The sequence below is a fragment of the Pleurodeles waltl genome, chromosome 10 (genome assembly GCF_031143425.1).
Source record: "Pleurodeles waltl isolate 20211129_DDA chromosome 10, aPleWal1.hap1.20221129, whole genome shotgun sequence".
NCBI classification, from domain to species: domain Eukaryota; kingdom Metazoa; phylum Chordata; class Amphibia; order Caudata; family Salamandridae; genus Pleurodeles; species Pleurodeles waltl.
Genome location: NC_090449.1, coordinates 813,485,190 through 814,061,905, shown reverse-complemented (window position 1 = coordinate 814,061,905; position 576,716 = coordinate 813,485,190). Strand labels below are relative to the sequence as shown.

The 576,716-nt window shown below is 45.5% G+C and overlaps 1 protein-coding gene across 1 annotated transcript; it reads left to right on the top strand.

Moving 5' to 3' along the window:
• The first annotated feature begins 96,461 nt into the window (after positions 1–96,461).
• Positions 96,462–565,824, top strand: LOC138262456 (transmembrane channel-like protein 2). Its single transcript, XM_069212350.1, has 22 exons — positions 96,462–96,466; positions 96,813–96,968; positions 105,256–105,346; positions 164,303–164,384; positions 170,023–170,129; positions 205,766–205,864; positions 209,978–210,120; positions 228,746–228,893; positions 237,031–237,219; positions 314,058–314,237; positions 362,260–362,409; positions 406,148–406,276; positions 421,304–421,371; positions 435,544–435,783; positions 438,415–438,540; positions 461,215–461,293; positions 497,243–497,366; positions 498,448–499,149; positions 527,446–527,649; positions 563,083–564,083; positions 565,145–565,281; positions 565,797–565,824. The coding sequence occupies exons 1-22, from the start codon at positions 96,462–96,464 to the stop codon at positions 565,822–565,824; spliced, it is 4,188 nt and encodes a 1,395-aa protein (XP_069068451.1).
• The last annotated feature ends 10,892 nt before the right edge of the window (positions 565,825–576,716 follow it).

Below are 576,716 nucleotides of genomic sequence, written 5' to 3'. Positions count from 1 at the left end.
AACCACTCATCTCTCAGCACTCAACGAAGAACTAGGACGCCATGGAGCCCGAGTTACAGGTCCTGCCCATGATTGTCTACCTCCTCATACACGAGGACTATCAAAGGCAGCACGCATCATGCTCACAGTGTACTCACCTGTTTGTCTCGAGTACCGTAGTGTAATGTGTACTGGGGTAGGACCTCATCCACCAGTTTCTCCAACTCCTCCGCAGTGAAGGCAGGGGCCCTTTCCCCAGACACATAAGCCATTGTCGCTTCCAGACACAGGTCATAGCAGCACGTGCAGTATAGGTCCTCTCCTGTTGAAGGTCAGGTAGCAAGTGAGTGAACAGATAGAAAATGGCAGTCCCATCCGCGGTGGTGCGTACCATCACCGCCGGCGTACATCGCCATTGGATCCTGGAACCCATAAGGCCCAATGATATCCAATGCGATGTTGCTCTGCGGTCATCGACTGCTTACCGCGATAGCTCACAACGCCAGCGCAATTACCTCATTTCCACTTGTCCCTCCTCACAGGTCAGGCAGCCGCCATTTCATGGGGTCAAAGGGCATGGCACCTAACTGCGTCACAGTAGACATTGGCACATCAATTGACTCTCGAGTTCACATACTGTTTCTGTAAAGTAAATAAATCAACATTAGTGCAATAAATGTGGGAATGTGACCCTCTGCTCACCGTTCTCTTCCATAGGCTTCAACCGCTGAGGCAGAATATGAGATGGCAGCATCCTCCAGTGTACAGACCCCTGGTGGACCTTGCGACTATGGAGGACAGACACATTATCATTACCTACAGACTTGATCGTGCCACAATCCAAGAACTGTGTGCCCAATTGGAGCCAGACCTGATGTCAGCTATCTGCCAGCCCACAGGAATCCCCACTCTAGTGCAGGTCCTGTCAGTGCTCCACTTCCTGGCAAGTGGTTCCTTCCAAACAACAGTGGCCATGGCATCAGGGATGTTTCAGCCAATGTTCTCTAACGTGTTGACCAGACTGTTGTCTGCCCTGCTGAAACACATGCACAGCTACATCGTGTTCCCCCAGGTGGAGGATTTGGCCACAGTGAAGGCTGGCTTTTATGCCCTGGGACATATACTCAACATCATTGGTGCCATTGATGGTAGACATGTGGCATTTGTCCCCCCTGGAGAAATGAACAGGTTTACAGGAATAGAAAAAGCTATCACTCGATGAATGTGCAGATGGTGTGTTTCACAGACCAGTACATCTCCCATGTGAATGCCAAATATCCTGGCTCTGTGCATGACACCTTTATCTTAAGGAATAGCAGCATCCCATATGTGATGGGCCAACTCCAGAGGCAGCGGGTGTGGCTAATAGGTGAAGCAAAGGTCCCTACCCAGTATATGTTGGTTTCTGGGTATGGGGTTGTCCTTAAGGGTTAGTGTATGTCTAACAGTTGTCCCTCGATATTTGCAGGTGACTCTGGTTACCCCAACCTCTCATGGCTACTGACCCCACTGAGGAATGCCAGGACAAGGGCAGAGGAACATTACAATGAGGCACATGGGCGTACAAGGAGGATCATTGAAAGGACCTTTGGCCTCCTGAAGGCCAGGTTCCGGTGCCTCCATCTGGCAGGTTGATCCCTGTACTACTCACCCAAGAAGGGGTGCCAGATCATCGTTGCATGTTGCATGTTGCACAACCTGGCCTTGAAACGCCAGGTGCCTTTTCTGCAGGAGGATGTGCCTGGAGATGGTCTTGTGGCAGTGATGGAGCCTGTGGACAGTGAGGAAGAGGAGGCAGAGGAAGAAGATGTGGACAACAGAACAAATATAATACAGCAGTACTTCCAGTGACACACAGGTAAGACACTGAAACTCCACTTTACATTTCAGTTTTCTGTTGGACATTGTACAAGGCAGCCTCTTTCCCTATGTCTATAGCCACTGACTGTTCCCTTTGGAATCTCTATTTTCAGATCTCTGTGCCCCAATCTGGCTCCTGCTATGTGTACTGCTGCCCACCAAAGGTCATCCTAAAGTATATTTCACTGTACATTTGAGTTGCAATGCTTTGATAATGTTGTACAAATACATTTGTGAATCATTTGACAGACTCCAGATTGGTATTTGTTCCAAGGGTGTTTATTTAGGTGCTCTTAAGTAGAGGGGGATGTGCGATGGTTGGGGTGATGGTGGAGGAAAGTCCAGGGTAGTGTGCAGTCTCTTGGTATCACAGGTGCATTGTCCAATGGGGCATAGGAAGGGGAGTAATGGCAGTTCAAGGTGGACTGGGTGACAGAGTGGGACAGAAGGGTGACAATCAGGAGAGTCTTATTTCCTGGCGGGGGTCTTGGCACTGTTCTCTGGCATCTGCCTGGATCGCAGGGACCGTTTGCAGGGTGGTTCTCCTTCTGCAGGGGGTGGGGTGCTGGAGGCCAGTTGTTCCAGTGGCAGGGCCTCCTGTCCACTAGCGCCAGCGGATGTGGAAGGCTGTTCCTCGGTTTGGCTAGTGTCAGGGGCCTGTTGTTGTACCACTGCCTCCCTCATGGTCTTGCCCATGTCAGCCAGCACCCTGCAATGGTGACCAGGATGGTGCATATTTTTCTTAGGTCCTCCCTGATCCCCAGGTACTGTCCCTCCTGCAGCCACTGGGTCTCCTGCAATTTGGCCAGTATCTGGCCCATGGTCTCCTGGGAATGGTGGTATGCTCCCAGGATGTTGGAGAGTGCCTCATGGAGAGTCAGTTCCCTGGGCCTGTCCTCGCCCTGTCGCACAGTAGTCCTCCCATTTTCCCTGTTGTCCTGTGCCTCTGTCCCCTGAGCCGTGTGCCCACTGCCACTGACCCCAGGTCCCTGATTGTCTTGGGTTTGTGGGGTTGCCCGGGGTCCCTGTAGTGGTGGACACACTGCTGATTGACATGTCTTGGGGACAGTGGCATGGGCCCGCTGGGTGGGTGCTGTGCTGGTGTTTCCTGAGGGGGGAGGCTCTGTGGTGGGTTGGGAAGGTGGCAGGAGAACCGACTGTCCAGAGGTTCCGGATGGGCCAAGTTGGTCATCCTGATCCAGGCGTGCAGAGCTGCTGTCGTCACTGTGGGCCTCTTCAGGTGGGGGACTGGATGTGGCTCCCACCTCCCCTCCTCTTCAGTGACGTGGAGTGTGGGTCCTATGGGAATGCATTGTTAAGTTGTGCCATCTTGTGCATGGGTGTGTTTCCCAGGATGATTGTGATTTCCCTGTCAGCTTGGCCTTGTGTGAGTGGTGATTTTGTGGGCTGGGTGAGTCTCTCTACTGGGCATGCTGTGGTGATGGGTGTCCATGCAGGTCGTGATGGGTGTCCATGCATTATTGTTGCATGCAGGGCTTGGTATTGGGATGGGTGGGTTATGTTAGTGGGGTATATGTGAGGTGGTGGAGTGATGGGGGTGAGGGTAGGGGTATGAGTTTGTGATGGCATGCAGGTAGGGTGGGGGGGGATAAAGTAGTTAAGATTTGACTTACCAGAATCCAGTCCTCCTGCTGCTCCTGTGAGGCCCTCAGGATGCATGATCACCAAGTCCTCTGTACTGCTACCTGGTGTCTTGCTGCCACGCTACGCACCTTCCCCCGTAGGTCGTTCCACCTCTTCCTGATGTCATCCCTGGTTCTTGGGTGCTGTCCCACGGTGTTGACCCTGTCCACAATTCTCCACCATAGCTCCATCTTCCTTGCAATGGACGTCTGCTGCACCTGTGATCCGAATAGCTGTGGCTCTACCCGGACGATTTCCTCCACCATGACCCTTAGCTCTCCTCAGAAAACCTGGGGTACCTTTGGGTTGCCATAGAAGTGGTTCGAGTGATATGTGTGAGGATGTGTGGGGTGATGTGTGGGGTGATGTATTGGGGTGTATGCTGTGATGTGTGTGAATGGTGTATGGGTGATGGTGTTCTGTGGCTCTGATTGAGTGGGTGCTCCTGGCTTGTCTCTCTCTGCCTATCTATTTTTTCGCTGTAAGGGGTTGTGGGTAATGTGGGTGCGTGTTTTATAGTGGTGTGAGTGTGGTGTGTGTATGTGTGTCAGGTGTGTGAAGTTTGAATTATCCAATGTGGTGTAGTTTTGTACATGTGTGTGTGTGTGTATTTTGAGCGCTACTGTGTGTACCGCCAAGGGTTTACTGCGGTTGAAAGACCGTAGCGGTGATTCGTGGGCCGTGATACTGTGGGCGTAACAGTGTGGGTTTTGCTATCACCAGTTTATCACTGACCTTTGGTGTGGCGGACTTGTGTGGGTGTCTGTATAGTGGTGGAATTCTCAGTGTGGGTCATAATACCCATGGCGGAATACCGCTGCGGGCACGGTATGTTGGCGGCTGTCAGCACGGCGGTAGGTGGCATTTACCACTACGGTTGCAATGAGGGCCATAGTGTAGTTGGCATGCTTAAATTTTACTCCAAGCTTCCTTTAATACATTATGATTAACACCTTCAGCATACCCAAATTTCAGTTAGTTTTGCAGTTAAAGACAGAAAATTAGACTGCAGTCAAAGGTTGGAAATCTTCTGGCACATGACGTTTGTTTTTCAAGGAAATTAGTATACTTATTGTTCCAGGGTGCCTAAAAGTTGCCGACATACACGGTATATTTTACTCCGATGAAATACCAAAGAAGCATGCTGTGTGTCACTGTTTCAGACAAGGGATATCGCACTTCCTTTCTTCTCATAAGAAGCCCGTTAACATTTCATATTGGGTAATTCGCACTCTCACATGTTGCATCAGTCATTTACCTATGTATTATGGTACATGCAGTTTTTTTTACTCGCACTGGAGTTATTTTTCAGCCAAATACTGCCTATGTCATTTCTGGTTCATTGCTTTTGCACTTCTTCGGAAATTAATATTGGTTACATTCAGGGAAGTTAATATGATGTTTTAATGTTACTGTCCTCTAGACACTGAACTGCCCTCCAGACGGGCCAATGTAAAGAACCCACCAGCATACACAACCCTTCTTCCGGGGTCTTAAAGAGATCCCAGCAGAATGCACTAATCCCCGGCCTGCAATCTCCCCCAGTTGCCACTTGGACAGAGAAGAAGCAAGCACTGCTCTCTACTATCAGTGCTCACTCCTTCCCCTTTTGAGCATGTAAACTGCTGTCTCCTACACTTATACCTTAGGTGTCCCCACCGGAAGCAGAATAACATGCCGTTTATTACAAGCAAGATGGGGCTGGCTTGGCTGTGGACTTTGAGAGTAGCCTCAGTCATACCCTAAAGGGATGACCGAGATCTCTGTTTCCTACCTCTGTAGTCAATGTAAACAGGGATTTTGAGGGGTGAAAGTGGTATCTGCTTTCCCCTATTTCATCTAAACTATCATAGCCTTGCTACAGTGCATTTGCACCTTGATCTTTATTTAGGAGGATCTGTTGGTTTTCGACAACAGTACTTTCTTATTTATGAGACATTGGTTCCTGCCACTCCCTCTCGACAGAATGACCTTTACTTGCACTATGCCAACAAGACATTCACTTACACAAATAAGCTGATGCTTTTAGCATTCCCTGCGCAGCGCCCTTGCTCGTTTTCTTCCTCTGATCCATAATGGGATTCATGCTTTGAGCTGTCGTTCTGGGAGATGTATTAGCTGTGCTGCTAGTACATTACGCTTTCCAGAAAAACGACCCAACCTTCTGATATTACCATTTCTCCTGGCAGAAGAACAGGGTGGTGATGAAAACTGCAAAGCTGATAGCAGCAACTCCCTGTCAAGAAGCTTGTAGGATGTCCTGGATAGGTGGGGTTTGGCTCACAAGAGCTATCTTTGTTTCTTCACATAATATTGTGCAAGCCATTGAATAGCCAGTGGGCAGATACTGAGAAGTGCCAGTTAGAGGTGGAGGGGTGACATATGTCACTGAGTATGCGGCTGCTGTGTTCTAGTCCTTTCATTCTGCTTTTCAAACATTTGCAAAGGAAATAGTATTTGAGAAAAAAAGGAAAGGAAGGAGCGTGATGGACTAGCACTCCTTTTAAATCTATGACAGGAGTATGATGGTCCCCACTCTGGACTTGTATTCCTGGAATCTTGTGGACTGTGTCTTCAGACCTAGTGGCACTAGCTCACTGACTCCGTACTGGGACCAGTAGAGGGTGGACTTATTGGGGACCATAAAGGAAAGGGGTCCTCAAAGAATTCTCTACAGTTTCTGTTGATAGGTGCCCAGGAGTGGGCACCACAAGCTCCTGCTTGTCACACTGACATTCTGCAAGTGGCTGAAGCCCTGGATGCTTTCGGGGTAATGGTAGAAAGTGGTCTGTCATGCGGATCGTGGGGTATCATTGCTGCCGCAGGTCAGGAGACACCCAGACCGGACAGAAAGGCAGTTCTAGACTCCTAGCGCCTGATACTACCAAAGAAGAGAGATCAACAGTATCTAGTCCAGATATAGGTCAAAGGAATCGTCAACATAAAATTTAATTGTCCAGATGCTCCAGAGGGTCGCTGCTTTGTCACCCCGCCCCTCAAAATAAATGTGCCCTGTTGGTCAAGATTAATACTTTATTGTCTTTCGACAGGTGGTTGCTATATTCACAGTCCAGTGAACTCACTGACACCACCAATTAGCTACACAAAGATATATAAGCATTCTCTTTTGCATCATACATTGTCCTTGGACTTAACACAGTCACATACTGATGGATTATCATTCAGATTTTATGTATCATACCAATTTCCTATCTATTGGAAGTATTTCAGTTTTGAGGGCATTATCAGCACATATATTCCAATATCTTTTACTAATACTGCTCTTTTGTTTTCACTTTTTTTCGAGCACACACTATGAGCTGGCCAGGCGCGCCCCATCATTTAGGGAGGAGGGGCCACGCCCCCCACCTTTTGCCCCTCATGAAGAGTGTTTGTCAGGCTGAACAAAGGTCAGCCTGACAGACACTCTTCATTTTCAGCTCAGACAGCCAGGAGGGAGACATGCACGATTTGCGCAGACTCCTGACTGCCTGAGCTGAACTTTGCTGGGATGAGTAAGTCACAGCTCCTATGGGTGTGACCTCCTCGGCTCAGCAAAGTTGCCTCGAGGCCCTCCCCTGGGTGAAGATGAAATTGTCACCCATTGACATTCGCCCTGGGCGCTTCAGGTTTAAGCTCTGAAGCGTCTAGAGCGAGTGTCAATCAGTGACACTTCGTCACAGAGTGGGGTGGGGTCAACAGTCTCACTAACCTCATCCCACTCTGTGACGAGGCTGGGACTGCTGCCTTCCCTCATTGCCCTATATTTGAACAACTCAGTGACTATCGTCTAGCGACATACTCACGTGATACGCGGAATGCTCGCCAGTACCAGTAAAGGATGCAAAGTAACAATGAAACATCATCACGCTCATCGCGTCTGAAGCGTGATGATGTTTCAATGCAACTTTGCACCTTTTACAGGAACTGACGAGTATTCAAAATTGCCGAGAGCGCTCCCCTTTCTAAACATGCAGGGGCGACTGGAAGAATCTTTTAGGTACGTTATCGGACCTTGACTCGATAAAGTAAATGGGGAACGGAGCTACATTTTAACAGCGTTGTGGGAGGCATAAGCGCTACATGGAGGAGTACTTACCCTCTCTGATATGCTTATCATGAAAATATTTAATTGACTTTTTCACTCATGTAGTGTCTCAACACAGTTGGTACACCCTCGCTCTCTAGGTGCTGAATTGAACTTCCCTAGGATTCGGGGAAATTTCACTTCTAAGGAACATAATACTTATTGTCTACCAATCATGTGTTTCTGCCTTACTATTTTATGTCTGTGTTGTGTGTCACTTTATCAGCACATCTCGAGTTTTTATATTTGTTGTGGCACACTGGTTTTGCTTCACTAAAGTGTGTTCACTGGCATGATGTGCACATCTCTAAAAACAAGACTAATGCTTTTATTGTCCATCATAATGTCCTATCCTGCAATACAGGAAATTCTACTAGGCACCTGAATAAATGAGAATATTTATGTGTGCATGAATGTGTGCGTTTTCGTTTGTGATCACAAATGGTGAATCACAGCTGGAGTCTGATTGAGAGCATAGAGATCTTTTGCATCCTGATGAAGGCCAACTAATATCACCAATCAGCTCCTAGTATCACCTATGTACAACAAAGTACCTTTTGCTTTTAATCTTACCAGAGTAACCCCTGAATAAAATACCTCGTAGTTATACTCTAGGCAATTTTATCCACTTCACTTGGGGCCAGATGTAGCAAACTTAAAAATTGCGACTCGCATTTTGCGAGTTCGTGCGACTCGCAAAATGCGACTCGCAAAACGAGATGCAGGCAAAACAACAGTGCCGAAATTGCGACTCGCACCCGGACTCGCAACGCAGTGTGCGAGTCCGCCGATTGCGAGGTCGCTTTTTGCGACTGTGCAAAAAACGAACTCGCAATTAGCGAGTGCTAGTCGCAAATTGCGATTAGCTTGTTAATTGATTACAGGTGCTGCAGAACACTCCAGAAACCACTCCAGAACACTCTGGAAACACTTCCTGGCACATGATGATGACATCACAGCCAGGAAGTTTACTAATACACCTGGAGGAGGGAGGACCACACCCTTTTATAACTGCTGAACTGCACACAGGAGAAACAGCAGCTGCCATGGAAGGAACTCCAAGGAAGAGAAAGCTGAAGTTCTCTGAGAGGGAGCTAGAGGTGCTGACAGACGAATGCTGTCAGCACTATGACGATTTGTTTGGGAAATCAGCCCTAAATGTGCCTGAAGCCACCAAGAAACAGCTGTGGCAGGACATCCAGGACAAAATTAATTCCCTGGGGGTGAGCCACAGGAGCATTGATGACATCAAAAAAAGGTGGGATGACCTCCGCTCCCGGACCAAGGAGAGGGTGGCAGAAAGGCTCCGGGAGATGAGAGGCACAGGAGGGGGACCATCGTCTGTGCCACCACCCACACCCCTGGAAGAAAGGGTGGAGGAAACCCTGGAGCAGGAGGCAGTCTCTGGATTTGGGGACCTGGACACCTCACAGCCCAGCACATCAACGGGTGAGTACCATGTGACATGCCTGTACCCCTATCAATGCCATACCCCCACCCACCATGTACACAGGGGCATGCTCAACCAAGATAGCTCCATTTCAGGGTAGCAAACGCCAGAATGATGCATTATGGGAAATGTAGTCAAGTAGGCAGTTCATAGTCAAATGTTTATTAGGAAGTGTGCAACAGATAGTAGACACTGACAGTCTGTTCCCCATGTCCCACAGGTCTCCAACAAGACACCACCACTACTCCAATCAGCCAGCCCCATGAGGACACCTCAGGACCCGCCAGCACTCCCACCTGCACGGCCAACAGCATCCTTGCAGTATCCACACCTGCTGCAACTGTATCCCAAGAGGCTGCGCCAGCAACAGGCAGGAGTGAGACAGTGGAACTCACAGGGCAGCCACCGCTGCGCAGGCGACATAGGTCCAGGACATCAGGGCTGCAGTCCGGCCAACAACCTCCCAGCACCAGTGAGTCACAGCTGCTGCATGGTCAGCGCCTACAAAATAGAATTTTAGGGAGGATTAGTGGTGTGCTGCACCGCTTCGTGCGCAATAACCAGGCCAGCATGCAGCAACTGATCTCCAGGATGGACATGATATGCACAAACACTGGGGACCTTGCCCTCGCCATGAGGGAAATGGCGGGAGGACTACTGGCCCAGGCCGAGGGTGGGCGGCGCAGTGACCGTCAGCTCCTGCACAGACTAGACAGGATGGCCACATCCATCGGCAGGCTCGCCATGAACACCACAGGCCTGTCGAGGAGGACAGTTGGGCTGCAGGTGGAAATGGGCCATTTCGCTGGGGATGTGGCTAGGGGCCTGGGACGTCTCACCCACATCATTGACTTGATGGAGGCACGGCATCTGTCTAGGGGCACAGGGGAAACACCCCAGGACAGTGAGGAGGGCTCGACAGTGAGCAGTGTCTCTGCCACTGACAGTAGGGTACCCAGGAGTACCAGGCAGAGCACAGCAGAAGCACCAGGGACCAGCCAGGCTGGCAGGAGGGGCAGAAGGTCATAGACATTACCCTGGTCCTGTAGAAGTGGCACATGACGTCAATGTGCTACATGCCTGGTTTGCATTTTCATGCCCATGGACATTCATTACTTGTATATAGTTCAATTTCTGCACTAATAAAATAGTTATTTTTGTTCCACTTAACGAATGGTGTTTTTGGTCAATAGGTGAGTATGGTTGGAGTTGACACGTACCTTCCAAAGTATTGGTTTGCGATGTGTTCCCGTCTCAGTCTGCCTTGATTAGCTTTACTCCGATCCCCATGATGGCGATGTGGTTGTTCTTGCTCTTCATCATCAGGATCTGGGTCTGCTGGGGTGAGAGGTAGCCCACGTCGGGTGGCTATGTTGTGGAGGATGGCGCATGCGACCACAATTATGAATGCTGTAATGGGGGTATACTGGAGGGCACCTCCACTGCAGTGGAGGCATCTGAATCTTGCTTTCAGGAGTCCGAAGGTGCGCTCTATCATGTTCCTGGTCCTCTTATGTGCATTGTTGTATCGCCTCTCACATTCATTGCTGGGTGTTAAAAACTGAGTCAGAATCCATGGCCTTAGGGCATATGCACTGTCACCTGTTGGGCACAAAATGTACACTGTTAGGAAGTCCTGATTGTTGTGCACAGTGACCTGTGTGTATGTCTGCAAGGTGTATGTAGCTCTACCTAGAAGGTATCCGTCTCCAAATTCCCCACGTTCCAGGTGTTGATGTATCCCACTATGCCTAAAAATGTATGAGTCATGGGTATTGCCTGGAAACTTAGCTACAATGTCAGTGATGACATAATGGGCGTCACAAACTACCTGAATATTCAGTGAGTGGGTACACTTTCTGTTGCGGAAAATATGTTCCAGGTTTCCAGGGGGGCATATTTGAATGTGTGTCCCATCTACACATCCTATGACATGGGGAAAGTTGGCAATGCGGTAAAAGTCCAGCTTGGTGCTGTTAATTTCTGCCTCATTCCTTGGTAGGTATGTGAAGTGAGACATGTGTGTGACTAAGGCATCTAGGAAGGCCCTGAGGAACCTTGACACTGCACTTTGGGATACCCCACCTGCCACAGCAATGACCCCCTGATAGCTCCCTGAGGCCAAGAGGTGCAGTGAGCATAGCACTTGCACGTGCGTAGGGATGGCGCAGCCACGCAGAGTCTGGTGTTCTAGCTGTGGTTTCAGTAAATCAATTAATTCTAGTATGGCTGCGCTGCTAAGGCGGTATTTATCGTATATCTCCTCCTCAGTTTGCTGGAAAAGAGTCTGCCTTGTTCTATATATCTTCTCCTGTCTGTGGCCCCTCCTCCTCCTCTGCTGTGCGGCGTGGACTCTCCTCCTCACTGCTATCAGGTATATCTCCGCCATCTTGAGTAACCCAGATGCTTTCTGGGTCTCCTTTTATGCTTTGGTTATGGTTACCACCTGCTCTGAGTTAGTGGTAAATGGGACATGCAAACTGGGCTTTTTGCGACAAGTCGCAATTTGCGAGTTGCAATTGCATAAGCTTTGCGACTCGCAAATTGCGACTTGCTATTTGCGGGTCGCAAAATGGGGTCGCAACTGTTGCGACTCGCAAACAGCTCCCATCGCTTTTTGCAAGTCGGAAATTGGGTTTTTGAATCCCATTTCCGATTTTGCATTGTCGCAAATAGAGAATCGGCCCATTTGCGACTCGCAATTATTTGCTACATGTGGCCCTTGATCCCTAGCAATATCAAGAGCTCCCTCAAGCTAGTTGAGCCAACGTAGAAGTAACATAATTCTCATCAGGGACTCGATGAAGCATACCTTGAAAAAAACTGCAGGTAAGCTTCACTATAAGTAACCTAAAGAGTTTTATTTTGGAGGGTATCGGTCCTACATAGGGCCAGTGTCCCCCGTCCCTTCAAAAATTAGAGCACTTTATCTTTTTGACTTGAATTACCGAGAAGATTGGCCAAGGTGACTGGAGCGTATCATCACAGACACAGTGGAAAAGCCCATTAGATTTGACTTAATGAGGCCGAAGGTATCTCTGGGAGTGTTGTCCAGTTGATAGTGGAGGGAACGTTTTCTGTGCGACTGTGGTGAGGCCCCCAGGCCTGTGCCACGGCCCCCATGAGGAGATTCACAGGAAAAGAATAGCATTACCATCACCATCCAGTCTCCTGCACAGCAGGTGGAAGGCTGGAGGGCTAGCAGAAACTCAGGAGGTGACTGCTAATATGCCTGGCATCCACTGACAGTGTCAGGCAGGTCTGAAAAACTGGCAGAAATTGGGCAGCTTGGACAGGCACCAAGAGGTCCAAGCATTCTCCGACCAGGTGCCCCAAGCCGTTGCTGGGTTACGTTGTAAGGCACTGTGGGTGCATCAGTGGGTGCATCAATAATCAAATAGATGTAAAATGGAAATATTAGGAAGCCCACGCTGCCCACTTAGAAAGGGATCACGTTACATCAAAACAAAGGTGGACCCCATAGAGAATGGAGCCTCATACAAACATTTGCATATTTTGTACTATGGTGCTCTTGCAGGACAAAGGTGCAGAAAAAAAGAGATGCGTTGTGTTTGCGAGCTGCCAGGAGCACCGGTCGGCATCCACAAGTCCCCTACCTGCATAATTAAAACAACACCCCGAGTCTCCTAGGAGGCACCCACTTACAGTGTCAGGTCTGAAAAGCTATCAGAGGCCGAGATTATGCAGCTTCGGTGGTAACCGAGAGGTCCAGGCATTCTCCGACTAGGGTTCACAAAGGGAGCAGGGTCACATTGTTGTATTATCAGAGGCACAGTGGGTGCATCAATAATCAATTAAAAGTAAAAAAGATTTTGGGGGAAACCAGTGCTGCCCACTTAAAACGGATCACGTCGCATCAAAACGAGGATGCACCTCATACAGGATTGGAGACTACTGCACATATTTGCACATTTTTACTGCGGGGCAAAGGTGCAGAAAAAGAGATCTGTTGTTTTTGGGAGACTGTCAGGAGCACTGGTAGGCCCCTACAAGTCCCCTAACTCCAGGGAGAAAACAATCTAAATCTCCCTGGGGGGAAGAATTAGTGACCCCAGGAGTAGTTGGGATATTCCTAAATGTATTTCTGGGGTTCATTTTCTGTGTTTCTGAGAGAGTTGGGCCTTTTTTGTCTGTGTCCTGAATGGCTGTTTGGTAATCTGTGTAAAATAAGAAACACTCATTAACAGTAATTTTTTGTTTTTGTTTGCTGTAATGTTCATTTTGTGAAAACTGTAATGCTGTGTTCTTCTTTTCAATGAAGGACGAAGATCATAACTTTTAAAGTGAAGCTAAAATGCTTACGACATTACACTGAAATATTAATTGACATTAAAACACCCATTTGTATTGCTGTTGAAGCTGTGTCAAAGCCATACGTCTGAAGTAAGAAATGACAAATAGTGTTTATGCTTAGGAAAACCAAATGCTGTTGTTTTTTATTATGACATGTACTAACAAGACTTGTATGCCTCATTTGATCACCATGAACACATGGACACGGTCATTAGGTCTGACTTTCCGTAACTGTAAAATTCTGTAAAAGAGCCTAAAGGCCTGTAAACATACAATTGTGGCTTTAGGGATTAGGGTCTACTGGCGCACAAACTGTTGAAGGTGTTTGAAAACCATGGGGTATAGCCTAAATTTAGGAGACCCATTAACTACTGTTACCTTGTTTTAGAATTCACCCACTGTTAGACTTTTCATCCTTGGCATAGTCTCCCTTAACTTTTTGCCTCTGTTCTCCAGGTTGTTGAAGTGTGCTGGACTCAGATTTTGCTATTTTAGTTACTCTGGGCACTTTACAACTGCTAACCAGTGCTGAAGTGAAAGTGCCCCTTTACAAAATGTGTATGTAATTGGTTTATCCATGATTGGCATATTTGATTTACTAGTAAGTCCCTAGTAAGGTGCACTAGAGGTGCCGGGCCTGTAAATCAAAGGCTACTAGTGGGCCTGCAGCACTGGTTGTGCCACCCACATTAGTAGCTCTGTAATCATGACTCAGACCTGCCATTGCAGTGTCTGTGTGTGCAGTTTTAACTGTAAATTCAACTTGGCAAGTGTACCTTGTTGCCAGGCCTAAACCTTCCCTTTCCTTACATGTCAGGCACCCCTAAGGTAGGCCCTAGGTAGCCCTAAGGGCAGGGTGCAGTGTATTATTAAGGTAGGACATATAGGGGGCTATTACAACTTTGGAGGAGGTGTTAATCCGTCCCAAAAGTGACAGTAAAGTGACGGATATACCACCAGCCGTATTACGAGTTCCATAGGATATAATGGACTCCTAATACGGCTGGTGGTATATCTGTCACTTTACAGTCACTTTTGGGACGGATTAACACCTCCTCCAAAGTTGTAATAACCCCCATAGTACTGTGTTTTATATGTCCTGACAGTTAAATATTGCTAAATTCATTTTTCACTGTTGCAAGGCCTGTCCCTCTCATAGGTTAACATGGGGGCTACCTTTAAATATGATTAAAGCGTAGATTCCCTTTGGGATCGGATGGACATATGGAGTTTGGGGCAGCTGAGCTCACAATTTAAAAATACATCTTTTAGTAAAGTTGGATTTAAGATTGTGGGGGTCATTCTGACCCCGGCCGGCGTCGGAAGCCGCCGGCCTGGCTGGGACCGCCAGAATACCGCTGCGCGGTCAAAAGACCGCCGTGGGTATTCTGGGTTTCCCGCTGGGCTGGCGGGCGACCGCCAGAAGGCCGCCCGCCAGCCCAGCGGGAAACACCCTTCCATGAGGATGCCGGCTCCGAATGGAGCCGGCAGAGTGGAAGGGGTGCGACGGGTGCAGTTGCACCCGTCGCGATTTTCAGTGTCTGCATGGCAGACACTGAAAATCTTGGTGGGGCCCTGTTACGGGGGCCCCTGCAGTGCCCAGGGGCCACACGACACCCCATACCGCCATCCTGTGCCTGGCGGCCAAAACCGCCAGGAACAGGATGGCGGTATGGGGGTCGGAATCCCCATGGCGGCGCAGCAAGCTGCGCCGCCATGGAGGATTCCCCAGGGCAGCGGAAAACCGGCGGTACACCGCCGGTTTTCCGTTTCTGACCGCGGCTGTACCGCCGCAGTCAGAATGCCCAAGGGAGCACCGCCAGCCTGTTGGCGGTGCTCCCGCGGTCGTTGGCCCTGGCGGATTTTACCGCCAGGGTCAGAATGACCCCCTGTGTGTTTGAAAATGCCACTTTTAGAAAGTGAGCATTTTCTTGCTTATACCATTTCTGTGACTCTGCCTGTTTGGGGATTCCCTGTCTGGGTCAGTTTGACAGTTGGGCTGTCGCATCTAGACAGTGACACAAAGGGAGCTGGGGTGTAGTATGCATTTCCTGGTGAGCCATCTGTGCTAGGAGGGAGGGGAGGAGCGGACACTCACACTTGAAAGGGCTGTGCCTGCCCTCACACAATGCAGTCTCCTACCCTCTGGTGAGTGTCTGGGGCCTTGCCTGGGCAAGGCAGGATTTCACATTCAAAAGAGACTTTACTTTGAAGTAGGCCTACTTCAAAGGAGAAATTGGGTATAAGAAGGGCACCCAACACCACAGACTTTAGATCACTTCTGGACATCAAGAGGAACCTCTGCCTGGAGAAGTGCTGAAGAGCTGAGAAAGAAGAGCTGCCCTGCTTGTGACTGTGCTTCGTGGAGCTATCCTGCAGTTGCTGTTTCTGCCAGAGTAAGATGGCAAAGACTGGACTTTGTGTGCCTTCCATCTTGAGAAGAAATCTCCAAGGGCTTGATTTAGAGCTTGCCTCCTGTTGTTTGAAGACTCAGGGACAGTAAAGGCTTCTCCCTTACCAGCACCTAGACTCTCTGCTGAGACTCCTGCCCTGACAAGTGGTGCCCTATCCAGTCCCTGGGCCCTTGAAAGGAAAAGCTGGTGAAAATCCAAGGAAATAAACTTTGGACCACTCCAGACAGACGCCGCTGCTGAATATGGTGACGCCGCATGAAACCAACTCTGTGATCTTCGCTGGAACGCGACGACCTTTGCAGGCCCGACACCGCAGCAATCCCCCCGAAGTCCGCTACTCTGTGGAAGTCGCCGCACCACATCGTGACCGACGTCGCTTGAAGTGCGTGGATTCAACGTTTCGCACAGATGCCGCAATCCCTGATTTCGCACATCGGCTTGTTTTCATTCTTCACCAAGGTACTGTACCTGGGGGTCTGCGTGACTCCGTGGCCGGCGCGGCTGGTGACGGATTGTTGGGAACGACTCCGTCACGACGTGGTGTTAATACCTCATCGAAGCATTTTGTGTTTCTAAGCGCTATTTTTGAATTTAATCTTTAAAAATTCATAACTTGACTTGTGTATTGTGGATTGTTGTCGTTTTGGTCTTGTTTTGTTTAGATAAATATTTCCTATTTATCTAAACCTGTGTTGTGTCATTTTGTAGTGTTTTCATTAAGTTAGTGTGTGTGTTAGTACAAATACTTTACACCTAGCACTCTGAAGTTAAGCCTACTGCTCTGCCAAGCTACCAAGGGAGTAAGCAGGGGTTAGCTGAGGGTGATTCTCTTTTACCCTGACTAGAGTGAGGTTCCCTGCTTGAACAGGGGGTAACCTGACTGTCAACCAAAGACCCCATTTCTAACACCCACCACTATTTTCAAGGGCTCTTAAGAGGGGTTCTAAATGTTTTGCTACTACTAATTATGTAAATATTTGTATTTTTTGTGTAGTATTTACTTGTGTGCGTAACAAAAATAAATTCCTTTTTGAACAAAAAATCACTGACTCGACAATGATTTATTGAGTGTTATTTATTACACTGCTGAGTTCTGAGGTTTTAGCCCACAGCAGCTCTCTAGGTCATTTTTGGAATACTCTGACTCACTACCACGAGAGCTATGTGCTACAAGAGGTATTTGATCCTCAGTTTGAGAGTCTACACTAGGGGACCTCAGGATGGCAGATTGTTTATGATTCAAGTTGATGTTTTTACGGCCCCATTACTTCTGACTGGCCTGATTCCCCTGTATTTCTCACAAAACCCTTTCCTGAAACCCACATTCTAGAGAGTGGATGATCAAACATATTACATGTCTATGTAGTTAGCTTCATATTGTGGGTGAATTTGACCATATTGATTTAAACAATAGCAAATTGGCTTACTCTCTTGTTCAGCTTGTACAATAGAAAGTTTACTTTGCCTGATCGTTGCTTCTATTATTATGCATAAGATTTCATTTTTTAGCTTTACTTATTTGAAATGGGAACATTGTATAATTGCATTGATTTCTATCTTTGCTCATTTTCAAATCTTGGTTTATTTCACTATTTTCTCCTATGTTTGCATTTTTTTGTTGTTTTACAGTGTAAACACGTGACATATTTGGCTTACTGGGTAAATCAATGGTCAAAACAGAGCTGCGACTTAGCAGTAGAGGACTAACACTGCTCCCATTGTACATCAACTATGAATACATAAGTTGAACAGTTAGAAGAAAATTGTAACCCAATAATAAATCCCTTTCTCTTGAAGAATACAGACCTGACGGATTTGCGTCGTTTTTTTTACGGAAATCTGGCGCACACTTAACTCCATATTTATATTTTGATGCTAGACCCATCTAGCGTCAAAATATTGGAGTTAACGTAATTTTTTGCCTGCGGAAAACTACCTTGCGTCAATGAGATGTAAGGTAGGCATTCTCTGGAAAAAAATGACTTTAAGGCCCTTGCACCTTATTTATCCTCCCATGCAAAAATCATGCACAGGAGAAGGGCCTTAAATAATGGTGCTAAGCCTGCTTAGCGGTATTATTTAACGCCTGGGTATGGGCAGACGTTATGGTACCTGGGGGCCATTTTCCATGATCAGAGACCATGGAAACAGCCCACAGGTGCCCTTCCCTGCACCCAGGGACACCCCCCACTCTGCCTGGAGGACACCTAAGTATGGGGGGACCCATCCCAGGCAAGTCCAGGTAAGTTTTTTTATTTTATTTCAGAAGTTCCATAGAGAGGCCTAACATGGCCCCCCCTACATGGCACTGTGCCCAATGACGACGCCCAGGGGACATAAGTCCCCTGGACATGGCCATTGGGCAGGGGGGGCATGACTCCTGTCTTTACTAAGACAGGAGTCATGTCCATGGAGGTTGTGTGTCAAAAATATGACACTAGTCAGGTTAGAGTAATTTTTTTTATTCTAACCTGACTAGCGCCATTCTTTCCTGCACAACCTCCAGTTTGCCCTACGCCTTCCCTATCCGGTTAGCATCATTTATTTTGACACTAACCGGGCCTTAGCGCCAGCTTGTGCCATTCCTTAAATGAGGCGCCTGGCTGGCGTTCTGGAATGGCACTAACTCAGGTTTGTATCAAAAAGTATAAATCTGGGCCTTACTTTCCCCAGTCCAGTGTGAAAGTGGTGTTTTGTTTATATCAGAGCGAGGTGTATTGGGTGGGTGGTGTTTAAATCCAGTGGCGTTTGCCGGTTACCAGATATGGTTAAATATGGAAAATTAAAATATATATGTCATTACTTTTAAAGCAAGCCTTCAATCTGAATTTGTAAATATCCTTTCACCTGCTTCGATCTGAATCAACTCAACGTTTTCTATATTTAGTAACAATTAATTACCAGCAATGTTTGTTTTCTAAGTTCAGGTGTTCCCTATCAAAATACTTACTAGATACTATATGAGAGTAATTCCTTATCTTGGAGACAGAAAATACATTTTAGCAATTTTTTTTTTTAGCTCTGACGCCTTTGGCTACAAAATAGTGCCACAGTTCATCATGTTGCACATCGTAAGCTTTAAACAAAGCATGGTGAGGCAACCTCATCAAACAAGAGGATGGGGAAGATGGGCTGCGAAGGGGATGACTATGACTCTGTATAATGATGATTACTAAGGGGAAAAACAATACTCTTGATTCATCCTACTTTTCACAATCCTTTCTCTAGGCCAGTGGTCTTCAAACTTTTTTATGCCACGCCCCCCCCCAAGTGGGGGGAGTAGGGGAATCATTGGGCTCCCCCCTCCAAATTTTTCACAATTATTGGCATTTCTTAAATATGTCTGGGCTTATTTAAACATTGCAGTTAAGTTCTGTTATCTTTTTAAAAACGCAATTAAATGCATGTTAGAGAAACATACTGTTCTGCTCCTCAGTCAGGTTTTACTAACATGTAAAGGTATCCACAGAGTGATTATTTGAATCGGGGTTTGAAGAGTATTTGGAGCCCCTTCCCTTCTGACACATACTGCCTGCTAGAATATAAATGTATACTTGTAAATAATGGCCCATTACAAAGAGCTTTACTGCTGTTCATTTGTTCCCCAATTAAAATAAAGCCCTGTTATCAGCATAATGCTTCTTTTGGCAAGAGCTTGGCAGCCCCCTTGGCATTACTAGAGGCTCATATGGGGGCCCGCCCCCTAGTTTGAAGACCCTTGCTGTAGGCGAATTTACCAAGCATCACTGGCCACGGCCATGCCTCCAATAAAGATAACAATGAACCACCTGTTGAGGTCAAGGTGGGAATGTGTGTATACTAGATATTACATACTATTCTGAGATGCATGGTCACAATGTGTGATAAGAACAACCATCTTATAATGGTGGCACCTACAAAACCTCTGATGTCTAGGGTCTTGGAAAGGTTTTTGGTCACTAGCAGGTCATTGATTGAAGCCTACTAGTTCTGTAGAGCAAATGCTAACCAACTTGAGACCAACATTTTCTCACCACAGAGCCATTCCCTATGTCAGTGTGTTAATAAATCTGGATGCCGCTTTCCCTATGGTGACCATAAAAAAACAGATGAGAACAGCTCACTGCTAGGATCTATGAGGCTTATCACTGAAAAGCAGAGATTCAGCAAGCCATAGATGGAACTTGGTTTGTGACCGAAGAGTATAGTAACATTTCTTTGCTAGCTGACCCAGATAAACCCATGCAGGGTGGCAATTGAAATGACTACTCCAGCGTCCTAGCATTAAGAATATAAAGGCTTTTTAACAAACAAACATCAGATGAATATACAGGCATTCAACTTCTGAATCTCCTGATTCAAAAAAAGATTCCTTGTCCATTAGGGACATTCATCTTTTCCACCTGGAACACCATTGCAGGGCATGGTGGTTCTGGGCAGGAAAAGAATGAATGGCCCCTACACATGGGGATAAAACTCACTGCGCATTAGGGTCATGAACATTTTTGCATATTAACAAAAACTTCCCACTTTGGAGGAAGATTGCGCTACAGTTTTGATGGAAATGCTCCTGCCGTCCAGGAGGAAATACTTTCACCAAAACCCTCCCTTCGCACTGGAATGTATATATATTGTGGGCATTCTTATGCTTGTGAATAGAGGTGAAGTCATTTGCCACACCAGAGGACTCCTAGCAATACTTTAAATGATCCTTTATATATCCAATATCTGAATGTAAAGAATTCTCAGAAAAATGAGCCTCACATGATTCACATTCTTCTCTCTTTAATAATATTATTTTTGTTTAAGTTTTAAGTAGAAATAGTGCCAATTGCACCAAGCACTTAATGGAAGTCACTGGTCAAAGTAGTACGAGACTTAGGTGCAATTTGAGGCTGACCAGGATGGTGCTCAGGTAGGATACATCACCCAAGTTTGTTATGTTCAAAGATTCTGACTTAGGGCCAGATGTATAAGGCTTTTCCCGATGTAACAATCCCAATTTTGCGATTCAGTAGTCTATTTACCGAATCGCAAAAAGGGGTCGCCAACCATAATTAGGAAGAGCCGTTCCAAGGGCGTCCCTTCCTAATTGTGAGTCGCAGTTGTATGTATGATTGTTTTACAACAGTAAAGGCAATCACAACACCATCGCAGTTAACACCAATTTGAAATTGGTGTAAACCAATTCACAAATGGGAATGTGTTCCTAAGGGACCCCTTTCCGTTTGTGAATGGAAGTGAAAATATTTTTTCAGAGCAGGTAGTGGTCCCACGGACTACTGCCTACTCTGAAAAAATGAAAAGAAAACTTTTAATTTTTTTGTTTGAAATGCATTCCATTTTCCTTTAAGGAAATGGCATTCATTAAAAAAAAAAAAAAAACTGCTTTATTTAAATAGCAGTCAAAGGCATGGAAGTCTGCTATCCCCAGCAGGCCACCATCCCTGTGAGTGCGGCTATTCCCAATGGGGTCGCAAATTGCGACCTACCTCATGAATATTGATGAGTTAGGTCATTTGCAACCCCATTGGGAATCACAAACAATGTTCTTAACACTGTTGTACATTTTGTTTTGCGATATGCAATTTATGAGTCGCAAAACAAAAGATCATACATCTGGCCCATAGTCCTTTATGTTGTAAAACACCACATATGTGCATCTCTAAATCCCTGCAGGAGGCCCTTAGAGACGTACAGGCTGTCAGCCAGAGGCCAACAGAAGGATGTAGTCCAGATCCAGTTGTCTTTGGTCAATGGGGAATTCCTTGAAAAGTCCTCTTGTGGCTCATTGGTTTCCTGTAGTTTGACTAAGAGGTCAACCTTATGACCCTTGAAGTCCATCCACTTCTTTCTCCTGGGTACAAAAGGGAGCAGGTCAATTCCTTCAGAGCTCATCTCATGTTACAGATAGCAGGTCCCTGAAGTGTTCTGAAGTGGGTACTGGGTGATGCCACACTTATGCCTGGCACTATTTAGTGGGTAAGAATGATACCTGGGCATGCTTAACCAATGGAGCAAAGGTTCCAGAGGCCAACCCTACCTACTTTTGGCATTTTTCAAGATGACAACATTGTTCAACCTGACTAAATGTGGCTCTGATGAATGTGTGGATGCATGCTTGGGGAGTGTACTATGGTTACCCTAGTTTCCACCCATATCTTACACTAAACTCCAGTTTGAGACAGCCACTGTACTAGCAATAAACAAAGACAGAAGTGTAGTAGAACAAAAGCAGAGTCCTTAAGCAACTAGAGAGTGGATGCACAAGAACTGTCTTGGCACCCTGTTCTCTCCCCTTTCAAGTGTGTCTCAAGTATTAGGTGTGTACTCAGCAGACCTATCACAAAGGATGTGACAATCAAGCAGAATTTGACACTGTAGTGTGAAAAATGATGCCCAAAGTCTCCATCCTTCATATTCTCAGGAGTTATCTCTGCCCTTTCATGTCATCCATCTGTTTGTTCCTAGGAGGCATTTCACTCCTATTCATACATATTCAAGGCTAACTACTGGTGAGGAGCAGCTGAGGAAACAATTCAAATTAGCTTCCCTGAAATTCTGTCAGGGAAATTGTAATTTTCTATACATTGCTTTTTCATAATATTTATTCAAATCTGACTATGCCATTGAATTGGAGTTTAAATAACTGTTGTTTAATTATTTTTCTAATTGTTATTATAAATTTTTCTAGCTACTCCAATTCCTGAAGTACAGTATCAATATTTGAATCTGTGTTCTGATTTTCTACATAGCACAGATAGGCCTGTCACAGTGAACATTTCTACATGTTCTACTTTTAAAAAACTTGCATCCTGTCTTGTGGACTACATGACCCACATAGGGGGTGACTAATTAATATTTAAAGGGAGGTTCTGTCTTGTCAAAATGTTTTATTTTGACAGTCCAAATTGCAGTTTTTACATGGTTAAAGTCAAGCTACAATGGTAGGCCTGAAGCCATGTTTGCACTGCCATTGCAGTGAGTAGCACAGTAGGTGTTGCAGTCCACTTGTGGCATTTAACTTCTAGGCCCCGGGCACACTTTATACAATGTACTACTGACTTATAGACAAGTTAATTATGCTAGTTAGAACTATACCAATTCAACCATGTAAGAAATGGGGAACACAGACACTTTATTTCTGGTTAGCAGGGGTAACATGCACAAATATAGGGTCCAGCAAAAGGTAAACAATCAGGGGCGACTACCATGAAAATGGGGATTTCCTTCACCGAGTATAGTCATCTAACAACAGACCTCTCAATAAGAACCTAACTTGGAGCTGTTTCACAAGTCACTAATTCAAGTAAAATTTTTGGAATTCTGCCAAGTGATTTTTATTAAACCCCTGAAAAACAAAACATGGAACTAAATGCAAACGTCCAGAAGAATGTACTATTTTAAATACATCATTACTGACTGCAGATACATATATTATTATTATCCTGCTCTTTGACTACTCTTAATTTTGTGTTATTGTTTTTTTAAAATAAGATTTATTTCAATTTTCTATGGTCGACCCTCTCTAAAAATGAGCTCTTCAACAAAAAATCAGGTGCCCATGCATGGGCCCTAATGTGTGCACCAAGTCGCATTTTTTCAACTGAAATCCTTTAGTTGGCAGACTTGAGTATAACTGGAAACTTAAGCAATGGAACTGCACTACGAATCTTATATGATTAGAACTATAGTACAGTCATTATACTCACCCTAACTGAATGGCATGCAGTCTATTGACCCAGTAATGTTTTAAGGCAGAATCTGGGCTATCAGGGTGAAGCCTTGTAGCCAGCAGGTTGTATACGGACCTTAACCACAGAAACTTTAACTTAATGAGATAATTAGCTGCCTGTACAAGCAGGGTCATTTGGCACTATTAATGGACAGATATTCACACTTCTGACATAGCTGAGCCACTGACAAAGATATGAGGTGTATCTTTTATATTTTTCGGTATAGTGTTCCAAGGCCATGGCCATCATTGTAGAATACTGTACAGATCAAGGAAGTACCAATGCAACAGGAAGTACATTTGGCTAGGCACAACTACAGGATTTGGGAAAGCTGAACTGACAATATATGCATATGCAACAGATAGGAAGCATATTGTTTAGATGACCTAAACCCCATTGCATGGGAAGTGCACCGTTGAGTGTTAAGTAAAAAGCAGAGGGCGAAGGAAAACAAGAAGAAAGTGAAGGAGAGAACGTGAAAAGAGATAGAACTGAAAGAAGAAGAATTAAGTGCAGGAATGAAAAACGAAAAAGAGAAGACTGAAAGAAACCAATCATGGTACGTAAAGAAGTTCTGTAATCTAGTTTAAGAGATGGAGGAGATCAACATTTATTTGCTCAAAAATGCGAGACTGGGCAGAACGAGTAAGCTGATTCTGAATTTCACTGTCAAATAGAGCGTCTGGTACTGCCTTTGCTAACATGACCATTTCGGGCACTCAAAAGCTGACTTGTATACTGAAATAGCTATGGTATCAACCATCTATTATTTTGTATTATTAATACTGTAAATGTAAATACAGAAAGAAAACAAGGAGAACATTGGTTTAACCCCTTGGCTGCCAGGCCTTTTCCCCCTCAGGTACCAGGCCTGTTTTTTTAGCTATTTTGGGCAGTTCATGCTTAGGCCCTCATAACGTTTTGTCCACATAAGCTACCCATGCCAAATTTGTGTCCTTTTTTTATCAACATCCTCAGGATTCTAGAGGTACCCATAGTTTGGAGGAGACCAAGAAATTTGCCTAAATACAGCAAAAATGTAGTTTATAAAAAAACAAATAGTAAAAATGTGCTGCAGAAGGCTTGTGTTTTTTCCCCCTGAATATGGCATCAACAAAGGGTTTGCAGTGCTAAAATCACCATCTTCCCAGTTTTTAGGAAAAGGCAGATTTAAATCAGAAAACCACATTCTTCAACACCATTTTGGCATTTTACTAGGACATACCCCATTTTTACTATTTTTTCTGCTTTTAGCCTCCTTCCAGTTAGTGACAGAAATTAAATGGGTATTAAACCAATGCTGGATCCCAGACAGCTAAACATTCCTGAAAAGTACACAATATTCTGAATACAGCAAGGGGTCATTTGTTTAGATCATACAAGGTTTTCCTACAGAATATTACAGCTGAAATAAAAAATATTGAAATTGAGGTGAAAATAATCAGCCATTTTTCTCCATGTTTTACTCTGTAACTTTTTCCTGCCATGGCAAATTTTTAAAAGCAACATACCCTACATCTGCTGGACTCCTCTGGTTGTGGGGATGTATAGAGCTTGTAGGTTAATCAAGAACGCTAGGTACCCAGAGCCAATAAAGGAGCTGCACCTTGCAATGGGTTTTCATTGTATACAGGTATACAGCAAATCATTTGGTGAAATATAAAGAGTGAAAAACAGGTATCAAGGAAACCTTTGTATTTCCAAAATGGGCATAAGATAAGGTGATGAGAAACAGTGGTTATTTGCACATCTCTGAATTCATGGGTCCGCATACTAGCATGTGAATTACAGGGAATTTCTCAAATAGTTATGTTTTTTACACAGTGTCTTACATATGGAAGAAAAAATGTAGAGAAAGACAAGGAGCAATAACACTCGTTCTTCTATTCTGTGTTCCCCCCATTTAAAAATGGTACCTCACTGTCATGGGTAGGCTTAATGCCTGTGTCAGGAAATGCAACGTGGAGACATCACATTTTTACATTGAAATCTGACGTGTTTTTTGGAATGTACCTAGCTATGGATTTTGGCCTTTAGCTCAGCCGGCACCTAGGGAAACCTAGCAAACGTATAGATTTTTGAAAACTAGACACCTAGAGAAATTCAGAATGGGGTGACTTGTGGGGCTCTCAATAGGTTCTGTTACCCAGAATCCTTTGCAAACCTCAAAATTTGGCAAAAAACACTTTTTCCTCACATTTTGTTATTTGAAAGTTCTGGAATTTGAGAGGAGCCACAAATTTCCTTCCACCCAGCATTTCTCCAAGTCTCCCAATAATAATGGTACCACACTTGTGTGGTTAGGCCTAGTGACCGTGACAGGAAACACCCCAAAACACAACGTGGGCACATCACATTTCCCACAGAAAACTGACCTGTGTTTTGCAAAGTGCCTAGCTGTGGATTTTGGCCTCTAGCTCATCCGACACCTAGGGAAACCTACCAAACCTGTGCATTTTTGAAAACTAGACACCTAGAGAAATCTAATATGGGGTGACTTGAAGGGCTCTCACCAGGTTCTGTTACCCAGAATCCTTTGCAAACCTCAACATTTTGCAAAAAAAACACTTTTTCCTCACATTTCGGTGATAGAAAGTTCTGGAATCTGAGAGGAGCCACAAATTTCATTCCAACCAGTATTCCCCCAAGTGTTCTGATAAAAATGATACCTCACTTGTGTGGGTAGGCCTAGTGCCCACAACATGAAATGCCCCAAAACACTACGTGGACACATCAAAATCATCAAATACAAAACTACCTGTTTTTGCAGGGGGGCACCTGCATTTTTGGTACTGGTTCAGCAGCCATCTAGGGAAACCTACCAAACCCAGACATTTCTGAAACCTACACACGTAGGGGAGTCTAGGGAGGTGTGACTTGTGACAGTGTTTTCTTACCAAGAATCCCCAGCAAACCTCAAATTTAGCTAAAAAATCGAATTTTTCCCACATTTCTGTGTGGTATAACTGCACCGGCACAAATCTTCCCCCCACCCAACACTCCCCTCAGTCTCCTGATAGGAATTATACCTCACATGTGTAGGTGGGCCAAGTGCCTGTGACAGGAAAGTGCCAAAAACAGGTCGAAAATGAAGGGGAACCAAAGCGGGTCCAAAGGGCAATTTGGAAAAAAATGTTTTTAGGCTGACAAGTGGGGCAGAACTTTTATCGGCATAGATGTGACAATGCTGGGTGGTAGTAACTTTGTGGATTCCACAGATTCCAGAAGGTTCCATAACAAAAATGTGGGAAAAATGTGTGATTTCAAGCAAAGTTGGAGGTTTGCAGGGTATTGTGGGTAAGAAAATGGTGTGGGGTGCATGTAAAGCATACCACCCTGGATTCACCCAGATGTTTAGTTTTCCGATGTGTCTAAGTCTCATAGATTTTTCTACATGGCAGCGTCTCAAAGTCCAAAAAGTGCAGCCCTCACCATTCCAAGTAGGACAATTTTGAGAGATTGACATGCTCTTGTGGCCCAAATGTAAAACCAAAACCCCAAATAATCAAATGTCCACTTGCTTGCCGTGGGATGTCTGTGGTGGGAGAGCTGAAAGACTGTTACCCCCTTCAGTTGGGATGCCCATACAGGTTGGTAGCCATCACCCATGTTTTTTAATTCCCTGGCATCTAGTACGCTTTCTGCCCCCCGGGGAATGGATTGGGGTTAATTGCCCCATGTGTCTACTGGTGGGCAGGACAACTTTGTCCCCATTTATTTGGGGTTGAGGTATGACCCTCTTTTAAAAAATAATTCCTCCCTGATCTCTGGTGGGCTTTCTAGGCCTTTGGGGGCAGATGGGCCTTACAAAAATAGGATGATCTGCCCCCAAAGGGGGCAGAAATGGCCTAAAATAAATTCCCTCCCCCCAGCCCTTGCCTAATAGGTCGCTCGCCATGAGTGAAATTGCTGCAAAAAAAAATCCCTGGTGTCTAGTAGTTTCTGTCCCCCCTGCCACACCACCCACCCTTTGGGGGCTGATTGGCCTAAGAAAAATAGGCTGCTCTGTCCCAAAGGGGGGCAGAAATGGCCTAATATAAAATTGCCCCCCAGGGGTGCGACTCTTGCCTATGCGGTTCCTCCCCATCTGTAAAAAAATAAAAAAGAATACCTGGTGCCTGGTGGTTAATTAATATAGACCTATCTGCCCCCGGGGACAGAAAAGGCCTAATAAACAAATTGCTCCCTGGGGAGCGACCCTTGCCTTAGGGTTCGCTCCCCTTATCATTAGAAACAAAAGTTAAAAACAATCCCTGGTGTCTAGTGGCTTCTGCCCCCTTCCCCCCCCCAGGACAGATTGGCTCCCCATCTGTAAAAAAAAAAAAAAGAATACCTGGTGCCTGGTGGTTAATTAATATAGACCAATCTGCCCACAGGGGGGGGCAGAAAAGGCTTAATAATAAAATTGCCCCCTAGGGAGCAACCCTTACCTAAGGAGTCACTCCCCTTTTAAACATAATTACAAAAAAAAACTGATGTCTAATGGCGTCTGCCCGCCCTGGGGCAGGTTGGCCTAATTAATATAGGCCGATCTGCCCCTGGGGGGACAGAAATGGCCTTAGATAAAATGACCCCCCTTGGGCAGCGAACTTTGCCAAAGGGGTTGTTCCCCTCATGGCAATTTAAAAAAACAGCCCTGGTGTTAAGTGGCATTCCTGCAGCACGATCGCTGTGCGACCATGCTGCAGGAATGCTCAGAGAGACATGAAAAGGAAAGGAAAAGCCTTTCCTTTCCTTTTCATGCCTCCCTGACCTCCCCTGCCCCCGTACCAGGGAGAAACTAATTTGTTTGTCCTCGGATGGGAGGCAACCTCTGATGAGGTCAGATCGGGTGCTGATGTCATCAGATGTCACTGGGGGTTTCAGGGATGAAAGGGGACGCGATTCCCCTTCCATCCCTGCCCTGGGGAGAAGGAGGAGGCCCTCGAGGGGAGCTCTAGTGCTTCCCTCATTGGCCGGTCCTGGGACGTAATGATTATGTCTGTGCCATCTCAGTGCCGCGCCACCAGATGTAACTATTACATCCTTGCCGACCAAGTGGTTAATGCTGAGTGCAAAAAGAAGAAATATTGATTCAAAAAGTCCAGATATACCACGTGACTCCGGTAACATTTACCAGTGAATTTTTATTTTTTCAAAAATCAGATACATCTAGCAGGACTGGCAGCGGGTAAGACTCTCCAGTAACTGACCGCACATTCAAACCATTTCTTTCCCCACATTCCATGCCCTTTGTTGTCCATCACTCAGCAGCAACATTCTGCAGTCAGGACCCAACACATCACTTTCCCTGCAAACACCAAAAAATATATACATTATCTAGCATGAATGAACCAAGTAAAGAAATACACCACAGCCACCCTGACAAAATAACGATTTTAAAATAGAATGCCAATAATTTTGAGATTCCAGATAACCCTTAATTCTGACAGGTGGTCTTCTCTCCTCTGAAGAGCTTAGAGACCCAGACCTAACAGGCACAGTTGATGACTCACCCTCTTTCTGAACAGGGCTTTCCAGGGAACCCTCCTTTATTTTTTGCATAAGTTTCTTTGCGTTTCACCATTTTCCATCATTAAGCATGACCACTCGATCCTTGATGCACACAATTTGCTTTGAGTTGGAAAACTTGGAATGGCCTTTGGATAATATGCAGGGAAGTTTAGCCATGAGCCAGTCTCCCACGTAAAAAGCAACCTGGAGTCTTCCTTTATCCATTTCAGTACTCACAAACTTCTTCTGAGCTTTCTTGCACATTTCTCTTGAGACACTTACATTTCACACATCCAAGGCCTAACCAACTTGGTGGCTGCCAAACAACCCTTCAGTAATGCAAACGCAGACACATTTGTAGTGGCATTGGGTGTAGTGAGATTATCCCACATCAAGTCTCTGAGCTAATTTTTGCAATCCAACCCGTTAGCTACTGACAGCTCAATGTTATCCTTTATAACCCTGTTATATTGCTCCACCATCCCATTTCCTCTGTGATGCTACAAGGATTTTGTCACATGTTTAATTCCCTAATGAGACAAAAACTTCTGAAATTGTTTAGATACAAACTGTATTCCATTGACTGTAACCACCTTAACAGGGGAACCTCTGCACAAAAATAGGGATTGCAAAAATTCAACCACCTTCTCTGTGTTAGCTGATCTAACAAATTCCACCTTAGGCACCTGTGTGCATAATCCGCCAACACCAACTCATACCTACTCCACTCGTCCAACACATGCATCATCCAAATAATATCAAAACCCAGTTTATGCCAGGGTTCCTCTGTAACAGGTATGGCATTAGCTGGACTTGGCAAAGTGACCTGAGATTTGTCGCTTACTGCACACGCACACAGTCTCTGACAAAATGCTTCAATCTTTCACCCCAGGCCACCATAATTTGTCTCTAATACATCCCATGCGCCCTTCATGTGCCAGAGCCAACATTTTACTCTGCAGGATATAGGGAACAACCAGCAAACCTGTTATTCTTTAAATACCATCCCTCACACTCAATTCTGAAAACATATGCTTGAACACAGACACAGACTCACTCACTCCTTCATCAACCCAATCTTTGCTCAGATGACTTGCAATTTCTTGCAACACTTAATCTCCTCTGATGGGTGCCTCTTGTTCCTCCTCTGATATGCACATACACTCAGAGTCCAAGAGTGAGTCAACAATGTGAAAATCATCATCAACATCCTTCACCTCTTCTTTGTCCTTGAGGGGCAACCTGGACAGACAATCTGCAAAAACATTATTCACACCTAGTATGTATTCTAAGTGGAACCGAAATATTTGCAGCCTATAATGCCATTTCGCAATACAGGGTGTAGGCTTGCTGTTAACAAACAGCTTATGATCCATTTAGGCTTTAAACTCTGTTGTCCACAGGTACTTTCTAAAGTGGTCCACACCCCACCAAGAAGCAAATGTCTCACGTTCTACAACCAAGTAGGTAGACCCAGCACCCCAGAGGACACTTGAAGCAAATGTTATCACCTTTTCTTTGTCTTCCGTTACCCTCAACAATATGGCCCATGCTGACTTGCATTCATAACCACTACAGACTGATCATGCATGTCAAACATTTTATGGGGAATGGCATTGACCAACTCTTGTTTGGAGCCAAATTTCAAGCTAAATTCTTCTCTCCATGGAAAGTTTCAATTTTCTTCATGAGTGATCTCATTAGAAGTGTTTTCTAATTTAGGAATGAAATATGCATAGAATTCCAGCACTGCAAAGAATGAACACAGCTGATCTTTCTTCTCCAGTATCAGAAATTCCTTGATTGCCTTAACAAGATTTTCTTTCAATCAATCAATCAGTTTTGTAAAGCGCTGCTACTCACCTGTGAGGGTCTCAAGGCGCTGGGGGGGGGGAGGGAGAGAAGGGCCTCATCTGAAGACCCACGTTTTGAGGTTCTTCCTGAAGATGGTGAGTGAAGGGCTTTGTCTGAGGTGCAGGGGGAGGTTGTTCCATCTCTTTGCTGTGATGTAGGTGAAGGATTTTCCTCCGGCAGTGGTTTTGTGGATGCAAGGGATGGTGGCCAGGGCCATCTCGGTGGAGCGGAGGGATCTGGCAGGTGTGTGGAAGGAGACGCAGTGGTTTAGGTAGTCTGGGCCTTTGTTGTGTATGGCCTTGTAAATGTGGGTGAGTAGCTTGAAGGTGATTAGTTTCTCGTCCGCGAGCCAGTGGAGGGTCTCAGGTGTTGGAAGATGTGTTTTCGGCGAGGGAGGTCCAGGATGAGTCTGGCGGCGGCCTACTTGATGAGTTGTAGTTTTTGATGTTTCTAGTCGAGGTGCTGGCATAGAGAGCTTTGCCGTAGTTGAGCTTGCTTGTGACTAAGGCATGGTTGACTGCCCTGCAACAGTCTGCTGGATCCATCCGAAGATCTTCCGAAGTTTGAGGAGTGTGTGCCAGCAGGAGGAGGTGACTGAGTTTACCTGGTGGGCCATAGCTAGAGAGGAGCCGAGGATGATGCCTAGGTTGTGGGCATGGTCAGTTGGTGCAGGGGGACCACTGAGGGATGTGGGCCACCAGGAGCCGTCCCAAACTGAGGTGGCATTTCCGAAGATGATGAGCTCAGTCTTGTCGGAGTTGAGCTTGAGGCAGGGCTTTTTCTCATCCAGGTGGCAATGGCTTCCATTCCTGAATGGAAGTTCCTTTTGGCCGTGTCTGGGTCTTTGGTGAGGGAAATTATGACTTGTGTGTCATCGGTACGATGTTCATACCGTGGCTTCTGACGATGGCTGCGAGAGGGGACATGTATATATTGAAAAGTGTGGGACTCAGTGAGGATCCTTGGGGGACTCCGCAGTTGATTCCTGTGGGTCTGTATGTGTAGGGCGGGAGTCTGACCCTCTGCGTCCTCCTGGAGAGGAATGAGTGGATTCATTCCAGGGCACTTCTGCAGATTCCTGGGCCATGGAGTCTGATGTGTAGAATGCTGTGGGAGACCGTGTCGAAGGCTGCTGAGAGGTCGAGGAGTATGAGCGCTGTGGTGTGGCTGTGGTCTAGGAATAATCAGATGTCATTGGTGGCTGCCAGGAGGGCTGTCTCCATGCTGTGGTTGCTGCAGAAGCTGGACTGGGAGCTGTCCAGGGAGGAGTTGGCCTCAATGAGATTCCACTCCCTGGGCCAACACCTTATAACTTAAACAATCCGCTGATTTCTCTGCAAACCTACATTTACATGCCTTCAAGGTGACCCCTCTCTCCTTCAAAATAGTCAAAACTACTGCCAAGGTCTGGACATGGAACTCCATAGCTCTCCCAAACATCAAAATATCATCCTGGAAACACTTTACATTGGGAATACCCTTGAACTTTGCCTCCACCACTCTCTGAAAAACAAATGAAATCAACGCTAAACAAATAGACATCCTTTTGAACATGTACGCTCACATGTTGGTAACAAATCATGTGCAATGGCGACTTTCCCTATGTAAAGTGATTTGGTGGTACACCAAAGACATATCTAAATTTGTGAAAAGATGAGCGCCCTTCAAGGAACTCTGTAGTATTGGGCAGGGGATGTCTGTCTACCCAGATTCTCTCATTCAAGTCCCTCAGCTCTATACACATTTTCAAAAATGTTCTCACTAAATACCTCAGGAAAAGTCACTTCCCACACTCCCTTTTCAGACATGCACACGCTCTTTAACATAACTTGTTCAGGGGTGCTTGCATCCAAAAATTATGCCTCAATGTCTTTGTTCTAGCCACCTCAGCTGACAAGAACCATCATGGCTACATAAATAATGGCAGGTGTGTTGTTTCCTTTGAAACTTAGAATGTCATTGAATTCTCCCAAAGCGTCTACTGGTTTACCCCCGTAAGCAAGTGGTCTCACATGAGATTGCCTCAAAGTGACATTCTAACATTTCTACCACTCTTCCAGTCAAATGAGAGTGAAACATGAATCAGAATCATCCATCATTGAAAAGGGAACTTTTTAAATTTTTAATATGACAACATGACTTTTTGATGGTGCCCATATGTGCTTTCAAAACTCCATCAACACTTATACTTTCTTCATTCACGCACTCCCCCAAATCGTCATCACTACATTACCCTCATCAGAATACGACTCCCCCCCTCAACAGTAAAAATCTTCTTTGACTGGGTTCTGGTACTGGGTGCCTTGGATTTACAAACTGTACCAAAATTCCCCCTTCTCCATTGTCAACTTTTCCACAGTTAACAACTTCTCCTGAATTTTCCTACAACTAGTTTTTTCTACAATTTGATCCCTTATCATTTCATCCTCAAATGTCTTGTAATCACATGTTACAGCTAACAACCTCACATCACTTACAAAACTCTCTAGCATTTCACTGGGTAACTGCTTTCACATGTAAAACTTATGCCCTCTCCATTATAATGTTCGTTTTTTTAAAATCACGTTTGTCATTTTAACGACAGAGGCATATTCATCCACAGCAGCGCCATCACCCATCATAGTTGCAACTGGTAAATGTTTTAATACTTTCTTCCCTTCCATACCCAAAGAATGACATAATAAAGCAAGTTTTGTGTGGAAACAGCACCTTCACTATCCTCTAGGTACATTTCAAATTGTTCCCAAGTTCCCATTCTAGCAGAGAATTACCAGGTGTCAGCAAAAAAGAAGAGAGACGAGTTACTCTTGCATTTTGTTTAACAATCCTAGTGATCCAAATAGTAGAATGCAGACTGGCTCAACCCATACGTACAACTTACAGTAATGGCAGATATGCAAATCAACACAATGGCAAGGTTCACAATTCCTTTTGGAAGGAACTGAGCTGAACTGTATCATACTCACAGGAGTCTGGAACCTTTCCTTTGGATATCACTCACAGAAATCCCAAGGTATGTGAATCACAGTCATAGTAATGTTCACAAATTCTGATACAATATATTAAACAATTGTACCTTACTTTTAGGTGTGCGCATCACTGTGGTGATCAGATGTGTCACATCATGAGTTTGCTGAACACCTAACTCATCATAAGTTACTTGCTCCCATGGGAGTAAAGGGCTACAAAAGAGTATTGACAAATGGCCTGCCTAGGCTTTCCAGCTTCACAAAGTAGGGTGCCAGCAAATCAACATGTCTTGACACCAGACACTGGATCTGGTATCAAAATGCCAATGGCACTACAATGTGACATGACATGGGTAGCTCCGTCCAATTACTCCCGATTCCTAACCAAAATTGGCATACCAATGCCCACCCCACAAATGTGCCCAAATAATAATTGCGCTTCCAGCGTGCACTGCGACGCCTGACAGTGGTGCCAGTTCTGAAATGGCACTGACAATCAACATCAACATCCAATTCAAGATAGTGCTCCAAGCAATGAGACTGCAGCCCTCGATAAGGCTGGTCACCTACTGATGTCACCGCTCTGGCCAGCAATGAGTTGACTCAGCAACACCCAAATCGGCAAGATATAGGAGCCCACCAGGGTCACAGTATCTTTCCTAGATCCCAGGCCTTCAAATCTTCCCTCACTTGCTGCAAGGCAGGATACCACTGCCAACCTTCCAGTGCCCACCTGCCCTGCCAGCACACTCGAAGTCGAAAAGCCACATTGGGCATGTAGACTAGGTTGTGGCTACTGAAATGTCTGCTATACCACACGACTCTGGTAACTTTTACCAGATAATTTTTATTTCTTCAAATATGAGGTACAACAGGCAGGATTGGCAATGAGTAAGTCTCTCCATTAACTGACGGCACAGTCAATTAATTCCTTTCTCCACATTCTATGCCTATTATTGTCCAGCCCTCTGCAGCAAAATTCTGCAGTCGGGGCCCAACAGATTCTCAAAATCCTTCTGAGCTTTGATAAAACACTTGGATTATCCCAAAAGAAAGTTAGCAGTGTCTTAAAGTAGGAAAGCATTTAAAATGTGTAGTTGAACAGAAGGTCATGAAGACCTGAAGTGAGCTGTCTGAAATGATAAAAAGTAAGATCTGTCCAAAATTGTGGTCTCTGTTTAGGTCTGAAATAGTATTGTTCTGAAACATGTTTGCAATGTAAACAGTGAAGTGTGGTGCAAAAATGTAAAGTGTTTGTATGGCTCCAAAGACATCCATGTTAGGAATTATGTCATATGCCCGAGAAGAGGAAAAAGGATTGGTCTAATACCTCTTGCTAGACGTATCAGCCTTAAGGTGGTCTTCTTTTTGTCTTCCTCTGCCATTTTTTGATGATCTTGTTTTTCTTGGTCTAATGATTCTGTGCACTTTATCACTGCTAATCAGTGCTACATTTGTTGTGCTCTTGCCTCTAAACATGGTAAACGTGGCTTGTACCCAATTTGCACATTTAATTTACTAGCAAGCCCACAGTCAAGGTGTTATACATGTAAAAAGGGCCTGTACATTAAATGCCACTAGTGGGTCTTCAGCACATATTGTGCCACCCACTTAAGTAGCTCTTTAAACATGTCTCAGGTCTGCTATTGCAGCCTGTGTGTGCAGTTTTATAATGCCATTTTGACCTGGCCAAATAAACATTTTGCCTGACCCAAACCTTTCTTGTTAATAGCTATGCCTCACCTAGGATAGGCCCTACACAGCTCTGAGGGCAGGGTGCGGTGTATTTAAATTGTTGTACAAGTACTTTTAAGTTTTACATTATCTGGTAGTGAAAAACTCATAAATTCATTTTTACAGCTACAATGCCTACCTCTCCGATAGTATAACACTATTTTGATTGCATTTATTACATGACAACTTTCAATTGTGAGTAGGTACCAATGAGAGCATCCACTTTTATCCAAAAATGTGCAGTGATTAATGAAAAGTGAATACATAGTGTTAGTGAATAAGTACCAAAATCGGCGCATGTGAAACACAACAGAAAAAGTAAAATGAGAAGCAACTTGCATGTAGGCAAATTTCGTATGTTCAGGATACATGGAATTGACAATGTTATAACATATTGAAATTATCAAGTATGACAGAAAGCCTTGATTTTTTCTGCTCAGTGGACAAGGTAATGTCAAGGTAATGGCATTGACGTTGCTGGGTTCACCCACCCTGTAAAAGTTAAATAAAAAGTTTTATTGCGGTTTTGTTGACTAATGCACCACCTTTGGCAAATTTGACTGGCCATCACTATGGACTAAGGTAATAAATATAAGCATTGCTCCTAAATTGTTCAATTTAATACGAGTTCTGCACTACGAGAAGTAGGTCAAGATCAAGTGTAACAACAAGGGCTCATCAGCATTGAACATTTGTATACTAAAAAAGCAATCCCTGCAAATTAGAAATCCTCAATGCCTTCAGTGTTCAATAGCCACATGAAAAAAGGCCCAAAGTCAAGCTAAACAAGACTATGGGCCCTATTATGAGTTTGGCCGACAGAAAACTCTATTCACCAAACTCCCAACAGTGTGGCCACGCCTACGTGGCAACCTTCCCACCGGAGCAATTATGGATTTTGTGCTTGGTTGGAGGGCGGAAACCTAAGTTTCAGCCCACTGGCCTAGCGGGAAACAGGCTACAGCATTGTCTCCAGCTCGTAACGTTAGGCAGACAGTGAACATTGCGATGGTGCTGGCCAGGGGACCCCTGCACTGCTCATGCCAAGTGCCTGGGCAGTACAGGGGCCCCGCTGTGGCCCCCTGCACATGTTCTCTGCCATCCTTTCCATGGCAGTGCTACCACCATGAAACTGCTGGTGGAGAACAAGGTCATAATCCCCAGGGCAGCGCTGCTTGCCTCCACCACCACCAGACTACCGGGATCCAAGATCCGCATTGGCAGCAGTCCAGACCCCCATTATTAGTGTGGCAGTCTACAGACCACCCCAATCATAATAAGGCCCTATATGTGTAGACTGGATGGGGGATTAGAAAGTATAAACACATTTTGAATCTATTTCTGCAAGAAGTATAACAACATAAGTAGTCATGAATTCTTTTCAGAGGACACTCCTTGTGCATTGTTTTTTCATCTATTGTTTTACAATCTCTGCCAGTACATATTCTATCCCCCACACTGGATCAATAATTATAAATGCCTATGAATGTAGATTGTAATGTAATTGTCTGTATAAGTATCACCCAAATAAATACAAAAAAATAAACAGTCTTAAGGGATACCTACTTGTGCCTATTTATATGTAGGAGACATACCACTGCAACTTAATACAACTAATCCTGCCCCCAACTGCCACCAAATTAAAAGGGATGCCACAAATGTGACAGAACCACAATTTTACGATCCCATTAGATTGTAACACAGTGGACAGGATAGCCCTCATGTTTGTGAGTATTCCATCCGCCAAGATCTAACTCAGGCATTTGGTCTCAGTGTATGATCTGATAGATAAGTAATCAGTGGCTCCTGGAGACCTATAAAGTTTAGTGCGGGCACTAGTAGAATATAACACTGTAAACAATAGCATCCTTGATGTGGTTTCCACCTAACCTTTTTTCTTCAGACCTCCTGTTTTTGCTGGCCTTAGGACTCTGCACACTTTACCACTGCTAACCAGTGCTAAAGTGATTGTGCTCTCTCTTCAAAACATGTTATGTAGCCTTATCACCAATTGGCATAATTCATTTAAATATACGTCCCTAGTAAAGTGGCACTACCTGTGCCCAGGGCCTGTAAATAAAATGCTACTTGTGGGCTGGCAGCAATGACTGTGCCACCCACTTAAGTAGCACTTTAAAAATGCCTCAGGCCTGCGATTGCAGCCTGTGTGTGTGCAGTTGTTAACTGCCACTTTGACCTGGCTAAGTGAATCTATTGCCAGGCCTGAACCTTCCTTTTCATTGCATATAAGTCACTCCTTAGGTAGGCCCTGGGCAGTCTAGAAGGTGCACTGTATTTAAAAAGTAGGACATGTAGTGTTAGGTTTGACATGTCCTGGTACTGAAAAACTCTTAAGTTTGTTTTTCATTACTGAAAGGCCTAATTTCTACTATAGGACAACATTGGAGTTACCTTATTACATTTTAAGTGTAAGTTTCAAATGGGAACAGCACCTTTTTTTATGTTTGGTGTCTCTGGAGTTGTAATGAAAACTCCTAACTTATGGTGAACTCAGATTTTAAATCACAATTTTGAAAATTCCACCTTTTAGAAAGTTGGCTCAGCCATATGGTGCCTGCAGCCTGTTTCTGGGCCACAGGACTGTGCGTGGTTGACAACCGGGCTTTGTGTATTCGTCCTAGATAACCACACAGAATGGATAGCTTCGGTATGACTGGACGGACCATCACTGGCAGGATGGGGGGTGGAGCTGAGCCCAGCCCCACTCACACTGGAATAGGCTGCATCCTATCTTCACATAAAGGACTGCATACCCCTTGTAGTTAGTCTGGAGCCAGGGCCGGACAGGTAGTGTGCCTGTGCACTCCAAAAGCATGACTCTACAACGTTCTTCCCAGTTCAAAGGCACAAATAAGGATACACACAGGACCTCAGACACCAGCTCTTCAGTACACTTCTGAACCTGTGAATACTCTGCCAGGAAGAAGTACTGCTGTGCTCCTGAAAGGAATGCCACCCTGCTGAACAGCTGCTCTGAAGGAACTGCAGCACTGCTGTGCAGATCTGCTGCCCGCTGCCCTCTTGCCTTGGTGAAAAGAGAACCAGACCTGCAACTTCAGCCTGAAACTCAGGACACCAGAGTGGCTCCAAGAGCTAGTCTGCTGGCATCCTGATCTGAGTTTCAGGGACATAACGGGCTTCCCAAATCCTGCACCATCCCCTGGACCCAACTGAAGTGAGTTACTGACTCCAAGTGTTATCCCTCAGATCCTGCACCCTTGCTGTAGCTCTGGGAGCTAGCTTTATTCAAGCTTTTAGGCTTTTTGTAACAGCAAACAGGCCAGATTGTACCAAGATCGCTCTGCTTATACCATGATTCAACGCAAAGCTCCGACAGCCACTCATTCACACTACATCATCGACTGCTAGCAAGGGACCACTAACGTGAAGCTCCATCAATACCCGCTAGATACCTGGCCTACTATTTGCACTATGTCGGCAGCCTCATGCGAAGCTCACCAATGGGACTCTTGTGACGGATTAGAGAAGGTACACCTCAGCAGGCCTAACCTGGTGACTTTGTCTGACCTATACTCCATCCCGGTCAGCCTGAAAGTGTGACGTTGACCCAGTCCAGCATGACCAAATATATCTGGTTGGCGCTATGTGCTTTTTGGCACTATTTTCTCTAAAACCTTTAAAAATTAATAACTCCAGACCTACTGATTGGATTGTTTGTCATGTTGGTCTTGTTTTATTTATTACATAGGACTCTATTTGTCTAACTTGGTATGGGATCTTTTTTTGTGAGCATTTTACCACTGTACTACTATTTAAAGTGTTGTACAAATACTTTACACATTGCCTCTAAGCTAAGTCTCTGTGTTCTGTGTCAAGCTACCAGAGGGTTGAGAACAAGCTAATTTAGGGTTGACTTGTGCCTCACCCTGCCAAGGATTGTGGTTGCTGCTTGATCTGGGCCCAGACCACAGTCAACCAACAACCCAGTTTCTCATACAAGGTGAAAATGAAGTACCTCCAAACAAAAATTATGACTTTTGGGAGCACAAAATACTCCTGCTAAATTGAAGTATACATGTACAGGTTTCAACATCCAAAACATAGGCAAGATGCTCAACTGTTTTTCAAATTGGAAACAAGATATAGAAGATATACCTAAAAGAACTGAGGGTGCTGGAGTTTGAATATTAGACTTTTACTCCGTTGGACACAGATATTTACAGGGGGATACATGCAGGCCCGTCTTGAAAGATTTTGAGGCCTGAATACTACCCATGCTGCTGTATTGTGCCTGTTTTCAAACACAACCTTGCTTTGGAATAAGGCAATCTTGAGTATAATATGCTGCAAATTTACCAGAAATAAATAAGGGAAACTAAGATACCAATATTGTATTAAATTGTTGCTTCACAAAAGATAAGAGATTCCTCGAGAAACTTAAAATAGGGTGTACCAGAAGCCAACAGTGGGCCATCAAGTACATTTTAGATGGGAATATAAGAAAATCCATTTTAAATAACTTGATATTTTAGGAATTGCTGGTTACTCTGAAAGATATGAGATTCTCAAAAATATTGTCTGCTTGTGTGGTTTAGACTCTAAGGGCCAGATTTACAAGGCCCTTACACCCCTTAGCACCACATTTGCAGAAACATTTGTGATGCAAATGTGATGTTATTGGGCCACCACCATAGCACCATATTTACAAGGTGGCACAAAGTAGGTTTACCCCACCTTGTTAACCTTTTGTGCCACATCATGCATAATATATGCATGATGTATACATAGGGGGCATTCCCTCGTTGGAGGGTCACTAGAAATAGCGAATGGAATCTACAAGATTCCATTGGGCCATTTCTAGAGCCATTTTTAATGCCTGCTTAAAGCAGTCGTGAGAATGAGGCTCCCATTGATTTAAATGGGCCTCAACACTATAATGGATTAGCGTCATTTTTTTACGCTAATCCAATATATCATTACAATAACGTCAACAAAAATGCCGCTATTGCCCCTAACATGTGCCATGGTGCACCGTATTGTAAATACCGCGCTACCATGGTGGCGTCAAGGGACTCAAGGGGGCCGCAAGATAAGTGGCTCATCACTGGTGATGACCCACTTTCTTGTAAATATGGCCCTAAAACCTCACTATATCTTGATACTTTATGACCAAAGTCACAGTACTTGTGGATCCTGTGGTAAAATTAGAGAACAAGCTTTTACATGTAGATGAGTGTGAGACACCAGAAGATTGTATGATAGTCACAAAAGGTGTGCTGAATCATATAGATGATAAAAAACAATCAAATTCAAAGACTTTGCCAAGCCAATGTATTTATATTTTCCAAATGTTCAATAGAATGTTTTTTTACTTTTGATTTTGATCCATGCTGCATGCTACTTTTGTCTAAGCTAAATCTGCAAATAAATGTTTTGCTCTAGTGTGGCTCACAAGCCCAGGCCGTTTGCAAGGCTAGTAGACAAATAATGAAATACAACAAAAGTAACCTTAGGCCCTCATTACGACCCTGGTGGTTGGTGATAAAGTAGCGGTAATACTGCCAACAGGCCGGTGGTAACTACCACCAAATTATGCCCATGGAGGAAAGATCTCCGATAGACAGCCAATGTACCACACCGACACCAGGGCAGAAACAACAGCCAGGCGGAAGTCAATGTTCTGCCCACCATATTAAGACCCTGGAAACCGCCACTTTTTCCGGGTCGGTACATCGACATCAAAAGCCTGGCAGAAACTGAGGTCAGAAGGGAAAGGACTCACCATTGGAGACACAGGGAAGAACCACGCTGCCATGGAACCTGAACTGCATGTCTTCCCCATGATATTCTACGTTCTGCTCCACCACAAACACCAACACCGGCGAAGACGACGACGGTGAGTACAGCTGCCTAGCACACAAGGGAGGGGGGAAGGAAAACGAGAGTGACATACACATGCACAACACACACCCCACACACACACACTATACACAAAACCAGCTGCATTACAAAAATAATTTTACCCCGTAACTCGGCTGAATAATGCAAGGAAAAAACTATTTCGCAAAAGTGAATGTAATGAGATCAACAAGGATGAAAAATAAGTTAGGCAAGATAATAGATATATACATATGTACAGAAAAAGGGACACAGCCCAGTCCACAATTTGCATAGGCCACATGGCCACAGGCCAAAGTCCAAGGCCACACGTCACCTGCTTCAACATGGAGAGAACACTGCAGGGGCATCAGTTGGTAAAGAGGCAGGCACCTCAGGGGGACCGGGGGCACCTCAGCCGGGAGATGTAACAAGACCCCTGGTTCTGGAAGGGGCAACCTGCCCTGTGCTTGACCCTGGGGAGTGATAGGCTACAATCTCTCAGGTGGGTGTCATACCTGCTGGTTCTGGAGGGGGAGACCTGCCCTGTGCTTGATCCTGGGGAGTGCAAGGCCACAGTCTCCCAGGTGGGTGTCATACCCACTGGTTCTGGAGGGGGCAACATGCCCTGTGCTTGGTCCTGGGGAGTGCAAGGCCACAGTCTCTCGGTGGGTGTCTTGCCCACTGGTTCTGGAGGGGGCAGGCCGCACAGCAGCCCATGGAGGCAGGATTACAAACCGTTCACCAGCGGTGATGGCTGCACAGTGGTGGTGCTGCTGGTGGGGGGAGGCTCCTTCCCATTTGCTGCAACCTCAGACGGCTGCACAGTGGTGGTGCTGTTGGTGGGGGAAGGCTCCTGCCCATCCCCTGCAATCTCAGACGGCAGACCAGTGGTGTTGCTGCTGGTGGGGGGAGGATCTGCCCATCCCCTGCAACCTTGGACAGCTGCACAGCGGTGGTGCTGCTGGTGGGGGGGGAGGCTCCTGCCCATCCCCTACAACCTCGGATGGATGTACAACCATGGATGGTGGTGAGGGCTCCGTAACTGTTCCTGGCCCATGCCTTTGGTCTTCCTGTTGGGGCAGGCTCCTTTCCATTCTTGCCTGCTGGGGCAGGCTCCTTGGTCTTCCTGCCTGCTGGGCAGGCTCCTTTCCCTTCTTGCCTACTGGGGCAGGCTTCTTGGTCTTCCTGTCTGATCAGGCAGGCTCCTTTCCCTTTAGGCTTGATGGTGCAGGCCCCTTCCCATTCAGGACATGTGGCATGGATCCCTTTCCACCACGAGAGGGTGTGGTGACGACTGGGCCTGTGGACTGTGTAGATGAGGTGCTTGGCTGGGTTCTTTCTACCCTGGCCATACGTTCAGGACGAGAGGGAGGTTTAGGGGGGAGGTCAATGGTGGATAGGAACAGTTCTTTAGGGACATAGGGATGGGAAGAGGGAGAAGGAATGGGAGTGCAGGATGAGGGAGTGGTTGTTGGAGGTGTCTGTCTGCTGCTTTTGGGTGCAGGTGCATGGGCTGTATGCTGTTGTGAGGTGGATGGCTGTTGGTTGTCTGAGTGCTTGCATTTGTGTATTTTAGGAGGGGGGACAGACACAGTGGGAAAGGATACTGGGGATATATGCATGGCTGTTGTGGAGGTGTCTGCCAGTGAGGTGTGTGTTTTGCTTGGTATGGTGATATTGGTAGTGGATGATGATGTAGTGCATGCAGGTGTGAGTGTGGATGGAACTGGGTGGGAGGTGGAGGAGGGGGAGACAGTGGAAATAGAGGATGTTGTTGGGTCTGCAACTGGATGATTTTTGTGTAAGTGCCTGTTGGATGAAGTGTGGTGCTTGTGTTTGCCTGTGACACTCTTAGGTGTTGTCGTGTGTGCATGCTCGTCTGTATGTGAGCTTGGGATGGGTTGGGGTTGAGGGGAATTGGACTGGGCAGTGGAAGTTGGAGGGAGGCCAGAGCCTGAATCGATCTCTGTTGGGCCGCCAATCTGGTGTGAATGCCCTCCAGGAATGCATTAGATTGTTGCATCGGGGCTGCCAGCCCCGAGATGGCATTCACAATGGTTGACTGCCCTACAAAGATGGATCTCAGGAGGTCAATAGCCTCCTCACTCAGGGCAGCAGGGCTCACTGGGGCAGGGCCTGAGGTGCCTGGGGCAAAGAAGATGCCCACCATCCTGGGTGAGCGGGCACAGGCACGGGCAACTCGATTAGGGGCTGCTGGGCGGGCAGGGCTGGTACGGGGTAGCAGCTGTACCTGTAGCTGGGGTGGTCACAGAAGTGTCCGCCACCATCAGGAGGAAGAGGTATCTGTGTCAGAACTGTCCCCTCCAGGCTCTGCCGTGGTGCTCCCCTCGCCTTCCATCCCACTGGTCCCCTCGGCATCAGTGGACTCTGCCTCCTGGGTCCTGTGGCATGCAGCTTCCTCTGTCGCTGGTGCCTCTGCTCCTCCGCCAGATGATGCTAATGCACATAAGGAGGATGACAAAATAAAAATGGGGGGAAAGAGACAAAGGGTACATATGGTCAATAGCTGCACCAACACCACCATTGGCGTACACAGCACCCTCACACACAGGGAACAGCCCTACACAATATGCTTGCACTACCAGAGAAATAGTTAGCGGCCAAGGCATGGGAAGGGGCACACACCGCCAAATGCAGCACACCTGGAACCCACGCAGCCCTGACCAGTAGTGGATGCCTACGAGCTAGGTTGCAAGATTTTCCCTTCTGAACCCCAGTCACCAGGGAACCTACACTGCAATGTCAGGCCTGGCCTAGGGGCACACACTAACACACATACCCCACCCAGATACCACCCTACCATGCGTAAGTTGTAATGATGGGCACTGTACTCACCCCCTGTGGCTGCTGTGCTGCCCTCAAGTGCCCATCCAGCTCAGGATAGGCCACCGCCAGTATGCGGGGCATCAGGGGGGTCAGGGTTTGACCGGCACCTCTTCCTCATTGGGAGGCCATCCCCAGCTGGGCCTCTGCCGTCTTCCGTGCCCAGCGTCTCAGGCCCTCCCACCGTTTCCGACAGTGGGCGCTCCGCCTGCCATAGACACCCAGGGTCCGCACCTCCTTGGCGATGGCACACCATATACCCTTCTTTTGATGGGCGCTGACCTGCATAGGCATAGACACAGGAAAATAGATTTAAACAAACAGTTCTGCCTGTTAAACATATGGCCCACCATCACCGTTTCCATCACCATTTCCATACACATGGCCCAGCAAACAACCTGTACACCGCCCAGAGGACATCCACCCACCCCCCTTACATGAGGCCTTCACACACACAACTCCATGCATTCAGGCCACATGCATCGTTCCCACAGTGTACTCACCTGTTGGTCTGGAGACCCATACAGCAGTCAGTACTGGGGTAGGACCCCATCCACCAGTCTCTCCAACTCCTCCAAAGTGAAGGCTGGGGCCCTTTCCCCAGTCACACAGGCCATGGTAGGTTCCAGACACTGGTCACAGCAGCACATGCAGTGTAGATCCTCTCCTTTGGAAGGTCACGTAGCAAGTGAGGAATCAGTTAGAAAATGGTGGTCTCGTCCGCGGCGGTGCATACCGTCACTGCCGACGTTGATCACCATTGACCACTGTACCCCATAATGCCCAATTATAACCAATCAGAGTTGCACGGCGGTTCCTGAGCGCCTCCTGCAACGGCGCACAACGTCTGCACAGGACAGGCGGATGCCATTTCGGGGGGGCAGGCTGAGGAATAATGCTGCATCACAGGAGATATTAGGACATACTGGACAAATTACAATGACCCATTACAAGTTTACAGGATGCAACGTTCTGTTGTAGCTCCATTGTTCAGTTTGTGACCAGCTCCTCTCTCTTGTGTCCCTTTGATTGCTACCGCTGTGGATGAATAGGAGATGGAGACATACCCCTGTGCACAGACCTCTGATAGACTTGGCAACACTGGAGGACAGGCACGTTATCCTCACCAATAGACTGGACAGGGCCACAATCACAGAGCTATATGCCCAATTGGAGCTGGACCTGATATCTGCTATCCGCCACCCCACTTGGATCCCCCCTCTTGTGCAAGTGCTATTTATACTCCATTTCCTGGCAAATGGTTCTTTCCAAGTGACAGTGGGCTTGGCAGCAGGAATGTCACTGCCAATGTTCTCAATAGTGCTGACAAGAGTGTTGTCTGCCCTGATTAAACACTTGTGCAGCTACATTGTTTTCCCCCAGGTTGATTTGGCCACAGTGAAGGCCGAGTTCTATGCAATGGGATATATCCCCAACATAATTGGGGCAATTGATGGAACTCATATTGCATTTGTCCCTCCGGCCAGAATGAACAGGTTCTCAGGAATCAGAAGAGATTCCATTCTATGAATATACAGATGGTGTGCCTTGCGGACCAGTACATCCAAGTCAATGCTAAGTATCCTAGGTCAGTGCATGATGCCTTTGTCCTGAGCAATAGCAGCATCCCAAATGTGATGGGCCAACTACAGAGACACAGGGTGTGGCTAGTAGGTGAGCCCTGGTTCCCACCCAGTATATGTTGGTGTATGGGTATGGTGTGGGCCATATGGGATAGTATGTGGCTAAATGTTGTCCTTCAATATTTCAGGTGACTCTGGTTACCCCAACCTATCATGGCTGCTGACCCCTGTGAGGAATGCAAGGACAAGGGCAGAAGAATGTTATAATGAGGCACATGGGAGAATCAGAAGGATAATTGAAAGGACCTTTGGCCTCCTGAAGGCTAGGTTCTGATGCCTCCATCTAATAGGTGGATCCCAGTGCTCCTCACCAAAGAAGGTCTGCCAGATAGTGGTGGCATGCTGCATGTTGCATAACTGGTTCTCAGACGCCGTGTCCCATTCCTGCAGGAGGAGGAGGCTGGAGATGCCCGTGTGTTAGCAGTGGACCCTATGGACAGTGAGGATGAGGAGGCAGAGGATGAGGATGAGGACAACAGAACATCTGTGATCAGACAATACTTCCAATGGCACACAGGTAGGACAGTGTTACTTTACATTTCAATGACATTTGCTTGAATGTGTGTGGCAATGGTATGCTGATGTTTCCCGCTTCCATGCCCACTTACTGTTCCCTCTGGCAATTCATTTTGCAGATGTTGGTGACCTCACATATACTCCTGGTGTGATCACTGCAGCCAGCTACAGGTCAATAATCTATGCTCATTTTCTGTACAGTTGATTGACATACTCCAAACTTCTTTTTTTCAAAGGGTGTTTATTGAAGTGCTAAAATATTGAGGGGCAAGTTCAATGGGATGAGGTGATGATGGAGGAAAGTCCAGGGTATTGTTCCAGTCTGGTTGTAGCACAGGTTCATTGCCCAAGGGGACATAGGAAGGAGAACAATGGCAGTTCAATGTGGACATGATGACAGGGTGGGACACAAGGAAGACAATCAGGAGAGTCTAATTTCTCGTGTCTTGGCAAGTGTCTCTGGCTTCTGTCTGGATCGCAGGGAACGTGTGCGTGTTGGTTCTCCTTCTGCAGGGGGAGGGGTGCTTGTGGTCTGTGAGTCCTGTGGCAGGGCCTCCTGGCCACTAGCGGCAGTGGAAGTGGAAGGCTGTTCAGATGTCTGGCTAGTGGCAGGGGCCCACTGGTGTGAGATTGCCTCCCTCAAAATAACGGCCATGTCTGCCAGCACCCGTGCTATGGAGATCAGGGTGTTGTTGAAGGCCTGCAAGTCCTCCCTGCTCCCCTGGTACTGTCCCTCCTGCAGCCGCCTGTTCTCCTGAACAATGTCCAGGGTCTCGCCCACTGTGTCCTGGGAATGCTGATAGGCTCCCAGGATCTCTGCAAGTGCTTTGTGGAGAGTCGGTTCCCTGGGCCTGTCCTCCATCTGGCGCACAGCACTCCTCCCAGTTTCCCTGTTGGCCTGTGCCTCTGTCCCCTGAACCGTGTGCCCACTGCCACAGACCCCAGGTCCCTGATTGTCTTGGGTATGAGGTGTGGCCTGGGGTCCCTTTGGAGGTGGACACACTGCTGATTGACCTGTCCTGGGGACAGAGATGTGGGTACTCTGGGTGGGTGCTGTGGTGGTATTTCCTGATGGGAGAGGCTCTGTGGTGGTGTGTGATTGGGCCTGGGTAACCAGCTGTTCAGAGGTCCCTGATGGGCCAGGCAGGTCATCCAGATCCTGAAGACCAGAGTTGCTGTAATCACTGTGGGCCTCTTCAGTTGGGGCACAGGATATTACTGGCACCTCTTCTCCGCTGACATTGGCTGGGGTACCTGTGTGGATGTAAATGATCTGTTATGGTTTCTGTGTCTGACATATTGTGCATCCGTGGCTTGTCCTCTTTGGTTGGATATGCCCTGGCAGCTTTCACTTGTGTACGTTGGTGTGTGGTGAAATAGTTAGTTCTCTATAGTGTGCATGCTTTAGTGATGCCTGCCCATGCAGGGCTGTGAATGATGTCCATGCATTGGTAGAGCATGCAGGGCTTGTCACTGGGATAAGTGAGATGTGATGGTGGGATGTGTGGGATGGAGTGGAGTGATGGGAGTGAGGGTGTGGGTATGTGATGGCATGCAGGTAGGGGGTAGTAGTAGTAGAGAGTTGACTTACCAGAGTCCAGTCCTCCTCCTACTCCAGCCAGGCCCTCAGGATGCAGGATTGCCAAGACTTGTTCCTCCCATGCTGTTAGTTGTGGGGAAGGAGGTGGGGGTCCATCGCCAGTCCTCTGTACAGCGAGCTGGTGTCTTGCTGCAATGCAACTTACCTTCCCCGTAGATCATTCCACCTCTTCCTGATGTCATCCCTAGTTCTTGGGTGCTGTCCCACACCATTGACTCTGTCCACGATTCTCCGTCATAGCTCCATCTTCCTAGCTATCTATATCTGCTGCACCTGTGCTCCAAATAACAGTGGCTCTACACTGATCATTTCCTCCACCATGACCCTTAGCTCCTCCTCTATGAAACAGGGCTGTCTTTATGGTGCCAAGGGTGTTGTGTGAGGTGTGTTGGTGAGGGTGTGTTGGGTAATGTGTTGGGGTGTGTGATGTGGGGTGCATGAGTGGTGTATAGGTGTGAATGGTGTGTGGCTCTAGTTGTCTCTGGTCTTGGTGTCTCTCCTCTGGCAATGGTTTGAAATGGTAAAGGGTTGTGGGTAATGTGGGTGGGTGTTTTATAGTGGTGTGGGTGTGTGGGTGTGGTGTCAGGTGTGTGTTATTTAAATTGTCCAAAGTAGTGTTGTTTTGTATGTGGGTGTCCATTGTACGCACACCGTGGTGTACCAGCAATGGTTTACAGCAGTTGAATGTCCACTGTGGTGATTCGTGGGTCATAATGTGATGGTCGTTGTTCTGTTGGGGTAACGGTGCGGGTTTTGATACCGCCACTTTATCACTGACCTTTGGTCTGGCGGATTTGTGTGTGTGGCTTAATTCTGTCAGAATGGTGTATGTGTGTCATAATATGGTGAATGGATATCTGCTGCTGCGGCGGTAAGTTAGCATCCGTCAGCGTGGCAGTAAGCAGGATTTACCTCCAATGTCATAATGAGGGCCTTAGTACCTATAAGCTATGTTATATTGTGTGATTGCACACTAGTGAAACACAGTAGGCATGAGGCTCTTGAGGCCAATGATTGTGCAAGTGATGTCACACATGTCTAATTATGAATGGAAAATATTTTGTTCAAAAATCTTTTTACTCATTAATTATTAGTAAGTACACTAGTTCAAACTTAAATGATAGATTACGTATATTTACAGTTTATTATATGGGACCAAGGTGGCAGTAGGGTAGAAGGGAGAGACTAAAACCATATCATACTGTATGTTTTGCATTGTACATTTATTGGGTCATTATACAGTAATAAAGGCAATCATGTGTAAGGATGATTTCAGGTCTATGATGAAAGTATGGGTTATGAGTTATGGGTATGCACATAATAACATGGTCACTTGAGAGGCAATGTGAGGAGAGAAGATGTGAACATACCAATAGGAAGAAGAAATCTTCTGCAGGTGGGGCTGGCATAGGAGCACTACGGTCATCACAAGCAGATACATCTCTGCAATTATAGGTCAGAAAATGTATAAGAAAACATTAGACAAAGTAGATTTCTTGATGTGTGAAAGGTAGGGGGATTTACAGTGGGATGAGTGCCAGGGCTCACCTTCAGCTGAACATTAGGATCTGTAGTCTGGAATTTTCTCTTTTTACTTTCAGTCTGTTACCAGGGACTCTGAACTGGGTGTTTACAGTGCAGTGTCTATTGTGGCAGCGAGTAGGACCCGGCTTCCTGACATATTACACAATGCAGAAGTGTGATTGCCATGTAGGAAGTGTAGGATCAAAATCATAGCGCCTTAAAGCCAGAATTGGGGTATTTGGAAGTTTGGTCTAGACAGTTTGTAAATGTTTTGATGATGTGTCATAGAAGTCCTACCCCAGTGTCCAAAGAAGAAGTAAGCTGTCTTGGAGTGAGATTGGATCCAATAATCAATGTAAACAAAAGTGTAGAGAGACCAGTCCAAATACATTCATGAGGGCTACTATTGAAAGTTGTTAAATCCGGAGTGGTTTTTTTTTTATACACTGGTGGAGATAATCAAATATCACAAATTGAAATGGTCAATAAAGAAGATTGGGGTTAAAGTGATAAGAACATGCTGTTAGATGTAAATGAGCCCACAGAAATGTAAATGTTTGTCTGTCTTGATCAATATGGAGACATCTTTGGAAGGGTTGACTTTGTTCCTGCATCAGTGATGTGAAAAAACAGGTCTTCTACAATCTGGCAAGGACGGCTTTTCCATAGAGTAGCACTGGTTTACACTATTACCTTTATTAAGTGCTAATGTAAGTTTGACAATAGCTAGAAAATGGTTCAAGGACTCATTTTAATAGTAATTGAAAATCCAACTTTATTATTAAGTCAGATTTTATATTACTATTTTGAAAATTGCACTTTTAGAAATTTGTAATTTTCCTGCCTAGAACCAAAAATGCTTTCCTGACAGTGTCATCAAACCCTTCATGTTTCCCTAGTGGTAAGATGCGTACTACTCCCAGAGGGTGGGCAAAGGACCCTGGCTCATGGGATGGAGGACTCCTCCTTAACAGGAGGGCCTGTGGACTGCGTTCAACCCTTTCCTGAGCTTCAATGGATGCCTATCTTGTCAATGGCAGATGAAGCCCACACCTAGGCCTCTCTTCCCTTTGAATCTCTAGTCAAGCTGGCACTAACTCCAGTGGGGGTAGAGGAACTGACCAGAAATGGCTCAGGAGTGGACAGGTAGTGAAAGGCTTCACTCATCCCACTGGCTGGCACTGGGTATAAAGGTGGACCCCACAGTGCTCTCCACAGAACACTCCTTGACTTGTGAGGAATCAGAAGAAGGACTGCTGTATTGTCTAATGAACTGGAACTAAGATTGACCTGCTTGCCATGAACCAAGGACAACAAAAGTGATTCCAAGGATTCCGGGTGCCTGACATCCATTTTGTGCTGCAGGGACACAACAAACTTCTAGGAGTCTCTCTCCTTGCAACTGGCCAGCTGAGAAGTTCCAACTGGACCTGCCATTGACCCTGCTGCTAGCCTCTGCTGAGTGAATCCTAGACGTTAGACGGTGCCCCAGTATACCCCTGGGTAGTGTAGTATACTCCCCTTGTCTCCCAAAGTGCAAGAAGTGAGACATAGATACTTTTCCTCTACTGAACTGAAGGGGACCAGGATCATCATTGAAGCTGCAGCTGTCAACATCAAATTGCCTGTTGGCCTTAACTTGCTGATTTTCCCTACTGAAGGTGGTCTGTCTTCAAGAAAAGTTGCTAAGTCCAAACATAGTGGACTTCACAGAGACTAATGGCAAGACCCCACTCTTCAACAACTTATTATTGTCGAGCCCCTCTTCAGAGCCAGTTTGCAGCTTACGCCACCTCAGAGTTTTCCCCATGAAAGCTTTAGTGCCTGACATTTTTCAACAGGTCAAACCTAGGCCCTGTTAGAGGTGGGAGTAATTTGCGTAATTTGTAAGTAGCATAATTATATCAAATTACAGCAAGATTACATGGAATCAGGTGTGGAGTATACCCATTATTTGGTGCTATTTTCTTAACCCAAAATGCGTCCTCATGTCAACATGCACTGGAGGGTGTATTTTGTGAAAGAAAATAGCGCTAAGTGCAACAGAGTATAAACAGTAGCAGCAGCCACTTGCGCGCAATAAATTTATTGTTTCTGTTCACCTGTGGAGGATATTTGTGCCAGATTACTCATAATTATGTGAAAAGTCATAATCACGTAATTGTCTGTAATTTAATGTAAAAAGAGTAACACAACATTACTCTGATTACTCTGGCCTAATAAAACATTCACCCAGGCCTAATCCCTGTATGTGATCCATGGTCCATTGCTGTTGGCCATAATGTTTGGCTTTGACAAGGTCTAGCATGACAAGATAACCGCAGTTGGCACTGTGTGCTTTTTGACACAGTTTTTAATTTAAACTAATTTACTAAAATATGTCACTTCTCCTGTTCTACCTATTGCATTTTTACTGTTTTGGTGTCATTTTATGTATTACAATATCCCCTATTTTCTAAATTGGTTTGGGTTTTTTCTGTGTTGTGTTTTAACTTTATTATTGTTTGAGTGATGGATAGATACTTTAAACATTGTCTCTAAGTTACGCCTGACTCCTTTGTGCAACGCTACCAAAGGGTTAAGCACAAGTTTATTTAGTGATTGTAGTGGTTCATCCTGGCAAAGTTTGAGATTATTCTTTGAGGTGGGTTCCCCCTCTTCAAACTAAACTCCAGTTTCTTACATAACCCGAAGTAGCATCCTTGTTATGTACAAAACAGAAGCACTTGCTACATTCCACCTTGAACATGGTGCAATACTGAAATACTATTATTCAAACAATTTGTGTAACTACCATCTCATGTCCACTGATGGTAATTCTGTACAATTCATATTTCTTCTGAGGCATACATGTTTATGGTTGTAGAAAAATATTCGGATGGACTGGAAGCAGTACTAGAAGAGCTTTATGAAGTATGGATTCTCCTATTCATAAACCCATGTGGTATGCATAAATTATACACTGGGCATGACAGAAAGGGGTCAGAGTAGATGTAACTAGAAGGCTAACTGTTACAGAAAGTCTATTGACAGCACAAAGCTCATGAAAGTGTTATCTAATTTATATAGACTTCTGGATAGCTGAAATGTGTCCCCCAAACTCACCTAAATGTCTTCCTGAGAGACAGAACAGGTCATAGAAATTTCAAAAAATTCCTGCTCAGACATCTGGTCTAGGGCTGTCATTTTGTTGACTTGCTCTCAGTAGAAAAAATATATCAATTATCAAGAAAATAAGTAGAAGTTCATGAGATGGTACCTATCTCGAGTAACATCTGCATACAATGTTTCTGGAGGGCAGCTGGTGGGGCTGTGGTGGAAGAGCCACTATGGCAAACCTAAGTGGTCTTACAGCATCATACAAAGTTCTTGCAAGGTGCTATTGTCCCAGATCAGAACCGTAATAGCAAATGGCTTGCTCATTCCCTTCATGTTATTGTTACTTCACACTGAAAATTAATTAGCTCATCACCTTACCATCTTGAAGTGTAGATTTTTCATTCACAGCATTTCAAACTCCCTCACTTTTATGTGATGATCTATGTTGTGGGCAATTAATACTAAGAAAAAAACTGATTTGTACTTTCCAAGACAAAGGGCCTCATTGTGAGGTTGGCAGGCCGACGGCCAGCCCACCAGTCCTGTGGAGAGGAGCCTGCAATGGAGCAGGCTGTCTACCCCTGGCCCTATTACAAGGTTTCCACTGGGCTGACTGTCGGAAACCTAAAGAATTGGAGGTTTCCGCTGGTCAGCCCAGTGGAAAGCACGCAGTGGCATTGGCCCCTGCTCCTCAGGGAGCAGAGTCCAATGCCGTCACATAGGGAGTGCTCTAAGCACCGCGGAATGCACACTGTCTGCTGTGGCAGACAGTGTGCATTCAGAGGGTGCTGGGCAGGGGGGGCCCTGGACTTCCCATGCCATGGGCAGAACAGAGGCCCTGTGTGGCCCCCAGTACTGGCTTTCTGCCAGCCTTTACATGGTGAAGTCCCCACCATGAAAAGGCTGGTGGGAAGAGGACTCATGATCAGCACGGTGGCACTGAACTCAGCGCTGCCATGGCTGACCATGACTGTGGCTGCTGCCATCCTGTGAAGAACCATGTTGCTGGTGAAGGTAGCAGTCTCCTGGTGGTCTGACTGCTAGGGTTGTAATTTGGCAGTTGGACCACCAGGATGGCGACGGTCGGACCGCCACCGCAATTCTGGCAGTCTTCAGTCAGCCCTACTTGTAATGAGTCCCAAAGTAAGCAAATTTGAAAACATATTGACACTATTTCAAGCATACGTGAATAATGCAGGCAGACGTCAAAGTGGCCCAGGCTGCAAGTCAGTGATTCTGAACTCGTCAGGTATATGCCAGCTCAGTCCTCTATGAAGCTCATCTTCCACAGAAGACTGATTGTTGCTGAAGTCAAACTGGGGTAAATGTTCTTTGTATCTTTACCCAATGAGTCTGTGGAAATTATTATCTTTCAATTATACCTTTGTGTTGAGTCTTGTAAATTTCACATGATGAAGTGTAATATTGGAAGTTTGTATCATGCATAAAATGTCCCAAAGGGCATCAATAGAAATGGAACCAATCTGGTTACTCTTATAATACTGCAAAGCCAAGTATTGGATAGATAACAGAATTGTAACAAAAGAAATTAAGAAAGAAGAGATATGGGCAAAAACAATCCAGAAACAGATGTATTCAATTGTTTTTATATGCAATTAGGAGTAGCATCAAGCATGGATTCAAAAAGTGCTCAATGTGCAAGTGAACACGGTGCTAGTGTAAATCAAGTGAATGGTGCAAAGTAAAACACGTAAAAACTAAATAATGGAAGAAAGAAACAGCGAATCAAATATTGTGCATAGATGTAAATAAAGTCCAAAGTTTCAGTAACATACCATTGCACAATAAATATCATTTTTTAGCCTGTTAAGTGTTGACAGTGTTTATACCTTCCACAAATTAACAAGTCATCTTCAGGGCAAAAGGAGTCAAAACAATATGATTGCTGCCTATAGGGTACAAAATAGAAAACATTGGTCAAAAGGTAAAAAGGATTAGAGAAAACAACTTTTTAATACATTTGAGCTACCTCATAGAAGTCCATTAGCGGCCCGTAGGGCATGGTGAATATATTTTAAAAGTAGGGTATGTGTTTTTAGGTTTTAAACGTCTTGGTAGTGAATAACTCCTACATTCTTTTTCACTACCATAAGGCCTTCCTCCCATATAGTATAACATTGGGTTATCATATTACATTTAATAGATGTTTTCTTTTGATTGGAAACAGGTAAAATGTCCTGTTTGGACTCAAATGAATTGTAATTTAAAATCCCCTTTGATGGTAAAGTCAGATTTTAGATTACAATTTGAAAATGCTTCTTTTAGAAATTTGGTATTTTCCTGCCCTAAACTTTTCAAAGCCTTCTAGTAGTTTGCAGCTGCCTAGGCCTGTGAATTGATGCCTCATCAGGAATGTGTTTTAGGCCCTGACAGTGAACAATAGGACCTGTCTTTAGCTAGGAGAGGGCTATCCTCCCAGCATAGGAGGGACGGAGATGTTTCCTGCACATTTACATTTCATAGGAGCTGCCTCAGAACAAAAAATAACTTGACATCAGGCTTTTGTAACCCCAGATGTGTTGGGACCTGAGCAGGGAGTAAGTAAATATCAGAACCGTCTGTGGGGGAAAACTCCAAAAGTTTCTTCCACCTTAAAGATAGCATCAGGTGTAGTTTCTATAAGATAGACCATGATCCTAGAGGAAATTTAAATATGCCAATCAGGGATTAGCCAATTTCTACATGTTTAGGAGTCAGAGTACATACACTCTACTGCAGTGTCTATAAAACAACAATAATATTCAGCAAAAATGTATGCCGACCGCATGAAAAGGGGCATTTACTCACATAAGGAGATATGTGTTTCTGTGTCTGTAAATACCTTCAGCCATTTGTAAGTAAAATTTGTGGTCTGAATTACTTGTCTTATAACAAATTTAACAGGTGTGTCATAATAAACACACTAAAATATTGGCCCTTCATTCTAAGCAACAATCAAACGCTTCCACTCTACTGTCAATACCTTTGTACCATATTGCGACTCAAGGAAAACAGTATTTAGACAAAATATCAATTTAAAAATATTGGGAGACAGAAATATTGGAAATTATTATATCCTGACACACAAATATCATGATACACAAATATTGTTGACAATATAATTGAGGTAAGTAACATCGTTGTAAATATTATTGATGTGTTTAGTATCATTTTCACTAATATAGTGGTTGAAAATATCATTTTTTAATTATTTTAATGTGTTTTAGTTGATATATTAATTTTATGTGTTACCGTTTTTATATAAATTGTATTAATTGTTTTTAAAATATAGGTTTTCAATTTAAGTGATTTTGAATGTTGCATTAAGTTTTAGTGGCGATCTATAGTGTTGAAGCAGGTTGTTGAGTTTGTAGTGGGATGGGGTAGGAAGTCAATTATTTCTTAAGAATTATTTAATACATTTTATTTAATTATATGATTGATATTTAATATGTAATTTATGTAATACTGATTGATTTATTTTTGTTATATGGTATTTGCAGGCTTAGGTTTGTAAAGATGTAAAGTGGGAAGATAATTAAACAATAATAGCTAACAATTAACTTAATAGTTAATTAAATATTTAATTAATTTTTACTTATGTTATTTCTGGAAAAAATATTTATTTTACTTATACTTTAGTTGCAGGCTGCTTGGTATTTTGGGGTATAGGGTTGGAAGTTAAATAACAATTAATTACCTATTCATTCTTATTTGTGAATTAATTATTTATATTAATTTTAAATATGTAAGTTTTGGAATACCTATTTAATTTAATTGTATCATAGTTGCAGGATGCTAGGTTTGTAGGGGTTTTTGGGTAGGATATTTTAAATATGTAAATTACAGAATAGTTATTGTTTTAGTTCCCCAGACATCTCGAAGCGGACCCACATCACCGCCCACCTCAGAAATGTCCACTGCCTCCCCATCCAGAAGAGATGCCAGTTCAGATCCTCATGCATGCCTACAAAGCTCTACAAAATGAAGGACCATTCCATATCAGCTGTCGAGTGAACTTCCATCTACCCTCAAGACACCTGCACTCCTCATCGCGCACACCCCCTGCATTCATCACAGTCGCAGCGGCAGCCGCTCCTTCTCCTACATTGCTGCCAAGACCTAGAATAACCTACCCCCCACCACATCTGAACAGCACCCTCCATGACAGACTTCAGAAAGAAATTCAAAACCTGGCTGTTTAATGGAGACTTGGCACCCACAGTGCCCAGATACTTCTAGGTGTGACAGTGCTGCACTTTACAAATGTTGATTGATTGATTGGTTATATTTTAGGAGTGAGCTGCTACGTTCCTATGGGAAGTTAATTAATTAATAATTGAATAGCAATTATTTATTATTAGATTTTTTCATTTAACTAATTATGAAGATTGATTGTTTTTAGCTTTTAATACATATATATTTATTTGTTTATATTTTTATGGTTTTATTTTATATGTATGTTTCATATATATATATATATATATATGCATATATCTATATATGTGTATATATATGTATATAATATATATGTGTGTGTCTGTATATATATATATATATATATATATATATATATATATATATATGGAGAGAGAGAGAGAGAGTGACTTAATTAATAATCATAATTATTTTACATTATATTCATTTTATGAATATTTTAAATCTATTACTTCAAATATATATATTTTCCTAATTAAATGTTTTTGAATTAATATAATGTAAAACAGTGGTTCCCAACCTTTTGACTTCTGTGGACCCCCACTTTATCATTACTGGAGCCCAGGAACACCCAATGAATCCTTATTGGAATCCTAGGACCCCCCCACTGAGTCATAACTGAAAGCTGGGATCCAATTTGTTCCTAATATTTAATTTTCTAAGCAGTTGCAGACCCTTGAGGAGGCTTTGGAGACCCCAAAGGGACCCCGGACCACAGGTTGGGAACCACTGATGTAAAATAAATATTTTAATTAATTAGATATATTTTTTCATAGTGATAAATTTAAAATATAAAAAAAGATAACATAATGTAAAATAAATGTTTTCATTAATTATCTTACACTAGCTATAATATATATTTTATATAAATACACACACATATATGTCAGTCATATATATCAGTATAAATGTATGTTTAGTATTACATATTAGTGGAATATATTTAATTTACATTGTACTAAGGCTATATATTATAATATTTTGCATTTACCACTTTAATAACTATTTACATTTAAAAAGATCAATGTTTTTGTCTATTTTTGGACAATATTAGTGTCAACAATATTTTTTTCAATATATTTGTACTTTCATAATAAATATTAGGAGCAAGATACTGTGGTAATTGATATTTTTGACACCATATTTTTGTCAATGATACTTTTCACCACAATATGTTGTCAGTGATCCAAGGAAAATATAAACAAAGTTGGTGTAAGTGAGCACACTTTTTGTTGCTCTTGTTTAATAGATATTGAAAATAAGTGTTCAAAATCCTTTCAAGAAATCCCGCTGTAAAACAGCTGAAAATATTAAAATCTAAATCCTTGACCACAAATGTTATCCCAGAATACTATTTTGAAAATAGGAAAGTCTTTCGTATCTCTGGCAAAACAGTTGCCGTCACCTCCGGCAACAGAAATCTAGCTGCACCAAAAACGGGCTTGATTATGATATTAGCGGTCGGACCGCCAGACTGCCATATTGGCAATCCTAAAAAGACTGCTACACCGGCAGTCCCTATCTCGCTGTATTACGATATAAACAGGCAGAAACTACACCCGCCAAACAAAAAGCAGGCAGCCAGTGGTGCAGTGATATGCTGCCTAGGTGGTTCCGACCTCCAGTATTGTCAGCGCCGCGGCCAAACACTGAGCCTTTGACAAACATGCAGTCATTGTGGTGGTCTCCTTGCAATGGTTAGCCACTGGCGGTTGACCACCACAGTCTGCATTCATCAAAGTAACAGAATTTGCATATTGGATGAATTCAAAAACACCACAGCTGACAATTATGGACCCAATAGGTACAACTGCAAATCACACAGAAAAACACATCCCTTCACAGACAATGATCAGTTTGCCTCTCCACTGCAAGAAAAAGACCAAAGCCCACATCATTAATAGATAAGGCACCCCTTCTTCACCATTCCTTTCATGCACTTTTTACCACTTACTTCCTACATTATTCTTTTTTTGTAAAGTAAGTCCTTGTCACCCACTTTAATTTTCCACCATGTCAGGTCAAAAAACTCCCTGTTTCTCAGAGGATGAGTTGAGAGTCATGGTGGATGAAATCATTAGAGTAGAGCCACAATTGTTTGGAGCCCAAGTTCAGCACACTCCTCTCAGGAGAAAAATTATAATGTGGCAAAAGATTGCCGACAGAGGAAATGCTGTAGGCACCACCCTGCGCACAAAGAAGGACATTAGAAAGAGATGGAATGACCTGAGGCTCAAGGTGCATTCCCTGACCTCCAGGCAACACATGGAGGCCAACAAGACTGGCGGTGACCCTCCCAGTGCCCTATTACAACTCTTTCCCTAGGGGGAGAAGGTTTTGGCCATCCTGCATCCTGAGGGCTTGAAAGGAATACCTGGGGGCGGCGAGTCTGGTAAGTCACAACACAGAAACTGTTGCTAAACTGTAATATTATGCATGCTCACAGCTCAGCTTTTTCCACCCACTGTGTTGTTCATTGACTCCAACATGATTCAATATCCAGAGTATCTGAGATGTAAGCCTGTCAATGTGTATTGCTGGACCTAACATCATAGTTATCGAGACCCATCACATGCCCTGGAATGGTATCTGTAAGTGTCTCAATAACAAAAATTCATACCAGAGCTCATGGAATGTTTCAACATGTAAATGTATGCTTCAACCAAAATGCAGTCTGTCAACAAATTTGTAATAGCCAACATTTGTCAAGTGGTGGAAAGTAGAGGGAGTGACCTGACTACAAAGCCCAGTATGCCCTGTTACTCTTATCCAACTACCAGCCCAGTGTACGCTTTCCCAAATACACCTGTGTGTGTACCCTTAATGTTTACTCACCTGGTAATATGCCATTTGTCAAGTGTTATGAAGTAGAGAAATTGGCCTGACTCAAAAGCCCAGTAGGGCCTGTTACTCTAACTCCAACCAGCAGCCCAGTGATCACGTGCCCAAATACATCTGCTAGTGAACATTCCAAATGAAGTTTACTCGCCTGGGAGTGAACAATATACAGATCATGTTCAACTTGTGTGTCTATCTAGCTTCACTCTGGCCTGGCATCCCAAAGTGAAACTAGTGAAGACAGGAATGGCACCTTGCCAAGTGAGTACACCAAGTATTCCTAAGGCCTTAAGCTGCATCAGCTGATTGCTAGCAGCAGCAAACACATTGATACAGAGACATATACAACAAAGTTGTATGTTTGCCTGCATCACACTCAACTAGGCCTCCAAATGGTTAAATGCACAAGTTGCCTCTCCAGTGTGTTTGCTTCACTGTTGGTAAGATGTAATTTTCATTCCCTCATCCACACTGCAAATGATCAGGGCATCTACTAAGCTGCTTCAGTTAAATACTCCAGGCAAGCTTCACCCATGTCATGTCAAGCTCTTCAATACCATGGTAACATGACACAGTGGGCTACCCTACAACTTAACAATGTCCAATGTCTCCACTTACTGTGACACAAAACCTTTTGCGGTAGATGTCGCACTCTCTTACCCAACAGGTCAAGTTGGCACAGCCCCTGGGCAGACCTCTTCCCCCGACCAGACTACTACTCCACACCTGGATGAAGCCCTCAGTGATGACAATACTCCTGGACTTGTGGATATGGAGGATGGTCCTGGCACATCTGGGCAGCCTGGTCAGACGGCAACAGTGAGTCTCACTGTGCCCACAAATACACCTTCCAGCCCTGCTGCATCAACATCACAGGCAACAACGCGCCCCCCAAGCTGTGTACATAGTACAGTTTCCAACATCTTGTGCCCGAGTCCTGGATCCTGAGGTCCAAAACAATAATCCTGACACTGAGGTTCCAGGACCCTGTTGGAGAGGTGACCCAGTGCCAAGGGCACAGGTTTGTGGGGGTAGGGTCCATGGGAGGGATGCTGTGGGCCAGCAGAGTGAGGCCACTGACGGCACTCATGACAAGGATACCATCAGCCAAGTATTGGGGGTCTATCAGGAGTCCAAAAGTGTGATTGGCCAAGTATTGACTAAACTCTGGAAAATGGAGCAGCCGCAGATGGACATACATAGGGACATGTGTGAACACATGGAGACCCACAATTCAAACACGTCCTTACTAACAGGGATGTTGAGGGGCCTTGAGACCCTCATGGGTGAGTACCGTGCTTTACAAAAACTGATTGATTGATTGATTGAGGGGTATTCATACAACCCTGAAAAGGGCTTTTGCAACCCAATCTTCCACTTCCTTTGGGTCAACAACATGAGGCTCATGTACATCGGTGCCAGCCACAGAAAGGGAGGCCCTGCCAGAGGCACAACCACCCACGGACACCCCTGCCTCTGTAGCAGCTGAGCACCCCCTCACAAGCGGGGACACCCATGCTAGACTCCAGGAGGTGTGGATGGCAAGACACCCACCACTGCCAGCAATAAACCTCTTCCTTAATGTCCCCCTATATGTGTCACGCATACACTCTGTGGACTGATCCTGAACCACATTCTAGTTCCAATGGGAGGAATACTATGGACTTTGAACTTCCAATGGTGGGGCATCTACTCCATTGATTTCATTCACCATGACTTACCCCTTCACTTTACATTTTTACACAAATATTTTTGTATTTAGTAGCATTGCAATAAATTCACCTGTCACAAATGTGTCTGCTGTCTTAAATTTCACATTTAGCCATGTAGATATGTCAGACCATGTGAACAATACAATGATGACCCACGGTACTTGTGCAAGCAGGGATATGTTGTATGTACACAGTGTCCAGTTCACGATTACAACTATTCTACACAAACACATACATTCAAAAGTTTGGCAAAGAAGTGTTATTACATTGTTCAGTGCATAGGCTGTCAATATGTCTGAAAAGTAGCAAATCCTACATGATTGAATTATACTTGGTAAATGATAAAATTAACACGTTCAGACCTCCAGACGAAGGAAGTAAGGGATTTGTCAGACATTGCCCTGTAGAATAGGCAAACATTAAAGTGTATGATGTCATCAGCTGGAGCCAGATCGCCTACCACAGAAAAGTAATCCAACATCATATAATGCAAGACACAGACAAATGGCAGTACAACAGTTTCTGATCTCAGGGTCATCACAATCCAGTGCTTCTGTATCTGGTGGTATGACACAAACCCATTTCAGTGATGTGCCACACGTAATTTGTCCTACAATGATGAAACACATCAACAGCTACATACACTTCATACAAAAAGAGGGTTTCGCGAATGTCTAGGGAAACTAACTTAAATTTGGCCTCGCACTCCATTTTTTCTGACCACATGATGACAACCATGCATCAGGGCCACCACATGACAAGGAACAAGTCCAATGGCATCTTCTGAACTTTTATCCTATCTCTGTGTAAGTTATCTTGGCAAAAGTCTTCTACACCCAAAGTCTGTGACCTACATTCCCAGAAACAATCCATGTACACTTCATATGTCCGAACCACATCACATACCTACCAATGTCACAACTCTAAAATTCCCAAATGAAGCTGTCATGGTGAAGGTACCTGAACAAAGAACAAAACACGGAGTATAGCTATGAAACCATACATGTGACATGTCACATAGCAAGCATCTAGAGAACAAAGTACATTACAATAAATTCCCCATAAACAAAACAACATCATCAAGATGTAGATGTGTCAAAAGCTACCTCATCAAACACCCTTTGGCTGATTTTGCGTGAACATCAGCTCCCTAACTATTTGCAAGTATTACTTCCACACATTTTCACAACTAGAGTTGATTGTACAGTCAAAGTCATGTCATCACATGACATACTCACACTCATGGGATCTTGTTGCAAGTCAGCTCCTTCCTCTTCTCCACTATCATCTTCATTTGGCATTTCAGGATTCTTACACAATGGCACTGCAGGCACCTTCTCCTCTGGGATAAAAGGGATATTTTTCTGCAGGGTGATGTTATGGAGCATGCAGCATGCCACAGTGATCTGACAAACGTTCCTGGGTGAGTAGTGGAGGGTTCTACCAGTCCTGTCCAGGCAGCGAAATCTGGCCTTCAGGAGCCCAAAAGACTAATCCAATGCCAGCCATGTTCTTCCACAGGCCTCACTTGAAGCTGACTTCCCCTAGTGTAGTTGGATTCCTCGGCAGCATCAATAACCAAGGACGGTTTGGATATGCTGAGTCTCCTGTTTAGGAATGAGACACAAGTGCAACAACGAGCCACTCACTTCAGGATTGGAACACCTGTCATTGCACATTCAAATTCAGGACCGATGTGATTTACAAACCAACCAGGCCCTTTGTTGCAGCTGTGACATCAGCTGGGGTATGGTGCTATACTACATTACAAAGGAATCAAGGGCTGAACCTGGGAACCGGGCACAGATGTTTGAGTGGTAGAGATCTGACAAGCAGGCAACTTGCACATTGATGGAATAGAAGTGTTGCTTGTTGTGACAGACTTGTTAAGTTGCCTGCAGTGGCACCAAGGCAACATTTGTGCCATCACTGGATCCCACCACATGTGGTAGGTGAGCAAAACCATGAAAGCCAGCCTTCACATTGGCTAAATCCTCACATCTGGGAAACCTGAAATAGCTGTAAATGTGTTTCATCACTGCTGATAGCACATCTCTTAACACAAGACTGGATATAAGTTGGGACATTCCACCAGATATGGCCACTGTATATTGGAGAGACCCTGTGGCCAGGAAGTGTAATACTGCCATGAGCTAAACAATGGGTTGTATGCATGTTGGTTTAGTGTCTTCAGGCATCAGATCTGGCTCCAACTAATGGCATATGTCCACAGTTGTTTGCCTAGTCAGATAGTACTGTCTTATGATGTGACGTTCCTCCATTGTTTGAAGGTCTGGAATGGATGGCAGACTGGGGGTTGTCGCCTCCTTCCTCCTACAGGGTACCTATTTGTGAAAATACATCAGTTGGAGTATTAGACTGTGAATCCACACCAACATACATGGTGTATAGCACCAAAATCATGTGACAAAGCATTTCTAACTGGAAACACATTACACCCAGTACACATCACACCTGTCAACACACATCACCCTGCCAGCCACGCAAGAAACCTCGGCTTCATCCTGGACTCCGCCCTCACCATGTCCAAACAGGTCAGCGCCGTCTCCTCCTCCTGTTTCAACACCCTTCGAATGCTCCGCAGAATCTTCAAGTGGATTCCAACAGAAACCAGAAAGACGGTGACCCAGGCCCTCGTCAGCAGCAGACTTGACTACGGCAACGCACTCTACACAGGCATCCCAACCAAAGACATCAAATGACTCCAACGCATCCAAAATGTCTCCGCCCGACTGATCCTCGACATACCCCGCCGAAATCACATCTCCCCTCACCTAAAGGAACTCCACTGGCTCCCGGTAGACAAGAGGATCACCTTTAAACTCCTGACCCACGCTCACAAGGCACTTCACAACACCGGACCCTCCTACCTCAACACCAGACTGAACTTCTACACTCCAACACGTCAACTCCGATCCGCCAACCTCGCCCTCTCCATCGTACCCCGAATCCAGCGCAAGACATCCGGCGTCAGATCCTTCTCCTTCCTCGCCGCCAAGACCTGGAACTCTCTCCCCACATCTCTTCGCCAGACCCAGGACCTCCTCGCATTCAGAAGGCTCCTCAAGACCTGGCTCTTCGACCGCTAAATCAGCAGCGCTCCCCCCCCCTCTCAGCGCCTCGAAACCCTGACGGGTACATAACGCGCTTTATAAATACTATGATTGATTGATTGATTGATTGATCAACTACACAAGGGTCAAATGTGACCCCCATGGTTGTCAACAAGTGTGTCCAAAACACAAAGTTGGGAAATACCCAACTATTTGCTCCTCAAACGCCCCTTGAAGTTTAACAGTCTGTTCCAACCATCAAAAATACCATCAGCGGCAGTAGACAGTGCACCGCCGTAATATGCCATCTGTGCCTAGCAACACACTTCACTGGTGATTGAGTAGTCTACCTACACAACAAGGCTGCTTTAGAATGTTTGTGATAATTTGACACATTTATTAATGTTGTGATGCATTTATCAGGGTCCAAAATGGTATTTCCAACCGGCAAAATGGCAGATGCCTGGCCTACTTCACTGGACATTAGGAATTGCTCATGCCCTCTGGGCATGAGCAATTCCTAATGTTGACCACGGGTGGGCGGTTCCATCCATGGCAGACACAGTGGTAGGTTAATGTTGTTGCATGTGATGGTCAGGACCAATGGCTGTGGCCGTCAGCAGTGATGACTGCATACGTGGTGTACACGTATGTCGCTGTTTGCAAATTTACTCACTTGACTCTTGACACTGCTGCCCTCAATACCTCCACCACTTCAGCTGCTGTGTGCCTCTGGGAGCAATAATGCCAGGCCTAACAAGTGAAAGGGCCCCTGTCTGCATGATCTGTGTATGTATACTGTTTGAGTCATTTTAGGCTCTTGCTAGCAATGTGTATAGGGCCACAGAGCACTCAGTCCACATCTGGCCTTGGCAAACTGATGTATGAAAACCATAAAAAAAACACTGTGTCCTTCAGAGTACCACCGAAGCTGAAACCCACATACATGATGGGCACATGATGTAGTGTCATGCATGGAAGTGATGAAAATGTGAGTGTCATTGAGGTTCTTTATGCTCAGCCTGCAGAGACCAGGGCCTGTCATATGCATTTCCCAGTATGGGACATAGGCCAGGCTGAGGTAGAGTTACTGTGGCTATGCTACTGTGCACCAGGCCCACTCACTGTAGATCTGCAGATTCTGGCATGTGGTCAAAATGAGTCTCCAGTGCAATACTGCCTTAAGGCCTTTGTCCAATGAATACATTAGGAATGGGTCCTGAGGTAACTTCATGACCTAGTACATTTGTGCATTTTGCCTCATTGTTAGCATTGACTTATGACAGGTTCCTTAGGCCCACAGCTCTGTTGTCACCTTTACATAAGTTATATTTGCTCATTATAGGCATATTGCACAAGCGCCAAACCAACAGTGCAGATAGTTGGTGGATTCCGGGTAGGGCATGACACGTGACTCATTAGCTTGGTTACATGCAACCAATCAGACCAAACATACCTTAGTATGTTGGATGCCATCTCTGTAGGATTGCCAAATATGGTAAAAAGTGTGTTCTGTGCTACAAGTACAAACCACACAAACCCACCCTGAAGTGGTATGAGTTCAAAAGGGGTAGGCCACATGTCCACACATGCACATGGAAGAGACTTTCCGTGCCACCCATGGCAGCCCTTTAATTGTCACTTAAGTGTTAGGGTGAAGTCTGTACTATGGTAGTTGCCTGGATGGACTGTATGCACTGAGTCAGTGTAGCTGGATGTACATGGGTCTGTCCAGTCTGGCCCAAGGAGTTTACCCTTCAGGAGGCCACAATGGTGTGTTGTGTTTGATTGTGGCTCATATCACAGTACATGTTGTTTGAGCCTTGGCTAACTGATATCAGTAGGCTTGCTTTGTCAGTGTAGGCCATGAGCAGTGTAGTTGCTTAGTCTGCATATGACTCCAAAAGTGTATAGCCATGTCCTTGTACTTATCAGTATGTGTGCTTTACACTTGTGATGTGTTTACAGTTACAACATGTTTATACCTGGCATTTTTGAAATATGGGTGCATAACCATTTGGCCAAAAAAATGGATTTGTAACCTTTTGATTTGTCTTTTGCATCCATACAGGTCACCGCTCATCAGAAGAAAGGGATTTAGAGAGATATCACCCAGAAGGTGCTGACCCTGAGGGTACATGGCCAGTGGAACGCCCCATGTCAGAAGAGGTGGGAGATGCTGAGCCCGGAAGATCACAGCAGTCCAGTTGGGGCTCTCCTCCTAACATGGACAGGGTACATGCCGTAGCCTGACCCCTCTAATGGCCCGCATTCTGGCAGTGGCTTGATGGGCATTTGAGGGGAGCACAGCAGCAACAAGGGTGTGAGTCCTGTGCATATTCCTGCCTAACACATTGCCAAATTGATGTGTTTGAGTCTGCCGTCACCTTCTGAAGATTGTAGATGGGCCAAGTGTGACAGATAAGATGAGTGATTGTTTGTGTAGGTATGGTAGTCAGTGCATGATGATGTGCCTTGGCTATTGGCTCACTGACCTAAGACACAACAGAGTACAGTTCACAGATAATTAACTCTCCATGGCCAAAATATGACTGAGTACAGTGATCAATCAGGTCATGTATTTGTTTTTGTGGGAGTCATTGTGCACGATAGTCCAATTGTCTTCAGTGTGTCAGCCCAAACAACATGGAGTAATAGATCATTGTACTCATCCATATGTCTGCTCAAGTAATCCATTGGCATCTGTCCCCACTGGCCACTTGTCTTCACTGTCTGATGAGTGCTGGTGCCTCACTACTGTCTGTCATGTGAAGGTTGCCATCATACACATGAGAGGCATACATTTCCCTTTGGTAGCAGTCCAAAATCAATACTTTCCCTTGATAAGTAGTGATTGTCCAGTGACATGATTTTGGTGGCATCACTGTTGCCATCACTCCTTGTGCCTACATGTTAGCATGTATACCTTTCACTTTTGCCATATCATTTGCACTGCTGTTTCATGCGTGGTTGACCTGTCTTCATGGAAGAAGCCTGCATCCCTCATATATGTGTCCATGCCAACATGTATTTTGAATTGGTCTTGTGATGGGGCTTCAGTTCATGTGGCACCACAGACAGGAGTATGGCACTATTGATTGGTGGCTCACAAATACCCTCATCCATCATTACATGTAATTTGGCATGTGCAACTGCAGTAGCAATGAAGGATATGACAGGTAGCACTACAGTGTTTACCCACACTTTGTATTTCCATGCCATTGATGCAGAATCATTTTGCAAAGTGCTTAGCACATGTTAAATGTTGAAGGTTCATTACCTAAGTGTTGACATGCATCAGGGAGTGACTTGCAGTAATGTGGGAATTATGTAGTTGTGTACAGCCACTCATCCAAGGGAATGTATGTTTGTATGACAAAAAGAGGCAGTGATATGCCTTCCCATTGAGCAACATGTTAAGGGCCTTCTAAAGGGACTTGAGAATGCCTGGGCCTCTACAACATTCAAAGGACTATTGGCTTCTAATGATGCAATCAGAGTATAGTATTGTCAGGAGTACCAATCAAGACAGGTGATTTCCCTGGAGCTAGCAGATTCATTGGGGTATGGAATTTCTTGACAAATCTCCCTAACATTTTGCCCAATTTGTCTCCGGTGTACATTTCTGTGCAAGATGTGTTATCCATCTGAGCAACATTAGTACAACCTCTGTGGGCCCATTTAGCCAATATACATATATTGAAGTGATCATTGCTGAGTTTTTTCAGTGCGACATGGTTGTTTCCATGTCACCTTCTTCTGCCTACTGAACTTCTTTCAGCAATGTGGCTGGATTATTTGGCCATCATTTCATCATGATGTGGTATTGGGTGTATGAAGATTAGCTGTATGCACGACCTTGTGTGGCATCGGTGGCACTGAACCTGGCATTGCCCTACTATTGTATGACAACAGGGAACATAGGAATGATACATGAGGCAAGCCACTGTAGGTGATAAGGTCTCCTACTTGTTCAGTGGGTACTGTGATTGTACAACTTCACCTATGCAATTGGAGTTGTCTGTGATTCTGAATTTCATGTGGGCAACTGTTGGCAGTTCATGTAGCATGCATGAACATGGTGTTGCAAATGTTGGAGCCACTTTGCTGGAGCTTGTGGCTGGGGGTTACTGTACGTCATGATAATGTTTGTTAATCACAGCTGTTATTCACATTTGATCAGGAACATGTAATGATCCTATTTGTCTTTGTCATTTCAGCACCCTCCCTGTTGCTCGCCATCCAGTTAGCCATGCCCCCTCACCCAAGAGGGTAGGAGTCTCCTTCACCACAAGCACCTCACCCCTGCCCCCGTTACACCTGAGTGAGGAGCATCTCTCTGGGTCAGACTGCCATTCTGAATGCCATTCAGGTGCAGGGCAGCCAGATCCAGCAGATTGTTGTGTACCTGGAAGGCTTTCATAGTGCCATGTCTGGCCTACAGAGATCTTATAAGGCTTTAGCCTCCTTACTGATGGCAGCCATCGACTGCCCACAATCTTCCCCCACCACCTATCTCTTCCCCATCCAATTTCTCTATTCCCCTACCTGTCCAAAGCACACAGACACATCTGCACGCATCCGCCTCAACCCACAGAAGTAGCACACATAATCACAAGCACCACAAGACATGCAGGCATGCAAGCACTCAACAGTCACTCACACACACCACAACAAACATAATTCCCACAGACAGCACCACCACCCCACCAACCCACACACCACAACCGCCATACCCACAGATATCACCCCAATACCCACTGACACATCCACTACACCATCATACCCATAGGCACCACCTCAACACCCATAGATGCCCACACACCACAGACACCATAGCCTCAGACACCACACCAACACACACAGACACAGTCACCACTCACACCATACCCCCAAAAGCCACCCAACACCCAGAGACACAGCCACCACATCAGCCATACCTCCAGACACCACCACAACACTCACAAACACAGCCACCACATCTACCATACCCCCAGACACCACCCCAATTCCCACAAAGACCCTACTCCCACATTACCCAGCACCTCCACCTCATAGACCCCCAAGAAACACAAATGCCCACACTCACACATGCATCAGACACCACCCAAGCAGGGCATTCCTCAAACATGCACACACCAGCAGCATCCACACCCACAATCAAGACAAGCACTCCCTCAACCTCCCAGCCCCTAACCCATTCTGCAGACCCGTTCACGTTGAGATTACCCTTACCCCTGTGATCCCCACCCCTTCCCAAAACCAAAATAACACCACACACCTCCCCAACCCACACCTTCCACACCCAACTCCTCCTATGTCACACCTGCCCCATGCAAGCAGTCATAACCATCCCAACCCAAAGAAGAATGCTACCCCTCCAAAGAAGACCACCCCCCTAAGAAGTCCACCCATCCAAGGGTGTAGATTACCCCTTCCAAACCCAAACCCACCCAATATCAAATCTGACCCTAAGAATGATCCCTGCATGCCCTCTTGATGCACCTTGCTGTGGAGGTTCCCTGGCAGTGATCAGAGTCAAGCTGGTGAACAATACTGTGTGTGGACTTTGCTTTGGACTTGCTAATGCCCTTTGATCATCATTGTTTTTCTTATAATAAACCTAAGGTGCTGTTTTTTGGGTACACATTTGTCCTGCTATTACGTTCCTACCTTTTTATTGTTACTGGGTAATTTGTGTTGTTTGCCTACAGTTGTGTGTGTTTCACCCTTATCCATTTGCTGTGCTTGGCAAGATCTGACTTTGTGCCAGTGCTGGTGTCACCCAGGACAAGGGTAGATGTTCACTGTATGGATATATGGGTAATCTAATTGGGGTGTCCTTGCATTGTGTTTTGTTTGATATGGTAAGTATTTCATCTTCGCTTGGCCAATGTCAACATATATTGTGTTACATTTGTCCCCTTGAGGTCAATAGGACATTTGTCACATGTATGCAAGTAACAGTTTTGTTTGTCCACTCATGAGTCATTCATTGAGAACGATTCTGTCCCAGGACACAAAAGAAGTGTACTTTGTCCATATGGCGTAACCGACATGCCAGCTAAATTGCGGCGCATTGATCGGTTGTTGTATTTCAGAACATGGGATGGTATTTGTTCTTACCGTCAGTTACTTCAATGGCAGCGTGGAATTTGTGCTCCATCTATGAGCAGCGTCAGGATGTATGTGATCAGCTCCATGGCAGCACACGCTGCCTACAGGTGAGTTTTTGCCTTTTATGCTGCTATTTCCACTAGCTGGGATCTGGTGGTCGGACCACCACTGTCACATTGATGGAAGGCAACATCATAATCTGTTCGGTGATAACACAGGCTCCAATGGCCTAATTGGCCTATCTAACCACCGTGAAGGTCTGCGCTGCCTGGCAGTACTGACGGAACCACAGTGGTCTTTTGTCTATGGAACCGCATACATCATAAAACGGTGGTCTGACCGCCAAACTGATGGTGGTTGGACCGCCGCTGCCACCATGGCTGTCCACGGACTGCCAAACTCATAATCAGACCCTTAGTATCTTAATAGCCTATCAAAGAATGCTTTGAAGCACAAGGAGGCTTGACTCGCCAAATCCAAGATGTACACCACCAGTGCAAGTCTTGTGAAATTGCCTTGGCCTCCTGGAACTTAGAGTCTGTATTGAAAACCTTGTTTTTCAAGTAGAGTTTTGACCATAGAAGTCACACACAAGTGGCTCCCACACACTGCACTCACTCACTGACCTCTTCAAAAAACACCTCTCCTGCATCCACCGATGAGTGAGGTCTGCGGTTCATGGTACATGCAGACTTTATTATCTCATCCTTCATTGCTGATCAGAAGTGAATAGTTGTACTTTCATTTTGGCCTACATACTATGGTTCACTCAGGGATGTTCAAAACAGTGAACCAACTGCATCTTTCTCTGTATTGTCCATTAAAAAGACTTAGGGCCTTATTATGGGTTTGGTGGTCCAAGGACCACCAAAACCATGGTGGTGGTGGGACTGCCACATGCCAGGCAGTCCCTACTGCCATATTACAACCCTTGTGGCCCGACTGCCGCCACCACCACCACCAAGATCATAGATCCCGACGGATAGGCAACAGTCTAAGTTGTGCTCAGCCACAGTGGTGCTTAAAGTAGCACCCCTGTGCTGATCATGACTTCACTTTCTGCCAGTCTTTCCATGGCAGGATTCCTGCCATGGAAAGGCTGGCAGAAAGCCAGTGCTGGGGGCACAGGGGGCCATTGGAAGTGCAAGGGCCCCCTGCCTAACACCCTGGGAATGCACACTGTCTGCTACAGCAAACAGTGTGTATTCCAATGGTGCTGGGGGCACCCTCTGTGCGACGGCATTTGCCTTGGTTCCGTGAGGAGCCGAGGCCAATGCCACTGCATGGTTTTCACTGGACTGACTGGCAAAAACCTCCGTTTTCTGAGCTTCCCACCAGTCAGCCCAGTGGAAACTTTGTAATGGGGCTGGGATGAGCCTGCCAGCCTCGCTATGGTTTCCTCACCACTGGTCTGGTGGTCAAGTTTTCAAGACCCCTAGACTCATATAAGGCCCTTACTTTTTAATAGGACAGTGGATTGAGTCTCTGAGTCCTAAAATGGCTGCCACCACACCTTTGTTGGTGTGGTGGCAGCCAATCAGATCTCATCTAGAGATCTGTCAGCTCTGCGGATCCTCCGCAGGGCAAAATATCTATACTTTGTAAACCTTAATTTCTCTGAAACTACTCGAAGGAATTAGACCAAACCACAAAAAGCACACCCCCTGGACTAACATGTTGCTTTCTGCTAAATTTGGTTAAAGCCATTTAGGTTGTAGGTGTGTCTAACGTCCCACCTTCCCCCACGACGTGGCCAAATAGAAAAAAAACTTTACCCTTTTCTCCTGTGTTCTCCCCTCTCCCATCAATTGTGCCTCCTCATTGCAGTCAAAAGAGTGAAAGGACCAGCACACTTTGTGTCATCTCAAAACAATAGAATACAGTAGCGATACAAGGATATAAGTACTGCGATGTGTGAGGACAATCAGAGTGATGAAGATTATTAGCAAGTAATTGACACATTACCTCTTCAATTCTACCTCATCCCAGTACTTGAGTATAAGACAATGGAAGAAATTACAGCCTGATGTCAAACAACGAGGCAAAATAATCCAGAGTATTACAATGCATCTTTTTAATATGTGATTTAGCATTGCAAAAAAGGCTCATTTCTAAAAGCAGCTTTAAGAACTTCCAATCCGAAGTCCAATGATTTCTGATCCATGAATTCCTTATGAAGAATTGAGGCACTTGAGGCTAATGATCAACCTGAACTCCCCTGATGTTTTGAGCACCAGCAATACTGGGGAGTACATTCAATGTCCTGGCTTCTTCAGTGGAATGGGGCTATAGCCCTCTTCTGAACTACGTTCAAAATTCCTTGTTATAGCCTGATGTCAGGCTGTATCACTAGGCCAGGCTGTAGGAACTGTTCCAAAATCTGGTGGAATCTCGATGAAGTCCAACCAAGATTCTTAATGAATAGCATCCGACATGGAGTGTCTGTGTTAGAATTTGCCCAGATGTGATGGAAGAGAGAAAGCCATCACCCACTGCAATCACAGGAAGGGTGGTGGCATAGCCAAGCCCGATGCTTGGATTTAGCAAAGGGGATAATGGATCATTGTCTCCCCTTGAGAAGGAAAAGAAGATGACTAGCACTTCCCTTGCCCAGCTGTTGTGAGAAGCCATTTGGAGAAGTACCTGCAGGAAGGACAATTGAACTGCCTCATTGATTTAGACTATGGCATCAAAGACAGTGTGTGCTTCAGGGTTTGAAGGCTCATTGCAGAAGTTCCTCCACAAGACTCCCAAAGAGGTGGACCCCATCTGCCTTCCAATCTTGCAGATGAATATGTTGGTGAGCAATACCATTAACCATGGTGGTAAAGACATATGCTTTCAGTATGTCACAAGTAACATAAGGTAAACATTTAACTTGGTGCTTGATGCCTGCTAGGCAGACAGAACAGTCTTCAGCTATCTGACTAAGAAGAGCAACTATTTGACAATCTCTATGTAAGGACAGTGCATATTAGAAAACATAGATAAGAGCACTAGTATTAAGATTCAAACCAGAGTAACTTTCTGCCACGAACACCTCATTGTTTGCAACAGAGGAATGCTCAGCATGGTTAGTCAATGTTGAATCCTGTTTGAATGCAGCCAGAAGGTATAATGCACCCTTAGGCAGAGGACACATTCTTGACAAAATTCTGTGCAAATATGCCTTTTCTGCTTTTTTTGACTCTTTTCTGTGAGAACGAAACAGAAAGTGTGTTGGTTCATCCTCTTAAATTCAGGTCGTGAGAGGGATCTGATGGTGTGGGACATGGCAAAAAGGGGGAGGTTGACTTTTTGTTTGGTTATGTTGTACCTGAGGGAGGTGGGGTCGCCTTTTTGTAAGGACTGGTGAAAGGCAGGATTGAGGAGGTATTGTATATTATAAAACAATCTACTTAGCAGCATAAGAATGCCTTGTTCCCTACATTATCATCTGTAATGTCATGGGTTAACAAATCAAGTCCTACATAAGTAGTGATGCAATACCTAGCCTGCATGGCTGCCCACAAATTAAACCATGCTGTCATTGATGTATGTCTTAGGATCCCAGTGGGTAGTTACCACGCTAACTGCAAAGCTTTTGTTTGGATTAAAAAGTTTCTCAAAAGGATAAGTGACCCTGAATATGATGAGAGCATCGGCAATTTCATACCTTAAGTGCAGAGTAGAACATTACTTTAATGGCTCATTAATAGCCTGTTTACTGCCAAGAAAGCAAACGCTTGTTTAATCAGAATTCCTGCTGCATCAATGAAGTCAAGTGAGTTCATATCACAGGAACAGACGATAAAAAAATTAAGGAAACTTAACTTTCCACTTGTAGAACATGTTTCAGGCAACTTAACTTCTCACTGTTTTCAGAGAGAGACAGCAACATGAATTTTGGACCTCAGTGTTGCAAATGATGAGCGCATTAGTTTGACAGAATCGCAAAGCCTTTGCATCCTTTCAAAACATGTGTCGATCTGAATAGGGGGATGTATATTTCTGGGTGAACGCAGTTATACATTAGTTTACATTCTAGAAATATTAACAGAAGGCAATTATACTATTTAATTAATGAAATGCATGCAGTCTCAGCTGTAAAACCTATTCTATGAAAATAAATAGTATAATTTGAGTATAATAAGGATCACGAAGCTGTTAATCCAAACTTTGTTCAAATTTGCTTGTGGAAGAGGTTCAGCACAAAATAAAAAGTTTTGTGAGCAATATTTTTCGAAAAAATATTTTTCAAGATAAAAGTGGGTATTATGATGTTTTTATCTCCCACAAATGTATTTTCTCTTCGTCCCACAACTTTCTTATTATTTAAAAAATGTGCAACATTTATCCAATTTCACCTTTAGACACCATTAAGTCTTATGTATAGGGTGGGGGTGTGTGACTGGTGCAAGTATGACCACAAGGTGGAGATCCCTGCCCCATGTCCACTCAAGCAGTGATGTAACAAAGGACCCCGAGGCCCCTGCTTTTCAAGGGGGTGGCGGCGAGCTCCAGGGGGGCCCCTCAGCACAGCACTTGGCCTGCGTCAGTCCAGAGGAGGGGCTCCTCCATTTTCTTTGAAACAGGGCCCTCTCCAATTTTGTTGCACCACTGCACTCAATCCTTTATTAATGGGTCCCCAGAGATGATTTTGGATTCCAGGCAACTCGTTCGGTGCACTTCAGCCCCACCTAGGGGTGCTGACAGTGAGCGTTGGCTTGTGTGGCCCATCCAGAGATGAGCAGCAGGGGACCTGGCTCCTTGTGGCCCGGCAGCTGCTATGCAGCGGCTGTTAGGGAGCTTGGGGGCTCACCTGTGCTTTTACCACTGTGTCTGTGTGGCAGCCACCCATTATTGTATCTGGCTGGTGGACAAAACAGAGCTAAATGTGATCTAATGGAGGACTAGGTTTCAGAGCTTTGCTCTTGCATGACTCGGGTGTGCCCCATTGAAGCGAAGGAGAACTCATCATAAATTGCGTAAAATGTCAGGTTAGGCCTCTAAATGAGAGTGCATTCAGCAGGGAAATAATGGCTCTGTGACATATTTGCTGGTATTTTGAATAACTACTGTTGATATGACCCTTCGCGGAAACTGATGGAACTCCTCCACAGATAAATGGTTCTTTATAATCTACAGGCTCCTCTGGGATTACTGCCACCACCACTGATTCCTTGACTTGACACATGCATTTTGCCTCCTCAAGTGTCTTATTTGCATACTGTCTATATTAGTTGTTGGGAGGTGAGCTCTGTGGCTAATCTTCTTGGTGCTTAGGCTGATGCTAAACCGGCCAAATTGTCTTTTGACAGCAAGAGGATCCTCTGGTCCAGACAGGAAGAAACCTTGATGCATACTCCCCAACGTTTACCTCCCCAGAATGTGATAACAGAAGGCGAACTGCAGCCCCTTATGCTGAAATGAATGGCATATTAGTCACTATAGACAGCAAGAATAACACCCTCACCCTCTGAAAGGACCATTTGAAGGAAAAAATCGACAAGCAAACTACAAGACTCAACATGACAGAGCGCAGGGTGTCTCACTTGAAGGATGGAGGTACTATTCAGGACCAAAACCTTGCACACCAAGAGAGGAAGATTGAGATGATTATGGTGAAAACTGAATATTTACAAGTCTACTCTAGGCGAACATATGCATTTCGCGAGTCTATGGCACTTATCAAACTCCAGGTCTATATTGAGATGTGTGAGACACTGCTAAAAGGTCTCTTTGCAGATAGGCTTTTCCTGACTTTTTTCTGATCCAGAGGACCATAGCATTCTGTGCACCAGCTGCCACCCAGGGCAAATCCCTGACCTCTCATAGTGTGTCTTTTAAACTACAGAGGTAGAGATACTATTCAGCAATGTTGATGGAACTCTGCACCAAACTGTGAAGAGCACTGTCAGGCACCACTTTGACTGTGGTTCCTCTCAATGCTTTAGCGGGCATTTCAAAATAGGTGTTTCTGTCAGGGTGATAGAGTAATTTACTCTGTCACTCTGGTGAAGAAAAGAGCCACCTATAGGTCCTTAGTCATTTTGCAGGATTCATTGCCGTTACTGCCAGGTTTCACGTCGTGGTGATAGGCAGTTAAAACTGACCATGTGTTTTCCCACCATTGGCCTTTACTCCACTGAACCGTTGGAGGTGTAAAATATAATTAAGGATAGTACTTGTGCAAATCTCTTTGTTTTATAGAGCAACAAAATATATAATTTGCTTGTCTACTCAAATAATGCTACAAATACATCTCATCCAAAAAGTCTAAGCCCGTATTTCAACTAACCAGCAATGTAAATTTACATTGGTTTCATGGAAAATGCATACCTTTTTTGGTATGATAATGTGTTCTTTTTGTATTCAAGTTACCCTAAGTTACCCAGGTTAGTGCCCTAAAGTAACTATAGGTCACACCTTCACCTTGCACAGTTTCCTCATTAATAATTTTACAGGAAATGTTGCAGTGATAATTTTAATGATACCATGGAAGATGTTATGACTGATATAATATATAGGGTAATTAGCCGTGCATGGGAAAGGCATGAGTTATAGTTACCTTAGGTCACTGCTGAATACCTGTGGTTTTGTACATTTAAAATGTGACCATAATGTCCCTGCAACCTTTGTTTTTTTTAAGTGAATTTCTACTGTATGTTTTTTTTTATTCCATCCCTAACTATAATGTCTCTGTAAACTTTTGTTTCTTACAGTGAATTTCTATTTTTTTTTAACATTAAGTGATTTTAATTACTTTACGTTAATCCAACCACCACTGTGCACTACCTGTGCCCAGGCCCTGCAGCCAACCCCGTTAGAACTATAACCACCCAACCCTGTTGCATGCACAGCCTTCGGACATGCACAGCGAGGATTGTCCATAGGGGCAGATCTGCGGCATGGCCCTTTGGCCTACCCCATGTAACCACCCAAACCTGTGCCACATACAGCCTTCAGCTGTGTGCTATGGGGGTTGTCTGCAGGGTCTGATAGCCTATCCCCAATAACCATCTAACCCCATGTCCCTCATGAAGTGCTTCTTTGTTTGGTGGAGATGTGATTATATTCCTGTGCATCAAGAACACGTCTCCAAAATTGACTGAAAATGCGCTCAGGGTCCCTTGTGTGAGGTGGCCATCATCCTGTAAAATTGGCATGCCACTCATATATATAGGGTGGGGCCAAAAGGGCAAGGCTTCTATGCAATTTCACATACTTGTAGTTTTAAAAAGAAAGAACACGATCTCTTGCCTCAGCACCACATGACAAGAAAAAACACACTCATCACAGTCACTACATTAGATAGTGCGCTCACAAAAGTAAGGATGCAAAAACCTCCATCAAGGATTGCAGATAAGTTTTCAAGATGAAAATGCAGAGGAAAAAAACTTCCTTTGCCTTGACCATGCACAAGAAATTAAGATGATTTATACTTTACAGAAGAGGAGCACCTGCTTTGTTTATATCTGCATGTGCTTCCTGTTGAGGTTTGATTTCTGAGAAATGAGTATCATGCCAGAATGATACTTATCCAAGAAGAGGCCACCGATTTGTGCAGAATATCTACCCTACTGGAGTACTTTCTACTGGCTAATAGTATATGTATAGTGCACCTCCTACACTACATCTGCAGTAGGGATGCAGAGGTAATGTTTCCAGTGAACTTGTGTGTCTGTAACTTTGACAAGCAAAAGTAAACAGTTATTTTAGAGAGATGACACTTTGGGAGATAGCAGGAGCCAGCCCTGGGGATAGTGGTCCCTGGGGCCATAAATAGCTCGAGGAGGGTGGCTGCGCGGTACCCTCCCTTCTTTAGCATGGGCCAGGCTGGGGAAAGGTGGTGGTGTCAGTGTCTAAAAATGGCCCAGAGGGGGGCCTCATGGCCCACTGCACTGTTTTAAAGTTAGTAATTGGCACCAGCGAGGTGGTGTTTCTAAGGGTTGGGGTCCCCTTTTCATTCTTTTTTTCCCTGGGAGGTGGTGATCCGGGGACTTCTGAACGGCCTAGGGGGGTCTCAGCAGCCCCCCTCCTTACTTTGAAAAGGCCCCATGAAGATGGGGGTTCTTGGGGCATGTGTGGGATCTGAGAGGCCCCCCCCCCTATATTTTATTTCACTGTATCCTCAAAGAGATGGTGGTCCTTTGGGCTTAACAAAGCCCATTGAGGAGGGCTTGTGCACCCCCTCCTTTTATTTTTGCATTTGGCATGCCCGTAGGACCTGGCCCACTCAGGCACTAAATGAAGAACAAGTGCAGGAATCTGAACATGTTTTAAAAAAATGTTTTTAGCAAAATTCACAGATCCACCAATGATATTGCAGCAAATTAAAACAAATATGGATTATTTGCCCTGGCAGAGTGCTAGAGGGATCCCAGCACCAAGCCTAGGTGGTTAGGGTAATCCTACCCGTCCCATTTTTCTTTTTTTTCCATTATGTTTTAGGACTTGGCTAAAGCTGAGTCCCAAAATGGCTGCTAACTCTTCCTGGTTGAAGTGTTGGCAGCCAATCAGATATGAGCACAGGGACTGTTGAGCCACAGAAAATCTGCATCCCTATATATCTATAATTCTTTTCATATAATATCTTTAAAACTACTGAACGGATTAACACCAAATCACAACAAGCATTTACAATACAATGGGTCTCACATTTGCTCAAGTTCGAGCTATTAGCATTTTAAATTCCTAACCGGACTTTTCTTGCCACATAAACGTGAACAGAAAGGGAATTTCACCCTTTGGGCCAAGGGCACTGTTTGCATGTTAACAGAATGAAAAGTCATGCAAGCATTTTGCCACACATTTCAAAAAAGCTCTAATGAAGTTAGAAGAGCAGCCTGAGAAGATTTATGACCCCAATGAAGGAGATAAGCACTGCCCTGTGTGCAGCGTTATGAGTGCTGGTAGCGAGGGTCCCTGGGAGAGAAACTCTCTGCGATGTGATGCGAGGGCACATGGTGTTTGTTTAGTAAAATAAGCTTAGTTTAGCAGCCGGGTAAAGGAGGACAGCTTTGGAATAAAGCCAAAACAATTGTCTACCACATGGGAGGAGGTGGGAGGCACGGAATGCTGCAATAAAACGCAGGCACCTACCAGCCTAAAATAAGCACAGTGAAAGGGGACCACCAAAGAAATGTCAAAAAATAGTCTGTCACAGGAACAGATAAAGAAACCAAGTGAAACAATACAGTAGTTGGTCACTGCTCTGAAACAGAAAAAAGGGGAAGAAAAAGGCAGAACTGACCACTAATGAGCAAGAATTTTTTGAAGGACACTGCAACCAACAAATGAAATCACTTTAACCCACAGTGTATTTATACTTAAGTATACACCAGGTCAAATGCTTATGCTCGACCTAAAAAGCACACTTCCCAGACCAAGAGCTAGCTTTCTGCTAAATTTAGTGTAATTGTGTCTAGCACTTAGGGCTGTAGTTGTGTTCAAAATCCCTTTGGAAAAATGCATTGGGAAAACAAATTTTGAGATCCCCCTTTTTCTCTGGCCCCACTTGAAAGATCACCACGAAACTTTCAAAACAGCAGCTAAACAGTTTTTTATTTTGTGAATAACTTTGGCATCATTTGGCAAATCTTCATGAAAGTTTCAAAACTAATAAGACAGTTAGTCCAACAGTTGTGTTGAAATGTTTGGGGTGATTCATAAAGTGGAGAGGCCAAGAAAAATTGGAGGTCCCAAAAAAGCTTTTTTTCCATTCAGTATCTATGGGGATTTTAAATTCTTTAGACACAGCTACGGCCCGAACTCTCTCCCCAGAAAAATCACTTCATTCTCCAAATAATGTCTAAAATAATTCCTATGAAAACTAGTCCAACAAAATCTGAAATCCTGGTCTCTTCCCAATTCCTACCCTCACCGCCCATAGTCAAAGTCCCTTCCATCAAAAGAAAAAATAAAAAGAGCTAGAAAAGGGCATTCTCAATGAGGGTCAGGACCTCCTCCTGGTTTTTCTCCATGTAAGCCATCTGACATCTCAACTGTGACAGCTGATGGTGGATTCTGAACTGAAATTGGCAGTCTGAGTGGGAGGGGACAGCAATGGTTGGTGTACGGGTGACTGGCAGCTGCTGGCAGCATGGGCGATGTAGTTGCCAGGAGGTTGGAGGTGCTGGCAGCTGGGTGGAGACACTGGGGGACCACGACAGCATCAGGTGCCTCAACCGCCTTCTCCTCCAGAACTAACAGCCATTGGAACTCAACCAGGATAGCCTCCAACCTCTGCTGCCACAGCCGGGCTGCAATCTTCTATAGTATAGATGGTGGGCCCACAGAATTAGCTGTATTAAGAAAGAACAAATAAAGAAAAAGACAAATTGTAAACATTGCTCTGTGCAAACTCTTGTTTAAAATAATATAAGGGCATAGCCACAGTAGCATTACTGGTCCCCTAGGGCCATTGGAATGTGATGTGATTACGAGTCACAGGGCCATTTTTTTACCCACACATGCCTCACAGAAACCACTGACTGGCTAAAAGGAATTAAGGCAAAAAAACAGCACAACAGATTCAAAATCTTATTTTTTTCTTTTAAAGGATTTCCTGGAAATCAGACACTTTGTGTGGAAAAAGAAAAATAACTTTTCTCTCATTTCCTCTCATTAATGAGTAAGGCATTATTCACTATGGAGTACAAGTATTTTTGCTGTGCTACTTTAATGGAGGCATGCTAGCTAGCACGTTAGCACTTTGCTACTTTCTGCAATCTGCAGCTGGAGCAGCTGTAATGGACAATTGTCTTACTTTAATTTCAATGGCCCTGCTGTTATCCAAATGCCTTTTAATTCTACCCTGATTCCAAAGAGGTAGATGACTAATAATGATACTATGTCACATACATCACTTAGAAAATGTGGATATCCTGTCTGCCATAAGTTGACAGTGGGCAAAATGATGCACTGCAGTACAGGGGAAGGAATGGGATATGTGGTTTGTATTTGGCATGGTTGTCACAGTGTATCCCATCCACAAAACTCAGAAATAGGCACTTAGAGCCACATGTACAAATTTATTTTGGTAACTTGTACTGAATCACAATTTGGGTTTTGCGATTCTGCATTAGGAAGGGGTGTGTTCAGGGCAGCCCTTCCTAATACTGAGCCTGAATGATATGTATGTTTGTTTTTCAACCGTGAATGTGGTTGCAAATCAATCGCAATTAACACCAATTTCAAATTGGTGTTAACCTGTTTGCAAATGGGAAGGGTTCCCAAAAGGACCCCTTCCCCTTTGTGAATGGAAGCGCAAATATTTTTTCAAAGCAGCTAGTGGTCCCACGGACCACTGGCTGCACTGAAAAATGAAAACAAACTTTTTTTTTAAATGCATCCCGTTCTCCTTTAAGGAAAAAAGCTGATTTTTTTTTTAAAAACTGCTTTTTTTAAAAGCAGTCACAGACATGGTAGTCTGCTGTCCCCAGCAGGCCACCATCCCTGTGAGTGCAGCCATTTCCAATGGGGTCACAAATTGCGACTTACCTCATGAATATTGATAAGGTAGGTCATTTGTGATCCCATTGGGAATCACAAACAGTGCATTTAACACTGTTGTACATTTTGTTTTGTGACTCGCAGTTTGCGATTCCTAAACTGATCGCAAATTGCGAGTGGCAAAACAAAAGGTCATACATCTGACCCTTAGTTCAACTCTCCTCCCTGGCCTCTCCCTGCACCTCAAATTATTTCCAACAAATACATGCGCTTGGTAGTAAGGAAAGGGAACTTAACTTACTCTATTGCTGGGTAAGGTAGACAGATTAGGCTGGGTAGGAAGAGGTTTTGCGATAGAATAGGGGGGTGTCACTGATCATCATGTGCCTAAGCTTTGCTTAGTTAGTCATTGTAGTTGACAAATGTTGAAAAGGAAGAATTTGAACAGGCATAAATTAATTGTATAAGCCATGAAATATATGAATCACTTGGCCAGAAAAATGTGGCACATACCAAAAATTGATTTTTCCCCTTTTTGGTACACTGGGACAGAACTGAGAAACGAATAAAGGAATGAGGTACTAGGAGGTGACTGAATGTGCACTGGGAGGGAAGGAAAACACTCAACTTATTTTCAGTTTGCAAATTTCAATGCATTGAAAACTTTGTAAATGCTGCATAAACTGAAGCAGATATATATTGCACAGCCACATTGAAGTGTCAAATTGAAGTATGCTACAGTTGTGTAATAGGTGGTGAAATGCCACGGGCAGGAAGATGATGAATGATGACGGGTGGGATCAATCAATCAATCACATTTCTTAAGCACGCTACTCACCCAGTAGGGTCTCAAGGTGCTGTGGGTGGGAGGGTGTTACTGCTTGAAGCGCCAAGTTTTGAGGCGCTTTCTGAAAGTTAGGAGGTCTTGGGTCTTGCATAGGTTGGTGGGGAGGGAGTTCCAGGTTTTGGTGGCGAGGTGCGAGAAGGATCTGCCACCGGAGGTGGTGCGTTAGATGCAGGGAACTGTTGCGAGGGCGAGGTCGGCGGAGCGAAGCTGGCGGGTTGGGATGTGGAAATTGATTTGTTCGTTGAGGTAGGCCAGTCCGGTGTCGTGGAGGGCTTTGCGCGTGTGGATTAGGATTTTGAAGATGATCCTTTTGTTGATGGGCAGCCAGTGTAGGGATCTGAGGTGGGCGGAGATGTGCTTGTGGCGAGGGAGGCTGAGGATGAGACGTGCGGTGGCCTTCTGGATGCGCTGGAGTTTTCTCTGAAGCTTGGCTGTGGTCCCTCCGTAGAGGGCGTTGCCGTAGTCCAGTCTGCTGCTGATGAGGGCTTGGGTGACCGTTCTTCTGGCTTCTATTGGAATCCATTTGAAGGTCTTGCGTAGCATGCAGAGGGTGTTGAAGCATGAGGATGATATGACGTTGATTTGCTGAGTCATGGAGAGAGACGAGTCAAGTATGATGCCGAGATTGAGTGCATGGGTGGTGGGTGTCGGGGTGGTCCTAGGGTTGCAGGCCACCAAGAGTTGTTGCATGCTGTCTTGTTGGGTCCGAAGATGACGATCTAGTTTTTTCCTGAGTTCAATTTGAGGTGGCTTGCTGTCATCCAGCTACCGATGGTGAGGAGTCCAGCGTGTAGGTTGCTCTTTGCGGTAGATGGGTTTCTCGTGAGGGAGAGGATGAGTTGAGTGTCGTCGGCGTATGAAATGATGTTGAGGCCATGGGGGCGGATGATGCTGGCGAGCGGAGCCATGTAGATATTGAAGAGGGTGGGGTTGAGTTATGATCCTTGGGGGATCCTGCAAATGGTCTTGGTGGCTTTGGACCGGAATGGGGGGAAGGCGAACTCTTTGGGTTCTTTCGGAAAGGAAGGAGGTGAGCCAGTCCAGGGCTTTGTGGCGAATTCCGGAGTCAAAAAGGCGTGTACGAAGGGTTTGGTGGCATACAATGTTGAATGCTGCGGAGAGGTCTAGAAGGATGAGGGCGACGGTTTCAACCTTGTCCAGTCTGGTCCTGATGTCGTCTGTGCAGGCGATGAGGGTGGTCTCGGTGCTGTGGTTTTTGAGGAATCCAGACTGGGAGACGTTGAGTATGTTGTTGTCCTCCAGGAAGCGGGACAGTTGTTTGTTTACTATCTTCTCTATGACCTTCGCAGGGAAGGGGAGTAGAGAGATCGGTCGGTAGTTTGTGAGGTCTTCGGGGTCTGCTTTGTTTTTTTTAGCAGGGCGTTGACTTTGGCGTGTTTCCAAATATCTGGGACGGTTGCGGTCTCGAAGGAACTGTTGATGACGGCCCGGAGCTGGGGAGCGATTATTTGGCTACCCTTGTTGAAGACGTGGTGGGGGAAGGGGTCTGTTGGGGAGCCTGAGTGGACAGAGCTCATGGTTTAAGCCCTCTTCTTGCCCAAGGGTGCTGATGTAAGAAATAAAGAAGATTTTAAAAAACAGATTCGTGATACAGTTAATCTGCTAAAAAGTATTTTGACAGGCAAATGCAGTAACATTGTACTTTTTTAAAACAGATCACCTATAGTGTTAGAATCAAGCTGACATTATTCCTAATTCCTAAAACCTGAGCCCTATTCCAATTTTCCTAAACTGCAGCTAAAACTACTAATGCATTGCAACAAATGATCTTTGCTTCTCTTCTCATTCTGAACCCCCTTTGATGGCCCAACTCAGTCTCCCTTTTTTCAATGTGTAGATGAATGCTACACATCACTGGTAAATTGCCTGGGACTGTATGAGCTGCATGAAAAAAAAAGTACAGAGAATACTAACTTACTGATAATACTACTACCATTATCTTAATGACAGGACAGAGGAGTCTGCGTGGCTTCTTAAACAATTGCCCTAGTGAGAGCAGAGGAGTACCTTTAAGTAGCACCAACTGCCTGGCTATCTCAAACTGTATCACATAAGATTCATGAAATATAATTAATCTACTGAAGAGTGTGGGCTACATGCTATTTGAAAAAAATAATATTAGCATTATAGAGCACAGCAAATAATAATTACTCACTGAGCCCCATAACCTCACCACCTAGCAGGTCGGGAGGTCCTGCTCCCTGTTGAGGAAATCGGCCCAACAGTGTGTCAACTGCTGTTGGGTGTGCTGGACCCACTCCCAGGCCTGTCACCTGCTGCCAGCATAGAGGAAAGGTAGCGATGCATGTAAAAAACAAGTGCGGCCACCTCCACCTCTGAAAATGTGGTGCATGCTGCACCCCTTGGCAGCACAGGTGACTGCAATGGAGTAAGGCTAGCAGCCACACTGGGGCTGCCACTTCCCATCTTGCCCTGCTCTGCCATGGCACTAAGTGGAGTAAAAAATGAGGAAATAGGAAAAGGAAGAAATTAATAGAAGAAGAAAGGAAGAACTAAGGCGGGAAAGGGAAAACCACAAAAGTACAATAAAAATCACAGAAAAATAAAAAAGGCAAATACATAAACTACATAAACACAAAGACGCACACTTAAAGGTATATGAGGGGTGGATAAGTTGGATACGGGGAGAACTAGAAAGATTTTGATTGGATACAGAAGGGTCCAGCACCCTGCACAGACAGAACACAGGAGAGCAGGTAAAAGTGGCTGCACCCATGCGGACCACATGATGTTGTTCCCATTGATTTGTCAGTGTGAAAGCACATATCACCCTGCTTACCTGTAAAAAAAGCAGCATGTATAGGCAGGCAGGCATGCACTTCCATCCACTTGTAGAGTTTTGCTTAATCGCGCAGAGTTTTTTCGCACTCTGCGGAATTCTGCAGAGCGAAACTCCTTTGGTTTTTCAGTGAATTTTTAAGTTATTTTAAAAAAATCAAAAACAGATATTTTTATTAAACTTAACTATAAAGTTACTTTGACCTTTGTGTTTTTTAAGTGAATTTCTGTTTTTTTAATTACAATATTTATGTATGTCTTTGTATGGTAATTTGATTTTGTAATATATGAAGTAGTTAGATATTATTTTGTAAAAAGAAAAGTTATTTATTGTAACAGGGTATGGTTTATACTATGCAAAATGTTAGTAAAATATATGTGAGTATTCAAAAGATAAATGTTCAATATTTCAGAAGTAAGTCGTATTTGCCCATACTTGTAATTCTCATATGGATACATGGTATCAGCAATATATTTTTGAGGTGCCATTTCTTGCACAAGAGCCTCTAACCTGTTAGCTAAAATAGGGTCTTTTCAGAGCTACCCTCTGGTTTTATCATATATATTGTTTTGTACTGTTTCCCTTTTTTGTTCTTAAAATCACTTGTGAGACTCCTGTGAGATCCAGAGAACCCCACCATAATTGCCAGCTCTCGCGACCCTGTCATGAGAGTTCTCAGCTGCTTGCGAGAGCCAAGGAGGCAATCTCTCAAGTTCAGTTCTAGGGTGCAGTGTTTCCTAGTTTTCTCTCACAATCCTCTTGTGAGATCATATTTTTTATAATGGAATTTGCATTGACACTGAAGATGTTCTGATGTAGTATGTAAAATGTGTACCCACCAGAATGCTAACAGTGTGATTAGTTTAATGAAATGCAATCCAATATATAACTGTGGGGAAAAATAAATCACTTAGATTTATGAAAAAACACTACGTGGTTTAAGTGTATGAGACCAACATTTGTACATAGCACACACTGATACTCATTTTTTTGTTTTAAGACCTATTATTAATGTTAGAAAAAGTTCAATCGTTATGTAGTTTTATCCTTGGAAGGCCACATAACGGGAATGAACATACACTTTTATGTTATTTGGCCTTTTTAAATTTACATACATCATGGTAAATATTGTTTGCTCTAGAACTTTGGTTGTAGAAATATAGGATAGGAATTTGAAAGTTTCCAGGGTAACCTGTGCTTTACTGTAAGAGAAGCATCATCACATTCAGTCTGGCCAGATTAATTTTTAAGGTGGATGTAGAGACCAAAGTTGAATGAGTGTCCATGATGGAAATCAATAGCCACAGTAATGTATGTTTTCCTATAGATTGATATTTGATCAGCATTAGATTTGGTGATATCAGTATTGATTTTGCTACCATCTACTTTGTATCTTTGTAGCATGAGAATGAGATATTTTGAACTGTGTCTTACAGCCAATGTATACAAGAGCTCGGATGTGCAGTCTGGACAGGAGTTGTTCTGTACAGCTTTCACAAATAGGTTATCAATTGGCACTGACTTGCAATCAGATACTGTAAGGAACACAAATCACTCATAATCTATGTCTGTTCTGTCTGAGTAAATATGCCCTTCCTGTTGTGGAAAGTACAATTGATGGGAATTCTATCTGCTCAATTAAGGCTGATTGTCACACTTCACTCATCTACATGGTAGAAAGTTTTATTAGGAGAAACTAAAGGTCATTCCACTCCCATTACTAAACAAGATGGTTTGTAAAAGGGTTATCTTTTGGCTCCAGTTTTGTTCTCACTGTATTTTGTCGATTTACAACAACATTTTATGAACATAAAACATTTATACCAAAAATCAGTTTAAAACCAGTGCATATTTTGGTATGTACAGATAATGTAGTGTTACATGGTTTAATCTCAAAAGGCCTACAGAACAATTTGACAGAATGACTGAATTAAATAATTTTTCTGAAAAACATTTCTTAAATATGAATATCTCCAAGCTACGAAATGTAGTATTTATTAAGATTTTAGTATTTACTGGAAATATGGGGCTATCATCTTCCTGGTACTTGAGGAAAAATAGAGGTAGTGAAAAGCTATAGCAATCTAGGTAGGACATTAACTAGTCAATTAAGTAATTATGAACTCTTCTCCAATATAGAGTGAAAAGCTCTAGCTCATGAGGGATTTTATAGATCCATGGGAAAAATACATTTTAACAATCTCTTAGATGTGTATAAGATAAAAACCCTCCAAATAGCTCCTTATAATTTTAAATGCAGTATTGAGCATTTGAAAACATGGTCCCGTGCCATTAAAGACTGATTGTGACAGTTAATATTCATCTGAGCATAAACATGATGTAGAATATTGTAGAAAGCTATAGTTATAAACAAATAAGTATGTTTATTAGCAGAGAACAGGATTTTTACTATGCAACCAGTTACACTCTGGAATGAAACAACTTTTTCCTAGTGATTGCTGTGGTCCCTAGGGAATTGTTTAAACTAGTTTGGGTTTCTTCTTAGAATAGTCTGACAGTTACAAGTAGGTTGATCGTAATTGAAGAACATATAACATGTCAGCCTAGACATGATTCTTGTGTCCTTTTTAAGGCCTAGTAATAGATAGCCTTAGCTATCTCGGGGACATTATAGCCTCAGAGCCTTCAAAAAGTATAATAAGAAGAAGTATCAAGAAAATGTTAACTGTGGTCCCTTAGCTTGTGTTTGAAATGATCATCTTTTGTGTGGCATTCCGCCAGGTGTAGCTTGAACTGTTTTGGTTGGCTTTAAGACCCTTGTAGTAACCATTGGTGAAGTGCTTTGCTCGCCCTTAAATTGCACTAAATTTGGCATTCATCTAATTGGCGCATTTAAATTTACTTATAAGTCACCAGTATGTGGTGCTACATCTGCTTAGGGCATGTACATTAAATGCTGCAGCACTCATTGTGCCACACAATACAGTAGCAATGTAAAGGATGGCTCTGCAGCCTGGCTGTGCAGAGTTTAAACTGACAATTAGGTCTGTCAAAATCACCCTTTTGATAGGACTAAACTCTCCTTTTAAACATTTTGAAGTCACCCTTAAGGTGGGCATTAATGCCTAAGAAGGCAGGGTGCATGGCATTTAACAGCAGGGCATGTAAGAATTAAAGTTACGCAGGTCTTAATTGCAAACAGGCCTTGTGAAAAAACAAGGCTGATTGCAGAGGCCCCCTGACTTTTTGCCCCCATTTGTTACTTTTTTGCGGGTGCTTTTCAGACTTTGGTGGTGCCCTTGGTACTGCTAACCAGTCCGAAGGCCTGTGCTCTGTGTAAAATCAGTATGCAAATTAGGCTAATTATAATTGGCTATGTCAACCCACCTATAAGTCCCTATATATGGAGGGGCATGTAGGTTTAGGGACCCCAGCATAGGTTGTGCACCCATGGGTGCACTGCTGAGGTGCCCAGTGTTATTTTAAAGGCAGGCCTGCCTTGCTGGCTGCTTTTAAATTAAAGTTACATGCAAATTCTACTTTGGAATTAAAAGTAGTTCCAAAGATTACACTACCGTATTATTACATATAAGTCACCCCTAAGGTGTGACCTATGTGCCCCTAGGGCTGGGTACCATGTAACTATAAGCAGGGAGCATATAAAAATAGTTTTATAAGCCCTGATGAGGTAAAACTGCCAAATTTGTTTTCCCTCATTGTAGTGAATGGCCTCCATAGGTTAAAATGGGGAGACTTTATTTTAATTTATAAAGTTGTTATAATAACTCCCACAACTTACAATTGTTGGATTTAATATAACTTGTTCAGGTAAAGAGTTTTAAACTTTACCTAAAAAGTTGCCAACTTCAGCCCTGTAATGCTTTGCTCTTATTGGCCAGACCTGGGCAGCCTGGCCAGGCTGCCTTGATGAGGTGTGAAGTAGCCTGGGCTGAACACAAAGAGAAGTTCCCTGGGGGAGAAGAACTTCCCTCAGCAGATAGAAAGGCAGGAAGGGGAGAGGGCTGCCAAACTGGTTATCAAAGGCAAGGAAGGAGATTTGGAGCACACCAGCACCTCCCTCACATCCTGCAAACCCAGACAATTAGGTGGCCCCCTGATTAGATTAGAAGAGGGCAGGGGAAGGGTGTATTTAAATTTTTTAGCCACACCAGTGGGTGGGCTCAGCCAGATGTAACCACCAAAAAGCACTTTCATCCATGATGGATTTTTGAGGAATGTTGCTCCCTGGGATTGATTTTTGCCAGGAAGTGGTACCCCCTGTTTTTCACCCGGAAGCAAGGATAAAACTGGCAGACTGCACCCACACCTCACATCCCTACAAGATTCCAACAAGGAAGAACTACAAGAGAAGAAGGACTGCCCTGCTGGAACTCTGACCTGCACCTGGACACTGCACTATGGAGGACTGCACCAGCTGCACACTTGGGCTCCTCCACAAGAAGGACTTTGCCTGGCTTCAACTGTTCAAGGAGGGACTCCCTATTTGTCACAGGTGAAAAATTGCTAACCAGAGTCCCCTGCACCAACTCCTAAAGAAACTGATCAGCTGACCACTGTCCAGTGGTCAATTTGGAGTGCGTGCCAGGTGCATTCGGGAGTTGCAGTTCGCACCCTCATGGAGCATCTCAGAGCTTCGGGAACCTTTGTGTGAGCTGTGGATCTCAAAAGAACCTTAAAAGAACGTGTGGTAGAAGATCAGAAGTTTGGAGAAGTTTTGAGAATTTTTTGAAAAAAGCTCCATAAAGGGACTGACACACTGTGGCAACTCTAGGCAGCTTGCCTCAACCGCAACTCTGCCTGATTTGCAGGTTCATACCGGTGAAGAAAATCTTCAAAAAAGTGATTAAGTCCGAACGTAGAAAATTAACCGGGACCTTCCAGGCAGTGTATCCGAAGAGGGCTCCAAGGACGTTGGATCAAGATTCAGGTTTGCCCCAGTCGAAGGATTTTCATCTCGAAAATCTCCACTAAGGGCTCCCGTGACACATATCAGTGGAACAGTTCCAGGAGGTTAGATTGGATTGGCGACTCGTTCCGCTGAAGAAAACCTTCAAGAAAACAACTAAGCCCGAAGGTAAACTATTGACCGAGGCCTCCGCGAGCTGTAGCTGAGCAGGGCTCCATCGCAGTTGGCCTCAAACTTTAACTTGGGCCACGGTCGAGGTGAGCCAGATGACCAGATTGGCGCTATTCATTTCTAAGCGCTCAAAAGCATTAATTCTTTAAAAATTCATATCTCTGGTTCCCTTTATCCAATTGTATTCTTTTTTGTGTAATTTTAAAGCAAAAAAATATTTCCTATTTTTATAAATTTGTTTTGGATTTTTAAACCTTTTCCTGTGTTTAATTTAATTACTGTTTTTTGATATTTGAATGATTCATGCTTCATCTCCTAAGCCTTGTCACTCGTTGACAAGCTACCAAGACTGACAGACTTAGGGTGGCCACCCTAACTTTTTGCCTGCCTCCCTCCACTTTTTGGACACTGTTTTTGCTGGTTTTTAGACTCTGAGCACTTTACCACTGCTAACCAGTGCTTATGTGCATATGCTCTCTCCCTTTAAACATGGTAACATTGGATCATACCCAATTGGACTATTTAATTCACTTATTAGTCCCTAGTTGAGTGCACTATATGTGGCGAGGGCCTGTAGGTTAAAAGCTACTAGTGGGCCTGCAGCACTGATTGTGCCACCCACTTAAGTAGCCCCTTAACCTTGTCGCTGGCCTGCCATTGCAAGGCCTATGTGTCCGGTTTCACTGCCAATTCGACTTGGCATTTAAAGGTACTTGCCAAGCCTAAAACTCCCCTTTTTCTACATATAAGACACCCCTAAGGTATGCCCTAGGTAACCCATAGGGCAGGGTGTTGTGTAGGCAAAAGGCAGGACATGTACCTATGTAGTGTACATGTCCTGGTAGTGTAAAACTCCTACATTCGTTTTTACATTGCTGTGAGACCTGCTCCCTTCATAGGCTAACATTGGGGCTGCCCTCATACATTGTTTGAGTGGTAGCTGCTGATCTGAAAGGAGTAGGAAGGTCATATTTAGTATGGCCAGAATGGTGACATAAAATCCTGCTGACTGGTGAAGTTGGATTTAATATTACTATTTTAGAAATGCCACTTTTAGAAAGTGAGCATTTCTCTGCATTTAAATCTTTCTGTACCTTACAATCCACGTCTGGCTGGGTTTAGTTGACAGCTCCTTGTGCATTCACTCAGACACACCCCAAACACAGGATGCTCAGCCTCACTTGCATACAACTGCATTTTTAATGGGTCTTCCTGGGCTGGGAGGGTGGAGGGCCTGCTCTCACACAAAGGACTGCCACCCCCTCTACTGGGACCCTGGCAGACAGGATTGAACTGAAAGAGGACCTGGTGCACTCAGCCAGAACCTGCATCCTGCCAAGAAGAACTGCCTGGCTCCCCAAAGGACTCTCCTGACTGCTTTCTGTGAAGGACTGCTGCCTTGCTGCTCTCTGACTGTGGTGAAGAAGTGCTCTCCAAGTGCTTGGGTAGAGCTTGCCTCCTGTTCCCTGAGGTCTCAGAACCAAAAAGACTTCACTCTTGCAACTAGACTCCTTGTGCGGCAAAAATTTGACACATAGCTTGCTAAAACTGACATACAGCCTGCCCTGCAGTGAGAAATTCACTGCACGCTGAACCGGAAAGACGCAGCGCAACTTCGCGTTGCGACCAGAACTCCGACGCACGTCCCACTGGATCGACATACAGCCAACCTGGGACGACGCAGGACGACTTCCAGAGGGGAAATCGACGCAGCGTCTGCCCTGCGGAAGAAACAAATTCCACGCAACACCCACCGGATTGACGCAGCGCTTGAGACTTCGCTCCCCAAACCCAGGATTCCACGCACAGACTCTGGGGCGTCTGAAAACGCTCCAAACCGAAGAGGATCCATGACCGAGTGCCGGAAATTGATGCACAGCCATCCCTGCGTGGAAACTAAATGACGCATCGCTGTGTGCGGCCCGAGAAATCGATGCACACCTCTTTGTTTCCACTCTTCTCCTCCTCTGTGGCCCTTTGCGGAGATTTTTCAAGCGAACTAGGTACTTTGTGCTTGAAAAAGACTTTGTTTGCTTTAAAAAGACTTAAGACAATGTATATCACTTTTCAGTGCATCTTTGATTGTTTTGACCTGCAAATATCCAGATGAATATTATATATTTTTCTAAACACTGTGTGGTGTATTTTTGTGGTGCTATATTGTGTTATTGTATAATTTATTGCACAAATACTTTACACATTGCCTTCTAAGTTGAGCCTGACTGCTCAGTGCCAAGCTACCAGAGGGAGGGCACAGGATAATTTGGATTGTGTGTGACTTACCCTGACTAGAGTGATGGTCCTTGCTTGGACAGGGGGTAACCTAACTGGCATCCAAAGACCCCATTTCTAACACAAGGGGTGAGCTAGGTTTAATTTATTGAGACCTTACTGGACCTAAGTGGAGGTTAGTGGTCTGTTGCTAAGTGTAGGTACTTACCTGCCCTTACCAATAGCCCATTTTGCAATAGGCCTCAAAAGCCTTTTTCACTGTGGCAAAGTTAGATGTGTCTCAGGAAAGCTTTAGATTACATTATACCACCTTATACTGATAAAGCCATCAAAAATATAATTCAAAAGTGTGTTTGAATTGGTTTTCAAAGTTTAATTTAATGGTAAGATTACATTTTAGATATGTTGAATAATATAGTTTTAGAAATGTTACCTCTCCCTGCCCAAACGTTTAGATGAATCTCTGCCAGTAATCAACTGTTACATGACTGCTAATGGCTCCCCTGTGGTGAGATGTAGATTGCTCTCAGACAGAGGACAAAGGGCTTTGGTATGGGGAAAGGTTGGTCTTCTTTTGACAGAATGGCCTGGGGAGTGTGCCCAAATACTAGTCACACTTCCAAGAGTCCTACTCTTTCACAAGCAGACGAATCTGACACCAGCCCTGTCCCCTTCTTTTGTCCCTATAGTCAGCTTGGCTCCACGTCCAATGGGAGGGACAGCTACCCCAGAACTGGATTGGAGTGACCACAAGGGAGGTTTTGCTTATTATAATAGCATATCTCTAGGTGTGCCCAGAGAGGTCTGATTAAGGGATGAAAGGTCCTGCCATCTTGAATTTAGGTAGAGGGAGGTACTGTGGGATAGTAGTAAAACACACAGGAAGTGTTGTAAAAGTAGGAAGGATCAAATCTGAGAACTCTTTCGACATTGACTATTGCATGGACAGTGGTTGCCTCCCCACACAGGCTGACACTGGGCATAAATGTGGCATCCCCAGTACCATCCCCAGAACACTCCTGTACCTGAGAAGAATCAGAAAAAGGTCGGTCCTGCTGTCTAATGAACCTGAAGGAAGACTGGACCTGCTTACCTTGAACCCAGAATCCCAGAAATGACTCCAAGGATTAGTTGGCTGACCTCCTTTTTGATCATTAGTGATACAGCAAGCTTCCTGATGCATTTTCCAGCTGACCAGTCCCTACTGGACCTGACCTGGGCCCCTCTGATGGCCTCTGTGTGAATGAGTCCTGACCCCATGTACTGTCCCCAAGTTTCTGGACTCTTGGCTTTGCTTAGAGTGTAGCCCTCCTGCTTAATTAATAGGTTCACTGGACTCAATGCCAACAACCTTTGTAGGCAGCGTGACCACGTTTAACACGGAGAAGCACCCAATCTACAGTCTCCTCAGACTTGATGCTGAGCAACACCTGAACGTCAGCCTCACCAGACTCGATGCTGAGTAGCATCCAAGCAATGCAGACAACTTTCTTCAACGGCTTAACTGGCCCAATACTGATCAGCGTCTGATCAGATCAAAGACCTTATTTAGGGTCTCACTGTGGTCAAAGAGCCCTTCCTTGGATCCAGTCAGCTGCCTAGACCAGTGAAGACTTTCTACCTACATGAAAGATTCTAAGTGAGAAAAAATCTTTGTGACCGGGATGAACGTGGCCCGTGTGTCTGACTCACACTTTGTTGCTGTTGACCTTAAATCTTAACCAGTTACCACTGGTGGTGCTTAGTGCTTTGTTGTGCTATATATAAGACAAACTTGAACAGTTCATAACTCTAGGCCTATTAATTGGATTTTTGTAGTTTTGGTGTCATTTTATGTATTCAAATATTCTCTATTTATCTAAATTGGTTTGGGATTTTTCTTGAGTGGTGTTTTCACTTTATTGCTGTTTGGGTACTGCATAAATACTTTATATATTATGTGCACGTTAGCCTGGCTGCTCTGTGACATAGCTACCAGGGTGTTGATCATAGGATTTTTTAGTGACTTTTGTGACTCACCTTGAGAAGATTTATGAGTATTATCTGAGTTGGTTCTCAAAACCTTCAACTAAAGCTCCAATTTCTTGCAGCTTTCATGTGTTTTTCATGCGTTGCCATCGCTTAGATGAACAGTGCCTTAAGCCAATGGCATTTCGAGGATGGTTATTAGTTCCATTATTGTTCATTTGTAGCGCCAATTAGGTGTTGCTGATAGGACATGAAATACTCACTGTATTAAACACCAGATGCACCCATCAGTGTGATTGTGTTTTGCTCTTTGAACATTTCTTTATGACATGACAACATTTTATTGCTAATTCATCGCTTTTATTATTGAAGGAGACAGGAAGTCAAAATACACAGTGCTAGTCAATAATAGATATTGCCCGGACATTTGCTTTGCTTTGTAGCAAAGATGTTGTTGGATGTATAGCTTTTATTATATTCACAATGTTAAAATGTGCTCAGACATAAGCTTCCTAAAAAAGCAACAAAAATTTTGACCTTTTGTCGAATGTCTCCACTATGTAAAATGTTGCTGTGCATGACTTTTAAGTACATCACTTACAACACAAAATGCATCTGTTGGGGCAACTTCGACCATCTACCACTAAACACTTCCACAAACAAAAAGCCAGTCCTATTGATTTGCCAGTGCTTGTTTTGACTTGCCATAGTCTGCAAAATATTGTATTATACTCTTTCTTCTGGTTACCTTTCATTATTCGAATAAGCTGGCACAATAAATATTTCTGAATGTAATGGACACATTGGGCTTCATTACGACCCTGGGGGTCTAATGACCATCAGGCTCGCTTTTGCGGTGGTTTGGAGCACCATATTATGACCGCTGTGGTAGCGCTGTGGTCGGACCGCCAGCACTGCCAGATTACAACTTCACATTGGTCTGGCTACGCTGGCAGCCCTAATCCGCCAGGGCAACGTTGCCCTTGGGATTACTACCCCCTTCTCCATCAGCGGTTCCATGGCAGTAGCACCGCCATGAAAAGGCTGGCAGAGGCAGGGTGCAGGGGGCACTAGGGAGGGCCCCTGCACTGCCCATGCATTTGGCATGGGCAGTGCAGGTGCTCCCCTGGCCAGCGCTGTCGCAATGTTGACAGTGAACTTTGCGATGGGTGCTGGTGCACCCTACGCACTACAGCATTGCTGCCTGCTCTAATACCCAGTGGGAAACTTGTAATGGCCCTGGCGGGGAGGCTGCCATACTGGCGGCAACCTACCCATCGGGACTTCGGCAGATGGGCTTGAAGGCCATAGTGTGATATAACCAAATATTTTCATCAAAAGACACAATCAAGGTGGCCTTTACAATCCTTATTTCTACTTTCAATAGGCAGTCATAGTCAAATTGGCTTATATTTTAACCTAATAACCAGCCATATGTTGTGTCCAATTAAGAAAAACAGAAAAAAACACTGGTTCCCTATTTCATCATGTAGACCATGCATTCTGAATTCTGATATTAAATCGCAATTAAATTGCCAATGATGTAAAAGCATTGAAAATTGAACAAGAAAATGAGAAAGAGACTAAATGTAATTAAAAGTACACATGAAACTGGATAGTTAGGAAAGAGCCGCTGGTGACTTAATCTTCTCCTAGACAATGAGAAACATTAATTTAACTTCCCAAAAAAATATTTTTCCATTATTTCACTTGAGTAAACAGATACGGAAATTAGCAGCCACATTTAATGCGCTCACTGTTGAAACAGATTACTATCAGGAGCTTTATTTTATTGTATTATATTTCAGTTCATTTAAGTTTTGTTTCTGAACGAGTTCCTTGCACATTCATTTGTTCTAATTCGTGCATTGTTGTCCTATTTCCAAAAGCCCCACAGAGTCTGATGCGGGATCTGAAGAGGATGAGATTTCCATGACTGAGGAGGAAATGGAAAAACTGAAGGAACATGTGGAAGAAAAGAAGAAACTAATAGCGACCATAAGGAACAAACCTTGGCGTATGAAGAAGAAGCTGTCACTCTTACGGTAACCTGATGCAATGATTCCGCCACTACAGTGCAAAGCCCACAGCCCCATTACTAATTAATCCAGAGTATTTCATACTTAGTCCCTCCATTTCTAGAATACGTTCCCCCCCTTATTGTGCTTGTATTTCCACTTGATTGAGTTTCTTGGACACCAGCCGAGACAATCTTGAATTAGCGTCTCGGTTCTCTGCAAGAAGGTAACACCATCTGATGGTTGTCTAGAAATGGAGAGCAAAGCTGCAGCGGACACAAGTAAACTGATACCGCACACTTCACCCATGCTTCTCTTTTTAATTAAATACAGTTATCAAGATATCAGAAGAAAGGACAAGAAGGACTCCCTAAACACACATCAATTAATAAATACTGCATTGGTAAAAAAAAAACGTAAACATCCTGGTGCACTAAGAATTACTAGAATGCCACAGTCAAGGTTGTTAACAATTTGAAGGGAAAACGTATGCAATCCACCAAATGTTTGCAACATCTGTACATAACTGCCTTTCTGAAGCATAGTTGTAATGTACTCATTGACTTGTATTTAAAAAAAATACATCACTGCTCTACTTTTTCACAATTTAGGTTTTAGTTAAGAATTCCTGCTGTTAGAGCCAGCAGAGCATTGTCAGCGTCACAGACTTAGGCCCTCATTACTTGCCAGACAGTCTTAAGACTGCCGGACTTGCGGTGGCAGTCAGACCGCCTCACTCATGGTAGTCCGACACCACCAGCTTGCCACCAGTCAACAGCCTGGCAGTCTCGGAGGTTGTAATCCATCCTGGGGATTACGACTCCCCAATCTGCCTACCTTTTCATGGCGGTTGGACCACCATAGAAAGGCTAGCAGAATGGGGACATTGGGGGCCCCCATGGACAGCCCATAACGCTTTCCACTGCCAGCAATACAGGCAGTGGAAAGCGAGTCAGGTGCTACCACACCTGCTGCACTGCCACATTGCCACCGGCTCGATTATGACCCGGCCTCAGTGTTAAGGACCTGTTTTCTGCCGGCCCAGCGGGAAACTTGTAATAGGGCCGGTGGTGTTCTGGCCGCACTGGCGGTCTGAGTTTGGCATGTGGCCTCTGCCGCCTGCCAAACTCGTAATGAGGGCCTAAGTCCCTATTACAAGTTTAGGTGTTCACTTTGATCTTTGTGCAAATAGGATTTTACACAGATATCGGAATACTGTATTGTGTGGCAGTTATCGCAACGTGCAGTTTTCCCTGACAGATTTTGCAAGGAAATTTCTGACAATATTCATAACAGAAATATTCATGGTACATTTTGATGTGATAAGTAATAACTGCACAATATGCCTCATTTCGTGGTCAGGGACACAGAGTAGGTGGTATTTATGTGCACGGTAAATATGTCTAGCCTGGTGTGTTGGTATTTGCTTTATTAAATAAATTCCCCACCTTGTTCTGCCTCGAAATGAGTCCTTTAATGATTGAGACATTCACCTTTAGTAAGAAAAGATGCAGTTGGAAAAAATAAACTTTGAAAGTTGAAATTTGCCAATTACCATAATTTACAGTAGTCAAGATATGGCTGGAAATTTGAAGTAGTGAATTTTGAGGATATGAGCATTGTGGTACAAAAATATTGTGGATAAAATATTGAACAACAAAATATCAAAAGATAACGGAATATAGAGGAAGTATAGTTCTACTATGCTCAACTCCACATCCATGTACCTAGAAGATATATATACCAAGACTAGAGAGGACCTTTCGATCTGACAATTCCAATATCATTGTAAATATCTCTAAAGTACAGCTCACCTCTAATCAGGAGCGAATTCTAAATTTAGGATTAAGTTTTTGTCCTGATAATCATTGGGATTATGTTGACACCAGAATAGAATTGTATAAATATACACGTAAGTTGCGGCTGTTGAAATATTTTTCCAAGACAACACAGGCCACTACATCTTGTTCCAACATTAATGTAGACACTTTATCTGGTTTTCATGTCAATGAAGCGCCTGATTTAGTAGAAATTGGCAGGTTGGGTTGTTTGGATGATGTTAGCAATGATATAGGTGAAGAGAATAACACTTTGACTGATATGGGATTTGTTACTAATAAGACCGTTGCCAGTAGGCTTAAGCCCTCCAGCAGATTTAATCCCCAATTACCGACTGGTAATATGATTGATTTGTTCTATGAATTGGTAGTTGATGACGTTGATCGGTTTCGGAATGATTGGAAAAGGGTTAAAATGAAAAAAGCCCAAAGAGTGAATTTCTCAGCCTCAGATTGGAAAGATCTAAATGAGCTTAAATCCAATAACACAATTATCATCAAACCCTCCGATAAAGGAGGGAATATTGTTATTATGGATATTAATAGCTATATGAAGGAATCTAATCATCAACTTTCCAATAAACAACATTATCAAAAACTAACTACTAATCCCACTAATGAATATCAAACCATCTACTGGGAGATGCTTGATAGCTGGCACACTAAAGGGCTAATTGACCAAAATGAATATCTTTATCTCAAAGTTTTGTTTCCTAGAATCCCTTGTATTTACTTTCTACCAAAGATTCATAAAAATACAAAACATCCTCCTGGTCGACCTATAGTGAGTATGAACTCATCCCTATTAGAAAATACCTCCCGTTTCTTGGACCTTTTCTTATGTCCTTTTGTCACCGAATTGCCGTCTTATCTTCGAGACACCAATGACTTTCTTGCTAAGATTCACAATGTTCCATGGCAACCCAACTATCTATTGGTAACCATGGATGTGACTGCATTATACACTTCCATCAAGCATGAATTTGGCATTCAAGCATGTTGTCACTTCTTGGGCACTCGTAAAATTGAATTTCTTCAACATACTAACATGCTAATTAGCATGTTAAGATTTTGCCTCACCCACAACGCCTTTCTATTTGACAATCAACATTGCTTGCAGAAACAAGGGACTGCAATGGGAGCTTCATTTGCTCCCACGTACGCCAACCTTTACATGGGCTGGTGGGAAAAGGAGATAGCTTGGTCTGACTCTAATGGTAAATACATGGAACAAGTGATACTATGGGTCAGATATATTGATGATCTCTTTCTTATCTGGGATGGTGACGAGATTTCTCTCAAACAATATGTTGATATCTTGAACAACAATGAGCTGAACATTCACTTAGACTTGAAATATAGTGCACAAACTATAGAATTTCTTGATGTCCAGATCTCTATTGAAAAAGATGTCTTACAGACAACCATTTTTCGTAAACCAACAGCCTGTAATTCAATCTTGCATGGCAATAGTGGTCATCCAAAAGCTTTGAAATGGAGTATTCCATATAGTCAATTTTTACGGGCTCGTAGAATCTGTTCTAATGATGATTGCTTCAAGACTGAAATCATGACGATGACACAGAGATTTTTAGAGAGAGGATATCCTTTGAAGATCCTTAAAGATGCACACTTGAGGGTCTTGAATATGTCTCGAGAAAAATTGCTTTTCAAGCCTGATAATATTCATAATCAAGATCACAATAAGGTATCATCACCTAGACTGTTCTTAGAGTTTAATTCTCAACATTCGCATTTAAATAATATCATACAGAAAAATTGGCATGTTTTGAGACATGATTCTGCCATCAAGGACAGTATAGGTCCACATCCATGTATCACATATCGCAAAACTCAATCTTTGGGTAACCATCTTACCAGAAGCCTATTTCAGAGTCCCAAAACTAATATGTCATGGTTGGCTAAAAAAAAAAAAAAGCTTGTGCTTTTGGAAATGTGGACATTGTAAATCATGTTTGTATGCACAGAATACTCAGACATACACCACGTTCGAAGGAAAAATTTGTGACATAACTGAACGTAACACATGCGAAACTGAATACGTTGTATATGTCATTGAATGTGGGTGTCGCAAAAAATATGTGGGCAGTACCATTCATAAACTGAAAGTCAGGTTCCTGCAACATCTCAGAGCCATTAAGAATCATGATCCATCTTATCCTTTAGCTAAACACTTTTGGGATGTACATGAAGGTAACTGTAGTTCCCTAGCATTTTATGGTGTTAAAACCATTGCGGCCCATCCCCGAGGAGGCAATAGAATTGCACATTTGAGACAAATGGAGTCCAAAACTATTTTACTTTTAGGTACAGAACACCCTTGGGGTCACAACTTGGACGCAGAGCTTCATGTACATCTGTAAGTTTTTAGATTTTCCCATACAGAGATATACACATTTTTTTACATTTTCTCACACATAGATTTTGTCCAATAGAAAACATGAAATGAAATTGATGACTTTTTTAGAATATTGTGTTTTGTTAGGATCCTTACTGATTGATTCTATCATTATTGTTATTATTATTATTATTAGCATGTTGCCGGATTGAAACTTAGTGTATTTTGGTAATAATTTTTTATTAATAATTTATTCACTTTTAGGGTGTTATACTCATCTATTTTATTCCTATGCTGTTGCATAGGTCCTTGGGGAGGATAGCGGCGCACATATACATTCTCCTGTTGCTGAATTTGTGGGGTTTATTTACAATTTCCTAATCGATAACAATTTGACCTATGATATGGATCTATTAATTAATCTCTTCAGATTCCTTTTAGAATATATTAATTTATAGGACTATGACTAATTTAATGAATTATGATGATGAATATCCATTTATTTATTTATTCCACGTTGAAATCGCTTTTACCTGTATTTTATTTTGTATTTTCAGAATTGACTGAATTTACTCTATTTATTTGTCATCATTTGTCATCTATTTATAGCCTGTATATGAAGTGGATGTATTGCAATCAATTGGCAGTACATATATTTATATATTTATATATTTATATTATTAATTAATTACATTTATATATCAGGCTTTTAAAATTAAAACTAAAATCAAAATCAAAATTAAAATTATTAGGTATAAGTGGGCAATATGTGGACATCAAGAGTAAAAGGAAAAAGGAAAAATGAAAATTGAGAAAGAGAGGAAAAAAATAGCATACATGGGATTTGTTTTGTATTCAAGAATTGTAGACTGTGATTACAATTAATTAATTTTTTAGTGTTCACAGGTGACCAGACTATATTTGTGATAATGTATTATAATATGAGAGAAATATATAATGTCACATTTTTAGTTCATAGTTTATTTCAAAACATGCACAGGATTAGGAGTTTCTCATTTTTAAGTTAAAATTGTGACGTTATAAAATGGCCGCTCCATTTGCACTTCTCTTGAGCTATGCAATGAACATCAAAGAAGGACTATATGGTTTAAATAGTTGAGTGTAAAATGTCTGCCAATGTCCTGTTGAAGGCTTCGGCCGAAACGCGTAGACATTTGGTTGGGACAGCGTGTGTGTCTTTTGAATGGTGGGCACATTGTCAATCTTTTTTTTTTGTGCTTTTTGTACTAACTTTTGCTGGTGTGATTTACCTGCAATCTAATCTTTTTTCAATAAATAGCAGCCGATGAATTTATCGAGAATAAGTGTTTTTTTGAGTATTTTACCACCTGGTATTGAATGATGTGCAGCCCTTGGTGTGCGATTTAAATACACAATTTTTCTGGATATATATATATATATATATATACACATATATATATATATGCATATATATATATGTTATATATATATATATATATATATATATATATATGTATATATACACACATATATATATGTGCATATGTGTGTGTGTATATATATATATATATATATATATATATATAAATAAAAAAAATTGTTTACTTAACATACCAAATGAAATGGGGGCGTTAGAAAAATGTAAAACCATAGAAATGCATGTGTTATAGTTATAGTTATTTCAAGTAACTAGAACTCATGCCTTATGGTAACTATAATTCGTGCCCCCGCCATGCACAGTTTTTTCTCCAAAACTTTTACTGCAAATATTACATTGATGTTATATATGATGTAATCAAAGATACCATGAGTGCTGTAATATGTTTGGTAATTTGTAGTGCATGGTGAGGGCGCAATTTACAGGTACTCATTATTCTTATACCATGATATTCCATCTTCAAAATTCAGGTGGCACACTGTCTGGAGAATCTATGTGGGCTAGGATTTGGGTTGTAATCTCCTAATTTGAGGCAAGGCAAATTTATGGATAAAGAAAAGGTTACAGCGAGGTTGAGTATGGAAAGAAAAGCAGCATTGACATCTTTTTGTTGAATCTTTTATTAGGTGCCCAAGGGCCAAGTCGTAATTATATGTTTACAGTTGAAAATAGATTAGTGCATATTTGCTTGGGCCCTAAATGTTTTCATACTAAATGGAAAATAGTCTGTCAACAATTTCAAACTGAAAACCTCCTACTGGATGGTTGGAATTACAGGTGACTCAAACTAAACATTACATGAAAGTGATCTACAGTACACTCTTAAGACATCTGAATGTAAAAAGCGATGAACTCTTTTTTTGCTTTATTTTAACTATACTGGTTCAGAAATAAGTATTTGGAGCTGTGTTGTAATGACAGAAATGTAGAGTGATCTAATTACTGTACATTTTTTAATTACCCAGAATTTTCAAATTCTTAGTAATAATAGACCCAATTATGAAATGTTTGTGACAGGTTCCCCACACCAAAATGCTGGTTCCAAAATGGATAGTGACAAACATTGTACACCTTGTTGTAAACACAATACCAATTAATATGCTTAATAGTTCACACAGTAACCTTAAACCCGGCAAAAATATGGTTTGGTAACCTTATGATAGCATCTGCATGGTACAAAAGGATGTTTTGGAATGCTAACTGATCCTAAAAGAATGGAAAGGATTGCTTGATGCCTATCCTCATGTGTTACAAGGAATAAAGCATCTTCCAAGATAAGTGAACATAGTTTGCAAATTACCTCGGAGCTCTGTGACTATAGAAGGGAACTCGGCATTCACCATCGTTCCTCTTCGTGTTCACATTATGCCACAGCAATTTGCAATATTGTTAAGGCATACAGTAGAGGGTATTCCATCCTCTAGATAGCAATATAAGTACATACATTTTAGCAATACTAATGAAACCATTCAGTAATTGAGATATATATTATATAGGTCAGGTTGTAGAACTGAAAAGTAGTCTTACCTTTGTATATAAGAAAACAAACTTTACTTTCAAACACTGCTATTTAAAACACATTCTGAAATATGTACGTTTACTTTAGCAATGTGAGTGGCCATTTTCCTCTTCTCTGATCTAGTGTGCCTCATTGTGCATCATGGTCTTTGAGGTAAAGATAAGTTGTCTTCATTTCTTCCTTTATATTTTCTAATCATTCACAGAACAGATTGTGCCTCTTTCACAGAAAGTGTGTGCAGATCTTCATGTTTTCAGATTCTCGTTAGTGCAGATTGCCACATTTTTTGGAATTTACAAACTTCTTAAGGCTGACCTGAATACCTGCCACTGCCAGAGGTTTCCACGCATAGCACAAAGAAATTTTAGTGACTTCACATTTGCCCACATGCTGAAGCATGTCCACATTTGTTATTCCATGAAGTGTACAATTGTGCCTGGGGAATACTTCCCTAAGTGTGAAAATATATTTTCTCCTTATTTAGTTCTTCATGGTGAAAATATTTTGACCTTTGTAGAAAGCTCTACCCATGGATACCGCCATTTTTTGTGATATTCCCTTAACATTTCCCTTCTTGATTATATGTTTACACCTGTCCTTGACAAGGGTACATCTTCAACCTTTTCAAGGGTAGGAATGGTTTGGAGCTAAGTTTGTGAATACTCTGAAAATCTTTTCTCCCCTTGCAAACTCCACTACTGAGAGTAGATTTACTCACATGAAAATTATTGTCTGGTTAGTCCTTTTATAAGTGTAAGACCAGATTTTCTAAATTGAAGAAGTGGTTGTACACATGAATAAAGCTGTGTTTACTGATAAGTTAAACACACACTGATTGGCTTTGTTATCTCCAGCATAGTTTGCCATAGTAACTGATTTGAATATTGGAGGAGAGAAACTGATTACTTCTTGAAATTCCACATAGATCATCCTATCCTCCTCCATACCCGTTAGTCGATATACAAATCTTCAGATTTCCCTCAGAGGGTGGTGGTACATCACCTTTAGCGGACGCACATTAAAAATGCTAAATTTCTCATGTCAGTATGTGCTCATACATCCATGAGAATCTGTCCAATTAATGAAATGCTGTCAAGCACATATCAACCACCGTCAGTATATTTTACATTTATATTCAATGCGTTTTTGTTAAATTGAACTTTTATTCCCCTTTCTAGGGATTCACAAGCTTTCGTTGAAAAATTTGAAGGAGCCCTTGGCAAGGGAAAAGGCAAGAAATTCTATGCTTACAAAGTGATGATGATGAAGGTATGTATTTGAAAAGCAAAAATCTGAGAGCCAATTCGCAGCGTGAACAGGTCATGAGAAATTTGTATTCTGACTGTTAGTTGAATCCAACTCATACCCAAGCTTTTTGATATTGATTCTAAAATGAGCAAGTAACACATGTTGTCGGCAAGACAAACACAGCTTTTTACTGTTGAGGCGGAGGGAATAGCTGTCTCCATACATATAAACAGCTGGTCTCAATTTGCTGCTTCACACGCAGCCACTTATATAGCAACATGAACAATGCTTATTACAAAAGGTAAAAAAAAGAATAAGTTGCTTAGCAGTTAAATGTTCATCACAAAACATCACATCATCGGTGTCCCCAAACATTTAACCTATTTCTTACACATTCTTCATTGCAGTTCTAACAATGCTTCACAAACTAACCATTCACTACACTTGAATGCATGTGTATTTCCATATGTGTTTTACCACTCTGCTCTCAAGTATTCTTAGAAGATTCTGTGTTCCCTTGCCTAATTCAGTCTCCTGCTCCCAGTCTTCAATCATGTTTTTAATGCACTGGGACAACAGAATACATGCCTGTGTGCTAAAACCATATTTCCTTCAAGCTTACAAGCACAGGTTTTCCTTTAACTGAGACCTTGCTAGTCATGCATTCTATTTTCAAGTGAACTCTTAACCTCTCTGGCATCAGCACAGATTTTAGGCCTACACTGCTCTTAGACCACAGATGATTTTAATGAATTTTCTACCAATGTCTGATGTGGCATAATTTCTTCACATTCTATTTTCTCTCCAACGTTCCCCCTTCCAGTTGATATTTCAACTACTGGGCCTAAACCTTGGTCTGCACTTGGTACTAGGTGATATATATTGCTCTGAGTATCTACTACTTGTGTTGTTGTCCTAACTGGAAACATTCCTCCTGCTTTTGTACTAATCCTTCTACAACATGCTAAAGTAATTGAATACCAAAACATATCAATAAGAGGGCTACAAGAGCTGGCAACCAGGCCCCCAGTAGTCCAGACATCCAGGATGATGGCAAAGTAAAACACCCACTAAGCCAATTATGTGGGGTAAGTCCTTCACCTACCATTTGCTTCTGTAGATTATGCAAAGTTTGTATGGTTTCTAGCAAAGTTCCCTTGTCTGCATCATTTCCTGGGACATAAGTACAACAAGCAGTCCCAATCTTTGCACATACACTTCCTTTCATGGCCGTCATAATGTCAAGTACATAACTATGCTGCATTACCATTATTCTCTCAGCACACAGCTCTTCCTTTATGGCATTAAATCGTTCTTTCGGAGTATTTGTAGACTTCATGATTTCCAATCCAGTTATCTGTGGCAATCAAGCAGTTGCCTTTGCCTGAACAAATGGCAGAATACTTCCAAATAACAACTGTGCATCATTATACAACTGGTACTCTTAGGGATCATCATTCCAAGTGGTAGTGCTATTATACTCTGCAGTTCTTCTCCTCCGGTGATGTTTGATGTAACAAAGTCAATCAAAAGATCAAGGGGTGTTCATGAAGCTTTAATAAATTAACTCCAGGGATTACCAAAACAGGTGCATGCAAAGTGACCATTGTACATAAGCCATTCAAGCTCAGTGATAGCTGTGTGTAAGTAGTTCTCCACACTGCCAATAATATCCCATGAGGCTGCAAGTGCCCCCCTGCATTTCAGCATTATCTATTATGGCACTGCAATTGATATTCGAACCTACATTAATGGTGCATTTTCCTCTGAAACATAAAGAAACTGACGTTAATCACATGACTGTCTGAGGACTTACTGTATTATCTATCCAAGTGTAACGCTACAATGCTGCCCCAACTACTTTAACACATTCTTACTGCATCATAACTAGTATCACTTCCATTCCATAAAAACATGACCATACATGAAAATTCAATATCAGGATGCCATTGATCATGGCTATAAATTGATGCAGTTACTTTAAATCCTGTCCTACGAACACATGATGGAGTAAAGGATTTACTAAATAACCACTACACTCAGTGGACGGCATTTTACTCCTAAAAACCTTAAACCTAAGACCAATTTTATCCATCCTACAGTGTTAGGACAACCTGTTTTGTTCATCCGTGCTATTTCATCCTTAATGTCCTGTCTATCTGTAAGGATGTATAAAACGCCTGCTGAAGAGTCATATTTTGTGTCATTAATTAGAAACTATACTACCCTGAAACATGTTGCCTGCATTCAGGCATTAATCCTCCACAGGTAGAGATGCAAAAGACTTAGAGCTGTTCTTGGGGTACTTCCTCAGTTGAATGTAGCCTGTCTGATCCTGTGGAATGAGTAATCAAACAGCAAATGAAACATGTTTCATTAGTACTTTCTGTACCTATATCTGACATGTGCTGATACCACATCTTATCTAATAATCTAGTATGAATACTATGGGAAGCATTATCATACGTAGAACAATCTCTTTGCCAATGTAGGAGGTAACTAGTAGAGCTAGAATATACATTACTATAAAAAGCAATAGTAGTGATGGTTATAAGAGAAAAAAAAGGAAAAAGACAAAAAACAAAAATATATAACTTATGTTTCACTGGTTCAAAAGATTGTCCAAAAGCTGAAAAATTCTCCAGAGGCAGAGGTGGAGGGGGTATTTTTATGATCACAATCTGCTTCCCACTTCTTGTTTCATTTGTATCACTGGTGGTTTTTGGCATGATGCCTAGTTCAATCGAGTGTCGGATATATGAATCTTAGGGTTCTGGCCAGCTACCTTGAGGGCATTGGGAGTAGTCATCCTCACGGTGAAAGGTCCATCAAACCTTGGCTCTCTCCATTTCTGGACAAAAGTTATGGAAAAGACTGGATGTGCACTGGGAGGTCAACTTAGCTGTGGTTCGCTTCTCTTTTGCATTGGTAACCTGTTTAGAAATTAACTTTGCGACTTTGGTTAGTTCAGGAAATTAAACATGCATGCCATCATTCAAGATGTTAGCTGTACTTTCTCACTGTACCTTACTTCTGGTGCCAGATATTTTCATATTCATAGGTCTCCCTGTTACTATCTAACGTGGTGTCAGGTGATGATCAGAACTAGGTATGTTCCTAAGGAAGAAGAGTGCCAGTGGTAAGCAATACAACCACTTCTTATGCAACATGGTACATAGCTTGCTGATTTTACTCTTTAGCAGGCAATTAAGGCACTCAATGGTGTCATTGCTCTGGGGATGATAAGTAGAAGACAGTTTATGTTTTATCCCTAGCCTTGTTGTGAGATGTATGAAGATTGAATTAACAAAGTGTGTGCCGTTGTCAGATCTTATCCCTTCTGAAGTTCCTTAGAGGGGAATCAACTCACAAATCATAAAAGTTTCAGCTGACTTAGCATCACAATGGACGCACGGTCTGGCTTCAATCCATCAAGAAAAAGGACAAACAACAACTACGGGATACCGATAGTTGTTGCACCTTTCTAACATGTTCACAAAGTCAAGATGGGGGACTTTAAAAGGACCATGTGGTTCTGGAATGGAATGGTAAAATGTATCACCTTCAATGTGGGATTTGGAGAGAATTGTTGACAAATAGTACAATTATGAAAGTACGTGGTAAGCATATCATGTAAGTTGGGAATGAGCCAATTTTGTTGTATTTACAGAGACAATCGACCCCTTGAGCTGTGAACTAGTAAATGCAATTGGTCAAGAGCTACCAAAAATAAAGTCTGAGGCATCACTGTTTTACCTGTAGATTTTTTCCTATAAACTAAGTCCTCGCATAACAGGGAGCATCCTTTATTCTCCCATAAGTGTTTCTCAAGTGGTGGAGCAGCTTCCTGCAACTCTCGAAGATGTAACTTCATTGTTTCAGCATAATGAGGCTTGACATTATCAGTTGTACCAACGACCAACACCCCAACCCACAACACCATACACACAAATACATGCAGCAACAGTACACATACACCCCCCTCACCCCCTGGAAGAACGCAAGGACAAATGGAATTGATTTGAATGAATGTAATCATGTGAAATCTCATTATCAAAGTTCAAAATCCAGTACACGCAATTATGTACACAAACTATACAAGTCTGGGTAGTGCACCAATCATTGTCCGTGGACCACTGGGCCCAAAATGCATGGGCCAAGCCCACATATGACACCTGACTGTGAACGGAGAGAACACTGCAGGGGCATCAGATCGAAATGAAACAGGCACCTCAGAGGGAAGGGGAGGGGGCACCTCAGCCAGATGAACGCACGACACCACAGCTGCACGAGGGGGCTCCATGCCCACTGCTTTATCCTAGGGAGTGCAAAGCCACAGTCTCTCAAGTATCTCAAGTGGGTGGTTTGCCCACTGCTTTATCCTGGGGAGTGCAAAGCCACAGTCTCTCAAGACTCTCCAGTGGATGGTTTGCCAACTACTTAATCCTGGGGAGTGCAAAGCCACAGTCTCTCAAGTCTCTCAAGTGGGTGGTTTGCCCACTGCTTTATCCTGGGGAGTGCAAAGCCACAGTCTCTCAAGTTGATAGCAGTCTCCACTGGTTCTGGAGGGGGCCTTGTGCCCAGAGTGCTTCATCCTGCCAAGGACTGAGGTAGTGGATATGATACTCCACTGGTTCTGGAGGGGGCTTTGTGCCCAGAGTGCTTCATCCTGCCAAGGACTGAGGTAGTGGATGTGATACTCCACTGGTTCTGGAGGGGGCTTGGTGCCCAGAGTGCGTCATCCTGCCAAGGACTGAGGTAGTGGATGTGATACTCAACTTAGTTTTGGAGGTGGCTTGGTGCCCAGAGTGCTCCACATGCAGTGTGGCCAGTACAATTCCCTCACCTGGGTGTGTGTGCCACGAGATTGCTGAGGTACAGGTAGCATGATACGCCATGGAGGCTGCAACATACCCCACACTTCTGCGGCTTCACATTCCACCTGCAGGTGACAACTGTGATGTCTGTAATGCTTCATGGGAGCTGCCCAGGGTCCAGGAAACTCACCACCAGCCTCGGACCACTGACCACTGGGAATGGTAGGCATGTCTGCGGTGGTGCCATTGTCTGAGGATGTCGCGGGGCCGCTGGCGGTGCTTTCAGCGGTGTCAGTCCTGGCAGTGCTTTTGGCGGTGTCAGTCGTGGTGGTGCTGGCTGCGGAGTCTGTGGCAGTAGTGCTGGCTGTGGGGGCGGTGCTGGCTGCAGGGTCTGTGGCTGCGGTGCTGGCGGTGCTGGCGGTGCTGGCGGCGGGGTCTGTGGCAGCGGTGCTTGCGGTGGGGTCCGTGGCGGCGGGGCATGTGTCAGCACCTGCTGAGGGAGAAAGCTGGATGTCTCCTGCAGCCTTGGACGGCTGCCCACCGGAGAAGAGGCTGGGGACTGTCACAGCATCTGTAGACATGCCGGAGGCAGTGCAGGTGGCGGTACAGGTGGCGGTGCAGCTGCCGGTGCAGGTGGCAGTGTTCGCCGCCGTACAGGTTGGCATGGACATGGACAGAAGGTGTGACACTGGTCCCTTAGTCTGTGCCACCATGCCCTCTTCTGGCCTGACCTTCAGTTTTTGTCCCTTCCCCACCTTTGATGGTGGCGTAGTTGTCTTGCCACTATCCCCTTTCGTTTCTGCTGACCCCTTGGTGGCAGATGTTTTCGGCTTCTCCCTCCGGGATCTGGGCAACTTTTAACCTTGGCAGGTGGCGGAATGTCCTTGCCCTCGCTCTGTGGCACACTGGCAGCCCTGATGGTTGGCGCAATCCATGACCCCGCAGTTGCTGGCACCACTGTGCCTGGGGATGTGGTGGCTGAGGTGCTGGGTTGGGACCTGGAAAGCCTGGCCCTAGGGGAAGGACGGGGGGAGGTGTAGGGAAGAGGTCAATGTTAGCCAGGAAAAGTTTTATAGACACACTGGGACGGGTAGATGGAAGGGGTTTGGGAGTGGAGGAAGAGGTAGTGGTTGTAGGAGGTGTATGTCTGCTGAATTTGGGTGAAGGTGCATGGGCTCGAGGCTGTTGTGAGGTGGATGGCTGTTGGGTGGGTGTGTGCCTGCGTTTGTGTACTTTGGGAGGAGGGCTCACAGACACACTGGGTGAGGACACAGTGGATGTGTGAATGGTAGTGGGGGGTGGTGAGTGCATGTGAGCGGTGTGTGGTGATGGGCGTGCTGGTGATGGAGCTAGTGGCTGTGGATGTAGTGCATGCAGGTGTGAGTGGGAGGGAGGAGGGAGACGTGGAGGAGGGGACACAGTGGAGGAAGTGGATGTTGGTATGTGTGCATGGGTATGATGCTTGTGTGAGTGCTTGTGGGTTGTGTGGTGCTTATGTTTGCCTGAGCCACTCTTGTGTGTTGATGTGTTTGCATGCTGGTCTGATGGTGTGCTTGGGATAGGCTGAGGTACAGGGGATTAGGTCTGGGTGGAGGAGGTTGGAGGGGGGAGGCTGGACACAGGGACAATGGCTGCCATTAGTGCTGAGGCAAGAGCCTGAAATGCTCTCTGTTGGGCTGCCTGGCCAGAATGAATGCCCTCCAGGTATGCATTTGTTTGTTGCAAATGCCTCTCAAAACCCTGGATGGCATTCAGAATGGTAGACTGCCCAACAGTGAGGGATCTCAGGAGGTCAATAGCCTCCTCACTGAGGGCAGCAGGGCTGACTGGGGCAGGGCCTGAGGTGAAGGAGATGCCCACCCTCCTAGGTGAGCGGGCACGGGACACACACTGAGGGGCTGCTGGGAGGGCGGTGCTGGTAGGGGTGGTGGCAGCTGTACCTGTTGATGCGGTAGGCACAGAGGGGCCTGCCACCGCAAGGGAGCTGCCATCAGAGGAGGAGTCGCTGTCGCTGGTCTCTGCTCCTGTCCCCGCTGTGGAGCTCCACCGCCCTCCGTCCCACTGGTGGCTTCAGACTCCGTTGCTTCACCCTCCAGGGCCAAGTGGGATGCAGCTCCCTCCTGCTCCGGTGCCAATGCTCCTCCGCCTGATGATGCTATTGCACACAAGAACAGAGAGACCACAAAAAGGGGGGAGAGACAGAAGAAAGACATGTTCAGTGCATGCAACACCACTACCGTTGGCGGACACAACACACAGGAAGCAGCCCTCTGCACTACGCTATGCACTAACAGTTCCTAGAAATCTCAGCTGACCATGGGGTACGAGGCCTAAGCCCAATTGCTGCACACTTGGAAGTCACAGGAGCCTGACTAGGTGTAGAGTGCTATAACCACTAGTGGGGTTGGGGTGCCACATAGCCTGCCTCACAAGGGACCTTGCCTACCAAGATCGCCCTGGCCTAGGGAAACCCACTGCCCACCTCCCCCGCCCAGACACATGGTAATGCACGCAAAGTCAGCTGAATGAGAGTGTACTCACCTCCTTGTGGCTGCTGAGATGCCCTCAAGCGCCCATCCAACTCCGGATACACCACCGCCAGGATCCGGAACACCACGGGGGTCTTGGTGCGACGGGCACCTCTCCCACGATGGGAGGCCATCCCCAGCTGGGCCTCTGCCATCTTCTTGCTCCAGCGGCGCAGGTCCTCCCATCTTTTCCGGCAGTGGGTGCTCCGTCTGTGGTGGACCCCCAGGGTCCAGATGTCCCTGGCGATCGCACGCCAAATACCCTTCTTCTGGTGGGCGCTGACCTGGAGGTATGGTACAGGGGGAAAGGACATTACTTACCAGTCCGGACCGTCATACTCATTGCCCCCAGTTCCCACCCTTGCCCTGGCGCACATACACTCCCTATCCACACATGCAGGCCTCAGGTCCCCCCCATGTATCTTCCATCCACACCACTCACAACAGGCATTGCCCATACAGCATGCTCACAGTGTACTCACTTGTTTGTCTGGAGGACCGTACAGTTGCGTGTACTGGGGGAGGACCCCATCCACTAGTCTCTCCAACTCCTCCGAAGTGAAGGCATGGGCCCTTTCCCCAGACACATGAGCCATTGTCGCTTCCAGACACAGGTCACAGCAGCACTTGCAGTGTAGTTCCTCTCCTGTTGAAGGTCAGGTATCAAGTGAATGAACAGACAGAAAATGTTGGTCTCGTTTGCGGCGGTGCATACCGTCACCGCCGGCGTACATCATCATTGGCTCCTGGGATTCATAGGGCCCAATGTTAACCAATGCAGAATAGCGCTGCGGTCTTCGACCACCCACTGCGACGGTGTAGAACGCCAGCACAGTTACCTCATATCCCCTTGTCCCACCTTACAGGTCAGGCAGCCGCCATTTCAGGGGGCCACATGGCATTAATAATAACTGCGTCACACCTATGTACACCTGGAATACTCACAGTTACAGGCACATTGCGTATTAATACATTTGTGCAAATGACATTTTGGGATACCTTAGTGTTGGCTGACTCTCTGCTCGCTGTTCTCCACCAGAGGGCACGTCTGCTGGGACAGGTGATGAGGCACAGTTACAGGCAGCATCCTCCGGTGTACAGACCCCTGGTGGACCTGTCCACAATGGAAGAGAGACACATAATTATCACATACAGACTTGATGGTGCAACAATCCAGGAACTGTGTGCCCAGTTGGAGCCAGACCTGATGTCAGCTATCCGCCATCCCACAGGGATACCCTCTCTAGTGCAGGTCCTGTCAGTACTCCATTTCCTGGCAAGTGGTTCATTTCAAACAACAGTGGCCATTGCATCAGGGATGTCCCAGCCAATGTTCTCTAACGTGTTGTCCAGAGTGTTGTCTGCCCTGCTGAAACACATGCACAGCTACATCGTGTTCCCTCAGGTGGAGGATTTGCAAACAGTGAAAGGTGAATTCTATGCCCTGGGACATATCCCCAACATCATTGGTTTCATTGATAGGACACATGTGGCATTGGTACCCCCCTGCAGGAGTGAACAGGTGTACAGAAACCGGAAGAGCTACCATTCTATGAATGTGCAAATGGTGTGTTTGGAAGACCGGTACATCTCCCATGTGAATGCCAAGTTTCCTGGCTCAGTGCATGACACCTACATTTTTAGGAATAGCAGCATCCCTTATGTGATGGGGCAACTCCAGAGGCACCGGGTGTGGCTAATAGGTGAGGCCAAGGACCCAATACAGTGTGAATAGGTGTCTGGGTATGGGGTTGTCCCTAAGGGTTAGTGTGTGTCTAACAGTTGTCCCTCAATATTTGCAGGTGACTCTGGTTACCCCAACCTGTCATGGCTACTGACCCCAGTGAGGAATCCCAGGACAAGGGCAGAGGAATGCTACAATGAGGCGCATGGGCGAACTAGGAGGGTGATCGAACAAACCTTCGGCCTCCTGAAGGCCAGATTCCGGTGCCTCCATATGACAGGTGGTTCGCTCTACTACTCACCGAAGAAGGTGTGCCAGATAATCGTGGCCTGCTGTATGCTGCATAACCTGGCTTTGCGACGGCAGGCACCTTTTCTGCAGGAGGATGGTCGAGCTGGTGGTCTAGTGGCAGCGGTGAGCCTGTGGACAGTGCAGAAGAGGAGGCAGAAGAAGAGGATATAGACAACCGAAAAAACATAATCATGCAATACTTCCAGTGAGACACAGGTAAGAACATGTCACTGCTTCCCACATCTCATACAATTTCTGGAGCTAGCATAAGTCTGTCATTTTCACTCAGTGTATGGACCCTGACTTGTCATTTTGCCTTTCCATTTCACAGATGTGGGTCCCACTTTGTGCCCTCTGCTATATTTCCTCCAGGCCTACAGCTGTGTTACATCGGTATGTGCAAAAGTAAATTGACATTGCTATATTCCATGGTTATTGCAATTACAAGTTTGTGAAAGCACAGACTGACTCCAGATTGTTTTGTGATTGAAGTGTGTTTTTTTTCTGTGCAAATAAGTGGAGGGGGTTGTAAAATGGGCTGGGGGGATGGTGGAGGAATGTCCATGGCAGAGTCCAGTCTATTTGTTTCACAGATACATTGTCCAAAGGGGCATAGGAAGTGGAGCAATGGTAGTTGAAGGATGGGCAGGGTGACATAGTGGGACAGAAGGGTGACATGCAGGGGGGTCTTATTTCCTGGCGGGGGTCTTGGCATTGTTCTCTGTCTTGTTCCTGGATCTCAGGGACCGTTTGCGGGGTGGTCCTCCATCTGCAGGGGGTGGGGTGCTGGTGTCGAGTTCCTGTGGTGGTGCCTCCTGTCCACTAGCGCTGTCGGAGGTGGAGGGCTGTTCATCGTCCAGGCTAGTGTCAGGGGCCCCTTGTTGTGCCACTGTGTCTCTCCTGGTGTTGCCAAGGTCTTGCAGCACCCCTGCAATGGTGACCAGGGTGTTGTTAATGGACTTCAAGTCCTCCCTGATCCAAAGGTAGTGTTCCTCCTGCAGCTGCTGGGTCTCCTGAAACTTGGCCAGTACCGTTGCCATCGTCTCCTGGGAATGATGGTAAGCTCCCATGATGTTGGAGAGTGCCTCGTGGAGAGTGGGTTCCCTGGGCCTGTCCTCCCCCTGTCGCACAGCAGTCCTCCCAGCTTCCCTGTTTTCCTGTGCCTCTGTCCCCTGAACCGTGTGCCCACTGCCACTGCCCCCAGGTCCCTGATTTTCTTGGGTTTGTGGGGTTTCCTGGGTTCCCTGTAGTGGTGGACACACTGCTGATTGACGTGTCCTGGGGACAGAGGGATGGGTCCGCTGGGTGGGTTCTGTGCTGGGTTTACCTGCGGGGGAGGTTCAGTGGTGGTTTGGGACTGTGTCAGGGGAACCGACTGTCCCTAGGTCCCTGATGGGCCGGGTTGGTCATCTTGATCCAGTTGTGCAGAGCTACTGTCATCACTGTGGGTCTCTTCTGTGGGGGGATTGGCTATGTCTGGCACCTCCTGTCTTGTAATGTTGGGTAAGGGTCCTGTAGGGGTGTAAAGGCATGATTATTGCATCTGTGTGTGCCATTGTGTGCAATGGGTGAGTGACCTTGTACTCCAGTGCTTACCTTCTTAGCTTGGTCCTTGTGTGATAGTTGGTTTGGGGTCTGTGTGGGTATCTGTAGTGGATGCTTTGGTAATAGGTGTCCATGCTTTGGTGTTGCTTGCAGAGCTTGGTATTGGGATGGCTGGGTTGTGATCGTGGGGCATATTTGAGGTGTTAGAGTGATGGGGGTGAGGGCGAGGGTCGGGTATGTGATGGCATGCAGGTGGGGTGGGGGGGATAAAGTAGTAAAGATTTGCCTTACCAGAGTCCAGTCCTCCTGCTACTCCTGCGAGGCCCTCAGGATGAAGTATTGCCAAGACTTGCTCCTCCCATGTTGTTAGTTGTGGGGGAGGAGGTGGGGGTCCACCTCCAGTCTTCTGTACAGCAATCTGGTGTATGGAGACCACGGAACGCACCTTCCCCCGTAGGTCGTTCCACCTCTTCCTGATGTCATCCCGTGTTCTTGGATGCTGTCCCACTGCGTTGACCCTGTCGACAATTCTGCGCCAAAGCTCCATCTTCCTTGCAATGGAGGTGTGCTGCACCTGTGATCCGAATAGCTGTGGCTTTACCCGGATGATTTCCTCCATCATGACCCTGAGCTCCTCCTCAGAGAACCTGGGGTGTCATTGAGGTGCCATGATGTGGTGTGGGTGATGTGTGAGGGGATGTGTTGGTGTGTGTTGTTTGAGGTGCGTGGATGTTGTGTAAGTGATGGTGTTGTGCGTCTGTGGATGCTGGTATTGTTTTAGGCAGTGTATCTCTCTGGCCTGCTTTCAAATTTCTGGTATTAAGGGTTTGTGGGTAATGTGGGTGGGTGTTTTATAGTGTTGTGAGTGTGTGGGAGTGGTGTGTGTATGTGTATCAGGTGTGTGTATATTTCGAATTGTCCAATGTGGTTGTGTTTTGTAAGTTTGTGTGTATTTTGAGCGCGGCGGTGTGTACCACCAATGGATTACCGCGGTTGAAAGACCACCGCGTTGATTTGTGGGTCGTGATAGTGTGGGCATATTCCTGTTGACGTGTCGGTGGAGGTTTTGTTATCGCCAGTTTATCACTGACCTTTGTTGTGGCGGACTTGTGTGGGTGTCAGTATTATGGCGGATTCCGAGCTGTGGGTCGTAATAGCTGTAGCGGAATTCCGCGGACGCAGCAGTATGTTGGCGGTCTTCTGCACGGCGGTAAGCAGCATTTACTGCCAGGGTTGTAATGAGGGCCATAGTGTGCACAGAGTACAGAGGTTCCCTAGAGGCTTAACAGAGGCTAAAATAGATAATACTAATGCTCTCTTTTGTGGTAGTGTGGTCAAGCAGTTAAGCTTATCAGAGGGTAGTGCAAAACATTTGTTGTACACACACAAGCAATAGAAGAAGCACACACTCAATGACAACTCAAGACCAATGGTTTTTATATAGCAAAAATATATTTTCTTAGTTTATTTCTAGAACCACAAGATTCAAGTTGCAGGTAAGTACTTCAATAGATTCGTATTTCACACATATATCAATAGTACTTTGCTTGAAATCGATAAGTTAAACAGTTTTTGAAATATTGGCAATTATCTGTTTTAAAAGTTGACTGCAATTTTCAGAAACAGTTCCTGGGGGGAAGAAAAGTTAGTATGATTTACAGGTAAGGACTTGACTTACAGTTCCAGTCTCCGTGGGTTAGGAAGTCCATAGGTCTGGGTTCAAGTTAACCTCAAACACCCTCCTCCAGCAACACAGAGCTGGGTGCAGAGGTCAAAGTTGAGTCAAACTGAACATGGGCTCCTATGGGGAATGAGGTCACTAAGAATCAGGCCTGCCCGCAGGTATGTACCTATGGCTTCGGAGGGCAGACATAGGGGGTTTTGAGGAGCACTGGGGGTCGACAAGTAGGCACCAAACACACACCCTCAGCAGCACTGGAGTGGCCAGGTCAAGGGTGTAAACATGGCGTCGGGTTTCCAATGCTGGTCTATGAGGGGATCCCGGGGGTCACTCAGATGCTGCAGGCGAGGTCCAGAGGGTCAACTGGGGCAAAACACAGACTGGACAGGGAGGAGGGTCACCTCCTGAACGTAGCTGCACCATAGGTCGGGTTCTCCAAGGCCTGGGGCTGCGGGTGCAGTGGTCTTTTAGGCTTCAGATATCTTTGTCCAGAGCTTTCAGGGTCAGGGGGGTCCTCGGGATTCCCTCTGCAGGCGTCATCATGGAGTGGTGGAGAGGCCAACCCAGGGTGGGCACTGGCTCACAATTGCCTGGGGACTCTCTCTAGCTGGTTAGGCCACCTGGTCATCAGCCAACGGTGTCAGGTGCAGGGTGGTTAGGACTCACAGATTCGGGGAGGCTCTGGAATCCCTTGGTTGTAGTTTCTTCTTGGACAGGGCCGCTGCCCACAGGAGTTCTTGGCCCTTTGGGGTACAGGGCAGTCCTCTGGAGCTTGGCAGAGGTTGTTGGTCTGCAGGATGCGTCACTTCCTTGTTGCCAAGTCAGTTTGCATCTTCCTTCTTCTCTGCTGGAGGTTCAGCTTAGCAGTCCTTTTTCTTTCTTGTCAGGTTTCAAGGAGTCTGCGGAGCTGGGTTCAGGGAGGCCCTCATGGCCTTGATTTAGGGGTGTTTTGGGGGGTCAGAGGGCAGTAGCCAATGGCTACTGTCCCTGAGGGTAGCTACACCCTTCTTATGTCTACTCCCTTTGGGGGATTCTGCAGGGAAGGATATTCCTCAGCTCTGGACTCCTGAGGGGTGGTCCTAGTTGGTGTGGTCACTCCTCCCTGTTTCCCCTAATTTTCCCATCAGACTTGCCACCAAAAGTGGGGCTTTGTCCGAGGGGCAGGCAACTTTATTAGCTGGGGTGCTCTGAGGCACTGTAACAAGAGGCTTGAACCTTTGAGGCTCACCACCAGGCATTACAGTTCGTGCAGGGGGGAGATGTGAAGCACCTCCACCCACAACAGGCTTTGTTTCTGGCCACAGAAAGCACAAAGGCTCTCACCCCATGTGGTCAGAAACTTGTCTCAAAGTGGCAGGCTGACACAGACCAGTCAGTCCTGCACTTGCAGTTTGGCTAACATTATTGAGAAATGCAGTCTGGGTGCCAGTATGGGTTTATTGTGCTGAGACGTTTGATACCAGTATTCAGCTAAGCCATTATGGAGCTGTGGAGATTGTAATGACAAACTTCCAGACCATATACTCCAAATGGCTACACCACACTTACAATGTCTAAGAATGGACTTAGATACTGTAAAGGCAAATTGCTAATGCAGTTATGCCCTCACCTGTGGTATAGTGCACCCTGCCTTAGGGCATTAAGGCCTGCTAGGGGGGTGACTTCCCCATGCCACCAGCAGTGGGTTTTGGGCATGGCACCATGAGAGGGGTACCATGTCGACTTTGCCTTTTTTTCTCTCCACCAGCACACACAAGCTGCAAAGGCAGTATGCATGTGCTTGGTGAGGGGTCCGCCATAGTTGTGCATATTACATGCTGCAGCCCTTGGTGACCTTCCCTGGTCACAGGGCCTTTAGTACTATTGGTACCTTTTACAAGGGACTTAACTGTGTGCCATGGGTGTGCCAATTGTGGAAACAAAAGTACAGATTTTGGGAAAGAACATTGGAGCTTTGGCCTGGTTAGCAGGATCCCAGCACACTTCCAATCAAAGCTGGCGTCAATATCAGGCAAAAAAGTGCGGGGGGTAACCATGCCAACAGTGGCACTTTCCTACAATCCCAAACTGCTGTCTGAACTAATTTGAATTTGGGACCATCATACCTACTCTCAGTGAGGGTAACATTTCTCACTCTAGGATTCTGAAAAACAGTATCTGTCTCATCTCCTATAACAAGGGCTCATAAAACATATTTTATAAGGTCCCTGCTCATAGTTACTCTGCACACAACCCTGGGGGCACCTAGGACACACCTTAGGAGTGAAGAATATGTAAAAATATGTCACCTACTGCCAAGGTGATACCTGTAGTTTGCTTTTCAAACAACCTAATCCCTTTGTAAGGGACGGTAACAACTTTATTTGTGTCCATTTATGATTAAGGAACATAATGAGGTGGCTCAGGTCCCTTACATATCAGGGACAACTGATATATGGGAGTGACAGGTTATTGGGGAGTTGTGCTGCCTGGCATATTTTTGCCACACGAGCAATCATTTCTGCATTTAGAAATAATCCCAGTGTAGATCTCCCTCACCATAAAGAATACAACTCTCAGCATTTGCCATGTCAATGGATCAAAGGACCCTTCTTGTAGCCATGTACACATCTTTGGAGATAAACCTTCAGTCCATCCTGCTAAATTATCCACATAAGGTACAATACTGTACCAACAAATAGTTGGTAAACTCTCCTTGAGCAACTATCTCACTAGGGATGAGATCAATGCTGTGCAAATCTGATTGAAAATGCATCTGCTGCATTGGTTTATCATGTAGTGTCAATCCCCCCATAGCTTCAGAAGATCACATCCTGGGATCTAGCTAGCCACTCGTCCCCTGAAAATGCTCAAGTTCAGTCACTCAGGGTTTCCTAGATTCAGAGAACCTGTCCTGCTCACTTTCTCTAGTGTTAGTGTGAATAGTCAATCCCATTGCTTCCTTTTTTTATGATCATGATCAATAAGGAGCCTTTCTTGAGAACTAATATCATAAGTAGAGCATCAAGCCTCCGGAAATCTAAGTATTTCACCCATGTTATCCACACACCTATGTATTGACACTACTGTATTTGCCCTTCTCCTAAAATTTCCCTGAATCTGATCTGAAAGATTATCATAATATCCTTTTCTTCTTGTTTCTCTTGCATCCCTTCTGTCATCACTTCATGATAACCATGTTTAAGACTTTCTGTTGAAACTTTTACATTCCTCTTCTCCTTTTGCCAGGGTGGTAAATTATCTTCAGTCTTCCTAAAATTCTCATCTCCTTCTTGGGATACTGGCCACCACCTTATACTAGCCGCCCTGTCTACATAGTCATCCCATCTAGCAACATCTGCATAGCTTCATTATGGGGTACACATTTGTTCCCTAACTACATTTCCTGCTACATCCCTTTTCTGTAATAAGTAAGATCTTGCTGATGAAACATGCACCTGATTGTCACTGTCTCCAGGACCCTGCTTTTCACCTTGTAGGAGGCTGGCCTGGTTTGTAGTGGGTACCTAAGGTACTTACACCTTATACCAGGTCCAGTTATCCCTTATTAGTGAAATGTAGTCAGTGTCTAGAATCCAGGATCTCTAGATGTAGTGTGGATGAGCATCCAAGGCCTAACTAGGAGACATGCAAAGCTCAGGCAATACCACTGTAGTCACACAGTACTCACAAAAATAGGAGTCCCTGAACCTGTGTAGACTGGATTATGCAAGGAGGGCTCCATCCGTCCTCTACAAAGCATTTCCGGAGGCTCTGGGAGGCTATCCCACCATGCCTGTAACACCTATTTCCAAAGGGAGAGGGTGTAACACCCCTCTCCCAAAGAAAATGCATTGTTCTGCCTTCCTGGGCCAAGCTGCTTGAGCAACAGGAGGGCAGAAACCTGTCTGTGAGGTGGCAGCAGCTGGGGCTGCCTGGAAAACCTCAGAAGGCTGGTATGGCAGTGCTGGGGTGCACTGTGGAGCCCCCAGAGTGCATGGAATTTTACAATCAAAGCTAGAATCAGCATTAGAGTATAATTCCAAGATGTTAGACACCTTACATGGCCATATTCTGAGTTACAATTGTGAAGCTGGACATATGTATTGACCTATGTCCAGTGCACGCGTATAAAGACGTCCCCGCACTCACGAAGTCTGGGAAAATGGTCCTGGATGACGTGGGGGCACCTCTGCTAGTGCAGGTGTGCCCTCAAACACAGGTACTCTGCACCCAGCCTTCAGGGTTGGAAGGCCTGGTATATGGGTGACTTATAAGTGACCTTGTGCAGTGAACATGACTGTGAAATGGTGCATGCACCCATTCATACACGCTGTAATGGCAGTCCTGTAGAAGCTTTTGCATGGGATCCATCTGGGTGGCAAAAGTAATGCTGCAGCCCATAAGGATCCCCTGGAACCCCAATGCCCTGGGTACCTAGGTACCAAATACTAGGGACTTATAAGGGGGCACCAGTAGGCCAATTAAGAGTGGAATACTGTGTTAACAGTATCTAACAAACAAATTTAAAGGGGCGAGAACATAAGCACTAGGGTCCTGGTTAGCAGGATCCCAGTGACACAGTCAAACACACTGACAAACAGGCAAAAAATAGGAGTAACCATGCTGAAAAGAGGCTACTTTCTCACACACCTCTACCCTACCGAGGAGAAGCTGGATCTGATTAAAGTGTAAACTGCACTTCTTATTTTCCTAAAGACTGAGAGTCAGGTTAGTTTGTGGATATGAGTGGACAAAACATTTATGTGGTTTGGGAACACCAGAACTACAATTAACCTTCAATGAATTATCAATATAAACATATAGGATTGTGATTAATTCATTTCATTTTCTTTTACATAATTACCTGAAATTATATCAAAATTGTGTGAAATTATACACAATTACATGAAATGCAAGTTTGTCATTTTGCTGTATATTTTATTGCAAAATACATCCTGGCATCAATGTTTGTTGGAACGTTGCATGTAAATAAGAGGTCCGCAAACAACAGCTTCTCACGATCTGTTTTTCAGGTGCATTTGCAGCAAATTTATACTAGGAGTTACAGCAAATTGTGAAAGTTGAGGTAATGTTTTACCCCTAATGGGCATAATTATGTGAAGTGGCCTTATGACTTGATAGCGTAATGTATAGAATTTTGTGTAACACAAAATTACGTGAATTACTCCGCCATAATTTTTATTTTGCACAAGTCCAATATACTCTTAAGAGTCCAGAATCAATATATCAGATAGAGCAACACTTTCTGAGCATTCATAAATATCAGCTAAATTAACATTTATAATTTAGTTAAAATATATTGTTGTACTAACATGCTCTCATTTTAATCTGAGCCCACCATCTTTTAAAGCTAGGTTCAGGCGTGTCATAAAAGTGGATTTACAAAATAAGCAATGGAGAGACAAAGTAACTACCAGAGGGTTATGGTTGCTCTAGCCCATGAATGCACGAGAAAGTATAAGATCTGACTAGTTACATTGTTAAATATAAAAATGTAATCAATAATATTAGGACAACATCTGCCTAGAAAGGTAGGTAGCAACAATAACCCAAATCATATACCCTTTGAACATTGGTCAGATGGCTTACAGAGTGCACGTTGAGTAACTAAAGTCCTTGCTAATGCCACAAAAAACTGCAACTTCCATGTCATCTGCCGACCCCATTTGTTTTTGCACAAACTAGAAATATTTAACATTAAGGGGTACTTTAATGCTTGACAGATCAAAGAAATAGACTCCCCAATCTGTAGACCTTTGTGCTTCCCACTAGGGGAAGGAATAGCTGGAACAACAAATGAGGCAAATCAATACAGGTCAGGAGTCTTCATCAGGTAGCTCATCAGTGTCCAGGACATAGCTCCCTAAAGTGCAGCCCAGGGTGGTATTTCAGTGAGGGGGCTTTCTCTGGCCATATTACACGGGGTCTATTTGCAAGAAAAAGACAAAACTTTCTTTAAGTCTGTCAACCCAGAGTGGGAAGTGCTAATTTGCTAGAAAACATGTTGAAACTGATATTCTGAGGTTTGTAAGCAAAATAGATTGAAAATACAAAACATATTTGAACTTCTCTGTAAATGATAGTTCATACTGATCTATGGAGATTTATATCTTTTTTATGTCCTTTGTGCCAGTAGGCACTTACTGCTGTGACCATTATGTCTTTGCCATGTGCCGGTGTTTTGTATGATAAAACTTTTCCTAAAATTACTCATACTAACCCTGTTTTATGCATGGTTTTAGGGTTTGTGCCTAATTACAATATTTAATTCTAAATATCATATAGCCGAATTATTATATGCAGCACATAGCTTACTGCAATATCATGAAGGTAAGTATGAGAAGGTAATTATAGTTTGATTTACGTTCTTAACTCCACATCAATTTTTCTTGAAGATTGATATTTTCAATGTACGTTGATGTGGAGTTTAGAGTTGGAAATCTATACTGCGGGTCCAGTCAGATTTGTTTAAAAAACCTTAGCTCAAACAAAACTCCATAAAATTCCATTACCAATTTATAACAATAAGGTGTTTTCATATCTTAATTAGACACCTTGGGGGTTTAGGGATACCCGAGCCCTTATGGTGGAAGAAAATCGTTTCTGTAGAAGGCTTCTGGGTGTTGGTCAAAATATTCCTGGATTTTGCCTCCACCAGGAACTGGACCTTGAGTATGTACAGGACACTACCCAGCTGGCTCCCCTTTTGTTATGGATTTCAGTTTGGAGTAATGAACATGCCTCTCTTAATAGGGATATCCTAAGGGATTGTTTGGCCTGCGACAATGTAAAACATATTCCCTGGCTGTCGCACATAAGGAAGATGGCATATGACCTGGGGCGGCCTGAATTGTTTGATTATCCCGAGGACCTGACTAGCTATGATAAGAAATTGGTTAAGGATAACTTTCAGAGAATTCAGGAGACCAAGAGGGAGGGGGAGGCTCTAAGGAAAGAATCGATCAGGGAATTTACTATGCTAAAGATGTGGGTGGGTCCTTAGCGATATCTTTTAGAAATCAAGGATGTGAGGGAAAGATCTCTCATAACTCGATTTTGCTTGTGGATCATTAGAAGTAATTTGTGCTTCCCCCTAGGTCAGTATGGGGAGAAATGTATTAGACCCTGCCCCTGTGATGGGGTGTCCCATCAGACTTTGATCCATTTTACACTGTTCTGTGTCTTTTATGCACCATTTAGATCCCGATTCCTACTACCGCTCCTTAGGCCCAAGGGTTTTGTGCCACACCGTCCTGCTTTCATGTGGCTGCAAACGGCCTCAGATGTACTGGTATGGAAGGGCCTGGGATCATTTCTGAAGGGAGCTACTACTTGGCGCAAAAAGGTAGAATGTTTAGAATGATCTCATTTATTTTTCTTCAGTTTTTATGAATGAGGTTTTTATCTTCTTCTGTTTTTTACTTTTTTATATATATATATATATTAATATGTACATATTTTTATGACGGGTGCTTTTTATATATGGTTTTTATTGGTATTCTTAGAATGTTTTGTTGATTATGTGTTGTAATGGATGAATTTTTTTATACCGAATAAAGCTTCTTCTTCTTCTTCTTCTAGACACCTTGACAATAAAAATCAACCAAAGGGTTCCAGGGATATTAATTTTCAAAGGGACAATAAATCACTGCTTTTTCATAGTAAAATGAATTGTTGTAATGGACCATGATAGCAGTAAGCTTTTAAAACTTTTAAAAAGTTGTAAACAACGACTTTGGCACTTTTGGCGTGACCAACTCCACCAGGGATCTAGTCACAGGGACCAGTAAGATCCAGTTGAACAGTTACCTTGCAACCAAAGCAGTCTCCAGTTCCAGCTTCAATGGGTGAACTACCTTCACCAGCCCATGCCTCTGTCTACAAACACAGGGGGCAACTTTGGCCACAGGGGGTCGATGTCCCTCAAAGTCCAGGTGAAGTCTAGCTAAAAAACGTTTGCCACTGGGCTACTGGTCTCCAATTATAGCAAAATCAGGGGTTGCCTTTAACAGGCAATAACTTCCTTGCAGGGTGACCAAGCTGCACTCGAATGAGTGTTTCGGGTCCAGCAGACTCGGTCTCCTATGCTGCACTTCGGTGGTCAGCGGCAGTCAGGAGTTTTTAACTATTAACTCACCAAGGCAGGCCTCTTTTGCTTTTGCGGCCCAGAAATAGGAAGTCAGCCAACTGACTTTTGGAGTCACTTGTTCTGTCTAAGACTAGGGGTGCCTGTTACTCTAGCGGGCACCAAGGATACAGGTCTCTCTTTGCTAGCCCAAGGAGCAACAAGTGCAGTCCGGTTTTGCAACAGTCTCTCTTTGCTGGGTCCAAGAAACAGCAGGACACTCCTTCTCTTGTCCTCTCTCCAGTACAGAATGATTTGAGGTCTGGTTACCAGTGGGTGCCACTTGTATGCCCAGGTTGCTCCCTTGGGAATGTAGCAACTGCAAGCCAGTGGGCTACCTGGTCCCCTCTCACCTAGTGAGGACTTCATGTAAAGTGTGGCATCTAGCTCACCCAGAATGCATCACTCCCAGTGTGGAAGAATCCTTCTCTTTGCATGGGTGCTCCCTAGCACATCCCAGAGGATTGGCTACCTGGGGCCTACACGCCCACACAAAAAACAGTTTGGGAGCGGTTTCCCCCTCTCTGTCCCTGATGCTAACCTGTCTGCAAGAACAAAAGAGCAGTCCTTCCCCTGTATGTCTACCATTTGCTCTTCAAAGGAAGCTTGCCGTTTGAAGCTCGCCTTTTAGACTCACACCCTGTTTGTCTTTCCTGCCAGGGAGAGAACACACCTCTTTCAATGGCAAGCCCTTTGTATTCCTTCCTGAGAGGTGTTCAGCACTCTCCCCCCTCCCCCCCAGCCATCAACTGTAAAAAGTTACTGGAAAACTTTGTGCAATAAAGTGGCAACTTTCTACAGCTGCTGTTTGTGCAAAAGTACCATATGTAGGAGTCCATTCAGAAAGTAGCACTAATGATTTTTCAGTGTGTAACCCAGTACTCGCTAACAAGGCTATTAGCCTTTCTATAGCAAAAATAACAATGTGGGAGTTTTTCTGTAAGAACATATAAATACATATGCCTTCTATTAAATAAACAGCACCTTGTCTTAAGGCTTGTTACGCCTACCTTAATGGTGACTTGCAAACTTTAAAATGGAAGGTTGGGCGTTGGTATTACTTTACATGGCAAAGATGAATTAGCAGTCGAAAAACTGCTCTACCAGCAAGCCGTGGCAGACTGGGAGTCATACTTTGCTTTGTCACACTCGTGATGACACAATAAGTGCTGCAGTCCACAAGAGACACTTTAACTTACAGGCCCTAGGTTCCCCTGGTGACATATACTAGGGACCAATAAGTAAGTTAAGGTATGCCAATTATGGGTGCACCAACTAGACATATACCTTCTAAGGGATAGAGTAGTTGCACTCAGGCCTGTTTGGCAGGGCACAGTGCACTTTCTAAGTTGACAAAACAGCAGCACAAATCCCAAAATATTGGGGGTGTTCATGCAAAAGAGACTTTCCCTCACAGACATACTTGTACATTCTTGATATCGAATTAGCCAATATTCTGGATATGATATTTGGCATCACTTAATTATGTGACATACATCTGGTTGGTCACTACTAGTAATTCTGCAAGGTGTGGTCACTGTTGTGATTGCCTCTGATGTAATTATCATGATAAAAATTGCCAGAGCCATTAGTAACTTGGGACTATTTTCATCAATCAGAAGTAGCTGTCAGTATAGAGCAGGTTAGGGACCCTGAGCTAGGTGGTGAGCTTCTATAAACCAAGACATCTGTAGTAAGATGACTTCAATAAGTCTAATAAACTCCAGTGAGGAATCATTGTCTCTTTTTGAAGAAATGCTAGCAATGCCCTGGAAGGAATTTTTGTAATCCCCATTGGAGGATGATATTAAGACTTTATTCAGTTGTATAGAGTGACACATGCATGAGGGAGAAGAGCATGTATGAAAAAAAGATGCTGAAACAGGATCATTCAATGCACTTGTTGACGGAGTCAATAAAGTCATTCAGTGATTCCATAGGTGTACAACAATTGTGAGTAGGGATTTGTGGATAGCTAAGAGTATTAATTGTAGCTGATTTGGATAACAATTCATGGGTGTGAGAAATTGGGGAGGCAATGTGTAAAGTATTATGCAACACATAAATATAGTGAAAACACGGACAAGAAAAGTCCCACAACAATATAGAAAAATTTAGTGAACTTTAATAAATTATTCGACACAAAAACTACACAAATTTCAATCAGTAGATTCAGACCTAAGAATTTTTGAGGTTTAAAGTGAAGAATACAGCCCTTTAGATTAAAGCGCTTATTGTGCACATCTAGTGGTGAGAGAACAGGGCAAAGGTGAAATTTAGGGCTAACTTCAATGGAACACAGTTCGGATACATTAATTGGATTGCGCTCGGTTTCTGCTTACCTTTGGACTTAGAGGAATCTTTTAGGAAAACTGCCAGCGAAGATAAAGTTCAAGGGGTAAAGTAGGTGACAGTGTTCAAGGAGGCGGCATCGTCATTGGGGAGTAGCTGGATGAAATCGCGGTGAGGATTTCTAGGTTTCTTTAATGGAACTCAAAAATCTCCAGTGAGGCGATGCTGCAGGCAGTAGCTGACAAGGATTCCATGAGGCCAGATACCCCTTCTGTGAGGAGCCGTTGAACATGATTTTCTGCTGTGGAAAAGAACATAGTGGGATAGGCCGTGAAGTCAGTCTGGCAGGCGATACATCTTGGGCTATCTAGTCAGGGCTCATTCAGGCTGGGTCCAGGTGTGGGTTTAAGATGGTTGGAGAATTTTCTGTACCTCAGGCTCTGATCAGGCCAGTCAACTAGCCTGGAAGTCACTCTGGAAGTACTGGGTTCAAGTAGAAAAGCAGGTATGTGAGAAAAGGCCTCTTTTGTCATGGTTCGCCACTCTCTTTCATAAAACTGTTGTGATTCATTGGCACAATTGGCAACACCTTTACCTGCCACTAGAAGTCCCAAGTAAATGGTACTTAGGTACCCAGGGCATGGGGTACTAAGGGTATGCCCCTAAGGGCAGCAGCACACATTGTGCCACCCTAATGGGCCATGCATCCAGATTCACCCAGCACTGCCATTGCAGGCTGTCATGGTGCAATCCTAAAATGCAAACTCAACATGACACACAGCCTGGGTGCCTTGTCCTCTACGCACTACATGCAATATAAGTAAGTCACCCTGGTTGGGCGTGGCTACGTCGGTGACCAACATGGCAGCGTGGCATTAGAGCTCTGATGGATCGGACCCCACAAACTACAGAGTCGGAGAGTTCCAGGTGCTGTATGCCAGCAGTGAGACTGGTGTGGTGGCGGGGGAGTTTGAAGGGGGCGGCGGCACCACTGGAGCGGACGCTGTGGCCTGTGCCGTTTCGGGCCCATGGTGCCCTGCATACCTTCCTTTTGCCCCGGAGGCCCCACAGTGACAGGGGCTATGGGCGTGCCTGAGGCAAAGGTCAGCTAAGCCACGCAATTCTTCAGCGGCGCTGACCTATAGGGGCTGACCGGGCAGATGACGTTGAGGTCATCGCGGGGGCCTGCACTGGTTCAGGACCTGTGATGCCCTGTACACCAGCCTCATGCTCCTGAGACCTTGCAACGGCAAGGGCTGTAGATGGGCCTGGGGGACTGGGCGGTCGGGTCGCGTGGTGTGGCCCAATACCTGCTGCTGGCTGCCCCCCTGCTGCCCTTTGATACTGGACGGGCCCAGTGCTGGAGTGTTGGCTGGTGCCCCTCCACTCCCCCAGCCCCCTTGCACCCTATATAGACAATGGGCAAAGGAGATCCCAAGAAGAAACAGACACCCCAACTTACCGTGCCCACGATGTCTGAGATTTGGGACTGTGTGGACGGGGAATCTGAGGCACCTCCTGGCACTAGTGCATTCTGATGGAGCTGTGCACCGGCTTCAGGGCCATCGACGCTAGGTTTGACACCATAGCTAGCCGCTTGGATCGGATGGGGAGCATCTTGACCGACACAACGCACAAATGGTGCAGTTGGAGGACCGAATCTCCAAGACAGAGGACACCACCGCCAAAATGGCCAAGAGGTTGGAAGTACTGGAGACCTATCTACACTCTGTTGCCATTAAAAGTGAGGATTTGGAGGCGTGGGGCAGACGCAATAATCTCCGCATCCTGGGGGTGGCTGAAACGACCAATACAGGGTGCATGGACCTCTGTGTCGAATGTCTGCTTGCAGAACTGTTCGATTGTGCTAGTTTCATACCCACTTTAATGGTAAAACAGGCCCACAGGTCCCTCATGGCGAGACTTGTGCCGGGAGCCCCCCCTACGCGTCTGATTGTGGCACACCTTCTAAACTACAAAGATCGTGACACAGCACTCTGCTTAGCTCATGAGAAGTGTCCCCTGCAATATCAAGGAGCCACAATCTCTATCTATCTATACAGTGGTGGTACAGGAGGACAGATGAAAGTTTCAACATGCTAAGACAGTTCTTCGTGGCAAGGGTCTCCGATACGGGATGCTATACCCCAGCAGACACCATGTCGATGTCCAGGGCAAGATGTTTTTGTTTGATAAGCCAGTAGAGTTACTTGAATTCTGTAAAACATACTCCAAGAAGAGCCCAATCTCACCGAAAAGTACCACGGGGTGTCCAGTTAGGATCTGTTCTTGGAGACATGAATGCTGTCTGCTCTTTGGGGGGGCTCTGCTGCTTGGATGGTAATGGGGCCCGCTGGTACAACGTGTGTTATGACTCTGCGCTTGCCGGCACATCTCTCGCATCCTTCCCCCCTCTTTGGGGTCACTAGGAAGACCAGACGGAACCTTGGACTCCTTAATAATGCTTGCAGTGTTTAACATACCTTTGTGATAGGGGGTCCACCCTCTGAAGCATTGTCACCCCTTCCATGGTTGATACCACATTGTTTATTGTAGTGTTTTTTTTGTTTAAGTTTCACTAAGGGGGTCGCTTGGCAACTTCTGCCAGGTGTGGGTCGGGGGTCGAGGGTCAGTTGGGATATAGGTAATATTGCTACCTTAAGGCCACTGTTAGTTTGTTTTACTGTGCACCCACCTCAAATTAATGGCTGCCACATAGCCTATAGGCGGACCGATCCTAACTATCCCATTTCTGTCTTGGAATATTAGAGGTTTAAATAATCCACAAGTCCTACAATACTTGACCAACCATGGCGCACAGATGGTCTTTCTGCAAGAAACTAATCTAGCACTCACTTCCAGCACTACATTTGCTAAATAATGGGGCCCTCACAGATTTTACTCTAAATACAGTTCCTACTCCAGAGGGGTCTGCATATTGATCCATAAAACTTTACCATTCCATGACCCACATACTACTACTGACCCGCAGGGTAGATTCATTTTGGTGAGTGGCGTGATGACCGTTCGCAGGATCGCCCTACTTAATATATATGCTCCCAACGTAGACAACCCAGAGTTTTTCTCCACACTCTGGATGCACATGGATAGGGAGACTGTGGACCACCCGATACTTGGAGGCAACTTTAATTTGCTCCAGGCTACAGGTCTGGACACTACCTCCTTACATCCAGCGAATAAATCCCAATCTTTGAAAGTGCTACTCGATATATGCCATACACATTCCTTGCAGGACCTTGGTGGATATTGCCCACTGCCACATTAGCCTATACATTCTGTTCTGCCCCTTTTGACACCTGGTCCTGCATAGATTTCTGGCTTCTGTCACCACAGACCATGTCCTGGCTTCATTCTGTTTCCCATCTCCCTCTGACTTTTTCCGGCCACTCCCCCATTTGACTCGATCTATGCATTCCTTGTCCAGACTATTTTTAGCACCCAGGGCCATTCCCCGCGTTGACCCTACTGGAAGTGGTGTTCCATTCGGATCTCTGCACCATTGTTGTAGACTATTTTACCATAAATGAGGCCTCTGTCAGATCTAAAGCTACGCTGCGGGAGGCATTCAAGGCCTACATAAGAGGGATCATCACAGCTAAGCACTCAGGCATTTTGAGAACTATCCACTGGGGATATTAGCCGTACTGATGCTGCACTGGTGGAGGCAGACAGCAGGGTAGCCTCGTGCGGCAGCGGGGTGAATCTGTTTGCCCGAGCTAAATTGCTGGACACATTTCAGGAGTTGGCGGAATGCAATAGCAACTTCTTGGGTGAATATGGTAGGGTGCATCAATACGGCGAGGGCGAGAGGCCTGGCCGCACACTGACATACCTCTTGCGCTCCCCTACACCACCCTCTTGTATCCCTGAGTGGCAGGGGCCATGTGGCACGAAGACCTCCGTGCCCTTTGAAGTACAGGCACTGCTATTTGATTAGTATAAGCAACTTTACACCATTAGCACACAGAAACACTCCTCTGGGATGCAGCGGTATGTGGAGGAGGTGGCCATGGTGTGGCTGAGCTCGCCACAACAGCAGTTTCTAAGCGAGCCTTAGATACTGCTCACTTCCAAGGAGATTGTGCTGGCAATTGACTCACTGAATGGCTCTAAGGTACCAGGCACAGACGGATTTACAGGTATCGTTTATGAAGCCTACAAGCACATCCTGGCCCCCCCATCTTCTGGACATGTACCAGGAGGCCATGGAGGCGGGAGTACTCCTGCCTATGCTGCGGGTCATGTTGCTGTTAAAAGCGGACAAGGACCCCACCCTCTGTGGTTCAAACTGCCCGTTGTCACTCCTGAATTTTGACAATAAAAGTCTGGCAAAGATGGTAGCTAATCGATTGAGCTAAATCGGGATTTGTGCCCCATAGGACCACGTCACAGAACTTGTGTACAGTGTTCATGTCCCTTCATAAAATCTCCCCAAAGATAGCGGCTGCGGTTGCCTTATTGGACATGGAGAAGGCTTTTGATTCTTTAGAGTGGCCTGTTCTAGGGGCCACTCTCTGAAAGATCGGTTTGCCCCCGGGTTTTGTCTCATGGATAATGCTGCTGTATTCCACTCCTACTGGCAAGATCTGGGTATACGGGACAATGTCACCGGCATTTCCTATCACCATGGAAACTCGGCAGGAGCACCTCTCTTCCCCCTCCTTTTCATACTTGCAATGGACCCTTTGGTACGTCACCTCCAGGAAAAACACCTACTCAGAGGATTGCAATTCAAGACTGGACCCTTGTTAGTCTCCTTATATGCAGATGATATCTTCTTATTTCTACGTCACACCGTCACCACTTTGAGCCCGGTGATAGAGGAGATAGCTCAATTTGGTTATTTCTCTGGCTTACGGATCACTTGGCATCAATCCCAGCTGTTTCCCCTAACGGAGGTGACTACCCCAGTGCACTGCGAGTTTCCTCTCTATGGCATGAGGACCAGGTTAAGTATCTGGGTATCCATGTACATCGGGAGAAGTAGCATATACTTAGATTAAATTATGGACCAGCAGTGGAAAGACTAAACATGCAGATAGACCGTTGCCTCCCCTTGTCAATGGCCGGCTGCATTGCATAAATTAAAATGGTGGTACTCCCGCAGTGTTTATATCGCTTTATTAACATACGAATCCCCCTCACCAACACATTCTTTACTACACTACAGACCTCATTGACATGATTGATCTGGGAAGTCCCCCCATGTGCGTTGGGAGGTACTAACACTTCCGTATGAGCGGGGGGTTTTATGGTCCCCCATTTTCAATTATACTATCTAGCCGCCCATTGCCACTACGTGTACTATTGGTACCACCCAGAAGCCCGGCTACCATATATAATGCAAGAGCGGGACTCCGTGTTCCCAATTCGACCACATTCGCTATTACAGCTTGCCCATACATTAAACCCCATGGATGTCCAGTCGCTGGCCACGACGTGCTGGGCCTAACATCGACCCGCTCACCTTCTGTCCTGTAACTTGCTATATCCAGTGGCGCTCCCACTAGGTGACAATCCTTGGCTACCCCTTACAACAGAGAAGCTGGTGCAGCAAACGCTTTGCTCTCTCCAGCTTACTACTATGGGTGACACCTTCCTGCAAGATCATATATTCTCACGCATGGAGGATACTCGTTTTGAATCTGCCACATACATGGATCCTTTTGTCCTCCGACATTTGCAGAGAACACTGCGAGCGCTTTTACCTACTTACCCAGTTGCAACCCCGGATTACTCACCTCTCACATTAATCATTACAGCAAACTCTAGCGCTGGCTTGGTTTCCAGACTATTGTGCATCCTTAGAGCTTCCCCCCATTCAGGGTAGGAGGGTGAGGGAGGCCTGGGAGGCGGACCTTGGGCGTCAGCTATCAATAAGATATGGTATGATTGTTGCTCTCAGACATGCATGGTGTCTTTAAATCATAGGCATCAACTGGTACATTATACATTTCTTTGTAGAATCTATGTGACCCCCTAGTGCCTTGGCAAAACTAGACCCCTCACGATCCTCAGCATGCCTGATGTGCAAAACAGAAAAAGCAGACTTTGCTCATCTAACATGGACATGTGCTGGGTGGCGGAATATTAGAGAAAGGTCTTTTCTATTCTGTCATCTATGGTGGGTACCATTGTTGCCCCGGATCCCCTGATGGCATTGATTGGATTTGTCGAGAACATTGCTAAACCACTCCGATGCTTCACAGCCATAGCTCTTCTCCTGGCAAGGCGGGAGATAGTTATACACAGTGCAGTCTTATATACTGTGACACAACTAGTGAGGTATATGCCTCTTTACAACCCCGACTTCACACCCAAAGGACATTTGGCAGCCTTTAAGGGACTATTTGTTAACCCTGGATGACTCCGGGATGCTGGGCGACCCTGCCCATGAGCACACTGCAACCTGTGGTGTGCGGATGTCTGGAACAGACACATCACCAATGATTGACTCTTTGACCTCTCAGTGAAAATAGTGCATAATATATGTTATCCTCTTATAACCTGTATGCTACTACCCTTTACTTGATACAGTTCTTCTAGTATGAGCTCTATATGTGTATATGTCCCAAACTATAATTGTGGAACACAACGGAAGGCACATGTGTTTGACCCTGCTGGGTGCACAGACCCTTATTTTTATACTTTTACTTTTTTTTTTTTTTGGTTTGAAATTTAATAAAAATAAAATTTAAAAAATAACCAAGTCACCTCTCTGGCAGGCCTTCCAGTCCTAAGGCAGTGTGCACTATAATGTATGTGTGGGCATAGGTGCATGAGCGATATGCCCCTACTGTGTCCTTGCCAAACCTGGGACATAGTAAGTGATCAGAGCAGCCATTTTAAATGCATGTGCTGGACACTGGCCAGTAAGAGTGTCACAGCTACATGGTGGCTACTCTGAACCCTGGGTTGTTTTGTATCAAACAACTCAGAATGATAAATCCAATCTGGTACCAGTATTGGATTTGTTGCAAAATGTACACAGGGGCCACCTTAGAGGTCGCCCCTTGCACAGCTAACTAACACTGGCATGGTTGCTAGCTGGTCACCACCAGACTGCCACCACCAGACAAGATCCTGGAACCCTGAGATGAGAGCTCCTGCTCTCTGGGCCCCAGAACAAAGCCCTTCCTGGGTAGAGGGGTCACACCCCACTCCTCAAAATGTGCACTGCCCTGCCCTGCTAGTGAGCTTCAAAGGGCTAACCACTTTTGAAACTCGACCCCCAAGCCTGCTGATAGCATCAGATGGCCACCCCCTTGCAAGCCCCAGCTTTTACCACCCCTAAGTTGTTGCATTTGAGGTCACTCCTCCATTTAATTTTCCTCCATCTTGCATGGAAGAAAAGTAGCCAGTCAGGTGTAAGGAAGTGACCTCTGCCCACAGGAAGTGGTCACTTAGTGGGTGTAGCCACCGTAAGGTAGATGACCCGTTGTCCACCACTAGATACTCCCCTAAATGCCCACTTAATTCAATAGTTAGTGAGAACTCCTAGACCAGAGATTCAGATTCCAAGGACAAAAGAAGACCAGCAACGAAGAAGACCCAAGGCTCATGAAAAGAAGGCCTGCTACATCAGGAAGAAGGTGCTAAACCCTGCCTGTTGCACCCAGGACGCAACAATCGCAGCTGATTTGTGCTCGGATATCAGATGGTCTCTCAAAACCCCAGAGGACCTCCATTCTTCTAAACTTAGCTGAAGAGCTCCCTTCCGAGTGAAGGCATCACTCTCCTGCAACAAAGACCAAGAGACCAGTGAAGTAGACTTCACTGACCGGCTGCTGACCAAGGAACTGGATGCCTCAGCCTGAATTTCTCCCAATGGATCGCAAGGAAAAACTTACCAGTTTGCCAAGTTTATTGGCACTGCATCCTCCATTGGCTGAACCGTGCAATAGCCGTAGGTACTGGTCACTCCACGCTGGACACCCTGATTGAAAATCCACTGCAGACTAAAAAAGGGCCAGGATTCATTCTGCACCTGGCCGCCCTGTGCCCTGCACTGAAGATCAGCTGTGTTCTAAGCGTCTCCCACCCCTTGTGACCTCAACACTCCAAGGGGACCCACTGGACTCACCTGGAAGTCCACCTGTGCAGAGCTTTTTCTGGTTGACCTCCACAGTAGCCTTGCACCAGCCCCAAAGTCTTTTCTGCAGCTTCCCCCTTCCAAAACGTGAACTCCCAGAACTTCTCCAGCTGGTCCACAGGACCCACCGACGACCTCGACCTACAACTGAGAGGAGACATTGGTAAACACATTGCCTGGTTTTATATGCATTTTAAAAAATATTTCTTCATTGAGTCCTATGGTGCGTAATTACGCACAGAACTGAGACATTTTCTAAACTTTGAAAATTCTTAACTTAAAAAGTACTTGTCTGATTTTGAAGATCTTGATCTTAAAAGTTTTATAAAGCTTTTTGTAAATTGGTCTCAAGTTATTCTTTTGAGTGTGTGGTCTCATTTATTGATACTGTATGTACAACAAATGCTTTGCACTTCTCCAAGATTAGCCTAACTGCTCGACCAAGCTACCATAAAAATTTGAGCATTAGGTGGTCTAGTTCTATGGCTGTAAACCAACCTGTGGTTGCCCAGACTTTCTGCACAGTGTGCAATGTTTTGCACACTACATAGAGGGCCATCCTCCTACAAAGTCTCAAGCATCAGAGGAGGCCTCTCAGGGTATAAGGCATGCTTCAGGTAGCAGGACAGTTCTCTTGGTGAAAGAGGGCAGTCCACTGAAGTGCACAGCAGGCCTCAAGAAGCAGAGTAGTCCTCTGAGGTTACTCTGTAGGTCCAGAAGCACTGATGATTTGGTCTGAGGATCCTAATTATACACATGGAGCCAGCTTCAAAGTGGAAGATACGTTTGGAGTTTTCCCCCCACAGCAGTGTCTAGAATAACCTGCCTCCCCACCCTGGTCCCAGTTTATCTGTGTCACAAAAGGCTAGTGGGAATTTCCTTGTGTGAGGGTTGATGCAGCTGCTTTAAAGTGCAAGTGGGACTTCGCACAGCTTCATCTTCCCATCCTGCTATGATGGCCCATACTGCCAACATCCAGCACCCCTGGTGTGTGTCTGTCTTGGAGGAATACACAAAGGTCAACTTTCAACAACATCTAGCCATGTGACCCAGGAAACAGGTTGCCGGCACCAAATGGATAAGACAAGAAAATGCCAACTTTCTAAAAGTGGCATTTTCAGAATTATCACCTAAAATCTGATTTGACCACTAAAGAGAGTTCATATTACAATTCTTTAGACACCAAACATGAAGTTTCAATCTGCTCCCAAGCAAATGTTATCAATTATTCTATTTAATAATGTAACCCAAGTTCTCCTATAGAAGAGGTAGGCCTTAGAGTAGTGTAAAAAATAATTATTGCAGATATTGAAGGAAGGAAATTATCTACCACTCGAACATTAAAAGTTAAGATGTGCTTCTTTTAGAAGTCAGACTGGAGGGCATATTCCTACTATATAAAATGGACAAAACCCTTAGTAATTGTTATTAGGAAAGTGTTGTCAGGATTAAATTTGCTGCAATATGTAATGTGTTTTGAAGTATTCAGTGACAATGCCAGCTTTGTATTATGTTGATAGGGCCTGGAGGTCAGTGGAACTATGCATGTACTGTAAGAGTTTGTGCTTGACCAAGTAATCACAGTGTTAAATTCTGATGAGTCCACTTCAATCATAGATAAAATGAGTATCATTGAGCTGGGTAACAATAGGCATCTTCTGCTCAGCGCCAAGGTGACTCAAGGGCTGAATTTTGGTGGCAAGGAAAGACTCATTAATGTGGGAAAAATCCACTCTGTTAGGTCAAAACAAACTTTGGAGGGAATCAAAGATCAGTTCCTCATGATGCTGGCACAAGCAACAACGATCCCCACAGATGTTTTAAGTTCAAGCAGTACCAATAATTTCAAAGGAAAGAGCATAACTCGATAATACACCCAAGGCAACTCAGAAAGGCAGGGAAACATTAAGGCCCTAATTACAACCCTGGCAGTTGGTGATAAAGCGGCGGTAATACCGCCAACAGGCCGGGGGTAAAGAAATTGGAATCTTGACCACGGCAGAAACCACCAACACATACAGCCACTTTAACACTCCGACTACCACGGCGTTAGCAACAAACACCGCAGCGGTAACCACCAACAGCCAGGCGGAAGACAATGTACCGCCCACTGCATTACAACACGCCCATCCGCAAGCTTTTCTGGGGCGGTACCAACACCATCAAAAGCACAGTGGAAACAGAACACAGAAGGGAAACGACTCACCTCTCAACACTCAAGGAAGAACCAGGACGCCATGGAGCCCGAACTGCAGGTGTTCCCCATGCTGATGTATCTTCTCATACACCAGGAGCATGAACGCCGGCGAAGACGACCACGGTGCGTACTGCACCTACCACACAGAGGAGGGGGTGGAAGAGAGTGACACACACACACAACATGCAATACTCCCACCCCCACCCTCACCCCAACACCATACACACAAACACATGCAACAACATTACATATACACCCCGTAACTCTCAGGAATAATGCAAGGACAAAAGGAATGGAGTGAAATGAGTGTAATATTAGAAATTTTGAGAAATACGTTCATAAAGGAATAAACAGTATGTACAATATATACAATATATATAAAAGGAGGGACAATGCCCACTCCAAAATGTCTGTGGCCCACTGGCCCAAAACACATAGGCCAAGGCCACACTTGACTCCTGCTTCAATACGGAGAGAGCACTGCAGGGGCATCAGGTTGAAAACACACAGACACCTCAGGGGGGTGGGGAATGGGGGGGCACCTCAGATGGAAGATGGTATAGCCCCACTGTCCTGGAGGGGGCTCCATTCCCACTGCTTGGTCCTGGGGAGCGCAAGGCCACAGTCTCTCAAGTGAGTAGTTTGCCCACTGCTTGGTCCTGGGGAGTGCAAAGCCACAGTCTCTCAAGTGGGTGGTTTGCCCACTGCTTGCTCCTGGGGAGCGCAAAGCCACAGTCTCTCAAGTGGGTGGTTTGCCAACTGCTTGCTCCTGGAGACTGCAAGGCCACAGTCTCTCAAGTGGGTGCCAGTTTTGCATTGTTTCTGAGGGGGCCTTGTGCCCAGTGTGCTTTATCCTGGCAAGGAGGGGCTGAGTGGATGGCTTCTTCCACTGGTTCTGGAGGGGTGTTTGTGCCCAGTGTGCTTTATCCTGGCAAGGAGGTGCTGAGTGGATGGCTTCTTCCACTGGTTCTGGAGGGGACATTGTGCCCATTGTGCTTCATCCTGGCAAGGAGGGGATGAGTGGATGGCTTCTTCCACTGGTTCTGGAGGGGGCCTTGTGCCCAGTATGCTTCATCCTGGCAAGGAGAAGGCTTTGTGGATGGCTTCTTTCACTGGTTCTGGAGGGGGCTTTGTGCCCAATGTGCTTCATCCTGGCAAGGTCGGGCTGAGTGGATGTCTTCTTCCACTGGTTCTGGTGGGGGCATGGTGCCCAGTGTGCTTCATCCTGGCAAGGAGGGCCTTAGTGGATGACTTCTTCCACTGGTTCTGGAGGGGGCATGGTGCCCAGTGTGCTTCATCCTGGCAAGGAGGGGCTGAGTGGGTGGCTTCTTCCACTGGTTCTGGAGGGGGCATGGTGCCCAGTGTGCTTCATCCTGGCAAGGAGGGGCTGAGTGGATGGCTTCTTCCACTGGTTCTGGAGGGGGCCTGGTGCCCATTGTGCTTCATCCTGGATAGTTCAAGGTCACAGTCTCTCACCTGTGTCTCACACCAACAGGTGTTGCGGGGTCTAGGATACACTGCAGCCCATGTAGTCATCACTACACACTGCTCTCCAGTGGTGACAGCTGCTCAGTGGATGCCAGTTGCGCTGCAGCAGGTGGCTGTGCAGGCAGTGGTGGTAGCCTCCAGGTCATCACCTGCAGCCTCGGACGGCTGCCCACTGGGGCTGCTGCTGCTGGCAGTGGTGGTGCTGGCGGCGGGGCAGGTGGCGATGCTGCCCGCAGTGCAGGTGGCGGTGCTGGCCGCGGTGCAGGTGGCGGTGCAGGCAGTGGTGGTGGTAGCCTCCAGGCCTTCACCTGCAGCCTCAGACGGTTGCCCACTGGGGCTGCTGCTACTGGCAGTGGTGCTGCTTGCGGCGGGGCAGGTGGCCTTGCTGGCCCCAGTGCAGGTGGCGGTGCTGGCCATGGTGCAGTGGCGGTGCTGGCTGCGGTGGTGGTAGCCTCCAGGCCTTTACCTGCAGCTGAAGTGCCATGGCTGGTGTTCTATGCCCCTTCCTTCCCTTGGCAGATGGTGGTGCCTCCTTGCTTCTGCCAGCTGAAGTCTTTGTCTTGCCCTTGCTGGCTAGTTGTGCCTCCTTCCCCTTGCTGGCTGGTGTCCCCTACTTGCCCTTGCCACATGGCGGGCCCTTCTTGGCCTTGGCAGGTGGTGCTGGCACACTGGCTGGGCTGACAGGTGCCTCCTTGGAGCCTCTCAAAGCTGCAGAAAACACAGAGGCCATGGACTGGGTGGCAGAGATGCTGGCCTGCATTCTGGCCACCCTGGCCCGAGGTGAGGGGGAGGGGTAGGGAAGAGGTCAATGTTAGCGAGGAAATGTTTCTTAGGGACACTGGGGCAGGAAGTGGGTAAAAGTTTGGGAGTGGAGGAAGAGGGAGTGGTTATAGGAGGTGTCAGTCTGCTGTGTTTGGGTGTAGGTGCATGGGCAGGATGCTGTTGCGAGGTTGATGGCTGTTGGGTGTGTGTGTGCTTGCGCTTGTGTACTTTGGGAGGAAGGGTTACAGACACAGTGGGAGAGGACATAAGGAACATGTGCATGGATGTGGGGTTGGTGACTGCCAGTGAGGGGCGTGTAGTGATAGGCGTGCTGGTGATGGAAAAAGTGGATGAGAATGTAGTGCATGTAGGTGTGAGTGGAGATGCTACTAGGAGGGAGGTGGACGATGACGAGGAGGGGGACACAGTGAAGGCAGAGGATGTTTGTGTGTCTGCATGGGGATGGTGCTTGTGTGAGTGCCTGTGAGATGAAGTGTGGTGCTTGTGTTTGCCTGAGCCACTTCTGTGTGTTGATTTGGGTGACTGCTGGTCTGAAGGTGTGCTTGGGATAGTCTGGGATTGAGGGTATTGGGACTGGGTAGAGGAAGTTAGAGGGGGAGGCTGGAGACAGGGACAATGCCTGCCATCAGTGCGGAGGCCAGAGCCTGGAATGCTCTCTGTTGGGCCGCCACGCCTGAGTGAATGCCCTCCAGGTATGCATTTCTTTGTTGCAAATGCCCTGCTACACCCTGGATGGCATTCAGTATGGTTGACTGCCCAACAGAGAGGCATCTCAGGAGGTCAATAGCCTCTTCACTGAGGGCAGCAGGCCTGACTGGGGCAGAGCCTGAGGTGCCTTGGGCAAAGGAGATGCCCACCCTCCTGGGTGAGCGGGCAGGGGAAACACGCTGAGGGGCTGCTGGAAGGACGGTGCTGGTACGGGGTGGCGGCTGTACCAGTTGTTGGGGTGGGCACAGAGGTGTCCGCCACCGCCAGCTTGCTTCCATTGGAGGAGCAGTCGCTGTCAGTAGTGTCCCCTCCTGTCTCCGTCATGGTGCTCCCTTTGCCCTCCTTCCCACTGGTGCCCTCACTGTGGGTGGATTCGGCCTCAAGGCCCATGTGGGATGCAGCTCCCTCCGTCACCAGTGCCTCTGCTCCTCCGCCAGATGATGCTAATGCACACAAGGACAGGGTGACAAAACAAAAAGGGGGGAGAGACAGAGGATACACTTGGTCAATGCTAGTAACAACACTACTGTTGGCGTACACAACACAAAGGGAACAGCCCTATGCACTAGGCCATGCGCTACCAGTTACAATGCTAGTCACCAGACCATAAGGTACAATGCCTAACGCCATTAGCTGCACATCTGAAACCCACAGGACCCTGCCCAGTAGTAGATGCCCACTAACACTATAGGGGTTGGAGTACATCTGACCTTGCCCATCATTCAACCTACCCTGCCATGTTCGCCCTAGCCTAGGGGCACCCACAGCCCACATCCCCTAACCTGGTAAAACCTTAACACGTGCAAAGTCATGATTCTGAATCTGTACTCACCCCCTTGTGGCTGATGTGATGGCTTCCAGCACCCATCCATCTCCGGATAGGCCACCGCCAGGATGAGGAACATCAGGGGGGTCAGGGTACGACGGGCACTCCTTCCTCATTGGGAGGCCAGCCCAAGGTGGGCCTCCGCCGTCTTCCTTGCCCAGCGGCACAGGCCCTCCCACTGTTTGCGGCAGTGGGTGCTCCTCCTGTCAAAGAACCCAGGTTCCGCACCTCCTTGGCGATGGCATGCCAAATACCCTTTTTCTGATGGGCGCTGACCTGCAGAAAAAATAAAGCAGAATAGGGATTAGTCATAGCGTCCGGACTGTCATACTCATGGCCCACCATATCCCTTTACGCACCCCTTACACACATACATTGACCACCATACATGCAGCACTCTACCCAGGACCCCTCAGACGCCACCCTACATGGGGCTTACACACAGAGCACTCCATACATTCATGACCCACACATCATGCACACAGTGTACTCACCTGTTTGTCTGGAGGACCATAGAGTAAAGTGTACTGGGGTAGGACCCCATCCACCAGTCTCTCCAACTCCCCGGAAATGAAGGCAGGGGGCCTTTTCCCAGACACTCGAGCCATTGTTGCTTCCAGACACAGATCACAGCAGCACTTGCAGTGCAGGTCCTCTCATGTTGAAGGTCAGGTAGCAAGTGAGTGGACAGATAGAAAATGGTGGTAACGTCCACGGCGGTGCGTAACGTCACCGCCGGCGTACATCACCATTGGCTCCTGGAACTCATAGGGCCCAATGATAACCAATGCGATCTTGCGCGACGGTCGTTGACCGCCGACTGCAATGGCACACAACACCAGCGGAATTACCTCATTTCCACTTGTCTCTCCTCACAGGTCAGGCAGCTGCCATTTCAGGGGGTCACAGGCCATGGCACCTAACTGCGTCACATCAGACATTGGCACATCAACTGAGTCACGAGTTCACATACTGTTTCTGTAATGGAAGAAATGCATATTAATATTGACGTATGTGTGAATATGACCTTCTGCTCATCGTTTTTCACCCTAGAGTTCAACTGCTGAGGATGAATAGGAGATGGAGACATCCCCCTGTGTACAGACCCCTGGTGGACCTGGCGACAATGGAGGACAGGCAAATTATCCTGACCTACGGACTTGATAGGGCCACAATCCAAGAACTGTGTGCACAATTGTAGCCAGTCCTGATTTCAGCTATCCGCCACCCCACAGGTATCCCCCCTCTAGTGCAGGTCCTGTCAGTGCTCCATTTCCTGGCAAGTGGTTCCTTCCAAGCGACAGTGGCCATGGCATCATGGATGTCTCAGCCAATGTTCTAAAACATGCTGACCAGAGTGTTGTCTGCCCTGCTGAAACACATGCGCAGCTACATCGTATTCCCCCAGGTGGGGGATTTGGCCACAGTGAAGGCTGACTTCTATGCACTGGGACATATCCCCAACATCATTGGTGCTATTGATGGTACACATATTGCCTTTGTCCTCCCCCCCGGAGAAATTAACAAGTGTTCCGAAATAGGAAAAGCTTACACTCTCTGAATGTGCAGATGGTGTGTTTAGCAGACCAGTACATCTCCCATGTGAATGCCAAGTATCCTGGCTCTGTGCATGATGCCTTTATCTTGAGGAATAGCAGCATTCCATGTGTGATGTCTCAACTCCAGAGGAACAGGGTGTGGCTAGTAGGTGAGCCCATGGTCCCCACCCAGTTGATGTTGGTATATGGATGTGGGTTTGGCCCTAAGGGTGAGTATGTGGCTAATAGGTATCCCTCGAATATTTGCAGGTGACTCTGGATACCCCAACCTCTCATGGCTACTGACCCCAGTGAGGAATGCCAGGACAAGGGCAGAGGAACGTTACAATGAGGCAAATGGGTGAACAAGGAGGATCATTGAGAGAACCTTTGGTCTCCTGAAGGCCATATTCCGGTGCCTCCATCTGCAGGTGGATCCCTGTACTCATCCAAGAAGGTGTGCCAGATCTTCGTTGATTGTTGCACAACCTGGCCTTGAGATTCCAGGTGCCTTTTCTGCAGGAGGATCAGCCTGGGGATGGTCATGTGGCAGCAATGTAGCCTGTGGACAGTGATGAAGAGGAGGCAGAGGACGAAGATGTGGACAACAGAAGTACACTAATTCAACAGTTCCTCCAGTGACACACAGGTAAGACACTGTAACTTCACCTTCCATTGCAGTTTTGTGTTTGACATTCAACATGGCAGCCTGATTTCCCTATTTCTATGGGCACTTGCTGTACCCTTTGGCATCTCTATTTTCAGGTCTCTGTGCCCCACTCTGGCTCCTGGTGTGTTTACTGCTGCCCACTGCAGGTCATACCTATGTAAATATTACAGTACATTTGAATTTCAATGTTTACAGTTTGTGAAACTAATACTTTTGTCATAGAATTCACAGACTCCATACTTGACTTTGTTCCAATGGTGTTTATTTATGTGCTGATTAGTGTAGGGGGTATTGCAATGAGCTGGGTTGCTGATGGAGGACAGTCCAGGGTAGAGTCCAGTATATTTGTATCACAGGTGCATTGTCCAAGGGGGCAGAGGAAGTGGAGCAATGGCAGTTCAACTTGGACGGGGTGACAGAGTAGGACAATGAGGAGAGTCTTATTTCCTGGCGGGGGTCTTGGCAATGTTCTCTGTCTTCTGCCTGGATTGCAGGGACCGTTTGCTGGGTGGTTCTCCTTCTGCAGGGGGTGGGGTGCTGGTGGCCTGTTGGTCCTGTGGCGGGGCCTCCTGTCCACTAGCGCCAGCGGAGGTGGAGGGCTGTTCTTCGGTTTGGCTAGTGTCAGGGGCCTGTTGGTGTGCCACTGCCTCCCTCAAGGTGTTGGCCATGTCTGCCAGCACCCCTGCAATGGTGACCAGGGTGGTGTGGATGTCTCTCAGGTCCTCCCTGACCCCCAGGTACTGTCCCTCCTGCAGCCGAGGGGTCTCCTGCAGCTTGGCCAGTATCTGGACATGGTCTCCTGGGAATGGTGGTATGCTCCCAGGATGTTGGGAGTGCCTTGTGGAGAGTCAGGTTCCCTGGGCCTGTCCTCCCCCTGTCGCACAGCAGTTCTCCCAGCTTCCCTGTTGTCCTATGCCTCTGTCCACTGAACAGTGTACCCACTGCCACTGACCCCAGGTCCCTGATCGTCCGGTGTTTGTGGGATTGCCTGGGGTCCCTGTAAAGGTGGACACACTGCTGATTGACATGTCCTAGGGACAGAGGTATGGTCCCGTTGGGTGGGTGCTGTGGTGGTGTTTCCTGGGGGGGGGGGCTCTGTGGTGGGTTGGGACTGTGGCTGGGTCACCGACTGTCCAGAGGTCCCTGATGGGCCAGGTTGGTCATCGTGATCCAGGTGTGAAGAGCTGCTGTCATCACTGTGGGCCTCTTCTGGGGGACTGGATGTGGCTTCAAAATTTGTCTGGGACACTTCTGAAGGGCAATAGTGGGTGGATGCACATGGCGTAGTACAGCACTTGGCTTTTTTGAGCTAATACTTTAGCTGAAGTCCACGTCCAGCCATAGAATAATATCATAGTCTGAAGAATTAAAATAGCAGTTTGTGTATATGGTGATGTCTGGTCGAATTCATCCTACCAGCTTAATTCACTAAGGAACATTTACATATCTTCTTCTTGTTCCTTGATACTGGGCTTGAATCTTCTACTGACAATGGTGCCAGTTCAGAAGTCATTGAGTGCTGATTATGAGTAATGTGTTCCTTCAACTGAAGGGTGAAACCCTGAAACTGGTCGCAGAATACTTGTTTCCGGTCCAGGGAGGACCTGGCCTGGCAGCTCAGGCTGTACTGTTCCCATGAGGAACAGGGTCAAGACTGATTTGCATATGGTTGGGTCCAAACTGGGGTGGCATGGTGAGCAGATGAACGATCTATTAAACCCAGATCTGTGACTGGGAGTGAGTGGTTGCATTGTTCAGCACTCTGTCCATCATCCTTTTGTGTTACTAAAGTTGCTCTAAGTGGGAAGGGTATGCCCAGACGTGGGTCCCGTGCTCACTGTGCCACTGGATTCAAGCTAGCCTGGCTGATGAAGGGTGATACCCTGAAACTGGTCCCAGGATGCTTATTTCCGGTCCAGAGGGGACCTGGCTGGCACTATGTCCATCATCCTTTTGTGTCCTTCAACTGCACATTCATTGTTTCTATCACAGTAGAATTATTGTTGTTCTAAATTTTATTTTTAGACACAAGCAGCTTGTGCTGAACACTTTTGTTGTAGAGTGTATTTTGATTACCCCAATAGGCCTAAATAACTGAAAGTCAGATTTATTAAGGCTTGCACCAACTCTAGTGTAAAGCAAAGAGCCACATGATTTTTCTATCTAATATATAAAAGGTGTTTTGCATTGAAGAGGAGCACTTTCCATGGTCCAAAAAGTAGTTAGTGCTGTTTTGCATCATGGGTATTTTACTGTGGTAGATCACAACAAATACCCTTATGTTGAGGACTTTATGTAAAATCCTAGACCTGTTTGCCAAGCAATCCAGGAGAATAGTGGTTCAGAAGCTTATACTTTCATGTCTGAACTATGGGAACACCCTAAAAATTGGCTCACCTAAAGCTATCACCAAGAGACTTCAAGTAGTCCAAAATGCAGCTTCTAGAACCATTTTCAAAATATCCAAATTTGCAAAGGTCAAAAATGCCATGAAAACCTTGCACTGGCTTCCCTTGGTGGGAAGAATAACATTTAAGGTATTGCATGTTGCACACAAGGGAATCAACCAGAAGGGATCCATCTTGATCAGGGCCCTTTTGTCCCCGTACCACCCTATGAGGACTTTACGGTCTAAAAATGCCAAATTGTGGAGGTTCCTCAGAATCCAAAGGACCAGATTAAGGGGGATGGGGGTTTGGGGGGGTTAAGATAATGTTTTATCTGACCCCCAAACTTTGGCATTAAATGCCAGCTCAGTTAAGTAATGAACATAATGTAACCAGTGTCAGGAAATTATTAAAAACCAATACAAGCTGGCATTGTAAACCCCACAAATCTCTGGTCCTTGGATGCAGGCCAAGTCTCACCCAGCGTTGGGAAGCATTCAGGTATCCATGCGTTCTATAAAGAAATATGCATGTATACATACACGTTTTGATGTAAGGCCCAATCTCCAAAGGTGGCCAGCCCAGCCTTTGCATTAGAAACTAATACTTGAAGTGTGTACAAACAAGTAAAAATGTGTTTATTTCTCCAAAAAAGATACATTGCACATATGCAGCAGGGCACATCACATATCCAATGATTGAGAATCTTCTGAGTTGATCTACACTATGCATAGGAATTTGTACTAAAAGGCTACGCAATCCAGTATACATTCTATGCTAGACAGCACACACTCACCTCTGCCGCATGGTATGAGGCTGTGTGATATTAAAAGCAGCCTGATTTAAGCGCGAGCACATGGATGAGATCAGCAGCAGGCAATCTTTGTAGATATTGTGCTGTGCTGTGCTGTGTTTTCCTCCTCGTGTAATGCAGTGCTGCAAAATGTAAATCCGTGGCTTGAAATATTTTAAAATCGAGGTCCGAATTTAATATAACAGGAGTTGATCATGTTATCCTAACTCAAAGTTACATACCTCTCTGTTTTGAAGTGCGCACCGTCAGTGCTAGCAGTCAGTCAACCATCTGCTCAATCACTGTAATGCTGTGAATCATCCGGCAGTTCATAGAAAGAAATGTTACTTGTATAGTGTCTATTGACATTTGTAGCGGGTTTAGGGGGATTTCTTGACGTCTTTTGGGAGAATAACAGACTTTAGTAGTAATTACTGAGTTCTTCTGGACAATTTATTAGCTAATTTGAAAGAATTACTATTCGTAATATGGGCACATTAAGAGCTCATTTAAGTTGGAAGCTAGTAAAATAGCTCTAGGCAGTTAATAGATTTGTTTAAGTGAATTATTTCATTTTTAGATCGCATCAGTGAGTTCACCTGTTTCAGGTCCTGAGCTCGCCCCCCACGACTGCAGCACCAACCTGCTGCCTCCTGCCTCTGTCCCCCGACCACACTGCTGTTTGCGTGTTCGAGGCCCTCCTCCACCCGCAGGCATCCTCCTGCGCCTCATCCCTGGTGTCTAGTGGGCTCTGACAAGCTTCACTTGACCCGTGTGCCGCTTTCCGCTGTCGTGTAAGTTGTTTTCTCATTTTTCTGCTCCTTGCCTCCTTGCGCTTCTGCCCCCGCCGTGCCCCTTCTGATTGTGCCACTTTTTTGCCGCCCTATAGTGCGTGTTAGTGTTTTCAAGCGCCTCGCCTCTGGCGCTTCTGCCCCAGTTGTGCCCCTCTGATTGCTGTTTCCCCGATTGTTTACTGTGCCATTAGTGTATTTCATATTGTGTGTTTTTCATATTGTGACTGCCTTTAATTTTGCTCGATTTTTTGTGCCTTTGTGTTTTTCGCCCCTTGTGCGCTCCCCCTTGCTCTCCGCTCCCTGCCGCTGCCTCCCTGCGGCCCGCCCCCCTCGCGCCCCCATTCGCCGCTCCCTCCCGCCTCCCGCCTCCCGCCTCCCGCCTCCCAGCTGCTCCTCCCTCCCCCCTCCCTTCTTAATGGCTGGCGCTGCGCGTCGCGAGTGAGCGACCTCTGACCTGTTTCAGGTCCTGAGCTCGCCCCCCACGACCGCAGCACCAACCTGCTGCCTCCTGCCTCTGTCCCCCGACCACACTGCTGTTTGCGTGTTCGAGGCCCTCCTCCACCCGCAGGCATCCTCCTGCGCCTCATCCCTGGTGTCTAGTGGGCTCTGACAAGCTTCACTTGACCCGTGTGCCGCTTTCCGCTGTCGTGTAAGTTGTTTTCTCATTTTTCTGCGCCTTGCCTCCTTGCGCTTCTGCCCCCGCCGGGCCCCTTCTGATTGTGCCACTTTTTCGCCGCCCTATAGTGCGTGTTACTGTTTTCAAGCGCCTCGCCTCCGGCGCTTCTGCCCCCGTTGTGCCCCTCTGATTGCTGTTTCCCCGATTGTTTACTGTGCCATTAGTGTATTTCATATTGTGTGTTTTCCATATTGTGACTGCCTTTAATTTTGCTGGATTTTTTGTGCCTTCATGTTTTTCGCCCCTTGTGCGCTCCCCCTTGCTCTCCGCTCCCTGCCGCTGCCTCCCTGCGGCCCGGCCCCCTCGCGCCCCCATTCGCCGCTCCCTCCCGCCTCCCACCTCCCAGCTGCTCCTCCCTCCCCCCTCCCTTCTTAATGGCTGGCGCTGCGCGTCGCGAGTGAGCGACCTCTGACCTGTTTCAGGTCCTGAGCTCGCCCCCCACGACCGCAGCACCAACCTGCTGCCTCCTGCCTCTGTCCCCCGACCACACTGCTGTTTGCGTGTTCGAGGCCCTCCTCCACCCGCAGGCATCCTCCTGCGCCTCATCCCTGGTGTCTAGTGGGCTCTGACAAGCTTCACTTGACCCGTGTGCCGCTTTCCGCCGTCGTGTAAGTTGTTTTCTCATTTTTCTGCGCCTTGCCTCCTTGCGCTTCTGCCCCCGCCGTGCCCCTTCTGATTGTGCCACTTTTTCGCCGCCCTATAGTGCGTGTTACTGTTTTCAAGCGCCTCGCCTCCGGCGCTTCTGCCCCCGTTGTGCCCCTCTGATTGCTGTTTCCCCGATTGTTTACTGTGCCATTAGTGTATTTCATATTGTGTGTTTTTCATATTGTGACTGCCTTTAATTTTGCTGGATTTTTTGTGCCTTCGTGTTTTTCGCCCCTTGTGCGCTCCCCCTTGCTCTCTGCTCCCTGCCGCTGCCTCCCTGCGGCCCCGCCCCCCTCACACCCCCATTCGCCGCTCCCTCCCGCCTCCCGCCTCCCAGCTGCTCCTCCCTCCCCCCTCCCTTCTTAATGGCTGGCGCTGCGCGTCGCAAGTGAGCGACCTCTGACCTGTTTCAGGTCCTGAGCTCGCTCCCCACGACCACAGCACCAACCTGCTGCCTCCTGCCTCTGTCCCCCGACCACACTGCTGTTTGCATGTTCGAGGCCCTCCTCCACCCGCAGGCATCCTCCTGCGCCTCATCCCTGGTGTCTAGTGGGCTCTGACAAGCTTCACTTGACCCGTGTGCCGCTTTCCGCCGTTGTGTAAGTTGTTTTCTCATTTTTCTGCACCTTGCCTCCTTGCGCTTCTGCCCCCGCCGTGCCCCTTCTGATTGTGCCACTTTTTCGCCGCCCTATAGTGCGTGTTACTGTTTTCAAGTGCCTCGCCTCCGGCGCTTCTGCCCCCGTTGTGCCCCTCTGATTGCTGTTTCCCCGATTGTTTACTGTGCCATTAGTGTATTTCATATTGTGTGTTTTTCATATTGTGACTGCCTTTAATTTTGCTCGATTTTTTGTGCCTTCGTGTTTTTCGCCCCTTGTGCGCTCCCCCTTGCTCTCCGCTCCCTGCCGCTGCCTCCCTGCGGCCCCGCCCCCCTCGCGCCCCCATTCGCCGCTCCCTCCCGCCTCCCGCCTCCCAGCTGCTCCTCCCTCCCCCCTCCCTTCTTAATGGCTGGTGCTGCGCGTCGCGAGTGAGCGACCTCTGACCTGTTTCACGTCCTGAGCTCGCCCCCCACGACCGCAGCACCAACCTGCTGCCTCCTGCCTCTGTCCCCCGACCACACTGCTCTTTGCGTGTTCGAGGCCCTTCTCCACCCGCAGGTATCCTCCTGCGCCTCATCCCTAGTGTCTAGTGGGCTCTGACAAGCTTCACTTGACCCGTTTGCCGCTTTCCGCCGTCGTGTAAGTTGTTTTCTCATTTTTCTGCGCCTTGCCTCCTTGCGCTTCTGCCCCCGCCGTGCCCCTTCTGATTGTGCCACTTTTTCGCCGCCCTATAGTGCGTGTTACTGTTTTCAAGCGCCTCGCCTCCGGCGCTTCTGCCCCCGTTGTGCCCCTCTGATTGCTGTTTCCCCGATTGTTTACTGTGCCATTAGTGTATTTCATATTGTGTGTTTTTCATATTGTGACTGCCTTTAATTTTGCTCGATTTTTTGTGCCTTCGTGTTTTTCGCCCCTTGTACGCTCCCCCTTGCTCTCCGCTCCCTGCCGCTGCCTCCCTGCGGCCCCGCCCCCCTCGCGCCCCCATTCGCCGCTCCCTCCCACCTCCCGCCTCCCAGCTGCTCCTCCCTCCCCCCTCCCTTCTTAATGGCTGGCGCTGCGCGTCGCAAGTGAGCGACCTCTGACCTGTTTCAGGTCCTGAGCTCGCCCCCCACGACCGCAGCACCAACCTGCTGCCTCCTGCCTCTGTCCCCCGACCACACTGCTGTTTGCGTGTTCGAGGCCCTCCTCCACCCGCAGGCATCCTCCTGCGCCTCATCCCTGGTGTCTAGTGGGCTCTGACAAGCTTCACTTGACCCGTGTGCCGCTTTCCGCCGTCGTGTAAGTTGTTTTCTCATTTTTCTGCGCCTTGCCTCCTTGCGCTTCTGCCCCCGCCGTGCCCCTTCTGATTGTGCCACTTTTTCGCCGCCCTATAGTGCGTGTTACTGTTTTCAAGCGCCTCGCCTCCGGCGCTTCTGCCCCCGTTGTGCCCCTCTGATTGCTGTTTCCCCGATTGTTTACTGTGCCATTAGTGTATTTCATATTGTGTGTTTTTCATATTGTGACTGCCTTTAATTTTGCTCGATTTTTTGTGCATTCGTGTTTTTCGCCCCTTGTGCGCTCCCCCTTGCTCTCCGCTCCCTGCCGCTGCCTCCCTGCGGCCCCGCCCCCCTCGTGCCCCCATTCGCCTCACCCTCCCGCCTCCCGCCTCCCAGCTGCTCCTCCCTCCCCCCTTCATTCTTAATGGCTGGCGCTGCGCGTCCGCGCCGCTGGCGCGCCAGAGGCGCGCCAGAGGCAAGCCCGTCTGTGCCCGTCCGCGCCTGGACCGCGCCCAGCGCCACCCCCCCTGGTCCTCGCGCCCCCGCATCCCCTGCGTCCCTTACTCAACCAACGAACTCCGATGACTCAACCCTGGCCCCTCCGCAGAGTGCTTCCTTGCAACCCCGAAGCACACAAAAGGACCTTTCTCCTGCCGCACCTGCAACTTCTCCTGCGACAGAACGGCGAAGCCAACAACATGAACTTCCAACACCAACCACCTGAACTGCATCCTCATCAACACACGCTCCGCACGAAAACACGCCATCGAACTCTGGGACTTACTCGACACCACCGCCCCTGACGTGGCCTTCCTGACCGAAACCTGGTGGAACGACTCCTCGGCCCCGGACATCGCAATCGCCATACCGGACGGATACAAAATCACCAGAAGAGATCGAACCAACGGAATCAGCGGCAGAATAGCCATCGCCCACAAATCTACCCTCAAAATCCACACCCACACGGACGACACCCTCAAGACAGCCGAACACCTCCACTTCCAGATTCACACGGACCCCAACACGACCCTCAGAGGAACCCTCATATACCGCCCTCCAGGACCAAGAGCCCCCTTCAGCGACACCGTCGCCGACCTCGCGAGAACCCACGCCCTCGCTTCCCCAGACTACATCCTCCTGGGATATCTAAACTACCATCTGGAAAATAACAACGACGTCAACACCGCATCACTGACCTCCAACCTCCTCAACCTCGGACTCCGTCAACTGGTCAACACTCCCACCCACATCGCCGGACACACTCTTGACCCCCTCTTCACCTCAAGCAACCACATCTCTTTCAGCCACACCTCCGAACTCCACTGGACCGACCATCACTGCGTCCACTTTTCCTATAAGAAAATCACCGAACACCACGGCATCCCTCTACCTCCTCACCGCCGCTGGGGAAAAATCACCCAAGACCAACTAACCAGCACCCTCGTCAAAAACCCACCACCCGACTCAACCGACCCGAGCGCTGCCGCCATCAACCTCCATCAATGGATCCTCGACTGCGCCAACACCTTAGCCCCACTCAAGAAACCCACCGCCAACCAAGGAAAGAAAAAACCAGCCTGGTTCACAGACGAACTGACCGCCTCCAAAAGCCTCTGCCAGAAGCTCAAGAAGAAATGGATCTTAGAGCGCACACCCGACAACCTCGCCTCCCTCAAAGACGCCAAACGTGAACACCACCAACGGATCCGAGTCGCCAAGCGCGCCCACTTCACTGAACGCATCAACAACAACGCCCACGACTGCAAAGAACTCTTCGGAATCGTGAAGGAACTCTCAAACCCCAACGCCAACTCCAACGACATCCCGCCCTCCCAGAAACTCTGCGACGATCTCTCCACCTTCTTCCACCAGAAAATCACAACCATCCACGACAGCTTCAACGCCACTCCGCCGCCAGACCCCACCCCTGACGTCTCCGCAGACGCCTGCCGCCTCACCGCCTGGACCCACGTGGACGACACCGAAACAATAACAACCATGAACACCATCCACTCAGGCTCCCCCACGGACCCATGCCCACATCACGTGTACAACAAAGCCAACGCCACCATCGCCCCCAAACTCCGCAAGATCATCAACCTCTCCTTCAACTCCACCACCTTCCGGACAGCTGGAAACACGCAGAAATCCAACCCCTCCTCAAGAAACCCAAGGCTGACCCCAACGATCTCAAAAACTTCCGACCGATCTCTCTCCTCCCTTTTCCAGCAAGAGTCATCGAGAAGATCGTCAACACACAGCTCGCCCACTTCCTCGAAGACAACTCCATCCTAGACCCCTCTCAATCCGGATTCAGATGAAACCACAGCACCAAGACTGCACTCCTCGCCGCCACAGATGACATCAGAACTCAAATGGACAACGGCGAAACCTCGCCCCTCATCCTCCTCGACCTATCAGCCGCTTTTGACACAGTCTGCCACCGCACCCTACTGACCCGCCTCCATGAAGCCGGCATCCAAGATAAAGCCCTCAACTGGATCTCATCCTTCCTCTCCGACAGAACCCAGAGAGTCCGACTCTCCCCTTTCCGCTCCAAAGCCACCAACCTCATCTGCGGCGTCCCCCAAGGCTCCTCCCTCAGCCCTACGTTGTTCAACGTCTACATGGCCCTCCTCACCAAACTGGCCCGCCAACATCACCTCAGCATCATCTCCTACGCCGACGACACCCAGCTCGTCCTCTCCCTGACCAAAGACCCACTCACCGCCAAAACCAACCTCCACGAGGGACTAAAAGCCATCGCCGAGTGGATGAACGACAGCCGCCTGAAGCTCAACTCCGACAAGACAGAAGTCCTCATCCTCGGGCGCACCCCTTCGGCCTGGAACGACTCCTGGTGGCCCACTGACTTCGGACCCCCACCCACCCCAGCCATCCACGCAAGAAACCTCGGCTTCATCCTGGACTCCGCCCTCACCATGCCCAAACAGGTCAGCGCCGTCTCCTCTTCCTGCTTCAACACCCTTCGAATGCTCCGCAGAATTTTCAAGTGGATCCCAACAGGAACCAGAAAGACGGTGACCCAAGCCCTCGTCAGTAGCAGACTTGACTACGGCAACGCACTCTACACAGGCATCCCAACAAAAGACATCAAACGACTACTGCGTATTCAAAATGCATCCGCACGCCTGATCCTCGACATACCCCGCCGATGTCACATCTCCCCGTGGACAAGAGGATCACCTTTAAACTCCTCACCCACGCTCACAAGGCTCTACACAACACCGGACCTACCTACCTCAACTCCAGACTCAACTTTTACGCCCCCACTCATCAACTCCGCTCTGCCAATCTCGCCCTCGCCATCGTCCCCAGGATCCAGCGCAAGACCTCCGGCGGCAGATCCTTCTTCTTCCTCGCCGCCAAAACCTGGAACTCTCTCCCCACCTCACTACGCCAGACCCAGGACCTCCTCACCTTCAGGAGACTCCTCAAGACCTGGCTTTTCGACCGCTAACAGCCCACCCCCACCCCTCCCCAGCGCCTCGAAACCCTGACGGGTACATAGTGCGCTATATAAATGAAATGATTGATTGATTGATTGATACATCAATCAACTGAAAAATGAATAATATAATGCAATGTTATTATGGCTTTGATTTGTAACTATTCGATGCTGATGTATTATACTGCTGCAAGGTAGATGTTTGCTGACCTAAAATCGTTGTTTTGAGAATGGTACTCATAAACCAACTCCAATGATGTTAATGAAAGGGAGGTTTTGCAAGATTAATAAGTTAAGGAGAAACAAGAGGATGTTTCTTGATCTTAAATTCAATGTTTTTTGGCCAAAAAACGTTTTAAACAAATAAATCTTTCTGCACATCCAGAAAGCAAATTTTACACCCTGTGTCCACACATTTGTTTCTTCCCAGTTGTTATGAAAAATATCTTTTATTGATGTTTGTTAGACTTTTCATCCTTGGCATGGTCTCCCTTAACTTTTTGCCTCTGTTTCCCAGGTTGTTGATGTGTGCTGTTTTTGTTACTCTGGGCACTTTACCACTGCTAACCAGTGCTAAAGTGCAAGTGCTCCTTAACAAAATGTGTATGTAATTGGTTTATCCATAATTGGCATATTTGATTCACTAGTAAGTCCCTAGTAAGGTGCACTAGAGGTGGCCAGGCCCTATAAATCAAATGTTCCTAGTGGGCCTGCAGCACTGGTTGTGCCACCCACTTAAGTAGCTCTGTAATCATGTCTCAAACCTCCACTGCAGTGTCTGTGCGTGCAGTTTTAACTGTAAATTTGACTTGGCAAGTGTACCCACTTGCCAGGCCTAAACCTTTCCATTTCTTACATGTAAGGCACCCCTCAGGTAGGCCCTAGGTAGCCCCAAAGGCAGGGTGCAGTGTATGGTTAAGATAGGACATATAGTAATGTGTTTTATATGTCCTGACAGTGAAATATTTCTAAATTCGTTTTTCACTGTTGCAAGGCCTGTCCCTCTCGTAGCTTAACATGGGGGCTACCTTTAAATATGATAAAAGTGTAGATTCTCTTTGGGAGCGGATAGACATGTGGAGTTTGGGGTCTCTGAGCTCACAATTTAAAAATACATATTTTAGTAAAGTTGGTTTTAAGATTGGTTGTCTGAAAATGCCACCTTTAGAAAGTGAGCATTTTCTTGCTTAAACCATTTCTGTGACTCTGCCTGTTTGTGGATTCACTGTCTGGGACAGTTTGACAGTTGGGCTGGTTGCACCTCTCACTAGACAGTGACATAAAGGGAGCTGGGGTGTAGTCTGCATTTCCTGATGAACCATCTGTGCTAGGCGGGAGGGGAGGAGTGGTCACTCACACCTGAAAGGGCTGTGCCTGCCCTCACACAATGTCTGGGGCTTGGCCTGGGCAAAGCAGGATTTCACAATCAAGAGAGACTTTGCTTTAAAGTAGGCCTGCTTCAAAGGGCAAAATGGGTATAAGAATGGAACCCATAACCCCAGACTTTAGAACACTTCTGGAAACCAAGAGGAACCTCTACCTGGAGAAGAGCTGAAGAGCTAAGGAAGAGGAGCTGCCCTGCCTGTGACTGTACTTTGTGGAGCTATCCTGCAGTTGCTGCTTCTGCCTGTGCTAGAGGACAAAGACTGGACTTTTTGTTGCCTTCCTTCTTGTGAAGATCTCCAAGGGCTTGATTTATAACTTGCCTCCTCTTGTTTGAAGTCTCAGGGACAGCAAATACTTCTCTCTGCCAACACCTGGAGTCTCTGGAGAGACTCCTACTCTGCCAAGTGGTGCCCACCCAGTTCCTGGGACCCTGAAAGGAGAAGCTGGCAGCCCAAGAGTGAGAAATCCACGCACAGAGCGCTGTGCGGGGAAAAGTTCGACACGACTCCATTCTGCGGCTGAAAAATCAACGCGCTGCTGGATTCACAGCTGAAAATCTACGCTCGCCTGCAATGTGACCCGAAGATCGACACCTAACGCTGGAGAAACGACTCACAGCATTGCTAACAGAGGCTGGTGAGATCGCAACCCGCGCTGCGTGGTTTTTGGATTATTGTGCGGCTGGATTTCTGACGCAAAAAACGCTGGACATGTAAAAACAATGCAAGACGTGCCCTGACCTAGTGTGCGGACCAAATCGATGCATCGCTCTCTGGCGGAGGGAAGTAATGCTGCACGCACACTCGACTGAAAGAGAAACGATGCAAGGTCTCACTTGTGAGTGAAGTCGACGCATCGCAAGCCCTTTTTGATGCACACTCTCTCATGTGGGTTTTTTTGAAGCACCCAAGGTACATTTTTACGCTAACAGCATTAGCGGTGTGTTTAAAATTACATGAAGACTTTTTTTGCCTTTTTAGTGATAACTTGACTTGTGTATTGTAGATTTTTGTCGTTTTGGTCTTGTTTTGTTTAGATAAATATTTTCTATTTTTCTAAACCTGTGTTGTGTCATTTTGTAGTGTTTTCATTAAGTTACTGTGTGTGTTGGTACAAATACTTTACACCTAGCACTCTGAAGTTAAGCCTACTGCTCGTGCCAAGCTACCAAGAGGGTGAGCAGGGGTTAGCTGAGGGTGATTCTCTTTTACCCTGACTAGAGTGAGGATTCTTGCTTGGACAGGGGGTAACCTGGCTGCCAACCAAAGACCCCATTTCGAACACTGTTGATATAGTGTTGAGCAGTGTTTTGGTTGGGGTGGAAAATGTAGGACAGGATCTCTGAAGGGTGCTCACCTTATACCTATAACTAAGTAATAGACCCTGTCCTTATGGAAAAAAATAACAGCAATTAGCAGGCAAAACACATTTATTTTTCTGACTTCATACCATCAGTCTTCAACTTTCATAAATTGTGGTCTCACACTAACCATCCAGCAAAATTTTAAGGGCCTAATTACGACCTTGGTGGAGGGAATTACTCCATCACAAACGTGATGGATATCCGATCCACCGTATTGCAAGTTCCATACGATCTACTGGCACTTGTAATATGGCGAGCGGGATATCCGTCACATTTGTGTCGTAATCAGGCCCTAAATCTGGAAAAGTGTGAATATTTTGGATGGCAAATCAGACAATTTCAACCTTCTCTTACAAAGCACTCACATGGAGTTTTAGAAGAGTAGATCACTATTTGAAGAAAAAGAAATATGAAGAATGACCAGCTGAGCAAGAAAGCGGCGGACTTGACAGATCCACTAAAAGAGGAGTTCTTGGGAGGTATCTAATTAGGCCTAGCTTGAAGTATTGACTTTCATTTTACTAAAGGTGTAGGTATAATCTATTTACTTATTTGGGCTTTCAGCAAGCCCTCTTCATCCATTGGTCTTTTGTTGTGTCATCCACATTTTTTTTCCAGCCACTACAGCATACAGCATAGGGAAGTGGAGCAGTCCACTTTAGGCAATGGCTAACTTCACTGTGAGTAATAGTACTTTGCCCATTCGCAAGGGCATTTCCAAACACAATGTAGCTCCCTCAGGTGCCAAGATATTTCTAAGGCAATGTGTGCTTTTTGGAGGCCAAAATATTTTTGCTTTTGTATTTTTTTATGATTAAAGATGGCCCAACAGTTTCTCCAAAAGTACAGTTTTGCAAAATCCATGAAAAAACAGAACTAGTGCTGTGAAAGCTAAAAAGCTAGCAGCTAACACCAGACCTATTGGCTTTGTCAATGCTTGTTTTTTTCTTCTTTGTGTTTGCTCCTTTGTTTTGTTCCTTTTGTGTCTTTAGATATGAAAATACTCTTGATTTGAAAATAATTTGTGGATCATGATTATTGATCATTGAGACAAATGGCATTTAAGAGAGCAACTACATAATGTGTCTAAAAATTTTCTTTTACGTGCAGACTGGTAACAGACGCACCTCTCAGTAAAGTTATGAATACTAGGACAGATGCATCCAAAAGAAGAAAAAATATTTCGATGTGCTTTTTTTGTTCATTACATACAGGGGAAAGTTTCTAGCTTGATAACCTTATAACACTGTATTTCAGTTTTTAACAGAAAGCAGACATAGAAACACATAGCAACTCAAAACAATATCTACTGCAAAATATCTACTGAACATAAATATCCTTCTAGAAAAAATAAATATGCACCACAACCCACAATCAAACAACTGAGACCAAATATACTAGGACTGGAGTTAGATTAATACATTAAACCATTCCTGAAATAGTGGCTAAGGAAAGGATTTTTGTCAAACCGTACTCTTTTAAAACAGGGCAACTTTTTTATGTACAGTATATAGAACAAGAGGTTTTTTTCGCTGTATGTCATTTTGAGTCATCCTGAAAAAATGTACTGGTAATACCGCACTAAGGAATACCATTACTGGGTCGTTTTACCACCCTATTGTTGGACTAATTACATATTTGGGCCTTCAATGGGAAATAACATGCTACACCTGGAATTACCCGCCCTTTTTCTTTCAGATATTGCATTTACCTGTTGGCACTCAGGCAAACACATACACCCTATACAAGCACACATATAAACCCCCTCACACTCACACTGGTCAGATTAAGACCTGCCTGCCTTCCCTAAAGCAAGTGGCCTTGGTTTTGGAACTCTCAAAAGGTCGCCAAGGTTGTTTTTGGGTCTCATATATAGACAGTCTTAGCTACCAGTTGGCCACAGACTTATAGTATCCAGTATACCAACTTGCTAATGAATCAATGACTCTTTTCTATTTCACGTCCTTGACCTTGCTTTAATGGCTTTTCATTTTAGTTGTGTGTTTGTCCCACACAGGGGAGCATGTCTCCCTTAACATGTTTTGATTGGATTATGTATATTCTTCCATTGCTGATGTTAGGTACTTGCTTTGCAGTACATGAGGGTCTCTTGTCTCACTTTCCAGCTTTATTCTCTCCTTACTACCTCCTTTTTGTTCCCAATACTCTGTTTATTTAACATTCAGCTCTCCCCGTCTTTGTGTTAAACTCTCAGCTCCCCTCCTGCCACTAATGCAGCAGCAGGTTGTTTTGGGGCGTTATAAAATGGTCGTTCATGGATGCAGACCGATCGTGGTTCATCTTAAAAAGCTTTTTTTATGCCTCACAAAAAATCATTGCAAGATTCCAGTCTGCCCATGTTCATGTGTGCATGTGAGCACTGAAAACACCATTTTAGTGTGCTTTTAGTTATGCTTTATGAAGTACCATTTCAAGATGGCCATCGTGCATTGTTTTTTTACAAAAATGATGGCAAAGCAAAACAAGCATTCTCAAACCCAATAAGTCTGCTCGCTAGTGTCACAGGGGATTTCTATTGGTGTTGCCAATGCATGTTTTAATTGAGAACAATATAACAGTGATTTTAAAATTATTCTGCACCCTGGGTATCCTGCAGCAGGAACGTCATCTATAAAGTATTCTGTCTGAATTGATACTGGTTGTTGGATCTAGATCAGTGGTTCCCAAACCTTTTAAGAACCACTGTCTACATTTTAGAACAACAAACTTCTGCGACCCACCTAACTTTCATGGACATGTAGAAGGGCGATTTTTTAATGTAACTAAAGCATTATATCTGAGCATACTGTCATTCACAGACAGCTTGTGCAATCTCTTGTAAATAAAACAAAAATATTAAAAGGGGCGTGCAGCTCTAAAGGCTTGCCATTTGTTGGCCTACTTGTCACTCTCATTTACTTGTTATGCAGTGGTTATTGTGTGGGACTTCCTGTAGGTTTCCTGTCTCCCTTCATCTTCAGTTGTGTATTTGTGTACAGTTTGGAGCATGAACCAGATACCTCTTTCTTTTGGAGTCTTTATCCGCCGCTTTTGTTTGTGGAACTATTTTGTTCTTTCTAAACAGGCACGTTTTGTTACTGCATGTTTTTATGTAGCTGTGCTTTTTCGCATCATCGTTTTTTCCTTATGAGGACCTTTGTTGGGAAGCTATGGTATAGTGGTTTCTACTTTGAAAGTGGGAAAGCATGTTCAAGTTACAGGGTCCATTTAAGAATTTGTGATTGTTTGCAAACTGCTTCAGGTCTGTTTACTTCAAATGCAGCTTGTGCCACTGCCTTTGTGCGCGTGCTTATTTTGCAATTAACAGTTTCTTATTTTATGGAGTTTGTTAATGTTACCAGTCCGTTTTTTCATTTTTTAAATGCAGTGCGTGTGACTTCATTGTTCGTTTCAATCAATACGAAAGTCCAACGAATCAATAACTGTCTTATTATTGTACATTTTACTTTGATTCTTACAATGTATTTCTTCAAATTCGAGTTTTATTTCTTTGCATGTTAATTTATATTCAGCTGTTGCGTTTATTTGTCCCACCACAACCTCCCGGAGTGCCACAGATAATCTATTATTCTTGCTCTAATACTCATCTGAATTTGGCACTATATAGGATTAACTATCAACACTGGAGCACTGACGGTCTAAATTCCCACACTAGCGCTTTGAAGCACGGGTTGTATTTCCGAGGTTCTATAATACAACAAGAAGCTTCTTTCTGTCTACAAACGCACTTCTCTGTTAGCTGTGCTTTTTTGCACTTCTTATGCTCTTTGTCTTTGGAGACTTACATTGCGAGCATATGACATTACGGGTAGAAATCACGACCTTGGAAATGAGGAACCATGTTGGAGACTTCGAGTCGCTTTTTCATTCTGTGATTGTGTACGCACTTTACTACCAGTCCTGTTCCGATTTCAAATGCACTTTGTGCTAGTGCCTCCTTGCATGTTTTCATTTAGTTATTAACTGTGTCTTGTCCACGGAGTTCTTTAATTTGACTAGCATTCATTCTTAAAATGCAGAGCATGTGAATGCAATGGGGGGTACAGTTCCAATTCAATGGATACTGAACTTCGATTCAGCTAACAAATAAATAATTTATTTCATTTTTGGGTGAGTCGTGCAATGGTCACATTCAGTTATCACTTTTATTGATTAAAGTGATCACTTACATTCAGTAGTTGCATTTCATTACAGCACCTCAACTTCCAGGAGTGCTGCAAAAAATCTATTTTCTCTACTACTTTGCATATTTTTTAGCATAAAGTGGGATACGTTTGCATTCTCTTTCCCACTGCAACAAAAGCGCTTTGAAGCGCACTCTGTATTAAATTGCTGCTATTTGTCATAGTAAATGAACATTTCCTGTGGAAGAGCTTTATTGTGAATTCTTGCCACATCGAATACTCCTGCAATGCACTTTATTTAAAAACCGTGACCTTAATAACCGCCATTACAGTACTGAGAACATCTCTTCACACTAAAGAACCAGCCATCCTTTAACGCAATTTTAAGAAGGGACAGTGCTTGCTTTTCCGCATTTGGCCTTTGATGTGCAAACAATATGATCAAGCTTAAACACTAAGTGCTAACTACCATCCTCGGTCCAGCTGTTTTAATAGGTTGCTGGGAGTCACTCGGTCTGAAGCTTGCCTATAAGGTGATTTTAAAATGTAACATATTCAATTGACACTTTTCTTTTTGAAGGTGAGCATTTTCCTATCAGGTGCATATTGCAATCCCTTAAAAAGCAAGATTTACCCTAAATCATAGCAGTATTTTTCTTTCCTTTATTGTACATTATCCTATGCCTCGGATGATCTGGAGAACGTTGATTTTGATGCATTTTGTGCCACTGTCTTTGTACACGTGTTTATTCTCTTATTAACTGTCCGTCATCTCAACGAGTTTATTTTGCTCCTGCATGTTTTAACATTCTTCATGTGCACCGCATGCCAGTGCATCGTGGGGCCCTGTGTTGATTTTATGGATACAAGAATAAACCAATAATGGCCGTAACAAAATAAACATTTAACATTTTAGGGTGATTCTTAAAAGGGATCTATTCAGTTGTGAGTTTCATTTGTCTGCGTGCTAATTTATATTTAGCTGTTGCATTTATTTATTCTACTGCAACCTTTTGGAGTGCCGCAAAAATCTATTTTTCATACTACTTAGGAACGATTAGGTATCTCCACAAAACAATATGTACATCATACTATTCTATATGGTACAAAAGAGGGTAATTGAGTCTGGAGTTCATTACCTGTCAGCAACAAAATTTATTATATACATCATGTATTTATTTCTAAATTAATAATTAATATTTAATAGTGTTTTGTAATAAATATACTGTTTAAAAAAAAAACACAAACTGGACAATAATTTATTGAGTCTTATTATTTCATTCCCACAATTATTAATTACTGGACAACAGCACCTCCTCTGAGTACACCTGACAATGCTCTTCTTCACTGCCATTAAAAAGTTAACTCCACAAAGGGGTTCTTCTTTCTCAGCAACGAAAAATTGTGGACCTATTACATTTATTACAAAAAATACTATTGGCTTTGTCAATATTAGTAGAACATTTTGCACTGCAGCACAGGCTGTGGTGCAACATGGCTAATAATCTTTTAGGAAGCCAATTGATGTCACATAGAGGCTTTTCCTATGCTTGTCTATTGAAGTGGCCATTAAGTTTGCACAGACATACTGTCTAATTGATAAACCTATATAGCACACAAATGATAAATTCTGTAAAACGTGTTTCTGTGAATATTTACCATACCGTACCATATTTAGAATTCGTGCATCACCAAGTAAAGTGTCTTGATTTGTTTTGCTCCAATTAAAATCACTGTTTCCAGCTCACTTCAGAATCACAAAAATGTGCTTCATTTTCGCTTTTCCAAACTGCTGAATGAATACAGTTGTTACAGGCACCATCTACATGTTGTTGTATGTGCAAAAAACGACTTCTTACTTTGTTTTACTCCAGCAAGATGGTCACACAAATCACTTAAAAACTCTGTTCACTTTGCAATTGGAGAAAGAAAAGTAAACACAAATCCCATAAGAAACAATTTGTCAGAAGACATATAGCTTGTCATTTGACCTCTGTCTTTGAAACACCAAATGTAAACGATAAACACAGAATTCAGAACCCACTAAAGCTCGCTGTTGGCTCACAGTTTAAGAAACACTGATCTAGATCGTTTCTTTATAGATGCCTGTACTCCTAGAAATGTGTCCAATGATTCAAACCCATTTTTCACAGCCACTGATCTATTTTCATTTCTTTACAGAAATGGATCAAATTCAAAAGAGACTTTGACAATTTTAGAACTGCCTGTATACCTTGGGAAATGAAAATAAAGGAAGTTGAAAGTAAGTCCTATTTGACCTACTGTACATTATACTTACGTATTTTCAGAGCTTAGCTTGCAATATAATATGTTTTGTTTGTTACACTGCATTTAAACATCAATTTGCACATGCACATCCTAAATAGGTTTTGGTTATATAACATCTACGTTTTTTCAAGCATTGCTTATTAAATCTTATTTAATCAAATGCATTGTAAATATGTATGGCTTTGTGCAAAATTAATTATAAAGCAATGGGTTGCTGTACAATAGAGGATGATGCAAAATGAGGGAACTTAAGACTTGCATGTAAATTAGAGGGTTCTTATCATTAGGATTCTATTGTGGTAAGCACTGAAAAGAGGTAGCTTTTCCATAAGGTTACTTAAAGTGGATAGGCATTTTATTATTATTATTATTAGTAGTAGTAGTAGTAGTAGTATTATTATTAGTATTATTATTATTATTATTATTATTATTAGTATTATTATTATTAATAATAATAATAATACTAATACTAATAATAATAGTAGTAGTAATAATAAATCAATGTATAGAGCACGTGGTTACTCAAACAGAGTGTCCCAGCTCTAATAGCCAACACAGAAGAATACACGTCACCCAGGGCCAGAGACAAAGACATTACAACTGGTTAAAAAACGTGTCTTGAGTTTTTTCTGAAAGACTGTTTCAAAGGTTTACAACTATAGATCTAAAGGCATAGTGTTCCAAAGCGTGGAGAAATTGAAGCTAAAGGAGCAACCCCCCATGCATACTCCAGAAAATCTGGGAATTACAACACAAGATGCATTGGAGGATCTCAGGTCTCTGTACAGGATATATCTTTTTGCCAATTTGTGAAGATATGGGGGACCTTTCTGATTCAAGATTCTGTGATAAAAACACAGAGCCTTAAACCTTGAAAGGTATTCTCTTAATAATAGGGAGCCAATGTAACTTATTCAGAGCAGACCCCGTGGTAGCCTGCCTCGGGATATTAAGCAGCAGATAAGCTGCCACATTTTGCACTCGGTGAAGACTGGACAGACGACCTTGTGCACTTACAAGGTACAAAACGTTATAATAAGCTAGCCTTGACATTACTAAGGCTTTAATTACAGACTTCCTTAACTCCAGCGAGGAACTCCAAAGAATTTGCTTAAAGTTTTAAGCATATGAAAGCATTTTCCTGCCAAACAGGAAATCTGGGTTTCAAAAGACAGCTTGGCGACGAACCAGACACTAAGATTCACTTTCTCCTGTGGTACTGGTTCAGGCCCTAGAAGCTCCGGCAACCAAGCAGAAGACAAGATTGAAGGCTGCTTCCCAACGAGCAGGACCTAGGTTTAGTTTGAGGCAGCTTTTGGACATCCAATCTGCACAGTGAGACAGACAGGATTTAAAACAATTGCCAGAAGTTCCTCCATCCTATGACAGAGTGATAACAAGCTGTGTGTCATCAGCATAAGAAACAATATTAAATCCATGGAGCTCAATGACATCAGCAAGGGGATTCAGATAAAGGTTAAACAAATTAGGGCTCAAAGCTGAGCCTTATGACACCCCCTGCTGCAATGACACAGTCTCAGAGTAAAATGGTTGGTAGACTACCTGGAACGTACGAATGTGCCGGAAGGAGGCTAGCCACCAAAGGGACAGCTCCTCCACACCGTCTTCTCACAACGGTTCCAGTAGTGTATTCTGGGAGACAGTGTCAAAATGTGCTCTTAAGTCTAACATGACCAAAGCTCATTTTCTGGTTTAAATTATTTGTACCATCTATCATGATGTTATTGCAATCGAAACAAAATTGCTGGTACGTGTATAAGTTTATTTTCTGCCCTTTATTTAACTAGTTGTCAATTAGGTCTTGACTTCATTTTTGCAAACTGTGGCTGCTGACTTCATAATGATAATCTTGTATTTATATTTCTCACTTGACTCCGCACACATTTATTTCTGAAATGGAAGAGTAAAGGTGTTTATTAATTCTTTGTTGGTATTGGTTCCAGGTCCTTGGCACATAGCAACAGAAGGCCTGACTGCTAATAGTTGCATTCTTGACTTTATTTGCTTTTAAGCCTAGCAACGTCCTGAGAGCATGTGATGTGCCTACTACCACAGATCATAATCTTGACTGCTTGGTAAGGCAGTGTGTAAGAGGTAACAGCCTTGAATATCACATAGCAGATCATGAAGGTAATTACAGCTTGCAAGGGAAAGGTATGGTGCCAGGTCATCGGGGAAGAAATGGCCTCAGACAAAAATATCTTGTTCTTAATGATGTTTTCATGATTATCACCTCATTGGAGTTACTATTGGAAACTCTACACTCAATGACACATTTATTTTGAAATACTGCTAGGGACACAATATTTATGCTAGGCAATATTTTTCAATCCTATTTTAACACACCACTCAGGGGAAGCTAATGCAGATCCTGATGTATAGTGGTGATTCGGTTTTACTTTCTAAATCCTTTGGTCATTCTTGTATTCTTGCTGGTGCATGCATAATACTCTTCTGTGATGTGAGGTGGCTGTATATGATGCCTGAGAGCCCCCTCCAAGTGTAACAGGACCAGGGCCTAGATGGAATTTCAGACAGTATGCTTTGACTTTGCAAACAAGTGAGAGCTGATGCCAGAGTGAAGTGTACCTTTAAGCAGAAGCTAGGTTAATGAGGCACTCAAGGGTGTTGGTGCTGTTAGTGAGTTGGGTGTGAATCAATAAAGGTTCACTGCAATAAGCTGTTCTTGTACTTAAATTGTTGTCATTGGTGATCAAGTTGAACTCTGTGTTTAGGAAACTATCTTTAAGAAGGATTTGCACGTCCACACTTGGGTAACTTATGCGTCCTGCATATGTTTCCCATACATTTGTGGGCACATTATCATTAGGTAATCTGCATGATAGCAGTGCCCAATCTGGGGAGGGAACAGAATTGTTCATCATTAGTAGATGAGGCAAATAGTCCCTAGGGATAAAGTTCAAAACAGCATTTCAAAAATATAGTCAATATATAAGAATGGAAAACTGACTCAAAAACGGAGTTCAAGAACAGTAATTTAGGCAAAACCATGACGGTTTATTAAAATATCAAAATGCAATAGAGAACACCAAAATAAGAGTCACTTAGTTCAATAAATAAATCATGAGCCATAGAAATGATTTGCCATGAAGGCATTTATCCATTTATGTAGGTGCAGCAATGAACAGACAGAAATAAACTAAGTCCAGTGTGTGAAGGAAAGCAACAAATAATCAGGCAGCATCCCTAGTAGATCAAAAGAGTTCTCTGGCAAACCCCTAAAATTGAGGGTCTTTTATAGTGAGTATCACCATAGAAAACAATAAAAAGTTCAATGTCAGGATCAGATGAACAAATGTATAATTCTGGATACGAATGACAATTCAGCATTATTGAATCTCCATTTAAGTATTATCCCCTTATATGAACATTTTAAAATCTTTTCTGTCCCCATGTCACGGGAGACGTCATAAAAATGTGTTATAATAAACAATGGAAAGACTCGTAACAGGCAAAAGGAGTAACACATGGATTCCTCCAGAGCTTTTTGAGAAACACATATTACTACAAAACAAATGGAGTACATTTTGCTGCGTGCTGGGTCAAGTGAGAAATATAAACACAAGATCAACATTATGAAGTCAGGAGCCATGGTCTGCCTAAATGAAGTCGAGACCTATTTGAGGCCTAGTTGAGTAAAGGGCAGAAAACAAACCAATACACACCTCAATGCAATACGATCATGCTAAAGTGTACAAATAAGTTAAACCAGAAAATATCTTCCATACATTCTATTAGAAAGTGTGGAAGGAATTCTACTTTTGAGAAAACAACTGCACTACTACGCTCAGTACTTGATGTTAAACAAGCCCCACATGAGGAAACAATGATCTTCAACTCTAGAACGCTTGTTGAAATATCTCCTATTAACTCCATACAACTGAAATTCCCCACAAGAAATAAAAAAATCTTAATTTGCTTCAATACATAAGCCATCCTCAGTGTTTCAAAAAAGTTTTATAACATCAAAGTCCCCATCAACAATATGTTTATCTTATTTCTGGATGTATGTCAATACAATGCGTGCCTCACTCAGCCTTTACCACACAGATGCCTTTTACCACACATGGTAGGCATTACAAGATAAGTAAAAGCCATATACATATGGCTTTTACTTATCTTGTAATGTCTACCATATATATATATATATATATATATATATATATATATACATATATATATATATATATATATATATATATAAAAAGTGGGAGAAAATTTAAAAAGAATACAAATATATATATATACTGTATTTGTATTCTTTTTCTGGGGAAACACCCTAAACTCCCCTTTTTAAATATTCTCCTACCCACTTTTTACCTCTAAACCTTTACCTCTAACCCGTTACCTCTAAACCCTGAAAATATCCTTACCAACCGTAAACCCTAAATTACCCCAACACCCTTTACCACTACCCACCACTAAATGGTAAATTTGCCCTTACCATGCTTTAGCACTTACCCCATAACCCTAAAATTACTCTTACCACTCCAAAACCTTAAAATTACCTTTGCCACTCTTTACCACTACCTATCCGCTATCCCCAAACCCTAAATTTACTTTTACCAGTCCATACTACTACCCATCCCTAAAATTACCCTTACCCCACCATAATCCTAAAATTACCTTTGCCACCCTCTACCACTACCCACCTCATAACCATAAAAATGCATTCACCATCACTTAACCCTAAAATTATCTTTACCACCCTTTAACACTATCAAACTCAACCCCTACAATTACTCTTCCACACCTTTACGACTTCTAATCCATAAACCCCAAAATGACACAATACATTGCCACTACTCCCTAAAAATACTCTACCCACCCATAAACCCTAAAATAACCCTTGCCACCTCCTACCACCACTTACCCACTAATCCTACACTTACCTTTATGTATAAATAAATATACATACATTTACAATACTTAAAATGCCTTGTTAAAGTGACAGCCAGTCTAAATTGGGCAGATGGTCAGATGGCCAGGCTGTCAGAGGAAGGTTTATGACAAATCTGATGGTGGAAATTGGGCAGTCTTCCTGACTCAAAATATAGTAGGTCGATAAAAGTTTGGCAGACAGGGTACTCCTTTGCCATTGAAACGGAGTATCCTGTCTGTAAAACTCCAAATTGGGCCTTCATGCAGTATTTTGTGCTATTCTGCAGATCATATTTATGGAAAGTGAAGACAGACTGGAGAAAATCCAAACATGGTAACCAAACATATACATAGTTGTAACTGACACTATCAAGTAAGTACTTCAGAAGATACTGGTGGATTGGGAACATCATTCAAACTGGCATTTTGCAGAAGGGGTGCTAAACACTTGAAGCATCTTCCCAGCAGATGTGGGGCAGGTATAAGTAATACACAGATTTAAAATATCGTGAGTGAGAGATTGGAAAATGATACATTGCGAACCTCAAATGAAGACCAGTTAGAATGAGGTGAGTAAATAGTGCAAACAGCACAAAGATATGTAGTGAATCAGTGAGTAACCGAATACCAATTGTTCTCGAAGTCTGGCAAAAATATGGACTGATATTCTTGTTGCTGTTTTCTTTAAGGTCACTTTGGTTCATCTGTAGCCTCGTATTTCATATTTCTCAGATGGATGTATGGCGTGAACCTGGTTCTGTTTGGTCTAATATTTGGGCTGGTCGTAATCCCTGAGGTAAGATATTCAAGAAGTAGTTCAGATGTTTTCTCTGGTGGTACCTGCAGAGAACAGTACTGTTAGATGTGGCATCCTTGGCATGGTTTACCCTGTCTTTTTTGCCTCTGCTTCCTGTATTTTTTATTGTGTGCTGGATTTCGGTTTTGCTGATTTTGGCACTCTGGGCACTTTACCACTGCTACTAGTTGGTCTGCAGCACTAATTGTGCCACCCTCATGAGTGGCCCTGTAAACCTGTGTCAAGCTTGTTACTGCAGTGTCGTCGTGCCAAATTTTGCTCTGCAATTTGTCCAGGCAAATATACCCACTTGCCGTACCCAAACCTTCCCCTTTGACTACATATCAGTCACCCCTTAGGTAGGCCCTAGGAAACCCCCTGGGCAGGGTGCATGGTATTTAAAAGGTAGGGCATGTACGGGTGCTTTACATGTTCTGATAGTGAAATACTGCCAAATTCGGATTCAATATTGCAAGGCCTATCTCTCCCATAGGTTAACATGGGGGTTGCCTTTAAATATCTTTTAAGTGCAGTTTCGCATTGGGAGCAGAGGAAGATTTGGAGTTTGGGGTCGCTGAACTCACAATTTAAAAAATACCTCTTTTGATAAAGTTGTTTTTTAGATTGTCGGTTTGAAAATGCCACTTTTAGAAAGTTGGCATTTTCTTGCTTAACCATTTTGTGCCTCCGTGGGCTGATGAATTCACACCAGGGTCAGACTGTCAGTTGGGATGTTTGTGAATTCATTCTAGATAGTAAAAAAAAGGGAGCGGAGGCATGTCCTGCATATCCTGATAGGTCTTCCTGGGCTAGAGTGGAGGGAGGAGCTGACACTTGCACTTGATTAGGGCTGTGCCTGTCCTTACCCAAGATAGTCTCCAACCCCCTGGAGTGCATCTGGGGCCAGGAAAGGGGAGAGGCAGGGTCTTGTGCAGTACAAAGACTTTTCTTTGAAGTTTGCCTACCTCAAAGATAGAAATTAGTATAGGTATTGGAATGCTGACCCCACAATTTTAAAACACTACTAGATCGAGAGGAACATCTGCCAAGGTAAAGAGGTGAAGAGCTGTGAGGAGGAGTACTGCCTCTTTGGTGTTCCTGCTTTGCTGGTTTGGCCTGCCGTTGCTGCTTTGGAAAGGACAAAGACTGGACTTTGCTATGCATCCTGCTTGTGAAGTTTCTCTAAGGGCTTGGACTGAGCTTGTCTCCTGCTAATAAGTCTCAGGGACAGCGAAGACTTCATCTACGAGCCTCTGGGTTCACATGCTGAGGACCCTGACTCACCAGGTGATGTCCAGTCCAGTTACTGGGACCACCGGAGTGAAAGCTGGCCTACCAACAAGAAGAACCAGGCAAATCGGCTCGGACGACTCCAGAACCGGCACGCTGCCTGACTCTGCCTGCATCAAAGCTGTGGTACCCGCTGGAGTGTGATGAACGCAACTGACCATGCAGTCCTGATGCCGCTGCAGCACCTCTGAAGTCCTGTGACATTGTGAGTCCCAAGTGCTGTGTCACAGATGTCTGTGACACCCGACTCTGCTGTGGCATCTGTGACACCATGGATTGACCGTGACCCAAAAGGTCACCCCATCGTGTCTTGACCCACCGGATTCATCGCCCCCCATCAGATCGTAAGGAACCGACGTCTCGCCACCAACAGCACATCACCTCCCCTGCAACCATAAGAAACTGACGCCTCACCTTCCCTGCCTCATGAGGAACCAATGCCTCACCTCCCAGGTAGCAGTTAGGAACTGACGCCACACAGGCTCCAGTGACGCCTCACCTCCTCAACTCCGTACAACATTTTTTTCCCCATTGTTTTCAAAGGTACTGTACCTGGGGGTCCGTGAGACTCCGTGACTGGTGCCACACCCCCTAGCGTAGCATCAGAATGTTGGGAACAACTCCATCAACGACATTGTGATAGCTCCAGTTGGGGCTATTGTGTTTCTAAGTGCTATATTGGGATTTTTAGGGGGTCATTACAACATTGGTGGTAAAAGCCGCTTACCGGCGTGCGGAAGACTGCCAACACACCGCCGTGGAATTCCGCCACGGTCATAATGACCCAAAGGCCGGAATCCGCCAAAAGTTAGACACCCACACAAGTCCGCCACACCAAAGGTCAGTGATAAACTGGCGATAACAAAACCGACACCATCACGCCAACAGGAATACGCCCACACTATCACGACCCACAAATCCACGCAGCGGTCTTTCAAAGGCGGTATTCCATTGGCGGTACACACCGCCGCGCTCAAAATACACACACATTTACAAAACACTACCACATTGGACAATTCGAAATACACACACCTGATACACATACACACACCACTCCCACACACTCAATACAATATAAAACACCCACCCACATCACCCACAAACCCCTAAGAAAAAAATTGTGAAAGAAGGCCAGAGAGAGACACCACCATCAACAACACTAGCATCCACAGGCACTCAACATTATCACTCACATAACATCCATGCACCTCACACAACCCACCTCGAAATATCACCTCACACATCACAACACACACCACCCCACACATCACCCACACCACCCCATGGCCCCGCAAAGACACCCCAGGTTCTCTGAGGAGGAGCTCAGGGTCATGGTGGAGGAAATCATCTGGGTAGAGCCACAGCTATTCAGATCACAGTGCAAGCACACCTCCATAGCTAGGAAGATGGAGCTACGGTGAAGAATCGTAGACAGGATCAACGAAGTGGGACAGCACCCAAGAACACAGGATGACATCAGAAAGAGGTGGAACGACCTATACTGCATCCTGAGGGCCTCGCAGGAGTAGCTGGAGGAATGGACTCTGGTAAGTCAAATCTTAACTATTACATCCCCCACCCTACCTGCGTGCTATCACATACCCCCACCCTCGCCCTCACCCCATCACTCCAACTCCTCACATATGTCCCAATATCACAAACCACACATCCACAGAAGAGGCCCACAGTGATGACAGCAGCTCTGTCCAACTGGATCTAGATGACCAGCACAGCCCATCTGGGACCTCGGGACAGTCGGTTCCCCTCACACTGGCATAGGCCACAACAGAACTTCCTCCCTCTGGAAACACCAGCACAGCACCCACCCAGCGGGCCCATACCTCTGTCCCCAGGACACGTCAAGCAGCAGTGTGTCCACCACTACAGGGAACCCAGGCTAACCCACCACCCCAACAACAACAGGGACCTGGGGGCAGTGGCAATGGGCACAAGGTTCAGGGGACAGAGACACAGGAACACAGGGGAACTGGGAGGGCCGCTGTGCGACAGGGGGAGGACAGGCCCAGGGAACCCACTCTCCACGAGGCCCTCTCCAACATCAAGGGAGCCTACCACCATTCCCAGGAGACAATGGCAACAGTGCTGGACAAGTTTCAGGAGACCCAGCGGCTGCAGGAGGAACAGTATTTGGGCTTCAGGGAGGAACAAAAATCCATCAATTCCACCCTGGGCACCATTGTAGGGGTGCTGAAAGAACTTGTCAACACCAGGAGGGACACTGTGGCACAACAAGGGGCCCCTGACACTAGCCTGGACGATGAACTGCTAACCACCCCTGCCGGCGCTAGTGGACAGGAGGCACCGCCACAGGACCACCACACCAGCACCCCACCCCCTGCAGATGGAGAGCCACCCCGCAAGCGGTCCCTGAGATCCAGGACAAAGACAGAGAACAATGCCAAGACCCCGCCAAGAAATTAGACCACCCTGATTGTCATCCTTTTGTCCCACCTTGTCACCCTGTCCAGCCTTAAACTGCCCCAGCTCCACTTCCTATGCCCCTTTGGACAATGCACCTGTGAGACTAATAGACTGGACTCTGCCATGGACATTCCTCCACCATCACCCCTCACCATTTTACAACCCCCTCCAATATTGAGCGCTGAAATAAACACCCTTAAAGCACAAAACAATCAGGAGTCTGTCTGTGATTTCGAAATAGTATATTAGCAATTACAGTGGCTAAATGCACTTTCAAATGTAATGTCAGCATACCTATGTCACACACCTCAAGTCCATGAGGAAACAAAGCAAATGTCACACCGTGGGACCCAGATCTGTGAAATCGTAAGGGAAAGTGACAACTCAGTGACCATACACTGGGTGAACATGACAGACAGTAGAGAGGTAGTAGATTTAAATTAGATGTAGCAGGCAGTGTTGTCTTCTTACCTGTGTCTCACTGGAAGTATTGCAGGATCACCGTGTTCCTGTTGTTGATGTCCTCTTCTTCTGCTTCCTCTTCTTCACTGTCTACAGGTTCCACAGCTGCCACAACACCTCCATCTGGACCATCCTCCTGCAGAAAAGGCACCTGTTGTCGCAAAGCCAAGTTATGAAGCATACAGCAGGCCACGATGATCTGGCATACCTTCTTTGGTGAGTAGAATAGGGAACCACCAGTCATATGCAGGCACCGGAACCTGGCCTTCAGGAGGCCGAAGGTCCGCTCTATAATCCTCCTAGTTCTCCCATGGGCCTCATTGTAGCGTTCCTCTGCCCTTGTCCTGGGATTCCTCTCTGGGGTCAGTAGCCATGACAGGTTGGGGTAACCAGAGTCACCTGCAAATGGCTAGGGACAACTGTTAGACACACACTAACTCATAGGGACATCCACAGACCCAGACAACTATTCCTACTGTATTGGGTCCATGTGCTCACCTAATAGCCACACCCGGTGCCTCTGGAGTTACCCCATCACATAAGGGATGCTGGTATTCCACAGGATGTAAGCGTCATGCACTGAGCCAGGGAATTTGCCAATTAACATGGGAGATGTGCTGGTCTGCCAAACATACCATCTGTACATTCATCGAATGGTAACTCTTCCGGTTTCTGTACACCTGTTCACTACTGCGGAGGGTACCAAGGCCACATGTGTCCCATCAATTGCACCTATGATGTTGGGGATATGTCCAAGGGCATAGAAATCACCTTTCACTGTAGGCAAATCCTCCACCTGAGGGAAAACGATGTAGCTCCACATATGTTTCAGCAGGGCAGACAACACTCTGGACAACACGTTGGAAAACGTAGGCTTGGACATCCCTGATGCAATGGCCACTGTAGTTTGAAAAGACCCACTTGCTAGGAAATGGAGTACCGACAGCACCTGCACTTGAGGGGGGATTCCTGTGGGATGGCGGATAGCTGACATCAGGTCTGGCTCCAATTGGGCACACAGTTCTGGGATTGTGGCACGATCAAGCCTGTAGGTGATGATCACATGTCGCTCCTCCATAGATGACAGGTCCACCAGCGGTCTGTACCCCGGAGGATGCCGCCATGTCCTCACATGCCCCAGCGGACGGTGCCTATGGAGGAGAACATCGAGCAGAGAGTCAACCAACTCTGAGGTACATAAACACAGCATACTCAGAAAATATTAACAATTCGACATTTGCCTGTATGAGTGTTTAGGCAAGGCCTAGGTATGTGTGGTGCAGTCAAAAATAACGCCATGTGGGCCCATGAAATGGCAGCTGCCTGACCTGTAAGGTGGGACAATGGGATATGAGGTAACTGCCCTGGCGTTGTACACCATCACGGTAGGCGGTCGAAGACCGCAGCACAATTTTGCATTGGTTAACATTGGACCCTATGGGTCCCAGGAGCCAATGATGATGTACGCCGGAGGTGACGGTACGCACCGCCGCAGACGTGACCCCCATTTTCTATCTGTTCAATCACTCGATACCTGATCTTCAACAGGAGAGGACCTACACTGCAAGTGCTGCTGTGACCTCAGTCTGGAAGAGACAATGGCTTGTGTGTCTGGGGAAAGGGCACCTGCCTTCAGCACGGAGGAGTTGGAGAAACTCGTGGATGGGACCTCCCCCAGTACATGCTACTCTACGGTCCTGCAGACAAGCAGGTAAGTACACTGTGAGTAGGCTGTATGGGCAATGCCTGTGTGGAGTGGGGTGGATGAAAGATGGGGGGGTGAGAATGATGCGTGCATGAAACAACGGTGAGTGCATGTGCGTCATGGCAAGGTTAGGGATGCGGGCCAATGACTGTGACAGTGCAGTTGGTAATTACTTCTCTTTTTCCCCTGTACAATTCCTGTAGGTCAGCGCCCACCAGAACAAGGACATTTGGCGTGCCATCGCCAAGGAAGTCCGGACCCTGGGGGTCTAACACAGACGGAGCACCCACTGCCAGAAAAGATTGGAGGACATTCGCCGCTGGAGCAAGAAGACGGTGGAGGCCCAGCTGGGGATGGCCTCCCAACGTGGGAGGGGTGCCCGTCACACCATGACCCCCCTGATGTTCAGGATCCTGGCATTGGCGTACCCCGAGCTGGATGGGCGCTTGAGGGCATCACAGCAGCAACAAGGGGGTGAGTACAATCTCATTCTGCTGATTCAGCGCGCATTGGAGGTGTCTGGGTGGGGAGGTGGGCTGTGGGTTCCCCTAGGCCAGGGTGAGTTTAGTAGTTAAGGTCCCTTCTTCAGGCAGGCCCTGTGGCATCCCAACCCACCTGTGTACAGTGCCAACTACATCTAGTCAGGCTCCTGTGACATCCATGTGTGCAGAGATCGGCCATAGCCTTGTAAGCCATGCACCAGGGATTGAATAGTGCACTCCAAGTGCGCGGCGTAGTGCAGGGGGCCTCTGTGTCTGTCGTGTCCGCCAACGGTAGCGGTATTGCATGCACTCAACATGTCTTTCTTCTGTCTTCCCCACCCCTTTTTATGGTCTCCCTGTTCTTGTGTGCATTAGCATCATCAGGCGGAGGAGCAGTGGCACCGGAGCAGGAGGGAGCTGCATCCCACATGGCCCCGGAGGGCGACACTACGGAGTCTGATGTCACCAGTGGGAAGGAGGGCGAGGGGAGCTCCACGGCAGGGACAGGAGCTGACACCAGCGATACAGACTCCTCCTCTGATGGGAGCTCCCTTGCGGTGGCGGCCCTATCTGTGCCCTGCATCTACAGGTACAGCCGCCACCCCTCCTACCAGCACCACCCTCCCAGCAGCCCCTCAGCGTTTGCCCTGCCGCCAGCAGCACCGCAGGCCAGTGAGCGCCAATGATTCCCACGCTACTGAGGCCACCACGGGCAGGATGAAGCACTATGGGCACCAAGCCACCTCAAGAACCAGTGGAGATTCTCATCCACTACCTCAGTCCTTGGCAGGATGAAGCACTCTGGGCACCAAGCCCCCTCCAGAACCAGTGGAGATTCACATCCACTACCTCTGTCCTTGGCAGGATGCAGCACTCTGGGCACCAAGCCCCCTCCAGAACCTGTGGAGATTCACATCCACTACCTCTGTCCTTGGCAGAATGAAGCACTCTGGGCACCAAGCCCCCTCTAGAACCAGTGGAGAAAGGCATCCACTTGAGAGACTGTGGCTTTGCACTCCCCAGGATTGGACAGTGGGGAAACCACTCACTGTAGAGACTTGAGAGACTGTGGCTTTGCACTCCCCAGGATTGAACAGTGGGCAAACCACCCACTGGAGAGACTTGAGAGACTGTGGCTTTGCACTCCCCAGGATTGAACAGTGGGCAAACTACCGACTGTAGAGACTTGAGAGACTGTGGCTTTGCACTCCCAAGGATACATCAATGGGCATGGAGCTCCCTCGTGGATCTGGCATCGTGCAGTCAACTGGCTGAGGTGCCCCCCGTTCCCTTCCCCCTGAGGTGCCTGTTTTATTTCTATCTGATGCCCCTGCAGTGTTCTCTCCGTCTTGTTCAGGTATTGAGTGTGGGCCTGGCCCATGCCTTTTGGGCCAAGTGATCCACGGACTGTGATGGTGGAATCCCTTGGACTTGTGCTCTTGGTGTATATAATTGTATATAGTATCAATGTATATATTTGTAAATATTTTTGATTTATGTAATTGAATATATAACAATTATTCGACTAATTTCTTTTTGTACTTGCATTCTTCCAGGGGGGGTTGGGGAGTGTAACTGTAATGTATCAACATGTATTAGTGTGTGTTGTAGTGGGTGAGGGTGGGGGTGTTGCATGTTGCGTGTGTGCGTCACTGTTTTTTCCCTCCCCCCTCCCCTGTGTCGTAGGTGCAGTACTCACCGTGGTCTTCACCGCCGGCGTTCGTGCTCCTGGTAGAGGAGCAGGAAGAGAATGGCAGGTAGAATTTGGAGTTCCGGCTCCATGGCGTCCTGGTTCCTCGTGGGGTGTGTAGAGGTGAGCGTTTTCCCTTCGAAGTCCTGTTTCCGACGTGTTTTTGTTCGCGGTGAATCCGCCCCGGAAAAGGTGGCGGATTGGTGGGTTGTAATAGTGTGGGCGGTACATTGTCCTCCGCCTGTCTGTTGGCGGTTACCGCTGCGGTGTTTGTTTGTACCGCCTTTGCGGTCGGAGTGTTGAAGTGGCTGTCTATGTTGGTGGTTTCCGCCACAGTCGTGATTCCATTTTTTTTACCGCCGGCCTGTTGGCGGTTTTACCGCCACTTTAACACCGACTGCCAGGGTTGTAATGACCACCTTAGTCCTTAATTTTTTTTATCTTTGCTTGTGTGTGCGTATATTTGTTACTTTTGTCTTGTTTTACTCAGATAAATATTGGCTACTTTTCTAAACTGAAGTGGAGTGTTTTTGTAGTGTTTTCACTGTGTTACTGTGTGTGTGAATAAATACTTAACACATGGGCTCTGAGATAAGCCTGACTGCTTGTGCCAAGCTACCAAGGGGGTGAGCAGGGGTTATCTGATCTGTGTATCTCAGTTACCCTGGCCAGAGTGAGGGTCCCTACTTGGACAGGGTGTAAACTGACTGCCAACTAGAGAACCCATTTCTAACATTGGTGGCTGAAAGTGAGACGAACTACCCAACATCATGGGAGTTCTCATCACTAAGGAGGAAGAATCTGGAAAGACCATCAGCATTGACATGTTCTGTACCAGTGATGTGTTCCATCATAATGTCCATTCCCTGTAGGGAGACTGACCACCTCAACAGCTTTGGGTTCTCACCCCTCATCTGCATTAACCATCCGAGGGGCCTGCGGTCAGTCTGAACCCAGAAGTGAGTCCCAAACAAGTAGGGTCTTAGCGTTCAGTGTCCAGACCACAGCAAAAGCTTCTCTCTCAATTGTTCTCCACTTCTGTTGCCTGGGGAGTAACCTCCTACTATTGAAGGCTACAGGCTGGTCTAGGCCCTCTTTGTTTAGTTGTGCTAGAACTCCCCCCACACTATGCCCTGAAGCGTCAGTCTGCACAACAAGGTTCTTGTAAAAGTCGGGTACCTTCAGTATGGATGATGTGCACATGGCTGCCTTCAGGTCATCAAAAGTGGTCTGAGAAGCCTCAGTCCAGATCACTATCTTGTGCTGCTTCCTGGAAGTCAACTTTGTCAAGAAGACAATAATGGTGCCATACCCTTGACAAATCTTCTGTAGTAACTGGTGAGACCTAAGAAGGCTCTCACCTCTGTCTGGGTCTTGGCAGGTTTCCAAGCCACAATGGCATCAATTTTGGGTTGTAGGGCGGAGGCACCTGGCCACTTCCCAGGTAAACCACAGATCCCTGCCCTACTCAGCACTTTCTGGCCTTAATAGTAAAGCCTGCCTTCTGCAGGACCTTCAACACTTCACAGAGGTGATGCAGGTGATCCTCCAAGCTAGAGATGAGCACTGCAATGTCATCCGGGTATGCAGTGCTGAAATCCTCTAACCCAGCCAATACCTGGTTGACCAACCACTGAAAAGTGACAGGGGCATTCTTCAACCCAAAGGGCATGACCTGAAAGGAGCAGTGCCCCTCTGGTGTTAATAATGCTGACTTCTCTTTGGCCTCATCGGTCAAGGCAATCTGTCAGTATCGGGACGTTAAGTCAAACGTGCTGAGGAACTTGGAAGCTCCTAGCTGATCTATGAGCTCATCAGCTCTGGGGATGGGGTGTGCATCAATCTTAGTGATGACGTTGAGTATATGGTGGTCGCCGCAGAACCTAAGTTCAGGAGTGGTACCTCGGACAGCAGGCATAAGGACTAAGACCACTGGTTTGGCCCAAGGACTGCTGGAGAACTCTATCACCGCTAATGCCAGTATCTTGGAAACCTCATCCTTTATGCTGGCTCCACCCTTGTCAGTCACCCTGTCAATCTTATGTTTCACAGGTGGACTGTCCGCAGTGTCCACATCATGGGTACACAAATGAGTGACCCATGGGGTCAAGGAAAACAGAGAGGTAAACTGTCCAAGTAACCCGCAACCGGCTCGCTGCTGCTCAAGGGTCAGTGTTGAGGAGAGGTTCACACACTCCACAGACTCATATTTTTCTTGGGCAGGCAGGAGATCAGGAAAAGATTCACTCTTTTCCTTCATCCCATCATCTGTTGCCAAGAACATAGTCAGTTCAGACCTCTCAAAATGTGGTTTGAGGTGGTTCACATATGGGACCCTCAAAGAGTTCCTGGGAGTCAGTAAGAACACCAGATGGGTGACATAACGTTTGTGCTCCACCATCTCAAAAGGCCCAGTCCACTTGTCCTGGAGAGCATGAGGCTCCACTGCGGTCACAACCCACACTTTTTGGTCAGGCTGAAACTCAAACAGAGAGGTATTTTGGTCATACCTTTGTTTCATGTCCTCCTGGCTAGCTTCTAGGTTCTCCTGAGTGAGTTTCCTGAAGCGTGCAGTCAGGTTTCGAAAGGCCAGCACTTATCTAAAAAAGTCCTGGGTGGGGGGGCTACGGGGAGCTCTCTCCCAGCCCTCTTTCACCAGACTCAGAGGTCCTCTCACAGGGTACCCATACAGCAGCTCAAAGGGGTTAAAACCAAGTCCCTTCTGTGGTACCTCCCTGTATGCAAAGTGAAGGCATGGCAAGAGGACGTCCCACATATGCCTCATGGGTTCTGACAGACCCATAATCATGGCTTTCAGGGTGTGGCTGAACCTTTCAACCAACCCATTTCCATAGGGGTGGTTATCAGTGGTGAGCCTCTGGGTTACCCCATACTCCTTCCATAGAGACTGCAAATAGGTAGATATGAAGTGAGTACCCCAGTCAGATACCACCTCCTTGGGGAACCTCATGTGGGTGAAAATACCATTCAATGCCCAGCCCAACACGGGGGTTGTCACTGACCTCAGAGGGATGGCCTTTGGGTAACGGGTGGAATGATGCACTCTGACCAGGATAAACATGTTGCCCATGCCTCTCTTGGGGTCCAGAGGCACTACAATGTTGATTCCCACCCACTCAAAAGGGGTGTTCCCAAGAGGGAATGATTGGAGAGGAGTCTTGCATCTCCGACTACTCTTGCCACTTGCCTGGCAAGTCTGGCAAGACCTACAGTATGCATCAGAGTGGCTGAGCACTGGGGGCCAGTAAAATTGGGTGACAATCCTCTCAAAAGTTTGTCCTACCTGAAATGTCCTGCCAAAGGCACATAATGAGCTAGACCCAGCAGGAAGGTCCTAGAGTGCTCGGGTACCACCAGCAGCTGTGGTGCCCCAGGCTCAGCAGCCTTGGGCTCACTATACAGTAGGCCATCTTCCCAATAAATCCAGTGTGATCCAGACTCTTTGCCAGCTCCCTGGTCTATAGCTTGCCGCTGCAGACCCTCAAGTGAAGGGCATGTCTTCTGCACCTCACAGAACTCCTCCCAGGTGGGAACCCCTTCCTGCTGCCAATAAGGTCAGCTCAGGAATAACCCCCTGTTGGGCCACTTGTTCCCCTGTAGGTTCCTGGGCAATGATACAAATTGTTAATAGCTCCAACTGGGGCTATATGGACATTGTTGACGGAGTTGTTTCCAACAGTCTGATGCCTCACCTTCTCGACTCCATGCAGCGTCTTTGTATAATTTTTTTCAAAGGCACTGTACCTGGAAACCTGTGTGACTCCGTGACAGGTGCCACACTACCTAACGAGTGGCATGAGACTGTTAGGAATTACTCTGTCAGTGACGTCCAATTAGCCCCAGTTGGAGCTAATATGTTTCTAAGCGCTTTATTGGGATTTAGGCCCTCATTACAACCCTGTCTGTAAATGCTGCCGACCGCCGAGCTGACGGCTGCCAAAATACTGTGACCGCAGCGGTATACTGTTACGGGTATTATTACCCACATAGATACATCCGCCACTATACAGACACACACAGAAGTCCGCCAGCCCAAAGGTCAGTGATAAACTGGCAGTACCAAAACCCACACCGTTACGCCAACAGAGATACGCCCACATCATCAGGACCCACAAATCACCAAGGCGGTCTTTCAACCGCGGTAAACCATTGGGGGTACACACCGCCGTGATCAAAATACACACACACTAACAAAAGTACACCACATTGGACAATTCAAACTACACACACCTGACACACAAACACGCACCACACCCACACACCCAATCCAATATAAAACACACACCCACTATACCCAAAATCCCTTACAACAAAACCAAATATTGCCAACTGAGAGAGCGACAAGCCAGGAGCACCCACTCAATCTGAGCCACAAAACACCATCACCCATACACCATCCACGCACCTCACAGCACACACCCCAACACATCACCCCACACACCCTCACACATACCACTCACACTACACCCATGGCACCACAAAGACACCCCAGGTTTTCAGAGGATGAACTAAGAGCCATGGTGGAGGAAATCATCCGGATAGAGCCACAGCGATTCAGATCACAGGTGCAGCAGACGTACATTGCAAGGAAGATGGAGCTATGGCGGAGAGTCTTGGACAGGGTCAATGCTGTGGGACAGCACCCAAGAACAAGGGATGACATCAGGAAGAGGTGGAACGACCTACAGGGAAGGTGGGTTCCGTGGTTACAAGACACCAGGTAGCCGTACAGAGAACTGGCGGTGGACCTCCACCTCCTCCCCCACATCTAACAACATGGGAGGAGCAAGTCTTGGCGATCATACATCCTGAGGTCCTCGCAGGAGTATCAGGAGGATTGGACTCTGGTAAGTCAAATATTTACTACTATATCACCCACCCTTAGCCAACCATCACTTAGCCAACCGAATCACAACTCACACAAGCCAAAGCTGCCTTGCTAAGAACAAACATAGAGGGAAACATACCCATGCACAAGATGGCACATGCAGATACAATAACACTGCATTTCATCCCCACAGGACCCCCACTTAACGTCACCGGAGAGGAGGTGCCACCAACATCCAGCCCCCCACAGAAGAGGCCCACAGTGATGCCAGCAGCTCTGCACGCCTGGATCACGATGACCAACCTGGCCCATGAGGAACCTCCGGACAGTCGGTTACCCTGCCACAGTCCCAACCCTCCACAGAGCCTCCACCCTCAGGAAACACCACCACAGCACCCACCCAGCAGGCCCATCCCTCTGTCCCCAGGACACGTCAATCAGCAGTGTGTCCACCACTACAGGGACCCCAGGCAACCCCACAAACCCAAGACAATCAGAGTGCTGCGGTCAGTGGAAGTGGGCACACGGTTCAGGGGACAGAGGCACCAGGACAACAGAGAAGCTGGGAGGACTGCTGTGCGACAGGGGGAGGACAGGCCCAGGGAACCCACTCTCCACAGGGCACTTGCAGGGATCCTGGGAGCATACCACCATTCCCAGGAGACCATGGGCCAGATAATGTACAAGTTGCTGGAGACCCAGTGGATGCAGGAGGGACAGTACCTGGGGATCAGGGAGGACCTGAAACACATCCACACCACCCTGGTCACCATTGCAGGGGTGCTGGCAGACATGGCCAATACCATGAGGGAGGCTATGGCACACCAACGGGCCCCTGACACTAGCCAAACTGAAGAACATCCCTCCACCTCCGCTGGCGTTAGCGGACAGGAGGCCCCGCCACAGGAGCAACAGGCCACCAGCAACCCACCCCCTGCAGATGGAGAACCACCACGCAAAGGGTCCCTGCGATCCAGGCAGAAGCCATAGAACATTGCGAAGACCCCCGCCATGAAATAAGACTCTCCTGATTGTCACCCTTCTTTCCCACTCTGTTACCCTGTCCACCTTGAACTGCTATTGCTCCCCTTCCTATGCCCCATTGGACAATGCACCTGTGATACCAATAGACTGGACTCTACCCTTGACTTTGCTCCATCATCAACTTAGCCCATTGCAATACCCGCTGCACTTATTAGCACATAAATAAACACCCTTGGAACAAATACAAGTATGGAGTCTGTCAATTGATTCAAATATGTATGAGTTTAACAAGCTGTAAACATTGCAATTCAACCGTACAGTCATGTGTACATAGGTATGACCTGTAGTGGGCAGCAGTAAACACAACAGGAGCCAGAGTGGGGCACAGAGATCTGAAAATAGAGATGCCAAAGGGTACAGTAAGTGGCCATAGAATATGGAAAATCCAGCTGCCATGCACAATGTCCAACACAAAACTGCAATGGAAAGTGAAGTTACAGTGTCTTACTTGTGTGTCACTGGAAGTACTGTTGAATGAGTAAACTTCCGTTGTCCACATCTTCTTCCTCTGCCTCCTCTTCCTCACTGTCCACAGGCTCTACAGCTGCCACAAGACCTCCCCCAGGCTCATCTTCCTGCAGAAAAGGCACCTGGTGTCTCAAGGGCAGGTTGTGCAACATGAAACATGCAACGATGATTTGACACACCTTCTTGGGTGAGTAGTACAGGGATCCACCTGTCAGATGGAGACACCGGAACCTGGCCTTCAGGAGGCCAAAGGTTCTTTCAATTATCCTCCTTGGTCGCCCATGTGCCTCATTGTAACGTTCCTCTGCCCTTGTCCTGGGATTCCTCACTGGGGTCAGTAGCCATGAGAGGTTGGGGTAACCAGAGTCACCTGCAAATATTCAAGGGATACCTGTTAGACAGACAGTCACACTTAGGGACAGCCCCACACCCATATACCTACATCAACTGGGTGGGGACCATGGGCTCGCTTATTAGCCACACCCTGTGCCTCTGGAGTTGAGACATCACATATGGAATGCTGCTATTCCTCAAGATAAAGGTATCATGCACAGAGCCAGGATATTTTGCATTGACATGAGAGATGTACTGGGCCGCCAAACACACCATCTGCACATTCAGAGAGTGAAAGCTCTTTCGATTTCTGAACACCTGTTTATTTCTCCGTGGTGGGACAAAGGCAATGTGTGTACCATCAATGGCACCAATGATGTTGGGGATATGTCCCAGGGCATAGACGTCAGCTTTCACTGTGGCCAAATCCTCCACCTGGGGGAATACGACGTAGCTGCGCATGTGTTTCAGCAGGGCAGACAACACTCTGGTCAACACATTTGAGAACATAGGCTGTGACATGCCTGATGCCATGGCCACTGTCACTTGGAAGGAACCAATTGCCAGGAAATGGAGCACTGGCAGGACCCCTTCAAGTGGGGGGATACCTGTGGGCTGGCGGATAACTGAAATCAGGTGTGGCTCCAATAGGGCACACAGTTCTTGGATTGTGGCCCTATCAAGTCTATAGGTCAGGATAATGTGTCTGTCCTCCATTGTCACCAGGTCCACCAGGGGTCTGTACACGGGGGATGTCTCCATCTCATATTCATCCTCAGCTGTTGAAGTCTAGGGAGAAAAACTGTGAGCAAAGGGTCATATTCACACATATGTTGAAATAATGATGTATTTCTTCCTTTCCAGAAACATTATGTGAATTTGAGAGTCAGTTGATGTGCCAATGTCTGCTGTGATGCAATTAGGGGCCATGGCCTGTGCCCCCCTGAAATGGCGACTGCCTGACCTCTGAGGAGAGACAAGTGGAAATGAGGTAATTCCGCTGACGTTGTGTGCCGTAGTAGTCAGCGGTCGACGACTGCCGCGCAACTTTGCATTGGTTAACATTAGGCCCTATGGGTTCCAGGAGCCAATGGCGATGTATGCCGGCGGTGACGGTACGCACCGCCGCGGACGTGACCGCCATTTTCTATCTGTTTACTCACTTGCTACCTGACTTTCAACAGGAGAGGACCTACACTGCAAGTGCTGCTGTGACCTATGTTTGGAAGCGACAATGGCTCAAGTGTCTGGGGAAAGGGATCCTGCCTCCACTTCGGAGGAGTTGGAGAGACTGGTGGATGGGGTCCTACCCCAGTGCACTTTACTCTACGGTCCTCCAGACAAACGGGTAAGTACACTGTGAGCATGATGCGTGAGCCATGAAGGTATGGAATGCTGTGTGTGTAAGCCTCATGGAGAGGGGGGCTGAGGGGTCCTGGTCAGAGTGCTGCATGTATGGTGGTCAATGTATGTGCGTAAGGGGATGGCAGGGATATGGTGGGTCATGAGAATGACAGTCCGGACGGTATGACTAATTCCTTTTCTTCTGTATTTTTCCTGCAGGTCAGCGCCCATCAGAAAAAGGGTATTTGGCGTGCCATCGCCAAAGAGGTGCGGACCCTGGGGTTCTTTGACAGGCGGAGCACCCACTTCCGCAAACAGTGGGAGGACCTGCGCCACTGAGCAACGAAGATGGCGGAGGCCCAGCTGGGGCTGGCCTCCCAACGAGGAAGGTGTACCCGTCATACCTTGACCCCCCTGATGTTCCGCATCCTGGCAGTGGCCTATCCGGAGTTGGATGGGCGCTTGAAGGCATCACAGCAGCCACAAGGGGGTGGGTACAGATACTGAATCATGACTTTGCACGCTATAGGGTTTTACCTGGGTGGGGGATGTGGGCTGTGGGTGCCCCTAGGCCAGGGCGAACATGGCAGGGTAGGTCCCTTGTTGGGCAGGCTCTAAAGCACTCCAACCCCAACAGTGTTAGTGGCCATTTACTGCTGGGCAGGGTCCTGTTGGTTTCAGGTGTGCAGCTGATGGCGTTATGCTATGTACCCCATGGGCTGGTGACTAGCTTTGTAACTGATAGTGCATGGCCTAGTGCATAGGGCTGCTCCCTGTGTGTTGTGTACGCCAACGGTAGTGTTGTTGCTGGCATTGACCAAGTGTATCCTCTGTCCGTCCCTTCTTGTTTTGTTACCCTGTCCTTGTGTGCATTAGCATCATCTGGCGGAGGAGCAGAGGCCCCGGCGACGGAGGGAGCTGCATCCCACGTGGGCTTGGAGGCCGAATCCACCGACGGTGAGGGCACCAGTGGGAAGGAGGGCAAGGGGAGCACCACGACGGAGACAGGAGGGGACACTACAGACAGCGACTCCTCCTCCGATGGAAGCTCCCTGGCGGTGGCAGACACCTCTGTATTCACCTCAACAACAGGTACAGCCGCCACCCCTGTACCAGCACCGCCCTCCCAGCAGCCCCTCAGCGTGTTTCCCGTGCCCGTTCACCCAGGAGGGTGGGCATCTTCTTCACCCCAGGCACCTCAGGCCCTGCCCAGTCAGCCCTGCTGCCCTCAGTGAGGAGGCTATGGACCTCGTAAGATCCCTCACTGTTGGGCAGTCCACCATACTGAATGCCATCCAGGTTGTTGAAAGGCATTTGCAACAAAAAAATGCACACCTCGAGGGCATTAACGCTGGCGTGGCGGCCCAACAGAGAGCATTTCAGGCTCTCGCCTCTGCACTGATGGCAGCCATTGCCCCTGTCTCCAGCCTCCCCCCTTCAACTTCCTTTACCCAGTCCCAATCCCCTCAACCCCAGCCTATCCCAAGCACACCTTCAGACCAGCATTCACCCAAATCAACACCCAGAAGTGGCTCAGGCAAACACAAGCACCACACTTCATCTCACAGGCACTCACACAAGCACCATCCCCATTCAGACACACCAACATCCACTGCCTCCACTGTGTCCCCCTCCTCCTCGTCCACCCCCTCCCAGTAGCGTCTCCACTCACACCTGCTTGCACTACATCCTCATCCACTACCTCCATCACCAGCACGCCTATCACCACACCCCCCTTACTGGCAGTCACCCCCCCCACATCCATGCACATGTCCCCTGTGTCCTCTCCCACTGTGTCTGTGACCCCTCCTCCCAAAGTACACAAACACAAACACACACCCACCAAACAGCCATCCACCTCACAACAGCATCCAGCTCATGCACATGCACCCAAACACAGCAGACTGACACCTCCTACAACCACTCCCTCTTCCTCCACTCCCAAACCTTCACCCTCTTCCCACCCCAATGTCCCTAAGAAGCTTTTACTAGCCAACATTGACCTCTTCCCTACTCCCCCCCATCCTTCACTTCGGGCTAGGGTGGCCAGAACCCAGCCCAGCACCTTAGCCACCAAGCCCACGTCCGCTGTGGTTTTTGCAGCAGTCAGAGGCTCTAAGGGGGCACCCGTCAGCCCAGCCAGTGTGCCACCAACACCTGCCAAGGCGAAGAAGGTTCTGCCACCTGGCAAGGGCCAGAAGGGGACAGCATCCAGCAAGGAAAAGGAGCCACAACCACCCAGCAAGGCCACTTCAAAGACTCCAGCTGGCAGACCCAAGGAGGCACCACAATCTGGCAAGGGCAGGAAGGGGCACAGAACACCAGCCAGGGCACTTCAGCCGACCGAGTCTGCAGGTGAACGCCTGGTGGCTACCAGCACCACTGACAGCACCAGCACCTGCACCGCAGCCAGCATCACCACCTGCACCGCCGCAAGCACCACCACCTGCACCGCCGCAAGTAGCACCACGGCCGGCAGCAGCCCCAGTGGGCAGCCGTCTGAGGCTACAGGGGAAGGGCTGGAGCCTGCCCACATCACTGGCAGCACCCCCACCAGCAGAGGCACTACCACCACTGTGCAGCTGTAGCCGCCGGCGGATGGATGTAGTCCTGCCTCCATGGAGTGTCATGCATCCTGCCCACTGCAAATCCTGTGGGTCTGACACCCAGGTGAGGGACTGTGACCTGGCACTCCCCAAGTGCTGCATCACTGGGCACACAGCCCCCTCCAGAACCAGTGGAAGAAGGCATCCACTCACCCTATCCTTGGCAGGATGAAGCTCACTGGACACAAAGCCCCCTCCAGAACCATTGGAAGAAGGCATCCACTCACCCTATCCTTGGCAGGATGAAGCACACTGGGCACAAAACCCCCTCCAGAACCAGTGGTAGAAGGCATCCACTCACCCTATCCACTCACCCCCTCCAGAACCAGTGGAAGAAGGCATCCACTCACCCTATCTTTGGCAGAATGAAGCACACTAGGCACAAATCCCCCCTCCAGAACCAGTGGAAGAAGGTATCCACTCACCCTATCCTTGGCAAGATGAAGCACACTGGGCACAAAGCCCACTCCAGAACCGGTGAAAGAAGGCATCCACTCACCCTATCCTTGTCAAGATGAAGCACACTGGGCGCAATGCCCCCTCCAGAACTAGTGGAGAAGCCATCCACTTGAGAGACTGTGGCTTTGCACTCCCCAGGAGCAAGCAGTGGGCAAAGCACCCACTAAAGAGACTGTGGCTTTGCACTCCCCAGGACCAAGCAGTGGGCAAACCACCTACATGAGAGACTGTGGCTTTGCACTCCCTAAGACCAAGCAGTGGGCAAACCACCCACTTGAGAGACTGTGGCCTTGCACTCCCCAGGACCAAGCAGTGGGCATGGAGACCCTTTCAGGAGCAGTGGCATAGTATCATCTTCCAGCTGAGGTGCCCACCCCTTCCACGTCCCCCTAAGGTGTTTTCAACCTGATGCTCCTGCAGTGTTCTCCCCATGGTGAGACAGGAGTTAAGTGTGAGCTTGGCCTACGTGTTATGGCCCAGTGGGCCACAGACTATTTTAGTGTGGACATTGTCCCTCATTTTGTTTATATTGTATATATTGTATATACTGTTTATTTATTTATGAACGTATTGCTAAAAATGTCTAATATTACACTCATTTGAATCCATTCCTTTTGTCCTTGCGTTATTCCTGAGGGTTACGGGGTGTATATGTAATGTTGTTGCATGTGTTTGTGTGTATGGTGTTGGGGGTGAGGGTGAGGGTGGGGGAGGGGGGTGTGGCGTGTGTTTGTCACTCTCTTTTTCTTCCTTCCCTCCCTTGTGTGCTAGGTGCAGTACTCACTGTGGTTGGCGTCGCCGGCGTTGGTGCTCCTGGTAAATGAGCAGATACACCACCATGGGGAAGACCTACAGCTCGGGCTCTATGGTGCCATGGTTCTTCCTTGAGGGTCGAGAGGTGAGTGGTTTCCCTTTAATGTACTGTTTCCGCAGTGCTTTTGATGGTTTTGGTACCGCCCCAGAAAAGCTGGAGGATGGGTGGGTTGTAATGGAGTGGGCGGTACATTGTCCTCCGCCTGGCTGTTGGCGGTTACCGCCGTGGTGTTTGTTGCTACCGCCGTGGCGGTCAGAGTGTTAAAGTGGCTGTATGTGTTTGCGGTTTCCGCAGTGATCATGATTCCATTTTTTTTTCCTGCCGGTCTGTTGGAGGTGTTACCGCCGCTTTAACACTGACCGCCAGAGTTGTAATGAGGGCCTGAATCTTTTAAAATGTCCATCTTTGCTTGTGTATGTTGTAACTTTGTTGTTTGGGTCTTGTTTTATTCAGATAAACATTTGGTGTTTTTCTAAACAGGTGTGAATTACTTTTGTGGTGTTTTCACTGTTTTGCTGTGTGTGTGTGTGTGTGTACAAATACTTTACACATTGCCTCTGAAATAAGCCTGACTGCTTCTACCAAGCTCCCAAAGGGGTGAGCAGGGGTTATCTTAGGTGTGTGACTCCCTTAACCTGACTAGACTGAGTGTTCCTACTTGGACAGGGTGCAAACCACTCCCAACTAGAGACCTAATTTATAACAAGTACATTTTGTTTACAGCATCTAAGTGTTTTAACTGCAGCTCAAAAGGCCTGCAAATACAAACAAGCAGCAGTGAAAATAAAATCAACACAAGAATGGACTACATTGTCAAGGCATTTCCAGACACTTTATGTGCATATTTATAGGATTACTAAATTTTCTCCCTAGTGTTAGTGGAAAGTCTTCAAAGTCCCATAGGAAAGAAGGAAGGAAGGACAGATGGATGGATGGATGGCTGGACGAATAGAAGGATGGATGATTGAGTATGTACTTATCCATCCACTCACTCACCCTTTCACCCATATATGCACTCATACATCAACTCATTCACTCAAATTTTCAGCCATCCCTATTCTTTCTACCACCCAGGTATGCTTCTGTGGTACTGCTTTGCACCGGTCTTGGCTGCCCCTCAGGAGCTGAGTAAATGTACAGAACAAAATATAGACATTGGCAGTCCATTTATTTGCTTTGTTTGTGAAGGTTTCTTCAAAGGTTTGCTTCAGGGATTGTGGAGTAGGCAGCAGTGGTATCATTTGTCAAGGCAATAAGGGTCATTGTGGAATTGGTGGCATTTGGTTTGCACCCTGAATAACAAATCCAGAATACTAAGCCAATCCAAATTCAAATGTCAAAAGGTAAGCATACATTTTCTAAACCTAACTCCACATATGTACCTTGGTGATTTATGCATCTTCAAGGCAGGTAGATGTTGAGTAAATGTGGAGTTAGGAATAGTAAATCAATACCTCCTTATATGCGGTTACTTTTCAAAATTTTGTCCCTCAATATTCTGTTCTTTATTTTCTTTTACTTTAATATTCTTTTGCTTGATTGTTAATAGTACAAGATGGCATTCAAATTCTTTAACTAGAAAAGACATGGTCAGTACCATATCCTGAGCCATAGCCATTTAATTTTAATAAAACAGCGGGGAAGATACAACTGTTTAAAGTTTTAGTGCACCAGCTGCCATGAATTGCCCTGACAATGCAGAGTACAGTGACATATTAGGTGATAGCTGTAATTTGTTTGTAAGACTGAAGTATATCAATAAAAAGAAAACTGATGGAAACAATAAGTATTTTAGAATAAAGTACATGGGGTGATGGTAAGAAACCATAGTATGTATCTGGCAAACTACAACATTGTACTGTAATGGTTGTAGTTTGAAATATTTTGAATTTGTTTGGTGTGTGCATCCCAAACTGTCAATACATTCATTTATAACAGAGAATGTGTAACTTCAAATTAAAGAATGCAATATGCTGTTGATTCCTGAGTCAGTACTTACTGAGAATGCCACACATGACATAGGGTGGCCTGCAGCTATGTTCCTCCGATTGTTATCACAAATTTGACAAAAGTAGCTTGGGCCGCGTCAGGAGCTCCTGGCATGCTCTGCGGCTAACGCCGAGGCATTGTAGGCATTGGGGAGAGCAATGTGGCATCAGAGGGCATGAAATGGGAGCCACACAGCTGACTGGATTTTAAAACAAGTGGTTCCATGCCGGGAGACAGGCGAAAATCCCAGCTGGAAAGTGAAGGTGAAGGTGTTGATAAATCACCACCTAAAGGAGCCCGTGAGCCCTCTTCCTCCCCCCTCAGAATCGGAACCTGTTCTCGGCTTGGAGACATGGTTGGAAGGCCAGGAAACACAGCACGAACACTGACAGTGGAGCGGGCAGCAGTGAGTGAAGAAAGGGAGGAATAAAAAGGGGCTGTGCCACAACAGTGCAGCAGAGGAGGATGAGTCATGGTGAGAAAGCACACAAATTGACTCCCCCCCAGAGAGATTGGCCCTAGGCCGTCTCTCAGGGTCAGCACCAGCTTGGCGCTAATGAAGCGGCCCACATAGGCGTGGGTGCAGTTTGTGGCATCTAAGCTGGTGCGGATAAGTTATAGGGGGTGGGCTCTGTCATATTTTGAGGAGAACAATATCCAACATAATAAAAAGGATTGCTCGTGAATTCCAGCCTAAGGCACGCCCAACTGGTAAAAATATGAAAATGTAACGAAATTCGAAGACCAAGCTCCCCTCTTCATTCGATAAAACCTCCAGCCCAGGCTTAACCTTCTCAGTACTGCAACCCCCTTCTCAAACACCACTCTCCTCCTTCACTTCTCAAACTACCCCTAAAGAAAAAAGCGTGATTATGGAATCTGAGTGCAATGAACCCGTAATTGGTAGCCAGACAGGGGGACCTTGCAAAACTCCAGTGATAACCAGAGCCTACCACAAGATCTGTGTCTTCCCGAGCAGACAAAGCAAGATCAGGCTAGCACCCAACAAAATAGGAATGGACAGCTTTAGACGTATCCACTATTTACCTTGACTGGATCCAAAGAGTACAAGGAACCACCTAAACTAGCACCTTCAGTGGAGCACCTAACAGAGGGGGGACAGGCCGGACGTAACTCATTACCTATTCTGCAGTCTCCATCTCCCTATAATTTATTGAATGCTCAGCGACGCTCAGACCCTTATGTATCTGCTGAGTCAATAGACTATTCACCTACTTCAGACTCAATTCAAATGGCAGCCACAACTGGACACCAGGTGGTAGGTAAAACAACTGAAAATACGGGCTCTTTGGCCTGTTCAGGTCCTGGGCATTCCAGGCTGGCTTTCCACTACCAGACAGGAGGTGAACAAGTGGGAGAAGGCTATTAAGCTACTGAGTGTCTGCTTCTTCAAATCCTTTGTGAACATAAGGCTGTCAAACTGTCACCGGAAGAGGCAAATCGAAAGACGGAAGCCCAGCTCAGCCTCGTAAACAACAACATGCAGCAATTGAGTACTTATGTTAAGGAAGTCGAACAACGGGTATCAGACTTAGAAGATGGTGGATCGCCCATGGAAGCATCAATTGCCAGATACCAAGGTGAATTGGCTGATTTGCAGATCCAAGTCGAAGATGCTGAGAACCGCTCCCCTCGCTCCAACCTAAGATCCGAAGGGATACCAGAAGGGAGAGAGAATGGTCAGTAAGTCATTAAATTAATCTCTGATGTGACAAAACAGTATGTTTTAACGGAGCCAGCCAATAGTAAGACGGATCTTACCATTACACATGCCCATCGAGTTTCAGCAGTCCAGTCCTCCAGTGCAAAATATCCACAGATGATAGTGGTCAACTTTGGAGCCTATCACATTAAATAAAGAATCCTTTCACTGGCTATTAAAGCAAGGGCCTTTGCAATTCCTGGAAATTACTCATTCAAAATCTTCTCTGACATGTCCGCACTTGCAGCACCCAGGCACTGGGAGTTTAAAGAGCTGATTCCAGTTTTCCAGAAAATGGGGGCACAAGCCGGCCTGGTCCAGCAATCAAACCTAAAGGTTTTATGTAAAGGATGGGCTAATATAACCCATACGATCGAGGCAGCAAAAGCTCTTCTGAATTCTATTTGGAGTGAGAATGAGGAGGAGTTGCAAAAACATTGCATTGGGGATTAAGTGTACAAGTTAGTTGCTATTTTCTGTGTCGAATGTAGCTGCAAGGTAGCGGTTGGTGGGTTTGGGGGGGCTAGATGGAAAATGATCTTGGGGTGACATTAATGGAATATTTCCTACGCTCTGTGGCTCTGGAATTATAAATTATAATGTATTGAAGAAGGTAATCCAGCCAAAAAATGTTTAAAGTCTGCTAGCGTCTGAAATGGGAAAGACTATGGCCCTCATTCTGACCCTGGCAGTGTCTCACCGCCAGGGCAGAGGGCAGAGGAAGCACCGCCAACAGGCTGGCAGTGCTTCCGGGGCATTCTGACCGCGGCGGTAAAGCCGCGGTCAGAAAAGGGGAACCGGCGGTTTCCCGCCGGTTTTCCCCTGCCCCAGGGAATCCTCCATGGCGGTGCCATGGGGATTCCGACCCCCTTCCCGCCAGCCTGGTTCTGGCGGTTTTTACCGCCAGAACCAGGCTGGTGGGAACGGGTGTCATGGGGCCCCTGGGGGCCCCTGCAGTGCCCATGCCACCAGCATGGGCACTGCAGGGGCCCCCTAACAGGGCCCCAACAAGATTTTCAGTGTCTGCATAGCAGACACTGAAAATCGCGATGGGTGCAACTGCACCCGCCGCACCCCAGCAAATCCGCCGGCTCCATTCGAAGCCGGCTTCATCTTTGCTGGGGCTTTCCCGCTGGGCCGGCAGGCGATCTTTAGTAGATCGCCCGCCGGCCCAGCGGGAAAGTCAAAATGCTCCCCGCGGTCATTCGACTGCGGGGCGGTGTTTGGGCGGTTTCCGCCTGGCGGGCGGTGCCCGCCGCCCGCGGGGGTCAGAATGACCCCCTATGATCCCTCCTGGATGTTTTGCCATCAACGGTGCTATGTCAAGGCACCACAGTAGGGGTAATGGGATGGGGCAGTGTAACAGGCTAGTAGAAGAAAGGCAGGATCACAGGGTGGGATCACGAGAGGGGAGTGCTCTGACAGTCCCTAGTTCAATCAATCAATCAAAAAATGTATAAAGCGCGATACTCACCCGTGAGGGTCTCAAGGCGCGGGGGCTGCCGTTTTACTGTTCAAAGACCCATGTCTTGAGGAGCTTTCAGAAAGACATGAGGTCCTTGGTCTTGCGGAGGTCGGTGGGGAAGGAGTTCCAGGTTTTGGGTGCGAGGTAGGTGAAGGATCTGCCTCCTGATGTGGTGCGTTGGATGCGAGGAACTGTGGCGAGGTCGGCGGAGCGGAGGTGGCAGGTGGGAATGTGGAAGTTCACTCTTTCGTTGAGGTAGGCTGGTCCAGTGTTGTGGAGGGAGTTGTGTGCGTGGATGAGGACTTTGGGAGGGTCTTGAGGCCAGATCACTCAGGGAGGGAGTGGGGGATGGGGGTGGGGCCAGGGTTTGAGTGGGGGGCTGCACATGGAGGGGATTAAAAGGTTGAGAACATTCTGCTTTTTTCACAAAGTAGCAGGAACTAGGTCTGGCTGGATAAAGGCCATTGTCAAGCTAACTAAAATATATGGTGAACCTTAGGATTATTTCCTGCAATGCAAATGGAATATGAAATAGGCAGAAGTACAGGACAATGTTTAAGTGGCTGATATCATTCAATCCGAAGTCATTTTTTTTCAAGAAATCCATCTAAAAAGTAATAACACCAAAGTATATATCCCAAAACAGTACTCAGTAGTTCTATTTGCTTCTACTGGGCTGGCAGTAAGAGGGGTGGCAATATAATTGAGTAGTACAGTTAATTGGATTATAAAAGAGGTTATTAGAGACTCCAAAGTGAGATGGCTCTGGCTAAAGGTCATACTGTCAGGAATTCAAATTAATCTTGTCAATTACTATGGGCCACTCACAGATGAAGGAGAGCCACTAGTACAACTTTATAATGTAGCAATGAGTGCCATATGCCCCTTTATTATTGGAGGGGATTTTAGCTATCTTCAAGATATTATACTAGATACCTCTAATTGGGAGAAGAGACAACTAAAACCCCAAACTAAAAGAATTTTGAACACAACAAATTTGACAAAAATAGTTGATCATTTTTAGATTGTAATTTGTGTAAAATGGCCTATTTCATGTAATAATTCACTTTTACATATGTCGTGGAGTCACATGAAAACAATAATTGTTCACACTGGTGAAAAATGTATTATGGTAAATATTGGCAAATTTGAATATCTGCATATCTTATACATCATAAAGACTTTGGGATTCTGTGTAATATACATCACTCCACAATGCCTACAGCATACAGCTGTCAATGTTCCTTTGTTAAGAGTATTTCCACCTGATTGTTGTAGTGTAACAGCCAACATCCCTGAACATCCTGGGACTTGTATTTTTACTAGATTGTTCCCAATATAAGTAAAGATCTACAAGTAAGAGAGTGCTCAGTGCTGCAAGCTAAGATAACGTGGGTGACTGAATGTTGCTGTCTGACCCTGGCTCTGTGTTAACAGTTACTACAATATAACTAGCTTGTTCTCCATGAAACTGTCTGGAAGAAGCCTATATCATGCAACAGTTAGGTTTCACAGGCTAGCAGGCATTTAGATTTACCCATGAATCCCTTTGATGTAAAAAAGATATTCAGAGATGACAGAAGGTCCGGCTTATGATGTATCCTTTCAGTCACAGTTATATTTAGTCATTCTGTGAGTCGTCATACACTTGGTAACTTTTTTAAAGGAACAAATCCGACCTATAAGCATTTTTGTTGGCTTGTCAACATAACCAGCTCAGTCCTGCTATATGGAGCATACACTTTCCCAAAAACTGCAATACAAACAGTGCAAAACAAGCATTCTTGTAAATGGAAGCACACATCTGCCAAATCAAATGTTGTAACTGAGTATATCAACATGTGGACAGAGCCAACGCCCCTTTCACAATAGTTCTTCAGAAAGCTCTTTTTCTGTCCATCATGACGCTAAACATCTGCACTGCCAAGCCAGGCCCAAAAAGTTAATGGAGTATTTAATACTAGATATGTACATATACACTTTGAGAATATATGTTAAGCAGTGGCTCAAATAATGTAAGATTTTGGAGAAGCATTAATTTTTCTTTGGCTGATTGCTTGATTGTATGATAAAGTATATGGCCAGAGTTACAGAATCGATCTTTGAAGAAACTGCTTCTCTTTCTCTGTCCATGCAATCCAGCAGCTGGGGTCAGCTTCATGGCAAACGTAGTAAATGGTTGCAGGGTACAAAAGGCTGTCAGACTCTTTGGGTATGAGTCTGGGTTTGGCAAATGGATTTTAGGTCAACATGTAACAAATATTCTATTAATAGTATTACAAGTGCCATAGCATAGCTTGTAATATGATAAATGGAACAACTGCCATGTTTGTGATGGAGTATGCCATCTGTCAAACTTTAATTCAGACCCTTTGCCAGTAATCACCCCAACTCATAGGGAGATCTCCACATTGTTGCTAATGGCCCTGTGTGGACTCAGACCCTGCTCACTCTGCGGTAACATGGGTTCAGCTAGGAAAAGAGCTACAGTGGTGACATGAGAGAATAAACAGTCTCAGAATAATGCTGAAAGAATTGTAATGTGCTTATTTAGCCTTCAGCAGAACAGTCAGTGATGATGTGCATCAGGCTCAGTAGATTAACCACTTCTACCCTGCCATTGTTTCATGCTTGAGTCTGGCAGCTCAGATGAGTCCTTATGGACTACAATGCCTGTCAGCTCTTTCTCAGAACCTAAGGCTGGGCTATCCACGAGCTCCTTTAAAGAACAGCTCAGCACCTATTTGGGCCAGTTCAGGTCTTCACTCCTAGAAGGCAAGGTTTGCAATTATATGAGCCTTGATAAATCCACCAGATTGCAATATAAAATCAGTTAACATTAGAACTGACTAACAATATGGTGTTTATTGCCTACATCGGTCAGGGTGGCATGTCTGATGTATGGGTGAGATGTCCTAAATCATCATGCAGTCACAAATCCTGTAATTCACAAAAGTATAGTGCTTGTGACTGCAACATTGTTTTTATATATTCAACAAACCCATTTTGTGATTTGGTAAAGGCTTAGTGAAGAAAAAATGTAATTACAAATGGATACTGAAATGGATACTGAATCAAAATTTGGAAGGGGTGTGTTTAGGGTGTCCCTTCCAAATTGCAATTCAATATCAGATGTATGAATAGTTAGCAACTGCAATTCTAGTTGCAAACCATTGAAAAATTACCAGACCTCAAAGGAGGTGGTAACTCATTCCCAAAAAAGAATGGATACACTTGGGATGCCTTTCACTTTGTGAATGTTAAAATAGGTTTGTTGGGGAATGGGCAGTGATTAAGGGGTCCACTGCCAACTCCCGACAAGCTTTATTAAAAAAGTAAAGTTTTATTTCTAAATGCATCCCTATTTCCTTTAAGGAAAAGTGGCTGCATTTAAAAAAAATACTTTATTTAAAGATGACCACAGAAATGGTGGTCTGCTGACCCTTAGCAGACCACCATCACTGCAATGGTATCCAATTGAAGAGAGCTGCAATTTGCAATCACTTCATTGAGGGTCAGATGTGTGACACGATTTTGCAGTCACAAACTTCGAAAATCACCTTTTGCCACCACAAAAAGACCTTGTTGGATGTACTATCCCTATTTTACAAGTCTGTATCCTGTTACCGACTCGCAGACTAGTGACTGAGACTCGCAATTAGGAAGGGGTGCTCCGAGGGCGTTCCTTCCTATTTGCGACTCGCAGGTCCATGTATGATTGTTTTGTTACCATGAATTCGGTAACAAAACAATCAAAGTTACCACCATTTTCAAATTGGTGGTAACCTATTTGCAAACTGGAAAGGGGGTGAGTAGTAGAGTTTTATGTGTGACAGGAGGTCTTTACAAAAGCAAAAACATACTATCTGGTAAATACGGTGTGAATGTTGTCAGCTAATATTGCGTGCATGTGGCAATTTAGAGGTTGGTGCTTTGTTAATGGTTTACTGTGTTCTTTTACCGGATTAATGTGGGGTGTAAGCAGGGTATTAAGAAAAGTGTACTATGATTTTTTGTTCAATATTATATGGTTTTGTGGATGGTGGGGAGTAAACCTGGGTGAAATTTTACTTGCGCAAGAGAATTTCATGTGATTCCACGATTTTGCAATGTGGGCAACTCCTAACATTTCTTAAAATTTCCCATTGTGAAATTTTTACATTTTTTTGTATGCAGGAAGTTTGTTTACATAGAAAAGTCATCTGAGCTAACTAGTCTGCTGCTGTATCTTTCAGACTTTTTTTGTGAAATGCTCACTTGTGTGAAGAAAGCCACACCAGATATCGATAAACAATATTCTGCTCTACAAACGTAATTGTACTTAATTTTGTGAAGTTTTCATTGAATTTTGCGAAATTTCATGAAAGAAATATGTATTTTCTATGGAGCCCTAGTGTATTCTATGAAATCTAATTGACCACTCTGTCATCGCTGTCACCCTGCTCAGCGTACTATCAAGAAACCTAGGTCAACACATAAGAGAAGACCAAACCTTCAGAACCTACAAAGACGTCTTCAAAGACAACTTAATGCTGAAACTTGTCTTTCAATCCTTCAGTTCCACATCCAATGCCAACACCCTTCTAAAGAACTTTAACAACATTTTGGAAAAATGTGTGAACTTCCATACCTCAATCACAACACTCAAGTACAAGCCAAAGCCTTCAGCACACTGGTATTCTAAAAATCTTTCTGACAACAGAAGATCTATTCAGCAACAGAAACGGAAATGGATGAAAAACAGAACTCCTAAGGACCTCTTGATACTGAGGTTGTCCATGCAGCATGCAGACAGCTCATCGACCAAAACAAACTACTTCATCATCTCCATCAATAGAGCCACCAACAGAAACCAAACACTGTTTGAGACAGTCAAGCACCACATCATCCCCCACCAGAGCCACCTTTCCTGTGCAATGCCATCAACATCTTAATTAGTGTAGAAATACAGAAGGTCCAACAGCCCATCAATGATACCAAACCTGCTTCACATCTTCTTGTAGAGTCCCACTAAGGCCAGCCTACAAAGTCCTATCTCTCAGATCTGGCTGACATACTCAAATGACTCAAATCCATTTTTCTTCATCAAAGTTCTCTCTGGGGATGTTCTTTTGCCCCTTACCGTTGTCAGTGCCTACCTCATTCAAGGCATCTTTCAAGAATCTTTTAAAACTGGCCTGATCCTCTCACTCCCAAAGGAACCTGCACTAGACCTGATGATCTTGCCAACTACTGTCCCATCTCTCACCTACCATTCATTAGCAAGATCCTTAAAACATTTCTAAGATCAATTTAATGCTAACCTTTTCCTGCACGACTACAAGTCTGACTTCAGATCCCACTGCAGCATGGAGACTGCTACATTACACATCATAGACGATGCCCTTTTGGCCACAGATGAATAAGGCCTGTACCTCCTGGTATTGCTAGACCTCTAAGCTTCCTTGAACACAGTCGACCATCCCATCCTCAAACATACCTTTGCATCAGGAATGAGCTTCACCAGCAGTGTTCTTCACTGGTTCTCCTCTTATACTTCTAACCAATGTGAGCTCATTCATATGGGCACCTGCAGATCACAAAATATCCTTTTCACATGTGGGATCTTCCAGGGTTCCATGCTGTTTCCGGTCATCTTCAACCTTTACATGAGGCAGTTGTACTCATAAATAACAGAATCAACTCACAGAACAGAGTATGGTGATTCACAAATATGCTAATGATACACAATGCTGTTTGAAAGCCCTCTCTGTCTTCTCTGCTTCAGAATTCCAGTGGCTCAAAAAATGCTGGCTTATCATCCACATCTGGAAGTCCAGTGCATACCTGAAGCTCAGTACAACCAAGACAGAATTCATATTGTTGCCAAGATTAACAAACATGATACAGTACAAACATGTCTCAATGACATGAACCTCAAAGGATTCATTAAAATTAAATGCAAAATTATTCAGGTTCATCCTGGACACAAACCTCTCCCTCATGGAACACATTACCAAAATACACAAAGACTGCCTTGTGCCAGCTCTCCCTTCTAAAGAAAGTCAAACCATTACTTCTAGAAAGCAACTTCAGAGCTGCGTTCAAGCACTTGTACTTTTGCATCTACATGGTGATATTGCCCTACTCTATGGCTTTCCAGACTCCATACTGGAGCATCCTACATGCTGCAGCATGACTCATTCAAGGTCTGAAGAAATAGGATGACATCACACCACAGACACTCTGATGAGTCTTTATTGACTCCCCTTGCCAGCCTGCACCATCTTCAAAACTAACTGTATTATTTACAAAGCCATCCAGACCAGCTTCCACTTATCTTGTATGCAAGCTCACTATTGCTAGTGGTTCTCGGCCCACTCACAGCCAGGACACCATCAGACTGCAGACTAAGAAATATAAACAAATAAATCAAGACAAAAGGTCTTTTCCATCTATGCACCCAGGATCTAGAACAACATCTCAGTGTCATTCAGTACCACCCCAACACTGGGCCAATTTAGGACAAATTTGAAGATTCACCTTCTTGAAGAACACTACATCACAATCTATTAACCGTTAAAAACTTAGATTCCTCTCCTATTTCTTGACAACTTTAAGCTTGCCTTTGACCATGTAGAGTGCTGTGCTACTTTTGGTTAAATTTGCACTGTAGAAATAGCATATACATACATGCAGGTGGATGTTGTGTATTATTGTGTATTAATAATGATTTTGTGCGCATGACAATAGCCACATATATATAGTATCTGCCCTGTGCTGGAAGCAAGTGCAGAATTATTTATAATGTGCTCTATTGTATGCTTTGTGTATTAGTGCAGAATACATGGCTGGAACATGAATTAAGAAATGTGAAATTCCAAATGTTCATAACCTAGTACCTCCATGTACCTGCATCATCATATCCCAATAAATGTCAACTCTTCCACCCTAGTGCCCTTTGTTTACAACAGGTCATGTCTCCCACACCACATGCCCAAATGTGTTTTAGATATTCTCAAGCTTTGTTCCAGCCCTTTGCAAACCTGAACAAGGTCAGAGCATTAATCAAGAGTAGTTTTAAATACATTAACAAGAAAGAAACAGCACACCCCATTATTGTGGTGTAGGGGAAGTGTTTTTTCTCCCCCACATAGAAAATAAATAAAAAATATGTCATTGGACAAAGTCCCCATACACCAGAACCTATATTGTGGGTAACAATACCAATGCAAAGGCACATCCAGAAAATCTTTCCTGAGCTACACTTGTAAAGCATAGCTTCTAAGGTGTAGCCTCGAAATATTTTGTGAATACTACACGTTCATATATCTGCAACCATGCAAAATAGTGAACCTGCAAGTGCAGATTTATCACTTCCATGGTGAATCAGTACTAATAAGTCACATTTCTAGTGTTTTATTGACAATTTAGATATTTTACTACAACCCTATAAAACACGACAAAAAATAATTTCGATGGACACCATGTGGGTGAAATTAAGTATCCAGTCAACCTTCAAGAAAATATAAATCTCATACACCCTAGTAACAAAATACAACACAAACATAAGGCCATTACAATGAGTACAATTTAAGATATAGCATTTAAAAATATCTTTCTGTTCCATAAAAATCAAATGAGTTTAACCCCTTCGCTGCCAGACCTTTTCCCCCTCAGGTGTAGAGCCTTTTTTTGGCAATTTGGGGCTGTTTGTGCTTAGGCCCTCGTAACTTTTTGTCCACATAAGCTACCCACACCAAATTTGTGTCCTTTTTTCCCAAGATCCTAGAGATTCTAGAGATACCCAGACTTTGTGGGTTCCCCTGAAGGAGACCAAGAAATTAGGCAAAATAGAGCAATTTCTTTTTTTAAATGGGACAAAAGGGCGGCAGAAGAAGGATTGTGTTTTTTTCCCTGAAAACGGCATCAGCAAAGGGTTTGCAGTGCTAAAATCACCAGCTTCCCAGCTTTCAGGAACAAGCAAAATTGAATCAGAAAACCCAATTTTTTTACACAATTTTGGCATTTTACTGGGACATACCCCATTTTTCTTTGTGCTTTCACCCTCCTTTCAGTTAGTGACGGAAATAAGTGTGAAACCAATGCTGGATCCCAGTGAGCTAAACATTTCTGAAAAGTAGACAACATTCTGAATTTAGCAAGGGGTAATTTGTGTGGATCCTACAAGGTTTTCCTACAGAAAATAACAGCTGAAATAAATAATATTGAAACTGAGGTGAAAAAAACAACCATTTTTCTCAACGTTTTACTCTGTAACTTTATCAAAGTCTAAACTACTCGTTTTTGCAGGGGGGACCTGCGTTTTTGGTCCTGGGCTAGTCAGCCATATAAGGAAACCTACCAACTTAGACACCCGAGGGAATCCAGGGAGGTGTGACTTGCGTGGATCCCCCAATGTTCTCTTATCCAGAATTCTCAGCAAACCTCAAATTTAGCTAAAAAAATCACATTTTCCCTCCATTTCTGAGTGGGATCACCGCACCAGGACACATTTCCTACCACCCAACGTTCCCCTCAGTCTCCCAGTAAAAATTATACCTCACTTGTGTAGGTGGGCCAAGTGCCTGTGACAGGGAATAGCCAAAAACATGTTAAAATTGAGGGGGAACCAAAGCGGGTCCAAAAGGGTAGTTTGAAAAAAAATATTTTTAGGCTGACAAGTGGGGCAGAATTTTTATCAGTATAGATGAGACAGTGCTCGGTGGTAGGAATTTTAGGGATTCCTGCAAATTCTGGAAGGTTCCATCACAAAAATGTGTGATTTCCAGCAAAGTTGGAGGTTTGCAGGGCATTGTGGGTACGAAAATGGTGCGGGATGCATGTGAAGCACACCACCCTGGATTCACCCAGATGTTTAGTTTTCAGATGTGTCTATGTCTTGTGGATTTTTCTACATGGCAGTGTCTCAAATTCCAAAAAGTGCAGCCCTCAACATTCCAAGTGGGACGATTTTGAGAGTTAGTCAAGCTCTCATGGCCCAAATGTAAAACCGAAAACCAAAATATTCAAATGTCCTCATGCTTGCCATGGGATCTGATGTTTTAGTGTGCGACGGGAGAGCTGAAAGACTGTTATCCCTTTCAGTTGGGGTGGGGGCATAACCATGCCTATACTGGTTGGTAGCCAACACAACACAAGTTTTTGTTTTTTTTAATTCCCTGGCATCTAGTTGACTTTCTGCCTCCCCCGGTGTGGATCGGGGGTAATTGGCCACAACTTTGGCCCCATTTATTTGAGGTGGGGGTATGGCCATACCCCACCCTCTTATTTTGAAAAAAATATCTTTCCTGGTCTCTGGTGGGCTGGCCTTCCAAAAATAGGCTGATCTGCTCCCAAGGGGGGCAGATATGGCCAACAGTAATGTGCCCCCATGGGGAGCGACCCTTGCCCAAGGGGCTGCCCCCCTAAACAAAACACACACATACACACATACCAATCCCTGGTGCCTAAGTGGTTTCTGCCCCCCGGGGGCAGATTGGCCTAATAGAAATAGGCCGATCTGTCCCCAAGGGGGGCAGAAATGGCCTAAAAACAATTTGCCCCTCCCCCCGGGAGTGACCCTTGCCTAATGGGTCGCTCCCCCTTATAAATGTAAATAAATAAATAAAATCTCTAGTGTCTAGTGGCTTTTGGCCCCCCTGGGGGCACATCGACCTAATTAATATAGGCCAATTTGCCCCCAGGGGGGCAGAAAAGGCCTAGTAAATAAATTGCCTCCCGGGGAGCGACTCTTGCCTAAGAGATCGCTCCCCTTATCAATATAAATAGAAAAAAACCAGCCCTGGTGCCTAATGGCTTCTTCCCCCCCCGGGCCGATCGGCATAATTAATATAATTAATATAGGCCGATCTGCCCACGGGGGCAGAAAAGGCCTTATAAGAAAATTGCCCCCCCGGGGAGTGACCCTTGCCTAAGGGGTAGCTCCCCTTATCAATATAAATAAAATAAAAAATTCCTTGTGTCTAGTGGCTTCTGCCCCCCAGGGGCGGATCGGCCTAATTAATATAATCAGAAACAAATCAGTTTCTCCTCGGGTCTTCCAGCGCGACAGGAGTTTACCGCTGATGAGGCCAGCGCGCGTTGGCACACTGACGTCATCAGACATCACTGGGGGTGGGTTGTAAGGGGAAGCAAATCCCCTTCCAGCCCTGCCCTTGGGGGGTGGGAGGAGGCCCTCGGGGGAGCACCAGCGCTTCCCCAGAGGGCCTATACCAGGACGTAATGGTTAAGTCCGTCGCGCCTCAGTGCTGCGTCACTGGACGTAACCATTACGTCCATGGCGGGGAAGGGGTTAAAGAGTAAAGTGGAATTTTTTTTCCACAAATATTTTCTGTTTTCCATTTCACGTTTTATTCTGAAGTCAATTGTTTTTTCAAGAAGCATTATTATACGAAAACAGTCTGTAGCATACAGTAAAAACAAGAATTGTTTTTACTACTTTAACCTTCTTTTAACCTTTGTCAACCAGATCTTGATGGGAATGCCATATGGAAGTATGCCTCGGAAGACTGTACCAAGAAGTGAAGAAAAAACTGCCATGGATTTTTCAGTATTGTGGGATTTTGAGGTATGCTTTATAGTATTATGTTTATTATCCAACAAAATAGAAGTAGTTTGCAAGGGCTCGATTGTGTCATGATGCACCTCCCTGCTCTCAACATTAGTAATAATTAGCTTATTATACTCCGCCTATCCGTTTTAAGAAAAGCATTTATGCAAATCCAGGATTCAAGGGGTTAAGGTTGTGCAAAAACACATTCAAAAGACGCCATAACTATTAAGAGTTGTTTCCTGAGTAAAATAATTGTTATTTGAAATCTGTGAGGCTGTAAATGGTGTTTTTATGCCAGTTTATTTTGACTGTATTGATAAACTTGTATTTTCTATTTACACTGCTGTAATACTTTCTGAATGCTTGTTTAATAGTACAGAAGCTCTAAAAAAGTATTATTGGCCCATGTTTGTTCCCACTGCCATCATATATATATATCTATATATACATACCTGTGTGTGTGTATTATATATCTATATTCCTATCAATAGATAGATAGATCGATAGATAGATAGATAGATAGATAGATAGATAGATAGATAGATAGATAGATAGATAGATAGATAGATAGATAGATAGATCTCACAGTGGCAGCATCACTGTGTAGTCATAGTTAGGTCAAGGTTTCCATGGAAGAGCATATTTTGCTTCTATGATAACTTTAACACTGTTTGATGAATCTGCACAAAACGTTCCTAAAAACATTCATCCAATTTAGAAACTTTTGCAACCATGGGGCAAGATAAAGGCACAATTTCCCATGTTACTTCCCACAGGAAATGTTGCACTCTGGTGCAGAAAATATGACTGAACCAAATAATTACACCAAATTTGGCAAGAAGTGAGAACATTATTCAGAAATGTGCTTTTTGTAATTTAGTTTAAATTTGTTCACTAGCTTTGGAGAAATCAGCATTTAAAAAGGGGTGAGGGTTTGAAGTGTGGGGGTTAGCCCTCAGAAAAAGGCATATGTGATTGGTTGGTCTTGCGAGAGGCCAATCTGGTTGGCCAAGGGAGTTTTTTCTCCCATCAGACCTTTCAGTACTACAGTATCAGTGCTGGTACCACAATACCAAATTATCTGATTAGCTGGCCACAACACTTTTGAAAGAAAATATTGTGGCCAACTTTTAAGCGCTCAGTCTGAGTTCTAAAAAAAATGAAAAGCCACATCAAGGGGCAGGATAGACACATATAAGCAGGTCCCAAACAGAAACTTATTTTGTTTGATTGAAAAAAAAATGTTTGGGATCGCTGGTACTGCAGTGCCAGCACCCAGTACCATGGCACCAAGAACAGCATCCTCTTTGGTATTGTGGTATCAAAAATAATAAATAAATAAAATGACAGCGATCTGGTCATAGACTAGACTATATGGGTATCCACCAATGTGGAAGCTGTAAGCCATGCACAATGAGTATAGGGCACTTGTGGTGGGTTGGGTGCCAAAGGCTGTGCACAGTAGGGTTTGCCCACCCCACCGTGGAGTGGGCATGGAGTACAATGATGTCATTGGAGATGTCATCATTGATGTCATCAATGGTGTCATTTAAAATGCCATGAGTGATGTATTATGTGAGGCCCTAAGAAGTGCATGAAAGAGGCACAAGCTATAGTTAAATCACTAAACTATAACTCACTGACTAGTGTCAGGGCTGTTTAGTTTTTTAAAGGTTAGTTCTTATCTCACGCCCCACCATGCACAGTGTTGTCAACAATTATGTCATTTCAGATGTTGCAGTCATGTTATCAATGATGTCACAGAACATGTCATGAGTGATGTTATATGTGAGGTCATAAGTTGTGTATGGTGAAAGTGAAAATTATAGTTACTCCAGGGCATGAGTTATATTTATTTGAGATAACTATAACTGGTGAATTTCAGAGGATTTGTTATGTAAAATGGTATGTTTCACTGACATTTTCACTTAACTATAATGTCCGTTTACCCTTTCTTTTTTTCAGTGAATTTCTAAGAGTTTTTAATGCAAAAAATATATATTGCCATACCTAACGATAGATTCAATTTAACCTTTGATTTTTTTAAGTGAATTTCTATTTTTTTAACGTAAAGTAAGATGCCCGTCGTTGTGCGTGGCATGGGGCTGGGCACAAGGCTGGCCTGCAGCAAGGCTCTGTATTTGCAAAATCATGCTCCAAAATGCACTACTGGCTACATACCGCACCCTTACCACTCTCCTGCTGAACCTGTATAACTTACTTGCTAACTTGTTCTTTGTGTGACACTTGGATTTTTCATAATCCCTTTGGTGATGCAACACTGATGCCAACACCCACACCCCAAAAGTTGTTCCTGCACCACTGGAAGACAATCCATGAGAATGTTACCCTCAGACTGAAAACTTTCAGAGTATTAGAAGGTTTTCCTTGAAGGAGCTGGGACTGAAAGTGAAAAGGACCCAAGGACTAGTGCAAAATGCAACCCCACTAAGTGACGTTCCATTCTTCTCCCTCAAGTCGATAAAACTCTTTTGACCAGAAGGTAGGAAGAATATCTTGTTAAAGATTCCCCAAACTGCAATCTCGCAAGGCACTTCTTGTGTAGTGGAAATCAGGTGGTTGCTGGGACTTACATATCTTGGCAGTAGTTATTTTTTTCAAAAACCTCAGGAGAAGTGAGATTATTAGTGTAAGAAAAGTTAATTATTTCATTCAGACCTTGCCATTAGGCAGAGTATTACAATATTAGCTTTGATGGATAAACCCCTGGTACCACGAAGATTCATGCAGGATAACTGGAAGCTAAAGAGGGAACCTAGGGCCAGATGTAGCAAAGGTTTTTACCCATTCTATGTCTATGGGAAAAAGTGTTTGTACATATGGCCCATAGTCACTAGCCTTGAAGTGGGTTACCTTCATAGGTTCCAGATGTAACAGAAAGAGGCAGAGCAGCTTCTGTCATCCAGTAGTGGCTTAACAAGAATATCTTTTGTATTGATTCAAAAGAAGCGAATTACAACATGTTTCTTAAGTTGAAAAAAAGACATAGCACCACTAAATTCCTTCAGCAGCTGCTTGTTAGTGGATATGCAGAAACATAGATTACTATTGTCACCTCATAAAGATGTACTTGTCTGAAACAAATTGAGAGCAGAATACTTCAGGAGGACTTCAGTGCAGACTACCAGTAGCTAATGCTATTAAATGCAAAACACAAGAATTTCCTTTTAACGAAAAAAAAAATATATATATGGATATGTTCAGATTTTAGTGATGCCTAGAGCAATCACTGATGAAGGCAAGCTAGCACAGATCAGGTAAACAAAGAGACATACACCCAATTGCGTCAACTATTATTGTTAGACCTGGCCCTCTCTGCAGGGTGTACCCCCAAACGTTTTGCCTTTTTTCCTCCACTTTTTGCTGAATTAGTTTTTTGTTGGACTTTGGACTCTGTGCACTTTACAACTGCTAACCAGTACTAAAGTGCTTTTACATTACCAAGAACAAAATGTTATCAGGAAAAACTTTCACTGATCTGATTAAAAGGCAGTCACTGGGGCTGAGCAATACTTAAATTACACTTGGGAAATTTGCAAAACATCATACATTTTGCCAGGTTAGCATTGCAGTAGAAATGCAAAATTCAAAACGCAAAACATTGTAAAGCCAAGTGCAACGTTACTTTCATCAGCGTCGTATTATATATTGAACTGAGCATTGATATGGCTATCAAACTCCTTAAAATCTGCTTTCAATATTTTCAAGTCTTTTTGAATTTACATACAAATTATCACAAGCATGGCATTGGTGTGCACACCAGACATTTGCAATTAGTGGTACAGTTTCTGTTTGCATGCATCAATAATTTCAGAAACAGCTAGATCGTTAGTGGGACTGATCAATTTAAAATATATTTCCGTGTGAAATTCCAAACGAGATTTAATATTAATTTACTTTGTTAAATCACTGTATGCTGCTAAAAGCTGTTCCGAATATAATATACTTGTTTATTATTCGTTTTATCTTCCCTATTCTGGTCGATTACGCACTGATCTTTAAACGTGAGCATTAAGCACAGTACTAAGCCAGGGCTGAATTTAATAACAATTGAATGATTGATAAACACTACAATGTTTGAAAACATATCTTTTCTTAACATTGCAGGGCTATGCTAAATATTCAGCTCTATTTTATGGCTATTACAACAACCAACGCATGATTGGCTGGTTACAGTACAGACTTCCTTTATCATATTTCTTGGTCGGAGTTAGCGTCTTCGGGTACAGCCTGATGGTGGTTATAAGAACGTAAGTATTTAGGCATTCAACAGTTTTTGTAATGAAATGCTTTCACTCAAATCTTTTCTCTACAGAGGGTCTCATCACGGGATCCTCTCCCCACATCTCCATTTTTAACTACGCCCCCCCCACCCCCCCACCAACGAGGTTACGAATAGAAGTGGTATCAGTAATGGGTAGGAATGTTGAATTAATGGGGATCGCACGGGAATCCCTGGGGTTCTCTTGAAAAATGAAAAAATGACAAGGAATTGGTAATTCCAGTCCATGCAAGCCTGATAATTTCTCATTAACGCTTGTGTCATGTCAGCTATAGTCTTCTAGGAATTGTGATCAGTGATCCGTGATGGTAGATACATTAGTGATCTACAGTTGGTGATGTGTGGTGAGCTGCTTTCTCTGTACTGCATGCCCTTTACTTTATTATATCCCTTAGTCTTAATCGAAGAAGCTCGGCCATTTTGCGCTGAAGTGCATGCCTTTCACTAATGAAATCAAGCGAATTTTAAAAGGCAAGCCCAAAAACCAACCAATCAGATCGACATGACATGGGCAATGTTACAAGCCAACAGAGATATTACACCAGGGACAGATCGCTTTGCGTGCTCGACCCTAAAAAGAACACAGGATGCCATTTTAGTAGCACGTTCATTGGAGCATGTGGGGTCTAATTACCACATTTGTTTGTACACGTACGTTCTCCTTAAGTCCACAAAAACAGTTTGTGAGTGTAAATTCAGGCTTGTAAATTTTTTTATTTGCAATGTGCAATACACCCACTTGCATGATTGCTTATATTCACAAACATCATTCCCACCCCACAAATGCATGCAACTCTACTCTTGTCAGAGAAACCATCTAGTGTATTGTTAAGAAATGTGTGGGTAATTTTCATGGTGAGTAAGTGAATTGATATCCTCCGGTTCAATATGTCTTAAAAAGCCCTATTTCAAGTGAAGATTCAACATCTGATTTTCTTCAATTTGCTCAACAAAGGTTCTGGGCCGCATCCCTTTTAAACTCAGTCAAAGAAATTGTGTTTCCCCTGTGGTATTTTGTGATACTTTCATGGATGCAATTTTAGAAAAGACATATTACATGAATATGTTAACAACTAGTATTTTTCTTGAGAGGTCTTTGTCCCAAACTTTGCAACACACCAAGGGCCTTATTATGATTTTGACGAACAGAAAAGCCCGTCCTCCGAAATCATAATGGGTAGGTTGCTGCCATTGTAGGTTGCAGGCCCATTACGAGTTTACAGCTGGGTCAGAGGGTGGAAACCTCACTTTCCGCCCACTGGCACAGCGGCAAACAGCCTACAGCATTGTGTCTGGCTCGTAATAGAGCCAGCAGCAATGCTGTAGTGTGCCGGGTGCACCAGCACCTTCGCAATGTTCACTGTCTGCAAAGCATTACAATGGTGCTGGGGGGACTCCCTGCACCCATTCTCTGCCAGCCTTTCCATGGAGGTGAAACCGCCATGAAATCGCTGGCAGAGAACTAAGTCGTAATCCTTGCAGTGCTGCCCGGGCGGATTAGGACCGCCACGACAGCCAGACCACCGGGATGACTAATCCTGGTGGTGCTGGTAGTCCGACCACGGCACAACCACTGCGGTCATGATGTGGCATTCAGACCCTTGCGAGTCTGGCGGTCAAAAGATTGCCAGATTCATAATGAGGCCCCAAGAGTCAGTTTCTGTCTAGGATCCCTGCAGGCATTACAATCAAGATTAATATCAGTCACCTCGCACCGGAAATCAGAATCTGCCACTAAAATACAAAGTACCAACTAAGAGTTGTCCTAAAGCCAAAACTAATTTACACAAGTGGAGCCCCTTGTAGAAACCTGCCCAGCACTTAGAGGTTGTGGAATCAGGGCTTTCATGATAATTGGCTTAATGCCTCTATGTATGGAGAGCAGGAAAAGCACAAAAGAGGTCAGAACCGGGGACAGGAGGTGGTATTCCAGAGCATTTTGTGAAATTATTAAATATAATGTGTTAGTAAAGCACTATAGCTTGTCATGGTAGACTGAAAAAATACTCCAAACTCCAATCACTAGCCTAAAGTCTAAAATTCTCCCATGTATTTTAGAAAGTGGTTATTGACACACAACAGAAAATATAACTTTTGAATGATACATGGCTCTTTCGGCATCAAGATTTGGAGCAGTGTCCTCAATGGTAACAAACTGCTTTTTCAAACTATTCAATCTCTTTTCCCTCATGAGCATCTATCGACAAGACTGGAATCTGCCACAGTAACAACACGGCCTACAAAATCAAATACTGACCCTTTCTCTCCCTCCAGCTGTTAAAGTGCCTCTCATCTCTCTTCCAACTTTAAAGCACTCAAAATTGTGGTCTTCCGCTGTCTCACCTGTTATTTTAACTCCTGAAACCAACAACCTACAATTTAGATGGTCCAGTTACCTCTACTGAAAGCTCTGTCAGAGAGGTGTCCAATTTCATGACCACTTCCATAGCAATCATCTGTCTTCTACCCTTATTCCATCTGGACCTCTGCATTAGCCTATAATATGATCGCCCATCCTCCATAATGACAGTTTCTCCTACCTCCCTATTTATCATGGCAACATTTGTCAACTCATTTTGTTTTGCTCCCTCAAATCGCTCCTTCTCATTCTCCTGGTGCTCTTCCCTCTCATTTCTAATGCCCTCCAGCTCAGTCCTCAATTACATGAGTGATATTTTCAATATCATGTCCCTTGGTGACATTATCTTCCACTTCAACTTCTTTTGTCACCTCTTTGCTGATTAAACACCTTTCCTTCCAGTCTCAGACTGCCTCAAGCTATCCTATGTTAAAAGGCACACTACTTCATGCATACATGACTGTCAAAAAGCATGTTACCATTCCCCCTGCTACTCTGACTTCTCCTATCTCCTATCCCCTTTCCCTTGACATACAATTTAATTCAATTCAACTGCAAAAAGAGGCAGATATTTTTTGATCACATCTTTTGTCACTACTTCCAGTTTCAAACAACGGAAGATCTTGAGCTTTCTTTCTGACCAAGCATCATGCATTCTATTAAAGTTTATATCCTTTATACTGTTTTCCCCACAAACACCATGTAGCAAATTAAAGTTCAGATGCTTTACGTTATTAGCCACCAAACATGGATAACACTCCCAACAATATATTAAATTGAATCCTCCATTCATTTGTGTGCATTATTGAGGCCCATCTACTTCGTCTTGAGAGCCCAAATGGCTAATCATCCCAGCGATAGCTCCAACCACTGCCCGGACTCTGACCTCAAACCTCAGTAAATTGTATATTAGATTTTGTATATCATACATATAACATTACATAGTAATATTACATAGCATGTACCAACATTGCAGAGTACTAGTTCTCACCAATCATATTCACCAGCTCTTTATGTTACTGCTTTGCTGTTAAAGTTCTGGCTCACCAGATTATTTTGTACATTAATTCTGGTTCAAGCAGCATTTATAAATACATATAAATACAAAACTTCAATCTTGCATCACCAAGGCACTGCAAAGAAGTAGGCACTATTCCCATGGCGAATGATGCCAGAGTTTAGCGAATGATGATTACGTGTGACTTGTGATGTATCAATGTAATTAAATATTATTTGATCCATTTTCTTTTGCCCACTGATGTTCAGTCTGCCCATATTGATGGGTGTTAGCAGAATATACTTTTAATGGTTCCCATTCTTCTGGTCAAGTGTGATTCATTTTGAGAAGAGTGAATTCTCTGGAGCCGCTGCTCTCCTCATTCCAAGTGGTAAACTCAGCATGGCAGGTGCTAATAGTTATGATGTGCATGGTGTGCATTGCATATCATAATTAGCGAAGTGTTTGGACAAACGATAGATGATAATTATCGGATACAGAAATATTGGAAAATAAATATTGTGACACACAAATATAGTGATGCATAGATATTGGCAAGAATACCGTTTTTTTGAGGTACGTAATATCATTTTAGACAATATCAATGTTCTTTTATTTATCTTTTTCAATAATAGAGTGAATAAAAATATTGTTTTTTTATTATTTTAATGTTTTAGTTGATATGTCAATTTTATGTGTTACTATTGTTTATACCAAGGTTATTTTTGTAAAATATAGCTTGAAATTTTAAGTGGTGTAGAATTTTTTATTTAATTCTTCATAGTAGTTTATGGTGTTGAAGGGGGTTGCTGGGTTTATAGGGGGATATGGTTAAGTTAATAAGTTAGTAATAATTAAGAATTATATAATACATTTTATTGCATTACATGAAGGATATTTATTATGTAGATTATGTAATACTGATTTATTTTAATTATATGTTATTTGCAGGCTGTTAGGTTTGTAAGGGTGTATGGTGGAAAGTTAATTAAGCCATAATTAACAATTTATTAATATTTTCTATTAATTATATATGGATTTTTTATTATGTGAAATATGGAATTTATTTTTTCATTTATTGCCATTATAGTTGTGGGATGATAAGTTTGTAGGTGTATAGGGTGGAAAGTTAATTAAGTAATACATTAATTAATTAATAATTATTATTTGTAAATTGATTATTACATTGATTTTAAATATGACAGTTATGAAATACTCATTTTTTAGGTCTTTTTGTAGGTGTGGGCTAGCGTAGAAGGGTGATTAATTAATTATTGAAGAACAACTATTTGTTAATTGGTAAATAACTGTTTTATGGCATAGTAATTATGTAGATTGATTAAATGATACCTGATTTATTTATTACATATATGCAAATATGTGTTTTATGTTAATTAAAAAAAATTTTTATATTGAGTTTAATAATTTTTTCTACATTCATAATTTTACTTTGATATATACTCTGTTGTAAATGAAGAACTGTTCCTACTTTTGTCTAGACTACAGTAGGCATAGTACAGTTAACCTGTTTACTGTTCAATACTTTCCCTACTGTTGCACTGTTTGGAATGGTAATAGTAAATCTCACCTCTGAAGAAATCCAATGCTTTCCCTGCCGTTTCACAGATTCAAATTGGAATACTAAATTTTACCCCTCCAAAGACCAACACTGTCCCTATTGTTGCACTGTTTGAAGTGGGAATAGTAGAAGTTACTCCTCCAAAATCCAAAGCTTTCCAGACTGTTGCACAAACTTGAGTAGGAACAGTAAATTTGTCCCTCAAAGTCCAACACTTTCACTAGTGTTGGGCTGTCTGGAGTGGGAATAGTAAATTTCAAACACCCCCCGTCCGAAATCCAACACTTTCCCTACTGTTGCACAGTTCGGAGTGGGAATAGTATATTATACAGTTCCAGAGTCCAACACTTTACTGTTGTGCTGTTTGAAGTGGAAATAGTAAAGTTAACCCCTCTGAAATGCAGTGCTTTCCCTATTGTTGCCCTGTTTGGAGTGTGCATAAAAAAGTAACACCTACAAAGTTCAACTCTTTCCCTACTGTTGTGTGGAGTGCAAATAGTAAATTTCAACCCTCCAAAGTCCACCGCTTTCCCTACTTGTATATAAATTGGAGTGAGAATAGTGTATTTATTATTCTTAGACTCCAACAGTGTTCATAATGTTGGTTAGAGTTTATAGCATTTAATGTATTTTATTTATTAATGTGCTTTCATGCAGTATTGTAATTTTCACCACTAATATTAACGTGAGTGAGCTCTGGTTGCCCCTCCCAAAATTGAGTGTCCACAATGCATATCACGTTATGCTGAACAACAATGAATGTAATTGGTTTCCAATGTTCGCACCACAAGTCGTTCCAGATGGTTTTGCAGCACATACCACCCATTATTTTTTATTCAATTTTTCTTAATCCTGTTTGTTATTCCTTGTGTTTTTTCACCCTCAAATGAGCTGATGCTCCACATAGCAAATGTGTAAGGCATATTAGGGGAACTAATACACTTTTTGCCCTCTAGTGGGATAGCACCCCATACACTTCATGTGTAATGTTTGATGTTGCTGCCCTGATTTTTCCTTTTTTATTCTTTAATATTTTCACTGCTTGCACTTCTGCATCCTCTTTATTTTAATTTCTCAATAAGTCCAAAAAGTACATTTTGATGTTGCCTTTACTTCACTGTATTTGTTTACTTTGTTTGCCTTGATGACAATATTTCTTTACGCACACTTCCAATCGATATCTGAAATGCACTTTAAAATCCAATGATATTACATTTGAAACCGACTTTTAAGAAGCACATTTGCACTTTATTCAATTGTGATAAACCCCTGAATTGCATTTTTAAACTTATAGCACTAGCACCTTGCATTTTGCTTTTGTTTAGCACCTTTTGGAACTTATATGGCACATAAACACAAAGACACTTTATGAGAGTTCTGCCATGTAATATAATGGACTTTATATCCCAGTGAGCATCGGGACACAAGGCGTAACTAAAGGTAATTGATGCCAACATAAACAGTGAGGGGAGACTATAGAGTTTCACACCTGTGATCAAGGTCCACACAGACTGAAACATATCGGGATGCTACTTTCTCTATGCCTGTAATTAATTAAAAATAAATAAACAGTCATAAAAATTTCCTTGAGAGTGTGTCTCTTTGCTTTCCTGTTCAGCGACAATTTGAGGAAATACTAACCATCTGGCTCCTGCCAGTCAGGACGCACCACCCCAAAAAATAAGAAGGAACGCCACAATCCGTCCATACATCGGGACCAAATGAGTATCTATATAAACCCAAACATATAATATATGTGTGTGTGTGTGTGTGTCTGTGTGCTTATATATCTATATATATATATATATATATATATATATATATATATATATATATATATATATGTACACATATACACATCTGAAAAAAAAAAGTTACAGGGACGTTATAATTAAGTTGACGTTTTACCTGTAAAAAACCTTAGAAAATCAGCAGTTATAGTTATACTTATGGTTATACTTATCTGAAGAAACTAAGGGTAAGGGCCTGATATACAGTTTGGTGGAGGTGGTTACTCTGTCACAAACAGATATCCTGTCTGCCATATTACAATTCCTTCATAGCCTATGGAGAACGTAATACGGCTGCAGGATATCTGTCACATTTGTGACAGAGTAACCACACCTCCAAGATGTAAATCAGGCTCTATAACTCGTGCCGGAAAAGTTATTTTAGGTAGCAAGTCATAGGCCCTCATTACAACTTTGGACATCGCTGCTGGGCCGGCGGGCGGAAACTGAGTTTCCGCCCGGCGGGGATGTCGGCCGCAACACAGGAGCCAGCTCCATTTGGTGTTGCGGCGGTGCGACGGGTGCAGTTGCACCCGTCGCGCTTTTCACTGGCTGCTATGCAGACAGTAAAAAGCTCCATGGGGCCGTGGCAGGGGGCCCCTGCATTGCCAATGCCAAAAGCATGGGCAGTGCAGGGGCCCCCAGGGGCCGGTGACTCCCCTTTCCGCCAGCCTTTTCATTGCGGTTCCTTCCGCCATGATAAGGCTGGCTGGAGGGGGACTCGTAATCCCCTGGGCAGCGCTGCCCTGGCGGATTACAACCACCGGGACCAATGTGGCTGTAAACCGCCGGTCCTGGCGGTGTGACCATGGCACTTCCACCGCTGTCGTAATCCCAAGGTTTGCACAGCCAGCCTGTTGATGGTGCAACCGTCGAAACAGCCCTGGCGGTCTTTGACCGCCAGGGTTGTAATGAGGGCCTTAGTCCACTTGTCCTGAAGTAAAAATTAAAAAGTGATATAAGAGACAGGATAATGATATCCTGACTCTGTACACCCCATGCAGGGGAACCAGATGGATGCCCGGGGCCAAAACCAAAACCAATTTTGCAAAGAATGCCACAATCCAATGGAACTCCTGTGGGATCAAAAAAATTGTGGTCTGGCCACATTCATTAATTATAAGCCCCGGAGAGTCCACCCCCGGGGCTGTGTTCAATAAGGGAAGGGGTCAAGTGCCCCACCCCCTTGAGCAAATAGAGGCCTTGGTGAGTACAGGGATGCGGTCCTCAGGGCCTAATAAGGCTTATTAAGGGGACCATATGCCCCCTCCCCTTAAATTGTAAGAACAACCATGGGGTATGAGGTCTCCAGGGCCTAATAATGATCAAGGAGGAGGGCTACATGGCCCCACCCCATTAATAATACACGGCCCTGGCGTCCCCTTCCCCTTTAATAAAACAAATGGCCCTGTGGGATGGGCCGCCAGGGCCTAATAAGGCTTGGGGAGATAGTGCACATGGCCCCCTCCTCTTTCTTGAATAAGGGCATGGGGATGGGCCTACAGGGCCTAATAAGGCCCAGGGATGGAGGCCATGTGGCTCCCCTCCCTTTGATATAAAAATGGCCCTGGGAACAGGGTCCCCAGGGCCTAATAATGCTCAAGGAGGGGGGCCACTTGGGAACCCTCCTCCACTATAAAAAAGGACCTGGAAGACAGGGTCTCTACAGCCTAATGAGACTGAAGGAGGAGGCACATGGACCCCTCTCCTTTAAAAAATATAATGTCCTATGGCCAACCTTCCCCCCACTGTGGTGGGGTTTGGCTTTACATATGGTGATAAAATATTACTTTACATTAACAAAAACTTTAGAAATTCACTGAAAGCAACAGAGGTTAAAGTACATTTAGTTAGATTAATATGTCAGTGACAACATTAACGTTTTGACCAAAACAACACTGACATTCACTGATAAACGGGTATAGCATTAGAGCTATGAAAGTAAGTGCAAACTAGCTTGAAACAACATGAAGCACCATTATTACTATCATACATACACACCCCAAAAGCAAGCTTGTGTTATGTGCAAAATTGACCCTATACCATACGCTTCAAGGGTTGGCAAGTTCATGTTGACTAGGAACCAAAGTTAAAGGGGCGACCTATTCTGCACTTGGTGTTAGATCTGTATACAAATGTTCAGGGAAAACCAAGTTCCTTCAGATTCTGAAGCTCTGTTAGATAACTAATGCCCTACTGTGGACAGACTTTCCTGTATCAAACCCCTGACAGTCACTGAAACTACTTTGAGAAAATAAATGGATATAAGTCGAAAAGTGGGTTCTGTTAACACTGCTAACTCTGTGGAGAGACTTTACTCTCTACCACATTGTTTGTAGTCAGTGAAACTCTCATGGGAAATATATGACAGAGTATTCAGAAGTATCTACTAACAACAGTGTACGCTCCAGGCAAAACTTGCTCAAAGAGCGACTATTCACTTAAAATAACCAAGGTCCAAAAGTGCGAAAGATCATACTACCTGCAGCCTTCATACTGTGGTGAATACTTTACAGATAGCCCATCTTCTGAAGCAAAACAAACACATGCACATGGGTAAATACCTGGTGCACACAGTCTTCTACGTTAAGTGGAAATTGTTAGACTGAGAAGATTCTGTCTAATAACTTAAGGATGCTTAAAATTCTTAATATGTAGCACATAGAATCTTTGCCCTGCTGAAAAAAAAAATCCAGTCCCAAAAAACATGTGTGCAGCATAACAAACACAAGTTGTCAAATGTCACCTGCACACACAGTTACTCTCCAATACAAAGATTTATAACATGTTCAATACCTCTCCACACTCATGGTGCATTAGGATCACATGTGTTTTGTAAAACACTTGCACTGATTAGCTGGACACAAGCAGTACCACATTAGGTAGAAAAATATTATGGTAAAATTATATATATATATATATATTTATATATATATTAATAAATTGAAAAATATTTACAATTATGTGTTTGTGTGTATATATAAATATATATGTGTATATATATATATATGTATATACTGTATCATACATTAGCAGAATATATTTACTTTACAATATATTTCAAATTATATATTAAAATACTTGACATTTACTACTTTAAACTCTATTTATATTAAAGAATCAATACTTTGGCATACCTTAGGGTGATATTAGCGTCAACGATATATTTTTCTCAATAGTTTTGTACTTATCATTATAAGTATAGGATCATAATATTGTGGTAAACAATATTTACAACAGAATATCTTTGTCAACAAACATTGTTTACCATGACATTGTGTCAGTGATTCAACTGTGGAATATCAGAACTTTTTCAATATTGATTTCCCTGAACCATAACTAAACTTTATGAATGTTTTTTTGGTTACATTTCTATTTTTTGTTAATTAGTCTTCTGCTTTGTCACTGCATGCAGTGCACACTGAGCACTGTTGCATATGGTCTTTGGTTAAACACAAAAATGGACCTGGCTGTAGGGGCCTGTGCCGAACCTTCCATTTAGACCTCCACCTTTATGTTTGTCCCCCCTTGTCAGAACTGCAGGTAAACCTGGTATGTTTAAACTGGACTTGATTCTAGCTATTAGCCATAATTCTTGCATATAGATCAACTGATATACCAAACATTACCAAAGCTTTAGGTGAATGTAACATTCCCCATTGATGGATTGTCTCAAAGCTGAACATATCAACAGAATGCTGAACCTGCTAAAGGTCTGCCAAACTATGTGTATATTTATAAAACAGTGCCACATATATTTGCAAATTAGCACTTTTTGGATCTCCTCTTTAAAAGCCCCCTCTCAATGGACCTGCATAAACTTAAAAATGGCAAGAGTAAGCCAGATCTGCTAAGCCTATGCCAAATTACAAAGAGATGCAAAAAACAGCACCAAAGTTATTAACATTGATCTGCCCTAAACCTGAGATATCTACACTGTGGTAAACATGCTAACTGCTTGCAACATTTCATGCAAATCGTGCAAACAATCACCTCAAAGTTTTCCAGGAAGAAACTGAGGTGGATAAGACTTTTTTTTATCTGTAAGGTTCATCAAACCACGCCAAAGTCATAAGCAAACCGAAAAATCAATTTCCAATGGAATCACTGTCCTAACTCTGACTACCCATTGGTGATTCTTACTGGGTAATATATGCTTATATATATATATATATATATATATATATATATATATATATATATATATATATTTATATGTATCTATATATGTCTACAGCTATATATATATATATATATCTATATATATATATATATATATATAGATATATATATATATATATATTGCCTCTGCTTCCTATGTTTTGACTGTGTGCTGGACTCAGTGTTTGCTGTTTTTGGTACTCTGGGCACTCTACCATTGCTGACTAGTGCTAAAGTGCAAGTGCTCCTGTATAAAATGTATGTGTAATTGGCTTTTCCATGATTGACACATTTGATTTACTAGTAAGTCCCTAGTAAAGTGCAATAGAGGTGCCCTAGATATTCTGTTGTAAATATTGTTTACCACAATATTGGCCCAGGGCCAGTAAAACCAAATGCTACTAGTGGGACTGTAGCATTGGTTGTGCCACCCACATAAGTAGTCCTGCAAACATGTCTCAGACCTGCCACTGCAGTGTCTGTGTGCGCAGGCTTAAACTGCTAATTCGACCTGGCAAGCGTACCCACTTTCCAGGCCCTAACCTTCCCTTTTTATACATGTAAGGCACCCTTAAGGTAGGCCCTAGGTAGCCCCCTGGGCAGGGTGCAGTGTATGTTAAAGGTGGGACATGTACTGATGTGTTTTTACATGTCCTAACAGTGAAGTACTGCCAAATTCCATTTCACTGTTGAAAGACATATCTTTCTCATAGGTTAACACAGGGGCTGCCTTAAATTATCTTTTAAGTGCAGTGTCAGAGTCATCAGATCCTCGGGGTCTGCGCATGTTCCCAACACGTCCACCACTGAACAGCTCCAAGACTCTGATAGATATATCACAGAGGCTAAGAGAGTTCAAGAGGGGAAGAGGGGATTAGGAAGGGAAACAGCTGGGAAGGAGACATGTAGTAAGAAAAAGGTTAGAACACACAATATGAAAATTATATCTCCTGAAATCAATACTAGACTATGACTCTAAGCATAGTCATTCTGAAAACATGAACAATCTAAGAATTAAGTTTAAAATGACTAAGTTTCAAGATGGCCGGATACCTGTAAGGGAATCAAGATGGAGTAAATGAAAACTTTCTTATTCAAGTACTTTCCTTTACATGAGAATCAGAAAAACATTCTTACTAAATTTTAAACCAGTCACATAAATCCTTTTTTGAGAATGCATATTAGGACCATACAATATTGCATCTAGACACTGATCTTCTGTGTACTCTTAAAATGTTTCAACACAAATTGCGCATATTGTAGATTTATATATATATATATATATATATATATATATAGTAAACACCATAAAAGGATTGTGCACCATGAATAACACAATATGGATTCAGGAAAAACAAATCACATAACTTGTCAACTCGAATATTACATGATAGATATCTTAGAATAGTGGCATACAATAAACAACACAAATTAAACTTGAGGAGAGAATTGTGTGTCTTGCCGATTCGAGTGTCACCATGTAAAAAGCCAAGAAATGGTAGTACGCAATGAATGTCAAAGTCAAATCATCATTAAACGAATTGCACGTCTTTTGCCGATTCTTAAGCCACCATGTAAATGTCAAGAAATGGTAGCGCGCAATGAACAACAAAGTTAAAACACCATAAAACGAATCGTGCGTCTTGCCGATTCTTAAGCCACCATGCAACTGTCAAGAAATGATAGCGTGCAATGAATAACAAGATAAAATTATGAAACGAATCGCGCGTCTTGCCGATTCACAAGTCACCCTGCAAATGTCACAAACACTCAAACGCATATTTCACACACGCAAAGTACTCTGTCAAATCCTAAAAGAATTAGGCCCAAGAACATGAGAGTTCTCGATAACGGCGTTGGGAGGCCAGCCCAACCACCGTCTTACAGCCCAGAACAAGGATCTCCAAATGAAGAATGAAAGTCAGATGTCTGGAAGATCAAATAGGCCACCGGGACAAGAGCTCAGGAAGTAGCTGCTGCTCTGCACCGGGACCTCTGAATAGTGAGCACTTGGAGCTGGGCTGGCTCCTTTTTATAGAGTCTTGGCCCAGCCCACAACCACACCCAGGCATGTTGCAGGGAAAGTCTCTAGAAAGCCCTGGAAAGGGACCACACCCTAACACACTCTGAAAGCCTGCAGCAATACATTGCAAATGAATAGCATTTGTAAGCACATTAAAAATAAGTCTTCAGGATTGAACTCTGCAATGCAAAAGGTTAAACAACAACATGTCAGCACAATGCATAAATTACGTTGTTTTGAGAGTGCTGGGTTTTTGCATTCTAGTCACCAAGAGAGCGCGCACTGCCCTGGTGTTGACATGCAGTTTCCATATAGGAGCAGATTGAAATTTGGAGTTTGGTGTCTCTGAACTCACAATTTAAAAATACATATTTTGGTAAAGTTGGTGTTTAAACTGTCAGTTTGAAAATGCCATATTTAGAAAGTGGGCATTTTCTTGCTTAAACCATTCTGTGAGTCTGCCAGTTTGTGGATTCCCTGTCTGGTTCAGACTGACAGTTAGGCTGTTTGTGACTCTCCTCTAGACAGTGAGGCAAAGGGAGCTGGGGTATAGCCTAACTTATCCTAATGGGCCATCTGAGCTACACTATCCAATCCCCTGGTGTGTTTCTGGGGCCAGGCATGGGCAAGGCAGGATCCTGTGAACAACAGAAACTTTCCTTTGAAGTTTGCCTACTTCAAAGGCAGAAAGCGGTATAAGTAGTGGACCCAAAACCCCAGATTTTCAGACTAATTCTGGAATCAAGAGGAATCTCTGCCAAGGAGAAGAGCTGAAGAGCTGGAAAAGGAGTACTGCCCCTTTGCCTATGACTGTGCTTTGGTGGGTTGGCCTGCAGTTGCTGCTTCTACCCAAAAGAGGACAAAGACTGGACTTTGTGGTATATTCCTGCTTGAGAAGAATCTCCAAGGTTTTGATTGACCTTGCCTCCTGTTTTGAGATCTCAGGGCAATCAAAGACTTCCTCCGCCAGTACCTGGACTCTCTGCTGAGACTCCTGCCCTGCCAAGTGGTGTCCCATCTAGTCCCTAGGCCCTTGAGAGGTGAAGTTGGCAGAAAAAGGACTGAAATCCACGCACAGAACACTGTGCAGTGAATATTTCGACACACTACCTGCAACGCGGCCGAAAAACGATGCGCCAACTGCTTCGCGGCTAAAATGACACTCCATCTGCATTGTGGATGGGAGATCGACGCATCACGGCTGGAGAAATTACACAACACCCTCTTGTGGCTGCTGATAACGACCCAAACCCCACTCAGTGCAGTTTTCCAACACCATGAAACCGGATTTCTCCCACATCATCGCTGGGCATCAAAAATCAACACAAGTCTGCATGAATCCAAGGTGCCCGTCCAAAAATGTATGCATCACTCTCTTGTGGGAAAAAAAACAATGCATCGCTGACCCAACTGGAGAAGATAACGACGCACGGCCTCGCTTGCGAGTGAGAAATCGACGCATTGCTGACTTTTTCAACACACGCTCACCCGTGCTGCTTTATTTTTGACGCAAACCAGGTACTTTGTGTAAAATCAATGTTTTCATTGTTCTCTATGGAGTAAGACGCTTATTCTTTTGAAAATTCATATCTTGACTTGTGTATGTTGCATTTTTGTAGTTTTGGTCTTGTTTGATTCAGAAAATTAGTTCCTATTTTTCTAAACTGGTTTGGTGTCCATTTTGTAGTGTTTTCACTGTATTACTGTGTGTATTGGTACAAATACATTACACAATGCCAGAGATAAGCCTGACTGCTTGTGCCAAGCTACCAAGGGGTGAGCAGGGGTTATCTTGAGTATGTATCTCCATTGCCCTGACTAGAGTAGGGTCCTTGCTTGGACAGAGTGCAAGCTGACTGCCAACCAAAGACCCCAGTTCTAACAGTTCCCCTGGGATTGTTTGCTATTTGATACAGAAAAAAAGTTGGTTGAAATTACATCAAATTTGGCAAGAAGGTAGAACTTTACTCAAGGATTGTGCTTTTCTTTTTTTTAATGAATTTGTTTCAGTTTTTGAGAAATCAGCATTAATAAGATGCTTTGCTTGACCATAATGAGGTTAAATTTTAGAACGATCTAGACCATTAATTTGCTGAGGACCCACAGGTCCTGAATCACGAACCTCAGAGACTCCATAATTAAAACTAAAATTTAAATTTGATTGTGTGGAGGAGCTTTTTCTCATGTTGGCCATTTTGGTGCGTCACATACAGAAATGAGCCTGCAGTACTGAAATTATCTGATTGTTTGGCCACAACATTGAAGGAAAATGTTGCAGCCACCATTACAGGATGCAGTTTAGCAGTCCCCACATCTTGAATATAAAAATAAAAATCAAACAAGGGTAGGATGAGCACAACCAGACCCCAGGACCATTTAGGAAGGCCTCAAGTTTCACCCCAATTCCAAATAAGAAAATGTGAAAAATGCCATAGAATTTTTGGATCCAGCAGCTGGAGCCATGAGTCCCAACTTCCATATACCTTGGGTGCCTTGTTCCATGAAACCAGACTGGCATCACAGGATACTGTGCGATTTGCAGCACCAGTTTCAGAACCAGAATTAAAGCATAGGTTCCTGAAGCACTTGGTACCAGAATGAGTCTTTCTTTTGGTACCATGAATCCAATTTGTACCTGCTTATCCATTATACAATTTTTGAAAAAAGAAATATGGACCAGGCTGTGGTTCAGGCCCTATGACTGAGCACAGTGGAGGCTAACTGTCCATATAGGATTAGGTGCCGGTCTAGCTATAGAGCAGGACCTCCAGGCAACACTGTTGCACATGGTCAAATACCATTCACTGTTGAGTTTGTCACCTAAAGAGGCCAAGCCCGGCAGCCAACTTCCACTGCACATAGCATTAGGCCCTGTGCTGTGGATGTTGGCCTCCTCATTGCATGTTTAAGAAAGACTCCAAAATTCATAGCAAAAGTGCAGTTATGGTTATGAATTAAACCTTAAAAAACACTAAAAAATGTAAGTTATGGTTACGAGCAAAAGTCATAAGTCATGGTCTCTTCCCACATTCGGCAATGGCACATATCTTTTTATAATGCATTGATAATAGGTATAGAATATATATATATATATTAAATTGCTTCATTAAATAAATTACAAATACAATTAGCAGATATTAAAATAAAAGAAAAATGAAAATTATTCAAAAAGTCAATATAAATTAAATAGTAAACTCTAGGGGACTATAAATTGACGATATAATGGTAAAAACTATTTTAAATTACCTGAACGATGTATGCTGGGCAATTTAGTGCAGGCCATGTACTAGTATATTGATACAACTGAGGTTGATAATGTAAAATACAACAGAATTTCATAGTCAGTGGGAGCAACTGTTCATGCTGTTTAGGGACTGATTATGAGTTTGGCGGATGGAAACATCCACCTGCCAAACTCCCGATGAGGAGGTCACTGTGGTTCTGGCGACCTCCCCCCCGGCCCCATTAAAACTTTCCCTCTAGGATGACTGGCTGAAACCAAGGTTTCGCTGGTCAGCCCAGTGGAAAGGTGCAGCAGCATTGCCACCAGCTCATAATAGAGCAGGTGGCAATGCTGCTGCATGAAAGGGGCACCTGCACCCATGAAATGTGCACATTTCAAAGGTACTGGGCTAGGGAACTCATGCACTGCCCATGCCATAGGCCCCCTGCACCTGTTCTCCACCAGCCTTCCACCAAAAGGCTGGAGGAGAACAAGGTTGTAATCTGCTGGGTGGTGCTAAGTTAAGCACCTCCATGGCTGATTACAACCAGCACCGCTGTCAGTCCATCGGGATCTAGGATCCTGGCAGGAATGGCAGTAGGTTGGAGGGTCTGCTCGCCAACCTCGTAATATGGCAGTTGGAATGCCAAAATAGCGGCAGCACGACCACCACTGCGAGTCTGGCGGTCCAAGGACTGCCAGACTCGTAATCAAGCCTTAAGTCTCATAACTGGATACCATATACATGGACCAGAGTGACAGTTATTGACAGTGTTGTAACTCCACAGTGTTATGGATTTGAGTAGGATCAGGCAATGGAAAAAATGTGGAGACCTGTCTCGATGATACTGAGAAGACAAAGGCTGCAGTGCGTAGTCCTCTAGCCCTTGGAGAAAAAAATCTTAACAAGGGGTACTATTGAATTTCTATCATCCTTCTTGTAAACTCTAACATGTTCACTTGAATACACAGTAGAAATGAGTGAAATAAAATCTCAACGTTTGCATAGTAGGAAAAAAGAGGAGCATAAGTTAGATTCTAGTGAGTAGGGGTAAGGAACGATCTATGACATAAGGAAGATGTGATTGCTTTAAAACTTTAAAAATTTCATGAACGCCTTCTCCTTAGAACAAGTTGAAATTGAATGCAATGGATATCTGCAAAGAATACCTGTGCTGGCACAATTATGATATAACTACTGCTATTTTGTGCTTGCACGTGTATTTTTCTAATTTGACCCAACTTATTTGCTATTCAAAAGAATATTCTTATGTTTTCTCAGCTGGTCATTGTCCACTTTTCCTCTTCTTATTTTATTTTCAAAAATCGATATTTACTGAGGGGATGTGAATGCTCCCCTAACCTTCTATTTCTACTGCCTTTAGATGTGACTCGTCACATCTACTTTCATTTAATTTACTTTATGAAGGGGCATAAAAATCATCACCTTCCCTCCAATTTTTCCTTCCTGGCAGCCCATGAGTTATCTCTCATATCTCTGTACCCTCATGCCTAATGTCTTTTCTCTATCACTCCCTGCTCAGGTAGCTAATATTTTGTTTACTCAGCACCCATCTTGGCTTCTAATTGGTCTATGTTCAGCTCCCACTCACCTTTCTTCTTTCAAATTGATAATGGTCCTTCTGGTCTTCTTCTGTTCTGTTCACTCTATTCCTGTTTCTCAGTAATTCCGTTGTATGTTTTTCTTAATAAGGTTCTGCATATTCTTTGTCCTAGAAGCAGCAGCCAGGTAATATGCTGAAATTTGAGGTAAAATCTCACTTGCATCATTTTGGGCCTGATTTACATTTTGGCGGACGGGCTATGCCGTCACGACTGTGACAGATATCCCGTTTGCTGAAATCTAAATCCCATAGGAAATAATGGGATTTATAATTCGGTGGACAGGATATCCATCACTGTTGTGACGGAATAACCCGTATGCTGAAATCAGAGGGCTTAGTTGATTTAGGTCTTGGCGGAGGAAATACTCCATCACAAAAGTGACGGAAATCCGATCTGCATATTACGGTTCCTGTAGGATATAATGGGATTGTAATGCAGCGGACAGGATATCTGTCATGTTTGTGACAAAGTATCTCCCTTCGCCAAGACCTAAAACAGGTCCTCATTCAGACCCTTAATCTTTTCCTCATTCTTTTTGTCATGTAAATAATCAGTTTGGTGTTTCGGTGGCTTAATATGACCCCGTATGAACCACCCTAAATATGTGTAAAAATGTTTCTAATGTATTTTAATGAATTGCAGTCCGAGTGTGACTCCTGCGAGCACATTATTTAATAATTAGAAGATTTATTCGAAATACATTAGGAACACAGAGCAATTAGATTGTGTATAAATAATTACATATTGTTAAAAACATTTTGGTTCAAAATTGAAAACGGAATCTTGTGTTAATATTACTATTTTTTGTGCTGTGTGCTGCTTTGTGTATCTGCAGAATGGCAGGTAATGCCAATGAAAGTACGGGGGAAGGTGATGATGGAAATTATAATTTCAGCTTTAAAATGTTTACCAGTTGGGACTATCTAATTGGCAATCCTGAAACTGCAGACAACAAATTTGCATCAATCACAACCAGCTTTAAGGTAATCTATGAAATGAATCTTGTGCTTTAGATTTTCCTCTGAGAAAACATATTGTGCCTGTGACTTTTTATTTTTAACAGCACCACACTCACTTCCTATTCCTCTCCTTTTCCTGGTGATCATTTGAATTTTAAATCTACAGTAGGCTCTGAGATGTGTCTTAGAATTCCATCTTTTGCAATAATAACTGAATATTTTGAGAGATGAACATTTACATGCAGAAAAATAGCACAACCCTACCAAAGCCTAATAATTATATTGATATATAATTTTAACTCTTGGTACTCTGGGCTGTTGGTTAGTTAGAAGTGCTAACTTACAAAAAGGGAGATCAGATTGTCAATCAATCTGTGTAAACCAAGATGGTAGTTTAACCAGGTACTTGGTACATATTGGTGTTTACAACAAGGTACTACTAGCAGGAGAAATGATGAAGCTTTTCAATGTGACTAACTGTGTTGGATGAAACTGTTATGGAACAATATATACATACTCCCCTCGAAAAAAGTGATTCCGGGAGAGCATGCAAAAGAAAACTACTTGTTCCACTGAGCATCTATGAGTCACTCTATTTCCTTTGAATACCAAAGAATACTGCTTGCGTATAATAGGCAGATGTGTTGATAAATACCCAGTAAATGTGATTGGACAATCTTTTTGGAGCAAAAAGGAAGAGTCTATTTGTCCACCAACTGCAGAGCTAGCGAAAAGAGGTACTTGATATACAATATCTATAGTCTATATCTAACAAATGTGTAAAACCTGGCACAGGAAATATTTCTAGGTAAAAACATGTCAACCACAAAAAGAGTGAAAATAACCCTCATGGTTTTACCTTTGTGAACAGGAATAATTAAAGTTTTTGATCCATTTTAACAGAATTGTGAATATTACCTCATGTAATAGACCCACTTCCCCCTCACACGTACTAACTAACATCTTCTAGTCGTTATGTTTGATTGCCCTCTGCAATATGGTCTGTGCTGGTATTGAAGCTATAACATCAGTGTTGGTGATTCGCTATGGCAATTGACATAGGAGTCAATGAATCGCCCTTACTGAAGACACTATGGCCCTCATTCTGACCTTGGCGGTCTTTTCGCGAGACCGGCGAGTTACCGCCGCGGTGAAGACCGCCGACCGCGGCGGTATGCCGCTGTGCGCATTCCGACCGCTGGGAGCGTTCCGCCGGGAAACCGCCAGCAGCCACACTGGCGGTCGGCGGAAAAGTGGAGACTGGTCAACCTCCACCGCCACGCCAGCAGAACACCGCCCACAGAATTACGACCCACATATCTGTGTGGCGGTCTTCTGTTGGCGGTGTTCTGTTGGCGGTCACCTCCCCATGGCTCCCGTCGCCTCCCGGAGGACCAACGCACAAGGTAAGTTGACCGTCTGTGAGGGGAGGGGGAGGGGGGGTGTTGTGTGATGTGGGCGTGCATGGGGGTGTGCGTGTGAGTGTGTAGAGGGGGTGTGTGAGTGCGTGTATGCGGGCGGGGGGTGCTGCTGTGTCTATGGGAATGTGTGCTGTTCGGCAGGTGCGCATGTCTGCATGTATGTGTGCGGGTATGTGTCCCCGTTGTGTATGTGTGTGTAGGGGGTGTGTATATGTGCATGTTGGGGGTGTGTGCATGTCGGGGTGCATGTATGTGCATGTCGGGGTGGGGGTGGGGAGGGGGTTCGTACCACCTCTGGGGGGTGGCAGGGGGGTGGAGGGTGTGGGGGGAGGACTCGGGTGGGTAGTGGGGGGTGGGGGAGACCCCTATCAGTGCCAGGGAAGGAATTCCCTGGCCCCGATAGTGCTTACCGCCATGGTTCGCATGGCGGTTCCCGACTGCAAGAAACCGCGGCGATAGGCAGGGTCATGATACCGTTGGCGGTCTTGGGACGACCGCCGGGCCGGAGTGCGCAAACTCCAGCCCGGCGGTCATGACCGCCGTGGCGGTCGGAGTGGGGAAGTGGCGGGCGATCGCGGCGGTGACCGCCGCGGTCAGAATGCCATTTTTCTGACCGCCGGTCTGTTCGCGGTCCGACCGCCGCCTCTCCGCCGACCGCCAGGGTCAGAATGAGGGCCTATGAGTGAATTGCGAAATTAAAAAGACCATCACCAACTCTCTCCTTTTCTTTCTGAAAAGAAACCACATTGAAAAACTTTAAATGGTTCAAAGGACACCTGCTGCATACCCACTCCTACTACGCTTTTTGTGAATGGCAATATTCCAGGAAAATCTTAGCATTTTCTCTTCACTCTCTTTGTCTGGTCTTACATTAATAGTGACATTAGTCTCAGATTTAGATTTATCCTAGAACTACAGAAGGGACAATCACTGGAATGCACTGTATGGGAAGAAGGTATTGGGCAGCAAGTTTTCAGATGTGAGCATATTTACTATTGCATAAAAGTTTCACTTGGGAAGACATATTTCTTGTCTCCCTTTCTTTGTGGCCTAGGGCTGGTGGAAAGTTGTCATTTTCTCCTATGGTTGCCCTCTTTACGACCATCTGGTTCTACACTGCTCTCCTGAAGAATGATTAAAGAAAGCAAAAAAAGGCAGATAGTCTCTGGAAATTCAAATGATATCGACATATGTTGCATCTAATGACAAACATTCCATAGGTCCAGTATGAATTATTAATATTGGGACGTCTTGTAGAAGGAAGAAGCTGCAGCTCTAAGACAAACGAGAAATAAATCACTGTCTGAACTGTCACACGGATCTCACCCTGATTATTTAAAATGTTATGTGGACTGAGATCTTATGGATCATTGGAATCTTACTGCTCCAATACTAGCAAGTAAAGATCTTCACTTGCTCTGACACAGGTTGTAAGAAAATGTGTGACTGAGGAGGATGTCAGCCCTGCAAGGAGTAAATAACATTGCCCTGACTTTCACACTTACCCTTCATGTATAGTTATCATATATTCACCCGCACCATTAAATTGAATTTTAATAAATGTTAAAAACAGTTGTATCTGTAATTTAGCTTTTTTTTATATATAACCAGCTACAACCCTAACAGTGAAAATTGCTTTTGGGGAATAGTCACTGTACAAACATGTAAACATCACATTTTTACATGTTCCACTTGCAAATACCAGACACTGTGCTTTGTGGGCTAGAAGACTCGATTAGTGGAGGTGTATTTCCATCCTGTTGAAATGTATATTTTGAAAGGTCTGCCTGATGGTTTAAAAACTGCAGGAGTCAGGCTTTACATAAAGATCTGAAGACATGCTTTCTCTGCCAGTCAAGTGAATGGCAAAATACGTGTTGCAGATCACAGGTGACATTTAAAGTTTTATACCGCTGGTGTATTTTCTTACTCCATTTACTGTGACATTACTGGAAAGATAAATTTGCCAATTGGGGATATAGCAATTTTACCATATTTTTTGTGTCAAATAAAATACACATGGAACTGGTCAGCAGTACACAGTGCACAGAGTTAACGTATCAGCAGCACCAGTTCACTAAAAAGGGGTTGACCATGCAAAAAGGGACACTTTCTCACAAAGCCCACCACTATCCATTCCCTTAGCAGGTCCCACTCTGTAAGCCAAAGAACCTAGAAAGGCCATCTATGTTGACATTGTCAGTTCTAACTCTGTGCTCTACTGTTAGGTCCCATCCCTGTAGGGAAATGACCACCTTAACAGTTTTGGATTCTCGTCTCTCATCTGCATCACTCATCTGAGCGGTCAATGGTGAGTCAGAACTATGAAATGACAAATCCTTCTATATTTGGCTCTCGCTGCCTTTCATAGTGGAGCATTGGAGTGAGTCAGATGGTCCTGCCAGGTAGAGCTAAAGACTGCAATGTCACCAAGATATGCTACACTGAAGGTCTCTAAGCTAGGCACAACACCATCAAACATCCTCTGGAGGTTGGCAGAGGCATTCGTCTGCCTAAAGGGCATCACCTTAAACTGACAGTGGCCAACTGGGGTGGAAATTGTAGACCTCTCCTTAGCCTCCTTAGTCAGGGCAATTTGCCAGTAACCACAAGGTGACTCAAAGATACAGAGGGAGCTGGCAGTACCTAATCTGTCTATGAGCTCATCAGCTCTTCACATTGGGTGAGCACCAGTTTCAGTTACCACATTAGGCCTGCTGTGATCCACACAGAACCTGATTTCTCTGGTTTTTGAGTACCAGTACCACAGGACTAGGTAAAGGGCAACTGAAAGCCTTCAGGGATAACATCTTGGCCACTTCCTCATTGATACGGGCCTCATCAACTTGTAGGTTTTGATTTTGACAGGTAAGCTGTCACCAGCGGCCATGTTGATGGACACTCTACTGGGTCAGTCCAGGTGTCAGAAATAACAAACCACCAAATTGGCCCATCAACTGGTGACAGTACTTTTGCTTGTTGGTGTGTCAGAGTAAAATTCCTCCACTAAGCCACCTTTCTCATTATGGGTGAAGAGGTCAGATGGGGCTCATTTTCTTTTTTCTACCCCCATTGGTCACTATCAACATGGTCATGTCAGCTCTGTCAAAGTGAGTTTTCAGGCGGTAGACATGAATCACTTTGTGGGGGATTCTAGGTGTGCCCAGGTCTACCAAAAAGGAAACTGCACCCACTCTCTCCAGCACAGTCCAAGACCAGCACATTTGCTTTGGAATGCAGTACCTGCCACAGCCTTCACTACCCACACTTTGTGTAAGGTTAGTAATCACCAGTGTTGCCTTCTGATCATAACATTGTTTGATCAGCTCTTGACTGGCCTCCAGATAATGATTTGCTTTCTTCATATACTGGACCATACTAGACTTCAGGCCCAGTGCATAGTCCAGAGTATCCTGCTTGGATTCTTGAGAGGTTTTCCCCACCCCCTCTAACAAGAATCATAGGACCCCTCACAGGGTGGCCACACATAAAAGTTCAAAGGAGCTGAAGCCCAATCCTTTCTGTGATACCTAACTGTTGGGAAACGGATCCATGGCAACCAGACATACCACTTCCAACCGACTTTCTCATTCAAATTCATGATCATGCCTTTCTGGATTTATTTGAACCTCTCAAAAAGTCCATTGCTTTGTGGGTGATAAGGCCTGCTGAACTTATAGTTCACACCACACTCATCGCACATAGACTTCAAGTACAAAGAAATGATCTTCAGCACTTGTCTGGAAGCACTGCTTTTGGTAACTCTATCCCAGTAAAAAGGTCAGGGAGGGTTTTGGCCACCATGGGAGTAGTCACTGTCCTAAGAGGCACTACTTCAGGATATTAAGTGGTATGATCCACTATTATAAGGATAAACCTGTTCCCTGGTGATGTCTTAGTGACTACCCTCCTTAACTGCCTTTTCTGAGCTGGTAGAAATCAAATACCTCACACCCTCGTCTTCCTGCTAAAAGGCCTAAGCCATTGTTTCTGCTCTAGGACAACTTTTCACAACTCATTAAGGGGAAGCACTCTCAGGGGCTAGCTGCTAGTAAGTGAATGCTTATTAGCCTAGAGAAGGTTCAGGAAGACAAACAATAACTCTTTAAAAGTATTTCTTACTAAATATGTATTAATAAACTGACTTGGCCACTGATTTGGAATTTTTTAATAAACATTAAAAAAAAATGTCTATGAATTCTGCTGGTAGCTTGTACCAAACCAAAGGTGGAAGAGTTATGATTTGATCCCGGACTGTCTTTTTCTTTCTAGTACAGCTACTGTTACAGTGAAAATATCTTTTTGGGAGGTAGTCACTCTAAGTACATGCTAGTACTAAATTCTTGCATGCGCTACTTTTCAAATAATAGGCAACCTACTTTTTGGGCTGCAAGTCCTACTTATAGGTGACTTATTTACTATATAAAAGCATGGTTCTTTGCCGTCAAAATTGTTATTTTGGCAGGTGTTCCTGCATGTTTAAAAGCTGCAGGGTTCAGGCTACACAGAAGGCCTTAAGTATTGCTTTGTCAGCCTAGTGGATGGGACTATGGGGGTCATTCCGACCCCGGCGGGCGGCGGGCGCTGCCCGCCGGGCGGAGACCGCCATAAGACCATACCGCGGTCAAATGACCGCAGCGGTCATTTTGACTTTCCTGCTGGGCAGGCGGGCGACCGCCAAAAGGCCGCCCGCCCGCCCAGCGGGAAAGCCCCAGCAACGATGAAGCCGGCTCCGAATGCTTTGCAGACACTGAAAATCTTAATGGGGCCCTGTTAGGGGGCCCCTGCAGTGCCCATGCCAGTGGCATGGGCACTGCAGGGGCCCCCAGGGGCCCCACGACACCCGTTCCCGCCAGCCTCTTCCTGGCGGTGTAAACCGCCAGGAACAGGCTGGCGGGAAGGGGGTCGGAATCCCCATGGCGGCGCTGCTTGCAGCGCCGCCGTGGAGGATTCCCTGGGGCAGGGGAAAACCGGCGGGAAACCGCCGGTTTCCCTTTTCTGACCGTGGCTTTACCGCCGCGGTCAGAATTGCCCCTGAAGCACCGCCAGCCTGTTGGCGGTGCTTCCTCCGTCCCCGGCCCTGGCGGTCCATGACCGCCAGGGTCGGAATGACCCCCTATATGTGCTGCAGTCCATAGGTGAAGTTTAACCTTTCCAAACCATTGGTGTATTTCCTGAATCATATACTGTGGCATTGATGAAAACATAAATATTGCAAGTAGGAGTCAGTCAATTTTACCATGTTTTAGGGGTCAGTGCACAACCATTGTGGACTGTAAAGAATTTAGAGAGTTCAAAAACCAGCCAGGGAAAATGTGCAGAATTCCAAAACAAGCAGCATCAGTCGACAAAACATGCGGATGACCATGCAAAAAAAGGCACACCCACTCTAATGTGAGAGACACATAGAAAAGGTATTTGCATGGTTAGGACTGTATTACATACAATTAAATACCAATCTCAAACCACTTTATAACATTTCAAGCATTGATAGAGGTGAAGACGTTAAGACTAAGTACACTGGAAAATGAGCTAGTGCTAAAGACGCACACCTATAGGAACAGCAAATTATCAGTAAGTGGTGCACGTTGGTTTCTGAAATTCTGTGTACCGATGTAACAACAGAACACTTTGTGAAACTTTTAAATATAAGTGTTCCGTTACCTACAATTCCTTCCTTCCTTTTCAAGATAACCTGGGCACTATCACTAGTGCAATAATGACAAACTCTTTATTGCCACTCGGTGTACATCATCCAGATCCTCAGTTACAGTCATCAGTCAGCTGGTAGTGCTCAGACTCTGAAGAAAGTACCGAAAGCAGAATAATTAAACAGATACATAATATCGGCCCTGCCCAATTGTAATGGTTTTCTAAATACACTAAGCTATGATCCGCGGCTGACTACATTGAAAAGCTGCACACAAATGGCTCATAAGATAGTAAAGTGTAGTCAAACCAAGGGTCATAAAAGCAGTTTATGAGCAGACCTAACTAAGTGTGGCGTGCACTGTAAGTAAACGATTTAATCAATGATGTATATATAGGTAACCGAATACCTCGATGGTAGAATAACTTCTGGCAGAACTGTTTACAGAAACATCTTGGACACTGCTTTTATCTCTTTTATTAGATTCAAGCAGAACATTAAGATTGGCGGCAAGAAGCATTACTAATGAACAAAGAATATGTGTTCTATACTATCACACGTACATTGCTGGATACACATAATTCTCTAACGAGTATACTTACATTGCTGGATAAACTGCACATTATCGGCAAATAAACTAACCTTATCAAATGCCCTGCCCTTAGAGCCTGTAATTAGGGTGTGCACTACAAAACTGTTACGGCCCTCAGCAAAGTAACAGCACGATTGAGTAATGTGTCAGGTCAGCCAGTTCAACATATTCTCCAGTACGTCAGACATTAAAGTTGACCACGAAGTTAAGGTTCAACAATTGAAAGCAGTGTAATGTACAATGGTTATTGCGCAATCACTATGTAGCTAGTATCGGTACTCACGCAATGAGCTTGTTTGTGTTTTACTTGAGTGTCACAACTTAATGTGGAGAATTTTAAAATTCCGAGGCTTATGAAACAATAGTGCATTGGATGTACTGTACCGCGAAACGATAAAATAATGTTCATTTCTCCACAAGTGCAACCAGTTGCCATGGTAATGTTTTGGGACGTCTATTCACGGTAACTCAAGCTCATTTTGTATTTTTTTCCCCAAGGAGTCTATTGTAGATGAAGAAGAAAGCCATAAAGACGAGAACATCCATCTGACACGATTCCTGCGTGTTTTGGCCAATGTGCTCATAATATGTTGTTTGTGCGGAAGTGGCTATCTCATCTACTTCGTGGTAAAGCGGTCTCAAACCTTTTCGAAAATGGAAAACGTGGGATGGTATGAAAGAAATGAGGTACATCACATCATAAATTCACTGAGAAGTGTCCAACAACTGCATGCTTTTATGATACAATTCCCTCATTTTGAATGATACATTTCTCGGAACGTTTGCACTAAGAAAGGGAATTCTAAGTAATCTCATTACTGTATTTGTTACCGGGTAACTGCTTCTTTTTAGTGTTCAACTACACGAAAAGTTCTTGTTGCAATTCAAATTGAGAAGGAACTGAAATTAGTGAGCAGCAGGAACCAAATGTTACTTCTGCATTATTCACTAGTGATGGCAATAAACAGTTAAGGTATGAATTGGAGTTTGACGGACCCCCTCACAAAGTAACTAATATCCCGTTCATCTCATTGTATGTGCATTATATCCTATGGCACTTGCAATAAGGTGGACTGGACATCCGTCATGTTGTACTGGAGTAACCCGTCCACCAAACTCTAAATCATGCTCTTAGCTCCCTGGTTCTAAGTTAGGTTTGAATCCTGATTCATGAACAAGAGTCAGCGGTTCTTTAGGAGCTATTCTCATAATTATATCAGAATATGGGACCGCAGACATTGAACCCCTAATTAATAACTTGTGCTAACAAATGCCACAGATACTTTGATTTTGATTAAAAAGTGAGTATTGAGAGACTAACATACAGGGAGTGCAGAATTATTAGGCAAATTAGTATTTTGACCACATCATCCTCTTTATGCATGTTGTCTTACTCCAAGCTGTATAGGCTCGAAAGCCTACTACCAATTAAGCATATTAGGTGATGTGCATCTCTGTAATGAGAAGGGGTGTGGTCTAATGACATCAACACCCTATATCAGGTGTGCATAATTATTAGGCAACTTCCTTTCCTTTGGCAAAATGGGTCAAAAGAAGGACTTGACAGGCTCAGAAAAGTCAAAAATAGTGAGATATCTTGCAGAGGGATGCAGCACTCTTAAAATTGCAAAGCTTCTGAAGCGTGATCATCGAACAATCAAGCGTTTCATTCAAAATAGTCAACAGGGTCGCAAGAAGCGTGTGGAAAAACCAAGGCGCAAAATAACTGCCCATGAACTGAGAAAAGTCAAGCGTGCAGCTGCCACGATGCCACTTGCCACCAGTTTGGCCATATTTCAGAGCTGCAACATCACTGGAGTGCCCAAAAGCACAAGGTGTGCAATACTCAGAGACATGGCCAAGGTAAGAAAGGCTGAAAGACGACCACCACTGAACAAGACACACAAGCTGAAACGTCAAGACTGGGCCAAGAAATATCTCAAGACTGATTTTTCTAAAGTTTTATGGACTGATGAAATGAGAGTGAGTCTTGATGGGCCAGATGGATGGGCCCGTGGCTGGATTGGTAAAGGGCAGTGAGCTCCAGTCCGACTCAGACGCCAGCAAGGTGGAGGTGGAGTACTGGTTTGGGCTGGTATCATCAAAGATGAGCTTGTGGGGCCTTTTCGGGTTGAGGATGGAGTCAAGCTCAACTCCCAGTCCTACTGCCAGTTCCTGGAAGACACCTTCTTCAAGCAGTGGTACAGGAAGAAGTCTGCATCCTTCAAGAAAAACATGATGTTCATGCAGGACAATGCTCCATCACACGCGTCCAAGTACTCCACAGCGAAATCTAATGACATGGCCTCCTTGTTCACCTGATCTGAACCCCATTGAGAACCTGTGGTCCATCATCAAATGTGAGATTTACAAGGAGGGAAAACAGTACACCTCTCTGAACAGTGTCTGGGAGGCTGTGGTTGCTGCTGCACGCAATGTTGATGGTGAACAGATCAAAACACTGACAGAATCCATGGATGGCAGGCTTTTGAGTGTCCTTGCAAAGAAAGGTGGCTATATTGGTCACTGATTTGTTTTTGTTTTGTTTTTGAATGTCAGAAATGTATATTTGTGAATGTTGAGATGTTATATTGGTTTCACTGGTAATAATAAATAATTGAAATGGGTATATATTTTTTTTTGTTAAGTTGCCTAATAATTATGCACAGTGATAGTCACCTGCACACACAGATATCCCCCTAACATAGCTAAAACTAAAAACAAACTAAAAACTACTTCCAAAAATATTCAGCTTTGATATTAATGAGTTTTTTGGATTCATTGAGAACATGGTTGTTGTTCAATAATAAAAATGAATCCTCAAAAATACAACTTGCCTAATAATTCTGCACTCCCTGTATGTTGGGTAAATGAGGGGTGCTATGAAAATTGTATAAGCAGTGGCACAATGCTCAAGTGACAATCATAAGTAACAATAGAAAAGGAACGAAGGAACATAATTAAAACGTCTCAGTGAAACTGACACACAGCAGGCCACAGATGATCCCTCATGCTAACTCCATAGGTTCTAAGAGGCAGACCAGGACTGAACTTTTTTTACTCAATCTCTCGATCCACTGTGGTTGAGTATGATGTGTCATCATCAGGACAGAGGGAATTATAAAACAGCAGCCTGATACTGAAGTTATGGCCTGTCCGAAAGCAACAGGACAGTAACTCAAAGCACAGAAGTAATACACAAGAATGTGTGACTGTGGTAAAGTCATATTTTTTGCCCTGATCACCCCATTTGTTCACTGATACTGGTGGTTATTGACTCTGATTGTGCCCTTGGCTCTGCTAACCAGGCCCAGGCCAGTTCTATGTGAACACAGAATACGCAAATTAGGCATAATTATAATTGCCTATGACTGCCTATATACGCTATAAGGCCCTAGTATATAATAGGGCAGGTAGGATAAGAGGCCCAGTGGATTTAGTGCACTCTAGTGTGCACTGCTATAGTGCCTGCTGTCATTGTAAAGGCAGCCCTGTTTTTCAGGCTGCTTTTAAAAGTAGCTTACAAGCAAGTTTGACTTTGGAATGAAAAATACTTCCAAAGTCTCAAACTACGTTATTTGTATATATAAGTCACCGTTAAGGTCTCCCCTAAATGTCTCAGAGGTAGGGTGCCTTGTAACTATTAGCAATGACACAATGAAATATGTTTTATATGCCCTGGTGAGGGAAAAACTGCTAATTTATTCTCCCCCATTGTATACAGTAACTCCAGTGGCTAACAGTAAGAAACTTTATACAAGTATAATGTTTGCTAGAAATGGGCTAAAATTTTCATTCTTGGACTCAAAATGAGAGTTAGAATAAATCCAGTAAGTTGCCAGTGTTATATTTATTATAACTATCACAGAAAAGAAGTTATAGAAATTAATTTTCCTTAAGCCAAAATCCAGCACTCCAACTGTTCTTCTCTGATTAGCTAGCCTCTGCCAGGCTGAACCAAGTTGCTTTGATGAGGTGTAAAGAAACCTCCATTGAGTCAATGGGATATCTGGTGAGTGGAGATCTGCAAACTGCAGAGCAAAAGGCAGGAAGGGGGCTGGGTAGCCAAACTGGTCTTCAAAGGAAAAATTGCACTCAGGACAGGACACAGGCACACCCTCTCTTCCTGCCACCCCAGCCACAGGGGAGCCCTTAGCAGAAGGACTGGAGGGGGAGTGTTTGGGGAAATAAGACATACCAGTGGGATGGCTTAGCCAGATTTTCACCCCAAGGAGGGATTACCTCCATCTTGGATTCTGAAAGAATAGTGCTTCCTGTGATTCATTTTTGCCACCCGCACAGGAAGTTGTCACCCATTACCCCATTGGTCAGGAGTGTCCCCTGCTTGCCAGCCCAGGAACACTGGATACATATGGGAGAGTTTCCAAGAGGACTGCATTCTGTGTGACTGCACCTGCTGCACACTGAGGAAGTACAGCTCTAAAGACTTTGCCTGGCTTCAAGAGAGGGAAGGAGTGGACTCCCTGACAGCAAAAGATTAAAAGAGTTTCACCTGCAACATCCCCACCAAGAAGGACCCAGCTGATCACCTTCAGCTGGACTTTTGAGGATTTGAGCAAACGTAGTCTCAATATATCAAGGACCATCTCAGAGCTTCTAGACCCTTGGATTGGTGTTGTAGACCACTGGAGACCCTAAGGATGACTTCTGGAAGGAGATCCAGAAGTTTGGTGAAGATTGGAGAACTTTTTGAATAAAGCTTCCTAAGTTGACCAACCCGTCAACAAGAGTCAAGCTGCCGAAGTCGAACCGCGACCCAAACTGAATTTCAAGTTTACCCCTCTAAAGCTCTGAAGCTTTTCCCCATCAACAAGACTTCTAGGAGTTGACCAGGAGCTGGCGCTAAGCCAAGCCGACAATGTTGCATCAAAGCCCAGCATGACGAGCAGCCGTGCCCGATGGCCTACAACAATGAGAGAAAAAGCTCCAGAAAAACAACTAAGTCCGAAGGTAAAATTCAGTGTATCCGAGCAGGGCCTCATTGCAGTCAGCCTCAAATTGTTACTTGGTCCTAGTCAGGTGTGACCAGATGTCCCCGGTTGGCACTATTTGTTTTTTAAGCAACAGAAAGCACAGTTTTTATATAATCTTTAAAAATTCATATCTCTGGTTCCCAACATAGGATTGTATTTGTTTTGGTGTCATCTTAAAGATAAAAAATATTTCATATTTGTATAAATTGATGTGGGATTTTTATTGTGTGTTCTGTCTTATTTATTTAATGTATTCTTATTTTTAAATGCTCTACAGACCTGTCCCCTATGGTAAGCCTGCTTGCTCATTTCCAGCTATCAGGGGTTGAGCACAGGTTTAATTTATTGGGACCCTGACTGAACCTTACATTGTGATTATGGCCTTATTACTAGTGGTATGTCCCTACGTATCACTACTAATAACCCACTTTCCAACAATACTCACTAGAGGAGCCTGAGATACAAAATCTTGGGACTTTGACTGAACCTTACATTGTGATTGTAGCCTTACCACTCTTGGTAGGTCCCTATTTATCACTACTAATAACCCACTTTCAACAATACCCACTAGAGGAGACAGAGATACAAAATCCAATGTCACACACAAGTGATCTAAAAGGGGGAGTGGTCTTCGAAAATGTAATGACATCTGGTGGAGAGGATTCAACAGTCCAAAAGTAATAAAGCGCACCGTTAAACCACCAGAGGTTCATGCTACCAATTTAGAGAATCTTAGACAGGAAGGTCCATATCCTTGGGGGAAAGCACAGGAGACTCCACAGCTTGAACAACTGACAGTCACCTGTGTCAGTGCACAAGAATCCTGCATGCATGTTGAAAGGTAATACCTGATGGAATGTGAACAGTGAAAAGACTGCAATATTCAAGTTCATCAGCTCAGTCCAGGTGCAGATGTACAGTATTACCAGTGTCGGGACAGTAGGCTTTGCATTATGCAGTCTCCCTTTTGCAATATTTCTCAGCAGTCATGTAAACAAAACATTGTAGCACAATGTATTCATGAAACTCTATAATACCCATGAATACAGAAAACTACAACACCCAATAGTCCAAGGAAATTTAATAAATCAGCATAAATGTGTTAATTTAAAGCATAGGGCCTCATTATCTTCCTGGCGATCCATGGACCACCAGACTCGCCGTGGCGCTCAGACCGCCGTCGACAGGGGTGGTCCGACCACCATATTGTGACCGTTGTTGAGCGGCCATGGTCCAACTGCCAGCAGTGCCAGTTTGCTGCCAGCCGATGTCCTGGTGGTGCCCGCTGTCTCAATCCACCAGGGCAGTGCACAAGCGTGCTGCCCTTCGGATTATGACCCCAAAAAAAACAGAGTGGTGGTTTTCCATCCGAAAGAGTTTGCGGGCAGCCTCCGCCACCCACCAAACCCAAAATGAGGCCCATAGTGTCCAATAGAAATCTCACTCTTCTGAGCTGTTCAGTGGCTATGATAAGTACTAGAAATCCTTAATTATTATCAATGTTGCATGTGCTGTATCATTATTTTATAAGTGTTGGTTGAATGTTTGCTCTACTTTTTTCTTTATACATGCTTCAATTACTTTCATTTTTAATTGACAGGACTTTAGCTGGTGATTCAACTATCTCAAATTGACCCCACAGTTGGTCTGGTTGCTACCTATGGTTACTTGCACCACTGCCATTTTACGTCTGTCTTTCTCCTGATGAGCAAAGTATCCCAATTCAATATATAAGCAGCATTGGCCTCACCTCAATGGTTGTTTTTGAATCATTCTAACTTTTTGTCCCAGTGGTGCTTACTGCAAACACCTGTTCACAATTGCTACATTGTGCTCCTTTCACTCTGCAGCGTGACTCCTGCTCTACATAAGCCCCAGCCAAGGCCCACCCATTTTGACTTCATCGCACCTTCTTACAACCTGCTCTTCAAGTTAAAGTGTTTTATTTCCCCATTTTCATTTTAATCCTAATATTTCTGGAGTTAACTGTTATAAAAAATAAAAATGATCAGTATATTCAAAGCTGCAATAATAATTAAGTTAGATAGATAGTGTAGGAAAGTCCTCCTTTTTTGCCTGATCACCCCCACTCTTTTTGGATAGGTACTGGTGGTTACTGACTCTTGGCTGTGCCCTGGGTACTGCTAACCAGTCCCAGGGCCTGTGCTCTGTGTAAAATGGATATGCAAATTAGGCTAATTATAATTGGCTAAGTTAACCTACCTATAAGTCCCTAGTATATGGTTGGGCATGTAGGTTTAGGGACCACAGCATAGGTGGTGCACACCTAGGTGCACTGCTGAGGTGCCCAGTGTCATTTTAAAAGCAAGCCTGCCTTGCTGGCTGCTTTTAAATTAAAGTTATATGCAAATTCGACTTTGGAATTAAAGGTACTTCCAAAGTCTTAAACTACCTTATTTTTACATATGAGTCACCCCTAAGGTGTGCCCTATGTGCCCCTAGGGCTGGGTGCCATGTAACTATAAGCAGGGACTTTATAAAAATAGATTTATAAGCCCTGGTGAGGTAAAAACAGCCAAATTCGTTTTTCCCTCATTGAAGTAAATGGCCTTCATAGGCTAGAATGGGCAGACTTTATTTTAAATTTTAAAGTCTCCTTAAATGTTACATACCAAGAATTTGGTATCAAATTAATTGTTGTAATAAATCCCACAACTTCCAGTTGTTGGATTTAATATAACTTGTTCAGGTAAAACGTTTAGGCCCGTATTTATACTTTTTGACGCTAAACTGCGCTAGCGCAGTTTAGAGTCAAAAAATTTTGCGCCGGCTAACGCCATTCTGAAGCGCCATGCCGGCGCCGTATTTATTGAATGGCGTTAGCCGGCGCAAGCAGACCGGCGCTGCCTGGTGTGCGTGGAAAAAAACCACGTACACCAGGCAGCGCCAGCGTTGGGAAAAATGCCGTTATGGCGTCTTAAAATGGTGCAAGTCAGGTTGACGCTAAAAAATCGTCTTAACCCGATTTGCGCCATTTAAAACGACGCCCAGACGCCATTTACATGACTCCTGTCTTAGTAAAGACAGGAGTCATGCCCCCTTGCCCAATGGCCATGCCCAGGGGACTTATGTCCCCTGGGCATGGTCATTGGGCATTGTGGCATGTAGGGGGGCACAAATCAGGCCCCACAATGCCAAAAAAAATATATAAAAAAAAAAATGTTTATACTTACCTGAATGTCCCTGGGGTGGGTCCCTCCATCCTTGGGTGTCCTCCTGGGGTGGGCAAGGGTGGCAGGGGGGGTCCCTGGGGGCATGGGAGGGCACCTGTGGGCTCATTTTGAGCCCACAGGCCCCTTAACGCCTACCCTGACCCAGGCGTTAAAAAGTGGTGCAAATGCGGGGTTTTTTGACCCGACCACTCCCGGGCGTGATTTTTGCCCGGGAGTATAAATACGACGCATTTGCGTCGCCGTCATTTTTTTAGACGGGAACGCCTTCCTTGCATCTCATTAACGCAAGGAAGGCGTTCACGCAAAAAAATGACGCTCTTTACTCATACTTTGGCGCTAGACGCGTCTAACGCCAAAGTATAAATATGGCGTTAGTTTTGCGCCGAATTTGCGTCGAATAAAACAACGCTAATTCGGCGCAAACGGAGTATAAATATGCCCCTTAGACTTTACCTAAAAAGTTGCCAATTTCAGCTCTGCATTGTTTTTGCTGCTGTGCTCTGATTGGCCAGCCTGCAGCAGCTTCTGCCAGGCTGCCTTGATGAGGTGTGAAGTGGCCTGGCTTCACACAAAGGAATGTGCTTGGGGGAGAGAATCTCCCCTCAGCAGATGGTGAGGCAGGAAGGGGGAGGGCTGCCAAACTGGTCTTCAAAGGCAGAGAAGGACATTTGCAGCACCCAGCAACACCCCCACATCCTGCAACCCCAGACAATTAGGTGCCCCCTTGATTAGATTAGGAGAGGGCAAGAGAGGGGTGTGTTTATGATTTTTAGCCACACCAGTGGGTGGGCTCAGCCAGATGTAACCTCCAAAAATCAGATTCATGCATGTTGGATTTTTAGAGACTGTTGCCTTCTGGGATGGATTTTTGCCACACTTCCCAGGAAGTGGTCATCACAGGGGGACGACCCTGTCCCTGATTGGAGAACCAGGGCCCCCCTGCTTTTCACCCAGGAGCAGGGATAAAACTGGCAGACCTGCACCCACACCTCAGATCCCCGCCAGATTTCAAGAAGAAAAGAACTAAAGGAGAAGAAGGACTGCCCTGCTGGACCCCTGGCCTGCACCTGGAACCTGCACCCAGAAGGACTGCACCAGCTGCACACTTGGGCTTCACCACAAGAAGGACTTTGCCTGGCTTCAACTGGTTCAAGGAGGGACTCCCTGTTTGCTACAGGTGAAAAATTGCTATCCAGAGTCCCCCCGCACCAACTCCTGAAAAGTGACCAGCTGACCACTGTCCAGTGGCCAAAAAGGAGTTTGCGCCAGGTGCATTCTGGGAGTTGAAGTCCGCACCCCCCAAGGACCATCACAGAACTTCTGGACCCTTGGGGTGAGCTGTGGACCCCAAAAGAACCTTAAAAGAACATCTGGGTGAAGCCCCAGAAGTTTGGAAAAGATTTGAGAATTTTTGAAAAAAAGCTCCAGAGAGGGACCGACCCGCCGCGGAAATTCTAGCCGGCTTGCCTCAACCGCGACCCGGCCTGACTTGGTGGTTCGTCCCGGTAAAGAAAAACCTCCGAAAAAGAGACTAAGTCCGAAGGTAAAAAGTTGACCGGGACCTCCCAGCCATCGTATCCGAGAAGGGCTCCACGGACGTCAGATCAAGATCCAGGTTTACCCCGGTCGAAGGATTTTCATCTCGAAAAAACGACTAAGTCCGAAGGTAAAAGTCTCTACCGAGGAAACCCACATCGCGTATCCGGACAAGGGCTCCAGGAGGTCGGATTCAACTGGCAGGTTCGTCCCGGTGAAGAAAAACTTCAAAATAAAGACTAAGTCAGAAGGTAACTTTTTAACCGAGGCCTCCCGCGACTTGTAGCCGAGCAGGGCTCCATCGCGGTCGGCCTGAAACTTTGACTTTGCCCCGGTCGAGGTGCAACCAGATGACCCGATTGCCGCTTTTTGTTTCTAAGCGCTAGACAAAATAATAATTCTTTAAAAATTCATATCTCCGGTTCCCTTTATCCGATTTTATTCGTTTATGTGTCATTTTAAAGATAAAAATATAAACTATTTTTATTAATTGGTTTTGGATTTTTAAACTGTTTCCTGTGTTTTATTTAATTACTGTTTTGTGATATTTGAATGCTTTACACACTGTCTCCTAAGTTAAGCCTTGACGCTCGTTGCCAAGCTACCAAGGGTTGAGCTGGGATTAATTTACTGAGACCTAACTGTACCTAGGTGGAGGTTAGTGGCTTGTTGCTAGGTGTAGGTACCTACCTGCCCTTACCAATACCCCATTTTCCAACATTTTTGGTGGCAGCGGTGGGATCCTGTACTTGTGTTCAGTATCACGTTACAGTTTTAAGTAAAACAAATTAAAAATCCTTTAAATTGTCTTAGTGCAAAAATTATTATTATTTTTTAATTATTACTTTTTTTTATTTTTTATTAATTAATAATTTGGATTAATTTCAATTATTGAATTTTTGTAATTTTTCTAAATTCTTGTTTCCAATTTTTGCAAAAAGTTTTTGTTGACACAAAACTAGGGAACCATGGAGCTTGATCTGGCTAGCCTACCCACACTGACAGTAGTCCAGCTTAGGGGGTTGTGTATTGAAAGAGGGTTGCCTGCAACCACTGATCTCAGGAAGCAAATCCTGATTAAATCCCTGACAGCATGGGCTGAGGCCCAAGAGCTAGGCACAGAGGAAGCTCCAGAGGAGGAAGAAAAAGGGGAGGATGCTAACTCTAACCTCTCAGGGGAGGGAAGGCATCTGAGCCTAAGTGAGGATGAGGAAGAACGGTCCTCAGTAGATACAGTCACTAGGGGCAGACCCAAAGCTAGTGGTAGGAAGGGGGTCCCTTCAGGAGGAGAGAACCCATCCATCAGAGAAAGAGAGCTGGAGGCCCAGCTAGCATACATAGCTTTGGAAGCAGAGAAGCTGGCCCTAGAAAAGAAAAAGTGGGCAAGCAAAGAGAAAAGAGATGGTGGCAGCGATAAAGAGGCTGAGGTGTCCCTGGGTGGGGGTTTTGCCCCCAGATTACCCAAAGGGGTGGTTCCTGCCTATGTAGAAGGGGATGACATAGATAAGTGGCTGGGGGCCTTTCAAAGGGCCCTCCAGATGAGGAAAGTCAAGCCTCAGTACTGGGGTTCACTTCTTTGGGAGTTAGTTCCCAACTCTGGGAGGGATAGGCTCCTAACCATGAGTGGGGAGGATGCAGACTCATACCCCAGTATGAAGAGTTGCTTGACTAAAAAGTTTGGTCTGACCCCAGAGCAGTATAGGCTCAAGTTTAGGGACACCCAAAAGACAAGCACCCAGTCCTGGGTGGACTTTGTGGACATTTCAGTAAAGGCATTGGAGGGCTGGATACAGGGCAACAGGGTAAGTACCTTTGAGGGGCTGTACAATTTGATTATGAGGGAGCACCTTCTAACTAATTGTGTCTAAGAGAGGCTCCGCCAGTATCTAGTAGACTCTAGGTTGACCAACCCCAGAGAGCTGGGGGAGGCAGCAGATGACTGGTTAAGAACTAGGGTTAACCAGAAACCCCCAGGGGGTGATCAGAAAAAGGAAGGACATGGTTCTTCTCAGGGGAAGAATCAGGGGAAAGAACTGTTTCCTGTGTTTTATTTAATTGCTGTTTTGTGATATTTGAATGCTTTACACACTGTCTCCTAAGTTAAGCCTTGACGCTCGTTGCCAAGCTACCAAGGGTTGAGCTGGGATTAATTTACTGAGACCTAACTGTACCTAGGTGGAGGTTAGTGGCTTGTTGCTAGGTGTAGGTACCTACCTGCCCTTACCAATAACCCATTTTCCAACAGATAGATAGATAGGTAGATAGATAGATAGATAGATAGATAGATAGATAGATAGATAGATAGATAGATAGATAATCACATACAAATCTCCCCAATATTCATTATAACCTGAACATAGAAGATGCTTCAGGTTTTTTCTTTGGAGGAAACAATTCTTCGTTTCACAATTTTCTCAAAAACTGCACACAAAAAGTATTTTTGGCTTTCGGTCCTATGACACAACAATTTAAACCATTATTTTCAAATGTGATAGATTCAAATGAAAACATAGGTTTTACGCTACCTAAAAATAAAATATTTTTTGGGAAGCAAACTACTCTAGAAAATCTAAATAAAGCTTACTTAGATACCTTTCCTAAGGTTTCTGAACTGAAAGATGAGAATGAGGTTTAAGTTAGCGTGATATCAGAAAACAATAGTAATGAAACCCTTGAATCTGAATTTTTGAATGAGGAAGAAGACAAATTTGCAGACCCACTCCAAAGCAAAGGAAAACTGATACTAATGATGCTGATGAAGGATCTTCAAAATGCCATTCTGCCTCATCACATCTTCGAGGAATATTTGACCTTGAGGAGATAATGTACCCAAGATCCTCAGAATGACTCCCTTCTGCAAGAACTGCAATTCACCTTGCAAATAGATTTAGGAAACCCTTTCCCAAAGACATTGGAAACAAACGTAGATCTGAATGCTCAATACCTACATTATCTGGCCAGGTTTTCCACCAAAATTGTCTGTCTCTCTGGAAAAATTCATAAAAAATCCAAAAAGTGTGTTGATAGGTCTTGGAAAAGTTGCCAAGATAAACTCATTAATTCAACTCTATCAAAAATACTTCATCTTGTTTTTACAGCCAAAAAGCAAAGCACTAATATCAAAACGTATATTTTAGCTGATTGGGCTCAGACAGCCATTTGTCTTTTAGGAAACTCCAACTGCATAATATCTGCTGTACGCAGATGTTACGTTCTTTTACTTATTGGTCCCAAAGTGTGGGATCTTGCAACCAACGAAGATGGTCCTTCGGCTGCAGGATTTCTTTTTGGAGAATCTTTGTTAAATATGTAAATACCATCACATCCATAGATAAGGCCCAATCAGCTCTAAAAATGGCAGCTTAACCTTTCATCAGGGCTGGCAGAAGCAGTTTTTGCTCTACCTGCCTATTTTAATGCCAGGCACCTTACCTACCTACATCATAGAGCTTCATGGAACGAAAACCAGAGTAATACCCCTTTTTCACCCTCAAAGGGTATATATCACAGAGGACATTTTCCATGTGCAACCATCTGTGGAAGCTCATCAAATCCCTCCTTTCAAAGTGAGTCATCAGTTTTTCTTTCCCAGTAGAACTAGGAGAGAGAATGTATCATTACAGCTACAATTGGAAAATATTAGCAATCAATGTGTGGATTATTCAGGCAATTGTGTGCTTTTATCTAGATATCTATTCTACTCCCATTCAAAAGAAAAAGCAAAAAAGTTTTTCTTTACAAACCAAAAAGAGAAGGTCATAGATCACGAATGTTCTTCTCTTATTCTAAAACAAGTTAGAGTAAAAACTTCTCTTCACCCCAAGGGTTTTCTCAGTAATGTCTTTCTTGTAGACAAAAAGGTGGAGGTTCCAGTTGATTGATAAATCTCAGAGAATTAACCACCTTGAATAAATACAGACAATTCAAGATGGAAGGAATCCATTTTTTTGAGAGACCTTTTGAGTGAAAGAGATTTTTTGGTGCGCTTGGACCTAGAAAGATGCTTAATGTACAGTTCCCATTTACTCTCCTTATCCATAATTCCTTCAATTTCTTTGGAAAGATCAAATTTAGGAATGTCTGGCTTTCATTTTTGGCCTTTAGTCAGCTTCTTGGTGTTTCACCAAGCAGCTGCAACTAGTTTCAGAATTCCTAACAGCCCTGGGTCTTTGTTTAATTACCTATATAGACGACATTCTGATAGTGTCTCGAGACCCATTGATTCTTCACAACTCAATCTTACTGTATTTCTTCTCAAAAACCTAGGTTTTTATCATAAACATTAAGAAATCAGATCGCATTCCTTCAAAACTAATGCTTTTCTTGGGATTTGCCATAGCCACTCTCAACTTCTGTATCTTTACCAAATTCAATACATTTGTTCTTTCAAAAAAAGAAATCCACAGTGTTCTTGTAAGGAACTGGATCACTCTGGGTATCCACTTTGGTAGGTTTATTTACTTAATTTCAGTCCATTTTTCTAGGTCTTTTACATCATCATTGTGAGAAATTGGGTTGTTGGTTGGGGAGGGTGTGAGCCCTTCTTAACAGCCACGGTCCCCATCAAGGTGAACCAATTAAAGTCACTTAATTTACTTGTGCATATACCTCTGGGAACGTGACACAAAAGCAGTCAAGCAGTTAAGCCTTAACTTGCAGGCAATGTGTGAAGTATTTATAAAGCATACAAACAGAATGTGAGGTCGCCCCATATAAAAAATCCCACCCCAATATAGAAACTAGAGTACATTTTAACATTATTTGACACCAAAATGACAAACAACCAAGTAGTAGAACCGGAGTTATGAATAATAAAAGATAAAAGCACCAAACACGGACATTCAGTTGCAAGACCATGGCAAAGTCTAAAGTTATGGCTGACCGTGATTTAGCATGCTTTGGATATATAAAGTGGATTAGGTCCAATCTCCACTTCAAACTTAGAAGAAATTTTAAGAAAAAATATCTGAGAAGATAATGTTCAGCAGAGTAAGTCAGCTGGCAGTCTTCATGGTGGAAGCGTTGTCATCATGGAGCTGCTGGATGAAGTCGAGTCGCAGTGAAGACTCCTTTGTTTGACCTTGAGCCCATATTTTACTTTTTTAGAGCCCATTTGCGTAAATTTTTTATGCAAAAGCGGCACAAACTTGCAAAATACAATAGTATTTTTGAAGTCTGTACCGTTTTCGCGTTAAAAAGCAGCGCAAATGCGGGGCTAAAAAAGTATAAATATGGGCCTTGGTGTCTTTGTTAAAAGTCGAAAATCTTTAATGGATTGAAGCTGCAGGCTGTAGCCAACGAGGACTCCACAGGTTTTGCTACTGCAGAGAAGAATGTACCTGGAGCTACCGCAAACTCAGTCCAACTTGTTATGCACCACGAGTGGACCGATGGCAGGTAGGTCTTGGTCTTCTCTTGGTTCTTAGAGAACTTTTTAGCCAATAATGTTCTAACTCCTAGGTTTTGGATTTTGGCTCTGTGGGCACCTTCAGCACCACTTCCAAGGGTCAAGGACTGGGTAGGCATCACTTAGAGCATGGATACTCGCAAACATTTTCCAGGGGCCAAACAGTTTGGTCTGTGATGTGCATGGGGGCCGCATTGATGTCATGGCAGTGGCGGTCGGGTGGGGTGGCTGGGGGGATTTGTGGCAAGGTAGGTGTAGGAGAAGCAAATGATATACATCTAGTGGCTGAAAAAAACAATGGGAAACCAGAAAACCTGGAACTAATCCCGGCTTACCCATTTTTCCAAATTATGTGGTCCTAGGCAATTGTTTAGTCTCACTTTACCTCCTTTTTCTGCATAATCACATTTAAGATGACCTCGAAATACATGATTCATGGTGTGCATTGCACAAAACCTGCTTCTATGTTTGATTTATTAAACTATAATGTTGTTCATGTATGATAGGAACCCAGGTCATCCATAAAGTGCACATACCAAGTGACTTGCCTCTTTAATTTACTTTTGGTGGTGTTCTCATGGTAAGGGAAATCATTTATGTTTCCAAATTTATGTTTGAAAACTATTACTTTTAAATGAATAAATCTCAATGCACTGACAAAATACATTTTACTAAGGCGAAAAGGTTCTGCATGTTAACTAAATACACTTTTTTAATTTTGAAGAGACTATCTTAGTTTTACACTTGTGCTGCAAGATGACTTTAAAAATGAAGGTGTTTCTAAAGTTAAGTGCAGGAGTCCCTAGTTACCTCCTTTCTTTTACACCAAATAAGTTTGAAATAAATGATTGTGTGTCTATTTAATATTTGTATTCTTAGTGTGGAGTCTAGCAAACTCCCCTGTTGCCCAAGGGACTGCATGTAAAGTTAAGAGGGGCCGCATGAGGCCCGCGGGCCGTACTTTAAGTATCCATGACTTAGAGGCTTGAAACTCACTCTGGCATGGTCTAGATGTAGGTTAAAAAAATGGTTGGAGCCGTTCCCGTACCTGAGGCTCTGATCTGGAGGCCAGCCAACTAGCCCTTTAAGTCGCTTCTGGATTTCCTGGGTTCAGGGCAAAGGCAGACCTCAAGCAGCAGGGCAGACCTCTGGGGCTCAGAGCAGGCTTAATACAGCAGATCATTCCTTCTTCATGGAGCAAAGCAGTTCCTATGAAGTACACAGCAAGCCACAGCAGCAGGCAGTCCTCTGAGACTCCTTCCCAGCAGTGTGTTTGAGAGTTCCCTTTTAATCCCTGGTGCCTTCTTTAAAGTGGGAGAAACCTCTGGAGGCTTTCCCTCACAGAAGTGTCTGGAATTTCCTGCGTTCCTGCCATGGTTCCAGCCTGGCTAAAGGCACAATGGGCTATGGTGAAGTTCTATGTTCAAGAGCAGGATTCAGCTCCATCCCCCATCCTGCATGAGATGGCCCATCCAGGCACACCTAATATCTCTGTTGTGGGACAGTCTGGAAGGAGTATACACAAGGGCCAACTACCACTCACACCTAGTTATGTTACACAGGAACAGGCTGCAGGCACCAAATGGTTGGGACAACAAAATGTCAACTGCTAAAAGTGACTTAAAATCTGACTTCACTATTAAAAGGATTTTAAATTACAATTTCTCAGATACCAAACATGACTTTCTTACCTGCTCCCCATCAAAAGTTGTTACTTATTAAATGTGATAAGGTAAATCAATGTTTACATTAGCTATTCACTACCAGGACATATAAACTTAAAAGTGCATGTCCAATGATTTAATTATATTGTACCCTGCCCTGTGGGCTGCCTAGGGCCTACTTTAGGGCTGATGTGTAATAAAAAGGGAGTTTTAGACTTGGTAAGGGGGTTATATTCCCAAGTCACAACTCTGCTTGAAGGCTACAACGGCTGGCCTGAGGCATGTTTTAAAGGGCTACTTAAATGTGTGGCACAATAAGTGCTGCAGGCCTACTAGTAGCATTTAATTTACAGGCCTTAGGTATACCATTTTAGTAGGGACTTGGGCCAATATTTATGGGAAAAAGACGAAGCGCAGCGCTGCGCTACAATTTGCAGCGTCACACCCCGTCATTTTCATATCGCAGGGATGTGCCGTATTTAAGTAAATAAGACGCACCCCTGTGTTGTCCCCTGCGCAGGTGCAAAATTCAGCTGCCAACGCAGGCATCCTTGCACCATCATGCAAGGATGTCTGCGTTGAGGGGTGTAATTGTTTACGTGCAGAAAGGTGTCCCTTCCTGCACCTAAACAATCACTAATGGCGCTTTGGCACTTCTGTGTGTGCTGCAAAATGAACCACACACAGAAGTGCCAAAGCATCATTATCAAATGATTGTTTATGTGCAATGTTAGAAATGGGGTCTTTGGTTGACAGTCAGGTGACCCCCTGTTCAAGCAAGGACCCTCACTCTAGTCAGGGTAGGAGAGAATCACCCTCAGCTAACCCCTGCTTACCCCCTTGGTAGCTTGGCAGAGCAGTAGGCTTAACTTCAGAGTGCTAGTTGTAAAGTATTTGTACAAACACACACAGTAACTTAATGAAGTCACTACAAAAATTACATAATACAGGTTTAGAAAAATAGGAAATATTTATCTAAACAAAACAAGACCAAAATGACAAAAATCGACTGTACACAAGTCGTTATCATTTAAAAAGCAAAAATAGTCTTTATGTAGTTTAAACCACACACTAACACTGTTAGCGTGAAAATGTACCTTGGGTGTGTACAAAATAACCCAGCACAGGTGAGTGTGAGCCAAAAAGGGCTTGCGATGCGTCGATTTCACTCACGAGTGAGACCTTCTATCGTTTCTCCTTTCGTCTGGTCGGGCGTGTCATTTCTACTCTCCGCAGGACATCGATGCATCGATCCAGTCAGCACTCTCGGGTCCAGGCAGGCCTTGCGATGTTTTTATACTCCCAGCGGTACTTGTTCAGAAATCCAGCCGCACGATGATTAAAAAACCATTGATTCTCCAAGTCTCCATCAACGATGCTGCGCATCGTTTCTCCAGCTCCGTGCGTCTATTCTTCGGTTGTGTTTCCGGCGAGCATTGATTTTCAGCTGCAGAGCCGGCAGCACATCATTTCTTCAGTCGCAGGTCGGAGTTGCATCGATCTTTTCCCCACACAGTGCTCTGTGCGTGGATTTCCTCCTCCTAGGCTGCCAGCTTCTCCTTTCAGGGTCCCAGGAACTGGATGGGCACCACTTTGCAGAGTTTGAGTGTCTCTCCAGAGACTCCAGGTGCTGGCAGAGAGAAGTCTTTGCTGTCCCTGAGACTTCAAACAACAGGAGGCAAGCTCTAAAGCAAGCCCTTGGAGAGTTTTTCTCAAGATGGAAGGCACACAAAGTCCAGTCTTTGCACTCTTACTCTGGCAGAAGCAGCAACTACAGGATAGCTCCACAAAGCACAGTCATAGGCAGGGCAGCTCTCCTTCCACAGCTCTTCAGCTCTTCTCCAGGCAGAGGTTCCTCTTCGTTTCCAGGAGTGTTGTTAAGTCTGTGGTTTTGGGTGCCCTTCTTATGCCCAATTTTTCCTTTGAAGTAGGCCTACTTCAAAGCAAAGTCTCTCTTGAATGTGAAATCCTGCCTTGCCCAGGCCAGGCCCCAGACACTCACCAGGGGGTTGGAGACTGCATTATGTGAGGACAGGCACAGCCCTTTCAGGTGTAAGTGACCACTCCTATCCTCCCTCCTAACACAGATGGCTCATCAGGAAATGCAGACTACACCCCAGATCCCTTTGTGTCACTGTCTAGTGTGAGGTGCAGAGAGCCCAACTGTCAAACTGACCCAGACAGGGAAGCCACAAAAAGGCAGCGTCACAGAAATGCTATAAGCAAGAAAATTCACTTTCTAAAAGTGCATTTTCAAACACACAATCTTAAAATCAACTTTACTAAAAGATGTATTTTTAAATTGTGAGCTCAGAGACCCCAAACTCCACATGTCCATCTGCTCCCAAAGGAAATTTACACTTTAATCACATTTTATTGTGGCCCTCATGTTCACCTATGAGAGGGACAGGCCTTGCAACAGTGAAAAACAAATTTAGCAATATTTCACTGTCACATTACTATGGGGGTCATTCTGACCTCGGCGGTAAAAGGCGCTTACCGCCGGCCAGAAGACCGCCATAACACCGCCGCGGCCGCGGTAAACCGCCACTGTCATTCTGACCCGCAACTGGCAAACCGCCAAAAACCCGACATCCACAAAAGTCCGCCACACCAAAGGTCAGCGAAAATATGGCGATGACCAAACCTCCACCGTCACGCCAACAGAAATACGCCCATACCATTCCGAGCCACAAATCCACGCGGCGTTCTTTCAAACGCGGTATTCCATTGGCGGTACACACCGCCGCGGTCAAAATACACACACACATAGAAAACTCGGCCTCATTGGTCAGTTTGAAATACACATACTAACACCACTTCCACACACCCAACACAATATAAAACACACACCCACATCACCCACAAGCCCCTACGACCCGAAATCATTGACGAAGGCTAGAGAGAGCACAGATTAGACAATCCCACAACACCATCACCCACACAGAATCCACGCACCAAACACCACACACCACCACACGTACCACACTCATCACCACAAATGCCACCCCACACCTCAACCACACCACCCCATGGCACCCCAAAGACACCTCAGGTTCAGTGACGCCGAACGCAGGGTCATGGTGGAGGAAATAGTCCGTGTAGAGCCCCAGCTCTTCGGGGCACAGGTGCAGCACACCACAATTGCCAGGAAGATGGAGCTATGGCAAAGGATAGTGGACAGGGTTAACGCGGTGGGACAGCATCCACTCAATCGGGAGGACATCAGGAAGAGATGGAACGACCTACGGGGAAGGTGCGTTCCATGGTATCAAGGCACAACATTGCGGTGCAGAAGACTGGCGGCGGACCCCCACCTACTCCCCCCGAATTTACCGCATGGGAGGAGGAAGTCTTGCACATCCTGCATCCTGAGGGCCTCGCAGGAGTAGGCGGAGGAATGGACTCTGGTAAGTCAAATCTTCACTACTGCTTCCCACCCCCACCCCACCTGCATGCCAAATCATACCCCCACCCTCACCCCCACCCCCATCACACCAACTCCTTGCAAAAGGCTCACCATCACAACCCACCCATCCCAACACCATACCCTGCATGCAACCACAAAGCATGGACACCCATCACCAAAGCATGCCCACTGCACACACACATCACCCCCACAAGCCACCCTCACAAAAGCCCCCACAAGGAAAAGCCTGCACTTGGGTACACGAACACCCACCCATCACACGAAATGCCACACACAGAAGCCATAACCATACCTTTATACCCCTGCAGGACCCGAACGCCACCACACCGCCACGGAGGGTACAGAGATGTCCATCCCACCCCCAGAAGAGGCACCCAGCGATGACAGCAGCTCTGTCTCCCTGGAGCCAGATGACCAGCCCGGCCCATCGGGGACCTCTGGACAGTCGGTTCCCCACAGACAGGCACAGGCTACACCAGACCCAACCCCCTCTGGGAACACCAGCACAGCTCCCACCCAGCGGGCCCATGCCTCTGTCTCCAGGACACGTCAATCAGCGGTGTGTTTACCACTACAGCGCACCCAGGTTGACCCACCACCCCAACAACAACAGGGACCTGGGGGCAGTGGTAGTGGGCACACCGTCCAGGGGACAGAGGCCCAGGGACACAGGGGAACTGGGAGGGCTGCTGTGCGACGGGGGGGGACAGGCCCGGGGAACCGACTCTCCAAGAGGCCCTCTCCTCCATCATGGCGACGGTACTGGCCCGGTTCCAGGAGATCCAGGAACTGCAGGAGGAACGGTACATGGGGTTCAGGGAGGAACTGAGGAACATCGGTTCCGCAATGGGGACCATCGTCGTGGCCCTTACCCAGATCGTCACCACATTGCAGGACCATGTGGCACCCCAAAGGGCCCCTGTCACTAGCCCAGGCCAGGAACAGCCTACCACCTCCGCCGGCGCTAGTGGACAGGAGGCCCCCACACAACGACAGGCCACCAGAACCCCACCTCCTGCAGAAGAAGAACCACCCCGCAAGCAGAACCTGAGATCTCACAAGAAGACAGAGTAGGATTGCAAGACCCCCGCCAGCCAAAGATACCCCCTGATGTCATCCCACTGTCCCACATTGTCACCCTGTCCAAACTTGAACTGCTCCTGCTCCATCCTTCCCCAGGCATATGGACAATGCACCTGTGCGACTGAGAACTGGAGTCTGCTTGTATTCTTTACAAATGTATTACACATAACGGTGCAATAATGTCCAGTTACTTTGTGATGACAGAATACCAATTTCAATAAGCTTTAGTCCATGGGCAAACAAAGCTGAAGTCAGGCAGTGGGTCACACAGCTCTGCAAAGGGAAGGGAAAGTCACAAATCAGTCAACAGGAACTGAGGGGAAACACAGACAGTGGAGATCCATGAGGCCGTAAGTAAATGTAAAATGGCGTGGGTGATTCTTACCTGTGTGCTACTGAAAATATTGTTGGATGACTGTATCCCTGTTGTCCGTGTCGTCCCGTCGTCTTCCTCCTCTTCACTCTCCACAAGCTCCACAGCTGCTACAACACCACCATCTGGACCATCCTCCTGCAGAAAAGGCACCTGGCATCGCAAAGCAAGATTGTGAAGCATACAGCAGGCCACAATGATATGGCACACCTTCTTTGGTGAGTACATTAGGGATCCCCCTGTCATATGCAGGCACCTAAACCTGGCCTTCAGGACCCCAAAGCTCCTTTCTATGATCCTCCTAGTGCGCCCAATGGCCTCATTGTACCGTTCCTCTGCCCTGGTCCGGGGATTCCTCACTGGGGTCAGTAGCCACGACAGGTTGGGGTAACCAGAGTCACCAATTAGCCACACACGTTGTCTCTGTAGCTGTTCCATCACATAAGGGATGCTGCTATTTCGCATGACATACGCGTCATGCATTGACCCAGGGAACTTGGCATTTACATGGGAGATGTACTGGTCAGCCAAAACAGACCACCTGGACATTCATCGAAAGATAACTTTTTCTGTTTCTGTACACCTGCTCACTTTCTTTGGGGAGAACCAAAGCCACATGGGTCCCATCAATGGCACCAATGATGTTGGGGATGTGTCCAAGGGCATAGAAATCAACCTTCACTGTAGCCAATTCGCCCACCTCAGGGAAAATAATGTAGCTCTGCATGTATTTCATCAGGGCAGACAACACTCTGGACAAAACCTTAGAAAACATAGGCTGAGACATCCCAGATGATATGGCCACTGTTGTCTGAAAAGACCCACTTGCCAAAAAATGCAGTACTGTCAGAACCTGCACCAGAGGGGGAATCCCTGTGGGTTGGCGGATGGGGGACATCAGGTCTGGCTCCAGCTGGGCACACAGTTCATGTATAGTTGCTCTGTCAAGCCGGTATGTATGATATGTCGTTCTTCCATTGTCGACAGGTCCACCAGCGGTCAGTACACGGGAGGATTCATCCTTCTCCTCGCAAGTCCCAGCGGACGGTGCCTAGGAAGGACAACATGGAGCACACAGTCAAGCAACCCACAGGTTCGTACACACAGCTTGCACAGTACACGAATCGCCATGCATTGAAAGGCTTGTATGAGTGGCAATGCAAGGCCTAGGCCTGTGTGACGCGGTAGAAATCATGCCATGTGGGCCCTTGAAATGGCGGCTGCCTGACCTGTGAAGTGTGACAGTGGGATGTGAGGTCACTGCGCTGGCGTGGCACACCGTGGCGGTAGGCGGTCGAAGACCGCGGCGCAAAGCAGCATTGGTTAACATTGAACCCTATGGGTCTCAGGAGCCAATGACGATGTGCGCCGGCGGTCGCGGCACGCACCGCCACGGTACGCACCGCCGCGGGCGTGACCGCCATTTTCTATCAGCTTAATCACTTGAGACCTGATCATCCACAGAAGAGGACCTATACTGCAAGTGCTGCTGTGACCTCGGTCTGGGAGATACAATGGCTGCTGCGACTGGGGAAAGGGCCCCTGCCTTCACTTCCGAAGAATTGGAGAAACTTGTTGATAGGGTCCTCCCCCAGTATGCGCTACTCTACGGTCCTCCAGACCAACAGGTTAGTACACACGGTGCACGTAGAATGGGCTATGCCTGTGTTGAGTGGGGTGTATGTAAGATGGTGGGGAGGGGAGCGAATGAGGAGTGCAACGCATGAAAGATGAGAGCATGTGCCACATGGCAAGGTTGGGGAGGGGGGGGGGGCCACTCACATTGACCAGGCAGAAAACTGATGCGATATCCTTTACCACCCTGTACATGTCACATAGGTCAGCGCCCATCAGAAGATCGACATTTGGCGTGCCATCGCCAAGGACGTCTGGGCCCTGGGGGTCCACAACAGACGGGGCACCCACTGCCGAAAGAGGTGGGAGGACATCTGCCGCGGGACCAGAAAGACCGCCGAGTCTCTGCTGGGGATGGCCTCCCAACGTAGGAGGGGTGCCAGCCGCCAATTGACCCCCCTGATGTCCCGGATCCTGGCGGTGGCCTACCCCGATTTGGATGGGCGCGTGAGGACATCACAGCAGACACAAGGGGGTGAGTATCAGCACATTCTGCTATCTTTGCGCGCAGTGAAGGTGTCTGGGTGGGGGAGGAGGGCTGTGGCTATCTCCAGGCCAGGGCGCATTCTGTAGGCTAGGCCCCTCCGTTAGACCCGGCCCTGTCCCCCCGCCCCCCACCTCTGTAGGGTGCCAAGTACAGCTGTCCATGGTCCGGCCTCACCCATGTGTGCATTTCTCATCCGGAAACCTGTAGGCCTAGTCACAATAACTGAGTAGTGTACCCCGATTGCGCGGCCTAATTCAGGGGGCTTCTGTGTCTGTCCTCTCCGACAACGGTGTTGGCAATGCATGCACTCAACCTGTCTTCATTTCTCCCCCCCCCATTTTCTTTGTATTCCTGTTCATGTGTGCATTAGCATCATCAGGCGGAGGAGAAGTGGCATCGGCGCACGAGGGAGCTGCATCTCACATGGCCCCGGAGGGCCATACAACAGACTCCGAGTACACCAGTGAGACGGAGGGCGAGGGGAGCTCCACAACGGGGACCCGTGGAGATGTCAGCGACACCGACACGTCCTCGGAAGGGAGCTCCCTAGCGGTGGCGGCAACATCCGTGCCCACCGCCACAACAGGTACAGCCGCCACCCAGCGCACCAGCCCCGCCCTCCCAGCAGCCCCTCAGCCTTCGCTCCGTGCCCGCTCGCCCAGGAAGGCGGGCATCTCCTTCGCCCCAGGCACCTCAGGCCCTGCCCCAGTTACCCCTGCTGCCCTCAGTGAGGAGGTCATTGACCTCCTCAGGACACTCATTGTTGGGCAGTCTCCTGTTCCTCTGCCTATCCCATCCACACCATCATGCACACACCTCAACACCCAAGGGCAGCTCATCCAGACATAAGCACCACAGATCACACAAGCATTCACCCAAGCAACATCCAGATGCAGACATGCCAACAGTCACTACCACCTCTGTGTCCCCCACCTCCTCATCTCCCTCCTCCCTCCCTGTGACGTCTCCACTCACACCTGCATGCACACCACCATCAGCCAGTACTTCCATCACCAGCACACCCTCCATTACAGTCCACACATGTGCAGTCACCACCCCCACTGCCATTTACACGTCCCCTGTGTCATCTCCCAGTGTGTCTGTCACCCCTTCTTCCAAAGCACACAAACGCAGGCAGCCACCCACCCAACAGCCATCCACCTCACGACAGCCTCCGTCACAGGCACCTGCACCCAAAGACAGCACACTTGACTCTCCTACAACCACATCCTCTTCCTCCACTCCCAAACCCACTACACCTACCCGTCCCTGTCCTTCCCAAGTCCTTTTCCTTTCCAACCTTGAGCTCGTTCCAATCACTGACCCACCCCCTCCATCTGGTAAGAGTAAAAAAAGCACCTCTGCCACCACCAGCCCTGCATCTACTGTAACCAAAGTGCAGGGCTATTGGAGTCCACCAGATCCTAGGGCAGGAACATCGGCCAGCAGCAAGGGGACAGCCAGCCCACCCCCTGGGAAGAGGACAAAAAAGAAGAAGGCCCGGCGCAACAAGAGTGAGACGGCTGCCACCAAGGACAGTAGTCTTGCCCCGTCACCTGCCACATCATCCAAGGGAGGCAAGGGCCACAGAGCTTCAGCGAAGGAGGGCAGGGGCAGCAGGGCGGAGAAGTCAGGCAGGAGGCGAGCTGCCCAGGAGTGCCCCACCAGCCCCATTCCGGGTGTGTCGGACGACACCCACGGGCCCAGGACTCCATCACAGGAGGGCGCCGCGACCGCAAGTTCGGATGGTGAATGAGCGGGAAGTCTTGGCCAGGTCTGGCTCCCTAGACACACAGGACAAGCACCGCTGAACAGGGCCCCGCCGGGAGGAGCACCGCTGAACAGGGGCCCGCCAGAACAAGAACCGCTGAACAGGGGCCCGCAGGGAGGAGCACCGCTGAACAGGGGCCCGCCGGAACAAGAACCGCTGAACAGGGGCCTGCCGGGACAAGAACCGCTGAACAGGGGCCCGCCGGGAGGAGCACCGCTGAACAGGGGCCCGCCAGAACAAGAACCGCTGAACAGGGGCCCGCCAGAACAAGAACCGCTGAACAGGGGCCCGCCGGGACAAGAACCGCTGAACAGGGGCCCGCCGGGAGGAGCACCGCTGAACAGGGGCCCGCCAGAACAAGAACCGCTGAACAGGGGCCCGCCGGGAGGAGCACCGCTGAACAGGGGCCCACCGGAACAAGAACCGCTGAACAGGGGCCTGCTGGGACAAGAACCGCTGAACCGGGCCCCGCCGGGACAAGAACCACTGAACAGGGGCCCGCCGGGAGGAGCACCGCTGAACAGGGGCCTGCCAGAACAAGAACCGCTGAACAGGGGCCCGCCGGAACAAGAACCGCTGAACCGGGCCCCGCCGGGACAAGAACCGCTAAACCGGGCCCCGCCGGGACAAGAACCGCTAAACAGGGGCCCGCCGGCACAAGAACCACTGAACAGGGGCCCGCCGGGTCAAGAACCGCTGAACAGGGGCCCGCCGGGACAAGAACCGCTGAACAGGGGCCCGCCGGGAGGAGCACCGCTGAACAGGGGCCCGCCAGAACAGGAACCACTGAACTGGGGCCCGCCAGAACAAGAACCGCTGAACAGGGGCCCGCCGGGACAAGAACCGCTGAACAGGGGCCCGCCGGGAGGAGCACCGCTGAACAGGGGCCCGCCGGAACAAGAACCGCTGAACAGGGGCCCGCCAGGAGGAGCACCGCTGAACAGGGGCCTGCCGGAACAAGAACCGCTGAACCGGGCCCCGCCGGGACAAGAACCGCTGAACCGGGCCCCGCCGGGACAAGAACCGCTGAACAGGGGCCCGCCGGAACAAGAACCGCTGAACAGGGGCCCGCCGGGACAAGAAACGCTGAACAGGGGCCCGCCAGAACAAAAACCGCTGAACAGGGGCCCGCCGTCTCTGCCCCGCTCCGCTGGGGCCTTCATCTCAAGCACCGCTCCTCTGGGGCCTTCATCTCAAGCACCGCTCCGCTGGGGCCTTCATCTCAAGCACCACTCCGCTGGGTCCCGCCGTCTCTGCCCCGCTCCGCCGGGGCCTTCATCTCAAGCACCGCTCCTCTGGGGCCTTCATCTCAAGCACCGCTCCGCTGGGGCCTTCATCTCAAGCACCGCTCCGCTGGGGCCTTCATCTCAAGCACCGCTCTGCTGGGTCCCGCCGTCTCTGCCCCGCTCCGCCGGGGCCTTCATCTCAAGCACCGCTCCGCTAGGGCCTTCATCTCAAGCACCGCTCCGCTGGGTCCCGCCGTCTCTGCCCCGCTCCGCTGGGGCCTTCATCTCAAGCACCGCTCCGCTGGGGCCTTCATCTCAAGCACCGCTCCGCTGGGGCCTTCATCTCAAGCACTGCTCCACTGGGTCCCGCCGTCTCTGCCCCGCTCTGCTGGGGCCTTCATCTCAAGCACCGCTCCGCTGGGTCCCGCCGTCTCTGCCTCGCTCCGCTGGGGCCTTCATCTCAAGCACCGCTCCGCTGGGGCCTTCATCTCAAGCACCGCTCCGCTGGGGCCTTCATCTCAAGAACCGCTCCGCTGGGGCCTTCATCTCAAGCACCGCTCCGCTGGGTCCCGCCGTCTCTGCCCCGCTCCGCTGAGGCCTTCCTCTCAAGCACCGCTCCACTGGGGCCTTCATCTCAAGCACCGCTCTGCTGGGTCCCGCCGTCTCTACCCCGCTCTGCTGGGGCCTTCATCTCAAGCACCGCTCCGCTGGGTCCCGCCGTCTCTGCCCCGCTCCGCTGGGGCCTTCATCTCAAGCACCGCTCCGCTGGGGCCTTCATCTTAAGCACCGCTCCGCTGGGGCCTTCATCTCAAGCACCGCTCCGCTGGGGCCTTCATCTCAAGCACCGCTCCGCTGGGGCCTTCATCTCAAGCACCGCTCCGCTGGGTCCCGCCGTCTCTGCCCCGCTCCGCTGGGGCCTTCATCTCAAGCACCGCTCCGCTGGGGCCTTCATCTCAAGCACCGCTCCGCTGGGTCCCGCCGTCTCTGCCCCGCTCCGCTGGGGCCTTCATCTCAAGCACCGCTCCGCTGGGTCCCGCCGTCTCTGCCCCGCTCCGCTGGGGCCTTCATCCCAAGCACCGCTCCGCTGGGGCCTTCATCTCAAGCACCGCTCCGCCCGGGCCTTCATCTTAAGCACCGCTCCGCTGGGGCCTTCATCTCAAGCACCGCTTCGCTGGGGCCTTCATCTCAAGCACCGCTCCGCTGGGTCCCGCCGTCTCTGCCCCGCTCCGCTGGGGCCTTCATCTCAAGCACCGCTCTGCTGGGTCCCGCCGTCTCTGCCCCGCTCCGCTGGGGCTTTTATCTCAAGCACCGCTCCACTGGGGCCTTCATCTCAAGCACCGCTCCGCTGGGGCCTTCATTTCAAGCACCGCTCCGCTGGGTCCCGCCGTCTCTGCCCCGCTCCGCTGGGGCCTTCATCTCAAGCACCGCTCCGCTGGGTCCCGCCGTCTCTGCACCGCTCCGCTGGGGCCTTCATCTCAAGCACCGCTGGCCCATTGACAGTGCTGGTTCTGTGTCGACCAGGGCTTCAGGAAGCACTCTGGGCACCATGCCTCCTCCATTAACAGTGGAGTTGGTAATCCATCTGATGGACTGTGGCTTTGCACTCCCCAGGATGTAACAGTGGGCAACCCACCCACTGTAGAGACTCGAGAGACTGTGGCTTTGCACTCCCCAGGATGGCACAGTGGGCAAGCCACCCACTGTAGAGACTCGAGAGACTGTGGGTTTGCACTCCCCAGGATGGAACAGTGGGCAAGCCACCCACTGTAGAGACTCGAGAGACTGTGGCTTTGCACTCCCCAGGATGGCACAGTTGGCAAGCCACCCACTGTAGAGACTCGAGAGACTGTGGCTTTGCACTCCCCAGGATGGAACAGTGGGCAAGCCACCCACTGTAGAGACTCGAGAGACTGTGGCTTTGCACTCCCCAGGATGGAACAGTGGGCATGGAGGCCCCTCGTGAATCTGGCGTCAAGGACTCATGTGGCTGAGGTGCCCCCTTCCCTTCCCCCTGAGGTGCCTGTAGTTTTGTCATCTGATGCCCCAGCAGTGTTCTCTCCAATGGGATCTGGTCTCCTGTGTGGGCTTTGCCCATGTGTTTGTGCACATTGGCCCACGGACTATGGAACTTTGAGGGTATGTGCAGGACTTATTGCCTATGTATATATTGTTGACTCTCTTCATTCCTTAGTTTTGTATCTTTTTTATGGCATATTTCCCATACCTTTAATGGAGTTATTTCTACATATATTTTATAGATCAATTTAATTGTGTCTTTGCATTATTCCGGTGGGTTTGGGGGGTGTCACTCTGACTTGTTGCTCGGCATTGGGGTGTTGGTATTTGTGGTGGGGGGGTGGGTGTATGGCACATGTGTGTGGGCGTGAGCTTTCCTCCTCCCCCCTCGCCTGTGTCGTAGGTGCAGTACTCACCGTTGTCGGCTGCGCCGGCGTTCGTACTCCTGGTAGATGAGCAGGTAGACAATAGCTGGTAGGATGTTTAATTCGGGTTCCATGCTGTCCTCCTTCCTCGTGGAGTGTGTATAGGTGAGCGTTTTCCCGTTCGTAGTCTGTTTCCGCCGTGTTTTTATCGGCGGGGCTCCCACCCCGGAAAAGGTGGCGGATTGGTGAGTTGTGATAGGGTGGGCGGTACATTGTCTGCCGCCTGCCTGTTGGCGGTGACCGCCGCGCTGTTTGTCTGTCCCGCCGTGGCGGTCGGAGTGTTAAAGTGGCGGGCTGTGTTGGCGGTTCCCGCCAGGGTCAGAATTCCATTTTTTGGACCGCCGGCCTGTTGGCGGGTTGGCCGCCGCTTTATCATCGACCGCCAGGGTCAGAATGACCCCCTATGTGTCCTAACTTAACCATACACTGCACCCTGCCCTTGGGGCTACCTAGGGCCTACGTTAGGGGTGCCCTACATGTAAGAAAAGGGAAGGTTTAGGCCTGGCAAGTGGGTACACTTGCCAAGTCGAATTTACAGTTAAAACTGCACACACAGACACTGCAATGGCAGATCTGAGACATGATGACAGAGCTACGTATGTTGGGGATACAACCAGTGCTGCAGGCCCACTAGTAGCATTTGATTTACAGGCCCTGGGCACCTCTAGTGCACTTTACTAGGGACTTACTAGTAAATCAAATATACCAATCATGGATAAACCAATCAACAATATAATTTACACAGAGATCATATGCACTTTAGCATTGGTTAGCAGTAGTAAAGTGCTCAGAGTTCAAAAGCCAACAGCAACAGGCCAGACAAAATAGGAGGCAGGAGGGAAAACGATTGGGGATGACCCTGCATAAGCAAAAAAGTCCAACATTCAGGAGGGAACACCTACCCGCACATAAAGAATAATTTCTGGCATTCTGCTCTTTCTATGCGAGCTGCAGAAAGCAGCACACACACAAAAAGCAGATACGAGGAGGAATAAAGATATTTCTCCCCGTTGCATCTTGCTAATGCCACCCCTTTGGGTGGTGTTAGATTTTTTACGAAATCTCGTAAATGTGAGGCAGCATAGAAATGCAATGGGTGTTGCTGTGCCACGCCCACAGCAACACCCATTGAACGCCCCTCTGACACAGAATATTGCATCGGAGGGGGCCACATTTACAAGGAGGCATAACGCCACAAAAAGTAAAGATGTAAATATGAGGCGTCATGTAAAGTGACGCTCCAGTGGTGCTAGTATATTATAAATATGCCCCTAAGTACATTAAATATGCCAATCAGGTATAAGCCATTTTTACCATGGTTTAGGGAGTCAGCAAAAGCACTTCAGCACTGGTCAGCAGCAGTAAAGTCCAAAGAGTCCTAAAGCCAGCAAAAAAAAAAATATAAGGGTGGAGGCAAAAAGTTAGAGGGAAGCCCATCCTAAGTCTGGCAGGTCTAACAATTGTGCCCTTCAAAGGAGAAACATTTTTAATATACTTTTCAGATCAAATCCAACTCACCACAGAAGTATGGCTAGAGTTATAACTGTGGCTCAATCACATGGAAGCCTGGAATGGAAGGGCCATTTTAGGCTTTGTTCTAGATATAGTGAAAGAATTGGATGCAAGTATGTTTGGGGTACGAGATATGGAGAGATAACAACAGGAGGCAAATAGTTTGCTATTCGTTCTTTTACCCCACACTTATCCTATTGTTGTATCCGTTTGAAACCGGAAAAAGCCTCTGTGCTCCAGGATGTCAACCGCCTTGGCAGAACGTGATCTCATCTTTTAGCAGAGGTTGCCAAATAATTTTAGCATTATTGTCTCAATCACAATATTTCTGTGTTTTAGTGGTGCATTTTTCTGGGAAAATGAACAATGTTGTAGAGTGGAATTCAAGACACCTTACAGATTCCAGTGAATGGAAGTTAAACTCATTGTTATTTGCCAAGATAATGTAAAAATGGCAAATATCTTAATTTGCCAACTTAATACAAAAATGGGATTCAATTCCTCAGTTTTTCAGATGAAGACCAGATCTGTTGTCTCTTACTGTGGATGTTTTTAATTAGGAATGGATGGGGTGAATTACGTCTTCCCTTCTTTTGCAGTGGTTGCAAGAGTAACCCTTCAAAACAGGAAGCAGGGCTCATAAGAGGTTTTAATCACTTCTCTTTGGAGAACTCATGGTTGGTTCCCAAGTTTAGTTACCATTACCAGAATTGGCAGTCCCTCAAACTTCTTTTCCCCTCCATCATTGAGTGGTGGGAGGACATTAAGATTCGTATACGGGCCTTCTTTATTCGGGAGGGAACTGGAGTGGCTATAGACCGACGTTGCAGATTAAACCATTTGCAAATCCGGCTCCAGAATTTGTCCAAGCTATTGGAGCACGGTTTTGATGTACAGGCAGACATTCTATTGTGCAAGCAGAGGTTATCCTCATTGTACCATGATTTTACTAAAGGGATGATTCTCCGCAGTAGGGTTCAGTTCCTGGAGGACAATGAGACTTGCTCTAGGTTTTTCTTTCTTAAAGCTAGGGCTACTGGGAGAATTATAGATGCCATGATAGACTCCCAAGGTACCACACATACCACTACTAAAGGTATCCGAGACAGTGTGCATGATTTATCTAGCGACTTATATGGCCCCAAATTTTCAGACAATGCAACTGGAATTTTTTTCTTGCAACATCTGCGGTTGTCTTTGTCTGAAGACGATAAGGAAGTTCTTGAAGGGGATTTGGTACTTGCAGATCTCAAAAAGGCTATGCTCAGCTTGCCTAAGGGGAGATCCCCTGGTTCTGATGGCATCCCTGTAGAGTTCTATGCTACGTTTTGGGACTTAGTGGGCTCCGACTTGCTTGAAGTCTTTCGTTGTTCTATGAGGGAAGGATTGCTCCCCAATTCCTTGAGAGTTGGTTGCATAAGACTTATCTATAAGAAGAAAGGTGATAGAGCCGATGTTAAGATCTGGCGTCCAGTCAGCCTTCTTAATGTAGACTTTAAAATATTATCGAAAACCTTCGGTTGCGGACTGTTGTTTCCACAGTCGTTGAGTCAGACCAAACGTGTGGCATACCTGGGCGTAAGATTTCTGACAATTTATGTTTGGTTAGGTATGTGTTATCGTATGTTAAAGATCCTGGGCTATCTGTGTGTTTGCTGAACTTGGATCAGGAAAAGGCTTTTGATAGGTTAAACCACTCTTTTATCTTTAAGGTTTTAGAACATTTGAATTTTGGTCCAAAATTTGGGTCCTGGATTACTTTATTGTATACCCATTGTTACAGCAGGGTCATGATCAATGGCACGTTGACCGCCTCTTTTCCTGTTTTGTCAGGTGTACGGCAGGGATTTCCTTTGTCCCTCCTCTTGTTCATTTTGGCCATCAAACCTTTTCTTGCAACTCTGAGGGCTGATAAGCTGATTAAAGGGATCTCTGTCCCTGGAGGTAGGGGGGTTTCTGTCACTGCCTCTGCTTATAGGGACGATGTATCTGTTTTTTGTTCGGATAATATTTCCATCCGCCGGGTTTTATGGCATTGTAGTAGGTTTCCCTTTGCTTCATCATCGAGGATTAACCTGGCAAAGAGTGAGTGTTTGTACGTAAACTGGAAGGAAGATAAGATGGATTGGGGCCTTAAGGTAGAGCAAGATCGAGTCAAAGTTCTTGGTCTGTTCTTTGGTGAGGGTGGTAGCTTGCAGAGCTGGTCCGAATGCCTGTCCAAGGTGAAGCAGAAGATTGCACTTTGGGGTTAGCGGTCGCTTATTATGACTGGTAAAATTCTTGTTACAAAGGCAGAATTTCTATCGAGCCTTCTGTATATTGCAGTGGTTTACCCCGTCCCCTGACACTGCCTTCACTCCTACAGAGGTGGGTTTTTCAGTTCATTTGGGGAGGAAAGCAAGAACGAGTGGCTTGCGTGACCATGTTTAAGCCTGTGGTTCTGGGTGGCAAGAGTGCTCCAAACATTGGTCTCGCTTTGCAATCTTTGTTTATTTGCACCATGATTAAGGGGAGTATTTGTCAGGATAAGGAAGATAGGAAGTGGTCTTTTTTTGCCAGTTTTTGGTTGAATTGTTCGGTGTGCAGAACATGGGGCATGGTTGTATCTAACAGCATGCTTCATTCAGAATCCTGCCCATTTGCTTACTTTTATGCCAGGAAATTCATTAGGACTCACAATTTACACAGGATTCCTTTGGGCCAGATCTCACCTAGGCTCATTCGCAAATCTGTAACTGGGGACCAGCAGCAGCTACCAGTCACTGGGTTTTCAGATCTGACTTCTAAGGCAATTTGGCAAAATGTTTCTGTATGGTACCTGCATATTATCCATTGTGACCTGGCGTGGTCTACAGTACATGGTTGCCAGCCTCTCTACCTTTTCTTGTTTAAGAGAAGATGTTCTAGGACCCCCTTTTGTGTCAGGAAGGGTTGTTTGGCAGAAGAATCCTGTGACCACCTTTTTTTGTACTGACCCATGGCACAAAAGGTGTGGGCTTTGGTGGAAGTGTGGCTTTCTTCCCTAAATTCTGATGTGGTGTTGTCTCGACAGGGTGTGCTCTTTGGTCTGTTCGTTTCCTGCTCCCCATGTCAGAAATATTGGATAGTGGTGAATTGTTTGAAGGATGCTTTGTGGAGGGTAGAAATCTTCTGCTTTTCAGAGGTGGTGATCTCTCCCCACAGGTGATCTATGCTCTAGGTCGTTCTTTAGTCCACAATTACTTGTGTAAAGATATATTTCAGAAGGGCAAGGTGCCTACATACTTGGAATGGTGTTGGAGTGATCATGGGTGATGGGTGCTTTTTTTTTAGGTTTAGGTTTTTTTCTAACACAGGAGTTGCTGTGTTCATTGGGATTGATCTTTGGCTTTTTTCTTTTATCCCATTGCTTTTAATTATTCATGCTTTTAGTTTATTTTAATTCTGAATGCATTACTATCTAGATGTTAACCGGGTGTTGGCCTTGGCACTGTGTGCAATTGTTCACCTGGTCAAATGTTGTGCCACCTGAAACATGGATTGGCCACCATGTATTCTGTCTTTTAATAGTTGAATAAAGGTTTTGAAACTTTAAAAAAAAAAAGAAAGGTTCCCAATTCTTATATAACTATCTTGTCAAAGCCCTGGTCTTCTTGTAAATGTTTCTTCTCTTCTTCTGAATCCTTTGGGACAAATTCACCCCTTAGTCTCTCAACATCTACTTTATTTTACATAGTGCGTGGAGACATTCTAGAGATGCTGTCAAGTGCCAGGTCTTTCGGGACAAGCTTGTTAACGTATTGACAAAGCATGGCCTGATTCACCTCACAAAAGATATCAATCAGCCTGGAATAGATGGGCTAGCTGGTGATTGGAATAAAATTTGGCAGCAGATATGATTTTTGTAGTTAATTTCTTAGCTACTCTATCTTCAAATGGTCTATTATGCTGAACAATAAACATATAATTCAGCAATTTCAGCAGGTCATTTACCATTTGCCAATCTCCCTAATTGTGCCTAAGAGGCATTAGGTCTTGAACTCCTCCTTGTCCTAAATATTCAACTTCACAGAGGTGCTCATTAGACTTGGGGTGGTGGTCGGACCACCACCAAAGAAGCGATCCAGCCTCCACATTATGACCCTGGAGGAGCCACCACAGTCCGACCGCTGGCACCGCCAGGTTGCCACCAGTCGACAGCCTGGCGGTGCCGGCAGTTTTGATCTGCCAGGGCAGCATTGCCTTGGCATATCACCCTCAGCTAGATTAATTAGATGGATATCATCTGAAGCAGGAATTAATACTTCCATTTTTGGAGCACACTTGTCAGAGGTGTAATGGCTTCTAAATCCTGTAATGTGGGGGCACATCTTGAAGACATAATAAGTTTAGATGATTGGTCTTCTGACTTTGTGTTCAACGAACTCTACTATAAACCGGTAAGTAATCCATTTTTTTTAGTTGTTTAATAGCCTTAAACTGATATAATCTGAAGCCTCCTTTCTAACATAGAGTAAACCGTTTTATAACATGTGAACAAGAATTTTCAATTTTGTAAGGACGGAGCCATGGATTATCCCATCCTATTTAATATTTACATTTTGTGATGTGATTTTTCTCATCTCCCTCCCTTGTGGTACAAACATTTACATTATAACAGCTATTTAATATTTTGTTTTGCAGGAGGAGGCAACAGTAAATATGTATATTTAGATTGTATCTGAATGTATGAATACAAATCTATAAAGCAATATAAGCAACACCGAACACAAGTGACTAGGCTTTTGCTGTGAAAACCTCTTTATACTGCTTTGAATGAATTTGATTACTGTTTTAGTAATATACTCTACTTTTGTTTGCACAAGTTGACATAAAACTATATATGAGAAATGTCAGATTAGAAACCTCTCACGTCTGCAGAATAATGCCTGTGGGACCCTGTTCAGGGGACTACAGGGCAGACAGTGGCTACAGGGCTCCAACTGCCGTGGTTGTCCTCATTAGCTGCTGGTGTCTAAGGATATGTCCTACTATGGCACTGCAAACTAAACAAGGTATTCTGTTTCTTCACTTGATTCTCAGGGGAGAGAGAATGAGTAGTCTAAGGTGATGTTTCAGGGAGGTAGTATGGGGTGGAGACTCAGAACTCAGGGTATCACATAATAAATGTAATAAAGAAATGTCTAACCCAATGCGTGTCATTTTAGAAAAAAAATATATTGTAATCACAACAGAACTTAATATGGTAAACACAGAGTAAGCAACTTTGCAGAAATGTAATATGGGTTTTATGAGATTCTCTACAGAATGAAAAATGTAAGTAACAATGATTAAAGCTCAGATGCAGGATCACTAAATAGCAGCAGAGCAAATTCCTAATGTTTTGTGTTCCGTAGGTCAGTATGTAGCAAATGACTTTTCTGTTTTTGTGCAAGATTAGCACTGTTGCCACCAAAATCTGTTAGACAAAGGTTTAGCTAATGTCTCTCTCAGTCATATGTAGTTATCTGGTGTGGTGCACACTTAAGATTACCAAACCCAGATGTGCCAGTCAATGGGGCATGGAGTGAGCACTAGTGCTTACTAGGGCTCATTAGATCAATTGCACCTGCTTTTTGCTCTCTGAGGTTAGGCACCTCACTGGGCGGAGGGTGCATGAAGTCAGCTCCAGAAGTCTGTTTCAACAGTTGCAGTGGAAGAATCTTCCTCTTTCAACCCATGGCCCGGGTGTAATCGCTGAAGTTCAATGTAGACAGAGTCAGTATAGGATTTCTTCATCTTACTCTGCAACAGTGTTTGAAAGCCTTTACTTTGCAGTTCACATTAGCAAGTCAGACACGTTTCTTCAGTAGAACTTGACTCAACAGTGGGGCAGGGATACCAGAGGGCCTTGGGTGCTCGGTATTCCTGCACATTTATTCTGATCATCCAAGGCTACTTGTCACACTAGGCTTTGCAGCTAGGGTTTCCTCTATGGATAGGCAGACTCTCCTCAGACCACCCACCAGACAGGCAACTCCAAGGGTCACTGGTAAACCCACAGCTTCTTCCAGCAAGGCTTGCAGCAATCAGACAGTGCCCCCTCACCTTTGATGGCCTGGCTATAAGCGATACTAAGTCCAGGAACACAGCAGCTCTTCTCTTTAGACACCAAATCAGTTCAAACTGGAACTAAGTAGGAACGTTTTTGACCCATTTCTATGTTCCATTTACAGACAGGGTATTTGGATCCACTGTCAGGCTCTAGAAACCAGTTCAGCTTGGTTTATTTTTCTCTGCAGTGCAAATATGCTCTTTTTTGCAAGGTAATGGCTAATCACAGCAGGTATTTAGGATGCTGACTCCAAGCAGAAAATAAGCACAATATGCATAACACTAAGTACTTGGGGCCAGATGTAGGAAGATTCCAAATTGCAAGTTGCAATTTGCGAGTCCCAGCGACTCGCAAATTGCAACTCGCAATTTGGAATGCAGAAAGGTGTCTCAGACTCCTTCTGCGAGTCGCTATGGGGTCACAAAGACCCATCTCATTAATATTAATGAGGTGGGTCGCAATTTGCGACCCCATAGCGATTCAGGGCACTCTCGGGGATGGTGGCCTGCTGGAGACAGCAGACCACCATGTCCGTGACTGCTTTTAAATAAAGCAGTCTTTTGTTTTCAAAGTGTAGCCCGTTTTCCTTAAAGGAAAACGAGCTGCACTTTGAAAAAAGAAACGAAACCTTTAGTTTCGGTATTTTTCAGGGGAGGTAGTGGTCCCTTGGACCACTGCCTGCTCGGAATTTTTTATTTTTTTTCCAGACACAAAGTGGAAGGGGTCCCATGGGGACCCCTTCCCGTTTGCGCCTGGGTTACCATCCACTTCAAGTGGATGGTAACTGCGCTTTCATTTGCGACCGCGATTGAAAATACATAGCATTGCGAGTCGCAAATAGAAAGAGAACACCCCTTCCTATTTGCGAGTCGGAAATGCATTTTGCGAGTCGGTTCCGACTCACAAAATGCATTTCTACATAGTAAAGTGGCTTTACCGACTCCTTGCTACATCTGGCCCTTGCCTCTCATCAGTCTTCCAGGATGGGCCTTTTAAAGGAAAACAAAGGCTGCAGATTATCCCAACAACCCAGTCTTTAGTAACTGTGTCTGCTGACTTACCCCTTGCCCCCATCAATAATAAATTGCAATGCTCAGGAAGAACTAATCAGCAATTCCTTCCTAAAAAGGTCTCATAGAACTTCTAATAGGTATTTTGTCTCTAGCCCTCCACTCTTCCATATCTACAGTTACACTCCCTTCCTCAGGAATATAGCCAATATACCTTCAATGTCTGGTAGGTGTTTCATTTCTTTCATATTGTGCTACATCAGACCACATGTAGTCCTAAATGGATCCCCTGGTTAAAGCATACATACAGACCTTCAAACAATATGGAGTCTTGTTACCATTCACCATACATGAACCTGCACTTGAAATTCATACAGGAATGTCATAGGGTCTAGCTACTAATCACTAAACATCTGGTTCACTGCCATCACAAATCACTGTAATTGAGTAGGGACACAAGGTTAGTCTTATAAGTAGTCTTATACCCAGCCCAGCACCAACCCAGCACCCCTGATGACTTCCGAACCAGTCTCAAGAACTCAATGTTCCTTTCAGGCCAAGGCCACCAGCGCACATGCAGGATTTCCTGTGTGCTGAGGCCAAAATAAAAAAGGGATATCAGATATACTTGAGCAACTCATGGCAGGTGTGCATGTCTTTTAACATAATGGGGGGGGGCAGTCTCAACTCAACACTGCCTGCTTCCCAAACTGTAATAATTGTACAGAAACACCATCAGGTTGGAAGCTCATCAATGGTTCTCTTGGAAAAATACAGTTTTCTAAAATGAAAACATAGACATCATATTAAGGATCAGACCAAGCTCCCTTGCAATCTCCGAAAATTGTGGATACCGAATCACCCAGACTCATATATTCTAAAAATAAACACAGTAATGTACCAGGAAAATGAACAACATATCAAGCAAATAGGGAGGACATTGCTGATTACAGTCTTCACTAAGTCCAATGGCAACTCTTATAATGTCTCACAAGACAGTCCTCAAAATAAATACATTTGTTTGACCACATGCACCAAGGAAAGTTACAACTAGCTTCAAAAAACATAGCCACATTTTGATTATTATTATACCATAACAATCAAAACTACACAAATAGATTTCTTATAAATCCACCCACTAAAAACAGACACCCAAAAAGTAATTCAGAGAGAAGAATAGCAACCAGACACAGAGATATAAGCAATAAATGGCATTTGTCATAAGCGGATAGAAAAAATGGAATCTAATGTACAATTTAACATTTTAAAGGGGGAACCAAAACATCAAGGGAATTTGTTACTACAGAATGAACAGACCTGTATCGTTTCAACCATCACAGTATCACAACCATTGGTAGTTAGGCTATTGGTGCACCTTTACCTACGCACGTGCACCTGCAGAAACCTTAGAATCACTGAAGACTGCATGACTAATAACCACTCAAATGCTCCTGTGAAGAGCAAGGAACAAGGAACTTGAATAGGAATGAATCTGAATATGAATGTTATTTGTGAGGAGAGTGCAAGTTCCTAAATATGCTACTTTAACAGGAAAAAATACTCAGGCAAGACAGCAGGAGGAGGAGAGCCATCCAGAAAAGGAAGGCCCAGCACTCTGCATTTAAACTGACTAAAAATTCCTTCAGACATTTAGAGGGTCATTTCGACCTCGGCGGTCTTTTGACAAGACCGCCGAGGGATCGCCGTGCTGAAGACCGCCAGTGGTAGCGGTTTTCCACTCGGCGTATTATGACTGCTGGCAGCCCTCTGTCCTTTTCCGGATGGAGAGCCGCCAGCAGCTATACTGGCGGTCAGCGGGGAAGTGGAGGTTGCTCCACCTCCACCGCCACGTCAACAGAACACCGCCCACCGAATCACGTTCTGTGATTCGGCGTGACAGTGTTCTGTTGACGGTGTGGTGGCTGCGGAGCAGCCCCCATGGATCCCGTCCCCTCCCGGAGGATCAACGGACCAGGTAAGTTCATCGTCCATTAGGGGAGGGGGGTGGGAGGTATTGTGTGTTGTGTGCGCTCATGGGGGTGTGCGTGTGTGTATGTAGAGGGGGTGTGTGAGTGCGTGTATGCATGCGGGGGTGTTGTGTGTTTGGAAATGAGTGCGTGTCTGTCTGTATGTATGTCTGTATGGATGTGTGTGTGTGTATGTCTGAATGTGGGTGTGTGCGTATGACTGTGTGTGTGGCTGTTGGCATGTATGTTGGTGTGTGTGCGGGTATGTGTGTTGGTGGTGCCTGCGTGCGTGTCGGTGTGAATGTGTAATGTAATGTTGGGGGTAGGGGTGGGGAGGAGGGTCCTGCCACCTTTGGGGATGGCAGGGGAGGTGGGGGGTGTAGGGGAAGGACTCGGTGGTTGAGACCCCTGTCAGTGCCAGGGAAGGAATTTCACCGCCATGGATTTCATGGTGGTTCCAAACCCCATGAAATCCATGGCAGTCAGCCGGGTCATGATACCACCGGCAGTATTGTGACGACCGCGGGGCTGGAGACCCAGGTCTCCAGCCCAGCGGTCGGATCAGAGAAGTAGCGGATGACCATGGCGGTAACCGCCATGGTCATAATTCCAAAATGTTTACCGCCAGCCTGTTGGCGGTAAGACCGCCGCTTCTCCGCCGACCACCAGGGTTGTAATGAGGGCCTTAGACTTACTGTCAATTACATCAGCAACAAATTCCTAACCTGTGAGCTCCGAGCCCCTCTTCTCACACCACACCCTGAAAAAACACACCATGGGCTACGTTACCAAACACGAAGATGCCATGTGCTCCGAGATTCTGTGCTTCTGAGTCTCCTTTGAGACTCATTTGTGAGCCTCTAGGTATAGTACACCATGTGTCTGAATGTTAAAATGTCAAGTCACAATTATACATAGACCTCATGCAAAGTCAACTGCCTCCAGACTACATTGTGGGTGTAAGAAGCACCAGCGATCTTCAACTACATCATTGGCTTCTACCTCTCTCTGGGCCATTAATTGCACTCAGTGTGACAACATGTATTATTATGGGAGGAGAGCAAGGTATGAACACATACAAAGTATGGGCACCAGATCACTACATGCTAAAAGAGGCACCCCATACATACATTTCTACTTCTATACTTTCTTGAACATTGCATTTCCATTACAAATTTCATGCAAAACATCTCAATTCCTAATATGATCTGAGCACTCCTTTCAGTTCAAATTAATATTTAGTTGTCATAAATTCCATAAACATCATTCACATGTTTTGCCATACACCAGCAAGGATCACTGACACAATATCATAGTAAAAATATTGTTGGCGAAAATATTGTTTACCACAAAATGGTGTTCCTATACTTGAAATGAACATATTGTTGACATTAATATCATCCAAAAACATACAAAAATATATATTTTTTTAATATATATACAGTTTTGAGTAGTAAATCTTATATATTATAATATTTAGACAAGACTATAGCCGAAACCGCTGGATGGAATTACATCAAGTTTGGCACCAAATTTGGCAGAAAGCTAGCTTTCCATATACAGATTACATGTTCGCTTATTTGGGGTAAATCCGTTCAGTAATTTAAGAGAAATTAAAGGAAAAACAAATTTTGTCCCACTGAATCATTGCGATCTCTTTTTAAATAAGGAGGAGCTTGTGCAGGAAAATGCACAGTTTTGATTGGCTGCTACTTCAAACCCAGGAAGTGTTGGCAGCCATCTTGGAACTCGGCATCAGCTGAACTCCACAATAAAAGTTTTAAAAAAAGACAAGGGGCCAGGGTAGAGTCACCCTGGCCCTTTAGCTCTTGTGTGGGGTCTCAGAGACACCCCCAGAGAAAAAAATATTATATATATTTTCTGTAACTTTTACCGCAAATTCACAACAATGTCCCAAATTCGGGTCATTTAAAAAAACTAAAAAAACAAGCACAGGCTCCTGCATTTGTTTTTTCCAAGCCCCTGGGTGGGCCGGACACATTCGCAATTTTTATGCAGGGGGAGTGACGCAGCCCCCCCGCAGGCCCGAGGACCACCACCTGCTACTTACCCTACAAAGTACAGTACTCATGACATCTTTGGTAACATCATTAATAATATCAATGTCATTTTTGCAGTAAAAATTTCTGATTAAAAAACTGTGCATAGCGGGGGTGCGAGTTATAGTCACCTTAGGGCACGAGTTATAGGCATGGGCAGTGCAGGGACCTCTCTGTGTCCCCTGGCACTGGCTTTCTATGGGCTTTTCCATGGTGGGGTGACTGCCATCGAAAGGCTGGCAGAAAGCTGAGTTGTAATCAGCACGGAGACCCTGAGTTCAGCACCGCAGTGGCTGAGTAAAACTCACCCCGCCGTCAGCCCGTTGAGAATGATGTTCTTGGCTGTTTTCCTGATGGGTCCACCCACCACAGTTGTAATATGGTGGTCAGACCTCCTGGATTACGGCGGTCCAACCGTCACCACAATTGTTATTTCAAGTAACTATAACTTATGGCCTAAGGTAACTATAACTCACGCCCTCGCCATAATCTGGTAATTACACCAGATAGTAGAATCAAATTATTGAAAAAAACTGTGCATGGCAAGGGTGCGAGTTATAGTTACCTTCAGCCGCAAATATTTTAGTCCTGAAATTTCTGTCTTGCAATATTTTGAAATCAATAATTTGTCCAAAAACCTCCTCTTTGTGACATTACCAGCATTAGCATATTAACAATTGGATAATAAGATCAGGTAATATGATGTTTTGAAGAAAATGACAAATAATCTCTTAGGAACAATGGGGGCGTAAATGTCAATGTTTGTGTTCCACGTGCCTTAATAAAATTGGCTACCACAGACTCCTGTTGCACCAAAAATAACATGACATTTTCAGACTTTTTTTTTGCCTCGCATAGGCCAGAACGACAGGGCGAGAGCCAATTACCTTTCAAGAGTGTACCTCAGTTGCTTTCATTGTTTATGCCACTCTTTTAGGAGGACGAGTCACAGATCAAAGGTGAGACAGATCTCTCTATTCATGCTTCTTTAGGACTACACCCAAAGTCCAGGCCCTTAACCTGCCTTGCTTTCTTTAAAGATGCCCTCTGCAATCAAGGAGGTGACACATGAGTCTCTCTATTGCTTCCTTAGGGCTAGAGTGAAGACTTCCAATTTCTTCAGATGCTGGATATGTCCCCCTGGTTTGATCATTGGTAGAGGCAATTTCCAGGTCACCCTGCCACAAAAAGCAGTTGGAGGCCACTCACCTCAGTGAGGGGTCCATCTCAAGTCTAAGGGGGTCATTACAACATTGGCGGTAAAAGCCGCTTTCCGCTGTGCAGAAGACTGCCAACACACAACCGTAGCCGCGGAATACCGCCCCTGCCATTATGACCCACAGCTCGGAATCTGCCAAAATTTAGACACCCACACAAGTCCGCCACACCAAAGGTCAGTGATAAACTGGCGATAACAAAACCTCCACCGTCACGCCAACAAGAATACGCCCACACTATCACAACCCACGAATCCACGCGGCAGTCTTTCAACCGCGGTATTCCATTGGCGGTACACACCGCCGCGCTCAAAATACACACACTCTTAGAAAACACATCCACATTGGACAATTCCCAAAACACACCCCATATACACATACACACACCACTCCCACACATCCAATTCAATATAAAACACACACCCACATCACCCACAAACCCTTACGACAACAATTGGGGCTGAAGGCCAGAGAGAGACACCACCAGAAAGAACAATAGCACCCACAGGCACTCAACACCATCACTCACACAACATCCATGCACATCACACAACACACCTCTAAATATCACCCCACACATCACAAAACACACCACCCCACACATCACCCACACCACTCAATGGCACCGCAAAGACACCACAGGTTTTCTGAGGAGGAGCTCAGGGTCATGGTGGAGGAAATCATCCGGGTAGTGCCACAGCTATTCGGATCACAGGTGCAGCACACCACCATAGCTAGGAAGATGGAGCTATGGCGGAAAATCGTGCACAGGGTCAACGCAGTGGGACAGCACTCAAGAACTAGGGATGACATCGGGAAGAGGTGGAACGAGCTACGGGGGAAGGTGCGTTCCGTCGTCTCAAGACACCAGATTGCGGTTCAGAGGACTGGCAGCGGACCCCAACCTCCTCCCCCAGAACTCACAACATGGGAGGAGCAGGTCTTGGCTATACTGCATCCTGAGGGCCTCGCAGGAGTAGCTGGAGAAATGGACTCTGGTAAGTCAAATCTTAACTATTACATCCCCCACCCTACCTGCATGCTATCACATACCCCCACCCTCGCCCTCACCCCATCACTCCAACTCCTCACATATGTCCCAATATCACAAACCACACATCCCAAACCTAAGCCCTGCATGTAACATCAAAGCATGGACACCCATCACCAAAGCATGTCCACTGCACATACCCATACACCCCCCTAAACCATTATCACACAAGGTCCCACTTAAGAATGCAAGCACTACAGGGTCACCCACCCATTGCACACCATGGCACACACAGATGCAATAATCATGCTTTTACACCCCTGCAGGACCCCTATCCAACGTCACCGGACAGGAGGGTCCAGACATGTCCACTCCACCCACAGAAGAGGCCCACAGTGATGACAGCAGCTCTGTCCAACTGGATCTAGATGACCAGCACGGCCCATCTGGGACCTCGGGACAGTCGGTTCCCCTCACACTGGCATAGGCCACAACAGAGCTTCCTCCCTCTGGAAACACCAGCACAGCACCCACCCAGCGGGCCCATACCTCTGTCCCCAGGACATATCAAGCAGCAGTGTGTCCATCACTACAGGGAACCCAGGCTAACCCACCACCCCAACAACACCAGGGACCTGGGGGCAGTGGTAGTGGGCACACGGTTCAGGGGACAGAGGCCCAGGGAAACAGGGGAACTGGGAGGGCTGCTGTGCGACAGGGGGAGGACAGGCCCAAGGAACCCACTCTCCACGAGGCCCTCTCCAACATCATGGGAGCATACCACCATTCCCAGTAGACGATGGCAACGGTACTGGCCAAGTTTCAGGAGACCCAGCAGCTGCAGGAGGAACAGTATTTGGGGTTCAGCAAGGAACTCAAATCCATCAATTCCACCCTGGGCACCATTGTAGGGGTGCTGAAGGAATTCGTCAACACCAGGAGGGACACTGTGGCACCACAAGGGGACCCTAGCCTGGACGATGAACTGCCTGCCACCTCCACCGGCACTAGTGGACAGGAGGCACCACCACAGGACCAGGACACCAGCACCCCACCCCCTGCAGATGGAGAACCACCCCGCAAACGGTCCCTGACATCCAGCACAAAGACAGAGAACAATGCCAAGACCCCGCCAAGAAATGAGACCACCCTTATTGTCATCCTTTTGTCCCACTTTGTCACCCTGTCCATACTTAAACTGCCCCAGCTCCACTTCCTATGCCCCTTTAGACAATGCACCTGTGAGACTAATAGAATGGACTCTGCCATGGACATTCCTCCACCATCACCCCTGACCATTTTACAACCCCCTCCAATATTTAGCACTTAAATGAACACCCTTGAATCACAAAACAATCTGGAGTCAGTCTGTGCATTCACAAATGTGTATTTGCAATAACTAAGGAAAATAGCAATGTCCATTGTATTGTCAATATACCTATGTCACACAGCTCTAGTCCATGAGGTAACATAGCAGAGGTCACACAGTGGGACCCACATCTGTGAAATTGAAAGGGAAAATAACAACTCAGGGTCCATACACTAGGTGAATGTGACAGACAGATGACAGTTAGAACAATTAGATAAGATGTATCAGGCAGTGTTGTCTTCTTACCTGTGTCTCACTGGAAGTATTGCTGGATCACCGTGTTCCTGTTGTCTATGTCCTCTTCTTCTGCTTCCTCGTCTTCACTGTCCACAGGCTCCACAGCTGCCACAACACCTCCATCTGGACCATCCTCCTGCAGAAAAGGCACCTGTCGTCGCAAAGCCAAGTTGTGAAGCATACAGCAGGCCACGATGATCTGGCACACCTTCTTTGGTGAGTAGAATAGGGAACCACCTGTCATATGGAGGCACCTGAACCTGGCCTTCAAGAGCCCGAAGGTCCTCTCTATAACCCTCCTAGTTCGGCCATGGGCCTCATTGTAGCGTTCCTCTGCCCTTGTCTTGGGATTCCTCACTGGGGTCAGTAGCCATGACAGGTTGGGATAATCAGAGTCACCTGCAAATGGTGAGGGACAACTGTTAGACACACACTAACTCTTAGTGACATCCCCAGACCCAGACACCTAGTCACACTGTATTGGGTCCATGTCCTCACCTAATAGCCACACACGGCGCCACTGGAGTTGACCCATCACATAAGAGATGCTGCTATTCCTCAGAATGTAAGCGTCATGTACTGAGCCAGGAAATTTATATGGGAGATATACTGCCAAACACACCATATGCACATTTATAGAATGGTAACTATTCCGGTTTCTGTACACCTGTTCACTCCTGCAGGGGCACCAAGGCCACATGTGTCCCATCAATGGCACCTATGATGTTGGGGATATGTCCCAGGGCATAGAAGTTACCTTTCACTGTAGGCAACTCCTCCACCTGAGGGAAAACGATGTAGCTCCGCATGTGTTTCAGCAGAGCAGACAACACTATGGACAACACGTTGGAAAACATAGGCTGGGACATCCCTGATGCTATGGCCACTGTTGTTTGAAAAGACCCACTTGCTAGGAAATGGAGTACTGACAGCACCTGCACTTGAGGGGGGATTCCTGTGGGATGGCGGATAGCTGACATCAGGTCTGGCTCCAACTGGGCACACAGTTCCAGGATTGTGGTACGATCAAGTCTGTAGGTGATGATTACATGTCGCTCCTCCATTGTTGACAGGTCCACCAGCAGTCTGTACACCGGAGGATGCCGCCAGCTCCTCACCTGCCCCAACGGACGTGCTCTATGGAGGAGAACAGCGAGCAGAGAGTCAACCAACTCTGAGGTACGTAAACACAACTTAATCGTAAAATGTTTTCAAATCGACATATGGCTGGATTAGTGCTTAAGCAAGGCCTAGACATGTGTGACGCAGTCAAAATTAATGCCATGTGGCCCCCTGAAATGGCGTCTGCCTGACCTGTAATGTGAGACAAGGGGATATGAGGTAACTGCGCTGGCGTTGTACACCGTCGCGTTAGGCAGTCGAAGACCGCAGCGCAATCCTGCATTGGTTAACATTGGACCCTATGGGTCCCAGGAGCCAATGACGATGTACGCCGGCGTTGACGGTACGCACCGCCGCGGACGTCACTGCCATTTTTTCTCTGTTCACTCACTTGATACCTGATCTTCGACAGGAGAGGATCTACACTGCAATTGCTACTGTGACCTCAGTCTGGAAGAGACAATGGCTCGTGTGTCTAGGGAAAGGGCCCCTGCTTTCAGCACGGAGGAGTTGGAGAAACTAGTGGATGGGGTCCTCCCCCAGTACACGCTACTCTACAGTCCTCCAGAAAAACAGGTGAGTACACTGTGAGCATGCTGTATAGGCAATGGCTGCTTGGAGTGGTGTGGATGACAGATGGGGGGGGAGAATGAGGCGTGCATGAAACAACGGTGAGTGCATGTGCGTCATGGCAAGGGTAGGGATGCGGGCCAATGACTGTGACGGTGCGGACGGTTATATCTTCTCCTTTTCCCCTTTACTATTCCTGTAGGTCAGCGCCCACCAGAAGAAGGATATTTGGCATGCCATCGCCAAGGAAGTCCGGACCCTGGGGGTCTACCACAGACGGAGCACCCACTGCCGAAAAAGATGGAAGGACATTCGCCGCTGGAGCAAGAAGACGGCGGAGGCCCATCTGGGGATGGCCTCCCAACGTGGGAGGGGTGCCCGTCGCACCATGACCCCCCTGAGGTTCTGGTGGTGGCGTACCAGGAGTTGGATGGGCTCTTGAGGGCATCACAGCAGCCACAAGGGGGTGAGTACACTCTCCTTCAGCTGATTCAGCGCGCATTGTAGGTGTCTGGGTGGGGGAGGTGGGCAGTGGGTTCTCCTAGGCCAGGGCGAGTTTAGTAGGCAAGGTCCCTTCTCAAGGCAGGCCCTGTGGCACCCCACCTGTGTACAGAGCCAACTACATCTAGTCAGGCTCCTGTGACTTCCATGTGTGCAGCAATCGGCCAATAGCCTTGTAACCCATGTCCCTGTGATTGATTAGGGAACTCCAAGTGCACGGCGTAGTGCAGGGGGCTTCTGTGTCTGTAGTGTCCGCCAACGGTAGCGGTATTGCATGCACCCAACATGTCTTTCTTCTGTCTCCCACCCCCTTTTGTGGTCTCCCTGTTCTTGTGCATTAGCATCATCAGGCGGAGGAGCAGTGGCACCGGAGCAGGAGGGAGCTGCATCCCACATGGCCCTGGAGGGCGACACAACGGAGTCTGAAGCCACCAGTGGGACGGAGGGCAAGGGGAGCTCCACAGCGGGGACAGGAGCAGACACCAGCGAAAGGGACTCCTCCTCTGATGGGAGCTCCCTTGCGGTGGCGGGCCCCTCTGTGCCCACCTCCTCTACAGGTACAGCTGCCACCCCCCCAGCAGCCCCTCAGCCACAGCATCAGCGGGAACAGTGGTGCCAGTAGTAACCGGCTTCCGGAGTGCACCAGGGAGCAGGGCAGCCAGTGTGCCAAGGAGCCAGAGCACGGACAGTCCCCCACCTCAAAAGCACAAAATGTTGTACAGTTGGGAGTGTGGAGCCAGCTGCTCCACCATCCAAGGTGGGGAAGGGGCACAGTAAAACAGGCAAGTCTGGGAAAACCTGCACGGTGGACAAGACCGCAATAAGCACCGCTGCCAAGGACACCGCCGCCACAAGCACCGCTGCCAAGGACACCGCTGCCACCAGCACTGCTGAACAGGACTCCGCCGCCACCAGCACCGCTGAACAGGACACCGCCACCACCAGCACCGCTGCCAAGGACACCGCTGCCACAAGCACCACTGCCAAGGACACCGCCGCCACCAGCACCGCTGAACAGGACACCGCCGCCACCAGCACCGCTGCCAAGGACACCGCCGCAACAAGCACCGCAGGCCAGTGAGCGCCAAAGATTCCGACGCTACTGAGGCCGCCACAAGCAGGATGAAGCACTCTGGGCACCAAGCCCCCTCCAGAACCAGTGGAGTATCACATCCACTACCTCAGTCCTTGGCAGGATGAAGCACTCTGGGCACAAAGCCCCCTCCAGAACCAGTGGAGATTCACATCCGCTACCTCAGTCCTTGGCAGGATGAAGCACTTTGGGCACAAAGCCCCCTCCAGAACCAGTAGAGAAAGGCATCCACTATCTCAGTCCTTGGCAGGATAAAGCACTCTGGGCACCAAGCCCCCTCCAGAACCAGTGGAGTATCACATCTGCTACCTCAGTCCTTGGCAGGATGAAGCACTCTGGGCACAAAGCCCCCTCCAGAACCAGTGGAGAAAGGCATCCACTACCTCAGTCCTTAGCAGGATGAAGCAATCTGGGCACAAAGCCCCCTCCAGAACCAGTAGAGTATCACATCCACTACCTCAGTCCTTGGCAGGATGAAGCACTCTGGGCACATAGCCCCCTCCAGAACCGATGGAGATTCACATCCACTACCTCAGTCCTTGGCAGGATGAAGCACTCTGGGCACAGAGCTCCCTCCAGAACCAGTGGAGACTGTTATCCACTTGAGAGACTGTGGCTTTGCACTCCCCAGGATAAAGCAGTGGGCCAACCACCCACTGTAGAGACTTGAGAGACTGCAGCTTTGCACTCCCCAGGATGATGCAGTGGGCAAACAACCCACTGGAGAGACTTGAGAGACTGTGGCTTTGTACTCCCCAGGATAAAGCAGTGGGCAAACCACCCACTGGAGAGACTTGAGAGACTGTGGCTTTGCACTCCCCTGGATAAAGCAGTGGGCAAACCACCCACTGGAGAGACTTGAGAGACTGTGGCTTTGCACTCCCCAGGATAATGCAGTGGGCAAACCACCCACTGTAGAGACTTGAGAGACTGTGGCTTTGCACTCCCCAGGATACATCAATGGGCATGGAGCCCCCTCGTGGATCTGGCGTCGTGCACTCACCCGGCTGAGGTGCCCCCCGTTCCCTTCTCCCTGAGGTGCCTGTTTTATTTCTATCTGAGGCCCCAGCATTGTTCTCTCCGTCTTGTTCAGGTATTGAGTGTGGGCCTCGCCCATGCATTTTGGGCTGAGTGTTCCACGGATTATGATGGAGGAATACCTTGGACTTGTATTCTTGGTGTATATATTAGTTTAGAGTGTGAATATCTTTATATATGTATATATTTTGATTAATGTATTTGAAAATATTACAATTGTTCGACTCATTTCCTTTTGTCCTTGCATTCTTCCAGGGGGGTTTGGGGCTGTTAATGTAATGTATCAACATCTACTTGTGTGTGTTGTAGTGGGTGAGGGTGGGGGTGTTGCGTGTTGCATGTGTGTGTCACAGTAGTCACTGCGGTCTTCACCGCCATCTTTGTTGTTCCTGGTAGAGGAGCAGGAAGATAAAGGCTGGAAGAATCTGGAGCTCGGGTTCCATGGTGTCCTGGTTCCTCGTGGGGTGTGCAGAGGTGAGCATTTTCCCTTCCAAGTCCTGTTTCTGCCGTATTTTTGTTTGCGGTGAATCCGCCCCGGAAAAGGAGGCGGATTGGTGGCTTGTAATAATGTGGGCGGTACATTGTCTTCCGCCTGTCTGTTGGCGGTTATCGCCGCAGTGTTTGTTTGTACCGCCTTGGCAGTTGGGGTGTTAAAGTGTCTGTCTATGTTGGCAGTTTCCGCCACGGTCGTGATTCCATTTTTTTTTACCGCCGGCCTGTTGGCGCTTTTACCGCTGCTTTAACACTGACCACCAGGGTTGTAAGTATCTAAGTATCCACTGGCCTGCTGTTTTTTTAAGATACAAGTCATTCTTGTCCTTTATCTCCTGGAACCACAAGGGCCACCTGGAAGAACCCCTGAGAAGTACTTCTCGTTTAGGGGTTCAAAAGAACAGAGTCCAGGGATTTATCCTCTCAAATCTGACTAGTGTTAGGCTGTCCATGGGACAGGCCACCTAAACAGAGAACTCAGATTAGAGTCCTGTTTGAGTAAACAAAGCACTATCAGAGTTCCTCTTGGTATGTTTGGCTTCCATTTTACCTTCTCCTCTTCTGACATTCTTTGGTTGGTATGTATCCTGTGATTACTTTCGCCCTGGCTTCCTAGCAGAGTTTTGCCACAAGGCCTTCTACTTACAAAAAACATTTTTTTTCCCTAAGACCTAATTTGTTGACTGACATAAATGAAATTAGGTTCATGTTACTCACATTTTCATAAATAACATTGTTATCAATCAATTACTTTTAATTTAAAAATAATGTGAGGACAAACTTTGTGAACATATATATATTTTTTTTAAATCAGATCCATCTCTCAAAAACTGTCACAATATAAAAAACATAAATGTCCAATAACACCGGGTGCACTGCATCAATGTTTAGGTTTTTGCCCTAGAACCTGCCTCCTAATTACACTGCCAAGGGACAACCTCCTCAGGAAGTGGCATCTAGTGGGCACAGAGCAGGCACCTCAAGGGTCCTTCTTGGGAGGGGTGGGGTTGGGTCTCACATGTGTCAGGGACAGGTAAGAAGTAAAATTGTGTGGATGAGAATGGGGTAGAAGAGGTGGGAGAGGATTGGGTTTGGGAGGTAGATGGAGCTAGAGTGGGTGACGTGTGTGTGTGTCTGTTTGGCAGGTGCATGAGGGTCTGGTGTAAGTGATATATGTTTGGATGAGTGTGCTGTCGATGTGGTTGTAGTGTGTGTGTCTATATGTTTTGCAGATGCATATGAGTCTGGTGTATGTTTGGATGCGTGTTTCTTGGAAGGTGTTTGGTGTTAATATGAGTGTGTGAGTTTGGGTTTCGTGTGTATTGTTTTGCATATAGGTATGCATTTGAGTGAGTCTGTTTGGAGGTGTGTGGTGTTGAGATGGATGTTGTGGTACATGCGGGTGTGATGGTGTTTTTGGGTGTACTGGTTGTTGTGGTGATTGTGGGTGTGCTGGTGGTTGTTTGTGTGGTGTTGGTGGTAGTGGTGGTGCTTGTGTCTGTGGTAGTGGGAGTTGTGGTTGTGGGAGAGGTGGTAATGCTTGTGGGTGTAGTGGTTGTGGTGGTGGTTGTAGTGCCTGTGGATGTAGTGTCAGTAGTGTGTGCATGTTGCATGGCTGTACATTTGTGTTTCTTTGTGTGTTTGTGTTTATATGTGGGTATGGGTGTACTGCTTGTGTCTGTTGGAGTGGGTGCATGCAAAGAAGTGTGTATGCTTGGGATTGGGTGGGAGTTGACATTTGGGATGAGGAAGGGACCAGAGTAGGGGCACAAGGTTGGGCTAGTTAGGGGTCTGCCGTCAGTGCACAGGCTATTTTCAAAAGTGATCTCTGGTATCTCTGTATACCGGAATTGGACTATGAATGGCATCCAGAAATGCAACCATCTCGTACATTTGCTGTCTCGCCTACAGAAATGCTGCATAATAGGTCAGTATCCTCTTCACTGAGCACAGCTGGGGGGACGAGGATGGGGGAGATGCCTACAGCAAAGGAGACCCCATCCCTTTTAGAGGGTGGGTTTGGCCAACTGAGGGGGAGCAAGAGGGAGGTTGGAAATGGGAATCTGGGTAGCAGACAAGGATGTAGATGGTAAAGGTCCCGTAGGACCCACCACCACTAGGGACTGGTTCCTTGTGGAGGCCTCTGAAAAGATGACAAGCTGTTGTTCTACGTTACAGTCCCCTAACCATCCATGCCACTATGTCCATCGGTGTCTGAGGTCTCACCACCTGACACACAGTGGCCATATGCTTCCCCGCCTTTAATGCCAATGTCCCCTTCGCCTGCTCCTGAAGATGCTGAAAAGACAGTTACAGTATTTTTATTGAAAAATTATCATGCATTTTTGTTTTTTAAATGTCCTAATTTTCATATGTCACCTGCTTTAAGGCTTTTAAACTTAGGTATATTTTACCATTACCCCCACACATTGTAATTTACCATTAATATTGCCATTCCATTTTTGACATTTTCTCTTAAACATTTCACATTTCTCCAGGAATTGTTTAGCATTTCTGAATGGTACAGATTGGCTATTTTGAATAGTGAACTCATGTCACAAAAATAAATATGTAGCAAGAAACCTTTGCACCATGTAAATTATACATCTGCAAAAGTCTCTTTCAATAACTAATTTTCTTCAATATTGATTTATCAACTGGACATAACAAAGGACACTAAAATGTTGTTTTGGGGTATGTATTACTCTGTATTCAATGGTTCTGTTTCATTTAATAATGTTTGTAAAAACAGACTGGTTTGCATGCACATTTCTGAAGGAGTAAGACTTTTTGCCAATCTGCTGCTGTGAACATAAACTGATTTGAATTTTGAACTGAAAACATTCTCTATATGTGTTTGCCAAACAATATTGCCATTGTTCTCATGTTCCTAGTCATTTGGTTCCCATTCTCACTACTGTTTGTTTAGTATACCAACTCACCAATGTGAAGTTTGGGACATCCACTGCATCATAAGTGCATTGTATGCCATGTCACCTGTAATAGGGGCAATATACCCTCCTCTCAGTTGTGATGGTACATCACACCTGACACAATGATGAACTGTGGCCTATTTGGTACAACTGTTCCTAATAACTTAGACAAAATCCAGGTATACCTTTTTTTGTTAGTCAGACATGTGTCTGCTCAAAACAGTTGTTTGGTAGTGATCAGAAATCTAGTGGTAACACTTTCCACAAATCAATACACAAAACACAGCATCATACATTTTGTGCAAAACTTACACCTTCCAGAACTCTTCTTGTGCATTGGCAGTGTGTCAACCTTTATCTTAATGCTATAATTTGTTGCAGTAACCAAAAATAAGTTATCTAACAATAAGAACTCCAAAAATAACTTACCCCCTTGATGCTGCTGTTGGGCTCTCAACTGCCATCAAGCTCTGGATAGGTCACTGCAAGTACGAGGGACCTTAGTGGGGCTATAGTGCAGTGCACACACTTCCCACATTGGGAGAACTGGCTGAGCTGGACTTCTGATGACTTCTTTGTCCAGCGTTGTAGGTCCTCCCACCTTTTTCTGCAGTGAATACTGCTCTGTTTTTTTACCTCCAGGGTCAACACCTTCTTTGCGATGGCCTTCCATATGGACTTTTTTCTGATGGGTATTGGCCTATTAGGATACGAAAAAAGAAAGAAAAAAAGTTTTGTTAGCTTTTGTTTTTTTGTATTGATGTAACACAATTTTGATACATCTATCAAAGGTTTTTCTAGTACGTTATTACAGAATTAAAAAAAAAAAAAAGTTTATACTTGAAACTACAGATTTGTAGTGACCTGTTTAGTACCCTAATCACTTTTCAGTTCCTTATTTTATGCCAGGGGAAACAGGAAACATTTCCTGAAGTGAGAGCTACTTCTGATCAGTGAAAATCATTGTGAGCTAATGTAGGCTAAACAGCTTGTGCAGTGTTTCCGCACACACCCAGGCCCAGCTGCCCTGGCCTAACGCCTAATTTCCATAGGGCCAGATATTGTGGTTAGAAATTTATACTCTGACTAAGGGCACTATGAATTGGCTGCCATGTGTGTCAGTGAGAGTACAGTCTTTGGTGATGTATAAACATGTATGTGTAGGAATGGGATGAACTTGTATGCGTGCCATGGATACATGCAGCACAGGACATACCTTTCAGCATATGTGGCACCATTGCATGTATAGCACAGACACTCATTATTGTGAAAATGGGAAAAATATAAAGAGCAGAAAATATTTATGCAGACAAGTTCATTACATTAATTATTGTTCTGGAATTCACATTTTTCTCATTTCAACACATGGCTGTATTTTCACTGCTACTTATGCCACAATGTCTACTGGCCACTGGGGGTAAAGGGGCTGCAGTTCGTAAATGCAACACTTTTCTATATGTGAGTAAATTTAAATGAAGAGTTAACTCCATCTTCAAGGTAACTTTTCATTCAAATTCGCTGACATTAAAAGAATTCAGAAACATAATTTTGTTCACAGATCCAGTATTGAGTTGACCACTCCAATTCACTACACATCACTCTGGAACTAAAAGTGACATTCTAGCCTGTGTTTCAATAAAGTTAGTGAGAATTGCATTTTCATTTTAAACATCTACCCTTTCCTACGGTGAGCCATATAGCTGCCTTTATAGAGACAGGACCGCCATGGCCAGCAAATCCAGCTTCTCATCTTAGAAGCTAGGGGGCCTGTCACCTGCTCTTCCTGGCATCTTGGCTCCCACAGACTCGAAACAGCAGCAGAATTAGTGAATGTAATGTTTGCTGCAGTGTTAGGAGGCAAGTGATCTGTTTTACAAATGCTGTGTACATGTACATGGCATACTCAGTTGTCAACAGAGACGAACACATCTATCGGCTGTAATACATTTCTCTCACACAGGTTAGCCTATGGCTGTCTATGTCGCGGAGTTTACACCCACTACAAGGTTTAATAATATGCATTATTTATACATTTTTTTCAATTATCAAATATGTAAAAAATAGTCATATTATTTTCCAACATCAATAAAAAGGTTGTGTGCAGGTATGTTACAAAAACATATAGAAATTTGCAAAGACCTTAGATTTGTGTTGAATATCAAAGACATTTTGCACATTTAAAGTAATATTATTCTTTTTCCCTAAATGCAGACATAAGAACCCAGTGAGAGGTAGAAGATGACTGCCTCAAGTCATTAAACCATTTCCAGACCTTGCCACCATGGCAGAATGGAATATTATCAAAAAATTCAGATTGACTAATGAAACTATTCTTTATTTATGTCATCAGCTGGAGCCAGATTTTCTGCCCCACAATTGGAATCCTGTATCATTTAAACCAATTGTCATAATCATGGCTGTACTCTATTTTGTGGTCACAGGATCATTCCAATACACTGTGGCAGTATCTGGTGGCATGTGACAACCAACTTTCAGTGGTGTGCTACAAGACGGTCTTTCAAACACCAATTAAGAAAAATAACGCAGATTTATATCTTAATTTAGACACCAAAACAGACTTTGTATGTTACATACAGCCGGAGTTATGGATTTTTAAAGCATTTAAAAATAGATGCACTTTTAGGTGTCAAATGATTACCATTGAAGTCAGTGTGGGAAAGCACAGTGTGCACTCGGTCACTTTTGGGGTGAGTCCTCTGGAACTCACCTGGAGATAATGTTTGAGGGGGACCTAGACCAAGTTTCCAAAGACAGGACCTTTTTATGTTGCCCGGGGAGTCCGGATGCACAGTTAGCCTTACTGTCCTTAGAAAAGAACGGGAACTGTGAGTGCTGTCAATCAAAGATGCAGCACTCTACAAAACCACACTTGGAAATTAAGTTACACTCTACCCTCGGAGAATAGAGGCATTTGGAGTCCCAGGAGCTGCATTCCACAAATTGCACTCCGCAACCACATCCGGCAGCTCTAGGTGTAGAGGTGGCCATGTTCTGTCAATAACTGGAGGGTCGCGCCAAAGACGCTTTGCCACTTAGTTAAAGTCGCCTTCACCAGGATGCAGGATCTCAGTAGTGGGGTCATCACTGACGTTGATCCCCATTGCTGGCAGTTGCTCTGGAGTTGATGAATGGGTCAGTTACCGGGCTGGTGAGCAACAAGGCTTGGCAGAAGCAAAAGTATTGACAGATACTTTGTTGGCTGGAGGTCGACAGGAGAAGTGGAGCGGCTCAACACTTGGTGTGAGCCTCACTACAACTACCGAGGTACAGGTCACCAATGTTCTTTGGGTTCACTCAAGAGGGGGTAGATGGGTTGCACTTCTTGTGGCACAGTACAAAGATTATTTTGCAGGTGGCTGGGTCCACCAGTCAGGGGAGTCTTCTTCAGTTTCTGGCATCCACTGGAGTCCCTCTTGCTGAGGGCAATGAGCTTTTGCCTTGGGCACAAATCAAACATACAGTTCTATTATAAGGTCTTCGCAGATCACTTAAATGTCCTCTTTTTGCACTGAGGTGGAGTCCAAGTCCTGTTGTCAGTGATGGTGTCTTCTCTGTGCCTCTTCTCTTATTCAAAGTCAGATCTGAGGTTCTGGTGCCAGGGAAGCCCCTTAAATCCTAGTCCAGAGGGCTTTAAGGGTATGAAGCAGAGTAACCAATGGGCTATTTGTCCTTGCAAATAATCTGCCCATGAGGTGACAACTACCTGTGGAGGTATGTCACTTTTCTACCCAGAACCCACTAATTCAAGGTTTGCCAAGAAGGCAGAACTTTTCCTTCGATATACAGACCTCCTAGCCCAACCTAAATGTGTGGCTAGTCTCTCAGAAGTGTACGCCTCCTGCATAACTAATTTTCCCACCTGTCAGCTTGGATGGGAAGGGCTTTGTCCTCGAGTGAGAGACGAGAGATTTCATGTAAAGGGAGGTGAAAGTCTTTGAGGGGCACCGCCTTAATTACTGTAAACACTAGCCATCCTAGGAGGGCAGAGGTGTGACCTCCTCCTTGCTTAGGTCCCTTGTCTCCATCCTGGGGGTAGTGTTAACACAACCAGCAGGGACACACATGCTTGTCTTGGTGGAAAATGGCTCAGGGGAGTCCGCCAAGGCAAGAAAAAGCTGGCAACTTGGTGGGGATCCTCTAATCCTGGGCATGAGAATCATGCTTGGGGTTAAAAAGAATAGAGTTTTACACCAAAGATGGGGGAAATCGGTTGGGCCATCATGGAGCTGGACATCTGGGGTTTTCCCAGATGCCAGCCAATGTTATCCTATAGACTGCCAGTCACTTGCAGTAGCATTAAGTTTTAAATGCTATCACAGAGTCATATATGCTTGTGCATATATGTCTTCACTTATAACACAGTGCACCCCGCCTTCTGGGGTATAGGAAGCCACCATTAGGGCTGACTGGCCTGTATTATGGGCAGTGAAGGGACTCTGCCTGGACTTGGCATGGGCAGAGTCAAACTTGAGCAGACAAGCTGCTCATGCCTGCTGACATGGCAGCTCTGCAGGCTTTGCTTTCACCCAAGCCAAGCAGGTTGGCACCATCAGTGCTGCAGCACTGGTGACCCTTTACCATCCCTGCCCTTGGCACCACTGGTGCTATTTACTAGGGCCTTACAGGGGTGGTAAAGTCCTTGCCAATTCGGTTTACAAGGTCACAGTACAATTTAAGGGGAAGCACACTGGCACCAAGGTCCTGTTAGCAGGCCTCAGTGCACCTTCAGATAAAAAAATAACAACGTTGGCCTCTAGTCTTGCACAAGGCCCTAAAATCATTGATCTTGAGAATGGAAAGAATACACTGATCGAGGCTCAGGATATTCTTCATTGTGCACTGTTTATCTGTGAAGTTGGGCACTTTTTAAAAACTTTAAAAAATACTTTTACCTAGATACTTTTGAATACTTTTAGAACTGTTTGTGATCTATTGGAATGGGGGTGTAACACAGGGCCCTATTAATTCCAATTAAACTTGATTAAAAAAAAAAATCTAAAAAAAATGCTTTTGGATGTAAAGGCAATGAGGATTTCCCATTTACCCAACGACATACTTTTGTCTAAGTGGTGAAGTGAAATACAAATTCAAGATCCACACCACTAAACAGCAATGTAGCAAGAAGGCAGTATTATGTGGTATGACTGGGGAGTCTTACCAGGTTACACTAACACATTACTCAGAAGTGGACCTCTGGTTCGCACCAGTAAACCTTAGCTCAGTCCAGGTAGGGTAGCAAAGAGCAGTCAGTTTACTTAGAGGAACATGTATAAAGTATTTCACAACACCAACATAACAATAAGTTATTGACAGGACAAAAGAAATCCAAAACCATTTTTTTTTAAAAAGCAGATCTGTATCGTATTTTAGACACCAAAATGAACTTTGTATCTTACATACAACTAAAGTTATGGATTTTTAAAGCATTTAAAAATAGATGCACTTTTAGTTGTCAAACAAATACCATTGAACTCAATGGGTAAGCACAGTGTGCAATCGGTCACTTGAGGGGTGAGTTCCGTGGAACACACCTGGAGTTAAGGCATGAAGGGTCACTAGACCAAGTTTCTATAGACAGTCCTTTTTTACCTTGCCCAGGGAGTCCTTTTTACCTAGCCAAGGGAGTGTGACAACTGTCGGCCTAACCCTTCCCGCCTGCTAGCAGTACCTCACCAGCACCTAAAAGTGGCAGTGATTTGTGGCAATTGTGCACATGAAATTCTAATTTCTCATGGAAATTGTAGTGCAACAGATCTCATCCTTTTCTCTCAGTTATATTCAGAGGAAGCCTTGCTGTCCTTAGAAACAACCGGGAACTGTGAGTTCTGTCAATCAAAGATGCAGCACTCTACAAAACCACACTTGGAGATAGAATTAAACTTTACCCTCGGAGAGTAGAGTCCTCTGGGGTCCCAGGATCTGGATTCCACAGCTAGCAGTCCGCCACCACGTCCGGCAGCTCTGGGTGCTGAGGTGGCCTTGCATCTGTCAACCACAGGAGGTTTGCCCCAAAGATGCTTTGCGGCTTAGTTGAAGTCACCTTCTTCAAGACGCATGATCTCAGCAGTGAGGTCATTGTCGATGTTGATCCCTATGGCTAGGGGTTGCTCTGGAGTTGGTGAAGTACGGGGATGGGTCAGTTACTGGGTTGGTGATCAATAAGCCTTGGCAGCGGCAAAAGTAATCAAGAGGTACTTTGTTGGCTAGAGGTCGACAGAAGTGGTGTAGTGGCTCAAAATATGGTGTGAGCCTCACTACAACTTCCGGGGTACAGATCACCAATTTTCTTTGGGTTCACTCAAGAGGGGCCAGAGGGACTGTACTTCTTGTGACACATCACAATGATTCTTCTGCAGGTTGCAGATGGCTGATTCCATCAGTTAGGGTAGTCTGCTTCAGTTTCTGGCATCCGCTGAAGTCCTTCTTGCTGGGGGCAATGAGCTTTTGTCATTGGCACACCTTGAACACACAGTTCCAGTATATGATTTACTCATGGCACATAAGTGTCCTGTCTTTGCGCTGTGGCAGACTCCAAAGTCCTGTCGGCATCTTCTATGTGCCTTTTCTCTTACTCAAAGTCAGAACTGAGGTTCTGGTGCCAAGGGAGCCCCTTAAATCCTAATTTAGAGGGTGTTAAGGGTATCAGAGACAGTGACCAATAAGCTACTGGTCCCTGCGGCTATTCCGCCCCTGAAGTGATGACTTCCTGTCGGAGTACATCACATTTCTACCCAGAACCCACTAATTGAGGGTTTGCCTTTTCTTGGCTGTACAGACCTCCTAGCCCAACCTAAAGATGTGCCTAGCCTCTCAGAAGTGTACACCGCCTGTATAACTAATTTTCCCACCTGTCAGCCTTGGCAGCGCTGGAAAGTCTTTGTCCTCAAGGACAAGAGATTACATATTAAGGGTGATGAAAGCCTTTGAGGGTCACCGAAGGATTACTGTAAGCACTAGCCATCCTGGGAGGGCAGAGGTGTGACCTCCTCCCTGCTCAGGTCCTTTGTCTCTGTCCTGGGGGGAGTGTTAGCACAACTAGCAAGAGGGCACACTCTTTTCTTTGTGGCAAATGTCTCAGGGGAGCCTGCCAAGGCAAGAGAAAGCTGGCATTGGTGGGCATCCTCTAAGGACGCCACCATGGTGCATGCTAGCTTATCCTGGGGACGAGAATCATGCTCAGGTTTAAAAAGCATAGTTTGACACCAAACACGGGGGAAAATCGGTCAGGCCATCATGGAGCTGAACATGAGTGGTTTGCCTGGATGCCAGTCCATGTTATTCTATGGACCACCGCTCATTTGCAGTAGCATTAAGTTTTAAATGCAATCAAAGAGTCATATATGCTTGTGTATATATGTCCTCACTTGTAACACAGTGCACCCTGCCTCCTGGGCTATAGGAAGCCTGCCTTAGGGGTGAACGACCTAAATTAGAGGCAGTGAAGGGACTCTGCCTGGACTTGTTGTGTGAAATTGCAAGAACAGTGGTCTAAAGGTAGGGATTAATTACAAACAAAAATTATTTTTAAACACAGTGCTCACTACTGTTTTTATGGAACCATTATTTTCCAAAATGTATTCCAATTACTCATATACAAGGTAGACAATAACTCTTTGGTGAATATCAACAAAGTACAACAATTTTTTTCAACGTAACATTACACACATCAAATCAAACGCATGAACTTAAATTCACATTTACATCTTACTTCAACTCTGGTCAACATCTAGCTTTTTTCAAAGTCTTGTAGCTGACCATGTCGTGAATAGAGGATAATGCCCAATAACCTTTCTTTGTAACAAAATGGTGGTCACAGTTTCACTATTCCAATTGTGGTCCACTCTGTTGCGATGATTGGAGGTTCTTGCACAACCAACTAACAAATACCTCTATACCTCTTTAAGGTATTTTGTGGTGCATATTGGGTCATTTTTTTGTAAAACTGATTCCAATTTAAAGAACACAATCTCGCTCATGTGTCTGTCAATGCTTTTCGGCCTTTTTAATCAGGGCCTCATCAAGACTATCAAAGGGCAGCCTCTGTCGTCTACCAGTTCTTTCTGTTGTCTAAAAGGACATGGAGTATTGACGACTGCAATAATTAGTGCACAAACGCTTCTCCGGAGATTATTTTCGAAGGGCTGCTCGGCGCTCGGCGTGGTGCCAATAATGCTGTCTGAGTAGCCTGCTTGGTGTGTAGGCAGAGTCAAACTCGAGCACATAAGCTGCTTGTGCAGGCTAATATGGCAGCTCTGCAGGTTTTGCTTTTACTTAGGCCAAGCAGGTTGACACAATCAGAGCTGCAGCCCTGGTCACCCCTTTACATTACCTGTCCTGGGTACCACTGGTATCATTTACTAGGGCCTTACAGGGGTGGTAAAGTCCTTGGCTCTTGGGTTTACAAAGTCACAGTACAATTTAATGGAAAGAACACTAGCATTGAAGGCTGATTAGGAGGCCTCTGTGCACTTTCAGATCAAAAACAACAGCACCAGTAGTCTAAATGGGTGCAAAAAGTGGGGGAGCATCTGCAAAGAGCCAATTTTGCCAATTAGAAGGGAGATTTTTATGCCTTGGGTGGCATACCACATGTTTGGAGCAATTGATGGCACACATATTGCCTTAGTGCCACAAAACAACAGAGAACAGGTCTACCGCAATTGGCAGAACTTCCATTCAGTCAATGTGCAAGTTGTCTGCTCACATGATTTGTACATCACAAGCATGTGTGCATGTTTCACATGATTCTTTTGTACTATGGAACAGCAGCATACCCCAAATGTAACAACATGGAGCTGAGAGGGCCTGACCTGTTGGGAAGTACAATCTGTCAATATAATTATTTGGTTAGTTTCTAGTTTAAGGAACTACAATGGGAATATATATTTTGGCTCATTTTATTTCTTTTAATTATCCCAATTGACCATGGTTGTTAGCACCGCTGAGGAATCCAAAAACGCCAGGGGAGGTCTGCTTGAATGAGGCCCATGGAAGAACAAGGAGGCCAGTGGAGTAGGTTCTTAGGCTCTCAAAGGCCAGATTTGTATGTCAGGAGAAGACTGGTGGATCACGCATCTAGTCACACAATAAGATGTGCCAGATCACCATGGCCTGCTGAATTTTACACAAGATTGCCCTGCAAAGGAACATCCTGTACATTGCAGAGGATGGAGACCATGATGAGTCATTGGGTGAGGATATTGAAATGCCAAATTAAGATGATAGTGGTGAAGAGGAAGGAATTGACGTATGTCAAGACTTTATTGACAACTCCTTCACATGAGTGTAAGTATATCGTTACATAATGTTGCATCAAATGGCAAAACAACTTTTAATATAATGAGTATGTAAGTGTGTGCCGGACATTTTTGTGGAATAGGAAGTTAAGGAAATTCCAGGCCAAAGATGTTTGTTGATCAAAGTTTTGACACATTGGCTACTGTGTTTATTTATATTGTTTATCTTTGATTGGTCTTAAAAAATGTTTCCTCATAAGATATCATTTGTAGTGTGTCTATTTGGTCATGTAATGTTCATAAATATTCAGTTTTAGGTTCATTCACCATGTCGTCTTCATTTGGACATTTCAAAGTTCTGACATTTGCAGTTATATGCTGCTGCTGCAATGTACAAAGGGAACATGGGTTGATCCTGTGAAAGACACACACACTTTGGATGCATATATATTGTACAATGACCATTTGCTCAGTGATTGAATTGAAGTTTTTAAGATAGCATTAGACCTGCTTTCTGTTGAATGTTGCCACCAAGCCAATATGTGTTTCATAAATTGCTCTGACCACAAGTGTAAATTAACCCAAAGAATACTCATCTCCCTTTACATTGATAAAATCCCAATTTTGTGCTAAGTGTATTAAGTTGTAGATGTGTCTCATCATTGTAGAAGTAACATTTGTAGCACACCACTTAAAGTTGGTTGTGACATTCCACCACATACTGCCACAGTGTATTGAAATGATCCTTTGGCCACAATATGTAGTACTACGTTGATTTTGGCATTTGGTGTTATTTATGTCGAATGTGAGGCAGGAGTTCTGAATCAAGAATACCTTGCCTATTGACTCTGATTTTTTTAGTTATATCCAGCTCTTCCATGGTCTTAAGATCTGGAACTGTAAATATAAATATGGCAGAGTATTTGGGTTCTGCTTGGGTTGTAAATATTGTTTTGAAAGTTCGAGAAACACATTTTTATTATAATTGTATGAAAATATGACTTATAGATCTGTTGTGTGTCCCATCCCAATGGGTCCTGGCTGGACTAGAGGTGGTGCTGGCTCAAATGCAGCCAGGACTGGGGGGTCACAAGATTGGGGTGATGTTTCTTTGGACAAAGGAAGTGGAAGTTTCTATATGCCGAGGTTTGATAATAGCTGGGGTAAGAGGTGTAGGTGTGGGCCGAGTGAGACTCACTGGAGCTGTCTCACCAGACTGACCAGATGGACCAGGCAACTCCTCACCATCTGGACTTGTAGGGGTAGAGTCGTTTCTAAAGGTTTGATCCTGGTCTGGAGTGGAGGCATCCTCAGTGGCAGATGAATCTCATATGGATTACATGAAAACCAAAATGTCAAAGTCTGGAATATATATCACATGTGTTTCGAACTACATATGAAGCAACCTGAGAGTAAATGCTAATTAATAATGTGGTTAGACCTTTCAGTTCCTTTTCGGTGACCACACAAACAGTTAAAATTAGACACATGCAAACTTAAAAAAGCAGGTGAAGAGGTTTTCTGAATTGAAATAGATTAATTTGGAAGTGTACATAAAATATACCACACATTCAACCCACCACAGTAGTAGAGAGAAGGAATGAGAAGTAAACCATTCAGAGGCCTAGGAGGCTAAAATTCAGACTATTATACAACTTAGTAGGATTTATAGCATTAGCCATCATGTACACATTGCAACGTACAGTTAATAGCATTACAACTTATGTTCAGCATACAGTATAACATAGAGGAAAACCTTTAGGTCAGCATACTATGATTTGTCAAGCCAATAACATCACTTCAATGAAATACCAAGAAAGTGACAACATAATAAATAAAATAATTACATTTTAATACATAGCATAAAATGGAGATTGACAAATGCATAACACTTTAACATATGTGCACATATAGATTAAAAGAGAGAATGACCATCATCATATTTTTAAATTGTTTTCCAAATACAAAAACAAGGCATCATATTAGTTGTAGTTGTTTTAATTTAACATTAAAACCACTAGCAAAATTGTAAGTTGTACATTCCTAGTACAATATATGCAGTGAAGACGTACACACATTTCCTAAATAATTACATATGTGAACTATGTTAACATGTGAGAAAACACTTACATGCACCATGTCTTCATGATATAATAGATGGAGTATTGAACCTGTTGTCTTAAGTGCAATAAAATAAATTTAAATAAACAGACAAAAAAGCAAAAGGAAAAACTATCAATGAAGAAGAACACGAATATTGATCACACATCTTGGCAAGTAGTAAAACGAGAGATAGTACCAAAAGGCTATTAATTCGATGATAACAATAGAAGTGAAACATTTTAAATTGGGTTTATATGTTTTACAAAGGTGCAAAACACATTATCATTAGCTAACTTAAAAACCAAAACACATTTATTTTTAGTGAGACATTCAATAGTGTATCTTATCAGTTTCCATTTCAACAGGTATTCCGGTCAAGACTTCAGGATGTAGGATCTGCAAGACCTTCTCCTCCCAGGGAAAAAGTTGCAAAAGGGGCTGGGAGAACTGCCAGAGGACACAGTCCTCTGGGCCTCCAGGTAATGCTTGGAGGCAAGGGAACTCACTGTACACCGCAGGTTGTTCCACCTCTTACGGATTTTCTTCTATATGCCCAGGTTGTTTGCTACAGCATTCACTCCATCAACTGTTCGGGAAACATTTCCTTTTCTGAGATATTGTTGTGTTTTGTACTTGGGCTGCAAACAATTGTAGCTCTACTCAAATGATTTCATCCACCATGACTGACAATTCTCCCAGTGTAAAACGGGGATTTCTCCTCCCTGCCATTATGAGTAAATAAAATTGAATGTAATAGAGGACCCACAAGTTAATGAAAAATAATTAAACTTCAGAAAACTAAAATTAACAGAGGGAGTGCAGTTGAATGGCAAATGATCATGGTGCGAAATGGAGTGTGTTTTATTGTGTGATATGCATTTGCAGGTGTGTGGTGCTAGCATTCATCCAATAGCCACAGATATATTAGAATGTTGAGTGGGTCCAGCCACGGACACCCGCCATCAGGAATCCACTGTTAGAACAACACCAGCAAAAGCGTGAAATCTAAATATGCTCAGTGCAATCCCACCATCCTGCTGGCGATGGAGTAATTTTAGCCAGCACAGGAGTCCGCTGAATCTGCAGCAGGAAACCGCTCATGTTACAGACCACACTATGCTGACACAGACGGAGGTTCAGCCACAATACATCTAAATACGTCAGTCGGAATTCCATCAACTTAATGGAATACTTGAAACTGCAGCCCCAGAGGGACAACATAACTCCTGTCAAAATCTACATAGGGCTCATAGTATCTTGATCTTCCAGCAACCGTGCAGGGCCAAGCACATTCCAGGGACGTAGTCTTGTGGGCATTTGTGATTTAGTAAGGTCATTCAGTCATCAATTTTCACCTTCAGATTTAGTTTGTGATAAGATTGTTGGGAGCCATGCTTAATCTTCCAATAATACTTTCCTCCTGGTGATTTGTTCACAAGTACATGATCCTGAAAATGAATTTGTAATTGTAAGGCCTAAAGTTTTTCTTATATTGAAAAGGGGACCAATAGCTTCTCATAGCAGAGGGCTATGTTGTTTAGAGCTCCAGGTTGTCATAGCATTTGGCTGCACTTCCTTCTTTGGTGGCACTGAGGGGATCAGCAATGTCAAATAGTATTTTTTGACACATTTCTTAGCTTTGTTTCCCCATTCTGTGAAGGGTGATCTGCATTCAAATACTTTGTTCGCAATATCAGAATTTGACCATGCGGTATAGGTGGATTCTCATTAACCCCTTCGCTGCCAGGCCTTTTCCCCCTCCTGTGCCAGGCCTTTTTTTGCCTATTTGGGGCAGTTCGCGCTTAGGCCCTCATAACCTTTTGTCCACATAAGCTAACCATCTCAAATTTGCGTCCTTTTTTTCCAACATCCTAGGGATTCTAGAGGTACCCAGACTTTGTGGGTTCCCCTGAAGGAGGCCAAGAAATTAGCCAAAATACAGTGATAATTTCGTTTTTTTCAAAAAAATTGGAAAAAGTGGCAGCAGAAGAAGGCTTGTGGTTTTTCCCCTGAAAATGGTACCAGCAAAGGGTTTGTGGTGCTAAACTCAGCAGCTTCCCAGCTTTCAGGAACAGGCAGACTTGAATCAGACAAACCCAATTTTTCAACACAATTTTGGCATTTTACTGGGACATACCCCATTTTTGCAATTTTTGGTGCTTTCAGCCTCCTTCCAGTCAGTGACAGAAATGGGCATGAAACCAATGCTAGATCCCAGAAACCTAAACATTTCTGAAAAGTAGACAGAATTCTGAATTCAGCAAGGGGTCATTTGTGTAGGTCCTACAAGGGTTTCCTACAGAAAATAACAACTGAAAAAGAAAAATATTGAAATTGAGGTGAAAAAAACATAAATTTTTCTATACGTTTTACTCTGTAACTTTTCCCTGCAATGTCAGATTATCGAAAGCAATATACTGTTACGTCTGCTGGACTTCTCTGGTTGCAGGGATATATAGGGCTTGTAGGTTCATCAAGAACCCGAGGAACCCAGAGCCAATAAATGAGCTGCACCCTGCAGTGCGTTTTCATTCTATACCGGGTATACAGCAATTCATTTGCTGAAATATAAAGAGTAAAAAATTGCTATCAAGAAAACCTTTGTATTTCCAAAAAGGGCACAAGATAAGGTGTTGACGAGCAGTGGTTATTTGCACATCTCTGAATTCCGGGGTGACCATACTAGCATGTGAATTACAGGGCATTTCTCAAATAGATGTCTTTTTTACACACTCTCCTATATTTGGAAGGAAAAAATATAGAGAAAGACAAGGGGCAATAACACTTGTTTTGTTAATCTATGTTCCCCCAAGTCTCCCGATAAAAATGATACCTCACTTGTGTGGGTAGGCCTAGCGCCCGAGACAGGAAACGCCCCAAAACGCAACGTGGACACATCCCATTTTTTTTAAAGAAAACAGAGGTGTTTTTTGCAAAGTGCCTACCTGTAGATTATGGCCTCTAGCTCAGCCGGCACCTAGGGAAACCTACCAAACCTGTGCATTTCTGAAAACTAGAGACCTAGGGGAATCCAAGATGGGGCGACTTGTGGGGCTCGGACCAGGTTCTGTTACCCAGAATCCTTTGCAAACCTCAAAATTTGGCTAAAAAAAAACATGTTCCTCACATTTCTGTGGCAGAAAGTTCTGGAATCTGAGAGGAGCCACAAATTTCCTTCCACCCAGTGTTCCCCCAAGTGTCCCGATAAAAATGATACCTCACATGTGTGGGTAGGCCTAGCGCCCGTGACAGGAAACGCCCCTTATCGCAACGTGGACACATCCAATTTTTTTAAAGAAAACAGAGGTGATTTTTGCGAAGTGCCTACCTGTAGATTTTGGCCTCTAGCTCAGCCGGCACCTAGGGAAACCTACCAAACCTGCGCATTTCTGAAAACTAGAGACCTAGGGGAATCCAAGATGGGGTGACTTGTGGGGCTCGGACCTGGTTCTGTTACCCAGAATCCTTTGCAAACCTCAAAATGTGGCTAAAAAAACACATGTTCCTCACATTTCTGTGGCAGAAAGTTCTGGAATCTGAGAGGAGCCACAAATTTCCTTCCACCCAGCGTTCCCCCAAGTCTCCCGATAAAAATGATACCTCACTTGTGTGGGTAGGCCTAGCGCCTGCGACAGGAAATGCCCCAAAGCGCAACGTGGACACATCCAATTTTTTTAAAGAAAACAGAGGTGATTTTTGCGAAGTGCCTACCTGTAGATTTTGGCCTCTAGCTCAGCCGGCAACTAGGGAAACCTACCAAACCTGTGCATTTCTGAAAACTAGAGACCTAGGGGAATCCAAGATGGGGTGACTTGCGGGGCTCGGGCCAGGTTCTGTTACCCAGAATCCTTTGCAAACCTCAAAATTTGGCTAAAAAAAACACATGTTCCTCACATTTCTGTGGCAGAAAGTTCTGGAATCTGAGAGGAGCCACACATTTCCTTCCACCCAGCATTCCCCCAAGTCTCCCGATAGAAATGATACCTCACTTGTGTGGGTAGGCCTAGCGCCCGCGACAGGAAATGCCCCAAAGCGCAATGTGGACACATCCAATTTTTTGAAAGAAAACAGAGGTGTTTTTTGCGAAGTGCCTACCTGTAGATTTTGGCCTCTAGCTCAGCCGGCACCTAGGGAAACCTACCAAACCTGTGCATTTCTGAAAACTAGAGACCTAGGGGAATCCAAGATGGGGTGACTTGTGGGGCTCGGACCAGGTTCTGTTACCCAGAATCCTTTGCAAACCTCATAATTTGGCTAAAAAAACACATGTTCCTCACATTTCTGTGGCAGAAAGTTCTGGAATCTGAGAGGAGCAACAAATTTCCTTCCACCCAGCGTTCCCCCAAGTCTCCCAATAGAAATGATACCTCACTTGTGTGGGTAGGCCTAGCGCCCGCGACAGGAAACGCCCCAAAGCGCAATGTGGACACATCCAATTTTTTTAAAGAAAACAGAGGTGTTTTTTGCGAAGTGCCTACCTGTAGATTTTGGCCTCTAGCTCAGCCGGCACCTAGGGAAACCTACCAAACCTGTGCATTTCTGAAAACTAGAGACCTAGGGGAATCCAAGATGGGGTAACTTGTGGGGCTCGGACCAGGTTCTGTTACCCAGAATCCTTTGCAAACCTCAAAATTTGGCTAAAAAAACACATGTTCCTCACATTTCTGTGGCAGAAAGTTCTGGAATCTGAGAGGAGCCACAAATTTCCTTCCACTCAGCGTTCCCCCAAGTCTCCCGATAAAAATGATACCTCACTTGTGTGGGTAGGCCTAGCGCCTGCGACAGGAAACGCCCCAAAGCACAAAGTGGACACATCCAATTTTTTGAAAGAAAACAGAGGTGATTTTTGCAAAGTGCCTACCTGTAGATTTTGGCCTCTAGCTCAGCCGGCACCTAGGGAAACCTACCAAACCTGTGCATTTCTGAAAACTAGAGACCTAGGGGAATCCAAGATGGGGTGACTTGTGGGGCTCGGACCAGGTTCTGTTACCCAGAATCCTTTGCAAACCTCAAAATTTGGCTAAAAAAACACATGTTCCTCACATTTCTGTGGCAGAAAGTTCTGGAATCTGAGAGGAGCCACAAATTTCCTTCCACCCAGCGTTCCCCCAAGTCTCCCGATAAAAATGATACCTCACTTGTGTGGGTAGGACTAGCGCCCACGAAAGGAAATGGCCCAAAACACAACGTGGACTCATCACATTTTTTTATAAAAAGCAGTGCCTACCTGTGGATTTTGGCCTGCAGCTCAGCCGGCACCTGGGGAAACCTAGCAAACCAGCGCATTTTTTAAAACTAGAAACCCAGGGGAATCCAAGATGGGGTGACTTGCGGGGCTCTGACCAGGTTATGTTACCCAGAATCCTTTGCAAACATCAAAATTTGGCCAAAAAAACACTTTTTCCTCTCATTTCGGTGACAGAAAGTTCTGGAATCTGAGGAGCCACAAATTTCCTTCCACCCAGCGTTCCCCTAAGTCTCTCGATAAAAATGGTACCTCACTTCTGTGGGAAGGCCTAGCGCCCACGAAAGGAAATGGCCCAAAACACAACGTGGACACAACATATTTTTTCACAGAAAACAGAGGTGTTTTTTGCAAGGTGCCTACCTGTGGAGTTTGGCCTGTAGCTCAGCCGGCCCCGGGGGGGGGGGCAGAAATGCCCTAAAATAAATTTGCCCCCCCAATATCCCCCCCCGGAGCGACCCTTGCCTACGCTCCCCCCTGCGTGACATTGGCGCCAAAAAACAAATCCCAGATGCCTAGTGGTTTCTGCCCCCTTGGGGCAGATTGACCTAAAATCACCCAATCTGCCCCCAAGGGGCTAAATACATTTTGCCCCCCAGGGCAGCGACCCTTGCCTGATGGGTCGCTACCCATCTCTAAAAAAACAAACAAAAAAAAAAACACAAAAAAAAAATTGCCCTGGCGCCTAGAGGTTTCTACCCCCCCCCCCCCCCCCCGGGGCAGATCGGCCTAATAATAGGCCGATCTGCCCCCAGGTGAGGCAGAAATGGCCTAAAATAAATTTGCCCCAGCCAACCCCCCCCCCGGGAGCGACCCTTGCCTACGGGGTCGCTCCCCCTACGTGACATTGGCGCCAAAAAACAAATCCCCGGTGCCTAGCGGTTTCTGCCCCCTTGGGGGCAGATTGACCTAAAATCGGCCAATCTGCCCCCAAGGGGGGCAGAAATGGCCTAAATACAATTTGGCCCCCAGGGGAGCGACCCTTGCCTGATGGGTCGCTCCCCATCTCTAAAAAAACAAACAAACCAAAAAAAAGAACACAAAAAAAAAATTGCCCTGGCGCCTAGAGGTTTCTGCCCCACACGGGGGCAGATCGGCCTAATAATAGGCCGATCTGCCCCCGGGGGGGGCAGAAATGGCCTGAAATAAATTTGCCCCCCTAACATCCACCCTCCCCCGGAGCGACCCTTGCCTACGGGGTCGCTCCCCCTGCGTGACATTGGCACCAAAAAACAAATCCCAGGTGCCTAGTCGTTTGACCTAAAATCGGCCAATCTGCCCCCAAGGGGGGCAGAAATGGCCTAAATACAATTTGCCCCCCAGGGCAGTGACCCTTGCCTGATGGGTCGCTCTCCATCTCTAAAAAAACAAACAAAAAAAAAAAAAAAACCACAAAAAAAACATTTCCCCTGGCGCCTAGAGGTTTCTGCCCCCTCCTGGGGTCAGATCGGCCTAATAATAGGCCGGACTGCCCCCAGGGGGGGCAGAAATGGCCTAAAATAAATTTGCCCCTCAACCCCCACCCCCGGGAGCGACCCTTGCCTACGGGATCGCTCCCCCTGCGTGACATTGGCGCCAAAAAACAAATCCCCGGTACCTAGTGGTTTCTGCCCCCTTGGGGGCAGATTGACCTAAACTCGGCCAATCTGCCCCCAAGGGGGGCATAAATGGCCTAAATATAATTTTCCCACAAGGGGAGCGACCCTTGCCTAAGGGGTCGCTCCCCACCTAAAAAAATAAAATGAAACATAAAAAAAAAAAAAAAAAATGGTCCCTGGTGCCTAGAGGTTTCTGTCCCCCAGTGATTGAAAGAGAAATGCAAAGCATTTCTCTTTCAATCGCGCTGGAAGCAGAGCTTCCAGCGCGATGGGGGAGGCCCCTGTGACAAATCAGCGCGCGCTCGCGCGCTGACGTCACAGGGGGGGGTGGGGGAGGTCGGGGGTGGAAGGGGAAGGTCTTCCCCTTCCATCCCTGCCTTGGGGGGAGTGGGGTGCACGGGGGGCGCGCTAGCGCTCCCCCAAGTTCCCCTGTGCCTTGGACGAGGTGATCTCGTCCAAGGCACAGGGGAACTGTAGCCTTGGACGAGATCATCTCGTCCAAGGCACAGAAGCGGTTAAGGATTAGATAGATCTTACTTGAATTGGACTGATTCCAGATTGTATGACATAAGGTATGAAAAGGCAGGAACTGAAGCTATCAATTTCAGTATAGTACATTGATTAAGTATATCAAGCGTGCCTCTGGATTCATACAAGGTATGAGAAATTATATTGATGTTATTAGAAGGATGATTAATCTGACTTACAACCACATATGTTCAGTTTGAGTGCTCCCTACCTGAGCTCGGGCCTTGAATCATTGATCTAATAGGGGAACCTTTCAGGGGGTGAAGCTAGTTGTGAATTTGTGGGATTTCTTACACTTTCAAATGAAGGCCTTTGAAGTTGCTCAAAAAGAGTGTGCTGGAAAATACAATTTGTTATTAACAGACTCTCATTCACTGTATTTTGGTGTGGCACTGTGTTGATTTTCATTTGTCAGTCCTTCTTGTTATTGATAGGGGTAAGCCTATTTCCCTCTCATCATGCACTGGTCTTACCTTCACCTGGCACCCTGGTTGGTAATCGGTCAAATTTCCATGGCCAAAGTTTGGAGGAACATCTCCCAACAGCTGTACTTTTAGGCTGTGACTTATGTTTATCCTAAAAAGAAGATTTACAAATTGGATAGCAACACTTTGGCTTCTCTTCAGATATTACAGATGTAACTGGTTTCTTGGCTTTATTCCGTGCCTTTCTTAGCCTTTTTCTGACCTTCTTTGTTAGACTTATTTGTACATTGGAACAGTTAGGTGAGGTTGAAGCGCTCAGTACATGAATAACTTTGCTTTCTGACTCCTCCACTAAAAGCACCATTATAACTTTTTCTATCTCAGCATCATTCTGAACATTAAAAGTTTTGCCTATTAACTCAGTATAAACGTCACCACTCAGTACCATTTGGTCAAGTTGTGCAGTTGTACAATCATGAGTTTGGCAAGCACTATGGGGGTTATTCCAACTTTGGAGGAAGTGGTAATCCGTCCCAAAAGTGACGGTAAAGTGACGGATATACCACCAGCCGTATTACGAGTCCATTATATCCTATGGAACTCGTAATACGGCTGGTGGTAAATCCGTCACATTTGGGATGGATTACCACCTCCTCCAAAGTTGGAATAACCCCCTATGTCCTGTACCAAAGGTTAGTAGTGATGTTGCTGCATGTGTTGCTCTTTAGTGAGAGAACATGCTTTTAACTTCATCCACAAGAGCACCTACTATTTTTGAAAGATCTAATACGTTATCTAAGATACAGGCACAGGTGCAAGTAATTAATTATTTGTGTGTGTCTGATTGAACCTATACAACTAAGTCGTCAGGCTTTGCAATTTAAAGTCCACCCCTGCAACATAGAGAGCAAGAGTGTTGAGCAGCTCTACTTGTATGCTTAATTTATCAGAAAGTTTAGTACCACTGTTATTGAATCCATCATGTAAGCATATTCTCACATATCACAGTGTGTACTTGAAAGAGCTCTTTGTGGGATTTGACATCCTCAGATTCGATCTCATCATACTTTGCCAGAAAGTATCAATGATCATTTGCCAAATCATCGCTCCCCAGCTCCGGACCATCATCAACAGCTCCTTCGAGACCGCCATTTTTCCAGAAAGCTGGAAACACACCAAAGTCAACGCCTTGCTCAAAAAACCCAAAGCTGACACCCGAAGACCTGAAAACCTACCGCCCTATCTCCCTACTCCCCTTCCCTGCGAAGGACATAGAGAAGATAGTCAACAACCAACTTTCCCACTTCCTGGAGGACAACAGCCTACTCAACATCTCCCTGTCTGGATTCTGCAAAAACACAGAGAACGCCGTCATTGCCAGCATCAACGACATCAGGACCAGGCTTGACAAAGGTGAAACCGTTGCCCTCATCCTTCTCGACCTTTCTACAGCATTCAACACCATGTGCCACCAAACCCTTCGCACGCGCCTCTTCGATGCCGGAATTCACCACAAAGCCCTGGACTGGCTCACCTCCTTCCTCTCCGAAAGAACACAAAGAGTCCGCCTCCCCACGTTCCGGCCACAGGCCACCAAGACCATATGCAGAGTCCCCCATGAATCCTCTCTCAGTCCCACCCTCTTCAATATCTACATGGCTCCGCTCGCCAGCATCGTCCAACCCCACGGCCACAACATAATTTCCTAGGCTGATGACACCCAGCTCATCCTCTCCCTCATGAGGGACCCCACAACCGCCAAGAACAACCTCCACACCGGACTTCTCCCCATCGCTAACTGGATGACAGCAAGCCACCTCAAGCTGAATTCAGAAAAAAACGAAATCATTATCTTCGGACCCAACAAGTCAGCATGGCACCACTCCTGTTGGCCGGCCACCCTGGGGCCGCCCGACACCCACACACGCAATCTTGGCTTCATACTAGACTCTTCTCTCTCCATGACCCAGCAAGTCAACGCCATATCATCCTCATGCTTCAACACCCTTTGTATGCTCCGCAAGACCTTCAGGTGGATTCCCGTAGAAACCAGAAGAACGGTCATCCACGCCCTCATCAGCAGCAGACTGGACTACGGCAACGCCCTCTAAGCGGGAACTACGGCCAAGCTCCAGAGAAAACTCCAGCGCATCCAGAACGCCTCAGCACATCTCATCCTCAACCTCCCTCGCCACAAACACATCTCCGCCCACCTCAGATCCCTACACTGGCCACCAGTCAACAAAAGGATTGTCTTTAAAATCCTAATCCACACTCACAAAGCCCTCCATGACACCGGACCGGCCTCCCTCAACGACCGACTCAACTTCCACATCCCGACACGCCAGCTCCGCTCCGCTGACCTCGCAACAGTCCCTCGCATTCACCACACCACATCCGGTTGCAGGTCCTTCTCCCACCTCGCCACCAAAACCTGGAACTCCCTCCCCACCAACATACGCAAGACCCAGGACCTGCTGCCCTTCAGAAAGTACCTCAATACCTGGCTTTTCGAGCAGTAGCACCCCTTTCCCCCCCACCCCAGCACCTTGAGACCCTACCGGTTGAGTAGCACGTTCAACAAATTTATTGATTTATTGATTGATTGAAAATCAAAGTCCACTGACTTGAGTGTGTTGTTCATAGAGTCCAATTGATCCCCCTCTGTGGAGCCTAACTCTGGCAAAACAAATTGTTGAAATTAATTTTCTGCGGAGTGAGTTTTTTTGTTGTTAAATTAAGGTGTTTACATCTTGTTATGGGAACTGGACAAAAGGGATCTATTTAAGGCTTCTCATTAGACCAGTCAATGCCTGATCTGTCCTGTATTAGAATAACACTGGATGCACTCTTAACTTTCATTGTCAATATTAATGGGGATAGCGCAGAGTTTACAGGAGCTTGTTGGCTTGGTTCAAGGACTATGACAGATTTATGTTTGCATATATTAAAGTTTGATACGTCCTGGGCAATGTTAGCCTTGGGCATGCAGTCATCTTTCTGTATTGAATTTCTGGGGAATAGCTGGCCCATTTCCAACAAAGATACAGCCCTCTGCTCAAGGGGTGTTAAGGAGCAATACCCTAAGTTGGTATGGACTTGCACCTTTTTAACCATCATGTGGGAGCCCAACTCTGTAATTGATTTGGCAGCTCTATCCGATGTTTGTTTGCTTAATATGTCAACTGGATTTTGATTGTTTACTAAACTGTTTCCAGGGACCACTCCCGGAAAGGATGAACAAATGCTAATAGTTGAAGGTGTTTTCAAGAGGGCTTATGGCCGGCGTATGTGAGATGCTTGACATCCACTTGGAGCGATTTTTCTGGGAATTTAAAATAATCCACTGTGGAGGGTTGATTAGCAACTCCACTATTAAACTTGAGTGAGGCCCGTGCCTTCTGCCAAGAAAGGCAGATGCCTTATAACTGAGGAGAAATTTGAGTCCTGGGAAGTTACTTCTATGCAAGTTGTTAAAATAGGTCTTTCAATCTTCATTCTTTTCTGCTCTGATTTTTTAGCTGCCGTGGGGTCCCAGAGGAGCACACCGGACCTCATTTTTGATCCCAGTAATGTTGCAGTAGCAATCTTAAGCTCTTACTGACTTCCTCACTAATGGGAGGGTGTGGATGTGGACCTCACCAGATAATTTCCGCTACCCCTCGGCTCAAGCATTTGGTTGCAGCAACAAATACTGCCACCATGACAATACAGATCCAGACCCAGTGGCTCTTCTTGCTGTGTTGTTGCGTATCATGAAGGAGGCTAATGTTAGTGGGTGATTTCCAGAGGATGTGCTTGCTCTGTGCCCCTCTGATGCACCTCTGATGTTTTTGATGTTTACGCCACTTTATCCTTATCATCAAAGGGCTGAGCAAATCTCACAAGAGGCCTTAGCAAACTATTACTGCCGGGGCTTATCCTTGTAAGGTATGGGTGGCCTGGGTGGTTGGAATTGTTTGGGTGATCAGGCAAATATAGGCAGATATAGGCATGGTCTCTTAGGGTAAGGTAAACGCAGGGGAGCACACCCAGAGCCACAAGCTGCACCCGAACCTGGACTAACCACCTCCATGAGCCTAGGGCTCAACCTGCTGGACGAGGCACACTAGCCTTTATCAAAGGAGTGACAGGCTCTTATGGCTTCTTTGCCGACCACTGCAGTACCCCCTCCTTACTGCTTTCTGTTTCCACTGTTTAGGCTATGCCCCTGTTCTCCAACTGGGCTAGGCCGTCCAGGAGTCCTGCAATCACTTTCCTTCGCTCTCGTGCTGCCATTGTCCACACCAGGGAGCAGACAGGACGGGCCTTAATGGCATTTTGATGGTGTGTTACAAACCAGCATACGCCTTACTCTCGGCTCATTCTGCTGCTAGTGAGACCGACTATGGGACAGGGGAACAGCCAGCAGCAGAACGGCCATCAGAATAGCAGAACAGCAGCCTGAAGCTTGTGGCTTGCAGCATCTCCTCCTTAGCATACTGCTTACTGACACCATCAATCCACTGGTATGTTGGAAAGATTATAGCCTTGTACATGTAACGACTTTCCACTGACCTCTCTTCCTCAAACTATGGAAAAAGATAAAGTCAAGTCAGATTGATTTTAGGCATGGGTTTTTCACAATGTCTTGAACTATGCAGTTTCTTAATTGGTTGTCAAAGTTTTGCCTTCATTTGGGGGACACACATATGATCAACGTTCTCAATGGTTCACTGTGCATATGCAAACTAAATGCATTATCTTTCAAACTGCCTAGCCTTTCAAGCTGCCTATAAGGTATCAACAAATTTGTGGTTTAGCAATCTTGGTAAACTCGGTTTTCTATAAATGGTTTAATTTAAGGAAACGCCTACAATATGTGATTGTAAATGAATGCGTAAAGGCAGAGCTTTAGTTTTAATATCTAGGAAGTTGTGATTAATGTTATGTGTTCATTGCAGGTTGAAATTGTTATGTCCTTACTTGGCATGTTTTGCCCTCCACTCTTTGAAACCATCGCCAATATGGAGGAGTATCACCCTCGGGTAGCATTGAAGTGGCAGCTTGGCCGAATATTTGCTTTATTTCTAGGAAACCTCTACACCTTTCTTCTTGCCCTTATGGACGATGTCAATGAAAAGGTAAGGCCCTGAGTCAACATGATGCCTATGTATTTTAGAAAAAGTGATTTATTGATTCCTTATAACATTAAATACAATATATTCAATATAGCATATATTAAAGCCAAACAAGAAGTTAATGATTTTTTGAGACTTGTTCAGACAAACATGGTATAAAATATCATTTACAGCAAAAACTTATTGCATTCCTCCATAATACGAAATTTAGGTACATGATATATAAAGAGTTTTGTGACTGCAAACCTTGCAATTGGGTTAAAAACAGGGTTTGCGGCTGTAAATCTCTTTTACGTATCTACTAACCCCGTTCTGTGATTCAGATTTTTTTTTCAAATTTGAAAAATTCACAATTTGGAGAGGACTTGCTAAGGACATTCCTTTCAAATTGCGATTTGGTGACCTGGGTATCAATGATTTGTGACTGTAATTCTGTACGCAAACCAATGATCAGTTCCCAACTCCTGAAGTGGGGTAGAACCTAATTCACAAAGGAAAGGGGTTCCATTTTGGCCTCTTCCGTTTTGCGACCGGGGTGACAGCTACAAGGAGAATAGGAAGGGGTCCATGCGGTCACTCCAGCTTCAATTGAAATTTTGCACAATTAATTTTCTTTTTGAACGCGCCCCCAGTTCTTTTAAGGAACTTGGACTGCTCTAAAGAAAATAGGCCCTCATTTTAACATTAGCGGAAAATTCCGCCAGGGCGACGGCCTCCAAAAGACCGTCACCCTGGCTCCCTACCGTCCACCATAATATGACCATAGCTGGAATTCTGCCAGAAGGCTGGCGGAATTCCGGCTACGGTCATGACGGCGGATGGCAGTAAAGTGGCGCTGCTGGCAGCAGCAGTGCCACACCAGGGAAATGCCACCAACCGTCTCATGATGCATGATACGGCCTGGTAGTGTTCCGCTAGCGGATGCTGCTGGTGGCAGCAGTGCCGCGTCCCGTCTCCTGCGGAGGACCCACTGCAAGCAGGTAAGTCGGGTTCTCCAACAGGGGAGGTGGTGGAGGGTGTTGTGTGTGTATGGGGGTGTGTGTGTCTGTTTTTGTATGCATGCATGCCGGTGTAGGTCGTGTGGAATGCGTGTGTGAATGAATTAATCTGAGTGTACTTGTTTGTTGTGTGTTGTGAATGCGTCCGGGGAACGGAAGGAAAAGGTGAGAGAGGACTCTGGGGAGGAGGTAGGGGAGACTCCTATCAGTGTCAGGGAAGGAATTCCCTGGCACTGATAGTGCCTACCGCCATGGTTTTCATGGCGGTAAGATTGCCACGAAAACCATGGCAGTAGGTGGGGTCATAATCCCGAGGGTGGGATTGTGGTGGCTGCCTGGCTGGAGACCGAAGTCGCCAGCCCAGCGTCTGTTACCACCCTGGCAGATGGAGTGGTACATTGGCGGTTTGGCTTGAACCAAACCGCTAATGTCATATTTTGGGGAAAGGTACCACCAGCCTGTTGGCAGTACCTTTTCCCAAAATACCGCATCCACCAGGGTCGTAATGACCACCATAGTTTCTGTTATTAGAGTAAATGTAGCCAATCACAGGAGGTCGCAAATTGTGACATTCCTTATAAATATTAATTAGGCAAGTCGTCCTGCACCACCCTCCAATTTATTTTTTTGAACCGAGTTATTGGTACAATCGTCAGTACCCAAAATAAAATAGCGGCCACACTGCACAGAAAGGCTTATGCAAGCAGCTTGATAGTGAATATTTCCCTAAGTCCTCACAATCAATTATAATTGTTTGCCTACATCACATTGAATGTAATACTTACAAATCAATTTTTATGCCCTAACTGACCGGCTGATGGCCCTAGGGTTCTTATATGGAAATGGTGAGCAAAATGATCCACAATCATCTTACAGACATTGTTGAATTGTTGGCCCAAGAAAACTTCAGGGCTTACTTTTTCAAACAGTCTTGGTTTAATCATTGATACAAAAAATACTAGTTCTCACATTTTGCATCACCACCATAAAAAGGCTGCCCAAATATCTGGAGTTTTTATCATTGGACGAGGGCCTTAATCCAACCTACTTATCTTATCCAGTGACATAAACCATTCCCTGCCGGTTGGGAGGGTGGAGTTGGGTGGAGGACTGTATCCACCTCATACATTAGTTCCTCCTTGCCATATGGATCAGGAAAAAGAGGATTCTAGACAACAGCATGCTGCAGTGTTGAAATTGAAATGTTAGGCAGTACATCTGCATATTTGGGAGGTCTAGGCCACCTTTCTCAAGCTTTCTCCTGAGTGTCTTCCATCTAAGTCTATTTCCCTTATCTGCCTATGTGAAGCTGCTCAATAGGCTTAGAATCTTTGAAATTATGTCTTTCGGGAAGGACAGAGGTATGCTGTCAAAAAATTTCAGTTTTGGGAGGATCACCATTTTAATTAAATGTGCACACCTATTTATTGTCAAAGGAAGATCCCGCCAACTATTAAGCAATGCTTACATTTCCCTCATTACTGGCCTCAAGTTAATGTTTGACAGGTCCTCAACTTTATCTCTGACTGTGCTACCCAGATATCTGATACTAAGTTGCATGTTATCCATGTAGTTCAGTAAGTTCCAGCAAATAATCTCTGTTTTGGACCTATTTATTTAATACCCTGAAAAGGTCCCAAATTCTTCTGTGATCTCATCCACCTTGCAACAGTTGCGTCATGCTTAGTGTAGGCCACAATATCATTGTCATTTGGGGCTATCTTATTTTCAAAATTCAGAGTCAGAGGTGACATAATCCTTTTGCCCCTCCTAAAAGTTACTGCCAAGGGCTTCCTATAAAGGCCAAAAAGCACCAGAGAGGGTGGGCAGATGTGTCATATAGCTGCCAATTTTTCAGATTGCTTTTGTGTGACATTTGCATGGTTTCTGTGTACCTATGACTGACACTGTACAGACAAATGTGTGACAGTTTAAGTAACACTTATACTGCGTGTAATGCAATTTAAAATGGCGACTTTCATATTTGCAGTGCCTTCTCAGTTGCAGACTGGGACATCATAGCACTGTGAATATATAAGTAATAATTCCTCACTGCGCAAATCAGGATTCAGTTCCATTACTCTTTGTTTACACATGGGCATGCTATCCCTCCCTGTCAATGGATCAGCACCTGTCCTACAATGTTTCACATACGTAGCATAAACCTGGCAGCTGCACCTCAGTTCACGGGTTCTATCCTTGACCATGTGGAAGATGTGGTAATCAGAGTGGGTGTGGGGGGGATACAGAAGTGGTGGCACTGAATAGCGGTGAGTAGAGGTCTATTTAACACACAAATCTTAGACTGAGCACTTCACAAGACCACAAAGGCCTAAACGGTGCCTCTAGAAATAATATCAGTAGGGCCCAAATGCCAAGTGACTCATGCATTTTAGTGCGGTGATGCGCAGACGATCACTAAAATGTGTTAGTCTAACCTGTGTTGCATGGTACTTGGCAGGGCTGTCAATTCTAATTACTGCTAATGGATCATCGTTTGCAGTGACAAGGTCGATTGAGGATATTAACAGGTGTCTAAGGTAATTCATTTGCCTTCCCAGAAAGACCCCTTTCGATATCAGTGGTTGATCTTTACTGCTACTTTTGATAGCCAACTTGCAAGGGGCGGACCCTCCAGTATAGTGGAGGAATGTCACCCCACTGCTAATAAGTCAGTAGAAAAATAAAATGAAAATACAGTATTATCATTTAATTTTTTTGCTGTCTAGGGTGGGGCAGGGCCAGCATCCTCTGAAGGGAGGCGGCGTAGTGGTGCACTCCAAGTGCACATGTCAGTTTGGCCAGCCATCTGAGGCCGGCCAAATTGACATGCGCACCTAGAACTCTCCACTCGGCTGTGTTGCACAGCTGAGTGGAGACCAAGGGCAGGCTCCCACCACCTCCCTCAGTGGCATTTCATCCGACTCAGGCCAATCCAGGTGCTTCTGTCATGCTGTGTAACAACATGAGAGAAGCATCTGGATTGGGTGGGAAGGGGAGCAAAGCACAGAAGCACCTAGGCAGGAGAGGCAGCGGCGAGGTAGCAGGTAAGTACATCTTTTTGCCCTGCCTGGTAGCAGTGACCACTGCTTCTAGCTAGTATCCCTGAATCAAATTTATAATCATAGTTGAGTAATGATATTGGATGGTAAGACTCTGCACTTTTCGAGTCTTGCTGGTTTTAAAATCGAAGTCATTATTGCCACATTCCAACTCTGCTTTATTCTTATGAATTGTGTTGAACAGATCTACCTACAAGGGGATTGTAACCTCTTTCTGAGCTTTGTAAAGCTCCGCTGGGAGCACGTCAGGCTTGCTGCTTTCCCATTACTTGATTTGTTGACCTGCTTCAGGACCTCTCCTGCTGTCATTCCCTCCATTAAAAATTCTCTATCTTGCCTATCCAGGACTGGCATTTGTTTGTTTCTAAGCCACTGACTTAAGGCTGACAGATTTGACTTACTTGTCACTGTATATAACAAGTTAAAAACTTTCAACATACAAGCTTCGATTTCTGCAGGATCATCAGACATGTGCCTGCTTCATTTATGATTAATTCGTCTATGTAATGCTTCAACCTATCTACTCATGTTTTCCATGCCAACATGCAACCACTTTTTCCCCATACTCATAACATGCTAGCTGCAACACCTGCCACCTTGATCTCACCCAGCCATCTAATAATTCCTTTAAGCCCCCCTTTTCTCAGTTAATTTATTTCACTTATTTTCATCTTCTTCCGAGGGAACTAATCTCTAATACTGCCTTCTCTAACTCGATGATGTCCTTTTCCTACCTTACTCTTAGAAATCCCTTGCTTTAATCAAACTCGTCTTACAGATCACCCCATTTTTATATGTTTAAATGCATCCCACACCATAGCAGAGAAGGTAGTCCCAATATAAGCCTTGAAATATATAGCCTGTGCTGTTCTTCATGCTTTTGTATACTGCTGGTTGAATTAGTATTGTCCTATCTACTGTTCACCTAACCTCATCTGGCACTCCTGGTAGTTGTAATGTTACTGGACAGCTGCATGATTAGAGCAAAGTGCTGGCTTGTGAGTGGCATTTTTTACTTTGTTTTTCAAGTTATTGTCAACAAGAAACAAGTCTATCCTAGAATAGCTACAATACTTTATACTATAATGAGGGAATTCCCCTAGTTGAGCCAGCAGTATTCTGCCATACATCAAATAGGCTATAATCCTGCATTAAATATTTAACTCTTTCTTGATCTTGGTAGTATATGCCTCCTTGCTTGTAGATGACCTATCTAAGTCCCTATCTAAAAGGGAACTAAAGGGATGTTAGAATCACTAACCTATAACCACTTGGGCTGGAAATTCAGGTATGATCAATTAAGAATTTCAAGAAGACCTATATCATCACAATTTGCACCATAGAAGCCTGCACAAGTAAATGTAATCCCACCACATCTAAGTTTCCCAATGACCCATCTTCCTGTTATGTCTGCTATGTATTCCAAAAGATCTATCTCAGTATTTTTCCTAATTAAAAGTGTGACACCCTTAGAATTAACTGATTTTTCAGTACATGCTACGTGATGTATCCAGCTCTGTTTCCCAAATAAAGTCTTGCTTTCCATTTAAGTCAGATGAGTTTCTACAACAAAACAATCTATGGTACATTATATTTAAGAAACTGAAATGTTAGCTGTTGTAAATTAAATGACTTGCTGGAGTGATATATAAAATCAAATATATGTATAACTATTAAGAAGCGACATATTTCTCCCTTCCCCAAATTAACCCCGTTGGTCATGGTTTGTCCCGAACCTCCCCCCCCACCTCACCCACCGTACACTTGGAACCTCCGGGCGCCTAGCTTGGAATGTTGACAAAGGAACTGTGAGTTGTGACATAGTGAAATGTAGGTGTCAGATTGAAGATTAAACTTCTCTTCTTAACTACCGGTGTCTACCGATGATTTCTTAATTACAACACTGACGAATAAGGATGGGATACGGCTGTGCAGGGGACAGCAGTACTCCTCCACCCCTGTGATGAAGGAGCTTTACGAGCATAAAGGAACAGTATTGGAAGAGGTACATCTGTCATTGAGGGAAAAGGACACAGTGTTTGACAGAGGAGGTCAGTGATCTTTTTTTAAAAAAAGTAAAAAAACTAACAACAAAAAAAGGAAAATATATACCCAATTTACGCGTTCAAGGGCCTTGTTGTTTCCGACGTGCATTGAACTAGAGGGAGCTCAAGCTGCCACTTGTGAGGGGAAGCCGCATGTGAACTCGTCCGCGTCGCAATCTAGCGCAGGCATTGGGAGTGTCTTCATTACTCTTGTTGAGCGAACCTACGCACATGTAGAGGAGGAATTTGGCGGATCGAAGTCCGTGGAAAAGGGGAGATTACACGCAGATAGACTCGGCATTGTTGAGTCCCCAGTAGTGATTTGGAGCCTGTCACACTGACAGGCACAGCGCTTGGAAAGAGAATACAGATTGGAGGCGGAAGTGCGCCGGAAAATATAAGCCGGATTTTATTGCGGAACGAGCAAAGAAAGTCGGAGGACTTTCTAGCCTGTCACGCTGACAGGCACGGCAGTGGAAGATAGCCCTACTCTGATGGAACTTTGTGAGAGGAAAAGAAGAAGAAAAAGAAGAGTTGAAGAAGCAATTTGATCCTTAGAAATCCCAGAGAAGTGTTGTATGGCATAGGAACAAATTGTAAGGTTATTATTACATACATATAGAAGGAAAAGAAAATATAAACTACTGTAACGTAATATAAGAGCTAACTAGCAATTATCATGGCTGCTGCAAGCATGTCAGCCACCACCTTTTTTAAATGATGTGGGTGAACCTAAACTTCCTTGGAAGGAATGGGCAAAGATATTCAAATCATATCTAGTAGCAATTGGGGGGAGAAATGTTTTCACCTTTCAGGAAACAGCATATTATTACGTAACCTACGAGTACAAGGAAGGACAATTGATGAAAACTTAGGAGAACTTAGAGTAAGCAATGAAGATTTGGATGCAAAAGCATTAGATGTATACTAAACTGCTTTCAAAAAATTGGAAGAGCAGTTTAGTGGGAAAATAAATGTAGTAATAGAAAGACACACGTTCTTTTGTAGGGTGCAGGAAAAGAATGAGAAAATAACTAATTATATTACTGCATTTAAGGGGTTAGCTAACACATGTGATTTTGGCTTATTAAATGATTCACTAATTCGAGACCAGTTAGTCAGATGTGCAAATAATATAAAAATACAAGAGAAGTTACTCACTTTGAATACAGATCTAAATGATGCTTTAGATATAGCAAAAGGAATTGAACATACCACTGAATGTTTGAAAGAAATTAAACCACAAAATCAAAATGAAGAAATACACAAGTTACAGGAGAGCCAAGGAAATAATCCTAAGGTACCGGAAGTCAAAGGGTACCAACCGGACACCAAATATAAATATAAAACAGCACAACAAATAGTAGCAAATATAATTGTTAAAGGTGTGGAGGCAATAACCATTTAGCAAACAACCTGAACTGTCCAGCCCGTCAAGGTACATGTAGGAAATGCAATAAGAAGGGGCACTATGCTAGGGTGTGTAAGAACAATGAGGTCAAACAAATACAGGTGATGGGCAAAGGTGAGGAACACACTCAAGAGAAATTTGTGTTTCAAGTAGAACCAGATTGTATAAATAATAAGAATGTATACCCCACGTGCACCATATATATGGATGGAGAAGATATAGGGGGTCATTCTGACCCTGGCGGGTCAAGACCGCCAGGGCGGAGGGCAGCGGAAGCACTGCCAACAGGCTGGCGGTGCTTCCTGGGCTATTCTGACCGCGGCGGTAAAGCCGTGGTCAGAAAAGGGGAACCGGCGGTTTCCTGCCGGTTTTCCCCTGGCCCAGGGAATCCTCCATGGCGGCGCTGCTTGCAGCGCCGCCATGGGGATTCCGACCCCCTTCCCGCCAGCCAAAACCGCCAGAACCAGGATGGTGGGAACGGGTGTCGTGGGGCCCCAGGGGGCCCCTGCACTGCCCATGCCACTGGAATGGGCAGTACAGGGGCCCCCTAACAGGGCCCCATACAGATTTTCACTCATTTGCAATCATCGACATGTGAACCGTGTACTAGTAGAAATGTAGGTTTGAAGTTTTAGTTCATTGGACAAAGTGCGAACATGCGATCCCTTGACCAATATGAACTTGGAAAGTAGTTTAGGAAATCTACCTTAGCCGGACAGCACTGAGGGAAGACAGGCCATTCTCCCCATTCTTCTTAAGGGTTTACCTCTATTCTTTCAAACTGCTGAAAGACTTGGCCTTTTCTGAACTTTGATGCTGAATTTTGATGCCTTGCTGACCGAACTGATGTCCTGATGACGAAGACTGTCACAGCTTGTTGATCCAAAACTGAGAATAGGTATATTGACTATGAGATTGTTTCCTATGTCTATTTGCTTTTGTTTCTAGGTACCAACCGCGCTATTTGATAGAGCCATAGTTAGATGTTTTTCCAAATTGGTGTTGACTAAATTGTTTTGCATGGAGCCCCAGCATGCTAATTCTAATCTGGTGTTAGTTAGGATTCTCACTAATGAAGTTCAAAATATGGAGTAACGTTTGATGTCTTTCCTTTGCTGAATCTAAATGTATGTAATATTGTTTGCACAATTGTTCTTGTTATTAATTTGCACTGTAACTTTAGAGTGTGTAGTGGTTCAAGCTTTGATTAGATTGTGTTTCTTTAGGTGCTTTGGACAGCCAGGGTTGTTGTTATATGTTTATCATTTGATTTTGAGACTATCTTACTTGACATTAGCATTGTTAATATAGGGAAATAAATATTCTAACTTCTACTAAAGGTGTGGTTATTCATGACTAAAAGGTCATGGTGTGTGACAGTTACTGACTCCAATTGATTACTAATGTTATTGATTATCACTGATTTTTTATGTTATTGATTGGTTATTGATTATTCATCTGCATGTACTGGGTGTATGTTTGGAACATCTTTAAGCAAGTCAAAAGGTTCATCGACCTATTCGCGACCTCTTGTAAGTTTACTTATTTAGGTCAGATGCGCCAACAGTACTCTGAATGTCTAGCCGCTTCCTTCTTCTGTATGAACTTGCGTTAAACCATTATACAGTATTTGATTACTTAGAAATGGTCTGTATTAAAGGTGTAATAGTAAAAAAAACTATATCTTAAACAAAATACCACTAATATAATTGCATCAACATAAAGCCGGCTTCCAAAGATGAGAGGTACATAAAAAGGTGAAAATTTAGAGATGCTTAAAACAGAACGATACTTTAGGTACAGGGCAATGAGAGACTGATACGTCAAACGTAGATTGCTAAGATAGAGAACACACAACACACAACATACATATGTGAAGAAACCTCCCTATGTTGTAAATATTTATAGGAAAGAAAGAGAAAAATGGAGCTTGATGGCCACTTCCCTTCAGTGGTGGGACCTCACAGGAAGAAATTGGATTAATATTTGGGGTGGACTTCAAAGAATAATCACAACCCTTGTCAGGGTGAACCCTCCAAATCATTGCATTAACCTGAGCTAAACCACCAGGTAGCTAAAGCAGAGAGCAGACAGGCTTAATTTATGGCAATATGTGAAGTATTTAAGCAGTACCAATACAGTATTAAAAACAACATGCCAAACAATGAAAGTCCCAAACCATATTAGAAAACTAGAGTACAATATAATAAACAATACAACAGCAACATGGCAGAAATATCCTTGCAATCACACATGTCAGCCAACTGTTTTCAAGAGTCTACTTCTTCCTCGTGGGCACAGGAGAGAGAGGGTCCAGTCCATCACAGCTCCTTTCAGGTCAAAGACAGCAAGTATTCCTCTTCTGTTTTTCCTCATTTCTCGAAGGTTTTCTGAAGAGGGTGCCTGGGATTGTCACATTTATGCCTAGCACCAGTTAGTGAGTGGATGTGTCTTCTGGCTCCTCCCTAGCCAATGGGCTTGAAGTTCCCAGTGATAACCCTACACATTTTTGCAGCAGTTCCTATAGTCGTTACTACAAGAAAGGTCCAAAATGCCATGAGTCATGGCTTTTTCAAATGTAAACATCTTCAGCCACACTAAGGTCATGATTAGGACCTTGTCAGACGGAATACTCCGTACAAACATGACAAATATCAGCCCGCCGTTTTACAAGTTCCATAGGATATAATGCAAAGGCAGGCAGGAAATCCGTCACATTTGTGACTGAGTATCCCATCCTCCAAGGTTGTAATTAGGCCCTAAATGTGAACTATGATGACTGAAAGTGCGTGTGGGAAGGTCATAGGGAAATCAACATTATCCTCCCACATTTAACACCAAAATCCTGTTTGAAGCAGGTGCTGTACCGACAACAAACCCAGAGACAGAAATTTGATGAGCCTAAAGCAGGATCCTTCAGCGACCAGACAGGGGATACATGAGAATTGTCTTGGCATCATGTTCTCTCCCTTTTAAGTGTGCCAAAGCATAGTGTGGTTCACCAAACATATCAAGCAGAATTTGACAATCTGGAGCCAAGAGGATGCCCACAGTCCCAAGTGTACCTCAGAGGGTCACATTTGTCCAATCAGTTCAGACTATTTTTTTTTCTCCTGGGGGGCAATTCACACCTAATTTATACCTTTCAAGACCAAGCACAGGCTGAGACGTGGCATTAGCTAATGCTAATTTGCGTTCTGAAAGCCTAGGCAGGTAAAAGGTAACTTTCTAAAAACTACTTTTACTTAACATTTATTTAAAATTTGACTTTACCATTGAACTGGATTTCTAATAGCTTTTTAAAATAGTGGTTTAACTATATTTCTAGCCGGTTTCTTTTCCAAGTTAGCAATAAATGTTTAATAAAAATCAATCTGCATTCCTTATTGCATAGGACAGCTAGTCCTGCCACAATAAAAATATTTTTGGACCTTATCACTTAGGGACCTGGTAATATTAGTTTTCTGTATGTTGCACTTTTAAGTGCACCCCACTTGTGGGCTACAAAGCTTACATGAAGATGACAGTAATATTCAAAAGGAAGTTTTTATCCGTCAAAATGTGGTATTTTAATTGGCACACTGCCTGTTTTACATTGCAGCAGTCAGGCTACACAAGGTAGGCTGAGGCCATTTACATTGCAATCATAGTAGAAAGCACACTCCTCAAGTAGCATTTGAATTACAGGGCCTGGGAGCAATTTCTACAGTATGTACTAGGGGACATATAGACAACTTAAAGGTGCCAATAATGAGCCTGCCAATTTAACCATGTTTAAAGGGGGAGTACTGGCACTATTACTCATGTTTAGCAGCGTTCATAGAGTTTTAAAGCCCTCTAGGCACATAGGGCAAGAATCTTGGGTGGCAACATGCAAAAGTTGGCCATTTTCTACACTCCCAAAACCTACTTTCTGACATTGAGGACCTCATTATGAGATTGGCGGTCTGACCACCAGACCTCCATGGTGATGGCTGCCAAAGAGCACCATGCTGGTGATCTCACTGACCGCCCTATTATAAGTTGAACAGCCAGGACCACCAAAACACAGGCAAAACCCCACACCTCCAGCCCGGCAACAAACCACTGAAGCTATTATGACTCACAAACCACAATAGTGGTTCTTCCATTGCGGACATTTAATGGTGGCGTGAACTGTGGTGGTCGGAGGTCACTGCAGTAATACGCAACACCACTTTGGATTGATTCAAAATTCACATAGCTGACACACATCCACACACTCAACACACCTATAAACTGCACTATAAAACACATCCCTTCACACACCACACCTAGAAGCCAGAGCCCAAAATCAGAGACAGTACCATAGATTAGACCCCCCTTTGAACTTTCCCATAGCAGCTATCCCCCACCCATACAGCACACCCATAAAACAAAATCGCACTTCTACACATCATTTACTAACCGTCACCCCCTCACCACACACCACTTACATCCAATTATCCTTTTACAGTGTTTTCCACCACCACAATGTCACCACAAGAACATCCCCATTTCACAGACGAGTTACGAGTCATGATGGATTAAATCATCAGAGTAGAGCCACACTTATTTGGAGCCCAAGTCCAACAGACCACAATTGCAGGGAAAATAGAAATGTGACAAAGAATAGTCAACAGGGTGATTTCCATAGGCAGCTACCCACGCACAAGGGAGGATATCATGAAGAGGTGGAACGACCTCAGAGAAAGGTGCGTTCCATATCAGCCAGGCACCAGGTGGAGGTACTCAAAACTAGTGGTGGTCCCCCACAGTTCACATCATGGGAGGAGAAGGTCTTGGCCATTCTGCAGCCTGAGGGCTTGACAAAAATACCTGGGGAAGTAAAGTCGGGTCAGTCACTACACCAATAGTCACCAAAATATATTGTCAACAGTCAGCCCACTCACCACCCTGGTGTCCAGCTGTCCGGATTCCCCTGTCTGTCATCTCACATGTGAAGTTAATGTACCTGGGGTCACAGTATCTGTGTATGGCATGGGAAGTACAGGGACTAACAGCAATACAACTCCCAGCAGTTGTGATGTGTCGCGTTGTATGCTTTGACAATTTGTGTTTGCATGTATTGTGCATAGCATGATAGGTTTGATGTGCTGTGTCTGTGTGATGTGTGTGTCAATTGCTGGGCCGTATGATAGTGTTGTTGTGTGTGTTCCTTTGGATGTACCAGGGCCAGTGTTGGGTGTGAGTATGTGACAAGTTTTTTGTAGTTGTGCAGTTGTTATGTTGTTGTGATGTGTTTGTATTTTGTATGGGAATCTGTGCGATTGGGCCTCTGCTGTGTTGCAGTGCATAAATGTGTGGTATTGACGTGTGATGTGTGTGTGCTGCCTGACGTGTGTGTGATGTGCATGTGTGGGTGTCCTTGATGCAGTATGTGAGTTTGTGTGTTTCAATATGCTTTACGTGTGTGCCGCCCTTCACATCCCCACCATATGTTATGTAACTGTATACGTTTATACATTTCACATGGGTAACAGGTGAGAGTGTGTACTTACGGTTGTTGTCGTCCTCGTCGGCGATTATTCAGTTGTCTTTCGGCGAGCAGGCGCAATGGGGTGATGTCTAGTTCTGGTTCCATGGCAGCTCTGGACTTGTATGGCTTCTTGGAGGTGAGTGTCTCCATTTACACTGTTTGCTTCTGCCTGGTGCTCCATGTTGGTTAGACCGTGGCGGTCACATTGCGGGTGTGCAACTCCTAATAGGTCCGGCAGAAACATGGTCTCCGCCGGACTCTTTGTGACTCCAGGTGACCGCTGCAGTCTGTCCTGCCTGAACAGGCTGGCGGACCACTGGCAGCCTTCAGTGTGCGCCACCACCAAACTCATAATTCAACTGCCACCACCAACATGGCAGTCAAGGGACCGCCAAACTCGTATTGAGGACCTTAGTTTAAGAATAATTCTTTCAGTGTGGTGGACAGTGTGATTCAAGGTTTTCAGGCAGGATAATAACTTCAACTGACTTGGCTCCAGCAGAAACAAAAAATAATATTTTTATGTCAAGGAGATAAATGTTGGTAACATCCCAATGCATGCACAAGGGGCAAGCATTTATGCTGATTAACTTAACCGTGGACTGCAAGATTTAAATCTCTCAGGGAGAAATTAGCAAAATTAGTAGTGGAAGTCTGGCAGTCAAGATATTAATGACAGCCATTTTTATAAATATATGTATAATAATATTTTTAAATATGTTTATGAAAGATCAAGCCCACAATCTTAGGTAAAATTATATTTTTTACTGCTCTAGCTCAACACCAACTAAGGGCATTCAAATGTAAATGTTGTTTATAGGCCTTTTGTCTATGTGCAGAAGAGTCTTCATTATTCTTGCGCAAAATAAGTAAGGTCCATGCAGATGTCTCTGTTTATTGCATCAGCACTCCTGAGACTTCTACTTTTGGAAAATATTTTTTTTTCTGGCACTGTATGTATTTATTATGTATCACTTGCTCACCGAAAGCTAGTTTGAGAATAATTCAAACTTAGCCCCTTTTCACATAGAACTATATTGATATTAATTTCTATGCTGGCAATGAGCACAAAATAACAGTCTAATTATGCCACCATCCCCAATGGTATAACTCTACACACCAATCCATGTTATTTGTGATTACCTCCATTTCTAATAATTAGTAATCTCTCTAAACCTGTAAATATTGTATCAACCATATTATAGTTATGCTATTTATCAGTACATACTCAAGCTTGTCACTTCTCCCATTATTGTAGTCAGTTTATATTGGATCCAATTGCTCCATTTAGTGATGCTTCTTGGGACATCTCCAGCTTCTTATATCACTTTCACGAGTGTAAAGCTCGTGTCCATACTGGTTCTCAATGTGATAATTGTTAAAGTTTCAAGGGCTATCCGTTGTTGTGGTATGTGTCTCCTACAGATGACCAGACCCAGCTTTCTAAATACGTTTTTTCCTGATGGACGAAGCCCTCATCATCCACCATGTTAATCAGAGCCATTTGTGAGGTAAAGTTTAGGGAACAACATAGGATTGCCTGTATGTCTGTTTGTAGTGTGTGAGAAAAATTGAAGAAGTATACATGACCAGAGTGAGTGTAAGACGTCTGCAACCCCATTTTTACATCTGAGGCAGGTCAAGTCTGGACCACAGTGCATAACCCCTAGGCATTTTGATATAAATATCTTAACTACTTTAGATGGTATGAGAGTCTTTGTAGGAGTCATTAGGGTAAAAGCCCGGTCTCCCTCCTCGAGTAGTCCTATACCATTCATCCAGTCCATTTTAAGCCTGGGAAATGTGTCTGGTGTACTAATTTTAAATACTATTAAGGAACAATAAAATGTTGATATGCATCGTCATTGGGGTGCATGTCTCAGGTGCAGGTATTTGATAAAATTAGAATTCTCAAGTCCTTAAAGGATTTCATTATATTGGCAGAGAGTTTTTGTCCTAGGTTGGATATGCCCAGATAGACCCATTCTTTAATGTCCTGCAAGTTGTTGACTTGTGTTAAATGATTGCCCACCCAGTAGGAAGGTGGGCCTGTAAGTTTTCTATTCCATTTAATTGGTTTAAGTGTGGTGTTCTATACCTGAATGACTGTGCGGGCAGTTGGTAGCAAAGGTAGACTCGCAGCATTTAGTGAAGGCCACCCTCGGTTGTTTATCTGCCAAATGAAAGTCCTCAAGTGAGATGTTAAGGAGGTGAGGATTAAATATGGCAGCCACCAGGGATAATTTTGAATGATATGTATAATTTTGGGAGATGCATTATTTTCACCAGGGCTGCTCGTCCCATTACAGATGACGGCATCTGTACGGTTACTGACACAATAACGAACACAGCAATATCGATATACAGAAATAATGTGTCAAAAATATAAATTACAAAAATATTGTTTCTATATATCTATAATGATAAGTACAAATATATTGAAAACAAATAATTCTACTACAATTGTTAACAAAATGTAAAAATTATGATATATATATATATATATATACATATATATATATATATATATATATTAAAATAGTAAATAGTGAATATGTTAATACATAATATTAATATAATGTATATTAAATACATTTAAAAATATTCTAATACCATATAGAAAAATACTTTTATAAACACATATATATATCTTTTTGTACATATATCTATATATATAATATAACACTAATATTACAATATCTATTTTACATTATGTAATTTTATTTTTAATTTATTATTACAAGAAAGAACATGTATGTGTGTGTGTGAGAAACATAAAAAAATTAACAAATCAAATGCAAAATATTAAATAAATTACCAAATTAATTAAATATAAAAAACTACAAAATCCCCAAAATTACATTTAGTCAACTTTTATGAATACTCTATATAACCTTTGTGTGTGTGTGTGTGTGTGTATATATATATATATATATATATATATATATTACATTACATTACATTCTGTGCAACAGTAGTGAAAGTGTAGACTTTTATAGAGGTTACATTTACTATCCCGATTCCAGTCTGTGCAACAGTAGGGAAAACACTGGACTTCGGAGGGGTAACATTTATTATTATTCTTCTACTATTCCCACTCCAGTCTGTGCAGAAGTAGGGAAAGTATTTCACTTCAAACACAATTTTGACCCTATTAATTTACAGCAAATATAAAATTGTTAATAGAAGCATTATTAACTATTCAAAAATGATATATTAAAATAACAAACAATTAAACAATGTACATGATTATTGTTGGAAAGTGGATTCTGGTGAGGGCAGATAAGTACCTACACTTAGCAATAGGCCAATAACTCCCACTAGGTCTAGTCAGGTCTCAATAAATTAATCCCAGCTAAACCCTTGGTAGATTGGCAATGAGCAGTTAGGCTTCAGTTAGGAAACAAGTGTGTAAAGCAGTTAATATCAACAAAACAGCAAATAAGTAAACCGTAAAAAACAACAAAAGTCCAACTCCAATATATAAAAATAGCTAATATTTTTAGCTTTAAAATGACACCAAAACAACAAAAATCCAATGTGGGGAACTGGAGACATGATTTTTTAAAGATGAGAAGTAATTCTAGCACTTAAAAGCAAATAGTGCTCAAAGGGTTAAAAAAAAGGTCACCCGGGACAGGGACAAAATCCTGAGTTCCGGTCACCCACGATGTATCACTGTTACACGTCCTTCCAGAAGTGTTTCGTGATACAGGAAAGTGGTCCACAGCACCAGCCAAGGGTTCAGAGGCTCTGGTTTGCCTCTTGTGGTACTGAACTACAACTCACAAAATGCACCTCTTCAGCTGATGGAGCTGTTTATAACAGTTGCTCCAAATGCCTCCAAACATCTGCATCTTTTTCCAGAGTTCCGTTTTGGGTCCTTGAAGTGTCCACAACTTGATCTGATGTTCCAGAAGCTCTGAGTTGCTCACTGGGAGTTGGGACAACAATTCCCAGAATGAGCCTGGTCAGAATCCTTAAGTGGCCACTGGGGGTTGGGCAGCTTGGCTCTTCTTCCAGGACTTGATGCAGAGGATTCTAGGCAGCTCCTTTGTACCTGTAGCTTACAGGGGGTCCACTCCTGGAATTGCAGAAGCAAGGCAAAGTCTTTTTTCTTGTTGAAGCCCAAAGTGTGCATCTGGTGCAGTCCTTGTGAGTTCAGTGTCCAGGTGCAGGCCAGGGGTCTAGCAGGGTTGTCATTCTTCTCCAGTATCTTCTTCCAGAAGGGATCTGAGGTGGGGCTACAGCTCTACCAAATTTATCTTTGCTCCTAGGGTGGAAAGCAGGGGGGGGGGGCAACTGTCCAATCACAGGCAGGCCAACACACTCATGGGTGGCCACTTCCTGTTAAGTGTAGCAAAAATCAATCCCAGGTAGCAACATTCTTTAAATATCCAAAATGGCAGAATCTCAATTTTGGAGGTTAGGTCCGGCTGAGTCCACCCACTGGTGTGGCTAAGTTCCTTTAATACACCTCTCTACAGCCTTCTCCTAATCTAATCCCGGGGCACCAGATTGTCTGGGTTTGCAGGAAATGGGAGAGGTCCTGAACTGCTACAAATGTCCTTTCCTCCTTTTAAGACCAGTGTGTCCGCTCTCCCCCATCCTGTGTCACTATCTGCTCAGGCAGATCTCCTTCCCCATGTACTTCCTTTGTCTTCAGCCTAGGCCACTTCACACCTCATCAAGGCAGCCTGGTCAGCCTGCCAAAGGCTGACCAATCAGAGAAGGTCACTACAGAGCTGAAGTTGGCAACTTTAAGGTAGAGTTCTAAAACACTTTCCCTGAACTAGTTATATTAAATTCAACAATGGCAAGTTGTTGGATTTATTATAACAATCAGTTTGATTCCAAACATGAAATATCTAGCTCCTTTTGAGACTTTATTAATTAAAATAAAGTCTCTCCATTTTAGCCTATGTAGCCTATTTACTACAATGAGGGAAAACACTTTTTACAAATGTTACAATGATATTATTGAAAATTATATAAACAACAGTAATATTTTTGACAACAATATTTACTTACCTAAAAAACTAGATATTCTTGGCAACTATATTCCTGCATCACAATATTTGTGCATTGCAATTTGTTTTCTTATATTTCTGTAGCTCAGTTTTTAAAACTCAATATTTTGTCCAAATACCTTCTGTACATGGTCTCGGAGTGGTTGTACATTCTTCTAGAATGGCAGTCTGTCACTCTTAGTAACGTTAATGCCCAAATATTTAAAACACTCATAAGCAGTGATAATCCCTCATTTTGTTCCCACCTGTTGGGTGTAGGGGAAACAGCCTGGTCTTTTTCTAGTTAACTGTTAGGCCTGAGATCACACCAATCTGCTTTAGGGCCTCTATAATTTTGGACCAGAATTTTGAGGATTACTGATGCATAGGGCGCATTATCAGCATGTAGAGATATTTTGTCTTCGAACTCGTAGGACCAGCAAAACTCCTATATCTTGTCATTCAGACATAGATGTTGGACCAATGGCTTATTGGCTAAGGTGAAAAGCAGAGCCTGTCTTGTATCCCTGTCCTGTGTGAAAGGGGTAGATAGGGCACCATTCCTCATAGGTGCCATAGGTGTGTGATATAACAATTTTGTATAAGCTATGATATTTTGTCTAAATCCCAAATATGTTAGGAGGACAGACAAGTATCCACAAGAAATGCTATTAAAAGCCTTCTCAAACTCTATTTTGCATTTAACTGACCATTGTCATGGTGTTTTATACACTCCTAATGGAACTTCTTAGAAATGTATCATGCATGAATTCTCTTTGATCAAAGTGTAAGAGATCTGTTATCATGTTGTTTAGTTAGTTGGCAAGGACATTAATAGGCCTGAGCAGATTTTTGATTATGCCAGAGTAATGTAAGTAATTTCAGTAATTCAGTGATATTCTTTGACACAGAATTACCAATATTTACAAGATTACTCCTCTCATAATCAAGAGTAATTTGGGGTGGAAATTCTGCAGCAAGAGCACAATTAGCGAGTGCTTACTTTTCGTTTTCTGCTGCATTTAGTGCAATATCTTAGAGCAGATTGTGTCCTTCCATCCATTTTGGACATGAGGGTGAAAATCACACTAAATGCCTGTAGTAAATTGGGGGAAATCCCCCCCTAGACCACATTTAGTGAGCATGAGCTGCTACTCATGCTTGCTATTCGTGTTCTGTTCCATTTAGCGCTATTTCTTAAGGCAAAATGCATCTTTACATTCACTTTGGACAACGGCATTTTTGCGCTAAGAACCAGTGCTAAGTGCAGAACTACTCTTCTTGAGTAATTCAAGTGTAATATTGTGAAATTCTTTGATAATTTTGCATGACACTGCTGCACAGAATCACACAATTCACACCCTGTCACAGTACCCTTTCCTCGGGATCTGCACACTGCTGAACAAAAGGCCCACCTCCCGGCGTCACCAACTCAGAAGGCTATTATAGCACAGAGTTATGATAAAGCCAAGCAGGGGGAAGGGAATTAAGGTAGGGAACTGCAGGGAGAGAGATCTGAAAAGAAACGATTAGAACAAATATGCATACATTCATTCATAACAGTATAACTCAACATTAGACTCTTGAATAAAGGCGTCTCCGTGATATCAGATTAAGACCCTTTGTGAATTGGGCGTAGCCCCTTCTTTGAATCATGGAACAAGAACAAACTGCAACTTCTAAACCTGGAGATGGGACTATAGTAATATTCTAAATATGAATCACGTAACAATTATGCATTCATAAGATAAACGTTTGATCTAAGCCTAGAAATTCTCAAAGACTTAAATATGTATCTCACACATTAGGTTTCCCAAAAACCAATGAAACTATAATTTGCTTATCTCTGAAACGTTTTCACATTTACTACCTAAGCCTGAAAGTTTACTCATTGATCTTAAAGCGTTTTGTTCATTGGGCATAAGCGCCTAGCTTGTTGTTCATGAAGCGCTTTGATCATCATACATGAAGTGCCTTTTTCATTATGCCAGAGGGCGCTTTTACTTGCTTTGTCTGAAGCTCTACGTTATGCCATGGGGCGCTTTACTCATGTGGCCTGAAGCGTTTTGATACTCGTGCCCAGATCGCTTTACTCAGGTAGCCTGAAACGCTTTGATTGTCGTACCAAGGGCGCTTTACTCTTGTACCTTGAAGCACTTTGCTCGTTGTGCTAAGGGGGCGCTTTTACTCATGTGGACTAAAGTGTTTTGATCCTCGTGCCAAGACCGCTTTACTCATGTGGCCTGAAACGCTTTGATTGCCGTGCCAAGGGCGCTTTACTCATGTGGACTGAAATGCTTTGATTGACGTGCCAAGGGCGCTTTACTCATGTGGACTGAAACGCTTTGATTCTCTTGCCAAGGGCGCTTTATTCATGTGAATTGAAACACTTTGATTGTCGTGCCAAGGGCGCTTTACTCATGTGGACTGAAACGCTTTGATTATTGTGGCAAGGGCGCTTTACATATGTGGCCTGAAGCTCTTTACTCGTTGTGCTAAGGGGCGCTTTACTCCTGTGATCCGAAGCGATTTGATCATCGCGCCAAGGCCGCTTTACTCTTAGAACTGGAAACGCTTTGCTCGTTGTGCTAAGGGGCGCTGTACTTTTGGAAGTAACCACTTCCTTCAAGATTAGGCTCATCAACACCTTACTGCTACGAGTACCACCTACTCGTATCTGAATTCACCATGGAAACAAGGATACTTCGACTTGCTGTCAATCTGCCATGCAGGAAATCTGCTCATCTTCAGAGGAACCCCCATGAGGTCTGACTGCATCGAAGTCTTCGAAATAGTGAGCAAGGTGCTTGGGTGTGGCTGGGCTTTATAGGCCTGCCACAACCCCAAGATGGTCGCTGCCTCTAAAAACCTGGGAACTGTAGTCCCTTCGTAGAATAGCACTGATTAATTCATCTTGACCACCAATGTCCTGACCCTGCAGCTACATGAGCTTTACCACAGGGCAGGCGATGCTGATGACCACTTTTAGATCAGGAAGGGATGACAAGTGGTGTGCATGAAGTGCCGCAAATACGCGCCGCGGAGTTTCAGGCGCGACCTGGACCGCGCACAGCCTTATTCCTGACACACCGTGCCATAGACCTTAGCCCGTATTTTAGTTTTGCTGTTTATTAAGGAAATGTGTCTATAGGAGGCTCATTGGTGAGCAGGTTTATCTGTCTTCAGGATAACTATTATGGGCCCTATTTCCTGTTTGGCAGATGGGAAAGCTCCTAACAGAGTGGCTGCTGCCTACGCGGAGACCTCCCTGCCAGTGTCATTAAGAGTTTCCCGCTAGGTCAGTGGGTGGACAACCTGGGTTTCCGCCCACTGTCCTAGTGGGAAATAGGATAGCATTGTCTCCTGCTCGTAATAGAGCCGGCTGCAATGTTGTAACCTGCAGGTTACACCAGCACCCTCGCAATGTTAACTGCCTGCTTTGCAGATAGTGAACATTGCAATAGTGCTGGCCAGGACAGCCCCTGCACTACCCATGCAAATGCATGGGCAGTGCAGGGGCTCCCCTGGGGTCCCCTGCAACCGTTCTCCACCAACCTTTTCATGGTAGTGCTACCTCCATGAAAAGGCTTGCATAGAACCAGGTCGTAATCCCCAGGGCAGCTCTGCTTGCAGCACTGCCCTGGCAATTAGGACTGCCACCATCCACCAGATTGCCGGGATCTCTGATCCTGGCGGAGCTGGCAGTTCCCTGGTGGCCCGACTGCCAGGGCTGTAATGTGGCGGACCGACCGCCATCCGCAAGTCTGGCGGTCTAGTGACCGCCAGACTCGTAAAGAGGCCCTATGTGTCTTTCCTCAAAACTCACAGGGAGTAGCCCTTCTTCCTTCACAGCTCTGAAAAATGATCTCAATAATTTCACTGCGGAAAAGGGCACCTCAAGGGCATTGCTCTGGTCTGCCATAAGGAGTGAGCATTGTTCAGGTAATAAAGAATATCTACCTCTGTGAAAAGGGGATGATTAGTGTACAAAGATTCAGAATTGTCTGCAAAAACATTGGCAAAGTCAATAGGGAGTACATAGGTGGTGCCCATGTTGCCCCTGAAATATGATACGTGGTGATACTCTTCTGGCTCAGTCAATGTAATAGTTTGCCTGTTTTATTTCCATTTTCACATAATCTATTTTGAACAGTCAACCAGATCTTTTTGGCCTTGTCTAATATTAACAGTTGGTGTTTCAATTTGGCTCGTGAAAATTGGTAGAGGTGTAAGACAAGGGCAGGTTTATTAAGGCACATTTTATCATCCTCAAGCACCTCCTTTACTTATAGGAAGATGTGCTGTATTTTCTCCCTCTTATAATGGGTGGTGGTTGCTATAGCACTATCCTTAATGACTGCTGTACATGCTTTCCAAAGAGTGAACACTGAGGCAGCAGTGTTTTTATTAAGTTGGAAGTATTATGTTGTCTCTTCCTATTGTACATTTAAGAATTTCTGTTTGGTGAGCCACCACGTGGCTCCGTTGACCTCCATGAAGAGGTCACCAATCAGGGTGTGGTCAGGCAGGCCATGTACATGATTATAATTGTGGTGATCAGATACAGATCTGCAGTGGTGGTAAAGAAGTAATCAAAAAAAGAGAAAGATTTATGTGCCCCTTATAAAAATGTGTAAGCCTTGCATCTGGATGGTAATATCTCCACATATCAGTGAGTCCCAGTGAGGTGGTGAAGAATGCAAGTGGGTATGAGAATAGGGGCCAACAGAGGAAGTACCCCTCTATTTAGGTCACTATTTGTGAGGCTAATAAAGTCACCTCTCATAGTAAGGCTGATGTGGCCCTTAGTAAAGTATTGCTGAGGGGCCCAAGGAATTCTTGTATCATTGGTGGGGGTGAATATTTTGAAACTAATGTATTGTAGGAGGTATGAATTAATCCCACTATTATAATGTTTCTCTTACTGGAGTCAATTTGTAATGGGAGTTGGTTATGGAGTAGGAGTGCCATACCATGGGATTCTCTAAGGGTGCCCCATGGTATTTCCTGAGGAAACCGTAATGTTTTAAGCAATGACACTCATCACCCAAAAGGCGAGTCTCCTGTAACATAAAGATATCTGTGTATAGAATTTGACTTATTTCAGTATTGGATTTCATTTTTGGCTTATGAAGCAACATTATGAATTGATAATATGGTTGCAAGGTTATTCATGAATGCACAGGAAATCAGTGAAACAGTGGTTGATCTAACAATAACTAGAACTTGGTAACTTAGGGCCAGATGTAGGTAGCCTTTTGCGCCTCGCAAACGGCGAAAAAGGCCGTTTGCGAGGCGCAAAAGGCCTCACGCGATGCAGAATCACATTTTGCAAGTCGGTACCGACTCGCAAAATGTGATTCCGACTCGCAAATAGGAAGGGGTGTTCCCTTCCTATTTGCGACTCGCACCGCGATGTAGAGTTGATTTGTGACCGCGAAAGCGGTCGCAAATCAACTCGCAGTTACCATCCACTTGAAGTGGATGGTAACTCATTCGCAAATGGGAAGGGGTCCCCATGGGACCCCTTCCCCTTTGTGAATGCTCACAAAAATATTTTTTCAGAGCAGGCAGTGGTTCTATGGACCACTGCCTACTCTGAAAAAAAACGAAACAAAAAGGTTTCGGTATTTTTTCTATTTGCAGCTCGTTTTCCTTTAAGGAAAACGGGCTGCAAAGAGAAAAAAAACCTGCTTTATTTAAAAGCAGTCATGGACATGGTGGTCTGCTGTCTCCAGCAGGCCACCATCCCCGTGAGTGCCTAGACTCGCTATGGGGTCGCAAACTGCGACCCACCTCATAAATATTTATGAGGTGGGTCTTTGCGACCCCATAGCGAGTCGCAGAAGGTGTCTGAGACACCTTTCTGCATCGCGAATTGCGAGTTGAAATTTGCGAGTCGCTATGTCTCGCAAATTGCAAGTCGCAATTTGTAACGTACCTACATCTGGCCCTAAATGTCCACCCCTTCCCTGTACTTCAAACTTTGTAGTATCTATTATAGTAACTAGAAGCAAAGTGTCACTGAGCCAGGATGAAAGTGGCAGCAGCTATACTCTATCATTATCCCTAACTAAATACCCTACACTATAACTCTAGGATGTAAACCACTTGCCTGCTTTTAGGACAAAATGTTCATAAATATGGATGAAATGACAAAATCTCACCCAGTAAATTAATCTCACCAAATAGAAGACCTACCCCTAGAACAAACTAATGAGTTGGACGAAGACCATTATTTCTGATATTTCTTCTTTTTCAGTCAACAGGTTATGAATTAGCAGTCATATTTCACATGGATCTATTAATGTATTGAGGTCAGATTCTGGTTCAGTGATTCTCCTATAGAGTGAGCCGTCCACCCACCTGTCCCATGCAGGTGGAGTCGTCACATTTGAGTGTATGGTCTCCTGCAGAGTTTGAGTCTTTTGAATGTATTTTTTCCACCTAGATGAGAGCGTTGGCTGCATTGTTGTTCCCTGGGACACACTGTCATTTTGGATCTCAGTAAAAAGGTCCCTTCTCAGGAACACAGGCTATTCTTTAATCCAGGCCCATGCTTGGTCTGGTGTATTCAAGAACATTGTTTGGGGCAAGATAATTAGCTTCAATTTGGCTGGAAATAATAGCATGCTTTTAACTCCTATTACTCTCAACTTTAATGTTGGTTGAGATCATATGGTTTACATTGTTTCTGAACAGGTGTGGTTCAGTAAGAGAAAGGAAGGCTTTTTCCTGGATTTATGTATAATTTCCCCTTCAATACTAGCTTTAAGGAGGATTTAAGTCTCTAGCTTGATGGTTTAGAAATCGAGCAATGATGTGGCATGCTAGACCCCAAAGGGCTGGTTGTAAAGTTAGCACTCTGTGGACTCATTCAATTATGAAGTAGGAGAAAAAGAAATTGTTTTCTGGAATAATGGATAGCATCCATCATGGTAAAAATTGTTTTGGATCTCTGCCTTGAAGCTCATGAAACAGTAGTTGTTCCTTCACAATCAGTTCTACAAGTCTTTCACATGCTAAGTGAGCTCTTTGGAGGTTACTGAAAGTCAGGTCACTGAGATCAGAGTTCTTTGATGTGTCCCTTAGCACTGAGATGCATCCTTTCTCTTCAGAGACTCTCAACAATGCTTTGCAGGTCGTATCTCAAGAGAGCCACATTTCCTCCCACAACATTAACGCTGGCTGTGCGTGCTATTTTTGAATTTAGTATAGTTTGAAAGATTAGGACTGTAGAAGTAGACAAATGGCCTCCAGATGTCACTGTCCTGTGCGATGGGTTGGTAACTTTGTCCATTTTCCCTTGGTCTTGTGATAGGTGAGGCTAATCTTTAGACATGAGTAACTTGACTAGTACTCAGTTGCAAGGATGGGGTATCAATGTGCAAATTCAGTGTGCTAATTATTATGGAGGACCCATTAAGGTAAGTCAGATCTTGCCACCGTAATGGTGGGATGCCTAGCAGGTTTGAGGGAGACTAGCACTGGTGGGTCAAGGCCCACCCAAGGCAAGCTAGCTACCACCCACTGGACCCTAAAGCCCCCACCACCACAATCCTTCAGCTCACGTCAATGGGTGCAAAAATCCAACCAGACAAAGACAGGACATGTACCCCAGGTCACCAAGCCAGAGTCCACAGGGAGTTGAGCCACCCCCCAGAGTCACCAAAGGGGAAAGGTCTCTTCAGAGTGCCCCAATATGCTATTTTGCATCCACAGAGTTATCACCTAACAGGCTAATGTAAGAGGAGAGCAGTAGTAGCATCCTTTCAGTTTGCCTTGCTTGCTTGCCAGATGCAATGTTCAGGCTCTGTGGTGGAGCAGCAAATGCAGCTAGTGAGAGATAAGGATTCCTGATGTCTTTGTAGTTCTTTATGGCTATCTTCAGGGTCCATTCAGGAAGTCCTGTCTTTCTCCCAGTAATTTGCCTTCCAAGATGTGTGTGTGTGTGTCGGTGGGCCCACCGACAGCTACAGCAGATTGGGCTGTGGTGCCTGGATTGAGATCATGCTCCAACTGCACTACATCAGGGAATTCATTTTTCCTTTGGCTCAAGAGGGATTGCAGTATCAACTACATGGTTGTCTTGTAGATCTTATTATTCTACAGCAGAGATGGAAGGTGGTTCGTATGTTAAAGTCACATATATATTTCAACTTGTTGAATTAAGAATGTCACTTGTGCTCAATGTCAATGTGATTTAAATTTGGTTTTGGCTTCCTTGTGTCTGCCTTTCAGTCAATATATAGAGCCACTTACATTTTTGACTTCCAGCTGGCTATATTGTCACCCACAAAATTAACATACTGAAGGACTTTACAGTTCACTTGCCAGATATAGCACACCAATGGACAAAGTGGCCCCATTTTGAAACCTTAGTTATGACAAAAGTGAATGTATGTCAGTATAACATTAACAAAAACATTGTCTGCCATAAATATAATGCCCAAACCATCATTCACAAAAATGTTGCTCCCTTGGGAGAAGATCTGTTTGTCAGCTGATATTTAGGGCCTGATTTTGACTTTGGCTGAGGGAGCACTCATTTGCAACAGCAAATTAGTACCCTCTCTGCCATCTCCACTGAACCAAAAGAGTGAAGTTCATCAAAGATTTGGCTTTTTCTTTGCCCACCCTATTTAGTGTGGGCGGACAAATTGCATGTTTTCACTGGGCCTGGGAAAACTGTAAATTGAACCCCCATGCCATGGGAAAAAACTTCCATGGCAAGGGCATCATTGTTTTACTATTTTCAAAAAGAAAATCCTGCTAGGGGATTTTCTTTTTGAAAATAAAAAATATACTGGAAGATTGACATAGTGCTCCATCCTGTTGGATATAAAATTGATTAGAAGAAGGTAAGCTAACCCTGGAAGACCCATAAACCTGAATGATTGCCATCTTTAACAATCTTGAAAGGGTTGAGGATGATGGGTGTAAACCCTTGCTCAAGAGGCCATAGGTGACAAACAAAGAATCAACCTTGCAAAAGGCGTTTGTACCCTGAACATAGATAGAATTAGCTCTTTGAACATCCAGTATATGAAGTTTCTGTTTGTCTAAAGGGAATGAATTGGGATAAAAGACTGCCAACACAATGTCCTCCTCAAGGGAGAACTTAGAAGGAATTCTAGGGAGGAATGGAGGATTGAGTCTCAAATTAACATTGTCATTTCACAATCTCAAAAAGAGAGTGAGGGGAGATGATCTCCTGTCTCAGCAATCCCCTAACCTGAACAATGGCCACTGGAACAGGATTTTAGGAGAAAGAAATCTGAGGCCACTACCTGTTGAAGCTCAAGACAACTTTCCATCAAGACGTGAAGCACAAATGAGAGATCCCAAGATGGGACTAGACAATGAGTAGCTAGCTATTGTTAGAAGACATTTCTCAAATGTCTGGTGGTGAGAGGAGAGATAGTAGGAAACTCAGTTCCCCTAAAAGCTTGAATCACAGCCCATTGGGAATGGATTATTGAAACAGTTAGACCCAAAGAAAAAGCATCCCTTAAGAAATCCATGATTTTGATAGGGTCACAGGAGTCTGTTGATAAAGCTTTATTTGTACACCAGACTTCAAAGTTCTGGCAATGTTGAGAAAAGGCTTTCCTGGTAGATGGTTTCCTAGACAGTTGAATTGGCTCAGCCACCTTCAAACAATAACCCTGAGCTAAAGGTATTAGCCTTTCAAGTCTCAGACCCATCAGAGTGAGGCACCTCAGGGATTCTGTCTGTAGAAGAGGAATCCTCAATTGAGATGGAATGATAGGAACTCTCATATGAGACTGTATCTGGAGATCCAGCAAGAGTGCAAAACAGGATCTCCTGAGTCACATGGGACCAATAGGATAACCTCCAGTTGATCCTATTGGATCTTTGTCAGTCCCCTGTGGATGAGGGGAAAAGCGGGAAATGCATAGACAAGACCCCAAGGCCAGAAGATTGAAACACCATTAAATGTCCAAGCCTTCCTGGATGGAGTCAGGCTGCAGAATCAAAGAAGAAGAGAATTTTCTTTTGTGGCAAAAAGATCTAACAATGGGTGGTTCAACCTCTGCACAAACTGCTTGAACAACATAGGGCAGAGACATAGGGGAACTGGTGATGGGAACCTCCGGTACAGACAGACGGCCGGCCTCTTCTCATTCCCAGGAAGATAAACTGCTGATAGCTGAAACTGCTAACTCTCTGCCCAAAGACTAATCTTCAGAGAAAGGAGATGGAGATGGGGATGCATTTTCATCTGATGGTTGACATACACTCTGACAGAACGGGACAAAAGGAATAGAGAGGCCTAAAAAAGAGCCTTCTAAACAGCTGCCAATTCCTTCTGGTTTGAAAATTAAAACTTCTCTAGGGAGTTTCACCTGCCCTGGGCCTGCAGTCTCTCCCACGTTGCTCTGCACCCCACCTCATTGTCTTCTATGGTGAGGATTGTGGAAGGGGGATGATACATAAAGTAACCCCTATCAAGGTTCTGCAATGTTAGCCATCATTGGAGATCCTGAGAAATGTGTGGTGCGATGTATCCTGAGACAGAGGGGTCCAATGTTGCAGAAGGAGTGGCAGCTGGGAGGGGGGAGGGAAACCTCCAATGGGAGTGCGGGGGCGGAGTCAGCAGGAGTCAGGAGCGGGAAGAGCTCTGAGGAGGAGGGAGGGGGGCGGGCCTTCCAGGAGAGGAGAAGCCAAGAAGCCCAAATAAGGCCAAATAAGCCCAAACAAGCCCAAACAAGCCCAGACAAGCCTAGACAAGCCCAAACAAGCCCAAAACAATGGCAGCACTTACCGGAGCAGTGGTGAGGAGGAAGCGACTTGCCTGCAAGGATGCAGGGTCAGAGGTCGCTTCTAACCTAATGCTGCGGCCGGCATAAGAGCGGAGGTGGGAGGGAGTGGCAGCTTGGAGGAGGGAGGGAAACCTCCAATGGGAGTGCGGGTAGCGGGGCAGCAGGAGTCAGGAGCGGGAAGCGGGAAGAGCTCTGAGGAGGAGGGAGGGGGCGGGGCCTTCCGGGAGAGGAGAAGCCAAGAAGCCCAAACAAGCCCAAACAAGCCCAGACGAGCCTAGACAAGCCCAAGCAATGGAATAAAAGCTGAGGCCAGGTTCATTGGGAGTTGCTGATTTCTCCAGTAAGAACTGGACCTCTGATAGTGTTACTTGGCAATGCACTGGATCCCTTGGCAGAGGAGTTCATTGAAAGGTGTTGTGACAGGGGGTTGGAAAATTCTATGTGATAACCCTCCAACATAGTCTGAAGGCCCCCGGCACCTGTCACTGAACCGCTCCACTCTTGATGAAAGAATAGCAACTGACCTCCCACCGGATGATTGGTATAGTCAGGCTATTAGAGGAGTGAACCTTAGTAGCCTGAGAACTGATGCCAGCATTTGTCATAGGCAGGGGCCCCTGAAAACCACCCTTACCTCAAAAGGGCTGGTTGGTATGTTTTACAGAGGCTGGCCAAATGACTACGATACCCAAAACCTCTACCCATTGAGAACTGTCTAGATGGAGCCAACTTCTTGTTTTCAATAGACTTTTCACCATGTCCTCCAACTGTGATCCAAAGAACTTAGGGCTATATGTACCAACGAATTTTCCCATAGATACAGAATGGGTAAAACCCTTTGCTACATCTGGCCCTTAGCACCCTCAAAGGGTAACTTTTCCAGATATAGCAGCAAGCAGCTATAGCAGCTCGAGAGGATGAAGCAGATGCGTATACCTAATAATATATCCCAAGGAAATCTAACCTGATTCTCCATTATAGCCAAGACAGTAGATGTACTCTTTCCTACTCGCATTGCTCTGCCAAAGCGTGAACATTCTTCAAAAGGGATTGGATAGTGTAACTGAAAAAGGCATTTGCTCACCCAGAAAAATTTGGTACAAAATAAGCCCTCTTTACACCTACCTCAATCTTGTCCACCTGGTCTGAGGAAATCACATCCTCTGAAATAACAATCCCTTGAGAAGATACACGATAAATTAGATTATCCACCTTCACCATGAATGGAAACTTCTTTGAAAACACCCTCCAGAGGGTAAGACTTAGAGAGAAAGCATGGAAAAGAGGTTTTGTGAATGTCCTTCCATGCATGAATGATTACCATGCGCGCCGCGCTGTGAAGGAGCAAAGACTCTGGATCCAGGCATTGGTATTTCATGAAGAAATCCTCTTCATCAGTGCTTGAGTGAGGGAGAGGAAAGTGCAAAATTCTCTAATGTTCTAAAAACTATCGGCCAGTCCTTTGCCTTGTGCAAAAAAACCTGGTTTGTCTTCTTCCTTCAGTTTATCTAGAGGCACTTCATCCTGCCTTGGATGATTAGTAGAAGGGTTGCCTTGCTGTGTCTCTGACCCAGATGGCAGCTTCAACGGCTGCCTCAATCATTTGCTGAATGGCAAGCAAAGAAGGGGAGTCAAATGAAGTAGCAGCTTGATCCTCAATCAGAGTGTGCATAGAGTGTCAGGAAGACACTGAGGCTTCCACTCAACCCCTGCTACTAAGGTAACAAAATAACTCACCTCCCAACTCTACCAGGAGCCCCATATTAAGGGTAGGCAATGAATCAAAGCAGTAAAAACAGTGTTTTGCCCTATTGCAATCCGAGATAAAGGTGCAATAAAAGCAGCACTCAGCCCCACTTTATTAGCCTATGAAAAGGTTACAAAGCACAAACATCCCTAAGCGCTTTGTGCTCTGAGAACCATAAAAGCCATGGTCCTTATCTGCTGAACATAGCAGTATGGCAGGGCCTAAAAACTTAGCTGCTGAGGGAAGCCTTAGAAACAGGAAGAACATGCACATAGAAAGAGTGAAATCACAACATAAATAAAAGGAAAATAGACTTGGTTTATGAAGCATGTAATGATGCCCACGTCCCGCAGAAAAAAGAAGACAGGAAATAGCCATATCTAGTTTCTTCCTTTTCTGCATTATGTGAATGGTACCCATATTGAAGGAACTTTCTTTTTTCTGCTCTAGTTACTGGAGTTCTCTCAGACTGGGAAATGCTCACTCTGTAAGGATTGTGTCAGGAAGACCGACAAGGAGGTGATATGTGTTTCAAATATAAAGCTGACCATTGATCTAGCCCAATTTACTGTTTTATGCAAATATTAAATAAACCCCTGTACACTATACCCCCTAAACTTATTTTGCAATGTTGTAATAAGAGAAACATTGACTTGACAAGCATCCTGAGTCCTATGAGCATCATTATTAGCACCACAGCAAAATAGTAAAGAATTGTGTTAAAACAATTCACATTTCTTTCCTAGTGTTAGGAATGCAAACAGAAATATGCATGAAGTTTACAAACTGCTGTCTCGCATTGAGTCAGGAGGGCCAGATCCATTCTAGCCTTTCGTGATATCATCATAAACTAAATGTACATAGATTGCATCAAATCAGAAACTAGAGGTAGCTTGGGACTATTCTAATAAATCTCTCAGATTACATTGTATACCACTGCACCAATAAACACTGCTGGTTGTGCCAAAATAAGCATTCTATTTGGTATTTTACAGGACAAAGAAAATGACATTACACATTTGAAAAACATTATTTTGGAAAACTAAATCTCCAGCCTGAAGTGCGCAAATGCTTTAGAGTAATCGTAAACTGCAAACTGAAAGTTGCAAAATTCTATGTTAGTGCTAAATCAATTGTAAGTGGTGCACAACAAGGGGAAAAGTCAAGGTGTTAATGCTTCTGCCTGCCCTTCCAGCAGTGGATGTTTCTCAGTGCAATTGACATAGTGTTACTATGGGTCTAATTATGATTTTGGTGGTCGGACCACCATACCGCCAAAGCTGCAGGCCGGGGTATGCCACCAAGCCAATGACAGCTGCACTGACTGCACCACCAGCACATTCAGTATGCGCACTGTTGCCATAGCAGACAGTGCACATACCGACTGTTCTGCCGGGGGGGGTGGTGGCAGTGCACCAGCCCTGACATGGGCAAGATTGGAGTAGGGGCCCCCTGTCGCCCCTTCTCTGCTTTTCTGCTGAACTTTTCATGGTGGTGTCAGTGCCATGAAAAGGTCGGCGGTAAGGCAGATCGTAATATGGATGGCGGTGCCACTACCTGCACCGCCTCAATATTCCGCCACTCTCCCTACCGCCGCCACTGCGGTGGGTCAGGAGGAGTCAGCGGTGGCGGTGGTCCGACCACCACCATTTAAATCAGGCAGGCAGACCACCACAGGACACAGCGGTCGCACGACCAAAGTCAGTACAGCAGTCCTCGGACCGACGTAATCGGAATCAGGCCCTATATTTTTTTCTGCTTGTTTTTCACCTAGTGGAAATAACAGAGGAAACATTTTACTTGGTAAATATTTTTCCAATGGTCATGATGAATTTTGTACTTATAATTATGCTTTTTTCTAGAACCATATTCTTCGTTCAAATTGGATTGATTTGTGTCGTTAAAAACAAAAAGCATAGCATTTGCTTTATACTGCTAGGCCATAAAAAATGTACTTTTCAATATTGGTTTATTTCTCCTAAATGTTGAGTGACATATCATATCAAGACTCTTCTGAATGTAAATTGGAAGGGAGATGTAGACGTCTTCTGTATCTTCTTCTCGTAAACAAAACTCAACTATAATTTCCTATTGCCCGGGCACCAAAAAAGAGCTTTTAGTCAATTAATTCTGCAGAGACAGATTTGCATGGCGAAAACGATTTTGCATAATTTACTGGAAGATATATTTTTCTCACGTTGTACAGAAAAATACATCATGCTTGCTTTTGATTAGGGAATTCAAAAAATGTTTTACCTTTTAATATAAATTGTCATTCTCGTTCACAATGTATTGTTTTTAAAATGTTAATTCTTCGGCTAGAAAAATGTTAACATGTCCGGCAATCTACAAGAATGATTGTTACATCAGGGAAAGCTAAATAGAGAGAAAAGATTAATAACTCCTCAGGCACAAACATTAAACACCTTTGTATCGTGGTATGCAAAGTTGTTTGTGGCTTTGGGCGTTTGGAATAAACAGATTCCTGTAAGCGGTGTTTGAAGTTGTTGGCAGTAAAAGCTGTAACGTTTTTTGTTGTGTAAAATGTTGTTTATTGAAATACTGCTGGGAACAATTCAGTATTCTTCAAGAACAGTGAAGTTTCTGCTGACAACTTAAACTAGTGCTGCCGGTTTCGCAACCCATACATATATTTAAGGCGGAGAGACATCTGTTTATGTGTTGTCGGCACTAGTGGGAAACCATTTCAGATACTAGTGCTACAATCTTCTATCAAGTCTAAACTATTAACTTTAATACTGTGGCTTTAAATCCAGGAAGTGTTGGCGCATCTTAGCAAGCCGAAGGACGTGGCATACCACGTCCCACTATAGGACCTTGCGCTCCAAAGTCTTAGGCCTTATGTTTGATTTGGGGCAAATTTAAGGAGTAGCACCTTCCAAAGTAAATAATATCATTGCTGCAGTGTTAATAAGCATATATTCCTGCAGAATTACCCAGAGAAAGTAAACAGAAAAGGTCAAAAGTAATTTTACCTTGAGTGAGGTAAAGTTAAGAGAGAATCAGTGTCATTAAGATATCACAAAGGACTGTAACATGGTTACGTGACACCATCCTGATATTTGAAATTTCACATCACGCTGCTGCTCTCAACTTTCCACCAGTACACGCAGATACAAATGCAATGGAGTCAATGCACAAATAGTGTAAGTGAAGTAGTATGCCTGTCCTAGTTGGAGTCTTGCTCCTAGGTGAGACTGCTGGTTTAGGGATGACAGCACTTTTCTTTGTAGCAAGTAGGTTACTTCTACAACAAGTCGCAGCTGTCAGCCCAACACTCCAGCTCACAAGCAGTACCTCACCAAAAGCCAAAACAGTAAAAGGTGATTTCTGACAGTCTTACGTATGGACTCTAGATTGCGACATCTCAGGGGAGTCGTGGTGGAACGGAAGTTACCCTTTTCTCATGTTAGAAACAAGTCTCAGTCACACAGAGGAAATAAAGGAAATGCAGGGAAGTTTTCAATATATTTATTGAAAAGACTGCAATCTACTATAAAATGCATGAGCTGCAATGATTAGAATAACGAACAATAAAAGTAGCACAATTGTAAAATGAGAGTCGTGAATACACAGACATCCACTATCTTGCAATAAACATGAAATATAAAATCCCTAGCATGGAGAACCTAATCCCTAGCCTAATGAGAGCTAGGTATGATAAACCTAATCTGCCAGTTCCATGTCCTTGAGAAGCGCCCCAACCCTTGTTACCCTGGAATAAAGTCTCAAGGCCAGACTCTGTGGTGACACAAAGGCTGGGTTCTGCAGCAGGGTGACGCACAGTGTAGATGGCATCTGGAAGAAATCTCTCTGATAAGCTTTTCTGAGTGAGATGTATTTATACAGATCTTGAAAGACTCCTGATGCAGGTATGTTCCCAAACAATTGATAAGGAGGCAGACTTGTGGTGGCAATTATGCAAACAATCCCCAACAAGTATACATTATGGGTTGATTCTAACCCTGGCGGTCGGTGATAAAGCGGCGGCCAACCCGCCAACAGGCTGACGGTCCAAAAAATGGAATTCTGACCCTGGCGGGAACCGCCAACACAGCCCGCCACATTAACACTCCGCCCGCCACGGCGGTACAGACAAACAGCGCGGCGGTCACCGCCAACAGACAGGAGGCAGACAATGTACCGCCCACAGTATCATAACTAACCAATCCGCCACCTTTTCCGGGGCGGGAGGCCTGCCGATAAAAACACGTCGGAAACAGACTACGAACGGGAAAACGCTCACCTCTACCCACTCCATGAGGAAGGAGGACAGCATGGAACCCGAATTAAACATCCTACCTGCTCTCGTCTACCTGCTCATCTACCACAAGTACGAACGCCGGCGCAGACGACAACGGTGAGTACTGCACCTACGACACACGGGAGGGTGGAGGAGGAAAGCTTACGGCACACACATATGCGACCCCTACCCCCCCAAACTATGTACACACCAATGCAGAGCAACAAGTCACAGTGACACCACCCAAACCCCCCTGAAAAATGCAAAGACATAATTAAATTGTGAATACAAATTTATGTACAAAATAGGCTCTGAAAAGTAATGGTCAACTAGCCAAAAAATCAATATCAAAATAATTCTATATACAGTGCAATGGATAACCGAGGCAATTAGTCCTGCACATCAAAAGAAAATCGAAGTGTCCGTGGGCCAAAGTGTAACAACACAAGGGCAAAGCCCACACAGGAGACCTGAGTACTCTGGAGAGAACACTGCAGGGGCATCTGATGAAAAAACTACAGGCACCTCAGGGGGAAGGGAAGGGGGGGGGGCACCACAGCCACATGAGTCCACAACGCCAGATCCACGAAGGGGCCACCATGCCTACTGTGCCATCCTGGGGAGTGCAAAGCCACAGTCTCTAAAGTCTCTACAGTAGGTGGGTTGCCCACTGTTCCATCCTGGGGAGTGCAAAGCCACAGTCTCTCAAGTCTCTACAGTAGGTGGGTTGCCCTCTGTTCCATCCTGGGGAGTGCAAAGCCACAGTCTCTCAAGTCTCTACAGTAGGTGGGTTGCCCACTGTGCCATCCTGGGGAGTGCAAAGCCACAGTCCATCAGGTGGATTACAGTCTCCACTGGTCAAGGAGGAGGCATGGTGGGCACAGTGAACCGTTAACAGTGCATGCAGGAAGGGCCCAGCGGAGCGGTGCTTGAGACGGCGGTACCCAGCGGAGCGGTGCTTGACAGGAAGGGCCCAGCGGAGCGGTGCATGAGACGGCGGGGCCCAGCGGAGCGGTGCTTGAGACGGCGGGGTCCAGCGGAGCGGTGCTTGACAGGAAGGGCCCAGCGGAGCGGTGCATGAGACGGCGGGGCCCAGCGGAGCGGTGCTTGACAGGAAGGGCCCAGCGGAGCGGTGCATGAGACGGCAGGGCCCAGCGGAGCGGTGCTTGACAGGAAGGGCCCAGCGGAGCGGTGCATGAGACGGCGGGGCCCAGCAGAGCGGTGCTTGACAGGAAGGGCCCAGCGGAGCGGTGCTTGAGACGGCGGGGCCCAGCGGAGCGGTGCTTGACAGGAAGGGCCCAGCGGAGCGGTGCATGAGATGGCGAGGCCCAGCGGAGCAGTGCTTGGCATGAAGGGCCCAGCGGAGCGGTGCTTGACAGGAAGGGCCCAGCGGAGCGGTGCTTGACATGAAGGGCCCAGCGGAGCGGTGCATGTGACGGCGGGGCCCAGCGGAGCGGTGCTTGAGACGGCGGGGCCCAGCGGAGCGGTGCTTGACAGGAAGGGCCCAGCAGAGCGGTGCTTGACAGGAAGGGCCCAGCGGAGCGGTGCTTGACAGGAAGGGCCCAGCGGAGCGGTGCATGAGACGGCGGGGCCCAGCGGAGCGGTGCTTGACAGGAAGGGCCCAGCGGAGCGGTGCATGAGACGGCGGGGCCCAGCGGAGCGGTGCTTGACAGGAAGGGCCCAGCAGAGCGGTGCTTGAGACGGAGGGGCCCAGCGGAGCGGTGCTTGACAGGAAGGGCCCAGCGGAGTGGTGCTTGACAGGAAGGGCCCAGCGGAGCGGTGCATGAGACGGCGGGGCCCAGCGGAGCGGTGCTTGACAGGAAGGGCCCAGCGGAGCGGTGCTTGACAGGAAGGGCCCAGCGGAGCGGTGCTTGAGACGGCGGGGCCCAGCGGAGCGGTGCTTGAGACGGCGGGGCCCAGCGGAGCGGTGCTTGACAGGAAGGGCCCAGCGGAGCGGTGCTTGACAGGAAGGGCCCAGCGGAGCGGTGCATGAGACGGCGGGGCCCAGCGGAGCGGTGCTTGACAGGAAGGGCCCAGTGGAGCAGTGCATGAGACGGGGGGGCCCAGCGGAGCGGTGCTTGACAGGAAGGGACCAGCGGAGCGGTGCTTGAGACGGCGGGGCCCAGCGGAGCGGTGCTTGACAGGAAGGGCCCAGCGGAGCGGTGCATGATACGGCAGGGCCCAGCGGAGCGGTGCTTGACAGGAAGGGCCCAGCGGAGCGGTGCATGAGACGGCGGGCCCAGCGGAGCGGTGCTTGACAGGAAGGGCCCAGCGGAGCGGTGCTTGAGACGGCGGGGCCCAGCGGAGCGGTGCTTGACAGGAAGGGCCCAGCGGAGCGGTGCATGAGACGGCGGGGCCCAGCGGAGCGGTGCTTGACAGGAAGGGCCCAGCGGAGCGGTGCTTGACAGGAAGGGCCCAGCGGAGCGGTGCATGAGACAGCGGGGCCCAGCGGAGCGGTGCTTGAGACGGCGGGGCCCAGCGGAGCGGTGCTTGACAGAAAGGGCCCAGCGGAGCGGTGCTTGACAGGAAGGGCCCAGCGGAGCGGTGCTTGACAGGAAGGGCCCAGCGGAGCGGTGCATGAGACTGCGGGGCCCAGCGGAGCGGTGCTTGACAGGAAGGGCCCAGCGGAGCGGTGCATGAGACGGCGGGGCCCAGCGGAGCGGTGCTTGTGACGGCGGGGCCCTGTTCAGCAGTGCTCTTCTGCACGGCGGGGCCCTGTTCAGCGGTGCTCTTCTGCACGGCGGGGCCCTCTTCAGCGGTGCTCTTCTGCACGGCGGGGCCCTCTTCAGCGGTGCTCTTCTGCACGGCGGGGCCCTCTTCAGCGGTGCTCTTCTGCACGGCGGGGCCCTGTTCAGCGGTGCTCTTCTGCACAGCGGGGCCCTCTTCAGCGGTGCTCTTCTGCACGGCGGGGCCCTGTTCAGCGGTGCTCTTCTGCACGGCGGGGCCCTGTTCAGCGGTGCTCTTCTGCACGGCGGGGCCCTGTTCAGCGGTGCTCTTCTGCACGGCGGGGCCCTCTTCAGCGGTGCTCTTCTGCACGGCGGGGCCCTGGTCAGCGGTGCTCTTCTGCACGGCGGGGCCCTCTTCAGTGGTGCTCGTCCAGTAAGTCAAGGGAGCCAGACCTGGCCTGGACTCCCTGCTCAGTCGCCCTCCGACCGCGCTGTTGCTGGACCCTTCGGTGACGGAGTCCTGGGCCCTTTGGTGTCCTCCCTAACACCTGGGATGGGGCTTGTGGGCCCCTCCTGCTCCGCGCTCCTGCTGGCTGACTTCTCCGCCCTGCTGCCCTTTCGCTCCTTAGATGGGGCTCTCGGGCCCTTGCCTCCCCTAGATGTTGTGGCTGGTGAAGTGGGCGAACTTTGCTCCTTGGGGGCAGCCGTGTCAGTCCTCTCACGGCGGCCCTTTAGTTTCCTGGTCCTCTTGCCTGGGGGGGGGCTGGCTGTCCCCTTGCTGCTGATTGAAGTGTCACTGCTGGCAAAGGGTGGACTCCAGAACCCATGCACCACAGTGACACTCGAAGCTGGGCTGGTGGTGGCTGAGGTGCTCTTGGGACTCTTTGCAGATGGGGGTGGGTCAGTGGAGGGAAAGAGGTTAAGATTAGCGAGGAAAAGTTTTTTAGGACCAAGGTAAAGGGTAGGAGAAGTGGTGATGGGAGTGGAGGAAGAGGATGTGGTTGTAGGAGAGTCAGGTGTGCTGTCTTTGGGTGCAGGTGCTTGTGCTGGAGGCTGTTGTGAGGTGGATGGCTGTTGGGTTGGTGTCTGCCTGCGTTTGTGTGTCTTGGAAGAGGGGGTGACAGACACAGTGGGAGAGGACACAGGGGACGTGTAAATGGTAGTGGGGGTGGTGACTGCACGTGTGCGGACTGTACTGGAGGGTGTGCTGGTGATGGAAGCACTGGCTGATGGTGGTGTGCATGCAGGTGTGAGTGTAGACGTCACAGGGAGGGAGGAGGGAGACGAGGAGGAGGGGGAAACAGAGGTGGTAGTGACTGTTGGAATGTCTGCATCTGGGTGTTGCTTGCGTGAATGCTTGTGGGTTCTGTGGTGCTTGTGTCTGGATGAGCTGCCCTTGGGTGTTGAGGTGTGTGCAGGCTGGTCTGATGGTGTGGATGGGATAGGCTGAGGAACAGGAGACAGAGACAGGGTGGAGGCAGTCAGAAGAGGGAGGCTGGAAACAGGGACAATGGCTGCCGTCAGTGCTGAGGCCAGAGTATTGAACGATCGTTGATGGGCAGCCTGACCCGAATGAATGCCCTCCAGGTATGCATTGCTCCGATGCACCTCCCTTTCTACCCCCTGGATGGCATTCAAAAGGGTAGTCTGCCCAACAATGATGGTCTGAAGGAGGTCAATGACCTCCTCACTCAGGGCAGCAGGGGTAACAGGGGCAGGGGCTGAGGTGCCTGGGGCGAAGGAGACGCCCGCCTTCCTGGGCGAGCGGGCACGGAGCGTAGGCTGAGGGGCTGCTGGGAGGGCGGGGCTGGTGCGCTGGGTGGCGGCTGTACCTGTAGAGGCGGGGGGCCCGGATGTTGCCGCCACCGCTAGGGAGCTCCCATCCGAGGACGTGTCGGTGTCGCTGGTGTCACCACCGGTCCCCGTTGTGGTGCTCCCCTCGCCCTCCGGATCACTGGTGCCCTCAGTGTCTGTTCCTGGGCCCACCGGGGCCTTGTGACTTGCAGCTCCCTCGTGCTCCGATGCCAATTCTCCTCCGCCTGATGATGCTAATGCACACATGCACAAGAAGATGAAGAAGAAGGGTGGGGGGAGAAAAACGAAGACCAGGTTGAGTGCATGCAATGTCAACACCGTTGGCGGAGAGGACAGACACAGGAGCCTCATGCACTAAGCCGCGCATTCGGGTTACACTACTCAGTACTTCTGACTAGGACAACAGGTCTAGAGACGACAAAGGCGCACATGTGTGATTTTGGACCATCGATAGCTGTACTTGTCACCCTACAGAGGTGGGGGCCGGGAGCACAGGGCCATGCCTAAAGGAGAGGACTACACTACAGAAAGCGCCCTGGCCTAATGTCACCCACAACCCTAGTGGAGAAGTGTGGCTCAATGGTTAGAGCGGCAGACCCTGAAGCAGAGATCTGGCTCAAGACCAGGGTTCAAGTCCCGCTTCGGCAGGTCTTGGGCTCAATTCCCCTTGTCCAGATAATTCTCGCCTCGGTGCCTAATCTAATTCATGGGTCCCACTCTGCAACTCTGGGCAATAGCTTGCTTAATCTCCACAACGGCCCCAACAGCGCTTTGATGCCTGGCTTCACCCTTGGGGTGCTCAGGAGTGGGCACCTCACAGGGAAAAGCCAGGAGGGGTTCCATAGCGGTATGAGTACAGCGCCTTGAGACCCTAACGGGTAAGTAGTGCGCTATACAAGTGCTAATTTACATTTAACCCTCCTCCCACACCCAGACGCCTCCACTGCGCAGAGAGATAGCAGAACGTACTGATACTCACCCCCTTGTGTCTGCTGTGATGTCCTCAAGCGCCCATCCAAATCAGGGTAGGCCACTGCCAGGATCCGGGACATCAGGGGGGTCAGGGTACGACTGGCACCCCTCCTAGGTTGGGAGGCCATCCCCAGCAGTGACTCGGCGGTCTTCCTGGTCCCGCGGCGGATGTCCTCCCACCTCTTGCGGCAGTGGGTGCCCCGTCTGACGTGGACCCCCAGGGCCCGGACTTCCTTGGCGATGGCACGCCAAATGTCCACTTTCTGATGGGCGCTGACCTATTTGACATGTACAGGGTGGGAAGGAAAAATTCATCAATTTTCTGCATGTTAGATGCGATTGGCCCCCCCTCCCCAACCTTGCCATATGGCACATGCTCTCATCTGTCGTGCGTTGCACTCCTCATTCGCCCCCCACCCCACCAACTTACATCCACCCCACTCCACACAGGCATAGCCCATTCAATGTGCACCCAGTGTACTTACCTGTTGGTCTGGAGGACCGTAGAGTAACGCATACTGGGGGAGGACCCCATCCACAAGTTTCTCCAACTCCTCAGACGTGAAGGCAGGGGCCCTTTCCCCAGTCGCAGCAGCCATTGTCACTTCCAGACCGAGGTCACAGCAGCACTTGCAGTATAGGTCCTCTCCTGTGGATGATCAGGTCTCGAGTGATTAAGCAGATAGAAAATGGCGGTCACGCCCACGGCGGTGCATACCGCGGCGGTGCGTACCGCGACCGCCGGCGCACCTCGTCATTGGCTCCTGAAACCCATAGGCTTCAATGTTAGCCAATGCGGCTTCGTATAGCGGTCTTCGACCGCCTACCGCCACGGTGTGCCACGCCAGCGCATTGACCTCACATCCCATTGTCCCACTTCACAGGTCAGGCAGCCGCCATTTCAAGGGCCCACATGGCATAATTTGTACTGCGTCACACAGGCCTAGGCCTTGCATTGCCACACATACACGCCTTTCAATACATAGTTAATCGTGTGCTCGGCATGCTGTGGTGAACGTACCTGTGATTTGCTTGACTCTGTGCTCCATGTTGTCCTTCCTAGGCACCGTCCGCTGGGACTGGCGAGGAGAAGGATGAATCCTCGTGTGTACCGACCGCTGGTGGACCTGTCGACAATGGAAGAACGCCATATCATACTACTATACCGACTTGACCGAGCCACTATACATGAACTGTGTGCCCAGCTGGAGCCAGCCCTGATGTCCCCCATCCGCCAACCCACAGGAATTCCCCCTCTAGTGCAGGTTCTGTCAGTCCTCCATTTTTTGGCAAGTGGCTCATTCCAGACAACAGTGGCCAGGTCATCTGGAATGTCTCAGCCTATGTTTTCAAAATTTTGAAAATGAGACGGCAGGGCCCAGCGGAGCAGTGCTTGACAGGAAGGGCCCAGCGGAGCGGTGCATGAGACGGCGGGGCCCAGCGGAGCGGTGCTTGACAGGAAGGGCCCAGCGGAGCGGTGCTTGAGACGGCGGGGCCCAGCGGAGCGGTGCTTGACAGGAAGGGCCCAGCGGAGCGGTGCATGAGACGGCGGGGCCCAGCGGAGCGGTGCTTGACAGGAAGGGCCCAGCGGAGCGGTGCTTGACAGGAAGGGCCCAGCGGAGCGGTGCATGAGACGGCGGGGCCCAGCGGAGCGGTGCTTGAGACGGCGGGGCCCAGCGGAGCGGTGCTTGACAGAAAGGGCCCAGCGGAGCGGTGCTTGACAGGAAGGGCCCAGCGGAGCGGTGCTTGACAGGAAGGGCCCAGCGGAGCGGTGCATGAGACTGCGCGGCCCAGCGGAGCGGTGCTTGACAGGAAGGGCCCAGCGGAGCGGTGCATGAGACGGCGGGGCCCAGCGGAGCGGTGCTTGAGACGGCGGGGCCCTGTTCAGCGGTGCTCTTCTGCACGGCGGGGCCCTGTTCAGCGGTGCTCTTCTGCACGGCGGGGCCCTCTTCAGCGGTGCTCTTCTGCACGGCGGGGCCCTCTTCAGCGGTGCTCTTCTGCACGGCGGGGCCCTCTTCAGCGGTGCTCTTCTGCACGGCGGGGCCCTGTTCAGCGGTGCTCTTCTGCACAGCGGGGCCCTCTTCAGCGGTGCTCTTCTGCACGGCGGGGCCCTGTTCAGCGGTGCTCTTCTGCACGGCAGGGCCCTGTTCAGCGGTGCTCTTCTGCACGGCGGGGCCCTGTTCAGCGGTGCTCTTCTGCACGGCGGGTCCCTCTTCAGCGGTGCTCTTCTGCACGGTGGGGCCCTCTTCAGCGGTGCTCTTCTGCACGGCGGGGCCCTGTTCAGCGGTGCTCTTCTGCACGGCGGGGCCCTCTTCAGTGGTGCTCGTCCAGTAAGTCAAGGGAGCCAGACCTGGCCTGGACTCCCTGCTCAGTCGCCCTCCGACTGCGCTGTTGCTGGACCCTTCAGTGACGGAGTCCTGGGCCCTTTGGTGTCCTCCCTAACACCCGGGATGGGGCTTGTGGGCCCCTCCTGCTCCGCGCTCCTGCTGGCTGACTTCTCCGCCCTGCTGCCCTTTCGCTCCTTAGATGGGGCTCTCGGGCCCTTGCCTCCCCTTGATGTTGTGGCTGGTGAAGTGGGCGAACTTTGCTCCTTGGGGGCAGCCGTGTCAGTCCTCTCACGGCGGCCCTTTAGTTTCCTGGTCCTCTTGCCTGGGGGGGGGGGCTGGCTGTCCCCTTGCTGCTGATTGAAGTTTCACTGCTGGCAAAGGGTGGACTCCAGAACCCATGCACCACAGTGACACTCGAAGCTGGGCTGGTGGTGGCTGAGGTGCTCTTGGGACCAGCAGCCATTGTCACTTCCAGACCGAGGTCACAGCAGCACTTGCAGTATAGGTCCTCTCCTGTGGATGATCAGGTCTCGAGTGATTAAGCAGATAGAAAATGGCGGTCACGCCCACGGCGGTGCGTACCGCGGCGGTGCGTACCACGACCGCCGGCGCACCTCGTCATTGGCTCCTGAAACCCATAGGCTTCAATGTTAGCCAATGCGGCTTCGTATAGCGGTCTTCAACCGCCACAGTGTGCCACGCCAGCGCATTGACCTCACATCCCATTGTCCCACTTCACAGGTCAGGCAGCCGCCATTTCAAGGGCCCACATGGCATAATTTGTACTGCGTCACACAGGCCTAGGCCTTGCATTGCCACACATACACGCCTTTCAATACATAGTTAATCGTGTGCTCGGCATGCTGTGGTGAACGTACCTGTGATTTGCTTGACTCTGTGCTCCATGTTGTCCTTCCTAGGCACCGTCCGCTGGGACTTGCGAGGAGAAGGATGAATCCTCGTGTGTACTGACCGCTGGTGGACCTGTCGACAATGGAAGAACGCCATATCATACTACGATACCGACTTGACCGAGCCACTATACATGAACTGTGTGCCCAGCTGGAGCCAGCCCTGATGTCCCCCATCCGCCAACCCACAGGAATTCCCCCTCTAGTGCAGGTTCTGTCAGTCCTCCATTTTTTGGCAAGTGGCTCATTCCAGACAACAGTGGCCATGTCATCTGGAATGTCTCAGCCTATGTTTTCAAAATTTTTGTCTAGAGTGTTGTCTGCCCTGACGAAACACATGCGGAGCTACATTGTATTCCCTGAGGAGGTTGATTTGGCCACTGTGAAGGGTGATTTTTATGCCCTTGGACATATCCCCAACATAATTGGTGCCATTGATGGGACCCATGTGGCTTTAGTACCCCCAAAAGACGATGAGTAGGTGTACAGAAACAGGAAAAGTTACCATTCTATGAACGTCCAGGTGGTCTGTTTGGCTGACCAGTACATCTCCCATGTGAATGCCAAGTTCCCTGGGTCAGTGCATGACGCGTATGTGATGCGTAATAGCAGCATCCCTTATGTGTTGGAACAGCTACAGAGACAACGTGTGTGGCTAATTGGTGACTCTGGTTACCCCAACCTGCCTTGGCTATTGACCCCAGTGAGGAATCCCCGGACCAGGGCAGAGGAACGGTACAATGAGGCCCATGGGCGAACTAGGAGGATCATAGAAAGAACCTTTGGCCTCCTGAAGGCCAGGTTTAGGTGCCTGCATATGACAGGGGGATCCCTGATGTACTCACCAAAGAAGGTGTGCCAGATCATCGTGGCCTGCTGTATGCTTCACAATCTGGCATTGCGACGTCAGGTGCCTTTCCTGCAGGAGGATGGTCCAGATGGTGGTGTTGAAGCAGCTGTGGAGCCTGCGGAGAGTGAAGAGGAGGAAGACGAAGAGGACGACCCAGACAACAGGGACAGAGTTATCCAACAGTATTTTCAGTAGCACACAGGTAAGAATCACCCACGTCATTTAACATTTACTGAAAGCCCCCTGCATCTTTACTTTGTGTATTTCCCCCCAGTTCTTTTAAACTGATGTTTGATTTTCCCTTCCCTTTTCAGTGCTGTATGACCCACTGCGTGACTTCTGCTTGGTTAGCCCATGGACTAATGCTTATTGACATCGGTATGTTGTCATCACAAAAATAACAGAACATTATTGATCAGTAATGTGTTATACATTTGTAAATAATACAGGCTGACTCCTGAATGATTTCAGTGCAAAGAGTGATTTTTTTTTAGTGCTAGATATTGGTACATGATATTAAAACGGTGATGGGTGAGGGTGGAGTTATGTCCATGGCAGAGCCCAGTTCTCAGTTTCACAGGTGCATTTTCCATATGCCTGTGGAAGGATGGAGCAGGGGCAGTTCAAGGTTGGACAGGGTGACACTGTGGGACAGTGGGATGACATCAGGGGGTATCTTATGCTGGCGGGGGTCTTGGCATCCTACTCTGTCTTCCTCTGAGATCTCAGGTTCCTCTTGCGGGGTGGTTGTTCTTCAGCAGGAGGTGGGGTTCTGGTGGCCTGTCGTTCTGTGGGGGCCTCCTGACCACTAGCGCCGGCGGAGGTGGTAGGCTGTTCCTGGCTAGTGACAGGGGCCCTTTGTGGTGCCACATGGTCCCTCAATGTGGTTTCTATCCGGTTGAGGGCCTGGACAATGGTCCCCATAGCGGTAGCGATGTTCCTGAGTTCATTGGTGAACCCCATGTACCGTTCTCCTGCTGTGCCTGGATCTCGGTGAACCTGGCCAGTACCGTCGCCATCGTCTCCTGGGAGTGATGGTATGCTCCCATGATGGTGGTGAGGGCCTCTTGGAGAGTCGGTTCCCTGGGCCTGTCCTCCCCCCCCTGTCGCACAGCAGCCCTCCCAGTTGCCCTGTTTCCCCGGGCCTCTGTCCCCTGGACGGTGTGCCCACTACCACTGCCCCCAGGTCCCTGTTGTTGTAGGGGTGTTGGGTCAGCCTGGGTGCCCTGTAGTGGCGGACACACCGCTGATTGACGCGCCCGCGAGACAGAGGCATGGGCCCGCTGGATGGGAGCTGTGCTGGTGTTCCCAGAGGGGGTTGGGTCTGCTGTGGCCTGTGTCTGTGTGTGGGGAACCGACTGTCCAGAGGTCCCCGATGGTCCGGGCTGGTCATCAGGTTCTAGGTCGACAGAGCTGCTGTCCTCGCTGGGGGCCTGTTCTGGGGGTGGGATGGACAAATCTGGACCCTCCGTGGCGGTGTGTTGGCGTTCGGGCCCTGCAGGGGTAAAGGAGTATGGTTATTGTTTCTGTGTGTGCCATGGCGTGCATTTTGAGTGCCCTTGTCCCTCAGTGCTGGCATTCCCTTGTGGGAGGTGTTGTGAGGGTGGTGGTGGGGGGGGTGTATGGGTATGTGCAACGGTCATGCTTTGGTGGTGGCTGTCTATGGTTTGTGTTGGCATTCAGGGGTTGGTGTTGTTTAGGGTGGGTTGTGCTGGTGAGACATTGGCAGGGAGGTTGTGTGCTGGGGGGTTGAGATTGGGGGTGAGGGGGGGAGTGGGTTGGCATGCTGGTGGTTGCGGGGGGGGTGAAGTAGTTGAGATTCGACTTACCAGAGTCTATTCCTCCGTGTACTCCAGCGAGGCCATCAGGATGCAGGATGTTTACTACCTCTTGCTCCCATGCTGTGAATTGGGGTGGAGTGGGTGGGGGTCCGCCGCCAGTCTTCTGCACAGCGATGCTGTGTCGCGACACCATCGAGCGCACCTTCCCCCGTAGGTCGTTCCATCGCTTTCTGATATCTTCACGATTTCTGGGATGCTGTCCCACAGCGTTGACCCTGTCTACGATCCTTTGCCATAGCTCAGCCTTCCTTGCTATAGTGGTGTGCTGCACCTGTGTGCCGAAGAGCTGGGGCTCAACCCTTATAATTTCCTCCACCATGACCCTGAGTTCTTGGTCCGAGAACCTGGGGTGTCTTTGGGGTGCCATGGGGTGGTGTGGATGAGGTGTGGGGTGGTGTTTGTGGTGATGTGCGTGGTGATATGTGGTGATGTGTGCGTAAATGTGGTGTGGGTGATGAAGTTGGGTTCCTGTGTGTGTTGGGGTTTTCGTTTGCTGTGCTCGCTCTCTCTATCTCTATCTCCTTCTCTCCGATTTCCAACTAGTGGGGGTTTGTGGGTGATGTGGGTGTGTGTTTTATAGTTGATTGGATGTGTGGGAGTGTTGTTTGTATGTGTGTCAGGTGTGTGTATTTCAAATTGTCCAATGTGGCTGTGTTTTGGAGCTGGGTGTGTATTTTGACCTCGGCGGTGTGTACCGCCAATGGAATACCGCGGTTGAAAGACCGCCGCGTGGATTCGTGGGTCAGAATGGCATGGGCGTGTTTGTGTTGGCGTGACGGTGGAGGTTTGGTCATCTCCAGTTTTCCCCGGCCCGCTGATGAGGCGGCCTTCCTTGGATGTCGGATTTTTGGCGGTTTCACAGTTGGTGGTCAGAATGACCGTGGCGATTTACCGCGGCCGCGGCCGTAGAATGGCGGACTTCTGACCGGCGGTAAGGGCCTTTTACCGCCGAGGTCAGAATGACCCCCTATGTTCCTGTCACACGTAAGTGAGAAAGGGAAATGATGTGAATACCTGTGCATATCACTTGATTATGATGCTGATAGAGACGCCATCACAGAGTGGCACTGATAATGCAAATCAAAGCAATTCTCGAAATATAAACAATAGCAGCCATATTAAAATAAATAATAAAATAAATGGGCTAAAACAGAGCACGCTAAGTAGATTAAAAGTCACTAGGTGACCAGGGCACAGGCCTGCAAGCCAAAAGGCTAAGCTAACCTCCTGAGTCCCAATAAAAGTTAAATTGGATTCACTACAAGCCTATAATACTATTTTACTTAGTCTTACATTAAATCATCTAAAACTGGAATAACCATTGAATATACAGATACAATTAGAATAAGTGAAAGTTCTGTGCTCTCTTTGCAATTTACTAATAAGGATTTGGGCATTCTGAGCTGTTCCCCAAAGGCACGAAAGAGTACATAAAAAGTGCTCTTGTAGTACTAAATCCTCTGTTCATGAATGCCATTGTGAATCGGCCCACGTTTGTTAATGAAGTTTAGTCTAGTGTTCTGCTTACCTATATCAGCCTGATTCAAGACTGAGGGGGTTATTCCAACTTTGGAGGAGTGTTAATCCGTCCCAAAAGTGACGGTAAAGTGACGGATATACCACCAGCAGTATTACGAGTTCCATAGGATATAATGGACTCGTAATACGGCTGGTGGTAAATCCGTCACTTTTCCGTCACTTTTGGGACGGATTAACACCTCCTCCAAAGTTGGAATAACCCCCTGAGTTTCAATTCTGTTGTTTCATACAGTAACTCTGACCATTTGTGAAAGTTGAAACATCTTGTTTGCTTTTTGTTGTAGCTGGAACAGGAAGTAGCCATTAGGAATGTTACCTACTGGACTCTGTATAACTACTACAACTCGTCAGGAAATGGAAGTGATTCTACAGTGCCCCCTATGCATCCTGCAGATGTGCCTAGAGGACCATGCTGGGAGACAAACGTAGGAGTGGTTAGTTTCTTTTTATTATGTTTAATATACATTTCTCAAAGTTACAATCAATAACAATATAATATCTAAACTAGGATCTTTGTTGCCATATTGCATGTATAAATTGTTCTGATACTTTTAATTTAAATGTCTGTAATTGTCAGATCTAAATTTAAATTTGTATACTAACAGTCTGATGTACATACAGCCAGGTCACCAATAGTGTGTGTAAAATGTACATAGACTTTTTGCATGCTCCCTGTCAATTAGAGTTACGACACAAATGCACTAATAAGACATATCACAAATTCCCCTTTGGAAAGCATCACAAAGAGACCACCCTAATGAACAATATTAAGGCAGTTGACTACTTGCAACCCACTGTGATTGCATATAAAACCAGGGATAGTTGGCCTACAAAGGACAATAGACCACTATCCTTGCATTTACATTCGCAAATAGGAAAAATTAAAAAAACAGCCTGTGTACCTAAAGGCACAGTTTCCACTTCAAAGAAAAAATGTTTCCCATTTGGGAATACAAGTTGCCCACATTACTGAGCAGTTGCCTAGAAAGTGGGCTATCATGAGATGTTTCGTAGACCACTTCTATACCATAGCAGAACCATTTCCCCTAAGATCGGATTCAGACACAATGAGTCCCTCCAGCTCAGGTTCTTTGCTAGTCATTTGTCTTCTGACAGAAAACTCTCCTCAATGAAAATTTGCAGAAAAAGTACCAATCAAATTTCAGTGTCAGAGGAAATTAAACCTTCAGAATTCTGATGCCAAAATAATACTAGGACTGTTGCCATAATATGAGCGACCATCATGGGCAACTTGTTGCTGATCAAATATTAAATTATGTTGCCAACATTAGCACTTTGCTTGTTAACATGACATGTTTACTGACCATAAAGCACACAGTGCAGGTTTATTTGTCAGTGATGTTTAAGTGTTTAAGTGTGCCCGACTGCTGCTTAGTATGCTAGTTGTCAGGCTCAAAAATGCCACCCTGCTGATGAAACTTTGCATTGTGCTGCTCGAATACACTTGTGTTGCTGCTTTAATTAAACATACTAGTACTTTCTCTCAAATTAGTGCTGGCCAGATATGCTAGGATAATGATCTGGAAAGCATACCTGCAAAATACAATATCATCATAAAAACCAATATTGACATTGTATCCTGTGATGTTGAGGTACTTGTTACACAAAATATTGCAAACTCAGTGGCATCTAGGCTCATCTGGACTAAAGGTACTGGAATTAACGATATGTAGGAATGAAATACTGAAATATGTTTATGCCATGTTAGAATATGACTAATGTGGATAAACACAAGAGTGCCTCAAGGCTTTTCTTCAATAATTTCAGATACAACACAAACATATATTACTAAAAATTAAGGGTCTGATTGAATTGGGTAGGTTGCAATTTATTGGTGCCTACCAGCATATTGTAATGTGACTAATGCACTTATCAGTTACATCAGAAATGGTATATTTGTAAAGCGTCCTAAAACTTCCTGCATCATTTAATCTAATGAGGCATGCATCTTTTTGTGACCCTTTGCAAATAGCGGCAGTGTAGGGATGGATGTCTGCAACCGAAACCAGACCTTCTTCTTGTAACCAGCTGAGTAACATCTTTTTAAAAGCAACCCATAAGGGAAAGATGGTCCTTTTAGAATAAATATTGCCACGCTGGAAGAATCGAGAATTAGGGATAAAGCAGACATCTTCCCCTTTGCAAACTAGCAGTTTTAAGCAGTGGACACCATTAGAAAAATTAAACTTTTTTCTATTCGGCTTCTGAGTTACTGGTTGGCCTGCTTTGTTGCAATATCACAGAATAACTCAAAGAAGTAAATCAGAATGTGAAATATCAGGTCATCATGACTCCCGAAGCTTTGTGTTTTATCAGTTTTCCAGGGAAGCATGTTTAAAGTAGCACATGCTATTTTTAAATCCACAAAATATATTTATTTAATTACGTCTAATCGTTGTGTGGCACTGTAGAGACACTTTACATACTTTAACAATGCTTTTCATGTTTTCAAGATTTCTGTGGATTTGTCATTTAAGTGTGCTTCATAACCTGACTTAATATTAATCCTTTTGGATAGTTTTCCTTGATTTTTTTGATTTTTGATTTAAATTTTTCAGTGTATACACATGGGCAAGGCTGTCGGTAAGGGAACAGGGGAGTCATTATTTCTAAACCCATGTGCCTTTTCAGGACCTCACACTCATGCTGCAGTATTTAGTCAAATATTTTAAAACAGGGCTGCTCTGTTTCTTAATAATGAAGAATTTAACATGGCTTATAGAAGTCTAGCCATTGATACGATAAGTACTTGAGTGCAGCTGTAATATGTATGTGACAGTGCTTAAATATGCAATTATGTTAGGCAGGACAAAGAGTCAGAAGTATTTTTCAATGTACCAGGCTGTCGCCTAAATATGTATGATGAGTTTATCGATTAGTTACACTTACATAAGTCATATGAAATTACAATAAGGTCTCTCAGCACTAATGAGAAGCTGTAACCTATGGCAGCCCCGATTCCATACGTCATTCAAAGCCCTTTTGCATTAACTACCCAAATAGTTTCCTCTACAATGTGCACCATAGTGATCTTGCAGAATTTTTTCTACTGCAAATTATGACTGATCCCCATAAAAAAGCAACATGGCAGAGTCTCATAGAAGGGAATAGGGTGCTAGATAGCATCACACTGCAAATGAGCACCATCCAAGCTGCTATTTAATCGGCACAAGATGTGCTCTAGAGAATTGCCGAAATGGAGCTAACTATCCCACAGCTTTGTTCTGTGCACGGAGATTGATCTGTTACCCTTTTTTGTTAAGTTTATTAAAAATACATTTAATTGAAAATGAAACAACTAGCATATTAATGGTTGCAATATGATTAAACAACTATATTGAATTCATTGAATGCTCTCCAGAACTGTATAATAGAAATGAAACTTTTTCATTAAATGGTGTGATGTAAATTAGCTTTTGAAGCAGAGGAATCTAGAAATGTAGTTACCAATGACCAAAGTATCTCTCTCTTAATAGTCAGGGAGATTGGGGTGACATAATTTCTATCCAGTTTATGATTGTAGCAAATGCCATACGACCATGCTTGATAGGAAATATTAAGACCATTCTTCAAGTTTTGTGTTATCTGTTAAAATGCAACAGCAATTAATACGTCAACAATTTGCATTTTGAAATCACAATCATTCCAAGCTTCAGAAAGGCTACCTAAAAAGAGGTTTTTAAAGGAAAAAGAGACATGTGTATGAGAAATATGATTAATTTGTCTCCACACCTGAAGCCAGAATTGATATGTTTGAGGGCATTCAAAAAGCATGTGTTTTAAAGTGGAGGTGGGGAGATGAAAAGTCCAACATGCTGAAGAGATGCTGGAATTAAATGCTTGTATCACACTTAGTGTAATCATTCATCGGTTGTAAATGAAAAACAATGTTTGTGTAGCGTTAGCAGCACAAGATATTTTACAAATCTTTATCCATATTTTATTCCATAAGGAGGGAGAGAAAACAATGTGTAGGTCTGCTTCCCAGAGTAACTGCAGTGATGTCTTTTGTCTATGTTCAGGTATGGAGGTTAATGGAGAGTATATTTTGGAAGCAGCAGAAGGGGTTAGTAAAAATGTTTGTAGGGTTGAAGGGTTGGATATTAAAAAAGAATTAGCACTAAGGGAGTTATATGATTTGGAGATGACTGAGCTTAAAGTTTGGTATTTGAGTTTAAATGAATTAGGGAATGTAAATAGGGATTGAGCTTCAGAGAAGGAGATAGAAGAGGGATTATGCATTAATTGATAAATTCATAACAAACCTTTTTCTCGCCAAAATTTCCAAAAGATGGGATTATTGTTAACTATAACATGTATATTGTGCCAAATGGAAGATTGAAGAAATTGATCCAGGGTAGAAAAATTAGAGATAAAAATGGTGTGTAATAATCCACAAGCATTTTTGAGGATAGGAAGAGTCATGGATGGAGGTTGATGGGTAAAAGATTGAACATTTTGTAATTTAACTCCTACTAGTTGTTTCTTTCGTTGAAGTTTGTTGAGAGGCATACAGGGTTTTTTATTATTCTATAAGAAACCTATTAAAATTGAGAATAAATTGTTAATGGTGGAAAATGGGATTTGGATTGAGATATAGAAAAGAATTCTGAGGATGAAAAGTCATGCTTAAATACCATTTGTTAAGTGGGAGGACTTCACATTTGTCAATGTTGAATGTACATCCTGAGAGTGATGTTAAAACTAAAACCGAGTCTAGAAAAGGTTGCAGGGAGGAGAGAGGATATATATAAAAGAATATGTTGTGATGTTCCAGGCATGTTGAGAGCCTGTAACCTCAGTGACATTCGTGTTCCAGCATGCACGATCTGGAGCCTTGATGACACTGGTGTTCCAGGTATTGATGTATGGTTTGAGGAACATTCTTGGTCGGTTGAGGCGATGCGCAGCCCGTTTCCTGCTATGGGTTGGTTATCCTGAATAAAGCCCTTTTTAACATTTCCTTTGTGTCAGTATTCTTAACACTGGCAACGAGGAATAACCAACCCGGAACCCACGGATTCTTACCTGCAAAACATCGGCCAGATCTCAGGGGAGAGGTTGAAGTAGCGGTGCTAGTCGAAGTGGTTCGGGCTGATCGGGCTGTGTTCTGTGCCCGACATCGGATGAATCTTGAAGAGGCTGTCCTGAGGCGAGCACAGCGTGGAACAGCCGAGAGTCTTGGCGACTGTTCCAGAGAATTTCAGCTGCAGTTTTGGCCATTGGGTTCCTCGGCGTGGTGCTGAGCAACTGGCGCCCGGGGTCTTGCCGGCATTGAAGTCTCTGCCGCGCGTGAAGACAGGCTGCTTTCTGGACCCCCTGGGACTCCCCAACGCTGATCCCGGTAATTGTTTTTGAGAGGAACTTTTTTTTTTCCTTTCTTCTTTTTGGGCAACTGCATGCGCTACCCCGCGCGCCCTGTAACTTCACTAGACAGTTGATGTGCGTAATGGAGCATGACGTTACGCGCGTGCCAAGATTGAATACGGCAGTGAGAAGACTAGACCGTGCATTGCTCCTCGTAATCTGCACATACTGGTGAGGCAGGTGACAGAGCTCAAGGTCACGCGCACCATCAAGGGGTTCACATGTGTGTCCATAGTTGTATTGAGTGGAAAGACTGAACTGCACACCGTTTTGCCTACCGCTGTATTTCACATGTAAAAGACTAGACTGCTCATAGTTGTATCGAGGGAAAATACTGGAAGAGTGAAAAGACTAGACCGCACATTCTTTGCCTACTGCTGTTTTTCACATGTTTTTTCCGTTTGAACTCTGGATTGTTTATTTTGTTTTATCCCAATCCAAGCCAGTTTGGTTATGAGCTTATCTAATTGCTTTCGGATCTGAAGTCATTAACATTACACAAACCATTATCTCTTCTGCAAATCTAATAGATACTTCACTGTTAATTCATTATGGCTACGCCTACTATGTCTCAACCACCCCCCTTTTTATCGGATAAAGGAGACATAGGGGGAGAAAAATTCTCTCCGGCTAGGAAACAAGCTTTTCTTTTACACAATCTGGGAATCGAAGGCAGGAACATTTATGACAGTTTAGAACCCTTAACCATTGGAGGGGCAGATGGTGAACCCAGAAATGTTTATGAAATGTCTGTAGCGATGTTGGTGACACAGTTTGAGTCTAAACTCAATGTTGTTTTAGAAAGGCACAATTTTTTTGCCAGATCCCAAGGTAACATTGAGAGTGTTGGTAATTTTGTCTCTGCCTTACGCACATTAGCGCGCACTTGTGACTTTGGGGAAATCACAGATTCTCTTATTCATGATCAATTAGTGCGTTGTGCCAATAACAAGAAAGTCCAAGAGAAACTATTGACAAAGAACCCCGACTTGAGGGAGGCTATTGCAATTGTTGAAGGGATGGAAAGTACCATCAACTGGATCAAAGAGATGAACCATCCAGAAGGAGATAGTCTCTTCATGGTACAAGCACCACGAATTCAGGAAGAGGTATTAAGTGTTGGCAATGACAATAGGACACAAACATCAACCCAGGAGAAGAGGAGAGACGTTAAGCTTCTGCGTTGTTACCGCTGTGGCAACACGGGTCATACTGCAAATAGTTCTAATTGCTTTGCGCGCAATTCATTGTGTAGGAAGTGTGGGAAGAAAGGCCACTATGCTAGGGTCTGTAACAATGACAAAAGCAACATAGATTCTGTCACTGAAAATGTTAACAAAATGGTTTTGTGTGTAGAACATGAGGTTGACCAGGTTGGGAGCAACACTGGGATGGTGGACGAGGGACCTGTAATTATGCCTGAGTGCACCATTAAACTTGATGGTAGAACAGTTACAGTCCTGGCGGACTCTGGATCTCCCTACACCATGGTAGGTGAAAAGAATTGTCAAGTAATTTTCGGGGACGATCCTGATTTTTTAATTAAACCCGATATTAACCCAGTCACCTACGGAGGTGCCAAAATAGAAGTGGTTGGGTACAAAGTCATGAAAATCCAATTTCAGGATAAGATCACTATAGGGAAGGTTTATGTAGCCAAACGTGGTAATAATCTTCTAGGTTGGCGACACCAGCGGGACATGGGAATTAAGGCCCATATTTATACTTTTTGACGCAAAACTGCGCTAACGCAGTTTTGCATCAAAAAAATTAGCGCCGGCTAACGCCATTCTGAAGCGCCATGTGGGCGCCGTATTTATTGAATGACGTTAGCCGGCGTTAGCCGCCGGCGCCATCTGGTGAGCATTAAAAAAAACGACGTACACCAGGCAGCGCCGGCGTAGGGGGATATGGGGCTTGGGCGTCAAGAAATGGGGCAAGTCAGGTTGAGGCAATTTTTTCGCCTCAACCCAATTTGAGCCACTTTTTTTCACTCCCAACCCCCATAGAAATGACTCCTGTCTTAGCAAAGACAGGAGTCATGCCCCCTTGCCCAATGGCCATGCCTAGGGGACTTCTGTTCCCTGGGCATGGTCATTGGGCATAGTGGCATGTAGGGGGGCACAAATCAGGCCCCCCTATGCCACAAAAAAATAAAAATAAAAACTTACCTGAACTTACCTTAATGTCCCTGGGATGGGTCCCTCCAGCCTTGGGTGTCCTCCTGGGGTGGGCAAGGGTGACAGGGGGTGTCTCTGGGGGCATGGGAGGGCACCTCTGGGCTCCTTCAGAGCCCACAGGTCCCTTAATGCCTGCCTTTTGCAGGCGCTAAAAAACGGCGCAACAGCGGGCGTACGTCATTTTTTTTGACCCGCCCACTCCCGGGCGTGAATTTTGCCCGGGAGTATAAATCCGACGCACATGCCTGGGAGTCGATTTTTTAGACGGGAACGCCTACCTTGCATATAATTAACGCAAAGTAGGTGTCCACGCTAAAAAATGACGCTAACTCCATGGACTTTGGCGCTAGACGCGTCTAACGCCAAAGTATAAATATGGAGTTAGTTTTGTGTCGGAATTGCGTCAAAAAAAACAACGCAATTCCGACGCAAACAGAGTATAAATATGCCCCTAAATTAGATCCTAATTCAGAACATCAAGTCATGGTGGTGAATAATGGGAATGACTCTCTAGAGATTTGTAAGGAATTCCCAGGAGCGTTTAGTGAGAAATTAGGTTGTTTGGCCAATTTTGAGCAAAGGATCCTACTCAAGAAAAATGCACGGATGCCAGTGTCAAGGGTTTGGGGGCAGTCCTAATTCAAAGGGTGGACCAGGAGGAGAAGGTAATCACTTTTGCTTCCTGTTCCCTCAAGGAGGCTGAGCAGCGTTATTCAGTCCTAGAAAGGGAGGCCCTTGCATGGGCAGTCAAGCATTTTAAATTTTACTTGCGGGGCTTACATTTTGTGGTGAGGACTGATCACAAGCCTCTCGTCCAAATTTTTTCTTCCAAGAAAGGAGAAGAGTTGACCCCAAGAATAAGAAGGTGGGTGGAAGGATTATTAGAGTACAATTTTGTCATGGAATATGTACCAGGGCCAAAGAATATGGTGGCAGATTTCCTGTCCCGATCTTCAATTGACAGTAGCGAGGAGTCCGATGATGAGGTTGTAATCAATTGGCTGAGGGAGATGGCCATAAACGAAGAGGAGTGGAAAGCAGCTGTGGAAAGGGAACCGGACAGGCATAAACTTGTTGAATTCATTGTGAAAGGGTGGCCGGAATACAAGAATATTTCTGACTCCTTAAGGGGGTATTGGAATGTGAGGGATGAGCTCTCTTTAAGTGGAAGTGAATTATTAGGGGTACTAAATCTATACCTCCCATGGGTGTGAGGGGTAAAATCCTAAACCTGGCTCATGAGGGACACCTGGGCAGGAGACTTAGGACAGTATACTGGTTGCCAGGGTTTGATTGAGATGCTGAGGCAGTGTTGAAAGACTGTGGATGTTGTGCATGCAATGACAAAAGCAAAGTTATAGCGAAAGCCCCACTTTCTCCTATTGTGATTCCTGAAAAACCCTGGGTGAAACTAGGTCTTGACTTTATGGGTCCTTTCCATCTTCTGCCTGTGAAGGAACGCTACGTCATACTCATGGTGGATTATGCGTCCAAATGGGTGGTGACTAAATGTGTAAATTCGGTTGATACCCGAACAGTAATTGAGTTTTTGAAAGAATAATTTTCTCGGGAAGGCATACCCAGTCATTTAGTCACAGACAACGGTGTACAATTGACATCTCAGGACATGAAGTTTTTTTTGGACTCTTTGGCTATTGTACATTTGAGAACAGCGCTGTACTTACCCCAGGCCAATGGGCTCCCTGAACGAATGAATAGAATGGTGAAGTCTTGAGTGCAAGAAGCTATTGAAACCAGGATTCCGTTGGCTAATCTCCTTAAGGATATGTGGTGGGCACATCGCAACACTCCTAATAGCATCACCAACATTGCCCCTTTTGAGTATATGAGGGGTAGGTTGGGTTGTACTAAGCTGTTTCCGGCATGGTTCAAAAACAGTTTGGGGTGGGATGAACTGGATCAGGAGAAATTTGATTAGGCATCTGAACTTAGAGAGAGGTATCAACGTAAATACAAGTTGCGTTACGATTCTAAAAATTGTGTTTCTAATGTTAAATGGAAGATTGGTGACATGGTGTTGGTGAAGAATCCTGGTTTTAGAACCAAAGGTAAGTCATCTTTCAAGGGTCCATTCCGCATCAGGGAGGTGAAAAGAAACATTGTGATCCTTGACAATGGGGATGCGTGGAGCATGTCCAGGATTGTGAGATGGTGCGATTTGGCCCAGGACTCCTCTACCTTGGAAAATCAGGGAGGAATTCACTCCTCGAAGGGATCAAAGGAGTCACCACACACCAAAGATTCATCCAGGTTACGCTCCAAACCACTTTGGCTGAAAGACTGAGGCCCTCATTATGACCTTGGCGGGTGGCTTAAGCCGCCCGCCAAGATCTGACTGCCGGGCGGCCGCCAATGCGGCCACAGTCCCGCTGCGGTCATTATGAGATCCCCGCAGGCCCAGCGGGGATCTCGGCCACAACACAGGAGCCGGCGGTGTTGTGGCGCGCTTTTCACTGTCTGCTATGCAGACAGTGAAAAGCTGCATGGGACCCTGTCAGGGGGCCCCTGCGCTACCCATGCCAGTGGCATGGGCAGTGCATGGGCCCCCAGGGGCCCTGCGACTCCCCGTACCGCCAGCCTTTTCCTGGCGGTTCAAACCGCCAGGAAAAGACTGGCGGTCGGGGACTCGTAATCCCCTGGACAGCGCTGCAAGCAGTGCTGCCCAGGTGGAATATCACCGCCGGGGCAAATGTGGCTGGAAACCGCGGCGCTTCCGTCACCGTCAAAATTCCCTGGATTGCACCGCCAGCCTGTTGGCGGTGCAATCGCCACAACAGCCCTGGCGGTCTTTGACCGCCAGGGTTTTAATAACCCCCTATGTATCCTGATATATTAAGATCTATGGTTCTGTCTTTACACTGGTACACATTAGTGTGTAATGTTTTAATTAATTGTTTTCTGTATCCTTAGGTATATTTAGTATATGGGAGGGGGATGTGTTGTGATGTTCCAGGCATGTTGAGAGCCTGTAACCTCAGTGACATTCGTCTTAAAGCATGCACGATCTGGAGCCTTGATGACACTGGTGTTCCACGTATTGACATATGGTTTGGGGAACATTCTTGGTCGGTTGAGGCGGTGCGCAGCGCGTTTCCTGCTATGGGTCGGTTATCCTGAATAAAGCCCTTTTGAACATTTCCTTCGTGTCAGTAACAGAATATCATCAGCATAAACTGAACATTTGATATGGTTTATCACTATATTTAAAACCTTGAATGCCTGCATTTTGACAGATAAGGACAAAAATGGTACAAGAGCAAAAACACCTGGGGAAAGAGGACACCTTGTCTGACTCCTCTGTGTAAAGAAAAAGAAGAGGAAATTAAACCATTAACAAAGATGGGTTCTTTAGGACAAGAATATAGAAGAGAAATAAAGTTATTGAGCTTTTGTCCAAATCAAACCAAGAAACAGAAAATACCACTGGATCCAATCAGATTCCTTTTCTGCATCCAGTGATATAGCTGATATGATTGTGAAAAGGATTTGGATTTACTTAAAATATTTAAAAAGAGTCTCATATTATCAGTGAGATGTCTACCTTTAACAAAACCAGACTGTTCTTTGCTGATTAAATTGGGCAGGAAAGGATCTAAGTGTAGGGCAAGGATTTTGGCACAAATGTTAAAGTCAGAATAGACCAGGAAAATTTTCCATAATGTTTACATAATTTAGGGTCTTTATTGTCTTTGAAAAGTGCCAGAAGCCGATTTGGTAATGGCAAAGAATGCAAAAAGGCTATGTAATTTAGAGATTATTAATTTAGAAAAATGTATGTAAAATCTAATAGGAAAGCTATCTGGCCCAAGAACTTTGCCTTTTTTTAATAGAGTTAATTACCATACGGATGTCTGGGAGGGAAATATCAGTGTCAAGAGAGGAGAAATCAGTATTGCGATCAAATTCATTATGATTGGAGATTAGGTAACGATTAATATCAAAAGGAGTGTAATGATTAACCTTTGTATCTATAGTTTTGTTATTGTTTGAAAACTCAGCTAAAATGTCATTATCACTGAAGACCAGAGTTGTACCGTCACGCAAAATTGTTTCAACTTTAGACAATTCCTTTTTAACTTTAAGATAGTTTGCTAAAGGTTTGACTGCTTTACTTTGACCCCCATGGTACTTAACATTTGATATAAGTAGGTAAGAAGCAGCATTCTCTGTGGAGATTTTGTTAAATTTAAATGCATCTTTAATTAATTCATCCACAACTGATTTAATTTGGATATATAGTGGAAGTGTTCTAATGATTTATTATGTTTCATGATTTCCAAAGCATCCTTCATAGCTGCTTTCTTTTAGTTAGAAACATAAGGCAGGATGAATTCTCTTGAAGCAGCCTTAAAGGAGTTCCGGATTACTTGAAAAGAAATTCTGCCGATTCATTGAAGAGGAAGAATTTGTGGATAAAATCTTCAAAACATTGAGTGAACTTAGTATCCAATAGAAGGGAATTATTAAAACATCAACTCCTTGCTTTGGGAGTGACGGGAAGAAAATCTAAGGACCTAATTTAAGTCTTGGTGGTGTCACCACCAAGCCGCGTCAGCAGCAGGCCTGAGAAGACTGTTAAGTCATCAGAGTTCCGCCCGCTTTATTCAGATGTAACAGTCCTGCAGGTGGTGTGCTGGTGGCGGTTCTGTGACAACGGGAGACGGCAGCAGGATTCAATGGACTTCATACAATGGCAGCAGCTATGGAACGGAGGTAAGTGACACATGCACATGCACACACACACACACACTGTCCCTTAGCCATAGGTGCAACCGCACCTCACACAACACAACTCATACAGACAATTATCCATTGTCAGTCTGACACACTACAACCTGTACATGTAAAAAAAAACATTGACGCACATCCATGACACAACATACACACACCATTGAAACTATACTTACACACCACACAACCACAACAAACAACACAACTACACACTCAGCTACACAAACACACCCACACCTACACCTCACCCAGCCAATCTCATCACATACACACATATATGTACTTACTCACACCCACAACTCGCAGCACAACATGACAGGTCCCCCGGCAATGTGCGCACATGGGCACAGTTGACAGGTGTGAATGTACCATCATTGTGGTGCCAGCATTAATTTGGCAATAAATACTGGTACCATAATGACTGCTACGTATGTGTGCGATATGTGTTCTGTACCCACTTACGTCCCTGACATATGCATGTCACAGTGATTTAAAAAATTACTGTGACATGTATATGTCTCCAGTGGTCCCCACCTCACACCGAGTGCCCACCCAACGTACACTTGCAATGCAGAGTCCCTGCCCTGTAGTCTGTCAATGGGGGTTGTGTTTTCTCCGTGGGTCAGTGGCAGCCACAATGGCAGGTGTTGTCCAGTCATGTCCAGTAGAAGATGAGTAGTAAGTGGTAAAAAGGTGAGTTTTCCCCCTCTTTACCCCCCAATCAGCCAATGATGAATTGGAGATCGGACTGCCACTTTTTCCTTGGCGGTAAGGCACATTTAAATCTGCACGGTGGGTCGGCTGGCTGCAGTCACACCGGCATCATTGGCAGTTCAAATGCAGTCTTTCACAACAGTTACCTCCAACATCTAAATCAGGCCCTACGTCTAAAATGACTGAAGCATGATCTGAAATTAATATGATTCAGGTGTCTGCATGCAATATGAGTTAAGAGAGAGCTTTAGAGACAATAAGATAATCAATTCTGGATTGTGAGAAATGAGCAGGGGAAAAAAGTAATATTCCTGTATGCATGGATCACGTAGAGGCCATGAGTCTATAAGGGGCAGTTGTTTTATTGCTTCAGTGAATTGTTTATGCATGGAAGAAGGTACAACACTTTTATAGTTACGATCTGAAAAAAGGGTCCATTACCAGATTCCAATCTCCCAAAACTTAAATATTCACCCATAATAGACATCAACCTATGGGTAATGGAGGGACAGAAAGATTTGTCCAAAAGTGTGGGAATACAAACGTTAAAAACTGTGACTGGTATTTTACTGATGGTTAGTTTTAATGAAAGTCATCTATCATTCTTGTCCAGTTCTTATGACAACATTTTGACATCTAAGTTTTCTTTGCAAAGGACATTACATTTACTTGTCCCAGATAAAGAGACAGCATATCCCACCCAATGATGAAAACTAACATGAAATAATTCTACTGAATGGAAATGACAAGATATATAACTTTTGATCTGAACCAGTTTTCGTCAACGATCAACTTTAGTGTTAACGGAATGGAAAATAAAAGGAATAAGCAAACAATGGGAGAAGAAAGTAAATAAGAATAGAAGTGAAAGATGAAATGTTATAGGCAGCACACTCTGGTGGGCTGAGACAAGACCCCAGCCAGGCAGAACCTACCACTCCTATGAGGGGTGGGTGATTACACTCACTGTATAGCCTATGCTCACCCTCGGGTAGCTTGGCACTGGGCACCCAGGCTTATAAAAGAGGCAATGTGTAAAGCATTGGCTTGGAACACGTACGTGATAAATACACCAAGCTTTCACATTTTGGGTATGTAAATAAGATTTGTATTCAATTTATATGTTAAAAAACACTAAATGAACATCATGTACATCTGGGCATAAATCATATTCAAAATATTACTAGCAGTACTAGGCCCAACAGTGTCAAAGACAATATTGGCAAAATGTAAACTTTTGAAAAAACCTACGTTCCTGCCCCGCACCCTCATGCGGTGCAAACTGTTGTCCAGTACCACTCAGTTATAAGGTGCACCCAGGTTCACAATGTTAGCAGAAGGTGTATACACAGATAATTTCAGCACTTTTGAATCACTCCACAGCCTAGGCGGCACAGGTAATAAACAATGTCAACCATGATAGCCTTTTGGCAAGAAAACAATGTGTACGGAAACACCATCATTCAGTGTGGTCAATCACAGGCACTCCTACAAAATCACTCCATGTGCCACAGATATCAGGAGGACTCAAATAACACATACTTGCATACACCACTCCCAGCACCCTAATGTGGTGCACTGATGTCTGGCAGGTCAGTTGTCACTGCACTTGCAGACCCTGTGGGCCCAAACCTTCCTCAGTCCTTAAACCAGATCTCTACTACCCTGCCCCACCGGGTTGAAGATGAAAGCAACCTTTCCCCAGATTTTAAGCTGATCGCGGCTGGACCACACTTATCCAGGGTTCCGGGGGAAAGGTGGGAGAGGAGAATAGATAACAGGCTAACCAGGCAACAATCGACAAATGGAGGTTTGACCACCACTCTGGAAGTTCACTCACAGGTCTCTGCACCGTGGGGGCCCCAGTTTGCAGAGCACGGAGGTCACCGTAGGACACACGCTGTTCACAATAGTGCCTAACCAGACCAGGGACTCCTATACACCAATAGTTACCAGTTCCACACCTCCCTGGAATGAGGCACAAGATCTTGTGCATAATGACTTGAATCGCACCAGATGATTCTGATCACACACAAAGAGTTACCAATTCCGTACCTCCCTTGACTGAGGCACACCATCTGGCGCATGGTGACCTGAGTCGCATCAGACCAATCCCAATTACACATGAAGAAATGCTAATTCCGTACCACCCAGAAATGAGGCCCAACATCTGGTGCAAGAAGACTTGAGTTGCACCAGACCAATCCGATTACACACAAAGAAATACCAAATCCATCCCTCACCGGAATGAGGCTCAACGTCTGGTGCACAATGTCTTGAGTCGTACCAGAACAATCAAATTACACACAAAGAGTTACCAGTACTATTCCTCCCTGGAATGAGGCACAAAGCCTGTTGCACAGTGACCTGAGTCACACCACACCAATCCATTTACACTTAAAGAGTTACCAATTCCGTAACTCTGTGGAATGAGGCACAACGTCTGGTGTGCAATGACTTAAGTTACACCAGACCAATCCAATTACACATAAAGAGTTAACAATTCCTTAACTCCCTGGAATGAGGCACAATGTTAGGTGCATGATGACTTGAATCAGAACAGACCAATGCAATTACACACAAAGAGTTACCAACTCTGCACCTCCCTGGAATGAGGCACAACATCTAGTGCGCAATGACTTGAGTCACACCAGACCAATCTGGTCACACACACAGAGACTCAAGTTTAGCGGTGCCACACAAGATAGAATGTGGCACTGCTCTGGGCACCCCCTCACCTCCAAAGGTTGTAACCTGTGAATCGGACACCACATGCAATGAGCATGCAGTCAGTGTGTCACACGAGAGAAATGCAGCATGATTGACAAAGTGGACCACACAGAGTCCAGCAACCTGTGAATCCACTCACCACCAAGATGCTTATGCGTGACGTGGCCCCACAATGAAGGGCCACACTCCTTGAATGCGGGCATTACTTTGCTGCCTCCACACCAGGCAATCCGGTCTCCAAGCACAATACTTGACTTCACTCTCGCACCGCTACTATCGGATGGGAACCAGCAGACCATGTAGGTACTTAAGAGGACACCGCTCTCCAGATGTACGGGCAGAATGTGTAGGTCCCACACGGGAGGTCTTCGATGTCCCTGAGACCTCCAACAAAGGACAGAGGGCAAGCCAACAAGCCCTTGGAGAGCACACTCTGGGGTTCCACACAGCAGCAGGTAATCCATCCAGGTGTGCCACGATTTTGAAAGAGTGTGTGGTCACTTCCCAGGGCAGTAATTATTCCTGGTGCACACAGAATCCTTTGGCAGTGTTCACAACACCGACCAGTAACCCCAGTCCTGCTTCTCCACAAGTGTATCTCTGAATTGCTGCGGTGTGGCACCAGCAGCTATACTGTAATGTCCTTTGAAATTAGGGGAGGTTCAGAGGGTTCCCCTTTGAACAACAGATGTCTCCCCTAAATTTCAGTCCTGTCTGCCATGGAGCTGTGGCATGCAAACCTTAATCTTTAGTTGGACCATGATCTGGCACTGAGAGGCCAAGTGTGAAAACTTCTCCCTTCAATCTATCCAGCCAGGCCCTCAAATGGCAGAGGTCTGTTGTTCCAGTTGTGTGCCCAAGGTATATAGCTGTCGCTGAGGAATGCACAGATGTGTTCCCCCACCTCCAGTGTGGATTGAAGTTGAATTTAAAAAGGCACTGTGAGAAAGGGGGTTTCTGTTTGACTAGGGTATGCACCTCAGCCAGGCAGAACTTACCCACTCTAGTCAGGGCAAGGGAGTTACACGTCCAAGATAACCCCTGCTCACCCCCTAGGTAGCTTGACACGAGCCGTCAGGGTTAACCCGGAGGCAATGTGTAAAGCATTTGCACAACACACACAACACATGTGACGCAATATCCTCACCACAAAGGAAACACAACACCAGATTATATGAAAATATACTGTATTATATACAACGCAATTATCAGACCAAACATCACATAACAGTACTATCCTGCTACCTTTGCAGTTGTCAGAACGTTACACATTAGTTACTCTGCAACCTAGCAGTAGTCACACATAACACACAGGTTACTCAGTATTCTGCAACATAAGCAGTAGTCAGGAAAACACGTTATTACATCACAGCACTTGTCATAAGAATATCATAAAATGCCCATAGTAGGAACATTAGAAAACATATGGCAAGTTAGAAAAACATATTAGCAAGCATGTCCATAAAAGGAACATTTGCATACACATATGTAAAAACATCAAACGCAGGTAGGTAATATATGAATCAAACAAAAGTCTGTAGAAAGAACTTTGGATTGCAACTATATTGGTCCTTTAAACAGTATTTGGTTGGATGAAGGCACCTCCAGTGCCTAGAAGGCGAACAATGGGGCCCCCGGCGTTCCTATGCGCAAAACGGGAGCCTCCCTTATACTCTGGGGTCAGAGGAGGGCGACATGCACCTCCTCTCTTTTATAGACAGGCCCCTCTGGGTACTGTGATTACTGGGGGCCCCCCAGGGTCTCAACCGGCCCTCATGAGGGGGGCCAAAGCCAGCAAAAACAACTTAGGGCAGGAGGGGGGGCACCACGCACCCCCTCCGGTTCAATAACAGGCCCCTCCCGGGACCCGCGATCTCTGGGGGCCCCCCCGGGCCTCCACTGGCCCTTCCACCCAGGAGGGGACCCACAATAATGCCCGTTTTACCTAACAGCAGAAAAGGAGCATCCTGCTCCTAACGCAGAGGCCAGGGGGAAGGGGGCACTCCCCGCGCCTTCCCCTGGTCCTGCCGTGAAGCCACAAGAAGATCAGACCCTCCTGGGGCCCGAGCAGACACTCGCCTGCACCCGATGCGGTGCGCGAGTGTTCTTCCAGCTTCCCGGGCCACTACGGTGATCTTATTTACAGGGGCACAATGCAGCAAGGAGCCTACGAGCTCCCAAGGCTCCATAAGCGCGCTGCAATCAGCGCTATGGCAGCCGCAACCACGGAGAAGCACCCCTCGTGAAGAAATGGATGCAGAGGTCAGGGGCCACAGCACCCTGCCCCTGGGGAGCAGAATCTTAAGACAAGGTCCTCAGGTGGAGGGCCCAGGTACAGGCCAGCACAAGGGAAAGGCAGCAAGTGGCAAGTCATTCACAGTGACCAGGCAGGTCACAGGTCAGCACAGCAGCAGCAGTCCATGGCAGTTCCTGGTGAGTCATTTCAGTCTTTGGTGTCCAGTTCCAAGATGATTCCAAGAGTCTCCAAATTGTGGGGAAAATTCCCCTGTACTTATAGTCAGTTCTTACAGTGTTTTACAATGGTAGGGAGAGGAGGTTCCAGCCAGTTACAACTGGTTCTGGGAGTGCCCCATCTCTCCTTTCAGCACAGGCTTCAAACATCAGTGGGGGGTTAACGACCCTGTTGTGTGAGCCCAGGGCACAGTCTTTATAAATGCAGGTGTGCCCCGCCTCTCCCTTCTCTCAGCCCAGGAAGACTTTTCAGTATGCAGATGCACCTCTGTGACACCTCCACCCTCCCTGTGTACAGGCTGTCTGAAAAGTATGCACAAAGCCCCAACTGTCACTCTGCCCAGACGTGGATTGGAGTCAAGCTGCAAAACACCAGAGTCATAAGTACAGATAAATGCGCACTTTCTAGAAGTGGCATTTCTGTGATAGTAATAAAAAATACACCCACACCAGTAAGCAGCATTTATTATCACCATCACAACCATACCAAATACGCCTACGCTACTCCTCATAAATCAGACAATACCCCTTACACATAAGGCAGGGCATTTCTAATGCAATCCTATGAGAAGGCAGCACTCACAGCAGTGACACACCACGTTAGGCTGGTTGTCACTACTAGGACAGGCCATGCAATATGGCACATGTCCTGTCTTTCTACATACATGGCATCCTGCCCATAAGGCTAGCTACGGCGTACCGTAGGGGTGACTTACATGTGGTAAAAGGGGAGTTCTGGGCCTGGCAAGTAAATTTAGATGCCAGGTCCCTGTGGCAGGAAACTGCACACACAGGCCCTGCGCTAGCAGGCCTGAGACAGGTTTGAAAGTCTACTTCAGTGGGTGGCGCAAGCAGCGCTGCAGGCCCACTAGTAGTATTTAATTTACAGGCCCTGGGTATAGAGATACCACTGTACAAGGGACTTATAGGTAAATTAAATATGCCAATTAGGTATAAGCCAATCATACCAACTTTAAATGGGAGAGCACCTGCACTTTAGCACTGGTCAGCAGTGATAAAGTGCTCAGAATCCTAGAGCCAACAGCGAGAGGTCAGAAAAACCAGGAGGAAGGAGGCAAAAAGACAGGGGATGACCCTGCGTAAGGCCAAAAGTCCAACAGGCACTCAAAGCATTTTCAGGGCACGGAAATGCCCAACTTCTCAAAGTTATTATCGGCAAAAACACCTTTACCATGGGAAAGGGTTTGTCAGGAGGAATTCAATGATAGGAAAGGTGATGTGGCTGCTCCACTGTAACCCACTATTGCAGCTAGGAGTAATTGTACTCCCCCCATGTTAACCTAGGGGCAGAGCAACTCTCATATGTAGTGAAAACACACAATGGTATAGTTCCCTCTCTGGGCATACATGCCCTTGCACACATACAAGCCTGCACTGGCAGACTGGACACATGTTTAAGAGCACCATAGGTGCAAGTGTGCACCCACAGGCCTGCTATGACAGGCTGCATCCAGGTTTAGGAACACCAGGGGTCAAGGGCACATACACAAGCCTGCTATGCAGGACAGGCTGGAGACATGTTTAAGCACACCATGGGTGTATGTACGCACACACAAGCTTGCTATGGCAAGCTGGATGCATACTTAGAACACCTTGGGTGCAATAACTCACTCACAAGCCTGCTATGTCAGGCTGGATGCATGTTTAAGCACACTTTGGATGCAAGTGCACACACACAAGCCTGCCATGGCAGGCTGGTCACATGATTGGAGCACCAGTGGGCATGCATGCCCAAACTGGCCAGCGCCACTTCTTACCATAGGTAGACAAGGCCTGCACGCTTTGACACTGTTCTCACAGTGGGAAAGGGCCCTGGGCCTGAAGGCCACTGGATAAAGAATCAGCAAAACCTATGGGAAGAGCCGATCCCCTAGGTATGCAAAACCTACGTGGGGGTTCCTCACTACTGAGTCATAGGACATCCATGTCTATTTGCCCAGCCTTTCATCTACCACATGTCCCGCCCTTCGGGGGTGCTCTAGGGGTAGTGAACGGCTCACCCAGGGTTGGCTATGGAGTTAGAGGTGTCAACCTGAGCACAGGTGCAACTGCACTCCCACAGGCCTGCTTGTCAGGCCAGATACATGCTTGACAGGCTATTCTAGTGGGTAACACACTCAGTGCAACATCCCACTAGTTGCCAAGGCTGTACCCACCCTAGGTATGTGGTGTACCTTTTTACAGGGCGCTCCTGGGTACAGCATCTGATCCAATCACATAAGCACCCCTTCCTGGCATGTGTAGGAAGGGCACACACCTTTTCCCACTGCACTACAGTATGAAGGTGCGCAGAGTCCTAAAGTCATGTAGTGAGAGTCAGCAAAACACCTGGGAGGAAAAGCAAAACGTTTCAGGAAAATCCCCTAAGAAGTGACATTTTAAACATTAAACCATTGTATAGAAAGTACAAAGAGGGAAAGAAAGTAAGAAAGAGAGAGATCGGAAAAGAGTAGGCATAGAACAAAGACAAAAGACTTAGAAGACTAAGGACCGGGGGGTCATTTCAACATTGGCGGTAAAAGGCGCTTACCGCCGTGCAGAAGACCGCCAACACACCGCCACGGAATTCCGCCACAGCTATTATGACCCACATCTCGAAATCGAAGCCACACCAAAGGTCAGTGATAAACTGGCGAAAACAAAACCTCCACCGTCACGCCATCAGAAATACGTCCACACTATCACGACACTCGAGTCCACGCGGCGGTCTTTCAACCACGGTATTCCATTGGCGGTACACACCGCCACACTCAAAATACACACACTTCTACAAAACACCGCCACATTGGGAAATTTGAAATACACACACCTGATACACATACACACACCACTCCCACACACCCAATACAATATAAAACACACATCCACATCACCCACAAACCCCTACGACCAAAAATTCTGAAAGAAGGCCAGAGAGAGACACCACCATCCACAAACTAGCATCCACAGGCACTCAAAACCATCACCCACACAACTTCCACGCACAAAACACCACACACTACTACATATCACCACACTTATCATCACACACACCACCCCACACATCACCTACACCACCCCATGGCACGGCAAAGACACCCCAGGTTCTCGGAGGAGGAGCTCAGGGTCATGGTGGAGGAAATCGTCCGGGTAGAGCTACAGCTATTTGGAGCACAGGTGCAGCACACCTCCATTGCAAGGAAGATGGAGCTATGGCGAAGAATAGTCGACAGGGTCAATGCAGTGGGACAACACCCAAGAAATCGGGACGACATCAGGAAGAGGTGGAACGACTTACGGGGAAGGTGCGTTCTGTGGTCTCAAGACACCACCTGGCGGTTCAGCGGACTGGCGGCAGACCCCCGCCTCCTCCCCCACAACGAACAACATGGGAGGAGCAGGTCTTGGTGATTCTGCATCCTGAGGGCCTCACAGGAGTCGGTGGAGGAATGGACTCTGTTAAGACAAATCTTAACTATTACATCCCCCACCCTACCTGCATGCCAACACATACCCCCAGCCTCACCCTCACCCCCATCACTCCAACTCCTCACAAATGTCCCAATATCGCAGGCCACACATCCCAACACCAAGCCCTGCATGCAACACCAAAGCATGGACACCCATCACTAAAGCATGCCCACTGCACATACCCATACACCCCCCTAAACCATCATCACACAAGCCCACACACAGGAATGCCAGCACTGGGGTACACGGTCACCCACCCATTGCACACCATGACACACACAGATGCAATAATTATGCTCTTCCACCCCTGCAGGACCACTACCCAACGTCACCAGACAGGAGGGTCCAGAAATCTCCACCCCACCCACAGAAGAGGCCCACAGTGATGACAGCAGCTCTGTCCAACTGGATCTAGATGACCAGCCCGGACCATCGTGGGCCTCATGACAGTCGGTTCCCCTCACACAGGCACAGGCCACCACAGACCTTCCACCCTCTGCTAACACAGGCACAGCACCCACCCAGTGGGCCCATACCTCCGTCCCAAGGACACGTCAATCAGCTGTGGTTCCACCACTACAGGGAACCCAGGATAACCCACCACCCCAACAACAACAGGGACCTGGGGGCAGTGGCAGTGGGCACACGGTCCAGGGGACTGAGGCCCAGGAACACAGGGAAACTGGGAGGGCTGCTGTGCGACAGGGGGCGGGCAGGCCATGGGAACCCACTCTCCACGAGGCCCTCTCCTCCATCATGGGAGCATACCACCACTCCCAGGAGACGATGGCAACGGTCCTGGCCAAGTTTCAGGAGACCCAGCGCATGCAGGAGGAACAGTATTTGGGGTTCAGGGAGGAACTCCGAACCATCAGCTCTGCCCTGGGCATCATCGTAGGGGTGCTGAAGGAAATACTCAACACCAGGAGGGACACTGTGGCACTCCAAGGGGCCCCTGACACTAGCATGGACGATGAACTGCCCACCACCTCCGCCGGCGCTTATGGACAGGAGGCACAGCCACAGGACGACCACACCAGCACCCCACCCCCTGCAGATGGAGAACCACCTTGCAAGCGGTCCCTGAGATCCAGGAACAAGACAGAGCACGATGCCTAGAACCCCGCCAATAAATGAGACCACCCTGATTGTCAACCCACACTCCCACTTTGTCACCCTGTCCATATTGGAACTGCCCCAGCTCCACTTCCTATGCCCATATGGGCAATGCACCTATGAGACAAATAGACTGGACTCTGCCATGGACACTCCTCCGCCATCACCCCTCACCATTTAACTTCCCCCTCCAATATTTTGTATGTAAATAAACACACCTCAAACACCAAAAGATCTGGAGTCTGTCTGTGATTTTGAAATAGTGTATTTGCAATTTCAGTGACAAAATTTCCAGGAAATAGTAATGTCAACATACCTATGTCACACAGCTCTAGTCCATGAGGAATCTAAGCAGATGACACATGTTGGGACCCACACCTGTGAAACCGTAAGGGAAAGTGATAACTCAGTGACCATACACTGGGTGAAATCGACAGACAGGAGAGAGGTAGAAGTGTAAAAATACTTGTAGTAGGCAGGAATGTATTCTCACCTGTGTTTCACTGGAAATATTGCTGGATGACTGAGTCCCTGTTGTCAATGTCTTCTTCCTCTGCTTCCTCCTCATCACTGTCCACAGGCTCCACATCTGCCACAACACCGCCATCTGGACCATCCTCCTGCAGAAAAGGCACGTGTCGTCGCAAAGCTAAGTTATGAAGCATACAGCAGGCCACGATGATCTGGCACACCTTCTTTGGTGAGTAGAATAGGGATCCACCTGTCATATGGAGGCACCTAAACCTGGCCTTCAGGAGGCCGAAGGTGCGTTCGATCACCCTCCTAGTCCATCCATGGGCCTCATTGTAGCGTTCCTCTGCCCTGGTCCTGGGATTGGGGTAACCAGAGTCACCTAATAGCCACACACGGTGCCTCTGGAGTTGACCCATCACATAAGGAATGCTGCTATTCCGCATGATGTAGGCGTCATGCACTGAGCCAGGGAACATGGCATTCACATGGGAGATGTACTGGTCTGCCAAACATACCATCTGTACATTCATGGAATGATAACTCTTCCGGTTCCTGTACACCTGTTCACTCCTGTGGGGGGGACCAAAGCCACATGGGTCCCATCAATGGCACCTATGATGTTGGGGATATGTACAAGGGCATAGAAGTCACCTTTCACTGTAGGCAAGTCCTCCACCTGAGGGAAAACAATGTAGCTCCGCATGTGTTTCAGCAGGGCAGACAACCCTCTGGACAATACGTTGGAAAACATAGGCTGGGACATCCCTGATGCCATGGCCACAGTTGTTTGAAATGACCCACTTGCAATGAAATGGAGCACTGATAGCACCTGCACTTGAGGGAGGATTCCTGTGGGATGGCGGATTGCTGACACCAGGTCTGGCTCCAACTGGGTACACAGTTCCTGGATTGTTGCACGGTCAAACCTGTAGGTGATGATCAAATTTCTTTCCTCCGTTGTCGACAGGTCCACCAGCGGTCGGTACACCGGAGGATTCTGCCATCTCCTCACATGTCCCAGCGGACGGTGCCTATGAAGGACAACAGCGACCACAGAGTCAAACAACTCAGAGGTATGTACCCACAGTCTAGACAGAACACGATTCATACACAAAACTTGTCGCGCCCTTGAGAAAGCCTGGCGCAAGGACCGCACCGCTGACAACATGACTGCCCTCAAGAACGCTACCCGCGAACACCACCACCTGATCCGCGCTGCCAAAAGGAACTTTTTCACCGACAGACTGGACAAAAACAGACACAACAGCAGAGAACTCTTCAGCATCGTCAAGGAGTTCTCCAACCCCAGCGCCAACGCCAACGCCGTCACGCCCTCACAGGATCTGTGTGAATCCCTCGCCACTTTCTTCCATCGCAAGATTAGCGACCTCCACGACAGCTTCGGACACCAGACCCATCCATACACCACCGAACCGGCATCCACGGCCATCACCCTCAACAACTGGTCCCACATCAACACGGAAGAAACCAAATCCATCATGAACTCTATCCACTCCGGCGCCCCTTCGGACCCCTGCCCGCACTTCATCTTTAACAAAGCCGACGACATCATCGCCCGCACCTCCAGACCGTCATCAACTCTTCTTTTTCTTCTGCTACCTTCCCCGAATGCTGGAAACACGTCGAAGTCAACGCCCTACTAAAGAAACCTACGGCTGACCCGAGCGACATAAAAAACTTCCGCCCCATCTCTCTTCTGCCTTTCCCAGCCAAAGTAATAGAGAAGACCGTCAACAAACAGCTGACCACCTTCCTGGAAGACAACAACCTGCTCGACCCCTCACAAACCGGATTCCGAACCAACCACAGCACTGAAACCGCCCTCATCTCAGTCACTGACGACATCAGAACCCTGATGGACAACGGTGAAACAGTCGCCCTCATTCTGCTCGACCTCTTGGCTGCCTTTGACACCGTCTGTCACTACACCCTAAACACCCGCCTCCGCTCCACCGGGATCCAAGGCCAAGCCCTGGACTGGATCCCCTCCTTCCTCTCAAACCGTTCCCAAAGAGTTTACCTCCCTCCGTTTCACTCAGAACCCACCGAGATCATCTGCGGCGTACCCCAAGGCTCATCACTCAGCCCGACACTCTTCAATGTCTACATGAGCCCCCTCGCCAACATCGTACGCAAGCACGACATCATCATCACCTCTTACGCCGACGACACCCAACTTATACTCTCCCTCACCAAGGACCCCGCCAGCGCCAAGACCAACCTACAAGAGGGTATGAAGGACGTCGCAGATTGGATGAGGCTCAGCCATCTAAAGCTGAACTCTGAAAAACGGAAGTCCTCATCCTCGGCAACACCCTGTCCGCCTGGGACGACTCCTGGTGGCCGCAAGATCTTCCGCTGGATCCCCGCCGACACCAGAAAAAACGTGACCCACGCCCTCGTCACGAGCCGCCTGGACTACGGCAACACCCTCTACGCCGGGACCACAGCCAAACTCCAAAATCGCCTGCAACGCATTCAAAACGCCTCGGCCCGCCTCATCCTCGACATACCCCGCAGGAGCCACATCTCCGCACACCTGAGACACCTGCATTGGCTCCCTGTCAGCAAAAGGATCACCTTCCGACTTCTCACCCACGCACACAAAGCCCTCTACGACAAGGGACCGGAATACCTCAACAGACGCCTCAGCTTCTACGTCCCCACCCGCCTCCTCTGCTCCTCTGGCCTCGCACTCGCTGCTGTCCCTCGCACCCGCCGCTCCACGGCGGGTGGGAGATCTTTCTCCTTCCTGGCGGCCAAGACCTAGAACTCCCTCCCCACCAGCCTCAGGACCACCCACGGCCACTCCGCTTTCCGGAGACTCCTAAAGACCTGGCTGTTCGAACAGTGATAACCCCCCCCTTTTTCCCCTATCGCCTTGAGACCCGCACGGGTGTGTAGCGCGCTTTTTAAATGTTAATGATTTGATTTGATTTGTATGTGTGTTGAGAGTAGGCCTAGGTATGTGTGACGCAGTTGGTAATTAGGCCATGTGGGTCCATGAAATGGCGGCTGTCTGACCTCTAAAGCGGGACAATGGGATGTGAGGTAACTGCGCTGGCGTTGGACACCGTCGCAGTAGGCGGTCAAAGACCGCGGCGCAATGCTGCATTGGTTAACGTTAGACCCTATGGGTCCCAGGAGCCAATAACGATGTATGCCGGCGGTGATGGTACGCACCGCCGCGGACGTGACCGCCATTTTCTATCTGTTGAATCACTCGATACCTGATCTTCGACAGGAGAGGACCTACACTGCAAGTGCTGTTGTGACCTCGGTCTGGAAGAGACAATGGCTTGTGCGTCTGGGGAAAGGGCCCCTGCCTTCACTGCGGAGGAGTTGGAAAAGCACGTCGATGGGGTCCTCCCCCAGTACACGCTACTCTACGGTCCTCCAGACCAACAGGTAAGTACATTGGGAGCATGCTGTACGGGCTATGCCTGTGTGGAGAGTGCTGGTTGTAAGAAGGAAGGGGGCAGAGTTCTGCGTGCATGAAAGACGGTGGATGCATGTGCCACATGGCAAGGGTAGGGATGGGGGCCACTCACTTTGACGGCGCAGTTGGTAATGACTTCTCTTCTTCCCCTGTACATTTCATGTAGGTCAGTGCCCACCAGAAGAAGGGTCTTTGGCGTGCCATCGCCAAGGACGTCCGGACCCTGGGGGTCCACCACAGACGGAGCACCCACTGCCAAAAGAGATGGGAGGACATTCGCCACTGGAGCAAGAAGACGGCGGAGGCTCAGCTGGGCATGGCCTCCCAACGTGGAAGGGGTGCCCGTCGACCATGACCCCCCTGATGTTCCGGATCCTGGCAGTGGCCTACCCTGAGTTGGATGGGCGCTTGAGGGCATCACAGCAGACACAAGGGGGTGAGTACACTCTCATTCTGCTGACTGTGCGTGCAGTGGAGGGGTCTGGGTGGGGGAGGAGGGCTGTGGGTTTCCCTAGGCCAGGGCGAGTTCCGTAGGCTAGGCCCCTTCGTAAGGCACGGCCCTGTGGCCCCCAACCCCACCTCTGTTGAGTGCCAAGTCCAGCTATTCATGCACCTGTGTCATCTATGTGAGCAGATGTTGTCCATAGCCTTGTAGGCCATTTCCCAGGAATTGCACTGTAGAGCCCAACAGCGCGACGTAGTGCAGGGGGCTGCTGTGTCTGTCTTGTCCGCCAACGGTAGCGGTAATGCATGCACTCAACATGTCTTTCTTCTGTTTCCCCCCCTTTTTTTGCGGTCTCCCTGTTCTTGTGTGCATTAGCATCATCAGGCGGAGGTGCAGTGGCACCGGAGCACGAGGGAGATGCATCCCACATGGGCATGGAGGCCCACACTACGGACTCTGAATACACCAGTGGGACGGAGGGTGAGGGGAGAACCACGGCGGTCACAGGATCTGCAACCAGCGACACGGACTCGTCCTCCGATGTGAGCTCCCTTGTGGTGGCGGCAACATCTGTGCCCCCTACTTGAACAGGTACAGCCACAGCCCCCCCTACCAGCATCGCCCTCCCAGCAGCCCCTCAGCCTTCACCCTGCGCCCGCTCACCCAGGAGGGTGGGCATCACCTTCGCCCCAGGCACCTCAGCCCCTGCCCGTCACCTCTGCTGCCCTCAGTGAGGAGGCCATTGACTTCCTCAGGTCCCTCACTGTTGGGCAGTCTACCATTTTGAATGCCATCCAGGGTGTAGAAAGGGAGTTGCAACACACAAATGCATTCCTGGAGGGCATTCATTCTGGTCAGGCTGCCCTTCATCGAACCGTTCAAACTCGGACCTCAGCACTGATGGCAGCCATTGTCCCTGTGTCTAGCCTCCCCCCTCCAACTTACTCCACCCAGCCCCAATCCTGTACCTCTGTCTATCCCAAGCACACCATCAGACCAGCCTGCACACACCTCACCACACAAGGGAAGCTCAGGCAAACATAAGCACCACACATCCCACAGGCACTCACCCAAGCATCACACACATACAGACACACCAACATCCACTGCCTCCACTGTGTCCCACTCCTCCTCGTCTCCCTCCTCCCTCCCAGTCTCGTCTACACTCACACCGGCATGCACTACCACTACAGCCACTACGTCCCGCACCAGTATACCCAGCAGCACACCCCGCTCACGTGCAGTCACCACCCCCACTACCATCCACACGTCCCCTGTGTCCTCTCCAAGTGTGTCTGTGACGCCCCCTCCCAAGATACACAAACACAGGCACACACCCACCCAACATACATCCACCTATGACAGCCTACAGCGCATGCACCTGCACCCAAAGCCACAAAAGTTACACCTCCTACAACCACCTCCTCTTCCTCCAATCCCAAACCCCCTCCATCTACCCGTCCCAGTGTCTCCAAACAACTTTTCCTGTCCACCCTTAACCTATTTCCCACCACCCCGTCCAACTAATAGGTCCCATACTAGCACCTCAGCCACAAAATCACCGGGACCAGTGGTGCCTGTTGTCACAGGTGTGTGGAGTGCACCGGCCACCAGGCCAGCCAGTGTATCACGGAGCCAGAGCACCGCCGTACCCCCCCTGTGAAGCACCAGAAGTTGGCCAGTGCCCGGCGGGAGAGGGGGAAGACTCCAGCCACCCAAGCCATTCACAGGGGTCCCGGGGGGAGTGTGGACTCAGCTGTGACTCCTCCCAAGGTGGGGAAGGGGCAGAAGAAACCCGCAAAGTCTGGGAGGACCAGCACGGCGGAGAAGACCGCCATCATCCCTGCTGGGCAGGAGGGCACCGCCAGTCCCATCGTCGCTGCCCAGGACGCCACCACCAGCCCCATCGTCGCTGCCCAGGAGGGCCCCGCCAGCCACAGCTGCCCAGGAGGGACCCGCCAGCCACAGCCCAGCTGCCCAGGAGGGCCCCGCCAGCCACAGCACAGCTGGGCAATGAAGGACCGCCAGCACCAGCCCAGCTGGGCAATGAAGGGCCGCCAACTCAAGCACCGCTGAACAGGGCAAGCACCGCTGAACAGGGCAAAGACCGCCAACTCAAGCACCGCTGAACAGGGCAAGGACCGCTGAACAGGGCAAGGACCGCCAAGGCAAGCACTGCTGAACAGGGCAAGCACCGCTGAACAGGGCAAGGACCGCCAACTCAAGCACCGCTGAACAGGGCAAGGACCGCTGAACAGGGCAAGGACCGCCAACTCAAGCACCGCTGAACAGGGCAAGCACTGCTGAACAGGGCAAGGACCGCTGAACAGGGCAAGGACCGCCAACTCAAGCACCGCAGAACAGGGCAAGCACCGCCAACTCAAGCACCGCTGAACAGGGCAAGGACCGCTGAACAGGGCAAGCACCGCTGAACAGGGCAAGGACCCCCAACTCAAGCACCGCTGAACAGGGCAAGGACCGCCAACTCAAGCACCGCTGAACAGGGCAAGCACCGCCAACTCAAGCACCGCATGCCCATGAGCGGCAGGGGCAGTGACGCAACAGGGACAGTCACAGGGTGAGTGATGCACTCTGGGCACCGGTCCCCCTCCAGAACCAGTGGAGACTTGCATCCACTCCGTCTGTCCTGCACAGGATGAAGCATTCTGAGCACCAGTCCCCCTCCAGGACCAGTGGAGACCTGCATCCACTCCGTCTGGCCTGCACAGGATGAAGCACTCTGGGCACCAGTCCCCCTCCAGAACCAGTGGAGACCTGCATCCACTCCGTCTGTCCTGCACAGGATGAAGATGCACTCCGCCTGTCCTGCACAGGATGAAGCACTCTGGGCACCAGTCCCCCTCCAGAACCAGTGGAGACCTGCATCCAATCTGCACCAGTCCCCCTCCAGAACCAGTGGAGACCTGCATCCACTCCGTCTGTCCTGCACAGGATGAAGCACTCTGGGCACCAGTCCCCCTCCAGAACCAGTGGAGACTGTTATCCACTTGAGAGACTTTGGCTTTGCACTCCCCAGGATGGTACAGTGGGCAAACCACCCACTGTAGAGACTTGAGAGACTGTGGCTTTGCACTCCCCAGGATACAGCAGTGGGCAAACCACCCACTGGAGAGACTTGAGAGGCTGTGGCTTTGCACTCCCCAGGATACAGCAGTGGGCAAATCACCCACTGTAGAGACTTGAGAGACAGTGGCTTTGCACTCCCCAGGATGGTACAGTGGGCAAACCACCCACTGGAGAGACTTGAGAGACAGTGGCTTTGCACTCCCCAGGATGGTACAGTGGGCAAACCACCCACTGGAGAGACTTGGAGACTGTGGCTTTGCACTCCCCAAGATGGTGCAGTGGCCAAACCACCCACTGTAGAGACTTGAGAGACTGTGGCTTTGCACTCCCCAGGATACAGCAGTGGCCCTCGTGGATCTGGCATCGTGCACTCATCCGGCTGAGGTGCCCCCCCTTTCCTTCCCCCTGAGGTGCCTGTTGTATTTCTATCTGATTCCCCTGCAGTGTTCTCTCCATCATGTTCGGGTATCTTGTGTGGGCCTCGCCCATGCATTTTGGGCCCAGTGGTCCACAGACTATGAATGGTGCAATACTTGGACTACTATTCGTGATGTATATTTTGTTAATAGTGTATATATGTATATATTTGCTTACTCTATTTTGATATATTACAATGGTTACACTCATTTCCTTTTGTCTTTGCATTCTTCCGGGGGGGTTGGGGGTTGTTACTGTAATGTTTGGATATGCATTGGTGTGTGTGTTGTAGTGGGTGAGGGTGGGGGTGAGGGTTGGGGTGTTGCCTGTGTGTGTCCCTGTTTTTTGCCTCCCCCTCCCCTATGTTGTAGGTGCAGTACTCACTGTGGTCTTTGCCGCCGGTGTTGGTGCTCCTGGTATAGGAGCAGGAAGACTAGTGCAGGAAGAATATGGAGTTCCGGCTCCATGGTGTCGTCGTTCCTCGTGGAGTGTGTAGAGGTGAGCGTTTTCCCTTCGAAATGCCTGTTTCCGCCGTGTTTTTATCCGTGGTGAATCCGCCCCGGAAAAGGTGGCGGATTGGCCTGTCATAATAGTGTGGGCGGTACATTGTCTTCCACCTGTCTGTTGGAGGTGACTGCTGTTTGTTTGTACCGCTGTGGTGGTCTGAGTGTTAAAGTGGCTGTCTTTGATGGCGGTTTCCGCCACGGTCGTAATTGCAAAATTTTTACCGCCGGCCTGTTGCCGGTCTTACCGCTGCTTTAACACCGTCCGCCAGGGTTGTAATGACCACCCAGATGTATCATTTATTTGATTAGTGATTACCTAATTGTGATTTTCAGCAAATTGCAATTAGGTAATCGCTATTTGAATGCATGAAACTCAACGTGTTTCATTTAGCGATTCTCAATGGCTCGCAAATTGACCTACCTCGTTAATATTCATGAGGTAAGTCGCAATTTGTGACCCTTTTGGAAATGCTAAAATCACAGGGATGGTAGCCTGCTGGGTTCAGCAGACCATGATGTCTGTGATTGCTTTTGAATATAGCATTTTCTTTTAATGCCGCCTGTTTTCCTTAAAGGAAAATTGGATGTGTTTGAAAAAGAAAAATGAAACATTTTCTTTTCATTTTTTTAAGAGTAGGCAGTGCTCCGTGGGACCACTGCCTGCTCTTAAAAAATGTTTTTGCATGGTTGCTACTTACGTGAAGTAGGTAGTAAAATTCAAATGTTTTGCGACCTCATTTCGGTCACAAAACATTACTACATATCGGTGCAATTCGGTATTAGGAAGAGACACCCTTGACACGACCGTTCCTAATACCGAATCCGTATGAAGCTGCATTACCAAATTGCAAACCACATATCAGTCAATAAGGAGAGAATCAGACCACATAAAACAATAATGACAGGCTCTTTAAGGAGTACATGAAAACAGTGCCTAAATTGAGAGAATAAAATAAAAAAAATAGCAGAAACAGTCCATACAATACAATGAGAAAGAAGACATGAGACATAGCTCATGATGAAATACAGCCAATTTATCAGAAGAATTCCCTCAAAAGAAACCATATTGAACAATAAAATTTAAGTTTTGAGGTGTCCATCTCTTCAGTTATCAATAAAATATTTCAATAGAGAGAGATCCTCATTTGTAGTAGTTTTATTTTTGTAAGTTACTTTAAACAGACATGGATGAAAAAGACAAACTCTTGCATTAAGGATTGAAGAGCTGGCCTCATTTTAAAAATCTTTTTGTCCTGTATGCTGTAGCTTTGGCAAACTTTTAAGCAAACAACAATTGTGATCCAGACCAGGAACTTCAACCTTCAGCTTTAGCAGCTCTGATAACTTGCAGAAATTCTACATATTCTAAGAATTAGAGGGTGACTCCCCTAGATTTTTGTGATGACGAAGGATATGGGGTAGAATGCCCCAATCTGTGCGCATGTTGTATACTCAATAATGAGGAAGCTGGAAGATCTAAAATCTTAGGAAGAAGATCTTGGAAGTAAGAAACGGGGTCAGTATCTTCCACTCTTTCCATCAGTCCATAAATACGAAGGTTGTTCCTTCTGCCCCTGTTTTATAACTCCTCAGAGTGCGTTTTCAACTGTGATACATCAGATCGCCAATTTTGAAGAGTATACATGGTATGTTCAGGATCACTAACTCTTTGCTCCACATGAGTAACTCTATTATCCATTAGCGATCAGTTATCATTTAATATTTGCAATTTATTGTTGGGATCTTCTATATAGAGTTTAAGTGCTCAAAGTTCCTCAAAAAAGCTCTATTGAAAAAATATTGGACAGTTTGATATGAGAGGAAGAGTCATTCTTAACTTGCTTGGTAGCTTGAGTAGTATTAGAGTGTTGCTGGGGTGTCATTTTGTTGTTAGGAGTAATAGATCCACTGGGTGAAGGAGTGGACGAAGCAGCATATTCGTGACCATTGCCCTCCATATTATTTGCGAGCATCGAAAATGGGTTAACAGTGTCTAGTGAAAAGGTATCTGAGGAAGTAGGTGTATGTGGAGATCTTCCCATAAGGCAAAAATGAGGAAATAGTTTACTTAAATTTTTTTGTAATATGGAGGATGTTGTTTTGTTGATACCATGCAGAAACTACTAAAAAAGCACAAAAAATGAGAAAGAGTCAGTCTAAAAGAATAAAGCATAAATAGTAATGTTCATGGGCTCATGTACAGATGAATGAAGCAGGAGGCATTCAGTGAAAAATGCAATAGGAAAGCAGGTAGTTTGTTTTAATATGTGTGCAGTCAGTCAGAAATGATGTGAGGAATAGTAGAAAATGCTGTAAGGAAAAGCCAAAATGGCAGGTGGGACATGTCCATTAGTGTGTCAGCCTTGTTTCAGAAGAAAAGCATGTTGCAGAGGTGTGCGGAACGCACCTGCATGGTTCATGAAATAACTTTCATTGACGCTGGTGTAGGCTTCTGTGGTTGTGCACTGTTGGGCAAACTCTCTCCCGCGGCCACGGCAGAGCTCCTTAAGGTGAGGCCATCTCCGGATTACACCAAGATACAACTCCTGATCTGCTACTCTCGAAGTCCAAATTGACATAGTTGTGCTTAGCAGCATTTAGTCTGCTGTATAAAGAGCTCTCATGGATGGAGACACTCAGATTGTCTTCTGAATGTATTGATGAGCACTCTCTTTGATAATTACTATACTGCATTGTTGGGAAGTGGATTATTGGTAAGGGCAGGTAAGTACCTTCACCTAGAAATAAGCCACTAACCCCCACTTAGGTCCAGTTAGGTCTCAATAAATTAAACCCAGCTCAACCCTTGTTAGCTTGGCAATGAGTGACAAGGCTTAGTTTAGGAAAGAAAGTGTGTAAAGCATTTAAAATCACAAAACAGTAAATGAGTAAAACACAAAACACAATAAAAATCCAACACCATTCATGAAAATAGATTGTAGTTTTATCTTTAAAATAAAACCAATATGATTACAATTAGATAAGGAAAACGGGAGATATGAATTTTAAAAAAAATAATGCGCTCAAAGGGTTAAAAAAAGGAAAGGTCACACTGGACAGGGACAAAGTCCAGAGTTCAGGCCACTCTCGAGGTAACACTGTTACACTTACTTTCAGAAGTGTTTCTTGATTCAGGAAAGTGATCCACAGCATCAGTCAAGGGTTCAGAGGCTCTGGTTTGCCTCTTGTGGTCTGGGACTACAACTCCCACAATGTACCTCTTCAACCTATGGAGTTGCTCCAAACATCTCTAAACTTCTGGATCTTCTTCCAGAGGTCCTTTTTGGGTCCTTGAAGTATCCACAACTTGATCCAAGGTTCCAGAAGCACTGAGTTGTTCCTTGGGAATTGGGATTACAATTCTCAGAAAGCACCTGGTCAAAATCCTCAAATGGCCACTGGACGCTGGTCAGCTGGGCTCTACTTGCAGGACTTGATGCAGGGGACTCTGGGCAGCTCCTTTGTACCTGTAGCAAACAGGGAGTCCCTTCTTGAAGCAGTAGAAGGCATGCAAAGTCCTTTTAGTGGTGAAGTCCACGAATGCAGCTGGTGCAGTCTCTCAGAGTGCAGTGTCAAGGTGCAGGTCAGGGGTCCAGCAGGGCAGTTCTTCTTTTTTTTTTTATTGTTCCTTGTAGGGATCTGAGGTGTGGGTGCAGCTCTGTCATATTTACCCTTGCTCCTGGGGTGAAAAGCAGGGGGGCCTGACTGTCCAATCACAGGCAAGCCACTAGCACCAAAAAGCAAAAAGCACCATCCATGGCCATCTGGTCACACTGGACCGGGACCAAGTCAAAGTTTAAAGCTGACCACAATGGAGCGCAGGTTGAAAAGAGCGAGTAATTGGGGCTGGTCAAGTTTTTTCCTTCACACTTAGTCACTATTTTGGAGCTTTTTTTAAACATGAAGAGAATCTCCTCAACAAGTCGTGTGGCAGGTCAACAATGGCAGCTTGCTTCAGCATGAGGCCTTGGTGATTCCTAGAGGTCTTGGTTCTTGATATCGATGACAAAGAGATCCTGAGCTTCAGCAGGGTGAACCTGAATTTCAGGCCGATTCATGGTTCGACGTAACAGGCTTGACTCTTGACAATGGCTGGGACCTTTTTCACAACAATTCTCCAAGTGGTCCAAAACGCCTCTGGCTTCTTCCAGAAGGTCCTTCTGGGGTATTGAAGGGTCTCCAACACCAGCCAAGGTTTCAGAAGCTCTGAGTTGCACCTTGGAGAGCTTAGACTACAATTCCCACAGTGTACCTAGTCAAATCCTTTAAAGTCCACTGGACGCTGGTCAGCTGGGTCTTCTGACTGGAGATGATGCATGTGACTCTTGGTAGCTCCTTTGTACCTGTTTCTTACAGGGAGTCTTCTCCTGAATCCTTTAGAAGCCAGGGAAAGTCATCTTTTGTGAAGCCCTGAGTGTGCAGCAGGTGAAGACCAGAGGTTCAGCGTGCAGTCATTCTTCTTGTTTCCAGTCAGGGGTCAGAGTTGCTGAGCAGCTCTCCCATATTTATCCTGGTTTCTGGGCTGGTAAGCAGGGAGGCACTCCTGACCAATAGGAAACAGGGTGCCACCCTCTGTGATGACAACTTCCTTAGAAGTGTGGTATTTATTTTGTCCAGAAAGCATTGTTCCACAAAAGTCCAAAATGTAGAAAATCTGTCCTGGAGGTTTCAGGTCTGGCCAAGCCCACCCACAGGTGTGGCTAATGTTCCCCTACACTACTATTCCAGCTCCTCTCCTAATCTAATTAGAGAGGCTCCCATCTGGCTAGGGGTGCAGGAAGGGCCTCATTTCTGTCCTAAATATCTTTCTCCCTTTGAAGACCAGTTTGGCTATGCAGCGCCCTTCTTGTCCTGGCTGCTGCATATCTCCTTCCACCAAATGTCTCCTTTCTCTCAGTCCAGGCCACTTCACACCTCATCAGAGCAGCTTGGCTGACCAATCAGAAGATGTTGCTAAGTGCTGATTTTAGGCAACTTCAGGAAAGCAGTTCTAAACTACTTTCATGCAGTTGTTATAAAAAATCTCACCTTGGCCAGATGCCGAATTTATTATAACTATTATTTTGACACTTTTAATTACCGTTCTAATTCACTCCTGTCAGAAATTAGACTTTATTAAAGTTCAATAAAGTCTTTCCATGTTAGCCTATGGAGCTAGTGGTGCTACAATGGGGAAACACGAAATGTGAAGTTTTTCCTTCACCAGGAAATATAAAACATCTTTTATAATGTATCTGTTTATTATTAAAATGCACCCTACTCTTGGGGCACCTAGAGAGGACTTTAAGGGTGACATATGCAAAAATAGGTACTTTAAGACTTTGGAAGTACTTTTAATTCCAAAGTCGAATTTGGACATTGTTGTATTTTAAAAGCAGCCTACAAGGCTGGGCTGGCTTTTAAAATGACATCAAGCAACACAGTACTGAAAACTTAAGTGCTTTAAGTCCACTGGGGTCTCTAAACTACATGCCCTACCATATACTAGGACTTACAGGTCGGTTGTCAGTTCCAAATGAAATCACATCTAAATACCATATATCTGTTAAAGAGAGCGTTGATCTGGGTCCAGTCAAAAATGTGACCAAAAAGTAGGGGGTCATTGCAACAAGCCCAGTTTTCTCACAATTATCAGGGTACAATAAGCAACTCAGGGCACTGAGCTTCAGTCCTATTACACCTGCTGCACCAATAATAGCTCCACCCTTGCCTATGGCTCCCGTTCTATTGATTATTTATTCACTATAGGTAAAACACAGGAGCAAACAATTGAATACATTATGAGGTTAGATCAAAATAAAAATCTAGGATCCACATTTTGAATCAGTCAATTTAAGGTGAACTTGTTAGACTTTGAATTTGCAGCAGAGAACGGAAAACTAAAACAGAGTTGTAGACAAACAGCAGGTGGCACACTGCGACATGCAACTTGTCATCGCCTGAAAATACAGACTTCACTTCAAATGCAAACTACTTCATGCCAAGTGCAACTGTAGTGGTCAAGAAACCTATGAGAAGCGGGTTGACCAGATGATAAAAATATTCAAAGAACGAAACTATCTAATAATGATAATCAACAAGTCAATAGAAAGAGCAGATACACAAATCAGACCTGACTAGCTAAGACAGAAAATAAATCCTACGAAACATCAGGCTAATGAAAAGGATGGTATTGATAACAGAACGCAAATAAGCAGGCAAGTTGAGGTTCTAGACTTAATAAACAGTGGAGTATCATAGCTATTTTTCCAAACATCAAAAAAGTATTTGGAATTAGACAATTAACCACTACAGCAAATATAGGAAGTGGGATAACACACTGTCACATGATGCAAACAAAAAAAAACAAGGCTATGCAAAAACTGGATTCACAGTATGGCTCGTTTTGCAAAGCTCGCAAAAATCAATTTATACTGAAATAATACCAAAGACGGCACTGCAATGAAAAGGGAAAAATAAAACAGAAACTAACATGCTGTACTGAGTTTAGAATATATGTATGTTCATACAATAAAATGTATTTTGGGAGCCCCATGTTTCTAATAAAATGGATTAATGAACAATTAAGTGAAATAAATAACAAGGATGAGGCATATCCTGCAGCAAGTCACTTTAAAGAGAAACATCAAAGTGATGAATGGCTATTGAATGTCCACGGAATTGAGTATATAACAAACCAAATCTGCGGTGGCGATAGAAAATTAAAATCATGAGATGGAGAGTATTACCATATTGTGTATTTGAAAACCTATGGAGATAATCCTCTAAATAAGGACGAAGAACTGACAACAAATGTGATTGAATGAGTACTGTGAACGTAATTAAAAAGAGATTGTCTTGTACCTAAACAGTAACATAAACAGAAAAACATTGAGACTGTAACCATGTAACCAATTGAAATTTTGGACATGACCAGGATAAAGTTTCAAGAAATTCGATGAAATATACCCAATCTGGTACGATCACCATACCATCCGGGTTTTAGTGCAGAGAACGCATGGTCATTGTACTTTGCAGTTACTAAAAAACTATTAGAACATTGGAATGCTGGGGGCTCCATTGGAGACAATGGAGTGCTGCGGGCTTTTACAGGCCGGTAAAAGCCCGCAGCGCCAACATTCCAATGTTTGCTTTGTTCACAGCAACAGCTGTGAACAAAGCCTCAGGGAGCCTGAGGGGATTTTAATCCCCTCGGGCTCCGTGAACATTTTTTTTTTAATAGAACATTCTGCCCTGTGTGGCAGAATGTTCTAATAGCCTTAGAACCCGCCGTAGCGGGCTCTACCGGCTATTAAAGTCCCTCTCCCTTGTTAAATGCCTGCGGGGAGCGGGCCTTTAATAGCTGGTAGAGCCCGCTACGGCGGGTTCTAAGGCTATATTAAAGTATTTCTTTTAATCATCTGGTATCATGATTCTGCAGGAATGTGCAGAGACTAGCGACCACAGATACTAACTTTTTAAAAAAACAGTATAAATGTTCCTGCAATATCTCTTTCAGTTATGATAAGGCACTGGCATTTTGTCAAGTATAATGGCAAAGGTGTAACTTTGGAAGTCAGCCCGCTTTAATATGATTCGAACAGCACAGAGCTCTTTGAACATGAGTATTTTGTTTATGCCTAACACCAACCTTTATGCAAAAGGAAGTCCATAATATAACCACCCTTCTTGATAAAGGTAATTTTGTCCAAAACGTCCTGATGTCATATCTATCTAATAAATTCACCTGAAAAGGCATGGTTGTGAGCCTTTTCTTTTTATTGATTCGATGAAGGAACAGAATTACATGCGTTGTCTGTGGCTTGACACATGAAAGATGCTGCTGTCTTGCGAGGAAGGCATCCACATTTTTCATGCTACATACGGGCTTATTTACAAGCTCCTTGCGCCGCCCGTGCGTCACCTTTTATATCGGGAAAGCCCCATAGTATTTAAGGAGAAAGGATCAGTTATTTGTACGTTTTATATTCAGATGTTACCTCATCTTGTAATGATAGCTGCAACAATCATATTGCAGCCACAGCCAGTCATTCCGCTCACGTTCACACACGTTGGGAAATAAGTAGGATTTGTTTATTTTTTTTAATTTGGATCTGAAAACTGTTAAATGATGTAAACTCTTGTTTATTTCTCTGTTTGGCATTTAACTGTTTACACATTCCTGAAACCACATCTATTTATAATTAGACTGTTATAATATTTGAATCATATTTTCTGCTCTCGCTTTAGATGTAGATGGGCCCAATGTTGCAATCAAGCCTATCATCCAAATTCTTCTTTATTTTTCCATTTCTGCTAAAACTGTTTTAGTACTTGGGAATCACCAATGAACCTTGAGCAGCGTTACACCCACACGTTTGGTCTCCTAAGAAAATTCTGTGAAAAGTCATAATGTATCTTTTCACTTTTCACTTGTCCGTCCTGAAAAATATATTTGAAATTAAGTATGTAAAATATGTGATTTATATCATACGATGTTTTGATTCCATGGACCTTGTTACATAAAGTGCCCTGGAGGCACAATTGAAGTTTGCACTCACTTTCTGTGCCCCTTGGGCACTTTGGTAAGACAGAAGGGACCCAGGACACTTGTGCAGCACCTTCTGTTATAGAGATCACGGCACAACACACATGCTACAAATGCTATTGTAAAGGAGTGTTCGCTCATTAACATTGGAGAGGGGCTGCCAACATGCAAATGAGGAAAAAACACTGCTTTGAATCTGAGCAGTATTATGAATGTGGTCACAGAGGCAAACAGACAGTCAGAAGGTTCACTGACAGTGCACCACAAAGAGGTGATGCACAATCAATGCATCTCCGAAGAGTGAGTTATGAAAGGAGAGAAACACATCATTCTGCAGGCAGATGCAGTCACTCACTGTAACTGCCAGTTAGGGATTCTCAGTATTCCCTTGTAAAGCAGACCAGGTGCTGTCTTCACCGTGAAAGATTGAACTTCTTCAATCAGCCGCTTCAACTTTCAGAAATGTGCTGCCCCCAGGGAAGCAATAAGTTTGTGTTTGCACTGGGAGCAGTGCATTATCTGTAATAGGGCACACAATTCTTGTTTGTGCCAAGTCGCAAATAGGGACAGTGCGCCATTTACATAATACAGCCCCAAGAGTCCTCTGTTACAAAAACGTATGTAACAGAAATAGTGTTGGAAAATGACTCAGAGGGAAACAATGGTTACCATAAATTGCTTTTACCGAAGTTCATTTTTAGAAAAATAGGGCAATCAATTTTTGCTACTGCTGTGTTAAGTTATGGGGCTGCGGAGATGAAAAATGTTCTCCATAACCTGAAAAATGTGATTCTGTGTGAGCTGAACTGAAGGCAGAAAGGCTCTGTCTACATCAATTTTTAAAACAGAAAGAAATAAGTTAACTGGAGAAAAGTATTTCTCTGGAAAGCTTAGAAGACCATCTTCTGAGCATTGGTGACATTTCTAGAAAATGCAGGAGGTTTGTGAAGGCCTTACTGGAAAGAGTGTAGCCTGTCTGAAAGGTGTGAGCTGTTTTCCATCACCGCCTTCTTTCTTACAAATGGGTTGTTCCCAGACTCACTTTTCCCATCCCTGTCAGATGTCATACTTGGGGTGCAGCTGTTAGGTCTGTGCACATCCTGAGATAGAAAAAGGATTATTTCCAGTTTACACTATCCATTTGAGAAGTGCCGATGTTTCTGTTAAAACCATTCTGTAACCACTGGAAAGCCACTGTTGGTCTTGCTACTTAGGGTACTGCAACTCTGTGGAGGGCAACTTCTTTTTTGTGGAAGTACGCAACTTCTGCCCTATCAAAACATGTACTCTTGTTTCCCAATATGTGGGCAGATCCAATCTGACTGTGATGGTGCCCTGGGAATTGCTAACCAGTCCCAGGGGCTGTGCTCTGTGTAAAATGAGTATGCAAATTAGGCTAATTATAATTGGCTGTGCCAACCTGCCTATAAGTCCCTAGTATAGGGTAGGGCATGTAGGTTTAGTGACCCCAGCATAGGTGGTGGACTCATAGGTTCACTACTGAGGTGCCCAGTGTCATTTTTTAAAAGCAGGCCTGCCTTGCTGGCTGCTTTTCACTAAAGTTATATGCAAATTCGACTTTGGAATTAAAAGTACTTCCAAAGTCTTAGACTACCTTATTTTAACATATAAGTCACCCCTAAGTTGTTCCCTATGTGTCCCTAGGGTTTAGTGTCATGTACCTATAAGCAGGGACCTTATACAAATTGTTTTATAGGCCCTGGTGAGGTAAAATAGCCAAATGTGTTTTTCCCTCACTGTAGTGAATGTCCTCCATAGGCTAAAATGGGAAGACTTTATTTTAATTAACAAAGTCCCCTTAAGTGTCAGATACCTTGAGTTTGGTATCAAATTAATTGTTATAATAAAGCCCACAACTTACATTTGTTGGATTTAATATAACTAGTTCAGGTAAAGAGTTTTAAAACTCTACATGAAAGTTCCCAACTTCAGCACTGTAGTTCCCTTCTCTGACTGGCCAGGCTGCCTTGTTGATGTGTGAAGTGGCCTGGGCTGAACAAAAACGATGTGCCTGGGGGAGGAGATATACCTCAACAGATGGGGAAGCAGTAAGGGGAAGGGCTGCCAAACTGGTCTTCTAAGGCAGGGAAGGACATTTGGAGCAAGCCAACACCTCCCTCACATCCTGCAACCCCAGACAATTAGATGCCCTCTTGATTAGATTAGGAGAGGGCAGGAGAGGTTTGTGTTTAGGATTTGTAGCCACACCAGTGGGTGGGCGCTGCCAGATCTAACCTCCAAAAATCAATTTCAGCCATGTTGGATTTTTTGAGAAATGTTGCTCCCCGAGATTGGTTTTTGCTGCACTTCCCAGGAAGTAGTCATCAAAGGGGAAAGGAGCCTATCTCTTATTGGATAACCAGGACCCCCTGATTTTCACCCAGGAGCAAGGATAAATATGGCAGAGCTGCACCCACACCTCAGATCCCTGTAAGGAACAAGACAAATAAGAAGAATGACTGCTCTGCTGGACCCCTGACTTGCCCGTGGACACTGCACTCTGAAGGACTGCACCAGCTGCAAACGTGGGCTTCACCACTAAAAGGACTTTGCCTGTCTTCCACTGCTTCAAGAAGGGACTCACTGTTTGCTACAGGCACAAAGGAGCTGCCCAGAGTCCCCTGCATTAAGTCCTGCAAACAGAGCCCAGCTAACCAGGGTCCAGTGGCCATTTGAGGATTCTGACCAAGTGCGTTCTGGGAATTGTAGTCCCAACTCCCAAGGAGCAACTCAGAGCTTCTGGAACCTTGGATCAAGTTGTGGACACTTCAATGACCCAAAAAGGACCTCTGGAAGAAGATCCAGAAGTCTGGAGACAATTGAAGCAACTCCATAAGTTGAAAACGTGCATTGTGGGAGTTGTAGTCACAGACCCCAAGAGGCAAATCGGAACCTCTGAACCCTTGGCTGGTGCTGTGGACCACTTTCCTGAATCAAGAAACACTTCTGAAAGTAAGTGTGAAAGTGTTACCTCATGGATGGGCTTAACTCTGGACTTTGTCCATTTCCAGTGTGACCTTTTTTTAACCCTTTGAGCACTAGTTGCTTCTATGCGCTGGAAAACATTCATTCTTTAAAAATTCATATCTCCAGTTCCATATATCAGATTTTAACCATTATGGTGTCATTTTAAAGATACATATATTATCTATTGTTTTAAAGTGGTGTTGGATTTGTATTGCCTTTTGTGTTTTACTTATTTACTGTTTTGTGATGTTTAAATGTTTTACACACTTTTCTCCTAAGTTAAGCCTTGTCGCTCGTTGCCATGCTACCAAGGGTTGTGCTGGGTTTAATTTATTAAGACCTAACTGGACTTAAGTGGAGGTTAGTGGCCTGTTGCTAAGTGTAAGTACTTACCTGCCCTTACCAATGATCCACTTTCCAACACAAACATATGAGAACTGTTCTCTGAAATGTAAAAATAAATGACTGAATCTGTCTCTCACTTGTTACAAATAACTTGTTTCATTGGGTCACATTTATTTTCACTAGCATGGCATATATGAGCTAGCTAAGTCTTTTACAGAGGAGGCATGCACCTTTATTTGTATGCCATGATTCCTTTCCCACAAGTGAGAAGAATAAGAAAGGGGAAGTAATATAAAGGAAATTGATAGTTACTGAAAGGGGAGGAGCAGTCACTAACAATGCCTGTCCCAAAGTAAAGTTGAAGAGTTCAGTGTGAGGGACAGTGGAGCGGTGGCACCTAAAATTGTAAGTATAGCATAGGCCTCTTGATCTGAGCTAATGGTATTAATAGTCAGTGCCATTATACAGCTGTCTTTGTATAGTTTTATATCTGGAGCGCATGAAGGTGGAGCAGTTGTGATTGGCATCTGAGCCTTCCCTGGTCCATCACGTGGACGAATCAACATTAATTCACACACTTTCTGAAAAGAAACACTTATGCCACAATATCGTGAATAACTTCTCGGCAGTATTCAAGGCTTCATCAAGCAGAGTCCTACTGTGAGTGAAGTGAACCTGAAGACAGATCAATACCCTAAGGATCCTGCACCCCTTTTTTGCTACTTAATGTGATATATTACAGTTCTTCCTCTAACCTTCTTCCAGTCCTTCATGATACCTCATATTTAATTCGCCAATTTGTATATCCCACAAATATTTGTGACTACGGAGATCCCCGTATTTCCCTCTTCTGTCCAGTTCTCTCTAAGTGTCCGATGTACCAAACATTAAAAACCCTTTTCACTGCCCACTGCACTTCCATCACCTATTATTGACCTTTCTCCTTGTCCACCCTTTTTTCAGTGTTTTGAAAATTCTTGGTAAATTGATGATTGCACTCTTTTCACGCCTAGCTAAAACTAGAAGTTTACTTTGCAAAGGAATGAGCGTGGCATGACTACATCTCTTGTATTTTATCTTTTTTACATATTCCACGGCAGGAGTTTGTCAGACTGACGGTATCGGATATACTCGTGACCTATGTAACCATACTTGTTGGAGATTTCCTGAGGGCTTGTTTCGTCAGATTTGTGAATTACTGCTGGTGTTGGGACCTCGAAGCTGGATTTGTAAGTGGCATTTCTAGTTACAAATATCTGTAGCAGTATTTCGTTTTAAGTATTTTATCAAAGTTCTTAAAACTATGCAGAAAAAACACTATCCGATGTAATGTAAACAAGAAAGCATTATTGAAATGTGCTGTACCTTAGTAATGAACACGCACTCAAAATCATACATGACTTTACACTTGCAAGAAATGTTCATTTCAAAGGGAGATTGCTAGTTCCAAGAATCAAATAATCCTTTTTTCTGCTCATGTTTGTTTGCAACTAAAGTACAACATACAGAATGGAGGAAACTCCTGAAAAGTTAAGGGTCAAAGGAAGCAACCTTCAAGCAGCACCACACACGATATTTCAGTACAACACAGTCACCATTCCTCAGATTCTTTCAGAGTATTTGTTTACAGTACCAGGGGCGAAGTTTAAAAAATCATCTGTTATCCACAACTGTGACATGCCTTTGTGTACCTCTGAGGCTTTAGAGGATGTTATTGAGTCTGTATCACGTGGATGCTTTTGGACATAGCACCAGATGGCTTCGGCAACCTGAAACCTCTCACATCCCTGTTATATGTTAAAAATCCATCCATCCATCCCTTTCTCTATCTATGAGGGATATATGTCAGTGTTTTATGTTGTCTGTAAAAATAGAAACCATTTATAGATTTATAGATAGTAATGTTATTCGTCCATGACCACGTGTTGTCTCTTTCCGGTAGCTTTTCGGCAACACAAATCGGTAGATAAAAATACACTCTTGTGATCCCAAGAACCCAATTTATTTAAAATATCATGTCAGCAATATCAAGGACAAAAATATTGTGAAGGTGAGTTTCTATGGGAAAGCAAAGTTTTACTATACTTAACTATACAAATATGTTCCTTAATGATATATACACCTTAAAGGTACGTACATTTGGTGCTAAAATAGTAAATCTATATTTACCTATTTGCACTTGCCTTCTCAGTACTTTGGTTCTGGATATTTTTGACACAATATTCTGTCCACACAATATTTTTGTCATCAATATTCTATCTGATATCAGACATACACTGAATGCATCATTTGGCCACTATAAGTGCATATGCTACTTTTCATCTGTTTAGAGATCCGAGATCTCCTTAAAAATAAATAAAGTGATGAAGTATTAGTTCTCAGGATAGGTTTTTGAAGGATATTTTCTATTGTCACTGATATTTAATATAGAAACCCAATAAAAACTAAGAATTACCCAGGAATGTGTAGAACATGACATTGTTTGTCTGCTCATCATGAGTATGTTGCTTCTATTTTTATATCTGTCTTCTCCTTATCAGGAGGAAACCATTTGCTTATTCTGTAGTAACTCGTAAATTTGCTTATTCTATAGTAATTCATAATTTGAACTGTGGAAACGACTGCTAAGTTTCCATTAAAACTTCATTGAGGAATTTGAGAACCAAATTAGGGAATTGAGGGCCATAAAGAAGTTGCTGGTACCCCATCTGCTTGAATGTTAGCACCTCTGTTACAGGTTCAGAGATCTGATGATCAACTGCTACAGAGTATGCAGATAAAAGCAAATGCCAAAAGTTACCCCACTTGTTCATGTGTAAAGTTATTGGTAGACCTTGTGCACCATTATAAAAGCTTCTCAAAGATACTGTGAAACATGGGCATCACTGACTATATCTCCACCTTTCAGCATAGATAATTTTAAACAAAGTATCAATGTGGAGATGTATTACCATGTCATGTTTAAATATATCTATGTTAATCACCCTCTACTTTAGCTTTGATGCCACAACTCAAAATAAGACCAATAGCAATTTATTAATTCTGTATCCATTTAAAGGGGTGAAGGCTTACACTGGAGTGAATCTGAATCGGGTAAAGCCTAATTTTTCCGAGTTAACTTTGTTTCCACAAATCTGAGAACATGGGCAATTGTGTGCATCTGAGGAAAAATCAAAATAGCCGGACACACCTTTTTAGACCCTCTACATATGTGAAATTTGTCACAGTGAATTCTCTGAAAATGACTCTGTATGATGGGCTATGGTACATAAATCTCACCATTATTAACAAATGTTGTCCCTAAGAATGAATAGGTAGTCACATTCTATACTACAAAAACAACGTTTGTGAAATTGAGGGTCAGGAAATGTCAAAATCTGGCACACTCCTTTCCTTCCATAGTGGGTGGAGGATGCAATTATCCCAATCTTTCAGACATTTCCTTTCCTTAATTTGTGGATCATTAACTAGTTTGGGAATTACTCCTTCTGCCCTTTTGGCTAGAACCTTGGCTAGACATGCCATGTTAGAGGTAATAATGAATATGCCCAGAAATGTTCATATCTTCTAATTTCTCAACTTCGTTTGGGAATGAGGTTATCAGAGAGAAATTGAATTTTCCATTAGACCCCATCTTATTATAAACCTTATAAACCCATGAAGTAAGAGAGCTCTATGACATCTTAGATTATATAACATTTAAATTATATTCAATCATCTTGCAGTGCTGTTGCTAACACATGCCTTTCAGTGCTAGCCCAATTCATTTAAAAGGGGTGTTAATTTTTGTGTCTGGACTACATCAACTTTTTTATAAGCCATAATTGCACTTGGCAGCAGTGCTTGACATTAGTGTCAGTTTGGTGCCAATACTTGAACTTAGTGCAAACTTGCACCAAATCGCTGCGTCATATGTTGTTGTGGTGATTGTAACATTTCATTAAATAAAGGTTTGCTCACTTGGAAACTGGGGCTTATCTAACATGTCGCTTAGCCAATAGGATTTTAAATTGTGCACAAATCACAAGAATAGCAAAGATCAAAAAATGTTTCACTACTTACCTTGAAGTTTATGGCAATTTAGCCATGGATGCACTGAAATGCACAAGTCAAGTTCATTATCATACAACTGGTATTTTACAAATGAACTGGTCAGCCCAGTGTTCATTCACAAATGTTGGTTGCAGTCTGGCTCACCAGAACACCAGCATGTTTGTTATTAATAACACCATAGTGCGCACAATTAAGAACACTCTTTAAATGGAAGCCTTATCACTGCTTTTGACACTCTATAAAGTTCTGAATAGAGTTGTTTGAAGTTTCCACAGCCCACTGTGCTACAATCAGGAAGCAACAAAAGCAAAACTAAGTCATGTGACAGGTATTTGCTATTGTCACTGATTTGGACATGTTGCTGGAACAGCGTGGGTAAAAATGTGGTTAAAATTCTCTGTATCTATTATTTCCTACATAAGTGTTTGCCCAAAGAACCCATTTTGCAAAGAATTTGCACACCTAAGTTCTTTTTTGCTTCTCAGTGTAGTATAATAAACCAATTCTGCCTCCCCATCACAACAGCTCTGCTCATATCTTGAAAATGTTTTCCACTCCCAACCCAGTTACTGGGCCTGGCTGACCTCAGTTGGCTATTGTGCTCAGATGACTGGTGACTCTCTTTGGGTCCCTCCTGCAAGTCCTAAATCAACCACTGTCTTCGCCACTGTAATATTCAGCTGAAGGAATGAAGTAAGAAAGAGTTAACCTGCTATTAAGCAGGACTTTTTTGTAATGTTACCATTATGTTTAACAAGTTATGGTAGGCAATATTAACCCCAGAACCCTGCTGGAGTGCTTACATATTATCTTACCATCTTGCTTTCGTTTTCCACTTTGTCCCACTCCCCCTCACAATTTTATGTTAAACCACAGCATGACTGGTCTCCATGATTAGCCCTTCTGGTCATGTAAATGTGGTATTTTTTGGAAAGCCTCCCAATTGCCACTATTGCTATCACACACTCACCCTACATCAACTCCCCACTGAGAGTTGTGCAGCCCAGATATCCAGATAAAGAGGCTCAGGGCATCTTCTTGCAGCATCTTCTCTGTTTGGGCCTGTAAGGGAGGGCTTACGACCACAACCCCTGTGTATCTCCCCTCATATCCTTCTTTGGACCTCTCCAACTTCTTCTACCCATCACCTGCATCATAACCACATTCATTCCACTGGGTAACTGATAGACACCTATGATTGTTGTTTCATAATGCAGACCAAGGAAGTCATCACTTCTGGGTTACTTTTGGTAATGCTTCTGGGCGTAGTCCATAGGCCCATCTACTCTTTGGAGTTTGCAATATTACTTTGTTTATACTTTCATCTATTTCTTGTGGATTCCATAGACACATTTACTTGTGAAGTCTGTGGTTCCAACTTTCACCACTTCTGAGTTCTAACAATGAGGAGAAATAAAGATGTTTGTCCTTGATGCAACTCCTCTGGGGAGGCATACGTTTTTGGAGCATCTGAAGGTTTACAAGTTCTTGGACTTCTGGAGATGTGTCAAAATTCATGGGTGTTCCATGTGAACACCCACTGCAGTGCCCATGGAATGCCTCCTTTGCTCAGAGTAAGCCAACACAGCCATTTGCGCTGCCTTGCCCTACTCCATATCTATGAGGCCATTCAAAGACATGCAAAGTGGCTTTACATGGCCTCATAGGTATGATTTCAAAGTATGCGCCGCAGTTCCATCACAAAAAATTAAGCAACAGCAGTGCAAAGGGCTCATAAATATGCCCCTTAGTATCTTTGACAACCTGTCATCATATTCTTTTTTTGTCTTGTCCAAATACTGAAATATCATCTTGGAAGAACATTGTACCTTTCACCTTCCTAAATAACTTAAACAATAAGCGCTGAAATACAGATGTCGTTAGCTCTAGGCTAAACAGCATACACTCAAACTGAAAACTACCCTCGAGAATGATGAATGCCATAATTTTCAATGACTCAGGAGGCAATTAATTTTGGTGATATGCTGAAGATAAGCCAATGGTGGAAAACCACTTCACTCCCTTGAAATATGTCACAGTTTCATTTTTCTTCAGTAATGGAAATCTATTGATGAGAATGTTGTTGTTAAGGTGGTGTAAATCTACACACAACCTGATGTTACCATTGCTCTCTTTGGCTACCACCAGTGGAGACATCCAGTCTGATTCTTCAATTGGTTCAATTACTGCCAAGGCAACCAATTTCTCTCTGAAAAACGAAACTCTTATCATCATAGGAATATTCTTCACTTTGCATACTGTGAAAACCTTAGGAAACTTGCTCAGCATGTCAATACCTTCATTGACCCCATCATCAGTCACCAAGACTTCTCCCATACTATTCAGGGCTAGTACAGTATATAACTTTCTCTGATCAAACCAACACAAAACTGGAGGTTATTTAATAGAAGCATATAATTTTTCCCTGAGTACTTCTATTCTTAAATTGGAAGACAAACCATTGGAAACCGATGATATAAAAACGTTCACCACTTTAACCTTCAGGATGAATGTCAGATTCCAGTAATTTGTATCCTACCTGCTGCACAAATTTGTCCGTCCACAATTCTTCATTGATGATGGAATAGAGTGGTCTGCAAATATCGATAATGATACACCCCAAATAAGCATCCAACATTCTGGTGTGGTTTAAACTGAACTCTCATTTATATTCTAAATAAATGGATTTGCTACCAACACTAGCTATTTCGCCACACCATTCATCATCCTTGTCCAAAGTTCCCTTTTCTTCCTCTCTTGTCTCACCACCAATACACCTGATGTGATCCTTCCTTCTCCTGCATACCTTAGCAAAGTGTCCAACAGTTCCACAGTCACTGCACTTTTTTGGCAGTTGGACAGTTCTTGCTATAAGCCATATACTCCTTACTGTCATAATGATAGCACCACACTTGTTCCTTAAATCTTTTCTTACTCATACTAGGATTACACTAATCTTATTGTCCACTATATTTTAAAGCTTGACAATAGTTTCACATTCTTTTTCCTCTGGTTCCAAAGCTACTGCACATCTTCCTGAGATTTCTGCCTTAATATGGCTAATACATCATCTATCCATTTACCCATACACTTTTGTAAATAGCAAGTTTTCTGGTATGCATCAGTAATTGATCTACTCAAATCTTCATGAATAACTCAGAATTTGTAATCTAATTTCAATTTCACCACATATTATGCTAGCATCTCAAACTTTCCATTCTTGTTTTGAAAGAGCTTGTACCTAGTAATTTTAGTGCACTCTTTAGGTGCAAAATACCTATCCAGATGAAGTATAGTTTATTGAATATAATCACATCCCCGCAACCAAAACTTTCGACATCTGTGATATCTGTGAATACACTGTCAACCCCTGGTTAGAAAATCCTTTTCTTTTTCTCTGGGGTGATCTCATCGGATTCATCCACAGCTTTAAAATGTTTCAAAAAACACTCCTTCTACTCTTCCCATATCAAGACAGGTTCAGATCCCGATGGACAAAAGGCTTGAGGAGGACTGATTGTCCAGGTTTGTGTTTTCATGGTATATTAAATTAATTTTTCAATGTCCAATCTTCACTGAGTTATTGGAATAGACACTGTCCACATCTTTAACTCCATAGTAGTGTGGCCCAGAAGCAGAATGCAAAATGCAAATAAACAAAAACATGCTGAGCCAATCACTCTTCAGCTTGTAAAACAGTCTTAACTAGTATGTTCCACAATGCATAAAAGTGTATGAAGTAAGCTGAATGAAGGTTATTCCAAACAACCATGTAAAATGCCCCAAGGTGTATCTGGAGACATAAAATATACATATCTGAATAAAGGCTTCGGTAAATGCTACTGTGCTGTAAATGTTAATGCACTCAATGTGGGAATATTACTATGTTCAATATCTCGCCCCCTAAAATTGTAGAAAAATAAGGAGCAGCCACCTTGCACAGCATGTTGCGCAGTGTCTTGCAGACCTTTTTCATGTTATTTCTACAAATAGCAAATCTCATTATGGCAGCATGTTAGGTCACCTAATGTGACCCGAGTGATGATGTAATCTACATTTGTCAGTGCAATCATATATCAAGAGGGAAGATGCATATCTCAGTGCAGGTGCCCTGAACATGTTAGAATCAGGAATAAAATGTGTGCGTACCCTTCTTAAAAGGTACCTTGCATGTGTAACAGATTTACTGCTCCAAAGGCTCCCAAAAATACACCCTGCGACCAAGTACCAAGTAAGGATAAAAACAAAGTAAATAAATAAAGAATATTGTGCTGACGATCCAATGCTTCTTGCTCACAATGTATAATCCGTACTTCCAAGAGCAAAGGTGCTCAATAATGGCTGTAAGAAATGGGGTCTTTAGTTGGCAGTCAGGTTACCCCCTGTCCAAGCAAGGACCCTGTTAGAAATGGGGTCTTTGGTTGGCAGTCAGGTTACCCCCTGCCCAAGCAAGGACCCTCACTCTAGTCAGGGTAAGTCACACACAATCCAAATGATCCTGTGCTCACCCTCTGGTAGCTTGGCACTGAGCAGTCAGGCTTAACTTAGAAGGCAATGTGTAAAGTATTTGTGCAATGAATCATACAATAAGACAATATAGCACCACAAAAATACACCACACAGTGTTTAGAAAAATATATAATATTTATCTGGATATTTGCAGTTCAAAACGATCAAAGATGCAATAAGTAAATGTAGAGATATCACTGAAAAGTGATATAAAGGGGGTTATTCCAACTTTGGAGGAAGTGGTAATCCGTCCCAAAAGTGACGGTAAAGTGACGGATATACCACCAGCCGTATTACGAGTCCATTATATCCTATGGAACTCGTAATGCGGCTGGTGGTAAATCCGTCACATTTGGGACGGATTACCACCTCCTCCAAAGTTGGAATAACCCCCAAAGTGTCTTAAGTCTTTTAAAAGTAAACAAAGTCTCTTTTTAGTACAAAGTACCTGGTTCGCATGAAAAATTTCTTCAATGGGCTGCAGAGGAGGAGAAGCGTGGAAACAAAGGGGGTGTGCGTTGATTTCTCAGGCCGCACACGGTGATGCGACGTTTGGTTTCCATGCAGGGACGGCTGTGTGTCGATTTCCGGTGCTCGGTTGTGGATCCTCTTTGGGTTGCGGGGTGTTTAGACACCCCGGGGTCTGTGCTTGGAAACCTGGGCTTGTGGAGCGGAGTCAGAAGTGCTGCGTCGTTCCGGTGGGCATTGCGTGTGGAAATTTCTTCCTCACGGCAGGCGCTGCATCGATTTCCCCTCTGAAAGTCGGGCCGCATTGTCCCAGGTCGGCTGTGCGTCGATCCGGTGGGCCGTGCCTCGAAGTTCCGGCGGCAATGCAGGCGCCGCGTCGATCTTCTCCTTGTGAAGTCGGGTTGCATCGTTCTGGTTCGGCGTGCAGTGAATTTCTCACCACGAGGCAGGCTGTGCATCGTTTTTAGCAAGCTGTGCATCGAATTTTCACCACACAAGAAGTCCAGTTGCAAGAGAGAAGTCTTTTTGGTCCTGAGACATCAGGGAACAGGAGGCAAGCTCTATCCAAGCCCTTGGAGAGCACTTCTTCACCACAGCCAGGGAACAGCAAGGCAGAAGGGCAACAGCAAGGCAGCAGTCCTTCACAGAAAGCAGTCAAGTGAGTCCTTTGGGCAGCCAGGCAATTCTTCTTGTCAGGATGCAGGTTCTGGTTACACGTTTCTTCTCCAGGACGTTTCTGAGTTGGAAGGGGCAGAGGCCCTGTTTATATACCCAAATGTGCCTTTGAAGTGGGGAGACTTCAAAGCGTGGCTTAGAAGTGCACCAGGCCCCCTTTCAGTTCAATCCTGTCTGCCAGGGTCCCAGCAGGGGGTGTGGCAGTCCTTTGTGTGAGAGCAGGCCCTCCACCCTCCCAGCCCAGGAAGACCCATTCAAAATGCAGATGTATGCAGGTGAGGCTGAGTATCCTGTGTTTGGGGTGTGTCTGAGTGAATGCACAAGGAGCTGTCAACTAAACCCAGCCAGATTTGGATCGTAAGGCACAGAAAGATTTAAGGGCAGAGAAATGCTCACTTTCTAAAAGTGATATTTCAAAAATAGTAATATTAAATCCAACTTCACCAGTCAGCAGGATTTTATGTCACCATTCTGGCCATACTAAATATGACCTTCCTACTCCTTTCAGATCCGCAGCTACCACTCAAACAATATACGAGGACAGCCCCAATGTTAGCCTATGAAGGGAGCAGGCCTCACAGCAGTGAAAAAACGAATTTTGAAGTTTTTCACTACCAGGACATGTAAACTACATAGGTACATGTCCTGCCTTTTGCCTACACAGCACCCTGCCTATGGGTTACCTAGGGCATACTTTAGGGTTGTCTTATATGTAGAAAAAGGGGATTGTTTAGGCTTAGCAAGTACTTTTAAATGCCAAGTCGAATTGGCAGTGAAACTGCACACACAGGCCTTGCAATGGCAGGCATGGGACAAGGTTAACGGGCTACTTAAGTGGGTGGCATAACCAGTGCTGCAGGCCCACTAGTAGCATTTAATCTACAGGCCCTGGGCACATATAGTGCACAGTACTAGGGACTCATCAGTAAATTAAATAGTCCAATTGGGTATGATCCAATGTTACCTTGTTTAAAGGGAGAGAGCATATGCACTTTAGCACTGGTTAGCAGTGGTAAAGTGTGCAGAGTCTAAAAACCAGTAAAAACAGTGTCCAAAAAGTTGAGGGAGGCAGGCAGAAAATTAGGGGTGACCACCCTAAGGCTGTCAGGTCTAACAGACCCTCACTCTGGTCAGGGTAAAGGAGAATCACACTCAGTTAACCCCCCCTGACCCGCTTGGTAGCTTGGCACGAGCAGGTAGGCTTAAGTTCAGAGACAAGGTGTAAAGTATTTGTACCAACACACACAGTAATACAGTAAAAACACCACAAAATAACTCAACACAGGTTTAGACCAACAATAGTCAATATTTATCTAAACAAAACAAGACCAAAACAACCAAAATCCAACATACACAAGTCAAGTTATGAATTTTCAAAGATTAAACTCAAAAATAACCGTTAGAAACACAAAATGCTTTGATGAGGTGCTAACATGGCATCATGACGGAGTCGTTCACAACAATCCGATGCCAATGGCACCAGGTATGGAGTCACGCAGACCCCCAGTACTGAGTACCTCAGTAAAATGTGAAAACAAGCCGGTGCGCGAAGTCGGGGATCACAACATCGCTGAATCCGAGGATGCGTTGGTTCTGGTGCTGCAGGGTGAAGGAGCGGAGACGTTACGAAGAGGTGTCGGTCCTTGCTTCGGAGCGGTAGAGTTGAGGTGGCATCAGTGCAAAGCATTGAACCCACGCAGTTCAGGCAGAGTCGATATCTGGTGGTCATGATGTAGTACGGCAGCAATGTCGGGCCTGTGAGGGTCGTCGCACTCCAGCGAGGACCACAGATTCGGTTATAGGCGGCGTCACGGGATTCGGCAGCGACATCGGTCTGGAGTAGCCCGAAGTCAGTTTTTTGGGATTTACTCCAGCTTCTCCTTTCAAGGGCCCAGGAACTGAATGGGGCACAACTTGGCAGGGCAGGAGTCTCAGCAGAGAGTCCAGGTGCTGGTAGGGGAAGTCTTTGATGCCCCTGAGACTTCAGAACAGGGAGGAAGCTCAGTCTAAGCCTTTGGAGATTTTTCTCAAGCAGGAATATAGCACAAACTCCAGTCTTTGCTCTTTTCACAGGCAGAAACAGCAACTGCAGGATAGCCAAACAAAGCACAGGCAGGGGCAGCACTTCTCCTCAGCTCTTCTCCTTGGCAGAGGTTCTTCTTGATTCCAGAAGTGATCTAATTTGCAGGGGTTTTGGGTGATCTTCTTATGCCCCTTTCTGCCTTTGAAATAGGCCTACTTCAAAGAGAAGTCTCTGTTTCTTTCAAGATCCTGCCTCGCCCAGGCCAGGCCCCAGACACGCACCAGGGGGTTGGAGACTGCATTGTGTGTGGGCAGGCACAGCCCTTTCAGGTGTAAGTGACCACTCCTCCGATCCCTCCCAGCACAGATGGCTCATCAGGATATGCAGGCTACACCCCAACTCCCTTTGTGTCACTGTGTAGAGAGAGGTGCATACAACCCATCTGTCAAACTGACCCCGACAGGGAATCCACAAACAGGCAGAGTCACAGAATGGTTTAAGGAAGACAATGCATACTTTCTAAAAGTGGCATTTTCAAACACACAATCTAAAAACAAACTTTACTAAAAGATATATTTTTTAATTGTGAGTTCAGAGACCCTAAACTCCAACTTTCTATCTGCTCCCAAAGGGAATTTGCACTTTAATAATATTTAAAGGCAGCCCTTATGTTAACCTATGAAAGAGATAGGCCTTGCACAGGGAAAACCGAATTTGGCAGTATTCCACTGTCAGGACATTAAAAAACACATAAGTATATGTCCTACCTTAAACATACACTGCACCCTGCCCATGGGGCAACCTAGGGCCTACCTTAGGGGTGCCTTACATATAAGAAAAGGGATGGTTTAGGCCTGGCAAGCTTGCCAAGTTGAATTGGCAGTTTAAAACTGCACTCACAGACACTGCAGTGGCAGGTCTGAGCCATGTTTACAGGGCTACATATGTGGCGGCACAGCCAGTGCTGCAGGCCAACTAGTATCATTTGATATACAGGCCCTAGGCACCTCTAGTGCACTGTACTAGGGACTTACTAGTAAATCAAATATGCCAATCATGGAAAGCCAACTACACATAAAGTTCACATATGAGCACTTACACTTCAGCACTGGATAGCAGTAGTAAAGTGCCCAGAGTATTAAAAACAGCAAAAACAGAGTCCAGCACACAACAACCTGGGAAGCAGAGTCAAAAAGTTAGGGGAGACCACGCCAAGGATGCCAAGGCTAACATTGGCACACAACTCCTTAAATAAAGTGTAGTTTCCTCCTCAAGCAGATCATGGACAAATTGCAGTGAGGTATTAAGGTAGTGGCACCATGATGATAAGAAGGAAGTATTATTCCACCTAAAGTGTAATACAAAAGCACATTCCAAACCTTGCTCACACCTTTCCAGCCCAACTCCTTCTGTCTCACCATTCTTCTGCATCACCGTTAGGAAGATAGTCATGCATCATTCTTGTGCCAGCATGGAAGAGAAGCCCACAACACCACCTCCTTTGATGAGTTGTTAACTGGCCAATGATTTGAGAGTGGACTTGAAGTCTTAAACCATTGATACTTAGGTTACCAAATCGTAGTTTGGCAGAAATGGCTATTTCACACCCCTTCCACATTGTGATTCATTATGGATTAAAATTTGAGTGATAAACACTTTTCCAATTCATAGAAAGAGCTTTGTACTTGACAAATAGGGATTTTGCTTCTGGAAACACAGTGATTTTATGAATCACAGTGTTTGTGATTGCAAAATCAATTTGTACATCAGGGAAAAAGTTGTGTTGCTTCTTGACTTGAATTGTGAAATCACCTTCTGCTTCTGCCACAGCAAACAAGGTTTGAGTAGAAAGCCTTTGAGAACTGTGTTTTAAACTAAACAGACACAGGGGCTCATTTACAAAGAAATGCCGCATTGTGGAGCTGCCAGCCAGCTTGCTGCACTACCCTGTGTCATTTTGAAAGTGTAGGGATGCATTGTACTTATAGAAATATTATGCATCCCTGTACTTTCCTTTGTGCTGGTGCACTAACTGTTGCCTAGTGCCAAAGCAGGCATCCTCGTGCCGTAGTGCAAGGGTATCTGCATTGCACTGATGATTGTTTATGTACAGTAAAGGACACCTTCCTGCACATTAACAATCAATAATGGTGTTTTCCCTTTTTAATGTGTGCTGCAGATTGCAGCACACATAGAAAGAGAAAAAAACAGGGAGAAATAATGGCATTTCTCCCTGTTGCACCACTTTAACAACATCCTAGCCTTGTAAATCTGGGAATGCGTCAGATTCCATGGGTGTTGTGTGGGAACACCCACAGCAACACCCATAGAATGCACGTTTGACCCAAGAGTTATGTGTGAAGAGGGGCATATTTACAGGGCCATGAAAAGCCAAGAAAGGTGGGTTTGTGTGGCCATGTAAATATGGGCCAGCACACTGTGCCACTGGAGCGTCAGATAAAATGACGCTCCGGTGGCTTTGTGTCCAGATAGGGGCTTGTAAATGAGGCTCTGAGTTTATGAATTTGTGTCAGGTTCCCCCTCCTAAATTAATAACCTAATTTCTGACAGGAAAGAAGTTAAACTTCAAGCTGAATGATATAGGATTATGGTGAGGTAAATAGAGAAGATGAAATCGAAGGCTTGACGTGATGTTTCGTAAAGATTGAAAGGGAGTAGATTGAAGTATTTATGGCATGACAATAGTGTATTTCTTTAAAAACAAAAGCACCAGTGTATTTGAATATTTAGGAACAGAAAGGAGCAATGAAGGTAAGAACGTAAGAAATTTTGAGAGCGACATGAGAGTAAATTAGAACTGATATGTGAAGAAAAAAAGGCTAAGATCAAAAATAAGATCATGAAATGAGGTTAAATAAGGTTAAAAGTGGTGCGTGAGAAGGAAGAATGGACGGGGTGCTGAAAATATAATGGTAATAAATTAACTTTATTACCATTTTATTTTTCAGTTCTGGGGGCATATTTTTAGAGGAGTGACGCTCCTCCACTCCCACGCAGGGGCTATCCCTGGTGTTGCAACTAACCCAAAAGGAGGTCATAGTCAGAAAGATGCATGTGCAAACATCTGGTAAAAGAGTGGAACCGATGAAAATAGTTGTTATACAGTCTAACAACTAAACAATAATAACAGCAGGCGTTATGAGCATTAAAAAAAGCTTTTTCCATTTGGCTTTTTCTCATATTTTCGCTCGCTAAACAATCCTGGATATGTCTTTCTGCATAGATGCAACTTGCTAGAGCGGATTTATTTTCTAAGATTACATTATTAGCACCAACACACGCTTTTTGTACATTATTTGACTTCTAAACTGTCTGACTGTTATGCAAATAAAACATTTTAAATAAACAAATAGGCAAACTCCAATAGAAATTTCCAGCGCTACCTATACCAATAAGATTAACTAAAAACAGTGCAGCACTGTAATTACTACATGTCAAACACCAACCTCGTCATTAGCTACAGTCACAAAAAAATAGCATCATAGCCCAGCATTGACTTTAGCGTTGCGCTACCGCACAATGATGAGCGCGCTGTGTACAAGAGGACCTCCGTTAGCCCTGTGACTGCACTGTTTTCAGTTGGTGCTAAGATTATATGCCAGGTCATGATACTTTGTATGACTTTCGTTGATCGGGGTTTGGTGGGATGCCAGGGTTGTTTGCTTAGTTCTCTCCCACTCGCGCCCACTTTCCACGAATCATCTGGAGTTTGCAGTGTTTTGCTTTGATGAGTGTTGCTTAAAGTTGCACTGCTTAGTAGATCCCTCCATTTTGTACAAAGAATAGCAAAGAAAAGGGAAAAGGGAAAGGGGTAAGCAATTATACTGAATATTAACTATTGGAGAGATAATAGTACTGCCACTTCAGGGCTGCCCCAATGTATTTCGAGGAAGAATTCAGACAGAAGTGGATGGTTAGCAATGTCAAAAACAAAACAGAGGATACGTCCCTGCAAAATGATATTTGCTGAACAAGTGACAGTTCCACTGAAAGTTTGTTTACTGTACGTGTGCCATTTTTTTCAGTTTTGTTGGGAAATTGTAGTTAATTGTGTTTCTAACATGTGCATTTTCAAAACTCACGTTTTCTCTTATAGCAAAGTAGAGGGCCCATTTGATGCTGCTTTGCAATAGTTCATTTTCGAAATATTTCACTTCCTATTCTGTGGAAAGAAATGCACAATTTAACTCAAAACGTCACTTCTCTGAGCATTGCATTGGAGGTAAAAGTATTATGACTATGCGTTAAATGTTTAGAATATCTTAAGAACGATGTAATTACTTTCTGAGTTTTAATAATCAAGAACATAAAAGAACACAAAACCACGCAACGTTCTTCTACTTTGAAATATAATTAACAGTTTGTATAGCTCTGCAAGCAATTGTTGACTGCAAATTGAACCAAATGCGCGTTTTCACGTGTACTGCTCTTTCAGAGCGTCTTTACTTTTGTGACATTGGAGGGGACATTTTCATTGATTTATGCTATCTTTCATTTTTTTACTTAGCCTTCATATGCGGAGTTTGATATTAGTGGAAACGTTTTGGGGTTGATCTTCAACCAAGGAATGATATGGTAAAACAACATTTTATTTGATCAATATCCGTTTAATATGTAAAATATGTGTGTGAAATGGAAGTTGTTTAAATAATGTGCATTAAACACGTTCTGTTTAAGGCTTGAGTTTGCACTATTTGCACATGCACCGTGCTGCAGATGAAATTATGCTATGATGAGCGCTAGATTTTTACCATTCTATACATGTCAGTCGTACTAGTTGGTAAATGTGTTATTATGTTTCTCTTCAAACTCAAGTAGGTGAGATTTGCACCACAAACAGTTGCATATGAATCAAAGGCTACACGGTGGCTAACGCACAGGAGAACAAACACACAAAGCATTTGGAGGAAGACATTTCCTCCATCTAATCATCCTTTTGTGATTTAAGGTAAATTAGTACCAGGTTGCTGAGTTCCTATGTTTTCCACTTCTACTGAGTACATTTTGGCTTCTGAGTTGGAAATTATTTAATTGTTATGAATGGTTTCCATTGGAATCCATTAACTTGAATACCTGTAACGAAATTCAGTTTTTCGCAGACGTTGTTCCCAACTGTTAAGCCTTCACGGAAGTGCTCACGGTCCTCTCGTTGCCCGGGGCTCTGGAGACTCGGCTGCTTTATTCTGTCTCTCCCGGTTTCTAGAGACGCAAGAGAGGAAGGAGAATGCAGGAAGTGAGAGTACAAGCGGTGTTTTACTTGCACTAACTGCCACATTCTCCTGTCTCTGGAAAAGGGGAACAAGCTGTGCAGTGTAGTGTGGTGCCAGTTCTCCACTTATGTAAAAGTGGAGCGCTCAACTCTAACAGGACAGGGGGAGAGACGCTCTTCACGTGACCCTACTTTGGTTATTATTTTGGTTCTGATGCATTTCAGCTTCACTGGAAAGAGTTGGTGGTTGTGAGCAGGCAGGTGTTTGTGTCTTGGGCGCATAATATATTTGTAGGTATTAAGAGTTTAAGATGATGTTTAGGGCACTGAAGGGGAATACTATATAACGGTGAGCCCTATAAAAATTGTAGACAAGCAATATCAGAAGTGGTAATCTTATTTAGTGTCAGAGATCATACCTGGAACTTGTTCAAGCAAATCAGCAGGACTCAGACAGAGTTTCTTTAGTGTGTGAACAATTTAGTCCATGTTGGAGAGAGGTTATATTATCACTGGGCATTGGCATGGTCTAATCAATAGTGCGCACAACTCAACTCATCATTCTCAAAGGCTTTAGCCTGTACCTTGATAACCAACTGCAGCAAACGCTGTTCTTGCAGCTATATGCGCACACATCTGGAGCCAGGTTAAAACAATTGATCTCATACTGATTTCAGTTTTTTTTACCAGACTTCTCACCTACGTTTGGCCCTTGCCCCTCTGTATACACCATCACACAATTATTAATCCCAGCTGACATGCCGTTGATTGCTACTGCCAATTTAGCCAAAAAGCAAACACTCTAGTGACACCGTTCAAGTATTCTTAGACTACATTCAAAATTACTTCACGTGTTTACAACATACTACATCATTTGGGAAATTTAACAATACGTTGAAACACTCTTAGCACTCACTATCCTCTGTGCAGTCTCTCTCTAACAACCTCAAGCCTGCAATCCTGGATCACACCTCATACATATGCCTTGAAGATTGTGATGCACGCACTCCTTCTTCAATGGCTCAAAAGTAAGACTTTGGCAAATCTGCAAGCATACAAAAAAGCATTCAATGCACTTTCATAGGTCATAGGCAATGCCAAACAACTCTACTTTTAGAATCTCCTGACCTCACTCCAAACCCACCTATAATGACTGACAGAAAAAATCGACAACTTACTGGCTCTGTCACACACAACTTTCAAAAATCCTTTCCCTCAGCAGCAGATATTTTATCCTATTTCTCACCTGATAGCACCAGGAAACAAACCCTCACTACACTCCTTTCTGCTCCATCCCTACACTCCTAGATTCACATATCCTCGATATTCACTGGGATAAACACTCAAACTTGGCACACTGAGCTTCTTCCAATACCGAAACCTGTCAACACCTCATGTGTGCCACCTGACATTTTCAGTCCTCAAACTATCCAACACCTTGCTCTCACATTTATGGAATTTCTCTGACTTACCCCCATTCAAGCTGCTCTGTTTCTACCATTCCTAAAGAAACCCACAGCTAAAACTACTTCTCCTTAAGTCTGCTGTCCAGCTTCTCAACTGCCATTCATCTAAAGTATTGGAATTGCACGTATTCAGCTTTCTTACGCTATTCGTTAGCCCAAAAATGTGCTTAACCTTATCTAGTCTGTTTTCCTGGCAGTTCTCCCCACAGAAACGACCTCTTCCATACAACTAAATTGATCACTTCTATTCACCTCTTCCACACCCTTGGTCAGCCTGCTCTGCCTTCTTGACTAAAGACCATTGCACTCACTGGCTCTGCCTTCAAGTAAATGTTCTTTCATGTGGCAAATAGAACCATCCCCGTGCATGGCCATCCAAACGCTCTACACCTCTGTTGGAAATTGCGTCCCAGAAAGATTAGTCCTACGGCCTCTTTTCTGCTCTATACACTAGCAAGCCTGGTGACATCATCGTCTCTTTTCCTTCCTTCCTTTCACCTATATTCAGATCACGTCTTCTCATTCCCAGCCCTCTCAACTTCACGTTTTCATCCCTCTTCCAAGCATATCTAACTGCCGCACACGTACTCTGCACAGAATGGCCCTAAATTCCTTCACTCTGAAGTCATCTGCCTGCAGTACTATAACTTCCTTGGTGGTCTATATTCACACCTTCTAGTTCAGACTGTTTCCCTTACTATATGCTGACTTTCACCCCGCAGCAACAAACTTTAGTGCTCTTTTATTCCCAGTTATGCAGATAGAAATGTTAAATACCACTAGTTCCACCACAGCAGGTTATCAGGCCTTCAACATACACAGCCCAGACACTCAGCTCAGAAAATTGTAATATTGTAGCAGTCTAATAGTCGAGCCTATAACAAGTTTTATTAATTCCTCTGTCCTTTAAGCAAATACTGAAATGTCACCAAACCTCTGCCAAAAACATGACCTTTTACAAACTACACTTGCATTCAAAGACAACTATGGGATATCCCAACACTTCCTCTGTGATACTTTAACCTATTCTCTATTATCTATGATATTCTAAGCTATTTCTCCACGTGTGACCTAATCCCTGCATATCAGTACTTCTTAACCTCACCCAAACTCTGCTGCAGAACTTCCATATTCTGATCATTTTCCTTCAAAGGACTCCTCCTCTGGAGCTCACCTCCGCTAACAATTGGGGCTGATCCTTCACTAGGAAGAGTTTAACACATCCCTAAAAAACCTAATTGTGTTACTGGAAGGCAACAAACAGGAAATATTGTTCATGGCAAATAGCTAATAAGTATGCAGTGTAACTATGTTAATATGTAAATAAGAAAATTGTATGGAAGAATTATTGCATTCCGTCAATTCACATGCGTTTTGCATGGTTTAATTACTATTGTATTTAGACTTTTGATTATGTCGGCTGCTCTCCTTCATAAAAAGGCATTCTTAGCTCACATAATACTTAATAACACTGGTATATGTAAATCATCCATACAGCTGATTGTCCTGTGTATTTCTTGATTGTCAACTGTACAAAATTGCAGTTTCAAATGATATTCACTGCATTTTTTAATTAAACATGGAATGTTTTCATGTAGAATTATATATTTTCATCACCTTTTCTTACCACATGTCATTGATATTCACACGTATCTGGTAGTTGTATGTATAACTGGTGTCTCCATAACCTCTGCAGCATTTGCTACCTGTCAAAGTTTAAACGGAGCTTCAATGGCCAGGAGCCTGGCAATAAACATTCTTGCACCCACATTGTGAATCCACATATCACACTGATGGCAGCTACATAATTTGTCACATGTTTGTTGACCACTCTCCTGTGGGAAAAAGAATCCCAAATTGTGTGAAATTGAGTGGTGCAAACCTTTAAGGAATTTCATGAAATTCAGCGTTTAGACATTTTGCAAATTTCACCTACGTAATTTACATTCACCCAGCCCTAGATAAGTGCAGATAAGTAGAACTATACATAGACCTGCTTTGTCTTAACACTTGAATAGAAGGGTAGGCAGGATGGCTCAGGTAACTACAATTTGTCCTGATATGTTATCTCTCCATAACCATGCACTCTCAGGTTATGACTGTATAGCAGGTTTGTTTTATCCTATAATCTAGGGGTTTGTGCATAACATAATTTTAACCTGCATTGCTATGCCCTCTCTGCTGTAGCTGGGGAATACATAGCTCACAGTTACTGATCAATGGCCAAAAGAGGTCCACACACGAGGCATGTACTTGGGGATGTACTGTACTAAAGATCACTATGTTAACAATGCACCTCCACAGATAGCCATTTTTGTTATAGTAATATGTATTTTCTGCTTAAATATATCATGAACACATATAATCTATTGATCTCAGCCTTGCACACCAAGATCACTTCTATGCAGCCGAAATTATTTATGACTTGCCTCAACAACTGAGGCTTTTGCAATTCCAAAAAGTTTGGCTCCCGCTCCTCTCATGATGCTCTACAGTATTTGGGTGTGGCCACCATGTTGTGCGTTGAATTTATGTATTTTTCACTGGGTACATATATGCAAGATATTTCTTGACACAATTTGTGCCACATAAGTCCCACAGTTCTTCCACCATACATTGGCAGTGGCTGTGATAGCAGAGTGTGCTAATTTCATGCAACTTTACATCAGAGTAGGATATTTTTACATGTTACTCTAAATTAGGCCTTGTAAGATGTTAGTTATTTATTGGGGTGCATCGTAATCCACGGCAATTAATAAAGTCACTAACCTGTCTGGTCCAAACAGTTTTCAATACCTTAAACCCAAGCTCAACCCCTGGTAGAAATGGCACACTTCACACAGGCTTAACTTAGAGAAAGTGTGTAAAGCATTCAGAAGTATCAAAACAGTTTCAAAAAAATCTAAAACAAAACACAATCAAAATCCCCCTCCAATTGCTAAAAGTAGAGAGGAAAGTTAATAAACAAAATGCCAAACATCCAATGAAGGGAAATGGAGATATGAAGATTCAGGGGGAAAAGAGACTTGTAAAATTAAACTGGCAATCATTAGTCTCTGTTCGCAGTTAATTGGGACGTGGGTGCAACAACAGGCCGACAGTGATTGAGCACAAGTCTGGTACATCAAACAGGCTCATCCATCTCAAAGAATTCACCTTCTGGCTTAGTCTCTGAAATTGAAGTCGAAATCTTCTAATAGGGCTAGTTGCAGTCTGTACCTGCTGAATCTCCCTTGAACCCATTGGTTTTGACAGGAAAAGCTCTGAGCAGGAGAAGTTCAAATTTCATGGCAGACAAAGTCTTCTCCTCCTGTCACACCTCTGCCCATTAAAGGTTTCTACAGTCAGACTTTTGTGTGGACTCAAAATCCTCCAGCAGTGTATGCCTGAAGCTGTGTTCAATATCCCAAAATTTTTAAGTTTCCCAAGCAGCTCCTCTTAGTAACTTATAAGTCTCCCATGACATTAGAGACACCACTTGGGTGGGGGAGGTGTGGGGAGGGGGTGGGACTCAATTCAGGAGTGGCCGCTAGCAGGATCCTGTCCACTTCTAGTTGATGTTGGTCAGTTAGGCATTTCAGGAAAAAGGCTTTTACAGCTTGCTGTGTCAACTGACCCTTGGAGTTCACTTCATTGTCCTGGGTAAAAGTGGGAGTTGGGCCAGCCATTCAGGTGTCATTCACAGTAATCAACCAACAGGTGCAGTCCTTCTTATGGTCTTCAGCAAAATCAGAAAGTGTTCAGTGTAGCTGGTGGTGAGGTCTATTTTTGTACAGTTCATTGCCAGTTGGTGGAGGTGACTCCTGAACACTCCCTAATCAATGGGGGAAAACTTCCTGGGACAACCCTACCCAGGGAAATGAGCAGTCCCCTCCTTAGGTACTCCAAACTGGTTCTGGTACCAACTGTTCCTCCCATTGGACTGGTGCCCAACTGGCCACAAAGTACATAGAGAACAAAGGCCTTCCTTTAAACCAGGTCTCCCCTTACGCTTACATGTGATAGGCAGTCCTACCCCTTGCCCATTTGAAGTAAATGAAAATCCAAAACCATCCCACCTTCTGTTCCTGGGCTGACAGGTTTCACCTACCTTACATCTAGTCCATCCTGTCCACAAGGTCTAATTCAATGTCCTGCTCTGGGAACAACTTCCACATCTCATTAAGGCCAAGCACTGGCAGCTGGTGGAAAGCTAATGAAAATTACTCTCCAGGAGCTTTAGAAAGGGAAAATATATTTATTTATGTATTACTTTTCCTAATTTTGTTGGAAAATCTGACTTCGCTATTTGATTAGAGTTAAGACAAAACAATAAAAATAGTGGTTAAACCATTTCTCTAGTTTTGTCAAACCCAAGATAGCAAAATTATTAGATTAATCTGCACTCTGGCGTTCCTCATAAAACAGCCAGACCCTTCCACACTGAAAAAAACAATTGGGGGCTTGTCACTCTAGGGACATGCCAACATCAAACATCTACTTGTATCACTGTTTTTTAAATACTAGGAAACCTACCTTGTGTACTTCAAGACCTCCTTGCAGGCCTATACATGTTTAAAAGGTGGATTTTCTCCTGTCAAAGGGTTATTTTGACAGGTCGCACTGCATGTTTAAACTGCAGTGGGCAGGCTACATGGGTAGAAGTGAAACCATGTTCTCGTTGTCACATTATTGGGTGGCACAATATGTTCTGCAGTCCATAGCTGACATTTAAATTTCTACGCTATGGGTCTAATTTCTGCACCATATTCTGTGGCCTAATCAGAGAGTTAGACATGCTAATCAGGGATTAGCCACATTTCTCCAAGTTTTAGGTGTTAGAGCGCTAGCACTAAACACTGGACAGCAGTGTCCTAGAGTGCATAGTCTAAAAACCAGCAACAATAATTCATCAACAAATGGGGTAATCACACAAAAAGGAGCTTTTTCTCACAGGCCCTTAGGGTTGTTTTCAATTATGTGATTTATAACAATGAAAACCATTTCAGTGGAAATTATCTGTCAGAGTTGTTAAGTCCATTTCATAAAAGCATATGTGAAAAGCATTGACATGTACATGCCAGAAGATAAGCCAGTACTGATTTCTTTCAATAACTATTGGTAAAATAAGTTCCTAAAATCATAATGAGATTAGAGTAGGCATAGCAAACCACAAAGAGCCAGTTTACTCTGGAACTTTATAACTGCAACCTCCATTGAGTCTTGCCCACACATTCTCATAAAAGACACTAGATTTCATCTAAAAACAATGAAAAAATCCTTTTTAGGTCTTGCCATCTGTCTGGCAAGCTATTCATGTCATCACAAACACAATGTACACACCATGCACATATATACAGATATAGGAAGGAAAGCCCCTTTTAGCTATGACTGGTTTGGGATGTTTGTTTTAAAGTCAAAAGACAGATTTATCATTTGATAGGACAGAGGGGTAACCACTAATAGAACTGTCTGCGTTTGTGGCTGAGGTAAACCCAAATGTCCTAGTTGAAGATAGCTCTCCCAGTCAAGAAGCAGTTGGTAATTGATGTGATATGAACATAAACATAATTGAAAAATAAAAATCCTGGATATCTTATAGAGGCCGTCTCTCTAATGCAATTATATACATATATCAATTCAATATGCACCTGGGTCCACATTTCATTCCATCATCGATCTGCACAGGGAGTAACAATAGTGGAATTTCCCTCAGCAAGTGAAATCACTAGATTTCTCATCATCTGTCTGCACAGGTAGCGACATCACTGAATTGGCTCTAAACCATCTGCACAGGAAGTGACATCAATGGCTTCTCACCAAAACTGTGTTTAAAAGAAGACACCATGCAAGAAGACTCATTTCCATCCTTCATCTGCAGAGGAAGTGACATCACTAGATTTCCCATTATCCATCTGCACAGAAAGTGACATCACTGAATTTCCTGTCATCCATCTGCACAGGAAGTCATCACTGGATTGACTCTCTTCTATCTGCACAGGAAGTGGCATCACTGGCTGCCCTCCAATACTGTTTTCCCAAGATGCACAGGAAGTGACATCACTCCTCCCCTGTCCCCTTTCCAGAACCTACTTAATAGCTGTCACAGTATGGATGTGCATATGATGTGTGTAAAGTGTTCACTGCTAAAACGCAGAGGGTGAACAAACGGCAAGCCAGTCTGCACCTGGACTATGCCCCGGTCCAGGAACCCTGATCCTTCCCCCTCCCACCCACACATATGCTGTGACCCTCCAAGCCCTCACTTCATCAGCACTTCATGTGGTGCTGCCTTGGTTCACCAAACAACAGTGACCAAGCCTTTTCCTGCATTCCTGAAAGTTTTCATGCACTTACCCACTTACACTACTCACTGCGCTGAAAGCACCTAACACTCCACTCCACTCTCTCACACTCACACAGTCTTGCAACCACCCACACAAACCTCATTCACATTTGCATGCTCCTCACCACCCAATCACTCACCAAACATGCTCCAGAGTTCTGGGACATATTGCATGACAATGCCCCGGACCCACTTTTCATCACAGAAACCTGGCTTAACCCTGCATCGGCACCTATCATCACCACAGCCATCCCTCTGTCTACAAGATTGCCAGGCAAGACAGACTCCACAAGCCCGGGGGCGGAATCGCAATCATCCGCAATAACACTATCAACTGTACCACATCCACTGACTTTTCATCCTCCAACATGAATCACCTGTTGTTCAAGCTCCACATCACAGCCAGCATCACAGCCAACTTTACCCTAAGAAGAACCATCATCTACAGACCACCGACTCCAGAGCACTCATCAATGACTTTATAAGCCTAGGCCTCACCCATGAGTAAAGGGACCTATCCACATCACCGGACACCTCCTGGGCTTGTCTACATAACAGTTGACAAGCCCACACCAGTCCCCTGGACAGACCACATCCTTGTCAAGTTCAGCATCCTGCCTCAGTCTAATGCACACACACCACCACCAGATCAGCCAGTCCAAACTGGAACAGCATCACTGCAAGGACTGGAACACTGCTCCCAATACCCACCGACCTGAGCACAGCAACAGCCTCCCCAAGGGCTTCAAGATTTTCAACAATTGGATGACCTCCTGGGCTGACTCTGTGGCCCCCATCAAACACAGCTATGCAAAAAGATCCAGACCTCAGGCCAGCTAGTACAAGGAGGAACTCAAACTGATGAAAAATCAATACAAACAATTGGAGCACAAATGGCGAATGAGCCAGGACAATGCAGGCAGGAGCACATTCAAATCTGCCCTAAGATGCTGCCACCAAATGATGCGTATCACCAAACATTCCTCTCTGGTGGTCCGCATCAATGCCAGCATCAACAAAAGCAAAGACATTTTGACTATTGTGAAACATTTCACATCAACATCAGCTACCTCTAACTCCACTACCCCTTCACAGTACCCATGCAACAATCTCTCACAATTCTTCAGCGACAAGAACACTGCGATTTACAGCAACTTCAAGCCGTAACCGGACCTGCAACAATCTCTCTCAATTCTTCAGTAGCAAGATCACTGCCTTTTACAGCAACTTCAACCCACAACTGGACCCAACAGACCTTGCCAAATGTCGCTCAATCTTATCCAAAGAATGGATGTTAACCATAGGCCCACCATCACCCAGGACAGACTGCTGCATTCATGAAGTCCATCCTCGCAAGACCCCATGCGATCCCTGCCTGCACCAGGCCTACTCCAGATGATTGCAGCCCATCAGCACCATGCTCACACCCATTCTGAATGCTTTCCACTCTTCTGCAACCTTCCCAGATGCATGGAAACACACACTGTGCTCCCATTGATGAAGAAACCCCTTGTGGGTCTTTCAATGCTCACCAACTATAGGCTGGTATGCCTGGTACGATTCCCGGCCAAGGTCTTAGAGAAACTCATTAACAGATGGCTCACTGAATACCTCGACAACCACCAACTCGTCAAAATCACTCTGCTTTCAGATCTAACCACAGCACAGAAACTATCCTAATCACTGCCATGCAGACATGGCTGCTCTCATCTTCCTGAAACTCTCAGTATTTTAAACAGTCTCCAATCCAAACCTCATCCAATTCCTACATGATATTGAAATCCAAAGGCACATAATTTAATGGATCTGATCTTTCCTGACTGGAAGGACCCAGTCAGTCAGCCTGGCACTATACACCTCAGACTCCTACAACCTCATCTGCAGAGCTCCAAAAGAATCCTCCCTGTGCCCAACCCTCTTCAAGCATACATGATCCTTCCAGCCAATATCATCTGCTCTCACAACATCAACATTCTCTCCTATGCCTACGACACATACCTCATTATCTCCCTCGCAGTCAAAACGTCCAGCCCCAGATCACGTTCAATGCCTGCATGACTGAAATCACCCACTAGATGAAGAACAATTGGCTAAAGCTGAACTACAACAAGACCAAAACCATACTCTTCAGCAAGAGCACACCCCCAAGGGACTTCACCTGGTGGCCGGTGGAGCTAGGACTGACACTGACCCCCTCCCGCAGCCACCAGTCACGCCAAGAACCTCAAGATCATCATCGACAGCAAACTCAACATGACCTCCCAAGGCATTGCTGTCACCATGGTTCCAAACCCTAACGATGTTGAGGATGATATTCAAATGGGTGCAAGTCAGCACCTGGAAACCATCACACATTCCTTGGTCACAAGCAAGTTGAACTATTGAGACAACCTCTATGCTGGGATCAACAAATAACTCACCAGAAGGCTGCAGACCATTCAGAACTTGGTGTCCAGAAACACACTCAACCTCCCATGCCACATTCATATCACACCACACGTAATGGAGCTCCACTGGCTCTCCATTTAAAAATTAGCACAATTCAAACTCCACACTTACACTTTCAAGGCACTGGAGAATACTGGCTCAGCATACCTGAACAATCGCATCTGCTTTCACAAACCTTCCAGACACCTCTGCTCTTCTGCAATCCTACTTACAAAAATTCCACGCATACAGAAAACCAGATTTGGTGGTGAAGCCTTCCCCTACATCACTTCTAAAGCATGGACTAACCTTCCATTACACATAAAAACATGCTCACTTCTTGAATTTCGCAAGAAGCTCAAGATCTGCCTTTTCGAGTAGTCCCACTAGGCCCAAAATATGGCGAGACTCACACCTGCTCATCTATGGAATATGTTCGCTGGTGATAGTGCGCTCTACAAATCTGTATAAGAGGTTCAACCTACGTTTTCAGCCTTTCCTTTCACCCTGTGGCACTTTTCCAATATTAGAGACAGCTCATTTCTTCATAATCAGCAACAGTGTCCTGGTCTGCACTAGAGACAGACAAATCTTTTATTCCACTGGGCATTTTCTCACAGGACTGGGGCCCTTGACACTGGGCAGCTTGTAGTGCCTCTGTCACTTTCCTCAGCCCAGCAGGCACAGGGAGGCTTCAAGAGAGAAAGAGAGGGGGAGGTAAAGAGAAAACAATCAGAGTGGGAGAAGAGAGGAAAAAAGGAGAGAGTGCCAATGGATGGCAACAGAGAGGGATTGCGTAAGGAGACTAAGAGAGCAGTGTTGCTGTTAGACCTGACAGCCTTAGGGTGGTCACCCCTAACTTCTTGCCTGTCTCCCTCCACTTTTTGGACACTGTTGTGCTGGTTTTGGGATTCTGCACACTTTACCACTGCTAACCAGTGCTAAAGTGCATATGCTCTCTCCCTTAAAACATGGTGACATTGGATCACACCCAGTTGGCTTATTTAATTTACTTATAAGTCCCTAGTAAAGTGCACTATATGTGTCCAGGGCCTGTAGATTAAATGCTACTAGTGTGCCTGCAGCACTGATTGTGCCACCCACTTAAGTAGCCCCTTAATCATGTCTCAGGCCTGGCATTGCAAGGCCTATGTGTGCAGTTTCACTGCTAATTCGACTTGGCATTTAAAAGTACTTGCCAAACCTATAACTCCCCTTTTTCTACATATAAGTCAACCCTAAGGTAGGCCATAGTTAACGCATAGGACAGGGTGCTGTGTAGACAAAAGGCAGGACATGTACCTGTGTAGTTTACATGTCCTGATAGTGTAAAACTCCTAAATTTGTTTTGCACTGCTGTGAGGCCTGCTCCTTTCATAGGCTAACATTAGGGCTACTATCATATACTGTCTGAGTGATAACTTCTGATCTGAAAGGAGTAGGAAGGTCATATTTAGTGTGGCCAGAATGGTAATACAAAATCCTGCTGACTGGTTAAGTTGGATTTAATATTACTATTTTAGAAATGCCACTTTTAGAAAGTAGGCATTTCTCTGCACTTAAATCCTTCTGTGCCTTATAATCCACATCTGGCTAGGTTTAGTTGACAGCTCCCTTGTGCATTCACTCAGACAAACCCCAAACACAGGATGTTCAGTCACACTTACATACATCTGCATATTAAATGGGTCTTCCTGGGCTGGGAGGGTGGAGGGCCTGATACTTACATGTCAAAGGAAAGTACCCTGCCCTCACACAAAGAAATGCCAAACCCCCTACTGGGACCCTGGCAGACAGGATGGAACTGAAAGGGGACCTTGTGCACTTCTAAGCCAGTCTTTGAAGTCTCCCCCACTCCAAAGGCATATTGGGTATTTAAACAGGGCATCTGCCCAAACCAACTCAGACATTTCCTGGAAAAGAGAACCAGAACCAGAACCTGCAACCTGGCAAGAAGAACTGCCTGGCTGCCCAAAGGACTCACCTGACTGCTTTCTGAGAAGGACTACTGCCTTTCTGTTGCCTTGCTGTTCTCTGGCTGTGCTGAAAAGTGCTCTCCAAGGGCTTGGCTAGAGCTTGCCTCCTGTTACCTGAAGTCTCAGGACCAAAAAGACTTCATTCCTGCAAGAAAAAATCCCTGTGTGGTGAAAATCTATGCATAGCCTGCATCGCAGTGAGAAAATCACTGCACGCCAAACTGGAATGACGCAGCCCGACTTCGCAAGGAGAAGATGGACTCAGCGCCAGGGTAGCAACTGGAAATTCGATGCACGGCCCACTTGATTGACACACAGCCGAGCCGAAACGACACAGCCAAACTTCCTGAGAGGAATGGACGCAGCACCTGCTGTGTGGTAGAATTTTCCACGCAACTCCCACTGGATCGACGCAGCCCCTGTGACTCCGTCCTGCCAGCACCAGATTTTAATGCATCATCCCCGGGGCATCCGAAAACCCCGCAACCCCGAAGAGGACCCAAGTCCGAGCGCCAGAAATCGACACAAAGCCTTCCCTGCATGAAAAATAAACGACGCATCGCCGTGTGCGGCCCGAGAAATCGACACACACCTCCCTGTTTTCCACGCGTCTCCTTCTCTGCGGTTCCTTGGGGAGGTTTTGAACGCAAACCAGGATCTTTGTGCTTGCAAGAGACATTTGTTGTTTTTAAGAGACTAAATACATTTTAAATCATTTTTACAGTGATATTTTAAAATATACTAGTTGCATCTTAATTGTTTTGACCTGCATCTTACCAGATAAATATTATATATATATTCTAAATACTGTGTGGTGTATTTTTTGTGGTGTTCTACTGTGTTATTGCATGATTTATTGCACAAATACTTTATACATTGCCTTCTAAGTTAAGCCTGACTGCGCAGTGCCAAGCTACCAGAGGGTGGGCACAGGATAATTTGGATTGTGTGTGATTTACCCTGATTAGAGTGGGGGTCCTTGCTTGGACAGGGGGTAACTTGACTGCCAACCAAAGACCTCATATCTAACAGTTGTTTATAGCATTTTTTGCCAGGGCTGCTTTTGGTTGCCCAGTCCAGCCCTGGTCTGGTCCTGGGGCAGGACAAAAAAAGGTGGATTGCAGCACAGACCAGTATAGTGTCCCTCAAATGTAATCATGCCCCTGGTGTCTGACTGATTGTAGAACTGAGTTATGGTGATAACAGTGTCGAGCAAACAGTACAAATATGCTTGTTTTGATCTCTCACATAACTGTGCTAATCTGGCTAGTATGTAGTGTATAATGTCAATGCTGTACTCTATTGATGTTTCGAAAATGTAAACACTTATTTATGTTTTTGTAGGATGGGTTCTTTTTACGCACCTGGGCTTATTGGAATAAATGTACTGCGTTTGCTAACATCCATGTACTTCCAATGTTGGGCGGTGATGAGCAGCAATGTCCCCCATGAACGTGTGTTCAAAGCATCCAAGTCCAACAACTTTTATATGGGTCTTTTACTATTAATTCTTTTTTTAAGCCTTCTGCCCGTGGCTTACACCATAATGTCACTTCCACCTTCATTTGACTGCGGACCATTCAGGTAATTAACAATCCGTTACCATATATTTTATTACCTGGTAATGTTTATCAGTGGATAAGGTGGTTGCAATAAAGGTCTTTAATACAGGAGGAAAAAGAGCGAAGACTATAAGAATTGTTTATACAAGAGTTCAGACAATTTAGCATGTTCCCTTTTGGTACTGAAGCCACTTACTGACTTTCAAAATACTCTGTGCTACAGTGCCCAAATCCTACTACCCGCATGATCTTTCACAGTGTGCTTTTAAGTATGTGTTTTTCAGTTATTTACTCATTTTTTAAATGTTTCATTTTTTTTAATGGAAAAGTTCCAATGGAAAAAATAAAATGTTGAAATTTTGACTGAATAATGATTTGACACTTCAATACACACTAATGTATAACCAGTAATATTTTTAGTGTGGGGATAACGATATAGCGCTATTGGTAACAGAATTGTTTTCTTAGCTACTATAAAACAAAAAATGTATTTGTCAATGGTTATTTAATTACCAAACGTAGTGTTCACCACAGATGAGATTAGCAATGGCAGCAAAAGCATACTGTTGTCAATAACACGGGTTCCCAATCCCGATGAATTCACCACCCAGCAGAGTGTTCGTTTAGTTGACTGGCACTGCTTCTGAAATGAGGCCACAAAATGCAACGGCCACATATGACGCTTACTACCGGAACAATCTTACCAAAGTCCAAGTAGCATTAACTTTCAGTGCATCATTGCTATAGCGTGTATAGCTACATTGTGAGTAAACCGGTACCCGGCATGGTCGTACGTGGTTATGCCTGTTCCAAAATTCTAAATAAATGCTGTTGGTACATGCCCTGGAAAGACCACGGATTGGCCTGTACGGTAAATCTTCACCATAAAACCCAACATGTCTTGTTATCACGTGTCAGCAGTATATTCTGCACGGTGTCATTATAAAGAAATGTAAAATTGAATGAAAGTAATCAAAGGATTCGGCTAAATCCAGACTTGCAAAACATACGAGTTTCTTTTTTCAAATTCAGTAGCATAAATGCATCATAACACGTGGCGTCACACAATGTTGCCCCGCCTTCCAAGTATCAAAATGTTATTTCTTGTCATTATTGACTATGCCAGTGTTTTGCAAGTGCCAGAGAATTCTAAAACCATCCAGAATTAGTAAAGCCAATATCAGTGACCTAAATGAATTAACAAAACATAAACTATTGGCTTTGCTAAATCTTGTTTAAAGGCAGCGACTTGCTCGGTCTCATTTGCCTACAGATGGACTTTTTTAGAACAGCCCCTTTGGGAAATATGAGATGGCCAAGCAGGGACCATTGTGTTTATATAGCGGTTAATAACCTTGACAAGGCAATAAAGCTCTTTTCGGCTAGTAGCATGCTATTCTGGAAGTAAAAATGGTTTAGCGGTAGAATAGTATAGGGAAATATAAATTGTTAATTTGAAAGGTGGACATGCAGGTCTTTTAGTTGAATTTAAAAGGGTACAGGCGGGATAGAGGAAGGAAGAATCTTGAAAATGTTATTTGTGTGATTATAGTAGAAAAATGAGGTTTGGGATGAGGCATAGGAGGGATGGAGGGAAGAATCTAGAAAGGGTTATTAGAGGGGTAATAGTAGTGAAATAATGTTTTGGATTAGTGAAAAGAGGGATACAGCAGCGAAAAGTCTAGAAAGTATTCATTTGGGAGATCATAGTAGCAAAAAGAGATATGGGATGAGTCAAAGAGGGATTGAGGAGGGAAGAGTCGAGATAGTGGCATTAGGTAGATCATAGTAGTACAATGATGTTTGTGATGAGTCAGAGTGGAGATAGAGGGTATATTGAGAGATGCATAGGATGAGATATACAGTAATGCACTGGAGAGAACTGAATGTCTTTTTTATTTCTACAGTAGGAGTAAAGTAATAAATATATAAATACATAACTGCATAGAAAGGTATACATGTATACGGGAAAAAATAAAGAGATATAAAGTTGTATTATTTAAAGTCCCACATGTGTATGTATGGACACATAGTTTGAAACTCAGACTTTCAAGTGTTACTGTACATAAAGTTAATTCACTTATGTATTATATTATTTTTTGGGAAATTGTATGTATTTATGTTTATTTATTTATATTTATTTATGGTTTATACATAGCGAATATTGCAGCAATATGATTTAAGCACATAAGTATATTATTTTGGGGTTAGTCTTTTACTATTCAAATGTAAATATATGTTTAAGTTAGGACTCTTGTATTGTGTTTTTCAGTACATCTGAGGATGAGTCTAATACTGTGATACACTATATTCTCAATTCCATTGCAGTAGGCAACCATCAGAGCAGTAGTTGTCTCTCCTAAAGTTCGCTTGAGAGACCTTGCAAGGAAATTGAAATGCCCTGGTGCTTCCAAAGAGATAACAATAGTTACCATCATGAAGACTTGCATGCCTTGATACATGTTCATTTTGTTGCTTTCAAGAGTATATCATCAAAATATCACTTATTGTTCAAGAGGTATTTTTTGTAAATAAGTTTGTAGTAGTATTCTAACAATGCATTATATGCTCATGTGCCAATACATTTTACCCCTGTTGAAGTTTGAAGAAATGTTTTAACACAAAATAAAATAATGATGTTTTGTGTTATCAGCGGAAACAATCGAATGTTTGATGTTATTGAAGAGACAATGGAGAAAGACTTTCCACCTTTTATCGGAAAGATCATCAGTTCCGCAGCAAATCCTGGGCTCATAATTCCAGCAATTCTGCTTATGGTGTAGGTTATCCAATTTTCATAATATAATAAACTCTTGAGGCTGCTTATGTGTGCTACAAAAGGAAGGATTGTATTTGCAATGTATCTTTATTTGTGATCTTCAATTAAAACATGAACTTATGGATTCACTTGGTTAGTTAAGAGTTAGTAGTTCATTTCAAGATAGTTAAGTGACCCTTATGCCAGCCAGCCAACTCACAGTTGTTTGGTGGGCATCACCTGGTGTAGGACTAGGGGTGAGCAGAATTGGGGAATTTGATGTCTGCATTCGAGCCAAATTCTGCCAGTCAGTGTGTTGCGGAACTTGTTTCCCAGAAGGCTCCAGAAATGTGGGATGGCAAGCAAGATTTGGCCTCCCCAGTGCAATTTTCTAACACGGGAGGTTGTGGTCCAAGGGCTGCCTCCGGAGTATGTTTGCTGCCACACAAGTAGATTTCTTACTCGAGGGACACCAAAATCAACTTGAGTTGCTGTGTGCTCTTGTGCAATGCATGGTGCATTAGGCACTGATTTTTCAGCACTAATCACGTTACTGGTACTAAATTGCAGCACGAGCAGCACAACATACATATTTTCTGCCCGTTCACAGAACTCTGAAGAATATAACAGACTTTTTATGTAACTCCACGGATTTCCACTCTGTGAGTTTCGGCCACCCTTGCGTAGAAGCCTATGCACACTGTCATATTTTACTGAAAACGGCCCCACCAGCATGGTGGTGGGCATGTTTGCAAACATTTCAACGCCATCCTGCCACTTTGTCAGAGCAGTAGCTCCATACGATTTGTTTGTATTTGAGAAACAAAAGCAAACTAGACTGTTTCTTTCAAAAAGGCAAAAAAAAAACACCCCGTTATGAATGGAATTTTTGCTCTGCTCCTGTAGTGCAATGATATTGATGATTTTTCATGCCTTCATTTGTCATGCGTTACATGGCATTTCAGATCAAGAAATATATGCATCATAGAGTCCTCTCTAATAAGATGGCCCTTTTACTGGACTGAAGCCAGATGCCTTGATGGACTGCTACATACAGGTTTATGACTGCAGAGCCAGCTAAGATTTCATCATCAGAAACATGATGCCCCCACACTAAATGAGATGGAAGACCATGAGTTATGGCAGAAGAGAACACAGGTGGATTTAGTGTGTTTCTTCTATTTTGATGAAATCTAATTGATTCCTTTAGTTATTAGAGTGTGAAAGTGTTCACAACATAAAGAGTGTACAAGATCTGCAGAGAAAATATTCTAGAGTTTAATTTCTCAGACTAGAAGCTTCTCTCGATGTTAAAGTTAAAATGTCAAATTATAAGCTATTCACTGGTCAAGTGGGATGTTTAAAGGAACGCAATGAGGTATAGTGGCGCATAAAAATAGAAATGTGCATAGGGTGGCCCATTGTAAATGTTAACTGCATGTACAAATTGGCAGTGTTGCATAAAGACCTACTACAAACAGGATACAATTAACTTCCTAACAGAAAGACCAACAGTCTTGAGCCAAATGGAATTGTAAGTGAGCATACTAGGTTGTATTATTGGAACAACATGGATGGAAGCAGTGCAACAATAGAACAATCTCAGCAGTGACTGAAATCAATATTGTATACAAAATGAGAGCACAATAAAGTGTAGATGTGGTATACTGACTAATTCTCACTTGCAATCTTTAATGCAGCATTTTTTCTACAAAACTTTGCACCATCTATAACAATACATCATGGTATGTGCATGCCGTATATTATAAAACCTTTAATGCCTTTAAATCTGAAGTAAGGGTATGAGGGCTTTTTGGTGTGAGAGATATCCAAATAACAATAACAATTACAGGGTCACTTCAAAAGCTGTGATTCACAATTTAAATCACAGACCAAATTTTCCATAGAAAGTTGACAACTGTAGAACTTGGTAAATCACAAAAATATTCAGATTCAATCATTGATTGTTATTGTGGAGAACACATTTGTGTGAATGTGTCTTATTGCTTCATTCTTTTCAATCAATGGTTGCAATGGTTTTTTAAACTACACACTGTCCACAATTGCCACTGCCGCACCATTTCCCATCTACAAATTCATACCAAGTTAGCCATTGTTTCAGATTATCAGATCACTTGTACATGAAGATTATAGAAGGAGCCAATCGAGGTCCTTTACCTTCAGACAGAATGCATACCACAGAATGATGAGTGGCAAATCTTTAAAAGCATTACTCACAAAAGAGACACACACTCCACACACACATTACACAGTAGCAGTCTCCATTTTTATTTTTAGGTTAAAGTTTCCATAGGTAAGGTATTTCTTGTTTCACTAATAATGACCATTAAATATTATTCTCAGGTGATCACAATAAGATTAATGCTGGTAAGCGTTGGTGTCACAATATGCTCTGATTGGTCCAATTTAAGTGAATGGCTGACTACAACATTGAGAATATGTTGTGGTAGCCATTACAGGAATCCGGGACTCAGTCCCCAAGTTCTGAAAAAAACAAAAGTCCACATCGGGGGCCAGGAGGGTGCACTCTGACCCACAGGGCCATGTGATTAGGTCAAAAGGGACCTCCCCACCTCAAATCAGAAGATGTAAAAAATATTTTGGATTGTAGGTAGTGCAATACTGACAAGATCATGTCCACTCACCTGAATTCCAGGTTCCGCAGGAGCAAAGAGAATAAAACCCTTACCCCTAAACACTATTCTCTTGTATCTGAAACGAACAGGGAATGAGCGAATGGCCTCCGAGGAAAGAGATAGGAAGCAGGATTTGAGAAGGGAAGAGAAACAAAACGCTGGTTCACGAAGGAGCATCACTGTTTTTCTAAGAAAGTTGTCTCAGGGCTTGGTGCAAGAATTCTAAGATTGGGCAATCACCTAGTCTTTCAGCAAAGTCACAATAATTATTAGTGCTCAATTGCTGAACTATTAAGCACGCTTTTGTAACTCTCAACAAAATCGTTCTAAAATTAAACTTATGAATTTGTCTTTTTTTATTCATTTTCACAAAATAGACTTGCTCCAAAACAATCATTATAAACATTTACGTTTTCATAGTTTTTGAGCGATGCTTTCAGGAGTTCACAACACTTAACTTCAATGCTGTTTTAAAAAAAATATGTCTCAAGCTTTCTTTGGAAAATAGTCTTGTATCATGGGCTTCTCAGCATCAACGAATGTCTTTTATAATGCACCAAAAGGTCACTAACCTCAAGAATGCTGAAAACAGGGAGACGAGAGGGCAATTACGCACGAACCGACTTCTCATGGAATGTTTCGATTATTTGAGGAACATGGAATACTGCTCGTAAATTCTCCAGCCACTGAGAAAGTAATCCACTCCAAAGAGGGAAGGTCCGATGAAGCCTCACACTGAAAAGACGACTCCTGAAAAAAATCACAGAAGACCAGATGAACCGGGAACACCTGCGAGCGAAGGAAGACTTGAAGCCAAGCACAGGAAACACCTTGACAGTTCTTTTTATAGACTGGTGATGAGTCATCAGACACATGCTGGTGATGAGTCATCAAACACTTCTGATGATTTATATGATGGAATCCGATGTCTCCATAAACCACTTGGCACACAGTTCACAAATGGGACATCACTTGCTTTTAGCAATATAAAAAAACATGCAATGTAGTGTTCCTCACAAGTTACAGTGAAGTGCTGTGCTGTAAATACATTCATGATGTTTCATTGTTCTTCATACATGCTGATTTATTTTGTGAGGGCGCAGCAAGAAGCGTGTGTGTGTGAGTGCGAGTCCTAACAAATAACAGCACATAGTACCACTGTACATAGTGATGCATCACCTGTGGAGCCAGGGTACTGGTATAGCGGCGCTGCAGTATTACGCAACCGCAGTATTTCTAACACATTCAAAATAAAGAACAATAAGGTTCTGGCCCTGTGGTCAACTGCCATTGTGCAGGCTTGGCCATGTGAAGTGGGATTTTGCCTCCTGCAATGGGTGCAGGGCCAACCCACTACTGAGTACGGCTGAAGGCTGAGCTCAGTAATGGAGTTGGACACTCCTGGGGATTTGGGCAGAGGACCTGGCTAGATGCAAGTCTCTGTGGCCAAAAAAGGTACCACTGCACTTTCTGAACAGCTTTGCCAGAGTACGGCATTTCATCATAAACTTTAAAAAAATATATAAATCAATAAAAAATAATACTTTCTACCTCTAAAGACTTTGCTTAACTTCCTCATGTCTTCCTATATATTACACAAAGACTAATAATCTAGATTTGACATCAAAACACAGAAGAAAGAAAATGAGGTCTGAACAGTTTGGCTACCTTTCTATTTTTCAAGATTTTTCATTAATTAATTGTGTTCCGTCATTGCTATGTATCACGGTATACTGCAAAGGTACCACAGTATACTGCAGCCCAATAACTTACTAAGCTTTTGTCCCTTATGACTTAAAAACTACAGAACAAATTAGGATAAAAAATTACAGAACAAATTTAGATCAAAAATAAAAAAGGACCATTTCCACGTCATAGTCTATATTCCTGCCAAATTTCCTGTAAATCCATTCAGTCATTTTTCCACTACATATGTTTAAAAAGTCTATGGAAAAGCCTGACTTGGGACCCCCCCTTTTTTCCTTGCACCCCCAACCATGAAACCTTGCATGATCAGCTAATGTAGAAAAAGAAATAGGTCTGTAAAGTTTTGTGGAAATATATATATATATATATACATATATATATATATATATATGTCACACTTGCTTTATCAGCATTGTCTTTCCACTGCAGACTACCAGTGGTGCCTCTGCTGATGCTGCTCCATCACATCTCACATTTTATACTGCTTCTTATGTCCACAAGAAGACAGGCACTCCATGTGGGCAGTAACTAGATGAAATTCAATCAGGAACAGAATGAATTTCAGCAAACGTTTGCCATTGTCAGCCTGCATACCGCCATATTGCTGTGACATTTAACCCCACACATGACTACCCCAAAATTCATCTGACATGCTTATTAAAATCACACAAATACAATTTAATGCTGGAATTTTAACTCATCAAGCTTTGCCTGGAACTGGCTCACAATATCGGACATTATTCATTGATATGCATACAATTTCGGTTTCTAGGCACCCAAACTACACATAATGACATCAATAGGTTACACATACTTTGTCTCTACTCTGCTATTGACCATGTTGCTCTGTGCAGTTGTGTATGCAGTTATCTCTCTTTCAAATTACTTTGAATCTGCACAGTCAAAGTCTCATCCATTCATTTCCATCACACAGTATAACAACTGTAATTCTAAACTCAAATTATGCCCTAGTGGGCAAAATCCTACCACCAAGGATGGAACCCATATGGGGCAGAATATACTAGCTCTTCTGCTTTTCCCATTCGCAACCTCCAGTTGGTCCAACCCTGTAAAAACAGAATTTAACACATTTTAAATTTAAAACAACAAAACAACTTCCAATATATTTCACAACTAGAAGCAAAAAGCATATTGCGTCTAACTTGCATATTCATATATATTCATAGATAATCATAGATGTACGTTCAGTTCTTCACTACAATTGAGGCCATTGGGTTCCATACTATCAAACGTTATTATATAACTACCTTCTAAAGTTCATAACTTCCTCTCTCTATTGCCTCCCCTCACATCATTAGGTGTACCATCAATCATACTACACTTCACTCATTCTTCCTGCATGTACTTCTTTTATATGATGAGCTAGAGGATAAGTCACATCATCATTTAGTATCGCTCTTGAATGTTGCAAGATTTTTTTTGTGGACTTGTAGTATGGTGCTACTTACATATATTTTAGGGCATATACACTACCAATTCACTTCCACAATTGTAGTGTCTTTTGATCTTGTGAAGCACCTTACCTTCAATTTCTACTTTGTTGATATTCGTCCCATTCTTACATGCCTTGCACTTAAAGCATCTCACAAAGCCATCTCTTTGTTGTAACCAAGTATCCTTGCCTTTACTCACTCTGACATCACTACATACGATCCTATCCCTCATTGATCTTACTCCGCAAAATGCTAACATTGGGCATTTTGATATTTCTTCCTCAATCACTGGGTCACTCCTCATGAGGTGCCAATGCTTATTTAAAATTACTCTCATTCTTGAATGTGCACTACTATAAGTAGTTATAAACCTCTGTTGAGTTTGCAGTAACTGTTTCTTCTTTTCATCTGTTAACACAACCCTTTCTCTTCCTCTCATGCTCACCTTTCTGCAAGCATCCTTCAATGTACTCTCCTTGTAATCCATATCACTCAATATCTGTAACATGCCATTCTTAACTTTCTCAAAGCTTCTTTCAATACTTCGGATTCATCTGGCTCAGAGTAATTACCTATATGGGATACGCTCAATAATAGGAAGGGGTGGAAATTTTTAGCATCGAGGATTCTATTTCCTGCATTGGGTTTCCTATGCAATGTTGTCGGTAATTTGTTGTTTTCAATTCTGATCTTCACATCTAAAAAAAAAATCTCAATGTCACTTGTGAACTGTAGATTCAAATCATTTCTATTGATGTTCTCTATAATTTTCTAGGCACTCTCTCTGTTCCCTCTCCATACCACAAAAATGTCATCTGTATAGCGGAGCCACAACATTATATATGTTTTACTTGTCTAAAGAGGGTTGCTGAGAATCTGCTCCTCCCACCAGCTGAATAGCAAATATGCATAGCTAGGGTCAAAGCAGGTTCCCATCGCTGGTCCCCTCTGTTGTTTAAAGATCTCATTGATAAAAAAGAAGATGTTATAGCACAGACACCACTCCATAATTGTCAATAACATTTTACTGTGCCTATAAAATTTCAGTGGCCTGGCTCTCCCCAAAAAAAATTGCAGCTCTGAAACTGTCTCTATAATGTATACTTGTATAAAGGGCACCTACATCTATCAATCAATCATGTATTTGCAAAGTGAGACTTGTCACTCGTGAGGGTATCCAGGAGCTGAGAATGGTTCTATTTGAAAAGCCAGGTTTTTAGCTCTTTCTTGAAGTCTCTCAATTAAGAGGCAGTATGGAGGTGGAGGGGGAGGGCATTCCAGGCCTTGGCATTGACAAAAGAGAAGGAGTGTCCCCCGGCAAAGCAACGACAAGTGCGAGGGCTCTGTGCAAGGGTCTGATGTGCAGAGCAGAGGTTCCTGCTGGGGTGGTGGAAGTGCAGGCACTGGTTCAAGTAGGTAGGTTCTTGGTCATGGAGGGCTTTGTAGGCATGGATGAGGAGCTTGAAGTGGCACCGCTTCTGGACCAGGAGCCAGTGTAGGTCATTCAGGTGCAGATATGGGCTCTCCTGGTGAGGTCGAGAACCAGTCTCACTGCAGCATTCTGTATTATTTGGATCCTATGCATGAGTTTGTGGAGGTGCCAGCATAGAGTGTGTTGCCGTAGTCGAGCCCACTGGCAATGAGAGCATGGGTAACTATCTTTCTTGTGTTGGTGGGGAGCCAATTGAACATCTGAGCATGCAAAGAGTGTGAAAGCAGGCTGGGGTGACAAAATTGATTGACGTCTCATGGAGAGTTCGCTGTCTAGGATGATGCTGAGGTAGAGGGTGTGGTATTTTGGCGTGGGGTGGGGCTGAGATCTGCTGGCCAACACAAATCATTCCAGAGGGTAGAGAGCTTGCCGAAGACGACAACTTCCATCTTGTCTGTGTTCAGCTTTAGACAGTTATCCTTCATCCATGTTGTGATGCTCTTCATGCAGTTGTGGTAATTTTTCTTGGTTGAAATTGGGTCAATGTCAAACAATAGGACAAGCTGGGTGTCTAATGTCATACCTAGAATTCCCTCTTTCCAAACAATGTTGAACACCCACTTAAGAAAATCTGTAGAAGCCTTTAAAAAGGAGCCTACATTTTGTACAAATGGTTTAAAAAAATAATCTCTATACTGTGAGACATTTTCAAAAAGTCTTTCTGGTGCTGCTATAATAAGCCTGCCTGGCGGCTTTTTCACATCTTTGTGAATCTTGGGAATTAAATAGAAGACAGGTAATTTAGGGCTGTCAGTCCTCAAGTAGCTGGACCATTCAGAATTAATGAGAACCTATTCCTTCTAATCTAACAGAGCTTTTTGAAACCCCATTATACTTCCTCAAAATCTGCAAGGTCTACTTTCTTGTAACATGCAATATCATTAAGTTGCCTATATGCTTCACTCATATATGACCAGATTACTACATTGCCCCCTTTATCTGAACTACGTACTGCTACTTGTGGGTTGGCTACAATTTTCTCTAAGGTTTTCTTATACTCTCTGTTTCCACTTTGCCTGCTTCCAATTCCTTCTGTTCTCAGACTCTTAAACTCTTTCATGACAACTTAGACAAATTGATCTATCAAATTCACACTCCTTATGGGTAATGTCCTTGACTTTGGTTTGAAATCCAAACCACCTGCATCTGGGATACATATTCCTTCACTTTCTAACCTTTTAACTACCGTCTCTTCATCAATAACCTCTGTGGCATCTCTTTCCAATTCCCAAAGTTCTTTCATCACATGTACATCTTCAGTCAGCAAATTACTATGTGCCATTCCTATATCTGATAAATTGTGTGTCTTATTAATTTTATGAATCTTCATCAACTTTAATTTTCTACCAAATGTGAACTAGTCTTTTATACTTTGCACAAAGCTTCCCAGGCCAAATGTTTAAAAAAAGAAAATCCCCTTAGCCCTGGAGACCACCACTCCCGGGGCTATTTTCACTTTGGAGTGGGGCCATGCAGCACCCCTCGTGGAGCCACTGATGGCCCTGGGTACACGCCACCCCCCAGGGCCTGCTCCTGGGGACAGAGCTGTTTGCTGTGGCTTGGCTGCAACCAAGCCACAGCAAACCCTCTACTGTTTGACAGCTGGACCATTAACGAAGGTCCCACTGTCAAACAGCAGAGCTTTCATCTCTGTGCCTTGAATGTGTGCAGGGGACAGAAATGAAATGCTTCAGCAAACATGGAGCTGCTGTCAAAGCAGCTCCATGCTTGCTGAAGCATTGGCACTACCAGGGAAGCCTGTGCCAGGGAAGCAGTGCCAGGTAGCCCGTAAAGGGCATTTTATTAATTTTGTTTTAATTAATTATATATATAAGGAATATAAAGAGGGACCGTGGGGGATCCCTTAAAGGCTCTCTCACCGTCCCGGATATAAAATATAAATAAATAAATAAAGAGTGAACATGGAGGAGCCTTTTAAGGGCTCCCTTGCGGTCCCAGATAGCCCATAGAGGTCTAAAAAAAATTAAAAACAAAAAAAAACCTGAAGCTCAATGTGAAGGTTGCAGATCTTCACACTCAAATACGGGGGTTCGAGTCCGCTGGACTCATTATCTTTTTTCATAGAAAAAATCATATTAAAAAAAACAAGCACATTTTTTATTTTTAATCAGATGCAAATATCTCATTCTAAGTATATCAGACATCACAGTCTAAAAAACTCTCTCTCTCTCTGTCTCTCTTTCAATCAATTTTCCCACTCACACACTTACGCACCCACTCACAGTCCCACTCAAACACTCATGCACCCACTCACAGACCCACTCAGAAACTCATGCACCCACTTACAGCCCTAGTCACACCCCCATGCACCCACTCAGACCTACTCAGACAGTTATGCACCCACTCTCACACCCTCTCGGACCATCACACACCCACTCACAGATCCACTGATGACACCCTGGTGCACCCACTCACAGACACTCGCACATACTGATGCACCCACTAAAACACTGCTCTATGCACTCTCACACCCAGACAGACACTCTGACAGACACTCTTGCCCCCAGATACAGTCTCTCACACCTATTCTCACACCCAGAGATGCCACAGACAACCTTTGCAGTGCATGCGCAAAGGGCTGTGCACAGCATCGGGTTGGGTGGTTAGAGGGGTTGGCAGCCGGAACTAGCTGTGGAAACCTCTACTGTGCACCGGAGAAGGCTGTGCACGGTGCAAGGTTGGGTGCTTGTAGGGGTTTGGCCCTGTTGCCAGCCACTGACATTCACAGCCAAAGGCCGTGCGTGGCGGTGGTTAGATTAACATATAGGGGGTCATTCTGACCTCAGCGGTAAAAGGCGCTTACCGCCGGTCAGAAGACCGCCATAACACCGCCGCGGCCGTGGGAAAACCGCCACGGTCATTCTGACCCGCAACTTGAAAACCGCCAAAAACCCGACATCCACAAAAGTCCGCCACACCAAAGGTCAGCGAAAAAATGGCGATGACCAAACCTCCACCGTCACGCCAACAGAAATACGCCCATGCCATTACGACCCACGAATCCACGCAGCGGTGTTTCAAACGCGGTATTCCATTGGCGGTACACACCGCCGCGCTCAAAATACACACACACATAGAAAATACAGCCACATTGGTCATTTTGAAACACACACACCTGATACACATACTAACACCACTCCCACACACCCAACACAATATAAAACACACACCCACATCACCCACAAACCCCTACGACCCGAACTTTTTGACGAAGGCTAGAGAGAGAGCACAGAATAGACAATAACAAAACACAGAGGCACACAACACCATCACCCACACAGAATCCATGCACCAAACACCACACACCACCACACGCAACACACTCATCACCACAAACACCACCCCACACCTCATCCACACCACCCCATGACACCCCAAAGACACCCCAGGTTCACTGACGCAGAACTCAGGTTCATGGTCGAGGAAATAGTCCGTGTAAAGCCCCAGCTCTTCAGGGCACAGGTGCAGCACACCACAATAGCCAGGAAGATGGAGCTATGGCAAAGGATAGTGGACAGGGTCAACGCGGTGGGACAGCATCCACGCAATCGGGATGACATAAGGAAGCGCTGGAACGACCTACGGGGGAAGGTGCGTTCCATGGTATCAAGGCACAACATAGCGGTGCAGAAGACTGGCGGCGGACCCCCACCTACTCCCCCAGAATTTACAGCATGGGAGGAGCAAGTCTTGCACATCCTGCATCCTGAGGGCCTCGCAGGAGTAGGCGGAGGAATGGACTCTGGTAAGTCAAATCTTCACTACTGCTTCCCACCCCCACCCCACCTGCATGCCAGCACATACCCCCACCCTCACCCCCATCACACCAACTCCTTGCAAATGGCACACCATCACAACCCACCCATCCCAACACCAAGCCCTGCATGCGACCACAAAGCATGGACACCCATCACCAAAGAATACCCACTACACACACACATCACCCCCACAAGCCACCCTCACAAAAGCCCCCACAAGGGAATGCCTGCACTTGGGTACACGGACACCCACCCATCACACGAAATGCCACACACAGAAGCAATAACCATACCCTTATACCCCTGCAGGACCCGAACGCCACCACACCGCCACAGAGGGTACAGAGATGTCCATCCCACCCCCAGAAGAGGCCCCCAGCGATGACAGCAGCTCTGTCTCCCTGGACCCAGATGACCAGCCCGGCCCATCGGGGACCTGTGGACAGTCAGTTCCCCACAGACAGCCACAGGCTACACCAGACCCAACCCCCTCTGGGAACACCAGCACAGCTCCCACCCAGCGGGCCCATGCCTCTGTCTCCAGGACACGTCAATCAGTGGTGTGTCCACCACTACAGGGCACCCAGGTTGACCCACCACCCCAACAACAACAGGGACCTGGGGGCTGTGGTAGTGGGCACACCGTCCAGGGGACAGAGGCCCAGGAACACAGGGGAACTGGGAGGGCTGCTGTGCGACAGGGGGGGACAGGCCCAGGGAACCCACTCTCCAAGAGGCCCTCTCCTCCATCATGGGAGCCTACCACCACTCCCAGGAGACGATGGCGACGGTACTGGCCAGGTTCCAGGAGATCCAGGCACTGCAGGAGGAACGGTACATGGGGTTCAGAGAGGAACTGAGGAACATCGGTTCCGCAATGGGGACCATCGTCATGGCCCTTAACCAGATAGTCACCACATTGCGGGACCATGTGGCACCCCAAAGGGCCCCTGTCACTAGCCCAGGCCAGGAACAGCCTACCACCTCCGCCGGCGCTAGTGGACAGGAGACCCCACACAACAACAGGCCACCAGAACCCCACCTCCTGCAGAAGAAGAACCACCCCGCAAGCGGAACCCGAGATCTCACAAGAAGACAGAGTCGGATTGCAAGACCCCCGCCAGCATAAGATACCCCCTGATGTCATCCCACTGTCCCACATTGTCACCCTGTCCAACCATTAACTGCCCCTGCTCCATCCTTCCACAGGCATATGGACAATGCACCTGTGAGACTGAGAACTGGACTCTGCCATGGACATTACTCCACCCCCACCCATCACCGTTTTACAATCATGTACCCAAATGTAGCACTTAAAATAAATCACTTATTGCACTTAAAATAACAGGAGTCTGCTTGTATTCTTAACAAATGTATTACACATAACGGTGCAATAATGTCCAGTTACTTTGTGATGACAACATACCAATTTCAATAAGGTTAGGTCCATGGGCAAACAAAGCAGAAGTCACGCAGTGGGTCATACAGCTCTGGAAAGGGAAGGGAAAGTCACAAATCAGTTAACAGGAACTGGGGGGAAACACAGACAGCAGAGACGCATGAGGCATTAAGTAAATGTAAAATGGCGTGGGTGATTCTTACCTGTGTGCTACTGAAAATATTGTTGTATGACTGTATCCCTGTTGTCCGTGTCGTCCCCGTCGTCTTCCTCCTCTTCACTCTCCACAGGCTCCACAGCTGCTACAACACCACCATCTGGACCATCCTCCTGCAGAAAAGGCACCTGGCGTCGCAAAGCAAGATTGTGAAGCATACAGCAGGCCACGATGATATGGCACACCTTCTTTGGTGAGTACATTAGGGATCCACCTGTCATATGCAGGCACCTAAACCTGGCCTTCAGGACCCCGAAGGTCCTTTCTATGATCCTCCTAGTTCGCCCATGGGCCTCATTGTACCGTTCCTCTGCCCTGGTCCGGGGATTCCTCACTGGGGTCAGTAGCCACGACAGGTTGGGGTAACCAGAGTCACCAATTAGCCACACACGGTGTCTCTGTAGCTGTTCCATCACATAAGGGATGCTGCTATTTCGCATGACATACGCGTCATGCACTGACCCAGGGATCTTGCCATTTACATGGGAGATGTACTGGTCAGCCAAACAGACCACCTGGACATTCATCGAATGATAACTTTTTCTGTTTCTGTACACCTGCTCACTTTCTTTGGGGGGAACCAAAGCCACATGGGTCCCATCAATGGCACCAATGATGTTGGAGATATGTCCAAGGGCATAGAAATCACCTTTCACTGTAGCCAAATCACCCACCTCAGGGAAAATAATGTAGCTCCACATGGATTTCATCAGGGCAGACAACACTCTGGACAAAACCTTTGAAAACATAGGCTGAGACATCCCAGATGACATGGCCACTGTTGTCTGAAAAGACCCACTTGCCAAAAAATGGAGTACTGACAGAACCTGCACCAGAGGGGGAATCCCTGTGGGTTGGCGGATGGGGGACATCAGGTCTGGCTCCAGCTGGGCACATAGTTCATGTATAGTGGCTCTGTCCAGCCTGTATGTAAGTATGATATGTCGTTCTTCCATTGTCGACAGGTCCACCAGTGGTCGGTACACGGGAGGATTCATCCTTCTCCTCGCAAGTCCCAGCGGACGGTGCCTAGGAAGGACAACATGGAGCACAGAGTTAAGCAACCCACAGGTTCGTTCACACAGCTTGCACAGTACACGAATCGCTATGCATTGAAAGGCTTGTATGAGTGGCAATGCAAGGCCTAGGCCTGTGTGACGCAGTAGAAATTATGCCATGTAGGCCCTTGAAATGGCGGCTGCCTGACCTGTGAAGTGTGACAGTGGGATGTGAGGTCAATGCGCTGGCGTGGCACACCGTGGCGGTAGGCGGTCGAAGACCGCGGTGCTAAGCCGCATTGGTTAACATTGCACCCTATGGGTTTCAGTAACCAATGAGGATGTGCGCCGGCGGTGGCGGTACGCACCGCGGCGGTACGCACCGCCGCGGGCGTGACTGCCATTTTCTATCTGATTAATCACTCGAGACCTGATCATCCACAGGAGAGGACCTATACTGCAAGTGCTGCTGTGACCTCGGTCTGGGAGATACAATGGCTGCTGCGACTGGGGAAAGGGCCCGTGCCTTCACTTCAGAAGAATTGGAGAAACTTGTTGCTGGGGTCCTCCCCCAGTATGCGCTACTCTACGGTCCTCCAGACCAACAGGTTAGTACACAGGGTGCACGTTGAATGGGCTATGCCTGTGTTGAGTAGGGTGGATGTAAGATGGTGGGGAGGGGAGCGAATGAGGAGTGCAAAGCACGACAGATGAGAGCATGTGCCACATGGCAAGGTTGGGGAGGGGGGGCCACTCACATTGACCAGGCAGAAAAGTGATGATATTTCCTTTCCCACCCTGTACATGTCACATAGGTCAGCGCCCATCAGAAGATCGACATTTGGCGTGCCATCGCCAAAGACGTCCGGGCCCTGGGGGTCCACAACAGACGGGGCACCCACTGCCGAAAGAGGTGGGAGGACATCCGCCGCGGGACCAGAAAGACCGCCGAGTCTCTGCTGGGGATGGCCTCCCAACGTAGGAGGGGTGCCAACCGCCAATTGACCCCCCTGATGTCCCGGATCCTGGCGGTGGCCTACCCCGATTTGGATGGGCGCGTGAGGACATCACAGCAGACACAAGGGGGTGAGTATCAGCACATTCTGCTATCTTTGCGCGCAGTGAAGGTGTCTGGGTGGGGGAGGAGGGCTGTGGCTATCTCTAGGCCAGGGCGCATTCTGTAGGCTAGGCCCCTCCGTTAGGCATGGCCCGGTGCCCCCACCCCCCACCTCTGTAGGGTGCCAAGTACAGCTATCCATGGTCCGGCCTCACCCATGTGTGCATTTGTCGTCCATAGACCTGTAGGCCTAGTCACAACAACTGAGTAGTGTACCCCGATTGCGCGGCCTAGTGCAGGGTGCTTCTGTGTCTGTCCTCTCCGACAACGGTGTGGCCAATGCATGCACTCAACCTGTCTTCATTTCTCCCCCCCCCCCTTTTCTTTGTCTTCCTGTTCATGTGTGCATTAGTATCATCAGGCGGAGGAGAAGTGGCATCGGCGCACGAGGGAGCTGCATCTCACATGGCCCCGGAGGGCCATGCAACAGACTCCGAGTACACCAGTGAGACGGAGGGCGAGGGGAGCTCCATAACGGGGACCCGTGGAGACGTCAGCGACACCGACACGTCCTCAGAAGGGAGCTCCCTTGCGGTGGCGGCAACATCCGTGCCCACCGCCACAACAGGTCCAGCCGCCACCCAGCGCACCAGCCCGCCCTCCCAGCAGCCCCTCAGCGTTCGCCTCGTGCCCGCTCGCCCAGGAAGGCGGGCATCTCCTTCGCCCCAGGCACCTCAGGCCCTGCCCCAGTTACCCCTGCTGCCCTCAGTGAGGAGGTCATTGACCTCCTCAGGACCATCATTGTTGGGCAGTCTACCCTTTTGAATGCCATCCAGGGTGTAGAAAGGGAGGTGCATCGGAGCAATGCATACCTGGAGGGCATTCATTCGGGTCAGGCTGCCCATCAGCGATCGTTCAACGCTCTGGCCTCAGCACTGACGGCAGACATTGTCCCTGTCTCCAGCCTCCCTCTTCTAACTCCCTCCACCCAGTCCCAGTCTCCTGTTCCTCTGCCTATCCCATCTACACCATCAGACCAGCCTGCACACACCTCTACACCCAAGGGCAGCTCACCCAGACATAAGCACCACAGATCCCACAAGCATTCACCCAAGCAACATCCAGATGCAGACATGCCAACAGTCACTACCACCTCTGTGTCCCCCACCTCCTCGTCTCCCTCCTCCCTCCCTGTGACGTCTCCACTCACACCTGCATGCACACCACCATCAGCCAGTACTTCCATCACCAGCACACCCTCCAGTACAGTCCGCACACGTGCAGTCACCACCCCCACTGCAATTTACACGTCCCCTGTGTACTCTCCCAGTGTGTCTGTCACCCCCTCTTCCAAACCACACAAACGCAGGCAGCCACCCACCCAACAGCCATCCACCTCACGACAGCCTCCGTCACAAGCACCTGCACCCAAAGACAGCACACTTGACTCTCCTACAACCACATCCTCTTCCTCCACTCCCATACCCACTACACCCACCCGTCCCTGTCTTTCCAAAGTTCTTTTCCTTTCCAACCTTGACCTCGTTCCAACCACTGACCCACCCCCTCCATCTGGTAAGAGTACAAAAAGCACCTCAGCCACCACCAGCCCTGCATCTACTAGGGCCATGGTGCAGGGCTATTGGAGTCCACCAGCTCCTGGGGCAGGCACATCGGCCAGCAGCAAGGGGACAGCCAGCCCACCCCCTGGGAAGAGAACAAAAAAAAATAAGGGCCGGCGCGACAAGCCTGAGACGACTGCCACCAAGGACAGTAGTCTTGCCCCGTCACCTGCTACATCATCAAAGGGAGGCAAGGGCCACAGAGCTTCTGCGAAGGAGGGCAAGGGCAGCAGGGCGGAGAAGTCAGGCAGCAGGCGAGCTGCCCAGGAGGGCCCCACCAGCCCCATTCCGGTTGTGACGGACAACACCCACGGGCCCAAGACTCCATCACAGGAGGGCCCCGCGACCGCAAGGTCGGATGGCGACTGAGCGGGAAGTCATGGCCAGGTCTGGCTCCCTAGAAACACAGGACAAGCACCGCTGACCAGGGCCCCGCCGTGACAAGAACCGCTGAACAGGGCCCCGCCGTGAGAAGCACCGCTGAACAGGGTCCGCCGTGAGAAGAACCGCTGAACAGGGCCCGCTGTGAGAAGCACCACTGAACAGGGGCCACCGTGCCAAGAACCGCTGAACAGGGGCCGCCGTGACAAGAACCGCTGAACAGGGCCCCGCCGTGAGAAGCACCGCTGAACAGGGCCCCGCCGTGAGAAGCACCGCTGAACAGGGGCCGCCATGAGAAGAGCCGCTGAACAGGTGCCGCCGTGACAAGAACCGCTGAACAAGGCCCCGCCGTGAGAAGCACCGCTGACCAGGGGCCGCCGTGAGAAGAACCGCTGAACAGGGCCCCGCCGTGAGAAGCACCGCTGAACAGGGCCCCGCCGTGAGAAGCACCGCTGAACAGGGCCCCGCCGTGAGAAGCACCGCTGAACAGGGGCTGCCGTGAGAAGAACCGCTGAACAGGGGCCGCCGTGACAAGAACCGCTGAACAGGGCCCGCCGTGAGAAGCACCGCTGACCAGGGGCCGCCGTGAGAAGAACCGCTGAACAGGGCCCCGCCGTGAGAAGCACCGCTGAACAGGGCCCCGCCGTGAGAAGCACCGCTGAACAGGGGCCGCCGTGACAAGAACCGCTGAACAGGGCCCCGCCGTGAGAAGCACCGCTGAACAGGGCCCGCCGTGAGAAGCACCGCTGAACAGGGCCCACCGTGAGAAGAACCGCTGAACAGGGCCCCGCCGTGAGAAGCACCGCTGAACAGGGGCTGCCGTGACAAGAACCGCTGAACATGGCCCCGCCGTGAGAAGCACAGCTGAACAGGGGCTGCTGTGACAAGAACCGCTCCGCTGGGCCCTTCCTGTCGAGCACCGCTCCGCTGGGCCCTTCCTGTCAAGCACCGCTCCGCTGGGCCCTTCCTGTCAAGCACCGCTCCGCTGGCCAACGCCGTCTCAAGCACCGCTCCGCTGGGCCCTTCCTGTCAAGCACCGCTCCGCTGGCCAACGCCGTCTCAAGCACCGCTCCGCTGGGCCCTTCCTGTCAAGCACCGCTCCTCTGGCCAACGCTGTCTCAAGCACCGCTCCGCTGGGCCCTTCCTGTCAAGCACCGCTCCGCTGGCCAACGCCGTCTCAAGCACCGCTCCGCTGGGCCCTTCCTGTCAAGCACCGCTCTGCTGGGCAACGCCGTCGCAAGCACCGCTCCGCTGGGCCCTTCCTGTCAAGCACCGCTCCGCTGGCCAACGCCGTCTCAAGCAACGCTCCGCTGGGCCCTTCCTGTCAAGCACCGCTCCGCTGGCCAACGCCGTCTCAAGCACCGCTCCGTCTCAAGCACCGCTCCGCTGGGCCCTTCCTGTCAAGCACCGCTCCGCTGGCCAACGCCGTCTCAAGCACCGCTCCGCTGGGCCCTTCCTGTCAAGCACCGCTCCGCTGGCCAACGCCGTCTCAAGCACCGCTCCGCTGGGTCCTTCCTGTCAAGCACCGCTCCGCTGGCCAACGCCGTCTCAAGCACCGCTGGCCCATTGACAGTGCCGGTTCTGTGTCGAGCAGGGCTTCACGAAGCACTCTGGGCACCATGCCTCCTCCATTAACAGTGGAGTCGGGAATCCATCTGATGGACTGTGGCTTGGCACTTCCCTGGATGGCACAGTGGGCAAGCCGCCCACTGTAGAGACTTGAGAGACTGTGGCTTTGCACTTCCCTGGATGGCACAGTGGGCAAGCCGCCCACTGTAGAGACTTGAGAGACTGTGGCTTTGCACTTCCCTGGATGGCACAGTGGGCAAGCCACCCACTGTAGAGACTTATGAGACTGTGGCTTTGCACTCCCCAGGATGGCACAGTGGGCAACCCACCCACTGTAGAGACTTGTGAGACTGTGGCTTTGCACTCCCCAGGATGGCACAGTGGGCATGGAGGCCCCTCGTGGATCTGGCGTCGTGGACTCATGTGGCTGAGGTGCCCCCCCTTCCCTTCCACCTGAGGTGCCTGTAGTTTTATCATCTGATGCCCCAGCAGTGTTCTCTCCAATGGTATCTGGTCTCCTGTGTGGGCTTTGCCCATGTGTTTGTGCACATTGGCCCACGGACTATGGAACTTTGACAGAATGGGCAGGACTTATTGCCTATGTATATATTTTTTACTATCTTCATTCTTTATTTTGTATCTATCATATTGCATATTTCCCATAACTTCAATAATGCTATATTATACATAAATTTTAAAGATCATTTTAATTATGTCTTTGCATTCTTCCGGGGGTTTTGGGGGGTGTCACTCTGACTTGTTTCTCTGCATTGGGGTGTAAGTATGTGGGGTGGGGGGGTGGGTGTATGGCGTATGTGTGTGCCCGTAACCTTTCCTCCTCCCCCCTCCCCTGTTTCGTAGGTGCAGTACTCACCGTTGTCGTCTGCGCCGGCCTTCGTACTCCTGGTAGATGAGCAGGTAGACAATAGCTGGTAGGATGTTTAATTCGGGTTCCATGCTGTCCTCTTTCCTCGTGGAGTGTGTAGAGGTGGGCATTTTCCCGTTCGTAGTCTGTTTCCGCCGTGTTTTTATCGGCGGGGCTCCCGCCCCGGAAAAGGTGGCGGATTGGTGAGTTGTGATAGGGTGGCCGGTACATTGTCTCCCGCCTGTTTGTCCCGCCGTGGCCGTCGGAGTGTTAAAGTGGCGGGCTGTGTTGGCGGTTCCCGCCAGGGTCAGAATTCCATTTTTTTGACCGCCTGCCTGTTGGCGGGTTGGCCGCCGCTTTATCACCGACCGCCAGGGTCAAAATGACCGCCATAGTCATAAAAATGACTATGGCCGGCGGGCGGGAACCTGGTTTCCAGCCGCCGGCCCATCGGGGATCTCGGCCGCAACACAGGAGCCGGCTCCAACTGGAGCTGGCGGTGTTGCGGCCGTGCGACGGGTGCAGTTGCACCCGTTGCGCTTTTCACTGTCTGCATAGCAGACAGTGAAAAGCTGCATGTGGCAGTGTCAGGGGGCCCCTGCACTGCCCATGCCAGTGGCAAGGGCAGTGCAGGGGCCCCCAGGGGGCCCGCGACTCCCCGTACCGCCAGCCTTTTCCTGGCGGGTCAAACCGCCAGGAAAAGGCTGGCGGTAGGGGGACTCGTAATCCCCTGGGCAGCGCTGCTGCGGATTAAAACCGCCAGGACCAATGTGGCGGGAAACCACCGGTCCCGGCGGTGCAACCACGGCACTTTCTCTGTGGTCGTAATACTGTGGATTTCACAGCTAGCTTGCTGGTGGTGAAATCCGCCACAACAACCCTGGCGGTCCAAGAACGCCAGGGTTGTAATGAGGGCCTATATGTTTAAAAAAAACATAGAAATTCACTGAAAAAAAACAAAGGTTACAGGGATGTTATAGTTAGAAAATAGAATTTTAAAAAACATAGCAATTCACCTAAAAAATGAAAGGTTGCAGGGATGTTATAGTTAGGTTCAGATTTTAACCCTACCAAACCATAAAAATTGACCAGTTATAGTTAGAGTTACGTCAAGTAACTATAACTCGTTCCCTAAGGCAACTATAACTCGCTCCCTCACTATAGACTGCAAATTACTCCACAAATTATGGCAATCATGCCATATTTCATAACATCATTGAGAAAATCAATGTAATATTTGCTGTAAAATTTTTGACAAAAATAACTGCATGGCAAGGGTGCGAGTTATAGTTACCTTAGGGCACAAGCTATAGTTACTTGAGGTAACTCTAACTATAAATGGTGAATTTCTACGGTTTGGTGCAGTTAAAATCTGAGTGGAACTATAACATCCCTGGAACCTTTGTTTTTTTAAGTGAAATTATATATGTATATATATAATAATATATATGTATATATATATATATATATACTCTGAAATAAGGTTACAGGGACACTATTGTTTGGAAATAGAATGAAAAAAACCTTAGAAATGTACTTAAAACAACGTTTACAGAGACATTATAGTTAGGGTCAGATTTTACACACACAAAACCATAGACATTCAGCAGCTATAGTTATACTTATGTCAAAAAGCTATAACTCGTGCCCTAAGGTAACTATAACTCAAGCCCCCACCATGAACAGTTTTCCCATCAATAATTTTATTGGAAATGTTACAGTGATATTATCAATGATGTTGTAGAAGATGTCATGACTGATGTGGGATAATTAGCAGTGCATGGAAAGAGTGCGAGTTATAGTTACCTTAGGCCCCGGGGACCCTACTACCGAGGTCCCAACCATATAAGATGGAGAGGGAGACAAAGCCCCACCTCCCTGGGCCAGTTTGGCCCCAGGAACTGCATCCCCTGTGGCCCTCTTTCTTTTGAAATGGGGAGAGGGGCTGCAAGCCCCTCCCCAGGCCAATATCGCCCTGGGGACCCCATCCCTGGGGCCTGGCCAATTAAAAATTGGAGCGGGGCGGTGATCCCCCTCCCTAATTATATCATAATTAATTTCCCACTGGACCTGGCCCACCCGGGAGGGAGGCTCATAAAAATAAGCGTGGAAAACCATGCTTTTTAAAAAAAAAAAAATATTCCCGTGGGTCTGCAGATTCCCCATGGATACGCAGGAACATTTGTTTTTAAAAAACTGTTTTTTGCCCCCCCAGGCCTAGGGGGTAGGGTCTTCCTCCCTGCCCCTTGTCTTTTTTTTAAATGTTTCTTCTTTGGATTCGGCTGAGTCCAAGTCCCAGGATGGCTGCCACCACTTCCTTGTTGAAGAGGTTGGAGCCAATCAGATCTTATTTTGAGATCTGCCAGATATGCAGACCTGCCAGGACTCTAGATATACATAATTATTTATCTTTAATAACTCCAATACTACTGAACTGATTTACACCAAATCACAAAAATAGATCTTTCTGGACCAAGGTCTAGCTTTCTGCCAAATATGGGTAATTCCGTTCAGTGGTTTGGGCTGTAGTCATGTTTTAAATCCCTATGGGAAATTGCATGGGTATATTGTGTCTTGGGATCCCCCCTTTTTCTCGGCCCCCGTTTGACGGATCACCTTAAACATTCCAGAGAGCAGCTGAAGTGAGTGGTAATCTAGTTTTGAAAGTGTACTGAAGATTTGTGAAACGGCGCCAAAGTTAGTAGCAAAACAACAAACACTTTTCCTAGGGAAACAAGGTCCGAACTATAACTACCTATTGGCGAACACCACTAGGTCATGTATGTGTGTTCGTGCGTGCGTGTACATACGAGCGTGCTTGCATGTTTGTGTGTGTGCTTTATTAGCATTGTTGGGTGTGAGGAGGGACACATTTCAGGGGAGGTGAAGTGATGAAGTCCCCATAACTGGTAACAGATCCTGTACACCGGTTGTGCAATGGCCGAAGCCTGTTTATCCATGGTAATGATCCATCTTTCTGAATCCTTCAATTATAGTCAAAAGCTACAATGAGCTTCTGTCCTTACCCATTCACCAAGCATCCGATCTTAATTTTATATGTGTACTTAGTTACTACGTCACAGTGAATTGTGATCTGTCATATACATCACACGCAGCATAAAATTGCATTGTATGTAGAGAGAGTCATCTATAAAAGTGTGGTTTACTGTATATTTCGTAAATAGTTTGCATATTACTCAATATTTGTGCAGTCTGGGGGATGAACCAATACTGTTTGTTTTATTTTTGTTTCAAACGCTTTTAAATTCTGCACGTGTTGTTATGCTTTTGTCCATTAGTATATTTAACACAAGAGGACTCCATTCAAGTCGTGTGTTTACGTTTTCATTGGAGTTTTCTACCTAATTGTGTACCATGTGTTGAAATAGTTTATTTTTACAACATTTGTACACATATTTAAACTGTTTTTATATTTTAATATTTTACAATGTTTCATTTTTATACGACAAGTTTGACATTTATTTTCATATTTTCTAGTCTTGCTATTTATTATCTTAATGCTGTTTCAAAAGCATTCGAACAAGCAAACTTGGATCTGAGGAAGAAAATGCAGATGGTACGTTTGAAATGTATTATATAATGTTCTATGGCATTTATTTAACCTGTGGCAGCTGAAAATAAATGTAACATTTGTATTGCTTCTATCAGCTTTTCAAAAGTAAACAGTGTGAATGAATAGGACTCGGTTCATAATATGCTCATTTCTTCATGAAATGCATCCCTTACATGCATCAGCTTCTATGTAAGGAGTACGAACTGAGCGAAGTAACATAAAATAAACCTCACGATAGACCGAACATGTTTACCAAGACACTGCCTTGAGTTTATGGCATTAAGTTAATGTTTTTCTTGGAATATTTGGGCATAATTCTTCGGTGTTGTGCAGGGAAAAAGTGCATAGACCCAGTTACTGTATGCGCCTTTATTGTGGGTTGCATAGCCATCGTAATTGGCCGAAGGGGGTGTGACTGCATCAGTTACCACGCAGAATACTCTTTTTCAATATCTCATTAGATGGAATGTTTATCACATGTATATTGTATCTGCTTTAACACTGGCATTGGTTCACATCAGATACCTTGCAAGCAGCATTACGATCAAACCATGGCAAACATAGTTAACTAATAAGCGAAGCATGTGATCATTGTACACTTTGGAGCAATATTTGTCTTGTATTGGAGGAATCACTTTTAAATCTTTGGGTTTCAATCATAATTTTATTCTCAGAAAAGTTTTCTTGCTATCTTTGAAGTTAAAAAGTAGCTGTTCCTCTCCTATAAAGGTGCTTGCACCGAGACTGCATCATTTTTTTTGATGCGTTGGCAGCGCATTCCGTCCTCCCTATTTACAAAATGATTCATTAGGCATAATGCGCCTCTTTTTGCTGTACTGCAGTGTTTTTTTCCTGCGCTACAACCAACTGCATCAAGTAACGTTAAACATATGCAAGGTAGGTGTTCCCCCGTAAAATCTACTGCAGAACCAGCACATCAATACCTACGAGTCTATGGGAAAGTGATGGATTGTTGGCAAATGACGTGCAGAGTCCAAAATGTGTCAAAACTTCTGTGCACCAGAAACTCAGGAATAAAAATGACACATTAGCACTGCATAAGCATAAGCAGGACATACCCAAATCACTTTGGCAAGCTCAACTATGCCTTGGTGCTACTTATACTGCAGCTCGGAGCAGGAAGAAGATAATGACCCCCACCACCACCACAGAGGCAGTGCAGAAAAAGGGAGCAGACCTATCGGCCAAAGACCACCCGACCACCGTCGAGACCCAGGGAGGAGGAAGTCATCACGAATTACAGGCTCAGGAGGGAGTACATTGTCCAGCTCCTGCACCAGATTGCACCAAGGCTGCAGACAACATCCCAGAGGTGCAGCAACATCCCTCTGCATGCCAAGCTAATGGCAATACTTGGCATGCTGGCGTCTGGCTCATTCCAAACCACCACAGCCAGAGTGGCAGGAATATCTCAGGCCTCCTTTCCCTCATTCCTCCCCTCCAATCTTGATGCCATTATAAGCCTCACACCCCACTGATGGCCCCCAAAACACAGCAGAAACACCCTGAAAACAAGCAGGCCTTCTATGCCATTGCAGGATTTCCACATGTTGGGGGCAATGGACTGCACTCATGTGCAACTGGTGCCTCCTGCTGCTACATCCAACGTGTACCGCAACCAGAACACACATATTCAATCAAAGTGGAGGGAATAGTGGACAATCTGGGGATGTTCATCAATGTGCTGGCAAATTACCCAGAGACTGATTATGATGCATACATCTTTAGACATTCCATCATAAACAAGTGCTTCTAGAATGGGAGATATGGAACTGGTCCACTGATTGGTAAGTACATTTGAAGCAGATGACAGACCTCATGACGGTAAATTATGTTGGATAAAATATACATATTTGTGTTGGGTGAATGAGACAGTGCATAAGTAGCAGGTGTGGGTCTCATGGGCCTCATACTTGCACCATACAACATGGCACATGCGCAATACAACCCTGCAATTCACACATTTGAAGACCTGCAAAGCTAATGTGGGACTCCTTTATAAAAGGACCGGCATCACAAGAGCGTCACTTTTCATAACGCTCTAGTAGCGCAGGCCTCTCAATCATATCTATGAGTCAATGCAAAGTCACCCTGCCTGCCTTTGCATGGCATCATAGATATGTAGTAAGGCAAGGCAGCACAAAGTGCTGCCTTGCCTTACTCTACATCAAGGATGCATTCCATTGGCCTTGGAAATGGGTTTTGTCACATTCCCAGATTTACAAAGATCTCTAAGCCTGGAAACATGTCAAAACTATGCACCTCCCCAGGTTTGTCCTCTTCCTATGTGCGCAGCATTCTGCAGCACACATAGAAAGTGGAAAATGCCTTCATACATTTTGTGTGTGCAGGAAGGTGTTCCTTCCTGAATAAAAACAATCATACCAACTATGAAGACAAACTCGCACCATGGTGTAAGAGTGCCTGCATTGGCGCTAGGTACCAATTTGTGATCCGGCACATGCAGAAGGAACAGGAATGCTCCATATTACCTTAACATGGCACATTCCTGCCCTTTCCTTTTGACGCAGGGCAGCACAGCCAAGTGGCTTCTTGTGCTGTACTGCAGCAACAGCTCATAAATTAGGCCCTGTGTGTGTCTCGAAATCAATCAATCATTGTAGAGCGCAGCACTGTCTGTATCTGGGAGATGGGGTGCGATGTCTCTGTTGAAGAGCCAGGTTTTGAGCCTCTTCCTGAAGTCTGCCAATGAGGGTGCAGGCCTTTCCAGGCCTTGGTGGCGATGTAGAAAAAAGAGTGGTCACTGCTGCGGCTGCACCAGGTTCTGGATGTGTGTGCAAGTGCCAGAGAGGAGGAGCACAGGTGTCTGCTGGGTTAGTGGAAGTGTAGGCTGGGACCCATCTGAGGATTCTGTGGAGCATGCAGAGGGTGTGGAAGTAGGAGTAGGCGATTTTTGGTCAGCTCACTGTCAAGGATGATGTTAAAGTTGCACGTGTGGTCTGTGGGCTTGCGAGTGGATCTGAGATAGGCTGGCAACCAACTATGGTCCCTTATGGAGGTGTTTTTCCCAAAGATCAGGACTTTCGTCTTGTCGGAGTTGAGCTTGAGGAAGTTAGTTTTCATTTCATTGAAATGGTGAAAATATCCTCAGCAATGCAACACTATGTAAAATGCTATATTACCACACTGTGTTGAAGGAAGGGCCTCCATTTCTGTTGACCGTGTGTTCACAGGTAAGGTAATGAGACATGTCATGTTTCCAATACCTGTGAAACTGAAATATTTCACAACTAATCCCCCTCTCCTGGTCATGTGTACCATGGAAATTTACATTTGTCATCATATACACACATGCCATCAGATATACGGTCCATTTTGTGGCACACAGACCTACTCTTTCAGTCCTCCAAGGGTTCAGACTTTGCAGCACGGTACAACCTCATGCACAAAGTACATCTCATAGGAAATACTGCATTCACCATCATTCGTTCATGGTGAATACACATTCACCATTTTGCTAATGTGCCTGTCTTGGTGCTATGCTGTCCATTGTGTGCCAGTGCATGATTCAAACTAAGGGGACCGTAGTATGATCTGAAATATGTCTTGCACTGCCCTCAATCAGTGAGGCAGTGCAGTGTAAATAGTTTACTGGTAGCACTGTAAAGCGCAAGGTTCCCACATATCTCTCCACTAATGTTATGTCAACATAGTGGACACAGTGCATGCCATATGTAGACTATAATGTTACACATTGACATGCACTTACCAGTGACTACTACTGTCACATCCAAATATGTATGAATGAATGGAATGGCATCATCTGCACTGGATACATTTTAAGAAAACAGATAAGTAGAAGGTTGGAAATGCCAAGAATAGTCCCAAACAAACACAATACAGAAATGTGAGAGAAGTGTCTCTTCTATGGCTAACTGATTCTCCATACCAGTAATGATTACCATGTTCATGGTATTGGCATCACAAGTATTACAAATAGTAAGTGTACCACACTGGCCAGTATACTTGTATGTGTAGTAAAGTGTCAGTCATACCAAAAATGGAAGTGCATGTATGCCAAACAATGTGAGTGCACATCCCATACTGATGGAAATGTATATGAGTCATTCAGGACACATTACAGAATGTACCTGAATGTGGGCCAATCAACCGACATGACCATAGACTGAATGTTCATCTCCTGTCTTTTCAGCTGACCAAGGACATGGTCTGCAGCCATGGGTCATGACCCCATATACACATCCCCAGACAGAGGCCCAGCAGACCTATCGCCATGCACTTAGCAGGACCCAGCCCATAGTGAAGTGGACGTTTGGAGTCCTTAAGTCACATTTCCAGGGGGGCGATTGCTCTACTCCTCCCTATAGTATGTAGCATCATACATGTGTGCTGCATTTTGTATATCACATGTGTGCGGACCAATGTCTTAAGACTAGAAGGAACCAGCGGAGGAGGTGGATGATGATGATGATAGAACAGAGCGGAAAATATTGCTGGGAGTTGTCAAAGGGACACAGTAGTGCAGGATTTCTTCATGGAAGACTGATTTTGTTTAATGGCCATAAATGCCAGTCATTATTTAATTCCAAAAAATGTGTACAAATGTAAATAAATAAATGAAGACTACCTTTGTGTGCGGACTTTCATTTTTCAGTCACTGTAAACATCCATACATTGACATCTCACCTATTTGAATTTGGGCCATCACAAAGTTCTGTAGATAGATGTCATTCCCACCCCATGACACCATCATGTGGTCAAAAACGTGTGCATATTGGAGGGCCCACCACTGGGGAGACTACTTGCAGATTTTGCGCTAATCCTTCCCACCATCGAGGAGAATCTGCCCCATCTCTAAATCACAGTTTTCTATGTCCCCTTTTTGTAATTCGGTGATTGAATCTCCTCTCCATTTTTTGTCCCACATTTTGACTTAACTTGGGGTTAATACTAAGAGGCTACATATTTATCCTGTCTAGGATTAGACTTGAAAATAGGCAACATTTCCTGTTCTGTGTGTAGGATTTTCTCTGCGGGTCTCCTGATTTCAAGATTATCTGAATCAGAATAGAAAATTAATCTGATGGAGCAGGTTGGAGTTTCAGCAGTGGTGGCCTCCTTAGCGGTAGGTTTACATTGTGGCTTTCCAGATTGAGAACATATACCAGCTTGAATACGTGCCTCATTGTAGACACCCTCTAAATATGTTGCTGAGCTCACCACAGTTGAGGTCACTTGTCCACATCCATACATGCCACTTTCTGCTGCATCTGCCTTAGCTTTCTTTCCATTAATCATTTCTGAAGAAGGTCCATCACCCTTTCGAGGGTAGTGTCTGTTCCACCTACAAACTTTTCAAGAAAGGGCAAAAATGGAGGATAAGAGTCTCTCTAAGGAATGTAATGACGGAGAGACCTTTACCTCCTGATACGGAAGGTGACCTAACTGTTTGCCAGTTACTTCCAAGTCTAGCGTAGCTCATAATAAAGGGGAGTGATTTGAGGGCATTCTACTAAAATGTTGCAGGCAAGTTGAAATTGACGATGAGGAGAGTCTGATGGCAGTAATTTATAAGATTTATCTTGTGACCTGTACTTCCTGTGTAAATCTAAGTCAATATCTGGGAGCGTTGCTGTTGACTTGCCTTCTTCGCAGGGGTTTATTATTGGTGTATCCGGGGTTAGACACAATGGTGAGGATAGAGTCTGCACCAGATAAATGTGATTGATTTGCATGGAACATTGCTGTTACCTTGTCCTTCTCTCCAGACGTTACTTTTGGCACAACTGCAGCTGAGCTTCATGCACAGGAGCGCTCAAGAAGAGCAGGCTCGTTTTCCCCCAAATCGGTGTTCATATTGTTCTTTGGTTCCACTTGGGCCATCTTCTCTTTTCCCCAAAAAGAGAAAAGTTGATTAGTGTCGGTTAATGCAATGATGGGTTTGCATCGCAGTAGATTAGATTTTGTCTTACTGCATGCCCCTTCCCATTAACAGGTGTCCCTAATGCAGTTTCTTATGCCGTCATTATATGTGTACTCCACCGGTACCACAAATACCATTGTAATCCCACTTCTTGAGGTTCAGCGGTCAAAGTAGCCACCTAAATCACTTTAGCACAATGGTCCAGACAGTATTTAAATGAAGGGACACCCAGCACTGTCCAAGTCTGGCCTCTTCAATAAATCAATCAATCAGATATTTGTATATTGTAGCTTATCACCTGGGGGTCTCAAGGCGCTGATTGGGGGATGCGGGTCAGTCAAAGAGCCTTGCCTTGAGGTCCTTCCTGCACTGAGCCAGCGAGGGGACTGCCTGTGATGAAGAGGCAGCACGTTCCAGGTCAGCGTGGTGATGTAGGAGAAGGATCTTCCTCCAGCCGTGTTCTTCCGGTTCCTAGGGATGGTGCTGAGGGCCAGTTGAGCAGAGCAGAGTTGCCTGGGGTGGGGGGGTGCGAAGAAGGAGAGGCAGTGGTTGAGGTAGGCAGGTCCGATGTTGTGAAGGGCTTTGTAAGCGTGTTTCAGGAGTTAGAAAGTTATGCTCTTGTTGATGGGGAGCCAGTGTAGGTCTCTCAGGTGGGCTGAGATATGGCTGCAGTGGGGGATGCCCAGGATGAGTCTTCCCACAGCGTTCTGTATTCTCTGGAGTCTTGTTTGGAGTTCCCTGTTAATGCTAGCATAGAGTGCATTGCCGTAGTTGAGTTTACTGCTGATGAGTGAATGAGTGACTGTTCTTCTCGCTTAAATGGGTATCCACTTGAAAATCATCTGGAGCAGGTGGAGTGTGTGGAAGCACGAGGATGAGATGGTGAGTCAATTATGATGATGTTGATGTTGAGGTTGAGTGTATGGTTGATAGGAGATGGGGCAGTTCAGAGGGCAGTGGGCCACCAGGAGTCATTCCAGGTGGTGGGGTTGGGGCCCATGATGAGAATCTATGTCTTATTCAAGTTGAGCTTGAAGCAGCTGTCTTTCATCCAATTGGTGACTGTCATCATTCTTTTGTGAAAGTTGCTTTTGGCTGTTGATGATTCGTCAGTCAGGGAGAGAATTAGCTGGGTGTCGTCAGTCTATGAGATGATGTTGAGCCTTTGGTGTCTGACGATCTTGGCAAGCAGGGTCATGTAGCTGTGGTTGCTCCTGAATCTGGATTGGGAGGGAACTAGGATGTGGTTTGTTTCGAGGCTTTGAGGTCTGTCATGCTCTTGCTGCTTCTTTACTTTCTCTCGAGTCTTCTGCAGGTGATCTTAGATTCTTGTAGTTAGGGGGAGAACAAGCTGGCTCTCCTGTGGTGTTGATTGCTGGCAGGTTTCCTTAGGGGGGCTAGAGTATTGGCGCAGTTGGCGATCCATTGGTGGAGGTTGTGGGCTGAGGAGTTGGTGTCCCTGGTATCCGGTGGTTGGGAATGGCAGAGAGTGGTGGTAAGGTGGGCTTCAGTGACCTTGGTCCAGTTTCTGCAGGGGGGGTGGTGGGCGTGGTGCAGTTCAATGTTCTTGGTGAAGGAAAAATGCACACAGTGGTGGTCGGTCCAGTGGCGTTCGGAGGTGTGTGCGATGTGGTGAGGTTCCCCATGAGGGTTGAGGTGTTTGGGTCACTGTGGTTGTTGAGGTCTGTCTTCTACTTAGGGCCTGCACTTTTCTCAAGGGCACTCGGCGAGCTTCCTATGACCCTGTACCTTGGAAGGCACCTACAGGGTTTAGTCACTGGTGCTCAAACATGAATAGACACTTTCAAGGACAACCAGCCAATACTCATCACAGAGTTCACAAAGTACCAGGCCTGAGCCCCCGATAGAGCATTCAGGTGAGCTAAGGTCTGTCAGCCAGCAGAGCAGTATGTAGGGATTGTCACAAATCTAAGGGCAATGATCCTTTTTAAGATTTAAATGGAATGTAGGTTTTTCCACCAGGATACAGACCATGCTATTTTTGTTGGGTAGATTGAGAGAGATAGAGGAAGCTGGACAAGTGGTAACACATGACTGAAAGCTGCACCGCATCCTAGCGCGGTCACCTCCGCCGCCTTCGTGATATCCCCAGGCATGATCCTTGTGCTGGGGGACTCCCGCTAGATGTGCTCACCAAGTGCTTACCTCACTTCTTCGTGGTCTTCCTTGGTCTTTTTATCACCTCAGGTACTGATATGGCCTGGTATGACCTATTACAGTTCAGGTAACTGGTGACCGATGAGGAGAGGTGGGCATGATTTGGAAACCAGCAGACTAAGCAAGGATCACAGTCTGGAGTCAAAGCCAGGGTCAGAGCAGGGTAGTAGTTACCTCTGATGTCTCCAAAATAGCCCCCACAGGCCATGCATCATCCTGCAGCGTCTTCCAGCTGCTCCATTCTGCTACTGCCCTGCCACCTTGATTCGGCACAAGCGATGGCTGCCCAGTTGCCATGCCACGGGGGGATTTCAGCACAAGCACTGGCCCATTCTTCTCTTCGCCGGGGCTCCACATCTCCATATGCTTGCTTCTGCACATTGCACCAATCTGAATATACAACTTCCTGCTCGGTACACACACTGCACTAACTATATGTATGTGGACCAACGTGTCCAGGACACTAACACAATAGACAAATAGATGTAATTGTCTAACTACATATGATATAACTCCCGGCAAAGTACATGCACTTAGGCATCCCAGGTCACAGTGGTGTAACATGTCAATGACTGCACATGTGACCATCTGGTGTAAATGCATACCCACATTCTATGTTCACATTAGCCCTCTCTGTCGGCAGAAACTAGGATGCATGGAAATACTAAACATGTTCCCACCTGGAAGGCATCACACTTGTAAGGCCTACTCCAGCATGCCTCGTGAGGAACAAGATAATGGCGAACAGTCTTGACTGACCCTTTAATGCAAGTGTAATTTGCATGTGGTACACACATAGTGCCAGACACCAAGCTCAGACAGTAGATGTGTGTGTACCAGTATATCATATGGTGATTGTTGGACAATATATTCTGCTATAGATGTCATGCACATATGAGCAGGTAACCTGTTGGCCTAACAAAATACAGTGCACATTGAGACAGTCAGTCTGTGAGCTGGATGCCACATACAATGTAGACCAGCTGAAGTAGCCAGTGTATGTAAATTCATGAGATTGGTATATGCCCATTACAGAACCTTAGTAATTAAAGCAGAAACATAGGGGGTTATTCCAACTTTGGAGAAGGTGTTAATCCGTCCCAAAAGTGACGGAAAAGTGACGGATTTACCACCAGCCGTATTACGAGTCCATTATATCCTATGGAACTCGTAATACGGCTGGTGGTATATCCCCCACTTTACTGTCACTTTTAGGACGGATTAACACCTCCTCCAAAGTTGGAATAACCCCCATAGTATGAACTACAAGTATGCCCACAATTATGTATGACAATATGGATATTAATTGCGTAGTAGTGCAGCATCTGTGAACAAAAAGTCTCTTCTATGCAGATCAGTACAGAAATTCAACCATTATACAAGCTGCTATTCATAGTGATAATGTCAAGATGTGCACAACTGACAATAAGTCTGTGTTACTCACAGCAATATGTTGCCCGTCCTAGTGTCCGCACCATGAAAGCAAGTGGTCAGACATATGCGCATTGCTAACACACACATGCAACACATCCCAAGTCTAAAAGCATGTCAGCAGAGAGGTTCTGAGCAAGAAAAGTGACCCCTGGGATTTCTTTGATGTATTTCACCAGTCATTACATTCTACCACACACAAAGGGTTAGTTGGGTCAAGGAAAACAAAGGCGTTTGCCCATAGCGTGACAAATTGCACACTAAGTGGCATTTGGAGGCCAGGCTTCCAGAAAAGGTATCAAAAGCGATGCATTTTACATTGTCATGTGTTCTGTGTAGCCCACACATTGCCCTTTTCACTAGTGATGCATCAGAAAAACAAAATGATGCTTTAGTAGAAAATGTGATGCTTTAGTAGGAGGAGAGCCACCGGAATTAATGCATCCACTAGAAAGCGTAAAAAAAAATGCCTTCTGCATTTTCATGTGTTGTACGAAGCTCATGCCTTGGCTAACTACTTAGCGATGTGTCATAAAATAATGACCCTTGTTAGACTTTTCATCCTTGGCGTGATCTCCCTTAACTTTTTGCCTCTGTTTCCCAGGTTGTTGAGTGTGCTGGACTCTGGTTTTACTGCTTTTGTTACTCTGGGCACTTTGCCTCTGCTAACCAGTGCTAAAGTGCAAGTGCTCCTTTACAAAATGTGTATGTAATTGGCTTATCCATGGTTGGCATATTTGATTTATTAGTAAGTCCCTAGTAAAGTGCACTGGAGGTGCCAGGGCCTGCAAATCAAATGCTACTAGTGGGCCTGCAGCACTGGTTGTGCCACCCACATAAGTAGCTCTGTAATCATGTCTCAGACCTGCCATTGCAGTGTCTGTGTGTGCAGTTTTAACTGTAAATTCGACTTGGCAAGTCTATCCAATTGCCAGGCCCAAACCTTCCCTTTTCTTACATCTCAGACACCCCTAAGGTAGGTCCTAGGTAGCCCCAATGGCAGGGTGCAGTGTATGGGTAAGGTAGGACATATAGGGGGTGATTTTAACCGCCGTCCGCCAAGGTACCGCCGCCAAATGACCGCACCGCGGTCAAAAGACCGCGGCGGCCATTCAAACATTTCCTCTGGGCCGGCGGGCGCTCTCCAAAAGAGCGCCCGCCGGCCCAGAGGAAATGCCCCTGCAACGAGGACGCCGGCTCTGAATTGAGCCGGCGTAGTTGCAGGGGTGCGACGGGTGCAGTTTGCACCCGTCGCGTATTTCAGTGTCTGCATTGCAGACACTGAAATACACAGTGGGGCCCTCTTACGGGGGCCCCTGCAGTGCCCATGCCATTGGCATGGGCACTGCAGGGGCCCCCAGGGGCCCAGCGGCACCCCCTACCGCCATCCTGTTCCTGGCGGGAGACCCGCCAGGAACAGGATGGCGGTAGGGGGTGTCAGAATCCCCATGGCGGCGGAGCGCGCTCCGCCACCATGGAGGATTCCCCCGTGCAACGGGAAGTCGGCGGGAGACCGCCGACTTTCCGCTTCTGACCGCGGCTGAACCGCCGCGGTCAGAATGCTCGTGGGAGCACCGCCAGCCTGTTGGTGGTGCTCCCGTGGTCGGTGGCCCTGGCGGCCACCGGCCGCCAGTGTCAGAATGACCCCCATAGTTATGTGTTTTATATGTCCTGACAGTGAAATATTGCTAAATTTGTTTTTCGCTGTTGGAAGGCCTGTCCCTCTCATAGGTTAACATGGGGGCTACCTTTAAATCTGATTAAAGTGTAGATTCCCTTTGGGAGCGGATGAACATGTGGAGTTTGGGGTCACTGAGCTAAACAATTTAAAAGTACATCTTTTAGTAAAGTTGATTTTAAGATTGTGGGTTTGAAAATGCCACTTTTAGAAAGTGAGCATTTTCTTGCTTATACCAGTTCTGTGACTCTGCCTGTTTGTGGATTCCCTGTCTGGGTCAGTTTGACAGTTGGGCTGGTTGCACCTCACACTAGACAGTGACACAAAGGGTGCTGGGGTGTAGACTGCATTTCCTGATGAGCCATCTGTGCTAGGAGGGAAGGGAGGAGTGGTCACTCACACCTGAAAGGGCTGTGCCTGCCCTCATACAATGCAGTCTCCAACCCCCTGGTGAGTGTCTGGGGCCTGGCCTGGGCAAGGCAGGATTTCACATTTAGAAGAGACTTTACTTTGAAGCAGGCCTACTTCAAAGGAGAAATTGGGTATAAGAAGGGCACCCAAAACCACAGACTTTAGAACACTTCTGGAAACAAGAGGAACCTCTGCCTGGAGAAGAACTGAAGAGCTGAGGAAGAAGAGCTGCCCTGCCTGTGACTGTGCTTTGTGGAGCTATCCTGCAGTTGCTGCTTCTGCCAGAGTAAGAGGGCAAAGACTGGACTTTGTGTGTCTCCCATCTTGAGAAGAAATCTCCAAGGGCTTGATTTAGACCTTGCCTTCTGTTGTTTGAAGTCACATGGACAGCAAAGACTTCTCTCTGCCAGCACTTGGAGTCTCTGGAGGGATTCCTACTCTGCCCTGTGGTGCCCATCCAGTTCCTGGTACCCTGAAAGGAGAAGCCTGCAGCCTAAGAGGAGGAAATCCGTGGTGTGCGGGGAAAAGATCAACGCGACTCCGATCTGCGGCTGAAGAAACAACGCGCCGCCGACTCCACAGCTGAAAATCGACGCTCGCCGGAAACGCGGCCTAAGAATCGATGCACAGAGCAGGAGAAACAACGCTGTTTTGAACTACATAAAGACTCTTTTTTCTTTTTAATTGATAACTTGACTTGTGTATGGTGGATTGTTGTCGTTTTGGTCTTGTTTTGTTTAGATAAATATTCTCTATTGTTCTGAACCTGTGATGTGTCATTTTGTAGTGTTTTCATTAAGCTACTGTGTGTGTTGGTACAAATACTTTAGACCTAGCACTCTGAAGTTAAGCCTACTGCTCTGCCAAGCTACCAAGGGGGTAAGCAGGGTTTAGCTGAGGGTGATTCTCTTTTAACCTGACTAGAGTGAGGGTCCTTGCTTGAACAGGGGGTAACCTGACTGTCAACCAAAGACCCCATTTCTAACAACGCTTTAGTAGGAAAAGTGATGCTTTAGTTAGTAATAAGACACATTCACCCAGGAAATGATGCACTGGCTCAGCTATGCTGCAAACCAGGAAGTGTGAAGTTCATTTTACTTTCACTTACAGGCTTGTTGTCTCTGCTGGCTGGTGGAGGTTTTTGGTGTGTGACGTTGAGAAGTAGTCTGTTTTTTGGTCTTGTTGGTGTCTCTGCTGTCCCTGTTGTGTATGTAAACTGTCCTATGGGTATTGTAAGTGTATATTATATAGTGTTGTCCACTGTATTGTCAGGTGTCTGTCCATTTAAAGGTTGTGTAGTTTAGGGGTAGGGGAAGGGTTTGTTTCTTTTGTGGGTTTAGGGTGGCTAGTTTGGTTATGGATTGTGGGGCAGAGCCAAGAACATGTCAGAGGAGGAGTTTGATGTCCTTCTGTGGATGTTGGTTCATTACCTGCCAAACATGATCAGGAGTGGAGGTAGGGTGGGCCAAGGCTATCCTACACAAGAGAGGTGACAGTTTTGGGAGGAGGTGCAATACCAGATGGCTTCAAATGTCCAGTGGAGCGTCCACCTACTAAAGCACCATGGGGTAGATGTTGTCATCCGTGAGCAAGATCTCCTCAATCATCTGAGGACTGAAGTTGGTGAGGTTACTGCTACGTCCCTACATACTGTGAGCTTGTTCTGTGTCTTTTGCATGCATTAAAAGTTTCCTTTTTTCCTGAAGGCTCAGATATGAATGCATGTTAGTATGGTCTGACTCAGACTAACTCACTTAAATAAACAGTTCATGCCAGAGGGGCCTGTCCACAGTGGCATGACAATTGCAAAAACAGACCATGCTGTGCAGGCTAGCCCCATTGGTGCTGTGTGACCCATCCATCATTGTGTAGGGATTATTGTCACCTGGCCTGCTAGGTCATTACTGACTCCAAATTGTGGGGGGCAGCTGGCAAGTATGTTGCAGAGGAGTGTGCTCACATGTCATCACAAGTTATGCTGATCTCGTACCTTGTCTGTACTCTGTGCACCTGATACGTGACATGTCTGGTATTATATGAACACACTGCAACATGGCAGACATATCCATCATTAGGACATTTCAATTTTGATCTATGCTACATGTCCAGCATCCAGACAATACCAGATATTTGTGACGTTCATGTACTGTGCTTAATATGTACACAGTGTACATGCTCAGTTTTCACAGAGCAATATACCATCTTCATGTCTTGTTGTTGGACCTGACCCATATACCTGTGGTGTGGTAGCAACCTTCCGGGATCCAAGTGCTACCAGTGAATGTCACCTGATATTTCCTGTGCTCTGGAAAAATTGTTTACCTGACCTGCAGATACACCACAGAAATAGGACAAAGTTGCATGTGGAATTGATAGGGCCAAATTCCAATGCTGAATCATTTTCAAAGTATGCAGGCCTGCAAGATGGTGTGGATTCCTATAGCACATGTACCATCACCTGCCCTAAAACCAAAAAAGGGTAATTAGTTCATATGTCTCAAACCCATACTATGGACAGCAAATGACAACATGTTACCCAAAATATGTTACAGAAATGGTGCATGGGATAGGCTTTGATTTTCCTGACTCAGTATGTTTGCCCAGGTCCAAAGTTGTCCAGGACACAGGTGAGGTTGGGATATAGCATATATCCCAGACAGAACTATCAACTGTCAACAGTACATTTACTGTTGATATGTGCACAGTTAACATCTTTTCTTAAATATTTGTCCTCCTATAGTGTGTACCCATAATACCTTGCCCATAACCGGTGAAAATGTCCCTCTACCCTACTGAAATTGGTACAGTCTGAATGATTGAAGCAATGTCAGACATTCATGCCACTCAAACAGGTAGTTCAGCGTCACACAACAATGGACTTGGGTGATCATGTGGGGAGGTTCACCATACCGAAATATGATTCCTTCACAGTATAAATGTTGCATATTTATTTGTGAGATGGCATAGTTACACTACAATGGACTTGGGTGATCATGTGAGCAGATTCACCATACCGAAATATGATTTCTTCACAGTATAAATGTTGCATATTTATTTGTGAGATGGCATAGTTAAAATATATCATTCATCGTATCAAAACCAGTGCTAAAGTCACATTTCTCCATTTGTAGCAACGAGTTTGTAAGTCCATTGTTCATTCCAATGACTTACTTAAGTTCATTCATTAGCCCACAGTTATCATGATATGTGGCAACTGTCATCCTGCATCATAGGTACAGGTGCATTCCACTGAGTATTGCATATCATTGAAATGTGAGATTGAGTGACAGCAGAAAATTGCATGGTGGTATGAAGGATGTTATCATCGAAGTGGATGTGAATATCGAATTGGAGGGATGAACATCAATCTGCCTGTCTGCTTCACATTGCTAGAGTAGGCGTCTGCATCGCAATGTATGATCAATCTTGCGTGGCAGGTCCACACAGGCTGTGTTGATTCCTACCTCACTGCAGGCAGAATCAGTATGAGTCAATGTGGGACATGTCACCATTCCACACATACCAATGCAGTTACATGCCAGATTCATGCCCTTATATACCCAATGCCCTATGACTGAAACATGTTCATACCTTTGTACTGTTTCGTGAGTATCAAGGGCAATATCTTAAGTACTGCAGGCATGTATGCAGTGTTGTCTGCATACAGGCCATTTCACATTCAACCTACTGCTATCATTACCCATACTATCTCCCTCATAAATTATCATCATTGAACCTTTTCAGGCAATTACCTGCAATGTAAATGATAATATCCTCCAACATATGAGATCTAAGACATGCATGCACACACATTCATTACATGGATTAAGTGTGAGCTGATGTGCAACTAGGTTATAATCTGTGGAGAAATATATGGAGTGGCACTTGGATATGTAAAGGACTACATGCTACTTTTTAATTCCATTACATGGTCCATGTAAAAGTGTTCCAGGTATGTCCATAAGTCAATATTGGAGAAGTGTCCAACAAGTCTGTTGATTTGGTGATAGCTATCCATACTCCGTCTACGTTACAACTGCCCGGCATGGAGCCATTCCTTGCTGCACTGTGTATGGGCTTCTGTTCTTGACATAACAGGGAAGCACTGCTGAGGCACAATACATGCACTTGCTACACATTAATTATTTCACAACAAGAAAATGCATACTGGATCTGCTTGGAACATTACCAGCACATTAGACATATTGGCAAGGCTTTCAGATGCATGGGAAGGAAGCATGAGGAGTGGAAGTCAGGAGGGACCTGAAAGTCACCAACTAAGGGCCAGAAACTGCTAGACAGGCCAACCCCCAGTGCCGAGTTTGAGGGGTCCCATGCAGGTGATCTGAGGGCAGTTGCTGGACCCTCTACAGCCCATCCAGCAGTGGCACCACGGGCTGTCACCACAACCCCAGGCCAAATAACAGAGTTTGTACAGCAGGCCTTGAAGGACAATGCAGACATGGGGTTGAGACTGGCTGGCCTAGAACTGCAGGAGGCCACATTTATCCAAATGGTCAGAACCTTGCAGCAAATTGTGGACTAGATTACTGACCAAATTTAGGACTGTCTATGACTTGTTGCCCCTCCCCAGTTCTTATTTATTTAAATTAATTAATACAATATTAGCATAGTTTAGGATAGTTTTTAGAATAGGGATAGGTTAGGTTAGTTTTAGTGATTTTAGAGATTTTAATATTTGATAGTTGTTAGTTGGGGATATGGGTGGGTAGGCAATTTAGTGGATGGGGGTCAATGTTTAGTATATGAGTATTTGTATAAAAAATAAAAAATATGCAAAATCTAGATTTAAAAAAAAAAAAAATGTGTGAAGGTTTTTAATGTTTAGGTAGTTTATGTATAGGTATAGTCTGTTTTTCTTGTGTGCTAATGTGTATAAAGGGGGTGGGGTAGATGTTTGACATGTCTGTTGTGTTATATGTGTAGAGTAAGATAAGTTAAGCTACGGTAGTTTTAGATAGATTTTATGATAAGGTAGTGTAGGTTAGGTGGTATAATTTAGTATAGATGTAGTTTAGGTTAAAGAAGTTAGTGTAGTCTAGGTAGTTTTAGGTTTGATAAGTTTTATTTGTATTTAGAAAAAAGAAACACAAGGGTAGTAAGGGTACAGAATGCCGCACTTAAAGGTAGTAAAGCAATTATTTTTAACAAATATCTTAAGAAGAAAGCAAAGTCTGGTGCAAACTGGCCGAGTGCCCTACTACCCAAAAGGCACCAAACGGGTAACAAAGTACCCACGGGAAAAACTGGAACGAATTGGCCAAAGCACACAGAATATAGTGTCCAATAGTGTTGCAAGGATAAGGATCCCTGATAGTGTAATGAAAATCAGAGTAAGTATGAGGTTGAAGAAAAGTCCTGGCTCTCATTGGTAGATGATGTCTTTATTCGTGAGTGTTGTAGAACATAGCAACATCATAGATAGACAGCCTTAGTAACATCATAGATAGACAGCCAACACGTGTTTCGTCACACAAGTGACTTCATCAAGGCTTGATAGTTTAGTAAATTCAAAGTGGTATGGCTGCCCGAGGAGCAGCAGGGTTAGTAGGTGTTGGGTACGTAGGTAAGTTCAGGTATAAGCAGGCCCTGATAAGCCATGAGACAAAACCTTGTAGAGGCAGGCCGGAGAGGCGCGGTAAGCAGCCAAGGAGCGTCTGATGGTCGTAGCCGCTGGCTTATCAGGGCCTGCTTATACCTGAACTTACCTACGTACCCAACACCTACTAACCCTGCTGCTCCTCGGGCAGCCATACTACTTTGAATTTACTAAACTATCAAGCCTTGATGAAGTCACTTGTGTGACGAAACACGTGTTGGCTGTCTATCTATGATGTTACTAAGGCTGTCTATCTATGATGTTGCTATGTTCTACAACACTCACGAATAAAGACATCATCTACCAATGAGAGCCAGGACTTTTCTTCAACCTCATACTTACTCTGATTTTCATTACACTATCAGGGATCCTTATCCTTGCAACACTATTGGACACTATATTCTGTGTGCTTTGGCCAATTCGTTCAAGTTTTATTTGTACATGAAATAGCAATCTTTACTGTGTACATGTCTACTTCATGATTTACTGTGTAGGGGTTGTCAGATCTGCTAAGGTTGTGTCAGTACATGCAATATTTTTGCAAGCAGTGTTTGTGAACATGTGCCTAGGTGAAACATCTATAGAGGGGGACTTGATAAGTATAGCATGGAACACTTAAGGGATCTTCAAACATAATTGAGTACTGTAACTGGCACTCTTGCTGTGACTGGATACCCTCCCTGAAACTGGTATCCACCTACTGTTGCACTGTGTGTGTAAGTCATGCGACATGCATTGAAGGGATGGTTATGTCAAACCATTGTCACTAATCAAGGAAATTTTGGATCTCACACTGAAGCCAGCCACTTACACACTCATCCTTTCATCATTTGCTTGTCACAGCAGCACTATTCTCTGGCTAGTATCGATGGAGGTGCACCCCACCAGTGCTATGACTTCATTTACCATTAAAATTGACTGCATGGTTCTTGTTGCACTTCAAGCTTGTTACCTTGAATAACTCCTTGATAGTCTTGATACACAAAGGGTTCAACAAAAATATTTCCTTGGCCTTTGTAGCTATGTCCATGGCTCAATGACACACATGTCCCCTTGGGGAGTAGTTGGGGTATTTGGCTCATAACATCCACCATGTTCTACTTAGTCCACACACCAACAGACATACAACACACAGGTTGAACGCAGTGCATTTATTTACATGTGCAAAAATGTTTAGGATCACAGGCGCAGTTCTTTCAGCAACAACCCCAGCAGTTTTTGTTGAGCCATTGGATGTCTAGATAGAGTCCATTGGGGAAACACTGTATGGGACATGTGGAGGATAGGAGTTTTTTATTGAGGTAGGGGGAGGAATACATTGCCAATAGGGAAGAAAGGCCATGTCGACAGTCCACAAATGGGAGAGATCAACAGGTGGGGCAGCAAATTGGGGATGGGGGCAGTACTAGATGGGAAGTTTACCTGCATGGTCATCAGCACTGGGCAAATTATAAGCTGGCAGTTTGGCACCGAAAAATGCTACAAGGCAGTTTTACATTGGAAAGAGATGATGGCCACATCTGTCTCCTCTGATGTGTGTGGTGATTCCAGTGAGGGGGGTGTTGCTGGTGCCCAGATGATGGAGGCGCACACACATCAGGAGCTAAAGATGTGTCTCCCCTGTCCACAGCAGTATTTCTCTGTGCCAATAAGTAAGGCAGTGCTGCACTAAAAAGTGCCTGCTAGTTTGCAAGCACTGTACCAACGTTGCAGTGTTAGGCACACATTGTTGAAATGTAAATGGCCTGCTTCCGCTCCATGGGTTCCAGGACATTGCATATCACCTCCAGCTGTTTGGCAACCTCGCTGTTGACAGTTTGGCAGGTCAGTTGTTCATGCCTCTGCCTCATGACACCAGTGATGTCCGCCAGTGACTCTTAGAGGCCACAGAATGGAGGGCAGGTGCCTCTTATTGCGTCCGAGGTGTTCTTATTGGGACTGAGGCACCTACGGACCGCTTCTAGGGTGTCCTCCACGATCACGCTGGACTCTTACTGCACAATGTTGAAATTGAACTTGAGTGTACCCAGAGTCCAGGACTGGGGGTAGGCTGGCATGTGGTGCTTGTTGGGTGATAGGTGGACCCTCTGGTGATCCCACAATGCTGTTGGCCCTTCCTGCAACCGGAGATGGTGTACCAAAGGAGGCCAAGATTTGCCTGAGGATGTCTTGGTCAAGGGTTGGCAGGCTGTCACCCTCAGCCAGATCATCATCCCGGACAGGCAGCTGACCAGGAGGTATAGGTACATCCTCCGCAATGAGACAGAAAAATGTTAATGGTGCTCTATGTTAGATGTTGGCATGAATAATCTGATTGAAAATCTGACTTGTTAATATTTGAATTTCAGAACAACATTTATGCGTAGGAGTTGCCTTTGAGATGGCAGTATCTCTGCATTGTTTATACAATCACTGTGTGACAAGACTGACATTTTCTGACTTTTCCATGACACATATTGCAACACAGGTCACTAAGCCTACCATACCTGTATGTATGGTAAGAGGTCAGGTCCACATCTGCAATGGTGATTTGCATTATTTTTCATGAATGCCTATAGTGATTGTGTTTTGACATATTGACACCACTACTGTTCCCATTGCCCCTAATCCCCCTGGTGCCTTCATTCTCTGTGGCCAGCATTCAGCCCACACCTCCTGTCCACGTGATGTAGGTCTGGTCATGAATTAGTTATGATCCTGCCATCTGGCTTTTACACTATACACTATGGAACTCGGCCATTGTTATGCTGTCTTGCATGCACATAGTACCCTGATATGGCCTATGTTTGATTTTGTAACACATATCCTGGGCAACTCTACACACCAAACAAACTTGCTAATTGCAGGGATGTGTAAGGGCAAGTACTTACCATGTATTTCCTTTTTGAGTATACTCTTGTGATTTTATTGGATACACATTTGGCTTCATCTTTGTGGACAGTGAGTACTGTGTACCAAATCTGAGGGGATGGGCCTAGTCACAATAGATAGGTTACTAGCGCTGACACTCATCACAATTGATAATTGCGGAGTTGGGTATCTGCATAGTATAACACATCGTTTGACTCAGGCCCACTTACTTGTACATGTACATGCCTCCTCTGCCACTCCTGATTTTGTGCCAGGGACTCAACATAATGCCAGACAGTGATGGAACTCAGATAATACAATGACTTTCATGTGCCTACAACACCAACAGTATGTGTGACTATATCCAATGGAATGTCATGGCTGGCTGTGGCTATGGATCGAGCTGCACCCCGCATGGTAGTAGTGCTCAATTTGGTGACATGTACCTACCCAGATTTGCAACATAACTGGGAACATCCACCTCAGTCTCCAACCATCACTGACTCCTGCCCTTTGTGGTGGCATACTAGTTTTTCATGTCCCTTGACAGATGCCTATTTCACATCCTCTAACTGGCGTGGTGAGACAATTTCCCTCCATTAACCCTCCTGCTACATGCTACATTTTCACCCAGAACCACATCAAATGTAGGATGTTGTACCCCAATGGGCTCTTCTCTGTCATCCCTTCCCAGCTGTAACAAAAGAGTGACACTGTCAGACACAGCAGTGCATGTGTATTGGTCAGGCTACTTTGCAGAACACATATCCATTCTGACCTCATTGCTATGCAGTGTCTCCCTATTCAGACACCGTGGCAGTTCAACCTACTCAGTCAGCGCTTACATTGCACTGCACGACCAGGAGCCCACTAGGGTCACACATCATCTTTGTTTTCAACACACATGGTCCTCCACTGTACATCATTTGCATTCACCCTGACCCGCATGATTCGGTATAGGGCATGACTTCTGGTGGTCCCTAGTATGGCAGCTGACACCTGTGTTGTCTCATCCCACAAGTCAGGACAGCTGCAAGCTATCTATTGTCATGCCAGTTAACGTACATGTTGCTCTTGGCATGTACCTATGTGTTGATACTTCACGTGCCATAAACCTTTCCCCCCCCCCTCAGGTGAGCTGTTTCCCCTCTGACAAGCGTATTCCATTCCATTGCTTTGCATTCCAGACTTGTGTGCATGGGCCCAAGTAAGACACAGTAGCCTCATGGTGCAAGGTGACTAGCGTTGCCACCATCATGTTGTGCATGGTTCAAGTGTCCATGCATGATGTGTTCTTCCTGTCATGTTTTTTACTTTGTATTGTGGGACTTGTAGTTCTGGTAACTCATGGTGTACATTCCACTACATGTGCCAATATACAAAGGTGGACCTGGACTGGTGCTGCACTTCACACACTGAATGGAGAAACGTGACTGAGCTGGGCTGGGCTGTGCAACATGTAACTGGGAAGTGTAACTGACATTTCTGTGCCATTTAATGGCACATGATCCAGATTCCTGCCCTTTGCCCTGTACACAGCACAGTGGATCGCTAAGACATACGTAACTGCACTTCTTAACATGGCCTTTTTGCCCACATTGCCCATTGTTGATACTTACCCTGTGGCTGTGGTCGTGTCCTGACACTCCAGCCACCAACTCGTCTGGGATGACAACTGCCACCCGCTACTTCAAGGCATCCAACTCCCCCTGGGGTGCTGGGCTCCCTCCTCTGGTCTGCATTGCTGCTTTCAGGTTGTTGGACAGTTTTTACTTCATCCGGTGCTTATACTCACACCAGCGTTTCTTGCAGTTGGTGACAGTGCTCTTTGCTTGTCCCAAACTGTTGGTCTGCTCCACTAAGGACTGACAAATGGCCTTTTTCCTCCCTAGTGGCAATTTAGAAGTGACAAAGAGCTGACACAGCAATGCATCATGTCTTGTAAATATGGCTCTAAGTTTATAGATCTGTGCCTGCTTCTGGAGTAAAATCCATTCCTAGGAATCAGCTGAGGGCAGTGTGGGAGTAGATAATCATAAGATATCAATTTGCTATGTGGCAACTTCATTTTTCTAAAGATTGTCGACAGACATTTGTTATTTTCCAAACTCATAACAAAATAATGGAATATATTGTAGTAGCACCCAAGCTTTTTACTACCAATCTGCCCCACCGATGGAAAAAATTATTGGCCAGGTCCCCTCAGCCAACTATATGTTAGTTTCTTAATCCACCTGATAATCCCTCTGGCAGTCCTAAAATGCTGTCATTGAGATCTCTGTCTTTCAGATCAATTCTACCAATGCTCAATTGTGCTATGCCTGTGGTCAGAGTCTGCTAAATCTCTGTAATAGACTTCTCCCTTTCCCAAGTACCCTTTTAAATTAACCTCAGCCCATCACAGGTTACACTCTGTGGGCTATAGATCATCCAAGAGATGTTTAACTGCCTACAAGAGATGCGTCTCTCACCCTGATCTCACTCTCAGATTTCCTCAGCCAATCCTTAAATGTCCACAGCATGTCCTCAAAGGTCCTCAGCTGGTCTTTGTGTCCTACTAGTTACCAGAGCTCTTGAGACCTCTTCCCTACTGCTGCACTGAGGGCACCTCATTGGGCCTGATGACTCACACTGCTGACCTTCAATTATTAGTCAAGCACCTCCCCTAACTGACCAATGCTCACTTTGAGCCCTTGGAATTCTAGTCCCTTATCTGTGCCACCCAAAGTACATTAGGTACTCTCCACTAGACCCTGCTTCGGTAGCTGGTGCCACTTTCTGTAAACCTGCCCTGAGCTTTCCAGTCGTATGATTCCTCCGCACCTGCATTCAAAGTGCAGACACTTCATTCACTAATCTGCTTATGCTCCTTGCAAAATCCAGAATTTAAAGACAAATCCATAACACCTTCCTTTGCCTGAACCTTTTTCAAATACACACACACTAGTGTGAGCAGCTTGTGCCTCAGTCTCGCAGTTAAGTAGCAATGTAAATGTGCCCTTCCTGCAGCAAGGGGTTCAATTTCTAGCATGATTGCACAATTGATTCATTGCAGTCTTTGCATGTCCTTGTCTAGCATGTTATTCACAAGTTTGTATCTTCTGACAATCAGAGGAATGGAGGTTATACTCTTGGTTTAAATTTCTATGTGCTGCCTACCTGGCTCTCATATGACAAAAATGGCAGTTTTTAGATGTTGCTAAAATGAATGCAATTGAATTGGTTCCTAGTAAACAGTTTTAAAAAATCAGCACTTCATTCTTCACTTTTGAAGTTCCTAAGCACTGTGTATAAATATATCAAATGCTTTACTCATTTTGGAAGGATAGAAGGTTTACTTGTCAGCCTCCTTCTGAAGGTGGGAGGCGTGAATGCTGCTCAGCTCCTGGGGCTCCCTTGCTTTGCTGAACTCCAAAAAGCAGTTCATGCAAGGGGGGAGAACCAGGGGCTGACTTCAGCCCCCTTTCACCACTCTTGCTGTGAATGTTCAACAGCTAACAGCCGTGGCTCTACATTCAGCTATTAGCTGTAGAACATTCATAGCAATAGCTGTAAACAAAGGCTTTGGAGGCTAGAGGGATTTCAAGCCCCTTGGGGTCCGAGATCCCTTTTTTTCCTTATTACAATACTCTGCCTTCATGTGGTGGAATTTTCTAATAGCTCTATAGCCTGCCATAGCTGGACTATACTGCCCATTAAAGGCCTGCTCCCTTGTGAAAGGCCCTTGTCTTCAGCTCAGATCTTCAAAGCTGGAGGGGACCTTTACTGGTCAGTATAGCCCACTACAGAAAACTATAAAGCAATAATAGAACTCCATTAGAACATTGGAATGATGCTGAGAGCTCCATTGAAGACAATGGAGCAGCAGCAGCATATATAAACCGGTATAGGCCCACTGCTCTCAAAAGTACAATGTCCTAATACACAGATTCTGCCACTCTCTTTGTCTGCCTCTCCACAATTATGCAGGGGAAAGCAAAAGGCAGCACATGTGCAGCAGGGCACATCAGAGCCTCCCCCCTCCTCCCATACTTCACAGTACCACTGAAGCTTCAGGTGGAGGAATGGGGGAATACTGCTCTTCTTCTGGGTATCTCTGGCTTGGTTGAATCCTGAAAAGCAGTTTAGCCAAGCCCAGGGAAAACCAGGGCTGACTTTAGCCTCCTTTCACAGCTATTTCTCTGGCCCTGCGCATGGCTGTTAACTATTGAACAATCACTGGCATGCTTTGCTCCCACCGCTCTTGTGCCCATCACCAAGGGTCCTTCATATTGAACATTTAAATGTTCAAATAAGCTTCTTCTACTATAACCACATACTGATTTCCAGGCTATTGAACACTATTTGTAAATTCCAGTTCATTTCCAACCCATGCCAGGTTTTGTCTCCACCCTGTAGGCCAAGAATGGGTGGATGAATTCAGGACAACTGTATCTGGCAGGTGCTTGCCTGCTCACACCTGATGCATATGATTGCAGTGAGCTCTTTAAATCCTCATCCCCTTCAGTTCATTGTTGATCATTGTAGCAGTGTTTCTGTTTGACTGCCCCCTTGTTTTCTGAGTTCCTGAACTTTAGCTAATTTTTGTTTACCAAGGATTCATGGCTCCTGAGCTATATCTTATCACACCTGTAGCTGTTAGTTTCCTGTCTGCCATCACCTGATGCATGTGATTATAATGAGCTCATTTAAGCCCTATTTCCTTTCAGTCCAAAGATGTTCATTATAGCAATGTTCCTGCTTGACTGACCCCCTTTTTTCTAAGGTTTTGTACTTTTGTTAATTCCTGTATCATGAAGAATCCTGATTCCTGAGTTGCAGCTAAATTCTTGTCTTTGAGCAAACACGGGCTGTTGTGCTACCTTGCTTCCTGATTCTCGAGCCAGCACTATTTTAGTCCATCCTTGCACTTTCCCTCTCTCTGTAGTTACCTTTTTCCCAGTTCCTGCCTTTCTTTCTATTTACCTTAGCCCAGTTTCTAGTTTGCCACCTTCCTGTTCCTGCTGTCTTAGCTTCCATTTCCCTTGTGTGGTTTATTAATTGCTCTCTGCCAATTATGCCCAGGTTTTCCTTCTTTCCTATAAAGCACTCCACCTTGCTAGCTCCATGTCTATTGTCGTTGTATATTTTAGTTCCACACGATCACTGTTACTGCCTTGTGTACTCCAGTTTGATCACCAGGGTTTGTGGGTACAGATGACAACCTAGTGGTTTCTTGTCCACTGCGTGTATTGTATTTGAGTTATTTTTATAACATCACCATAGGTATAATCTCCACACTCCCTGCCTTTGCATGTATATTCTATATGTGAGTATTTGCAATCAATATCTGTAACAGCAATTGTGGGTGAGGAACTCACTGAGTTTCAGTCTTACTGTGGGAGTTCCTCATTTATTTACCCCTTATTGCCTTTATTGTTAAATGGGGCATCTTGGGTGTTAGTTCCTCACAATTACAGCAATAGCTGTGAAACAAAAACTTCAGCGCCCTTTGGGCTCCAAGAGGGCTTTGTGTTTGTTAATTAGGACATTCTGCCCTCATGAGGTGGAATGTTCCAACAGCCTTATAGTGGGGTATACAAGCCATTAAAGGCACAGTCCCTTATTAAAGACCCTTGGGCATTTAACACTGGAGCAAGACTTTATGGCCGCTATAACTCTCTACAGTGGGCTATTGAGCTACATTGGTACCTTTAGTTATAGGTAACTAGATTTAAAAGCATGGGAGAGATAGGCAGCCAACTTAATGTGAACTGCAGCTGATCTCCTCCAAAAAAGTCAAAATAATCGAATTTCCATTAGGTCAACAGGCTACAATAAGGAATCCCTGGCCTTCCTTAAGTAGCATGGCACAAGCAGTAGAGTGTCCTCCGAGAAAAATACATATAGTATGTGTGCACCAATATGAAACAACATTAAATTGAAAAATAATTTTAAAAAGCCAAGCCATTTTAGTTAAAAAGAATACAAATGAATGACTAAAATAGCATAAAATTAAGAAAATTGAACATGAGAATTATGGCTTATTAAAAATTGTCCTATGGGAACAGTTATAAATCAAAATCAAGAAATCAGTGTGTTGCAGTCGTTTTGTGCCACCGTATTGTGGTAAAAATATTGACATGCAGGTATGTCTTGACAATTTTAATATCAACCCTCAACAGATCCTCACAGCAGAGTTAATAACAGAAACTCTACAATTACTTTAATTATATTTTAGTAGTCAATATTATTGTCATGATATACCTGCAGGTAAATATTTCAACATTAATATTGTGGCATACAACTGATGCAATTGACTGAGGCCCAGATGCACTTTGAGGCCAATCAGTGATGGGCGGTCATCAGATATAAGCTGTTGGTACACTTGGAATAAAAGGTTTCACTGCCTGGGACTTAGGCACATTTTGCAGTTAAACAAAATATGAAGCAAGACCAGGGAACAGTTGGTAGTTTTATTCAAGTCAAACACTTGCCTTTCAACATTCGTGGAGGTCAAAAATCTTTATTGGTGCAAGGCTGTAGCTGTAACTTGCCAGAGAAGATAACATAAGGCAAGATACAAGCTTCCCACAAACCTGCAGTAGCCTCAGACATTGCTGTGAGATAACATCCTTTTCAAACAGCCAGACACCTTGTCTTCCAGAAATTAAACATTTAAGAAAAGTCCTGCATCTTCTTAGTTTGTGCTCCAAAAGTCTCTGAACATTCAAGAAAGTGTTTATAGGCACCATGAGATAGGTTTAGGGGGAGGCACTTCACACCACCCAGTCAGTCCATCAACAAAATAGTCATTTAAAATTGTTGCTAAAGTTTCTTTACAGCAATGCCTACGGCTCCATTTTCTGTACATCAGTGCCTACGCTTTCTGCAGAAGCAGCTAGCCAACACGTTCTCTTACAGTCCTGTGCAGCTTCCCCTGTCTCCTCCACTTTCTTCACCAGTCAGAGAGAATTTTCAAAAGGTATGCAGGTTCCCCTGGACAGAAATGGGACCCCCTTTCACCTCATGGGTCAGCAAAAGACTAGGGGTCTGATTTAGAGTTTTAATACATATATCCCATACGTGGTATTTCAAGTTCATTACAGCCTATGGCACTTGTAATATGGCAGACGGGAGAGCTGTAACATTTGTGAAGAAGTAACCTATCTGCCAAACTCTGAATCAGGACTTAACTTTCATAACCCCCTGGGAACCTTGCCAGTCCTAGAGATTTTAGATAAAGCCAGACCTAATTCTCTCCACAACCCTTTAACATTCACATGGGAATGTTTGGAGCAGGCAGGATAAATGATGTCTCTTCTTTTTTCGTTTCAGGCATATCTCTCCATGCCTATTCCTTGTAGCAGGTTTCCAAATGTAGGGTGTATTGGAACTCATAAAACATATCAGAGTGCAGATTGTGATCTTGAAGTGTTTTCCTTACAGAGGTTTATTGTTGGAAGAATAAAACATATGTTTTACTGAATGGATCAAGAGTATATATCTTCAGAGTTTGAAATTCCATCAGCCCTTCCTTTCAACAAGCCAGTTAGGTGAGGAGCCATTATAACTTCAGTCAAAGCAGCCAAAACAGCTTGGACGATGGTTTGTCTTTCACCTTTTATTTGTCACGAGATCACATCAGTGGTTTCCATCTCATGTTCATCTGAAAAATCCTGTGCTGCTTCGACTATCTCACGACAATGAAGTGACCAGAACTTGCTGTTTTCACAATTGGACTACTTCAATATTGTGTATGTTGGAGTTCCAAAGAAAGAGATCTTGAAAATCTATTGCTTGTACAACCAAAGCAAGTACACACTGTGGCAATTTAAAGAAATCATATTACATAGACCCCTAAGGAATTGCATTGGCTGCTAGTGGCACACAAAATGAAGTTCAAAGCTTGTGCAGGTTTTGGCCTCTAGTACCTTCAGTCTGCACTCTTGTACAGCACATCAAACCACAAACAGAGATCCAGTAATGCATCCCAGCTCATATAACCTTGTTTTAATTGCAGGACATACGGAGTCATGTGGATCGGCACTGTGTATGTATAGCTCTTTAATTCTGTGTGACCAGATCTAAATCATCAGCCTAATCTTGGCAACATTCAAAAAATAAATAAAACCAAGCCTCTTGAAATAAGCCTTTACTCTAGAGCTACCCTCCTCCAAAGAGGATCAGTATTCCTCTATGTACAGTTTCATTCACACTAAACATTTGATCTGAAAACATATTTTTATTCCACTTTCCTGGACAGCCTCAGATAGTGTATTATTCAGGAAGGGGAGTTGTAATCTCAAACAACACTATACACAGTGCTACAAAAGGGACATCTGTCACAAGCCTGTAGTTTAAAAAAAAGTGAATAAATCAAATGTTAGAAAAATAGACGAATACATTTACCACTGTGCTCTGAATGAACATTCTAGTGTTCCTAACTGTTTCAAGTTCTCAAGGCCTTTCCACTGTGGTTCCATTGGTGGGCATATTATGACTACCCATGGTTTGATTATTGCATATTAGTTTTAACATTTCCTGAATGAAAAACAAAGGAGATGTTATATTTTTTCTCAGAATGGGTTAGTACTTAAACTTAGTAAGTGACGTATAATATTCGGCTGTGCCAAGAATTTTGTTACTTGTGTTCATGCCATGAGGAATGTACACTTCTTCTAATTCATTATAAGAGAATTGTTGTAAGAGTACCCCTTCACATCACAGACCCAGACACTGATGTGCTGTGTCCCACAGGGATTGTCCCCTATCTCCACCCTTTAAACATATACATGGCATCCATTGAGTCTGCTACCATGATCATGTAGTTGGTGAATTTGGTTCTGGTGGCATATGTCTAGTACATCAGGAAAAGAATGATTTGAATGCCATTTGCATAAGAGATGATGGTGATGTATTGTGATCAGATGATGTTGGTGAGCAGTGCCATTATTTTTTGTCATTTCCTTTCCTTTACGCTTCTACACGTCACCTGCTGCCAACAAATGAAATGCAGAGAGAATAAATTATCAGGAATACATTGTTGCCACATCACCCATAATCCCATTTAATCTGGTAACTCTCGTCACAGGCTAAATTACAATTAAGAGTCAATTTGTGCAGTAACACTTAGGGCTTGATTTAGCATTTGGCGGACAGAGTATTGTTCATCAGAATGGGAGAGGACATTACCGCCACCATCTTAATGGAACACCGTCCGCTAGATTTAGAGATGAATGTGGGCTCAGAAGTAATCTCTGTACATTTATGGGAATCGCCAGAATGGTGATTTCTTTCAATGTACTAACAGTTTGGTGAACAGACGCCATCAGTTTTGACAGTCGTCCCGCAAACTTTAGACTTTTTTGTTTTTCAGAAATAAAGTCTAAAAGCAAGCGTCTGTTTCTGAAAAACAAAAATTAACAACCCTCCTGACTCGGGAGTTTACTCCTAGAGTGTGGGGATCATTATTGTTTTTTTTGTGTCCTGGTGACTGATTGAAAAAAAAGCACTATACTAAATTGGGTGGACACTGTAATGTCCTTTCTCGGATGGCCCCTACTTCATTGGGCCACTGGAAGAAGTATTTGGTTGATGGAGCCACATGAGCTCAGTCAACAGAATACTTAAGGTCTGACTGACTCTAAAAGAAATGGGTAGAGCAAGGGTTTGGCGAGCACTGTACACCATTGCAACAGAGTACCCTTTCCCACAAACTCTAAATTAGGCCCCAAGTCTCCAGGATATAACTTTTTCTGACCATCTAGCACCATTTGAATGATAATCACCTACCAGGATGTGCCAGGTTTGTAGCTGTACAACCCTTTCATTATTGACAACCTGCACTGGTCCTCCAATCTTCTTAACACAACTAGATTAAGAATTGTATGAGCTACATTTATTCAGTTCTTCTATTAATTGAATCTCAGAGTTGGGTCAGTGTGAATTTTATTTGTTACTGGATATGTGGCATAAGTAGGGAAGCCGTTTCCAACTCCCCCACTGATTGGGAGACAGCTGAATCCATTCACTTTTCATCATGACATGTAAATGTCATGTCACACTTGGTTATCTATTAACCATACAGGCATGCAGTACATACCTTAAACACCATTTCAGTTGGTTAATTTTTTTCCAGAAAGATCTCCCTTAAGAAATGTGGACATTTGGAGGAGAAAGAAAGATTTGGTCTAAAAAAGACAACAATCAAAATGGATGCAATGAATTGTATTCTAGCTCTTTATGGAACTATCTTCTATTTTTTTACTAAACCAAACATACAAACTCAAAGGCCAGGAATTAAGATTTATATATTGTATATGGCATCAGTGATATCATCAATGATGACATTTGAGTTGTCATCGATGATGTAATCAATGATGTAATTTAAGGTGCCATGTGTGATGTAATATGAGAGATTATAAACCATGCTTAGCGGGGGTGCAAGTTATAGTTAGCTCAGTAAGCTATAACTTTCAGAGGCATTCTGATTTTTAAACGTTAGTATTTCAACACCTAACTGTAATGTCACTTTCAGAGATAAAACACACACAAGCACACAAACACACATATTCCAAATGTTACTATTTTGCAATGACAGAGGTGTTAAGCAACTGAGAATATGGGTAGGATGAGTAATCTGATGTGGAAAGGGGGTGCTGTATTCATACAGATGTTTTTATAGTTAAGTATTTGTACCCTGCTTAAATATTGGACGAGGGTAGTGGAAGTCCCACTCAGGCAACAACCACAACCCTTGTCGGGGTGAACCACAAAAATCACTGAATTACCCTGTGCTTAACCCTCTGGTAGCTTGGCACAAAATAAGTCAAACTTAACTTACAGCCAATCTGTAAAGTATTTATGCAGCACACAAACTATAATTAAGTGAAAACATAACACAAGAAAAATCCAAAACCAGTTTAGAAAAATAGAGTAAGCTTTCATAAATGAAAATGATACCATTACAACACAAATCAGTGAAGCCAAATATATCAGCCCATTCACAGTAGCGAAGAGCACAATCTTCAGGGTTTTTACCTTTTTCTTCAGGAGGAGCTCTCCCTGATGCCTAGACATCAAGACTTACTCCAGCAAAGGCCAGCAGCAGGGCTCAGGCAGGTGCAGGCAGGTCAAGGTGCAAGGGGTCAGTTGGGCAGTTGCAAAGAGACCTCTGGAAGCTTACTGTGTCCATGTATCTCACACAGGAGGTCAGCTAACTTACTCTTGGAGTCACTCTGGATAACCTGGGATCAAGGGAAGGAGCTCCAATTTTCCTTCTTCAGATATTAAGGCAGTCCTTCAAGCAGCAGGGCAGTATTTCTTGCAGCAGGACAACCCTCCTACTGAATCATCCACAGGTTCAAGAGTGTTCTAATGACTGGCTCTGAAGGTCCTCCTTTTATACCTGGTGCCAGCCTTTGTGAGGGGGAAATTTCTGAACTACCCCCAAAACTGGTTCTGGTCAGTTCTTCCCCTTCCCCTGGTCCAGGTTCCAGACTGTCTGGGGTGACATAAGGCTAAATAGCCCTACACATTTAATGCAAAATTATAAATTCACTCATTTAACCATCAAAGCATTTAAAAAACGTTTTTTTACATTTATAATGTCCATCAACATACAGAATTATATACGATTACAAAAGACAACCAGATAAACAAATAAGAAAAGTGCGTAGTGCCCCAGTGCAGCAAAACCTCAACAAGGTATAACTAACTTTTATGCAATGTATAATGAAAGGTGTGTTACAAGTAACAAACAGCCATGTAGGATTAGCAAAAATAATCCATTAGCCTCAAAGTAGCACCAAATTATCTGTTTGTTTATTACACTTTGTTGGTGACATTTCAACCCAAAGGAAGGTATGACCTGGTTTCATCAGGCCCTGGTATAATATCGAGGCCATCTGAAACCATTAACATAAAACCAATTTACCAAATTTGTGTTAATTGAAAGGTGGGTGGGTTTGAATGAAAATGAAGTTAAATGTACAGGAGTTCCTTCCATCCAGATGAGAGAATGTCCAGTATAAGGCACCCTTGTGAGATAATACAACAAATTTACATATTTGGGTAGCAGAATACCTAAATAAAAGTGTAATAGAATGAATGCAGCACACCAGCTCTCAAGATGAGTTTCCCCTTGCCCTCAAGGTTCAAAGCCCACTTACCCCGAGTACAAATGAAAATACCGGGTGGGTGGCAAATTTCCTAAAATGCCAAGGGAGAATGCTTCCCTCAAACAGAGGCAGTGAGGCCACTGACCATCATTGTCTGATTCCTCCAAAGGTATGCATGTTCATCAGAAGAAGCAGTCAAAGCTGCATGAAAACAAGACTTAGAATATGGAGTGGGTTCCAAGTTCAGGTGCTCTCAAAAGGGGAGCGCATGACAGAAAAAGGGTTATGCAACCAGCCCACCCATAATCTGGACCCTGCAAGGCATAAAACAGGAAGATAAAGTAAACCAAGAATTACTTGGAAAATCGAAATACAGATAGTTCTTTCAGAATCTTTAAGGGTACAAAAGCCATTGTTGCATGGATGCAAAAGGTCCATATTAGATTTTAGCAGATTGCATTCACATCATCCCCTTTTATCCTTTAAGCAGGGGTACAAGTAAAGAAAGAGGGGTTTTGACTATGTCAACCAGCCTACTCATCATCCAGACCACACAATACATGAAACAGACAAAATAAACAAAAATAATAATTATTGAGAAAACCTAAATACAGAGTCCTTTCACAATTTAATAAGACATAAGGACGTTTTGGTGCATGGCTACAAGAAGTCCTTCTATAGATTCCACTACATTACATCCACCTCATCCCAATTTATCCTTGAAACAAGGATAACATTCTGCACCATTCCTCATTGGCATTCAAGCCTCTTTCAATTGAGCATCATCACATACTATATTTGCATTACAATCTTTGCAGAATTAGCAAAATGTTACCTCCTCTAGTAGGCGTCTGTGCCACTTCTGGTACATGACATCGGATGTCATTGGCAGAGTGACCAGCATTGAAAAAGTGTGCCACGAACGGTGCAGTGATCACTCCCCACTGGGATCCTGCTCCTATGTTGTCCAATCCGCACTTTTGCCTGTTGAGTGGTTTGACCTATATAGATCATAGCACATAGACACCAAATGCAATAATCAACATTAAGGGGGTCATTCTGACCCTGGCGGCCGGTGGCCGCCAGGGCCACCGACCACGGGAGCACCGCCAACAGGCTGGCGGTGCTTCCACGAGCATTCTGACCGCGGCGGTTCAGCCGCGGTCAGAAGCGGAAAGTCGGCGGTCTCCCGCCGACTTTCCGCTGCTCGGGGGAATCCTCCATGGCGGCGGAGCACGCTCCGCCGCCATGGGGATTCAGACACCCCCTACCGCCATCCTGTTCATGGCGGGAAACCCGCCATGAACAGGATGGCGGTAGGGGGTGCCGCGGGGCCCCTGGGGGCCCCTGCAGTGCCCATGCCAATGGCATGGGCACTGCAGGGGCCCCCGTAAGAGGGCCCCGCAAAGTATTTCAGTGTCTGCCTTGCAGACACTGAAATACGCGACGGGTGCAACTGCACCCGTCGCACCCCTACAACTACGCCGGCTCAATTCTGAGCCGGCGTCCTCGTTGCAGGGGCATTTCCTCTGGGCCGGCGGCCGCTCTTTTGGAGAGCGCCCGCCGGCCCAGAGGAAATGTCTGAATGGCCGCCGCGGTCTTCTGACCGCGGTGCGGTCATTTGGCGGCGGTACCTTGGCGGACGGCCTCCGCCGTCCGCCAAGGTCAGAATCAGGGCCTAACTGTGTTACAGTTAGAAAAATGCCTCAATTCAGATTTGAAATCGCCATGTTCAAAGTACTTAGTATTGTCTGTAAATGGGCAAAAAACACAATATCCACATTTGTAATGTCCCCTCACAGGAAGAAGGCTCCATAAATCCCCAAGGGTGCTGTTAGATAACTTGGGACATCCTACAGAGTGCACCAGGTGATCTTTTAGATTTGTACCTCTCTTAAAGAAAAACAACTGTAACTCTGGAATCGGGCCAGTATTCTGGATAATATGCCAATGTTTCTTAATCAATGCCACAATTTTGTTAGTGTAAGGGCAAAAGGTAGTCACACATACTATTTGTTTGGCATTTTCATGTAGTATTTCTTCTGTGTTACAGAACCAGGCTCTCTTAAGTGCAGTTCTTACCAATCTGCAAGGGTAGCTCCTCTCCTTTTCCTAAAGTTAATATGCTTCTACCAACAAAAGATTTAAATTGTTACTAACATCCGTGATCACTCTGTATGTGCTCCTTTTTGTTACCCTCTTAAACAGGCTTTCACTACATGCACTGCAATGAGTACCATGTCCCAGGGTCCTGTAATGGCAGCCACAACGTTTTGTCCATGTTGTGGCCAGACAGTCAAGAAGAGGTCACTTTGGGAGCCTGTCTCCCTGGCCCTCTACCCTTGTGAGGGGTCCCAGAGTTAACCGCACCCCAAAAACAATGTGGTGGACATCATGGTGTCGCAGGTGTCCTGTGAAAGCCAGCAAGGCCCCAGCTGTGTGATTGCATGGGATTCCTATGGGAGTCTCACAGGAGCCCTGGGCCCAGAAAATATTCAAGAACAAAAAGAAAATGTGAGGTATGTGGCCACTTGTCAGGGTGTTGGCCATCCATGTGGGGTGGAAGGGAGGCCTGGCAGCATACCAAGCCCTGTAACCAACCCCACACCACGTACCTGCAAACAACCCAAACATGTGGTCATCCTTTCACTGAGCACATAAGCTTTGTGGTTCGTGGGGTGCCTCCAGTCAATCCCTCTGCAAAACTCACCACAAGGGCCCAAATCCCAACAAGGGTCAGCCTCCTCTGTGCCCAAAGCCTATCGCTGTGTGCAGCAGTGGGTTGGCTCTGCACCCACCAAACTTCAGATGGCCCACCCCCCACTGCTCACAGCTTACAGCCTGCACAATGATAATTGTCCCCCGGGTCTGGTCTATTACCAGAGCCTTCTCATAGTTTACTAAAAATGTTTTAATATTACTGAGCTACTACAACACTTCGACCCCAGTACCACAGGCGGTGCCATCTGAATACTGCGTAACCAGGTGCTGGTACCGCAATACCTGTGGCTCAAAACACTGTTTTTATACATTTTGACTTTTAGGTGGTCATTTGTGCCTCTGCCTCCACCCCCATGGCCCGGGAATCACGGTGTGCCCACACTGTTGTCCTAGGCGGCCACTGATTTTTTTCAGGACTTGGGAAGCAAGTCCTTGTGGATCAATATGGCTTCCACATTTCATTTCTACAGCAAGGAGGGGTTATTCATTTGGTTCTTTGGGAGCATCTCCATTGGACTTTGTAAAACGTATCAATCGTTAATTGTAGTCACATCATACAACATCTGTAAGTAAGTAGGCGTGTTATCCTCCCTAGGGAGAAAGAGCTCCATGATGATTTTCCTGTTTACCAAAAAGCACCGCCTAGTATCTACCAGAAAGACATTAAAAGAAAATACCAGGCATATTAAAACAAATCGGGTTACAATCCTATTCAGGCCTAATAAATTCTGTATTTGACAATATGTTACTAGTTATCGGACCGAATGCCAAAGTAGTCAAATAATATGACTCAGAAAGTGAATTATCCTAGTTGGATACGTTATCTGTGTTTTATTGAACGAAAAACATTCTTGAATTGCTTTCATCAAGTGGCGCATCAAGTTCTCTGCTTGATTAAGAATGCAGTGTAACCTTATTGCATTCTCTGAGAAAAAATAAGACATTAAGCTACAAATTCATTTAGTCTTATCACCTCTCTTTCATTGAAACATGTATATCATCATCTTCCTGATGTTCTGATGTCATTTTACAACAGCAACGTGAAGAGGAAAAAAACAAAAGGAACAATAACACTGAAGCTAACTCTATAATGAAAGAATTAGAGGATTTGCTTCCACCGCAGGCAAGAATGGCTCTTCACCAGCAGTCAAGTGAAGCAGGTAACCAGAGCATACATATATACATACATATAGCTGATTTGTATATTGCAATAATGTTTGAATTTTCATTGGTCATAACTTAAATTATATTTGTCCATATCAGATGCAATGAAATATGAATACTTAACATCTGTAATATGATCGCTGAACTATCTACTGCCAGAAGATGCCTGCACTGTTAAGCCACTTTTTGTTGTCTTTCATGTCTTAATATTAAATAAAAATATCTGACAATAAAGCTGGGCATCTCCAGTGGACAAAAACTTCTATGTAGCTAAAGTTTACTATGCCTTGGATCCTCAAGTTTCAAATACAGATCTATCTGGCTCACTCATTCTCTAGTCAAGCCACTAAGATATGAAATGACAAATCAAGAACATTCAAATTAGCACCAGTCTTCACATCTTTCAATAAAAGCTGCAGTTCTAAAAACATCAACCAACAACTAATATTTCATCTGGTTGGCACCCACCATATACCCTCTGTTCTCAACTTGTACTGTCTCTCCGTTTTTGCTTAAATATTTTCCGCCAGAATGCATGCCTTCTATGTTCAAGTGTTTTGTTCATAATCAATGCCTTCCAGGGTTTTAGCTGTCAATTGATCTTTATATTCTTTTGCATTTTTTGTTTTTATTAACCAGGATAAATTAAAAAAAATTATCAATGCTGCATATATTTGTTTTTTCTGCATGAGTTTAAGATTAGTGACAAGTTGCTTTAATATATATGACAAATTATTTTACATTTCACACATTACTGAGCACTATACTTTTAAGCATAATGTTGAGTTCACAGTCCAATTATAGATCTTTCTCTTTGGGCTGAGTGCAGGTATTCATTATAATCTCATGAAGCTTTAATTTATCACCATAATGTGTATGTGTGCCAAGTCCATTCTGTTGTTTGCTAGTTGGGCTTTTGCTGTACAGGTACCGCTCTCTGCATACATCCGTTGGAAACATTTAGGTAAATTTGAGAAATTATTCACTAACGCTCCTGTCACACAAAGAGATGGTGGACTGTTTTTTGAAAACTCACTGTTTACAACTAATGGGCCTTAATCAAGTCCCCACTGGAAGTCGCCAACACCTCAGACCCACCGCCCCCCAGCCACAACAAACTCCTGCTCTCTCAGACCCATGTCAGCGACGATGACACCACCAAAGTCATGAACACCATTCACTCCGGCTCACCATCTGACCCCGGCCCGCATCACACCTTCAACAAAGCGAGCTCCATCATCGCCCCCCCCCAACTCGGGATGATCAGCAACAGCTCCTTCGAGACCGTCACCTTCCCAGAAATCTGGAAGCACACCGAGATCAATGCCTTACTGAAGAAACCCAAGGCGGACCCAAAGGACCTAAAAAACTATTGGCACATCTCCCTGCTCCCGTTCCCAGCAAAGGTCATCGAGAAGATCGTCAACAGTCAACTGACCCACCTTCTTGAGGAAAACAACACTCTGGACCCGTCCCAACCCGGTTTTCGCAGCAACCACAGCACCAAGATCGCCCTCATCACCGACACCGATGGCATCAGGACCCTGCTAGACAAAGGCGAAACCGCTGCCCTTATCCTCCTCGACCTCTCGGCCGCCTTTGACACCGCCTGCCACCACACCCTATGCATACCCCACCATGACACAGGGATCTGCAACAAAACCCTGGACTGGACCACCTCCTTCCTCACCGGCAGAACCCAGAGAGTCCGCCTCCCTCCTTTCCGATCTGAAGCCACTAAGACCATATGCGGCGTACCTCAGCCCGACCCTCTTCAACGTCTACACGGCACCGCTCGCCAACATCGTCCGATCTCACAATCTCAACATCGTCTCATACACCAACGACACTCAGCTGATCCTCTCCCTCACCAAGGACCCCGCCACCGCCAAAACCAACCTCCACGGAGGAATGAAGGCCGTCGCCAACTGTATGGAGAACAGTGGCCTAAAACTGAACTCGGACAAGACAGGTCCTCATCCTCTGCTCCACCCCATCTGCCTGGGACAACTCCTGGTGGCCGACCACACTGGGAGCTGCACCGACGCCCACCAACCACGCGCGCAACCTGGGTTTCATCCTAGACTCTTCACTCTCCATGACTCAACAAGTCAACGCCGTCTCATCCTCCTGCTTTAACACCCTCCGCATGCTCTGCAAGATCTTCAGGTGGATCCCCACCGAAACCAGAAGGATGGTCACCCAGGCCCTCGTCAGCAGCAGACTGGACTATGGCAACGCTCTCTACGTGGGAACTACGGCCAATCTCCAGAAAAGACTGCAATGCATACAGAACGCCTCTGCGTGCCTCATCCTCGACATCCCCCGCCACAGCCACATCACAGCCCACCTGAGAGACCTACACTGGCTCCCCATCAACAAGAGGATCACCTTCAAGCTCCTCACCCAGGCCCAAAAAGCACTCCACAATGCAAGACCAGCATACCTCAATGAGCGACTCACCTTCTACACCCCGAACCGACAACTCCGCTCCGCCGACCTCGCCCTAGGCACCATTCCACGCATCCACAGGACAACAACTGGTAGCAGATCATTCTCCTACCTCGCCGCCAAGACCTGGAACACCCTCCCCATCCATTTATGGCAGACCAAGGACCTGCTGACCTTCAGGAGGCACCTCAAGACCTGGCTGTTCGAGCCTGTAGCAGCTCCCCCTCCACCCCCAACACCTTGAGACCTGCGAAGGTAAGTAGCGCGCTCTACAAATGTACTGATTGATTGATTGATTGATTGAATCACAAATATTTTGTAAAGTAGGAGTGTCTTACTCTTCTGTCTTAATAGGATTTGTGAGGTATCACTCCATTAAAGGGGCATACTTTGAAAACTGTAGCATATCTAAATTCTATATTGGGACGGATAAAATTTTGTTTAACGGTTTGATTTGAAAGGTGCTCACCTTCATCAGCTTTAGAAATAAAAATGTTATAAATGGATTTTTTCTTGATGTATTAAAAACTACTTTGCTCCAGGAGTAGGTGGGAGCAGTGGAAAATGCTGCTCCCTCTAGGGCAGGAGTGAAGTATCAGAGCTGGCTCCCACCAGCACCCAATAGGAACAGCACTAGGAAATCATGACTCAATTTGGGAGAAACCACCAGCAGGGCCTAGTGCAGGTTGTGTTGTAACAAGTCAGCTGGGCTCTTCTTGAATCTGGGTGTGCCCCTGTAGCTAAACAGAAGGTCAGCCAACTGACCTTAGGAGTCCACTTCTTTGTCCTGGATACAAGTAGGAGCAGGCCCACCCCTTTGGCTTCCCCACAGGTCTTAAACAGCACATGCAATGCATCTTCTTCTCTTCCACAGGTCCAAAGTATTTTGAAGAAGGTGCCCGGGGTGTCATATTTGTGCCTGGCACTAGTCTGTGAGTGGGGTAGACTCCTGGCACCTCCCTAACCATTAGGAAGAGAGTTCCCAGGGGTATCCCTACCTACGTTTGCAGCAGTTCATGTATGTTTTATTGCATACAGTCTCAGAGGGCTCCTCTCTGCCTAATTCTGCCACAGATGGTGGAATCCTTCTCTCCTTCTGCAGAGCCTATCTGCCCATCCCATCACTGTGACAGGTAAATGAGCAATACCTCCTCTGTGGTCCTTCCAAAACCAGTTGTCGGGGCAGGTCTCTCCCCACTGGGATTTGAGCCTTCCTAACTGGATCTACAAAGAAACAGGCTTGTCCCGCTCTGAGCTAACATTTGACTCCCCACAGGGGATGTCTCTTTGAAGTTACTCAAATTCCTTGACACTGCCCAAATGGTCATCCTGATGAGAGAATAGTAACACTTCTCCACACCCAGGTCTTTGTTTCTACTCTGGGAGCAGTATTCATACCTCATTCAGGGCTTGAACACTCAGAAGGCTGGAGCTAGAGTCTAATGCAAATTATCCTCTGGAAACTTTAGGCATAGAAATGGTAACTTTCTAAAAGCACCTTTCATTATTCTTTATTAAATTGAATATTAAAAATCTCCAAAATGTAAGTACAGTGAGAGATGCCTGTCACATGCAGTGCATGGGTGTCTACCCACATGTTACAAACAGTGCAAGCTCTCCTGTCTGCCTACACTATGCACAAGGTAAAAACATCAGTCTTCTATAGATGCCAATCAAAAGCCCTCAGTTAGCAGAGTGCACTATCTTCTCCTAGTGTGCCTGTCTGACTAAGCCCATGGTGCAACCTGTGCACTGCCTCCTTTGGCACATTATATCTGCAGATAACAGCTCTGTGCACACAGGACAGTGTCTCCTCCCTGTGTGCCTGTCTGACAAAGCCCATGATGTAACCTGTACACTGCCTCCTATGGTCAATTATACCTGCCAATAATAGTGCGCATAATGTAGTGTTTCCTTCCTGTGTGCCTGTCCACACTAAGCAATATGGCGCAAGCTCTGCAGCCTATGCTTCTTTTCATTGCACATGTCCACGTTAAGGACATGGTACAAACAGTGCAGTGCCTCCTCCATTTCTGCATGTCTGCCTGTACTGAGCACATGATATAAGCAGTGAAGAGCTTCTGGTCAGTACTTTTCCTCCACTGTGTTTTCCCAATGCTTACACTCTCTGTCTTCCTACACTAAGAACCATGTAATAGTCCAGTGTCTCTGCTTGTGATATGGCATCCCACACTAAACACACTGTACAAACAGGCAGCGTTTCCTCTCATGCTGTCTTGCATCACTAACTATGAGACAGACAGAGAACTATTTTCAACCTTCTTGACTACACTAAGAACATGAAACATATGCAGTGTTTACCATTTTAGCTGCCCAATCAAATGTGAATAACTTAATGAAACATACAAAAAGCACAATGGTTACAGTCTGGCAACTCTAAAAGGCACACAAAAGGAAAAAGTAAAAGTAAAACAGTCGACATAAGTGAGCTGATTCAAAGCGCCACAGCCGCCATAAGCGTTTTCGCAAAGGAGACTCACAAAAGGAAAAAGAAGTTTGCTCGCTTTGAAAGGCAAGCCCATGAACATAGTGATAGTGATGGGCGTGAGGTGGGCATGGTTAAAAGCCCAAATATATACCAAGGTGTTGGAAAAGCAGCACTTGCGCGCTGCTATGTTCAGCCTAAAAATGGGGATGACCATGTTTACTCTGTGTGTGTGTATGCAACCTGCTGAGCTGCTCAAGATAGCTGTTCACTGCTCGAGCTCAGTCATGGTGCCGGCCTCTTACCTATCGCTATACCACATGTGGGGCCCATCCTCTGCTGTTGACTGCTGCCTAGATGTGCCTTACTTGTGCACCACCTATGGCATTGTCTCTGGCACAAGTGTAACTGGGTCCTGGTTTCCATATCCATCGGGCCGTTGGATCGTGCACTGAGCAGGAGGTGGTGTAGCCCCATTGTATGCAGAAGGGTTGCAGCAGCCTTGGCAACACTAGAGTAGGTATACATTTGGGCCAGCTGTATGGTCATCCTGCTGATCCTTTGTTAGAAACTGGGTTTCTGTTTGGCAGAGGTATGCATCCTGCCCAAGCAGGAACCACAATCCAGTCCTAGTGAGAGTAAGTCAAAAACACACCCTTAATTAACCTGTTCTCACCCCCTGAAAGCTTGGTAGAGAGCAGTCAGGCTCAACATGAGAGGCAATGTGTAAAGTATGTGTACAACACTTTAAACTGTAACAAAGTGAAAACACCACAAAAAGACTCCACACCAAGTACGAACAATAGAGCTTAATTTCAGGAAAAAAACAAGACCAAAATAACAAAAATCCTGTAAGTAGAAGTAAAGATTTGAATTTTCAAAGAATAAAATGAAATGTAGCGCTTAAAAGCATAAAGCACCAACCAGAGCTATATGGTCGCCGTAGATCGGGTTAAATCCAAAAGTTCAGGCTGACGGTGATGGAGCATGGGTTGGATACAGTCCCAGACAAGTCTAGCTGAATTTTTACCTCCTCAAGAATTAAGCCAAGATTCCGGTTCATGGGGAAGAAGTTTGCAGGGAGCAAGGAGAGCATTGCTGGTGGTCGTCAAGGTCAAGGTGCAAAGTCGGCCAGGTGTCAGGATGGGTAGACTTGAGCCTTGCAGTCAGGAGCGATGATGCTTGCTGTGCGAAGAGAAAAACTTTCAGCAGCCTGCCCTGATTTTACGGGCAAGCACCACAAATCCAGTGCGAGCAGGCCCGTTCATGATTGCAAAGAGACCAAAAACTTGATTTCAGGAGCCAAAAAACACTTTCAAGAGCCCATGACTGGAGAGGCACCTCTTGGAGATCAGGAGCTGGTTGAAGACGAGTCCAGGGGCTGTAGCAGGTGAGTTAGAAAGCTTTTATGTCCCTGAAACACTCTGGGTTCAAGTGAGGCGGGTCCATTCCTTACTCTGCAAGGCAGAGGGCAGCACACAACAGGGCAGCACAGCTGAAAAGCAGTTCTTCCAAATCAGCAGTCCCGAGTGGCAGTCCATGTAGCGGCACAGCAGTCCTTCTTCCTGGCAGAGCTCTTCGCAGTGTACTGAGTTGGTAGGGTCAAAGGTCCAGTACTAATACCGAGGTGTGCCTTTGAAGTGGAGGTGGCTTCAAAGAAGGGTCTTTGACGTACACAGAGGTCTTTTCTTCCTGTCCTGGCTCCAGTCTCACTACAGGTTGTGGGGTATGCAACAATTTGTGTTCGAGCAGGACACTACCCATTCAGGTATAAGTGTCAACTCCTCTCTCCCATCCTGCCCAGGAAGGCACATCAGGATGTTGATGGGAATTCAGTCACACCCTTTGTGTGTGGCTGTCTAGAGGCAATGCACAAAGTCCAGTTGTCATCCTCCCCAGACGTGTATTGGAAATAGGCTGAAGGCACGCAGGTCTAAGAGCAGGAAAAGGCCAACTTTCTAGAAGTGTCATTTTCAAAATTTTAACAATAATTTGTACTACCATTAAAGAGGATATATTATCACAATGCCATAGGTACTAAACATGACATATCTTAATTAGGAATTACAGCATATCAAATGTAATAAGGAATCCCAATGTTAACATATGCGAAGGGTAGACCTCTCAGTAGTGAAAACGAAACTGGGATTTTATTTTGCTGCCAGGACATGTAAAGCTTAAAAGTATAGGTCCTTATTTTAATAACATAGCACTATGCCCTATGGGCTACTGAGGGCCAACCTTAGGGGTGACATATGTAATAATAGGGGAGTTTAAGGCTTGGAAAGAGGTTTTAAAAGTCAAGTCCACAACTTGGCAGTGTTACTGCATACACAGGACCTGCACTGGCAGGCTTGAGACATGTTTAAGGGTTACATAACTGGGTGGCACAAGCAGTGCTGATCAGCAGTGGTAAAGTCCTCAAAGTCCTAAGGCCAACACAAAGGAAATCAGCAAAAATGTGACGCAAACAGGCAAAACGTTTGGGGGAAGACAACCATTAGGCTGACAGGTCTAACACCTTTTCTGCCATTATGGGACATGTTTAACACTGCACAGAGTGCTGGATGGGTAGAGTGTTGGTAGTGCTCTGGCCCAGATGTCGCCAAGCTTCTGACTGGGGCTCTTCTCACAGCGCTTAACTGTTGTGCCTTCTTCCTCTCTCCTGGCCCAGGACTGCCATCCTGACCAGGTGGTGTGCACTACCAGTGAAAGAATGGGGTCAGTGATTCTTGGCCCAACAGAGGACATGAAGCTGCGCATTGTGACACATTGAGGACACTGAGCGCTGCCACACTTTGGGATTTCAAGCCCCTCCTCCTCAGAGACACAATGCATTGTGCCCCCTCGCTCCCTCAATGTGAACCTGTTCTACCTGTTGACGGCGTCCTGCTGGGCCTGTGGAAGGGACTAATGACCCCCTTATGCCTGGGAGATGCACTTATGTTTGGTGCCACTAGTTCCCTGAGATCTCATCTGGCACCATCCTTATACTCCAGGACCACCCACAGCTCTTAAATACTATCTCACTCACAGCATCAAAGGTTTGCATCCTCAGAGTCAGGAGACCACCTATATTCTGCAGGAGATTCCATGTGTATGGGCGGCAGTGTGGTACAAAGGTGAGCATTATTGGAGTATCTTTACATTCTTTGACAGGCCCAGGCCAGCCATTCACCCTTCAATGCTACTGCTCTGAATGGCCATTCGACTGTACTGGACTGCCTCTGACATTGTGGAACTTCTGTGGCATCTACTTCAGATCTTTGCACCTCTAGCAAGGACCTAGCACCCACAAATGGTGGGCATCCACTTAGTTTACCCAGATTAAATCTTTCTTACTGACGCTTTGTTGGGGCCATGCCAGGTGGTTGTGCCCCTGAGTTACATCCCACACTCCCTCTCATTGGGTGGACTTTACCATGGAGAACTGCATGGATAAACTTTCCTTACTTGGGAAGCTCAGCAGTTACAGCAGGAGCATATGTTGCATAATAGACCCACAGCCAGACAGCTCTTATTCTCAGAGGCAACCTGCATGGACAACACCCGCAACACAGCCACTAGAATCCATCAAGGAGGCAATACTGAAGAATATATCAGCCATAGAAGGTATGCTGTCTACTGTGGACACCAACCTCACATCTGAGGTGGAATCAATGAGGCAGGAGGTAGCTACTATCCATTCATACCTAGACAAGGTGAATTATCGCTTAGAAGCTGCGGATACCTAATACCACCATCTGCCAGACTGGGGAAGAGTCATTGAATTTCTTTGTTATGAGGTGACTGATCTAGAGGACAGAGCACGGAAAGATAATGTCTGCATCTATGGGGTCCCTGAAGGTTCAGAACAGAACAATATGCTTTAGTTCCTGGCACTGATGGTCCCAAAACTAATCAACCTATGCCTTCCAGATACTTGGAATGCATAAGGGCTCACTGGATTCGATCATCCCAGTTGGCCAAATCAAATGCTCCCAGGTCAATTATAACATGTGCACTGTGCCATCAACACACCAGAACTATTCTACTTGCAGCACAGACGGCAATAGAGGCACTGCTTCTTAAGGAACACTGCATCTCCTTCTCAGTATATTATTCTGCAACCACCAATGTGAAGCAACAAAAATTCCTTACACTCCTCCCCCAGCTTTGACAAAAAAATCTTAAATATGGTCTCAAGCGGGTGACCACACATGGAGGGATGAGGGCGTTTTCTGAGCCTGGAGATCTGGAACATTCCTTGATACCCTCAATGACCTCGTCATGTATGTCACAACACAGGGGGCTGTGAACCCCATACCCAAGACCATTTCTCTCCCAGTGTGAAAATCACTGGGGCACCTGAGGTTTGGGGGCAGCCCCTGATGGGCTTCTGATAGTACAGGCCTACATCAGGAAGTGCAAGCACTGCATAAGGAAAGAAAAAGAGAAAAGCCACAGTCCCTCTTGAAATCAGGACTGTAGGAACAAGAAGATGGCTGGCCAGTAGATTAAGGAAGTTTACCGGACAGTCACACTGGACCTCTTGTCTCCATCAGCCTTACTTTACAATGCCTGTCTCTAGTCACTATTTTCACAGTTTGCCTAGAATCTAATGTGATGCTGCTACCCCCGCCTGGCCATACTGGGAGACACACAGCTCTCATCATTGTTGATGTCTATACAATAGCCCACCTGCATGTACCTGAGTGGCTTTTGACTATTTAGATCCATAGCCCTACCCAGAGGAGAGCAGGCTTTTCATCATAGTTGCCTCTCTAACATGTCTGTCACTCCGATTGCTTGCAACCTTGGTCTCTATGCCTGACAGATGAATATGCTGCGTCCATATCCTGTTCCATCTCTCTGTTTCTTCTCTTGCCAGTGGGCTTGCTCAGGTGGCAGGGAGCTTATGCTGACACCACTCAAGCTACAAAGTGTTATAGTTTAGGTTTTCTCCCCTTATTTTTTGGTCACCTCCTTTTCTAATCCACCCTTTGTTCTCTGGTTCCCAGCTCCCATTCACATATGTGACTCCCCTTTTTCCACACCACACCTTCCCTGTGCTTCCCCATGGGCTATACCCACCTTCTCCTCTCCCCTTATGAACACTGTATATCTGTCCAGGGTTGGGCGGTAGACCTGCCCTCTGCTCCATTGCCTGCACCTGTCCCCTCATGTTGCCCACCCCTGACCCCTAGACTAGCCCATTGCTGTGGGAGGTGGGACAGCCTTAGCCAGATCTCTTAACCAGTAAAAGGGCCCTTCCTCCTCTCTCACCCCCAGGGGGGACTTTCATTCCCTTTGTATGAGCAATCAGCTTCCCTTGGACATAGCCCTTCTTAGAGGATTTCCCTGAAACTTTTTGCTTTTTTCTCCCAGTTTTTTTATGACTCTCCGTATGTGGCCTTAGGACTCGGGCACATTCCAACTCTACCACAGGGGGAAAGTGCACAGGCCCTTCCTACTCATGGCAGGAAGAGGAGCTTATGTGATTGGTTGTGGTGCCATACCAAGGAGTGCCCTGTGAAAAGGTATACCACATACCTAGAGTGGGTATCGCCCTAGCCACTAGTGGAATGTTAAAGTGAGTGTGCCACTCACCAGAGTAGCCTGACCAACATGTAATAGGCCTGGTGGTGCAGGCATGTGGGGGTTTAGGTGCAACTACACTGAGGGTGGCATCTTTGCCACTGGGACCAGCTCTAGTAGGACATCCGCTACGCCTAGAGCACCCCCGGAGGGCAGAGCAGGTGGTAGACAGAAGGGAGGACAGGGACACAAGGGTGTCTCATGCCCTGGAAGGGGAGAACCCCTATGTGAATTTCCACATTAAGGAGACTGGTTCCTACTTGAGGTTTTGCTGATCCTCTCTAAGTGGCCTTAGGGCCCTGGGCACTTTCCCACTGTAAGTGTGGTGTAAAGGTGCATGTGCACCCTTCCTACATAAGTTAGGAAGTGCACCTACCAGTATGTGCTCACTTGTACATTGATGTTTTCATGTATATACCAAGTCTGGCTAGGCTTACCTATATGTGCACACTTTCACATCAGTGTTTTCATGTAAATGTCGAGGCTGGCATGGCTTACCTATATGTGCACACTTGCACATTGTTTTTTTCCATGTATACACTGAGCCTAGACTAGCTGGCCTATATGTGCACACTTGCTCATTGGTGTTTTCATGTATATACTGAACCTGGCATGGCCTACCTACATGTGCACACATGCACAATGGTGGTTGCATGTATATACTGAGCCTAGCTTGGCTTGCCAGAATGTGCACACTTCCACAATAGTGTTCTCATATGTATACTAAGCCTGGCACAACTTGCCAGTATGTGCATACTTGCACATTGTGTTTTTTATATGTGTACTGAGCCTGACACAGCAGGCCTGTATGGGTGCACTTGCACCCCTGAGGTGTTCTCAAAGCTTGTGTCCAGCCTGCCCCTGCAAGCTTGTGTGTGCACCAGGGCACATGAGCCCATGAAGTGAAGAATGGTCATGTGTATTTTCACTGGCATTGAGAGCTGCGTCGCCTATAGGTTAATATTGAGGAAGTTTATAATTAATCCCAGCTATAAGACTTGGACAACTGAAATGGCAGACCTCTACCATATGAGGGCCTGGCTGGATAGATTGGAGCAAGAGTTTATTGACACTTGGCCTCTTGGAGTCAGATCATGGCACCAATAAAGATAAGGATCTACATTCCAGTGCCCCATGGCAGACAGGACTGAAATTTCGGGGAGACATCTGTAGTTCAAAGGGGAACCCTTTGAACAACCACGACTTAAGAGGCCATTTCAGCATAACTAAGGGGACCACACTTCAGCAATTTAGAGATACACTTGCAGGAACGCAGGACAGAGCCCCCGTACTACATGGTGCACACTGCCAGAGGAATCTGTTGTGCACAGGAGTATTTCCTGTCCTGGGAAGGGATTGTGCACCCTTCCTCTATCATGGCTGGGTTGGGCACACTCCTTGCTGCAGTGTGACACTCTGAAGTATGCTGTCCAAGGGATTGTTGGCCTGCCACTGTTCTGCGTGGAGGTCTCAGGGACACCAAAGTCCTCCTATGAGGGACCTACACCATCCACCATGTCTTCTGGTGAGCAGTGCCCTCCTACACATCTACATCATCTGCTGGATTTCACCTGATAGCAGCAGTGTGGGCATTGGACTAAGTATCTGATGTGGAGACTGGATTTGCCTAGTACAGAGTCTGCAAAGTATTGCCCATATTCACAGAGTGCAGCCCTTCATTGTGGGGCCACATCACGCAAAAGCGTTTGGTTGGTAGTGAATGGATTACCGTTTGAGGGACCCCGCATGGCCTGCTGTTGTTGAGTGTGCTGCATTTCTCTTGTGCAACAACCGACTGCACACTCATTGGGTGTGGTGTCCATGTCACTGATTGCGACCCTCGGAGGTGGGGGCATACCAAGAGCAGTATTGCATTCTACCCCGTGCAGTACCTCTGAACTGGCATCTGTGTGTGTGACTGGATTTGTCGGTGCGGTGTAAGTCATTGCGCATCAGACATTGTGCCTCATTCCAGGGAGGTAAGGAACAGGAGCTGATTGTGTGTTCAGAACTCACCAGGCGTGTTGTCTCATCCTAGGGAGACACTACATTGGCAATTTTTTGCGTGCAGCAGGATTGTTTGGTTCGACTCAAATCATCATGCACTAGAAGTTGAGCATCTTTCCAGGGAGGCACAGCAGTGGTACCTTTTCATGTGTAGTGGGATTGTCTGGTGCAACTCAAGTCATCACACACCACATGTTGTGCCTCATTCCAAGGACACAAGGCAGTGGTAACTTTTTGTGTGCAGCGTGATTGTCTCTTGCGACTCAAGACATTGCACACCAGATGTTGGGCCTCATCCGAGGGAGGCCCTGCATCAAGCACTTCGAGTCTGCATTCAGAAGTGTCTGATGTGACTCAGGCACCACACGTTGTGCCCATATCAGGAGGGAATGGAACTTGGTAAACTCTTTGTGTGCAATCGGGACGTCTGGTGCAATCCAATACATCGTGCCCCAGATGTGGTGCCTCCTGTCCTCGAATGTGGTGAATTGGTAACTTTCTGTAAAGCAGAGTGTCTGGTTTAGCTGGGCGCCACTGTCAACAGCATCTTATGGTTACCCTTCTCCTGTGCTTTACAGACTGAAGCCCGCACCGGAAGCCCACGTGAAGTCCCCTGAGTGAACTTCCCAAGGGGGACCAAACCTCCATTTGCCAGCTGTTGCCTGATCAGCCATTCTCTCTTTCTTCCCCTCTACCTTTGCCGCAGGATCTTGACTAATTGTAACCACCGGCTGCAAGCAGCCCAGTACTAGGGAAAAGTTGCTTCATTTCTAAGTCAGAGAGGGGTGGGAATTTTATTGAAGGGTAGAGGAAGGTTTGGGGTCCAAGAGGGGTCTGCAAACTCATTTACACCTCATCTGTCAATTGTCAGAGCACCGCAATACGGTGCTGGAAGCGAGTGTGCGCAAGTGCATGCAGGTGAGTATGGTTGATATCCATGGCACCGTGTAGTGGTGTGAAGTGAGTGTGTGGGAATGAGTGCCTGGGCTTCATTTCACTGCGTGGCAGCATTGCAATGCATGTTGTTTATTATTGTGATTGACATTGACATTTACTGGTGTAGCCTAGGTCGTGGAGCTATTTAAAAAGAGCTATAGTTCTCCATAGGTATAAATTGTTGCTATCATTGGGAACTGGGATGCATCCTACAAGTGTTTTGTATTGAATTGGGGTGATCATTGAGGTGGGTCTCATGCTTCCAAAGCAGAAGTACTGCATATGGGTGCGGAGAGGGAAAGTATTTTTTTCTCACGTGTACATACTGCTGATTTCAAATTAACACGGTTGGACCTGGTATTATTAGTGATATTTCTGAATGTGAATTATGCCCAGATTTACATGATGGTCATGCAGCAGTAATTGATGTGTGTGTTGAATACAAACTTTAATTACATACTCCTTGTGTGAAGTCTTGTTTTTGACGCTCAGGGTACTTATTGTGTGGACATGCTGTGCCAATGCTTTACACATTGCCTCTGTGATAAGCCTGACTGCACTGTGCCAAGCTCCACAAGGGGGAGCACAGGTTATACAGTGAGTGTAATCAGCCACCCCTCAAGGGAGTAGTAGGTTCTGCCTGGGAAGGGCCTCAACTCATCTAACCAGAACACCTCATCTATCCAGTGGCTTCTCTAGGTGGCCCTTCTCCATGACCCACCCTCAGATGCCCATTTCCTTGACAATGGTTTTGCTGAATGTACATTGTTCATCCTGTTACATAAATTAGAAAACTATACTTCACTAGCTCTCCATGAAGTGGACAGACATAGCCCTCCTCCAAGAGACACACCTTTCACTAGAGGAGTCCACGAAGTTTAAATGTGAATGGGTGGGCACAGTCATCAGCAGAAGCAGGACTGCCTCTGATGTGGGTGACATTTTTCCTTCAAAAAGCTGTTCCAAAAAATGTGCAGTGGAGACCCTTAATGGAAAATGGCTTCCCTGCAAGGTCCTGCACTCCTGGACAGACAGAGAGGGCCACTGGGTATTGGCTAAATTATGTGTCTGACAGAATATTCATCTTGAAGTCCATCTATGCACCCTTAAACAAGACCTATTTCTTGCTTGGACTTTCCAGGCTCCTATTCTCTGTTGTGATATTGCCTATGATCATGGAAGGGGATTGTAACTTGACCCCTGACTCAGTACACAACAGGATGCGATGACAGGAGGCCCACAACCGGAATGATCGGGTTCTGTAATCTCCTAGATGACATGATCTCATTGATATATCTGGCGGCTACTCTATCTGATGGCCAGATACAATGTTTTTTTGTCCTGTCACACAGCACTCAGCCTGACTAGTGTCTCATGCACAGTCGGCAATTGCTCCATTTCACCAGCTGTACTATTTTAGAGGCTGGACTTTCCAATCACAGAGCCGTCTAGATCTTGGTCTAGATGTTGTGTCACTATCACCTCCACCAGCCAGGTGGTGGATGAAGTACTTCACAAAATACATCAGGCAGATAAAGAATATCTTTGTGGTCACATTTACACTTATCTCATAGACAGTGTTGGTTCTGTCACTTCCCAGAGGACCTTCTGGTCTATAGTAAAGCAATGTTGTGGGGCAAGTTGATGCAGGATGTGGCGATTGCTAAGCACAAATGGCATGTCGATATCACCAAGCATGAATGTATGATCCTTCTTGGATCCCTAAGGGTGCTTCCTCCCAAACGTCTTCTCTCCCCTGCCCTTTATTATATTCAAACCCTGGGCCAATACAGACGGGTGGTCTCTGGATTATACTAGGTACTTATTAAAGACATTAACTGTACTCCTACACTTTCAGTGACTTGACTGGGCTGACATATGACCCTCTGCAAATACTATTCCCCAGAACTGATTTTCCCTATGTCTTTACCAAGACCAAGTATTGTGTGAATCTAGGCTGGAATTCTCCATGACTGGTACTGGTCCCCTGGAAACTGAAGAGAGCTCAGTTGTTACCCCATGACCTAATTTGTAATGTACCCTGTACCATATTGTTTGAGCCTGCCTAGCTTTGTCTGGCTATTAGGCGACTATCTGGTCACAGCTGCGTCATTATGGCTTCCTTCAGCTCCGCCCCTCCCCCCAAATTGGCAATTCTTCACAATATGTATCTGACATCCCTAATTTGATGACAGATACACACCAATGGCTGGCAATGTCCATTGAAGTGGCCAAAAACTGCCTTCTCCACCATTGACAGCAGCTCTCCTCCCTGTGGTGCATTGAGTGGCTCATAGAAATCCATAGGGTAGCCGCTCATGAATGGGTCACCTATAAGCTCAATACTCTTGTCATCCAACACCCAGTCATGCTAGCTCATCCTCCCCTCGGCCCTCCTTACACACTTTCCTGAATGCTGTGCACCCATTCAATTGGAATGCACTGGTTTGGCAGTTTCTCTCAGAAATAATCTGGATGGCTCCCATGGGTCCCCATCTGATTGAAAGCCAGGATAGTGAGTGACCCCACTAGACCTGTGGCTTCTGTGCCACCGTCCATCCCCTCATCCACTTTTCCCTTTCACTGATTCACCACAACCCCTCCTCCTCGATCAGGAGATGTTGTTTGGGATGCAGTTGCTGATTACTCTTGGCTGAATTTGGTTTCTACCCATTCTTTCAATGCTGTTGCTCCCTTTTCTTTTCTGTACACACCTCTAATGTTTCAAACGTTTAATAAATAATGATTGAAAAAATGAAAGAAGGTGAAATACGTTGATGGAATACCACTTATCAGCAGAATTTCCATTGAACCTATAATATTGATTGCCCCAGTAACTTCAGTTATCTTTAGGCACATAGGCAAACCACTGCTGTTGGGCCCCAATGACCCTGGCTCTCCCAGGAGTTATTATAATAGCTGTCAGCTAATAAGTTTTTGTCCAGCTCCTGCATTCCTAAGGGTCTCACATCAAATCACCTCGGAGGGTACCTGAAAATAAGCCCAAGTGGGCTGTAGAGGAATCTGTGTTAGATGAGGACATGTAGACGTCACAGTGGTTACTTTAAGGAGATGAACTGTAATCTTTTTTTGCTGAGGGGAATGCATGACAGATATGACCTCCTCCAAGGTTTTTGGCCTCTCACAGCATCAGGGTATCAGTAGAATCATATTTTCAGCATGGAATGGCAATGAAAAACACCTCTTCACTGCAATTGGCCTTCACTTATTGAGCAGAGCCTTTTCTACCCTATGTGGCACAGTCCCTCATAAGTGACACTGAGTGGGACCGGCAGCTCTAGTTCTTTATTAGACCCAGGAAAGCTCAACCTTTGCAGCTCTTGAAACTTCACTTTAGGCAGTCATCTCAAGAAATTAGTCAAACAAGCTGCAAGAGTCAGGAATCTAAAGGCTCAATTTGAAACTTCGGGTCTAACAGAGGAAGCATCCACAATAAAGCTCTACCTCGTTTCCAACTAACCACAACTCCTAGGCTGCATTTCAAGACTTGGTATGAAGGGATATAGGTTGTATTTCCTCGCAATGAGTCCTGGATCCCTCTCCTTGACAGACTTTCCTGAGGGCCTGGACATGTGGATAAATTACAGCTCCAAGTCATTCACTAAACAATGCTTCACTTATATAATTTACAAATTGGTCCTGGAAATTAAGATGTAAGGCTTTTCCTCTTAGTTTTTTTCTAGTGACTCAATATTGATTGCAACACAGCTGCTTATTGGTTGGATCACCTGGCCTTGCAATTGTATTGAGACACTTCTAGAGAAGAAGCTGTGGTATTTGTTACATGAGAATAATCATGACTCTGGTTTTCTCTGGTCGTTTCGAGGTTCCGAAGCCTCTAAGGATTTTCAGGACTATTTTAGATCTCAATTGGGTATGCAAATTCCACACCTATCAAGATAAAATCTCTTCATTTTATCATGCTGTTTGTCTTCTCTGCTGCTGTCTTTCCATATGCCTTTAAGACCCTATTGTAATTTGCCTCTCTTATGGCACTCCATCAGTTCCTTAGATTTGAATATTCTTAGAGCTGTACACATTCTCTGAGCTATCCTTTAGCCTCTATTTGATCATGAGGGTGCTCATTCCTATCCTAATGGGTTTTTCTCCTGCTGTGGGCAGTTGCATACACTAGTATTTATTTAGGTGACTGACTGGGGATGGCCATATCCTTTTCTCAGTCATCCTCAGAGACCTTAAGAGTTCAACCTGTGCATCACAAACATGGTTTCTGCTTGAACCTCTAGAAATCATCTCTGATTCCCAGTGTTTCAGATGTATTGGTGCTCTATTTATTATCATAGAGGGTAAAGCTTCTCTTCCACCTACTCTAGCCTATCAATTTTGAGCTTTCACTCATCAGTGGCAATAATGCTCCTATTTGGCTGGGGTTAAAGCTGCATGAGGACGTGCCCATTCATGGTTTTCTTGGGCTCATGCTCACCATCAACTTAATGGGTGTCAAGTCTTTGACTGCTACCAGTCAGTTTGAGAGGATCTTAATTGCCTAGTTCCAATGACTACCCCTCCCTCTGACTGTCTCAGATTATTGAGTGGTAGCTCTTTCAGAATTATGGAATCATTCTGGATCCACCCAGCGTGCTATGATGAGCACCGATGCAAGTAGTACTGACATCAGGGTTAGTCTGGCCTGAAGTATTGCCCAGGTCTCTCAGTACCCTCAGTAAGCTAACAATTATTTCAAATGAAGAGAGATGTAAAGAGCTATGCAGGATACTCTTAGTTTTGCTATGCTGAATGAAATGATCTGTTAGCTGCATTGAGAATATGGTGAAATACCACTCGACTTACCAGCAAGTATGGAATTTTTATCCTTGGCCATAGTAGACTCCAACTTCTTGGCATGGGCAAGGGAAAAACGTCTGTTTGTTCATGCATCTTGCATGCATGCAGGTTGAGAATATTTGGATGGGTACTCTAACTAGAGAGGTTCACATAATAGTAGGCCTCCAACTCTTGCAGGAGAAACTTTGAGTGCTAATCTGCTGACTTACAAGCTCACACTTCATTTTGTCATTAGACAATGCTCTCTTTCCCTTATTCTGTTCTTAAACCTTATGGGGATATATTGGGATGAATGCTTTGCTGTTCCTTGGCTGGTCCCATGTGTTCCTTCTTGTTCCATTTACTTTTGTGCCTGTCTATCCTCTACTCAACTAAGCATCATTTCTAGTCTCTCTTCCAGTGGTGACTCAATCCTGACCCTACTGAATGTTTGGCTCGAGGTTTTGAGTCTCCCAAAAACATTCCCCAGTGACATGCACATTCAGTATTTCTTCTCATGCCCATCATTTGTTTTTTTGTTCCTGCTAAGGGTTGCTTGACCTCTCCTGTCAACATGTGAGGATTCTTGACTCTCTCCAGACAGAGGCCCTCATTCTGACCTTGGCGGGCGGCGGAGGCCGCCCGCCAAAGTCCCGCCGTCAGGTTACCGTTCCGCGGTCGAAAGACCACAGCGGTAATTCTGACTTTCCCGCTGGGCTGGCGGGCGGTCGCCTTCAGACCGCCAGCCAGCCCAGCGGGAAAGAGGCTTCCACGATGAAGCCGGCTCGGAATCGAGCCGGCGGAGTGGAAGCTGTGCGACGGGTGCAGTTGCACCCGTCGCGTATTTCACTGTCTGCGCAGCAGACAGTGAAATACATGTAGGGGCCCTCTTACGGGGGCCCCTGCAATGCCCATGCCAGTGGCATGGGCACTGCAGGGGCCCCCAGGGGCCCCGCGACCCCCCCTACCGCCATCCGGATCTCGGCGGTCTGACCGCCGGGATCTGGATGGCGGTAGGGGGGGTCGGAATCCCCGCGGCGGTGCAGCAAGCTGCGCCGCCGCGGAGGATTCAATGGGGCGGCGGTACACTGGCGGGACCCCGCCAGTGGTGCCGGTCCGACCGCGGCTTTACCGCCGCGGTCGGAATCCCCATTGGAGCACCGCCGGCCTGTCGGCGGTGTTCCCGCGGTCCTCCGCCCTGGCGGTCAAAGACCGCCAGGGTCAGAATGACCACCAGAGTTTGGTTTGGGTCTTCATGCCTCACCTCATGTCCTGTGCAATCCTTCCTGACCCTTGCTGTGGCATTATGCCTTTCAGGACTCTGGATGCATCACTCTAAACAATTGTAAGTTATCTTAGCCAAGCATAAAATCGCTGGCACTGCCCTTTAACCTGCCCTTAGTTTTTTGAGCCTTACATAGACACCATTGCTCTTAGGATTCTCTTAACCCAGAAGCTCTTTGTGGTTACAATCATTTAGGTGATAAATGTTTTCTTAGACTCCTTTTTATGGAGCTAACCTGTAGCCTCCACCAGTTGCGCTCAAGGTTCTTTCAGATGTGCATAATAATCAGGATAGTGTCATGGTAACCTTTCCATGTTCTATGAAAAGGCAGAAGTCAAGGGTCTTCATTCATCCAAGGGTGTTCAACTAAGGGAATTCCCCTTTCCTTTTCAGGGTTGGCATATGCTCTTACCTTTTCACTTTTGTAAGACATTACGGTCTGGTTGTGGTCCCTGGTGGTGCATTTTTCACAAATGTTATGTTTATATTTATGTTTTATAAAGAGAATAGCTACCCAAACAGGGCTTCTCCGCGTTCATGCAATGTCACTAGAACATAAATGCTGCCTTAGAAAAGCCAGGTTTTGAGTTGTTTCATAAAGATAACTTAGGACTAAGACAAAGCTGAATGGATAAAGAGTTCCAAAGTATAGAGGTCAGGTATTTAAAGGACCTACTTCCTACTCTAGCCCTTCTAACGTTATTAAATAACCAAATTAGAGGCAGCTGATCATATTGCTCTAGCAAGGACATGCAACTGAATCGGAATGTGAGAAACACAAGACCAGAATCCGAAAAGGCCCTATAGGCAAGCCACAAGGCCTTGAATGTGATCCGCTTCTCCACTGGAGCCAATGAAGAAGAGGCAACTTAGAGTAAACCACTTGGTACTTCATTATGTGCAAGAAAAAGCAAGTCACAGCATTTTGAATCATCTGCTGTCATTTGATGAAGGGCTGTGTAGCCTCAGGTAAATGCACATTACAGTAATCCAGAGGAGAGACTACATTAATATGTTCCAGCAGAGCCCAGAGAATCTTTTTTGGCTCAGCAAGAGGCTAAAAACAACAGCAGATCAGCTTTTTATTAAGAGGTACAGGGTCAGACCACTATCAGTACAAATGCTGAGATCTTTTACTGCATGCTTCAGAGATGGACCATGCATATTTGATTGTAGCCCTGAGGAGGTGGTAGTCCCTGGGGCTGAGGGGGAGGCTGAGGGGCCTCCCACACACTTTGAAACAATTTTGCCCAGGGGAGGCAGTGATCCCCAGGGCGCAGGGAGCAGTGCAGCTCCTACACATAATTTCCATTTCACCCCTCGGGATGTGGCGGTCCGCGGGGTAGCGAGAGGGGGCCAAGAGGCCCTCCTGCATTATTGTGCAAATGCCCCCAGGACTTGGCCCACCTGGGGGCTTAATAAACATGAAGCACGGGAGCCTGCACTTTTTTTATTTTTTTATTTGATGGTGGATCCACGGATCCAACACAACTCTGGCCGTAAAATTTAAAAAAATGCTTTTTAGCCTGGGGGGGGGGGGAGGGGGGCGTTTGTGACCTCGTCTCAGAGCTAAGGGATCAGGGTGTTCGTACCGTGGCCCCTTTTCTTTAATTTTTACTTTTTTCGGGGACTCCAGAGATGGCTGACAACACTTCAATGACTTCTGTTGATGATGTATTGTCAGCCAATCAGATCTCAGCAAGAGATCGGGAGGGGTCGCAAATTCTTCACGTCCTTAGACATACACATTTGTTTTCCCCTTAATTCCTCAAAAACTGCTGAATGGAATTACACCAAAACAACAAAAAAAAACATTCTTTCTGGACCAGGACCTACCTTTCTGCCAGATTTTGTGTGATTCCGTCCAGTAGTTTTGGAGCTATCGCTGTTCAAATTCCCCATGAAAAATGAATGGGGAAAATGTGTTTTGGTACCCACTTTTTCTCTGCCCCCCCTTAACGGATTACACTGAAACATTCCAGACAGCAGCCTACCTGACTGATAAATTGGTTTGGAAAGTTTCGTGAACATTCGTCAAGCAGCACCAATGATATAGCCAAGTAAAAAACGGCTTTTTCTATAAAAACTAGGTCCTGACAAATAACCCACTATATTATTATATATATATATATATATATATATATACATACATATATATATATATATATATATATATATATATATATATATATACACACATATATATACATATATATATATATACATATATATATATATATATATATATATATATATATATATATATATATATATGTATATATACATACATAAATGCAACTCCCCTGCCATCAGGTACTGCAGCCAACACCCCCCAAACGACCAACCCCACACTGTGCACCGCTATCAGCCAAGCACAGTGGGGGCTTTGCCATAGGTCCTGGCTCTGTGGACCCCATCCCCCAGGGCTTTTTGTTTCTTAATTAAAGGCCCTGGGGACCCCATCCCACAGGCCCATTTCTAAAATGGCCCGCCGTACTGTGGTTGGGGGTCGTAGGTGAACCTCAAGGCACCTGCAGCCCAAGCCAGCTCCCTGCATTCAACGGGAGCTGGTATTGCTCCCGCCAGCAGAGAGCAGCTTATAATGCTGCTCCCTCTAGGCAGGAGCAATATTTTGATCTGCTGCCCTACCAGCTTCATTGTGGGCAGGGAAACTGATCAAAAGTCTGCTCACAGCGGGCAGGAGAATTTTGAAGCTCCTGCCTGCTAGAAGCAAACTTGGTATTTGCTCCCGCTAGGCTGGAGATTTGAAAATGCCCCCGTCAAGCAAGAGCAAACACATGTTTCTCGGCCTGTGCTGTTGTGGGCAGGGAAATCGATGTCCTGGGACTGGACTCCCCGGGACATTACATCTGAGGCGGCCTCAAGGAATAAGGTACCCATGGTCATTAATGGTTTAGGAGGAAGGGCCACATAATCTTTCCAGGGGTGGGCTCCCCAGGGCTTTTTGAGGCTTGGGGAGGGGGCTGTGCAGCCCCTTCCCCATTTTCCTAACTTTTTGCACTAGGGTGGGCTCCTTGTGGCCTCTTGAGGCTCATGGAGGGGGAGCTTCATGGTCCCCTCCCCATAAAAATTAATGTTGGCTCAGGGGGTAGGCTCCCCAGGGCCTCTGGAGGCATGGGAATGGGGGTTATGTAGCCCCCTTTCCCAGATAAACTAATTTCAGCCCAGAGCGAGGGTTCCCCATGGTGTCTGACGGCTAGAGGAGAGGGGCTGCGTATCCCCTCTCCCCATATGAACAATTTACAACCTCTAGGGTCGGCTCCCTGGGATTTGGAGGATCAGCAAGGGGGATCACATAGCCTCCCTCCCCTTTATGAAATCAACCTCAGAGATAGGCTCCCTGAGGTTCAAGCTATTTAATTGAAGCCCAGCCACTATTTTTTCCACTACTTTGTTGTTTGATCTTGGGATCAAAGCATTTCTTTTGCAGATTCTTTTCTTTTTGAGCCCTGGGGGGATTCCTTATGGGACCTCCAGGGGCCCTTGGGGGTCAAGATATCACTACCCTGCCCCCTTATAATATTGTTTTTTTAAATATCAAGACAGGGGACTAAGACCCCGAGTCCTGCGATGACTTCCAGCAACATTGTTTTCATGTTGCTGGCAGCCAATCAGAGTGCTCACTCTCTTAGGACTCTGACTCCGATGGGAGAGAGCTGGCCCATGGAAAATAAGGCTCCCTGGGCCAATCAGAATGCTCCATTTTTAAATTGCCACTCCTGCAAGAGCATCTTGAGACTCTTGAGTGCCCAACCTTCAAGATATACAATAATTTTTACCCTTAAATTCTCAAAAACTACAGAATGGATTTACACCAAATCACAAAATGCTCAATCTGTGGACCAAGATCTAGCTTCCTGTCAGATTTGATGTAATTCTGTTCATCAGTTTTTGGTGTAGCCAGTCTTAAGGTAGTATATGGAAAATGCATGGTAAGTCTGCATTTTGGGACCCCTCTTTTTTGTTTGCTCCCACTTGTGTGTGTCCTGGACCCCCCTCCCCTCATGTACTGTCAACTCCAAACCATGCACGGCTGTCCTGGTCTGTGCCACCGCTGACGAGGTTGGTTTAATGAGTGTCTATAATTTATATCCATTGGGCTCCAGATTCGCAGATCCGCTCCGGACTCATGGCTCTGAGGTGGATCCTTGGTTCCATCGTGGAATCGCACAGGGGGTCATGCTAAGCCCCGAGGCAGATCCCAGATCCGTGAATCAGCTGAAAAAAAAATGTGCAATGTCCTGATACCTCTAGCCTGACCCCTTATCTCACTTTACACTGTTATTTTTCCCCCACAGTAGTGTCAATAAACAAAATGGCGGCTGCAACTTTTCTCTCAGGTTGCGGCCAGTGAATAAGGGCCTTTCTTTTGCACACAGATTTGCAAATCCACTGCAGAGGATCCGAGTCCCTAGATATACAAATTTATTTTTCCTTTAATATTTCTAAACCTACTGAACAGATTTACACAAAATCACAATATGCATGATCTATGGGCCAAAATCTACCTTTCTGCAAAGTTTGGTGTAATTCTGTTCAGTGGTTCAGGCTGTAGTCGTGTCTAAAGACCCTATGGGAAAATGCTTGGGGAAAACGTGTTTTGAGGACCCCCTCTTTTTCTCGGCCCCCGTTTGCCAAATCACCCATAATCATTTAAGACAGCAGCTGAAGTGATTAGCAAACTAGTTACCCTGGCCCCTTTTGTTTTTTTTCAATTTTTTTGTCTGGGATTCAGCTGAAGCCGAGTCCCAAGATAGCTGCCAACAATTCCTTGTTGAAGTGTTGGCAGCCAATCATATCTCAGCACGAGATCAGGAAGTATTGTGAAGTCTCTGCGTCCCTATACATACAAATTTGGATTTTTTTCAATTTCTCAAAAACTACCAAACATATTTACACCAAATAACAAAAAGGTCTCTTTCTGGACTAAGAGCTACTATATGCCAAATGTGAATTAATTCCGTCCACTGGTTCAGGCAATATTGCTGTTTAAAATCCCAATGCCCCCCACTTAATGGATCACCCTGAAACTTTCCAGACAGCAGCTCACATGAGCATTGAATGATTTGTGAAAAGTTTGGGAAAATTCGTCAACCAGCACAAATACATAGCCAAGTAAAAAAACACTTTTTCTATAGAAACTAGGTCCTAAATATAAAAAGAGGTCGGAAATAGATCCAGCAGTAAATCCAGGGTTAAGTGACACAAGTGATGTCTTAGACAATGGAACATACACATGGAGCCCAGAGACATAAAAATTAAAGTTAAGCTCCAGTAAAGACAAGCATCCCGTAGTTACAAAAATAGAACATCTAGCCCAAGTACATCACCCAAACGTAGTGGGGAATCACAATGGAAATAGTCAGCCACTGTGAAATACCATCATTGAGGGGACACCACAAGCAAATAGTAAAAGTGAAATCAGGAGGGCGAAGAGTTCTGAGCCCACAGGAAGCGAACAAAGTATAAGAATAACCACACCTGTGGAAACTAAAGACAATTCAATAGCTCCGGCTCCTGCACCTCTGACAAAAATAAAATATTGTTCTCAGGCCAGGTGTTGGAAAATGGGCTATTGGTAGGGCAGGTAGGTACCTACACCTAGCAACAAGCCACTAACCTCCACATAGGTACAGTTAGGTCTCAGTAAATTAATCCCAGCTCAACCCTTGGTAGCTTGGCAACGAGCGTCAAGGCTTAACTTAGGAGACAAAGGGCCGCCAGGGCCACCGACCACGGGAGCACCGCCAACAGCCTGGCGGTGCTCCCACGAGCATTCTGACCGCGGCGGTTCAGCCGCGGTCAGAAGCGGCAAGTCGGCGGGCTCCCGCCGACTTACCGCTGCTCGGGGGAATCCTTCATGGCGGCGGAGCGCGCTCCGCCGCCATGAGGATTCTGACAGCCCCTACCGCCATCCTGTTCATGGCGGGAAACCCGCCATGAACAGGATGGCGGTAGGGGGTGCCGCGGGGCCCCTGGGGCCCCTGCTGTGCCCATGCCAACTCCCAGAATGCACCTGGCGCAAACTCCTTTTTGGCCACTGGACAGTGGTCAGCTGGTCGCTTTCTTCAGGAGTTGGTGCAGGGGACTCTGGTTTAGCAATTTTTCACCTGTAGCAAACAGGGAGTCCCTCCTTGAACCAGTTGAAGCCAGGCAAAGTCCTTCTTGTGGTGAAGCCCAAGTGTGCAGTTGGTGCAGTCCTTCTGAGTGCAGGTTCCAGGTGCAGGCCAGGGGTCCAGCAGGGCAGTCCTTCTTCTCCTTAAGTTCTTTCTTCTTGAAATTTGGTGGGGATCTGAGGTGTGGGTGCAGGTCTGCCAGTTTTATCCTTGCTCCTGGCTGAAAAGGAGGGGGGCCCTGGTTCTCCAATCAGGGAAAGGGTCGTCCCCCTGTGATGACCACTTCCTGGGAAGTGTGGCAAAAATCCATCCCAGAAGGCAACAGTCTCTAAAAATCCAACATGGATGAATCTGATTTTTGGAGGTTACATCTGGCTGAGCCCACCCACTGGTGTGGCTAAAAATCATAAACACACCCCTCTCCTGCCCTCTCCTAATCTAATCAAGGGGGCACCTAATTGTCTGGGGTTGCAGGATGTGGGGGTGTTGCTGGGTGCTGCAAATGTCCTTCTCTGCCTTTGAAGACCAGTTTGGCAGCCCTCCCCCTTCCTGCCTCACCATCTGCTGAGGGGAGATTCTCTCCCCCAAGCACATTCCTTTGTGTGAAGCCTGGCCACTTCACACCTCATCAAGGCAGCCTGGCAGAAGCTGCTGCAGGCTGGCCAATCAGAGCACAGCAGCAAAAACAATGCAGAGCTGAAATTGGCAACTTTTTAGGTAAAGTCTAAACTTTTTACCTGAACAAGTTATATTAAATCCAACAACTGGAAGTTGTGGGATTTATTACAACAATTAATTTGATACCAAATTCTTGGTATGTAACATTTAAGGAGACTTTAAAATTTAAAATAAAGTCTGCCCATTCTAGCCTATGAAGGCCATTTACTTCAATGAGGGAAAAACAAATTTGGCTGTTTTTACCTCACCAGGGCTTATAAATCTATTTTTATAAAGTCCCTGCTTATAGTTACATGGCACCCAGCCCTAGGGGCACATAGGGCACACCTGTAAAAATAAGGTAGTTTAAGACTTTGGAAGTACCTTTAATTCCAAAGTCGAATTTGCATATAACTTTAATTTAAAAGCAGCCAGCAAGGCAGGCTTGCTTTTAAAATGACACTGGGCACCTCAGCAGTGCACCTAGGTGTGCACCACCTATGCTGTGGTCCCTAAACCTACATGCCCTACCATATACTAGGGACTTATAGGTAGGTTAACTTAGCCAATTATAATTAGCCTAATTTGCATATCCATTTTACACAGAGCACAGGCCCTGGGACTGGTTAGCAGTACCCAGGACACCATCAAAGTCAGGAAAACACCAGCAAAAAGAGGAAAATGGGGGCAAAAAGTTATGGGGCCTCTGCAATCAGCCCTGTTTTCTCACACCAGGCTAGAAAATTACAGTAGCCATCTGGAGCCTGTTAACGCCTTGACAGCTCTATCACGCTTGACTGGGAAAACAAAGTAAAAATGGAATTCTGGCCCTCAAAAAGCCAGCATCTACAGGACCTGTAGCTATCATCAATAGTAATGAAAAAGAAGAAAATCGATTCCAAGGAAGATGGTCGCAGGAAGGCTGCGTGCATATTGAGATCCACATGAAAGAAGCAAAGAGCATGAAGATACGATCATGTTTACCCCCGAGTATTCCTCAAGAGGGAGCCAAGATATTCTAAACCGGTGTAATATTCTATATCTGGTTAACTCCCTGCCAGGCCTGCAGAACGTAACGCCTAATGATTTGCTCTGAATAAGATTCATACAAAGAAGAGGGTTAGAAAGTGGGGAATCAACAGAAACAGTCTGAGCTTTGCCATGGATAGTAAAACAGATCCTAAAATGGTCCAATCTGATGATATGGCTCGATATTGCAGGGAGCAATTAGCTTCAAACAGCAATTACCTGAACGAACAAACTTGAGCAACATGAGGTTCCGCTTGCTAGTTAATTCCCCAAGAAACACCATGGGTAACTCCTCGCTGCCACAGACATGCAAACAACAGTCATACAGAATCTTGTAGCAGAAAATGAACTGCCTGAGCATAAAAGATAGAACTAGATTATCACTAAAAATCCTAAAATGGAATATCGCAGGCCTAAAAGCTAAAATCGAGGATATGGACTGGGTAAAATTGATTAAACAACAAGATATCAGTTGCTTTCAGGAATCTTGGTCTATTGATGCCATCGATCTAGATGGGCTTTCCACTTTCCATCTACCCGCAACTAAACACAAAAAAGGAAGACCAACAGGAGGCTTGACCATCTGGGTTAGAACTTCACTGCTGGAAAATTCTGTAGCAACCCACGTTGTATTAAGCAAGGAAATTCATACGCTAGTAGTAGAACACGAGGTGTGGTCACTCGAAATAGTGAATGTGTACTTCCCACCTATTAGTTGGGTTCAAGTCAAGCCAGGTGTGCGGCTGCCCAAGGAACACATCTTAAATAAAAGATCTAGAGGCTCCTGGAATCCTATGATTGGTTACATGAACGACCGCCCCTCTCAGTTCTGTAAAAGCTTCCTACTAATATGCGGTGATTTTAACACCAAACACATTCAATCCTCAGGGACGAGCAAGTAGTAGAGGAAGATCATGCATGGAATATTCTGATCCCCACTATTGAACGTTGCCAAGACTCCAAGAAAGGAGAATGAATCTTTGAAGCTCTAGTAGAAGGAGGGATTTGTATACTAAATGGAAGAACAAGATCAGATAGAGCTTTCAAATCCACCTTTCGAATGTGAAAGAGGCAAAGTATTATTGACTATATGACAATAAACATCGAAGCCTGGCACTACATTATTGACATGGAAATAAGGGACAGGATAGAGAGTGACCACGACCTGTTGCTAATGGAGAAGGCCCACCCAGACATGAGTCCTGGGAAATCTGTTCCCCTATATAAAGGAAATAGCCTAACAATAGCTCTGAGACCAAATAGAAAAAAAATTGCAATGACAGATGTGGCTGAACCTTTTATGGGTGCACCCAGTGAGACCTGGCTGTCATCACGCTCCATGTTCCTTAACCTAACAGGTAACAAGGTCTCTCTCCTTTAGCATAATTTTAATAATTTGCTATCACAAACATCAAAGGAAAGAATAAGGCATTTTAAAATCAACCCAAAAGTGACTGAGGGCTGGTTTGATGGCGAGTGTTTAAAATTAAAAAAGGCGCTATCATGAGCATTAAAGATTTGGCATCTGAATAACTCTAATGAGCAACATTTTTTCGAGTGCAGGCAACAATATAAGAAATTACTGCAATACAAGAAGAATACGTTTCCACACAAGCTTTGGAAAGACCTCTTGCATGCAATCTTGGTTGGAAACTCTAAAAAGTTTTGGGAGATAATTAGGTGGGGATGCGAAGGCCCTCTGAAAAACCTAGAGCAGAACATCAACCCACAACTCTGGGTAAAGCACTTCACTGCCCTGTATCAAGAAGAGGACATGACAGTACCTGGGAGCACCAATAACTCAAATAGCCTTAGTCAAGGGTCAGATGGCAGCAACCACAAATCAAGCAAGGTATTATAATTCCAAGAGACTTATGTGGTAGCAACAAAGGGGCCAATTGTGTCAGAACACGAAACACAGGACTAATCAGTGTAAACTCTACGCAAATAACCTATGCTTTTCCACATGCCATGGAGCTAGCGCTTGAATTCAGTGAGAAAGAAATTAAACATGCTATCCTTCTCCAAAAGCCGTACAAGTCTGCAGGCCCAGATGGTAGTCCCTCAGACGTCTATCGTAACCAATTATCCTTATGGCTACCAGCTCTAACTCGCCTATATAACAGTGTTTGGCGTTTTGAGGTAATTCCGACTTTATGGAGAAAATCAATAATTGTTCCAATACACAAAAAGGGGCCACGGGATCTGGTGTGTAATTACAGGCCAAAATGATTGCTTGACAGTGTTGGATTTTTTTTTCGCCAAACTGATCCAATCGCCCCTAGACCAGTGGCTAGAGGATGGAGATCTGTTATCGTTACATCAAGCTGGTTTCAGGAGGGGTCAAAATACAACAGATCAACTCTTTAAGCTGAACATGATTTGTGCTAAATATGTCTCCTTAAAGGACTCCCCACTATACCTGGTATTTGTGGATCTTCAAACAGCATTTGACAGCGTGAATCGCCAAATATTATGGCAGCTACTGTCGGAAATGTGAATACCAGAAAAGATCTTAAGGCTGTTAATCTTACTACATACAGGAAATACCACCAGGGTCAGATATAGCATGAAAACTGACTATCCAGTAGAGATTCCAATCTAGTGAGGTGTTAAACAAGGTTGTGTCTTGGCCCAAATTCTATTTAACTGCAATATAAATGAAGTAGGCCAAAACCTGAGCAATTTAAATTTGGATGTGCTGAAATTAGCTAATGAAAGCATACCTATTTTGCTCTTTGCAGATGACGCTGTACTATTGGCAAGAACGGAGATATCAACGCATCGTCTACTAAAGGGTTTTGAATCATTTTGTGCCTTGAGGAACATGGTGATTAATGAGGGTAAAACAAAGTTCATGATTCTCAATCTAAAACAGAAGATCCAAGTGACCTTTAAGATAAACAAAAAGTCTCTGGACCAAGTGGTGACCTATGAATACCTAGGCTGTAGGCTGGATGATAAACTGACATGGAATCTGCAAGTTTATAAAAGTAACATCTCCCTGGCCCAACAACCTGGAGCCGTACTCAGATTTGCAAAAGCCAGAGACAATCACTCTGTGAGTTCTGCACTGCTTGCGTACAAAACAAAGGCAAGGGTTGTAGCACTATACGGTGCAGAAATTTGGGGATTCAAAAAGACTCTTCCAATACAAGTAAATGAAAATAAATGTGTACGCTGATTACTTTGTCTAGGCAATGGCACACTGATGAACGCAATAAGAATAGACTTAAAAATGAGGAAAATTGAGGACTATATTGCATTGGCTCCAATGAGATACTGGATTCGCATTTGGGCAAAAAAGGAACTTATATCATATAAAGATGTAATGATTGACATCATGAATTTACAAAATCATCAGAAACTGCCGTGGTTTAAACACATCTCAACCACCCTGGCTGTAATAGGTTTGGAAGAACTCTGACTTTATCCAGAAAAAATCAGAAAGCCTAGTTTACCTGCTGTAAAAAAGGCATATTGGGGCCACAAGACATGGAACATGTGTGAGACCCTTAGGGGGTCATTACAACCCTGGCGGTCGGTGACCGCCAAGGTTAAAGTGGCATTCGTACCGCCAACAGGCCCGGCGGTGATAATCCGCCAGGGCAGCGCTGCAAGCAGCGCTGCCCTGGGGGTTATGACTCCCCTACCGCCAGCCTGTTTCTGGTGGTTTGCACCGCCAGGAAGAGGCTGGCGGTAAGGGGACTCAGGGGGCCCCTGGGGGCCCCTGCACTGCCCATGCACTTGGCATGGGCAGTGCAGGGGCCCCCAGGCAGAGCCCCGTCGCGCATTTCTCTGCTTGAATTTCGGGCAGTGAAATGCTACTGCACCCGCTGCACATCAGCATTGCCGCCGGCTCAATTACGAGCCGGCGGCAATGTTGATGTGACTTTTCCGCTGGGCCAGAGGACGGTAACTCTGTTACCGTCTGCTGGCCCAGCAGAAAAGTCAAAATACGGAGCCAGCCATACCGCCAGCACTGGCGGTATTCTGGCTCCCACAACCTCGGCAGTCTGCAAGGCAGACCGCCGAGGTTGTAATGACCCCCTTAGTCCTTTATTTAAGCGTTACATTTTATTTAATCAAGAACTCAAACCAGCTGTTTTTATTGATAGCATCAACCCAGAGGAAAAAAGAGCTCTTTATTTTAAGTTTCTCATGGGCGCGCTACCAGTGACAGCAGTGACTAATGAATGACAGCCTGTTCCCCTGGGGAGATTAGATTGCTGCCCCTGCCGTCACGGCGGCCAAGAAACATTATCTCACTTCCTTTTACTATGTCACTTTTCTCTCGAACTTCGTAAACTGTATTTACGACCACTTTTTTAAATGTACGGAGTCAGGAAGTGTAAAGAAGCTGAAGTGTTATGTATGCGTTCTGATGAAAAACACATTGTGATGATGGTTTCAACATACATCTTGGAGGCATGGGAGTTACGATTGTCAATGCACCTGCAGCTTTTGGCACAAGAATAACTGCTTGCGGTGTTCTATAGGCATCACCAGCCTGGGGAAATTGGTGCAGGACAGGTAAAACAGGGATTGTTTCTGGGATGTTATTAAAACTGGAGGATCGTACTGAATGGCCCTGAATGACTAGTGCCAGGACAAGTCATTTAATTTTCAGATTCATCATGCCACCATAGAATTGTCTAGTGTGTTATGTAAATAAACTATGGCGTGATTAACCAGCCATAGTTATAAAGCATCTACATGATAATTTAGGTTAAATTGGGTGTTGCACGGAGGCGCACGTCGAAGCACCAATGTCAAGTGTAGTTTTTATTGTTATGTTTGCATTTTATGTGATTTTTAACGTGTTATGTAGGGTCAGTATTTATAAGTGTGTAATTGTTATGGCCGGATAGGCTGACAACAATAAATGGTAAATGGTAAAATCGTCCTAAATATAACTACCTAATGGCAAACGCCCTATATATATATGTATAAAACTATATATACATATATATATATATATATATATATATATATATATATATATATATATATATATATATATATATATATATATATATATATATATCCACACACACACACAAGTGAACCATGAGTAGCAGGTCACACTCATTTGGCTAACACAGCCTTATTACCAGCAGAAGGCCTTCAATATTACAATATATAAAGACAGGGCATGAGCGTGTGACGTGATGCACCCAATTGTGATAGACGTGAAAGAAATCCTGATTACATCAACCAAATACACCAAAAAAGGTCATATACAACATAGATGGATCAGTACCCATAAAAAAATCAGCAATAGGAAAATAGCAATAGGTGCCAAATAATGGCAAATATAGTATATACCTCAATCATAATATATCAGTAAATGCAGAAAAATACTAAGGAAAATGATCATATGCTATATGTATGTGCAATAATTCATATTAAAATCATAGAACATATTTGGGACATTATTCCTAAATCACACCAATGTAAAATATATTATTTAGTGAACTCATCAAATGCCATCATACTCATATTTGAGAAGTTGCATATATGGACACAATTGCACATCCATTGTAAGAGTTTGCTAAGATTGGTATTGCTCATAATGGTCACATTAAGTTAAGGCCCCTCCTTCGATTGCCTGTGTGGGCTAATTAAGAAATGGTACGTTATACAGGCAGTTGGTGTCTCATACTTCATGCCTAAGTGAGCTAGGCCACACCTAAATTAATTGATCAATCACAGAAATCATGTAGGTGAAATATAAAAATCATCCAACAGTCAGTTTCTTGATGATTGGGAAAACCACTGTGTACACCTAAAAAGAAAACAAAATTGCATTTATAACTACAAAAACCTCCTACTCAAAAGTTTCAGAAAACAGTTCTTTACAAGAAAGCGTGCAAGTCTTCTTCAATACTTGAACTATTAGGTTCTTTTGTGTGGAGGAAGATACTATATTTAGATTCTGAATTCCTCAATGCACTTTCTCTATCACCTCCTTGAGGCAATTTTGGGACATTATTAATAAATAAATAACAAAGATGTGAAATATCACCATGATGGAATTTGTAAAAGTATCATGCTACAGGGTAACTCCTACCCACATTCCTATTTGTACATATGCTGTAGTATACATTTATTCACTTTCAGAATTGTACTGCCAATGTATTTTTTATTGCATGGGTAAGTCAATGTGTATACTACAAATTCCATTTCACATGTTAAACTTCGATTGTTTGAATTCTATCAGAGAATGAAATGTTCATTTTGATGGGATCGTGACAGAGCTTACATGCAAGAAATTTGTGGCTACCTTTGAATAGGATTAACCAATCATTTTTAGAGGGTGAAAATATGCTCATCATGATTTCATCCCTCATTGTTCTTACTGTCCTATATGTCATCAAAGGTCTCTTGGGGACCATTTCTCCAATTCTGGGATCACCATATATTAAATTACACCTACTGCTTAAGATTTGGCATACTTATTTTACTGTGCTTTGTAAGTGGTTATCTGTCAGGGGTCTTCATCTTTTTTGTTCTTCTTTGAGAATTCAATAGAAGTTTCTCCCTGTTATTTAAATATACTTTATGTTTGGAATTGTTCAGAATTCTGGAATTGTATCCTCGTTTACATAATCAAGTACAGATTGGTTTCTCTTTGTTGTTATATAGAGTGCCATCTTTACATATTTGTGTGGGCCAGAGTAGTTCACAAAAAGGAATATTTTGTTTGGGGGGTGTTCAGGGTGGAAACTAGCAGCATGTAAAATGCTGTTTTGGACTGTCTTTTGTCTATGAATAGAAGTTCTTATGTGCTTGTTAATGATGGTTAGTTTCACATCTAAGACGTCTATTGTTTCCCTGCTGTACACCAGCATGAAGTTCAAATTCAGATCATTCATGTTGATTTAATTAATAAAAGTTGTCAATTTATGATAGGTGCCATCAATAAAATGATTTTATTTTCCATGATTTTCCAGTATTTAGCATTAAACACCTAATCATCCCTCCAGGCCACATGCAAATTGGCATGCTTTTAGGCCATCTTTGTGGTGAATTGGTATACTGGGTTTAGACATCCATCATTACTAATAATACGTATTTCTCAAAGTGCATCATAAATGTCTTTCAGGAAAAGAGTAGTATTTTTAGGAAACAAAGGTAATGCTTAAACGAATGGATGCCGGAAGACGTTGATGTAGTTTGACACATTTTCCAAAACACTGCCATTGGAAGGGATAATTGGTCTGTCGGGTGGAGTTGTCCTATATTTAGTTATTTTAGGTAGCAAATATATCTCTTGAATTGCAGGGTGATCATTCCTAAGAAATAAAAAATCTCGGAGTGTCATTAAAACTTGTTAAAACCATTCAAATAGGTTGCAATGCACTTAGAGCCAGATGTACTACAATTAGGAATACCAATATCATTATTCATAATGTATGAAACACTTTTGAGTTTCATTAGCAATCCCAAGTGGGTCACAAATAGACCTACCTCATGTATATAAATGAGGTAGGTCAAAATTTGCAACCAAGTAGGAATCAGAGTCATCACATGGATGGTGGCCTCCTGAGGTCAGGAGTCGACTATGTCTGCGGTTGCTTTTTAGTAAAATATTATTTTTATTTTTTACTGCATCCCATTTTCCTTAAAGGAAAGGAAAATGGGATTCATTTTAAAAGAAATAAATTAAACTTTGAGGTTCCAGTTTTTAATAGTAGGCAGTGGTCTGTGAGACTATTCTGCTCTTAAAAAATATTTTTTTAACATTCCCAAAGAGGAAGGGGTACCCAGGGGACCTATTCCCCTTTACGCATGAATTACCATCTATTGTAAGCTGGTGGTAAAGTATTACTGTTTTGCAACTGGAATTTGGTCGCAAAACATTGATACATACCATTCTAGTTCGGTATTTTGGAAGGAATGCTCCTTCGAAACACGGAATCACAATTTGACTTTTGTACATTGTATAAAACTTTTTTAATGTTGCAAACACTCTAATTCTGCGAATCGAGCCATTCGCATCTGCAAAAAAAGCTTTCCACATCTGCCCCTTAATGCTTTGTCTTGGTGTACTGTTCATGGTCTCTTCTTTTATAACATGAAATAGCATTAAGTTGTCTCATTATTTCATTAATATACATTGTTTCAGGCAATAAATATATTCTCCCCACCATAATCAGAAGGTTTGACAACTACCCCTTATTCTCTTTTCAAATTTTTAATTACTGTGTAATGTCTTTTGTTTTATTTACGTGGCAACTGTTTACTGGAAAATTGTTTTGAGTCAGTCACAGGTACTCTAGATATCAATTAAGTTGAATGGCATATGATGCAAAAATGTTGTTCCTTGTCTAAAATCAGTATCAGCATGGTCATTAATGTCCATCACTATCATCAAGAGATCAAGAGGCAGGTTATCTTTATCAAGTGGTTAACCCTCTTTGTTACCATTACTGTGTTCTAGGTTTTCTAAGGTTCTCATCAAGTCTATATCAGATGTTTGTAAATTGCACTTTGTTTCAGAAATATTCTGTTCTCTATTAAAAAAAATCAACATCCTTCTTATCGCACCAAATCTTCAAACCATGCATGCACTCACCATTAAATCCCAGTCACACTCCAGCATCTTTGGTTATATCACGTCCTTGGTGGTATGTTAAGGCACTGCTTGTTCCTGACAACTTTAACCACTGTACTATAACACAGGATTGTAGACGTGGTACTGTGCAACAATAATGTTTGTGCATATTTGTTTATGTGCTATTTTGTTGCGGTGGTGATGTGTTCTGCTGTTTTTGTACAGCTGTGTTTTTTGTGTTCTATTATGTAAATGTGAATTTGTTGTGTTGTACTTCAGTTGCTATTTGTTTGACTGGTTTGACTGTTTTTGTTATGGGTCCTGTTATGCTTTAATCAGGTATTATGTTACTTTGTGTATATTATAGTGCTCCATTCAGTTGTTTACTTTAGATATGTCAGCAAATTTAGCACTATGCATGCAAAGTTCCTGTGACACACTACTATTTACTACTGTCTAAGGTTTATAAAATAGCGTTGATCCAGTTCTTCAACTACATAAGACACCAGTCATACCAAAACTATGACAGAGACTACTTCTTAATTTAGGGATCCAAGTGCTCACTTTATGTGATACAGACGCTTATGTTTTATTTATTACTTGGCATTCAATGAATATAGAGACACACATGCATTAATTTTTATACTAAAGTATCACACTGCTTCTTTTCTCATTAGCCCCTTCGCTGCCAGGCCTTTTCCTCGTCAGGTGCCAGGCCATTTTTTGGCTATTTAGGGCAGTTCGTGCTTAGGCCCTCATAACCTTTTGTCCACATAAGCTACCCACGCCAAATTTGTGTCCTTTTTTCCCAACATCCTAGGGATTCCAGAGGTACCCAGAGTTTGAGGATTCCCCTGGAGAAGACCAAGAAATTAGCTACAATTCAGCAATTTTTGTTTAATTGGGAAAAATGGCTGGAGAAGAAAGCTTGTGTTTTTCTTCCCTGAAAAGGGTATCATAAAAGGGTGCACATCTCTGAATTCCAGTATTTCTCCAAGTTTCCTGATAAAAATGGTACCCCACTTGTGTGGGTAGGCCTAGTGGCCGGGACAGGAAATGCCCCAAAACACAACGTGGACACATCACATTTTCCCAAAGAAAACTGACCTGTTTTTTGCAAAGTGCCTAGCTGTGGATTTTCGCCTCTAGCTCAGCTGGCACCTGGGAAAACCTAGCAAACCTGGATATTTCTGAAAACTAGACACCTAGGGGAATTCAGAATGGGTTGGCTTGTGGGGCTCTAACCAGGTTCTATTACCCAGAATCCTTTGCAAACCTCACAATTTGGCAAAAAAAACACTTTTCCCCCACATTTCGGTGATGGAAAGTTCTGGAATCTGAGGTGAGCTACAAACTTCCTTCTACCCAGTGTTTCCTTAAGCCTCCTGATAAAAATGGTTCCTCACTTGTTTGGGTAGACCTAGTGGCTGCGTTAGGAAATGCCCCAAAACACAACATGGACACATCAAAATGATCTCTTACAAAACTACCTGTTTTTGTGGGGAGGCACCTGCGTTTTTGGTCACAGGTGCAGTGGTCATCAAGGGAAACCTACCAAACCCAGGCATTTTTTTAAAGTAGACACCTGGAGGAATCCCCCAACATTTTCTTACCCAGACTCCTCTGCAAACCTCAAATATAGCTAAAAAAAAACAAATTTTCCACACTTTTCTTTGTTGGATCACCATGGCAGTACAAATTTCCTACCACCCAGTGTTCCCCTTGGTATGTCGATAAAAATGATACCTCACTTGTGTGGGTGGCCCAGGTGCCAGCAACAGGAAAAGGCCAAAAATGTGCAGAGATTGAGGGGATAGCACAGCACAATTTCTTATACATTTTTAGGCTGCCTATGCTTGGGGGACCACAGTATCATTTTACTTGGGAGCCTGAGCAGAACGCTGGGTGGTAGGAAAATTGTGCTGGTGTGGAGATCCTACAAATAAATAAAAGTGAGGAAAATATGGTTTTTATGGTTTTTATTCAAATTTTGAGGTTTGCAGGGACTATGGGTAAGAAAATGTGGGGGGATCCACACAAGCCACACCTCCCTGAACTCCTCCGTGTGTCTAGTTTTTAAAAAATTCAGAGTTTGGTAGGTTTCCCTAGATGACCGCCGCACCCGGGACCAAAAACGTAGGTGCCCTCCTCCTCATAAACAGGTAGTTTTGTAATAGATCATTTTGATGTGTCCACTTCCTTTTGTGATGTTTCAAACAGTAAAATTGTGAAAAGAAATGCACTTAGGTTATGTTAAAAAGACCCCTCACCCACCAATTTAGTTGGTGGCATGCTACATCATCGGGGTCCACTTGAGACACCTTGCATGTGATGGGTATGCTTTGAAGCCTGATTACAGTGGAGCAGGTTTTTTCATTTTTACCACACATACTGGTTGGATTTGGCATGAGGGTGAGTGATGGTTCAGTAGATTAAATTTTATTAACAAGAGATTTCACAAAAAAGAAATGCACTGTTAATAACTGAAATGCCAAAAAACTGAACCAATGACTCACAGTTTGTGAGTAACTTCTGAAACAGCCGGCCACACACAGCCCAGGCTTTGAAGGACAATCGTGGCAGTACATCCGAGTCTCCCTCCGGATACCTCTTTGGGCACAGGCTCTACATTTCTTAACGGGAAAGTCATTTTTGGGAGTGGGAGGAATCTGATCAGGAAAGTGCTGATCTTTCAATCAAGCCACATCCTCCACCACTGCTACTCTAGGAACTCTTGCATGTTCGACCACAATAAGGCTCTCTATTACTGACTCTTGAAATTTATCAAGTTTCATCCTTGACTCAGGGGAACATTAAAAGTTGCAAAATTGAACAAATGGATTGCTAACTTTTTATACCATACGTATACCTCACGAACAGCAGTGTAAGGTTCCAACCTCTAATCTACTCTAGCAACACCAGCCATGTGCTTTATTGTAGTCTAAAATGCACACAGGTTTGTGCACGTCAGCAACCTGACCCCAAACAGCCACAAGTGAAGTACTCTCATCATGGATTGTAGTTAACATGTAGACATTCCTCATGTCTGCAAATTTCAGAGCTAGCAGCTCATCATTCCACTGCACTGTCCCTTCTCAAGTTTTTTACAGACAAGCTACCTTAGATAGCCTTTCCGGTTAGAGCAGATTGTGCCACCAGCAACAGTGTCCAATCTGAACAATTCCTTGAACAACTGCACTCTAGTGTAGAAGCTATCTACATACAAATGGTGACCTTTGTTAAACAGTCGTCTACCAAGTTCCCACACAATTTTCTCACTAACTCCAAAAGTGGGTGGACAACCAGGGGGGTCAATACTGGAATACCTACCAGTGTAGACCTGGAAATTTTAAACCAATCATGTACTGCTTTCAGACGGCATATACAATTTAATTCCCTACAGTGCCCTCTTCCTAGGAATGTACTGCCTAAAAACCAAACGACCCTTGAACGGGACCAAAGACTCATCCACACTTATTTCTTTCCCTGGAACATAGACCTCTGAAAAACAATCTACAAAGTGATCAAAGGTAGGCCTAATCTTAAAAAGACAGTCATAATCAGGGTGATCTTGTGGCAAGGTTAAAGCATTGTCAACAAAATGCAGCATCCGAAGAAGAAGCAGATACCGATTATGAGCCATGGTTGCAGGAAATATAGCCATTGCCATCAAGGGACTAGTAGACCAAGAAGAAGCCAGTGATGGCTTCCTTATCAACCCCATCAAAAAAGTCAAACCCAAGAACTTTTTAATCTCTTCTCGATTTGTAGGAATCCACTGAGTAGCTCTAGACTGTGGCCTAAGTCTGGCAGCGTTGTCCCTCAAATACTGCTCCATGTACAAATTAGTCTGCTCACAATCTGTTCCCAAAATACATCGTCCATAAACAACTCAATGAAATTGAAAGGCAAAAAGTTCTCTGTATTCACTCTACACCCTGGGAGACCAGTAAAGGCAGGCAACTCTGAATGCTCCATGTTTGGGGCAACCCAGAGTTCAGGTCTTCCAATGGGAAACCTTTCAGCCCCAGGCTGCCCCACTATTGGCCCATCAGTGTCCTCCTCTAAAACAGGCTCTTCATCTGCACTGAGAGTGCCTTCCTCTTCAGAAGATTCCTCTTGGACTGAAAATTCACTGCCAAAATCTCTCTCTGGCTTCTCTGCCTCAGATGCAGAGTCAGTCTCATAATCATGATCAGAAGACAACTCAAAAAGCATACCAACAACCTGCTGAGCGGTCATTCTGCGGCTACCCATGATCCTTTCTAAGAAGTGTAACTTGACAAATGCGCCAACAACAACCAGCGATGTCCAAAGTAAGTAATAAACAAAGTGTGGCTTTATCAAAAGAGTTATGTACTCAAAAGCTATTCCACTCACTTGCCTGAAAAAGCTAGACTCGCCAGCAACTACTCTGCACAGACAAAGCAATCACCAATGATATCCCACTAAAATAAGAACATAAAATTAGACATAAAACAACACAAATATCATTGTGAACAAATTTAAGGACAATTTCACGCACAATCCTGCATTTAGTACACCACCTACAAACATGTCATTCATGGATGGCAACAATACTATTTTGGAGCAATTTTTGTTTTCTTACCTAAAACAAGCAACTACGCAAACTGCAGGTGAACCACTGTCAACATCGCAAGGAGCCACAGCAAAGGAAGCAAAAGCTTTGAACTAGAACAAAAAGGAGAAATAAACTGTTATAATCACAAATTCACAAATGCAAATACTTGACAAACACCCAAACATTTAGAAATATTCCCTGGTGTCTAGTGGTTTCTGCCCCCGTGGGGCCAGATGGGCCTAAAAAAACTAGACCGATCTGCCCCCAAGGGAGGCAGAAATGGCCAACCGTTGTGTGCCCTATTTGGGGGGTGGACCCTTGCCCAAGGGGCCACGCCCACACAAAAAAAAAAATCCCTGGCACCTTCGTGGCTTCTGCTTGAGGGCAAATGGGACTAAAAATAATAGGCCAATCTGCCCCCAAGGGGAGCAGAAATGGCTTTAATAATATGGGCCCTCCTTGGTGAGCGACCCATGCCCAAGGGGCCACCCCACCACACAAAACACACACACACAAGATCCCTGTAGCTAAGTGGTTTCTGCCCCCCTTGGGGGCAGGTGGGCCTAAAAAAATAGGTCTATCTGTCCAAGGGGGGCAGAACTGCCCAACAGTGCTGTGTCCCCTTTGGGGGCAACTCTTGTCCACAGGGCCGCCCCCCCAGACAACAAAAACAAACATAAACAATCCCTGGCATTCCGTGGTTTCTGCCCCGATCTGCCCTCAAGGGGGGCACAAATGGCGTAAAATATATTGCCCCATTTGGGGGTGTGACCCTTGCCCAAGGGGCTGCACCCCCCACACAAAACACACACACAACATTCCTGGCGCTAAGTGGTTTCTGCCCTGCTTGGGGGCAGATGGGCCTAAAAAAAGAACTTCCCAACAGTGCTTTGCCCCCATTGGGGGGCGACCCTTGTTCAAGGGGCCGCCCCCCCACACAAAAAAAACAAAGAGCAAAACATATCTGGCATCGCTATGGCTTCTGCCCCCCTTTGGGGGCAGATCGGCCTAAAAATAATCAGATGATCTGCCCCCAAGGGGGGCATAAATGGTGTAAAACATATTGGACCTCTAAGGGGAGCGATCCTTGCCAAAGGGGGTGCTCCCTCACATATAAAACTGACACAAAACAAACACAAACAAAATCCCTAGTGTCTAGTGGGCATTCCTGCTGCCCGATCGCATCGCGATCAGGCAGCAGGAATGCTGAAAGAGACATTGAGGGAAAGGAAGACCCTTACCTCTTTCCTCCTGGATGCACTGGAAGCAAATGGCTTCCAGCGAATCCGACAGCCTCTAATGATGTCAGTGCGAAATTGCGCGCTAACGTCATTAGATGAAGGTAGCAGGGGTGCTGGGGTGGAAGTGGAAGGGGAAGTGATTCTCCTTCCATCCCTACCCATGGGAGGGGGGTGGGAGGCCCTCGAGGGAAGCGCTAGTGCTTCCCTCGAGTGCCGGATGCAGGACGTAACGGCTACGTCCTTGTCTTCCGAGCGGTGCTGCCGAGGACGTGACCGTTATGTCCACAGCACCCAAGGGGTTAATATCTCTTTGCCTAGGGTACATAATGAGGTGTTTGCACACATTGCTTTCTGTTTCAAATTAGTGCTCACTTTAGTCTTCTGAGATAAATTTTATTCGAAAAGCATGAAAAGGTTTTTGCAAAACTGAACAGTATGTATTAGGCAATGAAAGAATTCTGTCATTTATTTTATTTGCGCATCTCTGAGCTCACAATTTCCTTGTCACAGTTCAGTTTTACATGTAAGAAATGTATATTTGGAAACATCAGGTAATCTATTTCTTTGTTTTTGTGTGCATGCATTTTTTTCTTTAAGAAAACAAAAGGGATTCTACGAACATAGTGAGTTTGTCACCTAAACCCGAACCGCTTACAAGACCAGGCAATACCCCTGGCTTGGGAAGAGGAGCAGCATCACCAGTACCACGTATAGCAGTGACGCAACCTCCTGCGCCTCGAGCTGGAGTGACGCATCAACAAGGTCTTCCACAACCTGGGCTGGCCAGAGGACAACCACGACATTAATGGACTATTCAGTTTCTAAAGTTACTTTGTTTTTTTTTATTTGAAGTGGGTACACTTTTAATGGACAAATGATTTTATTATTTTTACAACATGCTATTAAGACCCAAACAGAATACCACACTACCCACCTTACTGCTGTCAATAAATATGTTGCTATTATCAAACGCGTTTTTCAAGTTGAATATCTCACATATCCTACATTTAGAAAAGATTGTAAGAGGTGTGAAAAACTATCATGAAAAGATAACAAAATAGGATTTCATTTGAAACATATTAGTGCCATTTTTTTTAACTGAGGACACCAAGTTTCATCTGATGTTATAGCTAACCAGCCCTAGTACTGAAACGATCCAAATAAAAAAAAATGTGAGAAGCAGTCCAGAGAGACTGATCTTGAAAATTACAGATTAAACCTGTGGCTACTTTATTGACACAACTAGTCTGCTGAGCAGACATCTGAGTCATTCTGACCTGGTTCTACAGTTAGTTATACAAGAGATGTAAGGAGGAACTGAGCAGGTGCACCTGTGTGCACAAATACAGGAGAAAGCAAGAGACACCTTTTGATCACTTTTCTATACTCATTTTCTATGTTATGTGATACAGATCTGTGGAGCGTACTATCACATAGGAGGGTATTGTGGAGCTGAGCAGTTAATTTCATTTAAATGCAGAATGTAGCTGGTCCTCGGATTTAAGTTTGGCAACAATGCAAAGCAAGTAGAAAGCCTATGTTTTTCTATATGTCTCTGTGTGCATTTCTGTTAGAAATTGCGTTGTTGGGTGACTGGGATAGGAGTTCTGGTCAAACAGCAACCACAATCCTTGTCAGGGTGAGGGCCAAGCCAACCATACATTAACCTGTGCTGAACCCTCTGGTAGCTTGGCACAGAGTACTTAGGCTAAACTTAGAGGCAATGTGTAAAATATTTGTACAACAGTAATAAAGTTAAAAACACCTTAATAAATAAAAACAAGAATAAAAATGAAAAAAATCCAATCAGTAGAACTGGAGATATGCAATTTTACAGATTTTTGTGAAAATAGTGTCCAAAAGCACAATATGTCAACTATGGATATCTGATTGCCCTAGACTGGGACAAAGTCACAAGTTCAGGCCAATCTCAATGGTGCACAGGCCAGCTACAATGACCCAGTTAGGCCAGCTGAACAGAGCACCTTAATTTCTGATTTGTGGAGCATTGCGAGGATCTGCATCGACGATGCATCACATAGCTGAAGTGATGCTTTCGTTCTGAGATGCAATGGGGCTGTGATGCGAGGGACTGCATCCTCGTTGAGGATCCCGTCGATGGGGCTTGCAATGCAAAGTCTGGAGTCAAGGATGCAGCACATAGCTGGTGCGATGCGCCAGTTCCAAGGAGCTGCGATGCGGAGTCCGGTGTTGTCATCGAGACTACCATTGATGAGGGATGCAAGGCCCTGCACTGAAGATGTGTCTTGCAGCAGCAGGCCCAGTGGGACTGCTAGGGTGATGCAGGTCTTTGCCACAGGCCAAATCCATGCAGCAGCAGCAATGCATCAGTTCTGCTCAAGTTTGAGCCACCAGCAGAGGAGATGTGTTGGTTCTGCTGACACCTTATGCCCACTTCCAAGGGTCCAAGACTGGGGTGGCACCACTTGCAGGGTAGACACAGATGGCAGACTCCCAAGGCCAGCAAAAATGAAGTCACTAAAAACAGGAGGTCTGAAGGCAAAATGTTAGAGGGAAAACCCGAGCTAGGTCTAACAATATCTATCTATCTATCTATCTATCTATCTATCTATCTATCTATCTATCTATCTATCTATCTATCTATCTATCTATCTATCTATCTATCTATCTATCTATCTATATATCTATCTAGATTAACAGACAGGCAGGCAGACTGACATGCTGGCTGAGTGACAATGCAGGGATGTTAGGCTTTTTGTGTGTGCAGAGGACACAGCCAATTCAGGTGTGTCCAGCTCCCCCATCTCATCATGCCTGGGGTAGTCCATCAGGTCACATCTAAGCTACCATTGTGTGTTGTTGTTTAGGAGGAATACACAAAGTCCAACTGCCAACTACACCTAGTCATGTGACTACAGACAGGCTGTAGGCACCAAGGGCCTGATTTATACTTTTTTAGCGCCGCATTTGCGTCATTTTGTGTTGCAAAAGTGGTGCAAACTTACAAAATATAATTGAATTTTGTAAGTTTGTGCCGCTTCTGTGTCAAAAAATGACACAAATGCAGCGCTAAAAAAGTGTAAATCAGGCTCTCAGTGGCTAAGGCAAGAAAATCCCAACTTTCTAAAAGTCTTCTAAACTATAACAAAAGCCATCCTGTCATCTAAGAACCTGGGCTACATGCTATATCCAAAACTATGGTTCTTATCTATAACACCTAATTAATATTAATAGAAAACACACAATAATTTTAATTAGTTTTGCAACAGAATGCACAGACAGAAGAGCATCTCTCTCATTCAAATGAAATAAATAATCTTAACACTTTGAAGAAAATGTGAACCCATATATACATATAAGGTACATATATAAACACATATTTAAATACAACCTAACACAATACTTGTCCCCCAAGATATTTTGTTGTATTTCATAAAGGTCCCACAACCTCGAACCTGTAGTATTTAATGACATCCATATAAAAATAAAGACAGGTTTCAAACAATTAGCCGTACACTCAACATCAAATAATGTAATTTTTTTGCCATAAATCACAAGGTCATTTTTGAGTTTGTTATGGCTTAGTCAACAATGTTTCGACCCTCTATGCAATATGGGGTCTCATCAGGACACAGTGGATGGTGAAGGGACATCTTTCAAAAGTGAAAACCAACATTCACCAAGTGTATATAGCAAAGTGTATCTAGAGCATATATAGTCATTATACTGTGTTTGGTATTTTAATTTCTAATGTTTGGTCATTAGATTCTGCTTGCACCTTAAAGGTAAATTTAATAAATGTGTGACATACAGTACACACATCACCAGACTTTGAGGAATGCAATCATGAGAGGATGATTGACTCAGTCGCTCTCCAGATATTTAATGAATTCTTTGGACAAATGTGTTTGTTGCACTACAGTAATGTGAAGTTCATATTTCACAAATTGAGTCATAACCATTCTTCTATGTTTTTCAAACCATTACATGTTCAAAGACCAAATTCAGATCAGCCTATGCTTTGCACAATTACTCATCACAGATAAATTTGAAAATATAAGACATCATATCCTTGATTCATCCAAGGGGAGACCACCTATCAAAGAGTACAGGAGGAAGCAGTGTAAGCTATATAGTGAATAAAGGATAGGTACAAAAATAAAACCGAGATTCTGTTTACCCATGTTGATACGTTGTAAATAACTACAAACTGAGAGCATAGGCCCTCATTACAAAGCTGGCAGTCATGAGACTGCCAGCCTCGCCGTGGCGGTCCTACCGCTGCGTAGCTGGCGGTAAGGACCGCCACATTAAGAGTTGTGAGGCTTGGCACATGCCAAGCCTCCACAACCCCGCCAGGCCTGCCGCTGTGGTCGCACTGCCGCTGCCGGCGGGGAGCATCTCCAACCCGGTGGCAGGTCTCAGCCTGCCATCCGGATTACGAGGCTGCAAATCATCAGGCTTTCCGTGGCAGTCACCTCACCACAAAAGCCCTGGCGGTGACACACCCGGCGACAGGAATCTTCATTCCTGTCTCCAGCACACACATGCACACATCCCCCCACACGTCCACACACTCACACTCACTCCCATGCCCCTTCATGCAGGCATGCATATACATACACACCCATTCAGCATACGCATACATGCACTCAGACACACCCACTCACTCCCATTCATCAACAGATACCCCCATTCACACACACATACATGCACGCATTCAGCACCTCTCTCCACAAACATGCACACATGCACCCAAACACACAGACCCCCTATCCCCCCTTCGGACGCCCACTTACCTCCTCAGTCGAGGGGGACGTCCGGAAGGGGATGGGTCCTGGCGGTCTTCCCTCGCCGCCACCACCACACTAGCAGGACTCCACCAAGCCGTATTACGGCTTGTAATGCAGCAGGCATAGTCCTGCTGGTGTGGCAGTGCAGGCGAGGGACCAGCCTCTGCAGTGCCAACCGCCAGCACAACTGCTGGCTGCTTTCCACCTCAATAATGGCAGAAAGAAGCCAGCACTCGTAATATGGCGGTCTATTCACTGACCGCCAAAGCTGAACTAGCTAGAGGACCGCAAGTGCTGGCGGTCAGTGAAAATTGCCCGCCAAAGTCCAAATGAGGGCCATAATGCCCAGAAGACAAGGCAAAAACCAGACATCAGTCCCCATAACACTACTAGTAAAGCAAAAGACAAATGTGGTTAAAAAAATGAAAACCAATCAATACATCTTCACATTTACTCCAAACACTCTGCACAGAACTATAAATTCATGCTAACTTATTCAGCAATATAAACTAGTCTGTTAAAATACAAATAAAAGTAGGCTATATTTACAAAGAAAAGAACAATAATTCACATTTTATTATTCTAAGAAATATTTGGTAAATGTTAAGGGCCTACACAAATTAAAATTAGAAATATGAGCCTGAAAGATTAATCCAGTAGCTTATTGACGTCTTGAGATTCAAAAAGAATCCAAGGAAAACTCCTCACACGCATAGGCAGCTCACATTTCAAAGAAGTGTTAAAAGCACTCTTTTATCCCAACATTTACTCAAAGGAATTTTGTACTATGTGGAAAATATGTATGAGTACATCAAGATCAAGCACAAACATTTATTTGAATATTTAACTGTTTAATAACTATTATTTTTCAGACAGAATATATGGGTTGTCTTTCTCGAACTGGAAAAAACACACACTTGTTTTTTTTTTTTATTTGGAAACTGCCTGAAAAATGTTTGGGAATACCAACAAATGCATGTGTTTCTGGGTTCTAGCTACAATTTTCATGGCCATCTCCTTGTAATACCCCCTTTCTACACCACAAACCTAAACACATGCATTTGAAGGTCTTCTGACCTAGACTTACGGTACTAAAGGACCATTTTCTTTACGCTAGACGATGTTATATTTTCACTTTACCAGTGTGTGGAAGGTGTGAATTGTGCATTTTAAATTGTTTTAGTTAATTTTTATTGAACGATATAAAGAGAATTTGGGGCTTTTACTGTGTGATTTTGTAATTGCATATTGAGGTGGGCAACATTTTAGCAAAAACAAATTGAAATGGGAATTTTAAAAAGAAGACTAGAAGGGGCAGGAAAGAACTTTTTTATCTTTTCGTTTAGATAGAGAGGTTAGTGCTCTAGCCTCCTGCCAGAGTTTTCCTGACCTCGGCCTGTCTATTTAATGGCGGCCGCGGCGTGGGCAGGAACCTAAACCTACGGTACTAAAGGACCATTTCTGTTACGCTAGACAATGTTTTATTTTCCCTTTACTGGTGTGTGGAAAGTGCGCATTGTGCATTTTATATTGTTTTAGTTCATTTTTATTGCACGATAAAAGGGGAATTTGGGGCTTTTACTGTGTGATTTTGTAATTGCAAATTGGAGTTGGCGACATTTAAGCAAAAATTAAACAAAACGGGTGAATATTAAAAGGAAGAATAAAAGGGGCAGAAAATAACTTTTTATCTTCCAGTTTAGATAGAGCGGTTAGTGCTCTAGCTTCTCTAGTCAGGGTTTTTCTGACCTCGGCTTGTGTTTTTAATGACAGCTGCAGCACGGGCAAGACGCTTAGACTTACAGTGATAAAGGACCATTTTTGTTACGCTTAGCGCTCTTTTATTTTCCCTTTACTGGTGTATGTAAAGTGCGCATTCTGCATTTTGAATAGTTTTAGTTAATTTTGATTGCACGATATGAGGGGAATTTGTGGCTTTTACTCTGTGATTTTGTAATTGCAAATTGGAGTTGGTGACATTTTAGCAAAAACAAAACAAAAAGGGGGAATTTAAAAATGAAGAATAAAAGGGGCATGAAAGAACATTTTTATCTTTTAGTTTAGATAGAGCAGTTAGTGTTCTAGCCTCCCACCAGGGTATTCCTGACCTTAGGCTGCCTATTTAATGGCGGCTGTGGCGTGAGCAGGACGCCTAGATTTACGGTACTAAAGGACCATTTTTGTTATGCGAGACTCTGTTTTATTTTCACTTTCCCGGTGTGCGGTTTTGTATAGCTATTTTAGCCATATTTGGGACACATTATTCTGGCAAACTAGGCCTGCCGTTGTGCACTTTAGCCTAGTTACATTTTATTCAGCATTACTTCATTTTTCTAGCAATAGCCACATTTGTGGTGGTGTTTTATTTATCTCTATCTAATTGTTCTTTCACCTAGGAAAGCATTATGTTCTCAGTAGGACATTCATTTCACTCTGTGCTTTTATTCAAGGTTGCAGTCAGATAGGGTTGCCAGCAAAAGTGGTACACTGTGTCTCCAACATTCATATAAACACACATATTCTTACGTGGGGTCCCTCTCTCAGAATGTCAATTGTTTTATTATAAAATAATTGTGTTGGAAATCCAAAATATACAGCCGTGGGGAGCAATATGTAAACCCTTGTACAATTCTCGAGGTAACAATAATAACATTCTACATATGTAATTTCATCATCTTATTAGCTAGCATGACAAAATACACATTGTTGTCACTTTTTGTGCTACACATATACATGATTCAATAAAAATCCCTTTGTGGAATAGTTTATTGAGGAACTTGGGTCAAAACACATACAAGCTAAATTGAACATCCATTACGTGCCATAATAAATGCCAATGCCATAACTGGATCTTATGGAATCCAATCTAGTGTTCAAGTGATAGATATTCGCCTGTGTTTCCTAATTCTCAAAATCTACCATGACAAGTAGATCCACAGTCAACCTGTGCTTTGTGGTGGTAAACCACAGGCATTGTCATCGGATAGCCTGAAGTGTAAAATATTATTGGGTTGGAATTTACCATTTTGTTTGAGTTGTATTACCCCAGATTTCTGTCTACTTTTGCTGAACCCGTTTTTGTTGGCTATAGAACTCTGCACACATTTACCTCTACCAACCAGTGGTAAGGTGCTTGTTCTCACATTTCTAAACATGGTGAAATTGGCATAGCTCTATTTGACCCATTTAATCTACGTATAGGTCTGTAGTAAATGGTAGTACCTGTACCTAGGCCAAGTAATTTTAATGTTACTAGTGGGCTGCAGCACTCCCTGTGTGATCCACTGCAACAGTCCTGTTAAGCATGTCTCCAGGTTTGACAATGCAGACTGGGTGTGCAGTTTTAAACTGCAATTACAACCTTTCAAATCACCCTACTGATAGGCCTAAAACCTTCCTTTTTAATATCTGTAAGTCACCCTTAGCGTAGAACTTATTAGCCAACAAGGCATAGTGCATGGTATTCAAAGGTAGGGCATGTCTAAATTATTATTCAACATGTGTTGGTAGTGAGGACCCACACAGTCATTTTTCACAGTGTTAAGGCTGACTCTACCGTAGCTTTAAACTGGTTTACAGTATTACATTAATGAAGTGCTAAATTCAGTTCAGGAATAGTTAGAAAAATATTTAAAGGGCTCATTCTAATAGTAACTTAATGGTCAAGTTTGTTTTTAATATCACTGTTATGAAAATGACACTTTTAGAAGGTTGTCATTTTCCTGCCTAAAACCAAAAGACTCACCTGTCATTGTCCACCTCTCACTTGACCACCTGTGGTGAGGTGTGTATGGCTCTGAGACAGTGTACAAAGGGCTCTGGGTATGAGGAGGGGGTCTCCTTCCTTGACAGGATGCTCTGGGGGCTGTGCCCAGACCCTCAGCTTCAAAGCATGCCTACCTCATCACAGGCAAATAAAGCTCATACTTAGGCCTGCCTCCCTTTTGTCTCTCCAATCAGGTTAGCTCCAAACCTAGTGGGAGGGATGGAACTGACCAGAACTGGTTTAGGAGGTGGACAAAGGATCGCTCCCCAACCACATGCTGGCACTGTGCATAAACTTAAACCCCACAGACCTCTCCTCAGACCACTCTTGAATCTACAAAGACAAAGGAGTGTCCCACTGTAGAACAACCTGAAGGAAGACTGGATTTGCTTGCCTTGAAGCTAGGACCCCAGATGCAACTCCAAGGGTCAGTTGGCTGAGCTACTGGTTGAGCTACAGAGACACAACAAGCACTCAGAGGCATTTGCCTGCTTTCCAGCTGACTAGGCCAACTGGACCAAACCTGGTCCCCTCTCCTGGCCTCTGTGGAAGTGAGCTGTCTACTGGCCTCTGGGGAATTGAGCCTTGACTCCCTAATTACTGTAACCAAGATTCTGCATCCATAGTTTAGTGTATTTCTCCCTGCCCAAATGCAAGTGTCACTGGACTTGATACCAAGCACTGAAACTGACATCTTCATCAATGGCTTCAGTGGATTTAGTTCTGAGCAGCACCAGAATGACTGCTTAAGGGTTCTACATGTGAAACGTCTCAAACCCCACTTTGAGAGGTCTAGCATCAGGATGCTCTTGGCGACAGGTGATGGTGAGGAGGAGGAGGGTGAACCCCTCCCACACCTCCTGTTTTCGAAAAAACAAGACGAGTCAGTGGAAGGAGTTCTCTTCTCCCCTATCCTGAACACCATAGGAACAGAGGGACTGACATCATGTGTTGAATTGAGACCCCTGTAATCCACACTTAGGTTCTTAGGGTCAGTGTGTATTACAGGGGTCTTGCCCCAGTCACCAAGTCTGATGCTTACCCTATCCCCACAGCTGATGAGCTCATTAAGTGGTTGGGAGCTGGCAAGTTCCTCAGTACCTGTGACATAATGGCAGGGTATTGATAGATTACACTAATTGAGAGGGCCAAGGAGAAGTTGAAACTCTCTATCCCAGAGTGCGACATTCAGTTTAGAATAATGCCCTTTGGACTAAGGAATGTTTCTGCCACCTTCCAGAGGTTGGTCAACCAGATCCTGGCTGGGCAAGAAAGCGTCAGTGCTGGCCATTTAGATGACTTTGCAGTTTTCAGCTCCAGCTGGGATGACCACCTGCGCCACCTCCAGGAAGTGCCTTGGACCCTGCACTTTGCTTTTGTCACCATAAGGGGGAAGGGTATGCCCAGATGTGGGTCCCATGCTCACTGTGCCACTGGATTCAAGCTAGCCTGGATGATGAGAGACAATACCCCAAAACCAGTCCCAGGATGCCTGTTTCTGGTCCAGAGGCTACCTGGCCTTACAGTTTGGGCTAGACTGTCCGTTTGGGAAGCAGGGTCAAGACTGATTTGCCTATGGCTAAGTCTAAACTGGGGCGGTGTGGTCAGCAAAACAACAATGGATTAAACCCAGATTTGTGACTTGGGGTAAATGTTTGATTTGTTCATTGTTCTCTCCAATATCTGTTCTTTTTGCTTTTGTCACTCTAAGTGGGAAGGGTATGCCCAGATGTGGGTCCCGTGTTCAGAGTGCCACTGGATTCTAGCTAGCCTCGCTAATGAGGGGTGATGCTCCTCAACTGGTCAGCGGATGCTTGTTTCCGGTGAAAAGAAGACCTGGCCTAGCAGTTCAGGCTAGACTGTTTTTATGGGGAGCAGAATCAAGACTGATTTGCATATGGTTGGGTCCAAACTGGGTGGTGTGGTGACTGGGGCTGAATATTTGATTTGTTCAGCATCCTGTCCATCATCTGTTCTTTTTGCTTTTGTTGGACCCTGCACTAGGCAGACCTAACTATCAAGGCCAGTAAGTGTCAGATATACCAAGGATCAGTGCAGCACCTGGGCCACACAGTCAATGGGGGCAAGGTTCAGCTCCACCATACCACAATATAACCCCCATAGTTTGGGAGCCTCCCAAGACCCAGATCCACGTGACAGTCTTCGTAGGCCTCACTGGGTACTAGAGGAGATTTGTTAAAGGGTATGGCACTATTGTTGTCATCTTAATGGAGGTGACATCCAAGAGGCAGGTCAGAAAGGTGATCTGGACTGATGTGTGCTACAAAGCTTTTTATACCCTGAAGGAAGCCATGTGCATAGCACCATTTCTCAAGGACTGTGACTTCTCTGAATAGTACAGCGGGATGCTTCAGATCATAGCATTGGGGCTGTCTTCTTACAGGTAAATGATGAAGGCCTGAACCAAGCTGTTGCTTTTGGGAATTCCTTGTAGGGGTTAGGGCACTGAAAAAGTTGAGACCATACTTCCGAGTTCAGACACACCACAGACTCCTTCTGTGGCTGATGCAAATGCAGCACCTCTCTTCAGGGAATGGACTTTACAGCAGAACAGTCCACTGGGACTGACCACACCTGTGCTGATGGTCTTTCCATGTATTTCCGCCTCAGTGATAAGAACTCCCAGGAGGATAGATAGTTCCCCCTGCCTTCTGCTGGGGTGGATATGTGTTAAAAATATTTTGATTATCATTCCCCCAGATTTGTAGCTTCTGTTGCTGATCCCGTTTTTGTTGGCCATAAAACTCTGCACACATTACCTCTGCCAATCAGTGGTATTGGTCAAGTCACATTTTACATTACTTTTTGGGAAAATAGACGTTTAAAAGTTGTCATTTTCTTGTTTAAAACCAAAAGGCTTTCCTGCCACTGCCCAGCTGTCACCTGACCCCCTGATGGCTACCGTTTGGTGAGATACATATTGCTTTCAGACAATGGACGGATGGCTGTGTGTGCGGAGAGGGAGTCTCCTCTGCCATTGACAGGATAGCTAGATGGTTATGTCCAGCTCCTTCCTGAACTTCAAAGGATATCTACTCTGATGCTGACAGATGAAGCTCACATTTAGACCTGCCTCCTTTTCTCTCTAATCAGTGGCTTCAAACATAGTGGAAGGGGGAGAATTGGCCAGAAACATTTTGGGGTTGGGCAAAGGATTGCTCGCTACACACAGGCCACCACTGGGCATAAAAGTAGAAACCACAGCCCTCTTCTCAGAACACTCCTGAAACTGAGAAGAATCAGAAGAAGGTCTGCTGTGCTATCTGAAGAACCTGAAGGAAAGCTTAACCTCATGCCTTGAACACAGGACCCCTGAAGTGACTCCAAGGGTCAGATGGCTGACCTCCTGTTTGAGCTGTTGGGACACAACAAGTGTTCAGATGCCTTTGCCTGCTTTCCAGCTGCCCAACTGCATTTTGACCTGGTCCCCAGTGCTGGCTTCTGTGAGAATGAGTCCTAACCCCAAGCACTATCCTCAAATTTCTGAACCCTTAGTTGTGGTCAGAATGTACTCCTCCCTGCCTAACTGAAAGTTTTCACAAGACTCAACACCAAGTATCATTACCAACAACTTTCCTCAACAGCTTCACTGGATTCAACACTAAGTAGCACCTAATCAATAACTTCACTGGGAACTCAACACTGAGCAGCACCTGAGTGATGCCTACAGTCTTTCAGAATGGCTTCACCAGGCTGGCCGTTGTGCAACCTCCAATCAACCCGTATATCTCACACAGCGGCTCCCTATTGTCATCAAACCATTGCAGCCTGTTCCACCAATGACTTATTGGCAACCACTTTTTCTCCAGAAAACTTTCCAAGCCAGAAGGTAAATCTTTCACTGGGACAAACTCAGTCCTGATATCATACCGTCAGTCCATCGCAGTCGTCCTTAACTTCCGACTTTGACCTTGTCTAACACAGAGGATACCTGCAGTTAGCGCATAGCATATTTTGGCACTTTTTTAACTAAAACTTCAAGAACTTGCACTTCTGGTTCAACTTATTGGATTTTTGCTGTTCAAGTGTCATAGTACTAATTTAAAATATACTCTATTTTCCTAAATTAGATGAGGTTATTTTCTTGTGCTGTGTGTTCACTTTGTTAATGTTTGAGTACTGCATAAATATTTTACACATTGATCCTAAGTTAAGAATAACTGCTTTGTTCCAGGCTACCAGAGGATTAAGCACAGGTCTATGCAGTGACATCAGTGGCTCACTTGGACAATAAGTGGGTCATTACAACATTGGCGGTAAAAGCCGCTTACCGCCGTGCAGAAGACCGCCAATACACCGCCGCGGAATTCCGCCACAGCTTTTATGGCCCACATCTCGCAATCCGCCAAAATTCAGACACCCCCACAAGTCCGCCACACCAAAGGTCAGTGATAAACTGGCGAAAACAATTCCTCCACCGTCATGCCAACAGAAACACACCCATGCTATCACGACCCACGAATCCACGCGGCGGTCTTTCAACCGCGGTATTCCATTGGCGGTACACACCGCCGCGCTCAAAATACACACACATCTCCAAAACACCGCCACATTGGACAATCCAAATACACACACCTGATACACATACAAACACCACTCCCACACACCCAATTCAATATAAAACACACACCCACATCACCCACAAACCCCTACGACCAGAAATTTTGAGGAAACCGAGAGACAGAGAGCACAGCAATTGAGAACCCCACCACACAGAGGCACACAACACCATCACCCATACAACATTCCACGCACAAAACACCACACACCACTACACATCACCACACACATCAACACTTACACCACCCCACACATCACCCACACCACCCCATGTCACGCCAAAGACACCCCAGGTTTTCCGAGGAGGAGCTCAGGGTCATGGTGGAGGAAATCCTTCGGGTAGAGCAACAGCTATTTGGCTCAAAGGTGCAGCACACCTCCATAGCTAGGAAGATGGAGCTATGGCGAAGAATAGTCGACAGGGTCAACGCTGTGGGACAGCATCCAAGAAATCGGGAGGACATCAGGAAGAGGTGGAACGACCTACAGGGGAAGGTGCGTTCCGTGGTCTCCAGGCACAACATCGCGGTACAGCGGACTGGCGGCGGACCCCCACCTCCTCCCCCACAGCTAACAACATGGGAGGAGCAAGTCTTGACCATCATGCATCCAGAGGGCTTCGGAGGAGTCGGTGGAGGAATCGACACTGGTAAGTCAAATCTTAACTATCATATCCCCCACCCTACCTGCATGTTATCACACACCCACACCCTCACCCCCTCCCCTATCACTCCAACACCTCACTAATGTACTAAGGGCCGTATTTATACTTTTTGGCGCACAACTGCGCCAACGCAGTTGTGAGTCAAAAAATGTAACGCCGGCTAACGCCATTCCAAAGCGCCATGCGGGCGCCTTATTTATGGAATAACGTTAGCCGGCGGAGCTGACTGGTGTGCTTAAAAAAAAATGACCCACACCAGGCAGCGCCGGCGTAGGAGAAAATGGAGCTTGGGCGTCAAAGAATGGGGAAGTCGGTCTGAGGCAAAAAATCTGCCTCAACCCGATTAGCGCAATTTTTTTTTACTCCCACCCTCCATTGACATGACTCCTGTCTTCCCCCTTGCCCAATGGCCATGCCCAGGGGACCTCTGTCCCCTGGGCATGGTCATTGGGCATAGTGGCATGTAGGGGGGCACAAATCAGGCCCCCCTATGCCACAAAAAAAAAAAATATATATACTTACCTGAACTTACCTTAAGTTCCCTGGGATGGGTCCCTCCATCCTTGGGCGTCCTCCTGGGGTGGGCAAGGGTGGCAGGGGGTGTCCCTGGGGGCATGGGAGGGCACCTATGGGCTCCTTCCGAGCCCACAGGTCCCTTAACGCCTGCCCTGAACAGGCGTTAAGAAATGACGCAAAAGCGGCTGGATGTCATTTTTTTTTGACCCGCCCACTCCCGGGCATCATTTTTGCCCGGGAGTATAAATACGGCGCACATGCCTCGGAGTCATTTTTTAGAAGGGAACGCCTACCTTGCATATCATTAACGCAAGGAAGGTGTCCACACTAAAAAATGACGCAAACTCCAAGATCTTTGGCGCTAGACGGGTCTAACGCCAAAGTATAAATATGGAGTTAGTTTTGTGTCGGATTTGCGTAAAAAAAAACGACTGTGAATGCATGTGCCACATGGCAGGGGTAGGGATGGGGGCCACTCACATTGACGGTGCAGTTGGTAATGACTTCTCTTCTTCCCCTGTGCATGTCATGTAGGTCAGCGCCCACCAGAAGAAGGACATTTGGCGTGCCATCGCCAAGGACGTCCGGACCCTGGGGGTCCACCAGAGACAGGGCACCCACTGCCGGAAAAGATGGGAGGACATTCGCCGCTGGAGCAAGAAGACGGCGGAGGCTCAGCTGGGGATGGCCTCCTAACGTGGGAGGGGTGCCCGTCGCACCATGACCCCCCTGATGTTCAGGATCCTGGCGGTGGCCTACCCGAAGTTGGATGGGCACTTGAGGGCATCACAGCAGACACAAGGGGGTGAGTACACTCTCATTCTGGGGACTTTGCGCGCAGTGGAGGGGTTTGGGTGGGGGAGGAGGGCTGTGGGTTTCCCTAGGCCAGGGCAGTTCTGTAGGCTAGGCCCCTCCGTAATGCAGGCCATGTGGCACTCCACCCCACCTCAGTAGAGTGGCAAGTACAGGTATTAATGCCCCTGTGGCATCTATGTGTGCAGATGTCCACCATAGCCATGTAGGCCAGATCCCAGGAATTGCATCTGTAGAGGCCAAGAGCACGGCGTAGTGCAGGGGGCTGCTGTGTCTGTATTGTCCGCCAACGGTAGCGGTAAGCCATGCACTCAACCTGTCTTTCTTCTGTCGTCCCCCTCCCCTTTTTTTGCTCTCCCTGTTCTTTTGTGCATCAGCATCATCAGGCAGAGGTACAGTGGCACCGGAGCACAAGGGAGTTGCATCCCACATGGCCATGGAGGGCCACACCACGGTCTCTGAATACACCAGTGGGACGGAGGGCGAGGGGAGCTTCACGTCGGTCACCGGATCACCAAACAGCGACACAGACTCGTCTGCCGATGGGAGCTCCCTTGTGGTGGCGGCACCATCTGTGCCCCCCACTTCTACAGGTACAGCCGCCACCTCCCCTACCAGCACCGCCCTCCCAGCAGCCCCTCAGCGTTCGCCCCGTGCCCGCTCACCCAGGAGGGTGGGCATCACCTTCACCCCAGGCACCTCAGCCCCTGCCCCTGTCACCCCTGCTGCCCTCAGTGAGGAGGCCATTGACCTCCTCAGGTCACTCACTGTTGGGCAGTCTACCATTGTGAATGCCATCCAGGGTGTAGAAAGGGAGTTGCAACACGGTAATGCATTCCTGGAGGGCATTCATTCTGGTCAGGCTCCCCTTCATCGAACCCTGCAATCTCTGGCCTCAGCACTGATGGCAGCCATTGTCCCTGTGTCTAGCCTCCCCCCTCCAACTTCCTCCACCCAGACCCAATCCCCTGTACCCCAGCCTATCCCAAGCACACCATCAGACAAGCATGCATACAACTCAACACACACAAGTAGCTCAGGCAAACATAAGCAACACACAACCCACAGGCACTCACGCAAGCATCACCCACATACAGACACAGCAACATCCACTGCCTCCACTGTGTCCCCCTCCTCGTCGTCTCCCTCCTCCCTCCCAGTGTCGTCTAAACTCTCACCTGCATGCACTACATCTACAGGCACTAGGACTCGCACCAGAACACCCAGAACCACACCCCGCTCACCTGCACTCACCACCCCCACTACCATTTACACGTCCCCTGTGTCCACTCCCAGTGTGTCTGTGATGCCCCCTCCCAAAGTACACGAACGCGGGCACCCACACACCCAACATCCATCCACCTCAAGACAGCCTCCAGTACCTGCACCTGCACCCGAATCACCTAAAGTTACACCTCCTACAACCACCTCCTCTTCCTCCACTCCCAGACCCCCTCCAGCTACCCATCCCAGTCTTCGTCAGCAACTCTTCCTCAGCAACGTTGACCTCTTTGCCCCCACCCCTCCAATTGATAGGTCCTGTAGTAGCACCTCAGCCAAAAAAAGTCCTGTACCAGTGGTGCATGTTAAAGGTGTGTGGAGTGCCCCGGCCACCAGGGCAGCCAGTGTGACACGGAGCCAAAGCACTGCCAGTCCACCCCCTGTAAAGCACCTCAAGTTGGAAAGTGGCCGACGGGACAGGGTGAAGACTCCTGGTGGCAAAACTGCTCACAAGGGTCCCAGGGGGATTGCAGAGTCAGCTGTGACTCCTCCAAAGGTGGTGAAGGGCCAGAAGAAGTCTGCACAGTCTGGGAAGAGCAGCACGGTGGAGAAGGGCGCCATCCTCCCCAGCACTGTCGTCACTGGTCCTGAGACCACCGCCAGAGTCAGTCCCCAGGAGGGCAGCACAATCGTCACTGGTCCTGAGACCACCGCCAGAGTCAGTGCCCAGGAAGGCAGCACAATCGTCACTGGTCAAGAGACCACCGCCAGAGTCATTGCCCAGGAGGGCAGCACAATCGTCACTGGTCCTGAGACCACCGCCAGAGTCAGTGCCCAGGAGGACCCCCGGCAGCCACAGCCCCGCTGGGCAATGAGAGACCGCCATGGCAAGCACCGCTCAACAGGTCAGAGACCGCCATGGCAAAGCACCGCTGAACAGGGAAAACACCGCCATGGTGAAGACCGCTGAACAGGGCAAAGCACCGCTCAACAGGGCAGAGACCGCCATGGCAAAGCAACGCTGAACAGGGAAAACACCGCCATGGTGAAGACCGCTGAACAGGGCAAAGCACCGCTCAACAGGGCAAAGCACCGCTCAACAGGGCAGAGACTGCCATGGCAAAGCACCGCTGAACAGGGAAAACACCGCCATGGTGAAGACCGCTGAACAGGGCAAAGCACCGCTCAACAGGGCAAAGACCGACATGCCAAAGCATCGCTGGACAGGGACAAAACCGCCACATCAAGCATCGTTATCCCATGTGCAGCTGGGACAGTGATGGAACAGGAATGGTCAAGGGGAGCCTGATGCAGTCTGGGCACCAGTCCCCCTCCAGAACCAGTGGAGACTGTTATCCACTTGAGAGACTGTGGCTTTGCACTCCCCAGGATGGTACAGTGGGCAAGCCACCCACTGCAGAGACTTGAGAGATGTTGGCTTTGCACTCCCCAGGATGGTACAGTGGGCAACCCACCCACTGTAGAGACTTGAGAGACTGTGGCTTTGCACTCCCCAGGATACATCAATGGGCATGGAGCCCCGTCGTGGATCTGGCGTGGTGCTGTAATCCGGCTGAGGTACCCCTCCTTCCCTTCCCCCTGAGGTGCCTGTTGTATTTCTATCTGATGCCCCTGCAGTGTTCTCTCCGTTTGTGGACAGGTATCTAGTGTGGGCCTCGCCCATGCATTTTGGGCCCAGTGATGCACGGACATTGATATGTGCATACCTGCACTACTTCTCGTAATGTATAAAATCTGTGTATATATATCTGTATATATTTGGTAACTGTATTTTGATACATTACAATGTTTGAACTGATTTCCTTTTGTCTTTGCATTCTTCCGGGGGGGTTGTGGGTTGTTACTGTGATGTTTGGAAATGCATTGGTGTGTGTGTTGTAATGTGCGAGGGTGGGGGTGGGGGTGTTGCATGTGTGTCCCCCTGACTTTTGCCTCCCCCTCCCTATGTCGTAGGTGCAGTACTCACCGTTGTCTTCGGCGCCGCCGTTGCTGGTGTTCGTAGACGAGCAGGAACACAAAGGCAGGGAGTATTTGTAGTTCAGGCCCCATGGTGTCCTCCTTCCTCGTGGAGTGTGTTAAGGTGAGCGTTTTCCCATTGCAAAAGCTGTTTCCGCCGTGTTTTTATCCACGGTGAATCCGCCCCGGAAAAGGTGGCGGATTGGCAGGTTGTGATACTGTTGGCGGTACATTGTCTTCCGCCTGTCTGTTGGCGGTGACCGCTACGGTGCTTGTCTGTACCGCCGTGGCGGGGGGAGTGTTAAAGTGGCTGTCTATGTTGGCGGTTTCCGCCGCGGTCATAATTCCCTTTTTTTGTCCGCCGGCCTGTTTGCGGTATTACCGCACCTTTAACACCGTCCGCCAGGGTTGTAATGACCACCTAAGTGTGTTTATTATTTGAAATTAGTTCACAATCACTTCAACTGATTTTCCAATTTTGTACACAATGTTTATAGATTGATTTATTGTGTGTTATCTTTGTTTCTTGCTCATATCTGTGTTTCTATCCCACAGCACCTTCCTGATTCTCTCTTGGTCTGCTCTGCCTCAGTACTCTGATATTCAGGTTTTAGATTGTGGGCACATGACAATTGCACTAGGAAGGGTGTTGAAATTGTGAGCTGTCTGAGAAATGCAAGCAGAAAGGGCTTTACATTGAGAACCCTGTAACAGTTACAAGTCGAATAATTAACTTTGTTGAACATCATACAGAGAGGTTATACATTGTTTAAGAGACCTTCTGGCAAAGATCTGTCATTCGGTGAGGTCTCTATTTCCTTTTCTACAGTGTAAATTTATGTTTAATATTCAGTTGTGTGTGAATTGAAATGCTTTTTATTTATAATAGTAAACACATTCAACATTGATTCATTTATCATTACTGTTCACTTTGTGGAATTCTGTAACTTTTATATAATTTTTTTTAGATGGTTTAGTTAATTTGTTTGGCTTTATTTTCTTTCACAACACTCTTGATGTTCATGGACCACCTTTTGATAAACACTGGCTCTTGGCCCACTCTGAGTCCATGATACTTTGACTGAAATGTTGGCGTTACTTTCAACATTGATCTTTACCTCTGCCCACCTGTTAACAAAATTGCTTGTACTTGCCACTCTCATTTGAAGAGCTTAAGGAAAATTGGGCCTTGCCTCGGATTTAAAGGGAGAAAGTTGGTGATTTGGGCAGCTGTCTCATTGTGATTGGATTATAGAAATCTAGTCTTGTTTGGCCTACATATACTATCTCTCTGGATTGTGCAAAATGCGATTGCCACATCTATTACTTAATTTACCTCAAAGAGCTTCTGTTAAACCATAGCTGTACACCCACCACAAATTGCCAATGAATAAACAGATCTCTCATTTTAAGACACTTTGCAAGATGCACAAGGCACTTGATGCACTGGTCCCGGGCATTTATAAGCTCACATATTCAGTTATATGACCGCTTTCACATGCTTCAGTCCTTTTTTAATGCAATTTTGAGTGTGCTCATGTTCCTTTGAACTAGAACAGGCATGCTGTCTGTTAGAAATGGGTTTTTTGGTTGACAGTCAGGTTACCCCCTGTTCAAGCAAGGACCCTCACTCTAGTCAGGGTAAAAGAGAATCACCCTCAGCTAATCCCTGCTTACCCCCTTGGTAGCTTGGCAGAGCAGTAGGCTTAACTTCAGAGTGCTAGGTGTAAAGTATTTGTACCAACACACACAGTAACTTAATGAAAACACTACAAAATGACACAACACCCGTTTAGAGAAATAGGAAATATTTATCTAAACAAAACAAGGCCAAAACGACAAACATCCGACATACACAAGTCAAGTTATGAATTTTTAAAGATTAAACAAAAAAATTGGCACTTAGAAACACAAAATGATTCAATGAGGTGTTAACACGGCGTCGTGACGGAGTCGTTCCCAACAATCCGACACCAACTTTGGTGAAGAGTGAAAACAAGCCAATGCACGAAGTCGGGGATCGCGGCGTCTGTGCGAAACGTTGAATTCACGCACTTCGAGTGACGTTGGTCACAATGTGGTGCGGCGACTTCCACGGAGTCACGGATTTCAGCGGGGCTGCAGCAGCGTCAGGCCTGTAAAGGTTGTCACGTTCCAGAGAAGATCACGGAGTCCGTTGCAGGCGGCGTCACTAGATTCAGCAGCGGCGTCGGTCCAAAGTCGTCCAAAGTCAATTTCCTTGGATTTCCACCAGCTTTCCTTTCAAGGGCCCAGGGACTGGATAGGGCACCACTTGTCAGAGCAGGAGTCTCTCCAGAGACTCCAGGTGCTGGCAGAGAGAAGTCTTTCCTGTCCCTGAGACTTCAAACAACAGGAGGCAAGCTCTAAATCAAGCCCTTGGAGATTTCTTCACAAGATGGAAGGGACACAAAGTCCAGTCTTTGCACTCTTACTCTGGCAGAAGCAGCAACTGCAGGATAGCTCCACAAAACACAGTCACAGGCAGGGCAGCACTTCTTCCTCAGCTTTTCAGCTCTTCTCCAGGCAGAGGTTCCTCTTGTTTCCAGAAGTGTTCCAAAGTCTGTGGTTTTGGGTGCCCTTCTTATACCCAATTTCTCCTTTGAAGTAGGCCTCCTTTAAAGTAAAGTCTCTTTTGAATGTGAAATCCTGCCTTGCCCAGGCCAGGCCCCAGACACTCACCAGGGGGTCGGAGACTGCATTGTGAGAGGCCAGGCACAGCCCTTTCAGGTGTAAGTGGCCACTCCTCCCCACCCTCCTAGCACAGATGGCTCATCAGGAAATGCAGACTACACCCCAGCTCCCTGCGTGTCACTGTCTAGTGTGAGGTGCAACCAGCCCAACTGTCAAATTGACCAAGACAGGGAACCCACAAACAGGCAGAGTCACAGAAATGGTATAAGCAAGACTTTCTAAAAGTGGCATTTTCAAACACACAATATTAAAATCAACCTTACTAAAAGATGTATTTTTAAATTGTGAGCTCAGAGACCCCAAACTCCACATGTCCATCCACTCCCAAAGGGAATCTACACTTTCATCAGATTTAAAGGTGTTAACCTATGAGAGGTATAGGCCTTGCAACAGTGAAAAAGGAATTTAACCATATTTCACTGTCAGGACATATAAAACACATTACTATGGTGGTCATTACAACCCTGGCGGTCGGTTTTAAAGCGGCGGTAAGACTGGCAACAGGCTGGCGGTAAAAAATTTGCAATTACGACCGTGGCGGAAACCGGCAACAAAGACAGCCACTTTAACACTCCGACCGCCACAGCGGTACAAACAAATAGCTTGGTGTTCACCACCAACAGACAGGCGGAAGACAAAGTCCGCCCACAGTATTACAACCTACCAATCCACCACCTTTTCCAGGGTGGATTCACCACGGACAAAAACACAGCGGAAACAGGACTTCGAAGGGAAAACGCTCACCTCAACACACCCCACGAGAAACCAGGACACCATGGAGCCGGAACTCCAAATTCTCCCTGCGATAGTCTTCCTGCTCCTCTAGCAGGAGCCCGAACACCAGCGGCGAAGACCACGGTGAGTACTGCACCTACGACACAGGGGAGGGGGGAGGGAAAAACAGGGACACACACACGCAACACCCCCACCCTCACCCACTACAACACACACTAATACATATTTATACATGATAGTTACACCCCCAACCCCCCTGGAAGAATGCAAAGACAAAAGAAAATGAGTGTAACCATTGTAATATATTAAAATCAAGTACGCAAAAATATATATATATACCATAAACAAAATATACACCAAGCATAGTAGTCCAGGTAGTGCTCCAATTAAGTCCGTGGAACACTGGGCCCACACGGTATGGGCGAGACCCACACAAGATCCCTGACCATGACGGTGATAACACTGTGGGGGCATAAGAAAGCAAGAAAACAGGCACCTCAGGGGGAGGGAAAGGGGGGGCACCTCAGCCGTTTGAGTGCACAACGCCAAATCCACGAGAGGGCCACATGCCCACTGTTCAATCCTGGGGAGTGCAAAGCCACAGTCTCACAAGTCTCTACAGTGGGTGGGTTGCCCACTGTTCCATCCTGGGGAGTGCAAAGCCACAGTCTCTCAAGTCTGTACAGTGTGTGGGTTGCCCACTGTTCAATCCTGGGGAGTGCAAAGCCACAGTCTCTCAAGTCCATACAGTGGGTGGGTTGCCCACTGTTCAATCGTGGGGAGTGCAAAGCCACAGTCTCTCAAGTGGATGCCTTTCTCCACCGGTTCTGCAGGGGGCTCTGTGCCCAGAGTGCTTCATCCTGCTAAGGACAGAAGTAGTGGATGTATCTCTCCACTGGTTCTGGAGGGGGCCTTGTGCCCAGAGTGCTTCATCCTGCTAAGGACAGAGGTAGTGGATGTATCTCTCCACTGGTTCTGGAGCGAGCATTGTGCCCAGAGTGCTTCATCCTGCTAAGGACAGAGGCAGTGGATGTATCTCTCCACTGGTTCTGGAGGGGGCATTGTGCCCAGAGTGCTTCATCCTGCCCCTGACGGACTCAGTAGCATCAGTGCCCTTGGCGCTCATGGGCCAGCGGTGCTTGAGGCGGCGGTGCCCTGTTCAGTGGTGCTTGGAGCGGAGGTGCCCTGTTCAGCGGTGCTTGGAGCGGCGGTGCCCTGTTCAGCGGTGCTTGAGGCAGCGGTGCCATGTTCAGCGGTGCTTGAGGCGGCGGTGCCCTGTTCAGCAGTGCTTGGAGCGGCGGTGCCCTGTTCAGCGGTGCTTGAGGTGGCGGTGACCTGTTCAGCGGTGCTTGAGGTGGCGGTGCCCTGTTCAGCGGTGCTTGGAGTGGCGGTGCCCTGTTCAACGGTGCTTGAGTCGGCAGTGCCCTGTTCAGCGGTGCTTAGAGTGGCGGTGCCCTGTTCAGCGGTGCTTGAGTTGGCGGTGCCCTGTTCAGCGGTGCTTGAGGTGGCGATGCCCTGTTCAGCGGTGCTTGAGGCGGCGGCGCCCTGTTCAGCGGTGCTTGGAGCGGTGGGCTCCTTTGCAGTGACTCAGCTGCTGGCGGTCCTCTCTGTCCCAGCTGGGCTTGTGCTGGCGGTCCTCTTTGTCCCAGTGGGGCTTGCGCTGGCGGTCCTCTCTGTCCCAGCGGGGCTTGTGCTGGCGGTCCTCTCTAGCCCAGCGGGGCTTGTGCTGGCGGTCCTCTCTGTCCCAGCTGGGCTTGTGCTGGCGGTCCTCTCTGGCCCAGCGGGGCTTGTGCTGGCGGTCCTCTCTAGCCCAGCAGGGCTTGTGCTGGAGGTCCTCTCTAGCCCAGCGGGGCTTGTGCTGGCGGTCCTCTCTGGCCCAGCGGGGATGATGGCGGTGGCCTCCTGGAGGTGGGATTGTGATCTGGGGTAAAGAACAATATAACCTGGAAGTCATGAGGCAATTGAGTAATTCACTCCATTACCGAGAAATACAGGATGATACACCTAAACAGGTCAAGAACAAAATTGAAACACTTACCGTCAGAGCAAAAGAACAGGGGTGGATAAGCAAAAAAGAATATAATTTCTTAAACCAGACAGATGAAAGAGTTCCTTGTTTTTATATTCTACCTAAAATCCACAAAAGTTTAGAGCATCCACCGGGTAGACCAATAGTATCAGCTTGTGGCTCTATTTTGGAACCTCTTGCTCAACTTGTTGATGTATTTATAAAACCAGCTGTAACCAAAACATCGGCGTATGTAAGAGACTCAATGGATATCATCAACAAGTTAGAAAATCTAACATACGAAGAGAGCAACCAGCTTTTGGTTACTTTTGAAATTGAGTCACTGTACACTAATATCCCACAAGATGAGGCAATTGAGATCATTAAAAAGACTTTGAATAGTAATACTCAACCCCATACCCCTCCGACAGAATTCTTGGTGGAGTTAGCTACACTTTGTTTGAAAAACAACTTTTTCAAATATAACGACCAGCTATACCGCCAAGTTAAAGGCGTAGCGATGGGATGTAGTTTCGCCCCAGAGATCGCTAACTTGGTGATGGACTACTTTGAACAAAAATGGGTCTATCCACAAATCAATCCTTTTAGGAAACACATTAATCATTGGTTCCGGTATATTGATGATATTATGATGGTGTGGCAAGGGACGGATGACACTCTAGAAGCATTTCATGACTGGCTTAATCACCGCACAGTTGATTTTAAATTTACTATGAGCAGAGATAAAGCCAAAATCAATTTTCTTGATTTATGGATATGGAACAAAAACGGCAAATTAGCAGTCAGTCTGTATAAAAAACCTACAGATCGTAACACCCTGCTACATTTTTCAAGCGGACATCCCCGTACACTTAAACAAAATTTACCTTATGGTCAATTTTTAAGAATTAGGAGGAATTGTACAGAAAAAAATGATTATTTCGAAAATGCAGAGGAACTGACTAAGAAACTTATTGATAGAGTATATCCTAGGAAATTGGTAAAAAATGCAGCTAAAAGAGCGTGGTTTACTCCGAGAGAAACACTACTGGTCCCGAAAGAAAAAATAAAAGGTGTCCCCTTAACTTGTGTGATCACATTCAGCCCTAAGGCAAATAAAATACGGTCCATCATTGAACGTAATTGGAAGATTATCAGCGAGTTGAATATAGACAAACCACTTTTTTCGTTCAAGAAGGCACGTAGTTTAAAAGACCAATGGGTTAAGGCAGTACAGTCACAAACTGAAAGAAAGAAAGATCTGAGAACTCTGTTACAACTGCCAGCAATCCAAGGGCATTATAGATGTGGAAAATGTTTAGCATGCCAATACACACAAGACACTAAAGAGGTTAAAATAAATGGTATAACACATGTACAAAATGACTTTACTAATTGTAACACACAAAATGTGATTTATTGCATCATGTGCCCATGTGGTAAAGCGTACATTGGACAGACTTCACAACTAATAAAAACCAGGATCCTTCAACATCGATCTAGAATTAAATGTGGAGTCAAAGGAGCCCCATTAGTCAAGCATTTTCAGGACTGCGGGCACACAGCTGAAGACATAAGGTGGACAGTATTATTGGCAATACAGCCCAAACCAGATGGACTAACAACGACAAAGAAATTACAGAAAATGGAAGCAAGATTTATTGAGAGATTCCACACAGCTAGAACCGGACTAAATGATGATGATGAAATGTGGGCTCTAATTAAGTGAGACTCTATATTCACTTCAAGAAACCCTTAAGAGGCGGCTGTACGTATAGAACTACATTGTACTATGCTCAGTAGTTCAGAAGCAGTAAAAAAAGTAGGTGATTTTTGAAATGATAGACATAGAGGTGGATCACGTAGGCCTGAAGAAAAAGCATATATTGTTGATTGTTCTTCTTTTATTCATATCCTCTATAATATTACCTAGAGAAGTAAGTAGATTTGTTCTAAGATGGGCTGTGGTTAGCGGTTAGAATATGCAAGGACTTTAAAGATGGCTGAACTAATAATAGCAGGAGACCATTTTTCCAAATATAGAGATTTTAATTGCGACAGATGAGTCAGGTAGAGGCAAGTTGCCTTATGCCTCAATTTAGTAATATCATCTCTAGCCAGTCTGGTATGAAATATTGTAAATCGTCATTAGGGTGTTGTTGTAAATTGCAGCATCAAACACTCACTTTCTAAATGACATAAGTACAGGCTTTTCCTACTTTAAGATGGCCGCGGCGCTACTGCAGCGGGCCGTTATTCTGATCGGCAATCCACTTTGTCACTTGTTTCTAGTTGCGGTGGGCCTTGCTATTTGAGACGCCAGCACGCTTGCAGCGCGTGACGTCTCGTAGCAACGATTCCCACACGGAAGACGCGCTCAGAATTAGACTCGCCGACTTGGCAGGAATATTCAGTACGCGCCGGACACGGTAAACGGTAACTAATTATATATATTCGTGTCGAGGCGCTTATGCCACCATTTTGAGTCATTAGCCTGGATTAAAGACTTGAAATATTCTGATCTGAGGTTTCTTTTCCCTGCTAGGGAGCCGATATAAGCCGCATTATGGCGACTTGAAATAAACACAAGCAACCACTTTGATTTTTTAAGGACGGTGTACAGGATGGGTTTCTCCATTCTCCTCCTACAATTAAGGTAAAGATAGGAGATGCTTGTAACAGTAACAATAATAGAGGATACATTTGGAAAGTTAATTGTGACAACTGTAAAAGAATTGAAGGAGTTTATCAAAGTTTGATATAAAGTTATCTTTTGGTGTTTTGTGAAGTAGGTAATATTTCAAAATTGAGCTAATATTCTTTAAAAAAAAGCTTTATATAATATCAAATATTCTATTGGCATGTAACACACACATCTATTTGTTTATTTATTGTATGTATGAATGTATACCTGAAATAGGTTTTTTTTTAATTGTTTTTCTAGAACTATGATTGCCCTTCTCCAGTCCTGATGAGGCCATAAATCAGTAGGCCGAAACGCGTTGACTTCTTTGATTGCAAGTAGATTGGGCTTGCTAAATAATGGACTATACTGTAAAGATTTGAGATGCACGATATCACGTTTGTGTGAAAGAAATACACAACACAGTGATAGTCGAGTGTACGAAAAGCCCAGTTTCTTAGCAAATAACAGTGGATCACATGTGGAGTTACATAATAGTGACCACTTTTCAAATGCGTAGGGCACCATTTTAAGATGGTTTCTTTGTTATATTGTTAAAATATTATATGTAATTTATCTCGTATGTATTGTGAGTAATTTTTTGGTCAGTAATTTTTTGGTTTACACTTATTTATGTGATGTGTATTAAGTTTTGTGTGAGATTACCATAGATCCTTTTTGCTATATTAAAAAATCTTTTTGGAAATAAATATGAAAAAGAAATAAATCCAGTAGTAACAGAATTAAGGACTGTTATTTCAACTTAGTACTAAATTTGTCCCTAACTGCCATTTTTTTGCCTTGTTTATGTTGTATTTACCCTGGGCAGGTTAGGGTTATAGGGTTTTCCCTATTTTTGTGCAGAGGCGGTGGCCTCCTGGGCAGCGGGGATGATGGCGGTGGCCTCCTGGGAAGCGGAGATGATGGCTGTGGCCTCCTGGCCAGCGGGGATGACCGCTGTGGCCTCCTGGGCAGCGGGGATGATGGCGGTCTCCTCCGCCGTGCTGCTCTTCCCAGACTTTCCAGGTTTCTTGTAGCCCTTCCCCACCTTGGAAGGTGTCGCAGCTGACTCCACACTCCTACCAGGACCCCTGTGAGCGGCTTTGGTGGCTGGAGTCTTCCCCCTCTCCCACCGGGCACTGGCCAACTTTTGATGCTTGACAGGTGGAGGACTGTCCGTGCTGTGGCTCCGTGCCACACTGGCTGCCCTGGTGGCCGGTGCACTCCAGATTCTGGTGACTACAGGCACCACTGGTCCCGGAGATGGTGGTTGTAGGAGGTGTTCGTTTGCTGACTTTGGGTGAAGGTGCATGCGCTGGAGGCTGTTCTGAGGTGGATGGCTGTTGGGTGGGTGTGTACCTGCGTTTGTGTATCTTGGGAGGTGCCGTTACAGACACACTAGGAGAGGACACAGGGGACGTGTGAATGATAGTGGGGTAGTGACTGCACGTGAGCGGATGTGGTGGTGGGTGTGCTGGTGATGGCAGTACTGGCTGTAGATGTAGTGGATGCAGGTGTGAGTGTAGACAAGACTGGGAGGGAGGAGGGAGATGAGGAGGAGGGGGACAATGTGGAGGCAGTGGATGTTGGTGTGTCTGCATGTGTCTGATGCTTGCGTGAGTGCCTGTGGGATGTGTGGTGCTTATGTTTGCCTGAGCTTCCCTTGTGTGTTGACATGTATGCATGCTGGTCTGTAGGTGTGCTTGTGAAAGACTGGGGTACAGGGGATTGGGTCTGGGTGCAGGAAGTTGGAGGGGGGAGGCTAGAGACAGGGACAATGGCTGCCATCAGTGCTGAAGCCAGAGTCTGAAAAGCTTGCTGAGGGCCGCCTGACCAGAATGAATGCCCTCCAGGGATGCATTGGTTTGTTGCAACTGCCTTTCGACACCCTGGATGGCATTCAAAATGGTAGACTGCCCAACAGTGAGGGACCTGAGGAGGTCAATGGCCTCCTCACTGAGGGCAGCAGGGGTGACTGGGGCAGGGGCTGAGGTGCCTGGGGCGAAGATGATGCCCACCTTCCCGGGTGAGCTGGCACGGGGCAAAGGCTGAGGGGCTGCTGGGAGGGCGCTGCTGGTAGCGGGGTTGGCGGCTGAACCTGCCGCCACCACAAGGGAGCTCCCAACAGAGGACGAGTCCGTGTCGCTGGTCTCAGCTCCTGTCCCCGCCGTGGAGCTCCCCTCGCCCTCTGTCCCACTGGTGAAGTCCAGGTCCATAGTGTGGCCCTCCATGGCCATGTGGGATGCAGCCCTCTCGTGCTCCGGTGCCACTGCTCCTCCGCCTGATGATGCAAATGCAAACAAGAACAGAAAGACCACAAAAAGGGGACGACGACAGAAGAAAGACATGTTGAGTGCATGCATTACACGACGGACACAGAAGCCCCCTGCACTACGCCGCGCTCTTGGGCTCCACTGTTCAATTCCTGGGAAATGGTCTACTAGGCTATGGACAACATCTTCACACATGGATGACACAGGGGCATGACTAGGTGTACTTGGCACTCTACAGAGGTGGGGTGGGGTACCACATGGCCTGCCTTACGGAGGGACCTTGCCTACGGAACTCGCCCTGGCCTAGGGAAACCCACAGCCCACCTCGCCCACCCAGACACCTCCACTGCGCGCAAAATCAGCAGGATGAGAGTGTACTCACCCCCTAGTGGCTGCTGTGATGCCCTCAAGCGCCCATCCAACTACGGGTACGCCACCGCCAGGATTCTGAACATCAGGGAGGTCATGGTGCGACGGGCACCCCTCCCACGTTGGGAGATCATCCCCAGCTGAGCCTCCGCCGTCTTCTTGCTCCAGCGGTGAATGTCCTCCCATCTTTTCCAGCAGTGGGTGCTCCGTCTGTGGTAGACCCCCAGGGTCGGGACATCCTTGGCGATGGCACATCAAATATATTTTTTCTGGTGGGTGCTGACCTACATGAATTGTACAGGGGGAAGAGAAACTTTTTACCAACTGCACCGTCACAGTCATTGGCCCCCACCCCTACCCTTGCCATGTGGCACATGCACTCACCGTTGTTTCATGCACGCCGCAATCTCCCCCCCTTCTTACATCCACCCCACTCCACACAGGCATAGCCCATACAGCATGCTCCCAGTGTACTTAACTGTTTGTCTGGAGGACTGTAGAGTAGCGTGTACTGGGGGAGGACCTCGTCCACTAGTTTTTCCAACTCCTCCGATGTGAAGGCAGGGGCCCTTTGCCCAGACACTCGAGCCATTGGCTCTTCCAGACCGAGGTCACAGCAGCACTTGCAGTGTAGGTCCTCTCCTGTCGAAGATCAGGTATTGAGTGATTGAACAGATAGAAAATGGCGGTCACGTCCGCGGTGGTGTGTACCGTCACCGCCGGCATACATTGTCATTGGCTCCTGGGACCCATAGGGTCCAATGTTAACCAATGCAGCATTGCGCCGCGGTCTTCGACCGCCTACCGCGACGGTGTAGAACGCCAGCGGAGTTACCTCACATCCCATTGACCCACTTTACAGGTCAGGCAGCCGCCATTTCAGGGGCCCACATGGCTTCATTTTTAGCTGTGTCACACATACCTAGGCCTAGACTCAACACACATACAGGCCACTTTTTGGATTATGATTCGTGCTCTGTGTAAGCTGTGGGTACGTACCTCTGAGTTGGTTGACTCTGTGCTCGCTGTTGTCCTTCATAAGCACCGTCCGCTGGGACATGTGAGGAGATGGCGGCATCCTCCGGTGTACCGACCATTGGTGGACCTGTCAACAATGGAGGAAAGACATGTGATCATCACCTACAGGCTTGAGCGTGCCACAATCCAGGAACTGTGTACCCAGCTGGAGCCAGACCTGATGTCAGCTATCCGCCATCTCACAGGAATCCCCCTCAAGTGAAGGTGGTGTCAGTGCTCCATTTCCTTGCAAGTGGGTCATTTCAAACAACTGTGGCCATAGCATCTCGGATGTCCCAGCCTATGTTTTCCAACGTGTTGTCCAGAGTGTTGTCTGCCCTGCTGAAACAAATGCGGAGCTACATCGTTTTCCCTCAGGTGGAGGATTTGCCTACAGTGAAAGGTGATTTCTATGCCCTGGGACATATCCCCAACATCATAGGTGCCATTGATGGGACGCATGTGGCTTTGGTACCCCCCCACAGGAGTGAACAGGTGTACAGAAACCCGAAGAGTTACCATTCCATGAATGTACAGATGGTATGTTTGGCAGACCAGTACATCTCCCATGTTAATGCCAAGTTTCCTGGCTCAGTGCATGACGCCTACATCCTGCAGAATAGCAGTATCCCTTATGTGATGGGTCAACTCTAGGGGCACCGTGTGTGGCCATTAGGTGAGCACCAGGAAGCAAGACTGTGGGAATGGTTGTCTGGGATATCCCTACAGGTTACTGTGTGTCTAACAGTTGTCCCTCGTCAATTGCAGGTGACTCTGGTTACCCAAACCTGTTATGGCTACTGACCCCAGTGAGGAATCCCAGGACAAGGGCAGAGGAACGCTACAATGAGGCTCATGGGCGTACACCGCGGATAATCGAGCGGGCCTTCGGCCTCCTGAAGGCCAGGTTCAGGTGCCTCCATATGACAGCTGGATCCTATTCTACTCACCAAAGAAGGTGTGCCAGATCATCGTGGCCTGCTGTATGCTTCACAACTTAGCTTTGCGACGACAGGTGCCTTTTCTGCAGGAGGATGGTCCAGATGGCGGTGTTGTTGCAGCTGTGGAGCCTGTGGACAGTGAAGACAAGGAAACAGAAGAAGAAGGCATGGACAACAGGGACTCAGTGATCCAGCAATTTTTCCAGTGAGACACAGGTAAGAATACAAACCTGCCTACTACATGTACTTTAACACTACTACCTCTCTACTGTCTGTCGTTTTCACCCAGTGTATGGTCACTGAGTTGTCACTTCCCCTTACGATTTCACAGATGTTTGTCCCACAGTGTTGACATTACAAATGGAAGAGCTTTTTGACACTGTAATTGCTAATACAGTATTCCGAAATCACAGACTGACTCCAGATTGTTTTGTGCTTTAAGGGTGTTTATTTTAGTGCTCAATATTGGAGGGGGTAGCAAAATGGTGAGGGGTGATGGCAGAGGAATGTCCATGGCAGAGTCCAGTCTATTAGTCTCACAGGTGCATTGCCCAAATGGGCATAGGAAGCGGAGCTGGGGCAGTTGAAGGATGTACAGGGTGACAAAGTGGGACAGAAGGATGACATTCAGGGTGGTCTCATTTCTTGGCGGGGGTCTTGGCATCGTTCTCTGTCTTTGTCCTGGATCTCAGGGACCATTTGCGAGGTGGTTCTCCCTCTGCAGGGGGTGGGGTGCTGGTGTGGTTGTCCTGTGGCGGTGCCTCCTGTCCACTAGCGCCAGCAGAGGAGGTGGGCAGTTCATCGTCCAGGCTAGTGTCAGGGGGCCCCTTGTAGTGCCACAGTGTCCCTCCTGGTGTTGAGTACTTCCTTCAGCACCCCTACGATGGTGCCCAGGGTGGAACTGATGGCTCTGAGTTCCACCCTGAAGCCCAAATAATGTTCCTCCTGCAGGTGCTGGGTCTCCTGAAACTTGGCCAGTACTGTTGCCATCGTCTCCTGGGAGTGGTGGTAGGCTCCCATGATGTTGGAGAGGGCCTTGTGGAGAGTGGGTTCCCTTGGCCTGTCCTCCCCCTGTCGCACAGCAGCCCTCCCAGTTCTCCTGTGTTCCTGGGCCTCCGTCCCCTGGACCGTGTGCCCACTGCCACTGCCCCCAGGTCACTGTTGTTGTTGGGGTGGTGGGTTAGCCTGGGTTTCCTGTAGTGGTGGACACACTGCTGATTGGCATGTCCTGGGGACAGAGGTATGGGCCCGCTGGGTGGGTGCTGTGCTGGTGTTTCCAGAGGGGGGAAGCTCTGTATTGGCCTGTGACTGTGTGATGGGAACCGACTGTCCCGAGGTCCCCGATGGGCCGGGCTGGTCATCTAGATCCAGTTGGACAGAGGTGCTGTCATCACTGTGGGCCTCTTCTGTTGGTGGTGTGGACATGTGTGGACCCTCCTGTCCGGTGACAATGGGTAGGGGTCCTGCAGGGGTATAAAAGGGTGTTTATTACATCTGTGTGTGCCATGGTGTGCAATGGGTGGGTGACCGGGTACCCCAGGTGCTTGCATTCCTGTGTGGGACCTTGTGTGATGATGGTTTAGGGGGGTGATGGGTATGTGCAGTGGACATGCTTTAGTGATGGGTGTCCATGCTTTGTTGTTGCACGCAGGGCTTGGTGTTAGGATGTGTGGTTTGTGATGTTGGGACATTTGTGAGGAGTTAGAAGAGGAGGAGTTAGAATGATGGGGGTGAGGGTGAAGGTGGGGGTATGTGATGGCATGCAGGTAGGGTGGGGGATGTAATAGTTAAGATTTGACTTACCAGAGTCCATTCCTCCAGCTACTCCTGTGAGGCCCTCAGGATGCAGAATCGCCAAGACCTGCTCCTCCCATGTTGTTAGTTGTGGGGGAGGAGGTGGGGGGGTCCACCGCCAGTCCGCTGAACCGCAAGGTGGTGTCTTGAGACCACGGAACGCACCTTCCCCCGTAGGTCGTTCCACCTCTTCCTGATGTCATCCCGATTTCTTGGGTGCTGTCCCACTGCGTTAACCCTGTCCACTATTCTTCACCATAGCTCCATCTTCCTTGCAATGGAGGTGTGCTGCACCTGTGATCCGAATAGCTGTGGCTCTACCCGGACGATTTCCCCCACGTGACCCTGAGCTCCTCCTCCGAGAACCTGAGGTGTCTTTGCCGTGCCATGGGGTGGTGTGGGTGATGTGTGGGGTGATAAGTGTGCTGATATGTAGTGGGGTGTTGTGTGAGGTGCGTGGAAGTTATGTGGGTGATGGTGTTGTGTGCCTGTGGATGCTAGTATTGTTGATGGTGGTGTCTCTCTGTGTGCTTCTTTCTCAATTGTGGTCATAGGGGTTTGTGGATGATGTGGGTGTGTGTTCTATATTGTATTGGGGGAGTGGCGTGTGTATGTGTATCAGGTGTGTGTATTTTGGATTGGTCAATGTGGTTGTGTTTTGTAAAAGTGTGTGTATTTTGAGCATGGCGGTGTGTACCGCCAATGGAATACCGCGGTTGAAAGACTGCCGCGTGGATTCGTGGGTCGTGATAGTGTGGGCGTATTTCTTTTGGCGTGACGGTGGAGGTTTTGTTTTCGCCAGTTTATAACTAACCTTTGGTGTGGCGGACTTGTGTGGGTGTCTGAATATTGGCGGATTCCGTGCTGTGGGTCATAATAGCTGTAGCAGAATTCCGCGGCGGTGTGTTGGCAGTCTTCTGCACGGCGGTAAGCGGCTTTTACCGCCAATGTTGTAATGACCGCCTATATGTCCTACCTTAACCATACACTACACCCTGCCCTTGGGGCTACCTAGGGCCTACCTTAGGGGTGTCTGACGTACGAAAAGGGAAGGTTTAGGCCTGGCAAGTGGCTACACTTGCCAAGTCGAATTTATAGTTAAAACTGCACACACAGACACTGCAGTGGCAGGTCTGAGACTTGATTACAGAGCTACTTATGTGGGTGGCACAATCAGTGCTGCAGGCCCACTAGCAGCATTTGATTTACAGGCCCTGGGCACCTCTAGTGCACTGTACTAGGGACCTACTAATAAATCAAATATGCCAATCATGGATACGCCAATTACATACACATTTTGTAAAGGAGCACTTGCATTTTAGCACTGGTTAGCAGTGGTAAAGTGCCCAGACTAACAAAAACAGTAAAATCAGAGTCCAGCACACATCAACAACCTTGGGAACAGAGGCAAAACGTTAAGGGAGACCACACCAAGGATGAAAAAGTCTAACACATGTCCTCCCCAGCTGAAAGTGGGGAGCAACTACCCAACCTCATGGGAGTTCTCATCACTAAGGCAGAAGAACCTGGACAGACCATCAGCATTGGCGTGTTCTGTACCAGGACGGTGTTCCACCGTAAAGTCCATCCCCTGTAGGGAAATGGACCACCTTAACAGTTTCGGATTCTCACCCCTCATCTGCATTAACCATCTGAGGGGCCTGTGGTTGGTCTGAACTCGGAAGTGAGTCCCAAACAAGTAGGGTCTTAGCTTCTTCAGTGCCCAGACCACAGCAAACGCTTCATGTTCTATGGCACTCCACCTACGTTCCCTGGGTAGTAACCTCCTGCTAATGAAGGCTATGGGTTGATCTAGGCCCTCTTCATTAAGCTGTGAGAGTACTGCTCCAATACCATGCTCTGAGGCGTCTGTTTGCACAACAAACTCCTTTGAATAGTCAGGGGCCTTCAGCACAGGTGCTGTGCACATGGCAGCCTTCAGGGCATCAAAAGCGTTCTGGCAAGCCTCTGTCCAGATCACTTTCCTGGGTTGCTTCTTAGAAGTCAACTCAGTTAAGGGGGTAACAATGGTACCATGTCCCTTAACAAACCCCCTGTAATATCCTGTGAGACCTAAAAAGGCTCTCACTTCAGTCTGGGCCTTGGGAGGCTCCCAAGCCAGAATTGTGTCAATCTTAGGCTGTAGGGTGCCACCTGCCCACTCCCCACCTGGTGTCCTAAGTACACCACAGACCCCTGCCCTATTTGGCACTTTCTCGCCTTAATAGTGAGGCCTGCCTTCTGCAGGGCCTCTAACACTCTCCAGAGGTGTTGCAGGTGTTCCTCCCATGTGGAACTAAACACAGCAATGTCATCCAGGTAGGCAGCACTGAACTCATCCAGCCCAGCCAACACCTGGTTAACCAACCTCTGAAAGGTGGCAGGGGCATTCATCCCAAATGACATCACTTCAAATTGAAAGTGTCCATCTGGTGTAGAGAATGCTGACCTCTCCTTGGCCCCCTCAGTTAAGGCAATCTGCCAGTACCCAGATGTTAAATCAAACGTACTGAGGTACTTGGCAGCTCCCAACCGGTCAATGAGCTCATCAGCTCGGGGGCTGGGGTGTGCGTCAGTCTTGCTAACCGCATTGAGTCCCCGGTAGTCCACACAGAACCTGAGTTCTGGAGTGGCACCAGGTGCAGCAGCCTTTGGGACCAATACCACTGGGCTGGCCCAAGGACTGCTGGAGTGCTCAATAACCCCTAGGACAAGCATTTTGGATACCTCATCCTTAATGCATGCCCTGACCCTGTCAGTCACCCTGTAAACCTTCCGTTTAATAGGTGTACTGTGCCCAGTGTCCACATTATGTGTGCACAAGTGTGTGATTCCTGGGATCAGGGAAAACAGTGAGGAAAACTGTCCCAACACGTGGCAACAGTCACCTTGCTGCTCCTCAGTCAGGGAGGGGGAGAGGATCATTCCCTCCACTGACCCATCTTTTTCTCCAGAGGACAGGAGGTCAGGAAGAGGCTCACTCTCCTCCTCTACACCATTATCTGTCGCAAGGAGCATGGACAGTTCAGTCCACTTAAAGTGAGGTTTGAGGCAGTTGACATTCAGGACCCTTAAAGGGTTCCTTGGAGACCGCAAGTCTACAAGGTGGGTGACTTTGCTCTTGCGCTCCACCACCTCAAATGGCCCAGTCCACTTATCCTGGAGCACCCTAGGCTCCACTGGTGCCATCACCCACACTTTCTGTCCAGGTTGAAACTCAACCAGAGTGGCATTCTGGTCATACCAGCGTTTCATGTCCTCCTGGCTTGCTTTCAGGTTCTCCTGAGCGAGACTCCTGAAGCGGGCAGTCTGGTTTCTCAAAGCCAGCATGTAACTGAATACATCCTGGGGGGATTTGCTAGGAGCTTTCTTCAGAGCTTCCTTCATCAGACTCAAAGGTCCCCTTACAGGGTGGCCATAAATCAGCTCAAAGGGACTAAACCCAAGTCCCTTTTGAGGCACCTCCCTGTAGGCGAACAGAAGGCATGGCAGGAGGACGTCCCACTTCCGCCTCAAGGGCTCTGAGAGGCTCATGATCATGCCTTTCAAGGTGCGGTTGAATCTCTCAACCAGACCATTACTTTGGGGGTGGTAAGGGGTGGTGAACTTGTAGGTTACCCCAAACTACTTCCACAGAGACTTCATATAAGTGGATATGAAGTCGGTACCCCTATCAGATACCACTTCCTTGGGGAACCCCATGCAGGTAAAAAACCCCATCAATGCACGACCCTCCACAGGGGAAGTGATTGATCTCAAAGGAATGGCTTCTGGGTACCAGGTGGCATGGTCCACCAAGACCAGGACAAACCTGTTGCCCATGGCTGTCTTGGGATCCAGAGGCCCCACAACATCAATACCTACCCTCTCAAAGGGAGTACTGACAACAGGCAAAGGCTGGAGGGGAGCCTTACATTTCCTCCCACTCTTGCCACTTGCCTGACAAATCTGACAAGACCTGCAATGTGCATCTGAGTGCCTGCGCATTAGGGGCCAGTAAAAGTGGGCGGCAAGCCTCTCAAAGATCTTGTCCTGCCCCAAATGTCCAGCTAAAGGCACATCATGAGCCAACCCCAGTAGGAAGGCCGTGAAGCACTGGGGTACCACCAGCACACGGGCTGACCCAGGCTCAGGAACCTTAGGCTCGCTATACAGGAGGTCATCCTCCCAATAAATCAGGTGTGATCCTGGCTCCTTGCCAGCCGCCTGGTCTGCAGCCTGCTGCCGCAAACCCTCCAAAGTAAGGCATGTCTTCTGCCCTGCACAGAATGCTTCCCTGGTGGGCCCCTCTTCCTGCTGCCACTGCGACAGCTCAGGGGCCTCCCCCAGTTCAGCCACCTGTTCCCCTGTAGGCTCCAGGGCATCACCCTCAGGCTTCGCCTCCTCCCGGACCGTGGGAACTTCTCGGGCCGGTTTCCCATGCCCCCTGCCCTTCCTCTTCTTGGCGATCCGCTGGGCCACCGTTTCAGGCTCCAGGGGCTCTTGATTACCCTGACGGGCTGCCATTGACAAGGTGGATATGCATACCCACCCAGGCAGACCCAACATCTCCAAGTGAGACCTGTGTTCCACCTCCTTCCAGGGGGAATCCTCCAGGTCATTGCCTAGCAAACAATCAACAGGCATGGTTGGACTCACAGCTACCTTCAAGGAATCTGAGACTCCCCCCCATTCAAAAGGAACCTGTGCCACTCTGCACAGGCGCTCAGAGTTGTCCACTGCAACTACTTGGTGAAGTACCGGGGGATCTATCTGCTCTTCAGACAGCAGCTGACTCCTCATTGTAG

Bases quoted from the DNA above. Each gene is read 5' to 3' on its own strand.
- LOC138262456 (XM_069212350.1), top strand. The intron at 237,220-314,057 runs GTACATCACATC...TGTTCATTGCAG, and splicing joins GATGGTATGAAAGAAATGAG to GTTGAAATTGTTATGTCCTT. The intron at 435,784-438,414 runs GTAATTAACAAT...TTGTGTTATCAG, and splicing joins TTTGACTGCGGACCATTCAG to CGGAAACAATCGAATGTTTG.